A 443,362-nucleotide genomic window follows, 5' to 3' on the forward strand; every position below is an offset into this window, starting at 1 on the left:
GGAGGCATAACTGGGACTTAAATTTAACTAGTGCTGGCTTCAGAATTGTTACAGGAGAGATGCCAGAGGGGGATTTGATTGGTGGCCTGGGAATCTGTGTTTTTTCACTTATTTTTTTGATGGGGATACTGGGGATTGGACCCAGGACCTCCTGCATGCTAGGCATGTGTGCTACCACTGAGCTATACCCGCCCCCTCCCCCCCAACCAGGGAATCTGTGTTTAGATGATGCTGTTGCACACTTTGGGAAAAGGGTCCAAGAATAACTCTCAATAATGTTCAAATAGAAATTGGCTTTTAGTACTTGCTTCAGCAGCACATATACTAAAATTAGAATGATATAGAGAAGATTAGCATGGCCCCTGCGCAAGGATGACAGGCAAATTCGTGAAGTGTTCCATATTTTTTCGATAAAAATATACATGCATATATAAAAAATAAATAAAGACATTTAAAGTACTCAGTGGAAAAAAAGAAATTGGCTTTTAGTTAAGAAGGGCATAAAATGAGTCAAGATATCACTGGAGAGTTGATCAGTTTGGTGTAGTTAAAAAAAAGGTAATAGGTTTTTTTTTGAATTTTTGCTTAATCAACTGGAATTAAATCTAGTTGTGAACCTGGCTTTTCAATTTGTTCCACTGAATAGTCTTCAGAGGATTTATTACCTATGAATTATTTTTGGCCTTTTAAAAAAATTTTTTCTCATAAATTATGTAGAAACCTTGCCTCTGTTTTAAGAGTCTTGATGTCATCAGTGATTTGTGTTGCCAAGTTAATTCTCCCTTGTTAAAGAATGTCCCTAGGTCTAGCAGTTTACGCAGGTGTTCTCAAGCATGACTGGATACAATCACGTGTGAAACTTTTCAAACTTAAGAGTTGTCCAGGCTCCACTCTTCACTCCAAGCAGAATCTCTCGGTATAAGACTCCAAAATCTATTTCCTAAAAGTGTTACTATACCCCCAAGCTTGAGAACTACTGGTTTAAAGATCAGAAAATAAACTTTCTCTGAGACTTTCAAACATATTTTTCTTTTTAAAAAAATTTTTATTTACTTCGTTTATTCACTTTTTTCCTATTTAGTCAGTCAACATATATTTTTTTTGAATACCAGGAAACACATCTCATGCACCTTCTCAGGTGCTGGGTATGCAGTAATGAACAAAACATGATGAGCTGCAAGAAAGCTGTAGTTTAGTGTTGATAAAGATAAAGAAAAAACCTAGGCCTTTACAATACATTTTTTTCATTTGTCAGTTTTACTAGGTAGAATTGTTGTAACTTGACTGCTCATATATGATATGTTGCATGTAAATACATGTATACAATATACTGCTCAAATTTTTTTAGTTGACACATATGTACTGATCATTGTTTCCAAGAACAGCTTAGAGCTTTAGCTTTTTAAACATAGTTATCAAAGAATAAAGCCAACCACAAACTAACAATCAACAGAATGCAGTAATCTAATCCTAAAGGACAGTCAAATATGCTTATACATATTCAAGAAATCAATCATCTAAGTTATAAATAATAAGTAGTTCATTTGTGCCCCCCCCTTTTTTTTAAGATTCCACATATAAGTGATATCACATTGTATGGCTTTTCTCTTTCTCTTTCTGGCCCACTTCATTAGAATGACAATCTCCAGGTCCATTCAAGTTGCTGCAAATGGCATTATTTTATTCTTTTTTATGGCTGAGTAGTATTCCTATATATAATATACATACATACACACACACACACACACACACACACACACACACACACCACATCTTCTTTATCTAGTCATCTGTTGATGGACATTTGGGTTGTTTCCATGTCTTAGCTATTGTAAATAGTGCTGCTATGAACATTGGGGTGCATGTGTCTTTTTGAGTGTTATTTTTCTCTGGATATATACTCGAAGTGGGATTGCTGGATCACAAGTCTATTTTCAGTTTTTTAAGCAACCTCCATAGTGTCTTTCATAGTGGCTGCACCAATCTACACTCCCACCAGCAGTGTAGGAGGGTTCCCTTTTCTCCAAACCCTCTTCAGCATCTATTGTTTGTAGACTTTTTAATGATGGCCATTCTGGCTGGTGTCAGGTGATACTTCATTGTAGTTTTGATCTGCATTTCTCTGACAATTAGCGATGCTGAGCATTTTCTCATGTGCCTATTGGCCATTTGTATGTCTTCATTGGAGAATTGCTTGTTTAGGTCTTCTAACAATACACTTGTAACATCTACAATGATAAGGGAAGTGGAGAGTGCTATGGAACCATGTAATAGGGACAGGTAACCCAGACTTGGTAGGGTTACATCAAACTGTAACTCTCGAATCCAACATATTTTTCTTGGTTAGACATTTCTTTACTGCTGCTGCAGCCAGAACTGTTGTGCTAGATTCAACATGTTCCCTGCAACTCTTAACTTCTGTGCTATGTCATGTCTGATAGAGACACTGGTGAACAATGTCTGAGATTGTTAAGTGGGCTTCGCTTCTGTGCCTGATAAGCCAGAGGCCCAAGACACACCGACAAGGGTGAGGTTTTCTCTAAGTGACGGTTTGATCACCTTGATGAATTGTGAGAGAAAGCTGCTTGAAGCAGGATCCCACCTCCTGGTCTGGAAGCTAGGGGAAGGAGGTTTTGGAGAATTTAGAACTCAGACCTTTGAATCACTTTCGTCCAGTATCGGGTAATAAGAGCTTAACTATGCAGCCAGTCTGAAAATAATTAAGACTTAGGTCAAGTTGGAGAGATGACAGAGGCTTTGGACTTCCTGACTTCCAGACAATGGAATTACTGACAGAAGAATATCTGAACAATTTTAAAGATGCCTAAGATAGGATATTTTACAGCCTCTCTGGCTTGTTTTGGACAATTCTGGCCTGAATTGTCAAAGATGCTGGGACAATTAGCTCGCTGCGTGTTATTCCTATATGCTTCTTCCTGAGTTTGCCTGTGTAGTTTTGTGATAGACTGCAGATTTCCAGAAAGCAGCAAGTTATGTTGCTTCTCTAGCCAAGAATATAGCACAGTGACACACATGCCCAGTACTTTAGGATGGCGTAGTGTTCCCAACGGGGAGCATCCACCAAATTGGCACAGGTTGCTGCCCCATGGACTACGGGTGGGTGATGCTGAAATTAACCATACCTTCCCTCAGCCTGTGCCCAAATTGTTGAGCGTCACCAGCACACCTCCTGTTTGGCCAGTCACTGGAATGCTTTTCATCACTGGAGGAAAGAAAAGGCTGCGAAACTTTCAGATTAACATGGAATGGGGGTTAAAACCATCACTTTCTGACAGGTGCCTTTGAAATCTTGCTACTTAAAGCGTGGCCCTCAGACCAGGAGCATCATCATTACCACCTGGAGCTTTTTAGAAAGGCGGAATCACAGGTACTCATCTCAGACTGTGGATCAGAATCCATTCTTTAACAAGATGCTCAGGTCATGCCTTTTCATATTAAGAATGTGAGCTATCATTTGATCTAGTAATTGATCAATCAGCCCCCCAAACAGAAACTCAGCCCTTTGTGCCTGTCTCGCACCGGCTCTACTCGGTAGCAACCGAACCCCCAGGGACATCGGAGCCGGCGCTGCCGAGGGCAATTTGGTGATTGGCTGGCCCGGCCACGTGACCGGCGCTCGTCCTCCCGTGCTACTGGATTGGCTCTCGCGGACGCTGACGGACAGGCCCGGGGCGGGCCGAAGCCCGGTCGGAGGGGCGCGCGCGGGGGCGCGAAGGCGCGAGAACGCGAGTGCGCGTGCGCGAGCGGCGGGGCTTTCTCCGGAGCCGTCGGAGGGAGCCGGAGCGCTTCTCCCGAGGTAAGCACCGCGGCGGGAAGGCCCCCCTGCCCTTCTGCGGCCGGGTGCGGGGAACGGGGCTGGGGGAGGGCTGGCGTCTGTAAGCCCCGGGAGCCTCTCTTCAGGGAGGATGCAGACCCTGGCTCAGCCATCCTCCTCGGTGCCTCGGTTTCCCTTTTCTACCCTCTAATGCACCTCACCATCCTTCTCACCGCGGTGACGGGTCCACCCGAGGGGAGTTGCCCACCTGGCAGCCTCGCCTCCGCCTTTGTTCCCCGCCCGGAGGGATGCTGGTATTGGGCCCCCTCCCCAGGTAAAGGGTGAAGGGTGGTGGGGCGGGGGCGTCTCGGGCGCCAGACCTGGGCTAGGGCCCGGGAGAAGATGGCTTTAATGCAGTGGGACCTGTCACAGGTGAGAACGAAGGGAGAAAAAATGTAGTGTCACTTTGGCCAAGCCGCGGGACTCGAACTAATCCGGCGGCGGCGAGCGAAGCCGAATTCTTAGCGCAGCTGTGAGGGCGGGGGTGGGGGCAGGACCGGTGGGCCGAGCCCAGGTGCGCCGCTGGAAGGCTTCTCCGGACCTGCACGCCAGCTCTCACCCCAGAGTTGCACCGAAATTGAACGCTTTCAGCCTGCCGAAGAAATCCTGAGATTCGTTCAGAGGAGGAGAATAAAAAAAGAAATGTTTTCCTTAAAGCAGTTGGGTACTGGTATAAGAGGTCTAAATGAGAAGCTACAATGAGAAATTACAGATGCAGCGAAACTGATGACTGCTAATTGTGAGGAGGGAGATGCCTGCAGTGAACTGCAGACCAGACCATCACACTGAGATTCTCCTTCGAGAAAATCTTTTTTTTTGGAGGGGGGATAGGGGATTATCTCTGTAAACTTAGGTTTTTCTGGCTGCCTAAGCAAGTAATGACATATTTTCAGCATGTTAATAGGCTGTAGGGAGGAGGGAAGATAAGGTCTAAATTACACCCATTTAGATCTTAATTCTTTGAAAAGTGCGTGTTTAAAGAAGATCCTTTGGATGCCAAAAGCAGCGTGGGGGCGGGGCGAGGAAACGGGGACGGGGAATGTCTCCTTTAAGTCATACTTTAAAAAGGAAGGCATCGCCTGCCTCTCTTTCCCTCTCCATTTCCCCAGACCTGCAATAGCAAGGGCATACTGTACGTCTTATAATGAAATATAAAAAGTCCCTTCAGTTTTCCACTGGTTAATTTGTTGAATATACCCAGCAGTCTCCTCTGTAAGAAATGGTTCAACTAACTGTCATTAGGAGGATGTTGCTGTATTCTGGAGTTTCACTGTCGTCCATTTAGAACTCATTCTGGTAGGAGATGGACGAGAATCTTTCTTACTGATTCCTCAGAGACATCCTGACACTGCTTCAAAGGCCTTTTATTACGCTTACCTTCCCCACACAAAGTTTTGTTTCTTTAGGACTTTTGCAAACATCCAAGACACACCCCTTGCCTGTGAAAAGCCTGCACTTGCTAAGAAATCAATTTACTTGGTAAATTAAAGCCAATTGAAGACGGAACACTTAGATTTGTTAGGGGGAATCAGAATTAACACTTATCAGCTGCAGCGAATCAACTTCTGGTGGTTTTCTGGGATGAATGAAAGTGACAGAGGAGGTGCTGCAGAGCTTGTTGGGAATATAAAAGACGACCCTCGTAAAGTGAAGTATGTCACCTGATTGGGACATAAAGCAAATTAGTGGGAAGACTTTTACGATTTGTCCGTGGCTTGTTTTTGAGCTGGTATGCAGTGGAGGAAGGAATTCTAAGGCTGGAGTAGGTGGTATAGTTTGAAAAGGTACATGCTTTTGTGTCAAGAGAGAAAAATGTCACTTTTGTTATATAAACTACACAAAGGGCAAGCAGTGTTTATGTTGAGCCTGTGGAAGGGCAGCAGGGGTTTTGAAAAGGTTGAGAAACACTTATTAGTGTACACTAGGGAAAACGGGAAGATTGGCAGCCTTAGTTCATTTTGAGGGAAGCAACATACCTTGGTGACCTATGGGACAAGGTTTTATTCTCTGATTCAATAAAAGCCCACTAGTGTTGGCTTTCAAAGCAACAACAAAATCATTTCCTTTCTGCTTTTTCTGTCCCCTGGGTCAGGGACAGGGAGGACAGAGAGTGAATGAGAGAGATTAGAGTCCGACCTGCATGCCTAAGCAGTAGGGTCCTTTGAGCAGGATCTATGTCACATTGTGTAAATCTAAGAGCCTTCACGTTGCGAGGGCTCTGAGCACCTGCCCTCGGTCGCTTGCTGTAAGATGGAGCGGGATAACATTTGCCACAGGTTGGGGACGGGTGAGATCATCTGATACAGAAGCACTGGGGGAAAGGAGAGCTCGAAGTGTTTAATTCAGCTGCCTGCCTTTGGAGCCTTGAGGAGGCATTTCCAGGCAGAGTGACCTCACCATTGGCTAGCTTGGCTGGGCTTTCTGTGGCTTCTCGAAAACCTGCCCTCCATCAGGGGGTCCCTGTGAAGTTCCGTGTCTTAGGTGGTTAGCATCATTTATGCTTGTAATGTGCTCTAGAAAAGAAAGGCTCACAAAGACACCAATCTAGACTGCCATTCTTTCAGGTCCTTGGCACGTCACCCACAGGCTTCCAGAAAACAAGTTGTGCCCTCCCTGCCAGTAGATGGCACTCCTGTCTCTGGGAATTCCTGGAGGAGATGAAATACAGGGCTGGCAAACCAGTGGTGTGTAGCCTCTAGTCTAGAAGATTTTGAAAGACTGTGTCAATTCCCAAAGATAATCTTTAAAAAATTTCTTTTAAAGCCGAGATGTTTATATAAGGTAGGGGAAATGTGTGTTAGGCATGAGTGCGATTACTTTGCTGGTTGTGTGTGGGAAAAGACAAGGGAAAGCTGACAATTAAGCATCACAGCACAGGTTTTGAAAGCACTTGGCATACATGATGGTTAATTGAATGTGAGGCTGAAATCAACTCAGTCAAAATTACCGACAACTTCATAGTTTCTATCTCTTTGCTAATAAAACTAGTCTACCAACATGAATGGGACTGTGGAAATACATGTGACTTTCAAACCTGACCGGTATTCAGTAATTACATGCTTTGAAGATAGTGGTGAGGGTATTAGGAAAAGTAATGCTCATTAAGTAGTTACTGTATCTCAGGGCTGTCCACACAAGGTCAGTCAAGTTGTTCTGAATCAGTTCCTTCTAAAACTTAAAAATTCCTAACAAGTGTTTTAAGATTGAGGATTGTCTCAGCTAATTCTGTCCTTTTGAGATTGTAACAAGAATCCAAATCTTGAACTTTGGTTTTATTGACCTTACTAGCCAGAGTTCGTTCAGCCATTCCCCTCTTTTGAAATATCTGTTTTTCTGTTTTTTGTAACTGACTGTTCTTTGAGGTGGATTTTGTAGCCATGGTGTTTGAGGGAGGTGGTGTACTTGCCAGTGAGGGTGCAGTGTATACAGTCTTTGACCCTGCCCGAGGCAGAGAGCACTGCTGCTGGGAGTCATTACCCCAGTCACCTGCTTCCTCCTGCCGTTCCCGTCCTGCAACTCAGCTTATTTGAGGTTTATTTTTGTCTTTCTTCAAGTGAACTGACGAGCTAGTTTTCCCTACAAATGTCGAATCCTAAAATCCTGCTGGTGCTAGGTGGCAGAGGTCACGACAGTCCACTAACATTGTCTCATTATGTGTCCTCAGATAAATTTCTTTGCCTTTTTGAACCTCAGTTTTCTCACCCGGTCACTGGGATTGGTGAGATGTGGTGTTTGTCTCTTAAAAAATCCCTTCCAAGCCTACAATTCTGTGGTCAGCTGATTTTCGTAAGAGATTTTTGACAGATCTGAAAAATTCTCATCTAGAAGGTATTTTCATGCTGTGAATCTAGGGCAAGAGGAAATCTCACTAATTTCTTCTCATAGAAATGATTGTGCATTGTCTTAGAACTGTAATCATTCAGAGTTGGAAGAAACCCTCGAGATGGTTTCATTCAACCTTCTCGTTTTGTAGACAGGAAGTTTCAGCTCAGAGCTGAGTGACTTGACGGAGCTAACACAGCTGCTTAGTGGCAGAGAATGAGTTAGAGAACTCGGACCCAGCCTCAGGCTCATCTCAATCTTGCCTTCTCCAATGCTGCGCTTCTTCACCTGCCATCAGTATGCAGAATATGCTGTGTCTACAAGGCTGGAGCCAAGAAAATTCTGAGTAATTCCTTAATATAGGATTTTAAAGCCACAGCATGAATAGTGTTGAATTTGGGCAGAAATTCAAGGTCAGGCTTCCCTTTGCAACTCATTCTTTTCTTCACTGACTGTTCCTGAGCAAGATTTTTTACTGGGCATCCTTGGGTTTTTAAAACTTTTCTACATAACCTTTCCTATGAGAAAAATATTTTAGCACCCTACAAGAGTCATTCCCCAAGCAGATGTTCTTAAATTGGGTCCATGGACTCTTCTGAGGGCTATGTGGATAGAGGAGTATTTCCGTATATTGGCTTCCTTTCTAATCTTATATATTTTCTCTGTGCACCTAACAGATTATTCTAAGGAGCTACTTAGACTTCAACAGACTGCCAAGTAGGGGAGGGGGCAGTCCATGGCACAAAAATAGGTTAAAAATTCTAGCGTCTAGAATAGATTCTGGGAAATTGCCTGGGTGGGATAATTTTTGAGGTGTTAAACACACTGTGGTGGAGAGAGTTGGGGGTGGAGTATAGAAGTAAACCTATAGAAGTTCTTAGAACATTTTACCTTAATTAAAATGCTTGAACATGCTCAATAAATGAAGATGCTAATAATAGCATTTTATCCATCTTAATGATGTATATGCAAGTATTGATTTCCATTTACCATTCTTTGCTCAATAAGTACTCCTTCCTAATTTCACCAGAACACTTTGAAATTTATGTTGCTTTCTTGGAGCCTTGCATACTAAGAGGCTCCCTTCTTCCCTAGTCTGATTTGATTTCCAGGTAAGTCAATGCCTTTCTGACTTAGGACTTGGAGTTTGGACTCTTGGCTTTCACTGCTGAGGCCCTACGTTTCACTTTCTTCTGTTAGCTCCTAGGACTCACCACGATCTCAGAGATGCAATATCATTTAAGTGTCAGGGATAAAAAATCTTGAGGTTCCTTTATTTGTCCCCAGGGGTGATCACAGAGATCACTGCTCCTCCTCAGGTAATTATTTTCTTTCCCTTTTTTATTTGCAACCCCAAGTTCTCTCTTTTTCTAATTGTTCCCAAATAGGAGTGACTTGGTGCATATATATTGAATATAAAAACTGTTGTTTTTGCCATAAGATACACAGAAGTTAATTTGTGCTCAAGTCACATTTTGGACATGTGAGACATAACTTTGGTGGAGATCACTACATTTTGAAGAACATCTGTTTGAAAATCTCTTGATGTCTGTCCTGTGACCCTTTACTTACATCTGGTACCATGGTGACCCATGTTGGTGTATGCCGTCTTCTGGTACCTTTTTAGATTTGGGCCAGAGTAATATTTATTCTTGCTTTAGCAGAAGAATAAAAATTACCCTCTCTTCTTGAGAAAGTTAACAACTGAATTTATGTAATAATAGGAAGAAAAGTCAAATTTCTACTTCCTATCCCAGCACACTGAGTTATTGTGAGATTTTGGGAGCATCATTGACTTCTCTGAGTTTGTTTCCTTGTCTGGAAAATAAGAGGAGAGAGCAGTGACCACTTAAATTCTTTCTAATTCCAAAATCCTGCGGCTATATAAAATTCTGTTACCTACACTAAACATATCCTGACAGTGCTGGCTAGTTGGGAGTTCATTTATGATCAAAGTCAATCCAGGATAATAATTATTTATATCTGCAAATCACTTTGTGGTATGCAAAAATATTCTCAAATTGTTCATCTCTTTTCTGCTTGAAGTGTGCTCAGAGAAAAGCAGCATCAGTATCACCTGGGAGCTCGCTAGTCCTGCAGCCTCAGGTCTCAGCCAGGAGCTGCTGAGTGGGACTCTGCATTGTCTCACGATGACCATGTGCTGTCGTGCACACAGAAGTCTGAGAAGTGCTGCTTTGAGCCTCAAGTTGACCCACACAGGTCGATAAGGGAAGCAGTGTATTTAACAGATGAGGAAACTGGGAAAGTAGATCTCAGAGTTGTTAAGTAACAGTTTTCTGTGCTCGTGTCTCACCGAGAACTCCGTACTCTAACCCTGACGTTGACTTCTTGGTTGGGCTGGTGTTAGGCTTGTGTGACAGAGACTGATTCTTAGCTGCCCAGCAACCCATGGGCTTAGGTGTGGCTGTGTAGCTGAGTTCTAGCCAAAAGAATGTGAGTGGAGGTAGAAAGGTGTTGTGGTCCTCTTCTAGGGGAAAACCCAAAAAGAGAGCTCCCATGGGAGGCCCTCCATGCTGCTTTATACTCTTCGCAGGCTGGAACGGAGAGGGCCCCTAGGGTGAGCTTGGAAGGCATGTTTAAGGCCGGCAGGACCGTTGTCAGCCTGGGTCAGGGATCAGGGAGGGACACTCTATTGACTGTTTACTTGTCTGCTACGTATACAGGAACCAGAAATAATCTTTTGTTGAGCTTGAGCCATTGTATGTGTTTGGGCCTATGTAGTAAGCACTTAGCCTACTCTAAGAAATTCTCTGGAGCTGTGGCTTGGGACTTGAAGTTGTGGATCTTTTGGCCTAATACATTCATTCATTTTTCGTCTTTGGTAGTTGGCGATCGATCAGTTGTGGTCCAACATGCAGGAGTGAGTGAGTGGTGAAAGGCAGCAGAGCTGATGGGTGGTGAGGATGTAAGTGCGTTTGAAAGGCTCTCACACCCTCTACTCCAGGGTAAGTCAAAGGCATTTCTCTGGCATTATTCTGGTTTTACTCTTGTCTCAACAGCCCCTTGGAGTCAGCACAATGCGGTGCCCTGACTGTGAAAGGTTCCAGAAGCCTTTAGTGATTCAGTTCATAGACACCATTCAGATCACCACTTACAAAGTTAAAATCATGATCAGGGCGGTAGGATGGAATCTGTGTGTGGAAATATTGCAACACAAGAATTTTTCATGACTTTGTATGGAGCGCGATTTACGTGGAGGGTGGGGGCCTTCCTGAGATACACTGTTGAGCAGGGAGCTAGGCTCAACTGCCCTTTTCTTGTCACCATATCTGCTCTCTCCTCTCTCGTCCTTCCCCGCCTCCCCCCAGTGGGTCACTTTGCTTAACTTTTCCTGCATTAATCACTTTTTTCGGGGTGGGGGGGACAGCTTACCAGAGAGCTGCTGACTCCCAGCTTGGTGGATAATAGCACTATCAAAGCACCTGGTTCTGCCCGCTTCATCTCATTTTATCCAGTCTCACTGGAAGTCACATGTCCGTCCCCTCCTCATCTATTTGCAGTCCCTAGTGCAGTGGATGGGAGTGTTATAACCAAAGCTGGCTTTGGATTTTCATTTGTACTGAAGAGTTTTGAGACCAGAGGGAGAAATCCACTGTTGGGTGTGCCCTTCTCAGAGGTCAGGCAGAGGTCTGGGAGGAGGGGTGCAAAAGGCGTCCCATCTTGTCTGAGCTCTCCACTTATAGAGCTTAAGCTAAAACCAGCCTCCTTGAAGAGAAAAATTATAATTAATACAGATCTAAGCATAACTCAGGATGGTTAGGAGAGAGGGGACCAGGAGGTTTAAAAAAAAGGACTCAGCTGGAAAACCAGGTGGAGTTCAGTACTGTGGAGCCTTGTCAGACAATGTCCATTACCCAGGCTCAGACAGAGGGCACCCAGAAATGCCGATGTCCTCCGGTGCCTCACATGGCTCAGTAATGAGTACAATTTACTGAACAAAATAGACCATTAGGGGCTGGAGAACTAAGGGGATTCCCATGAGCGTCCATCATCACTGCTCTGGCGTGATCCACGTGCTTAGTGATGAGCAAGGCAGAGAAAGGCAGCTGCAGAGCACGTCAACAGCTAAAGGGCCCAGGTGAGCAGGCAGACACAGAACCCCGCTCAGGGCTTGGGGGTCGCTAAGGAAAAGACCTGGTCCTCACCAGGCTTTCTCGTTAAAGGAAAGGAGCTGGACTTCGCTAGCTTTCTCCCTTCCCTCGGTGGCTCCCATACGTCTTCCAGTTTAAAAGTAACAAGTATAGCCTGCCAGGAATAGCACTCGACTGGCATGTTCCTGGGTAAACACCATACAAGGATCAAATTATAGAGGGAGCCATTCTTTAGCTATTGATTAGGGGTCAAAGGGAGTCTTGCTGGAGGTGCCAGAGGATCAAGGGTCGCATCCTCAGCACTGCCATCGTGTCCTTGTTGTGGGCGCTGCCCGTGCACTGTAGCGTGTTTAGCAGCATCCTTGGCCTCTACCCATTAGATGCTGGTAGCGCCTCCCCCTTCAGTCATGACAGTCAGAAATGTCTCTGGACACTGCCAACCCTCCCTGGGGGGCGGGGGAGGGACGCCAGCCCTGCCTGAGAACCGGCTGCTGGAGGCATTCCGTGATTTTCTCCTGCTCTTTGTTGTTCCGGGAATGTATTTTAATCACTGAGCCTCATTTTGCTACAGTTTCCCTACCTGTAAAATAGACACAGTGTTAATAACAGCCTAAGGAAGGGATGTGTATGCAGTGTGTGACTACTTGGGAGCTCTAGAAATGCTAAGGAATAATACCTGTCTCCTCAGATTTGCAGGACCACCCTTAATCCTTGTGAAGGCGGGGGCTGCGGAGCAGCGGGAGTCTGAAGGGTGGAGAGTCGGTGCTGTGGGGAATGGTGTGCAGGACTGGGTTCTCAGTTTATTTGAAGGCTTCATGTTCTAGTTCCTTGCAACAACATACTCTGGATAAAGGCTTGCTTTTGGAAAGTTAAGAAAGGGGTAGAGTGGAGGAGGCAGAAAGAAGGCTGTTCAGAAGAGCAGTCAAGCCAATTGCTTTTGACGAGGTTGGTGGGAGAGTTTGATCTCTTAAGGTGACTCATGTGTAATCAGACCAAACGACATAAAACAGTAACTCCCCCAAAGAGAAATATCCTTCCGGAAGACTGCTGATCCTAGAACAGAGTTCGCAGGTTGTAAACACAGTAAAGACCAGAGAATGTTTGGAGGAATCTGTTTTTATTTTAGAACTTTTGCATTTCTGTTTTTCCTCTTCGTTGGGAGTACGGAAAGGGGGTTATTGTAACACACGTGCTTTGAATGATACATAAAATGTTTTGGTATGGCATGCGTTCTTCTGATAGCCTTCTAGAACTGTGCTGGAATGGTGAAGGAGGCCATCGCCCTGCCCTAGACCTGAAGCAATCACATCATTTTACTAGAAAGCCTCAGTTTGACTCTAAGGCAGGGCCAGTGCAGGGACTGGATGTAAACTGTCCTGGCAGATTTGAGTCTGGCCTTGCTGTGTTTCTGGTCCCTGTAATTATTATGCATTTAAAAAATTTGCAACAAATGCTACCATATTGATGCACCACCAAAGGAAGCTCTGTTGGACAGCACTGCTTCAGTCTGTAAGGAACCTCTTTGTCAGAAACCCACACTGGTAATGACAGCATGCGCTTGTTACAGCAAGGCATCACCTCATTTAAAACAGGGTTGCATTTTGGACTTCTTCATCCTGGGGTGCTTTTCAGTCTGTGAGTGGGTCTTGCTGAACTTTTTACCTAGCTGTAGCCACCTGTCTGTTACAGATGTGCCCTGGGCCCGTCTCTTTGACATAACCGGGTGCACTGCCTCTAAAATATTTGCGCTTTAATCCGAGGCTGCTGAGCTGTCTCTTTGCATTTGGTCTCTCCACAGCCTGACCCTCGGTGGTGAGGCTTTTTTGTGCAGGTTGTCTCTGCTGATACTGCCTAGAGCTTAAGAAAGAGCCTGGGAGGGGTGGCAAGAGAGTTTTCACCTCCCCGTCTTCCAAGCCCCAGCGTGACTCGAGAAAGTGTTTCATAAGAGGGTATTAATTCACAGGCTTAAGCTCTGAGGAGTTATCCCCTAAAGAATTAGTCCCTGAAGTAAATTTTCTGACAGACGTATTATAGCACAAATTTAGTAATTAAGCCCTCTAGCAGCATGGAAGAATTATCAGTTGATATTATCTATTACTAGTACCAACATTAGTTGCTCAGAAACTATCATAATTGGAACAAATGAAAAGATACGAAAATAAAGACATACATTTTTAAAAGACGTAATTTAAAATCTGAACCCAAGATACTTTTACGTGGTAGGGAATGAGAACTAGGGGCTTGGTGCTGTGAGAAGTGTTGCTGGAGGCGGGGGAAGGAGGTGGACAGGGCTGAGGCAGCCTTTATTCAACTGTGTCACTTCTGATGGAGCACTGCTGGTCCTCTTACTGCCCTCCTCTCTTCACTTTGCCTTCCTTTCCTGCTTTGGTCTGCCCTGAATGTTGGAGGGGGCTCAGTATTTCTCAAGGGAGGTGCTGTTAGCATTCTGATAGAACGATTCCTCATCGTGCGGAACTTTCCTGTTCATTATAGGATGGTTAGCATCCCTGGTCACTAAATGCCCATATGACTTTAACCAAGTCATTAAGCCAACCAACATGTCCTGCCACATTTCCAGATATGCCTGTGATTGAGAATCACCTGCTGCTAGAGAGATGGGTAGGGTCTTTTTTTTTAGGAGAGAGGAGTAGTTAGAGTTAGGGGAGGTGCAGGTGCTCTGAGGGGCTGGCTCATAAATTTCTGATATGACCTGATCCTTCCCCAGTGCTGGAACCGCTTTAAGAGCTAATCTTATTCTATAGGGACCAGAAGAATCAAGTTTTGCCAGTGGAAAACTTGATGCCTGAACCTTGAAATCAACCTAGAAGTCACAGAGAGGGATCTGTCAGTGCCACAGTGGGTGGGGAGACTCCTAAGGCTGCCATAGAATGCTAGGTTTTTATTCTTGACTTATTGTGGCTGAACCTTCTACATCTACTGAAAGTAAAAGGTGATCTACACATGGCAGCGATTGACCAGGAGAAAAAAATGCAGCAAAGGCAATTTAAAGACAATCCAAGGGAGATAGGCTTTGCTAGCCATTTCTTTTCTTTCCCTGTGATTGCAAATATTGGCAAAGTAGCCCCCAAATTTGTGAGGTTATGTGTAGGCCGTCAGATGGGAGATCTGAGATTGTTTTATAGTTAGTAAAGAGAAAAAGGAACACTCTCAGACATCTTGTTGTGGGGCCCTTATAAGCGTCTTTGATCACAAGAACAAAAACTCATTCAAGTTACCTTAAGAAATGGAAGGCTTAAATTAGGATGCATGAGAAAATAAAACAATTTCAGACATATGGCAAGTTGGGGGGAATCCCAGGGGCCTTTCAGGATGAGAAAGAGCTATAGTCTGGCCAGATCTCATGGAGACGGGACCTAACTCAGGACCAGGAAGACTGTCTCTGATCTGTTGCAACTTCAGGATGTATCTGCACTGACAGTGCTTGATCAGTCCATATTCTACTTCTCGACCATCAACGTGGCTCATAATTTCCATTCTGGCTTCTCTCCTCATGTCTTCCTGACCCCACAACCTAACTGATCTGTGTGGGCCAAGAAGGAAGGGACTATGATAATTCTGTAGTAACTAGCATCCCTTTGGCCAAAGGTCTTCACCAGGCAGTCTTCGGGGTACTGATGTCCTCTCTTGGGCCATACAGCTGTGGCCCAGGTCTTCTTGCCTCAGTAAGGATTGTGGTTTCTCTGGAAGGGAGCAATGGTGGGGTAGACTGATAGAATGTGAAACCTCTGTAGTATAAAGACCATGAATTCTTAACTCCTGGAATCAATATAAACAGTTTTTGTGGGTTATGTAAGTAATAAAGAATTGGAAGATTACTTGCAAAAGTACATTCAGTAGCAATTGTGAAAAAGCCTGAAACCAGTCTTTTGAGGAGACTGGCTGCATCCCAGTGTAGAATGGTAGGGAAGTTGCTGGGCTAGATGACTGGGAAATGAGGAGTTCCATTTTCCATATGAATAGCTTATTTTTTGCACCTGTCAAATGTGATTCTCTCAACCACCCATGTATCCCACAGGAATAATGGCTAGGTGGCTGTCTAAATGTTGAAAGACGTTTTGACATCTCTGACAAGTGTTGTTCAACAGCTGGGTTTGTAAGATTCCAGTTCTGACAAAGGAAAATAACTTGGCTTATTATTCCAAAAATAAACTCCATATAAATGTTGTCATTTTGAGAATTACTGCCTTACAAAGTAAACTTTAAAATGTTTGGTGTTACAGTGTGTTTTGTTCATTAACCCCTAATCTTAGGCAGTTAGCTTTTATCTGAACCAGCGACAGAGTATGACTTTACAAGGGAGTGCATTCTCATGTTGCAGAAGGCTCTGTCCTTATTCATGATTCCGTGACAGAGTAAGACCAGGGGTCTCGGCTCCATGGACCTGCACAGCTGTGAGGGGTGTGCTCTGTGGCATCACAAGCAGCCCGTTGGTTCACTGAGTTCATTTAAGGCTCTCACTCTTCTCAAGTAGCTGGAGCCCGGCGGTACCACAGACAGGGAGTCAGTGTTTCCTTAGAGAGATGCAGCTTCTGTTGAAAGAGGCAGAAGAGGAGTTCAGCAGGGCTTCTGCAACAGCTGGTTGAGGAAAGAATGTTGTCTGTTATGAAATAGTGGTCGGGATCAGCGCTCCCCCCCCGCCCCACCAGCTGCTGACTACCAAGATAAAAAGAGCAGAAATGAATCCTCTGCTTCAGTTTCTATTCTTGCTCTGTGAAGATCCCCATCCCCTCTATTGCATTTTCTGATGAAAAGGGAAAAATAGAATTGTATTTAATTAGTTTTAACATATATATTCGTGTTTCTTCCGAACAGGAAGATTTGTATATAGATAACCACATATTGCCAGATTAAAATCTTCAATTTTAATTTTAAAAAGTGCTAATCTTACAGTATAAACTAAAGATAAAGTAACTCAAATTTGTGCATATATAATTTCTCTCTTACAAAAATAAAACAAAATCATGTTCTCATAGAGTCAGGAATTAATTTGCAGCCCCTGCATGAAGATTCTGTAGCAACAGTGAAGACATCTGCTCTCTCCAGGGAGTAAAGAGATCTTGCAAGGTGGCCGAGAGCCCCAGATCCTGAATCCTGGGATTTTGTCCTGCTGCTGTCCCTGTGAGGTTGTTGGGGGATAAGTGTGCACAGGGGGCAAGGATTTGGAGGGCAGATTCTTGTTGGGGATGGACTAAAACCTCTAGCTTTGGTGAACTGCCCCGTCCTTCCTGTGAGCCACAGGAAGGGGTGATAGAGCCTTCTCAGCCCTTTCCCTCCTGAGCCCATCATTGAGTCTTGGCCTTCTCCTTTCTAAGAAGCAAAGTTGTAGCTGAAGTATCCTCAAATGTGACCTGTTCCTTATCAGCACGTCCCCCTTAAAGAGGGCTTCCTGGACCAGGAAGAAGGTAGAAGGTACGTGCTTCCCTTAGCTGTCAAAAGCCGTCCCCTTTCTGTTGGAAAGAACACTTACTAGATCACTTGTGAAATTTTGAATTATTGGCATTAGCAAAATATTTGCCAAACATTAAACAGTAGAACATTATTAGAGACCCCCAACTTAGAAAATGATGGTTTTTATTTTGAGAGACCAAAAATCCCAAGTTAGTATGGTACTTGACTTTAACTTCTTGTTCCTTCTGGTGTTTCTCTAAATACCTTTCCATCTTTTTCCTCCTCCCATTAACCCTGTTACCTGGTTTAGATCCTTTGGTCTCTTTGCCCCTTTTCTTACATCTTTCTTGATTTCCAAAGTTCTGTGGTTCCCAGCAGTCTGCAGGACAAGGTGCTTCTTAACTGGGCTGCCCACAGTCTGATTCACCTTCTGACTTCCTTTCTACTCTTTCTGTGCACAGAGAGCTCCTTACTCAGACTGGTCCTTGGTCCCATAGTCTACTTTCTGCACAGAATGCCCTTTCCTTTCAGTGACCATTTGGTTCAGTAGCAACAATAGGCCTTTGACCTCGTTAGCCAGATCTGCATTTCCATCTGGTCTCTATCAGATTTTAGAAAGGTGGCTTTGGGCAAAGTATTTAATTTCTCTCAGTTTTTTTAATTTGTAGGATAGGATTCATAATACATCCCCCCCATAGGATGCTTGTGAGCTGGGTACCTGGGGTGCTCTCCTGTGCATCTCCTCGCTTCTGCCTGTCTAGCACAGAGCTCCACACGCAGGTTCATCATATGTGCTTGCTCATGAAGTTAATGGAATATCAGGATTGCCCAGCTGGTCTGCATCACATTTCTTGATTAGCCGTCCTCTACCTGCCACTGCCACACCTTCTGTAACCACATCTTTCTTAGATAAGACCCCAGTCCCCTGACCCTATAAGTCAGCATCTGAAGAGACACTCTCCTCCATCCTCCTGTGATTGTGAGAAGTATGTTCCTGGACCTTCATAGTGTCCTGGTGTATCTGCCCACATGAGAAAGTGAAGGCAGTTTCAAGGCCACTTTATACAGCCCCGAGCACTGACTCATTATCTTCGCGTTTGTTTCCTTTCATGTATAGTGAGATTTATCATGAAGATCAAGTGTTATGGTTATAGCTGCCGTTTTAAGGTATGTCTCTTTAAAACAAAGTTTTCCAAGGCCCAGCCAATAGGCTTTTTATTCCAAACATCATTTAATAAAATGCAACATGACATGAACAGGATTGCTTGAACAAAATCTTGGCATTCATTGAAGCAAGCTCTGCCCCATATTGATTCTCAATTATGGCACGTTTAGCATGAATAGACCTGCCGGTGTTCTCAAACAGCGGTGACGCTCTCCTGGCAGCTCTGCCCTCCCTGACTGCGGAGCTGAAAGCGTATCAGTGTTTCTTTTGTTCATTCTATTTAGGTTATGGTTTTGCTCTTGCTCAAATGACTTACGCCATATGTGAGGTTTATAAATTGTAGTTTCTTAAAACCTAACCCCTTCTGGCCCTTCTCACTCTTTCTTCCTCTCTTTTCTCCATTTTCCTTACTGTCTCGTGCACAAAATAAGACTTAAAATTTTTTCTTTCTACTCAAGGTAAGAATAACTTAAATGCTTGTATTGCTTTTCTACATTGATCTATTGTTTTTTTAAAGTTATTAGCATGGGATGCAATTTTGTGTAATAGTGGTCTCAGTGCATTAATTTTGTCTTTTTTTTTTTTGCTTAAGTTGATTGATGACAGGCATAAGTAAAATTGCTTGGGTTTTTCTGCGTTCTTTGGTGATAAATGTTTATTGCTCACTGAACTCTCACCAGTTATCTTAACTTTGTGGTTTTGTCCCTTTTTACCTTATGCTTTTGAGGGAAATATATATAAAAAGCCATGAGAATGTTTGTGGTATGAAAGATTCCATTGCCATATAGAGTCAGCCCTTCATATCTGTGGGTTCTACATCCTTGGATTCAACCAACTGCAGATCAAAAATATTCGAGAAAAAAAATTCCAGATAGTTCCAAAAAGCAGAGCTTGAATTTGCTGCACATTGGCAACTATTTACATAGCATTTACAATGTATTTATAACTATTTGCATAGCATTTATGTTGTATTAGGTATTGTAGGTAACATAGAGATGATTTAAAGTATGTGGGAGGATGTGTGTTGATTATATACAAACACTACACTGTTTTATATAAGGGCCTGGAGCATCTGTGGACTTTGGTGCCTGCTGTGGGGAGGGGGCTGGGGCCAATTCCCTGCAGATACCAATGGATGACTGAATTGTTCTTTCCAGATCCCTCTATTGGAGAAGAGTCTTCTTTTGTTTTTCTTTTCTTTTCTTTTGGCAAAGATTATCTAGTGTAACTTCTTTGAATGAAGAGATTTTTGTACACAGGCAACAGGATCCTCCCAACTGTTTCCACGAGCACTGATGGAGGCAGTGCCTGTGTGTGTGCATTTTAGGGTGGAAGAAAGGGAGGGTGGTTACAATAAACTGTGAGACTGGGTTGACATGAAACTGCTTGTTAATCCTTCTGAAGGGGAGACACCAGGGGCTCACCCATGTGCCCTTCCTCACGGAATTATTCATAGTTTTGGGAAGCAAGAAATATACAGCCTCTGATCAAGTTAGATTTTTTTTTGAAACTATTGATCTTGAGTTTTTTTTTTTTTTAATTATGGGCACCAAGATGAGGACAGCAAATGGAAGGAGAGGTGTAAAGTAGCTCAGACACGTGACCGCCTTGCTGACTTGTGTTAGGTTGAGTGTCCCACTCCATCTTCACTTTTAAGTAAATCTTTTAGCTTCCTGCTCTGTGGACTATTGAGAACTTTCCTCCTGCTCTTGGAAGCTCTCCCCCATTCCCTCAGAATTTAAGAAGAGCAAATGGGATAGGACCCTGCCTAGGAGGGACAGACAGCCCCTTTGAGCATTTGTTCCTGAGGAAGGAAGGAGAAGCTGCATCCTCCTCTTCCCCAGTCTCCCCCGGGGACCTCGGCATCGCCGCTGCGGGCAGATGTATGCTCTCTGCCGCCGCCTGTCTGTCTGCGGTTGCCTTCCTGTCCTCTGTTTCACAGTTGGGCGGGGCACTGAATGCTGTGGCTACTCTCTTGTACCTACCAGCCCTCTTCCCCAGTGTGAAAGAGATGGGAGAAGAAGGCTTCTGAGGGAGAGAGCCTAACAAGACGAGACCAAGGGTTGCGGAAGCCAAAGCCCCGTTCCCTAGCTCGGCTCCAGACCTCCCTGCTGACCGAGTTTTGCTTCTTTGGGTGTTACAGTCAGAGGCCACATTTTGAGACTGGAAAACTTTGTTACTTATTGAAATATTTTTCCCTCAATTACATACTTGTCTCCACGGTTAGACAATTAGATCTCTCCGCGCGTGGACTCTGCCACGAGCTTCTCCTTCATCCTTTGTATTGTCTGCAGTGGAGGGGACACGTGGCAGGGGCTCAGAATATGAGGGTTTCATTGCACTGATAGTTTCTCTTTGTAGCCTTTCTTACTTATTCCCTTACCTTCATCTACTTACCATTCTTATATTTTTGCCCAGTGACCGCTTGCTTGGTTCTCCCTGGAGTAGCATTTATTTTTCCAGGTTGATCCAAATTCTGCATGTCTCTAAAGCTGTCTGTAGTAGGATTGATTTGGCCATATGTGACTTTATCTGTTGAGCTGAATCTTACCTTTTCCTCTCGTGTGATCCTACAAAGAACCTGCAATATCAGGAACGTTGAGTCCCACTTTTGACTTAAGGAGCTTCCTTAACTACCAGGAGTTGGATGGCGCCCGAGTTCTTTTCCATCAGGTCGCGCTTAAATTGGCTGTGTGGTGACAGAGGAGTCTGTTCACCTCTGTGTAGTGTCCTTTCATAATTGAGAGTTGCCCCAGCTCCTCTTACTCATATCACTTATTGTTACTTTTGTTTTCATTAAAATTGTTCTGTTCCTTTGTCCTACTTGTTTAGTGTAATTTTTTCTTGCTAGCCAGACCCATTTCTTTGAAGGGCAGGGACAGGACCTAATTCTCACATATCCTTGGCTACTCTTTTTCTCCCCATAGACCAAGCATAAGACTTTATTCAAATTAGGTGATCCATAAGTGTTTTAACCTAATTAAATCCATGCATTTATAGAATACAACAGGAAGAAATGCCTTTAATACATTAACATCTAAGCACACGTTAGAGGTCATCTGGTCCACCTCATTCTTTGATCATTTTATTGGCTCAGTTGTTTCTTCATTCATCCCTCCCTCCTTCCCTTGATTTTGCGCCAGGCACTGTGTAAGGAGCAGAGGCTCTGAGGTGGGTATAGACGTGGAGTTCCATCCAACGGAGAGGCTAGACAGTGAGCAGGTAGTTAAGTCTGAAAGCCTAAGTGCTGAGAACTGCAGAAGCCCACCATGCGGAACTGCCTTAGGGTCCGAGGAGGCTTTTGTGAGGGTGTGATGTTTAAGCAGAGGATTATCAACCCAGAGAAGGGCAGTGACTTGCCCAGGGCCAGTCAGTAGCTCCTGTGTAGCAGAGCTTGGCTTGTGCCCCAGATTCATTCCTTGGCCTGTGCCCTGGGTTCATTCCTCTGAATTTCGTGAGAATGCTGTGAAAACTCTCATTGTTAAAGTACTTTTATCTTGTGAATTTTATTGTGTCACACTGCTTAGCTATTGTATGAGTAGCTTACTTTTGATAATGAGGAAACCTTATATATTTTCTCCTTCCTTGCCACCTGCGAAGCAATGTGTGTTTTAATACCTTCCCTCCCTCTGGAGTAGTTATTGGTTCCCCTTCTATTACCTTCTCTCAGCCCTGGGATAGTTTATGTTCTTCATAAGTTTTAAGTTTTGTTTTGTTTTGTTTTTCAATTTCCTCTAACCCATTAGAGGATTTTAAACTTTGTCCTACAGAGTGGTAAAAATTAAAGACTCAGGAATTACAGAAATTGAGAGTGGCCAAAAGGTAAGTGGTAATAAATAAGAATTTTAATAAAAATTTAAAAATTTCAGAATAAACTACAGAGGCTTTCTGAGATGAGCCTCAAAGGTAGATTCTAGAGAGATTTTTTTTTGCTTCTTTTTCCTAGTTCTTCAAACCTGATTACATATGTGGGTTTGGCCAGAGATGCCATCTGGCGAAAACTAAAGAGAACTCTTTACAGCTTTACTCACACGTGTTTTTCATGGAGTATGCATGGGAAGAGGAGCAGGGCAGTGGGGGGTAGAGTCCTCAAAAAGGAAGATATTGGAAGCGAGTCTTCTTAACCTGTAGATGTAGTGGGTATGCTGCATTGTGCCTGTACAGATAGTCCGATGGTAAATATTTTATTATTCTATGTTAATTTGTGGAAAAACAAATACAAAAAATATGACTTGCACAAGATTGTACATCTGGTTAATGAAGTGTTGAACTGTGTGAAATTGTCTGCAAAATGTTTGCATTTAAGGGCATTTTTTTGGTTCGTTGTAGTTTCATCAGATTCTGAAACAGAGTCCTTGTCACCAAAATATTAAGAATAATGGTACTAGCAGAAAATACGGATTTTAAAAGTTTGGAGTGACAGAATCTTTCCATGTGTGTCATGAAAATCAGAAATTGCTAAAAAATTGTTCTTTTATAGTATGATAAAAGCTTATATATGATGAAAATCACTGTAAGTAAGATTTGAAGAGGTGACTAACTGAAAAATGTTTAGAGTGTGTTAATTGTTAATATCTCTAACATGCAAATAGAAACATTTTGGCAGTGGTTAGAAAGTTCACCTTAATGGTGTTGGCAAGAGTGAAGACCTCTGGACTACTATGATTGATTAGATTTTTATTGTTATAATAACCTTTCTGGAGGGCAGTTTATTTTTTAAATTTTTTTGTTGAAGTATAGTTGATTTACAATGTTGCATTTATTTCTCATGTACAGCATAGTGACTCAGCTATACATATATATATATATTCCTTTTCATATTTTTTTCATTATAGTATAAGGTATTGAATGTGTTTCCCTGTGCTATACAGTAAGAAGGACCTTGTTGTTTATCTATTTTATACATAGTAGTTAGTATCTGCAAATCCCAAACTCCAATTTATCCCTACCCACCTCCTTTCCCCCCTGGTAACCATAAGTTTGTTTTCTTTGTCTGTTAGTTCTGTCTCTGTTTTGTAAATAAGTTCACTTGTTTCCTTTTTTTTTTAAGATTCCACATATAAGTGATATCATATGGCATTTTTCTTTCTCTTTCTGGTTTACTTCACTTAGTATGACTATCTCCAGACCCATCCATATTTCTGCAAATGGCATTATTACATTCTTTTCTATGGCTGCATAGTATTCCATTGTAGAAATATACCACAGTGTCTATACCCATTCATCTGTCGATGGACATTTAGGTTGTTTCCATGTCTTGGCTATTGAACAGGGAAGATGTTTCCAAATGTATATCCAATAAGGAGTTTATACTATCAAAATATACAAAGAACTCATACAACTCAACATAAACAACCCTATTAAAATACAGGCAGAGACCTGAATAGCCATTTTTCCAAAAAAGACATACAGATGGCCAAAAGACACATGAAAAGATGTTCAACATCACTAATCAGTCCGAGAAGTGCAAGTCAGAACCACAAAACCTCACACCTGTCAGAATGACTATCATTCAAAAGACAAGAGTATGTTGGCAAGGATGTGGAGAAAAGGGAACCCTTATGCACTGTTGGTGGGAATGTAAATTGGTGCAGCCACTATGGAAAACAGTATGCAGGTTTCTCAAAGAACTAGAAATAGATCTACCATATAATCCAGCAATTCCACTCCTGGGTGTGTATCTGAAGATATCACAAACAGTAATTAAAAAAGATACATGCACCCAATGTTCATAGCAGCATTATTTACAGTAGCCAAGACATGGAAACATCTGAAGTACTCATCAGCAGATGAATGGATAAAGATAGATGTTTGTGCATGTGTGTATATATGTATGAATATTACTAAGCCATAAAAAAGAATGGAATTTTTTTAATTTGCCATAAGATGGATTATGCTAAGAGAATATTATGCTAAGTGAAATAAGTAAGAGAAAGATAAATACCAATTGGTTTTACTTACATATGAAGTCTAGAAAACAAAACAATGAACAAAAATAACAAAACAAAAACAGTTATAGATACAGAGAATTAACCTTCTAGTTGCCAGATGGGAGGTAGGTGGGGTGATGAATGAAATAAGTGAGGGAGATTAAGAGGTACAAACTTCCAGTTATAAAATAAATGAGTCGGGGGATGAAATGTACAGCATGGGGAATATAGTCAATAAAATTGTAACTTTGTATAGTGACAGAGGGTAACTTGCCTTATTGTGGAGATCATTTTTAATGTATAGAAGCATCAAATAACTGTATTCTAACATAACTAACATTAGTGTAATATATAAATTATGCTTCAATTTTAAAAATGTTTGTTTTTATGGAGAGATATCCATGACAGATTAGTAAGTTGAAATAATTATGATCACAGAAAAACTTAAATAATGTGAATCCATTTATATAAAATTGTTTGTATATAAGTGTGTGAACACAGGAATATTTGATAAAAATCTTAGCAGTGTTTTTTTCAAGTGATTTTTGTTTTTGTTTTGGTATCTTGCTGTGTAATGTAAATGCTTGTACAATGAGCATACCTCATTAAAATTCCTAACTATTTAAAACCCGCTTGGCCCAACTGATCAAGTGTCTAAATAAGGTAGCACATTAAGTCGATGGAAAGGACTGGGCATTGTTTTTACAGGACATCGGTGTAATTCACCTGTATAAACACCATGACATGAGGTGATGGGGATACAGATGAGTGTCTTTGTTGCTTAGGAGCTTGAAGTCTATAATAATTCCAAAGTGGTATGTTACCAAGTAAGTGTGCAGTTGTCTGGCATGGAGTATGTACATACCTGTCTAGGGGAGATTTTCTGATTGCATGTGTTTGTACTCAAATTTGTCATTTATCCAAATATGAAGGGAAAATCAATGAGTGCTTCACTTTGAAGGAGGAATTTTGGCACAATTTTATGGACTTCCTGAATCATTTAACTGAGTAATGCTAACAATTTGGCATTTATTTTTAAAAAGAACCAGCAATTTCCTTCATTAGCTATTCATTAGGTATCCTAAACACCTGCCGTTTAAATCTGGTAGCATGGACCCTGAGTCTTCTCCATGGCAGTGCTGAGGAATCAGAATGCATTTTCTAGGAGAAAAAGTCATTATTAGCTTTGCAAATAAACCTAGTGCTTAGTCATTCCTTAATCCAGTTTTTCTTTTTCTGACGTGGATGTTTCCCTCTAGCATCATATTATATTTTGACATTGGAAAATCATAACCTCTTGACCCAAGGCACAAATAGTAGCCATGAAACCTTTTTAGAGTTTTTGATGATTTTATTAATTCCCTATTAACATTTCATTATTTAAAATTGTCTTAATTTTCTGTAGCCTTAGAGAATAAAAACCTCTGTCTGCAGCTAATGGACATTCTTTTGGGCCAGAGGCTAGGAGCCCGTGGTGTAAAGAATCATGTTTGACAAGGAAGTTAGTTAGTGAGCCTACATCTTTAGCGTACCCTGCCAATCTCCTCTGTTTCTTTTATGAGAACTTGTGCTAGGGGGAATCTTTGGAAACGTATTCTAACTCAGGACACGTATACCACCTTAGAAACTGGAAGCAAGTCTCATATAAAACTTATTTTCACAGAATTAAATTTGTTTCAGTCTGAAATCTGGCTCCATTGTTTAATGCCAGTTCATTTCTACAGAGATTTATTAAGCCCTGTGGATTCAGGGAGGAATGGCAGAAGACAGGTGAGAGACAACACTTTGGAGGTCTTCAGTCCGTCCCCTGGGGCATGCAAAGGGCTCACTGGAGATCCTGGATTTAGAGTGAGAGTGTTCAACAGAATTCTGTGTCTTTTCTGTCTCAGGGCCTGTGTGTGAACGGGTGGGGTGAGGAAGTCAAACAGGGTGTTGTTTTGCCAAGTGAGTAGGTCCCTCTGAGAGCGGGAGGGATTTCACTCAGGTGGAGAGTGGACGTGACAATTGGATGTAGAGTTTAAACTGGTGAAAGGGTGAGGCCAGATGGGAGTTGAAGGGAAGTGAAAGTGGCAGGATCAGCGGCTCCACTGAAGCTGGGGAACCAGAGGTGAGAAACTGATGAGACAGTGGTGGTGGAGAGAAACATGGAGGGATTTCAGGTAAGACCTATGTGTGTTCTAGGAGTTTGGGTGGAGAACAGGGACTGGAAGGATCGTCTTCATGGATACTGAATTACCTAGAAGCACGGCCACAGTAGTGATGGAGAAGGACAGGGAGCCAGGAAACTGGATCTTCCTGGAATGAGGGAGTAGGTAGTATAGCCTGAATTTGTGTGATGTTAAAGTCAGAATTTTTATGGGAGAGGAAAGGAAAGACGACTGTCTAGATGTGGTACAGAGAAGCAATAAGGACACCCACCCCACCTCTAATGAAAATTGCCACCATTTGCGAGACCTGGGGGTAGGGGAGTAGCATTCTCAGGGATGGCCAGGTAGGAAGATGGAGCATTCAGAGACTAGGGGAATCTTCCTGACGACTGCCTGTGAGTTCCACAGAGCACAGGAGAAGGGCTTCAGATACTGGGAGAAAGGGGGTGAGAAATAGGTTCAGGAAAAGGAATGAAAGAGGCCACATGGGTATAAAAATTGGAGGAATAAGAAGTGTCCGGGCTGCTCACTGTATCTGTTGTCAACAGGGATAAAAGATGTGATGAAATTAGTCCTGATGTTCCCAAGACTATGAGTATGGGAGTAGGATGGGAGGCAGGCAGTGTGGGTATTAGAGCATCCAGGGGTCTGGATCTCCAGACAGTCTTACACCAAGCACACAGGGCCCCCATATAACTCCAGCCAGAGGAGGGACAATCTTAATTCTACACACTCAGCTCATCCTTACCCCCACCCAGAAAAGTGTAAAGAGCAGTGGAGGGTCATGGAAGACTCTTCTGCTTTATTCAACTTTGTGAATCACTTCACATATTTTATCACATACACAGCATCCCTTTGTCATATATTTCTGCTAATTATTTGATGCCTGATAAAGAGCCCTTCTTCATTTCTTTTTTCTTTCCTTCCTGCTTACCTATCTGTACTGCTTGTGTCTGGACAGATGAAAGCTATAATGTATGCTAATGAGAGGGTAGAACCTTGCGGTGTACCCTATATGGCTCTGCTTAGTGAAGATGCTGTCTGTAAGAAGGCATTTGGTTTAAAACCAGGGATCACCTCTGCCAACCTAGGAGGCATCGAGTCTATCTTCTGGGCAATCCAAAAGGGATTCCATAGTACAAAGCAAAAGAAACTAAACGCATGAACTGACCTTTAAGAGTTCTATTTGGGGTAAATTAATTTGTGTTTGACTCTTTGTGAGCACTGGATTTAAAATTCAAAGTGTACTCCTTGGTAAGTCCTGACTGGCTCCTTGTGGACAGATGCTAATATCTTAATTCTCTGTATCAGTGTGTTGGTTCCTAAATACACTCTTGTAAATAGATCCAAGAGATTTGTCAAAAGGACCTAATTTCAATTCTAACTCCTCTTTTTGGAATCCTACCTTTACAAGGATATCACACAGAAATGACATTTCATGAAACATTTGAGTTGTTTTAACATTTCACTTTTAAAGGTCTACTTTATGTGTAAGGGGGCTTCTCAGAAGTGAATCATAATTTTCAAAACAAAGGGAGGGAACAAATATGAATATAAAGGTTGGTTAGAGAAGGAAACCCATTTTTCTTATGGAAAATTACCTCATGTGGTAGAGGTTTCAGAGATGAACTGAAGCAGGGGAAGATGGAACCGATGAAATTATGGTTTTAAAGGTACCCCTTCTCTCTTTACAGAGAAATCTATTCTACAGATCACTTATGTGATTCATAAGTAATAAACACAACCAGAGTTGATGTACTGGCACTTTATTTTTTCCAACTTTGTATTCACACTTTCTCACATCTGCAGTATAGTCATGATCGTAGTTCAGTCCCTGCAATGTTCTGAAAGTCCTGAGATAGCAAAGTTAAATCAGATCCTTGCCAGGCTTGTAAACTTTTAGAAGGCAGGACCAGGCTTTTTATATCTTACAGGGTGACTTTTCAGAAATGATCTCACCCTTTGGGATGCCCTAGATGCCAAAACCACAATGATGTGATCCTTGAATGATTGTAAATGTATTCAGTATATATTGGTTGAATGAATTAAATTATGGCCAGTGTATTATTTAGTACTGTGTATTCTTTATTAATTCTGTGGGTGCTAGCAATCCAGATGCTTGAGTGTGTGTAAAGAAATGTACAAATATACACACATACAGGTATACACACACATGCAGACATGACACAGGAGATACTTGGATATACAGAGAGACATCTTGACTCTTAGCTAACATAATTTTCAATTAGTCAGAATGTTGCATTTCCAAGCTAGGTAGGTCCAATAAGTTTACTGTAAATGTAGTTGTATTTTGCCAGATTTTTAATCTTTTGCCTCATGGAGGAAACGACAAGGTTTAGGAAATGGTGTCTTAGGAAATCAAAATCAAAATAGCCCAGGGAAGGGGAATGTGGCATCTTGTTGTCTCCTGTAGCTTAAGCCTAATCTCTCTACTTCTGACCTAGTTTTGAAATTTTTAAGATCTAGTTTGTACAGAAGAGACCCCCTTTTTTTTCATGCTCCAGAAACGAGTCATTCTTTCTGAAAAAAAATGAAAGGACCTCAACATAGGGTCATATTCCTTAATTAAGAGCTTCTGTGATGTGAGAGGAGATCAAGGTGGTCGGGTAGGAGGATGTGGAACTCACCTCTTCCCCTACAAACACATCAAAAAATACATTTACAAGTGGTGTAATTCTCACTGAAAACTAACAGGAAACTGGCAGAAAGACTCCTGCACAACCAAGGCTGTAAGAAAGATCCACATGGAATTGGGTGGGATGGGAAGAGAAGTGATCAGGTTGGGACCTGTACCCCAGGGAGGAGACTCGAGGAAAAGAGAGATTATAAGGATAGAGAGTCCCCTTGGGGACTGAGCAGGTTGAGCCACATGCTGGACGCCCTAGTCTGGGAGTCTGTCACAGAGAAGACAAACCCCCTTGACTGGTTGGAGGGACAATGGGTCTAACAGGAAGGCTGTGGGAAGCCTGAACTGCACTCCAAGGAGCATGCACCCACTTGCTTGCTCCCAAGGCAGGGCAGAGAGGGCGGATTGCACAGGTGGCTGCCTGGTTCCCTGCGACTGCCCCAGTGCATGCCCCAGGCTGAGCTGAGCGAACGCTTCAACACCACTTACTTCACACCACAGCTCCACATTGGAGTGAGGGCTGCCATGGCCAAGGAAAGAGCTTGACTGTCAGACACATAGGTGACTCAGGTCCGAAGCAGCATCTGAGCAGGGCAGGGACAGCCTGGAACTGGCACTTGCATAAGTAATGCAGTGAAAGGGGGCCTGAACTCTGTGTGCAGCTGCACCCGCACAGCCTGTGCCCCATCACATGCTGAGAGTCTGTGTGGCCCTTCCTGCTCCAGCACTGCACCCCTCTGGGGCACAGGTGCTATTGCTGGGAGATGGGAGAGTTCACAGTTAAAGGGAACAGAGCCAGTTCAGACCCAACCCTCAGGGCTTCCACACCATCAACTTGGGCTTGCTCCTGCCCCTGACAGGACAGTGATGGCCACTGCAGAGAGGAAGCCCAAGCTCACACACCTGGTGCTGGTCCTAGCCCCTCCTTCTCCAATCCCCCCTCCTACCTAGGTGATAGCTGCCAGCACACCCTGAGGAAGGACATGACTTATGTTCATGTCAAATCCAGCCTTTTCACCAGAGCCACTAGACAGACTGTATAGGGATGTTCTCACATAAGGACAGCTCTTCAAGACTCCAGTAGGTAACTGTTTCACCTGATTTCATAGAGACAGAGGGTTAAGCAAAATGAGAAAGAGGAATTGGTCTCAATCAAAAGAGCAAGGGAGAGCTCCTTTAAAAAAATGAAACAACCTAAACATTTCTCCAATGAAGACATACAAATGGCCAACAGGCACATGAAAAAATGCTCAATATCGTTAATTATTAGAGAAATGCAAATCAAAACTACAGTGAAGTATCACCTCACACCAGTCAGAATGGCCATCACTAAAAAGTCGACAAATGATAAATGCTGGAGAGCGTGTGGAGAAAAGGGAACCCTCCTACACTATTGGTGGAAATGTAGTTTGATGTGGCCATTATGGAAGACAGTATGGATATTTCTTCAATAACTGAAAATAGATTTACCTATGATCCAGCAATCCCATTTCTGGGCATATATCTGGAGGAAACTCTAATGTGAAAAGATACATACTCTCCAGTGTTCATAGCAGATTATTATTTAGATTGAAGGAGAGAGAAAGAACTTTTCAGACACGCAAAGACTAAAAAAGTTAACCAATACTAAACCTACCCTAAAATAAATGTTAAAAAGTCTTTTCTAAGTGGAATAGAAAAGGCTGTAACAAGAAGTAAGAATCTATAGGAAAGGAAAAACCCTACTTGTAAAGACAAATATATAGTAAAGATTGGAGACCAGTCACTTAAATAAGCTAGTTTAAAAGTTAAAAGAAAAAAATTGTAAAAGCAACTCTGGTTATAATGAGCAGTAAAAGGATAGACATAAAGATGTAAAATATGACATCGAAACCAAAATGTCAGGAGGGGAGTGAAAAATGTAAATATTTTAGAATGTGTTTGAGCTTAAATGACTACCAGTTTAAAATAAGTAGACAGTTTTAGGTCAATATATATGAACTCCATGGTAACCACAAATCAAAAATCTAGAATAGATAACATGAAAACTAGAGAGAAAGGAAAATAAGCATACCACTAATGAAAACCATCAAACCACAAGGGAAGGAACTAAAAGAAGAGTAAAAAAAATCACAGAACTGTAAAACAACCAGAAAACAAGTAATAAAATTGCAGTAAGTACATATTTATCAATAATTATTTTAAATGTCAGTGGATTCAATGCTCCAGTCAAAAGACATAGAGTGATTGGATTTAAAAACCAGACCCATCTATATGCTGTTTACAAGAGATTCATTTCAGAACAAAGACATACACAGACTAAAAGTGAGTGGATTGAAAAAGATATTTTATGCAAAGGGATGCAACTGGAAAGTGGAGGTAGCCATACTTGTATCAGACAAAATAGAGTTTGAAACAAAGGCCATATCAAATGAGAAAGAAGGACATTGTATAATGATAATGATTAATAATACAAGAAGAGAATTTTACACTCATTAACATATATGCACCCAATAAGGAACACGTGCGTGTGTGTGTGTGCGTGTGTAGCAAATATTAACAGACATAGAGACATTGGCTATAACACAATAATAATAGGGGACTTTAACACTCCATTGAAAATCATCAAGTTGGAAAATCAACAGGGCAACAGAGGTCCTAAGTGACACAATGGACTAGTTGAACTTAATATCTACCAAACCTATCATCCAAAAAAAGCAGGTTACATATTCATGCACATGGAATGTTTTGCAGGATAGGTCATGTGCTAGGCCACAGTACAAGTCTCAACAAATTTAAGACCATAGAAATTATATCAAGAATTTTTTCCAATCACAATGGTGTGAAACTGGAAATCAAAGAAAAATGAGAAAAGCACAAACATGAGGAGAATAAACAACATGTTACTAAAAAGCCAATGGGTCAATGAAGATAGCAAAGAGGAAATAAAAAAAAAGTTCATCAAGACAAATGAAAATGGAAACATAACACTCCAAAATCTATGGGATGAAGCAAAAATCAGGTTTGAGGGAACTTTATAGCAATGAAGGCTAACCTCAAGAAATAAGAATGGTCTCAAACAACCTAACCTACCATCTAAAGAAATTAGAAAATGAAGAATAAACAAAACCCAAAGTTAGCATAATGAGGACATAATAAAGACCTGAGAGAAATAAATAAAATAGAGACTTAAAAAAAAAGGAAGGATCAAATGAAACTAACGTTTGGTTTTATGAAAAAATAAACAAAATTGATAAACCTTTAGCCATCAAAAAAAAATAAGAGAGGATCAAAATAAAATAAGTAATGAAAGAGAGACCACAGAGATACAAAAAATTGTAAGAGAATACTATGAACAGTTATATGCCAACAGATTGGACAAACTAGAAGAAATGAACAAATTTCTAGAAACATACAACCTACCAAGACTGAATCAGGAAGAAATAGAGACAATATTACTAGTTTTGAAATTGAATCAGTAATCAAAAAATTACCAGTAAACAAAAAACCAGGACTGGATGGCATCACAGTAGAATTTTACCAAACATAGGAAGAAGAGCTAATACTATCCTCTCAAAACGATTCCAAAAAATTGAAGAAGATAGAACAATCCCAGATTCTTTTTATGAGGCCACCATTACCTTGCTACCAAAACCAGAAAAAGACACTAGAAAAGAAGAAATTTACAGACCAACATCTCTGATGAATATAGTTGTGAAAATTCTCAATAAAATATTAGCAAACCAAATCCAGCAATGTATAGGATCTTACACCATGATCACATGGGATTTATTCCAGGGATGCAAGGATGATTCAATATCTGTAAATCAACATGATACACCACTTTAACAGGAGAAGGATAAAAATCACATGAATGTCATCTCAATAGATGGAGGCAAAGCATTTGACAAAATTGAACATCCATTCATGATTAAAAACCCTTATCAAAGTTGGTATAGAGGGAACATCTCTCAACATAATAAAGGCCATTTATGACAGACCTGCAACTAGTATACTCAGTGGTGAAAAGCTGAAAGCCTTTCCTCTAAAATCAGGAACAAGACAAAGATGCTCACCCTTGCCACTTCTATTCAACCCTGTGTTGGAAGTCCTTGTCATAGCACTCAGACAAGAAAAAGAAATGAAAATCATAAAATTGGAAGGGAAGAAGTAAAACTGTTACTATTTGCAGATGACATAGAGAGCCCTGAAATCTCCACATAAAAACTACTAGAACAAGTAAATGAATTTAACAAGGTAGCAGATACAAGATTAATACACAGAAATCTGTTGCATTTCTTTTACACTAAAAATCAAATATCAGAAAGAGAAAATAATTTTACAAATCCAGTTTGAAATCATCGAAAAGAATAAAATATATATGAATAAACTTAAGAGGTGAGAGACATATACTCTGAAAACTATAAAACATTGAAGAAATTGTAAAATGATTCAACAAAATGGAAAGATATACTATGTTCTTGGATTGGAAGAACTAACAATGTTAAAATGTCCAGACTATCAAAAGCAATCTGCAAATTTAATGCAATACCTATCAAAACAACAATGACATTTTTCATAGAACTAGAACAATAATCCTAAAATATATATGGAAACACAGAAGACCCAGAATTGCTAAAGCAGTCTTTGAGAAAAAAAGAACAAAGCTGGAGGTATCACATTCCCTGACCTCAGTCTATACTGCAAAGCTACAGTAATCAAAACAGCGTGGTTCTGGCACAAACACAGACACTCAGATCAATGGAACAGAATAGAGAACCTAGAAATAAACTGATGCACTTACGGTCAATTAATCAATGACAAAGGAGGCAAGAATACAGAATGGAGGAAAAACAGTCTCTTCAATGAGTGGTGCTGGGAAAACTGGACTGCTACATGTAAAAAGAAAGAGATTAGAACATTTCCTCACACCATGTACAAAAATAAAGTCACAATGGATTAAAGTCCTGAATGTAAGTTCTGAAACCATAAAACTCCCTGAAGAGAACATAAGTAGAGCACTCAGACATAAATCATAGCAATATTTTTTTGGATCTGTCTCCTAAGGCAAAAGAAATGAAAGCAGAAATAAACAAATGGAACCCAGTTAAATGTAAAAGCTTTTACAGAGCAAAGGAAACCAGCAACAAAACAAAAAGACAACTGCTGAATAGGAGAAAATATTTGCAAATGATATGACCAATAAGGGATTAATACCAAAATATGTAAACAGCTCATAAAACTCAATATAAAAATTTTTTAAATAGGCAGATCTGAATAGACTTCTTTTTCCAAAGAAGACATACAGATAGCTATAAAGCACATGAAGAGATGCTCAACATCTCTACGCATTAGAGAAATGCAAATCAAAACTACAGTGAGGTACCACTTCATCATACTTGTCAGACGGCTATCATCAGGAAGTCTACAAAGAACAAATGTTAGTGAGGATGTCAGGAAAAGGGAACCCTCCTACACTGTTGGTGGGAATGTAATTTTGTGCAGCCACTATGGAAAACAGTATAAAGTTTCCTCAAAAAACTAAAAATAGAATTAACACATAATCTAGCAATTCCACTCCTGGGTATGTATCTGAAGAAAATGAAAACAGTAATTTGAAAAGATACAGACACCCCAGTGTTCACAGCAGTATTATTTACAGTAGCCAAGATATGGACGCAACATAAGTTTTCATCAACAGACAAATGGATACAGATGTGTACGTGTTTATGTGTATGTATGTATATATATATATATATATTTATACAGTGAAATGTTACTCAGCCATAAAGAAAGTGGAATTCACCATTTGCAACAATGCGGATGGACCTAGAGATTATTCAGCTTAATGAAATAAGTCAGACAAAAAAGAAATACTTTGTTATCACTTATATGTGGAATCTAAAGAATGAAGCAAAAGATTGAATATAACAAAACAGAAATCAATTCACAGATATAGAGAATAAAGTAGTGGTTACCAGTGGGCAGAAGGAAGTGAGGAGGCAAGACGGGGTATAGGATTAAGAGACCAAAACTGCTATGTATAAAATAGGTAATCAACAAGGATATGTTTATTGCACAGGGAAATATAGCCATTATTATGTAATAACTTTAGAGTATAATCTATAAAATATTTAGTCACAATATTGCACTCCTGAAACTAATATTATAAATCAACTGTATGTCAAATAAAAAAATTAAATGCATGAATAAATTTTATTTCTATTGAAAAAAGAGAGCTTCTGTGATGTATTTAAGTGGTAGCTCCTTGATCTTATTTCTAACAACTTGTTTTATCCATAACTGGTCCAGTTTTTAAAATGAGAGGAATGGCATTCATGTGATTAGGAGTATTTATATGTAGCATTCTAGGAATAAAAATAATTTTTAAAATGAAAATTGCAATACCAGCATGTGCCTATTTCTACTTAGTTCAGCTGCTTTCAAGGCTTCAAGTGGGTGGAATTACACAACTGAATTTTTCAGTATAGTTGTAGGGTTATTAATGCCTGGCAATTTCAGTTTTGTAAACAAGAAAATACACTCTTCTGGAGGTTTTTCTGTAATGAGTAAATATATTCTCTAAGTTAAGTGTAAGGATTCAAAACAACCATAATAGCTATGAAAAGCTACTCATATTTGCTTCATTAGGGTGGTTTCTGTGAGTTTTTACTGTGATCATAATCTTATACATATGCTTATACACTAATAACTTTGCTATGTTTGGCAGCCCAAGCATGGCTTCCTTACTGGGTTTTCATTGATTTATTTAAGTTCATCTTTTCCGTAAAGATTTTCCTGGAACTTGAAATTTAGTTGGCATCGTGTTGGGATAACCACCAACTTTATTCCTGTTTCCATGTGGAATGAACCCTTTTACTGTTTTGTGTGCCTGGTTACAGGATGACCCCTTCAATCTGTTATGTATTACCATATATTTCATTTATTTCATACCACATCTTGCTCCATTAGGGATTTAGAATATTTTACAAAGGTGCATAAAATATAACAAGTTAAATTTTAAGAGTGAATGTCCCAAAGAAGAAAGGAAAAAAAATAGGTTAATATAAAAATAGAACGTTGAATGAAGCAAGGAAAATTGCAGGTTATAGGGACTGATAGTCTTGCTTCTGAGAGGATGCACTCATGGCCTTGGGCTTTATAGCAGCCATTTTGCAGAGATCTCTACTTTGTTGCACAGCATCCTTAGTATTAGAACGAACTGTTTACCCTTCTCCTTCTGTAGTTTGGTCAGTAATTCTTTAAAAATAATCAGTTTATCACACATAGAAGAATAGTTAAAATATATACGTCAGGTATGAAGAATAAGACATGTACCTTCTCTGTATCTGCTGTATAGCTTAAAAAAATAGAATATTAACACTTCCTTTGAAGCCCTCAATATGCTCTTTTCCAACTGTATTCCCCTCCTTTCCCCTTACTAGATGTATTCAGTGTCCTAAACCTTGTAGTTATTCCTTATGGTTTTAACATTTTTACATTATTTACATGCAAAGTTAAAAAAAGAAACAATCACGTGCATGTTTTTCTGTGATCTTGCCTCTTGTGCTCAGCGTTTGAGGTTCCTCCGAGTTGAAGTTTATACCACATTTCCTTCATTTTTCCTAAAGAGTGAATGTGTACTCTTTATTCCAGTATGAACAGTAGTGCTATCAACATTTCTATTTGTGTCTCTGGGTTCATGTCACCCTTGTGTGGGTCTTCACATAGGTACACACATGTGAGACTTTCTCTAGGCTCTGTCACTGTCAAATTGTCGTGTCATAGGGACCGTGCATGTTCAGCTTTGTTGGATCATGTCAAATTGTTTTCCAAAGTGGTTACACCATTTCACGCTCCAGCTAGTGTGATGGGAGCTCTTGGGCTCCATAGCCTGATAATACTTGATACTGTCTGACTTTTTAATATTTGCCAGTCTGGTGGGTGATTGATGCATACTTTATAAAGGCATTGCCAGTCCAGAAGCCTGGCACCAGAGGTGAATTTCCTGCTCATTGGAGACCCTTCTGACAACCTCTTTTTAGCTCCTGAAGTTTTCCTTTACGATATCCACCAGTACTTCAGTGTCTCACCCACCTCAGCTCTCTGAATTACTAATGCTCGCATGCGACCACCTGCTTAGATTAAGAATTTATAACACGTTTTCAAATGTATTCAGTTGTGACTTTCTCAGTTAACACATCAAATCAGTAATTACTTGGAAATGCACCTAGTCTTTGCCAAGATATGTACCCTGATCTTACAGACCTTATATGTCTTGTTAGGGTGAGGGCTATGGGGCTGTAAAAAATTAAAAAGTACTGTTCAGGAGGTGTAAGATGCTGAGATGGAGAGTAATACGGGAAATGTGCTTCGGGTGGTGTGGTCTGGGACGGCCTCTCACACAAGTGCTGAGATGTGGTGAATGAGAAGAGGTTAGCCAGGAGATGTGAGTTCAGTTGACTCTTGAACAGCACAAGGGTTAGTCTGTGTTTAACTTACAGTCAGCCTTCTGTATCCATGGTTTCTCTGCATCCGTGGATTCAACAAACCAGAACCCTGTAGCACTGTAGTGTTGAAGAATATCTGCATCTAAGTGGACCCCTGCAGTTCAAACCTGTGTTATTCAAGGGTCAACTGCACTATATGTGGGGTGGGCTGGAGGGAGAGGAGGGGATAATACTTCAGACAAAGAGGGAACAGCACGTACGAGGAACTTGAGGCAGGATAAAACCGGCAAGTTTATGAATTGGAAGAAGACGTATATGGTTGGAAGGCAGATGCTGGTTTGGAGTATTGTGGTAAGAGAAGAGGTTGGAGACTAAGAGCAAGCCAGGCCATGTAGAACCCTCTAGGCAGCATAAGGAATGTAGATTTAAGTGCAGTGTAAAGCTGGTGAAGGGTTTAAAATGGAAAAGGTGGAGGGAGGTTGACATGATCTAGTTGAGGTCTTAAGATGACTCTTGCTGATATCTGAAGAATGAATTGAAGGGCAGGAATCATGTCCAGAGAGTCACAAAATTATAAATATATGAGGTACCTGTTATCTGTGAGGATACAGGTGGTGTCCTTACCCTCCAGAAGTCATTCACAATTATTTGGGATGGGGAAGCCCATAAGAAAATTGATAATACTAACTGCCGAGTTTGCTACACCTAGAAGATATGCCTTAGTGATTTAGAAAAGAGAGAGATCACTGTGTAAGGGGGCAGCCAGGAAAGGCTTCTTAGGGCCAGCTGTCAGGTCCAATACGGACCTGGAAGCATGAGTAGGAGTGAAGTTGCAGGGAACAGGGAAGGCATTCCAAGCAGGACAGAACGGTGTATACCTCTGGATAGAACAGAGGAGGGGTGGAAAGTGAGTTTAGAGAGAGGGAAAGTTGTTCTGGATTGTGAGAGGCCTTGAATGACCTCTCTTCCCTAAAGATGGCACGACAAATGGAGCAGTGAACTGATACGCGCTTCATGGCTTCATGAGGACATAGCTCACGGCTCTAGTTTAGAAGTCTTCACAAGGAATACAATCTCCTTATGAATAGCACCATTGCTTTTTTGATTGTAGATTGACTTTGTTGGTCCTGGATTACTTTCTTATGGAACTTTACCAAGTCACATGATTGATTTTAGTTTGTGGCTGAGTCTTTACCTAGAAGAACCTGTTTTTAAAAAAAAAAAAACCCAGGAAGTGATTAGACAAATACAAATCTAGCTACTAAAGTAAGGCACTTAGCTGTCTCCCTCATGACGTTCCTTCATTTCTGCAGTAGTGTGAAGAAATGGTTGAGACAACGTGCATCTGCAGTATTTATTTGTTTAGATGACTAGAATCAAGTCAAGTCTGTTGTACTGAAGAAACATAAGGTCCAGTTCAGTACAAATCCTTTTATTTACCATCCAAGCCCTTCCCCTCCATATCTCACCATTTCTCTAACCCCCAAACTCCTCCCTACACCTGCCTTTAAGGTGGAAATAGGAAGACCACACGGGAGTCCACCTTGGATTCTGCCTGCCTTCATTTATGCCTGTAGCCCGGAGTGGTGCATGGTCTGTCCGGTCTTAGGTCAAAGTCCAGCTGTATAACCAACTCATTTCACTCTTGTGCTCCCAACAGTGTGTACATTCTTCAGTCTCCTTATCTGCTTTTCTTCACTCACAAAACCTGGTAGATTTCCCTCCTCCAGGATAATAAATTTCTCTTTGATTGGTCCTCCCCAGCACCTTCCACCTTTAACATGTCATCTAAATTAATTTTCCTGTAAAAGCCGACTGCTGCATTTCTGCCCATTCTTCTCTTTTGGCTCAGTACCCCTCATCAGACCTCGTTGAGTGCTCCTCTCGGTGGCGGGGTTGGGGGCAGCACTGAGTGGCACCACCTGTATAATAACTGTTGTAGGTCCTTGCCTACCTTCTCACACCTCTTTTCAGGGGAGCCATTTTGGTAGACCATCAGTCACAGATTCAGAGGGGCCCTCTAAGTGCCTGGTGTGTGTGGCATTGTGCCGGGTTCAGGGAGGCCGGCAGTACTGGGAGAAGAGGGCTTAAGCAAGTGAGGAGTGAGTGGATAGCACAAGACTGGCTTCACCTGCGTTGAGCAGCCCAGCCTGGGCGCCTGCAGGTCTGTGGTGCACCTGCTACCAGTGTCCTCTCCCCACAGCCTGTGGACAGTGAGCTATGAAAGCTGAGGAAATTAAAGTGGATTTTCGTCTGGAAAAGGCCTAGGACTCTGATGCAACTTATAGGGAAATGCTATAAATACAGATGTAAAGAAAAAGCATAATAACCCTGAAGAATGTTTATTAAGAAGAGAGCACGATTTAAATCTCATTATAACATTTCATTATACAGACTCATTCTCTGTAACAAAGCAGTGCCCATGTCCTGGCAGACAACCTGCAGAAAAAGCTTTTTGTTGATCTGGCTACAATAAACTCTTTGCGATGAATGCTTTCACTGATTCTTGTTCACTTAACAGCCATTTGCCATGAGAAATGAATTGTGTTGTGAGCTAGAGATGGGTACGTGGGAGCTAGGCTACTGCAGCAACTCTGAATGTTCTGTTGCACCCCCTCCTTTTTTAAATCCAACATCTGCGGACCTCAGGGGACTCACATGGAGGAGATGTGGACACTGAACAGCCAACTAATGCAGGTCTGACTTCCTTGAAAGTGGGAGCTCAGGCGTTTGTCCTCTCCCTGTGTTCCCAGTACCCTGTACTCTGCCCGATGTGCAAAAAGTGCTCAGTGGGAATTCACTTTTTTTGTGTGTTTGGAAATAATTTCAAACTTAGAAAAGTTTTAATACATTAGAGATCACCCACATACTCATTACCCAGATTCAGATTCACTTATTGTTAATATTTTGTCCCATTTGCATGCTCACGTGCACACATTTTCTCTCCACCTCTCTTTATGTAGGAGGCTGTATATATACATATTTTTTCTGTGAAATCATTTGAGAGTAAGTTGCATATCCCATGATTCCTTACCTCTGAACACTTTGGTGTGTATTTCCTATGACTAAGAATATTCTCTTAGATGACCATAGTACTGTTAGCACCCTTGGTAAATTTAACATTGATACAATAGTTTTGTCTAATATACTGTCCACATTCCATTGACCCAGTAATGTCTTCTACAGCACATTTTCCCTTCCAGTCTAGGATCGCTTATTACCTATTTTATTCTACTCTGCGAAGTCCCACAGCCTTTCTGTGTTTTTTATGACATTACATTAAAAAAAACAGCTGTGTTGGTAGAGAATTTACATGTGATAAAAATCACCAGTTTAATAAAGCATACAATTCAGTTTTTTTAGTAAATTTACAGAATTGTGCAAACGTCACTACAATCCAGTTTTAGAACATTTCAGTTACCACGAAAAGATCCCTTGTTTCCATTTATAGTCAGTTCCTGCTCCCAACCCCAGCCCCAGGAAACCACTTATCTGCTTTCTGTCATTATAGATTTGCCTCTCCTGGACATTTCATGTAAGTGGAATCACAGTGTGGAGTCTTTGCATCTGACTTTTTTTCATTCATTGAGGCTCATTCTTGTAGAATGTATCAGTGTTTTGGGATTTTTTTTTTTTTGCTAAATAGGATTCCATTATATGGATATACCACATTTTGTATATCCACTTATCGCTTGATGCACATTTGAGTTGTTTCCACTTTTTGGTTATTATGAACCATGATGCTTGTACATTCATACACAAGCCTTTGAGTGCACATACGTTTTAATTTCTCTTGAATAGATACTTAGGAATGAGATCATAATACATTAGTGTTTCTTTGTAAGAAACTCCCAAACTCTTTTCTAAAGTGGCTATATTATTTCACCTTCCCACAGGCAGTATATGAAGATTCCAGTTTCCTCACATCCTTGCTAATACTTGCTATTGTCTGCCTTTTAATGGTAGCCATCCTAGTGGGCAAAGAAGATGATTACATTTAGAAGTACTTGATGTCCACCTGTCCAACGTTGATGGTGGTACTTCTGGTCACCTGGTCCAGACGTATAGTTTCTCTACTGTATAGCTACTATTGTAGGTATCTTGCTTCTCATAAACTGTTTCCTCCTACGTTTAGCTTTCATTGATGATTCTTGCCCAAATCAGTCTTTATTGGGGTGGTTGCAAAATGCTTTTTCTGGACCTACCCACCCCCACTTTTCACATTGAACAGTCTGCTATTGGTAAGAACCCTCCCTTCACCCTGTATGTATTTCTCCATCTGTTTATGATTGGTGTGGAGTCAAGGTTTATAGTTCATTGCTGTCTTCAATATTTTGGTACTCAGATTTGGCCAAGTGGACATTATTTGAATTGAATGTTTATATAAGCCACATAAAACTGAGTAGCCTCTTGGTCAGTCATAATACAGTTTAATATCCAGAAATGGTCTAACATCCACTAGTCAGAAATAGTCTGATATTTTACTGATAGCAGTGATGCACAGCACCACTTACCAGAGCCTCTTTCCCTGTACGTCTTCATCTGCCTCACATGTCCTGCCTAGCCAGCTGCTCCCCGTCTCTTCCCTTGCAAAACTCATGCTTGTCTGTCTTCTCTCTCTCTCTCCTTGCCTTGACCTCCTCCTTCTTGCATGTCCTCTTTGGAGAAATGTCTCTTCAGGTCTCTGCCCATGTTTTGTTTGGTGCTTTATTTTTTGACATCGAGTTGTATGAGTTCTTCACATATTTTGCATATTAACCCCTTATTAGATATCATTTGCAAATACGTTCTTCCATTTAGTAGGTTGCTTTCTCATTTTGTAGATGGTTTCCTTCACTGTGCAAAAGCTGTTTAATTTGATATAGTCCCATTTGTTTATTTTTGCTTTTGTTTCCCTTGCCTGAGGAGATAGATCCAAAAAAAATATTGCTAAGGCTGATGTCAAAAAGTATACTAAGGCCTCCTTTAAAAAAATAACAGCTTTATTGAGATATAATCTACATACCATACAATTCACTTGTTTAAAATATACAATTCAATGGGTTTTAGTACATGCAGAGTTGTACAGCCATCTCTACCACATAGTTTCAGAACATTTTTGTCATCCCCCAGAGAAACTTCATACTCATTATCAGTCACACCCTGCCCTCTGGCAGCTCCCAGACCCTGCCAACTACTCAGTTGCTTTCTGTCTCTATGAATTTGGCTATTCTGGACTTTTCATAAAAATGAATTCACTACATACATAATCTTTTGTGCCTGGCTTTGTTTACTTGGCATAATGTTTTGAAGAATCGTATCGTAGCATCTATCAGTCCTTTATTACTCTTTATGTCCATGTGATATTAGATTATTTAGATATACCGTATTTTGTTTGTCCGTTGATCAGTGGATGGACATTTGGGTTGTTTTCACTTCTTTGCGTATTATGAATAATGTTATGAATATTTGTGTACAAGTTCTTGTGTGGATATATATTTTCATTTATCTTTGGTATCTGCCTAAGATTGGAGTAAGTCTGCGTTTCATCATTTGAGAAATTGCCAGGCTGTCTTCCACAGTGGCTGTGCAGTTTGACATTCCTACCAGCAGCGTAGGAGGATGCCAATTTCTCCACATCCTTGCCAGTATCGTTATTATCTGCCTTGTTTTATTCTAGCCACTCTAGTGGCTGTGGTTTTGGTTTGCATTTCTTTAGTGACTAATAACGTTGTTTTATGTTGTTGTGCTTGTCACACAAAGACACATCAGTTCAGAATTCTGAGAGCACAGCAGAAGCGGCGATTAGTTTTGACTGGTCTATCAGGAAGGCGGAGTTGGGGTTTCAAGTCCTGTGTACCTGTCTTCCAGAGTCACGGGAGGTTTTTTGTTTTGTTTGTTTTGTTGTTTTTTAAGTCACAAGTACAGAGAGTTGAGTTGAGCCTTTTTCTTGATTCATTTCACATCTACAACATTGGTTGTGGAAGGATTCCTCTTGACACATATATATATCTTGATAAATATATTTTTTTATTTAGTTCATTTTATCCCCATGTGTCATTATGATCCCCTCCCCCATAGGCAATCATTTTAATTTGCTTAATGTATATCTTTTTTATTTGAGTATATTGTAAAATTCATATTGTTTTTCATATATAACAAAACTTATTTCATGTTTCCCCCTACTAAGCATTGCATTTTTAGTGTCTACTCATATTGCTATATGTACATCTAACCTGCTCTTTTTCTGTGCTTCTCCTTGACACATCTACCACACTTTACCCGTCTGTCCAGCCAATGGCGCTCACCCAGATTCCTTCCAGCTCCTCCTCCTCACAAACAATACTGCCATCAACAGACTCTTTTAACTGTGTTTGAGCATTTCCCTGGGATATAAATATACATAGTAGTGGAACTTCTAGGTCATACTTAATTTTACTAAGTAGTATTTGATTGCTCCCCAAAACAGCTGTATCACATAGCCCCTTCACCAGCACTTCTTGGAGGTGCTGATGGCTTCTAGGAGATTTCCCCAAGTCACCACCAATGCATGGCATTATCCAACTTTGTAATTTTTGCCAGGCTAGTGTGTGTAATTTTTGCATTCCTTTGATCCCTGGTGATTTGACCATCTCTTACTATTTTGCTATGATTTCTAGAAAGGTAAAGCACCTTTATTGGATAATAATCTTAATTTTCAAGGAATCTGCCTCATCACAGTCTTCAGGTGTCATCCTTTCCTTCATCACTCCTCATATCTAGCACATCCTGTGGTTTTAACTTCTCCTCTGAGCATAATTCCCTATCCCTTGTACCTTATCCTTTGTGAGATGGCAGGAAACATAGGACTTTATTTAGTCCAGTCTGTGTTTTGTTGCTGTGGGAAACACTGAGCTTTCTCCTGCTTTGCACCAGCAGTGAGTCACAGAGGAAGTAACAGATGGTTTGAAGGGTGAGAACAAAGGCACAAAGCCATATGGGAATAATGTTCCTTTAGACCAGTATTCAAGGGGAAGCAAAAAAAGGAGGCTGATGGAGTGAGGAAGCATGAGACAGATTGCTAGGAAATGGGGTGGTGTCTGGATACCCCAAGGTCCAAAGGAAGGAAGAGATAATCTGGAAAGGAATATAGCTTTGGATGATGGGGGACATTAGAGAAGGAGAGAGATTCGTTGAGACTTGGAGAGTGAGGAAAGCAGAAGAAGGATTTAAGGGTTTAGTTTTCTAATACATGTACTTTTAAATACAATATATGTAATTAAATACATGTGTTTTTTAATACATATACTTAACCTTGAGATGTATAAAATGTACTCTATAAAGTTAAGCCTAAAGTCAGTCAGTGTCAGCCCCCAAAGGACTTACAGTTGAGTAGCAGAGCTTTGAATTTCTTTAGAAAAAGTGAGTCAGGGAAGATACTAATAGACACCTCTACAATACATACTACAATTGTGCAGACACTCTAATTCATTGGTTTGCAACTTGTGTCCCACTCACCCAGCAGGGGGCTTTGACACACTCTAGTCACGGTAACTAATGGTGGTTGACTGAGTTCTCTAAGTGTAGTGGAGGGAGGGTTGGAGGAGAAGGTCGAGATGAGGATCATGTCTCTAAAAGAATGGGCAAAGAGGTCAAAGATGATGGCATGTGAGAAACCAGTCAGAGAGAAACAGCCCAGAGCAACAGCTCTCCACTTTGCCCTTTAAGAGGCCTCGTTGCCATATTGATGTCTCAACTTAGCTTTTTTGCCCTTTTCACTTTAAAATACACAAATTTTTTAAAAATCTACTTTTATGTGCTGCTATGAACATTGGGGTGCATGTATCTTTTTGAATTAAGGTTCCCTCTGGAAATATGCCCAGGAATGGGATTGCTCGATCATATGGTAAGTCTATTTTTAGTCTTTTGAGGAATCTCCATAATATTTTCCACAATGACTACACCAAACTGCATTCCCACCAGCAGGGTAGAAGGGTTCCCTTTTCTCCACACCCTCTCCAGCATTTATTGTTTGTGAACTTTTGAATGATGGCCACCCTGACTGGTATGAGGTGATATAATACCTCATTGTAGTTTTGATTTGCATTTCTCTGATAATTAGTGATATTGAGCTATTTTTTTTTTCATGTGCCTATTGGCCATTTGTATGTCTTCATTGGAGAATTGCTTGTTTAGGCCCTCTGCCTGTTTTTGGACTGGGTTGTTGGATTTTTTCTTATTTAGTTGTATAAGCTATTTATATACTCTGGAAATTAAGGCTTTGTCAGTCACATCATTTGCAAATATTTTCTCCCATTCCATAGGTTGTCATTTTGTTTTGTTTATGGTTTCCTTTGCTGTGCAAAAGCTTATACATTTAATTAGGTCCCATTTGTTAATTTTTGCTCTTATTTCTACTGTCTGGGTAGACTGCCCTAGGAGAACATTGCTAAGATTTATGTCAGAGAACGTTTTGCCTATGTTGCTGAGAAATATGGGCCGGGGCAAAGGGAAAAACCATGAGGATATGCTAGGGGAAATGTCGTGACTCAACAAGGAGTGGCAGAGCCGGTTATGAGGCCCTCAGCATATTGTTTCTCTGTCAGACAAGTATTTAAAACCAGTAGCTCTGGTCTTGGTTAGCATTCCTGAATTTCCCTTATTTTGCACCTTGTCCCGCTAGGATTCCCAGTCTCTGCATCTAGAAAATAGCTGTCATTTAAGAGCTTGACTAAGGGGCCAGAGTAAAAGGTTAAGAAGGAGAAGAGATTAAAGAGCAGTGAAGGGATGAAAGTAATTCCTGTGGATAGGAAGCAAAGGGAAGAATCAATAGAGACATTGATAGAGTTGTAAGGGCTGAAAGGAAATGGACTTGTCCATAAAGACAGGAAATGGCACTAAGAGTAGTGCTAACACTCCCTTACACGTGTCTGTCGTTTCAGTTTAGCGTTCTTCTCACACTTCGGGGGTCAAGGACACGACTGCCATTCTCACTGTGCATGCAAGGAGGCTGATATACAGATGGCGAGGGGGACGTCCTCATGGTCTCCTGGAAGCTGAGACTGGTCCTAGTTTTGAGTAGCTTATTGCTATTTCTGGGACAAAATGCTGGAGGTTGGGGTGGGAGTGCCTGGAACAAACAGTTGACCATAAATAGGAGAACTTAAAGGGAAAGGAGGTCCAAGGAACAGAAAAACTGCAGAAGCAGAGTGTGTAATAAAAATTAAGCTGCGCTGCTCATAAAGTTTATGTCTTATAACCTTCCACTTTGACTTGTTCCTGCAGATTTTTTAAGAATCTAGAATCAGAATGTTAAAGCTGATTACCTTTTTATGTTCTTTCCCATCTTCATTTGGCTGAAGGCCAAAAGACAGCTTTCCAGGTTGAGATGGCTGAGGGCCTTTGCCTAATCCTTGCGAAGGGAAGGGGCTTAGCCTCTTTCTGCTGTGCCACCTTTCCAAGGCTGACTGGAATTTGGTTCAAGTCAGAATCAGAGATCCAGATTTGGGAGAAGCGGATAGCAGGAAGAGAATTCAAGATGAGGGCCAAGAAATCAGATCACGTTGCCACACCAAAGCAGAGAATGACAGTGTTCAGAGCTGAGAGGGCTGGGGGCACTTCCTTGGTTCTGTATATCAGATGGTCATGCCACAGCCAAAGAAGCAGGTAGACCTATGGCATAGAGACCAGAACTTCAGGGCTGGGTTCCTGTAGTTCCTTAGTCTTTGTCTGGGCCAAAGACTTGAGTAAGAAGCAAGAGAGGTAAGCGAATGGGGGTGTGCGAGGTTGGCAGCTTGGGTTTTATAAATTGAAAAATTAATGAAAAAGAAATCTGAGGTCTTAAACTGTATTTTTTGCAGAGAGAAAAAGTGCCAATTTAAGTGTACTTTGTGTTTCTTCTACTCCTTTTTTTCCTTTTCTGTTGCAGTGATTACAGTGGCATTTAGTAAGGAGCCAGCCATGTGAGGGAGGGCTGCTGCCCAGAGCAGATGCTGGGCAGCAGGGGGGGAGGGTCCAGTCCACTGTTGTACCAAGGGCACAGTGCAGGAGGACCTGGCCCCCGTGCAGACTCCAGTGCGTTGTTCAGACCGGGGACAGAGGCATTTCCTCTTCAGGGAAGGCATCCAGAGTTCTCAAAATGATAAGGCAGAAATAAAATCACTTCAACTTTTCTTTTTTTTTCCTCTAAATACCCCCGCATTTCCATTTCCTGTACCCAGGTGGATTCCTGCTTATTCAGGCCGGCTTTCCCTGGCTGCTGCTTAGTCAGAGGTGGCCCACACCGGCTAGTTTCTAGTCCTTGTCTTCTGTAAGGAGGAACAGGCACCTTGCCAGGATCCCCTGAGCTCTGTCTCCCAGACTGACGCAGTGTTGCGTCTGTGCCCATGATGCAGGCAGTGTGTCTCCCGGGCAGCGCTAGGCCATCTGAGGAGTCACTCTGGGTGCTGCCTGCTTTGTTCTGTGGGTCTTCTAGTCTAAGACAAACTAAATCAGCCTTGAGAAAAAAGAGCTCCCTAAACTGAAATGTGAAACAGAAGTGTGTGAGGAGTGGAGCAGAGCGTCTCACCTGCATGTCTTGGCCGACAGGGTGGAGTCTGCAGAGCACACATGTGTACCCATCTCAGGTCTGTGTTTTCCGCCACCCACAGATGGGTCCCCATAGTCACTCCTTGTGGACAGCAGGGCATGTACCCCTCCTTCCTAACCCTTTGTGACCACTCACTCAATGTCACCCAAGGGACAGCTCCAGCCTTCCTCTAGCTCTGAAGTATAAGAAAGCCGGGTTACCCCCAAACAGGCCAGTTCTGAACCCCTCTTGGCAAATGAGTGATGCTCAGCAAAGCTGCTCTGAATTGCTGAGCTATGCATCCAGGGTTAGGTTGAGCAAGGGTGGGAGAAGCCCAAGAAAAAGTAAAGCCGAAGTTACAAAGACCGTCACCCTCTGAAGAACCATGGAACTAATAGTGATATTTTCTATTTTTAATTGTTGATAGGGACTCAATAACTTAAGTGAGTAATCAGCTGAAACATAAATGCAATTTAGCAGAAAGTAATGAGAAACTTGAGATATGTTCAACTAGAAGAGCTTTAAGATTGGAATTTATCTATTTAGTCAGAGTAGTTCCACTAAATAAGACTAAATTATTACACTGTGTAATGTTCCCCCCTCTTCACACACACCCCTCAGTTTTAATCACTTTTGGATCTTGGAGAAAAAATGGAGAAAAAACTGATTGGTTAATTGATTGACTGATAAATATTGTTGATTTACAATATTAGTTTCAGGTGTACAACATAGTGATTCACAATTCTTAAAGATTATACTCCATTGAAGTTATTAAAAATAATGGCTATATTTCCCTGTACTGTACAATACATCCTTGTTGCTTATTTATTTCATACATGATAATTTGTCTCTCACTCCCCTACCCCTATCTTGTCCGTCCCACTTCCCTCACCCCACTGGTAAACCACTAGTTTGTTTTCTATGTCTATAAGTCTATTTCTGTTTTGTTATATACATTCATTTGTTTTGTATTTGAGATTCCACATATAAGTGATGACACAGTGTTTATCTTTGTCTGACTTTTTTCACTAAGCATAATAATCTCTAGGTCCATCCACACTGTTGCAAATGGCAGAATTTCATTCTTTTTTATGGTTAAGTAATATTCCATTGTGTGTGTGTGTATGCATGCGCGTGCACATACTTAGGTGACTTCTATAGCTTGGCTGTTGTAAATAGTGCTGCTATGAGCATTGAGATACACATATCTTTTCGAATTACCGTTTTCATTTTTTTGAATATATACCCAGCAATGGAATTGCCGGGTTATATGGTAGTTCTATTTTTAGTTTCTTGAGGAATCGTCATACTGTTTTCCATAGTGGCTGCACCAATTTACAATCCCACCAACACTGTACTAGGCTTTCTTTTTCTTCATATCCTCACCAAGATTTGTTATTTGTAGACTTAGGTGATATCTCATTGTGGTTTTGATTTGCATTTCTCTGATGATTAGCAATTTTGAGCATATTTCCATGTGCCTGGTAGCCATCTGTGTATCTTCTTTGGAAAAAAGAAATGTCTGTTCAGGTATTCTGCTCATTTTTTGATTGGGTTGGTTTTTTGTTTGATATTGAGTTATATGAGCCACTTACATATTTTTGATATTAACCCCTTATTGATTATATTCACAAGTATTTTTTCCCATTCAGTAGGTTGTCTTTTCATTTTGTTGATGGTTTCCTTTGCTGTGCAAGAGATTGTAAGTTTAATTAGACCCCACTTGTTTATTTTTGCTTTTATTTCTTTTGTCTTAAGAGACAGATCCAAAAAATATTGCTACAATTTATGTCAAAGAATGTTTTGCCTATATTGTCTTCTAGTTTTATGGTTTCAGGTCTTTCATTTAGCTCTCTAGTCCATTTTGAGTTTATTTCCATATATGGTATGAGAAAATATTCTAGTCTCATTCTTTTACATGTAGCTGTCCAGTTTTCCCAGCACCACTTATTGAAGAGACTGTCTTTTCTCCATTGTGTATTCTTCCCTCTTTTGTCATAAATTAATTGACCATAAGTGCATGGGTTTATTTCAAGGCTCTCTAGCCTGTTCCATCAATCCTTATGTCTGTTTCTGTGCCAGGACCATGGTACTTTTTAAAAAAATATTTTAAAGTAAAAAAAATAATTCTTTTTGAAGTATAGTTGGTTTACAATGTTGTGTTTATTTCTGGTATGCAGCATAATGATACAGTTAGGCATATAGTCTTTTCATATTTTTTTGTTATAGGCTATTACAAGATGTTGAATATAATTTTCCATGCTAAATAGTAGGACCTTGTTGTTTATCTATTTTATATATAGTATTTAGTATCTGCAAATCCTAAAACACCCTGTTTATCCCTCCACTCCCCCTTCCCCCTCCACCCTCCTTCCCCCCTGGTAACCATAGGTTTGTTTTATATGTCAGTGAGTCTGTTTCTGTCTTATAAAGAATTTCACTTTTCTTTTTTGTTAGATTCCACATATAATGATATCATATGGTATTTTTCTTTCTCTTTCTGGCTTACTTCACTTAGTATGACAATTTCCAGGTCCATCTATGTTCCTGCAAATGGCATTATTTTATTATTTTTATGGCTGAGTAGTATTCCATTGTGTGTATGTGTATATATATGTATGTGTATATATATATATGTATAGGCATGTGTACGTATGTGTGTGTATGTATATATATGTTTGTGTATGTATGTGTATGTGTATATACATATACATGTACATATATATGTGTATATATATATCACATCTTCTTTATCCAATCATCTGTCGATGGACATTTAGGTTGCTTCCATGTTTTGCCTATTGTAAATAGTGCTGCTATAAACATTGAGGTACATGTATCTTTTCAAATTAGAGTTTCCTCCAGATATATGCCCAGGAATGGGATTTCTGGATCATATGGTAACTCCATTTTTAGTTTTTTAAGGAATCTCCATATGTTTTCCATAGTGGCTGCACTAAACTACATTCACACCAACAGTGTAGGAGGGTTCCCTTTTCTCCACACCCTCTCCAGCATTTATCATTTGTGGAGTTTTTAATGATGGCCATCCTCACTGGTGTGAGGTGGTACCACGCTGTTTTGATTACTGTAGCTTTGTAGTATAGGCTGAGGTCAGGGAGCATGATATCGCCAGCTTTTTTTTTTTTCTTCCTCAGAATTGCTTTGGCAATTCATGGTCTTTTGTTCCATATAAATTTTAGAATTATTTGTTCTAGTTCTGTGAAAAATGTCATGGTTGTTTTGATAGGGGTTGCATTAAATCTGTGGATTGCTTTGGGTAGTATGGTCACTTTAACAATATTAATACTTTGAGTCCAAGAACACAGGATATCTTTCCATTTCTTTGCATTATTTTCAAATTTCTCTATCAGTATTTTATAGTTTTCGGAGTATAGGTCTTTCACCTCCTTGGTTAAGTTTATTCTTCCTTGGTGTTTTATTCTTTTTGATGTGATTGTAAATGAGATTGTTTCCTTAATTTCTCTTTTGTTCATTATTTGTATTTGGAGAGCAATAGATTTCTGTGTGTTAATCTTGTATCCCCAGCATTACTGAATTCATTTATTAGTTCTGATAGTTTTCTGGTGGGGATTTTAGTTTTCTATATATAGTTATCATGTCATCTGCAGATAGTGACAGTTTTACTTTTCCCCTTCCAATTTGGATTTCATTTTCTTGTATTTCTTTTTCTTGTATTATTTCTGTGACTAGGACTTTTATTTCTTTTTCTTGTATTATTTCTGTGACTAGGACTTTCGATACTATGTTAAGTAGAAATGGCAAGAGTGGGCATCCTTGTCTTGTTTCTGATTTTAGAGGCAAAGCTTTCAGCTTTTCACGATGGAGTGTGACGTTAGTTGCGGGTTTGTCATCAATGGCCTTAATTATGTTGAGATATGTTTCCTGTATACCAACTTTGATGAGGATTTTTATCATAAATGGGTGAATTCTATTAGATGCTTTTTCTGTGTCTACTGACATAATCATGTGATTTTTATCTTTCCATTTGTTAACGTGGTGTATCACATTGATTGATTTGTAAATGTTGAACCATCTTTGCATCCCTGGAATAAGTCCCTCTTAATCATGTTGTATGATCCTTTTTATATATTGTTGTATTTGGTTTGCTAATATTTTGTTGAGGATTTTTGCATCTATATTCATCAGAGATATTGGCCTGTAATTTTCTTTTTTTGTAGTGTCTTTGTCTGGCTTTGTATAGACATATACCAAATGTCTCATACAATGTATTTGAGATTCCCTCATACAATGATTTTGGGATTATTCCATTGTCTTTAAATTTTTGGAATAATTTGAGAAGGATAGGTATAATTCCCCTGTGTGAAGCCATCTGGTCCTGGCCTTTTGTTTGCTGGGAGTCTTTTGTTTGTTTGTTTTTTTAATACAAATTCAGTTTCACTACTTGTGATCATTCTGTTCAGATTGTCTATTTTCTCCTGATTCAGAACTGATAGTTTTTGAAGACCCTAAAAGGCATTCATTTATCCAACAAATAGATGGTGAAATCTGATTTTGTGACTAGCTCTCTGCTCAGAACTATGAGAGAGGGGTAAGATGCTTAAGACATGGTTCTCACCTTTCAGAACCCTTCAGTTAAATTAGGAAGAGAAGACAAATGTGAAAAATAGTCAGAAAATATTATAGTTATACAACAGTCAAAGACAATAAGCAGTACCAGTGATATGTAATTAAATCCTAGAAAAATGACAGGGAAAGAGCTGTGACATAAAAAAGGACAGAGATCTTTGGTAGCTGTATTTTACCAGATCACATATTTTCCCTCAGATTTGTTTCCTCTGTGTAAAGAAGGGGCCTTTAAGCCTGGTCAGTTGAGACAAAATATGTACTGCATACTGCATTTATCTGGGACTTGGTCCAAAGAGTGTTCTCTTCAAAAGTGTAGTTGTCCAAATCCTCCCAGTGATTCTTTGGGGATTGCTGGGAGTGCAGGGAAAGAACAGTGGGTCAGAAGGGCTGCTAGTCCCTCTCAGATGAGAAGGGCCCCGGGAAGGCATCCTTCTGAAGTAAGTGGCAGATGGGACAGGCTTGAAAGGGGAGAAGAATACTTGTCCACAGTTAGCATCTTGCACATCTGCTGGGATGGATGTGTACCTCGTGTACCTTTGGTGTACCTCGTCTTCAAGGAAGGGCCTCACCAGAGGCATAGAGTGGCCTCGGAGTGCCGGTTGAGGTGCTTCTCTACGAGACCAGAAGCCTCACCTCAGTGCATGGGATGTGAGACCGAATATTTTCTTGCTGCACGCCGAGGCTGTGAAGGTGAATAACCAGGAGAAGTGGACTCTTTCTACATACTCTACCTGTTGTATTGAGTAAGTAGGAATAAGCATCTGAAGGCAAAAGGATGATGAATTTCAGATTCTTTGATTTGTGATTAATTTCCAGGGGCTTCTAAAGAGCTGATTAATGGGAATTGTGATACTGAAACTAAGCAACTCATTTGCATCTTTGCCTTACCTTCTCTAGGCAAATGCCCCCAAGGGCATTTGAGGGTCACCTTTGGTATTGACAGTGACTTCAAGGAAGAAAGGCTTCATGTAATGCTTCACCTTCCTCAAGGCCCAGTGGACTTTCTGCCCTGTGATCCTTCCCTGAGCATTTTAATCAAAATCAGTGGTCTTTTATATCTTCCCATAGCAATTTGTTCATATCTCTTATGACCACATATCTGGTTATAAACATGTGTCTACTTCTTCCATTGCATTTTAAGATCCTTAAGGACAGATTCCATATATTGATTTTTTACACTCAGAAGCTAGAACTATCAGGCACTCAGTGCTGTATGCTGATTGAAAAGAGGTTCATTTAGAGGACAGCCAGTGTAGTTCAGCATTGTCATCGAGAAGTACTCCTATCCCTGTGCGTCATGTTTAGGTATTTTATCAGCTTTTGTTAAAAAAAAAATACTAGGTTTTAATGATTATGGGAATGTAAGTTTTATTATATCCAAGCAGACTTTAAATGGGATTTCATCGTATACAAAACAGAACTCAACATCTTCCTCTTTAAAAAGCTCCTTAAAGCTTGTCCTCTGTCCAGGAGGCAGAGTGGTCTGATGAAAGGAGCATGGAGTTTAAAGCTGACCAGATGGATGACGTGGGTAAGCTGCTCTCCTCCCCTGTGCCCGTTTCCTCAGCTGTAAAATGGCGGTGATTCTGCTTCCCTGCACAGTTCTAAGACACATGGTTGGCATGTGAGGTTAGCCTTTGTCACTGAACGCCTTCATCCGCACCCCCATCACGTCTCATGTGGATGTTTCACTGGAAGGTGACTATGCTGTCCTTTCGAGCCATTCTCTACCCTGGTGTTGGGGACTGTAGCTCTGTCGCCACTTCCCTGCAGCTCAGTACTTCTCTATCACCTCCAGAATAAAAGTCACATTTCTTAGCATAGTACTGGGGGCTCTGACTCCTGTGTCACGCTCCAGCACTGTATCCTTTTGCTCTCATGTTGGCTGATTCCTCCAGGAAGACACCAACACAGAGTTACAAAGGCAAGGGATTTACAGGGGGTGGGGGTGGGGTGGGGAGGGACACATGTCTGTGAAAGATAATGGGGAGAGGGAGCCGGAACAGGAAGGGAAAGCTTTAGACTGCGATGCTGGTCTGAGACCTGGAAAAGAAAGGGGGAAGGAAGGACAGTTGGGATGAGCCTCAGACTTAGGTACAACTCCAAGAAGGTCTTGCCTGACCCAACAAGAAGCTTTGGGGCAAAAATTTACCTGTAGGGGCTCTCCACTGATGAGGAATGGTGAGCCTCGCTCAGTCATTGGCTGGAACTGCGTGAGGAGAGAGAACCTCAGCTTAAAAGTTGAGGCAGAGCCTAAAGACAGCTGAGAGCCGTCAGCTAACTGTGCTCCTTGGGGCAGATTCGCCCTTGAAAACAAATCTGAGCAGCGCCCCTAGGACCTCTGCAGTCTGCTTTGTATTGTCGCCTCTGACGAGCCACGTGCCTTCAACCACCATTCAGCAGACAGGAGTGCCCACTTTGTGCCCTTAACCAAGCTCGCTGAGCAAAACCAGGCTCCTCTGGAGCCTGCGGTCTGTTGGGGGAAAGAAGTGCGAGGCAGATGTTCACAGTGACAGAGGCACGACTCCCAACCGCACTGAGTGCTCTGGAGGAGAGGAAGACCTTCCCCTGCGAGCAGGTGACAGAGGAACCTGATGAATTCTCTTGCCTCTCCCTGCATACACTGTCATTCTGCCATGACATCCTTCCCCTGCTGCTTTGCTTGGCCAACACCCTTCACAAGTAACATCCATAAACACATCTCTAGGGTGACCAGTTGTCCCGTCTGCTTGGATAATTCTAGTTGATTCCTTCTGCTCCAGTGTACGTATTAGCATCACCCACTCATACTCAGAATATCTCAGTTTGGACAATATATCATATGGTCATTTATTTACCAAGAATTTATATTATTCTAGACATTTATGCAGAATATTCATTTAAAACTCAGTGTGCCTTTAGAATAGTAACTTTTTTAAAAACCAGTTTTACATTGTGAAAGTGAGACACAGGTTAAGTAACTCGAGCAAGGTCACAGAACCAGTGATGCTGGGATTCACACCTAAGCAGCCTGGCCCTGAGGCTGTGCTCTGAACCACCAGGCTGTTTTGCCTCTCGGGAAGCCCTCCTCTGATGCCCTGTTCCACCCCTCAGCCAGCGTAACCGTGTCTGTGTGACCCCTTTGTACCCTGTACGAGCCCTGTCGTAGCACATCGTGAGGGCCCCGGATACTGCCTCTCACTCCTCATCCCCTCACCCCCAGCACCTCACACAGACCGAGCTCGGTGAGTCTGTTGAATGACTCAGCTAAGGCAGATGAGCGGGTCATCAGTGTGTGCCACCTGGACTGTTAACTGGAACAAGCCCTCAGGTGAGTTATTTTGCTCCTTGTTACGTGTTTCCCACCTTATCCAACCTTCACACGTTATTTACCTTCACCCTCTGGCTTAATACTGGCCCCACACCTGCCCAGTTAAGAGCACTGTGGGCTAAAAAGGGACATCTTTGAAAGACGTGTATTCTGTAGTTCTTTTTTGTTTTGTTTTGTTTAATTCTCCTTGTGGTGTCGAGTTCATTGGACAATTTATATTTCTTTTCATGTCCCTGAAGTAGTGTTTTATTTTTAGGTATTTCTAACCTAGAGGGCACTCCAAAGACAATGATATTTCTGGGTTTGTTATAAAGGAATATGTAATTTTTTAAAAAAACCATATTTGGCATCTTGCTAAGAGACTTTCAAAGGGAGGAGACAGTTGAATAATTGAGAGATGATGGTGTTTTTCTCACCTTGCTTTACCTTCTCACGTTCCACAGGGGCTAGTCCTGAAGAAATGTAAAAAGAGGACAAACATATAGTAATTCTAAAAGCTTCACGCGCTTTGCGTTCTTAGTTAAGACCTTAGTAAATAAATAAAATTTCTTAAGCTATTGGAGATGGAGCGCTGAAGCTCTTGACGTGGTTACAGAGAGCAGAGGAAAGGCAGCCAAGAGATTACTCTTCAGCCAGAAGTTCCTGGTCATCTGTGCAGTGCTTACCCCAGTATCAGGGAGGATATGATTTTATTTTTGACCATTATATTTTTAAAAATTTCATAGATTAAAAATTATTAGGGAGTTTCAACTGATAAAAACAAAGAGAACAGTATCATGAACTGCATATACCCAGCTTTAACATTTATCTTATAACCAGACTTGCCTACTTGAGTCAAGAACGCTACTCTCTCTATAGTCAGTTTTTCTCTCAGTGTTCAGTGTTCCCTTTGGTTAGGCTTCTATTACTCTCACTAAAAAAAAAATCAATCTGTTAGGCCTATTCCAGCCACTCCTCCCTTCTCTCCTTACTCTAGAGAAAAAATGGCCTTACATCATGGTTTGGAGCAGGCTGCTGTGAAGTTGCTTATCCTGAAATGCTGTAGACATCCCGAAGCTGTCATAGGAGAAGAAGGGAGGGAGGCAGGGGCAATTCCTGCTGGAATGATGAGGCATCAGAGCTCCCCTTTGAAAGATTATTAACTTTTGAAGAAGATTTTGGATGGATAACAAAAGAACTAATACTTGCAATTTTAATTACTCTAATGACAACAATAGCTAACATGTTCGGCATGCTTACTGTGTGCCAGGCACTGTTCCGAGCAGTTTTTTATTTGTATGTATATTTTTTTGAACTATAGTCAGTTTACAATGTTGTGTCAGTTTCTGGTGTACAGCATAATGCTTCAGTCATACATGAATATACGTGTATTCATTTTCATATTCTCTTTCACCATAAGTTACTACAAGATGTTGAATGTAGTTCCCTGTGCTATACAGTATGAACTTATTTATCTATTTTATATATATTAGTTAGTATCTGCAAATCTCAAACTCCCAATTTATCCCTTCCTACTCCCTTCCTACCTTCTAGCCATAAGTTTATTTTCTACGTCTGTGAGTCTGTTTCTGTTTTGTAAAGAAGTTCGTTTGTCTCTCTCTCTCTTTTTTTTTTAGGTTCCACATATGAGTAATATCATATGATATTTATCTTTCTCCTTCTGGCTTACTTCACTTAGGATGACAATCTCCACGTCCATCCATGTTGCTGCAAATTGCATTAGTGTATTCTTTTTTATGGCCAAGTAGTATTCCATTGTTTAAATGTACCACAAGTTCTTTATCCATTCATCTGTCCATGGACATTTAGTTTGTTTCCATCTCTTGGCTATTGTAAATAGTGCTGCTATGAACCAAGCCCTTTTCATATATTATCTCATTAATTCTCATAGCAGCCGAGGGAGGTGCAGAAACTGTTACCATTTCCATTTTACAGATGAGGAACCTGAGGCACAGGGGAGTTAACTCATCCAAGGGCATACACAGCACAGGGGGAGGGAAGTGCAGACATTCATGGGGTCATAGGGTGGGAGTGGAGGTCATGGAGACTGACTCCTTTGTTGAGGAAGCCATAACTCAAGGGGAAAGGAGCTTCTCCAGGACACGCAGCCAGTGGGTGGCAGGGTTGAGACTCTCGTCCAGGGACGCTGACTCGGGCCTGCTGGGTTTCAGATTTCCACGCAGCTGTCTCCACTGCCAGACCCTCCTCAAGAGGTCTCATAAGACCAGTTCTCTGCCTCTCAGCTTTTGTTAGTATTGACTCTTTTCTTCCTATCTCCTCCTTCCAGGAATATTTCTTGCTTTGTATACTTTTTTATCTTAGCTCTGCAAATCATTGAGCTTTGCAAACAGTTAGAGAATAGGAGCTGTTCAAGACAGTACAAAGCCAATGTAAACGTGCGGGAAGAGTCTCCTGCCTCCTTACGTGAAACCCTAAATATAAAGCAAATTGTTTTCATTCCTTTTATCCATTTCCTCCACCTTATAGCCTCAAAGGTGTCTGAAGGATAATTTCTTTCTGTGCCATGAAAAGCACTGCCCACTGTGGTGCTTATTCACTTTATTTTCCTTTTATAATGGAAAAATAAAAATGCAATGTAAGAGGACCACTGCAGCACAGCACTGATTCTCAAATCAGAGGCGGCAACAAGAAATGGCAATAGATTGAGTTATAAGGATTTCCCTTCTCCTTTTTATTTTTTAATGCATGTTACTATATACTCACAGGTTTTTACTTATTCACTATGTTACAATCATAGTCTTTTTTTTTAAACTAATTTTGGCCACTGGAAGTCTCTTTAATCTGGTTCCTGTGTCTTTTTGACATAACCCTATTAATCTTTAAGTTGTTGCTTGCCTTCTGTGACAGTGGGATGTCACAATAAGATGTCATGGTGTATATTCTTGCTAGTTCTTTTTTGGGGGGGTAATTATTTCAGTTTTTTATTCTGTGGAAGAATAGAAGGAGTAGTCTAGAGTGTATGGATTTTAGAACTCCTTGAAAAAAGTTTGAAAGCCATTAGTTAGATCACTGTGCCATTTGTGATTTCAAAAAAAAAAAACTATTTAAATCTCCAGGAGCAATATTTTTAGAGTCTTATTTTGGAAACGGAATTTATAAGTTTTCTAAATCAAGAGTTTCTATTTTTCACTAATTTCATCTTTTTTCCCTTTCAACTCTTCCACTTACTCTTTTCTCTGCTGAGTCACATTTTTAAAAAGAGAAGAGAAGAGAAAGAATACACTGGTAATTGCTTACTAAGGAAACTTCACAAGAAAAGAAATAGCATTCTCAGAGAGCGGTGACAGAGATGGCATACCCAGACGCCCACTGTCCTCGGTGGCCGTCTCTGCTCGGAGGGCTGTCCCCCCGGCCTGTCCAGCATCGGCTAGTGGCAAAGGCAGCTTTTTTACTTCAGGGCCAGCGTGCCTGGACTCACACTTCAGCTCTCCCCTTGCTTAACTTCTGTAACGTTCGAGCTTCCCTCCCTCCAGCACCGATCGTTGAAGTGAGGCAAAACCAGCCTTGTAATTTGGAGGTGAGGATTAAATGACAAATTCTACACAGTGTAAGCACGGGACCTGAGGCATAGCAAGGGTTCAGCAGTTGTTGAATTCCTTCTGCCTTGTATCACATTTGCACACACAGGCTATGTATCTGCCTCATTTCTCTAAATTTTTTTAAACTAAATATAAGACAACTGCAACAGATACATAAAATACAGTTCGATGAACTGTCATGGATGAGCATTCTTTGAAACATCACCCACATGAAATAGGCCTCGTCTTCCTCCACTGGACGACGTACGTGCTAGAGAGCAGGACACAGCCTTGCTTCCATAGAGTGGATGATTCTGTATCACCTTGCACTGCCAGAGGCCAGACATGCCAATGAGAGAGGACACTGCATTTAGCTAAATTAAGTTGTCCCAAATCCAGCAAAGACTTTGCTAGCAAAACGGAGAGCTCTTTGTCCAGGACGATGTGGCCCGGTCATTGCTGTGAGTTAGCTGCACAATTCTATACCCTGCTCCTGTGGCCATGGAAGGAGTGGCCTGCTTTGTAGTTTTTAAATCACAGTATGACTAGGGAAAATGCAGATGTTTAGAAATCTTTGTGCTCATCCCAGGAGTTCTGAGCTCCCACTTGTAAAAAGGAAGTTCATAATGTTGGGAGTCCCTGAGGAGGAAGACGCCGCTTTAGGATCTTGGCTCTTTCGACCTTCAGTCAGTGGTGGTGACCGGTGGTTGGCTGCAATCCTAATGCTGACACACCGGACTCCCCTGGCCTCCCTCTTCTCTGGGCTCCTCCCCGTTACACTCTTTGGCTGTGGCTCTGCTTTGTGTCTCCGCGACCTGCTGTCCACTTTCCAGGTCTCTGGGCTGGCTAGAAATTCTTGGCAAGTTCTGAACACTGCCTCCAGGAGTTCCCTCACACCTTAACCAAGGGAATGTCTTTTTTCTTCTTTCTGTTCTGGTTTTTTTTTCTGTTTTGTCTTCTTTCTGTTTGCTTTTTGTGTTTTTTTTTTATGCTAGACTTTTAAAAAATGTCACAAAGCTGTGACATTATGACAATCTTGGTGTTGCTTTTTGGAACACCAAGGGAGTTCCAAAGGGAGGCTTACTTCTGTTATTAAGACTGGTTGTGCCAGGCTCACACTGTCCACCTCAGAGCACACCCTGGCACTGCTGATTAGCTTGCTCTGCACCTTGTCTCTCTAACAAGACTGTAGATACCTTGAGAGTAGGGACCATGTCTGTCTTTCTTTCTTGACACCTGAGCACTGAGCGTTGCCATCCATCTACCATGTGTGGCAACAGCCAGAGAAGAGCCTTGAGTTTGCCATTTTGTTTTGCCCAGCCATCATGTAGCAGGTCAGGTCACAGCCGATCGTGTCATTAGAGTCAAGGTCTAACTAGCTGGTGCTTTTGAGAAATAATGCCTTCATTAGAAAGGAACGTCTTCCCTCTCATTAGAGAACTTTCAGAGAGCTGCAGAAAAATAATCATAATCTTCACAGTGTTTGGTGAAGAGGAACAGATTGTTACCAGAGTGTTCAAATTGACTTTAGGGCATTCTTTCTCAATCAAGGCTCAAATATTTTGACCTGTCGTAGACAGCTGGGGCAGGGTGGCCGTGGTCCTTGCTCCAGAAGTGTCTGTAGTCTTGTTGGAGAGACAGGCCCAGAGCAAGACAACCATCAATGCAAGAGCATCTGAGAAGGGTGCTCTGGGACAGACAGCACATGCTACAAGGTTGATAGAGGGAGGGAGAACGTGAAGGTCTTAAATTGGACCTTCATGAATGGGAGGATTCCTAAGAGCAGAGAGGAGGGCTGTGGAGGAGGAGACCAAGGTGTGAACAAACTAATGTGCAGGATGTATCTGAAGAAACTGAGTAGGGAAATTTGTCTGGAGTAGACAGGGTAAGACGAAGAAGTAATGATAGGCAAATTGAGAAGGGTTTGTCATAGATCACAGCGGGCAATAAATACCAACCTAAGGGGTCTGGAGGTGAGAAAGAGTGTTCTAGTGAAGGTGATGTTCTCAGATTAGCCTTGGAAGAGCCCGCGGGGCATTAGGAGTGGAGTGGTGCTGAGAACAGTGTTGCTGACGTGGGCACGGATTGCTGCTGGGGCTGCTTTTTTGAGTAACAAAGCTTAGGCCACTGTGTTCTCCTCCTAAACTAATTCTGCACTATTTTTATAGATCTGTGCTAGCAGTTCATCACACAGAGTTTTTGCATCATTCATGGTGCCAGGCAGTACATTAACACTGTATTTTAATGTTTGACTTGGAATAAATATTGACATCAATAACTCTTTTTAAGGACATTTCTGATTGATAATAGACATCTCAATAGCTGCTTACTAGATTGAGTCCAAGAGTCATGTAGCTGTGGCATATGTGACAACCTTTGACATTGCTGTTTGAGACCAATGAGGGAAGCCTGTAATTAAGATTGGCTGTGCCGTGGCCACAAATGCCATGAGCAGCCACGCTATGTGTGCAACCCTGGTTGCCCAGCACACTGATGCATGGGAAGGGCACCTTCAGAATGATGTCATGATGTCAGTTGTCTGGTCAATTTGCCAACATATGTTCTGCGCCTTTTCTATAATTTTAATGTATCATATTTAAATTTTTTATTAAAAATAGGTTTTAGTTTGTTCTTTTAAAGTAAATGCATTTGAATCATATTTTTAGCTGTAATTAATTCATTTTGATAGCTCTTTTTGGTCCACTTTAATCTGAATGTGCCTCATGACCTTTGGTGGTGCTCTGTGGTCAGAATAGTTTGGAGACACCAGTATAGTTTGTCGCTTCATATGGATAGTGACTGAGTAAGCAGTGAACTTGACAAGGAGAGGAGAAAGAGGTTTAGGAGCCTCAGAGAGTCTAGCCCTATGAATATCTACCTTCCTTAACCCCAGATTTGTACTAGACCACATGGTTCAGAGGTATAAACTAGCTTTATTTTAAAAAGCTAATGGTCTGGTTAGAAATCTTGTTTATTCATAAGCTGACCTGCTGAAGGTAGGTCTAAGTATCTTGAATACATGGAACATGGGCCTGTTGGCTGACTGCATACCAGCATTTGTTAAGTATTCCAAGTTCAATCAAATGTCAGTTTAGAGTGTGTTCAATATGTAGATTAAGTCCTGAACCAAAATACACAAAAATGAAAGGCTCAACTAATAGAATTTAAAGGCAAGTTGATACTCTGCCAGCTTTGTGAGTTGAGCATAAGCAGAAGATTAAAATGAGACCAGTGAAGATGGAGAACGTGGTAGAGATGGAAGAAGATGACCAGTGGGTCTCACTGGCTTGTTACTGAAACCCTGGAGAGCTTGTTGCAAGTTACTAATTACAAGCGAAACATTCACTACCCAAGAAGATTACAGCTTTTAGAACACATAAATCCCTAACTTCCTTCGTATAAAACATGAGCCAGGCAAAAGGTGGCAGTGAGCATTTCGAAAGTTTCAGACATCTCAAGACAGTGATATGATTTTCATTGCTTGATAAATACAATTCTTCAGGAGAATCTTTCCCCCTGACTTAATAAAGAGGGGATTTCACATAGCTGCTGTTGGAGTCCAGTGAATAAGGGTTTTGAGGTCCATGTATCATTGGCTCTTTCTCATATCAGCTCTGGGAAGGATGACTTTGGTACAAAGCTGTCAATATGCGTCAATAAGGCATTTCCCACTTTAAATTATAAAGATATACTCATATATTGCCAAATAAGTCTTGATAAATCAAATGCACTACCATTTTTGTATTGATTCCATAAGACATTCTGAAGTTTCATTGTAAGAGTGAGGTGAAGCAATCTTCCAGAGAAATCCAATGGTTAATAGTTCGGAGTTTTTCCTTCCAGTATAACTTACATGCATATAGGTATGTATTTTTTATTTTATAAAGTTGAGATCATACTGTATATAAGAATATATGCCCTACTTTTTCACACGTCATATAATTTACCATGTTATTAAATGTTCTTCGAGAACATGAACTTTTAAGGACTGAATAGTTTTCTATTATTGGATGTCCTAGAATTTATTTACTTACATTCCCTTTTTGTTAAATGATCATTATCTGCTGTTTTTTCACTTGTATAAAAACGATGATGGTTATCCTTGCACGTCAGACAAGTGTTTGTGAATTTTTTAGGATAAATTAATGTAAGTTAAGTTATTGGTTAAAATACATTTTTAAAATAAACGTCACTAGAATGCTTCCAAAAAGGTGACTCCTGTTTCTATTTTGTCTAAGACTATGAAAAAATTGGCTATTTCAGTATGCTCCACCAACACTAAGTGTTACTGTTAAAAATTATTTTGCAGATTCATAGATAAAACATGGTATCTTATTTTAATTTATGTTTATTTGTCCAAGAAATTGAATTTCTCCATATATTTGTGTCCTTGTATTTACTGCTTTGGCTAATTCTGAGCTCTAGAAAGTGACCCTCTTTGCAGATTGGCTTCAGTACGAGCATGAGTGATGGGGCAGCAGTTATAGTTTGTAACTAACCACAAACCCAGGTAAAGGACAGCCATTCTCATAGACTGACTGATTAGATCAGCAAATATGTATCTACTTAATGCACACTTGTCATAGCTTTGTGTTCCTTATTAATTCTTTCCCTGACATTTATTGATTATGGTTCATAATATAGTTTGGTAATTCATTAAAAAATAACTGTGTGATGGGTGGAATAGTTTTTCTTATTATGGATTTACAGATTCATTAGTATCATACTTTTAAAACTGCATATTCACCACCAGTATTTCAATTTATTCACTACCAACCTATGCAAATTCTTCGGCTTGAGGAAGACTTGGAGAGACCATCAGGATCATTTTTCTGCCCTGAGACACAGCCTAATCAAATTAGGCTGGAAGAGGCCATAGAGGGAAAGCACTATGTTAAATCGGGAAGCTTGGTTTTGAATCCTGGCCCTCTGAGGGACCTTGGCCAAGCCAAACTTCTCCATCTAAGCCAAGCCTTCAAGTCTCCATCTGTAAAGTACGAATAACAGTCCCAGCTTTACTCACCATAAAAAGTGTTCATTGAAAAATAAAAGATAGATATAACATACAAAACACTTTGTAAACTTACAAAGTATGGAAATGTAAAGTATTGTAGAATTTATTTCATTAAAGAACTCAGTCATGAGCTGAGTAAATATTGATTAACATGGATTAGTTATTTTGTACATGGCCTTTTTGTTTTTAGGCCCCAAAGTTTTACACAAAGTTTGGCTCATACCTGAAAGAGCATACTCTCTGATTCTCTCTGTACATACTAATTTTCTCTTTCTAAAAACTGATAGAAACGTGTCTGATTTGAGGACATCTAAGAACCATCATGGTAGCATAAACACATGAATGTTTCATGCTTGTTTTGAGCCTCTCTGAAAATACTCATTATTTGGTACCTCCTCTTGTTAAGTTTCAAGTCTTTTCTTTTCTTGTCTGAGAAAATACTGAGTCTATAAAGTTAGTGATTTCAGCAATACCTACATCTTCAAAATTACAAGGCATGCCTTGGGAGGAGGCTCGCAGCTTCTTCCTCCATGCGAACTAAGGCATTCTTCTTTGATAACTGTCGAAATGGCAGGGAGGGTAGCCAGGAGGAAACAGTCCATCATTTGAGGCTTGAATTAATAAACAATTTAATGATGGAAATAAATCAGCTTCATTTCAGATCTAGGCTGACAAGAAACCAGCTATGAAAATTCAGCAGATTTCTAGAATATTCTTTCACACTGATTAGTTGGCACACTCACAGAGCTGTGAGGCATGGCCATTATTTCCTAAATTCCAGGGTCTGGGAACTGCAGCTGGTAGTCTCCTCTAGTCTCTTTCACACAATTGATAGTTAAAAGTTTTCTATTTCTATCAAATTTTAAATTTATAATTTGCTTTGAGTTGTACAACATTAAATGTATCGAAATATTATAATACTTTACTTTTTTAGAATCTTAGAAGCTTTTAAAATAGCATTTGCTCATAATTCTACAACTGCAACACAATGGCCATTATTATTTTAATTAATTTTTAACCTTTTAAAAGCATGGTTTTACAAAGTGTAATCACAGATTATATTCAGTAGTAACTTTTCATTTAGCATTAAATTCTAAACAGTTTTCCTAATTCACAGTGTAGGTTTTATGTTAATTATCAGGATGTTAGTTGCAAATTCATTTTCCATCAAGTGATCACACTCTTAACCTTTCTCCATCATAGGACATGTCCATAGCTTCTAATTCTATAGTTCTCTCTGAAGGTATATTTATATTATAATATATTAATTCATAGAAACATCAAATACTTAAAAGTGGAAAGGGAAATTATGTAGAAGGAAGTGGTACAAAGCTATGGAAATATCTTTAAAAAGTTCACTTAGACTTACCTGAAAAAGTTACTCTCACACCAGAGGCTTGCAAGGAGAAAGATAGTCTCACTTTTAGTATTTTATGTTTGTAGATGAGGATTTGAGAGGTTGGAATGAAGTCCCACTTGAGGTGGGAAGCTGGAACTGTCCCTGGTTGACGCCTGAACCCTGAGCACACTGTACTCGTGGTAAGGGGAGTAGGATCCTCCTCCCACCTGAGCAACAAGGAGAACAGCAAGGAAAACAGCAGGAAAGCTCCTTCCTTGGGCCCTAGGTGGGCAAAGTCTGGAGGTGGAAGATCTGCTTCTGGGACTGGTTCTGTATTTTTATTATGTGTATGATCTTGGCCAAGTCATTGTTTCCCTGGTTTGGTTCCATCTTTGGAGTCAGATCAGATAACTTCTAAGATGCTTGCCCGCATTCTCTAATTTTGTTATTTGTAAACATTCTGTCTGCTCAGTGCTACTCTGAGCTGTCTGGAATTATGGGAAATTAATGTGATTTGCAAAGCAGAGGAAATTAATTCTGATGGAGGCAGAAATTTCTTAGAACAGATAGAAGGCCCAATGCAACTAACTTTAAAATATTTTCATGTCTTTCTTGGCATTTCAGGTTTCCTGTTAAGACAGCATATCTTTCTGAATTGGAAATCTGGCTATGAATAGAGATGCTTTCAATTTATTGAAAATGCAAAGGCTGTGACTCCTTTTCTGCTTATTCCATTTTATCCTGCTGAGAAGTCAGTCCTTGGCCATCCATGAACCTTCCATTTACATTTCTAACAATGAGAGGGGAGTTGACATGTGAACCAGGTATCTTGCTGGCAAAGGTCTTAGAAGCTTGAGTTGTTACAGTTCATAGGCCAGCTGTTGCATAGATGGAAACTATTGCAGCCCAAATTTCCAGTTAAGTCAGCTTCTCTCATGATGTGAAAATATGCAGGTCTGTGTTTCTTACCCCCTCATTTCCTTTGTCCCTCCTGGTTAACCTCAGAGTCAGTCATTCTATCCTTCTCCCTCTACTTTCATGTGCGCACAAACACGCACGAGAGATGCTGCCAGCTAGCTTGATAACCTTGGCACAAATGGAAAAAAATCTACATTCATTCATTTCAGGGCAATTTGGTCATACTCTCACATCAGCCACTTGCTAGCTCTGTGGCCTTGGCTAATTTATCAGACTAGTTTTTCTCTTCCATAAAATGAAGGCTTTTTGGCTAGAGAATCTCCAAGATCCACAAAATTGTACTTTCAGAAGAATAAGGCCTGAGACATAAGTAAATGCAGGCCTGGCTCCAGGCACATTGGTAAAACAAGACATGCCGTCTGCCTCTGGAATTTCTTCCCTTTTTGCATACCTCATCATCACTTTCCCTCCATCCATTCTTGCCGGCTTCTGGCACCTAGCAGATTTCTGCTGTCTCCTGCTGGCTGGCTCCATTAAGCAGTGGGTTAGCATTTTATGTCATTCCCTCTGCTATCTCTCCCACTTGGCATATTCATTTGCTAGCCATCCTTTAACTTTCAGGTTAAGTGCCTCCTCCATGAAGCCATATTTGATCATCTCATCTGTATTAATCTCTCTGATCTACTAAACTTCCATACTAATAGCATTTTTTAAAAATTCATGGTATTTATTCTTGCTTTGTAAATAAAAATAAAATTTCTTTTACTGGCTTATAGTCCATCTGAAGGCAGAATGTACATCCCAATTCTTGATATAAAATCTGTTGAATGAATAAATGAGTAAATGAGGGAGGCAGTGAGTGAGTGAATGAGTGAATGAATTCATCACTATATTCCCATTTGGTATCATGGTGTTCAGTTAGCAGACCCTCAATAAATGTTGATAAATGAATAATTCCACTTTTCTCATTATTCCCTTAGGCCCTTTCTAGATAACTAGCTTCTTAATTTCTGATTAATGAAGAGCTTATTAATAGCTGATAGCCTGATATGTTGCTGCTCAGAAAGGAATTTGTGTTCCAATGGCAGATTCAAAGGCATGACTCATTAATGGTGTACATTTCAGATAATGGACTAGAAGAGGTTTGTGGGATGTGTGGTTACACGGAGTCAGAGACAGGAGGTGGTTCCATCTATTATACAGGTGCCTGCCTTCTAGCCTCTGCAGAAAATGGATTTACATGTATTAACTTTTAATTTTTATGCAAAACAAAAATTCTCTGTAGCACACTTAATTATTGTGGCAAAGCTGACAGCCAGCTGCTGTTTTGTTCCCTTGCAAATATTCTTGCTATTCAACTGCAGTGTTCTCACGTTGGCCATCTTGGCCGTGAATCTGTGAGCTGCACTAAAGAAGGAGGGCTGTCTGAGATTATCCCAAAGAAAGGTGATCTGGTCTTCAGAACTTCTTCCACACTGTCTTCCTGGAATACATGAGCAGTGCTCCCTTACATTCACTCTTGAGGATGCAGAAGGTGGCATTTTTCAATGTGACTGGGAGATGAGAGAGACTCTTAGGATGTTTCTACTGATGAACAGCACAGTCTTTCTTGTTTCTTTGGAGTGTATGTGAGTGGTCTTACCTCATCCAAGCACACAATGCTAATGGCTCTGCCTCACCCACCGCCATGGACTGTGTCTTTCCTATAATGTACGTCAAAAGAGACGATCACTGGTAAAGAGCAGTGCAAATGCTGAAGGCCTACTTGTTTTGTGACCGCTTAGTCTCTTACTTAATTCAATCCCTGCAGTTTCCCGTAGATTATATTTGTCACATTTTTAGAAGACCAAGTATATCTAAATAATCTGGTATAATGCCCAGCAAAGTACCATGAGTGAACTGACACTGAATAAACGACTAGTGAGGGTAAAATGGAGGTTTGCAAATATAACAATCAAGAAACCAGGGCAAAATTCAACTCTCCTTGGGCAGCTGGCCCCGAGAGGAAACATCTAGGTGCCTCAGTGGAGAAGATGCCATTGTCCGTATTTGTACTGAAAGTATCTTCCCCATTCTTTTCTCCATCAGCCCTGCTGCATGTTAGAAACATTGTGTATACCTGGGGTGGGGGGGAGGCTAAAACTTGATTGAATTGGCTATTCCAAATAATGTTGAAGTTACCTAGAGCCCAAGACTTTGGGGCATTGTAAGAGCAAAATACAGCCTTTGATCTGTCTGTGGAAAGCAGTGTGTTTACAAAAGCAATCACTCAAGGTTAATAGCTCTGCATCAGTGGTGTTTGGTATTCAAAGAATCAGTTTAATGTCTTTTATTCAAAGAAAAGCCATAACAATGTTCTGTGGTAGTTAATGCATTTCAAGTATACTTGAGATTTAAGGAGTAGACAAAAAAGAAAAGAAATAGGTTTCTCATGGTTGAGACTTCTGATGGTGAAAACAAGCATTAAAAAAATCTAATTTCTTTTCTTGAAAATCTTTATACAGTGTATTTAAAAAAAAAGTACACCCATTTCTCCCACGCCTTACCCTCTGCCCCTTGCCAACTACCAATCTGTTCTCTGTATCTATGAGCTTGGTTTTGTTTTTGTTTTTTAAATTCCACATGTAAGAGAGCTCATACGGTATTTGTCTTTCTCTGACTTTTTTCACTTAGCATAATGCCCTTGAGGCCCATCCATTTTGTCCATGCTGTTGCAAATGGCAAACTTTTATTCTTTTTTATAGTTGAATAATATTCCTGCCCCCTTCACACACATTCATACACACTACAATTTCTTAATTCATTCATCCATTGATGGACGCTTAGATTGGTTCCATATCTTGGCTATTGTAAATAATGCTGTGATGAGCATGAGGGTACACATATTTTTTAAATTAGTGTTTACATTTTCTTTAAATAAATGCCCAGAAGTGGAATTTCTAGATCATACAGTAGTTCTATTTTTGATGTTTTTGAGGAAAATCCATGCTGTTTTCCATATTGCATGTACCAATTTATGTTCCCACCCACAGTGTACGAGCGTTTCCTTTTTGCCACATCCTTGCTGGTACTTGTTATTTCTTGACAATTTGATGATAACCATTCTAAGAGGTGTGAGATAATAACTCATTGTGGTTTTAATTGGCATTTCTCTGATGATTAATGATGCTGAGCACCTTTTCATGGACCTGTTGGCCATCTGTATGTCTTCTTTGGAAAAATGTCTGTTCTTATGCCCATGTTTTTAATGGATTTTTTTTTTTGCACTATTGAGTTGTATGAGTTCTTTATATATTTTGGGTATTAGCCCCTCTTATCAGATACATAATTCGCAAACATTTTCTTCCATTCTGTAGGTTCCCTTTTCATTTTGTTGGTGGTTTCTTTTTGCTGTGCAGAAGCTTTTTATTTAATGTACTCCCACTTGTTTATTTTTGCTTTTGGTGTAGATTCAAAAAATCATCTATAAGACCTATGTCTTATAGGAGGTTACCTATAAGGAGCTTACCACTGTGTTTTCTTCTAGGAGTTTTATGATGTCAAGTCTTACATTCAAGTATTTAATCTGTTTAGAGTTAATTTTTGTGTGGTGTAAAATAGTTGTCCAGTTTCATTCTTTTGTGTGTGGTTGTCCAGTTTTCCCAGCATCTTTTATTGAAAAGATTATCGTCTCTCCATTGTATATTTTTGGCTCCTTTGTTGTAATTGACCACATATGTATGGATTTATTTTTGGACTCTCTGTTCCATTCTATTGATCTATATGTCTGTTTTCGTTGCAAATACCATCCCGTTTTAAGTACTATAGCTTTATAAGATAGTTTGAAATCAGGCCGTGTGATTCTTCTAGCTTTGTTTGTCTTAAGACTGCTTTGGCTATTTGGTGTCTTTTGTGTTTCCATACAAATTTTAAGATTATGGAGGTTTTAGGGTTTTCTATATATAGTATCATGTCATCTGCAAATACAGACAAGTTCTACTTCTTCCTTTTCAATTTGGATGCCTTTGACTTTTTTTCTGGCCTAACTGCTCTGGCTAAAACTTCCAATACTATATTGAATAAAGGTGGTGAGAGTGGATATCCTTGTCTTTTTCCTGATATTAGTGGAAAAGCTTTTGCTTTTTGCTGATGAGTATGATGTTAGTTGTGGGCTTGCCATTTATGGCCTTTATTATGTTCAGGTATGTTCCTTCTCTACTCACTTTGTTGAGAGTTTTTATCCTAAGTGGATGCTGATGTTTGTCAGATGCTTTTTCTGCATCTGTTGAGATGATCACATGATTTTTATCATTCATTTGTTAATGTGATGTATCACATTGACTTGCAGATGTTTGCACAATCTATTCATCCCTGGAATAAACCACACTTGATCACTGTGTATGATCCTTTTAATGTGTTGTGGAATTCAGTTTGCTAGTATTTTGTTGAGGAGTCTCATCTATGTTTATCAGGGGTTTGGGCCTATAATTTTCCTTTTTGTTTACCATTCTTGTTTGATTTTGGTATCAGGGTAATGCTGACCTTGTAAATGTGTTTGGAAGAGTTCCTCCATATTTTTCAGAAGAGTTTGAGGAAGGTGGGCATTAATTCTTTGAATGTTTAGTAGAATTCACCACTGAAGCCATCGGTTCTGGACTTAGGTTTGTAGGAGTTTTTTGATTACTGATTCAGTCTCCTTGCTAGTAACTACTCTGTTCATATTTTCTATTTCATCACGATTTAGTCTTGGTAGATTGTATATTCTAGAAGTTTATGTGTCTTGTAGGTTGTTCGGTTTATTGACATGTCCTTCTTCATAGTAGTCTCTTATGATTGTTTGTATTTCTGTTGTAATATCTCTCCTTTCTGATTTGAGTCCTCTTCTCTTGGTGAGTCTAGCGAAATGTCAATTTTCCTTATCTTTTCAATGAAGCAACTCTGTCACTTTAAGATAGTTTCTTTGATCTTTTCTGTAATCTCTTCTGTTGTCTTTTTAGTTGCTACTTCATTTATTTCTGCCCTAAGCATTGTTATTTCTTTGCTTCTACAAACTTTGGGTTTTGTTTGTTCATCTTTTTCTAGTCCTTTGTGGTGTAAAATTAGGTTGTTTATTTGAAACTTTTCTTGTTTCTTGAAGTAGGGATTCATTGCTATGACCTTCCATCTTAGGGTTGCTTTTGCGGCATCACATAGATTTTGGATCATTGTGTTTCCATTTTCATTTGCCTCCAGGTATTTTTAAAAATTTCTTCTTTGATTTCTTCAGTGACCCATTGGTTGTTTAGTAGCATATTGTTTAGCCTCCACGTGCTTGTATTTTTTGCAGTTTTTTTTCCTGTAGTTGATTTATAGTCTTATACCATTGTGGTCAGAAAGGATCCTTGATATGATTAAAATCTTTTTAAATTTTTTGAGACTTCTTTTGTGTCTTAGCATCTTATCTATCTTGGAGAATGTTCCATGTGCACTTGGAAAGAATGTGTGTTCTGCTGCTTTTGGATGGAATGTTCTATTTATATCTATTAAGTCTACTTGGTATTATGTGTGATTTAATATCAGTGTTTCCTATTGATTTTCTGTCTGGGTGATCAGTCCGCTGATGTTAGTGAGGTGTTAAAGCCCCTACTATTATTATGTTGCTGTCAGTTTCTCCCTTTATATTTGTTTATATTTGCTTTATCTATTTAGGTTCCTATGTTGAATGCATATATATTTACAATTATTATTATATCCTCCTGAATTGATCCCTGTATCATTTATGTAATGTCCTTCTTTGTCTCTTATTAGAGTCTTTGTTTTAAAGTCTATTTTGTCTGACATCAGTGTTGCTACGCCAGCTTTTTTATTTGTTTCCATTTGCATGGAATACCTTTTGCTACCCCCTCACTTTAAGTCTGTGTCTTTAGATCTGAATTGTGTCTCTTGTAAGTAGCATTTAAGTGGATCTTGTTTTTTTATCCATTCAGCCATTTTGTCTTTAGATTGGAGAATTCAGTGTGTTTACATTTAAAGTATTGATGGGTATGTAGTTATTGCCATGTTGTTGTTTTGTAAGTGTTTTTGTAGTTCTTCTCTGTTCCTTTCTTTTTTTCTTTCTCTCTTCCTTGGTGATTTGACTTTCTTTAGTGGTATGCTTATATTTATCTCTATTTACCTTTTGTGTGTTTACTATAGGTTTTTGCTTTGTGGTTCATATAACAACTTATACCGTCTGTCTTAAAGTGATAACAACTTAGTGTGTTCCCACGTTAAACTGAACATCTTTACTCTCTTCCCCTACCACATGTTTTAAGTTTTTGATGTCATATTTTACATCTTTTTATTTTGTGTATCCCATAACTAATTATTGTAATCAGTTATTTGTACTACTTTTGGTTTTTAACCTATACAGTGGCTTTATAAGTAACTAATTTACTATCTTTACAATATATTTACTTTTCCAGTGAAGTTTATTCTTTCACATGTGTTCTTGTTACTAATTAACTCCCTTTCTTTTTCAGCTTAAAGAAGTCCTTTTAACATTTCTTGTAAGGCCAGTTTAGTGACGATGAACTCATTTAGTTTTTGCTTATCTGGAAAAATTTTTGTCTTCTTCAATTCTAAATAGTAACTTTGCTGGGTGGAATGTTCTTGGTTGGAATTTTTTTTTTTTGGATCAGCTTTTTGAATATATTGTGCCACTCCCTCTGGCCTGCAGTGTTTGTGCTGAAAGATCTGCTTATAGTCCTATGGGAGTTGCTTAGTCTATGGGGTTCCTTAGTCCCTGGGGATTTTGACTTCTGATGAAAGTCTAACATAACCATTTTTTAATGTCTTACTATTCTTTCTGTGGCAATTCCAGGAGACATTTATTGTGGATTGTGCTGTAAGTATAAAGACAGAGGAGTTGTTGATAATAACCCAAATCTGGATGCTTTTACCAAGCCTATGAGTTGATTTTCAGTTGTAGACCCTCTGCATGTTCATAACCTACCACCCTTCAACTTATCATTTTTGAAGAAATTAGAAAAACAAAACTGGTGGTGTTTTGGAAGGGTAAAATTAGAAAACATTATATACTGTAATACAGTTTTTTTCACCTATAAAATATGATAATGTCTTCATCATAGGAGTTAAACTAACTAATAAATGTATGTGAAGCCAGTTCATAAATTATCAGCAACTTTGTAACTTTATTTCTGTTATAAAGTGGCAATATCCTTTCCTCTCCAGTTTTGGTCACTTCGCATGTCTATCTAGTAATCATATATGTACATAGGGGGTACTGAGAAGTTTGCTTTAAAATTACCATTATATTGCTTTATTAATATCTATGGTACTAATACCTACTTTATTGTTTTTCTGCATCTGAATGTTAGACTTCTGTGTAGAATTTATTTGTAGTTTGGCATCATTTAGTAATTATCCAGAGAGATTGAAAGGTGGTTTACTGTTACTTTTTTATGACTACATCTGTTAGTAAAGGAAGATAAGCCTCATCATATCCATTACTGTATATGGACCCTGCAGCTAACTCATCCAAGACTTTATGAAGAACTAGCAGTGGAATTCCCAGCGTAGGAATACTTGCGTTAGGTTTCCTCCCTCAGCCTTCTGGTTTCAGTTTGATTCAGTCTGAGAAAGGCCAAGTAAATCAAGGACAGAGAAGGGCTGCATTGTGAAGATGGATTGGAAAAATGAGAATTTCAGCCTAGATAAATACTTACCAATGGAGGGATGCGATGTAATCAATTAAATGGTGAAGGGTTAGGATTTGTACAGTACCCCTGAAAGAGTACTCTTTAAAACTTTAAATAAACATTAGACTTAGATACCACTATCCATTTCATCAAATATGAAACCTGGAAGTAAATTTTTTCTAATACTTTTCTGATTATGGAAGTAATATGTTAATTGTAGACAATCTAGGAAATATAGTAAAGAAAATAATCCTATAACCCCATGTCATAAAGGTCTGTTAATCAGAACTATAATCACTGTGACTAGCCTTACAAGCTTTGTTTTGTGTGTGTGTTTATATCTATATTTAGATATCCATTCCTAGTTGTGTAATAACTTGATTTTCAAAGTTGAAATCATAGTGTTCTTATTATCTTAATTAAGAATATTTCCTCATTGTCACATGCATGTATATGAAATTGTCACAATTTAGATGAACCATAATTTATCTGTACCCTGTTTTTGGACATTCCAAGTTGCCTCCCAGTTGTTGCTCTCATTCATAATGGGGCAATGAAAACACTCTTGTGTGTAAAAATTGGTGTGAAACTTTCTAATTATTTTATTATGGACAGTGCCTAAAAATGGACTAGCTGGGCCAAAGGTGCCCATAGTTTTAAGGATTTTTGAAACATACTGCCAGATTGTGGTCCAAAAGAGTACAATGTGGGCTCCCAGTGTCACATCACTTCACCATTGTCTTACCAGCTCACCAAGTGCTGCTGACTTTATGCACTGACTGCAAATTATGTTCCCTTCATTATCCTAGCCTTGGCTAAAGCCTCATCACTTCTTCATAGGTTTACTTCAGCAGCCTCTAGTCTTGATTCTCCAAAGTGTGTTTCTAACATGATCTTTCTTAGTCAGGAATCTTACCACATCAGTGGCTCCTCTGTAGTCTGTATGTGAACCTCCGTGTTCTGGCTTGTATGCACAGTCTCTGTTTGCGTTCCCAACCCTGCTAGCCTCATCTGTAGATACTTGCCCACTTACAGTCCTGGCTTCAGTCCTTTTAAACTGTGGTAAAAGCCTCTGATCTAAGGCATGATTTTTTTAAATAAAAAATATTGGTTAAAATAGGGAGACATAAAACTGACATATTTAATTTTTTTTATTTTAACTTAAAATATATGTTCACGTTTGTTCACAAATCTTCCAATGTAGGGCCAAGGCCTTTCTTTTGAATGTGGTTCTACTTGTCAAAGTCCCTTTCTTGTGTAACCAGACCTGTAATATGTCACTTATGAGTTCCAGTTTGGGTTTCTTTCAAATGGAATGAATACAAAAGCAGAATCTTCTAGGTTGTTATGGTATATTTTCCAGACTTTTATAGCTGTCTCATTCACTTGTAACTTGACAGTAATTTTTTTTTGGCAGCTAGTCTTTTTGAGTCCTAAAAGACTCAGCCTAGTTTTCATAGAAACAATAACTCTTTGGGTTCACACTCATATTTCATTGGCTTATATAATATTGAATTATCTAATATTTAATTAGATTAATTAAATTATAAGACCATGCAAAACTGGCATACTCATGTTGGGAACCAACACAAGTGACTCCTGGTGAGCATATCTCTCAGCTGGGGGAGGCATTAAGGTTTGAGTGTCAATGAGCAGATCTTTCAGAGAAAATGGTGAATATTTGTTAATTCAGTAGAAATCAGTAAAAGAAGTTTTTCACTGACAGTTTTTCACTATGTTTATGGTCCCTGAAATAAGTCATAGTTTCTCCCTTCCATTTCTTCATCCTGCTATTTGCTCTGAGCTTTGCAAGTTCAACTCTGGTATCATGGCTTCTTCCAGAAAGCTTTTTTCATAGCCCCTCCCCTTGCAGCCAGTTGCTCCTCCTATATGCTCACTTAGCACCACATGCTTTCCCCTATTAAAATGTGATATTGCAAGGGGAAGGGTATAGCTCAAGTGGTACCATGCATGCTTAGCATGCATGAGGTCCTGGGTTCAATCCCCAGCACCTCCTCTAAAATAAATAAAAATAAATAAATAAATAAACAAACAAACAAACAAACCTAATTACCCCCCTCAAAAAAACCCAAAACAAAATATGTGCTGCAATTTAGTTTGTTAAAGTGTCCCTATATTCAACTGTGAGCCCAGTCAAACCAGGGGCCATACCATTTATCTCTGATTCCACAGTCTTGACTTTCAGAAAGGATTCCTTACATGAATCCAAATTTGTTTTTTTCAGGAAGGTGGGATGAGCTGAAAATGTAAATACACATCCTTGTTATTAAAATACATTTAATGTTTCTGAAATTAGAATAGGACTTATAATAAATGTTTATAACCTCAATAGCTGTTACGAATTAATGATGTATCTTAAACATCAAAGAAATGAAAGTGGGTTAAGAAAAGTGAGAGCACTTCAGGGATAGCTAAATCTTAATGAGCACAGTCATCAAGAATAACAATATTCTTCCATAAATACCCCTTTGCGCTGCTGTCAGAATCTCTGGGCCTGAGTAACCCATGCAGCGTTTCTCTTTGTCTTCTAAGTCCTAAGGGTGGCTCAGGGTAGGGATGCTGTGCAGCTCATGGGTAAGAACATGAAGACTGGAGTCAGTGCCTTGGTTCAGAACTCAGTCCTGCCTCTTACTCTGTGCCCTTGAATAATCAGGTTCTCAGTTTTATCATCTATAAAATGGAGAAAGTCACAAAATCACAATTTTTAAATGATCCATAAAAACCACTTAGAGCTACCTGGCACGCAGTATGCCTTCAAGATAAGTAATAGTTGTTAGTGCTATTATTATGATAGCAAAGAATTCATAAAAATGGTCTTTAAATAGTCTAATCATAGAAGGATCTATAACAATGCTTTTATAAATAGTAGCATCCCTTCTGCACACTCACTGCAAGGAATTCAAAGAGGGAGTACTAGGTGGGTGGATATTTGAATCTGGAATTGACCAGTTGCCCGTTGTAACATTCTGGACCATTTTGTTAACGTCTCTTAGTCTTGATTTCTCTACCTGTAAAATAGAGATGATAACGCAAAACTCAGAGGGTTATTATGGATGTTAAATTATAGGATGAAAAAAAATTATAGGATGCATATAAAGATAATAACTGCTCAATAAATGGTATCCATCACAGTCACAGACTTGGTATGCAAAGTAGAATTTTTTTGTTTACAACTGAATTTTTCTCACCTCTTGAGCCTCCATTTTCTCCATTGGCAGAAAATGCAATGTTGCCAACTTACGGTAAATTTGGAGACTTCCAGGCATTTCCCCTCAATCTCTAGTTGAGTAAATACTCAGCTGATTTGGGGTTCTTTCCTTATGCCTTCTACTTTACCTCTCCTTTAGAGTGAGGTTTCAGGGATTAGGTGTTATTCTGACACCTGTGACACTTCCATTCACATGGAGGGTTTCCAGTGGTCTTTGGCTCTGATGAGTGCACAGCTGAAAGTTTTCATTCTGCCTCCTGGGTTCCAAATCCTGATGTTACCTCTGGTTCCACGGAGCCTGGTGCACCTGCTTCATCTCTATTACTTTGGAGGAAATTCTTGGTGTTCTCCAACACCTCACTGTGCAGGGGCCCCCATGCATGTCCATGACCCACCCCCATGCTGCCATGGCTCTTCCATCCCTCCAAACCTGCCAGGTGCTGAGCTTCTCTCACTTCTGAATTCCGCTGGGGTCTCTATTCATTCATTCCCCCATCCACAGGAGCTGGGCTCCCAGTGCAGATAGGAAGAGAAAGGCTCTGTTTCCTTCTCAGAAGCCCACATTTAACTCTTACTCTTTCCATTAGTTTTCTATTGCTGCTATAACAAATCCCAGGACATTTAGCAGCTCAAACCACCACACATTGGTTATCTCACAGTCTATAGGTCGCAAGTCCAGGGTGGCTTGGCTGACTTTTCAGACTCAGGTTTTACGAGGCCAAAATCAGGTTCACTTCAGGCTTACCAGGTTGTTGGCGGAATCCAGTTTCTTGCCTGTGTAGGACTGAGATCCCCATTTCCTTGCTGACTGTCACCTGGGTTGATTCTCAGCTTCTAGAAGCCACCCACATTCCTTGGGATGTGGCCCCTTCTTCCATCTTCAAAGGCATCAGTGGTGGATTGAGTCCTCACATTTTGAATCTCTCTGACCTCCCCTTCTGTCTCGTCTTTTCTGCCTTCCTTTTCCCATGGCTCTCTCTGACTCCTCTGCTTTTCAGGGCTCAGGTGATAACACTGGACCCACCCAGAGAGTCTCTTTGTCTTCAGATCAGCTGATGAGTAACCTTAATTCCATCTGCGAAGTCCCTTCAGAGCAGTACCGAGACTAATGCCTAAGAATCTCATTTTTATTTTGTAAGAATGAGGGAGACACTGAAGGATTTTGAACAGTAGAGCACTTGAAAAAAATAGACTATTGGAAAGTCTCTTGCATATGGAATATTTACAAATTAACTGACTTCCATGCCATTTGGGCCTGAAAAGCAGTCACTAAGGGATCACTCACCTTCTGAATACTTCTGTCTCATCTTTTTCTGAGTCTGAAAATCTTCAGATCTATGACTCTGAATCCTAGGAATCATATTTTGTTTTTTATTTTTCTAATTGGTGGAGAGCTTCCTACTTCCAGTGTTCCTGCAAGGCTGGCATGAGCCCCTGAAAGACAAAATGATTTGTCCTAAGAGGGCTAGAGACAAGCCTGTGGGTAACCACTGGGAGGAAGTGTACATGGTGTGTAAGCATATGATGATCAGATTTCAGCCGAGCACAGGCTTAGGGAAAAGTGTGTAGTAGGGAAGCTCTGATCTGGAGCCTCTATTCTCTGGCCTTCTGGTGGAGTCAGATCCCCAGCTGGCTCTACTTGAAGTCTGGAGGCAGAATGAAACAGTGGAAAGGACGGTATATTGGAGAGTCTGGAGAAGAAAGTGCTAGTTCTCACTGTGCCACTGATGGGCAGCGTGATTATGGGCAAATACTGAATCCCCTGGGTCTCAATAACTCTGCCCATAAAATGAGGGAGGGTTGGATTAGGTGATTCCCAGGGTTCATTCTGATTACAGCATTCTGTGACTGGTGTTTCCTTTTATGGGCTATCTCCACCAAAATTGAGATACCTTGTATCTCTGGGGAGAGTTTAGAGTGATAAGCTATTTCTAAAGGGAATAGGACAAATATTATAACTAAAAGTGTTCCTTGGAAACTTTTGCACTGTTTTTAGACACATGCATATCCATTTGCTTTAGTTTTCTGTGTAACATGAGAATTCCTTTGTAATTGTGAGAAATATTTAATTTCTAAAACTCAAAGGTTATAGTGGAAAAAATTAGAAAGCTGCCCACTATTGTATGCATTAATAATGCATCAGTAAGTGAGTCTGTGCCATAGATACTGTTCAGTGAGTTTTATATTCTGTTTAATAATTGCAATTTTAATCGATTATTGTGACTTATACCATCATGTAGGAGGTGCAGACTCCTCCCTACTAATTGGACTGATCTTAGTTTTGGTGCAACATTAACAGGTAATAGGATGCTTGGGAATTGTGATTTGTAGCTATTACAGATTTTCTTCCCAGGATTGGTAAGCGGAGACAGCACTCCTTACAGAACCCTGCAGGATAACAGAGTCCACTAAGTAATCACAAACCCTGTATTTTAGCTTCCATTGTAATTGCAGCTCTTCTTCACCAAGCCTATTTTGCCTACTTTTTTTTCTTTCTCTCCCCCTCCCCTGCACCAATCGATCTTTCAAAAGATTGTTGAAAATGCAATGAGATGAGCAAGAAGGTAAATGAAAAAGCAGAAAATCAAGGAGCCTAGATGTTGTAAGAACTATGTAAACTCGAACTCCGGTGATTCTGGAGTTGATTTGAGTGCGGGCAGGGGACGGGAGGGAGGGGGTCCCCAGGTACAGCAGCTTGCCCTGTTTGAGCATGCGACCCCAGCTCCAGACTCTGAGCAGACAGGATGACAGCCAGAAATAAGTAGTTAGTGCTGGGTACGTGAAAGGAAGTATTTTCGCATCAATCCTTCCACTGTGGACCCTATTTACACAGTTCAGTAGGTTATTTTTTCCTTTTTCTACACTCCTTTCATTCTGAGAGGATTACATCCTTCATTGCTTTCTGTCCACAAATCCTCCAGTGCCATTTGGTTGGCATGTTTGTGACAATTCTGTTTGGATCAAGATTTGACCATACCTCTAATGGTCTGAGGAGGTGGTAAGCAGTGCTGGGTGACCTTAGGATAGTCAGAGGATGGTGTGAATTCGTTGCTAAATTGTAGAACAGGGCTGCTAGGATTCTTTTATTAAGTCAGACCTCTTCAAAACTCTTGACTTAAAAGCGATAAAAACTCCTGAATCTACTGAAGTAAAACTTATCTGCTAAGGCTGTGGTTCTTAAACTTGAGTTACGACCACAGAAACCCAGACTTGCTGTTCAGTAAGTATGAAATAAGGCCTGATCATTTTCATTTCTAGCCAGTCCCCAGGTGATGTGGATGCTGTTAGTCCAGGGACAACATTTTGGAGACAGCTCTCCTAAAAGTTCTCCCAGCCTGGAGTGATTGGAAATCAAGAGACAGTCCCCATTGGGTTTCTCAGCTCTTTCTCTCCTTTGAGCCAGCTTGGCTCTGACCCCTGCCCCGTGGGTCTGCAGGTCCTGGTGTGTGCTCATATCCTGTCCTCCAGATCCAGTGTCCCAGACAGCTGAGAACTCTGGGACTCTCAACCATCTGAATTTCTGAACACAGTATAAAACCAGAGATTTAGGGCAGAATTTGTGATTCCCTGTGACCCTAGGAACATTGTCATTTAATCTTGAAAAGAATACACTAGATGGGGTGTATTCTCACTTTTATCAGTGAAGAACTGAAATTTAAAAAGTTGAAATTACTTGCCCAGCAAGTAAATGGCTGAACTGGTAATTTGAACCCAGAATTCTGGCTTCAGTACCTGATTTTCCTTCACCTAAGGCTCTCTTTCTCTTGGGTTCCACTTTGATCTCGTTCCTCATTTTTATGTAGCTAAGATTATAAAGACTCTCTTTAATTAGGAGTTGAATTATGACTTACATATACCTATATGTTTTTATATATATACGTATACATGCATCTCCTTTGCTTCATTTTTATTATTTTGCATGTATTTTTATTATAGTATATAATATACATGTTTGAAGTTGCCCTTAAAGAAGTTTAGGTACAGGGAAAGGAATGTACGTATACTCTCAAGTCTAGTGAGCACACATGTACATACACATTACTCATTCACACACACACTGGCTTTTCCTCCATATCTCACATTGAGTCTAAGAACATGTGTCTCTTTGGTTGCCATAGACTTATACTAAGTTCCAGCCATGCCCTTGACTGCCATCAGTAAGCAGAGTTGAAACCACCTTTGCTGCACACCCCCGCCAACTCTCCCCAGTACTGTCCACAAAGGAGATTTAGGGCATCGTTTAGTTCTGGTGGGAGACAGTTGGCAGGTCTGTATTGAAAAATCCACTTTGTTGCAAAACAAGAACAAGCCCTGAGGGCTTTGAGAGTGTGTCTGCAGTGAGAGTTTATATGCTTTGCCCACATTAATAGCAATGTCAGAATTTTTTTTTCTTTTATAAGGAAAACAGCTTTTTTTTTTTTCACTGAGGGAAGAAAGCAAACCAAAAAACAAAAATTCTGACGTCTGCTGTTGAAGGCTATAGTGAACAGGGAGCTGGGTTGCAGCAGGAATGGTGATAAGAAGGAAACACTGGTGGTCATGGGTATCCTCAGGAGTGAAATGATTGGGAAAATGCAAAGTCACCTGTTTTCAAGTTTGCTTGTGGAAGCGGGCATTGGGAAGGTTGCAGCTTGTGAGTTACTGTAAGTAGTAGAAGGAAGCTTATTTGAAATCTGAAAGAAAATTGTAAGAGCAAATGTGGATGGGTGACGTATCACCTGGTGAACTAGGTGGCTGGTGGGGTTAGAGGTGTGTGCACATTTGTGGATATACTTTGATTCAGCTGCATATGGTTTTCTGCAGTCTCCTAGTGTTACTCATGGTTGCAATTACAAGCAAACACAAAATTTGTGTTATGCTCAGATTGTTCCCTAATACATCAATTGCATTGAAACAAATGTGTGTTTTCAAAGAAGCATTATAGCAGAACCGGCTTTACATGACAAGTCTGTCTCAGGGGATTCCCTGCTTCCCTTGTTATTAGAATATTTGATGGCCATCTGTGAGATGAGGAACATGTAAAGATGGCTCTTTTATACATATTTACTTCCCCTTATCAAATTTTAGATAATATTAAAAAATATAAAATAATGAGTAAAGTACCCCTCCCAGACTCACAAAACAATGTTAATTTTTTTTTAATCTCCCATGTGGCAAGATGGCTTTGTCAAGATGGCATGTTCTCACCCCATCCCACCCTACCACTGCCTTTGAGCCAAGCCAAGTGGGGCTGAGTCACTGATGACTGGATGTTGTTCATCTTTCCTCCTGATTGCTTTCCTTGATGGATAGCCTGGAGAGGGACCTGTCGAAGTGGCTCTGTATTGTTTGGTGAAATATATATACTCATTTGTTCCAGATCTCAGATCATTTCCCAGGGTCTTATTTATTGATTTCAGGATATCGCTGTGTGTATTAGATACTTCTCAGCAGTCCTGCATGCAGAATATTTGTGATGGTTAATTCTAGGGTCCTCTGGGTGTTTTGTCCTTTTTAGGTCTACCTTGGGAAAAAGAGCAATCCATGAAGAGAAGGAAGTAGCTTCACACCTTTGAGGCTACGTTTGCGGGGGAGCCATGTCTGGGAAAAGCATAGTCAAAATGCTGTTTTTGGAAGGAGCACCTGATTATTTTCAACAGGTTCAATTTCTCTTTTCCAATTAGATGTGATGGCTGGATTCTCATGTGTGCATTCAAATTACAGAGAGGTAAACATTGCACCACTGACATAATTGCTAGGATAGGTAGTATCCATATAAACATGTTTTAAAGGTTTTAAAAATCTAGATGTAGGAATAAGCTATAAGGTCCTAGAATTTAAGACTGGAAGGAAACGTGGGGAGAGGGGAGATTTTGCCCCATATTTCCTCTTATTATAAGGAATGTGAGGCCCACAGAAGCAGCACAACTGGCCCGGAGATCCTGGCTCGTTATAACGTAACAGAACCAGGACTTAAACACTGGGGCCCCCAGCTCTTGTCTTTGTCCCATGGTATTGATTTTTGTAGTTCAGTAAATTCTGACCACTTACTTAAGATCCCAGGCAGCCCTCATTCTGTTGCTGCTGCTCCCCTTAACCCGAGTATTTGTCACACCTGCTTGATTTGATTCCCTTGCTGCCCACTTCCATTTTATTTTATTTCTTAAAGCTGAGAAAAATGAGGGTTGCTTGTATTCAGGCCATAGCTACCACTAACTTCTTTATTTCTTTAGGTGATATCCTTTCTTACCTCAGTGGATAGAAATGTGAGTAATAATAATCCTTGTACCAGGAGAACAGAAGTACTAGCCTGCTTCGTCTGGAGGCCCATTTTCCAACAACTTTATTTCACCTAGTGAGAGAGGTCCTCAGATGTCTTACTATGAGGACTTGGGGGGAAAAAAAAACCACTTCAGAAAGTTTCAGTAAAAAAATGTTTCCCTCCTCAAGATATTTTTTAAGCCAAATTATAAAAAAAAAGTTTGAAAATGTCTAGAATGAAATACAGATTTTCAGATTTTAAAGTGTTCATATACTGTTATGTGGCTTTAATCCTTCAAAATGAATTTCTCAAAACTTTGTAATTGGAGGATGTATATGAAAGACTTTTATGGTGTCAATTTAGTACAATCTCCACATCACAAGGGCAAGCTAAGTAATAATGATAATATTAACAGCAGCAGCTAACACTCACTAAGCACTTACTGGGTACCAGGCACTGTTGTGCATGGCTTACAGGGAATCATTCACTTAATCCTCGATACAACACCATGAAGCAAATGCCGTGATTATTACTCCATTTGATGGGGTGAAACTGAGGCTCAAAGAAGTGGCTTGATTTACCTAACGCCACACGCTAATAGGTTGAGCTGGGATGCAAATCGAGTCTGTCTGCTTTCAAGCTTACACTCCCAGTAGAAATGAAGGGAGGAGCTAGAAGCACCTGTCTTAGTCATGGTTCTCTCACTTATCAGTGAGACATTCGCCCAGGCAGTTTTGTTCTCCATTAAAGGGGAATAAAACTAATGCACAGTGTTCCTTTCTCACAGATTTGTTGTGATAAGCTAAGACGATAAGGGAAGGAAGTAGTGTTCAATGAGCACCTACTCTGAGTGAGGGACCATGGGGATATGTTTCACATAGCGTCGTTCACCCTGCTGTCCCTGCTAATGTTAGAGCAGGCAGATAGCTAGATAAAAGCAGAGAAAGGGGGACACAGACCAAATGGCAGGAATTGGGCAGAAAGGAAGGGCACAGGCCAAATGCTGGAAACCATACATCATGTAAGCACCAGGAGTCCCTGGGCAGAGAAAAAAAAAGCAGGAACCTCTGTGCTGATAAGTGGTCACACCTTTGGAGGTAATAAGTGGCCCGGAGGCCAATAAAGAAAGATGGGGAAAGGCAGGAATTTCCAGTGTCCAAATGTAACCGCTTGCTCATTATGCCCTCATTTCAATAAAATTCGCCTTGCAGATTAGAAGTACCCATCATACACCGACACCATGACACTTCCGATCCACACTAAATAAGGACAAAAATCCCTCCTCCCTTCGGGAAGGTGGAGTTGGGATGAAAATCAGAGAATGTGACCCCAGACCCTTCCCTCCCTAATGAATATTCCACCCATTCATTTTTACACCCTATGTAAACAACTTATCAAAGAAATTCAGGGCAGCTGCTCACCTGAGCCTGCCCGCTCTCCCCTGGAGTGTACTATCCATCCTTTAAATATAATTGTCACTTTACTTTTTTAACCACTACGTCTTGTCTCTGAATTCTTTCTGGGATGGGACAAGAACTTGGAACGCTGCTTACATCCACGGGCAACACTAACACTCTTGTGCAGTTCTCAAATTCTGCCATTTCCAGAGGATGGATTAACTGCCATCTGTTCTCATGTGTGGGTTTTGTTATTGCCTCTCTTGCTTGTCTTGTCCAACTGATTTCACTGGGGGCGGGAGATTATTTTTAAAGTGAAACATGTTATTTGTAGGAAATTTGGGGAAAGGATTTGAAAGGGCAGTTTAAGAGGAGGAAACTCAAAAGGCCATCATGCATTAGAAAAGATACTCCAAGTCACTAGTGATGAGAGAAATGCAAATTAAATCAATAATGATGTGTATTGTATAGCATTTTTAGAGAGCTTAGTTATTCCCAGTGTTTCTGGGGCTGTGGAGACCTCCATGCATTGCTAATAGGAGATAGACTGACGCTACCATTTTGGAGAGCCTACGGCACCACTTGTCCAAATTAGGGCCAGCAATTACACTCCTGGAGATGTATGAAAATATCTCTTTTCTGTATTTACTTATATATATATATATATATATACATGCACATACATACATACATACACACACACATATACATGCATACATATACATATGTATTTACATGTGTATATACATATATTACAAAACACCATGATAGAACATAGAGGATATTCACACAAGGTTATTGTGGTGGTAAGAGAGAGTTGGAGGTAACTGGGTGTCCTTCACTAGGAAAGTGGTCAGTACAAATTTAGTAGAATGAACATAAAGGAGTACTGTGCAGCTGTTAGAAGCAGTTGATTAGATGAACACTTATCAACAAGGATGGATCTTAAGGGCATAGTACCAAGTAAAAAAAGTAAGAAAAACAAGATACAGTACAAAAGCATTTCCCCAAGTTAAAATACATGCCCACAAAAGAGGTACCCGTTAAACCCCTCAGAGTGATTGTCTGAGGGATGAGGGAGAGAAGTGGGGAGATAAAAGGGGAAACAATAGAACAAAAGAGAGTCTTGCAGGAACAATGAAAATAACGTGCCATAAACAAGATAACAACGCAACCCCCCGAAAAGAGAAAAAAGTTAGAAAATACAAGTCAGAACAAAACAAGAAAATAAAGTTATCCATAATTCCACTCAGAGATAAATGTTAAAACTTCAGTGTACATTCTTGTATTTCATATGCATGTATATGTGTGTGTCTATATATATATATTTTTATATATATTGACACATATATTTACATAAGTCAGTGAAATGTACTTTTTTTGTGTTCCAGCTATGAAGATATACTAGTTACCTCTAAAATGCCTCCTAATTCTGAGACAGTATTTAGGGTGAATACTATGTCATCTCATTCAGTCAAATTTTAAACTGACTTGTGTTCAGCATAGTCCAAAACATATTTTGCTAAATACTTTTAGTGTCAGCCATGAGATACTAGTGCATTCAAAGGAAATTTTATCTGTATATGTATTTAATTCAAATAGTACTTATTTGGGCTTGATTGCTAGAGAGTGTTTAAGTGTATTCAGAGCATTTCACAGGCTGACAGTTTAAAGTTAGATCACAGCATCAGATGAGTGTTGGCTCTGAATGGAACAAGTGAGGTTGAAACTTGGTCTAATGTATCAGGGAATCATCCCATGTGAGTGGCTGAATGGCTTTTAATAGGCTACAGCTGAATCGTTTCTGATGACTGTTCAAAAACAAATAAATTAGCAAATAATAGAGTTCTGAACCTTTAATCTTTGTTTTGTATGTGGACAGTGAGCAACCTTTAGTAAAGAGTACATTCCTTTCTGTCAGAGACAAAAGCAAACAAGAGTCTCTCTAGGCCTCTTACAAAAGCCAACAGAAACCTCCCAAGGGAGACTCAGATCTTAAATCATTGCACCAGGAGCTGGAAATGACAGGGTGCCTGTTGGCTGTTGTTGCCATGGTAATCATTGCTGACCTCATAGGTCCTTCCTAATGATATTCTCAACAGGTTCACTTGTAGGTTTGTTTGCTTGTGGCTAAATTGTTGTATTTTACTCTGAATCCAAAGTCAGAAGGCAGCAGACACCAATGCCTTGCACATAATAAATGCTGAATGAAGATTTCTGAGGTTGGCTTCCGTGCACTGGGTTTGGAAAAATCAAAGATATGAGGAGTTTCACAAGTCTCTTGGAGTTCTTAAATGCAGTCCTTGAAGCCCATGTTGCTGGCTACTTTTCTCTCTTAAACAGTTCCATCTGTTCATTAGAGTAATCAGCAAATGTGTAATGTTTCAACTCTCCAACCCTCAAAGCCCCTCACATAGCCAAGAGAGGGTAGCTATTTTAAAACTGCCCTTTTTAGGATTTATCATTAAGTTTTTTCTGGGAGAGATAACAGCATGGACTTAACAGGCTACCGGCTACTCAACAGGCTGCCTGGTCTCTGGGGGTTGGTTCTCACATCCAGCTGAGTATAAACCCTTCCGTGGGACTCTGGTGCCATCCAGGTGTGGGAACCACCCAATGGTATAATCTCGAGACTGTCTTAAGACTTTCCAGTTCTGAGATTTCCCCAAACCTAAACTGATATTATAATTTTATCAGATTTTTGCTATGCTTCTGATGAAAAAAATGATCTCCCCCATGTTAATATATTACTTATGGTTGTAGAGTGTCATGAGCCTTAAATGGAGTCATTCTTTCCAAAAAGGAAGGGAATGAGAACATCCAAAGTTTTGGAGGTAATTTAATTAAACATTTTTTAAGTTTTGTGTTTGCAAAATACTTCTCAGTTGCCTCTCATTTACTCTTCCTGTGTAGCCACTACTGCCCCCAGTGTACATCGGAGCTTTACTAAGAAATTAAAAATTCAGAACCACAGATAATTTTCCTTGGACATTGCCCCAAACTGTGTTTTTCACTAGGAAAGTTGCAAATGCAGATAAAACTGTACTTGACATCTGAAAAGCAGTTGTTCCAGAACCTAATAAGTCCCTTGTGAAATCACAGTGAGGCCGAGGGCCATGAACCACCAGTTCTTTTCCACCCAAAATTGTGCTTCCCACAGATGTAAAAGCTCAATGCCAGGGGTTGTCAGTTTACCATAGTGGGTGTGCAAAAAAAGCCTCGATAAGTACTAGGCAGTGTCCACGGTGTGGGGACACCACCGTGGACCAGGGGTGGGAGGACTGGACTCCCTGCTGGGCTCTATCGTTTTCTAACAGTGTGGCCTTGATCACATCAGTAACTTACCTCTCTTTCTTGTAACATGAAGACATCTGCCTCTCTTGTCTCAGAGGTGGTTATGCCAGATGAGTAACACAGATCATTCTCTGCAGCTTCTGGAGTGCTTTGGACATGTGCTAGCTCCATTCACCAAGGTCTGATGATTCTCCACTGGCTGCAAAAGGCATTTGCACATGTGCTTTTCCCGAGTCCAGGTTATCAGGCTCCTTACGCTCCTCTGAGCAAATCAGAGTGTATACTGGAATACCAGATAGGAGAGGAAAGAAAAAAATAACATAGCAAAGAAGAGAAAAAGGGTAGTACTCCCCTCCACCCACTCTCCTGCTCCATTCAGCACACTCATTTCATTCAGAGTTCTTTTCTGCTTTGTATGAAGACAGAGCCTCTTGTGATATCATGCATGACAGTGGAGTATAAACATTTAAAAATTCAGACATAGTTGGCTTCAGCCAACTGACAGAGCCCTGGGTCTTTCTTCAGCAGTGTCATCCATTTGTACCCCATTAATTCATGGTCTTTACATTTCTTCATGGGAAGTTTAAAGCCTACTTTGTTTTATCAATGAAGAAAGAAAGGACCCACCGAGCAAATGAATAATGAAAATAAATTTGCTAGGAAACCTGCTTAAGAGAAGGGGCTGTTTTCAAATGCCTCACTTGCATCTATTTGCATCCTAACTATGTACTGATTATGAGGGATTCTAGTCATTAAAGCAGCCCTGCGAGGATTTCTACTTGGTAATATTTTATTAGCACTTAATTTGAATTACTCTAATAAAACTCCACTTCTTTAAAACTCGTCCATAATTCAATATTGTCACGCATATCTTCCTTCCATCAGTATGAATTTGTTGTAAGGTATTATTGTAATTAATTACAGGCCCCTAAATCCCTTGGAAGCTGTCTGGTATAATTATATCCTTTGAACAAGACTTTCAATTTTCCCTTGATTTCTTAAGATAAAAAAATCTTGACACTTCAATGGCATTGCTAAAGTCTGGGTGCAGAGAACAGTTGCCTATAGAAGCAAACTAGGGATGTAGGTAATTAGTTATCTCCACTGTGTCTGGATTCCAGTCCAAGACAGAGGCCAACTTCTTCCCCTGAAAACTTGGTTAGATTTCTAAAATTGCATAAACAAACCTTTATTCATAAAACAACATCTGCTCTGTGCCTGACCTATAGTGAACATTGAGTAGATACTTAATAAATGAAGGTAGGAGAATATATACATCTTTGGGCTTTTCCTTTTTCTTTCATGTAGACTGTCACAATATTGTGCAGTTTGTATTGCAGTAGAAACTGCAAGGGGATTGAATTGAAAGCACTCTCTGTGTTCATCACATACATCCATTTACCCATCTTTCCAATTTTGGGGAGGAACCGTCTATGGAACCAGCCAGGAACAAAGAAGATATTACTGAGTTCAAGCTTGTACTATTCACCACACAACAGGCCAGTAAATCAAGAGAAGAGCTATTGGGGCAAGGAACAGTGACTTTATTCAGGAAACCAGCAGACCGAGAAGATGGACTGGTGTCCCAAGGAACCATCTTACCCAGGTTAGAATTCAGGCTTCTTTTATACTAAAAGGGGAGGGAGTAGGGCTGGTAGTTGCAAAACCCTTGGTGCAGAATCCTTCATTCTTATAGCTGTCCACGTAGGTCTGGCGACAATGTTCCTACAAACCTCCAACAAGACAAATGTTATTCTCTGTTCTGCAACTTTTTATCTCTGTATGAATGGAAAAGTGTCTTTAAAGGTCAAAGCCTTGAGAATGGGTCGTCCTGTTTATTTCAGGCTGTAGGCAACATTCTTTTACAAAGGTGCAGAGCCAGCATGACTCAGCACAGGCAACAGAGCACAAAGGTTAGAGCTAGAGGAATAGGTTCAGTATGGAGTCATAGTGAATCATTGTTCTTCTCTATTACAAAGAGACAAAATCTCTGCCCCTGTGCATGTCATATTTAATGTACAAGCCACTTAACCTTTAGTAGAGAGATTGGTAGTCTTTTGCCTCTCAGTATACCTGTAGTTGCTGTGTGCTTAGTCCAAGTCCTAACCCAGCCATTCTTCTGTGGTTATTGCTTTGCGCCTGATTGGGCCACTAATTACAAGGAAGGTGCCGTGGGTAATAGCTGATTCCTTCTTTATGTCTGTGTCTCATATTTTTCACTTTAATACTATGATTATGTAACATCTAGGTTTTCTCCAGTACTAGGGATCCACAGTTCTAAATAAAGTAGCTTTATACTAAAGGTAATAGCTAATATTTTGAGTGTTTGCTCTGTCAATTCATATGTTTTCTATTTTAATCTTCAGAGTATCCATGACATGAGCATCATTATTATTCTCATTTTACAGATAAGGAAACCGAGTCACACAGGAATATATTTGTATAAGACAGTTTTACAAAGGCAAACTCTTGGTCTCTTTAATAGTAAAACCACTTTAGCATCCCACTTTTTAAGATTGTTTCCATATGTTACCTCACTTGGTCTGACACCTCCATCCCCATTCACTGACATGGGAAAAGTGAGGCAAATGAGAATAAGTTCCTGCTTTCCATGGCTCTGCAGGTCAAAGACTGTATAGTACTTAACCTGCGGCTTCAGAATTCTGGTCCAAGACCCTTCCGCTAGAAACATGGTGGCTTCTCTCTGCTCATCTGACCAGATCTTTCCTGAAGACTTGGGCCTCTCAGTTGTCATGGGAAATTTGGAATTTTGGTGACTTTAAGCAGTTATTAGGAGAGCATTACAATGTGATGTGGAGAAAAAGGAATCCACTTACACTGGTGGTGGGAATGTAGTTTGGTGCAGCCACTATGGAGAATAGTGTGGCGGTTCCTTAAAAAACTAGAAGTAGACTTATCATATGATTCTGCCATCTCCCTCCTGGGCATATATCTGGAGAAAACTCTTATTCAGAAAGATACATGCACCCCAGTGTTCATAGCAGCACTATTTACAGTAGCCAAGATATGGAAGCAACCTAAATGTCCATCAACAAATAAATTGATAAAGAATATGTGGTATACATATACAATGAAATATTACTCAGACATAAAAAAGAATGAAATAATACCATTTGCAGTAGCATAGGTGAACCTGAGAGTGTCATACTAAGTGAAGTAAGTCAGACAGAGAAAGACAAATATCATATATCACTTATATGTTTAATCTAAAAAGAAAGATACAAACAGATGTATTTATAAAACAGAAATAGATTCACAGACATAGAAAACAAACTTACAGTTACCAAAGGGGAAAGTGGCAGGGGCCAGGAGGAGGGATAGATTAGGAGTTTGGGATTAACATATACATGCTAATATACATAAAACAGATAAACAACAAGGTCCTATTGTATAGCACAGGAAACTATATTTTATGTCTTATAATAACATATAATGGAATCTGAAATATATATATATAACTGAATCGCTGTGCACCTGAAACTAACACAACATTGTAAATTAATTATACTCCAATTTAAACAGTTTTTTAAAAAATAATGTGTTTTATAAAAACTGCATTCAGTTGAGGCTTTCGCACCAAGTTCCAACCTTTTTTCCCTGCTCCTTTGTTGGATTAATATCTGGAACCAGCCTTTAACAGCTCTAGAGTAAAAAGCCAGTTCTGTGACCAAAAAATCAGTACTAACTGGGAAATAAATCACATGGTTTGATATGGCTAGAAGGGGAAAACTCCCACAAATGCATCTGTCATTTTGATTCATTCTTTCAATCCTTTATAGTACATTTTCAGGGTCTCCAAGATGCTCCTCTGCCTGTAAAGGTGCTTGTTGAAGCATCTTGTTTTACATGTGATGAAAACGGAGAGAACACTTCTTTTGACAGGAAACTTCACTTCTTGTTACTGAAAACCGTCACAACAGTCATTATGTCTGGCTTTCAGAGATTTCCTAGAGTTAGGAGAACAATAGACAGTTAAAATGGCACTGTCAAGAGCATTCTGGGGTTTTGTAGTGAGTACCACGGGAAATTTCTTCTCTTGAGTTTGTAAGAAAAAGTAGGACTATTTGGGAGGGTGGAATAATGTGGAAATGAACTTTAATGCTCTATTTTTTTTTAATGGAGTGTTCTTTCTAACCTTTGGTAGTTGCAAAAAAATTTTTTTGTACCGTGGTTCCTGTTTTCTTGTGTCTAAGTTGAAAATAGCTAAGGGAAATTTCTCTTCAGCTGTTCCCTCTCTGCGTTTTAGGTACTCTTCCAAAAAAAGACACATTTGCAGCTTTCTGTCTTTTTATTTGATTAAACATCATTTAGAATTCTTGGATCCAGTTTATTGGTTCTTAATTTTTATATGTGTTCAGGGCTTCTGAAGAAGGCTGATGATTTCTAATTTAGCGGCAGGAGTTACCCTCTGCTTCCTCCGCCTCTTCCACCTCCCTCCTCTCCCCAAAAAAGACCCAAGCTTTAGGAAGAGGTATTTATTTTGTCTTATTTCTTATTTTTTGTGTACTACAATGCGTTTTTCACAATTTTTACCCTATTTTACATAGCTCTAATAGGTTCTTAATTGCTAAAAATGTTTTGATATAGTCGCCATTCCCGGCACATTAAAAGCACAAGCTTTGTAAACAGTTTCTGTGAGCTGCTGCTTCCACTTCTTCAGTTTCTCACTTACCACAGCAGATCCGGGTGGTTTGAGAGATTCCTATATTAGGTACACGGTATACCTTAATAGTAAAAACAACCTGCTGGCTTTACTTATTTAAAAAAAAAACTAATAATATGAAAGCAATTATGAATTACTAACATTTTTAAGATTATGAGTAAGAGTTTGTTTTAAATTGGGAACTATATTCAATATCCTGTAATAATCTTTAATGAAAAAGAATATGAAAAAGAATATATGTATATATATGCATGACTGGGACATTGTGCTGTACATCAGAAATTGACACGTTGTAACTGATTTTACTTCAATTAAATAAATAAGTAAATAAATCTAAAAAAAAAAAAGAGTTCCAACAGGTTTTTTGGGGGAGGGCCAGTGGGCTCAGAAAAATGATAATGACTTTCATTTGTAAGAATAAATGGATAACTTTATGCTTTAAAGAAACAAAGAATGTATTTTTAAAAATTTAATCAACATTTTTAAAAAGCTATAAAGTGAAAATGTCTTCGTCCCTATTCTCTGATTGCTAAATATTATTATTATTATTTAAAGGTAACTACTGTTAAGTTTCTGCAAATCTTTACAAAAATGATCCAATATTTCATTCATCCTCAAACACGCATATACACATAAAGATACATGTATACATATACATACATATACACCCATGCACACCCATACTTAACATATATGTATATATACTTGTATATGTGTGTGTGTGTGTATATATATATATATATATATATACACAGAAAACATATATATGGAAACATATATGGATTCTGTTGTGCAATATGCTTTCCTTAGCAATATATCTTGGATATCTGCCTATATAAGTACATTTTAATGTTCTAATAATCTACCTCATTGTAATGACTCTGTAGTATTCCATTGTGCTGGCATGCCATAATTTAACTTACCTTCTATTTATCAACATTTGGGTTGTTTCCAGATTTATCCTCTTGCAAACAATACTGCAGTAAACATCCTTGGACATAACCTTTTACATTATTTTTTGGTAAATATACCTGTAGGATACATTCAAAGCAGGAGAATTACTAATAAAAGTGTGTGCATTTTGAGTGTCACTAAGTAGTGCCAAATTGTCCTCCAGAATTACTGCGCCAATTTATACTTCCACCAACAAACAGTATAATATGTTTTATTTCAGGAAGTGCTTACTGAGCACTTACTATGTGTCTTCATTGAAATAGAATCTCAGGATCAAAAATTGTTCTTGTTGAGTCATGGAAGTAAATAAGAAGCCTCTTTTTAGAAGAAATCCAAAGGTCACAGCAATAGAGAAGTGGCTCTTTTGCTCCTCGCTAGCAGAAGGAGGTTGTCTCGTAAAGGATGGACAGTGTCCGCCAATGTCGACTTTCAGTTCTATTCCTGGCCTAAATTGGCAACTCCCCACTTCTGCGTCAGTGGCCTTGCTTTCCCTGTGGAAGGCAGTAGCTTTTGCTTTCCTCCAGGACCTGGCTTGATGATCTTGTCAGTTGTTCTTAGGAGCTAGCATCCACTGATGGCCTCTGTTCTGAAAAGGCACCAGCCAGGCATGGACTCGTAGCAGCAGAACAGCACAAGGGGAGGAGAAGCACAGTTTACTCAGTTTTGAAACTCTATCACCTCTGTGGTTCTCAGGGAAAGTATTTCACTTTAAGGCATTCAAATTATATGATAGACACTGAGTATTTCTTCAGAACTCACTGAGGGGGGAATACAGATAACAGCAGTCATCTGAGTGTCACTCAGGTGGTATCTGATACCCAAATTATCTAATGAGTAAAGTATAATCTGTAAGTTAAAACATCTGGTTCCTAGCTTGTTGAATAAATCAGTAAATCAGTAGGTGCTTCCTAAGTACACAACATAATAATGAATGGATAAACCTCATTTTCTAAATGGAGGCAAATATACAAATAATTCAACATTTATAGCTGAGGATGAGTGAGACCTGAAGTTCTCTTAGAATTGAAATTTCACTGGAGCTAGCCCAGAGTGAGCCCCTCAGAGCCATCCTTGGGCCGTTGCCTTGAGCTCGCAGACATTATTTTACCCTGGGGCAAGATGAGGCTGTGGTTTGCCCATAGCTTTGTGTGCCCCAGGCCAGTGCCCATGGAGGCTGCCTTGGCAGCTGCCCTTTCCGCAGGCAGTCATCCAGCCCCTAAGTGTGTTCTAAAAGATAAAGAAAAAAAAAATAGTAATCCCCTTCAGAGGGGCTGGAACAGGCTACTAGTTGCTAGGCAAGTTAAAGTAATTCAGTGTCCTTGCCAAACGTCTGCCGTGCAAATAGGGAATTTCAGGGAAGGGGAGTGAGATGGTGGTGCATGTTGGTTGCCATAGGAATGTTTCCCTGATTGGAACAAGACCACAGAGTGGAGAGAGCGAGACGGCTGCATCTATGGTTCTTTCTGCTTGGGAGTGGGAGCCCAGAGTGGGCGATGGAGCAGAGGTAAGCCATGGGGAGGAAGGAGCGAAACCCAAGGCTCTCTAAGGGTAAGGGTGTGGGAAAGAATGAAGGACGGTGCATCCTGTGAAGGGAAGAGGGGCCCTAGCAGACGAGACCATAGACTATGCCCTGTGAAACTAACAGTTTCCAAAGCTAAAAACAGGGGGAGGAGAAAGAATAGATTAATTTAGGAAAATTAATGATGAACTCTTATTCTGAAGACCTGAAACTTCCTGGGGAAATTACAATCCATAATTCAGTCGGGGATAATTCCAGTTAGACTCTGGAATGAACCCAGGTTTGAATTAGTTGTAGATTTAAAATAGTAAAATTTAGTGAGAAGAGATACTTAATTTGAAGGTATTTTTTAATTTATGTAAATATTATGCTAGATTATTTTTAATTCAGGAAACAAAAGTAGTGATTAAAGATTTGTTAATTATGCTGCTATATTTATTGAGTTCTGTTTTTATAAGGGAAAAAAGGCACAACTGACCAAATTGTGCTACTGGTATCAAACCTTAAAGAGACCCTCTGAGATGGGCTTACTGCCCCATTAATAAGCACCTTTTGCATCTGGTGGCAGCTTCCAGAATGACAGCTCAGGGTCCAAGCAGAAATAACTAGCTTTTAGCAAATGTCGGACCTTGAATGTGCTATTTAACTTCTCTATGACTAATCGATTACCAGCTCTTAAAATGGAGGTGATAGCTAACTCTTGCTTCTCTGGAATGTTGTGAGCATGGAATAAGATCCCAAGGTGCCTAGGATGATAAGGACAGGCTTAGTTTGTCATGGTGATTTAGATCAAAGATTTCCTGTTTTTTAGATTATAATCTTAAGGGGAACTTGTTAAACTGATAAAAGTTTTACTTGTACACATGAAGTGTATACAGTTATTATCCTTTGCCATGTATTTGAATCATGCTCAGAGGATATTTAAAATATTTTCTTCTTAAGAATATAAGTATGTATATATATTGGGATTATATATAATTTTTTTCTTTACTTTTAATGTGGCTTCTTCCAGCAGTCACGTAAAAGACTAACAGAGTGTGGTGTTTATCCTCAAATACTTAAATTCTAGTGACACATAAAAACAAAGGCTGCCATAGGACCCAGATTGTGGGTTACTGTTTCTGTTTCAGGGCTCACTTCCTTCATCAGTTTCCTTGGTCTGCAATTTCAATGTCATTTTTACTTTAGAATTGATCAAATGCTGATTGATATTAAATAATCTGAGGCAAATTTGTAAGCCAAATGTCAAATTTTAATTTACTGGGGGATAATCTTTGGGCTCTTCAAATGGTATAAACTTTCCCTAATTTAATTTTGACAAAGAAGCCAAAATATGTACTGATTATAATTTTTTAAATGATATTTTTATATAGACCCTCTAGAATCTAGAGCAGCAAAAATATTTTTAATAAAAGTTTAGTAAAATATATAATTTGAACCTCAAATATGAGTTTTGTATGTAATTTTAAATCTACTAGTAGCCACTGAAGAGTAAAAGGAAACAACATTAATTTAAATATGTATTGCCCAAAATATCTCCAAATCATTTTTAACAGTAATTAATGTAACTAGTTGTTGATGAGATATTTTGCTTTTTTTCCATATTAAATCTTGAACTCCAGTGTACATTTTACACTCAGAGTACGTCTTAATAGATGTTCATAAAAAACAGATGATCTGCAGTTAGGTTAAAGTTTACAGTTGGAAAAGTGGATTCATATACCCAAGTCATTCATTCCACACATGCATATCAGTTTTCCAATCACTGAATCAATGTCTATTTCTAAATTTAAATTTGACCAAAGTTAAGTAAAATTTAAAATAAAATCCAATTCCTCCCTCACACTGGCCATGTTTCAAGCACTCAGGGACCATGTGGCTGGTAGTGGCTGCCATACTGGGCAGCAGAGAGAGGGCTGCTGTTCTCTAGCTCCCTTTCTTGGGAGACCTGTTTGAGGACTCTAATGGAGACAGAATCTCACTTTGGAAGCACAGAACCACAGATGAAGATATGCCCTTAAAAGCCCTATGCCCTTAAAAGGAAATTTCCACTCAAGCTGTATTAGAACCTGCCTGGCAAGGAGTTATTTGTCTGGTTGACTGTGCTATCTCCACCCTCGCTCCCAAATACAACCCTCATTGTCTTTCTAGCAGATAAAAATGTGCCAGCATTGACAATGTGCCTCCCTCCGGCTCCTCTGGTCCTGTGCTCCATACGGGCTCATTCCATTACATCAATGCATTTCCTGGTTATAGTCCCTCCTTTATCTTTCTCATTGTTTCATTTGCCACATTTGGCTTTAATTTCTGTTGTACGTTAATGAAGGATTCAGATGTTCAAATTCTAGTTTAGTTCTTAGTTAAGGTCATAGTGTTGACTTGTGTTTGTTTTCTGACGGGGAGGTAATTAGATTTTTTTCATTGATTTCCGCTTGGAGGAGGTACTGGGAATTGAACCCAGGACCTCTTAGGTGCTGAGCATCTGCTCTACCACTTGAGCTATACCCTTCCCCTAAGGTCATAGTGTTTGATTTATATTCATTTGGATTTTATAATGTCCTCCTTTGCCCCTTGCACCCAACTTCTAGAGTGGCTGGGCCAAGAAACCTCACTCTCCCCTCTCCCCATGAAAGTGCCTTTTCTTCGGGCAAATCAGAGTTCTTCAGCATAGTCACCTGTGGTCACACCTGTTCATTTTTAAGAACCTCTCTTTTCCCTGGATAGGAGGAATTAAGAAATATGTAGGCAGATAATGATTCAGAAGATGAAGACACCCCCCGACGCTGGCTTTAGCCTTGTCAGAATTTTTTGCCCTGCACCTTGCTTGGGGCTGAACCTTGTTTGGCACACAGTATAATAGACCCCATCACCAGAAGGTTACAGAGCGCAGACTTCATCGGTTCTCATTGGGTGCTTGCCGCTTTTGAGGGGCATCACCGATGGCAGTGCTGAAATTCACCCTTCATGTTCTGGAACATAGAAAGTGAAAAGTACCTACAGAGGCTCTCCAGGCCTAGAGAATAATGTGTTATCCAAGACAGTAACAAATCTTCCCCTGGCAAGAAAAGCTAGCTCAGAAATTAGGAAATACTCAACCTGTTGAGTCATTTTGAGCTAATTTGCATATGGATGCATATTGTGCCCCTTCCTCATTACCATCAGAATCAAATAATTTTAAGTGGGACTTTGTGGACTAAGTAGCAGTTGCAGCAGGAAAACCTTAGGTGTCAATCTCTAGTCTATGAGTGGTGACATCAGGAAAGCCATTGAATTGTTCTGGGCCTCATTTCTCACCTGTCAAGTGAGAGTGTTAGACCAGGTGGTCCTGAGGCCCCTCTCAGCCATCACATGTTTTGATCACCTAGTCTAATCCCACAGCTTCCCAGATGAAGAATTAGAGGCCTGCGAACTCACTTGCTCACATCACGTAGCAAGTGGTAGACAGGTCTCTGGTTTTCAGTCATGTGCTTTGTCCACCCTGGAGCTTGCTTCATTGTGAACGTAGAGGCTGAGCATGAACCAGATGAAGATTCCCAGAAGAATGGCTGGTTCTGTGTTTCCTCATAACATCATTTACTTTTGTCTGCTCATAGTTTGAGGTTGCTGGCCAGAACCTCTAAGATGCCTGAGTTGCCTGTTTTTTGCCACCTTCATGTGACAGGTCAGTAATTCAGCTCAGACATCTCTATGGGATAAAGTCCCCCAGTGACCTCTAAATGAAAAAAAAAAATGTATGTATGTATAGATATATATAAAATTAGTTCTTGGTTGCTGCAGATGCATGATAGCAAAGGAGGAAGCAGGAGCTGGAATGCAGAGTTAAATTTGCTCAAATGTTTAGCATTTAAACATCAACTACCACAAACAAAGCAAAGCAGAACAGAGGGCCCCAGTGAGGTGCTCCTGTTGAAGCTCCCAGTGTAGGTTGGAGACCCAGTTCCAAGTGCTGGAGCAGCACTCAGAGATAGGAAGCTGACCTGACTTTCTCGGGAGGGCTGCTTTTAACTGTGAAAACCCAGGGACCTTCACACTCCTTTGGCCTGTCATTCAGTTAAAAAACAAACAAAAACCCCCCAAAAACAGAGGTGTCAAGGAAAGGAAACTTACTGATTGCTTATTAGGTGTGAAAAGCATGCTAAGTATTTTTATATATTGGCTCATTTAATTCTGTAACCACCCTACAAGATAGATAGGTATTATTTCCATTTTACAGATCAGTAAATGTACTCAGGAAAGTTACGTAGCTTGCCTTGGGTCACAGAGTAAGTGAGCAGGGATTTTATTTGGCTCTAAAATCTGATTACTTTCCACTAATTCCACTAACATCCAATCGCAGTGATTACATTTTGGTTCCACTGAGTCTGAGGAGGACATCTGATGCCATGCTGTAGACACCAATGTTAAACAGACTAAAATGAAAGGTTGATACAGTAATGGAGTCAATTTCATTTATAAGCAGAGGTTGTTAACCTGCATCTCAGAGATCCCTTGAAGATATTAAAAGCAAAAATATTAAAGATTTTTTTTTTGCAAATAACAGCTTTATAAAGAGACCCACTAATCAGTATCATTGATCAGTGACAAAAAGTATAATCCTAAATCAAATTTAACTTTCAGAGGGGGTGCCTGCTGCTTTGGGGGTGAAATACAGTGCCATCATTTTGGTTTTTAAGACGCTGTTTTGTTTGGGTTGGTGGTTCTGTCTTTTCTCCTTTGGGTAAATGAGAGGATGACATTTGCATTCAGTGTCCTTCCCAGAGCTATGACAACAGTTATCTAAACCTGCAAAACAAAGTTAGTGTCTTAAAGCAACAACTGTATTTATTATGTTCACAGATCTGCAATTTGGGCAGGGCTCAATGGGGACGGTTCATCTCTGCTCCACTTAGCATCAGCAGGGTTGGCATTTGAAGCTCACTCACTCACATGTCTGGAGCCTGGACTGAGAGGACTAGCACAGCTGGGCTCCACGGCATCTTTATTTCTTTGTGGTCTCTCCAGCATGACTGCTTCAGGGTAGCCAGACTTCTATGCTAGCTCAGTGCTCTCAAAGCATATGACCCAAGACAGAAAGTCAGGCGCGGGTCTTCTCTTTTATGTCTCACCCTAGGAAGTCACACAGCATCCCTACAGTGCATTCTGTGCATTGAAGCAATGATAAAGGCCATTCAGGTTCAGTGGGAGTAGAAATAGATTCCATCTCTTGATAGGGAAGTAGAAAGTTTCTGGAAGAATATGTAGAGCTGGAAATATTGCAGTGGCCACTTCTGGAAAATACAATCTGCTACACAGATAAACCAATCTATAGATTATAAGCTCGTGCCCAAGCCAGGTGATCTCTGGGCATTTCTCTCCTACCAAAGGGAGCATATTGTCAGGCAAATGAAATATAATTTATTTCCCTATAATTTAACCCACCGTAATTTACACTCTTCAAAAAAGTAAATCATCTGCAAAATTTTGGCACTTTCTCCACTGTTAGAAATAAATTACTTGTAAAACACAAGTGGATTTGGCTAATGAGGTAGATAGGTTGACTCTCCTTAAATTTTCCATCATTGTTGAGCTGATGGCTGTTTAATGTTCCTGAATTGTCATCATGTTTCTGCTTCTCTACCTTGTTTGCAGAAGAGGGCAGCTGAATATTTATGTAAACCCTTTTGCATAGAAACCTTTCCATTTAAAACTAAAAAGTGAAGACAATTACACTTAAAATTGAATGTTTCCTAAAGGGGTTTGTTCTAGCATTTTATAGCACCTGCTGCCTCCTTTCTTGGAGATTAAATGATTATTCAAGACACATTTCTCAAAGTTTACAAAATTAGTATCTTCTCTCAAGCTCTCCTAGTAAGTGTAGGAATCCTGTGGCGTGGCACACAACAGACTTACATACTTTTTGCATTAATAGAGCTGTTTGTTCTAGACCTTTTTTAAAAAAAATTGAAGTATAGTTAGTTACAATGTGTCAATTTCTGGTGTACATAGAACTTTTTTAAAACTAAGGTATTTCATCCGTGGGAAATAGAATATGAAATTTATAGGTACATTTTAAGGAATTAGAAACATGAATACTTGTGTACACACTATCCAAGTTAAGAAGTAAACACTCTCCTTCCTTACCCCTGGAGGTCAGATCATCTTGATTTTTGTATTAATTACCCCCTTTCTTTCCTTATATGGTATTACCATATCTATAGTAAAATCCTTTATTTGGATCTTCATACCATGTTTTTCACTTCAATTAAAAACATTTTATATAAAAAGACTTCCACATCTTTTGTTAGATTTACAGTTGACCCTTGAACACAATGGGTTTGAACTGCACACATCCACCTATACATGGATTTTTTAAATAAATATGTGCTCCAGGACTACATGACCTGCAGTTGGTTAAACTGAAGATGCAGAACTGTGGATACAGAGCACCAACTGTAAAGTTATCTTTGGATTTTAAACTACTCAGGGGTCAGTGCCCCAACCCGCATGTTGCTCGAGGGTCAACTGTATTCATAGGTACTTTTAATTTTTGTTACTGTGGTTAATGGTGTCATTCTAACTGATTATTGCCAAGTATAAACATGCAGTTGATTTCTACATATTGGTTTTGTGAAAATCGAATTTGCTAAATCATACTACAAGCATACTTCTTTTTATTGTGTTTCACTTTATTGCACTTTATAGGTATTGTGTATTTTTTACAAATTAAAGGTTTGTGGCAAGTCTTTATCAAGGTGGCACCATTTTTCCAATAGCATTCAGTCACTTGGTGGCTCTGTGTCACATTTTGGTAATTCTTGCAATATTTCCAACTTTTTCATTATTATTATGTTTGTTATGGTGATCTGTGATCTTTCATGTTACCACTGTAATTGTTTTGAGGGACCACAAACTGCACTCCTATAAGATGGTGAACTTAACTGATAAATGTGTGTGTTCTGTCTGCTCCATTGATCTGCCATTCCCCAATTCTCTCCCTCTCCTTGGGCCCCCCATTCCCTGAGACACAACAGTACTGAAATTAGGTCAGTTCATAGCCCTACACTGGCCTCTATGTGTTCAAGTGAAAGGAAGAGTTTCTCACCTCTCATTTTAAATCAAAAGCTAGAAATGATTTAGTAAGGAAGGCATGTCAAAAGCCAAGATACGCCTCTTGCGCCAGTTAGCCAAGTTGTGAATGCAAAGGAAACGTTCTTAAAGGAAGTTAAAGTGCTCCTCCAGTGAACACCTGAATAATGAGGAAACAAAACAGCCTTACTGCTGATGTGGACAATGTCTGAGTGGTCTGGATAGAAGATCAAAGCAGCCACAAGATTCCCTTAAGCCAAAGCCTAATCCAGAGCAAGGCTGTAACTCTCTTTACTTCTATGAAGGCTGAAAGAGGTGAGGAAGCTGCATGAGAAAAGTTTGAAGCTAAATGTTTGAAGCAGAAAGGTTTCCCACTTCTTATGCCCAGATCCATCAGAGGAAACACTATCTATGGCAGCTCTAGCCTAGTGAAGTGCATTTCTTGAAGTTACTCCTTGATCCATCCAGACCACAGAACAGGTGCTGTGTTGCAGGCATGACAGCAACATGAATCTCGCCGTCCCTCTCCATCAGAGCTCTTGGGAGACCAGGTGCACTGTCAAGGAGCAGTCATATTTTGAAAGGAATCGTCTTTTCTGAGCAACAGTGTACTTAAAATATTCACTAAACCATGTTTTAAATAGATATGCTGTCATGGGGCCTTTTTGTTCCATTTCCAGAGCATACATGGAATAGATTAAGCATAATTCTTAAGGGTGGTAGGATTTTCAGAATGGTAAATGGGCACTGGCTTCAACTTCAGGTCACCACTGGCATTAAATTAGCCTCTAACAGCCTGTCCTTTGCAGCTTTGAAGCCAGGCACTGACTCCTCCTCTCTAGCTATGAAAGTCCTAGATGGTGTCTTCTTCCATATAAGACTGTTTCACCTACACTGAAAATCTGTCATTTAGTGTAGCCACCTTCACTGACTACCTTAGCAAGGTCTTCCAGAGAACTTGCTGCAGCTTCTGTATCAGCACCCATTACTTCACCTCGCACTTTTATGTTATGGAGACAGCTTCTCTCCTTAAAACTCATGAACCAACCTCTCAACCTCAGTCAATGTGGTAACCTTCATTGTTGTCTTAAGAAATTGCCACAGCCACCGCAGCCTTCAGCAGCCACCACCCTGATCAGTCAGCAGCCATCAGCATCAAAGAAAGACCCTGTACCAGCAAGCAGATTAGGACTTGCTGAAGGCTGACGATGGTAGCATTTTTTTAAGTATTAATAATTTAATAAAGTATTTTTTATTTAATATTTAATTTTAATTTAATAAAGTATTTTTAAATTAAGGCATGTACACTGTCTTTTTTAGACATAATGTTATTACACACTTAGACTACAGTATGGTGTAACCATAACTTTTATATGCACTAGGAAGTCCAAAACTTCATGTGACTCACTTTGCTGTGGTGCTCGCTTAATCGTTTAAATCTCATCTATCCTAACTGATTTTTATCTGCTGAAACTGTCAATTACTAGAAGAATTGTATTGTGGTTTCTCTCTCCAGTGGTTTGTCCATTTCTCTAGTTACCACGTCAGTTTTTGTCTTGCATATTTTCAGATAATATTTCTAAGTGCATACAGATTTATAAACCTTATGTGTGTGTGTTGTTTCCATATTTTAGGTGGGTCTTTTACAAGCAGCATATCACTAGGTTTTTTACTTTTAATTGGAAAGTGGGGTCTTTTGCATTTATTGCAATTGATGATATATTTAAATTTATTTCTATTACTGTTTTTTGTAGTTTTCTTCATGTTTTCTCTTTCTTTTCCCCACTCTCTTCTTTCTATCTTTTGAATTGATATTTTTTTCTCCCAGTTCCAGCTTCACCCCCTACTTCTTTGGACATTATATGCTTTATGTATGTTCCCTTAGTAGCTGTCAACAGACATACTTTAAAAAGTTTCTATGTCTTAAGTATGTTACCACTCATACTCCAAAATTCAAAAACTTACCTCACCTCGGCTTCTCTATTTTTCCTCCACAAATTGCACATTTTTCTTACAGTTTTAAATAACGTTTGCTTGGTTTTATCCGTCTATTTGTCAATACTTTCCCTCACTACTTTCTTCCAGTTCAGGGTTCCCAGATGCAGTCATTTTCCTTCTTTCTGAAGTATGTCCTTTAGAATTTCTTTAAGTGAGTCTTGTTTTAATAGTGAACTCTCTATTACATATCAGTGTTAGAGAGATGAGTAAGAAACACTCCCATAAAGTATATAATTGCAGTGTAACTAAGTACAAAATTTGAGATAAGGATACAGTACTGAGAACACAGAGAGGGGAGGCTAAGTATTAAGAGCATGGGGAGCAGGGGGCATCTCAGGAAAGGCTGAGATGTGAAGTGTGGAGAACTCTGGGTACGTTCATGGAACATTCATCAAGGCAGCGGACTGGAGCTTAGGAGCGGGTCGGTGCCAGATGGAGCCGGGGAGGTTAGCTAGCTAGCTAGTGGGTTGTGAAGAGCCGTAAATGCCAAACTGAAAGCAGCAGAGAGTTGGGGGAGATTTAAAGCAGCGGAGTGACATGATTAGGTGCATTACTGATAAGTAAAATACACGATTGCCTGGTGGGCCATGAGTTGCAGTGATCACCTGGGAGGAGGCTGAGTACCTAAACCAAAGGCAAAGCAAAGGTAATGCAGAGAAGAAATGATATTTTAAAAGACTTTGGCAAGATAAAAATCTTAACAGCAGATTTAAAGCAGAGAGATTAGAGGATGTACTCCATTGTCTCTAATCTAGAAAGCTGGCGAGACTGAGAGCACAGGGGTGATGCGCATGTCTGCGGGGCTGGTGAAAGTCCCGTTGCAGGGAGAGAAGGAGTTTAGTTTGTTATACAAACCATTTGACGTGTTTTCAGGACAAATGGTGAGTTGGTTTTAGGAGAATCAGTGTTTAATATATTAGGGATACCTCTGTGCTGAGAACTCAACATTTTCTGATTATACCTGGTGGTTCTGATCTTCAGTTCTTTTGCTTCCTGAATTAGAATATAGATCCCTATTTCAGGATGCAAAGGGTCTATTTTCAGCAATAAGTAAAATATAATTAACTAACTGTTAGATTTCGGTTAAATTTTAGGTCAGGAATTTGAAATGTAGAACTGCCTTCACTGCTTCTTGCAAAATGATTGTTACTGAGCAGTGCTTGCTCTTGGCTGAGGGAACCTCTTGTTGGGGGTCTGTTTTTGTCGTAACAGGCTGGCAGATGTGACCCAGAGTGTCTAAGAGCATCTGGTAAGACAGGAGGGAATGAAAAGAAGAAAGAGGCAGAACAAGGGAAGAGGGAAGGGGAAAAAAAAAATCTTCCATTTAATTAAAAAAGTATTTGCAAGGCTTATGCTTCCTACCTGCTGTTTTTAGCTAGCAAGGCCAGATTCTCCCCCTGGAGATTCCCGCCTGGCCTCTCAGAGGAGCCCAGATGGGGGCTTTGTTTTCGATGCATGAGTCATCGCAGTGATTCAGTGACTTATTCGTCACTCGCATGGAGTGACTGTGGTGGTCCCTGCTGAGAGTTGAGAGGAGCTTCTCCCTGCCAGGGTGGTAAGCCGCTTTGACAGCAGGTTTGGTGTGTCAGTTGGAAACCTGAGTAATTCCCTGCCTTCTGCCTGGTGCCGTCATGGAGTTCTCTGGACTCGAGCATGCAGAGGGTCCCATTCCATCCAGGCATTTCTTGACAGAGGAGGGAGCTGGCAGGGGAATTTTGGGGGGAAAAAAGTTATTCAAAATATTTTCTTTGGGGAGCTGTATTCTATTTGTCAACATCATGATCTGAAATAATTCCTAGCCTATTCATGTTCGTGGTGGTGGTTGACTCATGGGATCCTGCTGCATGGTTCAGCTGCTGTTAAAATATCTGATCTTTTAGAAGTGACTCAGGAGGAACAATGTCAAGTAAGAGTTACTCATTTTATCCTGCCCACCCCCCAGAAAAGAATTTGAGTTATTAAATTGCAGAATGATTTCTATCATTTTTATTGTTGCTCTCAGAAATTACAATTATGACAATAAAATGAATTCCTATATCTGCAGACAGATGAGTTTGTCACTCTTAGCACCTGCCTCTGGATGGCACTGGTAAGAAGGAAAGTAGGTGATACAGGCAAGCATGTGTGAACAGTGTTTTACCTGAATTTTACCTAAATCATCTAATTTAATCAATTGTGCTGTTCAGGGAACTCAGAGAAGCTCAGAGAGTAAGGAAAGTGCCCAGGGTCACTAAGCAGGTTCATGGTGGCCCAGGTATAATTGGTAGCAAAGTTCATACCACACTGCCTCCGGACACATTTTGGTATTTTTTTTTTCTCATTTGAAAGAACAGATATGGTTTCTGTGAATAATTAGCCTCACCCAGGTGTTTTCCCTTGATAGAGATGCTCCATACCCACCCCAGATTCTAGCCTTCTATCCGCAATGCTGTCTTCAAGTAACAAAAATAGGAAAAAAAAAAAAAACTGAGGAAGGGGCTCGGTCCACTGTGCAACAGCCAGCCTTTGCTTTGCACTCTTTCCTGAATGCTGGTTAGGCTATTTGTCAGTAATGTTTTTAGACTATTAAAATTTCTGCCTCTCCTTATCACAAAGACAGACAAGACAAGGTTCTGATCAGCAGATGTCAGCTGTATAAACACAGGGATTTATTCCTTATTATTCCTAGCAATTTAAAACTGACTGAATTCCAAGGATGAGCCAAATGTCAAGCCATCAGAAACAGCAAGAACATACAGAGGTTGTCTTGGGAGCAGGATTCCTTGTCACCAAACTGAAGTAGCTTCCTGCATTCTTCCAAGCTCTGGGGAATCAGAGGCTTGAATGCACATGGAGTGTTCTCTTGTCTTCAAGGGAACTTATAATTACTTGCTTAAACAAGCAGAATTTACAGTAAGAAAACTTGAGGACATGCATGGATAGCCTTTTATTATGGAAAAAAATCTGTGTTGTAAAGATGAAAATGTTAATAGTTTGGGGTGGCAGTTGGAAGTGGAGCATATATCTCTGTCATCGTCATTTTCCCTGAGACTTGCTGGTAGTCAACCAAAAGACTGCAGTATTTTTAGCATTGATTGTCACCCGCAAAACACACAAAATGAAGAGCTCGAACCAGGAGCCAGGAGTTGTGGCAAACTGGAACAGAAGGGAAGAGGATCAGTTAAGAGCAGCGGCCATAACGTGGATCACTATCCATAGGCTAGGTGTGAGCCATTTTTCAGTGCAGGGTTTATCACCTGTTAGCAAACCCACAAGAGTGATTCCCGAGGAACCCCTTAGAGTCTCTTCCTTCAAAAAAATTCTCAAAAGAAAAGAATAAAACAAAGGGAAGGGAGACCAAACACAGGATAAAGATTGAGGAAGATTTTTATGTATATTTGATACAGGTAGTCTGAACTTACCAGACCACTTTTTTTGTTTAATTTTGTCAACTTTTTGCAGGTAAATGAACTTTTAACAAAGCCCTAAGGAGCTATTTGAAACTAACCTCTGTTGAGTTTCTACTAACTTTTTAGAAACTCATGTTCTTAGACTGCTCAGACGCCTTGGTTTTACCATCTGTGTAGTAAAGGAGGCAGCGCAGATGGTCTGTAACGTCTTATGATATGTGACCACAGTGGGTAGGTATAAATGAGTTTAGCTGTCATTTGATGTGCTAGACACACAATGAATGACTAGGGGAAAATCAGCCAAGGACAAGTGGCACGTAGCTCATTAGAATCCTGTCTGGTCTCTGCTGAGCACGCACAGCTCTCTAGGCCGGAGCTAAGGGGGCTCTCGCCCAGGCTCTCTTTGGTTGTTTCCTTCCCTGGGTCTCCTTGTTAAATTTGTGGCTCGTCTGCCGTTTTGTGCTTGTCCCAGCCAGTATCGAGACCTCAGGCAGCTCATGATTTTAGCCTTTCCTTATTGTTTGCCACCGAGATAACTATTGTTTCCAGCAGTGCCCAGACAGGAATTTTTCCATGCTCTGCTCCAAATAAAGTCAGCCCCCTGCAGCAGGGCAGAGAACTGCCAGTTCCCACAGCCTTCTCCATCTGCTGAGGCTTGAGCAGAATTTTCAGGTAATGAAGCTGAGATGGGAGAGGGCGAGAGATGGGACAATCCCTGGCCAGAATGTCACAGACGCCCACTGTTCTTACTGAGATTTAGTAGGTTTTCTTGAATGAATCTTTAGCTTGTATTAAATTTCCAGAATCTTTTTTTTTTCAGCTTGGACATTCCTCTTTATTGTTCACATTCTAACCCAGTTTTGGTTTTTTACTTTGTTTTGTTTTATTGTTTACTAATTTCCAGAATCTTTAAATGGTCATTTTGTTTTGTTTTGATTTTTTATTGAGATACAATTGACACATAAATTGTATTAGTTTCAGGTATACAAGATAGTGATTTGATTTGTGTATAAGTATATATTTTGAAATGGTTACCACAATGTTTATTTAACACCCATCACCACACATAGTTATATTTTTTCTTGTAATGAGAACTTTTAACATTTATTCTCTTAGCTTACTTTCAAATATACGATGTGATAGTGTTAAGTATAGTTACCATGCTGTACATTACACCCCCAAGACCTATTTATCTTATACCTAGAAGTTTATACCTTTTCACCACCATGACTCATTTGTCCCATCCCTACCCTATACATACACCCTGCCTTTGGTAACCACAAATCTGTTTCCTGAATCCATGAGTTTTTTTCCCTTTAGATTCAACATGTGAATGATTATACAGTATTTGTCTTTCTCTGACTTATTTTACTTAGCATAATGCCCTCAAGGTATATCCATGTTATCACAAGTGGCAAGATTTATTTTTTTTGGCTGAATAATATTTCTGTGTGTGTGTGTGTGTGTGTGTCACAGTTTCTTTACGCATTTCATCAATTGATGGACCCTTAGGTTGTTTCCATGCCTTGGCTATAATAAATAATGCTGCAGTGAACATAAAGGGGTAGAAATCTTTTTGAATTAGTGTTTCCATTTTCAGTTAAATACCCAGAAGAGGAATTGCTGGACCATATGGTGGTTCTGTTTTTAACTTTTTGAGGAATCTTCACATCGTTTTCTATAGTGACTACACCAATTTATATTCCCACCAACAATGCACAAGGGTTCCCTTTTCTTGATATCCTTGCTAACACTTGTTATTTCTTATCTTTTTGATGATAGCCATTCTGACAGGTGTGAGATGATATCACCTCAGTGAAATCTCACTGTGGTTTTGATTTTCCTTTCCATTATGATTAGTGATATAGTGATGTTGAGCATTTTTTTCATGTATTTGTTGACCATGTGTACATCCTCTTTGGAAAAATGTCTATTCGGATCTTCTGCCCATTTTTAATCAGATTATTTGGTTTTTTTTCTATTGATTTTTATGAGTTCTTTATACTTTTTGGATATTAGCCTCTTATAAGGTGTGATTTTCAAATATTTTCTCCCATTCTGTAGGTTGCCTTTTAATTTTGTTGATGGTTCCCTTTGCTGTGCAGAAGCATTTTGGTTTGATGTAGTCCCATTTGGTTATTTTTGCTTTTTATTTTCTTTGCTTTTGGTATCAAATCCAAAAATCATTGCCAAGACCAGTGTCTAAGAGTTTATCCCTTATTTTTTTCCCTAGTTTTATGGTTTCAGATCTTACATTTAAGTCTTTAATTCATTTTGTGTATAGTGTAAGATGGTGGTCCTGTTTTTCATTATTTTGCATGTGGCTGTCCAGTTTTTTCCAACACCATTTAATGGAGGAACTGTTCTTTCCCCATTATGTGTTCTTGGCTCCTTTGTCATCAGTTAATTGACCATGTAGGCATGCTTTCCCCTGAGCTTTCTATTCTTTTCCATTGATCTATGTGTCTGTTTTTATGCCAATACTATACTGTTTTGATTACTAGCTTTGTAGTATAGTTGGAAATCAGGAAGTGTGGTATCTCCAGCTTTGTTCTTCTTTTGCAAGACTGCCTTAACTATTTGGGGTCTTTCGTGGTTCCATTTAAATTTTAGGACTGTTTGTTCTATTTCTGTGAAAAATGCCATTGGAATTTTGATAGGGATTACACTGAATCTCTGTATTTCTTTGGGTAGTGTGACCATTTAATATTCTTTCAATCCACGATTATGGACTATCTTCGAATTTATTTCTGTCTTCTTCAGTGCCTTATAGTTTTCAGTGTACAGGTCTTTCACATCCTTGGTTAAATTTATTCCTAGGTGTTTTATTCTTTTTTGAATCTTATTCAAAATATTATTCTGCTTTTGTATCCTGCAACCTTACTGAATTTATTAGCTCTAACAGTTTTTTGCTGGAGTTTAGATTTTTGTGTATATAGTATGTCGTCTACAAATGGAGAGAAGTTTTACTTCTTCCTTTCTGATTTGAATGCCATTAATTTCTTTTTCTTGCCTAATTGCTGTGGCTATGACTACCAATAGTATGTTGAATAAAAATGCCAACAATGTCTTGTTTCTAATCATACAGGAAAAGCTTTCAGCTTTTTACCATTGAAGATGATGTTAGCTGTGGGTTTGTCATATATAACCTCTTTTATGTTGGAGGTGCATTTCTTTTATAACCACTTTGTTGAAAGTTTTTTTATCATGAATGGATGTTAGATTTCTCAAATACTTCTTCTGCAGCTGTTAAGATGATCATCTGATTTCTAGCCTTCATTTTGTTAATGTGGTGAAATCACATTGATTGTGATTGACTGATTGATCTGTGGATATTGAACTATCCTTACATCCCTGGAATAAATCTCACTTGATCATGGTGTATGAGCCTTTTAATGTATTGTTAAATACAATTTGCTAACATTTTGATCAGGATTTTTACACTTATGTTCATTAGGATATTGGTCTGTAATTTTCTTTTCTGATAGTGTCCTTGTCTGGTTTTAATATCAGTGTAATGTTGGCCTCATAAAATAAGCTTAGATGTGTTCCCTTCTCTTCCATTTTTTGGACAAGTTTAAGAATGATTTGTATTGATTCTTCTTTAAATGTTTGGTAGAATTTTCCAGTGAAGTCATCTGGTCCTGGACTTCTGTTTGTTGAGAGATTTTTGACTATTGATTTAATCCTCTTACTGGTGATCAGTGTGTTTGGATTTTCTATTTCTTCATGATTCAGTCTTGGTAGGTTATATGTTTCTAAGAACTTATCCATTTCTTATAGGTTGTGCAATTTGTTGGTGTTCCTACTAGTTTCTTATGATTTTGTATTTCTGTGGTATCAGTTGTAACATCTAGCTTTCATTTCTCATTTTATTTGAGTCTTCTTTTTTCTTGCTGAGTCTAGCTAAAGGTTTGTCTTTTTTTTTAAATTTTTTTAAAAAAACAGCTCTTCATTGATCTTTTCTATTGTCTTCTTAGTCTCTATTTCATTTATTTCCACTCTGATTTTTGCTATTTTAACAAGTTTCAACAAATTTGGTTGTTTTCAACAATTTGCCCAGGTTTATCATTGCTTTCTGGGGCAAATATTCACTGAGCTCATCACTCAAACATTCCAGAAATCCTACCTTTTCTTCATATATTTATATAATTTTCTTAAAAATATATTTTATAGTTATAAATCTTGGGATTGGTGCACATATACACTCTAGTTGTAAACGTCTGAGTTCCTTCAGTTGTCTCTATGAGCCCTGCAGGTGCAGATCACCATGACTTGGTAATAAACTGTACTGATTTAATGCAAGTAATCAATTATGTATATTACCTCATATCTATTGGTAACTTGAAATATCATGTCCATAGGCATTATCCTGTGAATGGTAGCATATCTGAATTTTTAAATTCAGAGACTAGGTTGCTTTGAAAAAATATTATTAGCTGGGCAATTTTGTACTTTATAACTCTGACAACCTTATAAGTTTTTTTGTTTGTTTTTGAGGATAACATCTGAGCAGGATACAGGTAAGGGGTGGTAAAGAGTCTTAAAAAACACCTCCACAAAATAGAAATTAAGTGCAAAATTGATTGCTCTGATCTCAGTCTATTCCTTTTATTTACTTCATCCATTTTCTGCAGTGCATAAAAAGTCTTAAGCCATAATCACATTTGAGTGATGGAAACGTATCACATTACCAGGAGACAGAAAATTCAAATGAAATAAGGCTCTGAGAATGAGACAGCAACATGTAATGATTCATTTATTTTGTTTTCTGTAATCATTACATATTGTGCTAAGAAACTTTAAAAAATATTTGCGTATGTCCCTTTTCCTCACCAAAAAAATTTTGCATGTGCCATCTTTGGCTCCATGTCAGTAGTGGAATGAGCTGTACTTATCACAGTAGTTTGGGGAGAGGCCCTCACTATAGAGGTTCATTCAAAGTATCCAGCTGAGCCGATCATGGTGGTAGTGCTCAAATCTTTTAGGATGAAAATTATTTAAAATGAAGGTTAAGGAATCTAAGAAAAAAAAAAAAGACAAATGAACTTATTTACAAAACAGAAACAGACTCACAGACCTAGAATACAGACTTGTGGTTGCCAGCAGGGAGATGGATAGGAAGGGATAAACTGGGAGTTCGGGATTTGCAGATACTGACTGGTATATATAAAATAAACAAGTTTATACTGTATAGCACAGGGAAATTCAATATCTTGTAGTAGCTTACAGTGAAAAAGAATATGAAAATGAACGTTATGTATATTCATGTATGACTGAAGACTTGTGCTGTACACCAGAAACTGACACAACATTGTAAACTGACTATACCTCAATAAAAATAAATAAATAAATAAATAAATAAATGTTAAAATCATACCATCTATAGTGGAACAGTTGATATCCAGGAAGACTTGAGGACAGGTGGTCTAAGCTATTGAGGGAAGCAGGCACAGATCTTGCTAGTGGTCAGGCTAGTTCCAAGGCTACGGTGCCAGCAAGGCCATTGTGGTGGAAACAGGCTCACGGCCAGTGACTGAGGTACTGGGAGCAGAGCCCATCCCCTGGGAACTGGACAAGTCTGGTGGTTGGTAAGAAAAAACTGCAATGAGGTGGACATATAGGTGGCCTAGAGACCACTCTAGTCCCCGTAGATACACCTGGGCAAGAGCAACAAAATCAACCTCGGGCCCCACCTGCCCAGGGGAAGGGCTGCTGATAATCCAAGAAGTAATCTGGGCTGAGGCTGCTGGTAAACGGCCTTCAGAGCCTATGGCTGTGCTGAGGCAGGAGGCCAGGACTGACGTATATAGTCATCTTCTCAATGCCAAGGAGATGTCATTGTCTTTATTCATGGTGAGAATTAAACAGTCACTGCTGCTGATGCCACTGAGGGTGACACAAATACTACAAGGCCCAAACAACATAAAGACAAAATATTCCCTCTTGTTTTCATGATTATTATTGCTGGTAATAAGGCACCCCAGGTTAGTGGGTATGACTTTGGAATGGAAGTTGAGAGTTAGTGCTTAGCTCATTGAGATATTACAGAAAAAAAAAATCACAAAATTAGAATGAATCTCATTTTTCCACTGTCCTGGATACTGTTGGGCAGAAGTTTCTCAGCCTTGGCACAAAGAATATTTTGAACCAGAAAATTCTTTGTTACAGGGGAGGACCGACTGTCCTGTGCATTTTGAGTTGTTTTGCAGCATCTCTGGTCTCTACCCACCAGACGCAGGTAACATCTCACTCCCTCAGTTGTATAACCAAAAATGTCTCCAGTTATTACCAAAGGTTACCTGAGGCCAAAATCATCTCCTGTTGAGAACCACTGCTGAAGGCTACACGAGAAGGCTGTGTAAGACATGGCTCTGTTCTCAAGGAAGTCACAGTCCAGTTGGGTGGACACTCCTAATATACATGGATACTTCAGTTAAAAAAAATTGTATTCGGAATGGTGTGCTTCTCAGCATGCAAATGAAGAGAGTTAAAAACAGAGGTTGGGGTTGGCTGACATGAAGAAAGATTCTGAAGAGGGGTTAGAAGTGACAGTAGATTTGAGGATGGACAGCATTTATCCTGTGAGGGGAGATGGGAGGGCAGTTCAGCTGGTGGAGTAAGGGTGGGTTTCAGTGTCAGGAGACCAAGCACACAGCGCTGCTCAGGGTGGAGGCATGTGTTTGAAAGCAGAGGGACGGAGGCTGGGCCAGGGAGCTGCTGCTCTGAAGCAGAATCCCAAACTCCGTATTTCCCTGCTCCTTAAAAGTCACATTCTCAGCATGAAGTTAGTTCTAAGAAGCAAGCTTTACCTGTATTCAGTGTGATTCTGCTCTTCCCCTCTCCTCGTGTGATTAGATAAGATAATAAAATGTCTCTAGTACTTTGAACTAACAACCCGTGCCCCCTCATTAGGAACTCTACCTGATAAGATTATTAGTGAAGTGCAATTACATCTAACACTTACTAGGTTTTCACCATGTTCCCGGCACTGCTCTAAATGCTTTACGTATGTCTATTCACTGACTTTCAAAACAGCCCTAGTTGTATTACGTTGTCATTTTCTTGATTTTACGTATGAGGAAACAGGCATGGAGAAGTTACATAAAGTTGTACAACTAATAAGTGGAATAGACAGGATTGGAATACAGATGATTTGGCTCCATTGTTTGTGCTTTTAATCCGTACTATGCTCCCTCTCTGCCCAAGCTGATAACTTGTCATGTGTGACAGAGACAGCGAAAAACAGTAGTAGTGAAAAGAAGCATGTGTCACTCCTACTTAGAGCCTCTGGCCTCCTGGAAATCCAAAAGTCTTCCTAAGGCATGGACTTGTCTTCTGGGAGTTTATATTCCAGGGCTGAATTTAAAAGGAGCTCAGCATTTGGAATTAATATCACACACTACTTCCATATGTTAAAAGTACTAGAAACATATCTTGCTTTAGTCATTTTTTACAATGGGATCTTTTGAGTTTGTCTCATTTCCAGATTTTATAGACTGATATAATCAATTAATACTTCCCATGATATTAAAGTACATTGTGTTCATCTCAACCTGTTATAAAAGAATGTTTTGTGTTTATAAAGTGCATTTTCAATTACATTATTTATTTAGCCTCATAACAGCTCCAGAAACAAAACCTTTTATGAAGCAGAAGAGTTTACATTCATATTTTCATTCCTTTACCTTTTATTATTGCCTGGTATGCTAAAAAGATGCAACTGTTTTCCAGATAAGGAAACAGAAGTACAGAGAGATGAAGCCAATTACCCAAGGAAGCAGAAGCAGGGCTTAGGTATGGAATTTCCTTTAGTCCCTGGGTAAATCCTCACTGTGCTGCACTGTACTGGGGGAGTAGAGAGCCCGTGCTCTGCCTCAACCAGGAGGATGTCCTGCCAGCCCCAGTGCGTGCTCCTCTGCCTTCACTCATTGTATTTTCCTGGTCTGGAGAGCTCCCTGTCCTCTCCTCTGGTATGCCAAGTTATGAACATCCCACAGATAGGGGAAGTCTTCCCTCTTACCAGTATCGTAGATACTGGCCATGTTCCTTGACCTCCCTGGAGTCCCACTTTTCTCGCCTATAAAATGTACGCAATATGACCTGCTACCACCTGCTGAGAAGATTTTAATCAAAGAAACTCAATTAATGACCATTCTGGTGTTTTCACCTCTCAGCCTGGCCTATTTTGGGAAATCTTTCTTTGATTAAAACTTTTCTCTAAGAAAATACCATATGATATCACTCATATGTGGAATCTTAAAAAAAAAAAAGACAAAGGAACTTCTTTACAAAACAGAAACAGATTCACAGACATAGAAAACAAACCTATGGTTACTGGGGGGAAAGGGGTGGGTGGGAAGGGATAAACAGGGAGTCTGAGATTTGCAGAAACTGACTGTTATATATAAAACAGATAAACAAGTTTATACTGTGTAGTGCAGGGAACCATGTTTGATATCTTCTAGTGGCTAACGGTGAAAAAGAATATGAAAACAAGTATGTGTAATTCGTGTATGACTGCAGCGTTGTGCTGTATACCAGAAATTGACACAACATTGTAAACTGACTATACTTCAATTTAAAAAAAAAAACAAACTTTCTCTGATTAGAAACTCCCCTCCTGTGAATGCTTAAATGAGTCCTTTGGCGTTGGTTTAAAGTTGGAAGTAACAGTATGAGCAGTATGAAGTTAATATACATAGGTTTTCTAGCTCTGTTTCCTGAGAAGGCCTAGGAATGGCAGAATCTGTCTAGTAATGAGTGTACCTAGTGTCCAGATCTTGGTTTCTAAATACCCTTTTCTGGTAAAATGAGCCAGTGCTCCTTGGAGAAATGGCTCATTCTAAATCTGGGAAAGGAAAATACCAAATAAACCTAGAGCATCTTGTAATGCCAGAAAGTAAGAAAATGGTCAAGGAAAAAAAAAGAGATAAAGACCATCTTAAAAAGACACAGAAGCAAATCTAAATGAACCTCCAGTGGCCAAAGCTGGAGTAATTTTAGCAAGAAAATAAACCAATATCATATTGTATAATCCAAAGAAGAGAACAAGTGTCAGTGATATCATACTGATATTAATAAATGAGGAGAGAGGATAAATATTCCTTAAAAAAGAATCTCAATTATTAAATATAGAAAATATAGAGATAAATAGAAAATCATCATTAGAACACCAGAGTAAATTGCTGTAGACAAGATCAATGAATACTAAAATTCAGGCAAGACTTTGAGAGATGGCGTATTTGCGTAGATTCAAAGTATCTCTCCCAAAATATTTATTACTGTGGTGGGTTTAACGTATGTTGAAGTTCTTTGAGACTTCTTCCTCCAGTAGGTGAAGGTCAGTTCCTCTTCCCTGGAGTGTGGGCTGGGCTAGTGACTCACTTCGAATCAACAGAGAATGGAAAGGGAACGTTAGTAATTTTCCAGTGGAGAAACCTGGCAGACACCACCTTACCTGAATAATCAAGGTGAACTCCACCAGTAATAAGTCACGTTAACAGCATGTACACACTGATATCACGCGATGAAGAGAATACTTCACCTCTGTGGTGCTCTTCCCTTAAATTCACAACCCCACATCCAGGAGCATTCTACAAAATACCTGCACCGTGCCCTTGAACAGTAACAAGGACATGAAAGAATGAAGGCAAGGAAAGACTGAGAAACTGTAATGGAGGGAAGGAGACTAGGGAGGTGACAACTAAATGCAATGTGGGACCCTGGGTTGGAGCCAGGAACAGAAAAAGGATATAGGGGAGGAAAAATTCCCCTTTACCCACTTAGGATCTTTGGCTGGACTTAAGATTTACACTGACATAAGACTGTTAACAGAAGAAAAGCATACAAGTTTTATTCAATTTTTGCATGTAGGTGAGGGCCTTCACAGGAGAATGAAGACCTTGAAGAAATGACCAGAGCAGGAAGGTTTTACACCTTTTAAGCAAATGGTAGATTTGTGATGAAAAGACAGCACAAAGGGGTTGGACTGGGGGCAGTAGGTTGTGGGGAAGGCAGTGGGACATAGATGGGGTGGGAGGGAAACCAGTGGACATAAAAGTTATTTCAGTAAGTTTGTACAGACCCATTTCAGCCTTGATTCTCAGTCTCTGCAGGTAAGGATGCTCTTCTCATTCTGATCCAGGGAGGGCACCTTTCCCATGAGAAGCTTTATGGCCTGTTTTTAGGTAGAAAAGGAGAGGTCAGAGAGTCCTTCCTGCATTTACTCTTTCCTAAGTGCCTTTAGTTCTCAATAATCGTTTGCTAAAGTGGCGTATTTTTAAGAGGCATGTCCTGAACTCCTTCAAGGACATTAGTGGAAAAAAAAAAAAGGGAAATTCAAATGGAGCGGTACTTTAGTCAGTAATACTGTACCAATGTTAATTGCTTAGTTTATAATTATACCATGGTTATATAAGATGTTAGTATTAAGAGAATGGTATACAGGAACTCAGTACTATGTTTGCAACTCTTCTGTAAATCTAAAATGATTTCAAAGTTAAAAGTTTAAAGCTTTTCTCCTGTATTTTTCTTGCTTTGCATTTTTTCAGCACTTGCATCTACAGACTCCATGGGGCCGCAGTCCACTTACTTATATCTTAATTAGGGATTATGTTCTTTCAAATAAATACGTATGTTGCCCCTGATTTTATAGTAAGCAGTACAAAAATAAACTTTTTTGTAACCTCCTTGGTTCCAATTATAATTCTCTTAAAATAAACACTTCCTTAATGAATGGATAAGCAAATGAACAGAAACTGATTGAGAAAACTGGACAATTACTGTATATACTCAGTAAATAGCCAGTGCATGCAGGTTTGTTATTTTTTCAAGGTATTTCTCAACCATGCCTTCCTCGGAGGATGAGTTAGCCTCTTTGGTAGGTGATTTTCAAGCTAACAGGGCACAGTTTTCTCAACTATGCTCATATAGTAAACTGTAGAGCAATGTCCTCAAGGGCGGAGTCTTAGAAGCCTGTGGGCTACAGTTTATATGTATTATTTCACTACAGAAAAAAAAATCAGGATCTAACATTTGCTTGTGTTTTCCCAATTTTAAAATTATTCAGGGTCTTTTAAGTTAAGGTTAGCAGAAGCCATGGCATGGCCTGTTTGAATTTCTAGCCAAATGTTTCCCCAGGTTATAAAACTCAGCCTTCTGTGCTGTAATTAAACTATGCTTGTGGGATATACATTACCTGCCAAGTTTATGGCTACTTCTTTAGTTTTCAGGTAATCTTTAGTTAAAGTTTGTATAATAGCTGTTTTTCTTGGGGCAGTTGAGAAATGCGTGGGATAACTTTGGAGCCAGAGAGCCCACTTTTGCTGAGGTTGTGGTATTGTCCTTTTGTTTCAGGGTGTTCATTTAAAAAAAAAAATTATCTTCCATGACGATACTGCTTGTAGCATATGATTATGCTTCTAATTAGATGATTCTATCATTGGACAAAGTCCTGAGGTTTCATTTAAAGGTCTTCTATGCATTCAAAGTATAAATCTACATTATTAGCAGGGCTGCATCATAGTATTTCATAAATTACATTCCTAATGAAGATCATTCAGGAGCACTCCTCAGCTTTCATATGTACTGGTTAAGGTTAAAAAATTCATTTACCTCGAGAAGAGGCAAGATGGTGGAGTAGAAGGACACTTGTAAGTCACCCTCTCCCACAAATACACCAAGACCCACATCTACAGACCCACTCAGCCAACCAGAGCACCTGCGGAACTCCGACAGAACATCGCCCTCTTCAAAAGATAAAGACGCCAAAAATCTGGTAGGAGAAAAGGAAAAAAGAAAGAACAAAAGGCAAAGCAGCGCGGGACGGGTCCCGCGGGGAGGGAGCGGCAAAGGAGGACTGGCGCTCGCTCGCTGGGTCTCCCCTCTCCAACTGAGAGGCCAGCGGGACGGAGGGAGAGCCTCCGAGGCTCAGATCTGTACAGAGCAGCCCTTGTCTGACAGAACTAAGTTAAACGGGCACAGAGCGTCCCCCTGACGCCCAGCCTGAGACGCGGGCCGGCAGCGGCGGGCAGGGCCAGGCTGCACAAGCCGGGCGGAGGACGGGGGCGGCTGCACGGAGGCAGCTCCGGGGACTGCAAGGGGCTGGGCGCCGTGGCTGTGGGTGTACAGGACAGAACAACCTGGGCCCTCCATAAAACAGCAAGGTTGATGTGCTCTCGGGGGAAGGGTGCATACCCCCATCTCTAAAAACCCGTGGAAACTTTTCAGGGGAAGAGAGGCGGGGCCCAGGCACAGCTGCCATATTCTCCAGCGCTTAGCACCCAGGCGGGGGCGGGGGTGAAACCTGCATCCGCACCGAAGGGCTTAGCAGCCTCAAGGGCCAGACTGAGACGGGCCTACAGCCCGGGGCAGATAGGATCCTTCCATCCTGGTCCCTCAGAGAACTTGCTCCACAAGGACAAACAAGCAGCTGGGTCTTGCCTCGGAGCAGGGACAAGGCTGCCCCTCGGTCTTCCCCGAGCCCACCCGGGGAGCGCGACCAGGGCGGAGCGCGCAGCCGCACAGAGCAGCGGAGCTACCAGCGGCGCAGGCAGAGGGAGAGCGGCCCCCCGCCTGTAGGGTAGGAACACAGCCCCTGACCGAGGTGCTGGGAGGGGGCACGACCCGCCCTCCTGCCTGGCCAGTCTGCAACATCTGACTGCGGAATCCGGAGGGGCAGTGACCCGCCCGCCCGCAGCAGAGGAGAGCTGCATCTGACCCCGTGTTAGGAGGAGGCGCGATCCGCTTGCCGACAGGTGCTGGGAGCAGCACAGAAGAGGGCGCCAACGGAGGGCCTATGAAAACAAGCTGAGCTTCCAAAACAGGACGAAGACAGAAGGACTTCACATTAAAAGCACACAGAACACCGACAACCCCTTTTTTTTCTTTTGTTTTTTGTTTTTGTTTTTTGGGGTTTTTTTGTTTGTTTTTTAAATCTGTTTCTACCTGTTCTATTTTCAATTACTCTCTTAATTTTTACTTCTTAATTCATTTCTATTTCCCTTGGGTTTTGATGTCCTGTTATTGATTAGACACAGGCTTCAAATACATCTGTTCATCTCCCCACCTCTTTTTTTTTAAAGGTTTTAAAAGGATGTCTCAACCCAATTAATACTCTGCTTCAACTCGCTCTTCTATTATTCATTATACACTGTTTTCAAACCCTCTTTCTCCCTTCTTTTAAAAATCTTTCTCTCTCTCTCTAATTTTTTTTCTTTTTTTTCCTAAGTTCTATTCCTAAATAGGCATTAGATAGATAAAATCCTTAAGATCCAAAATAGACAACTGATACTCCATAAACCACAGTGCCAGAGAGGTATGAGCAAGATGAAGAAGCAGAGAAACCTTTCCCAATTAAAAGAACAAGAGGAATCCCCTGAAAGATCAATGAAATAGACATCAATAGCCTACTAGATCAAGATTTCAAAAAAGGAGTGATCAAATTGCTGAAGGAATTAAAAGAGATAGTGCTTAGAGACATAAAACATGTCAAAAATGAAATTGAAGCTCTAAAGAAGAGCCAAGCAGAATGGGTAAACTCATTGACAGAGATGAGGAATGATCTAATAGCTGTGCAAAGCCGACTAGTTAATGCAGAGGAACAAATTAGTGATCTACAAGACAGGGCAATAGAAAGCACCCATTCAGAAGAACTACAAGATAAGCAAATAAAAAATAATGATAATAGCATAAGGGACCTATGGAATAATATAAAGCGTCCCAATCTTCGCATAATAGGGGTCCCAGAAGGGGAAGAAGGATCAAAGGGGATTGAAAAGGTTTTTGAAGAAATCATGACTGAAAACTTCCCAAACTTAAAGAAGGAATCAGATATCCAAGTACAGGAAGCTCAGAGGGTCCCAAACAGGAAGAATCCAAATAGACCCACACCAAGACATATCATAATCAAGATGGCCAGAGTCAAGGATAAAGAAATGATTCTAAAGGCAGCAAGAGAAAAGCAAAGAGTGAATTACAAGGGAGCCCCCATAAGGCTCTCAGCTGATTTCTCTACACAAACACTACAGGCCAGAAGGGAGTGGCAAGATATATTCAAAGCCCTGAATGAAAAAAAGATGCAGCCTAGGATACTTTATCCAGCAAGGCTATCCTTTAGGATAGAAGGAGAAATAAAGAGTTTCACAGACAAAAAAAAAAAAGCTGCAGGAGTTTAGCAACACTAAACCCATGCTAAAAGAAATATTGAAAGGGCTAGTCTAAATAGAAAAGCAGCAGGATGCTACAGAAATGAGAAACTCACAACTGGAAAGGTGATAACACATGAATTACAAATAAAGAAAACAAGAAATTATAAAAGAAGACATACAAATCACTGAGAGTGGGAGAGGGAGACAGGGAAATATAGAATTTTTCTTTCTTTTTAAAATTTTTTTAACAGTAGGATGGGTTTGAGATCATGTTATTATCAGTTTAATAAAAACAGGTATAGGTTAATAGATTTACAAAAAAGGGTAACCACAAGTCAAAAATTTACAAGGGAGTCACAAAAATTAAATAAAATCCATGATAATGCAAAGGAAAATTACCAAACCACAAAAGGAAGAAGAAAGGAACAAAGAGGATATACCGATTCAACTGCAAAGATAAGTTCAAAATAGCAATAAACACACATCTATCATTAATTACTGTAAATGTTAATGGACTAAATGCTCCAGTCAAAAGACATAGGGTGGCAGACTGGATAATAAAGCAAGAACCTTCAATATGCTGCATATAAGAGACCCACTTTAGGGAGAAGGACACATATAGATTGAGAGTGAAAGGATGGAAAAGGATATTCCATGCAAATGGAAAAGCCAAAAAAGCAGGGGTTGCAGTACTGATTTCAGACAAAATAGACTTTAAAACAAAGGCCATAAAGAAAGATAAAGAGGGACATTTTATAATGATTAAAGGAGTGATGCAAGATGAAGATATTACACTTGTTAATATATATGCACCCAATATAGGAGCACCTAAGTACATACAAGAATTACTAACAGAGATAGAGGGCGATATTGATGGGAATACAATCGTAGTTGGAGATTTTAGCACTGCATTAACATCACTAGACAGATCTTCCAGACAGAAAATAAACAAGGCAACAGAGAAATTAAATACTACAATAGAAAAACTAGATTTGGTGGATATTTTCAGAGCATTACACCCCCCAAAAATAGAATATACATTCTTTTCAAGTGCACATGGAACATTTTCCAGAATCGATCATGTACTTGGACACAAAAGAAACCTCAACAAATTTAAGAAGATAGAAATTATCTCAAGCATCTTAACTGACCACAATGCCATGAAACTGGAAATCAACAACAGAGAAACAAAGGAGAAAAAAAGAAAAGCATGGAGATTAAACAATATGTTATTGAAAAAACAATGGATCAATGAGGAAATCAAAGCTGAAATTAAAAAATACCTTGAGACAAATGATAATGAAAGCACAAGCACTCAAAACCTATGGGACACAGCAAAGGCAGTGCTAAGAGGGAAGTTTATAGCGATACAGGCCTTCCTCAAAAAAGAAGAACAATCTCAAATAAACAAGTTAACCCACCACCTGAATCAATTAGAAAAAGAACAACAAAAAGCAGCAGAAGGAAGGAAATAATAAAGATCAGAGAGGAATTAAATACAATAGAGATTAACAAGACCATAGAAAACATCAACCAAACCAAAAGCTGGTTTTTTGAAAAAGTAAATAAAATCGACAAACCTCTGGCCAAACTCACAAAGAAGAAAAAAGAGAGAGTACAAATTAGCAAAATAAGAAAGGAAAATGGAGAAATTACAACAAACAAAATAGAAATACAGAATATCATATGAGAATATTATGAAAAACTATATGGAACCAAACTGGATAACCTAGAGGAGATGGACAAGTTTCTGGAAACATACTGTCCACCAAAACTGAATCAAGAAGAAACTGAACACTTGAACAATCCGATCACTAGAAAGGAAATAGAAATAGCAATTAAAAACCTCCCTACAAATAAAAGTCCAGGACCGGATGGCTTCACCGGGGAATTCTACCAAACATACAAAGAAGAACTCATACCAGTCCTTCTCAAACTCTTCCAGACGATTGAAAAGGGGGGAATACTCCCAAACTCATTCTATGAACCCACCATCACCCTGATACCAAAACCAGGCAAAGATACTAAAAAAAAAGAGAATTATAGGCCAATATCACTGATGAACATAGACGCCAAAATCCTCACCAAAATTTTAGCAAATAGAATCCAACAACACATAAAAAAGATTATACATCATGACCAAGTGGGGTTCATCCCAGGGACACAAGGCTGGTTCAACATACGCAAATCAATCAATGTAATACATCACATCAACAAGAGAAAGGACAAAAACCACATGATCATCTCAATCGATGCAGAAAAAGCATTTGATAAAATTCAACACCCATTTATGATAAAAACTCTCGCCAAAGTGGGTATAGAGGGAACATATCTCAACATAATAAAAGCTATATATGACAAATCTACAGCCAGCATAGTTCTCAACGGTGAAAAACTCAAAAGCTTCCCACTAAAATCTGGGACAAGACAAGGATGCCCACTATCACCACTCCTATTCAACATAGTCCTGGAAGTCCTAGCCACAGCAATCAGGCAAGAGAAAGAAATAAAAGGGATCCAAATTGGAAAAGAAGAGGAAAAAGTGTCATTATATGCTGACGACATGTTACTATATATAGAAAACTCTAAAAGGTCCACACAAAAACTACTAGAGCTGACTGAAGAATTCAGCAAGGTAGCAGGTTACAAAATTAATGTTCAAAAATCAGTTGCATTTCTTTACACTAACGATAAATCAACAGAAAAAGAAAGTAAAGAAACAATCCCCTCTAAAATAGCACCCAAAGTAATAAAATATCTGGGAATAAATCTAACCAAGGAGGTGAAAGAATTATACACAGAAAATTATAAACCATTGATGAAGGAAATTAAAGAAGACTTTAAAAAATGGAAAGATATTCTATGCTCTTGGATTGGAAGAATCAATATTGTTAAAATGGTCACACTGCCCAAGGCAATCTACAGATTTAATGCAATCCCTATCCAATTACCCAGGACATATTTCACAGAACTAGAACAAATCATAATAAAATTTATATGGAACCATCAAAGACCTAGAATTGCTAAAGCATTACTGAAGAGAAAGAAAGAGGCTGGAGGAATAACTCTCCCAGACTTCAGACAATACTATAGAGCTACAGTCATCAAGACAGCATGGTATTGGTACCAAAACAGACATATAGACCAATGGAACAGAATAGAGAGCCCAGAAATGAACCCACAAACTTTTGGTCAACTCATCTTCGACAAAGGAGGCAAGAATATACAATGGAATAAAGACAGTCTCTTCAGCAAATGGTGCTGGGGAAACTGGACAGCAGCATGTAAAACAATGAAGCTAGAACACACCCTTACACCATATACAAAAATCAACTCAAAATGGATTAAAGACTTAAACATAAGACAAGATACAATAAACCTCCTAGAGGAAAACATAGGCAAAACATTATCTGACATACATTTCAAAAATTTTCTCCTAGAAGAAATAAAAGCAAGAATAAACAAATGGGACCTAATGAAACTTACAAGCTTCTGCAGAGCAAAGGAAACCAGAAATAAAACAAGAAGAAAACCTACGGAATGGGAGAAAATTTTTGCAAGTGAAACCGACAAAGGCTTGATCTCCAAAATATATAAGCAGCTTATACAACTCAATAAGAAAAAAATAAACAACCCAATCCAAAAATGGGCAGAAGACCTAAACGAGCAATTCTCCAAGGAAGACATACAAATGATCAAAAAGCACATGAAAAAATGTTCAATATCTCTAATTATCAGAGAAATGCTGATGGGAATGCAGTTTGGTGCAGCCACTATGGAAAACAGTGTGGAGATTCCTCAAAAGACTAGGAATAGACTTACCATATGACCCAGGAATCCCACTCCTGGGCTTGTATCCAGAAGGAAATCTACTTCAGGATGACACCTGCACTCCAATGTTCATAGCAGCACTATTTACAATAGCCAAAACATGGAAACAGCCTAAATGTCCATCAACCGGTGACTAGATAAAGAAGAGGTGGTATATTTATACAATGGAATACTACTCAGCCATAAACCCGACAACATAATGCCATTTGCAGCAACATGGATGTTCCTGGAGAATGTCATTCTAAGTGAAGTAAGCCAGAAAGAGAAAGAAAAATACCATATGAGATCGCTTATATGTGGAATCTAAAAAACAAAAACAAACAAACAAACAAGAACAAAGCATAAATACAGGACAGAAATAGACTCATGGACAGAGAATACAGACTTGTGGTTACCAGAGGGGTAGAGGGTGGGAAGGGATAGACTGGGATTTCAAAATTGTAGAATAGATAAACAAGATTACACTGTATAGCACAGGGAAATATACACAAAATGTTATGATAAATCACAGAGAAAAAAATGTGACAATGAGTGTGTATATGTCCAAGAATGACTGAAAAATTGTGCTGAACACTGGAATTTGACACAACATTGTAAAATGATTATAAATCAATAAAAAATGTTAAAAAATGCATTTATCCCAGCTTATATAATAATAAGGATGTCTGAGTCAGTCAGACAGACTTCATTATCTGATACTGCTCCGGAGAGGGATGTCCACCAGGAACTTGGGTTTTGGGCTTTGCTCATCCTTCAGCACCCACAGACCCTCAGATGAGACAGTGCACCTTTCTTAACCTTGGTTTCTTTACCTGAAAAGTGTGAAGGGTTAGGATATATGACCTCTAAATTCCCTTCTAGATCAAGGACATGATACACTGATAGCTTAGCTTTTTAATTTTAACAGAGGTGTTATTTTATACCAAAGAAAAATTTGTTCAGTGGTTTTGAAATGTCTAGCTTCAAAGAGGGGTGGTACTAGGAACGTAATATACAACACGATAAAGAATTAGCATTGCTGCATGTTATACGTGAACGTTGTTAAAAGAATCAATCTGAGTTCTCATCACAAGGAAACTTTTTTTTCCATTTAATTTTTATCTGTAAAAGATGATGGGTGTTCACTAAACTTATTGTAATCATTTCATGATGTATCCAGGTCAAACTGTTAGGCTACACACCTTAAACTTACACAGTGCTGTATGTCAGTTATATCTCAATAAAACCAGAAGAAAAAGAAAAGTAAAATAAGGAATGAAGTCCTGCCAATTTTTTTTAATTGAAAAACAAAGTTTGGTGGGGCAAGTGGCATTATCTGTGAGAAGAGGTAGTCTGACAGCACAGACCATCCATTGTTGCTCCAGCGGATACCAAGATGGCAGGAGGCCATAGTCCAAGAACACTCCCACCTTCCTCTCTAAAATCCTATAGTGCCTCCCTTGTACTTTTAGACTGAAGTCAAACACCTTCACCTGGCTTCCAGCCCCAGTGTGCCTCTCTTGACCTCATTGTCCCGACCCAACTGTGTCAATAGTGGATTTCTCTCTTTTCTTTCAGTTGCCCTGTCCTCTCTCTTCTCAGCCTGTGTTCCTGACACCCCCTCCCCCAAGAACGCTTTTCTACTGTATCTTCACCTCTTCTGTTTTATCACCATTTCTTCTATAAAGTCTTTCCTGCGCTCCCTCTGGGTCTGGGTCAGGGTGCCTTGCCAGGTACCCCTATAGCATCGACCTTTCTCTCTCATTAGCCCTCGACATGCTGCATTCTAAGTGGCTGCTAATTTCCTGTTGCCCTCTTGGGACTGTAAGCCTAAGGGGAGGGAATATGTTTATCTTGACTGCATCCTTAGCACCTAAGTCAGTTCCTGGCATCAAGATGCTCAATACATACGTGTTGAATGAATCGAAGGGATGAATGAGAATTAAGTCTGAACTAGGTTCCTAGGAGACTTTCCAAAGTCCACTCCAGAGATATTCAGTGGGAAAACCACCATGGAAATCAAATTACTGTCTACCTTTGAAGCTTAAGAATTCTTTGTAAGGTCTTTTTGTCATATGTTCCAAGAAGAGTCTGATAGAAACTTGGAGTTGGAGTGAGGGGAGGTCATTGGCATTAAGCCAGGATTTTAAGCAGTGGAAATAAGTAACAGGAACAAAGAGCCTATTGCGCTGCAACAAAACAAGTCTTATAGTTTGAGCTAACTTAATGAGGTATTTGAGTGTCAAATCTTACTTTTGTGTTTCTTTAATAGCAATAGAGCAACTATATAGCAGTTCCCAAATATTTTTAATTGCAGATTGTCATTAAATTTTGTGACAACTTCTCTCTACAAGTAAAAGTTTGTTAACCATTCCATGGTATCTTGGTTGCCTCATAAATCAGTTATCTCTTTTAGCGCTAATGGCAGCATAGAACAAGAGGCTGGGTAAGAGAATGGTGAGTTGAATGACACGGTAGATGCCAACCAGAGTAGACGAGGTACTGTTGTGTGTCTGCAGCTGACCTGCACGAATAGAATGAGTATGTGTTTACTGATTGATGGAGGCTCCCATTGATCAAAATGGCATCTGACTTCTTAACTCCGGGGCAAACTTCGTCATTTGAGTGAGTCCTTCCAAGATGCCAGTAGAGTGTTCTTTTTAATCAGAGAGTCTACTCTCTGCTTCTGAAGTCACACTTCTGATACAAGAGACAGAAGAAGCTAGCTCTCCATTCACAGTGCCTTTGAAGAATGGCATTGGTTGCTTAGCAATAGCAACAGCATGTTCTTGTGCAAACAGTTGGTCTGCTGGGAATTCATATTACTCTTTCAACGAGGCTCTCTCCCCAGGAGGAGGCGCTATCTCTTTTTTGCTTCCCAGTGTGATAGCCACATGCTGACTTCAGCCCACTTCATCTATTTGGGTCAGAAGGTATCTCAGGTGAACCTTCCTAAGGCAAAGGGGAAGCTAGGATAGAACACCTGCTCTCCAGTGAACACTGATTTGATTTTGGAAAGAAAGAATAAAAAGAGTACATCCACCTTTATAGCTGTTTTGGAAATTGCCACCATCTATTTGGGTAATTCCTTTGTCGCATGGCTCCTCTGTGTCTCCCCCTGGGTTTCAAGAGTCATGATTTCTATTTCACAGATAAAAAAAAATTCAGTGGCTTACTTTGGAGGAACTGGAATTTAACTGTCAAGAGTCTGAAGAGTCTGGAAACTTGTAGGAATTTCCAGACCCTCATTACCTGGAGAAACACTTTAAAGTTGTTTGCTGAAATGCCCTTATCTAAGCCTTTTAAAAGAAAACCAGTTCAAATTATTTCACTAGAAAATACATTGCAACACAGCAAGCATCTCTGTTAGCTCTTAAAATTCATGCAGTGTAACAGTTAAGGGTAACTTAATTAAGAAACAACTGACAGTGTCATTAAACTGGTGAGCAAAAGGGAACTAATTTCAGACTAGAGTCCTACCTCTAGGCTGCAGAGAGCTTTGATTTAATATTTGGGTTTGTTTCCCTTTGTACTCAAGACAGAATTTAACAGTGATGGGAATTGGTGTGTCCTCTGTTTTTAACTATAGATGGATTTTCAGAAGAAGTGAAAACTAACCAAAATAAATCAACTTTGATGCATGCAGAATCAAATAGACAGCTTCTTTATTGTGTCAAACTCCATTCTAAATGAGTCATTGCTCCTAAACGTAAAATTACAGTCAGGAGACCCAGATTCCATCTTGGCTCTGCCATAAACTCTGTGATCCCAGGCAAATCTCTTGAATTTCTGTGGAGCAGGTGGATTCCAATGTCCTTCTCAGCCCTAGAATTTCCTTATATGTTAATATCTGAGCTCAGCCATCTCAAGTGGAAGCATTTGACAAAATTCAAAGGAAAGTAATAACCAACCTTTAGTGAGTGCCTGCCATGTATTAAGCTTGCTCTAAGTGTTTTTTTTTTGCATTACCTCATCCAATCCCACAAAAACCCGATGAAGTAAGTACCATGATTATTCCACTTTTACAAACAAGGAAATTGAGGAGAGTTAAGCAGTATGTCCTGGGAGAGTTCAGTCTGTGGTTATATTAAGGCAAAATAGACAAGCTAGTGGAGAACTGCTTTCACCATTATCACCTCTGCTATTTGTTCAGACTTGGGTACTCATCAAGCACTTGGTTTTTGAGTCTTCCCATCCTACCCTGCATACAGGGGAACTACATTCATTCCAGTGTTTTCAGAAGAAATTCTGCCCGTGGGGATCTATGGAAGTAGCATTGTGTTGGCAAAATGACTTTTAGTGAATTCACAAAGAGAGGAAATTTCAGGATCAAAACAGAGGCAAGTGGAAGTCTGTGCAAATCTGTGGAGGCTGTTGTAAGAGTGATGTATTGTCAGCAGTGTGTGGTGTTATATGATGGATGAAAAAGGGAAGCATGTGCAGGTCACATTTCACACCTGCGACATCTGTACCTGTCATGGCAGGTAGCATCTGGAGGGCATCTCCAAATGGAGCAGCCTGAAGTTCTCCGTAACAATAATGTAGTTGATTGAATTTATCTAATTGGCATCTTTCTTCTGTGATGTCCAAAGCACAGCCTTGATGTTCAGAAAATACAGAGATTCTGTAGATGTTCTACAAGTCAACTAAGACACACAAATATATTGCCTTTTACAATTCTTGAGTGGCTGAGATGCTGTGGAGAATACAAAGAAGTATATGACTATATGTCCTCAGGAAATACATTATTTAGAGGTACAGTACATGTATAATATACATGAGGAGAAATGTCAGAATATGTGTTTGGTGATTAAATAGTGCAAATAAATAGCAACTTGGACTGTACTGCAAATTACGGGTGCAAAGATTGTACCTCAGTAGCTTTTTAAATAAAAGATTAACATTTGGAGTTCCAAAAGCGGTTTGAATTAACTATTTATGTGATTTAAGCAAGTCTTAATCTCTGTGAGCTGTGGTTAGTTTATTTGTAGAAAGGATGCTGATAGAATCCTGACTATTAAGGGTGGAGTAGAAATAAATGAGATAATGAGTGTGAAAGACCTTTGCAAGTTCTTAGATAAGGTTGTCACTTGAGATAGTGATTAACGATGTCCACCAGAAGTATCCAGCTTGGTGCCTTTCAGACATATGATAGAATTGTACAGCCTTGCTCCCTATGAAGGTAGGTATGGCCGTGTGACTTACTCTGGTCAATGAAATGTGAGCCCAAGTGGACAATTTGTCAGTTCCAGGTAGAAACTTTAACACCCTGTGTATGTTCACTACTTTCTCCCTTCTTGCTCTGCCACTGTGATTGTGGAAGCATCACTGGGTCTTAAATCAACATGGTCCCTTGAGTGGGGTTGTTACTGTAGCACCATCTTCTTGTACACTCTGACCAGACCGTGTATCATTCATCCTTAATATTACTTGAGTACCTGTATGTTCAGAGTCTAGGTATGTCGTACTGGCACTGTCTGTTTCCTGTTGGAGTTGTTTACATCTTTGATAACTCCACTTTTTCACAAAAGATGCTGGTCTCAAACCAGTCATGTCTTTTTTTTTTTTTTTTGTCATCTTTCCTGTCAGGTATTTAAGGTATCTACATAACAAGAACAAAACTGGGCTTTTCTGTCTATTTTTCAAAACAGAATAGTTTAATTGACAGTAAGTTATTGGTCAGGACAAAATATCTATTTGATTATAACGCTATTTTGAAGAGTAGCTGAAAAATAACAAAAGGCAGTTCACCTTTATTGTATGTATTTATTTCTTTAAAAAAGTTTAGTCTGTAGTTATTACTACAAGAGTGGGTCTTCTTTTAGGCAAAGTGTACTCTTACTTGGGTTTCAAGTTCTTACTTACTCTACCTGACATGCTTTTCTCTCTTTGTGAGAGAAAATTGGGCCCATTTTAGACCACCTGACTGAGCCTGTGCTTGAGAGCCATGCAAGGAATGGCGTTTTGAATAAGAGGACTTTTAAGAACCTCAGTATGACAAACCCTCTTGGATGATGCCTGAGACACTGCAGCTTGACGCTGAGCTTTTTTCTGTGTGAAAGAATTTAGTCAGCATCTGGTACCGTTGTCCCTAGCCCTGGGGGTCCCAGCCATCGATGGGAATGAGGACTCGAGTGCTCCCCATGGAATATTGCTTTCTCTAGGTGCACGTGAGTCGGGGGAATGAGGCTTCTCTTCGGCTTTGGATGAACTTTTAGCCCATCCCTGGGCAGCGTGCATCTGTTGGAAGACTGTGGATGCCAGCACTGGAGGTGGAGCCATGGGCCTTTTGAGAGCTTAGTCTTTTTAGACTGAACAGAGTAACTCATTTTAGGGGAGCAGATTCTACATGTCATGTGCCAGGTACTGGAGTATGTACTGGTACTTTCAAATGGGCTGTCTCTTTTAATCCTTTTAACAATCCTGTGAGTCTTATCAACTCCCTTTATTTGTAGATTCAAACGCAAAGGGGAGGGTGTAGCTCAAATGGTAGAGTCATACTTGGAATGTACGAGGTCCTGGGTTCAATCCCCAGTAGTTCCTCTAAAAATAAGTAATAAACCTAATTACCCCCCCCCAAAAAAACCCCAAACACACAAAAAGTTCTGCCCTCCACATTTCTCTCTATTGTGCTTCATATGTCTTAGTGATTAGTTAGATGTGAAGTAGGTTGGCCTACGGAAGCAAACTTTTCAGTCCTTTTTTTTTTAACATCACAGAAGTGACATTTGACATTTAACATCACAGAACTGACAATTTTTTCATAGACAATTTTTTTTAAATGCCAAAGAGTTAATAGGAGAGAAATTTGCCTATAATTCAACCATGCCTGGGGAGCGGTTGTTGACACTTTGGCAGGCCACCCCCAAGTGTGTGCAGCGTTGTGTGGAAGGAAACGAGAGAGAGCATGTCCCTCTTCCAGCACTACTGGGACACTGAGTGAGAATTAGCTCAGTAAATAGGCAGTCATAAGAGATGCTATCACAGGGCCCGTGTCCCTGGTTACTGTCTTGTCTCCTGTTGACCTTTCCCATGGCTGGCTAATGTCACCCAGCTGCTAATCAAGGCGTGTGAAAAGCTGGCTAAAACAGCAGAGTAGAGCTCAGCCCATAGATATATTTACCAGGCTGTAAACACCACCAGCCTTTCCCCTTCAGGGAGAGTGTGACGGTCATGCTGTATCTGTCGGAGCAGGTGATGAATCACTTGGAAAAGGACAGCAAAAATGCAGGCTTGCCATACACGAAGGAAAAACATTCATTTTCCCCCAGAGTGCATTCGTCTTCTCCCCAGATCTTCACTTGTGACATCCCGCTGTTTCAGATAGATTGTCCTCCACGTTTGTCTCCTGTTTAAGCCAGGTGGTGAAGCACGCCACATGGTTATCATACCAGTTGACAGTGATGAGGAGGAACTCATCACAATGACTATTTTGTGGTTTCCACCTGTAAATTAGTTTTTATTCTAGTTTTCTTAATTAAGTTAGGTAAATCCCCACAGCCCATTTTCCTGGAATTTAGATATTTTAAAGCATTTGTACACCTGTGCAGTTCCCTCAGGACTCCTTGGAGGCATTTATCCATGCCCTAAATGGCTATTTTATTTTCCTCCATCTGCTCAAAGGGTTCCACCCCTCCGACTACTTAATCTTTGAGGGTTCTGGTACCTTACTTGGCATATTTATGGTATAATTCTTTCCAAGAATAGAACAACAAGTTAATGTTCAGTTTTTTTTTGAATTATAGTCAGTTTACAATGTTGTGTCAATTTCTGGTGTACAGCACAATGCTTCAGTCATATAGGAACATACATATATTCATTTTCATACTCTTTTTCACCGTGGGTTACTACAAGATACTGAATATAGTTCCCTGTGCTATACAGCAGGACCTTGTTGTTTATATATTTTATGTATATTAGTATCTACAAATCTACAACTCCCAATTTATCCCTTCCTACCCTCTTCCCCCCTCGGTAACCATAAGTTTGTTTTCTGTGTCTGTGAGTCTGTTTCTATTTTGTGAATAAGTTTGTTTTTTTGTTTTTTAGATTCCACATATAAGTGATATCATATGATATTTTTATTTCTTTCTGGCTTACTCCACTTAGAATGATATTCTCCAGGTCCATCCAAATGGCATTGTTTTGTTATTTTTCATGGCTGAGTAGTATTCTATTGAATAAATAGACCACCGCTTCTTTATCCAGCCATCTGTCAATGGACATTCAGGTTGTTTCCATGTCCTGGCTATTGTTAGGTTCGGTTTTAAGAAACCGCAGTGGTGATGATGAGGAACACATACAAGCTCTAGCTCTGGGCCAGGCATTGTTCCACATGTTCTTGTTAACTTACTTCTTACAACTACCCTATGAGTGAGTACTGTTGCATCCCCATTTTTCAGATGAGGAAACTGAGTCATGGAGAGGTTCAATAAGTTACCCAGTGTCATGTGGCCAATACTGGCAGAGCTGGGACTCAGACCCAGGCTGTGGCTCTGGGGCCTCTTTCCTTTAACTGCTGTCTGTACCCTTTCATTATGCCTCCACTTTTCTCTTTTTCTGAATTCTTTCTCAATCTAGGTGAAGTCTCTTTCTGTTTCATTTGGCAGAAGGCACACTCCAGGGTAGGTAGACTTGCCTGAGGGCCCGCTTCACCTCAGGTGCGTCACTCAGCTTCAGGTTAAAGTCCTTGAGCTCATGAGGGTCTAACGCACAGGGAAATCAGTGTTTGCCGGCTGGAGTCAGGAGTTCTCAGCACTCCATGATGAAGGAGGAGCTGGTTCTGGCAAGTGGAGCTGGTGGGAGAAGAGGAACTGGCAGCATTCAGTGGAATCACGTGAAGAAACAACTGTGTTTGGTTGGTTAGTGGGTCCGGGTGTGAGAGTGCAGGAATACGTTATGTGGTTCCAGTTTTTAAACCATAGCCACGCCTGAAGAGTTGGGCGTGGGTCTAAAACAACACTCCATTTTTATTCTGGGTTGTTTATGCAGTTTTAGCAAGTGAGAACGCATTTTGCTGAGCGGTTTTGCATCTTTTCACTTCCATTATCCAAATCCCGGGCACTTGCAGGGCAAGAGCGGGTAGAGACTGACCATCTTGCAGTAGGTATGGACCTTGGGATGAAAGAAAAGAATGGAGCAGCTTTGAGTGAGGTAGTTGTATCAGCATTCCGTCTCTCCCCTCCACCCCCTCACCCGGATTTGTGATGTTGTGCAAAGGACCTCTGTTAGTGTCCGGTCAGGGCACCCAAGATGGCTGCTCTCTTGCTCCCTATCTCCTGCTTCAGCTACACCTACTCACGTGACTGACCTTCCCTCTTTATCAAGGATCCCAATCAGTAAATGCCTACATACTTGCCCCAGCCCCAGCTAGTGACAGTTCTAATCTTTAGATCAGAACATCTCTGCCATGATAGCTTATCAAAGGGGCAGTGAAGGACCTGCTGCTCAGCTAGTTTCCCTGGTAACCGATGAGCCAACCTGACTGACGTCAATTCCCACTATAACTGGTAACCACCCTCTTCCCCTCCCCCGGGAATGAAGCCTGCTGCCAAGTCCTGCCCGCTGTCTGCTACACACAGTAGGGTGTCGCCCCAGGACCTTGCTTCAGACATGTAAGACCCCACCCCACCCCCTGCCTCCACCCGTTTAATGTCTCTGTCACCGACTCCGGGCTTTTCCGGCTTGAGACTGCCAAGTGCAGAGCTTGCAGTCCTCCGGGGTGCAGCTCAACGGTTAGAAGCCTAAAACTTAAACAGTAGTAACTCCATATATATTAAACCACTTGTCATCTGTAATCTCCATTTCACATGTTCCTTGACTTTTAAAGAATACTCAGATCCTTTTTAAGGCTAGAATTGAATTTAGGGAGCACCTTGGCCTGGCTCCCTTGTTACATAAGCCAGGAAACAAAGGTCTAGAGGGCTGGAGAGATTTGCGCAAGTCCTCACAAGTAATTGTCAGAGCCACAGCTCTGATTTTTGACCTGCCAGCCCCGTGTTCTCTTCTACAACTTCATTGCCAACTTCTGCTTATTGTAGGAGGGAACACATGTTAGCTGGAGTGCTTTGAAGGTTGACATGTCATTTGCTAGAATTTTTTTAACCTAAATTATATTTTAATATAACTTGCTTAACTGTGAACAAAATCAGATTTTGAGATAGGCCTCTGAATTGACCCAACCCTCTCCCTTCATTTCTCTACATCCATTTAAACAGGCATAGGATCTGGAATCCTAGATTGAAAGAAACCTTTTTCTGGCATGATTGACATTACTTACTGTTGGCTTAAGGAGGGTGAGGGGAGAGAAAGGAGAGGGAGGGAAGGCAAGGGGGGAGAGAGAGAGAGATGGAGAGAGGGGATAAGAAGGGAAGGAGGAAGACAGAGGAAGGAAGTAAAGAAACAAGCAAACAAAGTAATAGGTTTTCCCAACTTTGTGGCTTGGGGAGCATGGTGACTTCTCAACATCTAATTAACATACTAGACTTGGACTGCCTCAGTAATTAACTTTTGTTCCCATTTACTTGGTGTCACTCATTGAACATTGAAACACCAGCCTCAGCAGGAAGCTGAGGTTTTTGTGAAAACTGAAGCAATGAAAGAAGAAGGTACCTAAAAGGGGCACCATGGCCTTTAACTATAGATTTTAGGTTTTTGTCATGGGAAGAAAAGTTTCAGGAAGGAACTTGGGAAAAGGGCTTCCAGAGGGTACTCCATTCTGCCACCAGGAACCAAACAAGGCCTGGTTCGCATGCTGAGGTCCTGGAAGTCCCCAAGCCCCAGGACTCATTCAGTGAGGTTGAACACTGCTCCCCCAGACACAGATTAAAAATGTTTTAGCTAGCCCTGGACCCTGGGGTCAGGAGCCCTAGTGAGAGTAAGGCTGGGCTGGCTGCCTTGGGCTGCCATCTTTGAATGTTTTCCACGTGTAGAAAAACAGATGGAGCTTCTCCCGGGCGTATGTCATCAGCTGACCATGCTTTGCTGTCACTGCTCGCCTGGCCATGCCTCCAGACTTCTGTTGCCCTTACAGACCTGCCAGGCTGTGCTTGCCAGCCCCTCCGCCCAGCCCTCCTGCCCTGCTCCTGCATCTGGGTCGGTCCAGCACTGGCCTTGTGCCAAGCTCTAGTCCTTGTGTGATTTCATATACCTTTTTGGGCGACTGAGGAGTTAATGAACTGCAGGCATGGAAAGCATGGCATGTGACATTAAGGCTACCCTGTCACCTGGGTCTCTATAATGGTTGCCTACCTGGCCTTCCTGCTTTCACCCTGCCTCCCGAAAGCTATTTTCTGTATAAAAACCAATATGATCTTCTAAAAATGAAAATTATATCTCATCACTTCCTTGCTTAAAGTCCTCCAGTGACTTCTCAATTTTGCCACACAAAACCCAACCGTGTGGCCTCACCCCTGCCTTTGTAGCCTGATCTGGACCCTGCCTCCATCCCAGATGTCATATTGTACAGTCTTGTCCCCTTTGCTCAGCCACACTGACCCCCTGCCTCCTTTAGCACTCCAAGTACCTGCCGAAATCGGCCCTTGTGTACGAGCTGTTTCTGCTTCCTGAGGCGCTCACTCACTGACCTTCACGTGACTGAGCTCTTCACAGCATTAGATCTCAGCTTAACGTCCTCAAGGAGGCATTCTTTAATTGCCCACAGTCTAAAAGGCCCTCTTTTTGTATCTTGTTTACTCACCTTTTCATTCTCTCTCTTCTCCCATTAGAAAAATCACTCCATGAAGACAGGGACCTTTCGTGGCCTGTTCTTCTTGTTTCCCCAGAGCCTAGAATAGGGTCCAGAACATAGTAGGTGGGCAGTTAATATTTACTGAATGAATGACACGTGGTAAGTGCCCAATAAGTGTTCACTGTTATTATAAATTATATTACTGAAAAACAAACAGGTGGGACCTTAATATAACTGAAGTTCCACTTGGTCCTGATTCTGTGCGGTGACATGCTCAGAGAAGCAGATATCCAGCAGAAAAATATGACTGAAAGCAACTAAAAACTTCACTCCTACCCTCAAGAAAGTGCCCAAGGTTGGAGAGTATATTTTTATAATACTAATATAATTGATAATAATAATACATTAAAATCCTGTCTTGCCGTCTCTGTTGCTCACAGCATCTGACACTCATGACAGCCACGCCACCCATTTTCTCTTCCTCTCCCCTGGCCAACTCCCAACCAAAGAGCGCTCCTTAAATGCCTGTGGCCTGGCTGAGCACCTCCAGGTGTTGGACTCATTTTCTGAATCAGCATCACAAAAAGGCAGGAGTCAGACAGGCAGGCTTGAAACCTGGGATGGGGGTGGCGGAGGTGAGGCTGGGGTTATCACAGATGAACAGTTTTGTACCTGCTACACACAGTGAAAAGGGGAAACCGAATAAAGATCTTAGTCACTTCTGAACGGAATGGTGTTTAAGAAAGACTGTGCTAAATAGCTCTACTTGGGTAGCATTGAATCACAGGAGCTTTTATGAGGAACTTAATACACAGGCGGTAAATACCCTCATTCTTGGTGTCCTGCTGCAAAGCTCTGGACCCAGGACTGGGGGAGGTATCTCCTATCACAGAGCTCATCCTCTCTCAGAACTTCACTGGCCTGATTAAAGGTAGCTCTTCACTCACTTTATTATTTCATTTTTAACTACTGTGGAAGTAGTTAAAAGGGAAGGGGAACAGTTAGAGGCAGAGAAAAGAACGTGATGCCAGGGAGCCTGACAGACCGAGGTGAAGAGCGATCTGACTGCCCAGTCCTAGCAGCGACCCTGGTCCCTCCAGCCGGGCCAGGTCCCACTTTACCACCTAACTTTTTCTCCAGTGGTGGGTTCCAGCTTCGAGGGCCATCAGTGCTCTCTGTTCGGCTCCCTCGGGTCCAGCACATGTTGCAAGACCCTCGAGATGACAGGGCATGGTTGGGGAAGCAGGGCTCTACCCTGCAAATGGCCAAGTCTGCCAGAGCAGCTTCCCGGAGCCCACACTGCTCCAACCGGATGACCTCAACTGACTCATCAGGTTATGAGAGGAGTTGGGACTAGAAATCATTTCCCTGGGGGATCCCGGCTGGATAATAGCTATCATTTGTATGCAGTTGAATGACTTGCAGAAGAGCGCAGCTCAGAGCTCCCAGCTGCATTCTATTTCTGGCAGCATATGAAGCAGTTGGGAATGTGGATTCCAAAAGGTGATGTGGGCATTATCGTAACATCTGGGGCTGGGGTTTTTCTCCACCCCATCTAGATTTTGGCCAGAGGTCTGCATCCAAAGAAGCTGTGGCCTGCCTTCCAATCACATGCCTGACACTCCTCCCCCGTTTCTACCTGCCACAGTCCTGAGCCTTTTGGCAGCCGTCCCCCAGAGAGAGCCGCGGGAGGGAGTTAGACATAAATATTCATGCGGGGAAGAGAGACTAGAAGACAGAGGTCGGGGACCCTTTTTCTGAAATGGGCTACTGGCTTCTTGCCTTGCTTTCCTTTTCTTCTCACCCGTCCTCTTAGAGTAAATGGACATTTAAAGTGGCCATTATCTTCCTCATCCAGTGGGGAAGAGGCCAGACAAGGAAGGTGACAGCCAGGAGAGGTGTGGGAACCACACATGATCCCCTGGATGGCACAGGGCTTCGCAGCCCAGCTTACACCAGCGCTGGGTAACTTGCCCCACAGTTCCTCATACATGCACGTCACGGAGGGTTGGGTAAGGAGGGCAGAGAATTGCAGGGAGCACAGTGGAGGGGTAGGGGCAGAAAGGCTGTTCCTGTTCACCCTGGCCAGGCCATCTGGGACTCCATCCTGGGGACAGTCATTCAGGAGCTCACACTGCTGCCCCTGATCCCCCAAGCCTCTCTGCACTAGGCAAATCAGATCAGGAGGATCAATAGCCACAGCGCTGAAGGCTATAGGCGAGGGAGGGTATTTCAGCCCGTTGCCTCCAGGAGGGGTCGGGGTGATGCTTGGTGGCCTGAATCTATGAGTCTTTGAAGACGTTTGCCCCCAGATGGAGCATTCTCCTCTGCTCTCACCTTTCTCCTCTCTGAGTCAAATCACACTGATCACCGGGTTTCCAAAGCATGGGCAGCTGGCAAAAGCCCCATTTTGACCCTTACCAGGGGTCTCTTCTCTGACAGCTATGTGTTTCAGCTTCAAGCTCCTGCTCTTCAGTTATCTCACTATCCCAAGCTAGGATTTTCCCTATTTCTAGTTACCCTCACCTAGGTTTTATCTTGTAACTTGCAATCAGAGAGGGACAGTTTAACTGTCTCTACATAACGTTCCTTTCCTTTTCCTTGCACTAGAATTGGTCTCTCAAATCAGATTAATTTATAGAGCAGCCGTTACAACTATCTTGATGTGCCTGCTTTTGCGTGAACTATATTTAGTGCCTTTTTCTACTGTGTGGCAAGAATAATTTTACTAATCTCAACAGACAAGACCAAGTGTCAAGTCACAGCAAGGGGTGTAGATTTCTCCCTGACTTGATCTAACACCACAATGAGTTTCTTGTCTCCTCTAAGGGCTAGTTCTTCAGGTAACAGAACACATCAATGGTTTAACACAGCCTTTGACCCAACCAGTCTCATGAGCCATGTATAGGAAGGCTGGCAAGTTGACTCAGGGGAGTCCCTGAACTGAACAGTGAAGCCTCTTACTGGTGAGAATGAATGAAGAGCTTTGTACGTATTAGAGCTTAAGGGGCCAGCAGGAGGCAGTGTGACATAAAAGGAACACTGAACTTGTAGTGAGAGTCCTAGTTTGGGTAGCATCCTAACTCTGCAACTCACTGGCCACATGACATGGACAAAACCTTTAACCTGATACTGTTCAGCTGTTAATGATTACTGTGTACCAGGTACCACACTTGTCATTGCTGATACATTGTGGATGTGACCAGGTTTTGCAGCTAAGTGTGACAACCCTGGTTATTTTAGGGGGGATCTTGTGAGAGTCACTTCTTTTTGTTAATTTTGCTTTCACAATGCAAGCATTTCTACTGAAAATATCATCAGTAACAAACATATTTTAAAGTCCACGTAGGAGATCATTAATGTATCCAGCTAGGATACCAAACTGAAAAAAGTACATAGCAGTGTACACAGGGAATGCACATTATCTTGTGGGAAAATTTTTTTTATGCATTTATACAGAGTAAGATGTAAAAACGCTTCTGCTGTTGATACAAGTTGCTTATTAACAATAAATTGCATGAGGATACATACACCCCACTGTTCATAGCAGCATTATTTACAATAGCCAAGATATGGAAGCAACCTAAGTGCCCATTAACAGATGACTGGATAAAGAAGATGTGGTATACATATACAATGGAATACTACTCAGCCATAATTAAAGAATGGAATTTTGCCATTTGCAGCAACATGGGTGGATTTGGAGGGCATTATGCTAAGTGAAATAAGTCAGACAGAGAAAGACAAATACTGTATGATATCACTTATATGTGGAATATAAAAAATACAACAAACTAGTGGATATGACAAAAGGAAGCAGACTCACAGATGTAGAGAACAAACCAGTGGTTACCAATCAGGAGAGGGAAGCAGGGAGGGGCAGTATCGAGGCAGAGGACTAAGAGGAACAAACTATTAAGTGTAAAATAAGCTACAAGGATATATTGTACAACATGGGGAATATAGCCAATATTTTATAATAACTATAAAAGGCATATATTGTGAGCCTCTATGTTGTACACCTGTAACTTGTATAATATTGTACATCAACTATACTTTAATTAAAAAATAAATTTCATGGAATTCCACTTGATCCTCTTAAAAGCTATTTTTCTATGTTCTTATTGAACACCTGGGAAGACTGGAGGCTCATAAAGAACAACCTCTATTTATATGGCGTATTTCCATATCACTCCTAAAAGGGTCAAAGCCGCAGGGTAGAGTGGCTGGAAAGGATGGATTAAGGACAGTCTTCAGATCACCATTTCATGGAGATGAAGAGGCTTCGTGAGGGCTTCTTTGCTTTTTTGGAACCTGAATGACAGCCCCTGGGATCCCCCTGAAAGAATAAATAATGAAAGGAGGTTGGACCCGGGCAAACTTAGATGCGGTTCGCATTGGAAGGTTTTAAGTAGTTGAGAAGAGCATTTTAAAATCATTAACTGTAACAAGAATTTACAAATCAATAAAAAGACAGTATCCTATTAAAAAACTCCTCATGGCATACTGGTAAGTGAAAAAAAAAGAGTAAAGACTGTCTTCTACATATAATCTTACATTTTAGAAAAGAAGTATTTACAGGTGTATAAAGGATATTAACTGTGTGATTATCATCGAATGGTGTGGTTCTGGGCCTAACTTAAGACTTTTCTGTTTTCCAAGCTTTCTGCAATAGGCATGAAAGAAATATCTTTTATACTCAGGAAAGTGATTATAAACAAAATGCTAGAGTATTATCTATGCAGGAAAGGGACTGTGTGCTCGTCACTATTTTATCCCCAGTGTCAGGGCTGGATGCTGGAATCACCTGAGAGAGCTTGTGAACTATGCAGCTTTCTAAGCCTGGAGATGCTGACTCGGTTTAACTGGTAGGAGACGAGGCTGCCAAGAAAAGTGGAAGCAGATTCTTGGCTAAGTTGTACTAAAGAGTTTTATCAGAACCATCATTTCCCATATAAACTCCAGGCTTATCGTAACATCGGGCAGAATCTGTGCTTCGGTTGAAAAAGATCACTGCACGCTCCCTTCCATCTTGGCTCCATTCCTTGCTCTACCTGGGACAGATCATCTAGTTCAGTTTCCCCTGAGATGCTTCCCAGGCTCCTGGGACTTGGAAAGGCAATTATCTATCAAATACCAGATGGCTGTGTCGATTAGCCCCATGAGGAAAAACAGTGATGTGAACAAAAGACGTGATTAGCTGGTTGACTAACAACAGGCCATCTCAGCACAGATGTACTGGAAACAAAGGTGGGGTTGGATACAAAAGTTTTTATTTTCTTGGGTTTATTAACAATGCATTCGTTATTTCAATAGGACTCTGATGTTAATAGTGGGGAGACATGGAGAGAGGACTAACTTTTACATCACAGCATTCTCATTTTTATTAAAATAACAGTGTCCTTAAAATTGCATGGTAAGAGATAATTTAATGTTATTTTCTATCCACTTGTAAAAAGTGGTAATGTGGCTTCCCGGGAGATTTTTTTTTTTAATTTAAGAATTCCAAACTAAGTGTTTTTAGCTCCATTTATGACTACTATGGAAAACTAATATTCACACTGTTTACCTCTACATACACAGGTCTATACTGCATAAAAAAGAAAAAGACAGTTGAGGCTACCCACCATTCCATTTCTGCTTAGGTGAAAAAACAAACAGCAAATTTTCTGAGATGCTGCCTATTGAGCAACCCCACATAGACTCTGGGATCTCCCAGCTCTCAGTTAACTAAGGTGTAAGTGGGGAGAGGAACGATCACAGATAATTTAAAGCATAATTAAACCAAAACTAGGCAAAATAAGGTACTAAAATTTTAGTTCTGTTAATTCTGTTAAACTATACTGCTCGGGGGGCGGGGTGGCTTTTGCTGTTTTACAGAGAGATGTCCCCAAGATACAAGAAATCATATTTACTTGTTAGTATGTATTTCTAACAAAGACATATTCAAAGACATAGATACTCATGCTGAATTGTGATGATTTTATTTTTTGACAAAGGCATTATCATGCATACCTTCTGGGCACGGTTAATCTTCACACTGATTTGTTTTCCACCCCTACATAATGAACAGTTAAACCTCCTGTCACCCGGACCCATGTTCCTAACATGCAGGTAAGTGAGGAAGAGTAGGAACATGGATATGCTTTTAGAGATTAACAAGTTTACTTGAGGATACTGGGGGCAAAATAATGTAAACAAGTTTTATTAATGATAAATAACTTTAAAATTATTTTTAAATTAAAATACATTGTACAAATTACAGAATATAAAGCAAAATGTATATGATTTTTAAAGACAAAACAGAAGACTTGAAAGAAATTTCCTGCTTAGAGAGACCACTTTCCACTGTACTCTGAGACTCCAGAAGGTGGGACTAGGGTGGAGGTGGATGGTATATATATATTTTTTTTCTTATCTTATATTAGATGTTCTTCTGTGAAAAGATTGAGAAACATTTGATGAGGGCATCAGGAAAAATAGCATAAGATTTAGTTAAGTAGATGTCCATTTAGTTATGAAGGGATTCTATTCAGTAACACTTTTTCTGAAAAAGCCTGCCTCTTATATGAGCCAGGCATAAATACTAATTACCCTGCTTATGAGGACTCAACACTTAGTTTAAAGAAATATGAACGGCTAGATTCTTACAATTTCCTGATAGAGAACCATTCGTTTTCTCATTTTAACGTCTCATTTGCCACTTGTGTTGTTAAAAATTCCCATGACTTATGCATGGAACCTAGACTTTTGCTGCTGAAGATTTTCTGAAACTCTAATGATGATATTAGTCAACACCTACATAGTGCTTACTGAGTGTGCCAGGCACTGCTCTAAGTGCTTTTCATTTAACCCTCACCAACCACCCTATATGAGACAGTTATCGCCATTTTCCCATTTTACAGATGAGGAAACTGAGGCACGGAGAGTTCAGAAATTTCCCCAAAGGCATGTGGCTTAGAAATGTCAGAACCAAGACTGGACCCTGGGTGATCTGGCTCCAGATCTACCCCATCTAGTATTCTACCTGGTAGATATCACCCTGCCTAGGCAACCTCGCTTAGTTTGATCTGCCACCAAGCTGCCAAATGTGTCAAGGAAGGTCTAATAGTTTCCACATGCACTGACTGCAGGATTTTCATTTCAATTTTAATGGAAGCAGAATCCTTTCTTCCCAGTGGTAGATCAATTAACCAGACTGCACTGGGGCCAGGGAAGGTTGACTTTTCTTTTCAGGACTGATAGCAGAATATAAAAGATTAAATTTTGCTCTTATCTAGGAAAATGCACAGATTGGGGTCTCCCCAGAGAGCTTCTCTAAGCTTAAGCAAGAGTAGACTCTAAAAAGATCTCTGGGGCTCACCCTTTGGAGAGAACAGCCTGAGACTCCCAATATAGAATTATCACTGGGCACATGCATGCATTAGCAGGTCATGAGAAGGGAACCCTAGGAGTCCCAGGGTCGTTAGGTAGGGGTATGCTCCTGTCACGATGTGGTTTTTATGTCTGCTGCTTTGAGGGTTCATAAGGCATTTTCTTTCCACATTTTAATGGTCTTGTAGCCTTAAACACACTGCCTTCTGCCTTTATTTGCCTATGTGTGCTAGAGAAACTGCTTCAGCCAAGAAACCTCATTCTCCCATAGGGCCCAAGTGTCCTTTCAGTGAAACCTTCTGGCGTGCAGGGAAGACACCTCTCGTGACAGAGCACCCAGACCAACTATGCCTTGATAAGATGGTGTTTCTGTAAGAGGTGCCCCTGACTCAGTTTTTTTTTAATTTTTTTTATTTGTTTGGGGGGGTAATTAGGTTTTTTATTTATTTATGTATTTTTATTTTAGTGGAAATACTAGGGATTGAACCCAGGACCTCATGCATGCTAAGCGTGCACTCTACCGCTGAGCTATACCCTCTCCTCAGATTCAGTTTTGTCCTCTCTGGTGCCAGCATCCTGACTGTACTGTCCAGTCCAGACATCTGTGTGGAGCAACGGCAGGTGTTAATCCTTAGCTGGAGGTAGAGGAACCTTAATAACAAAAGTATTCGTTGGGAATGCTTGAATCCTCACTCTGGAATGATAAGTAAATACATAAATAAAAACAAGTAAGTACATGTGTGTCTTCACAGACGTTTAACCGGTACATCTCCTCCTCCTCCTCTTAGAGCCCTGTCTCATCGCAGCACATCACTCCCACTCCTGAGGCGCAGTGGGGTCTTTAGTGCGGGAGGCTGGCAAGATGGTGGGCTCGAAAGCAGGCAGTGTGGGGTGGGAAGGGCCACTGAGTTCCTTTACCTGCTCCTTAGGTCAAGAGAGGACCAGTCTGGAGGGCCCAGGTCACAGGGCTCTCCCACCGTGTGGAGGGTGGAGTCAGGAAGAAAATAAGATGATATAAGAGGAAATGGAAAGAGGGAGGGAGACAGAAGCAAGCACAAGAGGGGCATCTCCAGAGTTCTCTCTGAGCTCCGGTGTTGGGAGACTGAAGAATTCAGGGAAGTGCCCCGGCACAGGGTTCTAGCCCTGTGCTCTGGTTGGGACTGGGGAGTGGGTAGGAGCGCTGCCGGAGGTCCTCCAAACCAGTGTGGAGCAGCTTGGTTTCCACACGGCAAGGATGCCAAAAGAAGAAACAGAAGCATCATAGCAGGTGTTGGGGTGGACCGTGGAGCCAGGGATGAGTGGTGCTGGGGCACACTGTGGGGTCTGCGGCCGGCTGAGGAAAAGCTGAACAGCAAAGGGGAGCTGGCCAGGCTTACCTGGGAGCATGGCTGGAGGTGAAAGAAGGGGACCGTCTCGTTCTTCACCATCAGAAGCTATAGGCGACAGGGAAGCAAGGGGCATTACTGCAGAGCAGTAGGTGTCAGGCAGTGCATGTAACAGGACCAGCACGGTGCCCGATGCCCCTCCCCACCCCCACCAGACCCTGGGGGGGCCTGGTGCCATCATAGGAAGAGGGGAAGCTACCAGGCAACCTGAATATTTTCTAAAGGAACTTTTAAAATTACTTTATTGAACTAAAATTTAAGCTAGATTGGACATTTAGTTACAGTAAAATGTGTTACATTAGAAGTAATTAGAACTAATTTTTTTACAAAGTGATTAAAACAGAGAATCATGAGGAGTTATATATGTACATATTTAAACATTTAATTTTAGTTTAACATAAATGTACACTCACACAGCACTCTTTTTTTCTTTTTTTATTGCGGTACAGTCAGTTTATAATGTGTCAACTTCTGGTATACAGCACAATTCTTCAGTCATACATGAACATACATATATTCATTTTCACATACAGCACTCTTAATGTGGATAAAAGACCTTTTCTTTACCTATTGACCTTCCAATTAGAGTTCTGCTGCTTATTTCTGGCGTTAATCAGCCCCGTAATGCTTTGTCGACAGTTTCTACTTGTATTTTCTTTATTGGGTCAATTACTTTCTGAGACACTTGCAAAGAAATTTGAGCGTAGGATCTTAGATTTTTTTACAGTTTAAAAAAACATTTCACAATTGCCTTGATACCTAATTGAAAGCATCGTTAAAGGAAACTTGCCCTAACTAAGCCTATACAAAGCATTTGATTTAGTTTTCATACAGACAGCTCTTTTTAGTCATTTTTTTTGTCGTTACTAAAATAACACATAAAATGGACATAAACATATTTGGAGACACAACTGACTCTTGAAACAGATAAAGTGGAAGACGCCTCAGAGAGAACTTGTTCCCTGTGAGTTCTCAGTGTCCGCGGGCATCAGTCTGTATGATGTGATGAAGGAATGGTGGGTACTGGTTAATTCAGCAAGTCAGTTAAATGGCGATGGGTTAAGAGTGTGAATAGTGGACCGTTTTCTCTCTAACAGCACATGAGGGATCAAAAGGAAGGCAAGTTATTCATAGATGACATTTTAAAAACTGTTCACCCCAGAACTTCTAGGTTGCAGGCACTGTGAGTTAAACTTTGAAAGCCAAGTGCATATGTTCTGTAATAAATTAACCAAACCATATATGTATGTAGCTAATTTGTCAAAGGACATTCAATGGAACACTAATTTTTTATCCTGCTAAGTCTTTTCCATGATATTCTTGATTGCACAATAGTAAACCAATATTATGTTCCTTGTCTATAGAATTTATCCTAGTTTCTGCTTACACAACTTCTGAAAACTCTCTTAAAATATGATCTTCATTGCTGCATTTGTAAAGAAGCTTGTATCTTGCTATAAATTCTCCAGAATTATAGCCGCCTGATCTACCACTTAATTCAGGTTTGGCTTGGCTTTGTTACTCTGGCCCTGTCTGTTTCTCTGATCTGTATCCTCTCTCAAGGCAATGACATCATTACTCTGACTATAGACTAAATAGGAGAGAATGTTTTCAGCTTCTTTTGGTTGGAAAAGTAACTTCCTGATTGGGGGTCCCAGCTCCAAATAGTTTCTCCCCTATTACATGGACACATGGGTGCTTTCAGTTTAACTGTTAGATTTCACTCTGCCCTTTACCCTGTCTGCACTTCCTGTCTCCTAAGGTGCCTGATGAGCAATTTCATGTCTAGTGCCACGCAAGCCTCTCTTGTTCCATGCCCAGGCACTACCTACCTATGCAGTAGTCTAATCCCAGCTCCTCATGGTCCTCTGAGCCGGCGGCGGAGCAGGTTGAAGGGAGAGTTGGTGAGCTCTTCCTTGACACTATGCCCATGTGTGCGTTCCCCTTCTTGTTTGCAGAGCCAGAGAGACCCTACAGGCTAACTCCTGGCAGTGGAGCAGGGGGCCGTGAGTGCTCACTGATTTCTCCAGCTGTAGGAAAACTCTCCCCCAAGAATGAACGGATGCCTCCACTGCCTGTAGCTGATGAGGACCTTCCCAGCCTGTCAGAGGATGCAGGCTCCAAAACAGGGATGACATCCTCAGGTTGGAGGGTCAAGAATAATACCCATTTTTGGTTTCGTTTTGTTACTGTTTTCTCTAAAGCCAGCACTGTCTGCTTTATCAGGAGCTGTTAAGTGTTGCTTCACAGGGTTGGTAACTCTTTGTGATCTGTTTGCGGCACATTTCTGAATCTTCCTTTTAAAACATTGGAGGTGGGAGTTGGTTAACTTCCCTCAAATCATTTGACTTGATATACTGTCCTGTTCCTGCTATAAACACAGCTTGTAATTTATTTCTTACTGTCCTAGCTCTGAACTGTACCTGCAAAGCCATGTCATGTGAAATCATTTTTAAAATGCGTAGCATCAACTGCTGTGCTGGGGTCAATTTTTAATACTCTGGAAAGGCTTAGGGATCAAAATTCAGCTGAAAACTAAGTCTGTCCTTTGTGAGTAGAAACAGAAGTGTCAGTCAAGAACATATTGTGACAAATCTCTGGGAAATGTGTCCTCCATTGATTGTGTGGTTATCCCTGGAAAGAGCATATAATGAAATAAGTCCTCCCAATCCAAACTTCCTTTTGATGAAACCTTGGCAACAAAATTGACAACAGCTTTGCTAATCCTCGGTTTCAAGTCTTTAAGAATAATTTTGCTGGATGATGCATGCTTTGAGGATATGATATTTTAAAGATTCTCATACTGCTTCCAGACATCTGAGGTTTTAACATGCAAATTGGTATATCATTTCTCCTCTTCCTGTGTGTGCACATGCGTGCATGTGTGTGTGTATGAGTGTGTGTATCCTATCATATCAAATCAGTTGGTCATATCACAGAACCAGACCCTGGGCATGTTAGCCTCTCTGAGCTGTCTTCTCCCATTGTAATGGGAAGGACTATGAATGTCCTTGTAATGGGCAGCAGTATATTTTATTTTAAGCATGCCACAGTTATAACATTCTTTCATTCTAATGGTAGAGAATTTTGAAATCACATGCTTATGTGTGTCCTGCACATGCAGATAACATAGAATAAAGTTTTATCTCCAAGTACTTGGACTGATTTGAATCACATATATACAGAGACTGTTTCTTAACTTTTGTTTTGTATTTTAATATAGATAAACTGGGGGGGCCAGTTTAAAAAGATTAAAATTGTTTTGAGTGAATATTAGATCTACCCCTAAACCAGTCTTCACCATCAGCCCACCACAACCAACCCCAGTGCTGGAAGTTATATAATGGATTGGTGGTACATGGGGCCACCGCAGGGTTGAGAGATGGGGGGAGGAATTCTGGGCCTGAGCCTCCTGGGGGACTCACTAACTCATTAACTTCAGTAGTCATTTTGAGTGCCATCTAACAGGATAGCATAGGTTTCCCAGCAATTTCCTATTCAGGAAATTCGGGGGAGTGTCCTGGCTTACTCTAAGCATTGTGTGTATCAGGGCACCAAACTCCGGAAGAGGAAAAAGACAGAAACAAATAATCAATAGCCTTTAAAAAAAAAAAATCTGATGCCTCATGTGCCACGTCTTCCTCACAGCCATTAAAGACTGTCTTTTAGACTTTATTCTCTATTTCTAACCTGCTAAGATGAGAACCATAGCTGGTCCTCGCCTCCTTTCTCAATCCTCACACCCCATTAAGATTGAAGCTAATTTGTCGCATTGACACCGAGGAATGTTATTATTCAAAGCTGAATTAAAAAGAGAATTTATACAGAACAAAACCAATAAGCCAAGCAGCCTTGACATTTAATTTTCTTGGAAACCTTTCCCATCGAACCAGGAAAGTCTGCACACTACACATTTGCAAAATGAAAAGTGGTGTTGGAGGGCGATAATCTCCCCATAGAAACGATGAGTGAATAAAGTGAAAGAGATTGGATGTTATAGATGGTCCTTTCTCCTTCCCTTGTCCTTCCCGTCCTTACCCTGAAATGACATTTGTGAGCTCAAGCTTTTAGAGGCAATCTTATTTATTTTTTGCCTTTTTTTCATAGACATGGAGAGTTTGGGAAAGTGAAGGAGGAGAAATTTTATTTATGTTTTTGGCCATCAAGTCCAGGTTTGCACTATTAACTATTGTTGCTTCTTCATCCTTACGCTCAGAGGATTAATCAACAGTGTCCATCTACCGAGAGTTGCCTCAAAATTCTAATGTGAATTATTTAAGATTAGTTCAAGACACTGTTTGACTCCTTAATGGGGGCTGCACATACAGAAAGAACCATATTTCAGGATCCATTTAGCTGCCTTTTTTAGTCAGGGTAGGTAATGTTGGCTGCTTTAACAAAAAGTCAAAAATCTCACTGGTTTGACACAATAAAAATGAACCCATCACTCACATGCTGACCAAGTGTAGATTGGCAAGAGGTGAGGTGGAGAAGGGTCCTGTTCCCTTCAGGGACCTAGAATTTCTCTACAATCTAAGTCTTCCTTCTTCACAGATTGAGCATCCATCCCCTGGATTCTCTGTATTCACCTGGCAGCAGAGTGAGAGAGAGAGTAGAGGCTCATGCAGCACAGACACAGGTGGGTCTGTATCCAGGACACTGACTAGAACTGCTCAGTCTCGTGGCCCCACCTAACTGCTGGGGAGCTTTGGACATGTAGTTAAGCTCTGTGACCTGCAGAAGGAAGAAGTGAGTTTGGTGAACCCATAGTACTGGCTCTGCCTTAGTTCTCTTTCCTTTTGCTACCCATACAGGTGCATGCCATCCTAGTCCTAGGGTGGTTTACCTGTTATGACACCAGCACACTTAAACTCACTGGTCCACTGGTTAGGCATGTGTTCGTTTGATCCTATTTCATTCCACTTACATGCCTCTGGAAGGAGATCGTTACACATAGAGCAGGATTTTTCTCCTGTCAGCGATATAAACATGTGTACATACAGACCCTGCTTGAATCACCATATTTTTAAAGTGGGTTCTACAGGTCATGGCTGCTGACTGTTTTAATACATACCTGTGGGAAGTTGGAGGGGGTGTCATCCATTCGTCTGTTATATTGGGAAAAGCTTTAAATGATTGTTCCTCTCCACCAACCTGTTCCTCTGTGGGGAAGAAGAAAACAATCTAGGACTTTAAGATGAACAAAAGAAAAGATGATCAAAAGAAAAGAAAAGCCAGAGAGGTTTCATCTCAGATGACAATGGAATGAAGTAGCACCAAGATGTCAAGTAAAAGATCACTTGATTGCAAATTTGAGGCACAGTGTTCTAGAGAGATTCATTTACGCCATTTAACTTAACTCCAAAATTCAGAGACTAAGGAATTCTCACCTCAAGTTGGTTCTTGATTAAGAAGCAATTCAGATCTAAAAGAAAAGAAAAAGACAAATGAACATAAATATAAAACAGAAACAGACTCATAGACATAGAATACAAACTTGTGGTTGCCAAGGGGGAGGGGAATGGGAAGGGACAGACTGGGAGTTTGAAATTTGTAGATACTGACAGACATATGCAGAATAGATAAACAAGATTATACTGTATAGCACAGGGAAATATATACAAGATCTTGTGGTAGCTCATGGTGAAAAGGAATGTGAGACTGAATATATGTATGTTCATATATAACTGAAAAATTGTGCTCTACCCTGGAAATTGACACAGCATTGTAAAGTGACTATAACTCAGACATATGAAGGACTCATCAGATGGGGCCAAAAGAGGTAGAGGAACATACTGACAAGGCACTGGTAAGAGTCTGGGGCTTGCCTGTTTGCTTTGACTTTTGGTGAACCCTTCAGCAGAGCATGATGAAGCCACAGACTGGCATTTTATTGGGCCTTCTAGTATTTCACAGGCAAAATTTCTACCCATGGACATTTAGGCCCTGTCAAATATGGTTCTGTATGCTTTTGCTTAGAATTCTGTCCTCAAGAGGGATGTGGGAAAGTACTGTTTTCTATTGATTATAGTACTAGCTTCATCTGCCAGCAGAAGGCCAGCACGACAAGAAAAATCCCATCTCCATGGCAACAGAGATCTCAACTTTTAGCTTGATATCCCACGAAAAAGAAATTATTTTTTTCTCTAGCCTTAAAGATTGCGGTTTTGTGAATGCAGGAGTGACCTTTGGCAAGAGGGTTTTGTTAGAGCATCTGGGCCAAAGGGCTGATACCCAGGGTGAAAGCCTTTAGAACTTTTAATATGTCAACCCTGATTTTATTTACATCAGGGCAAGAAGGGATCCTTAAGCCATGTTAGATAACGTTTTCCTACTCAGGAACAATGACCTTTTCTTTTTTAATTCCAGAGATATCTCAACAGTAGAGAGTGAAAAATCTAATTTGTTGAATTTCCCTGATTACTGTCATTAAACCTCTTAAGGCACTGGAGCCAGTCCTGTGAGGGACGCCTGATCACCTTGGTCTAGAAAACTGAGCTTCCCTAAAAGCTGTGCTGAAGAGGAGTCACCTGCCATCCCTGTTTTAAAACCTTAAAATGACAGTAAATCTGATCTGCCAGATTTTTTCGGTAAAGAGGCAAGGAGGAGCCGGGGCACGAGTGGGCACACTGCTCACAAGCTCTGTGCCAGGCACCGTGCTGGCTTCTCGGGGTACTCAGATCAGGGTGTGTCCAGTCTTCCTTGCTCTTCTGAATAAAGAAGAACATTCTTTTATGCTGGTGTCATTAGAGGCAGTCATTTCTATCTGAGGATCTAACTAAGGGGTTCAGCACAACATTCTGTCGCTGTTGGTGTCAAATATGTTTTGATTCCATCAGAGTTGTTGACGGAGCTGGTATTTCAATTAAACAGTGGTTCACTGCAGAGAACAGAAACATCCTAAATGCACCAATCTGGCTTATTTTTACTCTTAATGACCAAGGACATTAGATCTTTTTTCATTTTGAATTCATTAGAGGAAGCGACAGGATCTGTTTTTGAGCGGTATCATTGTGAATGGAATTTGAGGATGGGGGTAAGGGGTACCATAAGCAAGACAGCCATGCAGAATTTGTTTTGTTTTGTTTTTTAAGAAAAATGTGGGGTGTGACGAGGCAAAAATCAAGAGAAGGGAATCAGCTACAACAAAACATAGTTCCCAACAGAATCTTAATAACTAGGTTTTAAATTCACCAGTTTTCTCTTCCACTATTCGCTATCGTTGACTAGTGAGCAAACTTTCACCTCTCTTAGTAGGAAATAGGCCTGTTCTCCTTTGAAGGTTTTTAAGTCATCATGTCTGTCCGGGTAGGCTGCTCTACGCTGTGGTAGCAGACAGCCTCACGAGTTAATTTCTCATTCATGGTACATGCCAGCAAGGAAGGGCTGTAGTTCTGCCTACTGTCATGTTTACTCCAAGTCCCAGGCTGATGGTGTAGCCTCTGTCTGGAACACTGCCAGTCTTGTGGTGGAGGGGAAGGGGGAATTAACTTCCTGTTAATTGCGCACAGGCTGTTAAAGCTTCTGTCCAGAATCGACACGCATCACTCCTGCTCATGACTCATTAGCCAAACACATCACATCACCAGGCTTGGGCAGAGAAGGAAATCCTTCTTCTCTCTCTAAACTTAATCTTATGTCCTTAAACTTTGGGGAAGACACCTTTAGTCTCTTTTCCCCCAGACCTTTTAAAGGAGACACCCCTAGTCTTTTTCCTGGGCCATTTTGTCCACCTGGGGACCACTTTAAGTCATTCAGAGGGTTTTTTTTTAAAAGGTTATGAAGTCCACATCATTAATTTGGTCCTTGTCCTGAGACTGAGATGGTTCAAAGGTCTCCTTAGTTTTTTCTGTTACATTTTGGATTGTAAAAACATTGCTTCTTCTAATTCTGTAAGAATAAGACTTGGAATTTCTGGGCTCTCAGTCCCTTTTATTTCTGTTTTATAGTGTTCATTTCTTTTTGTAAAGCATCTCTTTCTCATGGTACCTTGTCAGATGCAGCCAACAGCAATCAGAGGATGCTGTTATCATTCCATTTTTCACCCTCTTCACCTAAAGCAACAAATTCATTAGGTGCATTATGTATACTCTAAGTTGTCACAGGTGACAGTTTTAGCAAATGTTTTCCTGCTACAGAATGGATTGCCATTCTTCCAGACTCTACCAGGTTTTCTTATGGGACCACTGCCTGGCCCCAAGTCATTGCCCTATATTTTAGGGCTTTTTGTTGTTACAGAAGCACCCCATTCCTGATAACAACTACTTTATTAGTCAGGATATGCTAAGTTATGCTACGGTAACCAAAGACCTCCAGATCTGAGTAACTTAAAACAAAAATTTATTGTTCCCTAATACTGCGTGCCTATCACAGATCATCAATGTCTTTACTCCTCCAAGAAAGGGCTATGGATATTTAATAATATAGTCAACTATAATTACTGATTCAAAATATTATTTAGCTCAAAAAATCTGATTTTGCCCCATCTTCATATACTTCTACTAATTCATGACCTCAAGGAGTATTTATTGATTACCAGCTGTGTGCAAGACTTTGTTCTTAAGCCCTGGGGAAATAGCAGAGACCAAGGTAGACAAGAACCCTGCTCTCAGATCAGTCTACCTTTCTATCCCATTGACTCTGCTTTAACAAAGGGGCTTTCCTTTTCCTTCCTGTCCCGTGAAGCTGTCTTGATCAAGGTCCACAGAAGAGATGATGTTTAAACCAGCCCTTGAAAAATGAGTAGACTTTGGACAGGCAAAGGAAGAACAGAGTAGAGCCCAGCACTCTAGGCAGAAGGACCAGGAGGAATGGAGTCGTGAAAGTGTGAGCCCTGCTCGGGGAGCTGCCCCTGGGCTTCTCTCTTTCACATGTCACGGAAGTGCCTCTGATGGGTGGGCGTCTAACGGGAATCCCAATGACAAGGGCCTCTGAGAAATGTCGTTTCCAGGCTTCGTGCCCCTGAGAGACAAGGGAGAGCTCAGAAGGGTGGAGGTTGTCCTGAATATCAACACATGCTATCTGGCCCCGCAACAACTGATGAATTACTTATGAAGAGTTTACTAAAACATGTAGAACATGTTTTAATCACTTTCTATCCACTTCCTTGGTGAGGGAGGGATCCCGCCCTAGGGGTTCGGGGACACACCCAGTGCTGGATTGATGAGGTTGACAGCAGCTGAACAGTCATGTCTCTCAGCTGAACTCAGAGCCGGGAGAGGAGGACAGGGCATGCCACGCAGGGCCACGCAGGGGCTGCATTCTGGAGAAGCGTGAACAACCAAAGGCTGTGGGAGGCAGGCTTTGTGGTATCAAGAGGCTGGGAGCCTCCTGGTTCCTGCGGACGATGGGATTGGCTTGTTTGAATAACTCCACTTGCTTCCAGGGAACTGGAGCCTACTACTGCGGGGTGAGCAGGAGCTATGCCTGGTCCCTTGGATAGGGAAAGTTGCTTGTCTAGGAGGCCTTGAGCAGTGGAGCAGAGAGGGAAGAGGAACTTGCAGTTAGGCCATTGAAGTCCTTCCTGATTGTACCAGATGTCAAGGCAGCATATAATAGCAAGCCTTAATTTGAGATCTTATACCACATAAATGACAAGCAGTCTCCACCAGTTTAGATAGAGAAAAAAGGGCATAACTTTTTAAAATTAAGATTAAATGGCTCTTATGTAATCATCTCCGTTTGCAAGGCAGCCCTTTCTTCCCAGGACTTTTTCTATTTGTGGCAAGCCCTAGAACCTCAAGGCCTGACCCGATTCCAAGGGGCAGTCCTTGGTAGAGCATCCCCAGGGAACGGAAACCAAGAAAGCAGGGCCTGGCTCTTAGTGAAGATGCTGAAGTTACTTGAATGAGTGACAATGATTGAATAAACGAGCATGTGAACCAGCAAGCAAGCCAAGCCAAGAGAGAAGCCCCACGCACATCACTGCCTTTGCTCCTACAGACACTGGTGTCTTTTGCCGTCCAGCAGCCAGTCTTCCACCAGCTGTTGTGTCCATGGATTCAAAACCACTTTGTCCCTGGTGGGAGAGGAGTGAAGACTCTTCTCCTTAGATCTGAAACCCAGTCTTTCCTGCTTCAGCAGCTGCACACAGCCTCTAGTGGGTTGGAGGGAAAGGGGGAAGAATCTGGAGCCCAGGAAGCGTTGCCCACCCAGCCTGCCCTTACCTGAAGCACTTCCCAGGGTCAGCATCATAGACAATAAGTTTTCTGCACTACACACTCATTGTTTTTCTTTTCTTTTACTGTTTTTCTCACACACACATTTTCCCCAGCCTCTGTAACCATGTGTCCAATATCGCAGCCAATTCAATTTAAATTTCATGCCCCAGCTACACCAGCCACATTTTAAGTGTTCAATAGCTACCTGTAGCTAGTGGCTGTTATACTGGGCAACACAACTTACAGAACATTTGTATCATCACAGAAAATTCTGTTTGACAGTACCACAGTTTTGTGCACAGTACATCAATTTTGAAGGATCATTCATGCAGGTATTTAATATGCTGAATGCCAGCTATTCCCTGTCTGTGCCTGTCCCTATTCTAAGCACTGAGGATATGGCAGTGGTCAAGTTAGACAGAATTTCTGCCTCCCCAGAACTTACATTTTAATTTACAAAGCCTGCATCTAAATGTCAATGTGTATCAACAGCTTGAGGAAGGACAGCCTTGGAAAAGAGATGGCCAGTGGTTTTTTAAATCCTGGCTCATCCCCCAGTCTGATTTCCTTGAAATGTAGCTCAATTTTCTTCAACTTTTAGACCCTTGAATTTTAGACTTTTGGTTTGGGCTGATTTGCAAGGCACAGTTGGCTTACACATTTGATTTACCTTTAAGTATTGGCTGCCATTGTTACGTCTTTTATGTTCCAGATGAAAGGTTTATTTGAATGTAGTTGTTCTAGGATTTAATTGTTTAAATCAATTCTGGCTGCCTGTGTCTAGGATTTTAATTCAGTGAAAGGTCTAGTTCTTACTGGTTGTGTATCACCACAGCAGAGACAACTACGTTGCAGTCATTTTGTTGGTTTTCCTACCGCAGAGCCCATGGGTTAATATGCTCCCCTCCCCACGTGGGGGTCACCCACAGAGCATTAATAATACTAGTCTAAAAAGTCAAATAAGGGAAATGCGTGGGATTTCTACATTAGCCAGTAGAATTCAGACACACTGTGCCAATGCTCCCAACAAGAGCTGCAAACACCAACAATCTGTTTGAACTAATGAACTACAAACACTGTCCCCACTGGGGAGCTGATGAATTACGGTCTGTTACAGTTGAAAGAGACGTTGGAAGTGGGTCTTTCTGCTCCAATTCCCCCCTCCCTACTTACTGGTTCTTTGAAGATGTAAATGATTTAAATCCCTGCTATAGCGTAATAAAGGGGTCCAGAACTTCATCTGGGCAAAACGTTAATGTGCATCCTGGAGGGCCTGTTGAGGTGCAGACTGCTGGGCCCCATCCCCAGAGTTTCTGAATCAGTGGGTGTAGGGTGCAAATGCAAATACTTTGCATTTCTCACACCGTCCTGGGTGCTGCTGGTGGTCTGAGAACCCCATTTTGTAAACCATGCAGTTACATTACTGTGTAATGGATGAGATGACCAGAGTGCCTACCTGGGTAGCCTAGAGATCTTAGGATCCAGCTGCGTGGTCCAGTTCTAGCCAGGTGTAAACTTGGGCCTGGCACCAGCTAGCGGTGGTCATCTAGTGTAAACACTGATGGGGACAGTTCTGGGTCCTGTAGCTATCGGGGACTTCCAGGGGGGTAACATTCCAGCTATCTCATGGTTAGTAAGCATTTGTTTTGTTTCATTGTTTGGATCTGGGTAGACTGAGACTTGGGAACCCAGCCTCCATCTCTGCTTCCCAACTACTGCCTGCCGCTTCCCTGTCAGTCCCGTCCTCTCCTCCACACCTCCTACCCTACCCGCCACCCCTAGAAGGTGAGAACTCTGGCCCAACCCTGCCTGAGAAGCTGGAGAGCCAGTCACATGATATCCAAAACTACACTGCTTAGGGATTCGAAAGCAGCCAGTGATAGCTTTCCTGTTGTTTAATGAATTCATCCAGACTCCCGCCTTACTGTCCTCACTCAGCATCTTTACCAATCAAAATCCTTCTTAGCTTTGAAAGTTTACAGCAGATTCCATCTCCTTCAAAAACCTTACTTGTACTCCCCAGAACATGTCGTTTTTCCTTCTTCTAAAGGGAAAGGAATGTTATTTCATTCTCAAAACCACCTTTCCATGTAGGTGTGATGCCTGTTTTACAGATACGGGTGCTGAGACAGGAAGGGTAACACATTTTCTAATTTGTTATCATTTGCTGTAACATAATGTAAGAATTTGTCTAATTCGGCTGGTGGAGCCAAAGCCGGCTGTAGAGTGATCTTTGACACGATGGTCTCTCCCCCTGCTGGACTGCAGGCTGCTGGAGGGCAGGGACTGTGCCTCACTTGCTTTTCTGCCCGGCCCCTGCTACTAGCACGTGCTTGTTACACGGTGGCGCTCAGTGTTTTCCCCAGACTGGATCTCCAGGCTCACTGCTGCTTGTCCTGTATCTTCCTGCCCCGCTTCTCTCTGCGTGGTTGGCTGTGGTCCTTCAGGGTGGCCCTCGCCCTGCTCCCACCTCAGAATTTGCAGCCTCAGCTCCTCACTCTATTTCCTCTGTGAATGCAGTGCTCAGGAGCAGGAACGTCGCTCCACCTTGGGAACAGGCGATTTGGAGATGATGTTGGTTTCGGCTGAGTGCCAGACTCTCAGTCCGCATACAGCTTTCACACCCTCTTCGAGGAACCTCAGTCTCTCTTCCTTCCATTCCTAATCTCTGAATCTCGGGCATCCGTAAGAAACAAGAAGCAGGGACACGTGAGAGGTTTATCAAAGAGAGACTGAGGAAAAGATCAGAAAGAGTTCATGTTGCTTAAAACTTGAATTGCATGAGATGCTGTGGATCTAAATATTTAAGAAACATTGAATCACTCATTTTCTGTTTTGAATATAACTTGCAAATGTGACTTCATGTACCATTCCACTTCCTCCATCTCTCAGAAAACTGCCAGTTTCAGGAATAAGAACAAGGGGACTGGCTTCACTGTGGCTCCAGCGCTGTCTCCAGCGGGGGCAGGGATCCCTCGGTCTCCAGCAGCTGGTGTTCCCCCAGGGTTCCGATGTGTAGTCTGGGTTAGAGCTGCTAGATTTGGTCTTGGTATCCATCCCTGGCTTATCATGAGAGCTGACCTGAGAGCCTTTTAAAATTGTCCCATCTAAGAATCTGGAATTAGAATTCCTTAGGGAAAGACCGAGGAATTTATTTTTAAAATAGATTCTGACCATCAGCTGGTTTAGGGAACACCAGTCTTGGTACTTCGAGATAGTTCTTCTAGCATTTGCAGTCATCAGAGGAAGGTTGAATTGTCAACATAGTTAAATGAGCTATTTGATATTTCAGGTGAGGTCAAATGCATTACTTTATTCATGCTTCCTAGCACAAGGAATAAGGCTGAGAATCATCAGAAATGCTTGGAATACCATGACTTCCCCATGAACTGAACTTGTCTACACTGGTCTTAACCCGTGACCTTAATCCTCGCTCTTCAAGTGGCAGCTCCTCCTGTTCTGCACTGGCCAACCCCACTCTTGACCACATAATTTTTCATTTCATTGTAATTTTTATTCCAACTGCACATTCAACAGACTCTACCTATCCTGTGGAATCGCTTGACATAAATTAGATATTTTGAAAGATTAAACCAGAGCCACAAATTAAAACTGTCTTCCTAGTAGTTCAAGAATTAGAGAAGCTTTTATGTGGACTTAAATGGGATGGAAGGAACTAACGAAGGGGAATGGAAAAAATAGAGTTTGAAGTTAAAGGTCAAAATTAAAATTTAGCGATGACTATGATATTGTGAATAATTGCACACCCTGGAATACGTTGCCTATTCAACACACACATCATAGGTTTAAATGCTCTTTCCACATATAAAATGTTCTGATGAGAGTGTTGCCTGTTTCATGAGGCCCTGCCTCCCTTTCCATTATAAAACTTGGCACATCTTTCAGAACAAATGTCTGCTACCCAAAGGAAATGCACATATTTTTTTAGATCCCCAAATTCAATTGCTAAGGATGTTTTTCAGGCACTGCAAAAGAAAAAAGAAAAAGGCATGAGTTTGCTATGGACAAGAAATAATCTTTTTCATAAGCAGTGCAGTCAAAATGACAGAACATGGCCCTTTAGTATTTGGCAGTGCTACAATATCGTTTAATTCCTTGACCTCAGTGTTCAGTCTTTAATATCAAAGCCATAAAAACGGAAGTGCGATGTGTATTCTTTACCTCGCACAAGCACCTTTCTGTCTCCTCAAATGAGATAAATGGTCTTAATACACTTTAAGGCCAGAAGGAGGAGGTCTGTGTCATTCTCATATGCCTCAAACTTCTGGTTCTATTTTCACCCTGTTGCTGACTTCAGTGGCTGTGGACAGCAGAACCCCCTCCTCCAACAAACGCAAATGAGCTTCAGCTGGTCTTGAGGAGCGTTCAGGCAGTGACCAGCTCAGTCCTCCAGGCAGAATCCACGTCAGTTGATCCCCTTTTGTAGAATTTTCCTTCGCAGGAGACAAATAATTTTTGCCCTTTTGTTTGGAATTCAGCATCTCAGTGGATCTGACAACCTCCAATATTTTCTTTTCTTTTTCAGAGAAGGAAATATGAATAGGAGGAGAGGAAAGGAGCTGTGTTGAAGGTGTTTTTGTTTTGTTTTGTTTTGTTTTCAATTGTATATGTATTTTATTGACATATAGTCAGTTTTCAATGTTGTGTCAATTTCTGGTGTACAGCACAATGCTTCAGTCATACTGTTACCAAGTCCAAACTCGTTTTGCTTGCCGCACGACAGGCCAGTAAATCCAGAGACAAGGTGCTGGGGCAAGGAATAGTGACTTTATTCAGAAAGCCGACAGATGAGTGGATGGCAGACTAATGTCTTGGAGATCCATCCTCCCCCAGTCAGAATACAAGTTCCTTTTATACAAAGGGGAGGGGATGGTTGGTTGTTGCAAATGTCTTGGTGTACGAATTCTTTGTTCGTGCAGCTGACCACGTGGGCCAGCTCATGGTGCTCCTACAAAACTTCCAACAAAATAAATGTTACTCTCTATTCTGCAACTTGTTATCTTTACATGAGTGCAGAGCTAGCAAGACTAAACCTAGAAAACAGGGCACAGCGTTAAAGCCAAAGGAACAGATCTAATGTGGAATTTCTTGTTTCTCCTGTTTCAAGACTAGATTCAGGGGAGATGAACTGGATATCCTCAAAAGTTCCAGAGCCAGATTCTCACTCTCTGGTTGCCCATATAAGTTTGCTTCAGTGGTGTGTATAGTTTCAAGATCTAACCGACTGATTAATTGGTAGTTTTATCACATAGACTGTACTGTGGTATATTCACTCCCAAGAATTTTTCCCTTCGAATCTGGTATTTTAGGCTTTATAGCCAGGATCGTGTTGAGTGGACTTCCTTCTGATTATTAGCTTGAATTATGTTCCCCAGATGTAACGATTTTCTTCTCCCAATTTCCTAGACAGAATCATGAATAAACTGGAGGACACGCAGGACCAGATGATACCATGAAGAGAAGTTTACAGGCCCTCTATTGCCAACTGTTAAGTAAGTTGATGTCACATTTCTTCTTTCCTAGAATAGACCAATGTTTTTATGTGTCCAGTGCTGGAAACTTACACACTTCCTGGAGGAAGACCAGAGTTTGATCAGTAAGGGAGGATGGTAAATTTTCCATCTGCTTCCTCTAGGTACTTGAAGTATCAAGCATTGAGTCATTCTGTTGCCCTGGGCATCAGTTACTGTACATAATTGCTATAGACCTCATTTTGATAATTCTAAATTGGCATGTTAGGGACATTTTGAAAATGAGTGTCAAAAACATGATTACTCTTGGTTTTGTGGCGGAGTAAGGGATACTCCAGCATGATCCTCCCTGGTTTTCTCATGGAGGGGAAATGGTGGGCGGTGGGATTTTGTCACATAGAACTAGAACCTGGTACCATTCAGTGACTGTACAACCTTTGACGTGGAATGTTTTGCGTGTTCTTAGATAATGAATGGTGAAAATGTGGTTCATTTAGGTTTGTGGAAGAATGAAGCGTGTTCAGTTACGATTGTCTCCGTATGGCACTCATGTGTTTTGGGGACTGTGCCACAAAACTCCAGTTGCTGCTTACAGACTGTATAGTCCTTAGGATTGGATTGTTACTGAATGAATGCAAAAACCAGTACCAGTTGGTAGGTTTGATATTTAGATTGACTCATTCAGGATAATAGTCAGTGCCCGCTCAGGGTCAAATCAAGCCATTGAGTTGGAAAAACTTGAAGTTCATTGTGCTTGTCTGGTTCTTGCTGAGGTAGAGGACCGATGTTTCCTAGGCTGAGTGGCTCCTTGTTAACTTTTGCCAAGAAAGTAACAAGAAAAGAGATTGAGAGCAAATCACCAGTCAGCCTTTAGAATTTAGCAATTCAAGTTATGTTGCACCCCCAGTGCAAAGCACTTTATCTACAGACAGCATTCTGGTTGGGTGTTTTAATTGACTCATTTTTGCTATTGAATTCTAATCCCTGAAACACAGATCACGTCAGCCTGGTTTCAGCCTGGTGGAACATAGCCAAGAGTTACAGGGACTCTCTCATGTTCTTTCTCCATGTATTCTGTAGGGATTGTTGCATTTTTTCTTTAATGATAAGCTTACTTTTTAGAGAAAAGGCTTTATGGATTGAAGAAGCAATGTCATCAAGGAATGATTAACTCTGCCTTGATGGGAGAGGAAACATTTGAAGGATAAATAGGATTACACACACATTCCCTATAGAAAGTGAGGCAGGTTTTGCAGGCAAAAGAAACAAGATATGAAAGAAAGCATAGTAGATTTGGAAGGCAGCAGAATGTTTGTTGAATTCATCTATGCTGATTTTGCATAATATCGTAAGGCCAAATATTATCTGAAAGGCACCAGAAAAGTATTTTGTGTCCAGAGTCAAGTCTTACACTGTAACAGGCCCATCCTCCTAGGCTCACGGTGTTGGAAAGCTGAAGGGATTTTGCTCAGACATTATCTGGCTAGCTGCAGAAATCAGCCTTGCCTTAACACTTTCATTGTTTGCAAACCTGCCTAGAAAGAAAGGCCAGCAACCAAGAGTAGATAGTTTCTTGCTGGTTAGGAGGTAGGGAGTGGCCCTGGATAAACCACCCTGATGGCTAGACAGCTGATTATGGGCTGGAGCCCGGCTTTGTACAGAGCTGAGAGGGTGAAGCACTTGGGCACTAGATCAATTAGTCTGACTTCAGGGAACGGTTTTCACAAGTTCATTGAGATGACGGGCTATTATTTGTAGCATTTTTTTTTCTCATGAGAGGAATTACATATTTAGTAAAGTCCTAGGTAATGTAAACCCCTGCATACATATACACACAATATCATATATGTCGTTGGTCAACCAGTTGTTAAGTTATGCCTGGACTAACATTGTCCACAAACAAAATGTTTTTTCAGTGTCTAAAACAGACTTGAGAACTACAGAGTCAACATAAACTTATTATGTTACTTTATGTCACTCAGAAAACTGATGTTTTTAATTTGGGGGGGGGAAACTGATGGAGGGTTCTGGTTATCTTTTGTTGCATAACAAATCACCACAAAGTTTGTAGCTTAAAGCAGCAACAATGACTTATTTTGCTCATGAATCTGCAGTTTGGTCACGTTGGCAGACTGCTCCACAGTGGCGAGGATCTGGGCTGGAATAACTCCAACACCTGGAGGCTGGAACAGCTAGGGCTGGCCCAACATCTTTTTTTTTTCCCCTCAGGCCTTTTCACAGAACAAAGTAAGGTTTCCTCACAGCATGGTGGCCTCAGGGTGGTCAGACTTCTTACACAACAGCTCACGGCTATGAGGCCAAGGCAAAATCTACAAGACTTCTTAAGAATTAGACTTGGAAACCCCAGAGCAATACTTCAGCCACATTGTATTGGCCAAGGAAGTCACTAAGGCCAATCCTGATCCCGGGGGAGGGGGGTTGGACGGCACCTCTGAAAGGGAGTTGAGAAGGAGTTTATGGTCATCTTTAGCCTACCAGAGAGTATCTGCTTAAAAAGAAAGAAAATTCAAGCAATTACTCACTAGTGGGCATGAGCCAGTCCAAGAGTCTCATTATCAGCTAAGCTGCTCCCTCTTGTGTGCCTACTGTGTTCACAGGCATCTGCTGATCAGTTTGCCTGAATCTTCTCATTCATCCCAGAGGTAAATGCTTCAAGATGAAGACGTGTTAGTAATGAGTACGTTAAGGAGTGGCCCAGGGTGACCAGGTGGTGAATGATGGAAAATTCACACTCAGGTTTCTCTCCACCTCTTTAAGCTGTTTTTCTGTCCTGCCTGGTGCCTCCACCACACAGGGGAGAAATCAGCAGCGTGGCTTCTGTGCCTTGCCCTGTGACTAGATGGGGGTGGTTCTGACCCATGAGGGGTAAAGTTTGTGTCTTATTAATGATGTCAGGTAAGGCTAAAATAAATCCAGGCTCTCTCTGGATCACTGCATTGCAGTCACTGGGGCTTCTGTGTGCCTGATGGGGGCTGAGGGATGCAGTCTTTGGCAGGCAGGGCAATTGAGGTTTTAATATTTTACTTTTATTACAACTGAGTGTCTCTGCCTTTATTTTATTTCCTGGGCTGCATTCCACAGTGTAGTCCTGAGTGTTTCATCCTGGCAGCTTTGGCCCTTTGGGAGACTTTAACACATTTTATACGATACCTTGGACTGACTGAGAGCTTGAGGATTTAGGTGGTGATGAGACCTTCATGGTTATGTGAGAAATAAATGTTTGTATTCATTTTTCCTTTTTAGACCTGAATAGTAAAGTAGGTGCAAAGTTACTGCCAGGAATCCTGGATTTTGGGGCTCCGAACCAGGGTTCAAATTATGTCCCCACCACTTAGTAGGTGCCTTATGTTAGGTAAGTCACTTAACCTCCATGTGCCTCATATGCAAAAGGGGATATGACCACCCACTGCATAAGATGTGTTGAGTGAGATAACGTGGCACATAGAAGACCTACCATAAATGCCTGTCCCTCACTGGGCCTTCCTGTCTGTGGGAGAAGGGTACAGCCTCCTTGGGAGCTCTACTCTAATCCATGCGTGGGGTTTTTGATTCATGAAACATTTCCTTCCACGATTTGATCCTTACAAACCTTATAAGGCAAACGGGGCTTTAATTATCACTGATCTCATTCTACAGAGGAGGGAGTTGACATAATCAAGGCTGCCTTTCCCAGGCCATGTCACACTTTTTTAAAAGTAATAATGGAAAATAAGGACATCATCACAAACTTAAGAACACGATGTCACTGGGGAGGCACTGAGTCCTGAGTTAACAGATTTGGTCTTTGCTTGGGTGCTGTGTGCTGAAGATTCATTGTTACTGCATTTTTAAGAAGTCTAAGATAATTATTTTAAGCTTATGAAAATAAGGTTTTTTAAGATGGCGATATCTATTTAAATCAAAGATGTTTTGATACTTAGGAGCTAGGGAGTGATTCTGTCAATAAGTTAAACATTTGCTCTACACGCAGGCATTTGTATTTCTTAAATCATGCTCTGTATCATCGGTATCTCACTTGCTCTTGCATCCTCTGCATATACTGAACGGTGGGACCATACAAAGTAACCCTTTGCTCAACCCAGAGAACCGTCCATGGCTCCCTATCTTACCCAGGAGGTGGAAGAGAAGGAAAACACCTAGTGTAGATGTGGGCCTCTAACCTGCAGAATTTACAAGGTGAAGGAGACAACTTTTCTGCCCTCTTTACCTGGAGCATGGGGATTGTGCCTCTCTCAGACTTGAATTATGTACACACACCCCCAAATCCTTATTACTCACCACTCTAGACTCTCCCAGGCATAGTAAGAAGCTGCTTGCATGTGGGGTTTATTTCTGATGGGATGTTCTGCCTCTCATCTGATCTCTGGAACTGAGCAGAAGCCCCAGAAAATACTTTAAAGTGAGCGAAATGTCTTTGGTGCCCATCTCAGCTCTAACTAGCCATTTTTGCCAGCCAGCCACCCAGTGACTTTATTCTTCCCTCCAGTCACTTCTTAAACTAGTAATGTCCACATAGTAATATCTTCCACAAGGGATTAACACTTTCCCCTCTGTTTTCTCCATGCTTATCCTTATCCCATAGTAGAACCAGAATCCCACCATGGTACCTCCCCAGGCCGGTTGTGGTCCTGAGGTCTGTGATCTGAAGTTCTTGTGTGTTCCATTAAGGTAGAAAGCAATATGACTAAATTAGTTAATGCCAAGGTGGCTTTATTGGCTAAGAAGAGTTAAGGAGCTTCTCCATAACTTTCATGGACATTTGCATGTTAAAAGAAATTAATTTTACCTTCTCAAGGTAAATGCAATGTTGGTGTCATTTGAAACTGTATTGAGTATAGCAGTTTAAACAGGTAAGTTTCCCAGCGCCCATCCATTTGTCTGGAAGTCCTTGAGTCAATGGTCTTAAATCTTCAGATCATTTCTCTTTCTGCCTCATCTTTTGCCTCTTGGCCAGCTAAAACCAGAAATGATCTTCTTATGCCTTATCTGTACCCTGTCATGACTATCCAGCCAGATTTCCAACCCTGAATACCTGAAGTCATCCCAACTTATCCTCTACCCCAGCCTGGGTGCATTTGGATCCCAGCTTCCGTGGACTCTAACTTGCGAATCCATTCATTTCTCTGCATCCCCACTGTCTCTTCTTAGTGAAGGACTTCCCGTGGTCTCGCCTGGACCCTTTTAATAGTCTCCCTGCTTGTTGCCCTAATCTCAGGCCTCCTCCTTCTACTTTGTCCTCACATAGCTGCAGAATCAGCTGCCTGTCCTCTGCTGATGATCTTCTGATGGCTTTGCATTGACAGGAGCAGCAGTCACAGTGTGGTCCCGGAACCTCTGGGGAACCCTGAGACCTTTGCAGAAAGTCTGTGAGGCTCTCCCTTTCCCAACTACATATCTTTACAAAGCCAGGTTTTCTTCATATTCTTCAACCATATTGCCACACATTGAATGCAGAAGCTGAGAGCCAGCTAGCTGTCTTTCCTAAGCCAGATATTAAGGAGATTTACAAAACTATAAAACAATGGCACCTTTCTCACTAATTTTTCTGTTTTAGAAAATACGGTTATTTTTTATTTAAAATGTTATTTGTTAATATGTAATGAGTTTGTTCTTATTTTAATGGGTTAATTTTTATTTCTCAGCTTTAAATTTTAGTACGGTAAATAGTAGTAGGTATAGCCCATATAAAGACTCTGTGGTTGTCAGTAATGTTTAAGATATTAAAAATGTCATGAGACCAAAGTGTCTGAGAACCACTGATCTAGGGTTTAAGCCGAAATTCCTTAGGTTAGCATTCAAGACTGGTTAACAGTCTGGTCCCAGACTACCCCTTCCTCTCGCCTCAAGCCACTTCTCTCCTTCACAAGCATACACACGTATACACACCCCCCCACACACACTACTCCATGCAGTGGACGCCCAGTGTGCTTCAGCCACCACAACTGACATTTCATCCCCCACAAAATACAGTTATCCCTCAGTGTCCATGAGGGGTTGGTTCCAGGAACTCCTGTGGATACCGACTTCCATGAATGCTCAAGTCCCTTACAGTCAGCCCTCTGCATTCGTACAGTGGAGTAAGAGTGTCTATTTATTTACTGAAAAAAATCCACATATAAGTGAACCCGTGCAGTTCAAACCTGTGTTGTTCCAGGATCAGCTGTATTTAGCTCTGGGTGTCTGTGTGCTTGTTTTCAGGTTGTCCGGCTCCTCAGCATGGGGACTCCAATTCTTTCATTCCCCCGGCTCCAGTCTAATCTAGAGCTTGAATCATAGTGGGCCTCAATATATGTTTAATGTAATGACCATATGTCAGCAAATCTAAGGTGTCATTAGTCATAAGATACACTGTTATTTTATGAACCACTGAGAAGGAATAAATGCTTCAACTGTAAAACCATCATACACCATCAATTAGACCTTACAATGTGGAAGCACGTGTGTGGATAAAATACAGAACTATTTGGGTGGATTGTAGCTAACTGGGTAACATGGTCCCTGGGTTTTTGCCACTAAATTGTTTAGGACCAAGTCTCAGCAAACTGATCTGTATCACCAGCTTCTACCTAGGTAGGCCCTATATTACAAAGGAACTTCCCTTTGGAGCTGGAGAGAGATCAGAGTGGCTGAAGCTGGTGAGTGTGTTCTGTCTCCATGGTTTGTTTTTCCTGATAAGTGAGAGGAAGTTTTTCCCTGAGGTTAATGAGGGAGAGTTAATATAAATCATAACAAACATGGAATTTAGGTCCAAACAAGTGTTGACTCCAGAAATACAGGCTCTTTTAGACGTTATAGGCAATCATAAAGATACTACATAATGTTTATGTGCGAAATGAAGAGTTTTCATTTCCTCCCCCACCACTGGAGGTGTCTTCCCCCTCCCGCACTGTCTGACCACAACCTCCTTGGAGAGTGACAGTGTGGCAACCATGTTAAAGACTCAGATTCTGGATTAAGACTGCTTGGTTTCAAATCTTGGTTTGCCATGAATTCTTTTCCAGTAATTTTTATATTTATTGATATATAAAAAAGGGGAAAAAAGGAGAACAGACTGGATTACTCTGATTGGCCTTCATCAGTATTTCTCAAACCTGGATTACATTAGAGTCACCTGGAGAGCGTCTAACAAATCTTCTTGCCCAGACCCCACCCCAGATCAATTAGAATCTTTGGGAGAGAGGGTAGGGAGTGGGGAGGGCTGGGCTTCAGGTGATTCTAATGTTCAACCAGGGTTGAAAAATCACTGGCTTAGAGCAGTGGTTTTAAACTTAATCATGGAACAGAATCACCTGGAAGGCCTGTTTACACACAGACTGCTGGGCAAGACCCTGGAGTTCCTGATTCAGTTGATCTGGGGTGAGGACAATGGTTTGCATTTCTAAGTTTTCGGTGATGCTGAAGCTTTGGCCCAGGGACCACACTTTGAGAATCACTGTCATAGACTAAAGAAGGGCTGTCCTGGAGCTGAAGATGCTTTCAGCTTCCCTCTACCACGTGAGCTGCCTGGTAATAAAATGAATCTTGGAACAAAATCAAGGTCAGTTAGGAAGGAAGAGGAGGAGAGAAGATACCACGAAGGGAACCAGCAGAATCACAGTGCTGTCGGGTTAGGAACTGGCAGAACTTTCATGTTCCTCTTCAGGATACACTGGAAGTCCGTTTTTACTCTTTTAAGAAAGGGCTCAAGGAATGAACCAGCCAAGATTATAAAGCAAAGAGAAAACACAAGAGTGGCCCTTGGTCCTGACTGTTCACTGCAGTGGGCCCATTTTAGAACTTGATTTTCTAAGACTATTTCTTCCTCATTACATGCTGGATAATTCTTTTGCAAATCAAGAATTTGAGGCTGGATTTTTTTTATTATGAAAAAATTGCAAATATTCTCTAGGGAGAACAGGTCTCTTTGGTTCTAAAGTTTAATTCATTCACACAGAAAAAAATTGAGGCGGTAACACTTTGAAGTGTGATGGGAAGTTTATGCGTCCTGAGTCCTTGAAAGTGTCATATTGATTTAATGTCTTTTACATTCTAAGTTATGATTTTTAAATTTATGTAAGTCAACAGCTGTCTTACATAGACCGAACGAACCTTAGTAAGATATTCTCATTATAAGCAGTGCCAGTGAAGACTGAGGAAAAAACTAGCTTAAAGAAACTCCATTTTATGACTTTGGAGTATATTGTTACATAGTTGGCAGGAATGCAGGTGAAGAAAGTCATGTTCACACTTAGGAGAGCTGTTGACTCATGCAAATTTAAATGTTAACTCTTAATGAGTAAATTCAGTTTTATATATGAAAGGACTTTTGCTAAAACATATGGTGGAAGAGAGCATGGAATCTGGATTTGAAGAATGTACTTTGAGCTCGCCCGTCTTCTCTGAGTGCTTAACTTCCCAAAGCTGCCTCATTTGCCTTAACTGCGGTACACAGATGACGAGTATAATGTCTCCCCTGGGGACTGTTGCGAGAGTTAGGTGATCAGGGCATAAAATCATTTCATAAGTTGTAAAATGCCTTCCAAACATGAATTGTCATTTTACTACTGTTTTTAAATAACTTAATTATTTATTTTGTTACTAAATTGTACTATTATTTGGTAAATCCCATTTAAAATTTCTGAAAAAGGAAATGTGAAGGACAGTCTAGCTTGTCCTCACCCAGCCCTTCTGTGTGCATCTCAGCCTGACCTCCACATCAGTCCTGACCTGGCAGTGCTACGTCTCCCCAGTTGCCAAGGAGCTTAATGATGCAGGGGGAAAACCTGTTGTTTCTCACAGTTTTCCCCCATTTGTCTATGAGGCCTGGACATCATGCTGCTGGCTGATTCCACTAGCAGCTCCAAAGGAAACTTTCATGAAATGCACATCTCTTGGGAGAAGAACACGGGTCAGTGTTACATTCTGAAACACCAGATGTCACAGGCTTCTGTCATGGCTCTAAGTTAATTACCAAGTGATAGTTCTTTTCTACTAAGAACATTAGCAGATAACTCTGATTGAGATATCCAGGGCACAGATGCCCAGATAGGCAAGGTGCCTGAGAAGCAGACAAAGTCTAAATTTTGTCGTGGGGAAAACTATCTCACATAAATTCTTAAATCGCAAGCAATTTGCAGGTAGAGCTCTTCCTGAATGAATGAGCTATCGAGAATGGAATTCTTAGGAGACATCCCTGCTTTAAACCCCTGTCCACAACCCCGGGGTAGATCATTTGGTACCCCTCTATTTTCATTATCTTTTGACTCATGTTCACAAAGAATCTATTATGTGCCAAGCAGTGTGCTAGGTACTGGGAATGAAAGGATGTGAGCCTTTCCCTGAACCACGAGCTCCAGGCTAGTGTAGAGAGAGGCTCCACCCAGAAAACTGAGTATGAACATGGTTCATCGTGACCCCTTATCAGACAGAGTGCCTGCTTCATGAATGGCTTTGGGGAAAATTCTGTGGATTAAAAAGAGATATAAGGCCTAACCTTTGCTCTCAGGAAGCTTACTGTATAATCAGGAAGACAGGTACAGAAGATAAAAAGAAGATAGTATGTTTTAGGGTATAATAAGAAACCACGGGTCAAGCCATGTTCTTAAGTACAGCTTAACTAGTAATAAAAGTGATGTTTTGATTCAAATTCTGACTCCTCTATGTGTGTATGTGTTTTAATGGATTCCAAGCTTGGAGCAAGGCAGTGATTTGTCCCTGTAATCAGCACTGCAACCAAAAGAGACTAGTGAAAACAAGCTGTTCATATTTCACAAAGCATTTCCCCATCCTGACAACCCCGTTACTGGGCGCCATTTGTATCACCACGTTACCACTAAGGAAATGGAAACACAAAGGAGCCAAGTGTTGTGGCCAAGATCCTGCAAGGAACCTGGACCCAGATCTTCTTACTCCCAGTCCAATATCTTTTCCCACAGCCTAGCCTCCCATGTTTTATCTAAATCACCAGCCTTGTCCAGGGAATACCGTACGACCCACCGAGGAAAGTTGTGTCATCAGATCGTGTGTTTCTTCTTGGAGTGTTTCAACTTCAGTCGGTGAACTCCTGTAGCCTTTCCCTCACAATATGCCTCATCTTGTTCTAGCAGCTTTGGTGATTGGTCTTTTTGTCATCCCCACCCCCACCTCCAGTCTGTTTAAACAAATAAAACAAACAGTAGCAGGATTGGGGTGTTGGCTCCCAGTTCAGACATTGGCTGGATAATATTTGGGAAAGGAAATATTGCACTCCATTGAGGCAGTGGGCCATTCCTTTCATAAGCCGATGAATCGAGTCCATTTACCCTCATTATTCCTTAGTTAGCAAGCTCTGGTTGTGCCCTCCTTATGGCTATATTTTTAGAAATCTTAGATTATTATAGCAACTGTGAAAAAGAATGGGAAAAGAAATCTGGCTCCCAATATACATCTGCTTAATTGTTTCTTGAATTAAATGTGTCTTCATCTAGCCCTCAAAGAATGCTGCACCCATTCCTGCTGCTGATTGAAAGCCGCTCCCTTGTGTGGCTGCTGAGGGGGCTACCAGATGATGAGAGATGCTTCAGTCTGCTGCTGGTCCTCCCCCTCCTCCAGCTGTTTATTCTGGGTACCAGCTGGGCCCAGGAGGGTAGAGGTGGACAAGGCCAGATAGAATGTGTGGATAACTATGACGTGACATCTCCCTCACAGTGCCAAGTGAAACATTAGCAATTTGTGTTGAGTCTGATATTCTAAGTCATGGTGTTTAAGCCTCATTCCAGCTGATGAGGCTGTAATGGGACAGCCCTGCTGTGCATTGGAGAGTGACAAAGGATTCAGGAATAAACAAATATGACACACTGTTGGGCCATATCCTAGCAGCAGAGGGCAGGGAATGTGAGCCCTCACACGGTTTCTCTCACACTGTGGTTAATTATAGAAAATCTCTGAAGGCATTGTAGGGGGAAAAGCCAGAGTAGGGAATACTCGGAGCAGGAAGGTGTAAACTGATGTTTTACTGCCACCTCCAAGGTCCTGCTGCAGCCATCTCTCCCCCACCTGCCCTGCTGCTGTCCTGAGGGCCTCGCTTTCTGTCTCCTCCCCACCCCTGCCTCAGACTTCTGCCTTGGTTTCTCTACCTGGCACTCCAGTTTTCTGCAGTTTCCCCTGCCGTTTCCAGTTTCCCCTGCCGTAAACCCACCTCTGAGGGTTGCCCACTGAGCTTCTGCCAGCATCTTCCCCTACAGAACTGGGTTCTGGTTCCCACAAGCCCCCAGCACCAGGGGCCTGCCCAGACTGGTCACCCAGAGCTGAGACAGGGAAGCAGACTGGCCTGGAGTCTTGGGTATTCCTAGGGTGCAGGGCCGAGCTCTCATGACTTGTCCAGGCTGAGGCCGACATGACACGTTCCACTGTGCTTGCCAAGTTGTCCACGGCAGCATTGTCTGTAGCTGCTGGGTTTTCTCCTGCCCAGACTTGGCTCTTCTTTCACATCATCACTGATTCCAGGCTGAGGGACCACCATGCCTTCCTGCCAAGCCCACCCAACATAGCTCACTTTCTTTCAGCACTGGCAGTATTTCAAGAGAAAAAAATTGCAGGATTTGATCATGGGACCAGTGAAGAAACCCATTTTGCGTTTTGTTTCCCTGGAAGAAAGATGATACAGCCCAGTGAGGAGAAGAAAGGAGATAAAAATATTTTGAAGATGCTTAGAATCCTGGAGTAATAAAGAATGAAGGAATGCAGATAACGGAGTACAAGGAGTTAGAAAAATGGTCTTAGTTGAGTCCAGAGATATGAAGATATGAGGAAATGAGATCAGGGTGGCGGAAGGCTAGAGAAAGAGGAAGAGAAATGAGGAATGGAAAATTAGAGTTGAAACGATAGAGAAGTTTTTTAATCAACCCCTTATCCTGTGGTTATAGATCATAATGATGTGGGCAGTTTTAAGTCATTATATTTTATCTGCTATTTAATATAGTTTTCATAATAGAGTAACAGTCCACAAAAGCCCAACATATGGTACTCTGAAAACCCCACTGATTTGCAAATATCCTGCAAAATCCTGTTGTTTAGCTACTAAGACTGTCTACCAGCTGCACAAGTAGACTGTTCGGGTGAATTTCAACAGGGGTTTGGGGTATCAAAAAAACATAATCAAGGAAGCAGTCAGACCTTAGTGATGAGTTTTCCAGTTCATCGGAGACTCCTCCAATAGTGACATCAACTGTTGAGTCTTAGTTGTCGCCATGGCTACTTAGATGCCACTGGGATAACCCTGATCATCTTTATCCCATGACTGATGACGTTTTAGAGGTATGTTCATCTGATTCGGAACCCAGCTATAAGAAGCACCATCATGTTAAATTAATTCTGTAGCAATCAATTTTCTTCACATTAAAGAATAAAGAGCTTTTCAATTTTTTGAACAATACTTTAAGTAACTGTAATGTGTACAGTAGAAAACTTTTTAATAAGAAAAGGAAATTTTATTTTATGACAATGCAGTAGTTATATGTATTTTTCTAGCTTTATTGAGATATGATTGACATATAACGTTGTATAAGTTTAAAGTGTACGTGTTGGTTTGATAAACCTATATTGCAAAATGATCACTACTATAGTGTTAGTTATATTTGCATTACGACATATAATTACCATTTCTTTTTTTAGGATGAGGCTAGACTATTTAAGATCTACTTATTCTCTTAGCAAATTTCAAGTATATAATAGAGTATTATTAACTATAATCACCATGCTATGTGTTAGTTTCTCAGAACTGATTTATCTTATAACTGGAAGTTTGTGCTCTTTAACCAACATCACCTCCTTTCTTCCAGACCCCTGGTAACCACTGTTCTAGTCTCTGTTTCTATGACTTCAGCATTTTAGATTCCACATATAAGTGAGATCATGCAAGTATTTGTCTTTCTCTGACTTTTTTCACCTAATTTAGTGTCCTCAAGTTCCATCCGTTTCATCACAAATGGCAGGAGGACTTTCTTTCTGATAGCTGAATAATATTCCATTGTGTGGATATAGATACATATACTATATATATTTATTTATATGTATTTTATATATATATAGTATCTTCTTTATCTGTTCATCCATTGACAGGCATTTAGGTTGTTTCCATATCTAGGTATTGTGAATAATGCTGCAGTGAACATGGGAGTACAGATATCTCTTTGAGATTCTGTTTTTATTTTCTTTGGATGTATACCCAGAAGTGGGATTGCTGGATCATATGGTAGTTCTATTTTTAGTTTTTCCAGAAACCTCCATACTGTTTTCCACGGTGGCTGTAGCAACATTTACAGTCTCACCAACAGTGCCCAAGGGTTCCCTTTTCTCCATATCCTTGCCAATATTTGTTATTTCTTGTCTTTTTTTATGATAGCCATTCTAATAGGGATGAGGTGGTATCTCAATGTGGTTTTGATTTGCATTTCCCTGGTGATTAGTGATGCTGAACATCTTTTCATGTACCTGTTGGCAATTTCTTCTCTGGAAAAAATGTCTATTCAGTTCTTCTGCCTGTGTTTTAATCAGATTGTTTATTGTTTTTATTGTTTGTGTTTTTGTTTTATTTGGCATTTGCTGTTGGGTTGAGTTCTTTATATATTTTGGCTATTAACCTTTTATCAGATATATGATTTGCATTCCCATTCAGTAGGCTGCCTTTTGATTTTGTTGATGGTTTCCTTTACTGTGCAGAAGCTTTTTGCTTTAACATAATCCCACTTGCTTATTTTTGCAAGCAAAAAAAAAAAAAAATCATTGCCAAGACCAAGGAGCTTTTTCCCTATGTTTTCTTCTAGAAGTTTTATGGTTTCATGTCTTACGTTCAAGTCTTTGATTTATTTTGAGTTGATTTTTATATATGGTGTAAGATAGGGGTTATATGTATTTTCAAAATATGTATTTTTAAGTTTCAAAAATTATGCTTTCTTGGGGTATCTGAACATCTAACTGTAGGGGTGGAGTAGCTTTAACAAATTCTCAATTTTCTCAACTCTAATTTAATTTCTCTTCTGTTTTTCTTCTTCTCTTTTCTCTCTTAAAGTAGAATTCTGTGGCATTGAGCCACTTGCGTAAAATCATATAGCGTATCACTGAAACAAGAACCCCTTGGATTTTGTTTGTTTATTTTACTTTATTTGAGGTCTACTCTGATTTGTTTAGTCCTTCTGGCGTGTCTGGTGGGTTGGTGAGCTTCCCCAAGATCTCAGTCAGTCCATAGCCAGCCATTCTGTGACTCAGACAGGCACTGAATGAGATTAATAGACAAAGAGATGTGGGCACTGTGCAAGGTCCTGGATGTATTCCTTAAAACTGAACAAGAAAAATCTTAAAAATCTTATACCACTGAAAAATATCCTTTCTAAAAACAAATCTTCTTGGGCATTCATTAAAGCACTTGCTATGAAGGCACTGCAGAGGATATAATGTATAAAGACAAGATCTCTTCTCCTTAAAAGAATTTCATACAATCAACCAACAGATAGTCGTTTTAATCAGTGTAGATCATTGGCTGTAACAAACACCACCAAGATCACAATGGCTTAAAGTAACAAAGATTTGTTTTCCACTCACCCAAAGTTCCCAAGTAGATGTTTCTGGTTGGGCTGGTTGGATGGCTTTCCTCCAAGATTTGATCAGGTTTCTTCCATCTTATGATCCCACTGTCTTCAGTGCTGGCCTCCAGGACCATCACAGAAGGGAGAAAGATATTGCATACTTACCCTTCTCTGCCTAGAAGTATACACATGAATTTCTACTCCCATCCCATTGGCTCAGTTTAGTCGTATGGCCCCATCTAGATGCAGAGAGACTGGGAAATGCTGTGTGTAGCTGTGCAGCCACTTCCTGGGAACAAGTACACACTGTGGGAGGGAAACATGAATCTTGGATAGTCAGTGAGTCATCTCTGTGTTCTTGGCTCTATGCTTAAAACCCTAGGTGGAAGGATAACTAACTAATGAAACAAGACAGCGTGACAAGCATTTGCTCCTTCCGACAGCCTGCAGTATAGAGTGAAATAAAGGCAGTAGGCATGCTTCTTAGAAATAATTAGTTCTAACCACCGTTGCTATGTAACTCCCACAGCACTGTTTCACTAACAGTTTTCTATTGTGCAGTTCTGTTACCATCACTGCCATCCTCTGCTGATGTGAGTGCCCTTGAAGTAAATGAGTAGGTGACCAGAACCACATTAATTTCAGGTTTGGTAGACTCATAGGAGTAAATATTGCTGTTCACAGATTGAGAAGGATGAAAGGAAAGTAAAACATGTTTCATTTCAACTCCCTGCCATGCTAGTATTAAAAGAGCTGAAAAAGTCTGGGTCTGTGAGATGAATGGAAACAGGGCTATTATCTAAGGTTATTCAGGCTGTGAACTGCACAGCGGTAGGGGCACCATTCACATGTAGACTGTGTTAATGTTGTCCTCCTGGAATTATGTGGCTATTCTGTAAAGGGCTGAAGGAAATTTTTAGCAATGGAATAGTAAGAAAAAAGTGTTTTAAACACAGTTTATGATGCTTTAACTCAAAGTTCACATTGGGACCCAGCAGATCACTTTCTTTTTAGATTTTTCTGATTCAAGTTCTGATCAAGTTTTTCTTGAAATAGTATATAAGGAGGTCTTGTCACATAAGCAAATATTTCATGTTTCTGTGAACAAATGGAAAATAAAATCAAGGAGAGAGCTGAGAACATGATGAAAGGCAGAGAAATGGAGACGGAAGGGTCAAGTAGCTATGACATTTTAAAAAGTAAATGAGTAGAAGGGGGGAGCCTCTCTGAGGCTCTGATCATTCATCTGTGAAACAGGAGGCTTAAACCAGGAGGTCTCTGACATCCTTTCCTGTGTACCGTATTCAGAGAAACAGAATGTAGAGTGTTCTACTGCAAATTTCTATTTTACACAAGAAATATCTCATAAAACAAGAAGAATAGTTTCGTAATAGGGACATTGATCTGTGCGTCGGAAAAGCTGGATTCTGATACTGACTCTGCTACTAATACTGCTGTCAATTATTTCATCTTGCCAAGCCTCAGTGTACCCATTTCTAAGGAATCTCAGTTTATCCACCTATAAAAAGAACATTTAAAAAAGACCATCAAATTTTCTACAAGATTGTTCCTACTCTTTAATATTCTCTGTTTCTAGAATTTAAAATTGAATGGATGTTTTTGCCCTAAAATAAAGAAAGAGATCCTAAGTGTCATTAAATCTCCACACTGAGTCGGATTATGTGGGAAAAGCTCACTAAAGAAGACTAGAAGTAAGGGCCCTGTGTGGTCTTTTCTGTTAGCCCATCCCTGGTGTTACTGCTTATCAAACATGCACTAAACTACTTAACTCTTTAGGTATGATCAGATTTATACAGACAACTGTGATGCATGCCACCCTTCTGATAGGCTTTTTGAGTTCTAATCTGTCTGTAGGAATATTTCTTTTGCGAGAGATCCATTTAATTTCACCTGTTTTCATTGTTGACAAAGCTTTCCTTGACTGGCTGATAGTCATCTTTCAAAATGTGTTTTGTATACTTGAAATTTGCTAAAAGAATAGATCTTAAACATTCTCGCCACCAAAAAAAGAAAAAGGTATTTGAGGTGATGAATAGATTGATTAGCTTGACTGTGGTGCTTATTTCACAAAATATGAAAATATCACGATGTATACTTTAAATCCATACAATTTTTGTTTGTCATGTGTACCTCAGTAAAGCTGGGTTAAAAAACAAAAGCAAAATAAAAAATGTGTCCTCAGCATCTTCTGTGCATACTGGGCTTTTATGGTCACTGTGAGTATTAAAGAAAATAAAAGGAAAAATATAATGGGTGTGATCTCACAGAGATGCTGGTTAATTCCACTAGGTATGAGAAGTAGGCAACTGGAGAGGTGATTTTAAGAACTAAATTGTAAACCTGGCTGCAGCACTGAAGGGGTCCTAAACATGTCATGTAAAGGAACACGAGCCATATGCCCATAAAGGAACATATAAAAGATATTTATTAAGTATTTGTAGTTTGGATCAATGTGCTTAGGAAATATCCACCTGCAGCAAAGGCGGCCAGTAAACAAACTTATCAGTCACTGTTACGGCTATAAGTGGAGCAAATAGTAGTAAAAGCTGCCTCCCTTGAGAAAATTTCTAGCCACAGTCTTGTTTCCTTACAGTTTGGATTTTGAATTCATATTACATGTTCCGTATGGGTTACTCTGACAGGAGATATAAATAAAAATAATTCCAATGATAGCACCTTCTGGGAGCCAGCCAAAGCAAATGAAAATTCTCTTGGTAGGAAAGCATCCTCAACCAAAGGGCCTCAGGACACCTACAGATTGACTTTAGCCAAATACGAGATCTCAATGACAATGTTGTCAAATATATAAGGAAACGAGCTGTGATAGTGGGAGTCAGCAAAAGAGAGACTCCCGGAGGGAAAGGAAAGGGAAGGAGGGTGGAGGGAGAGAGATTGATTTAGATTGCCAAGAACTTTAGCTATTGGAAAGATGAGATACTGAGTATGAACTCACTGGTATTCTCATAATCTGTCAGTGTTTAGTAAATTACCCCAGAATTCAGTGGCATAAAACAGCCATTTGTTATGTTCATGGAGTCTGTGAGTCAGGAACTCAGAATCCAGGGGGAGTGGTCTGTGTCTGCTCTGTGTTGTCTGGGTCCACGGCTGGATGGCTGGAAGCCTGGAAGTGTGGAAGGACTCAGCCACTGGCTGCTGCCATACTCTGAAAGCTCCTTCACTCTGTTTCCCATGGTTCATGGTAGTTGTGATTGGGACCTTAGCTGGAGTTATCAGGCAGGACATCCAAATGTGGCCTCACCTCATGGCCTGGGCTTCCTCACAGCCTGGTGTCTAGTCTCCAGAGCATCTGCAGAGAGAGCCAGGCAGAAGCTGTATCACTGTTTCTAAACTAGCCCCAGAGTCCTGATGCATGACTTCCCCAGCATCCTTTTCGTCAAGGAAATCACAAAGACCTGGCCGGGTTTGAGGGAAGGGAAAATAGACTTCACCTCCTGATGAGGGTTGGCAAGGTTCTGAGAGGGAATTTGGTACTAGAAATATTGTTGCACCCATTTTAGGAGAAGATAATATGTCACAATAGGTAAAAATATTTGAACAAATAAAAGATGAAAAATGGGGTAGGGGGTTCATGAGATAATAGACTATTAAAATTGACCAGTTAAATTTGAAAAAAGAACCAGCTGGAACTTACAAAATTACAGACTATGTAATCATTGGAATTTGAAACTCAGCAGATGGATTAAATAGCAGATTAAATATCTTCAAAAAGAATTAATGTACTGGAACACGGAGCTTAAGAAATCACCTGAAATATGTTATGGAGAAATAGTAAGGTACAAAATTTGAAAGATAGATTGAGACATGGAAGATAGCTTACGAAGGCCTAATTGGTATGATTGAGGCTTTGGGAAGGAGAGAATAGAGTCAGTGAGGGAGAAGAAATATTGGAAGACATAATAGCTCAGAATATTTTCTAGGATGTATGAAAGGTATAAATACCAAGATTCTGGGAGTACTGTAAGTGGGAAGCAAAAAATCAAAGGGACTCCACACCTGAATATGCAAACAATGAGACTGCAGGTAAAATGATGATCTTAAAAGTAGACAGAGAAGAAGTTTACTTATAAAGGCATAACACTTAAACTGACAGTTGACTTCTCTACGGCCATTACAGCATCCACAAAACAGTAAAATAATCTCTCTAAAATGCTGATGAATAACTGTCAATTTAAAATTATGGATACAGTGAAACGATCTTTACAGCATCAAAGCAAAATAAAAACATTTTCAAATTTTTGGCAAATAGAGCATTTCACAGATTGACCCTCATTTACAGAATTTCCAAAATATATGCTTCAGGAAGAAGAAAAATTTTCTCAGAAGGAGGGTCTTAAATGTAGGAAGGAATAGTCACTAAAGAAACTGGCAAACAATTTTCTGCATTAAACAACATAATAATGTCTAATTTGTAAGGTCAAAAAACAAAACAAAACAAAACTGAAGAAACATACTGGAAAATAGTAGCATTTAAGTTGAGAGGGATTGAACAGAATCAAAGTCTTTTTAATTCCTTTATGGTATTTGAGAAGAAGGAAAATTCATCAGTTAACGTAGACATTGTCAAGTAAAGTAGTCATGGCAGAATTTTAAGGCAACCACTAAAAGAAGAGAAATAACTTGACAAACAAACAGAGTTAAAAAAAAATGTGATAAGAAAACAATATAGTCCAAAGGGAAGTAATTAGAAATGAACATAGAGATCAGAATGGCCATCATTCAAAAGTCCACAAATGACAAATGCTGGAGAGGCTGTGGAGAAAAGGGAACCCTCCTACACTGCTGGTGGGAATGCAGTTTGGTGCAGCCACTATGGAAAACAGTGTGGAGATTCCTCAAAAGACTAGGAATAGACTTACCATATGACCCAGGAATCCTGCTCCTGGGCATATATCCAGAAGGAACGCTACTTCAAAATGACACCTGCACCCCAATGTTCATAGCAGCACTATTTACAATAGCCAAAATGTGGAAACAGCCTAAATGTCCATCATCAGAGGACTGGATAAAGAAGTAGTGGTATATTTATACAATGAAATACTATTCAGCCATAAAAACTGACAACATAATGCCATTTGCAGCAACATGGATGTTCCTGGAGAATGTCATTCTAAGTGAAGTAAGCCAGAAAGAGAAAGAAAAATACCATATGAGATCGCTCATATGCAGAATTTAAAAAAAAAACATAAATACAAAGCAAAAATAGACTCATAGACATAGAATACAAACTTGTGGTTGCCAGGGGGTTGGGATCTGGGAAGGGAAATACTGGGATTTGAAAATGTAGAATAGATAAACAAGATTGTACTGTGTAGCACAGGAAAATATATACAGGATCTTGTGGTGGCTCACAGTGAAAGAGAATGTGACAATAAATGTATGTATGTTCATGTATAACTGAAAAATTGTGCTCTACACTAGAATTTGACACAACATTGTAAAATGACTATAACTCAATAAAAAAATGTTAAAAAAAAAGAAATGAACATAGAGAAAGTTGTATAAATAGGACAAGGTAGCAATAAATACAAATATCAGTAGGAACAATAAATGTCAATTGATCAAACTAACCAGTTAAGTGCTTCACAATCCACTTTAAGAGATTACTATATGTTTAATGCAAAAGCCAGAAAAGGATAATATGAGGAAGGAGAATTCCTAGGTTGATCTTACGCCCAACAACATAATTGTACAGTCATGGCTTGGTGAGAGGCATGGCAACCGTGAAAGCTGCAAAGGAGCAGTGCCCGCACCTGTCATTCCTGCTTTCAGAATACCTCCAAGGACAGACAGTGCCTCTTCTGGTTTATTTCTTGGGGGGAGGTTGGCAGGAAGCTCTTTAAGATCAACTCATTTGAGGCTGTCTCTTAATATTCATGACCTGAAGCTGCTACACAGCGCCTGTGTTATATAACAGCACCTCTTTTACGACCCAAGATGTCACAGCCTGACGAGTAATGAAGTGCTCGCAGGAGTTATTGAAGGATTAACTGTAGACTCTTAACCAACCCAAGAGTTGCAGGAGATGAGGTGCCATCATAAAGAATTTATCAAAGTGATTCGTCTCTGTTGCCCAGAGACAGATTACATTCTCATTCTGTCTCTGAAAGTTTATAACCAGCCTCTGAGTAGTTACAAATGTATTATTAATAATCCTTAAAAACGAAATACATTTGAGCATGGTTTAAGCATTGCTCATGTCCAGAAATTTGCAGCAGTCGGATCTGACCTCAGAATATCACTGCATCTTAAAACTTCACCCTCCTGAAACAAAACGTATGTTTCTCCCTGTGAACGCAGAGGCTCTCTCTACCTGTCGTCTATTCAGTGGTTGGTTAAAGCTTGAGTTGGTGAATTAGGTGAAAGGTAAAAGCTTGGATTTGCCTGCCCTCCTTCCTCTCTCTGTGAGAGCTGTTATTGCGTAAAGAGCAAATGAAAAGGGATGAAAATCGCTCGTAGGATTAGATTGTGTGTCTGAACTGGGCAGAGAAGAGGCTGCCTAACTGTAAATTTCGGTCACTTCCACGTGATGAGCGAGACGAGTGCAGGGACTTTTCTTCCCGGTACTGATCTACTTACTGAGCTGATGCACAAGCCCTGAGCTCGGCCTGTTGTGAAGGAGTCAGAGGCCCAGGCAGTTTTCACTAGAGGAAAGAACCCCCACAATACGAGGGGCTCCAGCACGAGCTGTTCCGTGTGTTCCCCTCGGGGACCTCAGTGGAAGGGTGGGACGGGATTCAGATGCCGCCGAATCCCATGGTAAAATACCATCCATACCCCACCCCCCACCGCTGTTTCCCTCAAGCATTTTGCGAAGGCAGCAAAGCACTCTAGGGGCTCCTCCAGAGCCTGGTTTGGAAGGCCGTGGCGGGGTCCAGGGCAGGAGGAGCTGGCTGCCGGGCCCTGCTCCCTCCCAGCAAGAGCGGATGAACTAGCGTGTGAGTGCAGAGGGGCCCTTGGGGACTCCAGCGTCACGTCCTTGTGTCTGAGGCAGCGGTTGCCATCCCGCCTCCCAGTCCCGGGGGCAGAGGTGCAGCACTCACACTCCCCCGTGTGAACGGGGGATGGAGGACTCCCACCTCTCCATCCTCTTCAGACCTGCCCCCTTGGCCGGAGGCATCCTCAACACTCTGAGGAAAGCAAAATGAACTCCTCATCCGGAGCGGACGGGGAGGAGAGCGGTGGTGAGGCAGAGAGAGGGATGAAACACGGAATTGGAAAACATCGTCTCCTGCTATGAACAAAGGTCAAAACATTGCATAGGGACACTTTTTTCTTTTTTTCTTTTTTTTGTTTTTTTGTTTTAGAGTGACAACTCTACTGAAAAAAAAAAAGATGATGTCATTTAAGTCTCTTGGACTAAATCTGGAGTATGAAGAGCATTTTCAGGATTAGCTGATTGTTAGTATAGCTGAGAAGGCACTAAAACAAAGTCCCTTTCTGTGCCAGCAGACCCTGTGGACATGCCTGAAGATAGTCGGAGATTTTACTTTTCCTGTTGGCTTTTGACTTACAAGTCAATGTGAGACGCTAGGCTAATCATTTGCTATGTTTTCAGAATTCTTCTGCCTGATTTTTAGATTGCAGAAGCTGCAGATGCTGGTGGTTCAAAGAAGCAATTGCGTTTTACAGAAGAATTGTGTTGAACATTTTCCAGCAATATCATTATTCTGTACATCTCCCTGTTGTAGCATGACTAGAGAGGTGAGAGGCAAAACCAAACTCTAATATAATGCTAAATCAATCTGACCTTTAATTTTGCTGTTTATGCTGTCAGGTATCCAAGATGTCAGTATTAATTTGGTTTATATGTGCTGATTGTGAGCTGTATGAAATAATGACTAGAAGGACAAGCCTGGATTCAAATCTTGGTCCTGTCATTTACTAGCTGCCTCAGTGTCCTCATTGGTCCATGCAGAGGGTCATGAGGATTAAGGGAGATTACTTACCACCAGTTCCAGGCACAATGCCTGGTACCTAATAGATGCCAAATAAATAATAGAAATTATTTATTATTCACATAGCTCTCTAGTAAACAGATCTGGGCTTGATGACTGTGGTTTAAGGTTGGATGACAAACTTTGAGGGAAAAAAAGAGCATAATTCTCTTTCAGACAGACGTCTAGGTGGTACCTGGTGAGGTTCACGCCCTGCGAGCAGCCTGCAAGGTGTGAAGCTGCCAATGAGAACAACCCGAGAGTTAAATTCCTTTCTATTTTTTTCCCCTCCTTCTGACTCCTAAATCTAATGAATTAGACTGGGAATGTCAATAATCTGAGTTACGTGAGGCCATAGGACAGGAGCTTTATGGTGCCGGCTCTGCTGTTTGCCAGCCGGGGGCTTCAGTTTGTCTCCTCACTTACTGAATGCGAAGAAGTGTAGCTCCTCCTCTGCGGTTCAGTGAGGTTGTTGCCGGGAGATATGGCAGCAAGTGATAGATGCACCGCGCCTAGCATCCACATCCCTGTTCTTACCCACCCAAACTGCCGCACCCACCTCTGGCTTCTCTTTTGTGGTGGAAAATCTGGTGCTTTTTAGCAGATTGTCTGCCGGTTTGGTGTAGCTTCTTGATGACCTCAAGACATTTTGTTGAGCACCCCTGGAGCAGAGAGCTCCACCCACCACAGACATGCCTTACGGGCGACCAGGTGTGCCCATCACATAGGCAGAAGGACCTTTTCTAAGAGAAAGGTTTCTACTCTTTCTTTTTTGAAGCATCCACATTTTAATTTTAAGATTAGAGGGGACGATATAGCTCAAGTGGTAGAGCGCATGCTTAGCATGCACAAGGTCTTGGGTTCAATCCCCAGCACCTCCTCTAAAAAGTAAAACAAATAAGTAAACCTAATTACCTCCCCCCAAAAAAAAACTTTTTAATAAAATAAATAAATAATTTTAAGATTGGCAAGTTTTCAGTGGACCCTCCATCATGGTAGCAAACTGCACATAAAGCTATTACAGAATGAACTGTTTTGAGAAAAGTCTTTCTTCTTACAGTTGTTGCTTAGGAAACAGTAGGTTGATCTCTGCCCCCAAGTGGCTTACAATTCACTGACAAAATGTAGAAAAATTTAAATGTGAGATTGGAAGAAGAAAAGTTTGCACTCATATAAATAATTGTGAGCAGATTCTTGGTCATTATTTGGGGATGATTATTTTGTTATTTTAGTCTTTACAACCTCTGTGAAGTAATCCTTGACTTTTCCCTTGGTCTAGTCTTCAGTCTCAGCCTGTCCTGATGGATAGCATTTTAATATAGGATAGTAGGTCCAGGAGAATTCCTCCCTCTCACCAACAAGACCTTCCTGGCACTTAGCGCATTCCGGACACTTAGTCAGAGTCTTACATAATTCGGTGTCGTCATCTGTCTGTCTTTGTACTTTAATAATAAACCTGGTCTGATTCCTTCCTTTTGCTTTTAATGCTTCTGTAGCCTGTGGTTAGACGTCATCCTTTCCTTTATGATAACTGTGTTTTGATGACCAAAGAAGTGTTTTGGGGGTTCTGAAGCTCCCCTGATGGAGCTCTGAAAGAATCTTTTCTCCTTCCTATGAACGCTTGAGGAAGCACCAGAGGAAGGCACTGAGGAGTGGGCAGGTCCACGAGCTCTGCACTCGCCACCCTTCTGGGCTCGGGTTTGTCTTGCCTACAGAGTGCAAGCCCCGGTGCTTTTATGTATTTATTTAACAGGTAGATAGTAGTATCCCCATTATGTGGATGAGAAAACTGAGGCTCAGTGAGGTGAAATCATATACCCAGGCTACAGGCTACAAGTGAATAATAGAATTAGGATTTAATCCCTGGATTCTGACTTCAAGCCCAGTATTCCTTTACCTATTCCACATGAACAGTTAGGGGAAATAATGGATTACCAGAAAGGAAATGTAAGTTTTGCAACAGGAAGAGAAAGAGTGTCTTTGAGTCCTGATACAGTACCAAGTGGCCACTAGTGAGGACAACTTGCACAGGGAGCAAAGGAAGTTCTTTAATACCTAGAGAGTGGGTGTGGTTCTTATAAATAGGCTAGGTGTCAGGAGAATGAGTTGGCAGATCGGATCAGCCCTTTGAATTGCCCAGACAGTCAAGGAGGCAGTTCCTGATTTGCTGCAGAACAGGAAGATGCCCACAGCAGACTCTCCAGATAAGTGAATGCCCGGCGGAGACAGAGCCTAGAGCCAAGGATGCCAAGAATTGGTTTTGTGGGTACAAGGGGTGAGTGAAATTCTCTTCGGATGTGGAAGCAACTACATCAACTCAGCTATACCTAAGCCAGGTGTTGAGTATCTTTGCTTAGCTTGGTTCAGGAATCTGCATTCAGTAAAGTAGTTTCTTGCTTGCAAACTACTCAACTGTGACTGTTTTAGACGTGCTTTTTGTTTTTACTCAGAGTATTAGGCTTCTACTACGTGCTAGGCATCATTCTTGATAGTGAATAATGTAAATAATATCTCTGCCTTCCTGGAGCTTCCGACCCAGACAATAAGGGAATTTTAAAAATATCATAAAGAGAACTGTACTATGTGGAAATCTAACAAGGTTGCTGTGATAGTGGGTGACTGGGTAGCTAGTTTGACTTAGTTGTCAAGAAAGGCATCTCATAGTGTCCTTTTCTTTCTTTCTTTCTTTCTTTCTTTCTTTCTTTCTTTCTTTCTTTCTTTCTTTTTTTTTTTAGATTCCACAGAAACAGACTGGCAGACATAATAAACAATCTTATGGTTACCAGGGAAAGAGGGTGGGAAGGGATAAATTTGAGAGTCTGAGATTTGCAAATGTTAACCACTATATATAAAAATAGATTTTAAAAAGGGTTTCTTCTGTGTAGCACAGGGAACTATATTCAATATCTTGTAGTAACCTATAATGAAAAAGAATATGAAACGAATATATGTATGTATATTCAAGACTGGGACATTGTGCTGAACACCAGAAGTTGACACATTGTAACTGACTGTACTTCAATTAAAAAAAAAAAAAAAGAAAGACATCTCAGAGTAGGTAACATTAGACTGAAATCTGAGTGAAAAGAAACAACCTGCCTGCCAAGGTAAATAAAAAAGAACATCCCAGCTAGAAGGACAAAAAGGACAAAGGCCCTGAGGTGGGGACACACTCCTCATTGTTAAGGAACAGCAAGATGGCCAGTTGTGGCTGGAGTGTGGTGGGTGGGAGGCCCAGTGGAACGAGGTAAGGTACACAGAAGTGAACAAGAGCAAGAAGTTTGGGTTAAACCCCCGTTAATTGTTTGAGCTACTTGAGTTGATAAAGAAAAGGATGAGTGAGACTTTGTTGAGTTTGGTGCTGATGGCAATAACCACATCAGCTCTAGATCCTGGGATAGGTCTGAATGAATGGACAGCGAGAAACCACAAGGAAGGAATTAGGGCTCTATTTGGAAGTGGTGGCTGTTTCATTCATTTATTCAGCAAATAAATGTGTCAGTATGCACTAGATGTAGCTAGGTGTTGTGAATACAGAAAGATGAGTGAGAGCTACTTAGGAAGCCCATATCCCTTTGTCCTCACGGATAGCTTCACAAACAACCCCCCTGAAAGTTACATCCTTAAATTACCATCTCTATGGATACCAAGTCTGCAGTAGACACAGCAGCCCTTTGATCTCTGAGCTGGTTGTCATCTCTAAGCAGGAACAATTTCCTTTTCCTTCATGCATTTCTGAAAGTGTGCCGGCATCCCCGCTCTTCCTGGCTGAGAGTTGTCTTCGTTCTCTTCATGCTCTCACTTGCCTCTCCTCACCTACTCGTTCCTGATACTTACTAGTATACACTGGTAGAAAGGATTACTCTTCCTGGAGGAATATAAAGGGTGCCTAGAGTGTCCTATTTTTCCCCCTCTCACAAGATTCAAGCTGCATGCATTTATCACTGAATATTTCCATTTTAAGAAGCTGTTAATTCCAATAAACGTTGATGGAGGTTTGAAGCCCAAACATTTTAATGAAGTCATAAATCAAGAAGCCACAGCAGCCTTCTATGTCCTCACACAACATTATCTGCAGGATAGAAGGTTTCCTAAAGCATTATAGCGCCTACTTCTGGTCGGCAGAAGCATTGCCCGCTTGGGTTTTAATAAACTGCCTTCAGCCCAGTGCAGAAGTGGTATGGAGAAACTGGACTTTGTGGCTCAAGCGTCAGTCACCGCATGCCCTTTTCTCGTCCCCATCTCTCATTCTAGCTTTGATCATACACAGCCTTACAGTTGCACACGTCGAGGGCAAGAATCACTAACAGATGCCTTTGTTTCAGTGGTTTTTCCCTGCCCTTTTGACTGCAGTAACCAGAGTACTCATTGTTCAGATCAGGTGCCAGGTTCACGTCCAGCATCCACTGAGCATAGCCTCATGTTCTCATCTTTGGAATTCCACAGCTGTTACCTTTTCATGCTGAAATGAGAAAATGTCTTATCTATGGACTAAATTCCTTCTGGTATTTTTTTCAAATGTCTTAAAATATTCACTTACTTATAATCTCCTACTTAATGCAGTTTTCCTGGGTTCAGTGGATCTCTGTTTCAACATATTGTATCTGCTTTATATAGTGTCATGTATTATTTAAATGCATTTATTATAAAATGGGACATGCATAAGCTTTGCAGATTGCCAAAGGTTGCCCTCTGGGCAGATTTCTCTATGAACTGCATCACTCATGATCTCCTCCTTCCCACTTTCATTTACAGAGCATCCTGATACAGGCGTTACCATAGTAACACAGAAAGATTGTTCAAACAAAAACGGGGAAAGAGAGACAGCACTGAGCTTTCCTCTTCACTGCTTTAGGTTTTTGTGAGCCCACCAACCCAGACAGCGGGCCTGGGGAAAGCAGGGAGCCCTATCCCCAAGGTTACTGACTATAGTTAGAGAGGTAAGAGTGTTCTAATACTTGTGGATTCTGAGAATTCAGTGTATCAGATATTTAGTAAGTACTCACAGTGTGTCATACAAGCAGGCGATGTGGTTGCTGCCTTCAGAGAACTTGCAGTCCAGTCATCATATCCCTTTCACACAAGAGTTATTTTTCAGAAATCAACAAAATTTCCAGATAGAATCCTTTTATTACCAAGCATGTTGTTTCTAAATCTCTTGAGAATGGACTCTTGGTTTATGGTTATTAAACAAATTATTGTCCTGAATACCTTGCTAATGGGATGAAAATGAGATCCTCCATTTGAAATACTTAAGCCTTCTGCATTTTTGTTAAGTTCTTTGCTGACTTACATCATAGCTGATGGTTTATGAAAAGCCAATTGCTTTTTGCCCCCATGCAGTTTCTGACCTGTTGAGAATACCCTAGGTGAGGTAAAGAGCACAGAAGTTACAGGAACTCCAGACAGTGGCAAACTAGAAGTGCTTGTAGTTTCTTGAGAATAATAATCAAAATGCTATGGTGGAAAGTCAGAGGGAATGAATTGGAGTGACAAGTGAGAAATGAGCTGAATTCCATTTTCTGCATAAGCAAGTAAGTAGCAAGGAACATTTATGACATCTGAAGCTAAGTTATTTCTTGAATGTTTGCTACCTTTGACAGCCCTTTCAGTTCTTCTGGTGTGCTATATACAGTGCTGTTTACTACATGACCGTTCTGTTCTAACTGCAGTTAGTGGAAAGTAAGCCTTTACAGAGCTTGGAGAATCTGGCTTACGAGTTTAACGGTGAAATTTCTTCGTGGATCTGAAAGTGTCCTGGTTCATAGATGAATTCACTAAATTGAGTTATTAAAAGATAAACATGAAAGAGTATTTACTGATAATAACAGCTGATTTATTGGTTTAAATGAGTAGTTTATAATCTTGTGTTTACTTCCCTCAAAGAACTTCTGTGTAATAGTATCTTTCACTTAAATTTGAAAATAATTCAATTCCATGTAGATTTTTGTGGTGAAAAAGAAAAAGCCAAACAAAAATGGAATCGTATATATATAGTTTGTGATATAGGTCTGGATTGGTTTAGAGAAAAAGATGAGACCATGAATGTGCAAAGCACTTATCACAAGCAGAACTGGACTTGATTATCTGTAGAACAGGCAATGTGAACTAACCTACCTTAGAGGGTGGCTGGGGGCACTAAATGAGATAATGCAGGTGTGTTGATCAGGAAGACAGTGCAGGGAGCAGACATCACTGTAGTAGTTCAAGCAGAAAGGAATTGCATATAAACAATTAAGTGCTTACTAAACTGTTGGAAAGCTGGGACAGTAGAAGTCAGGAACTGTTAGGTCCAAAGACACACCAGTGTAGCAGCAATCCAGGTGTCAGAGACCACCAAAGCATCCACCATAGTCATTTCTACGGACCAACAAAGCAGCTACCAGGATACTGAAATGTTGAATGCAGCTGCCTCACTGCTTCTCATTCTGAGCAGGAGCTGACCTGCCAGCAGCTGTAGAAACAGCACAGTGGCCTCTCGGTCTCTTCTGCCTCTCAGATCTCCCACAAGCATGTAGCACACATCCAGAGCACTGCCACACACAGGAGCCTGGGAAACATGATTATAAGCTCTTGAACCTCTCCAGGTAGGAGGAAGTTGGAATGCAGGTTGGGAAAACCAAGTCACATTATTAACAACAACAGGAAAGTACCTACCACAGTGCCTGCTGAAATCTAGTTATGTTTCTGCTGCTTTTGCTGTTCAGATGTAAGGTAGTATTTTTAACTCTGATGTCTCTGTCCTCATTTCCTAGCGATCTTTTGACAAATTGATTTTTAATGGCACCCAGAGACCCGGGACAGCTGAAGGGTTGCTCTCCCCCAAGGCTTGAAGTTGATGCACCTGGCTTGGGAGGCTCTGTTGATTTGATCAGGACCACTGCCAAAGCTCTCAGGGCACACATCACGACCAGGGCCCCCATGGAACATGTAGACTTACTTGGGGTAAACCCTCACCCAGCAGATGAAGTCAAGAGCCTTAATTAGCCTTCCCAGAGGAGAGGCAGTTTGGTCTACACCGGATAGAATTATGCTGTCCAGTATGAGAACCACTTAGACACGTGTGGAAATCGAAATTTAAATGAATTGAAATTAAGTACAACTTGGAATTCTCAGTAGCCACATGTCACTAGCGGCATCATATCAGACACTGTGAGCATAGACTAGGTCTATCAATTGCAGCAAGTTCTATCGGATGGCCCTGCCAGAATGTCCCTTCACATGTGAATCAGAACTTGCAAGCATATCTCTGAACTCCCCAACCTTTGCAAGCTTTCTGAAATATTAATGGAACAGAGTATTATTTTAGGACCCCAGTCATTTCCTAGTCTGCATCTATAGTCCTAGGGCTTTTCTGTGATGCCCAAAGCTGCCCTTTGTGTTTGGCAAAGAGAGCCAGGAGTGTGGGGTGGCTGTTTGACACTGCACTGACCACTTGACCAGTATTCAATGTCTGAGTATCCCTGGTTGGACCAAATTGGCATGGATCCCTTAGGAGTCATCACAGCCAGACAGGCAAGGCAGGATCCTTTGCTTATGTGTTCTTTTTCCAACTTACTCCCTCTAGACAGCTGCTCCTTCCTGTCTCTAACATTCTGTATGCCCATGAGGTTTGACGCTTTACCTTGAAGTTTTGAAATAATTCAATTTAAAAAATTGTCCTTGAGCTCCCAACCTGTTGGTAGACAAAATATGTGCTTGGGTTGGATGTGATCACTGTGGCCTGGGCTACAGTGCAGCACTCATAGATGTAGTATATCTATCCTGGCATCATTTGCTGACACTGCAGTGCAGTGATCCTGAGCCCTGGTTGTAGGAGCCTTTGTGAACCAAGGTGGCTAGCGTTCATTCCACACCTACACACTCTGTCTCCGCCATCCATTCTTGGCAAGCAGAGCTGCGTCGGGAGAATATCTCAAGTTTGGACTTAGGGATTAGAGAGATGCTGAGCTCCTGCAAAAAGCCCAAGTAAGACTATTGAAAATGAATGGGTGGAAAGGGATAAATTTGGGAGTTTGAGATTTGCAAATGTTAATCACTATATATAAAAATAGATTAAAAAACAAATTTCTTCTGTATACCGCAGGGAGCTATATTCAGTATCTTATAATAACCTTTAATGAAAATGAATATGAAAATGAATATATGTATGTATATGCATGACTGGGACACTGTGCTGTACACCAGAAGTTGACGCATTGTAACTGACTACTTCAATTTAAAAAAAAAAAAAGAAAGAAAATTAATGGGTTTTGTGATTTACTTACATCAAGGCAGATGACAAGGTAGCTACATATTTTGTTTTTTGGCTCTTCATAGAGATACCTTCACCACCCTAGAATTTAACATTATGCTTTTGGCTTTTGTTGAAAGTAGCTGTGTGCAAAAGTTTCCTTCCCTTTTTGTTTTAAGGAAAAAATATCAAAAACATTACTCATTGAGTTGTTCAATGCCTGTTATGTAAAGACGTGTGAGATAATTCCTCTTGTAATTCAATACCAGGGTAAAAGTTGTCTTTACTGACAAATTCATTTGCTGACAGTTGTGTAATCCATTCAAATCTCTTTTTGTCTTGGCTCCAAGGAAGCTCTAAAAAATGTTTTGGTTAACTTGCAGTAGTTTCCCTAGCCTAGATTTCCGGGTGTTATATTCATTCCCTACCATCACTTGTTCTTATTCCCTATATTTAAGAGTTTGGGGTTTTTTATTGTTGGTTTGTTTTAGTAATCTTATGTTCTTGTAACCTCCATTTTGTATATAAATTCAACATCAATAAATTAGTGGATATCAACTTGGGTATGAAAAGTCACCTCTGGAGACTTTTAAAATGTACATGTCTGGGGCTCACCTCATAACGAGTGGATCAGAATCTCTAGGGGCAGGACTGGAATACATATCATGTATATATAATATAGGTGTGTGAAAAATGTGGAGACTAAACAATATGCTACTAAACAGCCAATGGATCACTGAAGAAATCAAAGAGGAAATCGAAAAACACCTAGAGACAAATGAAAACAAAAACATGGTGATCCAAAACCTCGGGCACACAGCAAAAGTAGTTCTAAGAGGGAAGTTTAGAGTGATTGGATTGGAAGAATCAATATAGTTAAAATGACCACTTTACCCAAGACAATCTACAGATTCAGTGCAATCCCTATCAAATTACCAATGACATTTTTCACAGAACTAGGACAAAAAAAGACCCCAAAAGCCAAACAATCTTGAGAAAGAAGAATGGAGCTCAAGGAATCATGCTCCCTGACTTCAGACTATACTACAAAGCTACAGTAAAGAAAACAGTAATGTACTGGCACAAAAAAACAGACACATAGATCAATAGAACAGGATAGAAAGACCAGAAATAAATCCACGCATTTATGATCAATTAACCTACAGCAAAGAAGGCAAGAATATACAATGGCAAGTAGACAGTCTCTTCAATAAAGTGGTTGTAGGAAAATTGGACAGCTACATGTAAAAGAATGAAATTACAACATTCTCTAGCACCGTATACTAATATCAACTCAAAATGGATTAAAGACTTAACATGTAAGACTGGATACTCTAAAACTCCTAGAGGAAAACATAAGCTGAATACTCTTTGACATAAATTGCAGCAATATTTTTTTGATCCATTTCCTAGAGTAATGGAAATAGAAGCAAAAATAAATAAATGGGGCCCATGTAAACTTATAAGCTTTTGCCCAGCAAAGGAAAAGACAACCTATGGAATGGGAGAAAATATTTGCAAATAATGTGATCAACAAGAGATTAATTTCCAAAATATACAAATTGTTCATACAAGTTAATTATCAGAAAAGCAAATAACTCAATCAAAAAATGGGCAGAAGACTTAAGAAATTCTCCAATGAAGACATACAAATATCCAATAGACATATGACAAGATGCTCAGTCTTGCTAATTATCAAGAGAAATGCAAATGAAAACCACAGTGAGGTATCCCCTCACACCAGTCAGAATGGCCATCATTAAAAGGTCCACAAATGGTAAATGCTGGAGAGGACGTGGAGAAAAGGGAACCCTCTTACACTGTTGGTCGGAATGTAAATTGGTTCAGCCACTATGGAGGACAGTATGGAGGTGGAGGTTTCTTAAAAAACTAAAAATGAACTACCATATGATCCAGCAGTCCTACTCCTGCACATATATCAAGAGGGAACTCTAACTCAAAAAGACATATGCACTCCAATGTGTATAGCAGTACTATTTACAGTAGCCAAGACATGGAAGCAACCTAAATGTCCATCAGCAGATAAATGGATAAAGAAGATATGGGATGGGCGTGTGTGTGTAATGGACCTGGAGATTATCATATTAAGTGAAATAAGTCAGACAGGGAAAGATAAGCATATAAAATCAGTATATGTGGAATCTAAAAAAAAAATAGTACAAATGAACTTATTTCTAAAACAGAAATAGACTCACAGACATAGAAAAAAACCTTGTGGTTACCAAAGGGGAAAGGGAGGGAAGGGATAAATTATGATTTGGGGGTTAACAGATGCAAACTACTATATACAAAATAGATAAATAAGGTCCTATTGCATAGCACAGGGAACAACATTCAATATCTTGTAATAATATATAATAGAAAAGAATATATATACACGAATCACTTTGCTGTACACCTGAAACTAACACAATGTTATAAATCAACTATAATAAAAGTAAAAAAATAATAATTTTTAAACAATAAATAATAAAATATAACAAAAAAAGAGATGTGTGTATTCTTTTAAATCTCCACATGTGATTCTGATGTGATCTTCTGGTTAAGAGCCACTGAAGTGACTCAGTGGATGAGTGATGTGGTAAAAAACTGGAAATTAAGCAGTCACTGGATTGAGTCATAGCTGGTGCGTGTGAGATGGGAGGTCAAGCAAGTAGTTGGCAGGTGCTTAAAGAACTTCCAAGGTGAAAGGATACAAAGTCATGATTCCAGGGCAGTTGACATTTGATCATTTGTTCATTCCAACATATATACATGCCTGCTATGTTCCAGGTGCTATGATTAGCACTCAGGATACCACAATGGCACAGTCCTCTGCCTCTAAGGAGCTCACAGTCTAGTGGGACATATAAATAATGACTAGACATTATGATAAATACAGGGACGGAGACATGCCTACAGCATCATGGCAGCCCTAAGAAGAGGCATCTGGCCAAATCTTGAGGGGAGAGGTCAAGGAAGCCTTCCTGAAGGAAGCCTTCCTGGAGGAAGCATCTGGAGATCTGGGTCTCAAAGGATGAATAGAAGTTATCCAGATGAAAAATTTTCCTAAAAGAGGGGCCAGCATATAGCTGTGCAACAAATTACCCCCAAAACTTAGTGGCTTAAAGCAACAAACACTTACAACCTCACAGTTTCTGTGGGTTAGGAATTTGAGAGTGACTTATCTAAAGGGTTCTAGCTCAGAGTCCCTCCTCTGGTTGCAGTCAAGGCATCAGCTGGGGCTGCAGGTATCTGAAGGCTTTACTGCAGCCGGAAGATCTGCTTCTGAAATGTTTCACTCGCGTGGCTGTTGGCAGGAGGCCTCAGTTCTGTACCATGTGGGTTTCTGGATAGGCCTGCCCATGTGTCCTCGTGACATGACAGACGCTTCTCCAGGAGTAAATGATCCAAGAGAAAGCAAAGCAAAAGCTCAAATATCTTTCATGACCTAATCTTAGAAGTCACACAAAATTCTAGTGATTACATAAGCTAACCCTGTGCAAGATGGGAGGGGACTGCACAAGGTCATGAGACAGGGATCACTGAGGAGACCCGGGAAGCTGGCTACTGCACAACAGGATTAAGATACAGAGCGACAGACACTGGCGAGGTGCAAGGCCTGCAGGAAGGACCCCACTGGCCATCATTAAGGAGCTGAGACCTCATCTGTAGGCACCAGGGAGCCACTGAAGGAAGCAGTAAGAAGAGAAAGATGGGATCAGGTTTATTTTTTAGAAAGGCTTCTTGGACAGTATGAAGAAAGAGTTCACAAAAGGGCCAGGGAGCTGTCACGAAAGCCCAGCGAGATGATGCAGGTCCAGATCAGGGCAGCTGTGATATGAAAGGTAGCCCTCTGCTCCTCAGAACATGTTCCATGGACCACAATGCCAAGTAGCCTTGGCATCACCTGAGAGCTTGTAGAAATGCGGAGTCCCAGGCATCACCCCAGACATGCTGAATAAAATCTGACTCATACAGACCTGACAGTTTGAGAAGTACTATTGTAGAGAATGCAGTGGAATCCATTAAGAATATGAGTGTTGAGGGAAAAAAGAGGACAGAAGAGGGGAGGGTGTAGCTCGGTGGTAAAGCGCATGCTTAGCATGCACGAGGTCCTGGGTTCGATCCCCAGTACCTCTGTTAAATCAAAAATAGTAATAATAAATAAACAACTAACCCTAATTACCTCCCCCCAGAAAACAAAAACAAAGAGGACAGAAGATTGACTGATTCCTAAGTCATATCTGCTTCACTTCAAAACTAGGAAGCGTATTCTAAACATTTTTACCTGAATCTGCCAAATGAGTCCAGAGAGCTGTGAATATTCACAGTCTCACTAATGATGTGATATGATCTAATAGCAAGACTTTTTCTTTTATTATGAAATGTAGTCATATAAACGGTGCCAACAAAAGAAACCTACTGAATGTTTACTTCCCTGTTGTAAAGCTTCACATTTTTTTCCAGTCAGCTTGTTTTGTCTCTGAATCTGAAGAACAGATACCCAAATTTTCGGAGAAGAGGCCATGAGGAATGGAATAATATGATAAACTGGCATTTGGAAAGCTACAAGATAATGTACATTCTGGAAATTGTCCTAATTTCCAGATGACCTTTCCAAGCATTGTCTTTTCTGGGATCAGATTTGGGAGCCAATTAACTACTGGGCCTCACACAATAAATGTCTGCCAGGAAATCCATTACCTGCATTATGGTCAACAGGAGTCCCCACCCAGTGGCTTTTGCACTTGTTAAGTACTAGTGCATACTGTGATGTCTGCCAGCCAGCAAGCACCAACTGTCATCATGTGCCATGTGTCAACCTTTGCTTTTGTCCTTCCTTCCTTCCTTCCTCTACCCAGATCTTTACAATTAGGAAAATTATATAAGTAAATTAGCTCTGGATCTCAGAACTCAAATAAATATGTTAGCCAGTTCTGCAAAAAGAAAAAAAAAAGAGGGATGGAGAAAATGAATATATATGAATGAGTGAATGAATGGATGAATGAAATCTCCAAAAAACATAACCAAGCATTTACACGATAAGAGTATTCATGGCGGAGGGAGAGTTTCCAGTGAGTTACTGATCATTTATTGAGTCATTTTTAGTCGGCTTTTCACAATGATGTGAAATTATCCATTGCCACGTAGAGTGACTAGGCAGGTCCCTGACTAGTAAATCTGAGGCTACCAGTAATTACAGAGGCTGAAGTACTAAATCTCTAAGGATTTCTAAGGATCCTAAATTGTGACTAGGAAGTTTTCAATAGTACTGTGCCCCTCCTGAGCTCTGGGACTTCCACGTCAATGACTGCCAACCCAAACCCTTAGCGAGATCCACTGTCTCCTCATGAATATGAGCTAGATTAGAGGTCAGAGATGCTAATTAAGATCATTCCCAAATCTTGTGATAAACCTCATTTTCCTCTTTTTGATTATGTCAACTCAACAGGCATCTTACCCCTCTATTCCTCAGAAGATTTACTTACAGAGGCATTTCTTTGAGATTCCAGAAAATCATATATCAGAAAATTTGCAACTTCACCTCTCCCCCAGCCCCTGACTTCAGCATTTCTGGTCCTCCTTTACCTACTCTGCTCTGTTTCATCCCATAATACTGATCACCTTCTAAACTACAATATAATGGACTTACTTACCTTTATTATCAAGCTCCCTCCATTATAACATAAGCTGCATGAGGACAGGGATTTTAGTCTTTTGTGTTTACTGCTGTATCCCTCGCACCTGAAAAGTACCTGGCATATAGTAGGTACTCAATAAATATTTTTGAATGAATTTAAGATCCTAAAGGACCTTGAAATCTGGAATGCCTTTGTTTAGAGAAGAGACTCAAACCCTGATAGTCTGTGACTTGCCCAAGGTCACAGAGCTAGTTTGCAGAGACAGATGTAAAAGTCAAACCCAGATCTTCCTCTCAAGCCTGTGTTTTCACTACCTGCTGCTGCTTTCGGCTGGTGGAGCTGGGTTGGAGACAGGAGCTACTGGTCCTAATACATAAGAAAAGACGTTCTGAGGCCTGCCCAAAAATAGGCAGGTGTCATGGACAGCTTCTGCTCTCAAGAAGACTTTGGTAGTTAGATGTGACTGCGGTGTTTTGTTTCTCGGTCCTGTTAGCCAATTTCTGCTGCTAGGAGTTTCTCCTGATTGAAGAATGGCCTCATATGAACATACACAATTCTCTAGCCTCCCCAGTCACACAGCTCTGTCAAGAAGAGTCATAACCTTGGCCCCAACCCTCTTTGGTGCAGCTTGAGCAGAGGGGTTAGTAAATGGAGTCAGAGGAACTGAAGCCAATTCCAAGCTATCATCTTCAAACAAGCACTGTTCTGACCTTTGAACCACTGCCGGACACCACCTTCCGCAACTCTGGTTTTTCCCACTCCTAGTCACTTCAGATGCTCACACAGCCCGGCTCTGGCAGTCTTGCCTGCACTTTTCTCTTACCCCATACCACCCTCACCGTCCCCCAGGGGCCAGAAAGGAGACTTGTAGAAACCAGGCAAGAGCGAGCTCACTGACTGAGGGAGAAGGTCAAGAGTTCTACCGTCGAAGGGTTAAAACCAGGAAACAGGAAGGAGACCAGGAAATAGTCAGGGCTTCCTGCCCTGCAGAGGAAAATTGTCTGAGGAGTAGGATCAACTATATCATATTGTCATTAGAAAATACTAGCTTTTACCCACTGAATACTCTGTTCAAAACCTCTCCCACAAGGCCCACAAATGTCCCTACTGCGGGGCTGCCATTTTTCAATATATTTCGAATTCAGCAATTCAGAAGTGATTGCTTGGAAGTAATTTGTTAAATCTCTAGAGGAAAATGTAGAAGATCTTTCTGCCCATTAGATGCTGTTCATGAAAGAGAGGGGGACAGCAGGAATTAACAGTATGGTTCCTTCGACTTCACAGGACCGCCTAGCTAGTGTGGGAGTTCAGGAAGTGTCTCATTTGCAGGGAGAGAGTGATTAACACACCAGGCGCTGCTCTGACCCCACTGAGAGACAGCGGAGACAGAACTGGAAGGCTGCATTCACAGGCCGTCATGGGCCAGCCCCACCTAGAAGCCAGCCGGGCTTTTTTTGTCATTTCTTGCCTCTAGTGCACAGGCCAGCCTTATTCTTGTGCATTCATTTATCTGAATCCTTGCTGTGTGTCAGGTTCCGGGCTAGGTATGCTCCAAGGTGGCAAAGATGAGTCCTATGCAACCTGTCTTCAAAGACTTCAGATGCTTGGTGGATGTAAGGAGGTGAACAAATAATCAGCAGCTATTGGCAAAATTAATGCATCATAATCAAATGCACTGACATCAGGTTATGGGCTCTTAACTCTACTGCAGGAGCTCTGAGAGGAGTTGCCACCTGAACCTGGTGCCTCACAATTTCCCTTAAGGCCGTCACACTCCCAGAATCTCATCAATAAGGCCAACCAGGGTATCCCCTCCCCTAGGACTTCTTCTGTTTTGTTTTTTTTTTTTCTTTACTAGACATCTGATTTGCGTGGTCTAACACTTTGGGCATTGAAGGAGCATGCTGGGTTCTCTGCATCTAACAACCTTGTAGGAGCACCATACACTTTTTTTCCAAAGAGGGAGTTTGTTATAATATCCGAAAGGAGACTTCTGGGAACTTCCTTGAGCCACAGGAAATCCCATAGACCCTACTTTCATTACCACATAAAATCATGCAACTTTAGAGCTGAAGTGACTCTCCAGATCACCTCATCCCATTTGCAGTTGATGGCCATCAGCCTAGGGAGGCTCCAGGACTGCCCGGAGGCACACAGCTCACCCCAGGAAGGCCAAGTCTAGGACCAGGACATGGGTCTGTACTTTTTTTGGTGCCTTGTACTTCCCTCCAAGGAGCAAACAGCTGTCGGCATAGTGAGGCGAACAGGAGCGAGCATGACGCTCAGAGAAGTGGTGTTGTGTGTGAGGTATCCTTGAATCATAGAGCTGGAAGGGACCCCAGAGGTCCTCCTTCCACCTCCTTCATTTTCCTGATGAAGAAAGAGAAGCAGGGAAGGTGGACTTAATCGTACCAACCAGGGGAGGTACTGCCCTCTAAGGGGGATTTAAAAATGTGTGTGATCAGTTTTGTTTGTCACAATGACTAGGAGTGATATTGGCATTTAATGGGCAGGTACCAGGGATGTTGAACATATTGAAGCAAGTGGAATAGTCTTACCCACTCATGACTCGCCCAGCCCCAGATGTCAGCAGCACCTTGAGAACCACAGGATTAAAGTGACTTTGCTTATGAGCAAAAAGGAGTGCAAAAGGAACTGGCTCACGGTAGTTTGCAGCGTAGTAGTTCATCGTTGTGTGTGTATTTGGGAGTGGGTCACCAGCCCCTCCGAGAACTGATTAAAAACCTCCTCTTCATGGAAACCACTTACACATGTACTTTGGACTTAATTTTAAAGGGCTGCAAGCCCCTTTAAGCCCATCCGTGAGCCCCAGGTTAATAACTCTGGTCTAACTACCAAAAAAGAATATGACAGGCCAGTATCTTTGATGAATATAGATGCAAAAATTCTCAACAAAATATTAGCAAACAAAATCCAACAACACATGAAAAAGATCATACAGCACGATCAAGTTGGATTTATCCCAGGGACACAAGGATGGTTCAACATATGCAAATCAACCAATATAAATCAATGAAGTTACAACACTCCCTCACACTGTTCACAAAAATAAACTCAAAATGGCTTAAAGACTTAAACATAAGACAAGACACTATAAACCTCTTAGAAGAAAACATAGGCGAAACATTTTCTGACATAAATCTTAGCAATGTTGTCCTAGGGCAGTCTACCCAGGCAGTAGAAATAAGAGCAAAAATAAACAAATGGGACCTAATTAAGCTTATAAGCTTTTGCATAGAAAAGGAAACCATAAACAAAATGAAAAAACAAGCTACGGGTTGGGAGAAAATGTTTTCAAATGATGTGACTGACAAGGGTTTAATTTTCAGAATATATAAACAGCTCATACAGCTTAATAACAAAAAACACAAACAACCCAATCCAAAAATGGGCAGAAGACCTAAACAAGAAATTCTCCAATGAAGACATGCAAATAGCCTATAGGCACATGAAAAAATACTCATTATTGCTAATTATCAGAGCAATGCAAATCAAAACTGCAATGAGGTATCACCTCACACCAGTCAGAATGGCCATCATTCAAAAGTCCACAAATGATAAATGCTAGAGAGGGTGTGGAGAAAAGGGAACCCTCCTACACTGTTAGTAGGAATGTAGTTTGGTGCAGCCATTATGGAAAACAGAATGGAGGTTCATTAAAAAACTAAAAATAGACTTACCCTATGATACAGCAATCCCACTCCTGGGTATATATCCGGAGGGAACTCTAATTCAAAAAGATACATGAACCCCAGTGTTCATAGTACCACTATTTACAATTGCCAAGACATGGAAGCAATCCAAATGTCCATTGACAAATGACTGGGTAAAGAAACTCTGGTGTACATATACAGTGAATACTACTCAGCCATAAAAAAGGAACAAAATTTGCAACAACGTGGATGGACCTGGAGATAGTCATACCAAGTAAGTAAGCCAGAAAAAGAAAGAAAAATACTATATGGTATCACTTATATGTGGGATCTTTAAGAAAAAAAGACATAAATGAACTTATTTATAAAACAGAGACAGACTCACAGACATAAAGAACAAATGTATGCTTATCAGGGTGGGAAGGAGAGGGTGGAGTGATAAATTGGGAGCTTGGGATTCATAGATTCTAACTACTATATATAAAATAAATGAACAACAAAGACCTACCGTATAGCACAGGGACCTATATTCAGTATCTTATAATGGCCTATAATGAGAAAGACTATGAAACGGAATATAAATATATACATAAATGAATCACTATGCTGTACACCAGAAATTGACACAACATTGTGAATTGACTATACTTCAATTTAAAGAACAAACTGGTCTAGAAAGAAACATATAGGTAGAAGAAATCAAATATGTATGTATTTTCTTATAGGTTAAAGAGTGTCTCCCTAATAGAATGAACAATAGATGTGTCTTTTTGTTCCTATCGAGTGGGCACAGTGCTACCCAGACTATTAGATTCTCTTTCTTTTTTTCATTCATCAGAAGCCCTGGATTTTATCCATTACTTGAAAATTATGGCTAGTGTTTCCTAGTGAGAGCCAACTGAACACCAAATCTGGTTCCAGCATCTTCCTTCGCTTTCTTGTCCCCACCTTAGAAGTGCTGGGAGCAGGACAGAGGTGGGAGAGGGTACTTACTTCAAAGGGTCCCTCTCTGTGCCCTGTGAAGAGTCTCTTCTGTGATAGTGTATGTCCTGGCTGACTGCAGGTTTTACCTATTAGTCAAGCTGTAAATCATACACTGTGTTTTGTAAATTTGCTAAGTGGGCAATTTGAGACTCATTAAATCAGTTAAATGGCAAAATGTGCCATTTCAGGATGCTCTCTTCCTTCCATCTGCAGCAGGCCATGGGTTGTCAAGCCTCTCTGGTGCTGTTTTGGGGAAGAGAGGAGGGGAGGGATGAGGGCAGGAGAGAGAGAGGAAGGAAGGGCAGGCAGCTCGCTGGCACTCTGTGGGAGGGGACTTAGGGTCAAGTGTAAAATCCGAGCCAGACAGATATTTCAAATAGTTAACTCTTCAAGAACTTTAACTCACTTACACCTGCTGGAACCCTCTGGGGCATGTTTTCTTGTCTGTCTTACTAATGAAGAAACTGTGGCTCAGAGAGGTAAGTAACTTTTTCACAGTTAAGTAAAATCCTACTCCAGCCCTGTGTGATTCCAAGGCCAAGTTCTCCCCACCCCAGTGCTTCCCAGACACCCAGCTAGTTTCTGCAAATGAGCAAACGCAGCTAATGATGCTTTCAAACAGCTAAAATGATATGCACAGTGGGGGCCTCCATGCCTTCAAATCATAGCAGCTCCCAGATGCAGGACCCTTCTCAGCTCGCTCTGGGTGGTTCCAGGATGCTGAGGACGAGGCTGCTGACTTTCATTTAGTTTTGTTTGTTTGTTTGTTTGTTTTTTGAGGGGGTTGCATAGGGGGAGGGAGATACTTAGATTGATTTATTTATTTACTTTTTAGAGGTGGTACTGAGGATTGAACCCAGGACCTCATGCATGATAAGCATGCACACTGCCACTTTCAGCTATATACCCTTCCCCGCTTATTTAGTTTTTCGATGATCCATCAAGGCCACACAGAGTCCTGTCCAGGCAGTATCTCATGGGCTTCCTTCCTTCTTCTTCTTGACTTTGAACGTTTCCTTCTAGACTGATGGGAGAGGCAGGGCCCTACCGATGCACAGTGCCTGGGAACGGCAGCCCCTGAGAGCTTCCCAGTCCTGGCTCCAACATATCACAAGGGGGTCTGCATCTACTTTCACTTAACTGGTGGCTTGCTCGGTCCCCCAGAGTTCTTCGTGCTGCTCCCCTCGGGGATTGGTTTTTCCCTGAGTTTGGTCAAATACACTGAATGCTGATGGGCAAGAGGTCCTTTCCCACTGCCCCCTGCCAGGGGGATTGTAGTTACTGCTGAACAAGTGATTCCCTTCCCACTGTAACAGTGCTTCCATTCCCCCGGTGGCTAGCATCTTCTTCTGAATACGTTGTGTCTAGAAGGCCTGCTTTCTGAAGATAGTGGGCCCTTGTTTGTACCATTTGTCCACCAGAGTAAGCACATCCCCCACCTTCCCTGCTAGGTGTGACTTTCCACCCCTGACCCATCTCCCAACAGAGTTGATGAAGGAGCTTAGGTGTGATCAGAGTCTGCGTGAAACTCCACTGCCTCTCCTGTCCTGAACCTGCTGAGAAATGTTGCATCAAATGGAACTAAGTGACCTAAAAATCTTTCTTATTTTCTCATAAGTCTCATCCTGTTGTGCATGAAACCATTGTTTGCAAGTTGGTGTTTGATTTTCCTATTTCCATCAGCAAGAACCACCGATAGTCAATCAAACCCTAAAATTGGTCTTAGAAATCCACTGTCAAACATAGAGCCCAAAGAATGCTGACAGACTCGCCATTTGAGGGTTTTCCTTCTGGAATTAGGTCTTTTGGAGGGGAAACTGAACGAGCACTAAGCCAGCAGTCAGAAGACCAAAGGTTTAGCCTGGACTCAGCAGCAAATTGCCCACGTGACCCAAGTCACTTTCTCATCCAGTTTCTCCAACTGTAAAAAAGAGTTTTACACTTAGATACTCTCTAAAGCACTGTAATTCTAAATTTTCACATAAGTAATTCTAAATTTCTAAAAATAGAAAAAAATTAATTTCATGATGTATTTTATATGACCTAATATGTTTAAAAAATGTTATCTCAATGTATAGTCTTATATTTCATATTTGTTTTTCCTACGAAGTTTTTGAAATCCAGTCGTGTGTGTTACACTAACAGTGCATCTCAGTTCAGACTAGACACATTTCAGATGTTCAATGTAACCAACATCTGGCTAATGGCTACTATATTGGACAAGCAGTTTTAAAGTCTTTCCTGGCTATTAATTTTTAAATCTGCCACAGTTCTTTATTTGAAACTTTTGAGGTCAGATGTAGAATTCAGAATTTTTCACATTTTAATAGGTAATATAATATTTATCACATATTATGTAATACCCTAGGGGTCTGGAGCAGCCTTCCATGATCAAACAAATAAATATTTCTGTAGCAAAAAATATGACAATTCACACTGAGTTAAATGAAGACAATAAAACATCATGTAGGTTGAATGTTGCTGCCAAGTGAGTTAAATTAAAAGCTTCTGTTTTCAGTCAAAGTTACAGAGAACGGATTTGGATCTGTACCATGAAAACTGCTTGGGTCCAGTATTTACTTTGTTGTTTCATTCATCACAAATCAGCCTGGCATTAATATGGCTACACGGCTGTCTGTTCGCTAGCCGTGGACGTGGTAAAACGGTTGAGTCTTCTCCCTTATCTTGAGTCTCAGTAGTGACATTGTCCCCAGCAAGCTTAAAAAGGTGATCCTGGGACCCTAGACTTAGGATTGCCAGAGAAAATACAGGACGCTCAGTTAAATTTGAATTTCAGATAAACATCCAACAATTTTTTATTATAAGTATGTTCCACACAATACCTGGCCATCCTCTGTTTTTACGTACTAACTCTGGCAGGTTAAAAGCTACGTCAGCAAGTAAGACCACTGCTTCTTGCGGGCCAGCCAAGGCAGCGTAAAGGAAGACTCTTTCTTATCTTTCATCACTTTCAGACAAAATATACAAAGCAGCCTGAATGGTTAAGGAGATTAGAGATCTGGTTTTTAAATTTCAGAATCCAAAATATCCAGAATGATAAAGAATTCAGTTACAGGTGTGGCGTTTGCAGTCCTCATGGCAAAGGTCATCGTGAGGGAACTCTGATGAGCCAAAGGCTAATCTGACATTCTTCACTGACTGTCTTAACTGAAAACCCATCATGCCGCCCCCGATTTAGGGGCTTCTTAATCCACCATGGATTCCAGAAAGAAAACCAAGGAGGGTGAATTAGGAACTGTCTCTGCTTTATTAAGTGGTGGGGGGGGAGGGCAATGGTGGGCGTTTGTTGACAAATGCCTCAGAAGTTAAGAGGTGCCAAGAGGAAGTGCTGCTTTAAGAGCCATCTGGCTCACCCAGGGGCAGGGATGGGGAGGCTCGACACTTGCATCAGAAGTGGGCTTCAGCTCCTGTAAACAGCATCATCCCCAGCTCGCCCTGCCAAGCTGGGGGCTTTATGTCTCTCAGAGCATCAGCAGAGCAGGTGGCAAATGTGACAGACTCAGGAGAGGCCGGCATGGTACCCTCTGGTTCAGTGATGTGCACTCAGCATCTCCCAAACTCAGGTGACTTCCTTCCCAGGGGCTTGGGCTGGGTCCCCCAGCAGCAGCCTGACTGAGGAACAGCTCCATATTAAAGGAGACCAAAGGGACGTGACAAGCAAACACATTGAAGCACCTTGGATTGAACCCTAGATAAGAAAAAAAAAAATTGCTGTGAAGGACATTATTGAGACAATTGGTAAAATTTGAATATGTCATTTATTCGACAGCAGTTTTGTCATTGTTAAAATTCCTCATCGTAGCCGTAGTGTGGATGAGAGAATGCCTTTGTTCCTAGTTTTTAAGAGTAAAGATTTTATGGTTTCAAATGGTTAGGAAAAAAATGCGTAGTATTCTCTCACACATGTACACGGAAATGAAGCGAAAGTTAACTATTGGTAAATCCACGTGAAGGGTTCAGAAGTTCATCTTACTATTCCTGTAACTTTTTATTAAGAATTTTTTTTAATAGAAAAGGAGAAAAGATGGTAGCCTAACACAGTCAGAAAACAGAGGTTCCAAAGGGGTAACCGTGGGAGAGGGTGAGGGCCCTGCCTCCCTGGCCCAGGGGCTGCGGGGTTAGGGCAGGGTTGGTCTCTCTGCCCTTTACCTTCACTGACTTTCGGCTTCAGAGGCCGTGAGGAAGGGTGGCGAGAGCCCACGCCGCAGGCACACTCAGCCCTGTTGGCCTGCAGCCCCCACGCTCAGCTGCCGCGCTGAGCCCCCGCTTCCTGACCTGTAGAGGCGGGCGACTGTAACTTACCTCCCAGCCTTGCTGGTAGGACTGGAGGTGATGACTGCAGAGCACCTGGCTGAGCAGCTGACGTGGAATAGGTGCTCCCCCCAAATTCAATATGTCTTTAAAAAAATTTTTTTTGAAGTTTTTGTTTGTCCTTCTGTGGGGGAAGGTAATTAGGTTTGTTTGTTTGTTTGTTTATTTATTAGTTACATTTTTTTTAACTGAGGTCCTGGAGATTGACTCCATGACCTCGTGCATGCTAAGCACGCGCTTTACCACGGAGCTATACCCTCCCCACTTCAATGTATCTCTGTTTCCACAGAACGACCGTGGCCGGCCGGTTCCACAGTCTTTCACTGTTGTTGGAACAGAAGGCAGCAGTCTGTCACCAAGTCTGCGGACCTGAGACTCAGGCTCTGCCCCCTTGAAACCCCCTGACTGTAAACCCTGATGGAAAGCGTATTCCTTTAACGGCCCCGAGCAGTGTTTCCAAGCATGATTGGTTTCCTAGCAGGAGTAATCGCTCCAGACAAAACCACTGCAAGCCCTCTCTAGACCGCTTCTGAAACTCTTCCCTTCCCCAGCTGCCACATAGCATGAGAAGCAAGATCAGGGTATCAGCTCAAAGGTTTGAAAAGGGTGAAATTAACTCTGGACTTTAACCTTGAGACAGATGACCTCACAGGACATGGGAGATAAAAGTAAAAAGAAAAGTGTCTTGGGCTGTGAGTGAGTGGCAGTGAGGCCAAACCGGAAATCAGAAGCCTGGGTTAGCACGCCGGCTCTGCCACTTACTAGCTGGTAGTTCTAGGCAGGCCACTCAGACCCTATGGCTCTGCTTGTGAGATGGGGATGCTATGCCTCACAGAAATGGTGAATTAATCAAGTGAGACAAAGGATGTCGTGGTGCTCGGTAAACTGTTAGAGGCTATCCCGTATAATCCCTGCCCAAAGTGTAATTCAGCATCGACTTTACAGAGAGACTGTTAGAGATGCAGACTCTTGGGTCCCACCACAGACCTACTGAGTCAGAATCTGCATTTTAACACCATTCCCAGGGCATTCCAGTGCACAGGAAAGTTTGAGAAGCTAAGGTAAAACATCGCCCTTGAGTTGATCCTTAAGGTAGTACCTTTAAAGAGGCCTGAGGGGCTTACTTAAAACCAGACCTTCTAAATGGCCTGATGATTGCTGGAACCTCAGGAGTTACTTGAATGGTCAGTGTTTTTGCCTGTGGAGGCTATGATGTATTTTGCATATTAATATTTTGCAAGGGCCTGGTGAGGTTCTGGTGAACCTTAAACACACACCGAACACTCTGACAGCTTTTTCCTCAACACAGGGCTAAGTGCAAGGACTTTGTCCTCTGAGCCACCCCCACCATCACCCCCATAAGTCAGCATTGAGTTTGGGGACACCAGTTACTCCCAAGTCCTGCCTTTAGCCTGGAGATCACCATGTCCGTCCTGAGACCACCCTGGCTTTGCGAGGGAAGGAGTGTGAGGACTCGGCCCAAGGTCAGCTGCGGTAGGAATTAGGGCTGTCTGCCCAGTCTCCCTTTGCCACCAGAGGCGGAAGGTGGTGATGGCCCCAAATGACCTCTGCTCACCCTTACGGTGGAGTAAAGGAAAGTCCCCAGATGCAGCTCCTAACTCCACGGTGCTTTCCATCTGCTTTGTCCTGGGCCAAGGCTTGGCTCACTCAGAGCCCTCAAGGGCAGGAGCTGAGAGGCCTTTGCCCTGGTTCTGAGCACGTAGCACAGTAGCTGGGCATGGTAGATGGCTGCCCAGTGAGTGGCTTTGAATAAGACCTCAGCACAATGCTATGTAGATACCGGTGCTCAGTAAATAACTATTGGTTGATTGACAAGGTCAGGGCCACTTGCCTGCTAGGTACCTATAGGCACAGAGCCCAGAACTGGTGAATTCTTCAGAAGCCCAGGAAGATGTTTCAGACCTGAAGACCAACAACAAAATTAGTCCCTCCAAATACAGAAAAAAAGACTGTAAACATTAAAATGTGTGATTAGCCGGCTATAATATATAACATCATGCCAACTAGTCTAGTTGTCCCTGAGAGTTCTGTATAAATTGTATTAAATTGTGGGATGCGGGCACATTTTAACCCGTTAAATGTGGTGTGGGTGGAGCCTCCAGAAGTTAGCTAGTGTCTAGGGCCTAAGAAAGGTTTAAAACAGCACTGGTCATAGAGAGCCTGGAGCAGGCGTGGATGAGCTGAGGCCTTTCAGAAGGCCCGAGGCAGGCTCAAGGTTAAGGCCCTAAGACAGTGGCAGAGAAATGGCACAGCGAAAATCAGGGAAGGCAGGAGGTTTGGAAAATTATAGTTTTTTCACCCTGTCCCTAGATAACTTTCTTAGTACATTTTTTTGTAAGGAGAAGATCTCTTGTAAAGAGAGAATTTTCTGCTGTGTGCCATACTATCCTAGAATTGATTAATGACATGCTTTACATCCTGTGGATTTCTATTTATTTCCTTAATCATAGGCTGTAAAGATTGGGGTGGGCTGAGTGTAGAGGGAAAGTGGAAATCAAATTTTCATCCATCTTTCCCGTTTCCCTATTCCCCTCAAGAAAAGCATTTTTGTTCTAAATTTCTATGAAGTTACTCGTCTAGGTACTGTACAGAGCTAAGTGGGAAATGGTCCTTTTGCTCTGAGAGGCCCAATTCAATAAACATTCCTGCAGACAGGAATAAAGGGATCTATATCAGTAGGCTTTGCTGCATGATAACGCCCCTCCCCCCCAGAAAGAAAACTTAATAATTTAAAACCACCATCATTTGTTTAGTTCGCAGTCCTATCGGTCAGCCTCATAGCTGGATTCTGCTGAGCGGTTCTTCTAGTTTTGGCTGGACTCATTCACGCCTTTGTGCCCAGCTACCAAGAGGGTCAGCGGGGCTGGCTAATCTGGGATGGCCTCATTTGGGACTTCTCATCTCTGCTCCCTGTCGTCTTGCGGGCTCCAGCAGGCAAGTGCAGGCTTGTTTGCATGGACACTGAGCAGGTGTCCAAGAGACAAACAGAAATGTACAAGACCTCTGGACGTCCACCCTCAGAGCCGGCACACTGTCACTTCCGCCTCATTCTGTCGGGCAAAGCCAGTCACACAGCATCCCAGATTAAAGAGGTGGGGAAATAAACGTCACCTCATAATGGGAAGAGCTTCAAAGTGACGTGCAAGGGGGGCAGACACTGTGAAGGGAAGAACTGCGGCCATTTTTGCTATCGACCAGAGTCACAGTGAAAAAGACACAGCCCTGAAAGAAATCAGTAAATAAAGTTTAAACTGCTGAGGCAAAAGAAGAGAAGATGGAAGATGGGGGAGGCGGTTGTCAGAGGAGTCACAAATTTAAATGCAGTCAGACCAAGGAGAGCAGGAAATGAGAGCCAGAGCATGATCATTGCATTAGAGTTTGCAGAATTGGTTTTGATGGGGAAATGACTGACCCCTTTAGGAAAGGTGAGTGGGGGTGTGGTTCTGCCAGACAGCTGTACTTCAAAGGTATGCAGAAGATAAAATTTAACATCCGATAAAAATTAACCTTGCAGTAGACACTGTGGACAGCTGAGAACAACCACGGCTGACTAAGCACCTTTCTCTGTGCTCTGTAAGGACAGAGAGATTTAAAAGTGTTAAGTCATGTGGCTGAGAAAGTGGCACCGGGAGGTGGCACTTCCAGGCAGAAGCACCAGAGCAGTTGGCACGTGGGGCGGTGATGGAGGGGATACTGTGGTGAGCAGCAGGGGGCTGGTTCAGGGTAACTCTGCTCCTGGTCCTGGCTCTGCCACTGACCAGCTCCGTGACACTGTCCAAGTCACCTTTCCTCTCTGGGTTGCGGTTACCTTCTCTACCAAATATTAGAATGGGTTTTGTTATCTCTGTGGTTCCTTCCAAGAGCGGGATTAGGATTCTTGGGCTGACTGCTCCAACATGCAATGGTTTATCCCGAAAGCTATACAGGGGGAAAAAGAGTATTCACAGACCACTTTAATCCTGGGCACTAGCGGAGTTTTCCTGGCCATGAGCCTCCCTGCCAAACCCAATTAGCTTCTTTTCTTTGAGATTAAGAGAGTCCTTACGCAAATAAGAATCAGAAGGGATGCTGCAGAGATTTAGAAGGTCCTTTCTTCCCCCAGTTTTCACGGTGGCATTTAGGCTACTCGGGGCTCCCTGCTGGAGTCAGAGATGCAGGACCACGGTCCCACTGATGTTGCCCCCCACCCCCGCGGCACATCCACAATTTCTTAACACAGTCATCTTGTTGCTGAGACCGTTGCATAAACTCTTCATAGCTGGCATGCTTAGAAAACTTTCTTTGACTTGGCATTTTAATTCACTGATGAATCGGGTCACCCACAAGTCTTCAGATGGTAGCAAAGAAGGCTTTTCTGTGCCTGGCACTGATTAGACCATCCATATACCCTTGTCCTGCTGTTGTACGTTTCCAGTTGCCCATGTGATTTCATTTCTTTCTCTACTGTTGTGAAGTTAAGATTGTGTTTACTGTCCTCATCTCCATTCAGCCTTTTTTCAGCCGTTTTATAAAGGGTGAAGTTCATTGCAGCAGTATTTACAATAGTGAAAAGTGCAACAAACCTAAATGCCCATAGAGGAATGGTTTAATAAAACAGCTATCTGAGGGAATGCAATGCAGCAGTGAAAAGGAGCAAGGTTTATTGGTATTAACATGAAACATTTTCCAAAAGATACGGAGAAATGGGGAAACCAGAACAACATGTCTCATATGGTATTATTTATGGAAAGGATAACTTACACGATGTATTTCAGGGTAGGTGTAGACATGTGTACACCAGGTGACATTGCTCAGGAAGGACATGTGAATAGGTGACAGCAGTTTTCCTGGGTCAACAGAGTAGATGGGAGTAGGGAGAGTAATGAAAATGTTTGCTTATCTGCATTACTTAGATTTTTCACATTAAGCATATAATCATATGTATTTGTGAAATTTAAAAAAAGTTTTAAACAGAACTTTTGTAAAGAATTAGATGGTGATGGTTTACATTCACCTCTGGATGTAGGAAAATAAAAGGTAGGGAAAAACTGCTTGCTCTTTCTCAGATTAATAACCCAGCACCCTGTACGTGGAGATGTCATAAGCTTTCTGACCCACCAGTGTGAGGGAAAATAACACAACAAACGTTGCAGGAAATAAAATAAAAACCTGTGTATTCCAACCCGGAGAAGAATTATCTGAAGATGTCTTGCATTTCAGATTTTAATTACTCTATCATTTCAGTTTTGTTCTCAGAGCTAATTCCGAGAAGTGACAGCTCTTCTCAAATAGTGTGCAATTTAATTACAATTAACTCCTTACAGTTTAATTACAGGAGAGTACTGTTTCTTCAGAATCTGGGCAACCGGAAAGCTCACATCAGCAGCAGCTTTTCTTTCTACTCTGCTTCTTGAAAGTGAGACAAATAAGAGCCTGAAATTGGGGAACTCTTCCAAAAACACCTTTCAGGTTCTGTCATGGGGTCAGTCCAGATGACGCTTAATTTCTCACACCTTCAGCAATTATAGTACCACATGCAGATAACTGATGTCGCTAACAGTGGCAGTGAGATACTTACTGCAAGATCCTAATGCAACTTTGGACCGCCATGGGGTCAGCCCTTTCCTCCACCCTCCCACCGGCCATGGCTCTCCTGGCTCCCACCACTTCCCAGAAGTCCCATCAGTGTCCGCACAGAATACATCCTTTGTTCAAGGGGCTGATGTGGTTCAGGACTCCTGCCTCCATGTCATTGACCCACTTCTCTCAGGCGAGCTATTTCTAAACACTGACAACAGATTCTCCCTGTTCCTTCAGTCCCCCTCAAAGGGCTGCCTGCACTAGGTGATAGCTCTCCTGGACCCTCTTGTTACGAGGCAGGTGCTGCCACCTTCAGATCCCATGGCTACTGAGGCCACCAGCTGACTGCCTAGTGACTGGCCAGTGTTTTAAGTTTCCCTCTTTCAAAAAATGGCTTTTGTCTCCTCTCCCATGTTGGTTTTCTGAACTGCTGCCTTTGCTGTTCAGGCCATCCCAGATCAATGCCAAAACCCTGATTTATTCAAGTCAAGAATGATCTAAAACCCTCCTTTTCTACTGGTTTTTGTAAGAACATTTTGCTTTGTCTTTTGTGCTCCACCTGGCTTCATTCCTCAGTTTTGTTTTCTGATTCACTAATTGCTAAATCACTGTATCACTGTCTAGAGTTTATTCTATGCATTTTTTTTAATTTGATAAGCATATACATTTTTAAAATTTCCTCCTTTTTTATTGAAGTATAGTCAGTTTACAATGTTGTGTCAATTTCTGGTGTACAGCATAAAGTTTCAGTCATACATACACATACATATATTCTCATATTCGTTTTCATTATAGGTTATTACAAGATACTGAATGTAGTCCCCTGTGCTATACAGTAAGACCTTGTTGTTTATCTATTTTATATACAGTAGTTAGTATCTGCCAATCTCGAGCTCCCAATTTATCCCTTCCCCCACTGGCAACCACAAGTTTGTTTTCTATGTTGATGAGTATATATTCAATTAGCAACATTTTAATGAGTAAATTTTCTTATTCTTATTTTTGCATTCTCTGTTTTTCACGTGGAAGGTACTACTTCATTATCTTTTGAACATCATAAACATATATATTTTAAAATCTTTGTTAGACTGACTCATAAAATATAGTTCATCTGGAGTAGCACTGTCCAATAGAACTTTCTGTAGTGAAGGAATGATTTATGTCTGCACTGTCCAATATGATAGCCACTAAACACATGTGGCGATTGAGAACTGGAATTTTCCTTGATTTTGTCTAACTTTTTTAAACTATTTTTTTAAACCAGACACTTTTATTCTGCTTTTTTAAAACTGAAGTATAGCTGATTTATTATGTTGAGTTGTTTGTTTGTTTGTTTGTTTGTTTAATGGAAGTACAGGGGATTGAACCCAGGACCTCGTGCGTGCTAAGCATGTACTCTTCCCCTGAGCTATATACCCTCCCCACTCTTCAGCTAACTTGTATTTCAATTTAAATATTCCATGCGGCTAGTAGCTACCATAATGGGTAACACAGCTCCAGAATAAATTTAAAACCTAATTGCTAGGGGGAGGGTTTAGCTCAGTGGTAGCGTACACAAAGTCCTGGGTTCAGTCCCCAGGACGTCCACTAAAAAATAAACAAATAAAATTAAAAATTAATTTAAAAATACTCAAAGAAACCTGATTACCCCACCCCACCCCCCAGAAAAACCCTAATTGCTGATTAGGGTTTTGTGTTAGGTTTCCTCTTGTGTTTTGGAATTTTTGATTTGAAGGTTCATTGTAAGTGAGAGAGAGCTTATTTGTTCTCTTTGTGTGTGTGCTCCTCCTTCCCTCTTAAGTGTTTTCAGTCGTCTCTGAACACAGAGACACATAGAACTCGGTCTTAAAACGTGTGCTGAAGCTCCTGCTCCGAAGATAGATCGTGAATGTGGGGAGACCTGAGGGCGGCGTGGTTTGGCCCTAATCAGACCATAACTTCGGTCTTCCTCCTCCCTGGACTTTCCACCTACTAAAAGCTGCAGCCCCAGCTAGTAGCCTGAAATGACGCATTTATTACTCTACTCTCACCAGTAGGAGAACCCCACTTCAGCCCCTGCCCTAGGCACCCACCCCCTCGGCCCTGTGAGTGCCATTAATCCCTCTCTCCTACCAGAACTGGACTGTTGCCCCTGCCTGCCTGCCTGCCTCCACGTGGACGCCCTGCTGGCCTGCGGCTTCAGCTCTCTTCTCCGCTTTACCTTTCTCTTCCTTTTCTGGCTGGTGGATATGTTTATCTTGTTTTTTAAGTTCAGCTCTGTCTTTTTAGTTTTCTGTTTGTATGTTACAGCTGGCATTGCTCTGTGCCTGAGGCGGGGGCAAAGAGGGGGATATATCAAAACATGAACTCGCAAGGCCACCTTGACCAGTGTGTCCCCTCCAATAACATTTCTCATCATACCACAGAAGGAAAGACTTTTTCACTCCTACCTTCATTATTCCTCACACATTGGGTCACAAGTCAGAAAGAACACAGTATAGTGGGCTGTCACTGAATACTTGCTGAGTGATGATATGAAATATCAAATCTAAAGACAATTATCTCCAGAGTGGAACCAACCCCACGAACTTTCAATAAGGCCCTTCCGTGTTATTTTACTGGGATGATACAAAGCATGTTCAAAACTGTCTTCCACTGAGCCACACAGGCCCTGAGGAACAGGGGAGGCACATAATTTATTGTGCAAAACCAGACACTTTTGAGAGTGAAAGAGGACGATCTTAATAATCACCCCAGAAAAACAGGCTTAAATTGGGACTTTCTCAAGCAAGTCAGAGTGAAGGGTCACCTTATCCTGTGATCAACTCGGGAGTGTTTAGTTTGACAGGACTCCCACGTGAAGCCAGGTGTCATCTTCTGGCCCACTTTTCTGTTGATATTCCAGGTGAGGAGCCATAGCAGTGATTTTATACCCTCTTTTCTAAGGCCCTCATCCTTCCCTTCTTCTCCAAAAGGACGGTCAACATTTTAAAAAATTCAGGGTCCAAAATAGGGAATTCGGATTATTTTTCTGGATCTTTCTCTCCCGGTACCTCCTCTGAATCACTAAAGTAATCTATTTTGTACAGCCCTCAAACAAAACCCCCACACTCAGATTCCTCTTGAATACTCCTTCACACCCCTCATGGGTCTTGGTTTTCTTTCAACAAAGCCATCAAAGCCGTCTCCTCCGGACCAGCCATGACCCTGAGAGCCATTGGCTGACCCAGTTCACTGGTCATTCAACATTCTCCCCCAAGGCCAGCTGGCTCTAATTCTAGAAGTGGCGGTTATGCTGCAAGGCCATACTACTGCTGTGTAACAAACCACCCTAAAACTCTGCAGCTTCAAACAACCACCATTTTATTGCACTTCATGGTTTAATAGGTCAGCAAGTGGAGGGCAGGGTTCGGCTGGGTGATTCTCCTGCTCCACACGGCATTAACCAAGAACGCTTGGTGATGTCTGATGACCTGCTCACATATATTAGCAGAGACCTCTGGAAAGCTGAGCTCAGCCTCCTGCACTGGCACTGACTGTCAGCTGGAGCGCCTGCATCTGGCCACGCCTGCAGAGCCGTCTCCGGGCAGCTGGCTTTCTTACATGGCAGCTCCGGGCAACCAGAGAGACTATGTCAGGACAGCCAGGCAGAAGCTGCAAAGCTCCTTATGACCTAGCCCTGGAGGTCCCAGGAGTCACTTAAATTGCATTTTATGCAAATTAAAGCAAATCACTAAAGCAGATTTAAATGGGAAGGGAATTAGACTCTACCTCTCAATAGGAGGAATAGCAGAGAATTTGTGGTCCTCTCTATCACAACTGACTTTTTTTTTAATTGAAGTATAGTCAGTTACAATGTATCAATTTCTGGTATACAGCGTAATATCCCAGTCATACATATGTGTACATATATTCATTTTCATATTCTTTTTCATTAAAGGTTGTTATAAGATAGTGAATATAGTTTCCTGTATTATACAGAAGAAATTTATTTTTTATCTATTTTTATATATAGTGGTTAACATTTTCAAATCTCAAACTCCCAAACTTATACCTTCCCACCCCCTTTCCCTCGGTAACCATAAAATTGTTTACTGTGTCTGCAAGGCTGTTTCTGTTTTGTAGATGAGTTCATTAGTATCCTCTTTTTTTTTTTTTCAGATTCCACATATTAGTGATATCATATGGTATTTTTCTTTCTCTGCCTGGTTTTCTTCACTTAGAATGGCGATCTCCAGGTCGATCCATGTTGCTGAAAATGGCATTATTTTATTTTTTGACTTAGTAGTTTTCCATTGTATAAATATACCACAACTACTTTATCCAGTCATCTGTCGATGGACACACCTGACTGTTTAATGATCCTGAAAGGGACTCTGAAATGCGCCGCACACGTTCTCCGTGTATCAGTCTGGGGCGATAATATGAGAGCAGCAAGAGGAACAGAGCAGTAGTGAAACCTCTGGCCCTTGGCCGCTGAATCCTGAGCACACTTGGCTAGCCAGTGAGCACACAGGTCGATTTTGTAGCTCTATACCCTCTGCCTTGGTCTCCGAGAAAGCTTCTCTTATCAGGAAAGCAGGGGGCAGACCAAATATGATAGGGATTGGATTTTTCTTCAAGTCAACTGTTATCTGCTCCTCTGACCCTGTGGTTGTCTTAGATTTTTATCTAATTAATACTCACATTTGAGTATTCTCTATTTTTCCAGTTCCAGTATTGAACGCCGTGCTCTTTTTGCTTTATGAGCAGGCTGGTAGGCTGGGCAAGTAAGAGGCTCAGGTCCCTCAAAGTCCTGCCTCCCTGTCACTGGAATTGAGGGTGTAGCTGGGGAAAAGGCTCTTCTTGGTAATTTTAATAATTCACCTGCTCCAGATAGTCTTGTAGAGTGAGGTTCAAGAGATAATGAGTGGATCACTGATGAAGAATATGCATTAAAATTCTCCTAAAACCTTATTTAGAAAGCCTTTTTAGAAATATATCAAGGCTGAGTACATTTCTGGGTATGCGTGACCTCAATGAGTGATTCCATTAACCCAGGAAAAACTGTTTAAACAAAGCACCATGCATTATTCAAGTATATGATACAATAGCGCATGTGTACTTACCTGAACAAGCTGACAAATACGATTTTATTGAATTCCTACCCTCCTAAGTTGTACAGAGGTTAGTAGAATTACTACAAGCCAGCTAGTTCACTCTGTTTTTCAGAATGTTTTTATTTTCTCCTTTGCATAAGATTCCTGGTTGTCTTTGGGAGGAGCCAGATTGAAAATACGATGTAATGTTGATAGATTATAATAAAATGAATGCTGTGAGAGACAGTGTGCGGATGAGATTCCAAAGCAACTTTCCAGTCTAAGGTATGAGCTCAGTGCCCAAAGAAATAGATGCTGGTTATAGATGGCTTAGTTGTAAATTTTGCCCTTGGGCTAAATAAAACCCAAAGAATTTTAGTTAGAGCCTCTCTCGGCTCGGGAAGCCAAACAGACTGTAAATCAGAAAGTACAGATCAATAATTTGTTCAACTTTGTTGAACACAGATAATCACTTAGGTTCCACAGCAGACAAATTCAGGAGAGCTGAATGGAGAATTTCGCCACTATGGGTAAACGTCACAGAAGTGCTTAATGTTCCCAACATCCTCCCGCGCTCACTCAAGCGCCTCAGGCTGGGTTGGGGATGGTGGACCCAGAGACCCCAAGATGGGACCCATTTCAGTTACATTTTAATCAAGCCCCAGGAGGGAAGAGAGAATTATGTGTAATCGTTAACAGAAGATAGCCATTGTTTCTCGCCCTCCTAATCACGTGTATACCTCGTGTCTGAACAGCTGGATAAATTGGCAGCTGTGCCCCTCACAGTCAGCTGTGTGTGTGGGCAGTTATGTGAAGGGTGAACCTCTCACCCCAAACTGATTTCTTTCCTTAGCTCTTTCAAAATGGTGCTATCCTAGATTAGCAGCATTCTGACAGACTTAACGTGGCAAAACCCCACTGCATCCCAAGCACCAGGCGGTAAGAAAGAGCTTAATCTTCTCCCTTATTCAGGGGACATTTCTACTCAGAACCAGCAAATCAGAGTAAACTTGAGGTGGTTTGTTTCTTTATGAAAAGCATCTGATGCCATTTGCATGTCGTGAATTCCCTAAGGTGGACACTCAGTTTCCTTGTGAAGAGAATGTTTGCTGAAACCTGCGAGGGGGGTGGGGGGTGCACTGGCAGCAGCCCTGTTCCCTGCGATGGTGGGTATCCCGCTACTGGGGAGAGTGACATGGAGCACAGCGCTCTGTACCTCTGTGGGGCATCCCTGGAGGGGAGCGGAGTGCTTCCGTGTGGTCAAGCTGCGGGTGCCGAGATGGCAGTGCTAACAGTACCTGACCCTTCGGGAGGCTCAGCCCACTGGACTCACTTATTTAATCCACTCAGTTCTCACGAGAAACCTAACAGGTGTTGAAACATTTACAGATGAAACTGCGGATTTCTGTCTCAGTTTTGGGGAACAGAGTATACCGGGTGTGGCTGGAGCAGGGTTGGCCTTGAGTGAGTGGTTCTTGGGTCTTCGTGATGGGATAGGTTTAATTCTGTGGGCTTTTATGGAGGTTTGAAATTTCTTCGTAATAAAAAGCAAAACAAAAAGTATGGAGTAGATACTATTGTTTTTTCTTTTTAATAGCTGGGAAATCTGGCCCAAGGGTTTGCATTCAGCCACTTTCCCTGTGGTTCTGAATCTGCACCCCGGCTCCCCAGGGCACAGGAGAGGACGCCTGGGGGCCGTAGGATACTTAAGTTGCGGATAAAGGCAGAGCAGCACCCGGCACCTGTCAGAGAGCAGCTGAACTACAAGCCCAGATTCACAGCGTGAATCAGATCCCACTGTGAATGACAGCATATCCTGGTGAAGCTGGCTTTTCAGCACTCACTGTGATAAAACGCAAGGACCATGTGAAAAATCAATGTGGAACGAGAACGGAGGGTACTGCTGTCCAGTCTGATTCTGAGACTTGAGAAGTCGTGCCGTCCCTAACAGGTGCACACATCCCATTAGCACATACTGGCGGTATTAAAGAATAAAATGAAAATATTTTTCTTTCAGTGTATGTTTTCCTTTCAGTGTATGTTTTTAATTCTTTTCAAGTGGCTGTTAAGTTGCTAGGACATAAATGCTTCTTGAGTTTTTTGATCTAACAAAGTGCCCTGTGAACCCAAATTTTGGGAAGCCCTGCAGTGTATTACACTGCCTCAGGTGTGGAAGCTAAAACACGGAGCATCTTAATGTTCCCTCTGCTAGCTCAGCTGCCTTATTAAGAGAAAGACAGGTTCGTTGACTTATTCATTCACCCGCACTTATTAAACACCTACTACTTGCCAAGTGCAGTGCTAGACACAAGGGATACGGCAGTGAACAAGACAGACAAAAATGCCTCTCTGTTGGGGCTTATACGCTAATGAGAAAATGGACGGTAGTCAGAACCAGGCATGCATTATGTTAGATTTGATACGTGCTAGGAAGGGCACAGAAGGAGCCCAGGAGCACAGGAAATGCGGTAGGGCAGGAGGAGGTGACATTTAGACAGGTGGCCAGTTTAGTAAAGACCTAGAAGAGGTAAGAGAACTATCAGCCACTTAGTTGTCTCTTAACACAAATAAATAAATAAACTAAGTCATAAACAGAGCCCTGAAGTTAAGTTGTACAACAAACAGGAAACAAATGAGAACTGGCGTGCATCAGGTAGAATAATTCATAAAAAGCAAAGGAAAAATGGTATATAACCTTTATTCTCTGTGGACTACCTCACATCACTGTTTGCAGTGGAACCTGAACTTGGAGGATGAGGGAACACAGGTAATAAGTAATCCCACCAGCTCAGTACTGTACCTCAATCACAGTGAGAAAGGAAGGAGGGCCCAGAGATTCTATGCAAATAAGAAATCATGTTCTCGTGATTCGAGATGCTAAATGACAACCAGCGAAAATGCTTAGCTGTTTTAAGTGGGATCTACACCACACTGACACCACCTGCTCACATAATAACAACTTAATAATATTTTGCTTTTGTACATTGATGTTTTATGAAGATGGGAGTGGAGGGCCAGGAGGGGATTTTTTTTTAATTCAACTGCGAGTAACTTACAGAAGTTAATACCGAAAATGTTTACAGCAGTTAGAACCCTCAGTCATCCACGCAGTAGGTTGTTTTCCTTCTGGAACCCTTTAAAAAACCTTGTAAATGGAAATATTAGAAGCAGAAAAAGCTTAAATGGTCACCACTGGATGTTTTTTTATGGGACACGTGCAACTTTCATGGAGCTGTGGGATTTCCCTGAGCCTCGCCCAGGAGAAAATTGCAGATTCACTGATTACAAGCCCCCGGCTGTCCTGTGTTCCTCAGCTTGCTTGTTGCCTCCCTTCTGGGTCCTGATTGAAGGCATCAAACTCAGAGGGCAGGATTCCTGGAGGGTCTTGAGCCATTTTCAGCCCCTGGCTTTCCTCTTTGGCCTTCCTCAGCTCCGGACTCTTGGCAAGGTATAGACCCAGATTATTTCTGCCGCTGCCTCCTCCCCTTCCCAGAAAGCTTGGAGTTAATCCCTCTGTAAATCATCTTGTTCAAACCAATTTGCAGAGCAGGATCAGCAGTGGCTTCCAATCCTGACTGCACATCTGAGCTCCCCCAGGAGCTTAGGAAGCGCAGAAATCTGTGTTTAGTGCACATGCGATGTGCCTGGTGAATCTGAATGTTGAAACAAGTGCCTCAGATGATTCTGTCAGAAAGCACATCATAGGAATCTTGAAGGGTGAGTAGAAGTTTCCCAGACTGGCAAAGGGAAGGACTCTTTTCACGTGGATATAAAACGCTCTGTGTACAAGGGTAGGCAAAGGAGTGTGTGTGGCAAGTTCAAGGAAGTTTTTTTTTTTTTGGAAGTTCAAACTCCAAAGAAGTGTTCAGGTGACAAAGAAGCAATTTTATAAACATCAGGGTTCTTAATTTCTTTTAAGAAGGGTCTCACCTCCAAGCTCCCCTCCAGTGCTTCTGTCTGCACCTTACCGGTGGTGGGTTCCCTGCCCAGTCCTCGTAGGCCCGGTCCAGGGTCTGGGTTGTTCTCAGGCTTTCCCTTGATCCCACCACGGCTGCCTCTTGCTTGTCCTTTGCTTTGGCACAGATTGTCATCATAAGGGAGCCAAACAACGTGGCTGAAACGTGGAACTCAGCTGCTTATAAAACGCCTCAGGCGGGAGCAGCAGCCCTCCCCACACAGTTCTCTGCAGCTGGCAGCAAGTTGGCAGTGTGGCTTATAAGCTGCCCGCTGTGGGAACCCCAGAGACAATTTTCATCAGCTTTTTCCCAAGCATCTATCCCATTCCCTCAAGCGCCAAGGTCCTCTTCTCTTTTGTTCTGAAAGACGGACAGATGCCCTAGCCACAGTTCCCCCATTGTAGAACTTTGAATTTATTATCAATTTGATCAAACAAAACTGTGTGGAGAGCCCTGGGCTTGAGAGAGGTGACTCTGGGCTTCCTGTTCAATTTCATATGCTATTTACTTGTCTAACCTGAGCCAAATCACCTGGCCGAACAAAACACTCTCCTGTTTGGGTTCCCCTTGCTATAAAATTAGTATAATAGCATGCTTTGCATACTTTGTGCGGCCAGAAATAATGGAGATCTCATGTGAATGGAGTTTTGAGAAAAGGGATACATGCTACAAATGTGGTCCTGAACAGTAGGGAACAGGACCTCGCACATTTCAGCCGTGTAAGACGGGCTGCTTTTTCTGAGACAGAGAAGAATCAGTTTAACAGTAGGCACCTTTCAGGAAATGTTAACTCTCACTGATGGTGTTTACATTTAGACAGTCTGCCAGTCATCAGAGGACCTGGCCCACAGCTTTCTTCAACACTGAATCTGCAGCTGGAGGCACGCCTGCCTTCCCTGGGGTTCCCACTGAGGTTAGCACTTCCCTCCCTGAAAGCCTTTATCACTCTTCTCAAGGGCAGAAACCGTCTTTGTATCTGTCCCCAAGCCTAACACAGGGCCTTGCACATAGTAAGCCCTTAATAAATGTCAGTTACTAAATGAATAAGCTTGGACACTGTCCAGCATTGGATTAGATGCACTTCAGACCAAAGATTAGCACGATACACATTCCTGAACTAGAAATGATCTTAAGGATTCCTCTTACCAACTTCCTGTCCTTAGCCAGAGCCTAACAAATTAAGGCCCTTTATTGTCAGTTCCTTCCTAAGAAAGATGTTGAGTGGTGTTTTGCTAGCTAACTCATTAAGCATCCTTTGTGCAGCTGAAGTCCATTTCCTCTTTCTCCACTTAAATGGAAGGGGTAGAACATGCCCACAGTTTGTATATAAGGGTTTTTTGAACATAACTGAAGACTTTTCTTATATCATAGAGTCTGATCTCGTTTAGGTTGGAAGCAGGGGACCATCATCTCAATTAGAGTACAACAAAAGAGCTAAGAAACTGTCAACTTGCATTTTAGCATTCCTTCCAACGGCAGCTGGTAACGTGGAAATCAGCTTCAGCGCTCCGAGGGGAGATGCTGTAGCCTGGAGGACTGCCATCCTTTTTCCAAAGATAGACCAGACTGGTAGGCAGAAGATCTTGGATTTGTTATGTCTGAATATTAATTTTCTACTCTCTGACGTGTTTAGTTCTCTGTAATGTGATTTGAGTGAATTTAATTTACTAGAAGTGCTCTTTGGATAATGAGCATTTGTATTTCTCCTCTTTCTAAAAAATATAGGGCATCTTCAGGCACAAGGAAAGTGATAGTATTAAACCTAAAGAAGAAAATTTTATTGTCCAGTAAAAATCTTCCAACCCTAGAGCTGTTTTGAGCTGATAGCAACATAGCTTTAAAATTTTTTGAACTTCTAGAAGAATATGGTAATAAAAAGTGAAACTATCATGTCTGCTATTTGCTTTACTTTTTAAAAAAAAAATTCCAATTTAGAGTTGAGAAGCCAAGGAAAACTATAAAACTATAAAAATATATACAGTGTTGTCACAGAGCCATCACCCCATGATGATTCATCTCAGGATGTTTTCTCTACTTCCTTCAAATATGATTATTTCCAATTATTTCCTTCAAGTATGGTTATTTAATTTAAATACTGGTGTAATTATTTCTGGAGATGGGGGTTTTGCCTCCTGTGATAATTCTCTTATTTTCAGAAGGATAGAATCAATTTGATTCCCAAGTAGCAATATTGAGATGTATTTTTATCGATTTGCTTGATTATTTTTTAAATTTCTATCACTATTGATGGAAACTAGTTAAAACTAAGTGCACATCAGCTTTTATTAAATGACTGCTTCCAAAATAGCGCAGTTCAGGAGATAACAGGCCAGCTCATTCCCTTTAACAATGTTGGCCGATTCACAATTGGGATAATTTCAGATTTATGAGATTTCAAGCATCCATATGTCTTGACTGTTTCCTGAAGAATTCTTTTTAAAGAAATGAATGTATGTGCCATTTGAATCTAATGAGATTAGAACCACAAACTGAATAATGTACATTCCTTGCCTAAAATAAAATTTCACCAGTAACACTAGGAGTGTTACTGTGAGTCAAAGCATCTGGGGTTTATCTACAAGTTAAAGGCTATTTTCAGCTACTTCCCACTATGTACTTTTGAACAACAAATTATGGGAAAATGATGAATTTAGATAAAACTTATGATACTAAGGTCACATGTCAGTAACAGGTCATAAGCTTTTTTCCCAGGTTTGTTTCAGTAAAAGGACAAGTTTAGAGACTGGTATGTGTCAATGAAAAATTAATCAGTTCAATCTAAGAAAGAAATGGAAAATTTTATTCGAGCCGGATTTGAGGATTATAACCCAGGTAGAGCATCTCGGAAGGCTCTGAGAACTGTTCCACCGGTTAGAAATCAAGGCACAGTTTTATAAGTATTTTGAGACAGAGGGCTGTACATCAGATGACGTATTATTGACAGTTTACGCAATCCAGATCTAAGTGTCATCCTGATGGATCATGCAACCCCTTACAAGATCAAGAAAGAATGTTATCTTTTAAGGAGTTGCCGTGTTGATGTTGGAGGATTGTTGTTCTTTACGGTTGAGCATCGGTTCCTGCCGATAGGGGAGGTTTGGTCCATGCCTAACGCAGATACACAATGCACAGTGCGGGGAGAGAGGAGGCCGAAGGGCAGAGAAGAATTTCTCATGTTTAAAATTTTCTTGTCTGGCCACAAAATATGAATTTGATTTCACATAAGTTATCCACAATTTTTGATGCCAAAACTAGACAAGAGTTTGCCTCAGACTCTGAGAATCATAACATTTCAGATCTGAAAGGAGTCGTTGAGAGCAGCTCCCCTGGAGTGAGGGGTGGAGAAGCGGGCAGAGCAGAGCTCTGGTCCATACCTGCTTGCCAGTGTCTAGCCATGGGACCTTGGGCCCATTAGGTAACCCCTTGGTCCACGGTTTCCTTATCTGTAAATGGAAATGGTGATAACACCTGTGCCTACCTGGAAAGTTGTGAGCACGAAATGAAGTCTGAAAGCACGTGAACAGCACAGCCCAGTGTCAGGGGCAGTCCTTGTTCTTATTATCTAGAAAATCCCTCCACTTTTCCGATGCAGAGTAGAAGTATGAATGCCTTGCCCAAGAGCGTTCTGTGCCAGAATCAGGCCTGGGATCCAGGATGTCCTAACACCCAGACCAGGTTCTGCCTACCCCCTAGGGACGCTGAGAGAGCCAGGAAGGAACGAGTGCAACGTCAGGGCCACGACCGGCCGCTGGGCCGCTTGGTGACGCTGCTTCTCCTCCTCGTCCACTGCAGAGGGATAAACGGTTCCAGGCCAGAGGCGATGCTGCTGGATAAGCGACACCAGCACTGCAGCTGGGCCACTAAAGACAGAGCCACATAGTGTGGGACTGCACAGCTCCCCACGGCCCCTGGGGTGGAAACAGCTCATAGCCAACAAAGGGAAATGGGGCTGTCTCTAGGGCAACAACCTCTCCTGCCAAAATGAATGAACGAGACAGGATATTTTAGGGCTGAGAAGCGCTCTTGTCCAAACTGTTTCTCCAAAATTCTCCCATCTTTTCATTCCTGCTGTTTCTAGTACATCTAATGTCCAAGTGTGTGTCCACCTTTAACACCCTGGTTCAGATACTAACAAAAATCCCTTTTTTCCCCTTGGTTTTCTCTTAGTCATGCTTAAGTTTTTAAAAGAATCTTACTAAATACTAAAGGCAGGCAAAAAACTAAGCCAAAGTAATAAAAGAAACATTAAAGCTATCAAGGCAGTGAAGTCGGAATGTAAATCTCAGGGTATCTGTGCCCAAAGGCCTTGCTTTTTTGAGTTCGTTAAACATAAAATACCCATTACATCGTTAGAACAGGAATTACACATAGGAGGCAAGGTGCTCAGAGCTCTCACGGGGATTTATATTTACACACAAAGTGCACAAAATATCAGATGCACAGGAAAATCATGTTATGTGCCTGTGTTTCCAGAACTCAAAATATCATGTAGCCAGGCAACCAAGAAGTACCATGTAAACATAAATTCTTAATACCTGGTTATGAGGCTGCTCAAAAAACACTAGCAAAAAGCAGTACTCTGACATTTTCATTGAACTTTTTTATTTATCCAGATTTCTGCCCCACCCCTCGTGCAGAGAGGGACAGGTTGGAGGAGGGACCTGCCTGAACCAAGACCACCAGCATGGCAAGGGCCAGTGAGGCAGGACAAGGTGGATAGTGGGGCCAGAGGCCAGCACAGAAAGGTCAGGAGAAAACATGGGGGGCGTGTCAGGATGACTGCCAGACACCAGAGCTGGATGAAAATGTGTCTGATTCAAAGGTATAGAGTCTAAGCAAATGGCGTTCTCATTCGGCGGGAGGAAGAACAGAGTACGAACCAGTGAGGATGATGGACCCCTGGTGACATCGGCTGTTCCCACTCTCTTGGGGCAGCTAGTCCTCAGATACCCAGTCAGGACAAAAGACCGAGGCCCTCAGGTCTGTGCCGAGTCTCAGCCCCTCTTTCTGATGAAGGTCAGAACAGTATCAGGCTAACAGTAGCTTCTCCTTGAGTGCATGCAGATACACTAATAATGCTCATTAGGCGTGGAGCTCGCTTGTTTAACTTAGGGGGTCTCATTGTGTCCCTGCGCCGCTGCCAGGACACACGTGCGTGGCTCAGGCAAGCTTCTCTCTGCCTGGGACAGATGTCGGGAAGCAGGGCCGCGCTGGAACGAAGCCAGTGTGTTTCTGGTGACAATAGATCGTCAGCCTCCCCTCCCCCACAGCTGTTGTCGTTAAAGTGCCAGTCCCAGCTCAGGAAAAGAAAGATTTTGAGAGAGGTAGAGGAAGAAGGAAGGTGAAGGTGGGAAAGAAAACAGAAAGTGACCGAGGGGTAGAAGAAAAAGGGGAAGCTTTGGGTCAGTTATTTCCTGTCACTGAATGACCTAGGTGGTTTATGATCCCCACGCATGGCTGGGATTCACTTTAGAGGTAGGGAGAGATTAAAAAAGCAGACTCCTGGGCGGGGGGCTGTACAGCTCAGTGGTAGAGCAGGTCCTTAGCATGCATGATGTCCTGGGTTCAATCCTCAGAACCTCCATTTAAATGAATACATAAATAAACCTAATTACCTCACCTCCCACAAATTTTTTTTAATTTTAAACATAAAATTAAATTTAAAAAATGCGGACTCCTGGCCCCACCCCAGAGCTACTACTTCTTAAAGCCCAGGGACCTGTATATGTTTAAATTCCCCAGGAGTAGCTGTGGGCCAGTCTTGAGAGCCACTGGCTAAGGCATTCGCTAAGATTTCTTTCTAGCCTTGAGAATCATCTCTTAAGAAGGGAGGACAAGGGGGGATGGGGTGAACACAGAAGGCAGGACTGCTGTACCCAAGTTGCTTTATCCTGAGGAAGAGGCTGCCCTCCTGGTAAAGGGCGATAAGATACCGAGGTCAGAGGAGGAGAGGGAGGTTGCTCGGTGTTGGTATTGGTGTTGATTTCTTTTGCTGAAGTTGCTTATTTCACTAACTGTGGACAAGTCCCTGATAAATGAGGGTATTTTAGCCCTACCTTGTGAGTCTCAAATGCTTTGATCTCTTTGATGCCTTTGTCCATCAAACTTGCCAGGATGCTGTGAGCTCCCGTCCTCCCCTGATGGACCACATCACTAGCGAATCAGAGAGCAGGCAGAAAGGAAGTACCCGCCCACTGATGTTAGTCCCTCCTCCCCTCTCCCCTCTCCTAGTTGCTGAAACCTCTCCTCCTCCAATGATCTCCCTCTTTGAGGACATTCTTGTGAGTAGGTTTCTGTTAACTCTTGGTAGAGCAGACAGCCCTCCAGCTCTGCCTGAAGGACCAAGTGATTCATTCCAACCAGGGCCCCAGGAAGAATGTTTGCCTCCCACCGCCCCTCACAAACCTTGCCAAACTCCCTTAAAACTTACAAAAGCTATACAGAATGTCTGGAAAACAGAAGGTTCTCCTCAATCTCAGCACAGCTGTTTTTATTTTATGTAATCCCTCGATGAATTTTCATATTCATATTTTATAGAGTACTTGTGATTTTGTGGGACCTTTTCTATAATAAGCATTTTCCTCATTGATGTATAAACTTGACCATGATCTTTGTAACAGCTCAAAATTCTCCATCTAGAAAAGGTACCACTTTGTTTATCAAATACTTACCTAGTGCTTCCCATGTACCAGGGACATAAATATTATAATACATATTAACCCATTTCATCCTCATAATATTTATCAACATAAACTCATTTCACACTCCTAACAACTCTACTGTGCTCATGTTATAGATGAGGAAATTGAGGCCCAGAGAGGTTAGATAACCTGCTCAGGGTCACAGAGTGAGTGAGCGGCCGAGACAGGCACACGTGCTTGTCTGTGCTCACACCACTCTGTGATGCTGACATTTTAGTTAACTGTCTTTCTACTGTTTCTCACTTAGTCTGCTTATAGTTTGGGGTTTTTGTTTTTTTGTTTGTTTGTTTGTTTGTTTTAGAATTACAGATAACTGCAAAGAGCATTAGGCTTTTTCATTCTTTCAGATGATTTGTTTAGGGTAGGTTTCCAGGAGATCTGCCTGTCCTGCTCCCTGCTTTGAGCTGACAGAGAGGTGGCAGTCCTACACAAACCCCGTGGGGGAAGTCTGAACTCTGGGGGAAAGGACACTTTCCTGTGAGGTTGTCAGTGCTTGGTTCATGGCCAGTGTAATCCGGGAACAACACGGGGAGACTGAAGCTTGCAGCTAGTGAAGGTGGAGCCTCCCAGGTGACCAGGGGGCTACAAAGCCAGCCTTCAACAAGAGAAACAAAGTGTCTTTATTTCAGTGGGAGAAATAACAGGATAGCTCTTCAGTGGCAAATACATTAACCAACCAGTCAGTGAAGCTAATCTTTCTCTTTGAATCTGGAAGTTTTTACAACCTGTAAACACAAGTCAATTTGGCAGTCCAGCCTAAATCTCCAGAATTTCTGTATAGATGGTGATGAGGTTGGCAGTCTTTTTGGAATGGAGTGCTAAGGGCACCTGCCTTAAAGCTCCATTTGAATAACAAGCACAATTTTTCCTTCTGCAACACATTTGTTTAGAGGGTGTCCTAGAGCTCCTGGAAATTATGCCCCCTCCACCCCTTGGTCCACCACTGGGTCTGTCAACTCACACTTAAGAGTTTTGGATGACATTAGACCAAAACCATCAGAGACCTTTATGGATCCATAGGGCATTTCTTTGCTTTTTCTCCATTATGACACAGGCCCATTGTTCATCTTTGCCTAGGATGATACTATAAATATCAAAACTGAAAATGATCTGCATTCCCCCAGGCCAGTGTATATCTTCAACCTGACGTGCACACTCGAATCCTGACCACCCCAACGTTACCAGTCAGACATCTGTTCCCTGTTCTCCCCAATTATAAATGTAATTATCATATCTCATTAGCACATTTTATTAAAATGGTCTTCCCATCACATAGAAGTGATAAATCTGAACACCAGAGATAAGAGCAGTGGAATGTTAGTGTGAGAAGGAAATGGGAATAGCCAATGTTTTGCCCTGAGTTTCTGGGAAATTGCAGTGAGCCAATGAGTCCTGAGTGAAGTGTGTTAATGGCATAGTTAGAATCGGTAGGTTACTTCACAGGTCCGTGACCTCTCTTGCTCCGTAGCTCACTGTATCATTTCTCAAGCCTTTGAAAGTCTCAAAAAAAGTGTTTGTTCAAAAGATGAAGAACGTTTTTTGGTGGGGTGGGGAGGGAGGCAGGGGAGGTTGGTCCTGTTCACAGTTTAAGAACATAGTATAATGGCCTGAGTAAATGCATCCTGAAGGAGAGTGATTAATGTCCAGGGACTCTAGTGGCACACCTGACGGTGTTGCCTGGCAACCCCAGCTGTTCCTGGAGGAGCAGAGTCCCAGGCAAAGAGGGAAGTTGAAGATGCATTCAGAGAGCTAATCTAACGCCCCTGCCCCTGTTTGCTGGCGATGAATACAGTTGGGTAAGGGACTCTGTTTAAAATGTTCCCAGGATTTGTTTCAATCAGGTATGGTGAGACACAGAGACATAGAAATTCTGTCATGAAGGAATGTTTCACAGATCCCTAGACACAGGAGGTATGGCATACCACACAAGGCCACACGGGGCAGCACCAGGGTCAGTCAGGGGGATGGGGGGGACAAGGGAAGCGTGGGCTAGAATCTTTATTGTGGCTTTTATGGGAAAGAGAGAGCGAGGCAGGGTAAGCAGGGTAGACAGATTTAGGATTGGCTAGTTTAGATAAGTTTAGTGGGCTCTGGCTGATACCTGGCCCTGGGGTGATTAGGGCAGAGATACAGTGTCCCATACTTCAGGGACCTGATACTGGAGATGAGAGGCGGATATGGACTCACAATTGGTTGGTCTCCATGTCAAAGGCAGACTCACAGGTAAATGTGCTGTCTCTAAAAATTAGATTACCCTAAGAGGGGCCGTCCTTCCTCAGGTCTGCACGGCTCCAGATGCCAGAGCTTAAGAATACAAAAAATAAGGGGGAGGGTATAGCTCAGTGTTAGAGTGTATGTCTTGCATGAACAAGGTCCTGGATTCAATCCCCAGTGCCTCTGTTTAAGAAAATAAACAAAAACCCTCAAATTTCCTCCCCCTATTAAAAAAATTTTTTAAAACATTAAGAAAATACAGAAAATAAGAAAATATAGTTGATACAGACCTTGATACACACATAGGCAAAAGGTATACTGTCTGTTTTGTGATGTAAGAGGTGCCTGTTTTAGGGGCTGGCTTCCCAGAGCAAGAGAGGAACCTTAAAGAGCAACATTAGAAGGATCTCCTGTCCCCTGTCCCTTTGATGCCCAAGTACACGGTGAGCAAGCCTACTTCAGTTCTAATGCCAAAAAGGTGCCTCAAGAAAAGCCATTCTTCTTTCGAGATGTGCACTTAGAACCTAAAGAACCTTAAAGCATTTTATGCAGTACCTGCGTGTAGGCCATGAACTGCAGGCTTGGAAGCATAACTCCAAGGAGTGTAGGATTGAGATCGGGTCATTCTGATCATCTCAATGCAGAAAAATGGAGAATGCATTTTCCTCTGCTCACCTGACAGGTTTAACCAGGGTTCAGGCGTGAACTGTGTCATTTCCATCATGCAGTGAGCATTGCTAAGAAGTGTTATCTGGGAGTACTATATTATGCCATTGTTGAATTAGTTTCAGTAATGAGAATAAACATTTGCAGAGTGTTTTGTGTTTGTAAAATGGTTTACAAGCACCGGCTGGCTCACTTGTTAATAATTACTTTGGGGAATTCTTAACAATGCTTGTTTAGAAGATAGAAGTGATGATTCGGATGGGATTAAGGGAAAAGACAAGTAATAGAAAAGCATTTAGCAGAGGCATTTTCAGTTTCGCAGTCTCTACATGCCAGTGCTATCATCTTCACTGCATTTGGTTGCGCATTCCTAATATTCAATGCCCAGCACAAGTGCACACACAGTGGGTAAAACCATGTTTTAAGCTTTATCTTATCCACTCTAACTTATTGCCCGTTGGCACCTTGATTTGCACGTAACATGGGCGCAACCAGGAAGCACTCTGAGTGCACCCGAGCCTCCCCCACCCACTGTGGGGCAGGACACCTGGCCCCAGCCCTGTTTCTGCCTCTGTGTGATGGAGGGCCCTGAGAACTTCCCTCCATCTTTAAGCCTCAGTGTTCTCAGCTGTAAAGTGGCTGAGGAAAGGGGGTACACAGGGCACAGGGGGTGTGTAAGGTCCTGGCTCTTACATCCAGTGAATCCATAACCTTGCCACTTTCATTGTTTGATGCTCAAGTGTGTGATTTCAGGCGTCTCTTGCTCATTATCTCACTAAAACCCAAAGTGACACATCAGTGGGACCACAAGAACACATATGCATGTACACACACACTACTTACATACCGGGATTTACACCCTTGGTGGGCTGAAGACGTATTCCAAAGCCACCCATTAAAAAAGTAAACTTTCGGTGGGGGAGAGAGGCCAAGATGGCAGAGTAGAAAGGCCCTGAGCTCACCTCCTCTCACGAGCACACCAAAATCACACCTATCTGCAGAACAGCCATCAATGATAAAGGCTGGAACCTACCAGTAAGGATCTTCTACAACTAAAGACATAAAGAAAGAACTACAACAAGATAGGTGCAGGGGCGGACTCACATTATACTCAAATCCCATACCCCACCGGGTGGGTGACCCACAGACTGGAGAGAATATTATATTGTAGGAGTGAGATTCTGAGCCCCACATCAGGCTCCCCAGCCTGGGGTCTGGCACTGAGAAGATGAGCTGCTAGAGGGAGCATTTGGCTCTGAAAGCCAGCGGGGCTTAATTGCAGAAGCCCCACGAGAATGGCGGAAATAGAGCATTTCACTCCTAAAGGGTGCACACAAAATCTCACACACACTGAGACCCAGGGCAAAGGCAGTAATTTGATAGGAGCCTGGACCAGACCTACCTGCTGCGCACTCTGCAGCTCACTCTGGAGACACAGACACTGGTGGTGGAGATTCAACCATGTGAATGCTCCTGGCGGCTGACATCTTGGCTCATTAACACCAAGACCTGGCCCCTCCCAACAGCCTATAGGCTCCAGTGCTGGAACGCCTCAGGTCAAACAACTAGCTTGATGGGGACACAGCCCCACCCATCAGCAGACAGGCTGCCTAAAGACTTCCTGAGCCCACAGCTGCCTCTTGACGTGCCCCTAGACAAGGCCCTGCCCACCAGAGGGCCAAGACACAACTCTACCCAGCAGTGGGCAGGCACTGGCCCTGCCCACCAGGAAGCCTGCACAAGCCTCTAGACCAGCCTCACCCATTACGGGCAGACACCAGAAGCAAGAACACTACAATTCCACAGCCTGTGGAACAAGTCTGCCAGCACAGGCCAGACTCTACCCCAGGACCAGCTGGGCCCTGGCCTAGCCCACTAGCAGGCCAGTGCACCCTTCAGGACACCCAGGATGCCATATCCAACTGTGCCAGGATCCAGTCCCCCTGCCACCAGCAATCTAAAATGAGCTCCAGGGTCCCTGGGCCCTGCAGCAGACTCAAGGGACCAACTCCACCTGCCAGTAGTCAGGCATTAACCCCAGAATCTGGATTCACCAGCTTCACTAGTCACCTGGTTGCTGGGTGGGCAGCAGACCCAGAGTCTTCAGGACCCTGACTCTGCCCACCAGTGAGCCAGCACTAGCCACAGGGCCCACTAGGATTCCACAACCAGCCACCTTGTGACCAAGCCCCACTAAACAGCAGCCAGCAGCATCCATACAAGGCAGGGCCTAGCAACCAACCAGACTAAGGGCCAGCCAAGCCCACCAGACTGCCCATAGTCAGCCCGCCACAACAGAAGGACCTACACAGCCCTTGGCAGGGGAAACCCTAGAGCATATAAATTGGGTGACAAGAAAGGAGTGCCCTACTGGAACACATAGGACATCCTCTACAGAGGGCCACCTCTCCAAGGGTGAGAAACATAACTAACATACCACATAAAAATACAAATAGAAATTTAGACAAAATGAGGCAGCAGAGGAATATGTTCCAGATGAAGTAACAAGATAAAATCCCAGAAGAACTAAGTGAAGTGGAAATAGGCAATCTATCCAAGAAAGATTTCAGAGTAATGCTCATAAAGATAATCAAAGAACTCAGGAGGAGAATGGATGCAGAGTGAGAAGTTTTAACAAAGAGTTAGAAAATATAAAGAACAACCAAACAGAGTTGAAGAATACAATACCTGAAGAGGGAAATACACTAGAGGGAATCGTTAGTAGAATAAATGAGACAGAAGAATGGATCAGTGAACTGGAAGACAGAGTAGTGGAAATTACTACCACAGAAGAGAAAAAAGAAAAAAAGAATGAAAAGAAATGAAGACAGTTTAAGAGAACTTTGGGACAATATCAAGCATCTAACATTCACATTATAGGGGTCCTAGGAGGAGAAGAGAGAGAGAAAGGGCCTGAGAAAATATTTAAAAAGATAATAGCTGAAAACTAACCTAACCTGGAAAAGGAAACAGTCACCCAAGTTCAGGAAGCACAGAGAGTCCCATATAGGATAAACCCAAAGAGAAACACACCAAGACACATGGTAATCAAATTGACAAAAATATTACAGCTTTAACTCTTAAATTTATATGCCATGTTGAGTTAATTTTTTTGTGTAATGTGAGATAAGGATCTAAGTTCATTGTTTTTGCATGAGGCTATCCAGTTGTCTCGGCATCATTTGTTGAAAATACTCTTTGTCCCAACCCCGTTGAATTGTCCTGACATTTTTACCAAAAATCCATTAACCATAAATAAAAAGACTTATTTCTAAACTCTGACTTATGTTGCATTGATTTATGTGCCTATCCACGTGCCAGTACCACATTGTCTCAATTACTGTGACTTTATAGTAAGTTTTGAAATCAGGTGGTGTTAGTCCTCTAACATTGTTCTTTTTTCCAGATTGTTTTGGCTATTTCAAGTCCTTTGCATTTCCATATAAATATTAGTATCAGTTTGTTAATTTCTACTAAAATCCTACTAAGATTTTGATAGGATTTACATGAAATGTACAGAAGAGTTTTGGGAGAATTGGCATCTTGACATAATTGAGTAGCTTTAAAACAGCTTTTTATTTGTAAGTAAATTCAATCGTCAAGAAAATTTTGTGCAGGGGGATGGTGTAGCTCTAGTGGTAGAGTGCATGCTTAGCATGCATGACGTCCTGGGTTCAATCCCTTGTGCCGCCTCTAAGAATGAATGAATGAATGAACAAATAAATAAATAAATAAATAAACAAACAAACAAACTTAATTACCTCCCCCACTAAAAATAAAAAAAAGTTAAAGAGAAAGAAAATTTTGTAAGGATAGTACAAAGAAAACACATATACCTGTTATTCAAATTCACTAAATGTTGACAGTTTGCCCATTTGCTTTATTATTCTCTCTCTGAATGTGTATATGTAATTATCTCCAAACCATTTGAGGATAAGTTGCATGTATCATGCCCTTTACCCCTAAGGACTTCAGTGTGCATTTCCTAAGTACTACATTCTCTTACATAACCACAGTACAGTTACCAGCTTCCCTAGATACGCTTTCCTCTGACCATCAATTACCTATATTCCAATTTCGCCCATTGGAATGTGCTTCATAGCATGTTTTCCTCCTGAACAGGATCCAGTTTAGAAGCACATGATTCATTTGTAGTTGTCACGTCTCCTTAATCTGGAACACTTACTCAGCCTTTCTTTGCCTTTTATATTATAATATTGGAAGTTTTGAAAATACACTTTCAAAAAACATTAGACAATACATACATATTCATGGTTTTGAATATAATTTTTAACATTATTTTAAAGTACGCCTTAAAGTAGATGTGCTTCGCTTTTTCTTTGTCTGAAGCTTCCTCCTGATTCCCTTCACGCTGTGCTTTTCAAGTAGAAATACCACTTAGGTGATGGTGTGTCCTTCTACGAGGGCCCAGCTGCTCCTCACTGATACTAATTTTCGTCAGCTAATCAAGGTGGTGTCCAGTTTCTCCATTATTTAACTATCATTTTCCCCTTACATTTAGTAAGTCCTCTGATTTCTTTTTGGACCAGCATTTTGGATTTTTCTCTGGTGGGGAAGAAAAGCTGCTTCTCTCCTGGCAGCGCTACAAGTAATTGCTACCCCCTGTGAAGAGAGCATTAATAATGGCATTAAAGCCCGGAGACCTTTTTAATGTGTATTTAAGGCTTTTCCCTAATGCATGGATGATTAGAATTAGAGAAAGCTGCTACCAAATGGATGACAGTTTTCTTATCCACTGTAATCTAATACAAGATTAACTCCTTTCCGCTGGTCTATTAATATCTCCAGGCAAAAACTTCCCTGATTTGATCCCTGCCATGCCTGTTCATGAATAAATGGATGGAGCTGTGTTCCTGTAGGGATTTTTAAGGGTCTTTTTTTTTTTTTTTCCTATTCCATCAACTCAAGCTAAACAAACAGCTCAAAAGAAAAGAAATGGCTCAGAATTTATTGGAAAGCATAATACTTGGAGAAAAAAACATTTTTTAATAGCTTGGGAAAATAAAAAGCCTGTGCCACCTCTTCATCATTATCTCGGCATCCAGTTACTAGTAGAGGATGACAGCTTTGTTATTAAATTATGTCGATGCTAATTGAAGGCACAGCCAAATAGGAGTCTCAGTTGCCTTCAAAAGCACTTTCAGATTATTAGCTGTGATTTCAGTAATGGAACTCATTTTCTAGACTCATTTCCAATGCTCAAACTGAAGCATGTTCTCCTAGGAACATGCTTGCTTTTGTTGTACAGGTAGTCGTCACAGAGAACCTTCACGATCCAAGTCATTTTTGCATCTGAAGATCTAAGCACGGAAGAGCTGTAACCAGCACACTAAAGCCGTTTCTCTACCTGCTCACACAGAGGTCAAGGGCCAGTGTTTTGCAGCATGGAATCCATCTGGTGATTAGTGGGTGGGTTAGACATTGCCTAAAAGTCTGTGGAGCCAGGACAGGTAGCATCAGCTTAGGATTTGAAATGGCTCAGCCCAACCCCAAGGCTTATTACTGCTGATACATCTCTCGGAGAGAAGTAACAGTGGCAATAACCATCTAATTTGCCTAGCCTTTTGCCCTTTCAAAGCACTATTGGAAATATCCCCTTAGAGGATATTTACGCAAATGCCTTGGTGTAAATCTTGGCATCACCACCTCCTGATTATATAATCTTAAACTTACCTAACCTTGTTGTGTCTCAGTTTCCTTACATGCAATATGGAGATAACAGTGATTCCCTGCTCATACGTGGTCATGGGAACAAAGTGAGATAGTATGCATCAAGTGATGTGGGCAGGAGCAATACAAACCAGCCCCCTCCCCCCACCGCGGCCCCTCCTGGAACCCAGCAACCCCAGCAGGAAATCTCCCTGATGTGCTGGCTCTACCAAGACCAACAGTCACCATGGCCATAGCAAATGTAGAGAGTTAAGCCTCCCTCAGAAGTAAAGATCAAGGAAATATCTGAGAGAAGGATTTTGTAACTTAAGATCTTGAGGGAATAAAAATTAAATCTGACTCAACTTTGACAGTGGACACCACAGAAGCACTTGTTTGCAAAATCACTTTCATTTTTGTATTACGCATTAACATGGAAAGAAAAAAGCAGAATGCATAATTAAGTGAGCACGTGTCATCCGGTTATGAAGAGAGATAAAAGGCATACACACATGCTCTGCAGCTTTAGCAAGCACCTGCTCGGAGAGCAGCCCGCCCTACTACGGAGATCCAGGGACAACTTAAAGCCCTGCAGCTCACACAGATGACAGAACTGTCCCAAACTCGCATGGACGACAGAAAGAGAAGAGGGGCTGATAAGAAGACAAACATTGCTTCCAGTAATCAGCTGTCCTGGAGGCCCTGTCCCATTAGTAATTCCATTAATCATGTGAAATGCAAAGAATAAAAGTAAATGCATATTCGGGAGAGAGGAGAAAAGGACTTAAAAAATAGAAAAGAACTATACTTCTCATATTCTTCCAAAAAAAAAAAAAAGAAAAAAAAGAAGAAGAAGAAGACTGGAAGAAATGTACCAAAGGGCTGAATGATTCCTTTTGCAACTTGAGATTGTGGGGATTCAGGTTGGTACTGCTTCTTTCTATAGGTATCCTCCGAATTTATGACTGTATTTTACAGGGGAAACTGAAGAAAGCAATCTCTTTAGATCTCTTTAAAAGAAAATCGGTCTCCACTGGGCCCCTTTGTAAAGGTATAGACTGCAGAGCCTGCGTCTCTGGCATCATCACTAAGGGAGCTGTGTGGTCCTAGGTTTCCATCCTGTTGAAGACTGCTGCTCCCTGAGCCGCATTATGCCTGCTACTTAATTCAAGAGGTCTGAAGCTTAGACGCTGAGGGCTTGCCATTGCGAGGAGAGGTCGGGAGTATTACAATATGAGTGAATATCTTTTCTTTTTGGATAAAGAGATGTAGCCAAATCCTGTCTCTTGCCGGTATCTCTGGAATGATTTGAAAATGAGCCAAAGTGTCAGATTCCTCCTCTTATCCAAACAGGGCCCAGCTGGCACGTCCCCAGGGACCCGAGTCAGAACTAAGGTGGGCATGTTTGGCCCTCCATTTTACAGTATGCAAGACCAGGGGGCAAGCTGAAAAACAGGGTTTGGGGGAAGGGCCGAATCAAAGAGGCAGAAGGCTGTCCAAGTGAGTGGTTATAGACAGAGCGCGAAAAGCTGGACACGGAACCAGAGGACAGCCTAGGGCGTCGAGGCCCCCAGGGATCAAGTTGAGGAGGGGAGAAGGTTCTGTGTGGGAAGGGGACCCACAGCAGCCTCTCTCACTATAGGCTGGGAGAGCAGTGCCACTGAAAATGCCAGTGTGGCCTGGATGGGATGGTTTGTAAACTCTTTTGAGCTTGTCAAAGTGAGGATGGATTCAAAGGTGAACTGCAACTGTGTAACTCTGAGTGACTGAAAAGCATTCCAGGCTACTGAGCTGACAAACATTCTCTGTGTTTCCATAGCTGTATTATTGTCCATCTAAATCTGATGACAGAGAAATTGAAAGGGATTTGTATTTCAACACATGCATTGCCGTTACCGTAGTACTATGATGCCTTAAAAAAAGATGCATGCCACTCCCTTGATACTAGATGCTTGACGGGCTCTTGGTAAAAATGCCAAACTTTTACCGCCTTCACTAAGGAAGCAATAAACATTATCTCAAAGGGAGGAAAAAGAAGATTTTGGCCAAATCTTGAAGATCTTGGCAGGTATCAATAATATGATTTTCATAAGAAACAAGATTCTCCAAGTTGTGGGTAAATGGATTTACAAATTGCCCAGATGGCTTAGTGAGTAAGAGATTGGAAACAGAACATAAATTATAGGCAGGAACATAAACACCAAACCAAATTTGGAGAAAAAGCAGAATAGAAACCTGAAGAACATTAACAAATAGTAATTGCTTGTAACTTTCATGTCATCTTGGCTAGAGATATTTGGTGTGGATGCTCCCGAATAGCAACTGAAAAGGCTTTTTTCAACATAGCTCAATCCAGCAGATGTGAATTGAGTGACACCATTCTAGGAGTTGGGGACACAGAAGCAACCAAACAGCCCAAGTCCCTGCCCTGACGAAGCTAACATTCTAGTAGGGTAAGACTAAGAAACAGGAATAAATAAGCAAAACATACGGTGTGTTAGACGGGGATACATGCAATGAAGAAATCTAAAGCCAAAAAGGATTTGTAGATGTGTTGAAGGATGGTGCTTCTGCTTGGAAAGGGGAGAAATGTGCCAGAGGCCCTGATTCGGGGATAGTTTCCAGGCAGAAGGCAGGAGGCTCCAGCCACACACCTCACCCTCTGGATTGCCATTTCCCCATTGATCAGTTGGAGACTTAGACTGTGATTTTTGTGATCTTTTTCGCAAGCAAGCTCTCACAGCTCTGGTCGATGGTGGTTCTCTGATATATGACACAAGGGAAAGTAAGAAACAGATTGAATTTCAAACTTGCAGAGTGATTCATCAAGTAGTGTTTTTTCGTCCCAAGGAAGCAAAGCCCTAGGTGGCGCAGAGGGAGGCTTCTGCCTCAGGTGAGCGCTCCCGGAAGTCACCTCCCACTCCCGTGCTGACAGGTGGGAGGGAGAAATGGGGATAACTGTTTTACATCTTGAGGATATTACACATTTGTCCAGTTGCTTCTTCAACCTCTTTTTCTTAAACATTCACCACTTGGGGAGGGGTGGGGTTTATAGCTCAGTGGTAGAGTGCATGCCTAGCATGCATGAGGTCCTGGGTTCAATCCCCAGTACCTCCATTAAAAATAAGAAAATAAATCTAATTACTCTGCCCCCCACCAAAAAATTCACCACCTATTAGGGCCTGTCATTCTTCAACCCCATTTTATAAGTTAGAAAAATGGAAAATAAAGATTAAGAACTTGCTTAAATTTATAGTTAGTTGCAGTTCGAGGATTTAAATTCAGATCTCTCTGATCCAGAATCTATAATCTTTCACTACACCTGGCCACGTTCTTATAAGTGCCTCATTCTTTACCCTAAAAATCAGGGTGGGGGAGGGTATAGCTCAGTGGTAGAGTGCATGCCCTAGCATGCACAAGGTGCTGGGTTTGATCTCCAGTATTCCCAATAAAAATAAATAAATGAATAAGCCTAATTACTCCCCACCAACAAAAATAAATAAATAAAAAGATAAATTAAAAAAAAATCTTTCCCAGATGTAGATGCACTCAGCAAAATCCAGAATGTGGAACACTATGCAGGACAAATTACCTGATTTATTCAGCAAATAAATTATAAGAAAAAGAGAGTGAGAAATAACCTATAGATTAAAAGTGACTTAAGAGACAACCAGTTGCATTGTCTGGACCTTATTTAGATCCTGATTCGTACAAACTATTTTAAATTAATGATATATGGGGCAGGGGGAGGCTATAGCTCAATGGTAGAGTGCCTGCTTAACATGCACGAGGTCCTGGGTTCAATCCCCTGTACCTCCGTTAAAAAAAATATTTTAAAAATAGCATAAAATAAAATAAAAATACAAAATAAAGTTAATGACATACCTTCAGGAATTTGAATACTAACAGGGTGTTTGATAATCTTAAAGAATTACTTTTATTTTTTTCAGGTGTGATAATAAGATTGTGGCTATTTTTAAAAGAGTGGTTTTAGAAGTGCATATTTACATATTTCCAGAGGAAATGATCTGATGTCTGGGATCAAGTGTAGGATAATGCATTGGAGGGAGTGTAAATAAGCAAGACTGGCCATGTGTTGGTCACCGTTGTAGCAGTTTATTATACTGTTCTCTTCAGTTTTGTATATGCTTAACATTTTCCACAATAAAAAATTAAGCCAAAGCAAACGCCCCTGCCGTGGTGAATGTAGGACTGGTTGCACTGACCACCTGCCACTTTCTTAGGCTCGCAGGCTCCTCCATTAGACTAGAGGCAAAAGCCACGTCTAATGATCAGAACACATCTGCCTTACCTGGCGCTGCCTGGGTTTATAGAGGTGGCTCAATGTTGGACTTCCTGCCCGTGGTAGACCCTCCTGTCCCAGGCTTGTATACAGTTAGCTGCATGCACCACCTCACCCAAGGAACCAGGAGGTAATGTGATCTAATGAAAAGAAGTCTAGCCTTACCCTTTAGTTGCTGCATAATCTTGAGCAAAGCCCTTCAACTTGCTGAGCCTTGAGGAGTCGTGGTGACCGAACGGAATAGCATTAAGCATAATAGAATCACATAAACCCTGAAAATCCCTCCCAAGAATCTGGGCTCCCCAGTGCACCAGTCAGCTAAGAGCCGGCAGTGGATCAGAGGGAGGAGTGGTCCCTAGAGAGGGAGCGACTGACATTTTCTCTCTCCCCCACCATTGGGCCGCACCCCCTGAGGGAAGGAACCTACCTTGTGCTTCTTTGTGTTCCCAGGGCAGTAAGGTGGGAAGAACATGGCCTTGGGGGTTAGAGAGTCATGGGTTTAAATTCTGTATCTATCGCTTACCTACCACGGAGACTTTGGCAAGTATTTTAACCTCCTTATCTGTGAGACAGCAATAATAATGCCCACTAAGGGGACTTAAAGAAAGAAGACATTCAATGCCCAGCTTATAGTTGGGGCTCAGAACGTGTAAGTTTCCCACTGCCTTCAAGGGCCCTCTTGATGTTCAGTGAATGAACGAGTGTAAGTGGATGTTTCTCTGCAATGTGGGTGTCTCAGCAGCAGGGTCACCAGGTACAGTTGCACAGGTTTTTCACTGCACAGGGGCGACTGGCTAGATTCCTCAAGCTGCGACCTGAGCGTGGGGCTGTTTGCCCAGAAGAATCGTGTCTTTGTCTATTTTGTGCAAAGCCGCTGAAGGGGCTGTCAGTGTCCCTGCTTGGGAGAAAAATGCCAGTCACCCAGAGAAAGGAATTTGTTTTCATGATGCATGATTCAGACTACTGCCAGGAGTCAAGAGGAAGAATGACTCCAACTGATACTGTCAGAGCACCAGGCCTTCTTTGGAGGAAATCACATTTTGAGACCATGTTAAAATTTCTTGTTGGTTGATTCAGGTCCCTAGCCTGGGCATCATGGTAACAAGGCTATTATGAAGACAGCAGCGTGAAAATGCTAGTATCCAAATGGGCCGAGTAAAGGCGGCCACCGTGGGCCTCGCTGCATGTTAGGACTGATGTCCCCCAGGCTACCCTCAGGTCACAGTCAGCTCTGCATGTTTATATTGATGCCGGTGAGTCTTAAATAGTGATAGATGTCCTCCGGGCAAGTGTCTCAGAGGGCTGATTCTACATTTGAAGTGTTTAAAGAGGTGCTGCCTCTCCAAAGCGGTGTCAAGGTCAGTGTGGTCCAGATGAGCATTTACTCTGGCAGAGCATCTTCTCTGCCCCTTAACAGTCTTGCTACTTCATCTCAAGTTCAAGGCCATAGAGGCTCAGGGGCAGGGGTCTGACCTTCTGAAAGGAAAGATTAGAGGCAAGGCCCATTTCTGGAGACGTGTTTGCGGGGGAGGTCAAAATGATTCTAAGAAATGGAACAAATCTTATTTACAAACCAAAAACAGACTCACAGAAAACAAACTATGGTTACCAAAGGGGAAAGGGAGGGGGAGAGATAAATTAGGAGTTTGGGATTAATAGACACTCATTACTATATATAAAATAAATAAACAATAAGGACCTATTCTACAGCAGAGGAAACTATATTCAATATCTTGTCATAACATATAATAGAAAAGAATCTAAAAAAAATCTATTTATTTGTAGCTGTATAACTGAATCGCTTCTCTATATACCTGAAACTAGCATTGTAAATCAACTACACTTCAATAAAAACAAAATTTTAAAAAATGATTCTGAAGTCTGTTAGGACAAGCAAGGGGCAAAGAAGAGCAGTGAGGGGCAGTGAAGGAAGCAGGGAAGGCAGAGGGGAGGCGGGCGTAAGTGTACGGTGTGAAGTATGTGTAGACATCAATTCTCTCCTAAGTGTTTAACTGGTTGTCTCAATACCACTTATCGTAAACTCCTTTTTCTTCTTTCCCAATACCACCTTTGTAGGCTAATTTTTCATCGCTTAGGGGTTTTCTGTTTAGTTTCATTAATCTGTCTGATCTCATGCCAGTGTCTCTAGTTGGCAGCTAAGAATGCTGATATCCAAGAGGGGGTTGTAACCACATTCAGAATTGAAGTTAGATGTGTGCTTCCTTAAACAGGGAACGATATCATTTTGCATTTTGGAACCTCACATCGTGAGGTCAGAAGGAGCCGTTTCTGACAGTGGTGTGTATATAATAGGGGATTAATCATTTGTTCCGGAGTGTAAGATCACGCCATGACCCCCTGACCACAAGGGAAGAACTCAAAGCTTGTCACCTGTAATTAAAAATCTGGCGGTGATCAGTGACAGTCCCTATAATTTGATCCTTTTTTCCTTTTTCTACAATTAACACAACTGTGTGAGGGCTCAGTGACCTGCTTATGTCTGAAGCCCCCAGCCTGGGTCAGCGGGTGTCATCCCGCCATCACCCTGTGAGAAGAAGGGGACGCTGGTTGTTTCTGCCCAGGCAGGTGGGAACAGTGTTACAGGCATTTAGCCAAGAGCAGAGGTGGGTTTTTCCTAACCCCATCCTATCCCCCTCCCCTCCTGCTGCCCAGAGTCAGGCCACTCTCTCAGAGAAGTAGACAGGAAACCAGGATGAGTTTTACTTTATTCTCCAGGTTTGTAGCAGATTAAGTGCAAACTGGCCTGAACCCTGAACAACACTTTCCGAACCTCTGCGCCACAGGTCCCCCAAATAATTGGGGGTAGGAGGAAGGAATAAAGGAGGGAAGTGTTCAGAGGTCTCACATCTCCCTTTTCAGTCTCACTGTGTTAAGCCTATACTTCTGTTTAACCCTTAGCACAGTGCGATGGTGTTTATTTATTTATCTGTATGTATGTCCCCCACCCACTACCCCGCCTTGAGCTGCCTAAGAGTGTCAGGACTCTTTTAACCATGTTCATAATCTAGTATGGTGTCTGGAGTATAGTAGGTGGTAAAGAAGTGTTGGGGAAATTATCAAGTGAGAGCATCTTGGAGTGTTTGTGGCAACACTAGTATTTGGTGAAAACCCCCATTCCTGTGTTCAATCCAGCAATGTTGTGTGTGTAATGGGGGGAATATGAGGGTAAGGAAGGCATCTCCTTTAAAAAAAATTAGCCCCACTGTGGCCTGATGCCTTGGAACATTTTCCAGGTCCATGTCACTAAAATCAGAGAAGGAATCTGGGAAATGAAGTTGGGGCTCTTTGCTGAGAAAGATAAATACTGTCCTCTAAGCAGGTGACACATTGCTACATCAATGCCTGGAGCCTGTGACAGCCTGGCAGTGACTGGCAGAGCTTTTCTGGGTCTTGTCTCTGCAGACAGGATCGTGAGGCCTCACAGAAAAGCCCAAACGGGAAAGAGGAGAGAAATCCTGGAAGTGGAGGACACCCAGCCTCCAATTACTCCTTACCCTGCGTTTCAACTCTGGGCTGCTTTGCTAATCACATGGGAAAGCCATGGCGGGAGGTTTTACTGACCCTTCCCTTTACTTGGTTAGCCTCATTTTTTAAAACTTATTATTTTTTAAAATTTAAACATAGTCAATTACAACATGTCAATTTCTGGTGTACACCACAATGGCCCAGTCATGCATACATATATATACATATATTCATTTTCATTAAAGGTTATTACAAGATATGGAATATATTTCCCTGTGCTGTACAGAAGAAATTTGTTTTTTATCTATTTATATATATATATATATAGTAGCCTCATTTTTATTTATTGTTTTCTTTTAAGGCAAAGAAAAAGTTCACATAATTCTTATCACAGCTCTCAGGCACACCAAGTGAAGGCCCAGGGCCCTGTGCTCAGCTCCTCCCAGAACAGCACACACAGGCGCACCCACCTCAGAACCACCTGGGAGGGGATAGTTACTTGCTAACACATGCGTCCAGGCTGTGACCAGGGTTTCCTGGGAGAAGGTTAGAGGGCAGTGTGTCCTTACATCCTCTCCACAGAAAGAGGATTAAAATTCCCCGAAAGAGGGTGCTGGGAAAGATGCAGGTCCTCCAAGGAGTTTCCCTGTCTTTTCATCCATTGTATATGGCAGTTTTGCTTTTGAAAAGAAACTATCACAATGATGTGAAGGAGGAAGAGGAACATTAAAAATCTCATCGATACCATCGTACAGATATACAGATACATAAACACCATCACACTGTAGGTAGCTATTTACCTACCCTGAAATGTGCTGGGTATACACAGTTCCTTTTGCGAAAACAACTTTTTAAAAATAAGTAAGTTGCCTTTTGATGAGAAGCTTTCTCTTTGCTAGTTTTGCTTCCCGTGCGGAAGCCCGCAGTGCATTGGCCAGCCGTGCTGGATGTGAGCCTTCCATGTTGCTATGGAGAGTAGCTGCAGCCAAGAGGCTCCACAGGGGAGGCAGAGAGGTGGGAGGAAGCTAAATCTAGAGTCTCCACAGGGAAGGATTGAGCAGAGAGAAACAATATTCAAGTTGTGTATGTGTGTGTGAGAATATGAGAGGGGGTGAGGGGCACAGAGAGACAAAGAAAGAATATGTTGTTTGTCACATGTGGGTTATAGTTAGCTCTCTTGGAAACGTCCTTCTCCAGAATGACATAGGCGAGAATCTTGGGCAATAAAACCATCTGGTTTTACAGGAAAGAATCTGATCAGACAGAGTATAACTTGTGTTTCTCCTTTTTTAAAAAGTTTTTGTTGTTGTTGCTGGACATAGGATTGTTGCTTTGTTTTGTTGCTTTTGCTAAAATAAAATACAGAACTGTGCCTTCCCGCTAAAGTGAGCCCTTTCTAGAGAATGGAGCTTGCTTTGTTGATTGGGTTCTAACTCATGCTTTCTATGCTGACCAGGTCACACCTGTGTTTTTAATGTCTTCAATTTATTTAAAAATAATGAACAAATAACTTGATAACATATTGGGCTGGGGGACAAAAAGGATCCCTAAAAAGTATGATATTTGGGATTCACTTCAGAATTAAACATTAGAGGTGAGAAGTAGACAATGTAAATATCAGGCACAGGGGATAAGAGAGATCCCAAAGAAATAGTTGTAATTGTGTAACGTCTAGAAATTTACCTCAGAGCAGTGGGAGAAAGGAGGGAAGTGGATGGGGGTTTTGATGAAACAGGACTGGCCAGGAGTTGATCATTGTTGGCACGTGGAAGGTTCCTAATACTGTTATGCCTACTTTTATATAGGTTTACATTTGTCTGTAATGAAAGGTAAACAGTTGCACACATGTCCCTCAGCTCTTAGATTTGGAAGAAATCACAGTAAAAGAAATCAGGCTGCAGGCTACCAAGACATTTTACTAAAAGAAAGATACTGACATTTAGTGTGGGTGGTTGCTTTATTTGGGGGTGCTCACTATCGTCAAATGTCTCAGTGGTGATGAAGAAAAGGCTGGAATAAAGAACGCCTGGTTATGGGTTTGATCCAGACTTAACAGGGCTCATCCATTGCTGATGACTTTATGGGGCAATTCACCATCCTAATGAAACATTCCTCTGATGGAACATTCTAACAGAGGCACAGAAACCAGACGAATGACTCTGTTTCCTAAAACCAACAACAAAACATCCAGTGCAGGCTGCAGTGTGGATTGAACAGCCAAAATATTGCCTTTCTTCATCTGTCAGAACCCTCTGGGGAGCAGAAGGCACATGGACTCTGCCCTTAGCTACTGTATCAGTGCCGTTTATGGACTGTGAGCTACATGTCTGTGAGGTTCCCCCAAGGATCCATATTGATTTTCTTCTCTTCTAGTTTCCCCAGAAGCATGACCCCCTGTGTTCCATGATACACGTATTTCCCTGGGGACAAACCTAATTAAATCTCAAGAATCATAGGACGCAATCTTATTAATATTTGTCAGGGGAATTCTAGTGATGGTGAATGCGGACGTCTCAAGAACCTAGAGACTAACCCAGAAGTCAATTTGTGTCAAAAATACATACTGAAACCTGGAATTCAATTTATTGACTGAGGGCTTTATCCTTAGAGGGAGCTGAGGTGTCCAGTTTGCCCCTGAAATAGCTACTTTTTGTACTGGGAAGGGCAGCGTTTGAGAGAGAAAAATCATTTCTCTGTTGAATCATCTCATCTCTTGGAGGCTTAAGGAAGCTACAGCTTCAGCTTAGAGGTCCCACAAGGAGAAATTCTGTTGAAGGGGGATGCTGAATATCTGGAAAAGTCTCTGTAGCCATGTCAAAAATTGACAAGAGAAAACTTCTGGGAAAACGGGCACCAAATGTGAATCAACACATTCACTCCCACCAGCTCCAGAGGATGGTTGTCATGCTCAACAAACAGGGAACACTGGAAGAGTTGAGTGCGTGGCAGGAGACAGAGATAGTGAGACACCAAGACCAGAGGGCTCCTTCTCACTGAGGGCGCTCCCTAGAGGCGGGTAGATGCCATGGTGTTAAAACAAGATCTTTCTGATTCTATGATAAACAGCCTGTTTGGGAAATGCTTTTGGCCCAAATTAAATCTCGAGCCAGGTTCTGGTGTATTTCAATACCTTCTGAAGATGGGGGAGGGTGGGGACCTGTACATCTTAAAGCCCTTCAGTTTTAGCCATTATCAATCACCTAGATTCAGTCTTCTTTCTATCCTGTAAGCTGATTAGTTACATTGCATAGCATATCCCTGTAACCAAGGAACTATTAGGAAAATGGGTGACCATTAGTGTCACATTTGTAAACTATTTCCGGCAAAAAAATTGAGAGAAGGGAATCTGTCCTGGTAGTGCTCCAGGTGTCGAATCCCTGAGCATTTGTCAGAGAATCAGATCACATCCTCAGTCCCTGACACTAATTCATCAAGACCGCATCTGAAGCCAGATTCGAATGACTGCACATGCCGTGACAGCAAAGCCCTGGGGAGCTCTCCGCGTGTGCGGCACTCCTTCCTGTGGGGTGAGGTCCTCTTCTCTGGGAGCCTGTGGCTTATTTGCAGTGCCTCTAATTCTGTAAAGAAAGATCTAGAACAGTACCTTCCAGGATGGAAAATCTGTTACATGTATGCTCCTGACATGTGAGCAGGTTAATATTCCAAGAGGCAGGCACCCTTTCACTAAGGAAGAGTCAGTGAAAAGATTTTCCCTCTTCTGTCCCTTGGAAGGATAGTAAGATACATTCTACTTGCTCCCCCAAGGATCCTCAGCAAGACTGCACCCTAGTTGTCCACAGTGGTGATCAGCTCAATTACATATGCTTGAATATGCTTCTTCTCCTTCGCTTTTTCACTCTTTCCAGTCCCCTACACCTGTTCCCTGAAATCACTCTCCACCATAAATTACGCATATTTAAGCTATATCTCAGCCTGCCTTTGGGGGAAGCCAGAGTTGAAACATCCCCTCCCCTTTCGCCATTCTTACTCTGCTCCTGCCTCTTCATTCAGAAAAGAAAATCAAATAACCTTAGAGTCAGAAAGACCTTTAGAGAACATTCATTTCGACACCTTTTGGTTACAGATAAGGAGACAGAAGTCCAAAGAGATTATATGCCTCTGTTGTAACTTGTCTTTCCGTGAAACAGATAAGGGCAAGTGGAAAATCAGAAACATGTAAGGGATAACAGAGCTTGGCAGACAGTTCCAGAGTTAGGAATAAGTCTTGTTTAACAGAGAGGAAATAGGGCTAATCTTTGACATGGCATAAAAGGAACCAGCACCCAGGAGTTGAAATGGAGAAGTAATTGTACAATTTTGTAATAAATAAATAGTAAGTGTTTAAGACTGTTCAAAGTTTGTGGTCAGTTGCATCTTTCTGGAGAGTTAATTTCTTAGGAACTCAATCCATATGTTTTCACTGAGCATCATCTTATTGAGGTCCATGCTGGTGTTTTGAGAGAGCCAAGGGGCATCCTGAAATGGTTCCCAGAAGGCTCGAGATCAGGAAATTGAACTTCTTAATTATATTTTGGTCATCAATTAACTCTGTTAACCTGAGCAAGTCATTTTCTCTCTATGCACTTGGGGTCAGTTCCTTTTTTATAAAATGACTATTGGTCTTATCATCAAGTCATAGAATGTTGACTTTTGAAGTGGCTTGGAGCTCATTCTCACTTTGCAGTTTCAAAGAAATGAAGTGAGTCTTTGGAAGTCATTGATTTAGAATCAGACCTGGCAATGTAACCCTGGTCTTCCTGATCCTCAGTCTGTAAATGAGATTTGAGATTCTTCCCAACCGTGAAATCCTATAATTCCAAGATTGAAATATAAGACAGTATTTCTGCCCTGAAGGACCCCATAATCAAACTGAGGAGACACTTGACACACATAAATAGTTATTATAAGACAACAGATGAGATTCAATAAGCAGAGCAACCCTCCACTTCTTTGGCCATTCAGAGAAGCAAGTTGTCAAGAAAATCACTGAGATTTGAGCTGAGATTTGAAAAGATGTTAGATGGAAAAGGTCATTATGGATGTAGGAAAATAGCCAGAGAAAAGTCATGGACCTGGGATCAACCAGGAGGACAGCAAAACTGGATCTGTCCAGCAGGAGTGGGTGGGTGAAATGGTGGGGGAGAGGTAAGGTCCTGGGAGAGAAAGAGTTCTTGGTGTTGCTCTTCGGTTCCTTAAGGCTGATCTGAAGTTATATGTAGTGAGGGGTTCTGACTTATTTCATCTATAACAGAGGGAACTAAAATGTGGAAACTGACTAAGATCTCTTGTTGTAATTATACAAAGAGTTAAATCTCATACTTTCTGATTTGTCCTCAGGCAGTTTTATTTATATCTTTTAAATTAAAAACCGTTTTAATCTAGGAGACAATATTATGGTCAATATGTATCTAAATCCAGTCACATCAGATCTAACAATATGACAAGAGATGAAATAACCTAATGTAATTTCTGTTTATGGTGAGAGGCTTGATAAAAAGGATCATTTTTTTTTCTATTTGAATAAGAAACACAGTAGAGATGAGAAAGCTTAATTACAACCTTAATTTCGTTGTTGTTGTTGTGAAAATCAAATGTGTGGTTTTTTTAAGCAGTTTTATTTTTTAAACGATATTTTAAACATAAATGATACCCAGTGTCACTGGCACCAGGGGTAGTTAGAAAATTCAATTAGTAGAATAATGGACAAATGACTTCTTTTTTTTTCTGGTGGTAGTTATTTGGAACAGATTGTTTAAATAAGTACAATTGTTTAGAAACAGAAATGGATAAGGCCCATTCAGCTTGATAAATTTCCTGTTTAAGTGGGATTGGTGTAAAGGTGAGGAGGAGATTCAAAGTTTCATGTTTGGCTTGGATAATTAGAGAAATGTAATTATAGCAGGGTAATAACAGTATATATACTTTAAAAACAAATAAACAAGTGAAAAAACATCAAAACGACAAACAATAAAATAGAAATCATAAAGCAATACGGGAGAATTAAGACCCAACATTCATGTGCATAAATGTAAAGTCCTTTATTAGATGACAAAGACACACACAGACTGAAAGGGAAAGGATGGAATAAGATATTTCATGCAAATGCAGCAAAAGCAGTTCTAAGAGAGAAGTTCATAGCAATACAGGCCTTCCTCAAGAAACAAGCAAAAAAAGAATAGAAACAAGAAAGATCACAAATAAACAACTGAACCTACCACCTAAACAAACTAGGAAAAGAAGAACAAAGCCCAAAGTCAGCAGAAGAAAGGAAATAATAAAGATCAGAGAGGAAATAAAATAGAGATAAAAATAGTAAAGATCAATGAAACCAAGAGCTGTTTTTTTTTAAAAAATAAGCAAAACTGATAAGCCTTTAGCCAAGTTCACTGAGAAGAAAATAGAGAGGACCAAAGTAAAATAAGAAATGAATGAGGAGAAATAACAACCAATACCACAGGGATACAAAAAATCATAAGAAAGTACTATGAATAATTATATGCCAACAAGTTGGAGAACAAAGAAGAAATGGACACGTTCCTAGAAATATACAACCTGTCAAGACAGAATCAAGAAGAAATAGAAATTTGAGCACTGATCACTAGTTGTGAAACTGAATTTGAAGTTTTTAAAAACTCCAGAAAACAAGAGTCCAGGACCAGACAGCTTCACAGGGGAATTCTACCAAACATATAAAGAAGAACTAATACCTATCCTTCTCAAACTATTCTAAAAAGTTGAAGAGGATGGAAGGCTCCCAAATTCACTCTGTGAGGCCACCATTACCCTAATACCAAAACCAGACAAAGACACTGTAAAAAACTAATAATAAAATTATAGTCCAATATCTTTAATGAATATAGATGGGAAAGTCCTCAACAAAATACTAGCAAAATGAATTCAACAATATATAAAAAGGATCATACACTATGATCAAGTTTGATGTATTCCAAGATCACAAAGATGGTTCAAAATTTGCAAATAAATCCATGTAATATACTAACAAAAGGAAGAATAAAAATCACATGATCATCTCAATAAACATAGAAAAAGCATTTGACAAAATTCAACATCCCATTTATGATAAAAATTCATCAAAGTGAGTATGGAGGGAACATAACATAATAAAGGCCATTTATGACAAACCCACAGCCAATATTGTACTCAGTGGTTAAAAGCTGAAAGCTTTTCTCCTAAATTTAGGAAGAAGACAGGGATCTCCACTCTTTCCACTTCTATTTAACATAGTGTTGGAAATCTTAGCCACAGCAATCAGACAAGAAAAATAAATAAAAACCATCCAAATTGGAAAGGAAGAGGTAAAACTATCACTATTTGCAGATAACATGATACTTTATATAGAAAACCCTAAAGTTTCTACCCAGAAACTTTTAGAACCAATACATGAATTCAGCAAAGTTGTAGGATACAAAATTAATATACAGATGTCTGCTGTGTTTCTATATACTAATAATGAAATATCAGAAAGAGAAAGTTAAAAAAAATCCTGTATAAAATTACATCAAAAATAATCAAATACTTAGGAATAAACTTAAATCTATCTGATTCCCAGACCTCATTGTTTCTGCCACCTCAGTTCCTCTCAGGCTCCATTCAGTGAGGTGGGTTATGGAGACCACAGCAGAAGGCTTTGTGTGCAGCTGTTACTAGATTTATCCAGGGAGGTTTTTCTTTGTTTGTTTGTTTGTCTGTTTTTTTAATCCTGTTGGTTTTAGTGAGAAACCAATGTGGAGAACTACTTATTAGATGCACACAAATACCCTAGAATACAGAGTTGGCATCATGTTAAAAGCCAATGTTACCCGCTCCTTATACTTTAAGGAGATTGTGTCCATTGGATGATCCTGTGACTCCTTTGAGCATTTTGCTTACAACTTTATTTTCATATTAACCTAACAGAAATGGCAACTAAAGAGACACATGAAACATAGCTTCTTCAGTAGGTTTAAAAATGTTAGGTATTAAAATTCATCAAATTGTACATCTGAAATATATGTAGTTTACTGTACAGAAATTATACCACAATAAAGTTGTTTTTAAAAAATGTCAGGTATTGACATGCATCCTCCTGTGTGGTGGGCAGTCATAGTTCCGATCAGAGTTGGAAAACCCAGCTCTTACCACCTGTGTGATTTGATCTTGGAATTTCTCCTTAAACTGAAGGAAGCCAACTAGATTTTTGAACAGCAAAATGACATGCTGGGATACAGGGCAGGGGTACCTCTTTCCAGACTACCAAAAGGTCTGAGACAAAGATGTTGTTCAAAGGATGCCAGGGTATTGATAATGCTGCCTTCACCACCCACCCCCATGAAGTTGAATGTATGGGGAGCAATGTGATGCTGATTTGGGCTCGAGAGTTAGGGAACACCTGTTTTTGTAAGGATTCCTGTAAATACTTAAGGATTCCTTAAATATATATTGTTAATCTTAGTTCTTCCAAAATGAAGATCTAAGACCCAAACCTACCAGAGCAGTGACATAACCAGAATCTGGTGTGACTTCAGATATCCTAAAGATCCTATCCATCAGGGAACTGGAAGCCAGGTTTCCCACGCCAAGGACTGCTGTATCTGCTTCTGCCCTTGCAGTCTTCTCATCTCTGATACCATAAATTAAGACCTGAATCTAACTCAAAGTGGGCATGTGAGGTCTGCCCCAACTCTATCACCCTTGTGCTTGACAGAGACTTACTAGGTGTGAGACATGAACTGGGAGAAAGGCGGTGCAGTGGGAAGAAATGATCACTTCTTACACACAGGGAGGCAGCCTAGGAGCCAGCCAGGAACCTCGCTGTCTGCTCCGGTGGCTACGTTCACGCCCTCCCTTTCAGAAAAAGAATAGTGCTGTGTCTTGCCTACTACCCCTTTTAATCAGACAGCCTGTTTCCCACTCTTTCCTTCACAAGCACCAGGCAGGCACGTGATTTCTCCCAGATTTTGTGCTTTGACATTCTGGAGAAGCACTGGTTTGCTTGTGTCCTTTAAGGTTGCTTAGCGATGAGACCACAGGAGGCAGGGCGAGCAGCATGGGGTTTCCCAGGTGGCTCCGCTTCTCCCTCTTGCGTTTGTTGCCACCCTCTCCTTCAGCTCATTTTCATCTTCTGATCCCTCGGTAAAGTTTCAATCTCAGTTTTTATGTTACAAGACTTATGCTTGCGCCCATCTTGTAAACCACCTTGAAGCCATTTTGAAAGTATGAACGGCATACATCAGCAACAAATTACATCATTTCAGACCTCCATGTCTGTGGTGGGGGCGTGGCCCTCACCACATCGCGTGTGTGCCGGTGACCCTCTGACTGGGAGGCACATCTGGAGACTGACTGACATGCAGGCATCTGAGAGCCGCCTGCCGTGCTGGAGGGCACAGAAGGGTGAGCTAGCCCCCTGGAACGTCGCTCAGCCCCGTCTCCAGGGGAGCTTGGCCAGGAAGCTTGTTTACTACAATGAGCTGCACAGAATAGAAATATCAGGGTTTTGATGTGGATTCTAGCAGCCCATTTTTTAAATAGCATGTTATGGAAGGAACAGGATTTTGGGGTTAGACAGACCTGGGTCTGAACCTCAGACAGCAGAGAGATACAAGATCCTTGACGTAGAGAAGAGGCCCACAGTATGGCATTGCCTTCCCTGCCACGCCAACAGGCACCCACGCCTCACCAGATCCCCACATCCCCCCACCCTGCCAAACAGAACCTGGCAAGCCCAGCTCAGAGAGGGCTTTAAGGAGCCAAGAGCCTCCTTCACTCTAGCAGTAGTTGTCAGATCTTACTTTAAATGTCATATAACCATTTTTTTTACACGGATATAAATTTCTAATTTGGCTTTTTCCTTTACACATTCCTTTGGCATATGTGCTAAGCACATGTTTGAAAAAAAAACTAACTATAGTTTAATTCTGATTTTCTTCCTTTAAAATGATCAGCACTTCACGCTCATATACATAATTCATTATGTAAACCAGAAGATTTGCTTTTGAGCTCACGGGAGGGGGAGGGCAAGTGTGAAGATACAGTTTTGTGGGTCATACCAAGTTAGCACCTGCAGGAGTTCCATAGTTAGACCTGTTTGCATCCGGGTGGCTGCCAGTGCACAGATATTCAGCTGGAGTGTCTGAATAGCACTACGCAGCACTTGGAAAGGGTTGCAAAGGATGAAAATGCTACAACATCCTGCTTCAAGGGAGTTGGGTTTTTTTCTTTACCTCCTACAGTTTGAAAGTAGGACTTTGTTTAAGCACACATCTTCTTCTAGATTTACATTGTTAGAGAAGCTTCTGTTGATTTTAACATCTCTGAGACCAGCGTTCATCTTACGGTCGCCGTCAGCCAGACAGCACTCACACGTGGTTCTCACTGCCCACGCCGGGGCGGGTGTCGGTTGTAGTTGCTCATCTCATCTCTCCATTTGAGGCACATGCATCATTGGTACTATGCACCTTCAACTGCCATGTTCAAGTCTTCACAAGGATTCACTGTGACTCAGCATTGAAACAAAAGGTGGTTGTGTGTGCAGAGCTGCGGGGCAGAAATTGGATATCTGTGGAACAAAATGTTCATTCATTGCAGGAATGGTCTCCATTCCATATTCCAAAGCAGCAACCAAGCTCTAAGTGGGACTAAAGGAAAGACGACCCTCATAAAGCAGATGAAACTGGGTTGTGTTTTGTTGCTGAGATGCTTGCAAAAGGATTGGCTATTATGCACCGTGTGATACAAGCGATAAAAATTTCTAGGTAAGACTAAAGGAGCTCTTTCAATAGTATAGAACAAGCATTGTAAATGTAAGAAAGCACTGTGTTCTAGATTAATTGGCAGTATTTTTTTTCCTTACAGGTTCATAAAACAATAGTATGTTGCTTCTTAGGTTTGATGAAATAGAGTACTTAAAACAGAAGAGCTAGAATTTCCTGAGATAACTGTTATACCTATTGCCTGGTTGTTAGCATGAGGGAACTTATAAAATTCACTCCCAGAATCACATGTCTGACCACAGGCAGACACATCCTCAGATGGTTGCAATGAGAGCAACGGAAATTGCATGGAATCCTAGAGTGAGGAAGCTGTGAAGGAGTCCTGGGGATTCCATGGTCTTTCAGAGGGAGACGCTGAAGCCAGATTCCAGAAGCCTCCATTCAGTCTCTGGTCATTCATTTATTCCAGTGGACCACGAGCATGTGAAGCATGGATGCCCTTCTCCCAGTGCCCCAGATGGACACTTGGGGCTCAATGGGGAGTAGGGGGGGTAGAGGAGAGGAAGAGGAGAGGAGACATGGAAAGGGATGAGGTTCCAGACTGGGCAGCAGTTTCTTTAGCCCTTAGCAGTGTTTGTTTTCCGTGGACGCCTTCTCCACAATTCCCTCTCACCTCTCTCTTCTCCCCGCCCCCCCAACCTCGTCTTCTCCCTCTGCTTTTGTCCCCTCCTCTCCTCCCTTCCTGTCCTCCTTAAGATGGCAGATTAGTTGGCGTGCTGAGGGGATTGGGGCATGCAAGGAGAAAGCACAAACGGGAGACCTTCAAGAAGCACTTTAAAAACGTCACCGGAACCTTTTCCATCTCACTACCATACACTAGAGCAGGAGTTGTAGCAAACTACAACCTTCTGCCTCTTTTTGTTAATAAAGCTTTATTGAGTCACAGCCGCACCTGTTCATTTGCATCTTGTCTAGGTCTGCTTTCACCCCGCAAGGGCAGTACTGAGTATCCTCAAAGCCTAAAATGTATGTAAGTGCAGTCTAGATTCGTGCTTCCCCAAGAGTACTCTACAGAATTCTAGTTCTGCAAAATGTTAAATAGGTGTTGCTGAAAAGAAAAAGATGATAAGGTCTAAGTTTTTTGGAAACTCAGCTTTTTAATCAGAGAACTTCTTAGCACCTTTAATAAACTAACGTGTTTTGTGAATTACTGGGACATAACTGAAATATGCAGCGTTTTTCCAAGTTTATTGGGGAACCCTTTTCTTACAGAGCACCTGATGGGTATAGAGCTCCTAAGAACACATTTTGGAAAATGGCTCTTTAATAGTATTCAAGATACATTATTAATGGAGGAAAGCCATGTGTGTCCATTACACACTCCTCTGTATAAAGAGTGAGACGGGAAATATACTTAAGCGTTTGCTTGTGAATGTTTCAATTATCTCTTGAAAAGCCCACAATGAAGTGGTAACACCACTCACCTTGAAGTGCACTGAAGCTGGGAGAGACACTTTTCACTGTATTGATTATCTGCATTTTGACTTTTGGGTCATGCCAATATCCTTCATGACCTAAACAATCAGTCTGTCGATCAATGTAATTAAATAAAAATGTAAAATGGTAAACCACGTTGGAAAACAGTTTGGCAGTTTTCAACTAAGTTAAATATACACTTACCATATGTTCCAGCAGTTCTAGTCCTAGGTATTTACCCAAGAGAAATGAAAACATATGTCTGTGCAAAGACTTGTAAACAAATGTTCGTAGCAGCTTTATTTATGATGGTGCTAAACTGGAAACAACCCAAATGTTTATCAGCAGATGAATACAAATCGAGGCAGATTCCTGTGATGGAATACTACTCAGCAGTGAAGAAGGAACACACCACTGAGACAGGCGGCAAGTAGATACATTTCATAGAAGTTACACTGAGTGAAAGACACAAGAGGTTCTCTCTAAATCCACATATGTAAAAATCTGGAACAGAAGAAACAGACCTATAATGATGGAAATCAGATCATTGGTTGCCTGGAGTGGGTATAGAGGAGGAGACTTGACTGCAAAGGGACACAAGGGAACTTTCTAGGGAGATGGGAACGTCAAAGGGAGCAATGGAAGAGGAAGGAGTATTTGGTCATGAGAAGATGGATCAGGTTAGCCCTCCAGTATGGTTGAAAATCTCTGCCCTACAGTCTGGGAACCCCCACGAGACAGACAGAACTGAGCAGACTCTGCCTGCCTTGCTCGCTCCTTGGTTTGCCAGCTAAGGGTTCTGGTTTAAAAGCCAGCTCTGCAGGAGCAAAGCTGCTCTCCCTGGTTGATGGTCCCTGTTCCCATCAGTGAGGCTGGTGACCCTTTCTCCCGCTTGCCGTGCACAGGGTCAGACTATGCTTTATGCTGTCCCTGGTGGTGTTCCCTCTGTTTCTGGGACTTTGCCAATTCCAGGGGTAGCTGCAAAGTCATTTTGGGTGTAATGGCTATTGAAAATGTAAGCAATGCATCTGATTGTGCTACAGTCCTGAAAGATTATCCCAAATGGGCTATCTTCCAGCTTACAAACTAATTAGACTCCAAAGTAAGACAATAAAAAGCCATATGACTTTTAGAACACATCTCTTAATTAAAATACTATTAGGGACAGTAAAAACAATAATAAAGCCAACCAACCTCTAAAAGTTCACTGGAGTGGACTAGACTATCACAGCCTTAATCTAACTTCAAGGCATCCAACATGCTTTGTTTCCATCCTCACTTCAAAGCCAAGTCTTTTTTTCATGCTGGGCAAAGGAAACAGCCTTATCCACAGACCTTTGAAGATCCTTACCTGTGACATAGTAAAAGACCCAGTTGTCTTCTTTGCTCACAGATGTCCACGTGTGATCCAGCAGACACGTCTCGGCAGGGTACAGACCCTCTGGGGACTGTAGCACATGAATGAGGTGTGTAGCCAAGGCTGGGTGAGGGGGTGACTCGGAGCCTGCCTACAGAGCAAGACACACCTGGTTTGCACCTTGACTCTGCCACATACCAGCTGTGAGATCGCAGGCAAATTATATAACCTCTTTGCTTGTTTCTTCATCTGTAAGGGAGCTGCGATAAGTAACATCTAGCTTGAAGGCTTATTGTGTGAGTTTCATGAGACAGTGTAGGAGTTCCACTTGCTATTGCTGTGTAACAAACCACCCCAAAACTTAGAGGCTTAAAACAATGATACCATTTGTTTTGTTTATAAACCTGCATTCTGGACAGGACTTGGTGGGGACAGTTCATCTCTGCTTCACTTGGGATCAACTGGGCTAAAGTCTCTGGAGGCTCACATATCTGGCAGTTGATGCTGAGGGGACTCCTACAGCAGGGGAGCTTAAAGAGCTGGGACCTTTGGGCACCTCCCTCCATCTCCGTGTCATCCACCCAGCATGGCGGCTTCAGGGAAGCCAGACTTACTACAGGTCACCTTTTATGACCTCTAGTGGACCTTGGAACTGATAGAGTCGCTTCTGCCATTGTCACAGGTCTGCCAGATGCAGGGCGAGGGAACACGGACCCCATCTCTGGATGAATGTCAATATCACACTGTAGGAAGAGCCTGTGGGGTGAGATATTTTGGTGTAGTCATGTAGAAAATACAGTCTGGCATAGTAGTCACATGACCAAATAAATGATACTTACCTGACCACTACTACCACCACCACCACGGTTACTGTAATCACTTCTATTATTAATATTATGGGTTATATGTACCTGTCACCATTGATGTTCTGGAGATGTTCTGGCAAGCACCTTTCCCACAGTGGTTGAGATCCACAGACTCAAAGCTATTTCCAAGAAATCATTTAATGGAAACCGTGCTGTTGGCCCAAAACTTCTGCAGCATAATTTGCAGTGAGTGAAGGTGATATCGTCATTGTGAGTGGAGATTGGCTGTGAATACACAAGCTGTAAATAAAATGAAATCGAGGTTGGGGGAGCAGAGAGCTTCCATATTAAAGGCTTCCATATAAAGTTGAGTTTGTCAGGTACCTGCATCCTCCTCCGCAATGATGACACCCCGTGGAAACCCCTGTTCCCAGCACTCCCATCCCACTCCCTTAGGGAAAGAAATGCAGCATTAGCTTAGCAGGTCCTTTAATTCACAGCGGGGCCTACCCACACCGCAAGGCATGGAATTCTCTGGACTGGCGTGCCTCGGTGTGACCCCACTGAAGACCAAGGGCAGAATTTGGACTTCATCCACTGAAAGCCATCAGCTTGGAAAGAGCCCCGGAGAAAATAAAGACCATGAATCCAAAGTGCAAAATCATGGAGTCAGTATGGAGTCTTTTCCTAATGGAAAAGGATCTCTACAGCCACCCCTAATCCTCCGCTGGCTTAGGGTGCTCTGGGGAGGCAGCTGCATTTAGAAGCTTACCCACTTGTCACCGGCTGCCTCTTCTCTCTTGCAGTCTGTTTCTGGACCTGGGCTGCCCAGCCCCAGTCGTCTCCGCATGCAGCTGGTGGCGCACACAACCCAGGAATAACAAACACATCTTTTGAGGCTGTGCTTTACAAATGCAAATTGGTTACACCGCAGGCAATGCAAATTGGTTACACCACGGGCAGACAGTTCAGAATCCATTTGTTCCTGGCTCACCTTAGGTTGAAAAGGTGCAGGGGACAGGGAACCCAGCCAGGCCAGAGGGCATTGTTTCCAGAAAAAGCAGCATCTGAAGGAGCTGAGCAGAGTGGGATGGAGCACTGCTGTAGCTCACCTGTTTTTAATCTCAAACTTCCTAAATGCCTGGACCATTTTCCGCATGGCCTCCCCACCCTACCTGTTCTCCATAATAGTAATCAGGTGGATGACATGGGCTTCGCTAACAAAATGAATCGCTGATCCTCTGCAGGCCCTTAGGGCAGGGCCTTTCAGAAACTTTGATGAGATCAGAATCACCTGAAGGCTTTATTTAAAACAAACAAAAAAAGACACAAATTGCCTAGCCTGTTCCCTGGGTTTCTGATTCAGTAGGTCTGGAATAGGGAGTCAAGAGTCTGTCTCTAACAAGTGCCCAGGGGATGCTGATGCTGGTGGTCACACTCAGAGCAGCTCCTCTGGCAGTACATCTCCCTCTATTGTGGTATCTGTTAGATTCAGTTTTTCATTGTTATTTTTATAGCAAAGACTTAGATCAGTACTGTCCAATGGAAATATGAGGCACAAATATAATTTAAATTTTATAGTAGCCACATTAATAAAAGAATGAAATTAATTTTGATGACATATTTTATTTAATCAAGTATATTCAAAATATTATCATTTCAATGTGGCATCCATACAAAAAATTATTCATAGGATAATCTACACTTTTTGTACTAAGTCTTCAAAATTAGGTATGGATTTTACACCTACAGCGCATCTCAATTTGGACTAACCACGTGTGGAGTGCTTTATAGCCACATGTGGCCAGTGGCTACCAGATTGGGTGGTGCAGACTTAGATAATGCTTACTGTGTACTAGACAGTGTTATAAACCCTGTATATGTTAACTCATTTAATCCTCACAATAATCCTAGTGTTACGCCGCAAGGGGAAGGGAAAAGACCCCAGTTCTTGTCAAAAATAAGAATTCAGACAGGAGACAAAGCGTTGTGTAGCAAAAACTTTTAAAGGTTTTATTAGCAAAAGGAAACTACACCTCCAAGAACAGGAGGCAGGTTGATCCAAGAGCAGATAGCAAGGGTCTTTCTTCGCCTCTTTTCTTATACCCTGGCTTAGAGGCGGTCTCTTGATTGACTGACGGCATTTGCCCCCGGAGTGCTGAGTCACGCTCGTCCCTTTCTGTGCCTGGGCTTGCCCGTGGTGCACACAGAAAAACCCACTGCAAGGGAGGAGAGACTAAACCGCAATGCTGATTATATTACAGTGAGCATTGGGTCCTGTCCGGTTAGGTCCTTGTCGCTGCTGCGCGATTGCAGATGTTGGGTTCTAACCAGTTTCTTGCTGGCGCTCATTTAGAGGAAGTAAAGCCCCTTTATGCTGGAGGCGGGCATACTGCCATCTTCCGGACCATCCCCGCTCTCCTCCACCTATCTGCCCAGTGCCCCCGCCTATCTAACTACCTAGCACTAAGAGGTAGATAGTGTTATTAGTCCCGTCTTACGGGTGAGGAAACTAAGGCACAGAGAGCTTCAGTAACTTGCCCAAGGTCGCTGAGCTAGAAAGTGGAGGCAGAGGTTTGAACCCTGGCCGTCTGGCTTCCGGGTCAGCCCCCTGACCACAAGGCCCTCCTGCTCAACAACTGCCGGAGGGTAGGGAGGAAGCATTAATCTGTGTGTCCCCACAGCTCAGACAGGACCCCCAGTAAGTGTGTGCTGAATGAGTTAAATGAGAGAGAGAGGCAAGTGGGGAGGGATTTGTCGGACGTTCAGCCAACAGGACTGAGTAGCCTCCACTCATCATTCTCCGTGACTGGGTAAGAGGGAATATTTTAAAACTGAACTTGAGCATAGTCCCCTGTGCTGTACAAAAGAAACATTCTTAAAATCTATTTTTATGTATAGTGGCTAATATCTGTAAATCTCAAACTCCCAAATTTATCCCCTCCCATCCCCTTTCCCTGGTAACCATGATTGTTTTACTAAGTCTGTGAATCTTTTTCTGTTTTGTATATAAGTTCATAGTGTCCTTTTTTCTTTTTTAGATTCCACATATGAGTATAATAACCTTTAATGGAAAAAATATGAAAATGTATGTACATGCATGACTGGGATATTGTGCTGTGCATCAGAGACTGACACATTGTAACTGACTGTACTTCAATTTAAAAAACATTAAATTTGAAATGACCTATTCTCAAGGAGCTTTCAGGAAAGATGTGAGAAGATACACAATGTCAAGAAAAAAGTCTTACCTGTGACCATTTAGAGTGACATCCACAATTAGGGTGCCTGGAACCAGGAAGGGGTACCCAGAGAGAGGGTACCCAGAAGCAGTGGATCGTTAAAGGGATGTTAAGTGAAGTGGAAGGAACACTGTGGAGTGAGACACAGGAAAGGATTGACAAGAAGGGACACTCGTCATCATGCCCGCATCAGCAGCACTGACAGGATGCCATAACTTGCAGACATAGCTCCCAGGAAGCAGACCATGAGCTGCAGATTTGCATTCAGCACCGTTAGGGGTGTAAGGCATCAGGAGTGGGCACAGGGAGAAGCTGGGCTGCGATGCAGTCACACTGAAGGCCTCAGCCCACCCTGAGCTGGGGTGGCCCTTTACAGTCCTTCCAAATTGAGGCAAGTCCTTTAACCCCACGTGGACCAGTCACTGGATGCGGGTTTCCCAGGAAGAAGGTGTCACCTTGAGCCGAGAGCAGCTCCTGAAGAGAAACTTGGCTGTGTGTCCTCAGCTGCCAGCCCTCCTAGCAGCGATGGAGCGGAGGCCTCCTTGCCATGGGGCAGAAGGAGGAACCTGGCTGGTGGACAACAGTGTCCACTACACCAACTCAGTGAAAAATGTAAAGAACCAACGAGAGGGCATCCTGGTGAATGGAAGTCATGGGACCGAATCCCAACATAGCCAGCTTGCGTGGGGAATGGATGCAAGGCCACACAATTAGGGAGTGAGTTTACCCCTAGTTCTGTTTGGTTCCAGAGCCCGTGTTCTCTCCACACCTCTCCCGGAAAGAGAAGAGAGAGGTGAAGAATAGAACGTAAACCCCCGTATTACCAAGTGTGCTAGTCCTAGATCTGTGGTATTCAAACGCTGTATGTTCTAGATTCTAAAAGAAATCTGGACCACATTTGGGGGCCACGTTTACCTGTGTACTTTGGTCACCTGACTCGTTGGCTGCTGGGGCTGGAGTGAGGGGGAGAACAGCTAAGGAGGTTTCAGTGACGGGGACCATCCCCGCTTCTCCCCTGCCTGGGAGGTAGGGGCAGCTACCTTCCTACTGCTAAGGAGGGTGTCCACAAAAGACAACATTCCCAAGTTGGGCTATGGTGGTGGCCCCCACACCACCTCCAGTCTTGGCCTGGGGATCAGCGCCTTTCAGGCATGTGCCTCAGTTTTTATCCTAGTCTTATTTTCTGGGTCCAGATCAGAGGCAGGGTATGGACTGTGTGCATGAAGTAGAGCCGGATCAGAGTGGAACAGCCTTTGCAAGCCTGACTCTAATCATCCGCTTGTCCTCTCTCTCCAAGGTCTGCTGGAGCCAAGAGTCCTTTGATCAGGTGGTGACCTCACTGGGAGGAAAAGAAATCAAGCATTCCCACTAAAGGGTTTTTGCAACCAGTGGTGTCCACAGTTGAAAATAGAAAAAGACAGAGAAGGGGCAAGGTACAGCTCAGTGGTAGAGTGCGTGCTTAGCATGCACAAGGTTGTGGGTTCAATCCCCAGTACCTCCATTAAAATAAAAATAAAAATTTAAATAAAGAAAAGAAAAAGACAGAGAAGGAGGATAGAGAAAGGCAGGAATATACTTATATGTGCATCCTTGAATAAATCTCTCTGAACCTCAGTTTTAGGGAACAAGACCCAGCTCACAAAAGCTTTTTTGAATATTGAATCAGTTTGCAGGAGTGAAATATTTGCTAATATAATAATACGTGTTTAATAAGTATGTATTCTTATTTCAAACATTAGCACACAATAAAGTGTTTCCTACCCATGGATAAACTTACCTTTACAGAATTTGCCAGAATTTTCTTGGCCAATATGCATTGTATTACCCATGGTGGGAGATAGGGTGTGAGCTGTCATCTCCATGGCTGAGACCAGGAAGGCAGTTTATCAGAGACAAAGCCGCACTCAGCTTAGCCCTCAGTAAATGTTGACTGTATGACTGAAGAAATGAATAACTGTGAAATGGTAGTGAGAGGAGGCAGGTTTTCCTCCAGGAAGGCTTCTTGGGTGCCTCTGGCTTCCATGGGTTCCCTGGCAAACTGCCGCACATAAAAGCTGCTCCATCCAACCTAGTCCTTAGTTACAGACCACCTTCCATTGTCCTCTCCTTGCTCTGCGTGTGTATTCCTCTCCTCAGCTTGATGTGGACAAGATGGTTTTATTATTTTTTCCTCTAGAAATCTCCCTCCAAGTCCACATTGAGTTATTCAGGTACCTAAATCCACAAATTTATATCCCAAAATAGAATAATAAAGAGGTGGAGGGTGCGTACCCTTATAATTATATAGGACACCAGTTGAGGGTTTTTCTTTATATCCTAAGATTTCGTGAAGATTGACTAAAATGATATACAAAAATTTCTCGTAGAGTGCCTGGCACGTAGTAGGTGCTCAGTAAACAGAAGTTTAGCACGAGTGCCAGTTTCGGTGTCAGTACTGGAGAGAAGGAGGGACAAGGTCGGAGGAAAGCTTTACTCCCCAAGCACGCACAGCCTGGAGGCTGAGTTTCAGAATTCAATTGTGAATCTAGTAACACTTGCCCAAAACCTAAATTATACCTTGGAGTGTGGGCATCCTGCCTTGAAATGGGAAATTAGACAGTTTCAGAAGGCTGCACAGCTGTGTTGCCTGAGCCGTTTTGTTCCAGGCTAACTGGAACAGGCGGTGAACCTTTGGCAACCGAGGAGAGCAGTGCCAGGAGCCTGTAGCCTGCCGTTGGGACCTGGGCAAGAATACCAAGCAGGGCTCCGAGCCGCCTGTGAGCGGGTGCGGGAGAGAGCAGACGCCCTTCCTGAGTCTGCCCCGCCCTGCCCGCCCCTCCCCCCAGACACCCTGCCACCATCCATCCCTGCCACATCCCTGCCAGCCTCCTCTTCTCCTCTGTCCTCTGCAAGCTCTCATGAGGAAGGGCGGCTGCAGACAGATGATGCTTCAGACTGTCAGTAAGCCCAGAAGGATGTTAGGTCAAAAGCCCCAATGCGTTTTTGTTTTTTTTGTTTTTTTTAACTGAAGTATAGTCAGTTACAGTGTGTCAGTTTCTGGTATACAGAATAATGTCCCAGTCATGCATATATATACATATATTTGTTTTCATATTCTTTTTCATTAAAGGTTATTACAAGATATTGAATATAATTTCCTGTGCTATACAAAAGAAATTTGTTTTTTATCTATTTTTATAAATAGTGGTTAACATTTGCAAATCTCAAACTCCCAAATTTACCCCTTCCCACCCCCTTTCCCTGGGTAACCATAAGATTGTTTACTATGTTGATTCTGTTTCTGTTTTGTAGGTGAGTTCATTAGTGTCCTCTTTTTCCTTTTGTTTAGATTCCACCTATGAGTGCTATCTTTCTCTTTCTGGCTTACTTCAGTTAGAATAACAATTTCCAGGTCCATCCATGTTGCTGCAAATGGCATTATTTTATTCTTTTTTATGGCTGAGTAGTATTCCATTGTATACATATACCACAACTTATTTCCCTAACCCTAACCAAATGCCCTTTTTAGGTAAGTGACTTTCAGGCACGATCAGGCCAGGACTCTGTTTCTTCTCCCCCTGGCTTTGGAGAATTTGGAGCTTAGGGTAGACAGGTGCCAGTGTGCTCAGCTTCTTTAGTCAGGTCTCAGGACTCTCCAGGACTTCCTTTGGGGTCTGAAAGATCTCATTACAGTTGCTGAGAAGCCCACTTGGCCAGACCCCAAACTGTGGGGGTGTTGTTTCCTTTGGGTTTGTAGGAGCGAAGCACTGAGAGATACCATGGCTTCTCTAGGGATGCTGAGCCCATCACAGGCTGCCCTGTCACCTGCCACCCACAAAGTCCTCCTGCTTTTCCTACTTCCTTACTGCTCTCATCAGAACCTCCCCAGAGCACACGCCTTGAGTCAGGAAGCCAAAGCTGAGACTTGTCTCTATAAAGCCCAAATCCTGGCGAACGCTCTCATACAACACATGAGAACTTTGGAAAGCAACGGAGGCTGACTTGCTTCTGTAATGAGGACCGGAACTGGCAGTGGTGGGTACAATGGTGGGAGGTACTTTGGGAGGGAGGAGTCTGCAAGAAGCAGGTTCTATCCATCTCAGCCTTCTCCTGCTTCCCCGTGTTATGGATGTGTGTGTATGTGTGCGTTTGAATCTATTCGCGTTAATCGTTGAAACAAGCAAAGACTGAGATGCTCACACACATGCATCGTGTGGCCACGTCACAGGGCTCACAGTCCTTCCTGCTTTCTTGTGTTGACCTTGTCTTCAAAGACGTACACGTCTATAATTCTGTGGTAAGCATCTAGCTGCAAATACCTCAAATGTATGGAATTATTCAAGTATTCTTTGATTCTCCTATTTTTTTCAGAAAACATTACAAAGCTCATGGCCCCCCGGGGACCTAAGTGTAGTAGAAACTAAGAACACCAGTTTCCACCTTCTGATTGGCAGGCACTGTGTGGGGTCTCTAGGCCTCTTAGACTCATATTCCCTCCCCCAAAAGCACTCTGAAGTGAGGCGGTATCTTCCTTATTGTACAGCCAAGGAAAACAAAGCTGAGAAAATTTGCTTGAGGTCCCACAACTAGCAAGTTACAGAACCAGTGTTATTACCGAGGCCAAACTCGTTCTGCTCGCCACACAGCAGGCCAGTAAATTGGGAGACAAGGTGTTGGGTCAAGGAAGAGTGACTTTATTTGGAAAGCCAGTAGACCAAGAGATGGCAGACTAATGTCTTGGAGAACTATCTTCCCCAAGTTAGAGTTCAGGCTCCTTTTATACTAAAAAGGGGGAGGGTAGTATGCTTGGTTGCTGCAAACTTCTTGGTCTAGGAATTCTTTGTTCTTGGAATCCTTTGTTCCTGCAGCTGTCCATGTGGGTCAGGTCATGGTGCCTCTGTAAACCTCCAACAAAACAAACGTTATTTTCTATTCTTTATCTTTATATGAGTGCAAAAGTGGTAATATCCTTAAAGGTCAGAGCCTTAAAAATAAAAATGGGCTGTTCTGTATATTTCAGGCTACAGGCAACATTTTTTACAAAAGGTGCAGAACCAGCAAGACTAAGCCCAGGAAACAGAGCACAGGGTTAGAGCCAAGGAACAGACCTAACATGGAGTTAGTCTTGTTCTTTTCTATTACACCAAGATGAACCTAAAACCCACCGACCCCAGGTCTAGGCCTTCCCACCACGCCCTGGGCTGCAGGGCTCTGTGGGAAGCAGGGCCACGTGTGGGCAGAGTGCCCTGGGAGCACTGAGCAGGGAGCCACCAGCTCTGACTGGATGAACTGAGGAGCCATGATCCCATCAAGACAAGGTGACAGTCGGGCTGGGGTTTTGGAGATACCCCAACATCATCTACTGACTACATCGTCACCTAGCAAGAAAGGGGTAGGGGCAGAAAATTTGCACGGATACATCCACGTCCAACACCTCATACGGCTTTCATGTTGAGCGGGCAGGGCAGTCTAGCCCCGTGGTTATGATAAATAAGCTTTGATGTTCATGCAGCCTGCTTCCTTGGTCAAGAGTGTTTCTATTACGCAAGGTGGCATTTACCCTGGCCCCTCAGTTGGAATTTGAACAGGTTAAAATACAATGTGTTCAGATTGTTAGTCTCCCTGACCCTTTCTCCTCCAAGCTCCACACTTTGACTCTAAATGAGAATATTTTAGTTGGTGAGAATCAGAGGGAATATCAATAGATACACCAAGAGTCAGGGAATTTTCCTCCTCTCTCTCTCTAAGTGGGCTCCCAGGTGTATCCGTGGCTGCATGCTCTCACTCCAGGGTGCTGGGAAGTTAAGGAATCAGTATTGACACATTATTAACTGAAGTCCATACTTTATTCAGATCTCCTTCATTGTCCCCTACTGTCCTTTGTCTATTCCAGGGTCCCAGCCAGGATACCACGTGATGTTTAGTTGTCATGTCTCCTTCGGTACCTTTTGGCTGTGAGTTTCTCAAACTCACAAGACTTTCCTTGTCTTTGATGACCTCAATGAGGAGTCCTGATCAGATATTTCATAGAATATTGGGATTTTCCAGATGTTTTTCTTATTAGACTGGGGATGTAGGTTTGGGGAAGGAAAGCTACAGAGGTCAAGTGCCATCTCCATATCCAGGATACCTACCATCACCATGACTTTATCACTGTTGATGTTGACCTTGGTCGCCTGGCTGAGGCGGTGTTTGTCGGGGTCTCTAATGTAAGGCATGGAACATTTTTACAAGCTTTGTCCTTTTAGTTCGGGAGAGTACAAAGCAGTCTGGCCCGATGCATTTGTGTTCTTCCCCATGATGTCAGCGAGACGTTACCTGAATATTAATGATCCTGTTATTTTATCAGAAGCTGAGCTAACCTTTTCATCCACCTAATTCTGACAATCATTCATTTTACTTATAAATCTACAGTTTGGGTAGGAATCACTTGTCTCTGCTCCCTGCAGACTGTGCTAGGGCAGCTTGAGTGGGGCTGGAAGACCCACTTTCAAGATCGCTCACTCCCCTGGCTAGCAAGTTGGTGCTGGCTGTCATCTGGAAGTTCAGCTGGGACTGAAGGCCAGGGGTCTCAGTTCCTTTCCACATTGCTCCCCGCCATGGACGACTCAGGCTTCCTCACAGCACGGCAGCTGACTTCTGAGAGTAGCACCCAACAGTAAGTACTAGGAGGCAGCTGTACCACCTTTTATGACCTGGTCTCAGAAGTCACATAGCATCACTTCAACTGCAGTCACAAACCCACCCAGGCTCCAGGGGATGGAACATAGACCTCACCTCTCCATAGGAATGCTGAAGTCACATTTAGGAAGAATAAGTTGGTTGGCATGTGTTAAGGTGGTTATTTTTGGAAAATATAAGCTGTCACAGCTGGTTAGTGATTGATTTAGAAGAATTTCTTTTTTTCCCAGTTTTATTTAGATGCAGTTGACATACAACATTGTATTACAAGATAATGATTTGTGTCTATATTGTGAAATGATTGTCGCAATGTCTAGTTAACGTCAAGCACTTCACATAGTTTGACTTTTTGTGTGTGATGTGAACTTTTAAAATTTACTCTCTTAGCAACTTTCAAATATGCAATACATATCGTGAACAATAGGCACCATGTTGTACATTATTCCCCAAACTTACTTATTATAACTGGAAGTTTGTACATTTTGACCACCTTCACCCATTTCCCCCACTCCCTACACCCCACCTCTGGTAACCACCAATGTGTTCTCTGCTTCTAAAGCTTGACTTTTTTTTAATTCCACATGTAAATGAGATCATAAGTATTTGTCTTTCTCTGTCTGACTTATTTCACTTAGCATAATGCCCTCAAGGTCCATCCAAGTTGTTGCAAATGGCAGGACTGCCTTCTTTTTTGTGGCTGAATAATATTCTTGTGTGTGTGTGTGTGTGTGTGTGTGTGTCCCACATTCTCTTTATCCATTCATCTATCAGTAGACATTTAGATTGTTTCCATGTCTTAGCTACTGTAAATAACGCTGCAGTGAACATGGGGGAGCAGGTAGCTCTTCAAGATAGTGATTGTGTTTCTTTCAGATATATATCCAGAAGTGGGATCGCTGGATCACATGGTAGCTCTATTTTTAATTTTTTGAGGCCCCTCCATACTGTTTTCCACAGCAGCTATACCAACTTACATTCCCATCAGCAGTGCACAAGGGTTCCCTTTCCTCCGCATCCTCACCAAAACCTGTTCTCTCTTAGCTGTTTGATAACAGTCATTATAGCAGGTCTGAGGTATTATCTCACTGTGGTTTTGATTTACATTTCTCTGATGATTAGTGATCCTGAGCACATTTTCATGCACCTGTTGGCCATTTGTATGTCTTTGGAAAAATGTCCATTCAGACCCTTTGCCCCATTTTTAAATGGATTATTTGGCTTTTTCTTTTTCTTTTTTCTTATTTCTTTTTTGCTAACTGAGTTGTATAAGTTCTTTATATATTTATCTTTGTTGTAGCCAAGGTGCTGGACTGGGTATGGGGAATAACCTTGAACCAGACAGTCTCTGGCCTCTTAACAGCACAGAGTTGAGACAGGGAAACATAAGACACTGGGGATTTCCATTCAGAGATGAGGCCTGGAATAGGGGTCAGCTTAGAGGTTACCAGCCCACAGGAGGGACTCCTAACAAAGTCTTCAAGGCCCAGCAGGAGTTCTAGGTGGAAAACGCTTGCCCCAGCTGGAACAGAATGACTAAGGCAAAGAAGCAAAAGCTGAAGGTGAAAGTCAGCGTGGTTGCACAAGTGTTTCTTCTTCAGGGGGACGTTTTGCTTTTTGATTGTGGTCATCACAGCCGTTACTGTTGTGATGTCATAGCCTGTCTTCATGAAGTGTCCTCCTCCTCACGTAGGACATTTTCCTGGATCAAAAATTGCTCAGTACCTGAGGTCTCGAGCAGCCAAATCAGAGAAACCTGGGCTTAAATCCTGGTACTACTACACGGTGGCCATTTTGACCTTCAACAAACGGCTTAATGTTAGCATGGAGGTGATGGGAGGACTCAGACTGCAGATTTGTCATTCTTGCCTGTTCCCTGCTCCCAAGAAAGGACCTGGACTGTGGGTGCGTGCAGTCTTTGTTAGGAAGCTGTGGTTTGTCAGCCTCCCAGAGCTGCGGGCATGGGGTGGACTCACGCCAGCTGGAGACCTTGGGTGTGTCTGGGGCACCCAGGCCTCATCTTGCATGCTTTTCTTGCCTGCATGTGTTCTAGAGATTGTACTCTGAGCAGTAATTCCCAGTAGAGTCATGGGCCTCACCAGCCTAGCTGTTGAACCCACGGTCTGCAGCCATTCCTGAACCCACCAGGTGATGGCCTCAGGTGTCTCTAAGAGCTAAGCAGGACCCTCTGTCCTTGAGCCCTGTGGCCTGAGGCATGTCCCAGCAGGGCTTGATGGGAGGGAACATTTGGAATGTGGCTTCCTGGAAAGAGAGTAGCAGCTAAGATGTGCTCCCCAAACTCCTTTTTTTCTTTATTAAAAAAACTCCCTTTCATAAAGAAGCCCAAGATCACGGGCACGAGTACCTCTTAAGAGCGGTCACCCAGCTCACCCTAAAGTCCACGATGCATGTTTGTTTGAGTGAGGGAAACCATGCTCTGAGGAGTGAGGGGGGTTTTGATCTTAAAACAAAAGGGTTCCCTGGAGTTCAGAGGATGGAGCACCTGAATCCCAGGACCACATAAAGGGAGCCCTGTGGATTTGGAACATCCGTGGGACTGGCTGGGGAGTGTGTGGCCCAGGGTAAGGATTCCACTTTGTTCAGCCTCAGCCTTCTCATTTGGAAAGTGGAGGAGTTAGATGCCAGAGGGCCCTAGGATCCCTTCCAGTTAAAAGACAGTAACCTGGAAATGAGAAGAGCTGTTTCCTGGCAAGATGGTATGTTATTGCCCACGCAGAAAACAGACTCCCTGATGGCCAGGCTTGGTATGCCTGGATTCTCTTTCTTCTTGTTGAAACATCGGATGCAGAAGCTAAATTCCCAAGTGTTCCAAACATCTATTGCTGCAAAACACCTCTCCTCCTGACTGTGGATTAAAGCAGTAACAATTGTTTTTTGTGCCCCTGATTTGTTAGGTTGACTGGGCTCAGCTGGGCAGCTCTGACTTGGGGTCTGTGTGGCTGTGGCCAGCAGTGGCCAGGCCAGGTTCGTCTCCCGGGCTCCTCTCTCATGTCGATGCCCGGCTGGACCTGAAACAGCTGGGGCTCCTCCTCCCTCTCTCTCTCTCCACGGGCTGACCTTGACTTCTTACACAGAACGGAAGGCCCCCAAGAAACACCTGCAGAAGCTTCATGACCTTTTCTACCCCTGGCCTTGGAAGCCACGTGGTGTCATTTCTACCCCATCCTGTTCACAAAGGCTCACTTAGACTCAGAGGGAAGAGAGAACAGACCCCTCTGCTTGCTGGGAGGAGTGTCCGAGAACTTGCAGGCAGGATTTTAAATCACCACCCCCGGCAGCCGAGCTGGCCATCGTGCTTAGTGACAGGGGATGGCTGAGAAGGCATCTCAGACCCTGCGGTTCTGTCACAGGGTTTTGAGGCATTGGAGCAAATATCTGGCAGTGGAAACCTGGTTGAATGGGGAGGGAAGCTCTCCTTAGAAGAAGATATTTAAAAGTACAAGGAAAATGAGATAGAATTCTGTATGTGCAGGAGAAAATGTATCCATATAATAAATGTGTCCTGTGTGTGTAAGCGATTTTAAGAGCAAAATTGTACAATTAATTGAATTAGTGAAACGATTGTGTGCACCAGATGCCAGGATTAGGGAAGAGGAGAGAATGAGAGTGGGGATACCCAGCTTGGGTGTTGTACTGCTTCAAGTTTCCCCCGTTACTTACAAAAGAAAGTTAATTAAATAACTTGTTAAAAGCACCCTAAATGTATAATATAGAACCCTGAAATGGAGAAAGACGAAAACAGGTTTAAGAGGGAAGGAAAATGAAAAGACCGATAATAGAAAATCAGTTCTCAAGAGACTGTGGACCATTGCTTCTGAAGGTGCAAAGCAGGGCAGTGAGTGAACGTGGCTGAGTGTAGACTCTGGGGCTGAGCTGCCGGGTTCAAATCACGGCTCCCCATCCCCAGCTGTGTGGTAGGAGGGAGCGTTCTGTGCCTCTCTGTGCTGCTTCTCCTTGGTCACAACAAGGAGCTAATAATAGGACCTGCCTCATCAGGTGGTTGGGAGGATTAAAGGTGTCAGGACAGCCCTCGCCCTCCTAGCACGTGTGTTCGCAGGAAGCGCTTGGGACGGATTGGCCATTTCGCTCGTCACGAATTTCCTCCTTGCCTTTGCCAGATGCAAGTATCCTGCCCAATGCGAGCTGTGGGCAGCCAGCCAAGTAAACAGAAGGAGGAAGGCCTTTCCCTTTCTTGGGTCCTGGGATCACGTATGCATTGGAATTCAAGGGAGGAGGAGGCCTTCCTGCGCCATCTAGGCACCCATCAATCTGCAGGTTTCCACCCTCTACACTTGTCCTTATTCCAACATGCTTTAAAAATCGGTTCCATATTTAAAACATGTCAAGTTAGATTTTAGTTATAGATTCTCTGACATATTTGGAATCAGAGCCTCAGGAGTCTATTATGCAAATCCATGCAAATGATATGCAAAGAGGCGGTAGTCCCAGATTGTGAGGAGGGGAATGAGCAGGCCAGCACAAAGGGCCTGGAGTGAAAATTTGCATCTGTTAGGGGAGCCCTGGGTTGAAGGCCTTGCACAGTTATTGTGACGGTCTGTGCCTTGCATTCAGTCCTTAACCTTTTGTGCCAAGGATAGACATTGTCCAGTGAAGGTGATGGTGCGGGTTGAAGGGGATGTTTGGGCAGCAATGTTGCAGCAGTTTTTATGACACAAATGAAGTTGCTTTGAAATAATGGCTGTGATCCAGGCTGTGTCTCCAACCAGCTGTGTGTTCTTGGACAAATCACTTCACTCCTTCCGTTGCCTGCTCTGTGAAATGAGGGTGTTGGGTTAAGTTGCCTGTAGGGCCCCAGTCACTGTGACAGCGAAATGTCACCCTCCAGGTGAAAACCCTTTGCATCTATGATGGCGGTATCCATTCATCGCACCAAAGGTTTACTCTAACGTCTAAAGAAGAGGCTAAGGGGTAACTTAACAGTCTTCCTAGAGAGAAAAATAACTTCAGGGGTTGCTGGCAACTCAAAAGAGCCCCAGCAAGGGCAACTGTGTTCACTTCCGCTGTCAGTCTTATCGGAGAACTCCAGTCATATGCTTCCAAGCTGGAAGGATTTTAGCCCCTGGGATGCTCATGGGGGAATTTCTTTCCCTGAGTAATTTGAAGACCAGGATGCATTAAGCCCTCTGCCTCTAGGGTCTGCGGAAGTCCTCCTACAGGCCAAGTGGTTTCCCCGCCTGTCCCTGGGGTCCTCTCTGAAAGCTCTGTGCCACCCTTGCTGCTGCCAGGAGAAGGCAGGGCCCTTAGTCTCAGCCTCATTGTACTAAACACACCTGTGGGCCCTTCACTTGAACTCCAGCTGTCTGTCAAGGCACCACCAGCCGGGCACAGGTGTGAGCTGACAGCCTCTCTGCCCAGGGCTTCTGTAATTCAGTCACATGGGTCTCGTGGAGGAGCAGGGAGTCAGGTGGAGCGAGCACCGGCACGGGGAGGGGGGCTGCCAGGGCGCTGTGCTCCGCTCACAGACAGTTCCAGGTGCGTCTGCTCCGCTCCTCAGCTGTCCCCAGTAGATGTGAGTTGCCCAACCTGCCCTGGGGTCGATTTTCCCTGTTTCACTCATCTCAGACCCCCATGGCTGTCCCCTCAGGTCACTCCCCAAAATAAACTCCCTGCACACAAGCCCTGGTCTCCGCGCTCTCCTTTTTCGGGGATCTCTAACTGAAGACACTTACTTCAGTCTGCTTGGGCTGCTGTGCCCAGTGGCATCACGGGCTAGGGGCTTAAACAACAGAAATTCATCTCCGCATAGTTCTGGAAGTCCAAGATCAAGGTGCCAGCAGGGCTGGAATCCCTTGAGGTCTCTCTTCTTGGCTTACAGATGTCTGGACTCTCACTGTGTCCTGTCAAGGCCTTTTCTCTGTGCACGAGCATTCCTGGTGTCTTTCTCCGTGTCCTAAGTTCCTGTTCTGCTAAAGACACCAGTCAGATTGGATTAGGACCCACCCCAGTGGCTTCATTTTTCCCTAATCACCTCTTCAAAGGCCCCATCTAACATACAGTCCCATTCTGTGGCTAGGGATTCAGCACATGGATTTGAGAGGATCACAGTTCCACCCATAACAACGCATATTGAACCAGGATGCTCAAGAACCAAACAGAGGCTTATAAAGGAGTGTCCCTCAACACCCCAGTGGTCATGACCACCAGCCCTAGAAATAGATTGTCCCTGTGGAGTTGAACTGCCAGGGAGGGGCTGGAATGATCCTGAACCGGTCACAGCCCAGAGGCACACGTTCCCTCTGTGGCTGTAATTTGTCCTCTTCCTGCCTCATTGATGGCGGGTCCAGGAACAGCACGTGTTTGGGATACAGCTCGAGTGTCACATACTTCTGCTACTGAGGGAGTTTGAACATGTTACTTAATCTCCCTGAGCCTCAATTTCCTGCCCCATCAAGTGGTTATGAGGGTTAAACTGAGCTTGAAAGACAGGCCAGAGCAGATGCTCAGTTAATGGTTTTTACGATTGACCCAGATAAGCAGAAAACACTGTTGGTGTATGGGCAATACCATGAATGAAAGTTTACAAAAAAATAGGTTTATAGGACAAATTGTTTGTCCTGGAGCAGTGGGTGCTATGGTTTCTGTTCAATCTGCAGTCCCTCAGCCTCCCCCACCCACTAAGGTAGATGTGCAGGGTGAGGGGACACTGGTCCACTCAGATCCCACCCCACAACTAAGCTGGAAGAGGCCTCAGTGGTCCTGGGCCTTGTTTCAAAGGTGTGTCAGGAGAGCTCCTCCTCCTCTCTGCTTCTAGAAACTCACCAGGGCCCCTGCCTTCTCCTGTCAACTTTGCTGACCACCTCGGACCCCTAGAAGTCACCACCAGGGCCCCTGCTTTGACCATTTGTTCTGCTGCAATCTGGTGGGGGAGGGAGACTCCGAGAGAGTTAGCAGACAGAGACAGAGCTTTACCATTGTCTGGGCAGCTAGCAGGGCTGAAGGAAGGGCCTGAGAGCGACCAGGCAGGGGTTCACATGAACAAGGAGGTGCTCACAGGTCAGAATCAGGCCTTAGAGGTCTTTCCAGCGCGCCTCTGCGACAGACAGCTCTTCCCTGCCCACGTGCTGTACGCTGGGGTTGGGGGGACGGGGCAGTCTTCCGGTCTATAACCCAGATAGGTCCTACATCTCACATTTACACGAGGTATTATTTTTAAAGATAGGCACATGCTGTTGTGATTAATAAAAATCCACCCGTAGTAAGAAGAGGTGTTAAATGCACAGGTTTTTGTCCTTGTGCATTTTCTCAGTGAACTAAAAGCATACACACTGACCATCATGCACAGTCCAAGGTCTTCTTTTAATGCCCAGAAGGGTTCCTCCTACTCAGAAAGGCTAGGCTGTGGTTTTCACAGAGAGTTCAGCCTCCCGAGCATCGTCGGAGAAGCAGTTAAAATGACAATGGAACACACCTTCTCTTCCAGGCTCCGTGCTGTGTGCTTTACAGGCGCCAGATCTGGTCTCTGGACCCCTGTCCCCTTCTGCCTGTCACTCTCCAGTGACACTGAGACGTCTGCCTGGTTTTAGGGTCGTTTGTGGATTTGTACGTGCTCACCCGGGGCCACAGACTGCCCTGTTCATTTTGGTGTCCTCCGGGGTCAAGGAGAGGGTAGACCCTCCTTAACTGTTTGGTAGGTGGGCCTGAATGAGCGGACGTCTGTCGTCTGTACCTTTGTCTCGTTCATAAATGGAAGATTCAGAAAAGGTGGGGGAGCTGGTCAGCTCTGCCCACCCGAGTCCTCCTCACTGGCTCAGGGCCACCCACGCAGAGCTGCCGGCTTCCCTGTGGTCAGGCTGGCCTCGACCGCTTCCTGGTGCATTGGGCCAGCAGGCGCCGGGAGGCCACAAGCCCTTCCACACCCCCCACCCCTCCAGCCTGTTCTGAGAAGCTGCCCTTGGACAGGGGGCCATGGCGTTTCAGATGCATTTGGGAAAGGACTGCTTTAGCCGACTCTGGTTCCCCTGCAGCTGGGTTCTCTCCCAAACAGGTGCTGGGTGGCGCCCACCTGATGGACCTGCCCCAACTCCACGTGGCCCTGTGTCTGATGAGCATGAGCCTCGGGGAGGCTCCCGGTGTTTCCCATGAGTTCCCAGGCGTTCCAGGTTCGTGGGTAAGGAAGGCCCTGGGCTGAGCTGCTCCCAGGTGTTTCACCTCTGCTCTCTGTCTCCCTCTCAAGGCTTCCTCCTGATCTTGGCACTGACCGAAGCACCGGTGTTTGCTGCCCAGGAACCATCTCCCAGGGAATCTCTTCAAGTCTTCCCCTCAGGCACCACCCCAGGCACCATGCTGACAGCACCCCTCAGCTTCACCAGACACTCCTCCATGGTGGCTGCCCCCGCCTCCATGGTAACACGGACCCCTCATCCCGACAGACCCTCCTCACAGGCCACGGCTCCCATGGCAACGATGACGCCCCATCCAGACGGACACCCTCCTACAAACACTGTCTCCACCATCATGGCAACAGCAACCACTCCCCAACCTGAAGGCCCCCTGTCCACAGGGCCACCTCCTGCTGCCATGGCAACCACATCCTCCCACTCAGAAGGCCGCCCCCCAGGGGAGGCTACACCCACCATCCTGCCGACAAAGCAGAGGAGAGCCACCAGCCGCCCCCCCACAGCACCCTCCCGGGTGACCACACGTAGGCCCCCCAGGCCTCCAGGCTCTTCCCGAAAGGGAACTGGCAGTTCACGCCCTGTCCCGCCTGCACCCAGCGGTCACTCTGTGAGGAAGGAAGGCCAGCGGGGACGAAATCAGAGTTCCACACACCTGGGGCAGAAGCGGCCCCTGGGGAAAATCTTTCAGATTTACAAAGGCAACTTCACAGGATCTGTGGAGCCTGACCCCTCCATCCTCACCCCCCGGAACCCACTCTGGGGTTACTCCTCCTCACCACAGCCCCAGACAGTGGCCACAACCTTGGCGCCCAGCAGGACCTCGTGGGTACCACCCACCACCCCCCTGGTGCCTGCAGAGGACAAGCCCGGCCTTAGCAGAGCAGACCAAGGGGGTGGTTCCACCTTCACCAGCCAAGGAGGGGAGCCGGACACCACACCAGCCTCAGGCACCCCTGCCGGTCCACAGCCTGCCCCAGTGCCTTCTCAGCACCCCCGCGGTGACCCGCAGGACAGCCCCAGCCACAGTGACTCCTGGCTTACTGTCACCCCTGGCATTAGCAGACCTCCATCTGCCAGCTCTGGGGTCTTCACAGCTGCCACGGGGCCCACCCAGGCTGCCTTTGACGCCAGTGTCTCAGCCCCTTCTAAGGGGCTTCCTCAGGGAACATCCTCAGCCCCTCAGGCTCCAGCCAGCTCCCCCGGGGTTTCAGAAAGCACTGTTTCCCAAGCCGAGGAAGAGGCTTTGGCCACCACCACCATGGCTGGCAGGGTGCCCAGTCCTCTCTCCACGGTGGTGTCCACGGCCACAGGAAACTTTCTCAACCGTCTGGTCCCCGCCGGGACCTGGAAGCCAGGAACAGCAGGGAACATCTCCCATGTGGCCGAAGGGGACAAACCCCAGCACAGAGCCACCATCTGCCTGAGCAAGATGGACATCGCCTGGGTGATTCTGGCCATCAGCGTGCCCATCTCCTCCTGCTGTAAGTGCCTCACCCCTCCCCACGCCCCCCACTTCTACCTCCACGATGGCAACTTGCCCATCCCTACAATTCCTTTGCCCCAGAGTTGGGCAGTCCCTGCCAAGTGGGCTACAACACTCCCCAGAATCCCGAGAACGAGGTAACAGGACAAGAGTCGTGGGTTATCACTCCCCACGTCCTCGGCTCTGCCAGGCCGTGGCTCAGATGCCCACTGAGCATGAAGGCACGACTCTCAGGAGCTGGGGAGAACCTTACAGGTAGTCCGGTCCAATTCTACACTTTGCAGAAAGAAACACCAAGCTGGACAGGGGACATGGCTCCCCCAGGACCCCCGAGTTAGTGAGAGGCAGGGCTGGGAGGAGAGCTCAGAGCCCGTCTTCCAGGCCAGGGCTCTTGTCATGACACCACCCAGCCTGCTCACACATGGAGCGACGTGGCCCCAACACACCGTCAGGGAAAGTTGGTGCTTTCAAACTTCTAGCCTCCAATTAGCAGAGCCCTCACCTTCCTCCCAGCCCCCCTTCTGGCTCCCCTGCAGTCCAGCCTTTCCCCTCTCACTTCTTCCCTTCCTCCTGTCTGTCATCCCTCTAAGAAAGAAGAAGAGATGAAGCTTTGATCTAGCAGGAAGTTCTGTTAGTCTCGACAAAAACAGAGTTCCTGTAGTTCAGTTGAGGCTTCAGAGCTCCGTGTGAATTCAGCTATTCTCCTCCGCTGCCTGTTTTATTTGCTCATGGGTGGTGGGAGCTGATGCTTTGTGGACCCCACGTCGTCTTTTGCTCTCACTGGGATGTGGGAAAGGGCTCTCCCAGGCCACCAGCGCCTCCTGCTGCTGCCCATCACTCCTTTCAAGACGAGTCGAGAGGCTTTCTCCCTGAAGTCTCCACGAAGAGCCTGGTGCAGTCACCTGGGACCTGAGGGCTTCCTTTATGTCTTCCTTGCATACTTGATCCTTGGTCTGTAGAGATTCTCTGTTTGCCTCACAGGAATCCTCACTGTACGCAGCCCCACACCACCCCACACAGCCATCATCCGGGCACCCTCTGAACCCTTCTGGGGGTGAGAAGCCCCTTGTCCTCCCGCTCGCCAGCTTGTTCCCCTGTGACCCTCAGATTGTTTCCTGGTTCTCTTGGGGACCTGAAATCTGCCTCCTTATAATTTCCACCCTTTGGTCCTAACCTGTGCCCTCTGAAGCCATACAGAGCAAGTCTGTCTGCCAACCCCTGGAATATCTGAACTCGCTCTCAAGGACAGCCTTTTCTTTTTCCAAGCTGCTCATCCCTGTCCCTTCGAGTCTTTTCATAGGGCCACCCTGCCCCGGCCCTGCCCCCATCTGCCCCTTCGGATGGCCCCCGGTTCCTGCCTGCACCCACACATGCCTGGCCGTGGCAGAGGACAGCAGGTGGCAGTTCCTCTCTCTGAATCCTTTGGTCACATTCAGGCAGCCTGCACTGGCATCAGCCCCATTGGTTGTAAGGCCTCACGTCATGCCATGGGCTCGGCCTGATCCCAAGAGGAACGAAGCCCAGACGTTTCCACAGAGGAGGCTGTTAGGCCAGGTCTCATGCTTTCCCTCGTGCTGTGGGTCAACTGTCAGTGCGGGGCGTGTGTGCCCTTAACACAAACCTGATTTCTGCTTGGCCTTGTTCTCCAGCAAGATCCTTTGTAACCTGGAGTCCAGACTCTTTCCAGGAGCCACCTCTCCCAGTTCTCTGTCTCCTTCTAGTCGAAAAGCAAAGCAAACCTTCCGTGCCGGGGTGGACAGTCTACTTCTGCTCAAGGACCCACTTCAGGAAAAGTGAAATTGCTGGCAGGTTGTATATTTCATTCTTTCATTAAGCAGCTTTACTGTCGCTCATGGAAACACACAGGTATTCCTAAAGCTGTGATTGCCCACCTCTAACACAGAAGAGTGATAATGAGAAAGTGCAGCACTATTAGGCAATAAATTATTAATAATGGTCATATTTGAGAAGTAACCACATTAGGGACAGCTTTCCAATTTTCCATTCGTTCCATGTGTCTAGAGACTTCAGTTTACAGAGTGTGTTCCCATTTTTTGTTAATCATTCCTCCTTCAAGCAGACTAGCCAAAGGATAAAATAAAAACAAAAAAGTAAACACAGTGCCCAAGGAACACGCCATAGACATGAGGAGCAAGTCCCCAAGTGAAATGACTTGCCCAGGGTTCCAATCACAGGTGAGTCAGCCCAGGTCTGGGGATAGAATCTGTTGGATTCTCCCCAGTATATCCGGAGCACCCACTGTGTGCCAAGCACTGCTGCACGCACTAGGGACTCAGGGAATCGGAGGTGTGTGGTGCGGCCCCCTCCTCAGCTGCCAGCGCCCTCTCCAGCCTCCACCCCCACAGGCCACACCCACCTGGGTTTGCAGTTCTAAAAGGATTTCTCTGGCCCTTTTGCTATGTATGAGTTTGAAATTAGATTTTACTGCAGAGCGGAAAGCCCATGGGCTGCCTGAACCATGCCTACACCGTCAGCCAAGACAGAGGCAAGGACACAGCCAGGAGCTGCACCTCCAGAACGCTTCTGGCACAGGCAGGAGCCTTCAGCTGCTGGGGCGGAGCAAGTTACTTTGTAACAGAAGATTGCCCCTGGGAACCACAACCCCCTCCTTTGGTGTCCCTCTGGCATTTCCAGTCTGAGGGAGGCTCTCCTGAGCCCTCACTCACCCAGGTTCCTGGCTCCCTCCATGTCCACCTCCCTGTCCTTAGTCATGGCCCCGTGGGACCATCCTTAATCCTGTGAAGGTCTTGATGAGGGGGACACTGAGCTGGAAGAACACTGGTCCGGCTTCAAAGCGCTGTGCTCTTTCCAAGCACAGCTGAGTAAATATGCAGGCTGTTTTCCTGACCCAGCCCCACTCCAGCCATCAGGCAAGCAGGCTTCCTCCAGGTGTGAGAGCCCCACATTTCAGACCTTCCTGGCAGCCACATTTATCCTAATAAGCACACTCTACAGCCCTCAAAGAGGGCTCTCCTCCTGGCTAGTTTGCCAGCTATTTCAGGCCGTCTGCGCTGGTAGCAAAGTGCATGCACAGATTTCCTCATCTGGCTCTTCAGACCAGCCCTGGCCCTGGCTCTGCTTTTCTCCATCGAGCAGAAGCCAGACTCCAGATGGGGAGCTGCTGGGCAGGTGCGCAAATCCCTGGCCTCCAGTGGGAGCAGTGGGTGGTCAGAGCGAACCTCAGGCCTGCTCAAGAAGGGGTGTCGGCACTTCCACCTGCCCTTCCAGATCGGGGGCCCCGCTCAGTGGCTGGGAGGATGTCTGTTGTACCAGGTCCGAGAAATGCTTTGTCTCCTGAGCCCCCCAGGGGACAGCCACACACATTTTCAGATGTGCTGAGAGCTGAAATTGATTGGATCCAGGCCACATTTGGCTGGGGCTGGGGAGCCATGAGGCTGAGCTGGTCTCTGCTGCCACCATCCGGATGCACAGCCCACCACCTCCTGCTACGAGCCTGTGGGCCTGAAGCCAAAGCGGTCCATCCTCACTCGTGGCTGTCTGGGCTCTGGGTTCTCATCAGGAGGTCAGTTGTGTGGCTCTGTCAGGCTCCCTGACCTGTCCCACACATGCCACACCCATTCTTGAGAATGTCCTCATCCAGCCTCCCTGAAAAAGATGGGGGTTTATAGGTGAAAGCAGGAAACATCCACAGCTGGCCTTCATCAATCCATGTTGAGCTGTCCAAAGCAGAGTAGGCCTCTCCCTGAGCCCGGATGTGCCCCTCACCCGGAGCAGGCTGGCTTCCTTCCAGACCTACAGTAAATGCCATGGGAGCGTCAGCGCCGCCTTCAGAGATAACACATCCTTGTGCCCGTGCGGCCCTTGGCCATGTTACATGTTGTTCTGTGAGGGTTACTCAGATCTGAATGTCTGTGAGTATCTTTTACTCACAGACCCCAATGACTTTGTAGTTCTCATATAAGAAAACCTGGGTCAGAAGTATTTCTTTTTAATTGCTCTTTCCTTTTAAAAAAAAAAAACAAAAACAAGAACTTTTCATCTTGACTTGTTTTGGGAGGAGGGGTAACTAGGTTTATTTGTTTATTTATTTAAATGGAGGTACTGGGGATTGAACCCAGGACCTTGTGCATGCTAAGGACGTACTCTACCACTGAGCTATACCCTCCCTTAAGAAGTACTCTTTCCAGTAAAAAGAATAGGAGAGATGAGGACAGGAAGGAACTATCACCAGGAGGTTTGTCTGCTTGGGGCTTATGAGCCAACTGAAGGGAGGCGTGGCCTTGGGGCACGGCAGGCTTGGGAGGGGGAACGGGGGGTGTCCCCGTGGCTGGACCACAGTGTCCTGGACACACTCTCAGGGTTCTTCTCTGTGCTTCCCAACAGCGCCCCCTGCAGGAACCTTGTGGCGCTTCCTCAGGCCCATTCACACCAGCCAGATGGGGAGTCAGTGAGCCCCCAAACTTGGTTTCCCCAGGCCTGTGGCCTCGTGTCCAGCCTGGCCTCCTTCTACACCCCGAGGCCTCCCCTGGCCTCCTCCCCCAGCCTCCAGAGGAGGGAAGTGATGGTCCACAGCTGGGCTGGCACCACTGGACAAATTCTTCCCTCCAGAGTCTCCGGTGTCTCACCTACAAAATGAGGGGCCAACCTGACATCTGTCAAAGCTGCCTGCCTCTCTCACTTTCCTAACGTTCACCCTGCGTGACTCACTCAAGATGGACCCTGATGTGTCAGAAAGGCTTGGCTTGGGAATCAAACACACCTGGGCGTGACCCCACCTCTCCCACTCGTCACCTGTGGAACTTGGACAAGTTGGTCCAATGCTTTCTCGCCTGTGGAAATAGGACTCAACGTTCACTGTGTTAGCCTGGGGCCTCCAGGAGGCAGATACCTAAACAGAATTCAGCCTGCAAGGGATGTACTGGGGAAACACCTGCGAAGTGTAACGGAAGGGGATGGAGGAGGCGGGGAGAGCCTCAGCGCAGTGTGCGTGTGGCACGTTGCAGGGGAGGATGGGGAGGGAGAGGCTTGGACCGCAGGGCAGCCCTACAGAAGTTTCTGCCAGGCTGAGGGTAGTCCTCAGGCCGTTAGAGGAGGCCCCTGTCCCACAGGAACAGGCCTGCTCTCGTAACCCTGCCACGGCCGGGAGCAGCCCAGGAAACGTGGCCTCGGCACACACATGGTGCTGAATCAAAGGGTAGTGGCTGGGCCAGGCCCTCCACTGTGCCTGTCCCTCTGCTGTGCCCCCACCACAGGAGGTCTGAGCCGGCACTCTCGTGGCTGCAGCCGCCCCCACCCCACAAAGACTTGTGCACAGCAGAGCTGATGCATCTGAGGTCCTACCACAGAGTCCGCCATGGAGAGGTGCCCGGTGAGGGCAGCGGGCAGATAGTATGTTCACAAGTTAGGACTGGCCATGTGTTCTCCAGCAGGCCACGGAGGGCGCACTTTCCGCAGGTGTTTGAAAAGGCTGCACCTTCGGGCTACCATAGGCTCTCATTTCCATTTCCCCTCGCACAGCGGGTCCCAGCCCTGAAGCCGGGCCCCTCCCAGAAATGTCAGCACAGTCCTCAGGGCTCCGTCTTCCAATCGGCGACCCTCCTCCTTCCTGACATAGCTCTGACAAGCCATGGCTGATCCCCACTGACATGCCTGGGAAGCAGAGAGAGCTTGCTGAACTCACACTCGTTTTAAAACTGGAGGGATTAGGGATGCCCTTGACCTCCTCTAAGAGCCTTGAGGCTGTTGCCTTGGGAGAAGCAGAGCAGTGGGAGCTTTCAAGAGAGCATCGGAGAGGGGGCGGCTCCCACCCTGTGTGTGCACAGAGCCTGTGGTCCACGCAGTGCTTCCTCACGCCCCCACCGGCGATCAGGACAAGTTAGGATGACCGGCAGCCAGAGGTCACTGAGACCCGGGTTCCAGTTCCAGTAATTAGCTGGCTGACCAGGGTCACTTCCGTTAACCTCCACGAGCTTCAGTTGCCTCTTCGGTGAATGGGAAGAGTACCAGCCCCTCCCTCAGGAGGTTATTTTGTGGGTTAAATCAGACCATAAAGCCCCTGGGAACATATTAGAGACTCCATAAGTCTGATCATACTTTTCTTTCTGGGATGAAAAGGTTTAATATGAAATAATGAAAGTGCTAAATCACAGGTGGAGACTTGGCCTTGAACCACCCAACAGCTGTGCAGCCCAGTTTTTCTTTCAGGAAACTCTTACTCATTAAGCACTTGTTGTGCGGCAGGCAGTGCACTTGGAATCTTGTATTCATGATCTCGGACTCCTTACAACCCTGCGAAGTCCATAGGGATCAGCATCAAGAAGTGGCTTCCCTAGGGGGAGGGCAGAGCTCAGAGGTAGTGAGTGCTTAGCATATAGCAGGTCCTGGGTTCCATCCCCAGCACCTCCATTAGTAAATAAATAAATAAACCCAATTACCTCCCCCGCCCCCGCCAAAAAAAGAACCAAAGAAGAAGGAAAAAAAAAGTGACTCACCTAGTGTGATACACAGCAGAGTCACACCTGCACCTGTGGCTTTTGGTCTCCAAGGCCATGCTTTTCCTGCAGCCGGGCTGGCTTCTGGTGTGTCAATGAAACGGTGTTTGAGAGGCCCCAGGAGCTCCCTGTTAGGCATGTGATCAGGCCAGGAGCACCAACGTGTGAAGGAGAGAAGGCAAGGAACAGAGCTCCCCATGCCCTTCCTGCAGGGCAGGACCCCAGTCCTGTGTCCTAATCAGGCCCAGGCTCACCACAGTGGCAGTGTGGGCTCAGCCCAACCCTCTTCTTATGGTTTGGGTTTCTGCAGCTTGAATTCCCCCACGCCCACCTCACCACCCCAGGAGCAGGGTGAAAAGTAGTGACAGTGAGGAACAAAGACTCCAGAAAAGGGGCAGAGGACTTAGGGCCTTGCCCCAGGCCCTGCCACTTACTGTGACCTGCGGCAGTTCAGCCGGAGTCTTTGGACCCTAGTCTTCTGGTCTGTAGGATGCAGAGGGTGCCCTAAATGAGCAGAATTTCAGGCTGACTCTGCAGCCTCCCTCCTCACTCCTATTCCTCCTTCAACCAGTTGAAGAAAGGGTTCTTGAGAAGGAAAGGAGACCCACAAAATTTGAAGAAGTCTCTACCAGCCAGTCTAAAATTCCTTTTAGCTCAAATATTCAGAAATTGCCTTTCTATTTTGAAAATGTTTTTAAGGGAACCTGGAAGAAGGGTAAGCAAATCAGAAGTTTTACTGATAGAAACAGATTGGATGGAATGGAAACTTGCCTGATGGCTTGAATGAAAACTCGTCTGGAAGGCTTGTCACGTCAAGATGCCAGCGAGGCCAGCAGCAGGGAAGAGCATTCCAGGATTCCTCAGCCCACAGGGCTCTAGACTGTGGGCCCCGAGGTCTCAGCCTGTGAGGTGCCAGGTTTGCAGCTACCCTACACCCTGGCACGCTCGGGCCCCCGGATGCGGGCCAGACCTTCATGCTGCTGTGGACAGAACTGGGCCTCCACTGCCCCCTGGTGGCCATTGCCACCACGGTGCTGGCCTCTGTGCACGGCTCAGCCTGGGCGTTCCCCATAGCTCTGCGAACCCCTGGCCCAATTTCAGCCACCCTTTGGGCTCTGGTGATGGCGAGCCTGGGCAGGAGGTACCCAGTCTCCATTTACTGGCTTTTCCCCCAGAGGGCTTCTGTTACCCTGGTCATTGCATCACCCGTTCCACTGTGTGACCCTGGACAGGCCAGCCCACCTCTCCGACCTCAGAAGCCTTCCAAGTCGGCATGTCTGAGCCACTCTGGTCACACCTGGTTTATCAGCAACATACAGACATGCTCCTTCCTTCCAGGGCCTTCGAGTCTCCGGACTGAACAGACAGGGTGTCATGTCGCACAGTGGGGAGCCCCCAGCAATCCCATTTGTGCAGTGTGGGCTCCCTGTCGGCGTTTGGCGTGCCTTTGTGAGGCAGACTTGGGGAGGGCTGAGAGCACAGACTCTGGACTTCAGATATCTGGGTTTGCTCTTGGGCAAGTCACTTCACCTCTCTGAGTCTCCGTTTCCCTGTCTATAAAATGGGGGCCCTACTGGTACCAACCTCATGGAGTTACATGGAGGATTAAGTGAATTAATATTCAAAAGCACTTGGAACTCTGCGTGGCATATAAATGCTATATGCTGTTAGTGGCTTTTTTTTTTTCGTGATGATGTTGGTAATGCTGATGATGCCAGAGCAGCTGTCTTTTCAGGGTCCGGGACCTCTGCCATCAAGGCCCTCTGTGGAAGGCAAGGGCTCATTGTGTAAAGTTCCCTGGGCTCCATCCCTCTCTCTGCCACGCTCCTGCTCCGACTGAGAAGACCCCTCTTCAGCCCAGCAGTGCAGCTCAGCACACATGCCATTCTTTGCAGCCAAGCTGGGGGAAGCCCTCCCACCAAGTGAGCAAAGCCTCTCCTTGGAGCAAACTCAGGGGCGGCCCTGCAGCATCCAAAGCTAGCCGAAGTTACATCCACATCTCTTGCTCCTGAGCCCGTGGGTGCAGCCTCTAAATAGCGCTCTGGCCTCACCTCCTACCTCACTGCCCCACACCTACCTCACTCCAGCCACACTGCTCGCCCAATATTATGTTTGCCCCCCCCCCCACCTCAGGCCCTTTGCACATGCTGTTTTCTCCACCTAGGACACACTGCCCAGCTCCTTCCCCATGTTCTAGTCTCTGCTCTAAGGTCACTGCTCAGGGAAGCCCTTCACAACGGCTCTAAAGCAGCCTCTGCCCCAGCTCCCCTCCGTTGTCTTTCTCACTTGGCCATGTTTTATGTTCTTTGAGCAAGTTAGCTTTCATGTTGTCTGGTCCCTCTGCACCCTCCGTACACACGCTGGAGGGAAGCTCGGGAGAGGAGAGCAGCCGTGTCTTTCTCTTCTCTCCCCGTCTCCCAGCACCTGGCACAAAGCAGGCGCTCAACATACATTAGACATTTTTGATCGAATGAACAAATGAATTAACGGGGCAAGTGGCTGCGAGCGCGCCCATCACGGCCCCAGCCGGAGACCGGCATCTCCGCCCCCATCTCTAACTCGGCTCTCCCCGCAGCCGTCCTGCTGACCGTGTGCTGCCTGAGGAGGAAGAAGAAGCCGGCCAACCCCGAGAACAGCCTGAGCTACTGGAACAACGCCATCACCATGGACTACTTCAGCAAGCATGCCGTGGAGCTTCCGAGGGAGATCCAGTCCCTTGAAACCTCTGAGGTAACGGGCCCCACACCAAAGAGCCGCCCCAGCAAGGGCTGCCGCTGCGGGGAAGGAGAGCGCGGCGCATGCGCTCACGTCTTAGTGCCCGGCTCCTCCCAGCGTGGTCCCTGGACCTGCGGCAGCAGCGCCGCGCCCCAGCCCTCCTGAATTAGGATCTGCATTACCTAGAATCCCAGGTGAAGGATGAGCATTTGCCCAAAACTCCTAACCCAGCTGGCCACTGAGAGAGCTGGGCTTTGAACCCAGGTCTCTGTGGCTGCCAAGTCCGTGCTCCTTTCCACTCTCACGTGGAAGGTGGGGCAGAGGTAGCTGGATTAGACACGGCCTTGCGTGGGGTTGAATGGAGTTTGTACTTTAGTCTTAGTTCGCAGAGGGTCATTGAAAGCTTTGAGCTTTGTGTGACCTAGTTTTAGATCTAAAAGAGTGTCCTGATGGCCTGGTGAGGGCACTCTACACATGATCAAGGAATGGACAGGAGGGAAAGAGGGGGTAGTTTAGTGGATGGATGAGTGGATGAGAGGACAGACAGAAAGACTAGGAATAGGTAGGTCACCTAGGAAGCAGGTGAGATGGCCCAGGAGAGATGGCGGACACCTGGGTAAAGGCAGGGGGTGGGGGCTGAGAGTTCCGGAGGTACAGCCCCCTCTCCCCAGCAGATCCATCCCCCCGGCAGCCAGATGACCTTTTATAAACATAAATGGGATCACATCATTCCTGTGCTCAAACCCTTCAGTAGTTCCCCGTTGCTTGTAAGTTAGAGTTCTAAGTCTTTGCAGGTGGGCCTGTCCCCACCCAACCCTCCAGCCTCCTCCAGGCCCTCCCCCTCTCATTTGCTAACCTCCAGCCACACCCATCACTGCATCAGGTGACATCCAGGCTGTGTGAGCTGTTCCCTGTCCTAGGAGTCTCTTCTGTTCCTCCCTGGCCCTCTTCACTGTCCATCTCGGCAACTCCGCCCCCATCACCCGGGGCCCAGTGTAGCTGTCAGTGCCTTGGAGAGGCCTCCCCTGACTGCCAGCCTGGCTTCACTCTCCTGTGGCGTGGTCTCAGCTCCCTGTGCTTTTCTGACATGGCACTTATCTGGCTTGGAGTTATGCAGCTGTTGGTTTGATAGTGTAGTTGAATAACTGGTGGCCCCCACATTGCTAAATGCAAGGGGGCAGTTCTGGGCACTCATTCCACACGATCTACCAGCAGCGTCCGCACATTTTCTCTAGTGGCATCTGGTGCCCCACCCTGCCCTGTCTGTCCTCCCCCAGCTTCCAGCTCCTCCTGTCTGCAGCGTTGGTTCCCTGTCCTTTCCCCGCCTCCAGTCACTGGAGGGTCCCAGCCCAAGCCTCCCACTGCCTCTCTTCTCCTTCTGCTCGGTTCCACGACTTTAAATCCCATCTTCAAAGTTGACTAGTTTCTGCTCCAGCCTTGTCTCCCCGAGCTCCAGACCCATGGGCCCAGCTTCGACCGTACGTCTAAAAATTCAGGAGCCTGAGACTGAACTCTTGGCTCCCCCTCCCACCCCAGCACCTAGAAGCCCCCCACCACAGTGTTTCTCAGTATTAGATGGCACTGCCGGTGCCTCTTCTGCCCCCACACCCCACATCCAGAATGTTAGCACACCATGGGGTCTTCCTCCCTGCGAGCATCTCTCACCACCGGCCCTGCGGCCCCTCGCCCAGGCTGCCAGCTGCCTTCATCCCCCGAACCCTGGATTGCTGCAGTCCCTTACCCTACGGTCTGCTGGACCTCATGGCAGCCACAGCTCCTCCCAAGCCCCAGAGGGCTCCACTTCACACCTTGGGCAAAACCCAGATTCCTCTCAGCAGGCGCTTCCCCAGGTGGCCCCGCCCTTCTCCCCCCCACCTGCCAGACCATGAGCACCTGCCTCCGCCGCACTGGCCTTTTGGCCCTTCCCCCGAAGCAGTGAGCTTGTCCCCACCTGAGAGCTGGCCCTTGCGCCTGTCTGAAATGCTCTTCTGGTTGCCTCCATCCCTCACTCCCTCCAAGTCTCTGCTGCAATGCCACCTCCTCAGGGAGGTCCTCCCTGACTGCTCTATACAGGTTAGAACCTCACCCTCCACCCCATGGTGTTCTGTCCCCGGCCCTGCTTTGCTTTTCTTCAGAGCACTTCTCACTGCCTGACACTGCACCCTTCTCGCTGCTGACTGCTGTGCTGTCTGTCTCATCTCCTAGACCATAAGCTGCCCGAGGGCAGGAGGCTTTTTGCTCTGTTCACTGCCCTATGCCCAGCCCATGGTAGGTGTTCGGTAAATGGTTATCACATCGGTGAACTATAAGCTTTGCTCACAATTTACCCATCACCCAGCCCAAAGCCTAACACACAGTGGACAGTCAGTAAAAAAATCTTAGCTGAAGGACAGAAGGACAGGCCTCACGAAGGATTGACCTTTAGCATGGCCAGGGCACACTTGGCGTGGCCGAAGTATTCCTGAGAACTGTGACAGTGCGTGAAAAAACAGATTATTTGGCCACCGGGCTCGCCCACTTTGAGTGTGGGCTGTGAACCCCTGGACTCTGAATTCCTCGTAGTCTCTTTACCAACTGGTGAATGAAACCCAAAGCCAGAGGACGGTGCTGGTGAGCGCACCATCAGAAGGGCTCGGCTAGCACAGAACCCACCAGACGTTCCGACCCAGAGCACCAGGCTGTGTGGGACACAGGCCAGAGGCCCTGGCAAAGTGGCCACCACAGCCAGTCACACCCCAGGATCAGGGGGCTGTGGCGGCTCCAGCGTGGGTTTACCATCGGCCCCTCCCAGCCTGCCCACTCCCCTGTTCTGCTCCATTCCCAGCCACAGCAGTTGTCCTCTCCCTGTGCTCAGGGGCCCTGCCACACCCACGCAGCCACCGCAGTCACAGGGCACATTCCAGCATCCGCGTCCCCCTGATCCTGGGCCATGAGCTCACCGCCCGCCCAGCTGCCAGCTTTGGAGGCTGCCAAGTGCTTTGCCTAAGCAAGTTTCTCTGGTGCCCTGCTCCCCTTCTGGGCTGATGAAAGCAGCAGAACGGAATCCGGGCTGTATGGGCAAAATTGTGATGCCCAGAGGCGCCTGGAAACGTTTCCATGCTTTCTTGTCTTTTTCCCTCCCCTCCTCCCTTTTCCTTCTTTCTTGCCTTACTTATTTCCTACAGAACTTTGGATTTTTTACCCAGTGAAATTTCCCTCATGCGGTTTACCCTTGGTGAACCCTTGCTTTGTGAGAATGGTAAAACCCCAAGCCAGATCTCAGCCACCAAAATTCTCATTCGCAGCTCAACCCAAAAACCCAGCGCAGAAAGAGGACTCTGTCCCCTCGCTGGCACACCACCCTGTTCTCCTTGCTCAGACCCACGTCCACCCCTTGGATGTGCACTAGGCTGATTCCGGACAGTGAAGGAAACTCTTGTCTTTTGAAAAGACATTTTACCAACAAATGGCCTTTCTTCCTTTTTCTCCTTATTACCCATAAAGCAATGCAAACTTGTCAAAAATTGCATGTTTCGTTTAAGAGTCAACTTCAGAGTATTAATTGTGGCTTCTTAAAGTGAAGCCATTTCTAAGCTGATCTGGCCTAAGCCGGGTGCACTGAGGCCTGCTGCCCCATCTTTGTCCCAAAATAGCTGCAGACTCTGAGGCTTCCCGTGTGGATCTGGGACAGGCTGTGACGTATTCTCCAGATGTATTCTGGGCCTGAGTCTGAGAACAGCCGTTTCGTGGCCCACGGATGCTTGCAGTCCTTGGTAGTTGAGGCCAAAGCCATTCAAATGCCCTGAGCGGATGGCCCATTTCTGGGCTTTTCTACTCCTGGGGCCGTGTAGACGGACTGAATTTTTCATTCACTACCTATTTATTGTGCAGTCACACAGAGATTCAAATCTGTTCAGCTCAGCACGTCCTGTGCTACAAGAAACAGGGTGAAAATTCTGACCAGGCTCTGGGAGGACCCAGGAACGGGAAGAATGAGCCCTGGAAGGCTCTGACGGGTGGGTGGCAGGAGAGGAGAGAGGTGGGGGAGTGCAGGCAGCGTTCGGGAAGGAAGAGCCGCGAGGCCTCCCAGAGGTCTGTGAGACCCGGGCAGGAAGGAGAGTCTGGGACCCGAGTGGACCCGGTTTTGCCCACTAAGGCAATGAGCCATGCTCTTATGTGAGTCGTGCACGGAGGGCAATTCCATCCTGGCACCCTGAGATGGAGGTGGCTCAGGAAGCAGGACATCTTTTTTGGAAGCTGCTATAAAAATCTGAAAGACAAGCAGACAAAGCTCTGGACCTCAGTATCAGCAGTGAGGATGATGAAAAATGAGGTCAGGGGTGCGGAATAGGTGACGGGGATTAAGAGGTACAGACCTCCAGCTGTAAAATAAATAAGCCACATGGGTGTAATGCATAGCGTAAGGACTGTGGTCCATAGTGCTGTAATAACTTTGTATTGAGGACACATGTCGCTAGACATGTCACGTGATCATTTCATAATGTATGTGGATGTCAAATCTCCACGTAGTACACCTGAAACTCACATGATATTGTGTGTCAACTATATTTCAATACTTTTTAAAAAATGTTTACCAAGCAATCCCAGGTGGAAATAAACATCCCTGTGAGTACACGGTTCTTCTTTGAGAATGGCCACCCATGAGCCCTCTGCTGCTCACAACATCTCTTCCTCTCCCCCCAGGACCAGCTCTCGGAGCCCCGGTCCCCAGCCAACGGCGACTACAGAGACACCGGGATGGTCCTCGTTAACCCCTTCTGCCAAGAAACGCTGTTTGTGGGAAACGATCAAGTGTCGGAGATCTAAGTGCAGCAGCCCTCGCTTTGCCGTTCCTTCCTTTTGTCTCTAAATTATCCACGTACAAATATATATTATAAATGTCATCTTTGTGTAACCCTGACTTGATGATAAAAAGTTTTCAGCTTTTTTTTTCCTAAGAATTGTCAACATCTTTTTTATAAGTGTGGTTAGAAAAAAAAATTTACAGAACGATCCGTGGCTTTATAAAATAAAGGTATTTCTAAGCAAAGCAGTTGCATTGATTGCTTCTCTTAATAACTTGTCCCAGCAGCCCCAGGCAGGGGAGGGAAGAGACTGACTGCACCAGTGGATGTTACAATGGCCTCTGAGCGCTTCTTAAAGCTCGGGTTCCTCTCCACTCAGTGTGAGGGATCCCATTTCTGCCCCTTCGTATGCACACCAGCGGAGGGAGCTGGGCCACCTAGAGGGACGCGACAGACTCGTGTGCAAAGCAGAAAGAGGGAGCATCTCATCACCCCAAGGACGAGCACCCTGAACCTCACTGTTGGCTGTCGAGTGTCATTCCATCCAAGGTTTGGACGCAGGCAGGAGCATGCAGCCCTCAGGAACGCACAGAGGACGTCGGGCATCCTTGAGCCATGTCCCCCTAACATCCCACAACAGGGAGCTTCCACTGTGCTCACAGCAGGACTGCTTTCCCTGGCGACAGAAGGCTCCCCTCCAAGCACATCCCTGTGTCCTCTCCACCACCCACATCTGCAGTGGACACTCGTGCCTTCTCTGGAGAGGGTTTGGATGTGGGTCCCAGCACTGGAGCTTTGGAATGCTCGCCCCACTTCAAGGATCCAAGGTTTATTAGGGTTCACCTTGTTTCCTGGAAAGGCCATCACATCACGCTCTTGAGGAACGTGTTTGTGGAAGAAGCCTTGGCGTGTGGAGCTGTCGTTTCTAAACCTGCCTCCTGCGATCTTAAAAAAACAAGATTGCCAAAGCTGATGGCTCAGGAGAAGACATCACTGTATCCATGCTCAGGGCTGCAGACCTGCTTGGGGGTCACAGCGGGATGTCTCCCTCACTGTCCCCTCCATCGGTGGTCGCCTGCTGCCTCCCTCGCCCAAGCTGCGTTCAACTCAGCTCAGCCAGCAGGGATCAGACCCTCAGAGATGCTAGAGGGGCTTCCGGAGATGGCTGTTCTCCACTTTTTCCCTAATAGATAGTGGCTGGGAGAGACGGTAACTGCTGTGACACTTCCTTTCTCTAAAAGAAAAATAGTTTGATAGTATATTTTGAATATAGATGTTCTTATAGTCAGATTGGGACCTGAACTTGAATGTTGACTCTTACATCCGTGTTGTTGCTGTGGTCTTTTTATCATATCTCTTTTCTTTCTTCCTACGTTTTCCTTTAAAAAAAAAAAAAGATGGCCTTCAAAAATGTGTGTTCTCAATGTTCTATGAACCTACTCAGCGTTCAGTTTGGTAATTGTCTTTCTTCAGAGACTCTTCAGCCCACGAGAAGCAGGTTACGTGTTGCTCTGAGACTCATTTCCCAGTCTGCTCCTGTCTGCTCCTCAACCTTATCATAATATTTCTGTCAGTGATTGCATTTAATATATCAATGTGTGTGTGTGTGTGTGTGTGTGTATATAAAGATATCTGTTTGTAAAGTAAAACGTATATATAATATATGTAATCAGAGGTACATATGTTATATATACATACGTGGGATGTGTGACTTATTTTTCCTTATCCACAGAATTCAGCTCCCATGTATATATAAATAAACCTATTTTATTAGCCAGAGGATTAAGTTGCTAATACCTTTTGCATTCTTTTCATTGTTAAATAACTTTTTCGCCTTCCTTAAGTACCTGCACCACCAGTCCTGTAGTTTTTAATCGATTTTAACAGTAAGTTGGGTTTTATGAGAGTGATGAGCTAGTAAGATTAGCCATTTATCATTTCATAAAACAAATCTTTTGGAACATGTTTGAGATTTTTTTCCCCCCAAAACTCATTTGTCTTCAGGTCCTTGGAGACATTGATGTTAATTAAGATACACCGCTCCTCCCCCTCCCCTTCCCCGCGCTCGGGCTGTATTGTAAATATCTTTGGTCAGAGAAATCTGAGTTAACCTGATCCCCAAGTGTCACATCCCGTCCAGTAACAGTGCCTCAACCTGGCACCTTTGCAAACAACTTAGTCAGTGGCTTGAGCCCTCATTTAGCCTTGGCCAATAGATGCTGGAATACTTGCAGCTCCTGGGACCCCGGCAGTGTCACCTGTGTTCAAAGAATGTTATTATAACACCCTTCAGGGGGCACCAGAGGCAGTGTTCACAGCAGGAAAGCCACTTCTAAACAAGAGACGCTACCAGCCTTTACTTGTTCAGGCTAGTTCCTTAATCTGTTCATCATATAACCAACACTGATATTTATAAAGTACCCTCCATGTCATCTCAAATAGACAAAGTAGAAGGGGAAAGAAAGGAAGAGTATGTAGAGTATTCCAGTAGGTGACCAGGGCTCTTAACTCTGCTGGTGTGAACTTGGGCAGGCACCCTGTTCTCTGGGTGCTGGGAGACAGCGCGGGTCCTAGATACACCATGGCCTAGGAGTCAGAAGAGGCTTTCTCATCCAAGCCTGCTGCTTTCTAGACAGGGGACCTTGGGCAAGTCACTGCAGCTCTCAGGGCCCTCAGCACACAAGGGAGAAGCGCCGATCACAGGGCGTGTGACGATACTCTGGAGTTGTGCAGTGCGCAGCCCACAGGGCAGTGCACGTCCACCCTGAGCCTATCTCCTCGGGTGGAACTGAGAACTCAGTGAAGGATGGAAATCTGCACAGCACCAGATGGAGTCAGCCCTCACTAGCAGCTGACCCCCTGCCCCTTCTCTCCTGGAGGCTGCTCCCACGTTGCATGATCTGGGATAAATATCCACCTGTGGGTTTTGGTCACTTTGCATATCTAAGACAGAACTTAAATGCAGTGGGTTTTAGGTGCATTTTGTTATCCTGGGGGCTACGAGATCCTTTCTGGATACTGAGGGCATGAATTAAAGCCCAGGGAGGGGGTGTCATCAAATCCTAACTTGGAGCACCCTTTAAGCTCTTACTGGAAAGCCTCTTTGTTTTTATTTATTAGTTTTCTGGCAGACAGGGAAACAGAGGCATAGGGAACACCTGATGCATAATAGGTGACCAACGTGTGTGGGACCAGAATTTACCCACAGTCCCTTGTCTAGTGGATGTTGGTTAGAGCCATCAGTCCAGAAAGGTGGAGCAACATGGCCAAGGTCAAGAAGCTGATGAACACAGTGCTGGAGGGAGGAAAGGTGCTAGGGAGGGACCTGAAGCTGCTGCCTGGATGGAGGGAGTGTGAAGGAACCAACAGGCTTAGTTTGTTTCTCTTGAGTCCCTGGGGCTGCTAACCACCAAGGCGGGTTCACAGCCATCTCTGTCCACACTTACACATTCACACATTCACACACACAGCACAGGAAGGATGTAGAAAGCCCTAACATCGGCCCTGGAACACCTGGAGCCAGTCCTGGCTCAGCCACACACCGTACTTGCAATCTAAGCTCTCTGAGCCTCAGTTTACTCATCTGTGAAATGGGGCTGCTAGCTGCCTGCCTAACCCTCTCTTAGCTCGTGAAATACACAAGCCAGATGAGCCACCCCAATGGCCTGCACTGATTCAACCTCCCCACCACCCACAGAAAAATCTGGGAGGTCAGGCACATGACCCTGCGGAGAATGCATGAGCGCCTCTCTGCACACAGCCCTGGGCGGGCCATTTCCCTTTCAGCTTGGTGAATGGTGGAAACTCATAGAAAACAGCAGACAAAGCAGCCTTGGCATAGGGAAGCTTCCAGAGAGGCCCAGTCACGGGGACACTGGGGCTGGAAACCAAAAGCCACTGGGCTCTGTAAACCCACTAGGCACAGCAGAGGCAGAAGGGGTGATGAGCGCGAGGCGAGTGGTGGTGGACGTGCCCGCGGGCACCAGCTCCAGCATGTCCCTCCAGAGGCACAAGGCATCCTTCAGGGGAGCACAGTCACCATCCTCCCTGGACAGCCTCCCGGCCTCCAGGACCATCACCGTGGGTGGTCTCGTCCGAGCACCCAGGGTCTATGTAGGGATGACACCCAGTGGGCCCACAAGTGGCCTGGGTGCCCGTGTGACCCGCCGGGCCCTGGGCATCAGCAGTGTCTTCCTGCAGGGCCTGCGGAGCTCAGGCCTGGCCACGGCGCCCGCTCCTGGCCTGGAGAGGGACCTCAGTGCCGTTGAGGACCTGGGGGGTTGCCTGGTGGAATACATGGCCAAAGTGCACGCCCTGGAGAAAGTCAGCCAGGAGCTGGAGGCACAGCTGCGGATGCACCTGGAGAGCAAGGCTACGCGCTCAGAAAGCTGGGGTGCCCTCCGGGCCTCGTGGGCCAGCAGCTGCCAGCAGGTGAGTGCCTGGGAAAGGATGCTGACAGCTGCCTGCTGCACCATCTCCGGGGGGTCCGTATCAGAGAGCAAGAGTGCTGAGGCAAGGGGAGTGGGTGGTCTGAGGCCAGAGAAACTGACCCTTACACTTTCATGCCAAAAATATCAATGACAGTGATAGCAACGATGACAATGGCTACCATTTTACTGAGCTGTACGGAGGGCCAGGCCCATGCCAGGCCCTCTGTAGGCACCACCTCCTCCAGCGTTCAAAGCAACGCCACGCAGTGGTTCAATCATTGATTGCATCTTTAGAGGAGAAAACTGAGACACAAAGAAGTAATGTGCCCCAAATCTCACAGCCAGAAGGGGGATGGAGCTGAAATTTGAACCTGAATTCTTTTGGCTCCCGAGTTTGCCTTTGTCCCATCAGCCTGGGCTGGCTCTGTAACCTTTGTGTTAAGAAAGAGTTTTTATAGCCATCATCAAACAGAACACCAGTGAACGGGTGTGGTGTTAAAAGCGATGGATAAACGGAGGTGGTTTCTGTACCCATCTCTACAGCACTGTCCGATAGAAATCTGAGCCGTGTAGGTAATTGACAAGTTTGCTACCCACAGTGATAAAAGTAAAGAGAACAGGTGAAGTTAGTGTATCTTATTTAGCTCAATATAGTTTAAAGGTTATTCCAACTTGTAATCAATAGAAAAAGTACCAATGAGATAACTTACATTCAAATAGAACTTCCTGCAAAGATGGAACTGTGCTATGTCAGCACCGTCTGGTCTGGTGGCCACCGATGGCTACTGAGCACTTGACACGTGGCTAACGAGACTGAGGAATTAAGATTTTCTTTTCTTTCAAATTTCATTCATTTAAATTTAAATAGCCGCATGTGGCCAGTGGCTATATTATCGGCCAGAGCAGGACACAGATGTTTCCCCTCTGTCCTTGCTTGGGCAGGACCTGCTCTCCAGGGTGGTTCTGCAGGGCGCCGTGTTCATCCGTCATGTCTGCCCGCAGCCTGTGGTTCTGATGCTGGGGCTTCAGCCAGCTTTGCACATCTCATCTGTCTCTTTGTGGGCGGCTTCTCCTCCCCTCCTCCCACAAGTGCTGGCCTTGGCATCCCTCTGAGCTAAATCAGCCTCTAGCCCAGCTGGGAGCTGCCAGCTCAGACCCTCCGCACCCTGGGGCCCAGCACGCAGCCCCCAGTGGAGGTCATGGAACTTTGTGAGTGGCTGGGTACTGCTGGACAGACATGCTCAGGGGCTCCCCATTTGTCCTTCCTAGCTCCCATTTCACCCCAGGTTGCTTCTGCTTCCCCACCAGCTGGTGCCTGGCTGATAGCACAGGACACATGGCAGCCAATACTGTCCCTTCCACTTTACCCCTAGAGCTGCTGTTCTGCCTACATCCATCTGCGCTGTCAGGAGAGCCACCTTAGAGCAGTCTGGGGCCTGAAAGCAGGTACATCTCAGGCAGCCATTCCTCCAGGGTTCTCTCCAACAGTGCTAGTTCCAAATATTTGTATCCTATAGCCCATCAGAACATCCCCAGATCTTCCAGTATTCAGCATCTGTCAGACAATTTCTTGCATTCAGATGCCACACAGACTTTTCATGAGAAGTCAAGCATCTCAATTTCTAGGTCAATAAGTATGGCCACAAAACATAGTCCATACTCAACAGAGATTGACTTGGTTTGGCTCCAAGGGCTTGGGCAACTTACACAACTTCTCTGAGCCCTCAGTTTCCTTATCTGTGAAATGGGTACCATAATACTGTGGGTAATCTAGCAACTCTGCAGATAAATAAGTTGCATGGGTCCTGCGTGCAGGTAGACGCAGACTGGGAAACTACACAGTGACAGCAGTATAGACACAGAGCTGCGGGCTGGACGCCAAGACATTCAACCCCCACCACCAGTGTCAGAATCCCAAATGCAGGTCATTTTCCTTTTAAGGGACTCTAAGTGAAATCCTAGGTATGAATACAGAGTTCTCTTTTTCTTCATTTTTTTTTAAAAACGTGGACTTGAAGATACAATTAGACCAACCTGTAAAATGGAGTTATTTCTGTATCTCACGGTCCAGTCTTCCAGCCATGTTTAGCTCTCTTCCCTCCAAAAGAACGAAAGAAAATTCTACACATCTGAGAAATACACAGGATTTTTCCCTCTTTGCTGTTGCAAAACTGACCCACACTGCCCACCCGCCTCCAGGTCTGCACATAGGGCTGTAAGAGGGCTTTGCTGGTATCTGCTCTCCACCCTGTCTCTCTGCCCAGTCACCAGAATCATCTTTTGGACACATGGGATCTGACTGCATTATGTCCCTGCCCCAAACCCTCTGGCTCCTCATCACTGATAGGACATAATCCACGACTCTGGGCTCAGTCCACACAGCCCTTCCGACGCCACCCCTATCCCAGCCTCACCACCCACCTAGGAGTCCGTGAACACATCACTCACCTTCAGCCTCACTGCTCCTCTGAGATGCCTTCCTGCTCCATCTATGATCTCGTGACAGCCTGTGCACGCATCCACTGTGGCAGTTACCGTGTTGTCCATTGCATTTGTGTGTCTAGGACCTCACACTCCAGGCTCCCTTAGGCAAGTGAAAAGGGCAGAAGCTGGGAGTCAGGAGAACTAGCATTGGGATGTTGGCTCTGCTGCCGACTAGCTGGGTGGCTTTAGTTCAGTGACTTAACTTCTCTGAGCTTGTTTCCTCATTTGCAGTTTGGAGATCGCTGTATCTACTGTGCAGGACTGTTAAGGGGAGTTTGGTAAAATCAGCGGCTAACAGCCTAGAAAGACAGTTCTTTCCTGGCATTGCAGATACCTAGAGACATGTATACCATCGACACCCAACGATGGTGAGACCTCCCTTCAAATCCAAGCAAATGCCACTTGCTTAGACCAACCACTCATCTGCTTCGTGTCTACCTTTCCCCATCTTCAAAATGGATACACACCTCTCAGGGTCACTCTGAGCATGAAATGAAGTAAGATGTGAAGAGGGAGGGGCTGCAGGCTGTGAAGAGCTGTGCACATGCAACGTGGCGTCCCCCGTCAGAGGGCCCATCCCCTGAGGGCTGGGCCTTGGGCCAAGGGCTGGTCCCCCTTTGGAGCCTTAATGGGACCCCTTCCCCCGCACCCCTAACAGCACCCTCGTCACCCAAGACCTTTGTGGAGACAGCTTCCTCCTTAGCCCTATCCATCCCCAAATGGCAGGTGCAACTGAGAAACAAGGCCCTTCCCACTGGGCAGTGGGGCCCCCGCCTTCCCGGGCACTGGTCATGAAGCCCTAGACCGGCCCACCAGCCGGTCCCCACAGAGCTCAGGGAGGACCCGCCCCACGTGGGCCCCTCCCCCTTCCAGGCCTAGAGAACTGCACCCCCCTCATGGCCCTCCCCACACACCCCGCCCACCATCTATTTCAGAAAGTGCTGCCTCCTGCTCACAGGGCCTCAGGGGCAGCCACTGTGCTGAGTGTTCCTGGGCTCCAGGATCCCAAAGCTCCCCTTCCTCCACCCTCACTTGGACCTCTGGGCCTGGAGCTTCCCACCCATCTTTCTAAACTCCTGGTCCCAGCATTCCTTACCCTTCACAGCACTCCCTTACCCACTACCCTTGGCAGCCCATTTTCCTCCTTCTGCAACCACCTCCTCCCCCTTGTGCACCCGGCAGAACTCTTCCTCATCCCTCAAGTCCAGTTCAAGGGCACCTCCCCTGTGAAGCCCTCCCTGATCTTCTTTGCTTCTTCAGGGTCCACACTGTGCCTGAAGCTTGGGATCGAGTTCTCAGTAACTGAGCCCTGATGGGTCCCAGAGAGAAATGTCACCTCCTCCTTAGGCGGGGCTCAAACAGAGGAGCCAACAAGGACCTTTGTCACTCGAGAGCAGGTTGGGCTGGGAAGTCCACTTCAGCTGGGGAGCAGTGGGGAAATTCAGAGTAAGGGACAAGTGTAACTTCCTTGTATGTCTACTTCTGTAGTTCTTCAAGAAAAGCGAAAAAAGGCTTGGACAGGGATAGGGTCTGCCCTCCTGGCGAACACAGAGACCACCCGGAGCCCTCCTGGGAAGGGGCCCTGCCCTGGAATCTCCCACAGCCCCGCCTGCCCCCACCAAGAGCTTCCACCCACCAACTGTGAGGACACAAAGGCACACTTCCAGAAAAACAACGAAAAGGGTGAGGGGGGAGAAGGGATTGCTGTCACTGTGCAAAAAGCCACAGCATAGAAAGCAACCCAGCTCCGGGCGCAGGGGGTTCACACCAACAGGGTCTGGAGAGCAGCCCTGGGGACACCATCTCCATCCCCATTCACTATAGACACGTACGAGCCTTTAGAGGACCTGGGGTCAGAGTCAGGGCCAGCTGCGCGGCCTGAGCCCACGTGGCCCTGTTGGGCCTCAGCTCCTTGGGGTTTAAGACTCTGCAGCCACCGTCTTGAAGCTCTCACTAGCTGTGTCTTCGCATTTGTGTTTTGTAAGTGAAGTCCAATGGCACAGTGGAGCCTGTGTCGGGGACTTGAAGCCTCGACTCAAATGGGATCCCATTTCCCACTCTCCCTGGGACAGCCCAATCCCACTCCCACAGAAGCCCCAGGCCCTTCTGGACCTCCACTCCTTACCCCACTCCCAGCAAAGCTTTGGTCGCAGGTGCAGGGAGGCATGGGGCCCCAGGTGCTTACAAGGGTCACACCTGCCCTCTGAGTATCCCTGTGCCTGAGGGACTGCGAGATTAAATAGCAAAAATTACCATGACAGGTCAAGAGAAAGACTAAGAAGAAAGGAAGAGGCTGTATATTTTAGCACCTTAAAAGACCCCATTTTTTTCCTGCTTTTTGAATGAGAAGCTTGTATTTTATTTTGCACTGGGGCCCACAAAATTATGGTCCTGGTTAGAGTTAAATGTACACAAAGTTCCTTTTCAAGTCCAAACCACTCTCTCCACTCCTCAGCTATGTTAGAACTTCTCAGCCACTTCTGCTAAGCAGTAAAAACAGACGGAGAAACTCGCAGGTGGTGGCCACAGAGGCCAAGGACAACCCGGGCACCGGCCCCCTGCTGGGCAGAAGGTGGCCCTTTCTCTCTCTGACTATTCTTGCCAAATAAGCGATACCGATGATGTGTTCTGGCCACCATATCAGGCCCTTTCATCCTTGAATAGGCCAAATGCAAGCTTGGAATTAGGCAGCCTCCCTGTCTCAGAACCACAGGTAAAAGGAGAGTGGAGACGGAGGTTAGCCACAGAGTCTCCAAGCACAGGGGGCAGCGGAGTCCAGAGCCCGGAAGATGCTAAGCCTGACTTGAATATTTTCCCTGCCGCTCACAGTCCCTCTTTCTGTCCTTGCCGGGGGCGGGGTGGGGGGAGCATATTCCGGGGATCTGCCTATTTGAGGAAACTGCTGGAAACAGGCAATCTAGATCAGAGCCAGGTTTCTCTCCCCACAACACCTGTGGTCCTCATAGGTTTAAAAAAAAAAAAGGCACAAGAACTAATCTCTCCCTCCTGCATAAAATGAAAGGCAGCAGGGTCATTGTTCATGATTCAGAAACTGGTGTCCCTGCAAGGGAGAGGGAGGAAGAACCATGAACGGTTTCAGTGTCTGCAAAAGCCTGAAGACATTTACCCAAGACAAACCACTCAGTCTATTTCTCCACAAATACAATTTGTCTGGTGAGAGCAGGCCAGTAAAGTAGTTACTCTGTTAGCCAATCTATAAAGGACACTGAAATATCATTAGAAATGTAACTACACAGAGAGAAATGCATTGAGGAGAATTCCTCTGAGGGCAAGTGGTGTATGAGATTGGAAGAAATACTCAGACGGACGGAGCAGGGGAGGGGAAGGAGGCCTGAGGCTCTTGGTCGAGGAATACAGGTGGTTGCTAAGCTGCTTTCAAAGCTAATTTCCTGGGGGCTCTTCTTTTGCTCCATACAGTGTCTGGGAGAGAGCAAAACTGCTCAAGAAAAGAGCAGAGATACTGCATCCTGTCTCTCGAGGCCTCTTTCTTTGCCCTCCCCAGATGCCAAGCTCAGACACTCTTAAATCTCTTAAGAGCTCTTAAAATGTAAGGTCCATGTTGAGGAAGAGGATGCGGAGTCTAGGAGGTGTCTGCAAAGGCGGGAGATTTTGAAGCCAGAGAGCCCAGAGGTCAAACTCAGGCCTCTCATGACCCCAAGGCCAGCTCTTCCTTGATCTCTCTCTGTCTTGATTCCTCATCTGGATGAGGAGGATGTTTGGAGACTTCCTTGAATGATAAATTATCTCTAAGAAGAAAAGTCACTAGTGGCCTTCCTGCAGAAATTAAAAAGAAAGGTGTAGTAACCTATAATGACAAAGAATATGAAAACGAATGTATGTATGCACATGTATGTGGTAGACCAGAAACTGACACAACATTGTAAACTGACTCTACTTCAATTAAAGAAAGAAAGAAAGAAAGAAAGAAAGAAAGAAAGAAAGAAAGAAAGAAAGAAAGAAAGGAAAGAAAAGAAAAGAAAAGAAAAGAAAAGAAAAGAAAAGAAAAGGATGCCTACTCTCTCTACCAGTATGTAACAGTGATCAGAGGTAGTAGTCAATGCAATTAGACAAGAGAAAGCAATTGGAAAACATCAAGAATTGAAACAAAAGAAGGAAAATGTTGGGTCTTTCTGGAGAGCCGAAAAGGATCCACGTGAAAACTGCACAATAAGCAACAGCATGATTTCAGTAAAGTAGCAGGTTATAAAAACACATTAAAGATCAAAGCCCTTCATATCTATAAACATCCCCCAAAAAATATAATGGAAGGGGAAGTCTCATATATGATAGCAAAAGATAAATAAATAAATAAATAAAATGCCTTTAAATACACTTAACAGGAAATGTCCATACCCTGTATGAGGCCACCATAAACCCCTCCTGATGGACACAATTGGAAAGAGGTACCATGTGCTCAAATATAAAGACTCAATAGCATAAAGATGTCAGTTCTCTCTATTAATTTATAAACTTCATGCAATCCTAATTTTAAAAATACCATAGTTGGGACTTTTTTTTTTTTTAGAATTAGATGGGCTTATTATAAATTTCATTTGTAAAAACAAAAAGGCAAGAAGAACCAAAAAGGAAAACTAAAAAAGAAGAGCCTGGGGAGTGGGAGGCCATATAGCTCAGTGGTAGGGCATGAACTTATCGTGTACCAGGTCCTGGGTTCAATCCTCAGTTCCTCCGTTAACCCCCTCACCGAAAAAAAAGGTTAAAAAAATTTTTTTAATTTAAAAAAAAAAAACAGAAGAGCAGGGGGAAGGGGAGTTCTCCCAGATAATAAAACATACTAGGAAGTCTTGATCATTAAGGCAGTTTTGTACTGGCACATGAAGGACAGAAAGGCCAATGGAACAGAAGACAAGATTCAAAAGTAGGCGCCACTGCTGATGGAAATTTAGTATTGATAGAGGCAGCATTTGGAACCAATAGAGGACTCTTCAGTAAGTGGTATTCAGACAACTGGATAGTCATAATGAAAATAATAAAATTGGATCTATCCCTCACTGTACCCTCAGATCAATTCCAAGTGTATCCTAGATTTCAAAGTAAAAGAGGAAGCCATACTAGTAGAAAGTATGGGTGAATTCCTTTATAACCTGGGGTGGGAACATTTTTCCTTGATCTAGTTCAAAGTTCAAAAGTAATTTGTTGATTCTGTTTTGAACATTGTTATCAATATTTAAAATTTGATTACCAAAAATAAAAATGATTACCAAAAACTTTTGAATTTGCATTGCAAAATAACACCATAAGCAAAACTAAAAGATAAATGACAAACTAAAAAAGAAGTATTTGCAACTTAGAATACGAAGGGTTAATATCCCTGGTCTATAAGCAGCATTTAAAATCTGAGGTTTAAAAAAAATGCCAGCAACATTCTTATTTTTAAATAGGCTAGAGATATGAACAGACAGTTGACATAAAAATAAATGAAGATGATTCTTAACCATATAAAAGGATGCTCAACTTCACTCATAACAGAGAAATACAAAAAATAAAACAAAACAAAAACTTACTTGAGATACCATTGTCAAAACTCCACAAGTAGGTCAATCTATTTTTGTGGATGAAGCCGTAGGGAAACAGGCAAGGTCGTACAGTTCTGATGAGAATAAAATGTTACCACCTCTAGTGGAGAGGAGTTTGACAATATCGAGACAAATTTATATTCATTTCTGTATATGTAATTTGATCCAGCAGTCCCACTTCTAAGAATCTCTCCCACTGACATGCTGGCAAAAACCTGAACAAGAAGTATGCATAAGACCGTTTACTTCAGTTCTATGAATGATGGCAAAAGACTGGAAACAACCCAAATACCTATCAATAGAGGGCTAGCTGAATAAAGCAATGATGTATCTGCAAAAGGAATGAGGACTAGCTCTATAACTATTATGGAGTGATAATCTCCAGGATATGCTGTTGAGATAAAAAGCAAGGTGGAGCGGGATGTCATTTTACCACTTATCTAAGAAAGAGGAAGGGATATGACTATATGCATATGTATTTGCTTATAATTGAAAAAGTGGAAAAATCAAACTATGAATGTTTTTAAATGATCACTTACAGGAGAAGAGTAGAGGGAAAAGGAATAGACACTAAAGTTGTTTTAATCTCTCTTGTTATGTGGAGGTGACTTTGGAACCATGCAAACATTTTACAGAATTCTAAAACAAAATTAAATCTGAAAAAGCAAGCCCTAAAAATCAAAAAGAGAAGGCAACAAATGAATCCAACTATGTATCAAATTGATGGTATAATCACACAGAGAAGAACTATTCCAAGTGACTTTTTAAACCATGGTGATTTTTACTGTACATCTCTCGTGGGACACAAAAGAGGACTGCAAAAAGGATCTTACATCATTTCAGTATTTATGTTGTGGGTGGTAGGTTAGTACAATCATTTTGACACTGGAATATGTGTGTGTGCGTGTTTGTGTGCGAGCATGCTGTGGGACAGAGCAAAAGAATCATTATATTTGTGTCCTTGAGAACTGAGACTTTTAATGTGAGTGAAAGGGGACAGTTGTGAGACTGATAAAGTTTAGTGACAATTCTTTAGTCCAGAATTTGAATTGGAATTATCAGTATAAAATCACAATGTATGTCAATATAAAATAAATAAATATATACACACACACACACACACACACACACACACATATATATACACACACCCATTTCCTAGCTCTAGTTAGTTAAAGACCTAGAAACGACAGTCAACCCAGTGGTACTGAGCATTTTTAGCCTAAGATTTTGCTCTAAGCACCATCTTTCACTACAAGAACAGAAACTCCTTAAGGAAATAGCTGGATTTAGGTTTGGGGGCAGGAAATAGACAAGATGAGTCTGAGAAACCAAGGAAACTATAAAAAACTACTAGAGAAACATTTAAGGACTTAAGAGCCACTAGAATAAGCTCACACTAGTCAAAGATGGCTAAGAGTCAATGAGAATATTAACTACGATAGATTGAAACACATCAAATATGTTGAAATCTCTGAGTTCAGTATAACACCCCTCCCCCCAAAATCTCACTAATTAGTTACCTTGGAGTCAGCTGGGGAACCATCTCATTTTGTATGAAAACTGGTAGATAATGAGGAAGAACCAGGCATTTTTCCTGTCTTTCCTGTAAGACTTGTAATTACATCATGGTTAAAAAAATAAAACAGAGTGGAAAAAAGGAAATGTCTTTTTATAAACTATTACAGCCAAAGAACAAGTAGTAATGTAATTATGGGTTTTATTTACATGTATCATTAAAATGAATTCGTAAAACAAGCTTTGAATATCACCATTTTGCAACCATAATAAAACACTAGATCTAGGCAATAACAATCATCAGATGGCTGCTGATATCACAAAAAGAGGGACCAGCAGACACACACCCCCTGGTGGAGCACACAACATCACCTATGAAGTAGTCATGCCAAGAGGAAAAAAAAGAAAAAAGGAAAAAGAAAATTACAAGTGATTAAGCCTCAAGATAGAACTCCTAGTTTACAGGAAACACAGAGATCAGATGAACGCTCAAACTGGCAGCACAGAGATGCAATCAGCACATTCAGATTGTGGGAAACTACAGGACCAAACATCCAATGTTTTCAACAAGCAAAAATCGCAAGAGGGAAAAAAGGGAGATGGGGAAATCTACAAGTTGAAAGAGATTAATTTGACATATCAACCCACTGAAATGGGCTTTATTTGGACCACTACTCAAAGAAATTGTTAAAAAAAAATACATCAACTGAGGGAAGAGAAACTGGGTACCTGATGATACTGAGGAACTGTTGTTAACTTTAAGATGCTATATAATTTTTAGATTTGTAGAAGTTATGCGGTTTTTTAAAAGAATTTTTATAATTTAGCAATTCATACTGAAATATCTGAAGAAGAAATAATATGTCTAGGATTTGTTTAAAATAATCTGGGGCCAAATGGAAATGTGAGGGGATATTGGTGAAACAAAACAGGCCATATGTTTATAATCACTGAAACTGGCGATGGGTATGCGAGGGTCCATTATACCATTTGCTCTCTTCATATATGTTTGAACTTCTCATAATAAAAATCAAGAGAGAATATCTACCTCATAGGATTGGTCCATGGGTATTAAATGAAATAATATATGTAAATTGCTGGGTGCATAATCAAAATCCAATTAAAATCTGTGGAATTGAATAAATGAGAAGACGCAGACATGAAGCGAATAGTAACATAAACGACTGTTTACCTACTGAATTCATGGGTGGCTCAACCCCCAGATGCCGCAGGAGTTTAGAGAAGGAGTGGGGTCCTGACCAGGTCTAGTGAGACTGCCTCAGAAAATGGAGATGAATGTGAGACCCAAGGAATGTGCCAGAGGGTGGCCCTTCACCCCGGGGCCCAGCGGGGACCAAGCTGGGAGTCAGGACCAGGCATGACCATGTCTGCAGGGCAATCTGTGCACGGGGTTGACTTCCCACTTGTTACAATCAGCGCGATGGGTTTTATTCAGACTACGGCAGTAGTGGGGAGGGACTTCAGAGGAGAACTGAGCTCACCTCTGCTGAAACAGAAGGCTTTTGTTAGTGTCTGGCACGCTGGGGTGTGCTAAAGGAAAGCGCTGAAGGAGGGTAAGCCGGGTGGTCTGTGTGATCCAGCTGTTGGTGTTTGCTGATCGGCGCTTAACCAGAGGAGAAACACCCTTCTCCCATCTTTGTAACTGGAGCAAACTGGAGCAAGGAGCCCTCCCCCGCTCCCTGCAAAGCATCGTACCCTCCACCAGGAACCCAGAGATGGGAGCGCTATCTCCCCAGGTGTCTGCATTGCACAGAGATGGCTCCCAGGTCCTAGAGGATACATTCTGGGTTGTAGGAGATTTCTATCTCAAAGGGGTAGAGAAAGGGCTTACAATTCCAAGTTTGCCTAAGAAAATGTAGCTCAGGGGCCTCTTGTCAGGTTTTGGCCAGAACAGTAAATTCTTTTGGCAGCCTGAGCTTTCTTGGGCAGGCATTTTAAAGGAGCTGGGGTCATCCTAGGGACATGGTCTGGATGGACAGAAGCCAGCTAGAGTTCGGTCAGGTCCCCTAGCGCCGGGGCTGGGTGGTGTAGGCTTTTAGTTCTCAGCACAAGCGCCAAGCTCTCCCTGGGCTCTGCCCCGCCTCCCTCACTCTCTCATCCGAGAGTCTGGTGCTGAGCTGAGCGTGCACAGCACACAACAGGCAGCCAACAGCGGCTGCGCTGCGAGGGCTGAATACAGACGCAGACAGGCGCAAGGTTTCAAACCAGAACCCTAAAGTTAAGGGCAGAGAGGGTCCTTCAAACCCCACACCAGAAGTGAAATACTGGAAACAGCCTAAATGCCCACAAAGCTAATGACACAGCAGAATCCTCTGCAGTCGGAAGACACAAGGAAGCTCATTATGTACTGATGGGGAAAGAGCACCCATATATATGTTTTCCAGTTAAAAAGCAGGCTGTAAAATCCATCTATGCTGTGCTGCTCTTTGAGGTTTGAAAGAAAGAAAGGAAAGATGGGAGGGCAGACTGTCTGAAAGCACACCCAACATGGTCACAGGGGGTGATTGTGGTGAGAGAGCTGGGGACTGGGGACAGGGATAGGTGCAAGCTCGCTTTGGCTCTATACTTTTTTGCACGGTTAGAATGTTTTACCTTAAAAGAAAATGAAATTATTATGCTGTATACCAGAAACTGACACATTGTAACTAACTATACTTCAAGGAAAGAAAGAAAGAAAGAAAGAAAGAAAGAAAGAAAGAAAGAAAGAAAGAAAGAAAGAAAGAAAGAAAGAAAGAGAGGAAGGAAGGAAGGAAGGAAGGAAGGAAGGAAGGAAGGAAGGAAGGAAAGGAAGAAAGAAAGAAAATGAAATTGGAAATAAGGCTTCTGCCATGACTTGTGACCGAGGACCCCAGAGGGTGTGGAGGATGTTCCAGCAGGTCCAGGGCCGGCGAAGTTCCCACAGCCTCACAGAAGCACCAAACCTTTCTACTCCCCATGGGGGTTTAGGGGGAGATGGCTCTTCCCAAAACAAAAACCCGACAAAATTTAATCCCCCTGTACAAGAGCAATAGGAAAGAGCTCCTAATGGCCTGCACTCTCCAGAAGAGCTAAATTAGCACTTAATCCAGGCAGGTGCCGAGGACAGATGCGGTGCCTCTTTCAGGGGAGTTCTCGAAAGAATGGCTGAACCCAGCAGAACATAATCCAGGGCCCCCAGGCGTCCCCCAGGGGATGGTTTATGCTGATCCACCAAAGTTGAGGACTCAATTTAGGAAAATAAAACCTAGTTTATAGTCATCATCTGGCTGAGGAAAAGCGCATAAAGACTCATTTATCTGCCTGTAAACACTGGTAGAGCTGACTGTCACAAATGCATTATTCAGCAGAAATGAGAAGTTATTTCAGCCGTTATCAGTAGGTAATGAAAAGCCAGGCACTGGGAGTGGAAACACCATCACAAAACTGACCTGCTATTGGAAAACAACGGGTAATTTTTATTTATTTATTTCCAGGACCAGTGAATAACCATCTAAGTAAGTATTAGGGGAAACACTACAGCGTGGAGAGAGAAATGACATTAGAAAGGCCCCTCAACCCAGGAGACTTCAGGAAAAGTTCCACAGGAGGCAAAGTACCCCCATGCTGGGAGTTCTCACTGCCCACCTGCCCGCCTCCCACCCTCAGCACCCAGCCCACCCTCACTCCCCATTCCCTGCTGCTCAGAGCGCATCCAGGGCTCACCCTCAGCCTCTAACAGTGTCTCTGCATCAGCTCCCACCCCTCCAGGTAAGGGCCCACTCACTGTTCAGGCCCCGACTCAGAGGAAGGTTATCTGACAAATGAACTGATTGTTACCTGGGGCGGGCATGGTTCTTACCAGCACCGGTTTATAGACACAGTGAAGGTGAGCGTGGCTCTCCCCTGGGTGACTGTGAGGTGTGAAGTCCCTGTCCCTGCCCCTTAGGAGAACTGCCTGCAGACCGAATTGCTCTTGGTGGGAGGTGGGCTCCTGCAGGTGCCTGGGAGCGAGCCTGTGGGCCCCCACCTGAGTCCACACCCCAGGGCGAGCCAGGCCCTGCACTGAATGCCGTGGGCAGCCCCTGGGCAGCCCCTAACCCCCGAGTGACTTGCCCAGCTCCCAGCCACCCCCTGGGGCAGGCACAGGCACTGTGGGGTTCTACACGTTCCCCTCCAGTGTCTCCTGACAGAATCCTGCCCTCTGCTAAGACTCATGGAGGTTAACATGCACCTTTACTGTGAATAGGCTGCAGGTACAACCCTCGAGTCCATATGAAACCTGCAAGTATTAACAAGAACTGTCACCCACCGTTTCATTGGATCCTCTCCACAGTGTCTGTGTCCCCAGGAAGATGGGGATGTGCCCACTGTCCAGTCCACTAGGGCTGCCATAACCAAGTACCACGGACTGGGGGCTTAAATAACAGGAACTTATTTTCTCAGCCCTGACGGCTGGACGGCTGAGATCAAGGCGGCTGCAGGTTCCCTCTGTGGCCTCACTCCTTGCCTAGAGATGGCTGTCTTCTCCCTGTATCTTCACATGGTCTTCCCTCTACATCTGTGTCCAAATTTCCTCTTCTTATAAGGACACCATTCATATCAGACTGGGGCCCACACTCATGGCCTTATTTTGACTTAATCATCCCTTTAGAGGCCCTCTCTCCAAATGCAGTCACATTCTGAGGTACTCGGGGTTAGGATTTCAACATACAAATTGGGGTAGAGGATACCCATTTTATAGACAAAAAACCTTGAGGCCCAAAGAAATTAATTAATTTTGAGTTAATGTTTCAGCCAGACCAATTCAGAGTTGTATCTGCCCTCAAAACATTATTAGAAGCCTCCTGTTAAACTAATTATTTTTAATTGAAATATAGTCAGTTATAATGTGTCAATTTCTGGTGTATAGTATAATGTTCCAGTCATGCATATATATATACAAATATATATATATATATATGTATACATATATTTATGCATATATATATACAAATATATATATATATATATGTATACATATATTTGTTTTCATATTCTTTTTCATTGTAGGTTATTACAAGATATTGAATATAGTTCCCTGTGCTATACAGAAGAAATCTGATTTTTATCTATTTTTATATATTGTGGTTAACATTTGCAAATCTCAAACTCTCAGATTTATCCCTTCCCACCCCATTTCCCCCAGTAACCATAAGATTGTTTACTATGTCTGTGAGTCTGTTTCTGCTTTGTAGATGAGTTCATTAGTGTCCTCTTTTTACTTTCTTTTTTTTTAAAGACTCCACATACAAGTGATATCATATAGTATTTTTCTTTCTCTATCTGGCTTACTTCACTTAGAATGATAATCTCCAGGTCCATCCATGTTGCTGCAAATGGCATTATTTTATTCCTTTTTATGGCTGAGTAATATTCCATTGTATAAATATACCACAGCTTCTTTATCCAGTCATCCGTTGATGAACATTTGGGTTGTTTCCATGTCTTGGCTATTGTATATAGTGCTGCTGTGAACATTGAGGTGCAGGTGTCTTTTTGGTTTGAGGCTATTTTTTTCATTTCATGTCTTTTTTTTTTTTTTTAAAGATTCTACCTATAAGTGATATCATACAGCATTTTTCTTTCTCTTTCCAGCCCACTTTACTTAGAATGATGATTTTTCAGGTCCATCCATGTTGCTGCAAATGGCATTATTTTATTCTTTTTTATGGCTTAGTAGTGTTCCATTGTATGTATCTTCTTTATTCAGCCATCTGTTGATGGACATTTGGGTTGTTTCCATGTTTTGGCTCTTGTAAGCAGTGCTGCTATAAGACATTGGGGTGCATGTGTCTTTTTGAATTTTATTATTCTCCAAGTATATGCCCAGGAGTGGGATTGCTGGGTCACATGGTAAGTCTATTTTTAGTTTTTTAAGGAACCTCCATACTGTCCTCCATAGTGGCGTGTATGTATCTTTTTTTTTAATTACAGTTCGACTGCATATACACATTATATATGTATCTTTTTGAATGTATCTTATTGAATTAGGGTTCCCTCTGAATATATGCCCAGGAGTGGGATTGCCGGATCATATAGTAACTCTGCTTTTAGTTTTCTGAGGAATCTCCATACTGTTTTCCATAATGGCTGCACCAAACTGCATTCCCACCAGCAGTGTAGGAGGGTTCCCTTTTCTCCACAGCCTCTCCAGCATTTATCGCTTGTGGACTTTTGAATGATGACCATTCTGACTGGTGTGAGGTGATACCTCATTGTAGTTTTGATCTGCATTTCTCTGACAATTAGCGATGCTGAGCATCTTTTCATGTGCCTATTGGTCGTTTGTATGTCTTCATTGGAGAGTTGCTTGTTTAGGTCTTCTGCCCATTTTTGGACTGGGTTGTTTTGTTTTGTTGCTATTTAATTGTATGAAGTGTTTATATAAAAGACTGCAGACCCTAAAGAGTAAACAGGCCCTGGGGATAACTTGAGTGCCGACTGTTCGATAAGAGAGTCATAATCAGCAAGGGCCGATCTCTGTGAGGAGTTTAAACTCTGGGATGTGCCTTCTTTTTCTCCGCTTCTCTGCCTCGTTCAATTTGGAAGAAACTGCCAAAAAAAAAAAAAAATGATGGATTGTCACCCGAGCTCGCTCTAACTGGAACTAACTGCCTTAGCTAGGACATGAGAGGCTGGGCGCCTTCCAGCTCATCAGACAGCTCAGCACTGCGATTTGAAGGTTTAATAGCCTGGCTGCCAGGAATGGTGCAGCCCCCCAGGGGCTCCTATTTTTCTTTTTCAGTGACTTTTAATGCTCAGAAAAAATGTGCTGAGCAGTCAGCCCTGGAGGCAGAACCTCTATCTGAGCAGAGTTGAGGAGCTCCCCGCTGTGTCTCCCCATCACAGGGGGTGGGGGTCCTCCAGAAATGCACACCTTCATCAGAGGTTCCTCTGGGCTGGGGTGCCGGTCCCCTGCAGAGGTGATCACCTCCCATCACTGACTAGATCCACAGACCCCTTGAAGAGCTGAGGGTTTATCCGTAGGTGAGAGGCCACACCCAGTGGGAGGGGCCCCCAGTGCTGACCCTCAAGGGGTCACCTGTTACAGCCAGGCAGACCACCAGGAGACACTGGTAGGGAGACAAAGTTTATTCACTTGCTGCAGCAAGAGAGAATCCCTCTGGGGGAACCTGGTACATGTCAGACAGAGGGATTGGAGGCGCTTGCTGTGAGGTTTGGGCTCGTGCTGGGAGATTCAGGGGAAGTTAAGGACAAGGACTGGTTCTGCATTTGATGCTGTCAGGAACTGGGGGCACGTTGACGACTGGGTATCACAGTTTCTACCCAGTGAACAGGAGGATGAAACAGGCCTAGAGCCGTCCTTGGTGAACAGTAGTCCCCCTCGCTGCCAGCTGGAAGCGGGTGTTGAGTGTGTTTGCAGAACATCCTTGCCTCTCTGTTCAGATACAATCCCCAACTGGGCTTCCGTAGCCTCCTCGCCCTTGGCTGCAGGAGGGAGAGGGGGCTTGGAGACAGAGCTGGGGTGCCCGGGGTCCCACACGTGGCTCTGCAGGGCCCCTCCAGGCCAGGGCCAAGGCGCAGTTTGTTTTGGAGGCAGGGCCCACCCTGTCCTCAGAGATGCTGGGGCCCCACACTCCTCCCTGTCTCACCTTCTCTCCCCGGGAAGCAGACATGCACCTGCGCTGTAAATGAGATAGAACAGTGATAGAGAAGGACCAGGTGGTGGCCACAGACCCAGCCCAGTCCAGGCCCTGCTTTGTCCTGAACAGACGTGAGGTCCTGGCCCGGTTGCTAACCCCCAAGTGTCAATTTCCTTATTTCTAGTTGAGGGGGGATGAGCCCGGTTTCACAGAACTGTTGTGAGGACCCTGGGGGCTAGTGCAAGGGAGTTAGAAAGTAAGCTTCGGGAAGGCAGGAACTTGACCCCTACTCCCCGATCTTTCTCTGCGCCCTGGACAGCGCCTGGCACAGAGGAGACGCACAGTAAAAACTGATTAAATCCACAAACAGCCTGTGCCCAGCAAGGTCATTAGTTCATAAGAGGTAGCTTATATGTGTGTGCTGGGCTTGCCATAGCGAAGTACCACCAACGGGGTGGCTTCAAACAACAGAAACTTACTCCCTCATGGTTCTGGAGGCTGGACGTTGGAAATCTAGGTGTCAGCAGAGTTGGATCCTTCTGCGGGCTTCTGGTGGCAGCCGGCCATCCTTGGCGTTTCTTGGCTTGTAGATGTTATTACTTCAATCTCTGCCTTCCTTCTCCCTGGTGTCTGGGTTTGAATATTCCTTTTATGCAAACACGGAGTCACACTGGCCTAGGGCCCACCCTCATGACCTCATCTTAACTTGACTACATCTGCAAAAAATCTTATTTCCAAATACAGTTGCCTATATGGGTATTCACTGGAGGTTAGGACATCAGCGTATTTTGGGGGCGGTACACAATTCAACCCACAACAGCAGCTACTATTTTTATCACATTATAGTCATGATTTCCAACAGTTTATCCTATTTCCTCAAATGTCATTTTTAAAGGTTCCAGAAATGCCAAAATTTCTGCACTTTATCCACTTCACCCTCACTCCCTTTTTCACTTGATATCAGATCCCAGATCCTGTGAAACCACACAGAGCTTGGGGTTCAGACAGGAACGCCCTGGTACAGAGACCAGAGAGAGTACTGTTCATAATGTGGAGACAGTATATGCCATTGTTGGACAGTAAATGTCACTAAATGGCTCTGTGATCTTAGACAAGTTACTCCACCTTTCTGAACCTCAATTTCCCCAGCTGTTAAATGAAGAGATTGGGTCAAACTGGCATCTCCCTGAAGACACACAGGGAATCGTCCAGATTCCCTCTCATGACTCCAGAGAGCAGGGTGTTACTTTACCAGGCCCTCCGTGGACATGCAGAGGCCAGTACAGCTTGTTGCTAATTGGCTGTGTGCCCGGCAGCAAATCCCTTTTGCTCTGGGCTCCTCATCTATAAAATGAGAGGGTGGAACGCTCTGACCTCCCAAGCCTTGGGCCCTGGGTCTTTCTGTCACTGTTCCTCATCACCCCGACACAGCAGAGGGAACGAAGGGGCAGCCGTCCCCGGAGGCTGGTTCTCTAATCCTCCGTGGCTCTGCTGGTTGGCCTGCTGAAACAGGAATGTTCAGCACACCACTGGCCGCCTCCCTCATTTCAGAAGGTCGGGTGGTGGCCTGTGCCCCAGCATTGATAAAGCAGTTTTATTGACACCGCCCCCCATATACCTGCCAGAATTTGCCCCAGGTCTTGCTAACTGGCAGTGAAGGGAGAAACTGGCTAGACAGAGGGCCACTGAGAGAAATCAAAGCCCACACCTGATTCCAGATTTCAAAACCCAGATTAAATTAAACCAATGGACACCTGGAAGTTCCAACTTGAACAGCCCCCAGCATCTTGCCTGACCTAAAGGTGGTGCCTGATCCAAGTGAACCCTCTTTCCATTTTCAGGCAGACCGCCATGGCAGCTCCCACCACCTGTGGTGCTCATTAATTCCCAGGAGCGGGAAGTGGTCTGAAGAACGAGTTCTGAATCTAGTACCCAGCACAGTTCCAGACACATGGCAGGGAGGGAGAGAGGGAGGAAGACAGAGATAGTACATCACAGTGATTAATGTAAAAGCTACAGAATCTGAAAGAACCAAATTCAAATTCTGACTTTGCCACTGACCAACTTTATAATGTAAAACAAATTTCTTAGCCTCTCTGAATTTCAACGTTCTCATCTGAAAAAATGGATACTAATATTTACTCTACAAGATTGTCCTGGGAATTAAGTAATTCACTTAGAGCACGTAGCATAGCGCCTGGCCACGGCAAGCACGAGATAAGCTGTGGGAGTAATTAATGTCTTTGTTTGTAGTAGTTAAAATGGTAACAACTGCTTGGATTGCAAGGCCCTCCTGTTACCATCTGCCCGGCCAGCTCCGCAGCACCTGGGGTGAAGGAATTAGCAGTAACACAGGGGCAATCAGAAATGGACCCTTGGTGTCTGGGCAGCATCCCACTTTATGGCAGAAATCCAAGAGTGGTCTCCAGGCCAAATCAGAACGGCCCCGTGGAGGTGGGGGAGTCCCAGGTGCTGCCTCTGACTGGGTTCTCTTGGCAAGTGGCGCCACCTTCTGGCTTCTCCAGAAACTGTCTTGCATACCTGGTCACCCAGCTGCAAAACACGATTTGTGCCAAGTTCTGGATGCGTATAATTATCCCTTCACTGCCGAAGCCACTCTGATGCTGAGAGGCCAGCCACGCGCTGCATGCCGCCCCGCAGTCACTCCATTCATGTCAGAATTTCCACGGCAGCTCCCAATTTCCTAAGGATTATAAACCAACCATAAAATTTCACTTTGCCCTGAGACTGCGTATATTCTCCAGCAAGTCTTATTCTCTTCTGCTTCCAGTTGTGATGGGAGAACCCACCCCCTCCTTTTCCCTCTCAGCTGCATTTTCTATGGCTTCGGGTTTTAGGTGAGCACTTGAGTTTGGAGTCAGGGGTCCTGAGTCCCATCCAGTCTCACCAAATACTTTGCACAAGTCTCTAATCTCTCCCACCTTCAGCCTCCATATCTGCTAAGAAGTGGGAGATAATTACACCTGCCATCATGGCTCTGACCCTTTTGAAATTTAAGGAGAATAACATGAGTGGGAAACGGCTTTGTCAGTGTAGGAGATTAGGCTGCAGCTCCTCAGCCTGTGGGTGTAATTAGTGTCACATGTAAGTACAGAATCTTAGTGATGCTGGCGTGTGCCGGCCCCGCCCCCTTCCTCACCAGCAGGCTCCACAGTGTAACCTTTGTCATAGCAGCTGCCAGGGGGCTGGCCCAGAATTCAGTTTCATTCTGTTCATTCATCAGGCATTGAATGTGGGTCTACTCTGCACCAGGCACTATGGAATTCAGATATTAAAGGGGTCAAGATTCTCGGCCTCCAGGACCTGGAGGTCCAAGAGGGATGAGGAGTAAATAAATAAATCCACACATTGTTGAGTGCCTGCTGTGTTCCAAGCACAGCGATGGGCGTGCGATGGATGCCAGCTGTGATGCGTTGAGCAGGATGGACCCACGAGGTATAGTTACAGAAGCAGCTTTGGTTTGGAAGGAACCTCTTCCAAAGTCCCTTTCAACATGTTTAGTGGGAGGTAAATACTGTTGCCTGCCCCTGGTTGAAAACATGGAATGGTCTCAGGATTTTTCTAACCACTTGTAAGTAATTAAAAATCCCATGCTCGATACTAACTACTATATATAAAATAGACAAACAGTAAGTTTCTTCTGTAGAGCACAGGGAACTATATTCAATATCTCATAGTAACCTATAATGAAAAAGAATACAAAAACAAATAGATGTCTTATGTATTTAAACATTATACTGTATGCCAGAAATTGACACTGATTATACATCAATTAAAAAAAAATCCTATGCTCGTTTTAAGTCATTAAACACAGTCCCAATCGGGTAAATAGCATGTCTAGTCAACATAGTATTCAACCCGTGGACCTTCCATTTCTCCCCTCTCCAAGGCAGGGCCCTTCCCAACCCCCACTCCCCGCTGCCTTTTCTAACCCAGCTGGAGTGTGAGCAGGAAGGAGGGAGAGACAAGGAAAGCGGGAAGTTCCCTTTCTGAGCGATGCTGTTGTGATATGGCTTCACAGGATCTGGGGCTGGCTGAAGTTTAAACCAGAATCCTTCTCCTGGGGATACTTTCCTGGGTTCTCCTGAGACCCCTTGCTCGGGCAGCTGCAGGGCGAAGCCCTCATTCAGCTGATGCCCCACTGCACCCCTACCTTGAAGGCGGCCTCTTAGGCGTGATGCTCTCAGTGGAGCCCAGGCCACCATGCCTGTTGCAGGCTTCACCTCCTTTGCCCAGGACCTTTGCGACACTGACAGCGGGGGAAGTGGCAGAGGGGGGAGTGGCTTCCCAGTCTCAGCTCAGGCAGAATAACATTGTGTCACACATGCACGACTTTTAATCATCTTGCAGCCCTGGGGAGAAAGTTTCCTTATCCCTGCTACAAACAGGGACTCTTAGAGCATCACACATCCCCAGGTAACAGAGACAGGGTTTAAAGCCCTGTCTTTCCAGTCAAGGCCCTCAGTTTTCCCATGAGTCCTTGCTGTGGACACTAAAGGGCCAAGGGTGGGCCTTGGGGCCTGAGAGGGGCCGTCACGCCTCTCTGTACCTTGGTTCTTCCTCTTGCATGATCTTTCATGATCTCCAAGAGCCCTTTGCATTCTAAAACCGTGTCATGAAATTTTTCAGTGGAGGTTTCCTAGAAGCAGAGAAATTTGCAGGGCCTCACCTCCAGCGGGGGAGGCAGCCCGGCAGCTGAACTCTCTCTTTCCTGCTCTAAAACCCTGTGTCTCATTGGGGCTTGTACCTGAAGCCAGTGTTGGGGAGACAGAAACACCACTTAAGTGGTACCAGGGTTCCACTCCCTCAGTGAGGATGTGTCCTGCACCGGGCTTGAGATGAAGGCGTGAATCTTCCTCTTCAGACAGGCTCCTTCCCACGGACCTCTCTGGGTGGAAGGTTGTGCTGTCCTGAGCCTGAGACCGGTGTGTCAAGAGAGGAACTTCCCAGATAATGTGACTCCTAGTTTAAGACTCTCTCATCTGGAAAAGCCCCAGCTGTGCTGCACTCACTGACTGTGGATCCCCAAGATGGGAATTCTAAGGGATTTCCAAGGATAATCTTGGCTGTGCATCGGCAGGGTCTTCCTAACACCCCACTTTGGTGCCATAGGTGGGACCGCAGCGCACAGCACTTCCTCCGCTGTGTTTCCCTAGATCCTCACAGCCTCCCTGTGGAGTAAACGGAACAGGGGTTATTACGTCCTGTTTACAGACAGGGAAACTGAGGCTCAGAGGTGAGAAACAGATGTCTAGTGAAAACGAGAGCCAAGGCTTCAACCTCGGCTTCCCGTTCCAAGCCTAATACTTTGACTTCTGTCCTCTCTTGCTGATGTTCACATGGGCGTTTCCCCGCCCTTCCCTAACTGGCTCCCTATCAAACTCCCATTCCTGGACCTGAGCCCGCACCCACCTGCCTGCTCCCCGACCAGCACCGCGGGTGGGAGGTGTGATGAGGTCACACGCAAAGGAAGAATGAGGATTCTCCCATAATTTCCGATAGACCATTAGCCACATCCACCATGCCAATCTACTGACTGGCTTATTCTGTCGCACTGTAATAAATCGAGGTTACATGTCCACATAACAGAAAAGGGTTTGTCTCGTTTGTTACATTAGCCTGGGTTTGTAGACTCAGACTCAAAGGTTATGCATATTAATTCCTGATTGCCCTTAAATGTCCCTGGAGTTTCAGTGGCAAATAACAAAGCTAACCTTTATTTGGGGGGGGGGATGTACTTAGGTTTATTTATTTATTAATGGAGGTGCTGGGGATTGAACCCAGGACCTCGTGCATGCTAAGCATGCTCTCTACCACTGACCTGTACCCTCCCCACAAAACTAACATTTATTGAGCACCTACTACATGCCAGAATTTCATTCTGTAGTTCTTGCCTATCGTAACCCATTTAACCTCACAACCACCCTATGAGGCCGGTACTTTTATGGACCTACTTTTTAAAGAGGAGGAAACTGAAGCTCTGAGCAGCTCAGTAACTTTTGCTCAGAGGTAATAGAAACAAGACTTTCAACTTGGGTAATTTGATTCCACAGCCCATGTGCCCAGCAACCCTCTAGACAGACTAAGGCGCAAAGCATCCTAACCCCAGGGGGTTTCTGGGGTGAGAAGCACACGTGTCTTGGATGGATTCCCAAGAGGCAGAGCCCAAGGCTTGAGCGGGTGACATTATCATGGAGCTGCTCTCGGGGAAACCTGGGAGGGAGGAACGAGCAAGAAAACCATGTCAGGCCAAGTCCCAGCTTCAGGGGGACCCAGGAGGGTAAGTTCCACCTCAGAGCAGCCCCAGCCCTGAGCAAGGGAGCTGGCCTTTCCCACCCCACACCTGTCAGTCACTCCCAAAGGACCTGCCAGATGGGCAGCACTGAAAAGTGGGCTCTGCTGGCCTGAGGGTCCTGCTCCAAAAAGAGCCCCCGGTGCTGACTGTGGGAAATGGAAGCACAGGGAATGGGGAGAAGGTGGGGCAGGCAAAAATGGTGGCGAAAACAAGAGAACAACTAATCCAAAGGGATGTGGCTGAGCATTGACAGTGTCTGTTCCAGCAGGCGCACCTGAAATCGTCTCCTAGCGCTTGTAATTCGGTTTAAGCCTCCTTAAGTCCCCAGCATATTTCTGAGCAATAGACGTCCTCCCTGCCCTCCACCTATTCACCTCCCACCGTCTCTGACCTGCCTCCTCCATCCCTCCCCCCCCCACCCCGTCCCAGCCAGCCTCACTATGCATGTTAGGGGCCTGTGGTGGCGTGCCATTCGCTGCACTGGTCTCCTTCTCCTAGTTTTGTGATGTTGTCTCATTTTATTCTTCTTGGTTATGAAATAGGTCGAACATATAAAAAGGAGTACCCACCATCCAGAATTGTCAACCTGAATGTTATTTTGCCACAGACCTCTTTTTAAACATACAATCAAAGATTTCAGACACAATTGAAACCCTATTTGTCCTCCATCCTGATTCCATTCCCCTCCCCAGTGCCACCCTGCTATAAATTTGGCATCAATCACTCCCACCAATATTGTTCCAGTTTTACTATATATGTATATATAAATCCTTGGTCAGATGGTTTCATGTGATTTTAAACTTTATATTCAGTTGCATTATACTGTGTATTAGTCAGGGTTCTCCAGAGAAGCAGAACCAATAAGATGTTTCTAGAAAGACAAAGAGACATTTAAAGAATTGGCTCACACTATAATGGAGGCTAGAAGTCCCAGATCAAGATGTCAGGTTGGAAATCCAAGGAAGAGCTGACATTCCAGTCCAAGTCCAAAGGCCATCTGCTGGCCAAGTCTCCTCTTTCTGGAAGACCTCAGTCTTTGTCTCAATAAAGCCTTCAACTGATTGGATAAGGCCCACCCACATTATGGAAGGCAGTCCACTTTACTCAAAGCCACCAATTCAAATGTTAATCTCATCTAAAAACACCCTCACAGATACACCCAGACTAATGTATGACCAGATATCTGAGCATCATGACCCAGCCAAGATGATACATAAAATTAACTATCACACAGTATTTCCCTCTGCAACTTGCTTTCTTCGCTCCTCATTTTGTGTTTAAGATTTGTTTATGTTGTCTCATGTAGGATTTCATCGTATTTATACCATAGGTTATGAATTTTTCTGTTGATGGATGTAGATGGCTTTCAGTCTTTACTATCACCAGCAGGAGAGGCCTAAACGTTCTCATGCACCGGTGCAAGAGTTTCTCTAGGTCAGACAAACTGTAGGCAGCCAAATCCAATGAGGTGCCTGTTTTTGTAAATAATGTTTGCCTGGAACACAGTCACACCCACCCATGTACTAATTGTCTACAGCTGATTTCATACTACCGGGCAGAGCTGTGTAGTTGCAACAAAGATTGTGAAGTCCACAAAGCGTAAGGTATTTCCTACCCGGCCCTCTTTGGAAAGGGTTTCTTACCCGGCTCCAGGTCAGTGCCGAGGAGCAGACTGGGCTGTGTCCAGCGTCAGCTTTTACGTGGCATTGCCAAACGGCTCCCCAAAGTGGCCACACAAATTTATCCCCCCAGAAACAGTGTGAGAGAACCCCACTTTCTTCATATCCTCCCCTCCCAATAGTTTGCCAATCTGATGCTTCTGAATTCATTTCTTGTTTGTTATTTCACACATTTGGCTCTTTAAATGTGTATCACTGATTCATTCAACAAACATCTATTCAGGGATTACTGTGTGCCTGGTGCTGTCAAGATAAAGCCACCCCATTTTACAGCAGAAAACACTGAGCTACTTAATGTCAGAATCGTGATCCAAACATGATGATAAGACAAGATATGGGTTTTGCAGGCGTGCCCTGGAGAAGGCAGTACCATGAAAAATCATCAAATAGCCGACATTCTTCTGCAGGCCTGCGAATGCTGAGTGGGGAAGTAAAACAACAATTTGTCTCTCTGCCCACAGCTTCTGACAGTCAGGGGCACTTCCATCGTAATTCTTAGCAGAAAGGACCTGTATTTCACACGGGCATCAGTAGACGAGTTTAGTAATTAAACTGGTTGTCGGTCTTCTTTTTTGACCTCAGAAAATAAAACATCTGTGATTATTAGAGAGAGAGTGTGAGAAGGAAACTGTCCACAATGGATTCAGCAAGAAATAGAGCTTTAGTATTTAAAGTTACCAAAACAGTCAATAAATAGAGGAAAAGGGAGGAGGGGCGTGAGTGAGCTAAACCTTCATTTGTCCGCTGGGAATCAATAAATAATGTCTCCGGCTGATAACACAGAGAGTCAAGACATTTGTAGAAATACGGGGCAGGCTCTGTACAAACAGACAGCTGAAACTGCGGGGGGACCGGGGCGTGGGGAGAGGAAGGGTGGGGCAGGGATGTGCTTGTCTTTACAAGCCTTTGTAAGCATTTCTTTTTAGTATTCTTTAGATTTTTAAACCAATGTATGTCCTGCTTTGATAACGTTTAAGTTGAAATATAAGAAGTATGAAAGAGAACACCTGAAATAGTTACAGATGAAGTGATATGTATGTAATAATCTCATAGACAGGGCAGAGGTCAGTGGGAATAGAGGGGTTTTAATTGGCCATGAGATTTTAGTTGTCAGAGTGAGGAGATGGCAGGGACCGGGGGCATCACTGTAGTCTCTCTCTACCTTTATACGTAGTTTTATGTAGTTGAAATTTCCCATAATAAAACTTTAAAAATAAAAAAAGGGTGGTGGGGGGAGGCATGGGCTGTGGGTCAGACAGATGTGGATTAAATTCAGCTGGGCCACCTAGTCCTATAGGAAGTTCCTGAACTCTGGGCCTCAGTTTCCTCCTCTGTATAATGGAACTTCTACAGAGGCATCCACTTTATATGACCCTTCACATCGGGTGCAGGAATTAAATGAGATCTTGCCTGTGAGGGGCTTATCATGGCACAAAACATGGTAAGTAAGTGCTTAAACATGTGTTTGGGTTTGACTCTTTTGGTTGCCTCTGTTTTAAGTTTTATAAATTTGACTCTAAATTTTGAGTTCTGTTTCTCAGGCATCTTATACTTAGTTCTACACATTAAACTATGTTCTGCCTTATATGTTTGGGGTAATTTGTTCTCCTCCACTGCCTTAGTTCATCTACTCAGTTAACAAACATTTATTGGGGGGAGGGTACAGCTCAGTGGTAGAGTGCATGCTTAGCATGCATGAGGTTCTGGGTCCAATCCCCAGTGCCTCCATTAAAATAAATAAATAAATAACCAAACCTAATTACCTCCTTCCCCCAAACAAACAAAATAATAATACATAAATAAAGTAAATAAAATTTTTTAAAAACTTATTCAGCACCAGTGTGCCAGGCACTGAGCTGGGTACTGAGGAAGCAGAGATGAGGGACTGTCTCTGTGTCAGAGACACACAGGTCAGTAGTGAGGAAAGACAGAAAAAGATCAGAATAAAGTCTAGCATGACAACTACAGTGAGAGAGATATACGTACCCACAAGGGATATAGGGAGTCCAAAGGATGCCTAGGGCAGCCTGAACTGGGTTTTGAAGGATGAGTAGGAGTTCACCTGGCAGAGAAGGCAAACATGGACGCCAGGTGGCCTAGTTAGGTCATGACATGCAGAGGTAGCAGCATGAGTCAGGGTCTGGAACCTGGAAAGACCTGAATCTGTTCAGAAAAATGGTTCAGTTCAAAGCAGGGGAGAGAAGAAGAGAGAAACTAGAATGAAGAGCAGGGCCCAAGGTGTGAGGGTTTCTTCCAGAGCGCACCCCTGAGTAGATTCAAATTTGCATCTTAGTAAATTCATCCCAGCAGGAAGAGGAACGGGGAATTGGAAAGCAGTTGCTCCAGATAGAGAAAGCAGAGAGAGAGAGACAGATGTCAGAGGAAGACAGGCCCACACACAGCCTCCCAGGTTCACCGGATCTCACTGTGCCTGGTGCTCAAAGCTCAGATGTGACAGGAGAATCTGTAGAAAATCAGGCCGGGAAGGGCCAGCTCGTGATGAAGAAACCCTTCCAACATGTGCACCCAGGATCACATCCTGACATACAGTGGAGGTTCTACTCTTCAGTGCCTAATGCAAGCCCTCCAATTTGCAGGGCAGCTGGAGGCAGGATGCTGGGTGCGGCCAGAGCCAGAACTGGGAAGGGTGGAGAGGCTTTGGGTGAAGGTGAAGCCGAGGGGACTTAGTCCTCATCACAGCAGAGGGCGCCCTCGAGGGCCCGGGTGCTCCTGACCGCCCAGCACTGGTGAACAGCCCCACCCACCGGTTCTGGCCTCTCACTTCAGGCTCATCTGACCTCTCCTACAGAGGCCGTCTTCCCTCAGCAGAGCACGGTGTGACGATGAAGTCAAGGCTTATTTGCAGTACAGACTCAGAAGTGTCGACCGTCCCAGTCTTCCCCAGTAAGACCCAACCTTCGCCCTCGGTTCCCTGGTTCTCCCTGGACCCCAGTGGCTGTGGCTGTGCCTGGGGTGAACTGTCTGGGAGGTGGCACCCTCGCCACTACCTGATGACACGTCCCCTAACTCCACTTGCAGACGCAACCTGAACTCACCACGTGAGCTGCGTGTTTTCCAGCCCCAGGGAACAGCTATCAGGTTAAACCAGAAAAGAGATGATTAGGGCTCGAAGCAAGGCTGGATAACTGACGGAATTGATCTGAGGCACATCAGTGTGGGGACTGACATGCTTAGACTTGGGGGTGATGGAGGAAGGGCTGAAGGTGATTCTCAGGTAGGAACTCAGTAGGAACCTGGGTGTCCCCTGGGGGGAGGAACCGGGTCCCCTGTCCTGGTTCTCAGGAAGAGGCAGCACTATTGCAGGACTCAGTCCAGCTGTACCTCCTGCACCAGACACTGTGCTAGGGACGGGCCAGCGGGACAGAAAGGCAACGCCTGGCCTCAAGGAGTTTATATTCTCGTGGCAAATACAGAGATAACAAGTAATAAACCAATCAACAAAATTGGTAAAATTACAAGCTGCGTAAGTAAGAAAGCTGACAAGGCAGAGAGCAGCAGGGGGCGAGGAGGCCCTGCCTTAGGCGAGGCGATCAGGATGGGGGAGCCACCCGTGCAGAGAGGTGGGGAGAGTGGCTGGAGGACCAGACAGCAGCCCGCGGAGCCTCGTGAGCAGCTGGGAAGATTGACTCGCAAGCGGGGCCTGGAGGCCCCCTGTGTGTGCAGCCTCCTTCCCGCAGGGGTCTACCATTCCCAGGCCTTCCCCATCCATAAAGTGGCCTTTGCCTGTGTTTCTAACTGCAGAGATTTCTGGATTTTGGATTTCTAACCCAAATCAGCACAGAGCCTGGCACAGAGGAAACAATTATCATGCTAAGGACATGAAGGTAGGAGCGAGTGAGTGAAGGACTAAAGACGCATGTTTGAGATGAGCCCTAAGGTGGGGCAGGGTTTCTCAGGAGGCCAGGGCTCGAGGTATGAGTTGGGGAGGGTAGATGTTCTAGATAGAGGCAACAGGTGGGCCAGGGCCAGGAGGAAGTCCAGGAGCAGCTGGGAGGAGGAGGGCAGCCTGAGCAGGACTGGAGGCGGGTCTGCGCAAAGCAGAAGCTAAGTCAAGTGTGCGTCGTAAGCCTCTGGAAAGCATGTTAAAACACAGGTTGTCAGGACCCACTCCAGAGGTTCTGACTCAGACATCTGAGGTCGGGTCTGAGAATTTACACTTCTCACAAGTCTTGGCAGGATGCTGCTGCTGCTGGTCCAGGGACCACACTTTGAGAACCATGGGTATCACGTCTGCTATGGAAGCCTCCACGTGGAGGCGCAGAGGACATCAAATGAGGCGGCTGCAGGCTCAGCTGAGGGCAGTCAGTGCGGACACAGCCAGTGGTCAGCGCCCCCTTCCCCTCCCTGCATCATCCCGCTCAGAACACAGCCCAGGCCACTGCGACCTCTGACTGCCATCCCCCAGGACTCACCCACCGCTGCTCATCCACAGCATTTTACGCTTTGAAGGCTGACTTTTGTTTCTGGCTCTAGCAAAATTAATGCATCCTTATCCCTCGAGACCAGCTAATCTCACATAGCAATTCGCACTAATGCTGCTACGACAATGTCTCTTTTTAACAGGAGGCCTGGTGTTAAGTTATGTGGCCCTGATGGTAGGAGCCCCAGTGCTTTTTGGGCAGAAGGAGAGAGAGAATGAGAGGACGTCGTCTGCTGGTGTCCCACCCGCCACGTGCAAACTGCCAGCCTGCTCACCCTTCAATCTGCCCTTGAGTACGATGGTGTGCTCAATTTATACTTTTCCCCTACTTGAAATTGGGCAGGTGTGGCCCCAGGGCCACGAGTAAGTGTGCATTCACAGCATCAGTCAGTGATGCTCATCTTAGTGTTTCATATTTTATCACCTGCTCCCCTGGAAAGAAGAGGTGATCAGAGAAGTAAGGTTAATTTGCATCCACCTCAGCCATAAATCCAGGAGGACCAGGCAGCTACTGCACACCCCTAGGACCTGACGGCAGGTGCTCAGCAGCACGAGCCCCTGGGCCTCGGAGTCAGACCCCCAGGTCTGCCCAGCTCATCTCGGCTTATGGGGCTCAGAAACGGAAGCCCAGGGACTCAGAGCGGGAGCTGGTTTGGTCTTGATGGGTTAGCGTCCTCACACCCGGTGGGGAAGATATCTGCTCATCTTCATGGTGCAGCCCAGATAGGAACCAGGAGTCAGGACTCCTCTATGCTACAGCAAAAACAAAAAACAAAAAACCAGAAAGCGATCTTCCACAACAGTCTCTCTTGATTCTGATGTTCCTTTCCGTTTCCAAAGCTGATGACAAAGACCTGCACATTTTTGAGTCACGTTGACCTGGTTTGGCCTTCTGGCTCTGCCGCTTTCCAGCTGTGCAAATTGAGCTGAGCTCAAATCACTCTCGGAGCCTCAGCCTCCTCACCCGTAAAGTAGGTGTGTTGCTATCTGCATCAGAAGGGTACCGTGAGCATTTAGGGAAGTCATGAATGCTGAGTATTTAGTGGAGGGTCGGGTCCCATCAGTGAGCGGGTGTCTGCATACCAGGTGGCTCCCTGTGGATGAAAGGCTCTGCTTTTGAGTGGTGACCAGCTGCTCTAGTGTAAATACTCTCACCACAGCTGACCTCAAGCTATCAACGTTGATCGCTGAATGCGGAGTTGGGAAGAGATGAATTGTAGCATGGCCTTTATATACCGCTCCCATCTGTCGACTGAAGGAAAACGCACAACCTAAAAGTTGAGAGTTAAATTTTATTGGGGACTTTACTGAGAACTGTAGCCCAGGAGATAGCCCTTCAGATGGCTCTGAGGAACTGCTCCACAGAGGGAAGGTAAGAGCCAGGATGTATAGGAGTATGAGGCTGGAAAAAAACATGTAGTGGAACATCAAAAGATGACTGCTAATCACACACAAAAAAAACAAAGAACAAACAAACCAAAAAACCCAGACATCGCAAGCTAATGATGTCAGATGCAAGGGTCTGGGCTCATTGAAATTGCTCCTTTGATGTGCACCTTAACTATCTAGGGCCAGCATCCAAAGCACAGAATTCTTCCTGTTTTTCTCCATCCTGAGCTCTCCTCAGGCTGCTCCACGGGGGTGGGGGGTTGATGGCTTTGTCCTCATAGCAGATTCTTTGTTTCCCGGAATGAAAGGCAGTGTTCCCTGTCAGCACGTCACACAGCACAACAGAAGCAAATGACCTCCAAAGCAGGGATGACAGTCAAACACAGAAGAACAGTTAGGGAGTGATGAGTATCCATTACCCTTGCATTTTGAGCATTTATTACCTTTGTTTTAAATAAAATTTTATTTAATTTTAAGTTCACATAATTAACATTTTCCTGATGGCTGTGTTTAGCAACCGGCTCACGAAACTCCTGAAATATTTAACCATCTGCCCTGGCAAGCCAGGACAATCCCACATGAGCCAGCTCCAGCACACGGGCTGGGCACACCTGTAGGTGGGCAGTAAGTCTGACTTCCCCTCTGACCCAGAGGACGTCGCCTCTGCGGGGCTGAGGGGCCACGGGAGGCTAGAGGAAGGCCCTCTGAGGCTCAAGGGTGGACCGGAGGTCTATTTTAGGATGCACGGCCAGCAAACTGCGCTTTGGCAAGTCGGAGCCTATAATTAGCCTCCGCTTGAGGCTCCAATAGAGCCCCGGCTTTTAACTAAACAACAGAAAAACCAGGGAGGCCCCCAGCTTCCCTGAGCCCAGAGCTGCCTGGGCCTCCGGACAGACACTGGGCTGAACTACTCCATCTGCTGGGCAGCACTACTCCATCTGCTGGGCAGCATCCAAAGGGTCCCAGACAGCCTCCTGTCCTCAACCCCGAGGGACAAGGCGGAGCCAGGACAGAGCCCCAGCCTCGCCCCCCTCACCTCGGCGCAGCCTGCGTTTCCCACCCCCTCCCTCGCCGGCAGCCTCTTATTTATGAGGAGTCTGCGGTCCGCTGGGGAGACGTTACAGATTCACAAAGGCCACGCCAAAAGGCAGCACAGCCAAGCGCTAGCGTGTTTACTCTGGACAGCGGGACGTAGGGGGCTGCGTTCCCAGCCATCTTTCTGCTTTTCCAGAATTGTGTGCCTCTGAAAGCAGTTCACCTATTCCGCCCCTCCCCCACTCCAGGTTTGGTTTTGCTTTTTACTTTTTCTGTCCACCCCCTGGGTTCCAAGCTTTTAACAGCAGAAACAAAACGAAGCTGTACCCAGGTGAAGAGTTTAAGCCTCAAGCTCTCTGACGTGCACACCCTCCTCTGCATTAGTAATTTTTGATTCTTTTTCTTAAAGGCCATCTCCCAAATGGCACACGTGCCAGGCCATCCCTGCCCGCATCTGGCCCTGCACAGCCACCTAGTTGGTCTAGAGCACTTTCGAAGCCGTCTGCTCCGCAGCGGTGGGTTTTGAGCCCACGATCTGGACACCTGTTATGACTCGGGGTCCCACACGAGGGCATGATTGTGAGAAATCAAGCAGGGGTAATTGCCTTGGGCTTCAAATTTGTCATCTGTAAAATGGCATCGCTGAGTGTCCGAAGACTAGGAAAGGGGGATTCTGAATGTGAGGGCGGCAATGTATGAGGAGGACGTAGAGGGGGTTCGGCCAGGCAGCCAGAGGTCCTCAGAGAGGCCTCAGGTAGCCAGAGCCCTTGAATGAACTATATTCAGTGATGCTAAGTGTAGTTCCTTGTTTTCTGCATTCTTGATTCCCTGCAGCTGGGCCTCAGTGACAAGGAGGGACTTCCCCATGCAGGACTAGCAAACCCTAGAGGCAGTGACCACTTACTGTGAGAGCATCTTTGAGGCGCAAACCAACCAATCCCAAGTCAGTGCCCCAGCCCTGACTCCCTGCCTCCCCTCTCTGGCTCTCACACTCCAGGAGGCAACATCCCTCTGCCCTAGTCACCCCCAGACCGGGTACCAGACAGCTAGGAACCATCCCTTCAGCCCAGAGACCGCAGAAATTATTCAAACCAGCCAATCCCAGCTGCTTACCCCACCTCGCCCATTCCTTCCCGTGAAAACCACAGCAAAGCCTTTAGCCCCTGTTTTCCCCTCAGCCCTTCTGCTTCCTGACCACCCCTGGTCCTTCCCAACATGGCCCTGTGTGGTGTGGCTGCCCCTCCTCATGGGTAACAAAAGATCTTTTCAACGTCAGTCATAACCTGATCTGCTGGCCTCACCATACCTGAATAAGAGCAGGGTACATTTTAAAACACCCTTTGTGTGGGGCTTCCAGAAAATGACCTCCAGACCTGGGATGGGGGAGGCTGGGAATGGCTCACCATGGTCACACCATTCATTCATGCATGCCTTCATTCGACGGGTGTTGATGGAATGTCCATCACACGCAGAGCTTGGGGACATAGCAACGAACAAGGAGCTGACCCTGGGGAAGGGCCATGTCTGTGTGGTGGATGAGGGGTCTGCTGGGGGAAGCGAGGGAGCACAGGGTGGGCACGTCCCAGCTACGGCTGGGAAAAGTGATGGCACTCCCCCGTTCCAGCAGGGTCATCCTCTGCTGTTTGTCTGTTTCGTTGAATTTCCCGCTAGCAACCTCATCTTCACACACTGGGGAGGCAGCACCTAGGGTCCCTCCCTCTCCCCATCCTTTCCATCTCTCTCTGGTCTATGACCTCTGGTGCTGGAAGTCGTCCACCGAGTCAACGAAGAACTTGCTGCTCACTGACATTCAAGTGCCAAGGACTGATAAGACCTTAAAACAGTGATTTGCATCCTTCTTTTTTCAAATTGTGTATATTTTTATCAAACATGATTTACATATAGTAAAACACAAATCTGAAAGATAGTGCTTAACAGATTTTTGGCACTTATTTATCAGTGTAATCACCAGATCCAGACAGGGAACGTCTTTATCGTTCCAGAAGGTCTCCCCAGATTTGCTGATCCTTCTTGTAAAGTAACAGTTATTTTATCCCTGACCCCAAGCTGAAGACTATAGAAAAGCCAGGATGTAAAAAATATTTTTAAAGGAAGCTTCTCGGGTTAAGAAGAGAACCATCCCCCCCACTGCCCACCTGAAGGGTATTGGGGGCCAAGTTAGAGAAATCATTCTTCTGGGCTCCATGAAACCCCAGAGCTGTATGTACAGGGTTTATATCCACATGCATGTTTTGAGGCTGGACAGAATTCTAGAGCCGTGCTGTTCAGCACAGTGGCCACTGGCCACCTGTGGCTATTTAAATTTAAATTTAAACTTATTAAGTTTCAATAAAATTAAATGTTCAGTTCTTTAGTCTCCTTTACCACCTTTTGAGTGTTCAGTAGCCACATGTGGCCACCATCTTAGAGAGCGCAGATACAGAACAGAAAATTCTGTTGGACAGCACTGGTCCAGAAATTTCATCAGCTTCTCAAAGGCATCCATGGCCAGAAATGGTAAGAGCCACTAAATCAAGCCAGTGAAACTTCATTTAAAGAGCCAGAAATTTTGCTGGAGGGACGAAAGCTCATCATTGTGACAGGCTATGAGCAAGTCTGTCTTGGCTAATCTTTTTGCTCCAAAAATCCAACCCCAAAAGCTCTTAAACAATATCCAGATTTTATGCTTTATTGTCCATCTCCTCCCCCTTTATTAGAAAGGGACACTTGAATTCTAGAAATATTTGCCGTGAGAAAGGTGCTCTCAGTTCCCCAGAGCCTCTGTGCCCAGCGCTGGGGGCAAGGGGGAGCAGGGGAGGCATTGCAGTGAACTTGTCCTTTGGTGTGTGGTCGTTCTAGGTGGGCGAGGCTGTCTTGGAAAACGCGAGGCTCATGCTGCAGACGGAGAATATCCAGGCGGGCGCAGACGACTTTAAGGAGAGGTAACACTCCGCAGCAGAGGGGACCGTCCCTCGGCGCTCCAGACTCCTGGGCCACTCGGGTAATGCGGCTCCCAAGTCCGCAGCACTCACCTCCAGCCTCGTGGAAGGCTGGGGGGAATGACAGAGGTCCCAGGCGAACCCAGAGCTGAGATGGTCTGGCTCAAACCCTCCTTGGAGACATAAACTGGGTCTCAGGGCCTCAGAGATCTTGCCAGCGTCACTGGGTTTAGAGCAGGGGTCTCAAAACCTCATGTGCATCAGAGTCACCCGAGGTGCTGAAAGAAAACGCAGACTGCTGTGCCCACCCTCAGAGCTTCTGATTCAACAGGTCTCAGGAGGGACCCAAAACTTAATGTTTCTAACAAGTCCCCAATGATGCTGATCCTACGGGTCCCAGGAACACACTTTGAAAACTACTGGTTTAAAGCAATACATCTCAGTGTAGGGACTATATATTGCAGTTACATGTGCACTTAAAAATGCCAGCACACAACCCCCACAGACTAGTCAAACCAGAGTCCCGGGGTGGGAAGAGGGCAAGGTGGGGAGGGCAGGCTACAGAATTTTTAAAGCTGACCAGGTTCTCTTAGTATCGACCTAGCCTTGAGAACCACCTCTGTGGAGTCTAATACAATGTTTTGTTTCCCTAAAGTGTGATGTGTAGACCATTGATGAAGATCATTTTAACTGGTATAAAGATAAACATTTTATTTTTAATAGTCATGTATTCATTTTTATAGTTACCTTCTATTATATGGCCCATGGAACTTTACCATGTACAGTAGCAATTTAAATTTTTATTTAATATAAAGAGCTTTTAAGGTTGATTAAGATTTACTCTTTAAGCAGACAAATTTAAGGAACAATATAAAGTAAATGATACAGGAGATACATATTTAGGGCAAAAGCATGAAGGTGAGTGAGGTCTGAGAAACATTAGCCTTATGGAGAAGCAAAATGAAGACCTTTTGATGGATGAGCACAGTGATTTTGAGAATATTTTGTGGGAAGGATGTCCTGGGGGTTGAGCAACTGGGTGGGCGATGGGATTGTTAGTCCCTAAATCGGCAAAAATGAGGAGGAAAGGCATACAGTTGGGAATCTTCGGGGAAGACCATGGTCCCACAGCCATTCTTAGGAATAAGAAGGGTATCATGATGAAAACAGCGATCTCTGCATCTTCCCAGACCCCTCGTCATTTCCTTTCTCTAAGACTAAGCTTCTCCACCTGCTACAAGACTCTCCATTAGTGGCCACTCTGGAGTCAAGGAGACTCAACCAGCCAGGGTTGCCGTCCTGCCCAGCACTGGTAGCCAAGGTCACAGGTACACAAAGAAGTGAAGCCAGTATCCAGCCACTGACAGCTCCCTGTGCAATTAAAGACAGCTGCCAACAGACATGAACCCATTCACACTAAGTTTAAAGTAGAATGTATTTAGGAGTGAAATTAAGGTAGGACCTGCCTGAAATTTCTTTCACTCATTCATTCGTTCATTTGTTTCTGCATTTGTTCATTCATACATTATTTTGCCTACCTGGAAACCAATGTATATGAAGAATGGAGGAAGGAACTGGGAATGCATAACCTGATGAAGAAAAGGCTTGGAGGAGTGGAGGGGGTGGAGCTGGGGGGATGAGAATGTCTCCAAATATTTGTAGGACAGCCAGAGGAAGGACTAGACAGAAGGAACACCAGCTGGCTGTTCCAGCTGGTAAAACTCAGACTCTTACAGGAATGGAGACTAAAGGGCTCAAAGGAAGAAATTTGCAGTAGTTAGAACTGTCTAAAAAGTGGCATGGCGGCCTTGGGAGGTGATGAGTTCCCATCTCTGGAAGTACTGAAGCAGAGACCACATGATCACCCATCAACAATGCCATCAAGGAATTGTCACCGGGCAGGAGTTTGGATAGTTGAATGCTAGTCCCTTAAAATTCTAAGACCTTAAGATGCTTTCTGGAATGGGAGGTGTGCGTGGATGAAGGTAAGGGGTGAGATGTGGCTGAGCGGAAGGCCCTGGGAGGAAAGGAAGGACACTGGGAGAAATTGGCAAAGATGCTGGGTAGTTGTTACGGAAAAGGGCCTGGGCAAACCAGAGATTGAGACAACTCAGAGGGGCTAGTTTCAGACTTGTGTCTGCGTGTGAACGTGTGCCTGTGTTAGCGCATATTTCACACGTGAATCCAGGTTTCCGGTTTCCCCTGAAGAGATGCGCACAGCCCTTCCCACACAGCGGTGGAGGAGGTGGGGTGCTGGGCAGCAGCGCCCCTGTCGGTGAAGCACGCACTGTCCTTCGCACGTCCCCACCTCTCCCTGTTGCCTGGACTTCGTCCCTCCTCTGCATTCCCCACACGGTCCCTGAAGGCATTTGGGTTTGCAGCCTGGGTCCTGAAATTTTACGCGGGCTCTTTGGAGATAAGAATCACGTTCTTCATTTGGGGATCACCAGCACGGAGCCTGGGACTCGGCAGACTCTCAGTAATGTTCATCAAATGATTCTCAGGTGAAAAGGATGGCAAATCAGGATAATGTTAACAGTTCTAGTCCCCTTGCCTGGATCTGAACTCTTGGAGATGCTTTCTCTAGAGCTCTGTGCTTCCCACTAGTGGGAACGAGGCTGGCGCCCGGTTAAGCCAGGTTATCAGAAGCTGGCTACGATCACTTTCATTTTAATAAATCAACATGTAACAATTGTACAAACAGCACCCTCTTGGAACAGGGACTTTTAGCTTTCATTGCCTAACTATCCCCAAATTGGCCTGTTGGTCACATTTAAAATCTGATTATTTTTCTCTGAGGTTGCCCCGCTCTGCTGATTGAGTTCCTTTACCTGCAGGTATGAGAATGAGCAGCCATTCCGGAAGGCAGCGGAAGAGGAAATTAACTCTCTCTATAAAGTCATCGATGAAGCCAGTTCAACCAAAATGGATCTGGAGAGTCAGATAGAAAGCCTGAAAGAAGAACTTTGCTTTCTGTCAAGGAGCTATGAAGAGGTAGGTGGGGGCTGGTGGCCACAAGACAGGAGGGGCTCACCTTTCTGGCCGAGCTTCACTGCACAGGCCACGACAGCCTCCCTGCATCTCTTGCCCAGAGCTGCAGGCAACACGCCAGTAAAATCCTTCCAAATCCTTGTAGTGGGTGAGGGTATCCTGAGTCTCAAACTCAGACAGCTTCAGGGGCCAGGCTGGTACATAAATGGGCTCTTTGGAGATAAGAAGGTAACTGGTCCAAGCAGTAGTGAGTGATGGAACTGGTATTGAATCGGTGGGAACTTCCCCTAGACTTTCTATTTCAGACTTTTTTTTTCCCAGACTTTTTTTTTTAAACACTCTATAGGACAAACAAAATAACTCTGAAAGTAGATCTAGACTGTGGTGTGTACACACTCGTCAGTGAAATTAGGTCGGATCCCTGAGCGACAGGACTGAAGGGGACCTCCAGGGGTGATGTGGTCCAGCATCCCGCACAACTGCACTGGGCCTAAACCACCTCACACCTGTCACTGATCCACCGTCTAAAGTGCTTGCAGCTGAAAAAGTCAAAACTCACTTCACCCTGTTCACATGGGGAAGTTCCTCTTTTTGTCTAACCTTAAGCTAAGCAGGAATCAATAAGCCCACTTCCTCCCATTCTTAGCTCCATGGTTTGTCACCACTCTGACAGTAACCTTTTAAAAACCCCACCGTTATCTTTAAATCTCTTTCCACCTACTCTGACTTGATGACATTCACACAGTTCATCCTGCCACTGTTGCTCACTCAGTGTTGTTATTTTGTTATTTATTTCTTTTTATTTCTACTTTGGGTGGGCCTGGGCTTGTGAAGACCAGCCTAGGAAATGCATCCTGGGAAACAAATATGGCACCCACGCTGGGAGGAGCACCCGGGCGTTTGCGTGTCTCTGTGAAGCCCTATGTTTGGCAGCAGCAGTATTGCCCACGGAGCTGGGCTTCGGCTGGCTAGAATTCTGACTTCTCTTTTCCTCTGGAACTCACTGGAGGTTTATGTTGTCATTTTCAGGATGTGAAAATGCTGTACAAACAGCTGGCAGGATCTGAGCTGGAACAAATGAATGTTCCCATTGGCACTGGGCTGGATGACATCCTTGAGACGATCAGAATTCACTGGGAGAGAGATGTCGAAAAGAACAGAGTGGAGGCGGGAGCCTTGCTGCAAGCCAAGGTGAGAGGCAGGACCGGCATCCTCACTCTGCCCTGTGCAGGAGGAAGCCAAGCGAAGATGAACAGCAGCCAAACTGCAAAAGAAGGAATGCAACCGTTTCAGCCTCATCAGACAGAAAAGAAACGCGATTTAAAACAATAGCTTTTTATCTGTCTCAATGCAGAAAATGTTTAAAATGGTAATAATGCTGGCAAGTATGCGGAGAAGTGGGTGCTCTGCTGTGTTATGGGGGAGCACAAAGTAGTGTGACATCTTTGAGGAAGGGATTTGATCAAGTGTATCAAGAGTCTTAAAATGTTCCTACTTACCAGTTGAATGATCTGGACCCCATCCTAAAGATGTAATTGAAAATACAGGTAAAGTATACATCCAAATATACTCAATGAAGCATTTATTATTAGAAAAGTGAAAAAATTGGGAGGAAAAACAGATAAATGTCTTTTTTTTTAATTGAAGTATAGTCAATTATAATGTGTCAGTTTCTGGTGTATAGCACAATGTCCCAGTCATGCATAGACATACATATATTTGTTTTTATATTCTTTTTCATTAAAGGTTATTATAAAATATTGAATATAGTTCCCTGTGCTATACAGAAGAAACTTGTTTTTTTAATCGATTTTTATATATAGTGGCTAACATTCGCAAATCTTAAACTCTCAAATTTATCCCTTTCCACTCCCTTTCCCCCAGTAGCCATTAGATTGTTTACTATGTCTGCAAGTCTGTTTCTGTTTTGTAGATGAGTTCATTAGTGTCCTCTTTTTTCTTTTTTTAGATTCCACATATGAATGATATGGTGTTTTTCTTTCTCTCTCTGGTTTACTTCACTTAACAATGACAATCTCTAGGTCTATCCATGTTGCTGCAAATGGCATTATTTTATCCTTTTTATGGCTGGATAGTATTCCATTGTATAAATATACCACAGCTTCTTTATCTAGTCATCTGTTGATGGACATTTAGGTTGCTTCCTTGTCTTAGCTTTTGTAAATAGTGCTGCTATGAACATTGGAGTGCATGTATCTTTTCGAATTAGAGTTCCCTCTGGATACACGCCCAGGAGTGGGATTGCAGGATCATATGGTGAGAATGTTTTCAGTTTTTTGAGGAAAAATGTTTAGTAATAGGAGAAAGATTAAACAACACCTAACCATGCAATGAAATATCAGGCAGTTATTAGAAATGATATTTATGAAGCATTTACAGCAATATGGGAAATGCTCTTGCAATAAAGTGAAATGGGGAGTGGGGGAGAATGCAGGTTGGTGTGTGGCAGAGGCCAGCAAACTTGTTCCGTAAAGGACGAGATAGTAAATAGTGAGGTTTTCTGGGTCAGATGCCTCTGCTGCAGTACTCAGCTCTGCCACTGTGGTGTGAAAGCTGCCATGCACAGAAGGTAACCAGTGAGCACGGCTATGTTCCAATAAAACTGTATTTACAGAAATGGGAGGTGAGCTGGCTTTGGCTCTCGGGCTGCAGTTGCCAATCCTTGCTATAAACATTAGGTAAAGCATTCAAGCAAAAAAAGTAGGCATCAAGAAAAGATCAGAAAGCAGTTTATTGTACTTCAGTTATACCTCAATAAAGCTGAAAACAAAAGTTCTCCCTAAAAAATTTTTTTAAATTTAAAAATCAGAAAGAAAACACTAAAATGTAAAGGTGTTACATGAGCAGTGGTTGCCTGTAAATGAGGAACCCATTCCACGTAGAGATGTTTTCTCTTGCTTGCTTTTGAGTATTTCTCCAGTTTTTTTAAGTAGTCTGAATTTCTTAAGTAGTCAGGGAGAGAAAGCATCTTTTTTTAAACCTCATAAATAAGAAAGGAATTAATCAGAAGACCGAATGCATGAGTCTGTTCTTCCCTGTCCATCTCCCACCCATTCATGACTTTGGCATTCTGAGGCAGTGGAAGAAATGAACAGACAAGGAAGGAAGGTGTGAAGAAAGTGGGAAAAATTAGGTAGCATTTGAAAGAAGGCAAGACAGCTGATCCTGAGCTCTGGGTGACTCCTGAGTGTGTCTCAATCCTGGCTGCACAGCAAAATTATTTCAGAACACTTTCAAAAACACTCAGGCCCAAGACCAATTCAATCAGAAGGAGGAAAGGTTTTTAAGCTCTCTGATGAGTCTAACACACAGCCAAGGTTGGGAACATGCGAGTTGAGAAAAGCTACCAAAAGAAAACCAGGGGAACCTTTTCTATTCTTTCTGCTCCCAGCCCCCCTTAACCTCTGCCCCTCAAGGATCAACAGGAAATTTCCCCACCGGTCTTTACAAGTCTGGATCCCCTAGTGTTCTCCAGCCCAGAAAACGTATTCCACTCTCCAATTCTCCATCCCCTACCCCTTTCCAACAGCTTTTCTGTCTAATCTTCATTTCTTGGGCCAGGTCACAACAATTTCCATGGCAAACAAGAAACTTCACGAAATGCAGCCGCCACAACCAGTGAGAGGTGGAACAACACAGAGAGAAAGTGAAACCAACCAGAGATTTGATTTGGGTTGATTGTTTCTCAAGGGATCACAAATATTTATAATTAATGAACCTAGAGACCATCAACCCATTCCCTGATTTTAGAGGTGAGGAAACTGAGTCCCAGAGGGGGCAATTGATGTCCTGAGGTCACACAGCTTGTTGTGGCAGCACCGTTCAGCTATCCTGGCTCTCATTCCAGGGACATTTTCTCTGCATTGGGCTGTCACTTCTCCTTGGCTCTGTTCCCAAAGCTAAATCACAGTGGCCCAGCCGTTTGAAAAGTTACTTCTGTCCCAACACTCCTGGGGGTCTATACTGCACCATAGTGATTATCTCTTTGGGAAATCGGGGAGGGGCATTGTAATCAACAGCAATAAATCCTGCATAGTGTGCAAAAGGAAAAAAACTGGTCATTATTATTCATCCCTCACCCTCCCGAGAATCATCACCAGCCCAACAGTCACTCAAACATTAATTCTGAACAGATTCATTGGTGTTTCATTAATAGAGTAATCTGAAAGCTGCATCTCAGAGAAAACAGACAGTACTTGTTTCATTTTGGCTGATGCTGCCCAGACCTCTTGCAGAGAGGCAGAGCTGAGAAAATATTTGCAGAATGAGTGAATTCCTCTGATCATCAGCAGAGATCAGAACTGACAGCCAGAAATCCTCCAATAAATAGTTTTGTCAGCTGCCATCATGCCCTGGGGGCTGACTCCTGCCCAGCCCAGCCCCAGCATCCCTTGTCGGTTTCTTGGCGGCCAAGCATAAATGCGAAACGGCTCAGCACACGCTGCTTTCGAAACCTTTTACAGAGAGAATATAAACATGTAGTTAATTAGCTCTCAGCCCGCAGAGACTGAACATTAATTGACGTGACTAATTTATATCTTCATTTAGATTCCCCCAGAAACTGATCCTGAGACAAATATTGAAGTGTAGGTGGTTTGTTTGGAAGTTGGGGGAAGTGGAAATGTGAACCAACAAAGAACGCGTTATCCAACCAGCTCTGTCTGTGGGAGCCTGGAGCACCCCCAGGGGCGTCTGGGGAACAGCACAGAATAATGAGAGAGGGGAGAGGCAAGGGAGCTGGGGTAATAATACCAACTTCCCTCAGTCATCTGCTATCTGCTAGCAGAGTGACCTTTCAAGGACTTACTTCTGAGGGAGCCCACAGGCAGAGGTGCGGAATCTGGCCATGGGAAGGAAGCCGGGGAGAACTAACACATTAAGGCCCAGGGGATGAGGGTGGATGCCATCAGCCTCTGCTCCCATTTGTCTGCCAACTTTTCTTATTTCTTAATCAGCAAAAGCCTGTAAAGAAGCTCTGCTAGGTTCTCTCCAGCCAGGATGTTATAGATGTCGGGGACCTCAGTGGTCTGGTTTTTGGAGAATCTCAAGTTTCAGGATTCAGTGGTTAAGGGATCAGGTGGGTCCAGAGAATTTCCAGAGGGTCTTAAAGTCTAGTCCTTCCTTTCCTGTTTTTTGTGATTACCTGACTCAGGGTATTTGGGGATGCTTCAGGAACCTCTGACGGCATGCCACACCACGCTCCGGACCTCCTCGTGAGCCATGGAACACACTCCCCAGTCTCAACTAATAGACTTTAAAAAGGCCGCCTTGGGGAATACTGAAGGGCCACTGTTACTCACCTGTTTCCTAGATTCATACACTGAGATATTTCCATTCTGGGGAGTCACAAACAAAAAAAAAACAGTCCTAGGTGCAAGGATGCTCCACCCTGACCTTGGGCGGATTAAGATCTCTCAGTGCCCTTCTTCCTTAAAACTTTGGTGGAACTTATGAGTGCGTTGAAGTCATCCGTCAGTCATTGATAGAAGACCCAGAATTCAAAAATAAAACAGCTGTCCATTTGTGCCGGCTAGACCTTTGGCATCCTGTCTGCTCATTCAATCTTCACAGCAGCCTCAAAATCAGGAACTATTGTTAGTCCCATTTTACAGATGTGTTTCCTGCTACAGGAAGGAAGGAAGAAAGGAAGAGACGAAAGGAGGGAATGAGGCGAGAGCTTCTAGTTTCTCTGTGGCCAGGCTATTTCCACTAAGTTCTTTCACAGATGCAACCATTTCAAAGGTCCTTTATCATCAACAGGAAAATGATGTTCTGGGTAGCCAAAAAGACACTTTCAAGAGTATTACGTAGTAGGGGGAGGGTATAGCTGAGTGGTGGAGTGCAGGCTTGGCATGCATGAGGTTCTGATTTCAATCCCCAGTACCTCTGTTAACATAAATAAATAAACCTAATTGCTTCCCTGTCCAAAAAACAAACAAAACAGTAAAAAAAAATTTTTAAGAATATTATACAATTACAGTTTCTTATGATCTTTTCCTTACAATATATGACCCTCCTGGAAACAGCCACGTTGCAGGCTAAGGGCTTTCAAAGTTTCTGAATCAAGCTGCTTAGGGTTCAAAAGGTAGACCTTCCCCACATCAGTTGCCAATGATGGGATTGGAGGCTCTCTCCACAAATCCCAGAAGCCGCATCTCTGTCCCCTGTTGACTGCAGCTGGGTGATGTGTAGGATAACCAAAGGCTTATTCAATTACCAGCATGAGCTGGTGTCGGGGGTTGGGAGGCGCCGGTGAGTCCCTCGGGGCCAGTAACTCCACAGCAAATAGATTGCTTCCTGACTACCTGCCCTGCCCCGACAGTAGGTCTGCACTTGCCTCAGATCAGTTTAAGGCATTTGCGGTCAGAAACTTGAACTGAGCCGTAACCATCATGCCTCAGATGGTCAGGATGACAGACTGTGGAGACAGCTAAGAATGAAGAGAGGTGAACAGATAGAGATGAATTGTGAGGTTTCTGGTTATTGATAATCTTAGGGCTGGAAGAGACATCAGAGACTGAACTTCATCAGAGGCAGTGCCTTCTTATAGAAACTTCTGCAGTGATGGCAGCAGTCCAGTGTGCTAGCTTGGCTGCATGTGGTTATTGAGTGTCTGAAATGTGCCTAATACTACTGAGAAACTGAGCTTCCAATTTAATTTAATTTAATTTAATTTAATTTAATTTTGTGTAAAAGCAACACGTGGCTAGTGGGCAGCATAGGTCTAGATCTACCCATGAAGAAGCTAGAGACCTTGGATAGCATGTCACCCTGTCATTCATATTTACAAACAATAACTTGTCCTGTTGGGGCAAATGTAGGCTGCTATGTCTATGCCTTTTCTTTGCTTGCTTTTACCAAAAAATGTCTGTTTTCTAGGAGATATAGAAATTGTATTAGATGGATTTCTGCCACTCTGAGGTGACTGGCTCTAGGCTGCAAGATGGCCTGATGTGGTACTACCATGACGGCCACCCGGGAGAGCTCCTTTCAAGGAGACGGAAACCACATGGCCTGCTAATCCTGAAACATTTACTGTCTGGCCCTTTCTAGAAAAAGATGCCAACCCTTGTTCCAGCTAATGGGTATCCCATGCCCCCCGATGAATATTTAGGTGGCTTCCAATGTTTTGCTATTATAGATAAGACTAGTCACTAGCTTTGTATGTCCCTCATTTCCCAAAAGAGAAATGGATCTGTTGGATAAATGTGTAGATACGGAATTGCTAGGGCAAAAATTATGTGCACGGGTAATATTGATACATATTGCCAAATTTCCCTCTGTAAAGGTTACAGCAATTTACATTCTCATCAGAAATGTTTGCGAACGCCCTTTCCCCACACCCTCACCTGTGCTGTGAATTCTAACCCTTTGTGATCACTTGGTGAGCTTTGCCGACATTAGAGGTAAAAAATGGGTTTTCAGTGTCCTTTTATTTTGCGCTTCTCATGTTATAAGGAAGGTGGAACGTCTTTTTACTGGATTTCATCCATATGTGTTTCCTCACGTACTATCACATCATATCTTTTGCCCATTTGTGTTAGGTCTCGGACTCCTTATTACTGGCTTGTAGTGGCTCTTTGTACATTAGAGAAATTAGTCCTCTCTCTCTGATGTAAGTTGCAAATATACCCCCAGCTTGTCATTTGTCTTTTTGCTTAATTTATGACAGTTCTGGCTAGCTTTCCAAAAGATGTTGTTAGGCAGGAAGGAAGGGTTATTACAGGAGCCAGGAGGCCAGGATTTGATTCCTGTCTCTGTGTGGTGCAGCCCAGCTGGTGCTGTTGGGGGAAGTGGGTGGGGAGTCAGAGTAGGGAAAATAAAGAGACTGTGTCATTGAGAGAGGCATGTCCTTTGCCTGTTCTGACCCCACCACCTGGCTCAACCACATGCATCGTAGAAGGACTCCCAGGTCCTCATCTTCTGTCGTGTGTTTTCAACCCCACGACCGGTCAACAACCAGTTGTGTATCAATGCCAGGGGCCACCCACCACTGCAGCCTCGTCCTCACACCTTCTGCTGGGGACCCTTGACTCACTGCCTCATTCAGACTCCACTTGCCAAGCACAGACCAGGCTCCTGGCCCTGCGCTTGGCGCTGTGGACACGAAGTCCACCTGATTCTGCTGATCTCAAAGCTGTCTTAGATATTTCTTAACAGGAGCTCTTTTCCATGAAAGGCATAGGGCCCTTACTTCTAAACTAAGAGATCTTCAAAGACAAAACAACGCAGATCGCTGAGAAATTCAGGTAGGGTGGCTTGTATTCAACAGAGTAGCCTCCTGGCAGGGATGAAGCAGAGGCGTCCCTTTTCAGGAACAGGATAATCTCCACGAACCAGAACGAAACTGCTGTCAACTAGACTTCTCTGATAATTATTTTCAGAAGCAAATGTATCTTTCCCCTCAGAATAACCCCCACTGCAGAGCCTCCCCCGCCCCTTTCATCGGCAGGGCAAGCTTGCTCATGACCAAGAGGGCAGCCAGTCCACCAAGCCACGTGCTCCTCTGTTTCTTTTGGCAGCTTCGACTGAGGCTGGGAATTGGTCCTGCACCCTAAAGAGAGCAGCTTCAGCAGCCAAGCAGTTCTCGTGTAAATTCAAGGAGAGACTTGGCTCAGCCTCCCCTGGCCAGCTCTTCCGTCAATGTTGATGTTTCACTGAGACATCTGCTTCTTTTTTAATTCCCTGTAAGGAGATCTTAGGTCTCTGGTGAAGACGGGATGGCATCCAGCCTCCTCCCCCATAAATCCTCCATCCGGCTGGGGTTGTTCAGGTGTGCGTGCCGCCTGTCAAAAGCCATCCTCAGCTAAACAACACCAGGTGACTGTCAAGTACCTTACAATCGCTATAATAATGACAGCCAATCCACCTAAACAGGAGACTTAATTCCATTGCTGGTAGCTCTTTCTCCTCCGTGGTTGCTGACATGTGCCTGGGACACATTGTAGACCCTCAATAAATGATGTTGAGCATGTTCTAGGTGTGAAAACCATGTCAGGTCCCCAGGAGGGGTGAGTAGAAAGTTGGTCCTGCCCACCAGGTACTACGTCTCATGCGAGGGTGGCTGGGGGGCAGGCGCAAGGCAATGGGCAGAGAGACCACTGCTCCACAAGGACAAGCAGGGCCAGCAGGGCGTTTCTCAGTGTTTGCCACGTGCCAGACAGTGTCCTGAGCTCTTGACAGGTCTGTTCTCATTTCATCTTCCCAGTATGAGCTAGGAATTGCGACTTTATCCACTTTACAGAGGCGGAAGCTGAGGCTCGGTGAGGTTGGGTATGTTACCCACGATCACACAGGTAGAAAGTGGCAGAGCTGGGATTCAAACAACACGTTCTGACTATAGAATCAACACTCGTACCTGCGAGGCTGACCTGGAAAATCACATGAAGTGGAGGGAGCCTTGATTCATCCTCTTTTCTAAGGATGAGCCAAGGACATCTTGTGTGAGTTTGGGAGGGCTTTGCCTTGAGGGGCCAAAACGTTATGCCAGACTCCCGTCAGGATCTCTCCAGACCACAAATCTGTGCCTTCTGTGTGGATAAGAGCAGGGACCCCTATGTCCCCTCAGGGCCCACTGCTTTCCCTTCCTCTGTGACAGTGACCATAATGAGTCAGTGTGATCCTGTGGGGTCTGAGAAACTTAAGAGCAAGGCAGTTAGCTGTACTCTGCATTGGAGCAAGCCTCCTATAAAGCTGTTCACCAGCTGCAAAACCAGTGAGCCTGTGACTTCATGTGCACCAACACACCCATCTGTACATTTTAACTTGAAAATTTTTACCATATTTCAAAATGTCAGCATGCTCTCCTGCCCCAGAAACATAGATGGAGTGCAAACCTGGGCAGTCTAGCTGCTGCACAGTGGAGCCAAGATTTTGAGCTGGTTTGAAAGTCTGGGAACTAACATCCTAGCAACTGCTCTGAGAACAGTACACAGCCCTACCTTCCCTGCTCAGGGGCTAGAACCACACACCTACTATTTGGTGTGTGAGGGGACACCTGAAGGCATTGCGTCGAAATGGAAACAAAGGTAGAGTTATTATAAAAATGAGGAAACATAAATCTGAAAAGCCACTGGGGAAGAATACGTAATACTTTTAGGTGAGTTAAAGCGAGGAACTGTCCCCAGATGAAAGGCAAATGTCACTTGTGGCAAGCTGATCTGAGGTTTGGGACATGCTCTAAAACAGCACTGACACTCATAGTGATCAAATTCATTTCTTCTTCTCTTTCAAGCTTAATTAAACAGTATAAGAAAATTTCCATTTGGTGCTGGGAGGTTATTAACCCTTCTCTTATACTCATGAATCTCACCTTTCAACAAAGAGAAAGCCAGCTTTGAGACTCAGCAGCTTGGCAGGAAACATCTGCCATCAAATAATAGTGTTTTGTTTTAATTTTATTAATTTTTCAGTTATCTTCTATCTATGGCAAGTGATACAGTTTTATCAGTTTGTACAGCAATCCAGAACTTGGCTTTCAAAGATCAGTCATCACGGGGAAGTTTTAAATGCAGATCCTTGGGCCCCACTCAGGATCCCCTGAATCAGAACCTGCATTTTCATAAGATGCCCCAAATGATGCTGACGCATATTTAAATTTGAGAACTTACCTACAGTTTCTGTTACAAACAAACAAAAAAAGTGAACTGGTTTAAATAAAAATAGTGTGAATTTGTATTCAGATATGTGACAGACCACGCAGGGTGTCCCAGAATGTTTTGGGAAGCACTTGGGTACGATGTCTTGCTAATGGAATTAAGACATGGGGATTCATCCCTCAGGAGACTAGGACACACCACTGAGCCGCGGTGCACAAGACAATGTCTGGGTGAGAGGAAGGGCAGATCATACTGGGCCGGGGCTGGGGCTATGGCCTTGGCCAGCAGCTTCACCCCAGAGCCACCCACCAAGGCTTTGAAACGTGCTTGCACGGGACTGACTCCCCCGCATGCCCAGCTGTATACCCATACTGTGCTGGTGACGTTTCACAGCTGCTCTCTGCAGGAAATCTAAGCATATGTATTTATATGCCAGTCAAATTCATGATACTACCTAAAGGCAACATAAAAGTTTCTGTTGACATTTTCTTTATACAATTTTAGAAATAGCAAATTTTAAGATAAAATACCTTGTTTTTCCACTTGCACCTATAACTTCAGTGTGACTTGCTGTTTCTTTGGAGATCCACCAACCATTTTTACAATCCTGTCATCAGCAGTAATGTCACAAGATCAGACTACAGAAAAATGCTCGATTATTAATGTCTGACTAAGCAAAAAGTCACTCACATCACTGATGAATGAGGAAAGCTCTGCTATGAATTTTCGCTGACCTTAGTGAGCTCACTCATCAGTGATGTGAGTAACTGCTTTGTGAATCAGATAATAATTTTCAGATACTGGAAGAACATTCCCTTTCATTTTGGTGCCATCCGCAATGCTATAGCCACAGAAATCACCCATTTTTAAGTTCCATCTGCATTATTAACATTTTCTGCATCCCTTTCTCAAGTCTAGACAATCAACAAAATAGTCATTCAATCCCTGATTTGTAGTGTTTGCCAATTTCCATGGTGTAAATTTTGGCTGATTTCAAGCTACTAACTTGATGTAAATGAGCAGAATGGGGAAGAAATGTGCAGGGACACAGCATTGTGTGTTATTTCCCCCATACGGGTACCATGGATGTAAAAAACCTCAACAACACAGGTAAGGATAAAATGGAAAATAATTAGCCAGTGATATGTTTATTTATTACCATTTTAATTTTTTTTAATTTTTATTTTTGTGGGGAAAGGGTAATAGTTTTTTTTTTTTTTAGTGGGGGCACTGGGGACTGAACCCAGGACCTTGTGCATGCTAAACAAGCACTCTACCACTGAGCTATATCCTCCCCCCATTAATTACCATTTTTAATATAACTTATTTGATTGTAAGTTGATACAATTTAATTTTGAATGATGGCTGTATAACAACCAGGTCACAAAATTTCTGAGAACGCAGCACTCGGCTCTTGTGAGTGTTAGGAGCCAGCTCTAGCTCATGGCTCCCCCTGGCCACTCTGACTCCATCCGTCTGCCAGGATACCCACTCTGCTTGCCTCCCACCCACCCACACAACCCATCCGGCCAGGCCCCAACCCCAGAGAGAGGGAGAACAAGGCTATTGATCACAGGACTTGAGCACCAGTGAGGGTGTTAGAGTGATCCAGCTTCACTTCGGGGGAGACAGCTCTAATGTGGGGAGTCTGAAGTCGAGGCACAGGTGGGAGTGGCAGCCTTAAGTGCTGGTTAATGCCGAGCTCTGGGGTCTGCTGCTGGCCTCGAGTCCCAGCTCTGCCCCTCGTAGGCCATACGGTCTTGAGTAAATAGCTCCATCTCTCTGTGCCTCAGTTTCCTCAAGTCAAATGGAATTAACAATGACACTTGAGATTTACAAATGTTAGCCACTATATATAAAAATACAATTTTTTAGAAAGTTTCTTTCATACAGCACAGGGAACTATGTTCAATTTCTTGTAATAAACCTAATGGAAAAAAGATGAAAACGAATATATATATGCATTTGCATGACTGGGATATTGTGCTGTACACCAGAGACTGACACATTGTAACTGACTGTACTTCAATCAAAATAAATAAATAAAAAATAAATAAATGGCTTTATTTTCCCAAAAGGGGAAAAAAAAAAAACAGTGACACTTGCTTCACAGGGTTGTAAAGGCTAAATGATATGTGGACTTAAAGCAGTTAACAGAGTGCTTGGCACAAAGTAAGTGCTTAACACATACTAGTTATGGTTGTAGTGTTCCACTCCTCGTGGCTTTTGCAAACTCATTTGTTGGCTGCTATTCCTTGCTACACACAGAAAATATAGACAGCCAGTGTTTGCCTGCTTTTGAGGTTCTAAAGCTTCCACGTGAATGACCTGATATGGAAGCCTCATAGTGACCCCGAGAGACAGCTTCAAATGATTATCACTCCCCAGTCGCTGTCATCTGTGGGCAAGGACAGGGACTCAGGGAGGCCGAGCGCTGGCCCAGAGACACACAGCCACGGGCCAACCAGTCAGAGCGCGGCCCACGGCGTCTCTTCTCCTTCAGCTGCTCCCAGGCCCTTAAGGGACATTTGTGTTGAGTCTTTACAGCCTTCAAACAGCAAGAACTGGCAGAACTGCTCCTGCCATGTGAGCCTTTTGACTCGGGGTGTCTCAGCCAATTAGGTTGGACTGTTTTTGCATAAGTCTGTAAATAAGTATTCGTAGGTGGTAAAAATACCAAATCCAGCAAGCCAGTGACCTAGGAGAGAAAGCAGTTTATTTTCTCCTACATCAGTGGCTTGGAGACATTTATTTCCCCAGACGGGGCTGCAGGTAAATGAGGGCGATCTCTCATGCTTCCCTTTCTCCCCAGCAAAGAGGAACAGCAGTGACCTGCTGCCCTGAGTGTGTGCGGGGGAGTCAGATTATGTCCAGCTTGCCCTGGGGAGAAGGTCCAAATCACAGGCCTTCCGTTGTGTTCACAACTGTGGCCAGACAGGTTTTTACAGAGAGTCAGGGAATGTCAGATCAACTTGGTTCACTCCTTGTTTAAGGAAGGTTATTACTAGTGCTAGAGCGGGTTACAAATCCTCTGGAGGGCAATTTAGAAACATTCATCACAATTACAAATGCCTACATTTTTCAGCAGTTCCATACAGGAATCTACCCCTCAGAGATGGTCCCTTGTATGGAAGATGAGGGATTGCGCCCTTGTTCATAACAGGCCAAGACTGGAAACAATCTAAGTGTCCGTCACTGGGGAACTTCCAAATAATTATGTCCAAACAGGGCAATACTGTGCAGCCTTTGAAAAGAATGTAATCGATCTGTATATACTGTTATAGAATAAAGTCTAAGCTGTATTAAGTACCAAAGCAAGGGGACACGATCATACGTATTTATTTACAAATATACGAAATGCCTCTGGAAGGAGATGTAACACTGGAAAGAGGAGAGCTGAGTGATTAGGGCACGGGAAGATTTATACTGTATATCCTTTAGAAGATGTTTTGAATTGTATTCTATTTGCATGCATTATATGTTCAAACTAGATAAATGTTAGCATGCAAGTTGGTGTGGGCACCTCTAAAAAAAAAGAGCGATTTTTAAATCAAACAGCTGTTTCCTCTGAGATAGAGGCAATGAAGTGGTGACTGGGGAGGGTGAGAGGGAAGGGAAGGGAAGGGAAGTTCCTGGACTCAGCCCTGCTCACCCCGAATCCTGACTGTCCACAGCAACAGGCGGAGGTGGCCCGCATGGCCCAGACCCAGGAGGAGAAGATGGCTGCTGCCCTCAGGGTGGAGCTGCACAACACTTCGTGCCAAGTCCAGAGCCTGCAGGCCGAGACGGAATCCTTAAGGGCCCTGGTGAGTGAGCTGGAAGGAGCCCTGGACTTTCCTGGGTCAAGTTTAACTCTCCGCTGTCGAATTGTAGTCATACCGGTTTCCCATCTCACAGCATGTGAGTTTTGATCCGATACCAAATCACAAGTGTCATGGACATGGTTAGTGCCCCATTGAAATACCCTTCCGCAGGCTGCTGCCCACAGATGCCCCAAGAACTGCCCTCAGCCAGAGGACACCTGGCCTAGGACAGTAGGCCCGCCCCCAGCCCTCAGCCCCCAGCCAATGCCTGACCGACAGGGGGATTTAAAAGCCCAGCCCACTTGCTTCAGAGTGGACCCCAGTCTATGGTTGGATCCACACTCCCCAGCTCAGGCTGTAGCCAGACTCCAGCTGAGGCCACCTTCTGGCTTAACATTTTCCTCTGCCCTGTCCTGCTTTCCTTGCCCCCCCTTTTCCTGAAAGGAACCCCCTAATTATTGACATGTGCCAGGACCCCTGTGTCAAGCTCTGTTTCTGGGGATTACAAGCAAAACTAGTAAGCCAGTTAGCTTTTCAGGCTCACTGTGGTTTGTGGACGGATCTCTTGCATTATTAATTATTGTTATTAGTTAAAATAATTATTAATAATACAGCAATTGGCCCTCTGATCTCTGGGATGGACTGAAGCTCTATTAGCGTGCTGAGCACAGCCCCTCCTGAATGCCCCTCCAAAGGGCCATGTGTACTGGTTCAAACCACAAGTGTGTAGGACACACCCAAGTGCATGAAGGGGTTGGTTCCCATAATCCTTGTGCAGCTGAGGCCCAAGAAGCCCCTCCCTCCCATCAGCCTCAAGTCCTGGGCTGTTCAGGTCCCCTTTCTTCCACCACCCCCCATGCACCCTCATCTAGGTACTGCCACCCACTGATGTGCTCCATCACCAAACCAGCAGCCCCACCTCCCACTGGAGCCACATCCTGACGCGAAGTTAGCTCAAGTATTCGTTCTAGTTGGTTCCCCTCCGAAGCAGCTTCTCCTCTGCCTGCTGCCAAGATCATCTCATCACCCCCAGCTTCCTTCCTTCAAGAGTCTTCAGTTCACTTGGTCCATTGTCCTCAGCCAGTGAGGTCACACAACACGCAGCCAGCTCAGGGAAGATGCTCCGTCTTGCCACAACACGGCACACACTTTGTTGTTCCACTTCCCTCTGAGTCACCCTCTGATGGGCTCTGGGTCGGTGCAGGGGGTGTGAGGAAAGGGTCTGAGGTGAGAAAAATCAGGAAAAATCACCCTAAAGCAATGCTGCTTTGACTTCAAAACTGTCTGGAAGAGATTGCATTATTCAGAGTTAAGTGAATGTTGTACTAGTCGGTTTTATTCACCTGCCATAACCCTTGATAAAATCCCAATGTTAGGAGGGCTGCCTTTTGCCCCAGTTGCTTTAGGCACAGTTAAGAGGCTGCCATTTCTTCCCCAGATGTGCTTATGGCTGCCAAAATTGCCACTCTCCTGGTAATAGAAAGTTCTAGGCAAAAGGTTAGAGATGTATCCTCAAGCCAAGACACATCATCAAAAAAAAAACGCCTGGAGAAATCACAGCCTAGGCGTCAGGTGACCCATCGCTCAGTACCTGAGCCCTCCCTGAGACTCGGGAGAGGCAATCATGAATTGCATGTTTCCTGTCGTCTAAACGCTCATAACTGCATTGGTAAAAGAAAACCTGTGCACCAATGACAGAACAAAGCAGGGGTCCTGGGTTCCCCAGGATGGCTGCTCCCAGCAGTCTCCATCCTCAGCAAGTCCCCTGCAGACAAGATGGATGTCCCCCAACCTGAGGTCTCTGGCTTCCATTTCCCACTTCAAAATATCTCTGAAGCTTTATCCACTCTCTCCTTCCTTCAGCAGACTCCACCTGTTCCCTGTTGCACCATCTGGGACATTCCTCTATCTACTGTCCCTCTCCTCTGCATTTTCAGTGTCCCTTTACCGTAGGATTGCCTGGGGGTAAAACAGAAAGTCTTCCTTTGCCAAACCTTCCATCACCACCCAACTCCAGCTTCATTTTAATGCCCAGAACTCATCCTTTGCTTTCCTACACTTGAGCCCTTGGGTGTGTTCTCCCAATGGCTGGAAGGAGACCCTTCCCCTGCCCCCTTCTCCTGCTCCTGTTGGCCACACCCCGGGCACAGGTGAGGTGGAGCCCACTGAAGTGCCACCCCCACCGCAAGCCCTAGACCCTGGCTCCACAGCTGGGGTGAACCCCCTCCCACCAGCCACCCACTCACATTCAGAGCCCAGTGGTTCGTGTGGTTATATCCGACCATCCTCTGAAGTCACGTGAACTCCTTCAGGACAGGGGCCATGTCTAATCAGCTTCATGTCTCCAAAGCACTTGGTATGGTGCTCACAACACAATTTCTTCAAAGTGCTACTAATATTGACAAGAGCATGTTCACCTACACTCTTATCAGAGCCTCATAGAAATACTGAGAAGTGGGGTGGACTGTGACTGTGCCCCATTTTGCAGGAGAGAAAACTGTGGTTCAGGGAATGGCCCATTGGCACAAGTACTAAGTAGAGGACCGCGCGCTCAGGCTGTGTGACCCTGCTAGACTGCGGCTGTCCCATGGAACTGCGGATGGATCCTGAGACCCTGGAATCTTGAATCTGGGCTCCTCTACTCACTCACTGTGTGAACTCTCTAAGATTCCATTTTCTGACTTATACAGTGAGGATCTGTTTTGATTATCACATCTGTCTGCTGTGTTAGTGGCTTAAGACAACCATACATGGTTTGTTCATTCATTCAGCAATTTACAGAGCGCTCAGCAGAGACAGCCCTTCTTTGGTCCATGTGGCATCTGCTGGGGCTGGAACATCCAAGAACGGCTTCAGCTCATGTGTCCGCTGCCTCCGCTGTGCTCCTCTCTGTCTCCACGTGGCCCCTGCACGTAGCTGGCTGTGACGGCCTCATATCACGGCAGTCTTACGTAGTTGGACTTCTGACGTGGCGTCTGGCTTCCCTCAGAGGGTGAACACAGAAGCTACCAGGCCTCAACACCAGGGTGTGAAAGTCCCTGAACGTCACTTAGACAGCATTCTGCTGGCCAGAGCGGTCGCAGACCAGCCCAGTTTGCGCAGGAAGGGAAATAGAGTCCACCTCTTGATGGGGCAGTGGCAAGGTCACAGAGAGAAAGAGCACGTGGCATGGAGATCATTGTCCAGCTGCCTTTGGAAATGTGATCTACTACTGAACCATAATGGAATTTTCCTCACAAAGTCAGTGGGATGATTAATTAGATAAGGCAGGTCAAGCCCTTAGCACAAGACTTGGCACAGAGTGAGCAGTCGATAAATGATATCTGTTATTAATTATCATGATGCAATTATTATTAAAACCACTAGTATAGTAACCCCAACACTTAAAACCCATGGTCCTCACTATTAGAACAAATGGGACAAGAAATCACACCCCGACGGGAAGACAGGAGCAGTGGCGGGCTGGCTGGGATCGGGGCTCAGGGCTCAGGGCTCAGGACTGGCTGCCTCTGACCCCAGCTGGCTCTAGGAGACCAGAGGTCTGGTCTCTGGGCCTTGCAGCCCAGGTAAGGAGCACAGATGAGCCAAGACGGGCAGCACACCCACCTACAGCTTTCAAACACAGCAGAGTTCCTCCAGCCATCCTCTCACCTTCAGGCACAGCAGACTGCACCCCCACAGCTGTGTAAGCTGCAGGCAGCCGAGCTGGGACGTCTCAGCCCCTCTGCCAACAAGTCACCGTTTGTAGTGGCAGCCAGGCACCAGTAATGGTGCTTGAGGCCCCCTGAGCTCTGTGTTCAGTCAACTCAGATCAGGAATGGAACTCAAGGCCAGAAACCACAGGAGGTCACTATTTTACTTTCTGGAGGGCTTAGCAATTCAAGGAAGTCCCTTCCAAGAATAAGTGTGCTTCTGTGATCTTGGTTTGCTTGTGGTGCTGTGTCGCTCAGTGGGCCGGGGCAGGAGACCAACAGCAGTGGTCAATCATAGTCACCCGGGTTCAAGCATCTCTGGGAGAACCAGACCAGGATGTTAGGAACATAGGTGGGGAAGCTGGACTTGGACTCTGAAGGTGGAATGGAAGAGGCATGGTACTTCTGCTAGGGGTTCCCATGAACCCACCGTGGGCCATGGGTCCTAAGTCTTCAGAAAAACATCCTAGACCTCATGGAGACGTCACCCATGAACATGGAGCAAAAACTCTAGACAGATGGTCCAAACATGATTCCATGAAAGGTTTTTCCAAATCACAGGTGTTACAGGTCTGACATCAACAACCACCACTCACAAACCAAGCAATGTCCTGATAAGGGACAGAAAGGGAGAAAACTCAGAGAGGTTGGAACAAATGATCCTCAAAGTCCAGGTGGCCATTTCCACATCCCCCCTGCCATGGAGGGGTTTTCAGATCTCCCCAACAAGATAATAACTCTACACCAGAGACTGGTCTATATTTATTGTCTACTGATCACATTTTGCCTCCTGTACCTGTACCTAGGAAGAGAACCTGACTCAACATCCTCATATCCTATGGAATGAGGAAGATTTAAATAAGCTAATGTGGTGGGCCCTGATTAACAGCAGCCAGGATTCAGGATGACGTCATGAGCAAGAATCTTCATCTCAGCCTCAGCGCTCAAAAGCGGGGAAATATGTCCTCCCGGGGGGGCAGGGTACAGAAACGTGTTTCATCGAGATTTGACTCAGTCCAGTTTAGAAAGATATTTGTTTGTTTCTTATGTGTTATATAAAAAGCCAGATGCTAAATTATAGGTGCATCATAATTAGAACTACTGAAAAATGTTAAAGAGAGAGGCACACAGTTTTTTAAAGGTATTTCATTGGTTAGCATTTCAGCTGGACAGGGGGTGAGGGTCCACAGTGGAGGGAAAGGGCCCCCAGAAGGTGAGAAATGGAGAGTTAAAAGGCCCAGAGGCAGATCAGGGAGCAAGGTTTCTTTGAAGAAACACCTACAAACTGCTTCTCGTGTGTGTGTGTGTGTGTGTGTGTGTGTGTGAGTGTGTGTGTGTGTGTACGTGCGCGCATGAATGTGTGAATTTCTGTCGCGCTCATTTTCCCTCTCTCATTCTCTCTCTCACTCATCTCTTTCTCATTCTCTCTCATCATTCTGTCTCCTCTCTCTCTTCCTGTTCCTGTCCCTCCCCCACCCCCACCCTCACCATCAGAAGGATCGGGGCATTAGAATAAACAAGACCCCGGCCTTCACAGAAGGATTTGTGATTTGCCCACTGAGCCACGTCAGCCCGTCAAGGTCATGGTGCTTGGAGAAATGGACAGACCAGGCCGATGCCAGCCCCTCCCGCTGCTCTGCCCACCTCCCTCTTCTCCACCCGTGGCCTGGGGTCCAGACCATGTTCTCTCTTTTGCAGAAACGAGGCCTGGAGAACACCTTGCATGACGCCAGGCACTGGCATGACATCGAGCTGCAGAACCTGGGCGCCGTGGTCAACAGGCTGGAGGCGGAGCTCCGGGAGATGCGCGCGGAGGCAGAGCAGCAGCTGCAGACCCGCGAGCACCTGCTGGCACACAAGTGCCAGCTGCAGCGGGACGTGGCGTCCTACCACGCCCTGCTGGACAGGGAGGAGAGCGGGTGAGTCTCTTCTCACCTTCTGTTAGTTACTTACTCATGGGTTTAAAAACAAACATTTTTTCCAACACTATAGAAGTAATTAAGGTAAAAATTAAGGTATTACTTTTTCTGTCTCTAGTACTTTGTCTTATATTTTTTGCAATATGAATCATTTCAATATGAATCATTTCCTTTGGTTTCGGGCATATGGAGGGATAGTGTGTGTGTGTGTGTGTGTGTGTGTGTGTGTGTGTGTGCGCACGCGCGCCTGCACACATGCGTGGGCATGATTTCTTTTCATTTATAATTTTTTCCCTAGAGGTAGCCATTACGTCACCTGTATACTTTATTCATTCCAATCAGCCAAAAAAAGAGAAACAGGAAGGAGAAAGGCCAAAACTCCCTAACAACCCCCACCACTCCCACATCCTAGCTGAGTACTTCCAGGATTTTTCTAGTCCTATATACATATATACACAAATACAGAGACTATAGACACATATATAGTATATATGTATATATGCATCCATATGTGTGTGGATGTGTGTACATTCACATATACAGACATACAGACACACACACAGACATACCTGTACATGTTCACACGTGCCTGGTACATACGTGGTATCTGTTAGGAACGCTTTCAGCTGCATGTAACAGACCCGAATTAATGGAGCCAGAAAGCAACTTTCCTGAAATTTTCATGTGCACCCAAAACACCCCAAACCTGGGCATCTTTTTAAAATGCAGATTCTGCTTCAGTAGGTCTGGGGTGGGGCAGGCCTGAGACTCTGCATTTCTGATCAGACTCTCAGGTGATGCCTAATCTGCTGGTCCACAGGCCACACTCTGAGCAGCAAGGGCATAAACCATGTGTACCTAAGAGTTCCAGAAATGAGGCAGGCTAGGTGCTCAGTGATGTCATTCAGGTCCCAAGCTCTTTTCCTCTCTCAGAGACATCTCCCCTGTCTTCATCTGTGTCACCCACGACTGCCATGTCCTCATGCACAGCATGAAGAAGGGGAGGGAAGAGGGGGCAGTAGAGAGCCTTTTCCCGGCATGGCTCACTCCTTTCAATGAAGGAAACATGTTTTGGGAAGGCCTTCAGTGGGCTTGCCTTTCTATCTCTTTAACCAAAATCTGCTCACATGACCAGATTTACCTGCAAGGGATGCTGGGAAAACAACTATTTAGCTTGTCCAGCCTCCATTCTGGAGAGAGACAAGGGGTTGGGAATGGCAAACATCCGTCTATATATGTTTATGTGAGAATGTGGGTGTACATACATGTATGTATACACATGCACATCTATATGCATATATGCAGTCTTTTTCATGGATAGGCATTCCAGGAAGGTATGCATGAGCCTTGGGGCTTAGCTTCCTTGGTCAGCTCTTTAAGGAAATCCAAGCCTTTTTTTATCACAACTCTATATCTTTGTATTTCCCTCCAAGGTCCCGTCTATGGCATACATTGAATAAGGAATAGAATAGCAGCTCTAAGAGACAGCGTACCGATTATGCAGTACAACCTCCTATGATTCCGGAGAGAATAAAAAGGCCAGAGCAGGAAAGGACTTGCCCGTGATCATGGGGGAGGTGGAGACAGTGCCGGACCAGAGCCCAGCTCTCCTGGCTCTGCGATGTGCTCTGGTCATCCCTTCCTCAGAAGGCAGGAGGGCCACATGGAAGCAACCTAACTTTCGCTCCTTCTGAATGAAAAACACGTCATCCAGCTCCTTTCCAGTTGTCTTTTTACTGGATTGATTTCTGTTGATTATAAAAGCTAGATGTGTGTAACAAAGCTAATTTTTTCAGATGCCTATGAATATCTGAATATACCAAGTCATATTAAACAGATACAAAAGTAACAAGGTAGGCTGAATTTACTTCAAAAATATAAGAACTCCATTTAGTGAGTGCCTGCTCTGTGCCAGCGCAGTCATAAGCTCTTTGTGACCTTTGTTCCTCCTCAAAACCCTGCCAGAACTACATCATTACCCCATTTTACAGACAGGAAAGTACCCTCAGAGAGCTGAAGTCATTTGCCCAAGGTCACACAGCTAATAACCACAGAGCAGGCATTTGAAACCCAAACTGTCTTGTTCCAAAGGCCAAATTCTTTCCATGAGACACCCGCCTTTCTTATAACCCTACTGTGATGTCTTTACTAATTTTCATCATCCATGGTTCTCTCATTCAAATGTCTTTTTTGGATTTTGTTTGTTTCAGCTAACGGAGAAACATCCTCTTTTCATGAAGAAAATGCTGCCTTCTGCACCACACGACTGATGAAGTTCCTTGAGGAGTCCCCGTCCCCACCCTGACACCCTACCCCCATCTCCCCTCACCCTCCCCACCCCCACCCTGAGCTAGATTCCCTGCTGGATTTCCCTGTTGATTCACCTTGAGCTGAAGAGCTTCCTGGAAATGGAGAGGGTCCTGCTGCCTTAACTCGAAGTTTATAGCTTGAGCAACTTCCCTCGTGCCTCTCCAAATAAACGCTTGTGTGCAACTTCCAGCCTGCCCACCTCGTTCAACTTGCTATCAGTTGGAGATGGGTATCACTTTGCCCGCCTGGCCTTTCCTCATGGGGCCATTCTTAAAGGCGTCTGGAAGGGTCCTTAAGCATGACGCCATCTGCCTCGTCGTCACCCAAGGGTCAGCTGCTCTTGGGGAAGAGTTGTGCTCGTGGCAAGCAAGTTTGCCCCTATGGGGGCAAAGACAATGATCTTGCTGAAAGGGGGGTTGGCACTGGTGCTTTATCACCTGTACCGCAACCTCAGGCATCACAGAGCATTGAGACGTCGTTAACACGCTCTGCGGGGTAATTACGTGCAGACACGCACGTCTAGCTGTCGGCACAGCACCTCTCAATCTGTTTAAAGGGAACTTCAGTTGAAATCTGTTGGGAGTGAATTAGATTGTGGTTGCCTACACTTGCAGACTCAGAATTTTCTTCCACGGTCCTTCCCCAGCCCTCTCAGGGCCCTGGCCAGCCAAATATAGTTCATGAATCTGCCACCTACTCAGGCAAGACCTCCCTGCCTTCTGATTAAAACTGAAACCACCACCTGTGTCCTAGCACAGGCTCTCAGTGCCTCCAAAGCCACACGCACACCCAGCCCAGACTTCATTTTTTAATTCTTCCCTGGAGCTTCTGTCAGTCCACCTGTCACGCAGAATTACGGACCAAAATAGCCAAGCTGAGTCTCTGTCTTCACATAAGCTGCTAATGCAGACACGATGCTGTGTCCAATACGGGCACATTCAAAGACACCCTCCTCCCAATACCAGGGCTTCCAGATAGCTAAGGCTGATACAAACAAAAGAAATCTTATTTATCCTTAAGAAAGCTGGAAAGAGAAGCAAGTCAAGATATGAGGTCTCCTGGTTGAAGCTGCTCCAACTGGTTTTCCTATTTGGCTTCCAGGTTCAAAGGAATTGTATCAATAAGCCTCGTGGGCAGGAAAGCTATTTGCAGTTTGCACGGCACCTTTACATCATTCCATTTGGTGTTTGAGGCACAGAAATAGTCAAGACACCACCTAATGCTACTTTTCAGCAAAGCACCAATCCCCTCCATAGCTGCACACCCCAGGGTTGCCCAGGGTTGAATCACTGGGTACCAGGGCCTCCCCAGAAGAGTGTGGGCTGGCCCAGCTATATTGAATGTCCTGTTTACCGAGGTCTGTTTCTTTTTTCTTACTTGTTACAATGAATTTTTTACCCCCGAGTCAAGACCTAAATCCCTAACCTAAACACAGCTGGAGGGCCCCCCAAAGGTCAGCCGTCAGGAGGAGGTACTTGTGTGCATGAATGGCTGTGCATTTTCCAGAATCTGGAAGCTGTCTCAGCCATCAGAGGAAGGGGAGAATGGATTTGTACTCCCTCCTGAGTTTCCACCAGCCAGCACGCTGTGCTGGGCTGCACACACACGGTCTCCTCCGCTCCCTAACCTCAAAGAGCAGCTGCCGTAAATCATTAAAGTTAATCATCCTTTGGCAGGGAGAGCGAAGGCAGACTGGGGGCTTCCAGGTCGCAGCATGGTTTCTTGCTGTTCCTAATGAGGCTCCATTAACAGGTAAGAAAAGGCACTGTTGGCCCCTCTGACTCTGCCAGGGCCTCATTTAGCTCAGGCTTCCTCTCACAACATCCGGTACAATTACACCCTGGCGGTGGTTCACTGACAGGTGGCGGAGAGGCTGCTGCTTGTGTTGGTCTCAAGGACGGAGCAGACGGGAGAAGGGCTTCCAATGGACTCCTCTGAAAGCACAGGCGGGCTCTATTTCCAGGTCACACTCCGCTGGCCTCTGCCCTGGCTCCTGGGGCACAGTGTCAACTCCCATGGGATTTCAGACCACAGTCCTTAAGCCTCACCCTCATGATCATCTACAACATTTCTGAGCACCTGCTAGTACCCAGACGTTTTGTTGGACTTTGGGGATACCAGTAAAATGAAGACACAGTTTCTGTCCTGGTGAGTTTACAATCTCGTTAGGGAGTCAGGTGTGCACATAAAAGGAGAAACCAAGCAAAGCAGACAGAGCAGCGTATCACGGTTTGCACGGCCCTTCATATAATTCAGTTTATCATAGAAAACATGAAAACAGACATTCAGAGCTGATCTCTGTTGGTTTCTGGTAAGATGATTCAGCAGGAACCATCAAGCACCATCTGGTCTCTGATTATCTCCAAATACCCCACAGATATTTTATTTTTCCAGATTTATTTAGACATACAGTGCTGTAGAAAGTTTAAGTGTGCAACATGAGTTGACATTGATTGTGAAATGATTATCACAGTAAGTTAACATCCATCAACTCATGTAGATAGAAAAAAATGTTTTTTCCATGTAGTGAGAACTCTTAGGTTTCACTCTCTCAACAGCTTTCATATGTAATATAGAGCAGCGTTAATTACATGAATCATGTGGTACATTATATCCCTAGTACTTATTTATTGTATAACTGAAAGTTATGCACCTTTTGACCGCCTTAATCCAATTTCCCCTCCCCCACTCCCCCACCTACTGTAACCACAAATCTGATCTCTTTATCTATGAGTTTTTTAATTAATTAATTTATTTTTATTGAAGTATAGTTGATTTACAATGTTATATTAGTTTCAAGTGTACAGCAAAGTGATTCAGTTACTATGTATATATTCTTTTCCAGATTCTTTCCTATTACAGGTTATTACAAGATATTGAATATAGCTACCTATTCTATATAATAGGTCCTTGTTGTTTATCTATCTATTTTAGATATAGTAGTGTGTATACGTTAATCCCAATCTCCTAATTTATCCCTCCTTTCCACCTCTTTCCCCTTTGGTAACTATAGTTTGTTTTCTATGTCTGTGAATCTATTTCTGGTTTATAAATAAGTTCATTTGTGTCTTTTTTTTTTAAGATTCCACATATAAGTGATCATATGATACTTGTTTTTCTCTGTCTGACTTACTTCAATTAATATGATAATCTCTAGGTTCATCCATATTGCTATAAATGGCATTGTTTCTTTCTTTTCATGGCTGAGTAATAGTCCATTGTATATTTATACCACATCTTCTTTATCCAGTCATCTGTTGATGGACACTTAGGTTGCTTCCATGTCCTGGCTATTGTAAATAGTGCTGCTATGAACATTGGGGTGCATGTGTCTTTTTGAGTTAGAGTTTTCACCAGATATGTGCCCAGAAGTGGGATTGCAAGATCACATGGTAAGTCTATTTTTAGTTTTTTAAGGAACCTCCATAGTACCTTCCATAGTGGCTGCACCAATTTACATTCCCACCAACAGAGTAGGAGATTTCCTTTTTTCTTTACACCCTCTCCAGCATTTGTTATTTGTAGACTTTTTAATGATAGCCATTCTGACTGGTGTAGCTTTTATCTGCATTTCTCTAATAATTAGTGATATTGAGCATCTGTGAGTTTTTAAGATTCCGCATACAAATGAGCTCATAGAGAATTTGTCTTTCTCTACCTGATTTATCTCACTTAGCACAATGCATTCAGGGGCCATCCATGTTGTCACAAATGGCAAGATTTCTTTGTTTCAGGGACTGAATGATATTCCACTGTGTTTCTGTGTGTCTGTATGTGTGTGCATCACGACTTCCTTATCCATTTATCCATCGATGGTCACTTAGGTTATTTCCATGTCTTGGCTATTATAAATAGTGCTGCTGTGAACATGGGGGCACAAGTATCTCTTTCCCATAATGTTTTAATTTCCTTCAGATATAGTTCCAGAAGTGGAATTGCTGGATCATATGGTAGTTCTATTTTATTTTTCTCCACACTGTTTTCCATAATGGCTGCACCAGGTTACAGTTCCACCAACAGTGCACCAGGGATCCCTTTTCTCCACAACCTTGCCAGCATTTGTTATCTCTTGTCTTTTTGATGCTAGCCATTTTAACAGGCATGAGGTGATATCTCATTGTGGTTTTGATATACATTTTCCTAATGATTCATGATGTGTAGCATCTTTTCATGTCCTTGTTGGCCATTTGTATATCTTCTTTGGAAAGATGTTTATTTGGGTCCTTTGCCCATTTTTTAATTGGATTATTTGGGTTTTGGCTATTGAGTTGTGTGAGTTCTTTACATAATTTGGACATTAACCTCTTATCAGATGTATAGTTGGCAAATATTTTTCCCATTGCATAGGTTATCTTTTCACTTTGTGGATTGTTTCTTTTGCTGTGCAGAAGCTTTTTAATTGGATGGAATTACACTTGTTTATTTTTTATTTTGTTGTTTGTGCTTTAGGTGTTATATTCATTTAAAAAAAGTCATTACCAAGACCCATGTCAAGGAGCTTTTTTCGCTATGCTTCCTTCTAGGGGTTTTATGGTTTCCAGCCTTACATTTAAGTCTTTAGTCCAGTTAGAGTTAATTTTTGTGAGCAGCGTAAGAAGTGGGTCTAGTTTCATTCTTTTATATGTGAATATCCAATTATCCCAGCACCAGTTATTAAAACAACTGTGTTTGTTACATTGAGCATTCTTGGCTCCCCTGTCAAATATTAGTTGACCATATATGTGGCTTTATTTCTGAGCTCGCAGTTCTGTTGCATTGGTCTGTGTCTGTTTTATGCCAGTACCATACTCTTTTGATTACTATAGCTTTATAACATAGCTGAAAATCAGGAAGGGAGTTGCCTCCCACTTTGTTCTTCTTTCTCAGGATTGCTTTGCCTATTCAGAGTTTTTTGTGGTTCCATGTAAATTTTAGGATTGTTTTTTCTACTTCTGTGAAAAATGCCTTTGGAATCTTGATTTTTGCACTGAATTTCTAGATGGCTTTGGGTAGTATGGACATTTTAACAATACTACTTCTTCCAATCCATGAACACCGGCTACCTTTCCATTTATTTATGTCTTCTTTGATTTCTTTTATCAATGTCTTATAGTTCCCAGTAGAGAGCTCTTTCATCCCCTTGGCTAAATTTATTCCTACATATTCTATTGTTTTGGATGCTATTGCGCCATAGATATTCTTTTATAAACATCATTTTTGTTTCATTTTGGGAAGTGACAAAAGAGGATGGAGACTCCTTGGGGCATTCTGGCATCTTATCTTGGGTGGCTGGAGTTAACAAATAAAAATACAGGCTGCCCAGGTAAATTTGAGTTTCAGATAAACAATGATTTTTAGTAGAAGTAGGTCCCACACATTGCATGAGACACACCTCTACTAAAAAATTATCTGGCATCCCTGATATTATCAAACAGAAACACTCCATACTTCATATCCCCTACATTGCTATCTGACCTCAAGTGGTGCGTGAAAGTTTGTCCAGCATTTCTAACTTGGATAGCCCAACACACAAGAGGGGGAAGGGTGACCCAGGCTACGCCCTTGCCCAGCCTTGGTTGAAATCTCAGTCTCCTGACACAACAGCACAGCAGGTCCAATCATGTTCGAGAAATTAGTCTGCTAGTTGAGGATGACATAAAGCAAACTGTTTTCTCCACAGAAGTGACTGGCCTAATTAGATCATATAGACTGCTTATTTTGAACAATAGGTTGAGCAGGAACCGGAATAGATCCCAGCATCGATGTGCTGTGTTGCAGAGTCAGCAGAAAACCAATTTTCCCTGTCATGCCCAAGAGGAAATACTCCATTTTCTCTCCTGCTCCTCCTGAGAGTGAAAGGTAATTCACACCACAGAGAGTCAAGCATTTGGTGAATTCTGGCCTTGGACACAAAAGCCACGTTGCATTTTATTTTTTTAATTTATTTTATTTTTATTTTGAAGGGGGGAGGTAATTAAATTTGTTTATTTACTTTTTTTTTAGTGGAGGTACTGGGAATTGAACTTAGCATTGCATGCATGCTAGGCACGAGCCCTGCCGCTGAGCTATACCCTCCCCACCATGTTGCATTTCAGGAGAAGGGGCTTTACAAAGTGGGTGAACAGCAAACTGCTGAATTTCCTTGGACAAATCAGAGGTACTTTGTTGTTTTCTTTTTAATTTTTTTCTGCAGCTAAACTTATTGATGTCCTGGGCAGGGAAAAAACATACAAATGAGGTTCACAATTTTAAACTGCAAAGTCTACTTGGCAAACCTGACTAGATAATTAAGACAAAGTTGTCACCAACTCCCCTTATGACAATCATAAAGCTGTAGGTGCTCTGAGAGGGAATCAAAGGGCAAGGGGGCAAGAATCAATAGACGAGGGGTAGGTCCAGTGCCTCATAATTTAGCTACTGGTGACCCAGAGGAAAGAGACAAGAGAAACGTGAAAGGTAGTGAGCTGTCAAAGAAAGGGAAAGAGTGGTTTTACACATTATTTGGGGAATTCAGTCTTTGTGGCTTACCTGAGCAACCATCATGCTCAGTAATGGAAAACTCGCTCCAAGAGTAAATCCTCTTCCTCAATAACCATTCATGCAGCCGTGTTACATGTGACCATGCTAGGTGCCGAGAATATGGAGATGTACAGAATGTGGACTTGCCTTCAAATAATCTAGATCAGCACTGTCAGTCCAATAGAAATAGAAAGCATGCCACATGCACAATGTTATTTAAGTTTTTTTTTCACAGTGGAGAAATTTCTTTTATATGAGTCATTTTTTAAAACACCTTTATTGTGGTATGGTTCCTGTACGGTAAATTACACATACTTCAGTTGTACACTTTGATGAATTTTGATAGATGTCTACACCCATGAAACCACTACCACCATCAAGATAGTTAACATTTCCATCACTGCCACATACATAATTTTAAATTTTCTAATAGCCACATTTTTAAAAGGCAGGGAGGGAAACAAGCAAAACTAATTTTAATACCATTCAATTTATCTCATATATCCCAAATCCTATTGTTTAGTATGTAATTGATATCTTAAAGTTATTAATGAGATGTTTTACATCCTTTTTTCAGTACAAAATCTTTTAATCTGGTTTATATTTATCCCTTCTAGTCTGTCTCAATTTGGATACTAAATTTTCATCAGAAGTACTTGATCTGTATTTAGATCTCATAAAATTTATAGTTGAAAAAGTTGATTCACAAGCCCAGCTTGTTCCAAACATACTTCAAAGTTTTCCAACAACTGAATTGAAAACAAAAAAATCATTTTCCTTTGATGTTTACAGCTATATGGATCCCCTGTATTCACCTTTTTCAGAAGAGTTTGTTTAACTTTGAAGCAAAAGCATGTCAGGTTTAAAAACCACACCTGTCCAAACTCAGTAAATCTTCTCACTCTTGTGTCCACTCAGGATTATTAATATCACCTAACGAGGTATTGTGTAAATTGAAAATGACCTCTAAAGCTATAAATAAACAAAAGTGAAACATGTTTCAAGATTTTCTTCCAAATTTTACAGGAAAAATATTCTACACGGCTTCAAATTTAAAATTAAAATTTTACTTAAAATTAAATAACATTTCAAATTCAGTTTGTCAGCCCCACGAGCCATAGTTCAAGATAGCCGCACCTAGCTGGTGGCTGCCATATTGGACAGTGCAGTGTAGAGGTGGACAAGATGGATGATGGGCTTAACCAGCTTGTGGTAACAGCTGAGGTCATATTTGCAAACTTATTTGTGAGAAGTCCTGCTTTCACTTCCCCCAAATACGTCTGAAATGCCTGGCAGGCGGGTATATCAGAGCATCTTAAATGGAGTGGCTATCTTTCACTTTATGCCACATCCCTCTCCTTTCTTTGGCTGCACAAGCCCTGGAAGGGGTAATGAGTCAAAGGAGGCTACACGACCTCACATCTAGCTCCCACTTGCTCAGCTGATCCGTTCTGCCAGTTTCCTCTCCCTCGTAGTGATTTTCTTGCCAAGGTCCCACAGCCCCTCCCTTGGTCTAGCTACATCAGAACTCACCACCAAACATTTCAGTTCTTCAGACTGTTGTGAATCCCACGTCTGGACTGAAGTCATATTCTTTCCTCGGCCCCATGCAAATCAGGGCATGTAACCAGGCATCTGTTTCAATGTCCCCAAATATTTCATGAGTTTTAAGAAACTCCTGAACTATCAATTGTACTTAGGGGGAAAGTCTCCCCAGAGCACAGGAGGGACCTCTGGGGACAGTGCTGTCCAACTCTACAGGCTAGCCTAGTGCGTCTCAGCAGGACCCAGCCTGAGTACCCTGTTATATACAATGTTCATGGAACTTAAGTCATCATTGATTATTAAATACAAAATGCCCTGTTACTGGATATAAAACTAAGAAGTAAAACCACTCCAAATGGAAGTCTACTAGGCAACCCCACAGGAAGCTGGGACACTAAAGTCCTCAGCATAGAAGTAAATGAGAAATGTATTGAAGAGAGAGATCAAGAAAAAGACAAGCAGAGTGGGACAGGAAGACAAGTTGCATGTTTCAGCTTTGCCAGTGTTTGGAGGGAAGGAAAGTAACCTCCCTGATCATTTCAACCCCGAGCTGGTTTTCATGCAGGCTGTAGTACTACTGTGCAGTCCCCAAATCCTCAGACAGAGAATTCCATTTACAGCGGTCTCATGTTATCACGAGTTCCCTGGCATGGCCTGAGCCTGAAGCTTATACAATTTGGTGCCATCTTTAAGAAAAGGAATACAAAGTATCTTATTCTTGCAAATTTTTACAAGTACAGATGATCACGTGAAGCTGTGACTCAGACCCCTTACAGGGCCTTGGAGGAGCCACACAAGTGAGGGGCCCTGAAGCTTCAGTTTCATTGGCTTTGAGTAGATCTGTCTCTGCCTCCAAGGGACTGGCAACAGAAATCCTCAGTGAACAAACTCAATTTTAACTCACTGGACAGCAGTAACACACCGTCAACTGGCATCATATCTTAATTTCAGACATGTTAAAGTGTGAAATGATAGGTGGGGGGCGGGTATAGCTCAATGGTAGAGCACATGCCTAGCAAGCACAAGGTCCTGGGTTCAATCCCCAGCACCTCCATCAAAAATAAGCAAAGATGTAAATAAAAACCCAATTACCTCCCCCCACAAATAAAACAAATTTTTAAAGTGTGAATGATGGTGCTTCTTAGGGTCAATGAAATAATGGTACTTACAAAGGAAAATGGTATGTAAGTGTTGGCCCTGGTTTGGCTTAAACAATAACCTCCACAACAATGACAATGATAATGATGATGATGATGGCTACCATTTGTCAAGCTCCTTCAGCGTGCCAGCCTTCTTATAAATGCTTTTCTCTGCCTCCCATGAGAGCTTCATGCCACCACCAAAGGCTTGAAGATGCAGCATGGTGGTTCCTACTTTATCTGCAACTAACTCACCTGTTTGGTCAGCACGCATGATCACAGAGTAATCCAATGGTGAGGCGGATCATAGCAAGACTGCAGGGGTGGTATTTTTACTAGAGCAAATCCACACAGCCCTGGAACTTGGTGGCTACTATTGACCCCCTCCCCTCCTGCCCCTCCTGGCAGGGACAATGGTAAACCTTTCCTGTCTTGCTTCAAGCCACGTCAGCACTCCTGCATGCGGTCATAATGTAACCTAGAAGGACCCCAGAACACCAAGCCGATCCATCACATGTTTTCATCATGCAAAGTGGACTCGGTGGACCAGAGGAGCTAGCACCAAGGTGCCTCAGTAAGGCACCTGCATGCCAGAGGTGGACGATAAACCCTGAGAACATCTTTCCCTCTTAGTATTATTTAATCACATCATTTTTACTTTATCGAGGTTTGTAGCATTGGCAGTTTTTCTGCAACCATAATTCCTTTTATTGCTCAGCCTTCGTCTGTCTGTATTTAAATGAACTATGAGTACTTTTTGTGTGTGTGCGTGTGGGAGTGGATAATTAGATACATTTATTTATTTATTTTTAATGGAGGTACTGGAGATTGAACCCAGGACCTCACATATGCTAAGCACACACTCTACCACTGAGCTATAACCTCCCCCCAAACTATGAGTACTTTTAATCATAGTTTTGTCATTCCTGGTTTCTTTATTGTGTTTCATCTCTTGGTTAGCTAGATTTATCTTTAAGAAATTTCCCAACAGGTGCTGATGGCTGATGGGTACTTGACTTCCTGACTTCCTTCATGCTTGAGCATGTCTGACCATTCTGTTACATTTGGATAAGAATTGACTAGGTGCAATGTTCCTGGGTTACACTTCGTTTCCCTCAGAACTTGGCAGACATTACTCCAGAGTCTCGTGGCTTGGACTGTTGTTGTGAAAAAATCTGAGGCCAGCCTAACTCCTACTGCTTCTTCCTGGACACCTGAATAATTTTTCCTCATTTTTTTCAAGTTCTTAAATAAATCAGAATGTAGATGTACTTTGATTGCCATCATTCTTAATCCTTTTTTCCAAGTATATGAATACGCCCTTTCTGCCTACAATTTTTGTTCTTTCATATCAAGGGAACTTTTTTATATTATATCTCTGATTATTTTTCTGTTCTATCTGTGAGAGTCTCTATTTCAAAGCCATCAAAAAATCATCTTTTCCTTCTTCTATGTCTATTATCTCCCTTCTGTCTTTTAAAATCTTTTTCTCCATTTTCTCTGCATTCATTGAGATTATCTCAAGACTCTCCACCAAAATCTGACTTTCAGCTTTGTCTATTCATAACTATAGTGGGTTTATTTATTACATATCTAATAGTATTAACTTTGTTTAGCTCTGAAATAGCCTCTTCAACCCACTCTGTTGTCTTAGTATATCTCATAGATCTTATTATATTACATTAAGAATCTACATGTTTTTATAGTGCAAAGTACTTGTGGAGAATATGCCCCTATTTAAGGATGTTATTGTCTTCTATGATGGTATCTTCCTATATCATTTATATTCAAATCATTTATTCAACATGGATTTGAGTACCTACTACTGCAAGATAGTGTTCTGGTCTCTGGCAATACCACAAAACAGAAGAAGTTCTTGCTTTCATGGTGCTTATATTGTGTGTGTACACAGTGTGTGGTTGTTTATTTGGGTTTGCTATGACGTGTTTGCATAACTGCATCATTTCTTGCCATTTTACTGATAGTTAACCTGGGCTGTGCTACTCAGATCTTTCATTTCTCTAATGAAATGAGATTGAATTTTCCCTGACATATATTGTTTTCCCATTTTCTGGAACCAGTTTGAATTCCCTTGAGAGCTTCAGATTAAATTATCCATGTTGGTTTTTAATCTACTTTTCTGTAGCCTGAGGATAGAATTGTTATGATTAAATTTATGGACTTCAGCCTTACAAATGGGAATTCAGTTTGTTGTCATAACAAACTTTTCTCTATAAATTTAATTGTAATGACAAATTATATAACTACATTTTTGAAAAGATGGAAAAGAGTAAAGTCACCAATGTATGATTCTATTGGACAACAATTTACATGATTATTTTTTAATAACTGAACCATTACCTAAAAATGAAAACGCTGAAAAGCCAATAGAAGGAGCCCATGGTCTCCATGGTAACCTATAAGAACATGTACCACATGATTCTGAAAACTCCTCGTTGACTGTTTAGAAACAAACTACTAAGCTTCTTCTAACAGTTCCACACAAATGAGCAATCCTGAAGGTGTTCCATATCTTGGTTGTGTTTCACAACAAAAATAACCACATGCATATTTATGATTTATATGCAAATGTAACATCATTTGTCCAAACTGGAAATATAACTTCCACCTTCTCCTTTGTCTTCCTCTTGGGCAAGAATCGCATTGGTATCTTGGGTGAAATAGAAAGGAATGGTGTCAAGTATCAGAAATAAAAGAGGTCCTCCTAGGCTGTCTCCAAAACTAAACAAGAAGGCAAGAGGCAGGACCTTTAGAAAATTCAATAAAGAAAAAATTGCCTTAAGCATTCACAAAGAAACTTTTCAAGAGCATTACTAACTCTCAGAGGAACCAAGTACCGAATGATAACATCAGCTCAGACTAAAAAACACTCCTGCCTTCAATTATAAAACACATCTCTGAGTTTCCTGGCAGCCAAGGCAAGAAGGGAAATAAAATCGGTGTTATACTTCTTGTAGCCTTATGAATGAATGTTTTCCAGACTGCTTGAAGACTCCACATTTTTCCCATCTTTGCATTCTGAAAGGACAATTTTTCTGTGAATCTTTATGTATAGTATCTTGAACAATGGAATAGACAACATCTTCAGGAATTGTTCTAACAAAACATGAGGAGAGATCTATTTATGTCTTCTATGATCCCAGATATGAAGACAACAAAGCAATATGTAGTTTCATAAAGTCAGTTCCACAAAGGGAATTCTTACAGATCCCGTCTAGATTAAAGAATCCATTGTGTGACTTTCTTCTTACTCAGTGTTCTATTTTCCACTTGGTGCATTTTCCAATTGTGCATTTTCTCTGATTCTGTTTCTCCCTTGGGCATGAAAGCATCATCTGTTACAAGCCATTGTTCAACAAACCACTTTGACAGCCAGAACAGAATGAGCAAGCTGTTGTCAGAGGCAGGTCACGGGGAAAGCAGGAAGCAGAAACCATTTTTCCTTTGCTGCTCTCTCACCTCTGCATGGTCTTTACATCCTCCACCTGCAGTGGGTCCTCACTGCTCTCTGGGCTTACAACTTCCCACTGCCATGTCCTGTCCAGGATCACCTCTCAAATATTGCTGCAGCTGTAAGATCACGTCCTCTCTTTATTTTCTATCAAAGGGCTGAGTGAAGCATCAAACGGAAATGATGTATATCAATCCAGGCTCAACCGGGGAGGCAGAACTTCAGTGAGCTCCAGGATAAGGGATTTGGAATTAGACCTTATACAGTGATGAGAGGAGCTGGGAAGTGGAAGTCAGAAAGGAAGAGTGAGATGAGTCACCAGCCTGTCAATCAGAGAAGTACATGTGCTGTCAAAGTGGGATGCAAAGAGGAAGCTGGTAGAAAAATATGTAAGAAGCTTTGCTTGTGTTGGCTCCCCAGGCAAGCATCTGGTGATGGGGCTGGGGCTGCTGTTGGTCCACAGGGGCAGCCCTTGGATGGAAGAGCTGGTCTCAGAGTGCAGGAAGGCCAGGGCAAGCCGGAAAGCCGGAGCGTGCTGGCCCCTCTGCACCTGTCACTGCATCTAACCACGATGCCAGAGAGTGATGGTTGCTGCTCCTCTTCTACCTCCCCAGTTTTGTGCAAGTTCCTCTTTTGGTCCATACAGGAAAAGGGATTCTGGAAACATAGTTCCCAGTTGAACCAAGTTGACAATGGGACAATCCAGCAGCGTATGTTTAGATAAATTCACACTGAGTTACAAATGCCTGACACTCTCTATGAACTCTCTCCTCCAAAAGATACTTTCCAGTGAAGAAACATAAATTTAGAGGAGTCTCAGGAACTGGCAGGCCAGTGAGGAAGGTACTGGGAGGAGGGATAAAACAATCACTTCTCCAGGGTTCTGCCCCTTTTACAACAAACCTGATTACAGAGGATGGTAAATGTAAGACTCTAGAGGTCTGGGGTAACAGCTCAACGAAGCCCACTACAAACACAATTTCTTTGAAGTCTTCTGTTTTATCTTCATTATTCCTGCAAATCCTGTGTCTTAGTTTGCTAGTTTCAGTATCAAAATACATGTTAAGTTGCTTACTGGATACATGTCTTAATTTTTTCTCCCCTAACCATTCAGTTACATGCAAGATGCACCCATTTATCCTGTGGCATCAAAACCCCCAACCACACCACCATGTATCCCCTGGAAAGTGCACACCCAAGACTGAGAAACAGCCTTTCCCTTGAAAAGTGGCTCAACTCCTCAGCCACTGCCCTGCTTCAAATGTTCAAAGGCTCCCGACCGCTCTCAGGATCAAGTCCAACCTCGCCAGCCCAGCATTCCAGGCTTTCGTGATCGGGGCTCATTCCAATTCTCCTGCCTCACTTCCTGTCTCACTACCCACTCCTTCTCCTGATGTCTCCCCTCCAGCCCATTCCTGCGGGTCCCTGAACACCCTGTGCTCTTGCTGCTTCCACACCCTCCCTTGTGCTGTTTCCTTTCCTTTGCCCTGCTTCTTTGCCTGAAGAAATCTTCCTCAAGCCTCAAGACACGACTCACATGCCTATTGCATCCATGAAGCAGCCCCACTTCTCTACCCCACCTCCATCATTGTTTGCACCATTAGCGCCATGGCTCCCACCCGGTTACCTGGCTTCCTGGGTAGCCTGTGAGCAACTCCATGGCAGACACTGTCAGAAACCTACCCAGCTGCCATGCCCCTCTTCCTCTTGGTGACAGAAGACCAATCATATTTGGAAGAATCACGATTAGGCTAAACCAGTCATGGCGACCCCATAGTCCTCTGCCAGTGAGTGACATAAGTTTGGGCACATGATTTGTCTCCGGTCATTGGGATACAGAGGGGAGATGCCAGGAGCACTTGCTCTCTCTTTCCACCATGTAGAACACAGTGGGAAGGTGGCCATCGCCAGCCAGGACCCTGCCAAACCTTGACCTTGGATATTCAGCCTCAGAACTATGAGAACATAAATTTGTGTTGGTTAAGCCCCCAAGTCTGTGGCATTCTGTCACAGCAAGCCAAGCTGCCAACTGATACCCACTTAAACAGCTGAGATTTACTGAGTGCTTGTCATCCGCTAGACACCGACTCATTTAATAGTCACAATTTTCCAGTGAAGTAGGTACAATGATGATTTTATCCATCATACAGATCAGGAATCTGAGGCACAGAAAGGCTGAGTACCCAGCCCCACATCACGAAGCTGACAAGTAGGGGAGCTGGGATCTGAGCAGAGGCTGTCTGGCTCCTGAGTTCACACTTTCAACCACTGTTAAGTATTCTACTGCATCTCATGGGCTGGCTTTGCCTTACTCATCTTAAAATTCTCCAGGGCCAGCACAGTGCCTAACACCTGTTAAGGCATTTATTGAGCACTGATGTGCTAGGCAATCTGCCAGGCTTTCCAAGACATATAATTTCAGCCTCACAACTAGCTTGGTGGCTGGTAGTCCTGTTTGCCCAGGGCTGAGGGGGTTCGCGGGATGCAGAACTTTCAGTGCAATACTGGGGTGAGCTGGTCGCCCTACCTCTTAGGCCAGATCATGGCTGCATTATGACTTTCCTTGCTCATAGGAAGTTCTGTTTTCCACTATAGTAGACTTTTGTGGGCCCTTAAAAAAATTATTTTTTATGATATGAAGGAAAAAACATGTAAAATATTTTCTTCAACCCGAAAAGTTCATTTTCTTCCTTCAGGTTTTAAAAGAAATCAAACATTTCAGCAGGCTCCTATACACACCACATGCCCCAGTCATCATGCCCACATCCTCCCAGGCCTGACAGATGTGCTGGCTCTGGGTCATCACCTGTCATAATTCCCACTTCACAGAGAGTTTAAGTACTTGTCCAATAATCATACATCTAGAAAATTGATGGGGCCAGGATTGAAATTCAGATTGTCTAAATCTAGAGCCTGTACCTTTAATTGCTAAGTGTTTTCAAACATTTTTGACGGTGACTCACAATAAGAAATAAACTTTATAGCACAGTGCAGCATTCACACACACAGCTGAATCAAAAGTTTTATGCAGCAATATTTACCCTTACTACACGTAATTCGTGCTGATGTTTCCTATTCTATTTTATTTGGTTCTATTTCATTTTTTAAAATGTCAATTGCAGCCCAACAGAGTTCATGACCCACTAATATATTATGACCCACAGCCTGAAAAACCCCGCACTTCACTCTCTAATGCCATTAATTAATATTCGTTGGGTGAACATCTCGGCTGTAGAGACAAGATAGGGACATCACCCAACACAAATATTTGTAGCCAAATAACTATCAGTTTCATCTGTCTCTGTTAACAACTGAAATAACATGAAAAGGAAATGCGTTATTTTAGAAACAGGATGTCAATGGTGGAATATTTAAAGTATCTGCTTCCTAGAAATAATGTGGTGAGAAGCTTTGATTTTGTGTAGTTTTGTCTTGAATAAGTCTTAACATTCCGTTCTTCCTCAGCAATTCTTAAGACAAGGCCTGAAATCGTGCTTCACAAAATTCATGAACCCAGGGACTAAAATAAGACAGCTCACGCTCACACTCTCCCTCTCTCTCTCTCCCTCTCCCTCTCTCTCTCTCTCCTGTGTTACACGGATTTCCTCCTTGATGAATCAAACGTGAACCCTTCACCGGTTTCCTTAACTGTGTGCTTGGGGAAAATGTGAATTTCAAGCCGGCTAGTTAGATAAACAATGGTTACTGAAGTAGACCCAAATGAAGATCAAGCCATGTAAATACACTGTTAGGGGACTTTAAATCATTCTGAAGCCTGTAGGATTTCTGAACTGTGAAACAAAGATGTTAATACTACATAATCAGATATTCTTAAGTGCCGCTGAGGGCCTGGCTTTCCTGTCCTTCTCCATCTGGGGACTCGACTTGATAATGAGAAACCTGCATTCACTGGGACCCTCTGATAACCAGCTATATATCCGATGTCCAGACTGGCACTGGACACCAAGTAGCAGTGATGGATAAATAAAGGCCTGCATGAAGGAATGAACCTTGAATTAAGGAAATTCAGATCAAGAAGTTGTAAAACCCAAGCTCCGAGAGTCAGGGTGGTGAGGCAAGAGGAGGCAGGTCAAAGAACAGCTGAGGAAGTAAGGCTCCTAGAGGAAGGGCCCAGAACAGGCAGGTAGGGAGCGTAGGTTCCGCCAAATCTTAGCGTCTAGTTTGCGGTATGGTGTTGGCAATGGGCTTCTCTTCTGTGACCCTCAGTTTCCACCACTGTAAATTGAGGTATCTCCACCCAATGACATTCAAGAGTCCTCAGAATCCCTGGATCTGAACACTGAAGATCCTGGCTTGGAAATTTTGACATTAGAAAGGGGTCCTCATGCCCAAAGAGCTGGGACCTACACTCACATCTTCACTGGATGGCACTGCTCTCCTGCGGCTGGGCTGAGGAATCTCAGTTCCTTCACTGATTGGCCAGCTAACCAAGGAGAAGCCCATCATGCCCTGTGCTCCTTCGTGTTCCTGATTATAAGTACAGCCGTGCCGGGCATCGTGCTAAATTCTTTATGTGCATTGACCTCACTTTGATTACACTTGCTGTGACGTAAGGACCATACCTTATTATGCTGCAGATGGACAGAGAAGTTTCAGGGAGGCTGAGGGGTCCACCCTAAATTATTCAGCAGGGATGTGGTAAAGGATGGATTTGAACCCAAGACCCTCTCTCTCCAATTTCCGTGTTCTTCCTACGGCATCAGGCTGAACAAGTCTCAAGGTCTGCGAGAAATGAGTCCCCTCCTACCCCACCTCTTTGCAGGCATATCAAGAAAATTAAAGATATATCCTCTTGGACACATTTTATTTCTTTATAATTGATAGCACACTTACAAAAATGGATCTAAGGCAACTCAAAATATTAAACACATACACAATAAGACTGTTTTTAAAAAATTAAAGGGTGTATAAATATATACACACACATGAATGCAGATTCCAAAAATCATTGAAACTGAATAAGGCCTGTGGTCCACTTAACAGTAGCGTACCAATGTCAGTTTCCAGCTTTGTTGTGTAGCACAGCTATTTATGATGTCTCCTTTGCGGGAAGTTGGGGAAGAGAACACAGGACTCTTTGTACTATTTTTGCAGCTTCTTTGATGCTCTATTATTTCAAATGGAAATTTTTAAAATGATACCAATAAATATTAGATGGATTGATAGATAGTGCTCTTTCAAGTAGTTATGGGTATATGCACAGATTTAGATAAATTTTGACAAACCTAGGATGCTTGCAGCAACCTGACATATGTGTATTTTTTTTGCTAGGGTTGCCATAACAAAAGTCCACAGACCGGGTGGCTTAAACAATAGAAATTGATTTCCCCGCAGTTCTGGAGGCTAGAAGTCTAAGATCAAACTGTGGGCAGCTTTGGTTTCTTCTGAGACCTTCTCCTTGGCTAGCAAACGGCCGCCTTCTCACTGTACCTCACGCAGTCTTTCCTCTCTGTACACGAGCATCCCTGGTGTCTCTGTGTGTCTAAATTTCCCCTTCCTATAAGGACACCAGTCAGGTCGGATTAGGGCCCATTCTTACAGCCTACGTTTAGCATAACCACCTCTCCAAAGGCCCAAATACATACATCTCCAAATACAGTCACATTCTGAGGTACTGGGGGTTAGAGCTTCAACATATGAATTTGAGGGAACACAATTCACCCCATAACAGTATTTTATAGCCAAACACATTAGAGACATCTGATGATAGGATAATGATTAAACTTATTCAACTGATACATACTAAGTGCCCACAGGGCCAGGTACTGCGCTGGGTGCTGAGTTCTGGTCCACAGTCTAGTGGGCCCAGGGGGGTGACAGACAGATCACACAAGAGGCAGCCCAGCATGGTGCTCATGTACACTGACTGTGGCCGTGACTTTCTTGCTGCCCCACTTACTAGCTGGATGACCGTAGGCAAGCTGTTGAACCTCTCTGCACCTCAGTTTGCTCATCTGTAAAACAATAGCTCTGAGAACTAAATATTTGTAAAGGACTTGGAATAGTAGCTGGCTCATAGCACCCTGTGAGCCATAAGTCAGTCAATCTGTGCACATCCACATGAGTCTGGCATTGGAAATGAGGTCTATTGTAGATTGCGTTACTGGCCCCAGTTTTACAGCCTTCTTTCTGTCCAACCCTTTGCCATGTAACCCTGCAGTTCCTCCGCAAATGCTGGAATCCACTTCTTCACCCTTCACCTCAGGCTGGCTCATGTGACTCGCTCCAATGGGATGTTAGCAGCTGTGAAAGTTGTAGAGATTCGAAGTGTGCCAGTGGGGTGTGTCTCCCTTGTGTTTCTCTCATCATCACAAGAACATGCCAGAACTAGCCTGCTGACCCTAGAGGCAGGATGGAGACATATGGACCAGAGTCACCCAAATTGACCCTCAAACACCTAAGTGACAACATCTACTGTGTGTGTGTACTGAGAATTTGAGGTTGCTTGTTACACAGCAATAACTGACTAGTAGAAAGTTGATTGAGACTCATGACATGAGGAAATGTTCCCAATAAATTGTGATGGCAAAAGCAGATAACAAAACAATTTGTACAGTAAGATCCCATTTTTATTTTCAATAAATAATGTGTGCATGTGTGTGTATCCCAGAAAAAATATAGACCAAAATGTTAATCAGTGGTTATCACATATGGGTAGTGATTTTTATTCTGTGTGTTTTTTCCTATGCTTCTAGGAAGCCAAAGGACCATATTTTGATCTTGTATTTAAACTGTGAGGTGTTATTTGAGAAGATATGTCGGTGGATGGAGAGATGAATGGTAGCAGGGTGGATAGAAGCAGTCCCTCTGTGGTGCCCGTTCTCTCAGCCCAGAACTTTGGTCTGACTTCTGTGGTGGCCAAACCCACACTACAGTGGGCTGGAGGCCATACAGAATGTCTGTGATTTTAGAAGTTTGAAAATGTTTTGTAAGATAGCCTTTCAAGGTGAGACAACTTGTTAAGATTCTTCAAGGCCCTCTAAATGGTTCCTGGAGTGCTTGGAACATCATGTCTAAGCGCGTTTGGACACATACCAGGTCAGGGTGAAATTCAAGGTCATCATTTAGTTTAAGAGCAAAACAAGAGAAGGCCTGAGGAACAAGGTTGAAATATCTGCTCTCTGGCAGCAGTTGCTTCATTTTAGGGCACACTGTCCCATACTGGAGCAATGGCCTTCCCAGGCTGATCAGCCCCAGCAGAGGGTACCTGGGTGGACAGAGTGTGGCCTCTCCGGCCAGCACAGTACAAACTGTGCAGCCTTGACCCCACCTCACTCTGGATTCAGAATCTACAGTGGAACCGTGTTGGTGTTTTCTTTCCTGATCTTTTTTGTTTTAATCAACTTTGTTGAAATATAATTTAAAGACAATAAAATCCATCCATTTTAAATGTACAGTTCAATGAGTTTTGGCAGAGGTACACACTCTTGTAACCACCAACACAATCAAGGTACAGAACTTTGCCATCACCCTTTCAGGTTCCTGCAGGTCCCTTTGGAGTCAATCCCAACACCCATCCCCAGCCTCAGGTAGTCAATCACTGATGTGCTTTTTGACTATACATCAGGTTTGCCTTTTTTGGAATGTGACATAAATGAAATCACACAGTATGCACCCCTTTTGTGTCTGGCTTCCTTTGCTCAGGATAATGTTTCTGAAATTCATCCAAGCTGTTGTGTGTTATCAATAGTTCATTCCTTTTTATTGCTTAAGAGTTATCTATTGCATGGATGAACCGCAATTTCTTTCTTCATTTACCTTTTGACGGAAATTTGAGTGGTTTCTAGTTTGCGGCTATTATGAATAAAGCTTTTCTTTTTCTTTCTTCCTTTCTTTCTTTCTTTCTTTCTTTCTTTCTTTCTTTCTTTCTTTCTTTCTTTCTTTCTTTCTTTCTTCCTTTCTTTCTTTCTTTCTTTCTTTCTTTCTTTCTTTCTTTCTTTCTTTCTTTCTTTCTTTCTTTCTTTCTTTCTTTCTTGTTAGTTTGTTTCAACTGTACTTATTCAACAGCTGTTATGAGACTCAGCAGCTACAGAATGAATAATTTTCCCTGAAGCTTGCTTTTGCACTAAGAAAAAGTATTTGTGATCCAAGTTGACAGCTCATTATATCATTTCAACCAATCACTCATTCAATTAGCCATTTATCCAATAAATATTCACCTATCACCTAAATTACTACTAGCAATAACTTAGTAATATTTTTTCCTGACTGCCTAATAAATGTTAAAGTCACCATGCTTAGAAAATTACTGGGATTATCGCATTCATTTCTCACAACAGCCCCATAGGACAGCTATGAACTGCTCTCAGCTGTAAGTTCTTCTTAAATCATAAAGTGCTATGCAAACAGAACTGCATTTTTTAAACAAATGAATTTTCTATACAATGAAAAATTAGGTTTTCTCATTGATTTACTAGGCTGCCCTTCTGTCTCTTACTGACTCACTCCACTTGCTGTGAATCGATGAAGTTTTATTACATCTCTTCTTTAATCAAGACGGAATGGTCTGTGACATTGCTCAGGCTTATATGTTTATTGGGGTTGAAGTGGGGCCTGGCTGACACTGAGAGGAAGACATTACACTCCCAACGTCCATGGTGTCAGAGCCAGATTGGTATTCACTCCAGACGCACACTGAATACTTCATCTTCCAGACACACGATTGAGCCAAGGTGCTATATAAGTCAAATAAATAAGTAAAGCGCTGGAAGGCCAAGGGCAGTTCTGTCCTTATGTGGCACATGGAAATGCAGTTAACTGTCTGAGTTCCTGCTGAATGCTAGCATTCACTGGGAGGTTTGGGAAAAGAAAGAAAAAAGAAGATGAGACAGAGAAAGACTCTCTTAACTCTTGAAGAGTTTAATGAGTGTGAGAGTTGAGAATAAGCTGAAAGAATAGTTATCAAGAAAGTATAAATGGGGGGAAGGTATAGCTCAGTGGTAGAGTGCATGCTTAGCAAGCACAAGGTCCTGGGTTCAATCCCCAGTACCTCAAAAAAAAAAAAAAAAAGAAAGAAAGAAAGAAAGAAAGAAAGAAGGAGGAGGAGGAGGAGGAGAAAGGGAAGAAGAAGAAAGAATAAATAAGGAGAGAAAACTAGCATATCTTGAGCTCTACCATCTGCCAAAGAATGTGCTAATCACACGGTTCTCCAATATGGCAGGTCATTGGGGTCTCCTGGAGGGCTTATTAAATCATAGATGGCTGGGTACCACCCCAGATTTTCTGATTCAGTAGGTCTGGAGTTGAATTCAAGAATTTATATTTCTAACATTTTTCCAGGTGACACTGATTCTGCTAGTCCAGGTGCCACGCTCTGAGATCCACTCAAAGTTGAGAATATGTGCTAGACACATATATTACATCATTTAAACATCCCAAGAGCACTCTGAAGTAGGTCTCATTGTCCCCAGTTTATACATGAGGAAAGTACCATTCAAAGAACTTCCAGAATTTACCCTGGGTACACAGCTAGTGAGTGGCAAAGTCAAACTTTGAATTTAGGTTTGTCTCACTCTAGAACTCACAGTTTTCTGCCTATTTCAAACTACACCCAGGCTCCTCCTGGAAAAGCAAACCTAAAATACTATCTGAGCTGGTCCATGTTGTCAGAATCTCCAGTGTTTGAAAGTAAACAGGCGTGGTGACATCATTTAGGATCACATGCTACCAAAATAATAGGGTAGTTCACTGAATGGTTTGGAAAGGATCCAGAATGTAGGAGTCAGCGACCCTGACCAAAACTACCTGATTGTTTGACGCTAACTCAGAATGCAAAAAACTCAAAGATGACCCACCACCTCTGTTTCCTCCTTTCATAATGACAGAGCCTGGTTACAAATCAGATTTTCATCTGACTCTCTGCTTTCTGCTTCCCAAAAGCCTTCTGCTACATTAATTCAGCATAAGAAATAATTCTATAAAATGAGTTAAAGCAAAAATTTCAAACTTTAGTAGATTTTCTCAGGTGAACAAAGGAATTCTATCTTCCTGGTGAATGTCTGTCTTCTAAAAGACTTTAATTCAGACACAAATTACCAATTTAAGAAATGAGAGTGGAGATATCCCTATAGATTCTATGAAGGTTAAAAGGATGATAAGAGACATTTATGAATAACTTTGTGCCAATAAATTTGACAACTTAAGATGAAAGCAAGGAATTCCTTGAAAGACACAAACTACCAAAGCTCACTGAAAAACAAACAGATAATCTGAGTACCATGTATTAGAGAAATTGAATGCGTAGTCTAAAACTTCTCCACAAAGAAAGCCCCAGGTCCACATGGCTTTACAGGTGAATTTGACCAAACAAGCAAGGAAGAAATAATACCACTTCTATACAAATTATTTGGGAAAATTGAAGAGGAGGGAATTACTTTCCAACTAACTATGAAGTTTAAATTACACTGAAATTCAAAGACCTTAGTTCATGACCAAAGATGGCACACAATAATAAGGGGAGAAAGAAGACCACAATTTTGATAATGCTAGAGAAGATGGACTCCTCAGTCTCATAGCAGCTCCAGGAAGTGAGCAAGATTTATTTGTGTCCCTGCTTTGCAGATAAGGAAATAGGATAGGGAAACAGGTTGGGGAAAGTTTGACCTACACTCCTCCCACCTGGTGGTAGGGAAGGCAGAGATAGGAGAACACCAAAAACAGGCTATTTCACAATTTCCCTATGAATGAGATTAGAAAAAGTTCAAAGTCACTAGAGAATGTAAAAGATGGTCCTTAGAGAACTTGAGAGATGGCAATTCACCTCATGGGAAGATTTTTTAAGCTTTCTATCATAGAGAATTTCAAACTTATCTAAAGGAGATAAAATATAATGAAGTCCCATACTGCTTACCTAGCCCCAAACAACGACTATCAGCAAGTCTCTGTCCAGACCTCCAACAATTTCCTCCATCAGTAGTCCGCCTTTTTCTGCAGGGGATACATGATAAGACCCCCAATGGATGCCTGAAACTGGATAGCACTGAATCCTATATATACTTTGTTGTTCCCGATATATACATAAATACCTATACTAAAGCTTCATTTATAAGTAGCGCACAGTAAGAGATTAAAAACAATGACCAACAATAAAATAGAACAATTATAACAATATACTGGAATAAAAGTTATGTGAATGTGGTCTTTGTAAAATGAGGGTTACTTGAACACAAGCACTGCAAAACCAAGACAGTGGATCTGATAACCTAGAAGGCTACTAATCAAATAACAGGTAGAAATGGTGGACGAAGGGATGAGTTATGTCTCAGACAGGATGGAGTGGGATGGTGTGGGATTTCATCATATTATTCAGAATGGTGTATAATTTAAAATTTTTGAATTGTTCAGCAAAGGAAACCATTAACAAAATGAAAAGACAACCTATGGACTTGGAGAAAATATTTGCAAATGATGCAACCAACAATGGCTTTATTTCCAAAATATACAAACAGTTCATACAACTCAATATCAAAAAAAATCAAAAAATGGGCAGAAGGCATAAACAGACACTTCTCCAAAGAATACATAGAGATGGCCAACAGACACATTGAAATGATGCTCAACATCACAAATTATTAGACAAAGGCAAATCAAAACTACAATAAGGTTTCACTTCAAACCAGTCAGAATGGTCCTCTTCACAAAGTCTACAGGTAACAAATGCTGAATAGGTTGTGAAGAAAAGGGAATCTTCTACACTGTTGGTGGGAACGTAAGTTTGTACAAGCACTATAGACAACAGTATGGAGGTTCCTTTAAAAACTAAGAACAGAGCTTCCATATGATTCAGCAGTTCCACTCCTGAGCGTATATCCTGAAAAGACAAAAAGTCTAGTTTGAAAGAAACATGCACCCCAATATTCATAGCAGCACTATTCACAATAGCCAAGACATGGAAGCAACCTAAGTGCAACAGATGAATGGATAAAGATGTAGTATGTGTGTATGCACACATACAAACATGTATGTGTGCATGCATGCACAATGGAATATTACTCAGCCATTAAATGCCATTTGCAGCAACATGGATGAACCTAGAGATTATCATACTAAGTGAAGTAAATCAAACTTAAAGTTACCAAAGAGGAAAGTGGAGGGAGAGGGATAAATTAGGAATTTGGGATTAATAGATACACATCACTTTATATAAAATAGATAAACAAGGATTTGTTGTATAGCATATGGAACTATGTTCAATATCTTGTAATAACCTATAACAGAAAAGAATCTAAAGCTGTATACCTGAAACTAACACCAATTGTAAATCAACTAGAGTTAAGTTAAAAAGCTTTAAAAAATGAATAAAATAATTAAAATAAATAAAGGTGATAAAAATTTAAAATAAAGTTCATATGCTGTAATTGATTGATATGTCTTTCAGGTATCTTTTAATCTATAAAGATTTCCCCTCCACGCTTTTTTTTTTCCAAGAAAAAAGGTCATTTGACCTATACAGTTTCTCACAGTCTGGATTTCACTGATTACACGTTCATAGTGTAGTTTAACATTTTCTCTGCTCTCTCTGTTTCCCACAAGTTGGTAGTTGAATCTAGAAGCTTGATCATCAAGTTGAGGTTCAAATTTTTGGCAATATTTCCGTATGGTGTTCTCTTCTTCCAAGTGGGGAACCTGAAGCAAACAGCCGCTGGTGATCATTGCCATTCTAATTATCATTAGTTTCTCCGTTTATTAACTACATTCTTCTATAAAGGGAAAGTTCCCCATGGAGCACTTTCTTTACATTAGTAATTGCCGCCCACAAGGCTGGGATGAATAAGATTCTGAAGTCCTGTTGAAACTCCGCAGGAAAAATGGCAGGATGGATTCCTGATGTCTGACAGGACATGTGATTGGACAGTAGTAGTAGTTTCTGTTCCGAATCCAATTTACTCCCCTCTTGTAGGATTGAAGGCTCAGTGGAAAGAAGTAAGACCGTTACGTGTAGAACATTACATGTAGGACTCTGTAAGGACAGAGTGTTGAATGTGATTATGGAGTCAGAGCAGGCTCAGAATCAAAGTGGCTATTTTATCATTCTGTTTTGTTTTTAAAGATAATTCCCAATATTGACAATATGCAAGGAAATGGCGCTTTCTGATGATACTGTTTGTGAAATTGTAAATTGGGACAGTTTTTTCTGGAGGACAATTTGACAATATGTGACAAAAACCTTAAAACTTTGCATATCCTTTGACCTAGAAATTCTAGTGCCAAAAATGTACCCCAGGGCTGTGCCGAAGAACTTAGTAAAGGTTGCTCATGACAAGCCTATAATAATAAAACATTGGATTTGCCCATAGGGGATTAGATAAAGGCAGTATGCCATCCAATCGATGACTGTGCAGTTATTTAAATATCACAGAATAGAGGTACGGAGGATATAGCTCAGTGTTACAGTGTGTGCTTAGCATGCAGGAGGTCCTGGGTTCCATCCCCCATACCCATGTCTTAAAATAAATAAATAAACCTAATTAACCTCCCCTGCACAAAAAAAATCACAGAATACATAAGGGCACAGAAAGATGTTCATGACATATTATTGAGCGAAAAAAAAGCAAGTCTAAAGTAGTAATGTCAGTAAGTCCCTTTTTTATTTTTAAAAAAGAAATTTATGCATACAAAGATATTCATGGGAAAAGAGCCCACAGTAAATATACCAAAATGTTAACAGTTACTATTAAAGCATTATATATTATCTGATGGTAAAATTAGGAGTAATTTCTATTTCTTTCCTTTTGCTTAACCGACTTTTCAAAATTTTCTGTAAGTAATTCATATTAATTTTTTAAAGGAAAAAAGTTTTAATGATAAGTATTTTAAGTTACAGTTGACAAATACCATGGGAATTCCTTATACTGAAAGAGTTTATCTGAAATTTTTGGAAGCGAAAGGAGTGAAATTTAAATTTAAGGAGGTGTTTTACATTTTTATTTGCTCAATCTGGCAAGCCTACTTTGAGTACAAAGCAATCAAAGGAGAGACTAGGGAGCTGGACCGTGATATGCTGGCCCCTTGGAGGACAGGGGAGTCACTGATTGTTTCAAGTCTTTTAAACCAGAAATAGGATTTGGTGGAATCAGAAAGGAAGATCAATTTGGAAGCAACATAGTCCTTATCTGAAATGTGGACTCTGCTACCACCACTGCCAATCCATTCCCCTACCCTACTTACCTCCAACCCCCACTATCTGGACGTCCTGGGGCAAGTTACTTGTCTCCCCTAAACCTCAGTAATAATGCCTGTCTTGCCAGGATCGAATGAAAACGTGTGTGTGAAGGCACTCTGTAAACTGCAAGTGCGAAGCATCACATTATTATCATGTGAGTAAATTACACACCCGAGGACATGATGAACAGGAACAAAACATCACCACGGACAACTGCAGGATTGTTCCTCGCAGCAGATTTCTGATGGCTCTCCGAGGTCAAAACAACTCAAGGTTTAGTCACTCTGGACTGAACCCGTACATTAACATCCATCCAAAGTGTCCTTACAACCTTATTTATAGGTGCACTGATCATTAAATAGGGTTGGAACGCTTTGCCGCCAAGTCAGTTGTTAAATCGCTTGGCAAGTGGCTCAGAGGAAGCCCGCGTGGTTTACGAGTTTGGCAGCTCGTAACTCCAGGCCCTCACCTTATCCTCACAAGCTCATTTCAGTCACCTTGGAAACTGCCCTATTCTAGATGCAGAGCACAGAAAGCCCCGGCTGACATGTAATTAATCAGCAGCCACCTCCTCTTCTGGTCTCTATTACTGAAAAATCCTCAGGGCTTCTCAAGCCACTTTGGGGAGTATCCAATGGTGCAGTTTCAAGGATCTTCTGGGGAAAAATTAATACAGGAGGTTGAGGTTTATGACAAAATGGAAAAACAAAATGAAGGAGAAAGAAATTAAGGGAGACCAGAAATTGACACAACATTGTATACCGACTGTATTTCAGTTTAAAAAGGGGGGAAAAAGAAATTAAGGGAGAAGGAAAGAGGAAAGAAGAGAGGGGAAAAGAAAAAGAAGAAAAAGATCAGAAGGAAGAAAATGAAAGTATTCTCCTATTTTACAGATAAGGAAACTGAGGCTCAGAGGTCCTATGTCACATGAGGCAACAACTCATGGGAACCAGACACTCTGGAAAGAGTGACATGAAAATGCAACTTGTTAGTGAAGTGGCACAGTACAGGGGAGCCACAGCGAGAGGCAGCCACCTGACAGCCTTCGGCAAACACTAAACCTGATCTGGGACTCCCCAGCCTCCACAGCTCTGAGAAGTAGATGCCTGTGGTTGAAGCCACCTGGTCCACAGTATTTTGTTACAGCAGCCCAAGTGCAGACTAAGACATAAGGTAATTCTGTCTGACTTATGGAGGAACTGCTGAGCTGTTTTCCACGGTGGCTGCACCATTTTCTATTCCTGCCATCAGTGTCCGAGGAGGGAATTCCAGCACAGAGTCCCACCATCCTCAGCCTGAATCTTAGCTCTGCCACAGACTTAACTGAGTGACTACCTTATATAACCTCTCGGAGACTCAATTTCATCGTTGGTAAAAAGGGGACAACAGAGTTGAGGGAAGATTACATGGATGACATAGGAAACCCTCCTAGAACCTGGAGTTCAGTAAATGTCAGTATCCATGTATCCTGGTCGGTGAGGACAGAATCACAACATCCTAGTGTGGGAGGGAGCCCGACAGGTACAGCACACTTTCCTGAGTTACCACAGCAGGGTCCAACACAGTGTGTCCTGCCCGAATATCCCCGTCACTGCTCACTGTAGGGCATCAGGGGCCAGAACCAACTCCACAGGACAGAGGGAGGCATTTCCTCACATTTCTCGGAAACCTGGCTTTCACAGGATATAAGTAAGTGTTATAAATGGGGTGAGGGAGAAATTCCGAGGTCAAATAACTGGGAAACACTGGGTTAAAGAACAGCAAAGCAGATTTCTCTTCTGCAGGACTTCTCAGAGCACTGAGCAGAGTTGTGCACTTCGAAATCCCCAGTTAGCAATGAAGTCTACAGTGTTTCTGAGCTTCTCTGTCCTGGGAAAGGAAAGTCTCCATCCAGGCCTCTGTCCGCACAGCAGGGAAATCGCACACAACCACCAAAGTCAGCCCCAGCCTCAGGTTCTAAATACTCACCCCAAACCACTGCATTGGAGCAATTCTCTCCTTTGCTGCTTTATCCCAAATGGCAATTTAGAAACTGCAGCCAGTGCGGCTCTGCTGTCTTCCTTCATGTCTCCGTTCACCCCTGCTGAGGGAAGCCAATCTCCAAGTTCAAGTTCAAGGTGTTAGATAATCTGAGCGAAGACAGTCACCTTGTCAGGACTGAGGGAATGTGCCTGCCCCGTTCCCACGCTGACGCAGGTTCTGAACACAACTGGGCAGACCTAGGTGTCCCTTCTCAGCGGGAGTTCTCGGCTGCTGAGTTCAGTAAATCTCCAGACAGCCAACTTTCTTAGGTCCTGCAAGTGCCCTTTTGCATGGTTTTGCGTGTTTTGCTTTTTATACTTTTTTTAAAATACTTTTTAAAAAATCCATGATCAGTTTGGAGGCTATTACTCAGAGATACAAGGAAAGATTAGGATCTGGGACAGAACAAAAGCCTTAGGAATTTTTTGAGACCCGGAAGGGATTTCCTCAGAAGACCCGATCTCTAAAAGTTCACAGTAATGCGAATGCAAATGAGTTACACCCTTTCTGTTACCTCCCAGAATGATGATTAATTCCACCTCAGATGGGGACCCGATAAATGACTCTCACTTCACGTACAAGCTTACCCTGAGTCTTTTATACTCAAGTATACTCCTATACTGAGGAACCTGAGGCTTTTTCCTAAACTCTTTTAACTAGAATGAAGACGACAGTCCCAAGATGACCCCCAAGACAGGAACCACTGTGCCCTGGAATCTTTATTAAGCACCTACTACTTGATAGGTGCATATGGCCCAACAGCCAGACAGAAGAGCCAACTGCACAAATGCATGTGGCTGGGAGTAATCGTACCCAGCCCACCACTAGCTCCTCCAGACTGTCTGCTCAGCTGGAGTTTGGGAAACTAAGCAATGTTTGTAATGTAAGGAATCTGCTCTGCTCCACCCAGCTCTTACCAATCCCATCGGAAAGCTGCAGCTGCAGCCAGGCTCTTAGGAAGATTTACTCAAGGAAGAAGCTGGAAATGGATTTGTCTCTCCCCCACACTCTTGAAGGGAATGGACGCTGGAGATACCAGAGGAAAGGCTGGCCCAGCTTATGGGTGGGCAAGGTGGACATTTGCTTGGGAAGCAGGGGGCTTGGCTGCAAAAATTAGGGAGTGAAGTGTAGCTCAGGCCTTAGCATGACCCTGGATCTTAGCTTTTTCGGTAGGGCTTGTGGGTAGAGGATCAGGAACACTGAGGAAGAGAGGCAGCCTACTGTGGTGGGCTGGGGGTCACCAGCCTTGGCTTTACCTCTGACAGGCTGGGTGATCTCACACGGCCATTTCCCCTTTTCTGACCTCAGCTTCCTTCTCAGTAAAAAAATGAGATGGTCCTTCTAGATCGATTGATTGGGATTTTTGTTGTTGTTGTTGTTGTAAAATGTGTGTAACATAAAGCCTACCATCAATGACATTTAGTACATTCACAATGTGGTGCGACAATCACCATTAGCTAGTTCCAGGGCATTTTCATCACCCTCCAAAAAAATCCCTGACCCATTAAGCAGTCACCCCTCATTCCCCACTCCCTAGCCCCTGGCAACCACTAATCTGCCTTCTGTCTCTATGGATTTGCCTATTCTGAATATACCATATAAATGGAATCATATAATTATGCAGCCTTTTGTGACTGGCTTCTTTCACTTAGCAATAATGTTTTCAAGGTTCAAGTATCAGTACTTTATCCCTTTTTATGGTTAAGTAGTATTTCATTGTAGAGATATACCACTTTAATCCATTTATCAGTTGATGGACATTTGGGTTGTTTCCACCTTTGAGCTGTTGTAAATAGCCAGAGATTCAATGAAAATGTGTGTACAAGCATCTGTTTGAGTGTCTGTTTCCAACTCTCTGGGGTATATACCCAGGAGTAGAATTGCTGGGTCAAACGGCGTTATGAACTGAATGTCTGTGTCCTCCCAGAATTCATATGTTGAAGCCCTAACCTCCAGTGTGATGTATTTGGAGGTAGGGCGTATGTGAGGTGATTTAAATATAGATGAGGTCATGAGGGTGGGGCCCCTGTGGTGATATTAGTGCCCTTGGAAGAAGAGGAAGAGACCAGAGTTCTCCCATCCAACCCCCAACCCCTGCCCACCCATGTGAGGACAGAGCAAGAGGCAGTCATCTGTAAGCCAGGAAGAGGGTCCTCACCAATAACCTAGCCCTGATCTTATACTTCCAGCCTCTGGAACTGTGAGAAATAAGTATCTGTTGTTTAAGCCACTCAATTTATGGTATTTTGTTACAGCATCCTGAGCAGGCTAACACGTACGGTTATTCTGTTTAACTTATTCAGGAACCACCGAACTATTTTCCAGTGGCTGTACCATTTTTCATTCTCACCACCAAGGTATGAGGGGTCTACTTGTTCCTCATCCTCACCAACCTGATGCTATCTTTAAGCAGGGAGAGAATTTAGTAGTTTTAAAACCTTTTCTTCTAATGAGATCTTTCTTGGAAACCTGCTATAGTAAAAGAGGTTAAAGAGAGGCTGCCAGAGTGGATGGAGGTGATAGCGTGTCTGAGAAACCCCTTCGAGTTCTAAGAAACACAGTTTGAAAACCATTTGCTCCAGATGGGTTTGTTAGATCCTTCCTGGCTTAGAATCCAAAAATTCCATCTTGATCCCCTTCCAAGGCCCATCCTATTCTCTGAAGCTTTGGCTTAGAGAGGGCTCTCCCCATCTCTATCCTATGCTTTTATTTTTTAATCTTGCTTTTATTTGTTACTTTTTTTAAATATTTTTTTTAATGGAGGTACTGGCGATTGAACCCAGGACCTCGTGCATGCTAAGCATGCACTCTACCACTGAGCTATACCCTCCCCACTCTATTCTATGCTATTAGGAAAGACCCGAGATTATAGTGCTCTTCAAGATGTGCTATGGGGCCCATCAAAGGAAGAATCAACTGGTTCTTGCTAGAAACTACTGTATCTCAATCCAGACTTAGAGTGGGCATCTTTGCGGGAAGAACCCTGGAATTTTGCATTTGTTACATACCTCCCAAATGATTTTGATGCCCCTAGATTTGAAAACCACTCAACTGGAAGGGACTGAGCGGTGAGGGATAGAAAGTAAATGCCTACGATTAGTAAGACCACCATCTTACTGACCTGTTGTGAGCGTCCTCTTCTGCTCTTTGAATGGGAGAGAGAAGTTGAATTTTGCTTTGGGATCCACGTGCCAACTGGGGCTGCCCAAAGGTCTTATTGGCACCAATTCCTGCCCACAGGTCTGTGGAATTGCAAAAGATAAGGACATTCTTAAGATCCTCAGGAACCGTGCACAATGTTTAAGCATTTTCAAGCACTGTTGTTTTTTTTTATGATGGTTATTATGGCTACATTTTTGGAATTTGAAAATATAGCAAATCAGTCATAAAGCTATGACTGTTTATGTGAGTTTTTACAGCATTAAGCAATTCCTTCTTTGTAGTGAAAATCAACATGATTTGCTTTGGGAAAATTGCCAGATTCCTGTTAACTCGTTTAAACAGATTCTCCTCCCAGACTGGTGACTCAGTGAAATTTTTCCCGTCTGAGGACGGAAACAAGGAAAACTGTCATATACAGACCCAGCCTAGTGCACTGAACTCACAAGGATCATCAAAGGTCCCCTTCCCCAGTTCCCCCAGAGCAGTTCCCCTCTTCACGCTCTGCTGGGACTCATCCAAGAATGAGTAGCTCCCCACCTATTTGGTTACCCTCTGCTATGCAACAAATCTTATCAAAACTTAGTGACTTAACCCAAAAACTATTTTATTATTAGTTCTCACCAGTCTTTGGATTGACTGAGCTCAACTGAGCAGTTCTGCTCCTTGTGATGGTGGTTGGGGCTGCAGCCATCCAGGGGCTCAACTGGGCTGAAGAGCTGGGCAAGAGTCCAAGCTGGCTCACTAAGGTGGCTGGAAACTGATGCTGGCGGGCAGCTGGGAGCTTAGATGGGGATGTTGACTGAAAGGTCTACACAAAGCCTCTTCTTGTGGCTTGGGCTTCCCACAATATGGCAGCTGGTCTAGGAGAGGGAGTGTCCTAAGAGCAAGTGTTCCAAGGGGGAGGAAATTGTTCAAAGGACTGTTTCAGCTCTAAGGCTTTCAATAAATTACCTAATCTCTTGGTGCCTAAGCTTCTCTATCAAATAAAGATAATGCCTTCCTGATCAGACTGATGTGAAAACTAAGCAAGACAGTATATGCAAAGCCTTCACACAATGCTCCATAAGCAAGAGTGAGTTATCATCCGGACACATGAACACTCAATCCTGGGACATCATCGGTAGTACATGCTGAAGCTCTTCATTCTTTCGCCCAAGTTTAGACAAATTGCTGAGTTGCCACCATGACTTGAAGAAAAGGAGGAGGTTGCCCTCTTTAGTGGGATCCTGTAGGACTAGATACAGAAATTATAAGCTATGACATGACTCCTTGGAGTGTACCTTAAAGGGAAAAAATATCTTACAAGTATTCAAAGATGTTTCAATGTTCCTTTCAACAGCGTAAATAACATCTTATCAATAGAAGCTTATCCATCCAAATGTCTATCAATAGGCGGTGGGATATTATACATCCATATTCTACTGGATATTTGTTGCTTTTAGGGTATCTAGCATCTGATCATCCTTTCTTTCAGGAGGAAATTCTGAGATAGGAAAGAAGCACCCCTGCTTTCCACTAGAGAAGCAGGAGGAAGGCAGATATGCCTACTTCCTGCTCCCTGGAGGGCAAGGTGCAAGTATGTGAGCTGAGTGGCCAGTAAGATGCTCCCACCTAAGGTTTGCCCACAAAGGCCCAGGGACAGTTAGTGCTTTTCAAGATTGCATGTTTGTGGTGGAGCCTAGATTCCAGCGGCATAGAGGTAAGTATCTGGTGGGACACAGCTGCCTCAGTGACCTAGACTACTCACTTGGAACTGTATGTGCGAGAGATGAATACACCTCTGTATTCATTAAATCACTCTAAATTGAACTTGCTTTGATAAAGCAGCTTAGCGAATCTTAATTATGGCGATTTTAGAATGTGACCACAAATTCTTTGATACTCCTCCCATTGGGAAGCAAAGACTATGTCCCTTCCCCTTGAATCGGGGCAAGTTTGTGACCACTTCAATCAATGGACTAAGGTGGCAGTGACTTCCAGGGCCAAGTCACGAAAGGCCCTGTAGCTTCCTTTCTGCCTGCTAGAAAACCAGCTACTGGGCCACTGAGCCACCTTGTGAGTATCTGACTACCCAGAGGCCACCACGCTCTGAGAAAGCCCAAGCCATGTAGAGGGACCATAATACAGGCACTGATCAAGAGTCCCAGCTCAACCCAAGGTTCAAGTCCTGCCAGCCAATCTCCAATCTCCAGACATGTGTGTGAAGAAGCCTCCAGATGTTTTGTATTTTTTGTTTTGTTTTGTTTTCTAGGGAGGAGGTAATTATTTATTTATTTTTATTTAATGGAGTTACTGGGGATCGAACCCATGACCTTGTGCATGCTGGGCACAAGTCATGCACTCTACCACTGAGCTACACCTTCCCCCCTAAGAAGCCTCCAGATGATTCATCACCCTACCCCCACCTCAGCCTTTCATCTCACTCCTAGTTTGAGTTTTCCAAGCTGAGGTCCCAGACTTTGTGGCATCATCCCTGCTGTGTCCTGTTAGAATTCCTGACCCACAGAAGGTATGTGTATTAAAATGGTGATTGATTCCACCAAGTTTTGTGGATTATTATACAGCAGTAGCTCCATACCCTTTCAAATGTCTCTTTTCGCTAATAAGGTTAACCACAGCTGGTTTCTGGTGTTGCAATCAAGAATCTTGGTTGGTAGATATACAATGAAATACTATGCAACTCTTAAACTGAGGTCACACTATATTAAACTGTCACAGAAAGATATTCACAATGCAGCTTTAAGAGAAAATGGCAGGTTCAAAAACAGTAGGTACAGAGTGGTTCCATTTTTGTAAAGTAAGTTTATTTTTTTAATTATTTTTTCATAGAATGAATTCAAGGATGCTATGTACCAAAATTATATAGTATTGTCTTTAGGTGTTGGAATTATAGAGTTTTTTATTGTGCTTATCTGTATATTTCATAATTACTTATAATGAACTTCATTACATAGTTACTCATGTAATTTTTTAAATTCAAAACTATTTTTCAAAAAATAAAGCCAGGATTATAGATTCAGGAATCAAAGAGTGCCTCTCTACCTGTGGGCATTTTGTACATTCACCAATGAGAGACCGACCCTGTAGCACAATGTTTAGGGAGTGGTAGCCCCCATTAAGGAGGGTAGTAACCTCTAGTAAATCCTCCCCTCCCTATAAACATATGCTGTTCCTCACATCTAGAAGCATGATTTATTTCCCCTTTCCTTAAATCTATGCTGTCCCTGTGACTGACTTGGCCAATGGAATGCAGTATAAGATGTTCAAGGACTTCTGATCTCAAGTCTTAGGCAATTAGGTAGCGTCTGTTTCCTTTCTCTTACGTGCTGGTTCTTGGGATGTTTCCTGGCAGAATCTAGCTCAAGCCATGTGGAAAGGTCACATGGAGGAGAATCAAGACTCTCCTATTTGCAGCCTCCACCAAGCTCTTAGCCAACAGCAAGCGCGAACTGCCAGCCATGGGAATGAGTCATCAGGGATTCCAGCCCAATTGAGCCCCAGTGACTGCAGCTTCAACAGACATCATGTGGGGGAAGAAGAACCACCCAGCTGAGCCCTGTTAACCCACAGACTCATGAGAGATACTAACATGGTGGTTGCTTTAAACCACTGAGTTTCAGGGTAATGGTAGCCTGCCTCCAAGATGGCTCCACTGATGGCCCTCTCCTGATATTTACACCTTTATATTTGCTTGGCACATGGTACCAAGACTGGTCTGTGTGACCAACAGAATACAGCAGATTGAGGCATGGCACGTTACTTCCAAGATTAGATCATCAAAGGCCTGTGGCCCCTGTCTTGGCCACTCTCTCAGATCACTCTTCACACTGTGAGCAACCTGCTGGGAGAGAAGTTGACAACTCATCCCCAGGTTGCCCAGGACTTTCCTGGCTTTAGACAGAAAGTCTCACATCCTGAGAACCCCCTCAGTCCTGGGCAAACCAAAATGACTGGTCACCTACACCTAGGTGGTGAGGAACTGAGGCTTCTAGACAACAGGGAACAAGAAACCAGGGACTCCTACCAAAAGCCACATGAGGAAGCCAACTTGGGGGCAAATGCACCAGCCCCAGCGGTGCCTTCGGAAGACTGCAGCCTCAGCCAATAGTTCAAATGCAACCTCGTGAAGGACCCTGATCCAGAACCGCCCAGGTAAGGTGACCTCCAGAAACTGTGAGACAGTGAATGTTATTCTAAGCTGCTAAATTTAGGGTAATTTGTTAACGGCAATAGGTAACTTATACAGGTGGTTTGTTCTGCCCTAAATGGTATCAGGAACAGAGGACACCAACAGATCATGCTCTCACCCTGTTGTAAACAGCTGTGATGACCTTTCTGTTTGGGTCTTTTTTGTTTATTTTTTAATTTTATTTATGTTTGTTTGTTTTGGAGGGAGGTAATTAGGTTTACTCATTGATTTATTTTTATTTTAATGGAGGTACTGGGCATCGAACCCAGGACCGTCTGCACGTTAAGCACGTGCTCTACCACTGAGCTGTATCCTCCCCGCTGATCTTTCTGTTCGGGAATTTCTTTTCCTTTCGTGGAAATCAACCTGAGGGAATCCTGCTTCTCGGGTTCCTGAAGAACAGTGCAGGGCGGGGCCCCTGGCTGCTGCTGGGTGAGCTCATTCCAACTCTAATTGTTCTCTAAACTTTACCAATGAATCTCTTCGGGTCACAAGATCCTCCTGCCTCTCCATTTCCAAATGCTCTCCGAGGCTGTCCTGATTTCCCTGAAGGCTTGAGGTGCTTAGCCAGGCTGCTAAAATCACCTTCTCCACTAGAAAGTGTCCCTTGATCCCAGCAGCATGGATGGATGTGGTGCTTGGTCTGTAGGACTTGCAGATGGTTTTGCGGGGAAGAGATGCTGAGAGGTCTTGACCTAAAATCTTTTCCAACCAGGCACCAAGGTTCTCAGATTTCACCTTTCTGTGTGGCTAATTCATTTGGAAGAGACAAAATATTCACTAGCACCTTCTTCTGAATGAGTTTATTGAAGACATTCTGCCCTGCTCCAGGTAGCACAAGAGCAGTGGGAGCTTAATCCAGGGGAGCACAAAAGGCAGGTGGGACCCCCAAAAGCTGACCTTGGTCCACCTCCTAATGTTGTGTTAGGCTGACTCTGTGTATAGTTAGGCCGCGGGGCTGCACATGCGCAGAGCACCCGGCACGCTCAGAGGCAGACTGCCATGTACACCCAGAGACCCAGAGACGCACTGCAAAGTAAATGAACACACAGGTCCCATGCTCCGAGCTGTTGGTTCCCTGGAGCAGCCGTGACCAAATGCCGCAAACAGGGTGGCTGAAAACAACAGAAATGTATTCTCTTACAGTTCTGGAGGCTAGATGTCCAAAACTAAGGTGTCGGCAGGGCGGGTTCCTTCTGAGGGCTGTGAGGGTGAATCTGTTCCAAGCCTCTCCCCTAGCTTCCGGTGGTTTTGCAGGCAATATTTGGCATTCCTTGGCTTGTTGGTGTATCACCCGGATCTCTGCCTTCGTGTTCAGATGGCATTTGCCCTGTGTGTCTGTCTCTGTGTCCAAATTCCTCATCCTAATGAGCTCATCTTAACTTGATCTAAACCGTACTTCCAAATAAGGTCACCTTCACAGGCACCAAGTGTTAGGACTTCAATAACTTCTGGGGAGACACAATCTTCTCAAAGATTTACCAGTTTTACAGATCAGAAATTGAGTCGCAGGAAGATTACTGGGCTTGTCTTAACTCACATAGCTAGAAAGTAGAGGCTCTGGAATCAGATAGCTTGGCTTCCCCACTTAGCTGGGAGGCCTTGGGTAAGTTACTTAGCCTCTCTGTGCCTCTGTCGCCTCATTTGTAAAGTAAGGATAATAACAATCATCCCTCCATCCATGCTGAGTTGCTGCAAGGATTTTAAAAGGTAATCCTCAGAGCCTGGTAGTTAGTAATTACTGAACACATGGTAGCTGTTATAATAAATAGTCGAGTCGAGTGAAATAAGTCAGAAGGTGAAAGACAAAAAAAATCAAGATTTCACTCATATGTGAAAGCTAAACAAACAAAACAAACAAAAACACTGTACAGCACAGGGAAATATATACAAGATCTTGTAGTAGCTCACAGAGAAAACAAAATGTGACAATGAATATATGTATGTTCATGTATAACTGAAAAATTGTGCTCTGCACTGGAATTTGACACAATATTGTAAAATGTCTATAACTAAATAAAAAAAATGTTAAAAAAAAAACTGACAGTCACAGAGAATAGATTGGTGGTTGGGGAGGGTGGTTGAGGGGGTTGGGGGTACAAAAGTGGTGAAGGGGGTCAAGTGTATGGTCATGGATGGTAGCCAGACTTTGGGTGATGACTGCTTTGTAATGAACACAGATGTCGACTTTTAAAAAAGAAGTAGTGGAAGCTAAAGTTTTCTTTTTTTTTGAAGATCCAACAGTTTGTTCATCCTCCAGATGTGGCTATTGACATAAACTTCACACCAGGGTATCTGAAATTGTGGTGGTCCTGATTGATAGGATTTCTTAATTAAAATGTCTGCTGAGTAAATCTGGATTTTTTTTTTTTTTTGGAAAAAAAAAAGTAGTGGAGTCAAAATTTCAGTCCACATTCCCTTAGCTCTGATACCTTCATTTTTTCTTCTCTGATCCAGCACAGCTGGGTGTGAGGCACATCTGCATCCACGGCCTCACTGAATCCTCACATTTCCCCAGCAGGCGAATACTCCTGGTTAAAATATTATACATGAAGGAACTGAGACACAGAGGAGGGAGGTGAATTGACCAAGGTCACCGGGCAAATAAAACATTTTAACCCAGCTCTGCTGCTTCTAATATTTCTTCACCATGTTATCTGTCATCCCAACACACAGACATCAATGTAGTAGAGCATTTTCCTCTACTGTGGTTTGCTGACAGCCTCTGGATCCAAGGTAATCAGCCAAGAATAGGAGTTCAGTCACTGGCCTACCTCGAGACTACAGCAGGCAGAGGGTTCAGTTTCTGGAAGAGTCAGCTCATGCCAGGTTCAGAAAGTTCAGCCCAGAAGACCTGCTGTTAATTCTGAATTCTTCAGAAAGAAGAACTCTTAAAGACGTACACACACACCTGCACACACAAAGAATGTTTATATGAGGCCTCACCCCAGGAGCAACTAACCATTGAACAAGGATGGGGTGTATAAGATTTTCCAGTTAGAAGACCTGAAAAGTGAGAGCAGCTGCCAGGCCCGATCCAAAATTCCCTGGCAAACCAGTGCTGGGGTAGAAATGAGTCCAAAAGGCAAAAACAAAACAAAAAACACATGCAAAAACACACTGGAGATGAATCCCCTTGGATTTCCTTGTCAGAACAGAAAGAGAAACAAAGCAGCTAAGTCTTCTGATGGGGCCTTTCGCTGATCTTCCCTCCCCTGCCCCAGCTGCTCTTTCAACCACAGGTCAGCGCTACAAATATCCAAGGAGACGGGACACCCACAGGCTTCATCTGGCCCGCAGACAAATTTTGTTCAGCTTGCACACAGTTTTTTAGTAGTTGTAAACATTTTAAAAGTGAGAAATTTTACCTAAGAATCCAGATGTTTTACTCCTTGTGGAATATCAAAGAATCTGGTCAAGTGGGCCCACAACCCTGGAAGCTGTGACAACGCTGAGTCCCAGGTGATTATTTTTATACCCAGATTACTTGACTCACTTATGGTCCCTGCCTGACCCCTGTAGGAATCTTGAGTTTTCCTGCTCAAGCAAGTGAGACTTCCCCTCTGCCTATGGAGTTAAACAGATCTCACCTCATTCTGACATGCAAAATCTTACACAGAACATCTTATTCAGACTTACCCCTGTGACTATCTGTCATTCTGAATTTATCTACTCCTTCATGCCCAAACAGGTCCCTTGTTCTCCCACATTCACGCCTTTGCTGGTTCCTTTTTTATTTCCTCTAAGATGCCTTCCATCCCAACTTGGTCTGGGAACTCTCCCACACCCTCTAAGGTCCATATGAGGGCCTTTTCAGAATCTCTCGAACAGATGTAAACTTCCCTTCATTTGACACGCCAAAGCACCCTGTCATTTTGAAGCACAGTTACACTTCATTTTATTGTGCTTTGCAGGCACTGCAATTTTTACAAATTGATGGTTTGTGGCAACCCTGCACTATCAGATGATGGTTAGCATTTTTTAGCAATAAAGACAAAGCTATTGTATGCTTAATAACTACTGTATAGCATAGACATAACTTTTATATGCACTGGAAAACCAAAAAAATTCATGTGACTCACTTTACCAAGATACTTGCTTTCTTGCAGTGATCTGGACTAAACCCAAAATGTCTTCCAGGTACGCCTGTACTTGCTCTGGACTTCCACAACTTCACACGTTTACATATTCTAAGTTCTCGTCCTGTGATTCACTTCTCTCCTGGCCAGTAGTTCAGCTGAGCCCAGCCACCCAGTCGTCTTCACCAAGGCCATAGACCTGTGAATGAGGAAGCTGTCTTAACCCTCCTGACCAGCCCCATCACCAGATAAATATCACAGAGTGGCCTCAACAAATGCCACGTGGAACAGAAGAATCACCTGGCTGATACTTGTGCAGACTCCTGGCTTTTGTGACAACTGTGGAATATGATAAAAAGGATTGTTTTAAGGCATTAAGTTTTAGGCTGGTCTGTTACATAGAAACAGGTAACTGAAAAGGTTCAGAAAAATTTTAAAAGTCTTCAATTTTATTATTTTCTTCGAGTCTTTTTATGAAATTAAAAAATGTGTACACACAACATAAAAAGGGGAAGGAAACTAATATTTGCTGAGCTCCTAATTTGATTTATGCCTAGCACATTTATATACAGTAGCTTATCCAAGACCCAAGACAATCTAGCTTGTATTACTGTTTACATTTTTTTAATTTTTATTTTTATTCATTTTTTAATTGAAATATAGTCAGTTACAATGTGTCAATTTCTGGTGTACAGCACAATGTCCCAGTCATGTGTGTGTGTGTGTGTGTATATATATATATATTCATTTTCATGTTTTTTCATTAAAGGTTGTTATAAGATATTGAATATAGTTCCCTATGCTATACAGAAGAAATTTGTTTTTATCTATTTTTATATATGCTATCTACATTTTTAAAAAGAAGAAACTCAAGCTCAGAGAAGTTAAGTAACTTGCAGATGATCACACAGCACGTGAGTGAGGAGAATGGGGAATGAATGGCCAGTCTATCTACCCAGCTAGAAAATCCATATTTTTGTCACAATCTCACATCCCCACACCACCTCTCTTGGCTCAAATGGTGGTCTACCTTCCACTTAATGTGACATTATATGTGGTTTTGCATGTTGTTGCAAAGCCTCCAAAATCTTCCTTTTAAATGGTCACATATTACTCCAACCGTAGTTTACATACCATTTCCCTATTGCTGAGTATTTACATGCCTTTCAAGTCATTTTGCCATTAAAAGGAATTTGGACAGTTGCATCAGGTTGATGTAGAGTAGGAATTCTAGAGGGAGGGGTGGGCCATTCTTGGGGGGTCTCTTTGGTATCACCAGTAATTTATCTACAGGACTCCTGCAGCCCCCTCCCTACCCACAGGCCCTCTCCACCCTGACTGCCTTAACTTTTTACAGTCACCTAACGAGAGTGTCACAGGCAGCAGAAAAGAGGGAGAAAAACAATTCCCTTGGAATTCACACCCATTCAGGCCAGATGAGTTAATCACCTTTTAACAATTTAATGCAGACCTCATCAATCTTAAATAGTTTCGACAGCTAGAAAAATTCAGATTGGGTCAGTATTTGTGTTGGTTTAGAAAAGATTATAAATCTTATTTCAAAAGAGCCAGGTGAAAGGTTTCTAAATCCTGTTAAGAATTTTATCCCATATCTTGAGAGCAACTAGTCACCACTGAATGGTTTTAAACAAGGGAGTGATAACCTGATCTGATTCTTTGATCTAGAAAAGAACTCCCTGGTTTGGAGGGTAGGATTTAGTGATTAATGGGATGGAGGGTGGGATGACCGGGTGAAGTCTAGCATGACCCTAGGGTTCTGCCCAGAACAACTGGGTGGGCAAGATAAGAAGCAGGAAAGGAAGGGGATGAACAGAAAGTAGTTCTCTTTCAGACCAGGTGAGCTAGGCTTGCCTGAGGGCAGAGCCTGGGTCACACTGGGATTTGGGGTGGGCTGACTTCCAGAGGTTCACACCCCAGGGCTCTTGCTAGCTGGCTGCTTGGTCACAGGGATTCAGGACCAGGAGGGAGGACCCCATAGGCCAGACCAGCCCATGGAATCGGAGGGTTCTGGAAAGCCACGGCTGTCCCAGTTAGACTGGGCACACTGGGGAAAGCCCTGTGTCCACAAGGCCTTAGCAACCCAGAGACTGCTCATCCGCCTCTTCTGTGAAGGGACCAGGACTACCCCATCTTCAGGAACTGTTTGAGCTGAAGGTCATCAAGTCCTTGGAGCTTTTCAATTTGAAGAGTCTCACTGATACTATACTTAAGGGAAAGCACCATATAGACGCAGCCCCACAAAGAAATTACCCTTGTCCCCTCCCTCCCAAAGATCTACAGCCAGCCAGAGGTAATATGCCGGGGTGATCAGCACAGGCTGGGGTCAGTGCTTTAGGGGAGGTGCAAAGACTCAGGTGACCGGGTGAGACAGTAGGAAAGGGGGACAAGGCACAGCCATTCAAGGAATGACACAGCAATTAACATCAAAATGGTGAAAGATGCAACCCCCAGTAGACCTTGAGCTTCATTATATGCTCACTGTAATATTAACATGGTAAATGACACTCCCACAGGCACCAAGGCTAACCATAAAAGGTCAAAGAGTGGGCAATGGCCAAATTCCTGGGAATCCCAGCCTCTTCCCCATGGTAGTTAGAATGGTCCTCCCACTCGTTAGCATATGAAGCTACCAAGCCCATAAAAACTGGCAATACCACTCCTCGTGGCCGCCTCCCTCACTCCCTTGTCTTGGAAGGTTGCCTGCCCTCTGTCTACGGAGTGTGTATCTACTTTTACTTTAACCTGTGCACCCAGTCCCCACACCTTGTGGCCTTCCTCTCGCCTTTTAAAACAGCCTACACTCTATTCAGTATGTATCTCTCTAAATAAATATACCTTTACCCAACTGTGGCTCGCTCTTGAATTCTTTCCTGTGCAAAGCCAAGGACCCACACTTGGTGAGGCATGTCCCAGGGGCTCAGCGGAGACCTGGGACATGGCCATCCTCACACCCCACATCCCTTTTTCTTGTATCACTGAGAGAGGCAGTTTAATCCCACCTGGGCCCCTGGAAAGATGGAAAAGTGATGGGGGCCCTACAAAATGGGTTGATTTCCACAGGTAGGCAGGAGAGGGCAGAACATTCCCAGAAGAGGAGACAGCTGATGCAAAGATCCAAAGAGGGGAAATACAAGACATGCTGGAGGCAAGAAAGCTTTGCAGTGGCATGATCCTTTCTAGATGCAAGGAGATTCAACTGTATGTACTGCTCAGACTCACAAGATTGTGAAGATCTGGGGCAACCATCTAACTGTGGCCCCTGAAACATCTTCATCATCAGTGGCTAAGACAGAAATTTCCTGTAACATCATCTGCGAAAAATGCTAGGAAGTTCAGTCCCGAACTGGCCCTGTCCCTACCTCCAAAAGCTACTTTCCAGAGCCTTTGAGTGTGCACTTTTTGTATTAGTCCCATGTCTCCCTGCCTCTTACTTTCTTACCTGCATTTTTCCTTTTGCCTTCTATTGAAGCTTTTAGCTGAGGAAATAAGGTATGTAAAAATAAACCTACAACACTAAGCTATATTAAACTTTCAAAATGATTCCAGTGTCCACCAAATCTTCAGAGAGGCCATGAGTCTCATGCATGGAGCTACAGGGCAAGGGTCCAGGATCCTAAATGAAGTGCAGAAAGGAGCGAGCCTGGGCAGCGGACCGCAGCACAGTTCAGGGAGTCCTCGGCAAACCTCAGAAGGTTGTCAAAGTCCAGCTGCGGACGGAGAGTCAGCTTCCACTGAGGCTGCTTGAGCAAGACCAGATGCCGGGTCATTTTCATCCAAATGTCACACTCAAGGGAAAGAGAGGAGATTTTCAGGCTTCACGTTTTCTACGCCCAGTAGACGAGCAAGGTTCCCTTTTGTGCAGGACATTCCGGGAACTGTGAGGACCTAGGGACCTGGGTATTGGGTTGGGATATGGTGTTAAGCAGTCCTGGAGCCATTGTGGATTTGCTGCAGTCTGGCTAGGTTGGAATCTGAGCTTCTCTGTCACAGATGTGGGGAGAGGGAGGGACACAGAGCCACTAAAAACCTTTCATTAACTTTGTCATTTTGCTGAGAAATTACAAGTATTCTCCACTGAACTGTACACGGCAGCAGCTTTAATACGTAACATTTAACTGTATCTTATTGATTTATATAATCCTACAATTGTTTACAAATATATGACGTGCTTTGTGTTCCTCCGGGGCCAAGACCCACAAAGGCCCATAAGGAGATCTGCCAGCAGCAAGAATGAAAGCCTCCGGCAGCCCCACAAAAGTTTTCCAGTTTCTATCCTTCTGGAATTCCTCAGGCTGGGCATCCCACTGCGTGGAGAGGTCTGAGGAAGGATGGGCACAGGGTGATGGTGGGGGCTGGGGGGCACATAGACCCCAGAATCACACCATCTGGGATGAACTCCATGAAGGAGGTTGGGCCCTTGTCATCAAAATGCTTTGACAGCATTTGGGGGGTTGGGGAAGATGCTAATCAGCGATTACATGAAGCTACCCCCAGGCCCCTCCCTCAAGCACCAGACTGGGGAGTAGGCCAGTAAGTCCAGTTCTATTTGGGCTGAGACGGAGGGTGACTCCCAGCTCGAAAAACTAAGGGGATGGCAGGTAGCAGTGAGGTCCTCAGGGGAGCCACAGGGTCACTAGGCAGTCAGGTACTTTGAGGTGGCTATTTTGGTCCAGCCATTTTGAGGTCACAGATAGTTTAGCATGAGGAAAAACTATATAAACAGATTTGAGAGAAGATGCCAAAATACCAAGTGATTTCCTATTTAGTAACCCGAACACACAGCATGAAACTTTAATTTTGTTTTTTAATTGTCAACAAATATTTAGTGATTGTTTACTAGGGAGCAGGCGCTCACTCAGCAGGCACTGAAGACCCAGTAATGAGCAGCAGGGCTGGAAAGGACAGATAAAGGAACAGTCACCTGGGGGGAGGGAAAGATCTCAGTGGTAGAGTGCATGCTTAGCATGCACAAGGTCCTGGGTTCAATCCCCAGCACCTCCATTAAATAAATTAATTAGTTGTTAAAAAAAAAGGAACAGTCACCAAAAACCCTCATGTAACTATAAGTCATGTTACATGCCTTAGTAATAATATTATACTACTACTAATAATAACATGAACTGGGATGATTGTTAGTCAGGCACTCAACACATTCTTTCATTGAGTCCTCACAACTCCAGAAGGCAGGTGTGTTTTCAATCCTGACTTTACAGATGAAAAATCTTGAGATGCAGAGAAGTTCAGTGACTTGCTAGGAAAAGGCAGAGCTGCGATTTGAACACAGGTCTGACTAAAGAGCATGCACTTGCCCATGAAGTAAAGAGCAAGGTACCGGAGAGAAAGAAAAGCATTTGCATGCTCCCTGTACCCTCAGCCTGTCTCTGCTTTTCTAGCCCAAGCAGGATGACAATCCTATTGACCTACTGACCTGGGACTGATTCAGAAGCAGAAAATGCCAGTCCATTTCACATCTACTATTTGGGTCATGAAATAGGATTAGGACTGGAGTTAGGGTCAGACAGGATAATGGTGCCTTGCCAACATAATTATATCTTTTGCACTCTGTGATCAAAATGACTGAGTCAGGAAGTTTTGCTTTGTGTTGGACCTCATTCCAACTGGCTCCCAAAGAGGCCACCCAGGGTAGTTTTACCCTGATGAATTTACCACACAGCTGAACCTATTTCACAGCCAAGTCAGTGTTCTGAGGTTTGTCTGCCTAGAGAAGACTGACTCCCAGCAATCCAACTCACAGGAGACTGAAGTATAAAACCAGATACCCATATACTCATTAACAATTAGTGTTAGTTCTTCAGTAACTGGATGGCTCCTCCCTCAACTGGAGCACCCTTTTCCCAATATCTGGAATCCCAGGGAGCCAAATCAGTCATCCGCAAGCTGGTTGGTGAGTGTATCCCTAGAGTTACAGGAGGCAGATTTCATCCAAGTCAGGGTGGGGCTTGGTGAGTCATCTCTGCCTCACAGCAGGCACTGTATGAGCTCCAGTTTCATGTTGCTCTTTCTTGGACAGCAGTGGGAAATACGTGCCAAATTCTAGCCTCTTGGATTTACCCTGTTTCTTTTTCCTTTTTATTTGCCAGCCTCGTTCTTTATCTTTGTTTCATGAATTCTCCCTACAATACAATTGATTAGGTTGCTGATTATTCAGTTGTCACATTCCAGCCCTGCCCCCTGAGATTACATCACAGAGGTCACCTTGATGGGTGGGTGGCTTGTTCCCAAGCTCTTCATTCATTTGTGGAATTTTTTGTTTATTCTTGGATACATTAGGTTGAACTACATGACACTGCTCTTTTGGTAGGTTCATGTGGTTCAATAAAAGGCAGACCAGACCCACTAGGGGTGAACTCCCTTTTGCAAGCCTTGGCGGTAGGTGTGTATGTGTGTGTTTATGTCCGGGGGTGGGGGTGGGGGGCGGGGGGTCATGCATGCAGCCTGTTACCTCTCTCTGGAAACAAGCTTTTCTGGGCAGCCCCTGGGGTCTGGGACCTCGTCCCTCTTGCTATCCATTCATCCTCTAATTAGAACCCTAATGTCAGGGATGAGCTAATCAAGGACTTGAGGTTGAGGGAGAAGGTCGAATCCTTTGCTATATACGTGACAGAGTATGTGTTCTGAAGCCAGCAGGGCACACGATTAAGGAACACTTAGTCTGTGGTTTGTGTAATCTCGTTAATGTGGTAAACTGGGGACTAAGGGAGACATTTTACAAGTGGCCAAATGCCTATGTGATGTAGGCTGTACACCCAACACTTTTCCCACCTGCAAGTGTTTTCAAGGAGCCATCATTGTTTGTATACTTGTGTGTCTGCTTCCAACTGTCAGCTTACCATACAGCAAGCTCTGTGAGGGCAAGGCCTCTATCTGACTTACTTATCCCTAATTCTTATCATCAGGTCTGGCATACATCAGGTCTGGCATACATTAAATACACGTTTTACATAAGCAAATGAGTTAATGAATGAACTTCATTAATGAATGAATGAAACGTTAAACAACAAACAAATCGCCAAACTGCCAAGAAAGCATCAAACTCCCTTACCAAACAAAAGGTCTCTGGGCCCTTAAAGGTCAGGAGCCAGGCTGCCTGGAGAAGTCAGCAGACATTCCCCGAGGAGGTGACCTGCAAACAGTTGCTCCCTGGTTAGAAAATGCTGGTGGAACATCTCAGGCAGTAGCTCAGTCTCTCACAGATATGAAAGGAAGCCACAAAAGAAAAGTTGTTCCCCATTTCCTGGCAAGCTCTTTGGCCAGCATGAGCTACATTCCTTTGAGCTGAGCATGTGTGGAATTTCCAGCCTAGGTAGCAGAATGGAACTTGGAACAAATAGCTCAGCGAAAAAAGAACCCGGGGACAATGGGGCTGGGCCCAGCTGCCCTGTGCCAGCTCTTGAGCTCACGGAATATTGGAGCTCAGTGAGCCTTGTCGAGGGAGATAGATGATGTTCTTTGGACTGTACCACTTCAGAGGACTCAGAGAGAAATTTCCGTGTTCAGACAGCATTACGAGCTTTAGAAGATGTGCTGAAATATCTGAGAATGGTCCAAGTCCCCACCACTATTCAACTTCCCACCTAGCAAGGACAAATGAAGGCCTGTTTTGCTTTAAAGATGGGGAAGGTACAAACATCGAGTACCAGAGGATGACGATGAGGGCAGGGTGATGATGAGGGTTGTGGTGATGGCTGGATTCAGGGCCCTGGAACCTATCTGGAGGAGGGTAGCTGGGGAGATTTAAAAGGAAGAACTGGTACGAATATATGCTGTCAGTTTCAGGGCAGGAAATTTAAAGAGGAAGGGACCAGCTAATGATCAGATCATGACACAACCACAAAGACCCCAGTGTCTCTACTGGGCTAACCTGAGTTTCTTACATAGCACCAAGTTTGGGAAGCATGCCATCAAGCACACTGAACAGTGTCTGCGTTAACCCTCAACTCTGGTTGTCCCCAAGTCATTAATTCCTTCACGACACTGACACATTGATGCAGATCTAAGAAAGGGAGGACTCTATTTCAGTTATTCATACCTAGATCTTTTCTTCTAGATTACACAGGAGTTAAAGGCAGAAATGACAAATTACTCTTCCTAAAATAATACACATTGCTTTAAATATAGCTAAATAGATGCTTCACAGATGAGGGAAGGAAGGAAAGATGGAAGGAAGGAAGGGAGAGAAGGAGAGAGGAAGGAGGGAAGAAAATGGGGGAGAAGAAGGAAGAAAAAGAAATTTGACCAGAGATATTAAGGAAGGTGGGGATGGGGGGCAGTACTTAACTTGGCCTGCATCACAAGGAAAGTGGTGTCACAGAAGGAAGTTACTTAGCAACCCATCCTGCGTTGTTGGGGGCAGTTTATGTTTTGGGAATAAGTGAACTTCCTGTTGGCTGAGGCCAGGTCCTTGATTTGCTTCTTGGACAAATTCTGGACTTAGTTCTTTAATATTGGGGGTGTGGGGGCAAACTTTAGCGGGAAACTGTAGCGGAAAAGACAAAGAAGTAGCTCCATTTACTGACTGTGCTCTGTCTGTGTTGGTGCCCCACAAGGCTACCAACATATGTCTGAGTCATTTCCTCAGTAGTTGTGACAGTTCTCTCCTCTGTCTTTAGGAGGAGGAAGTGGAAAGTTTAATACCTTACATTAGACTCCTTTTTCATATGCAAAGATTCATTTCATTCTAAAGGCCCAGAAGGTACTTAAATAGTACAACCAGGTATAGCATGGGCATTTTGTCTCCATCTCATGATACACTATTCCCCTCCCTTAATCAGAGATAAAAAAGCTAATGATAAATTATAGTCATCATTTAGACCGAAGCCAGGGCAGGGGGCACCATTTAAAAGTACTATGAAATCATTTATTGCAATGTGTATTAACCACTGTGCTGAGTAGCTAACAGGTACTCTTTCCCTACATATTTTTGCAAGAGCTAACATCTCCATTTTACAGATGAGGAGCTTGAGGGTCAGGTTTATTTAGTTTGACCTTGGTAGTATCTAGTAGAGGGCGGAGTTCAGATAAAATCAATCTCCTTTTATCTACCTACTGGCTTACTAATCTTTTAGTAAATGAAAACTAAACTTCAAACCCACCGTGCCCACCCCTTTTTATGATAATCATCCCGTATGATGAAAATTAATGGTTGCCGGACTGTTTCAGAAGGTAAAAGTACAGAAGCGAGCAGAGGGGTCAGTACCATCTTCAACATAGCTAGCCTTTCCACGGTGCTTTTCCATCCCTCTAAAGTTCAAACGACTGCAAGGCCGCAGCTCGCTCTGGGCGAGCAGACACACGTGTACCCTACGCATGCGCCCAGACGAGACCTACCCGCCCCTTCGACCAGATCCCTTCAGCCAAGTCACCAACCAGCGCTCTAAATGCCCGCCCTCAGGGCTAAATCCTCGGCCAATTGAGATGCAAGATCATCTGACACGTCACTTATTTAGCATATACCCTCTCCCCGCCCCCAAGATACGGCCCCGCCCACTCAGAGGCAGGGATTGTCGCCTAAGAGCTTCGTCCTGCCACCTGATTGGCTCCTCTGCCAGCTCCGCCTCTGTCTCCTCCCACCGCCCTCCCCTCCACGCTCCCACAGCTGCGGGCGGAGCTAAGTACGCCGGCGCAGGGGCTGCCTCTCTCTTTTGGTGGCCCGCCCTCCCTCCTCCCCCTCCCTCCCCTCCCCATCCCCTCTCCCCTCCTCTCCGGGCCTGCGCGCGCGCGTCTTCCTCCTGCACGCGCCGCCACTACCCGAGCACTCTCGCCGGAGCCTCTGGCCCGCGCGTTCCTTTTCCTCTCCGGCTGCGGAGCGGGCGGGATCCTGCACCGCAGTCGCGGAAGCAGCGGCAGCTCGGCCGGACACGGGCAGCGGCGGCGGCGCGCGAGCCCCCAGGCGGACCGTACCACCGCTCACCAGCACGCGGGGGGAGCCGGCCGCCCCGCCGCACACGCCTCGACGACTCCGCGGGGCTGAGGCGTCGCCGCGCCCGGGAGCGTGATCGCCGAGCCGGCCTCGACCCCCAGCTCCGAGCCCCGCGGGCCGCGCCTGCCGGTGGCCCCACCCATCCGGGCCGAGGAGGCCGCGGCCATGGCCGAGACGGAGGAGCGGAGCCTGGACAACTTCTTCGCCAAGAGGGACAAGAAGAAGAAGAAGGAGCGGAGCAACCGGGCGGCGAGCGCCGCGAGTGGCGCCGGCGGGAGCAGCGGAGCCGCGGGCGCTGGCGGGAGCAGCGGAGCCGGGGGCTCGGCTGGCGGTGGGGCCCGGCCGGGCGACGGCGGGACCGCGGGCGCTGGGGCCCGGCCAGGCGACAGCGGGACCGCGGGCGCCGCCACCAAGGCCGTGACGAAGGTGAGGAGCCGGGAAGGGCAGGAGTCGGGGCCCGGGCCGCGCGCTTGCGCCCATGTGCCCGCCCCCGCCCGCCTGCCTGCCTGCCTGCCTGCCTACCTACCTGCCTGCGGGGAGCGTCCGGGAGGGGCCGCCGGGGGCCGGCCAGCGGGCGGACGGGCGCGGAGGCTGGCCACGTGACGCGGGCTTCTCACGGCGGGCTGGCTGGCTCTCCCCGCGGGACCCCCGCTCCCGTCTCATGTCGCCTGGCTCGAGCCAGGACGCAGGCAGGCAGCGGCACCCTCTCGGGGAAGTCGGTCCGGGTCCAAAGTGCCCAGCACAGAGCCGCATCTATCGAGTGACGTCTACTCTGAGTAACTGAGCGTTCTGACTTGCCAGTAGTCTGAGCTGCATTTTCTAACAATCACTTGTATGGCAGCTGTAATTGGCGCGACTTGGTCTCGAAGCCAAAAAGTCTCATGGCAACATTGAGCTAGACGTTTAGTTGTGGGATTGCTTCTTCATTCGGCTTTTCCGGGTTGCCTTTAAAGTAACAGGTCTCGTGAAGGAACCTGTTGGAAGTAACAGTGTTTGACTGCTGGACACGTTTGTCCTCCAGCCTAGTCGGCCTTGGAAATGAGCAAGGACTTTGGCCAGAAAACGAGTCCACACTTCAGGCTCCAGCCACTTGATCCCTTTTTATAGTCTGATAGTTGTTTTAGTTGTGTTTTTGCAGCTTTAATTGATCAAACAGTACATGTTTTACAGGATGAAGATGAGTGGAAAGAATTTGAGCAAAAAGAGGTTGATTACAGCGGCCTCAGAGTTCAAGCAATGCAAATAAGGTATGATCTGGTTACAGATGTGTTTAGATAACCCACAGGGTAGAAATTGTATGTTTGAGGTTTTTCAGCCCTGAAACAGCATCGCAGTAGACTTGTACTTTAGATATGCTTATTAGGACTCTAATGCATTGCCTATTCCTCCTTCTCCTCCTCCTCCTGCTGCTGCTCTCTCCGTGATGACAGTCCTTCTCCATGCTGATCAAATTGGCTGCCAACTCCAAAATCCTGTGAGAGCTTGCCTGCTTCAAATCTTAGTTAGGCCTTTTGGTTTTGGTTTTGGTTTTTTGGGGGGCAGAAGTAATTAAGTTTATTTTAGAGGAACCCAGTACCTTGTGTATGCAAAGCATGCGCCCTACACTTGAGCTATTTCCTTCCCTGCCCTTACCCCCCTTCCTTAGGCCTTTTATTTGAGCAGCTAAAATGGATTTTGTGGTTTCAAAATTTTTACTTTTAATATTAGTGGGTTGAACTTAGTTTTTCTTTTTGTTTCAAAAATAGCATGGGTGGTTTTCAGATCTCTGACAAGTTTTATATATATGTGTGTGTGTGTGTAATTGAAGCACACTTACAGGGAAATACAGATTTTCATATTCACACAGTGAAACCAACTTGTGTGATCTGCATTTAGGTCAAGAAGCTGAACATTTCTGGTAGAGAAGGCTCCCCTCAGAATCCCTTGTAGTCACTGTTTTTACCCTCAAATAACCACTATCCTAACACTAGTTTTCCCTAGACTTTTATAGGAATGGAGTCATAGTCTAAACATGTTATTTTTGAAGTTCAAGAAAACGGTAATTTCTGAAAATTGGTTTGGTTGGTTTGGAGGATTGGAAATTAACATTTTATCAAGTCCAAATATATGGTAGTCACATGAATTTTAGATTCATGTAAATAAATGTCATGTTCTGAGGGTCTTGTAGAAAAACCTGAATATATGGTGATGTGAATATATGGTTCCATTGGTTTAAGATTAAAAACACTTTATTGGCAGTTCCAAGAAATAAGTGATCCTGATGCACCGCCTCTCCGAAGTTTGCGGCTTACGACATTTGTTGGTCACCTACCATAGCTAGGTGTTAATGTCCTCAGTTCTTTCACATCGTTTCTTGAGCTTAACCAAAGTGAAACCTGATTGATAGTGGGGAACTTTTAGGAAATGCAGCTTTCCACACTTGTAATACTTTGTGGTGGTGTCAAGTAGAAGTGATTAGACGGGAGTTTTATTTCCAGCCACTTCTTGGCTTCCTTCGTGTGTTAAATGTTTTTGAAGAGGTGTAGTTTAGAAAATGCCCACTTTCTTTCTCCTGGGGCTTGACCTTTAAAAAATGGAGAAAGAGGGAAGGGAAGTTATTAAACAGCTATTTGTGGCTGTGTAACTGCCTGTGTGTTTGTTCCTCTGTTGTGCTGTAGAGTAAGGCTCTTGCTTGGCCTTTCCTGACTGCAGGCCTTGGGCTGCGTGTTCTCGCCTGGAAGACTTGAATGACTGGAAGGATAGTGCTCAGTCAGGTTGAACTTAACTGAGCAAGAGTAGCCGTTTCTGAGGGGAGAAGGCTTCAAGTTCATTGAACGTTGGAAATTGATTTTGTTATAATATGGATGATATTCAAACTGTCTGTACCTGTTTTTGTCATTGAATTTATATCCCATATCCACTCGGTTATTTTCTCCTTCATTTTTGGCTACTCATGAGTTGGTAAAACATTTCTTTTGGGGACAGGGAAGGTCATTAGGTCTATTTATTTATTTATTATTGTTATTATTTGTTGTTAGGTCTGTTGATTTATTAGGTTTTTTTGGTTGTCGGTTTTTTAATGGAGGTACTGGGGATTGAACCCAGGATCTCAAGCATGCTAAGCATGCTCTCTACCACTGAGCTGTACTCTCCCCCAAGACCAGCTTTTACATTGTGGGATTTTAATTTATTATGCTTAATCTCTAGTCACTGCTCCTAAGTGGCCATTCAGAGGTCTCTCTCTTACTAACACTGAAAAATATACATTCTTCAGGGAGATACTTTGTGGATCCTCAGTCACTTTGGAGTCTGGGGTCTATTTCCATTGCTTCATAAAGAAGGGGAATCTCACAGCTTCCAGGAGGAACCGCAGATGAGCCATATTCACCCCTGTGCTGTTCAGGGTCAACTGTGTGCTGAATATCATTGTAAACTTTGTATTAAATGTTCTTGACAGTGAAACTTGATAGAGTGGGGGTCCCTAAGGAAAAAGACATACTGGTTCAGTAGATTGGGAAACAGGTTATCCTACAAATAGGATGTAGTTGATAATGTGGCAAAAACATGGACTTTAGGGGGAAACAAACCCGGGCATTTTAGCCCTGCTGCTTATGTGTGACCTTAGACAAGTCACTTTACTTGTGAATGTTCTTACCTGCAAAATTGAGACTACTCAGAACTGTTCTGAGGATTTTGAAAGGGATGTTTGTAACACATTCACTTGGTTAATATTAATCATCTTGTCTTGAATTAGAACGACTTACTCGGGAATTTCTCTGCTGTTTAACCATGCGGCACCTGATTTATTAATACCAAGATGTGTGGAGAAGGGATAGTGGAGGCACACAGTAACTACCATGACTGAAGTCATACTGAATCAGTTCACTGTGGACTTAATAGGAGAACTTGACGTGTTCAGGTTGGCGTTAGTGTAGCCATACAGAAGTCCCTCTCACCTAGAGGTCTGGATTGTCTTATGTGGCTTAGTCTTACCTTTTGGGCAGAAGCTCTTAAGGGAAGAGAAATGAGATTTCTCTCTTCTGGGAAAGTGGGGGCAGTTATGCCTTTAATTTGTTGTTGTTTTCTATCCATGAGACAGGCAGCCTTACTATTTCACTGTGGGACAAGGGAAAATGGAACTTTGGAAATGGACTTAAAATATCTTGAAATTCTCTGTCAATAGTCTATTTTTTCTTCTCCAAACTTTCTGCTTTGAAAAATCACAAGCCTCAGGAAAGTCGCAGTAGCAGAATAAATACCCTTATACTTTTGACTTAGATCTGTCTACCAGTTATTTTTGCCACATTTGCTGTCTCGTTAGCTGCAGTTATTACATACAATCTTAAAAGTTCTTGGCACTAGTTCTTAGTGGTTTATTAGCATGCTGGACCTTTATCAAAGATAAGTGTGCGTTTGAAAAGGGGGAGGTTTTCAGTAGCAGCAAATGGTACTGCATTCATGCCCCAGCTCGTGTTTACCAACTAGCTCAGGATTTAAGTACAAAGAGTATTATGAGGTTATGTATCAAAGTTTGTGTCTAAGTTGATAAATCTTACTCATGGTTATGGCATTGTTCACAGACAGGTTCTGGGAGGAAACCATTGAGATGGTGATAAAAGAAGGGGCCCAGCGCTTGAACTTAGATCACTGGTTGATGGTAGTACGTCTGGGCCTCTCCCATCTTTAAAATGGATTTTGGGGAGAAAGATTTCATTTACTTGATGTTACTAACTGTTGAGCATTTGTCATGTTTCGATAAAAAATTGAGTCCTTGGAGCCCAGTGGTTTCTGGGACTCTTAAAAAAATCTAGACCTTTAAACCCATTAGTTAGAGCTAGTTAAGTTGTCCTTTGAAGAAATTACCCCAGCTCCAAGCTGGATTCACCATAGCAAATTCGTGTGACTACTGTGTGCCAGACTGTTGGGCATTGTGGGCATCATTGTGGGTCTTGGAGTTGTAAAAAATAACTCATACTCTGCTGAACGCCAGTAGATCATTTCAGTAATGTGTAGGGGCTGTCGAGTCCAGGAGCGAGGCTACCGGGAAGGGGTCAAGAGTCCTTGGACGAGATGCAGTGACATTTCAAACTGCTAGGCATAGCTCATTGGGCCATTTCTGTCTCCCCACTTTACTGTTGTAACTGTGGTTGGATAAAGGGGTCAAAAGAATGGAGCTGCCCAGCATGCTAGCAGAAGTGCAGTCAAGTCTGCGTTTGTTTTAGCTGCTTCCCCCCTTGTGTTGGGAAAGGGAGAGTTAGGATGCATAGATTCTCCTGTAATGTCCATTGAGATAAGGAGGTAAGAATGTTGTGTTCTTTATAAATACACTGCTGTAGGATGTGTGGTTCTGATAGTCTTACTAAAGAAAGTGAATTTCTTAAAGCTGAAGATTCAGAAAATCTCTGTATCGTGTCTTACAGAGCTATAAAGAGATAAAATCAAATAAGAGGCAGTCTGAAAAAAGATAGGTCCTAGAGTCCCATTGACTTGGCTCTCCTACTTTGGAGCCCTGGGGAAGGTACTTAAATGCCTGAATATCAGTTTCCTTGTATGTACAATGTGTCTTCTCCCTGCCTTGGTGTTACTGCAAGGTTTAACTTTGCAAAGCTGGCCATGGTAGATACTCAGTAAATACTGCCTTTTCTAGCATTGTCATTCCCCCATCCCACCAATAGTGCCTTACAGATTTATGCATATTTAAGACAGTATACTGTGAATTTACAGTAATACTGTAGTTTTCAAAGCATCTAATTTAGCTGATGAGAAGCTGTATGTTATATCTGGGTCAAACACCAAATTTTAGCCTAATTGTTTTCTGTGGAAAATTTCTTGCAACATGTTTATGGTTTTCTTGCTCTGGGATTTGGAGATTGGACATTTTCTGGAATATGCGAATAGGAAAAAGTAATAGGATATTTAAATCACATCTATCCTGCTGTTGGTACTATGACATTTTGGCAAGATCTTAGGATCTGTGGACCTTATTTCCCTCTGTTGGTTGAAGTATTTTGACTAGGCAATTTCCAGTGTTTAGTTTAGCTAATACTTTAGAATCTTAAGAAGCCAAAATACTAAGTTGTCTTCTTGTGCCTACTAAAAATACGCAGTCCCTCTAAGTAAAACAAACCACTCTTATTTTTTAGCAAAAGCTTATAATCTAGAAGTATTTTAGATTTGTGATTATTCATTTCTTTGCTTCTGAGGGTGAAAAAGGGATAAACACGAGACAATAAAAGAATTTTACCTGGGACTCAGCATTCCATCAGAACAAATTGGAGTTTTTCTTCAAATTTTCTTTGCAGATTAGGAAAACATTGTTTTTATTTTTTTTTTTTTAGAACATTTGAAGAATATAACAGCATGAAGAAATTTGTAACAGTGATTCATAATCCCTTCTTAGGGGTAATCAGTAGTAAAATTTTTTGGTTTTCAGTTGTTTATTGCAAACTGATAGCTCTGGAGTTTAAACATATTAACCATCTCAGAAAGTGCCACGAAGGCACTTAATCTTCGTGGGGACCTTTCCTGGCATGTGTTGGGTTGCTGGGTCGTTGCTAACTACATAGGCAGTGAGGTAACACCAGTGCCTTTAGTCATGAACCAAGCCAATTACATTATCGTGCTGATTACATCTGTGTAGCTTTAGAAGTGGACAACGTCAAAAATTCTTTTTGGATAATTCCCACATTTGGATACCACTTTTAGACCCCTAGATAAATTATGACAGACCCTTACCATTCTACTTAAAAGCTTTAGAAAACAGTCATACAGCTTGGTGTACATTTTAAAAGAACATGGTTTCATGTTGGTTTTTTCTAAATAAAACTTTTTTTTTTTTCCTGTTACAGAGGTGGTACCTGTGCTGCTTGTGTGAAAACTCAGATATTAAAAAGGCATGTAATAGCGAACGCTTACAGCGCTTACTGTGTGCCAGGCACTGATCTCAGCACTTTGTAGCCATTAACTCAGACTTCATAACGGGGCTGTAATCCCCATCTTACATATAGGAGACAGAGGCCTACAGAAATCGGGTGCCAGACTCCATCCCCCGGCTAGTAAATGGCAGAGCGGGTGTCCTGAACCAGGCAGTCTGGCTTTAGAATCTGCTTGTAACTGCCTCCTGCATGATGAAGAGAGTCATGCCTTCTAGCACCCACTTATTTTAACATTTAAAAAAATCATTCTGGATGTCTTCCTAGTTATATTAGGTGCATAAATTTTGTTTTAGTACACTGTTGGTTTATATGACGTGAAATATTACTTCCCTGTTAGTATAGGCCTGTCATTTTAAATAGCTGTATAGTCTTAAGTAAAATCTTACTATAAATGCAGATAGAAGATAAGTTCATTCCCCTCTGCCCTTCTTGTTGCCACCGTAGGCTTTTAAATTCTGGACTCGCCTCTGGTGGTTGGGCAGTGTATGATGCTACCATTATCTAAGTGTCTTTAAAGGAGACCATTTGCTATTCAAGAAATTTGTCTTATATCCAGAATTTGTCTTGTTTTAATATAAATGACAGAAAAGCACCCTTAGATGTCATTTTGCACAAGCCAAGAGAGGCCTTGATGTTGCCGAGGTCACAGTCAGGGCAGGAGTCACATGTACATTGTCATTGCCGTGATCATGGATCAGATATCAAAAGGAGAAGACGTCTGAGTGGAAGGCCGGGGACAGAGCTTTAGGCAACAGCATGTTTTTGTTTATTTTTAGTAGAGAAAAGGGTAGTGAGAATGGTGAAGGCGGTTGATAAGCTGAAGACCTAGGAAACACCACCGCTGTCTCGGAAACTAGTCCAGGGAAAAGGTTGGTGGTCTGTGCCAGATGCGTCATCTGCAAGGGCAAAGAGTTGCAAAAAAGGAAGTTTGATCTGGCACTTAACTCTGTGCTGTCAAGCCGGCAGTATGTGCTTGATAATTTAGAACATTCAAGTTACGTAAAACGGTAATAAGTAATCCAGCACAAGGAGAAATAACCAAAGATACTTTTGGAGAGATTACAGACTTCTGACTCAAGTCAATTTAAGAATAAAGAAATAAATTGGCATTAAATAAAACAGTGCAGGCAGTTTTAGAATGGTGTATTGCCACTGAGGAAATATTTTGCATTTATAATGACTAGTAAGACAAAGACTGAATTTTTGTAATCTCTTCTTTAAATGGGTGACACATCTCTGATGTTAGGGACTAGCTCTGTGTATTCCCTGTGTCTAAACAGTGGAGACTAATAAAATCTAAGTGCTGACGTAAATACTCAACACTGAATTGTTTTCCTCTGTTAGAATGGGAATTAATTTTGAGAGTATTTTGTAACATGTAGTAAAGGGATTAGCAAACGAAATTATATAATTTTTAAAAACCATTCATTTGATCACTAAAAATATGCTTACCATAAATGCCTGTTTGTACACTTTGATCCTAGAAAAATCTGTTTTCTAAAAATTGTACTTTTAATCCTTCAAGTTGCCTGTTTCTCTATATTTCACGTTAAATTGACCTCTCTCCCCTCCCTCAGTAGGGGCTGCTATAAATAATCATGCATATTGTTATAAGCCTGGCATGTCAGTATGTTAAATATTTCTAGATGTTCTTGAGTATATGAAGTTTGCAAAAAGGGAAATGGAGACTATTAGACCAAGTAATTTCCTGAACCTTTTTTCAGCAACCAGTCCCACATGCAGTTAAGTTGAAGTCCCAGTGCATAAAATAAATTCCCTCTTTTTCTCTCTTTTTTTTTTTAAACGAGTGAGGCATTTGGACTTAAAGGGGTACCTCCTCCTGGGTCATACAGATAGGCATTGATAGAACTAAGGATTTGGACTGGCAGGTTTCCTGGTGTTTCTGCAATTGAATTCATTTGTTTGCTTTTCCAATAGTGAAAAGGAAGAAGATGAAAATGACAAAAGAGAAGATCCAGGTGATAACTGGGAAGAAGGTGGAGGCGGAGGCGGCGGTGTAGAAAAATCTTCAGGCCCCTGGAACAAAACCGCTGCGGTACAAGCACCTCCTGCTCCAGTAGTTGGTAATGTGAATACTTGATTTTCATAAAGATGTCTGTTTATATATAATTTTACATACAATCAGCTTTCAACCAAATGCATGCTTGCCCTGGGTGAGTGAGGTTTCCATTCCTGGGGGAGAGATTTGTAAGACTTTCACATCCTAAATAAAGGAATTGGAAGTTAAGATACACGCTTTTCTGTAGGCTGCTTAAATCTGTAGGTAAACTAACTTCCCAAATTTACAGTTTTTAAGCATTTTTTTAAATTTTGGACAGCTGACTAAGGAATACTGGGTCCCTGTGTTTCACCTGTGTTAGTCTTTTTTCCCTCCTATTCCCTGTTTTACTCTGTCTTGAAGCATGAATTCTCAGAAGAGTGAATTTCATCACTCCCAGGGGCTGAAAAGTGGTTCTTGGGGGTGAGGGGAAGTGTGGGTGGGTAAAGAAATCTTAGACGTTACAAAGGTTTGTGGTGCATCAGAGGGCCAGAGTGTGTAAACATATGTGCAGTGTATCTGGTATAAACATGCCTTGGTGCGGCAGGTGGGGCAGTGCTCTTGAGGAAAAAGATCTAAAAAGGCTCCTTAGGCAATAATGAGAAAAATTTGAGAAATATTGCTGTAATGCATACCCATTATTTTATGTAGAATAATGAATAACAAATCACCCCAAATATTACTGTCAGAGACCACAGATTACTACTATACGTCAATTTTAGGGAGGAGTAAATATTAAATTTTTCATTTTTCTTTGTAGCCGCATTACATTTGGGCTAATAAATGACATAGCTGTTCATTTGCAATGAAGCTTTTGATTAGTGGAAAACATGTATAAAACACTGAACCCATATTGAGGATGCGGGGGGATGATTTACAGGAAGAAGCTGGGAGGCTCTGTCCCCAAAATGTTGGCTGAGGTACAAGACTTGGGGCTGTTCAGCTGTGTTTTTCCCCTTTTTTAACCAGAAAATGAAAGAGGAAGGACCTCACAGCTCACTGCTGTAGAAGTGGTGCTATTGTGAAAGGCAGGCCCCGAAGAGGCCTGTCTCCCAGGACCAGCAGATTTCTTTCCCACTTCCAATAAGTTGACTTAACATAACTCATTTTACGTGGATAATTAAAATTGTACATGGAGGAGAAATTAGAAGACTACCCTCGAAAAACAGGCTTTCACTTTGACATTTCCTCAGGTGACTTTCCTTCTGTTGTTGAGACCCTAATGCTGGTGTTGGTTTTTTCCATAATTTGTTAGATGGTCAGGAATTCAGGAGTAGCTTATTAAAATGCCAAGCACTTGAATCATTTCCCTATAAACTATTATAAATTGTTAGTTACAGAAACCCCAGAACCGACAATGACTAGTGGCGTGTATAGGCCCCCAGGGGCCAGGTTGACCACAACAAGGAAAACACCACAAGGACCACCAGAAATCTACAGCGACACACAGTTCCCGTCCCTGCAGTCCACTGCCAAGCATGTAGAGAGCCGGAAGTAAGTACTCTGAGTATTGTGTTTGTTTTGGAGCCCTGTTCCTTTTACCAGAGAGTGGGGTGTTGGGGGTCTGAAAACCCCCCTGGGGGGCTACAGGAAAGCCCAGGCTGCAGCTGAGAGGCAGCTGAGGATTAGCGTGGGACTTCTGCGCAGGACTTGGGGGGAAGTGGGTGAGGGCCCTGGAGGGGGCGACGAGAAAGAGCATCAAAGACTTCATCTGCAGAAGTTTCTCGTGTCCCAGGTGTATGTTCTCTAGCTGTGACAAGTCTCCTCTAGTTAGAATTCTTCATATTGAGTATATTATTGCTGCTTCTGTGTTCATTGTAACTAGAAAAGTCAGAGCAGTATTTTATTGTATTCCCAATTAATGTGAGTAGATGAAAGATGTTGGCATTTATAAATCTAATATTAAAAATAATCTTATTTCAGCAGGTACTTAAAATGAATGCTACCTGGAGTTAAATGACCACATATGGCACATCCACATCTTATTTAGGGACATGCATTTTTTAAAAAGTAAATAAAATGGGAAGAAGTGTAAATGACATCAGATGGAAATACTGCTTTTTGGGTGGCTTTTAAATTAAATTCCCAGCCTTTTTGCCTCTTTGAGAGCACAGCTGGCCTGAATTTAAACCTCCACTTTTTCTTGCTCCTCTGCCCTGCAAAATAAGGGGCAGTGATTTCACCACACTCATCTCTATCTGATCCACTCGTATGAAGTGTAAGTGAGGTGAGGTCACTGAATAAGGAGTAAAATTTTACTTGAATGAGAAACTTGTTGGCCTTACTTATGCATAAAGAGAGATAGATGTATTGTCTATTATTTTCTGAGAGTAAAAGTGAGTCTTAGAAGGAACCACCGTGTCATTAGACAGCTTTTTAACTTTCCAGTTGTCTTGAAGTTGGTCCCAAAATAGGTGTTCAGTTAATAGTATCAAGCAGATTTGCTGCCATAGGAAAATAGGACCATAGCGCTTCAGTACAGTATTCTCTATTTTTTGTTCAATTGAAGCCTTAAAACTGATTTTGATAAGGATTTTATACACCAGTTTTCCCCTCCTGTCCCTTCGTCAAGATTTTTCCAAGGGGTGGCTTTTTTTTTTTTAATTCAAGGAAGGATGTTTTCAAAACAACGCAGTGAAAAAGAAACATTTACTGATTACATTTCTTTTCCCTTAGGGATAAAGAAATGGAGAAGAGCTTTGAAGTAGTAAGACACAAAACTAGAGGTAGGGATGAGGTTTCAAAAAACCAGGCCCTTAAACTGCAGCTAGACAACCAGTACGCTGTGCTTGAGAATCAGAAATGCAGCCACACACAGTACAATTAAGGAATGGTCTTTGCTAACCCTTCTAAGGTAACTAGACCACAGCTAACCACCACGGACAGCCATCCATCGTCTGATCTCTGCTGGACCTACGACTGATGCAGACCACTCAGTACACGTGACCGGCCCTATTGCACTTGGAAGTTTAAAGTGTCATAACTGTTCTTTGTGTGTATTGGATTTAGGGGGATTTTTGTTGTTACATAAATGCGTGAACTAGATTCAGCCGTGTTCTTTCATAATTACTCTGCAAGTACAAAAAAATCAAAAACTGCAGCCAGTGGTCATTTCAAAATCTTTTTATGTTCAGATACTGAGCCTTCGTAAGGGTTGACTACCTCAGATTTGCTGCACTCATTGTGGACTTCATGTGGATCACAACTTCTGGATAAGGTTACAGCTATTAAGTGTCGATGTGAAACTTGAAACCAGCTCTCCTGGATTCCTATCAGAAATCCTGCAGAAAGTCAGCCATCTGGGTTCTGATCTGCTGTAAAAGATGAAGATTTAAGTGACCTTAATTAACCTGTCCTGTGCCCCAACCATAAGGAATACTCTGTAGTGGGCTGTGGCTATATTAGAAATCCTGGAACATGCCGCTCTCAAAAGAACTGATGTGTTCAGATTATCTGCGTAGGGCTGTGATTTATAATTTAAACTTTGAGTTGTATTCTGAGGTTACCACAGATTAGATTCAACCAAACGCCGGTCCACCCAAGGTGGGTATAGGGGTGGGGGGAATAATCTTGTTTCTTTTAGTAATTTTTTATTTTGGTAGTGCTTTTTCTGTGTTCTATATTAAGGCTTTTTTTTTTTTTTTTTTTGCTTTGACTTGGAATAATTTCTTTGACAGCGCATATTGCTTGGTTAAGTAACCTGAAATATGCATTAGAGTTGTGAAATGTCTCATGAATTTGCCAATCTCTTGAGTGGAACCAAATAGCCTTTGGTGTAAAGGGCAGTGGATGCAGGAGGCGCTACTTCAGGTGCTGCTAAAGCCTCCTCTAACCAGGTCTAAATTGTGTGGTAAACTGCAGTTTACTAAACTAAATTGTATAGTAAAGAGTGGTTTCTGCTCAGGCCGAGGGATCCACTGACCTGTCCTTACAAATTCAAAGCAACGTGAGCAGAACCTCAACCCCAAACCCACTTAAGTTTCATGGATCTTGCAGGATCTTTGGCAAGAATTCCAGATGTATTTGTGCCCCAGTGTTAAGGTATTGGATAGTCTGTAGACGCAGTGATTGTCCCAGCGTAGCTTTTTGTTACCAGGCTTCCGGTGTGTCTTTAATGTTGTTCACTTGGAGAGTCAGGGGCAGAAGACAGGTGATGTAGCACTTCTGTTTTTAATAATTACAGCTTAAACTATCCAGTAATTTTTAGTCCTGAAAAGGGGCGTCAGGAAGCTACCCAGGATTACTGAGAAGTCTCTCCATCTGATGAGACAGTCTGGTAATTTTCCTAGTTTTGTATCTTTGGTTCAATAGAAATTTTTCAAAGTGGCATGTGACCACTTGATGCAGAGTCTGGGTTTCTCTATAATAAATCCCTTTGCCAAATGTAGGAGTTGCAGACTTGCTACTGGCAAGAGTGAAGCAGATGGGTGAGTAAAACTAGCCTGATGGGGGAGCATTTTCCTCTAGGAGTTCAATCTTGATACAAGTGTCAGTGCACACTCCTAGGAGGGTGACGGTGCCACCTGACAGGGCCTGCCAGCCATATCTGGGCAATAATATTGGCATTATTTGAGGTGGCAGGCAGGATGCCTACCTTCTGGTGGGTTTGGGTGAGTGGCTGAGCCAGCCAGAGAGATTGGATGACTGAGAAACAAGGGATTCTTGGTTATACTGAAGACTTCATTTGGGAACCAAAAATCTGAAATAATCTCTTGGACTTTGAGCCACGTATTTCCCCTTAAGAGTAATGTGGTTTTTTCCAGCAAAATTTTGTTGAGGGTTATGTTATTAAGAAATGAACTGAGATTAATATGTGGAAGTGTTATTTAATGGCATACTGGCCCTAAAAATCTGAAGACCTGCAGGAGATTTAAAAATCCCAACCCTTGTTGTAACTTTTTTTTTTAAAGATTTTGAAATTACCAAAATGCACATGAATCAAGTTTTAATATACTATATGATGGGTGGGTGTGGCTGTCCATTGTACCATTTCTTTCTTTGAATTCTCAGGCATGGTTTGGCAGTGCAAGAACTCTGTAACATTAACAAATTCAATAAAGTAAATATATGGACTTTGGAGTCTGGTGGTTTTTACTCTTAACTGGTAACTTATCCTGGCGAATTGATGTCCTGCCTCCTTGGCTGTAAGAGGATGATAATATTCTCATCCCAGGAGTGAACTTTCCTTGTGAGAAATGTTTGCAGAGAACTCTTAATGTTAAAAAACCGTACCTGGAATGAAAGTGGCTGTGAAGCTGTGATGAATCTTCTTTTCCAAAGATAAACATTGAAATGTACTCTGGTCTTCATTACTGTATTAAATTTTGTTATCTTTAGCCATGGCAGGGCAATCTACGATCTCTACTATGTAATTTAAGATTTGAGGCCTTGTGCTCTGAGAAGCTTATAAACTTCTCAAATGAGAGCTATTTTAAACTTCAGGATTTAGTCTGGATTATAGTTACTAAATTTCTGAACTAGACAAAGTACCCCTCCCCCCCGCCAGGGTAATTAGGTTTACTTATTTGTTTCATTTTTAGAGGCGGTACTGGGGACTGAACCCAGGACCTTGTGCATGCTAAGCGTGCACTCTTACCACTTGAGCTATACCCTGTCCTCTCAACGTCATATTTGATTGAAGTTAAATTTTTTTGGAAATTATCAGAAGTCAGATATAAGTGTTTTTTAACTGAACTATTCATTTTGGAATGTAAGTATACATGTGTGTAAATATTTTTCATGCCCATGACTCTTGTAACTGGAAATGCTTGTTAATTTCCCTCACCTATTTCACTCAGCCCCACTCCCCCACCTCTGGCAACCACATGTTTGTTGTCTGAATCTGTGACTCTGTTACTTTGTGGTAGTATTCTGTTGTACATGTGTAACGCATTCTCTTCATCTGTTGATGGACATGTAAGTTGTGTCCCTGTCTTGGCTATTTATTGTAAATAATGCCACAGTGAACACAGGAATGCGTGTATCTTTTCAAATTAATGATTTTGTTTTCCTTGGATAAATACCAGGAGTGGAATTGCTGGATTGTATGATAGTCGTGCTTTTAATTTGTTTGAGGAACCTCCATACTGTTTTCCATAATGGCTGCAGTAATTTACACTCTTATCAGCAGTGCATGGGGACTCCCTTTTCTCCACATCCCTGACAATACTTGTTACTTGTCTTTTTTGATGATAGCCATTCTCAGATGTGAGGGGATATTGTGGTTTAGGTTTGTGTCTCCCTGATGATGAGTGATGTTGAACATCCTTTCATGTGGGAAACCCTTTCATCTTTGGGAAAATGTCTTTTCGAGTCCTCTGTCCATTTTTTAAATCAGGTTGTTTTGTTTTTCTCTGAGGAACTGTAGGAGTTCTTTGTATATTTTGTTGAATGTTAACTACTTATCGGATTTATTTTCTGAAAATACCTTCTCCCATTCTGTTGGTGGCCTTTTCATTGTGTTGGGTAGTTTCCTTCACTGTGCAGAAGCTTTTTAGGTCAATGTAGTCCCATTTGTTTATTTTTGCTTTTGCTTCCCTTACCTAAGGAGACATCAAATATATATATATATATACATTCATTCCTAAGAGCAGTGGTAAAGAGCCACTGCCTATGTTTTTTCTTCTAGAAGTTCTATGGTTTCAGGCCTTGTATTTAAGTCTAATCCATTTTGAGTTTGTTTTTTTATATGGTGTGAAAAAGTAATCGATTTGATTCTTTTGCGTGTAGCTGCCCAGTTTCCCACATCATTTATTAAAGAGGCTGTCTTTTTTCCTTCACATATCCTTTGTCATAGATGAATTGACAGGATAAGTGTGGGTTTGTTTCTGGGCTCTCTAGTCTGTTCCATTAATCTGTGTGTCTGTTTTTGAGCCAGTCCCATACTGTTTTGATGACTCTACCTTGATAGTGTACTTTGAAATCAGGGAGCATGTTACCTCCAGGTCTGTTCTTTCTCAAGATTTATTTTGGCTATTTGGGATCATTTGTTTCCATACGAATTTTAGAATTATTTGTTCCAGTTCTGTAAAAAAATACTGGTAATTTTTGTTAGGGATTGCACTGACTCTGTAGATTGCCTTGAGGAGTATGTTCATTTTAACAAGTTTCTTCAATCCACAAGCATGTATCTTTCCATCTGTTAGTGTCATCAGTTTCTTCATCACTGTGGTATAGCTTTGTCAGTGCACGTCTTTCGCCTCCTTAGATTTATTCCTAGGTATTTTATTCTTTTTGGTGCAACTGTAAATGGGATTTCTCTTTCTGATAGTTGTTAGTGTAGAGAAATGCAATAGATTTCTGTGTATTAATTAATTTTGTATCTTGAACTTTGCTGAATTGACTGATGAGTCCTAACAGTTTTTTTGGTGGCGTCTTTAGGGTTTTCTTTATAGGATATGTCATCTGCAGACAGTGACAGCATTACTTCATCCTTTGAAAATTGGATTCCCAGAGGTCTCTTAAATTGTCTTCTTTTTTGTTGTTGTTGTTCAGCTTGGGTGATTTCCACTACTCTGACTTCAAGTTTGCTGATCAGTTCCTCTGTTTCATCTAATCTGTCGATTCCTTCTAGTGTATTTTTTTCCCCACGTATTACCGAGTCTTCTTTATATTTTCTAACTCTTTGTTAAACTCACTGTGTTCTGAATTCATGGAGCATTTTTATGATAACTGCCCTGAACTCTTTACTAGGTAGATTGTTTTTCCACTTCATTTAGCTCTTCTGGGTTTTTATCTTGTTCCTTCATTTGAAATACATTCCTCTATTTCCTCATTTTTCCTAATTTGCCGTTTTTATTTCTGTGTATTAAGTAGGTCAGTAATGTTCCCTGATCTCGGAGGAGTAGCCGTATGTCCCATGTGTCCCAGCAGCACACTCCCCTCTGGTCACCAGATCTGTATGCTCTTGGGGTGCCTGCTGTGTGAACGTGGGGGCCCTGCTGTGGTGGCGGGGCAGACTACCGTGGGCACGCTGGTAGGCATGACTGGCCCTGGCCTGGTTGGTTACCAGGTCCTGCCTAGTGCAGAGGCCACCAGCCACTGGTAGGGCTGGTTCATGGGCAGCTGGCTTTGGGGGCCTGGGGTGGCTTCCAGGCTGATTCCAGCCTGCTGGTGGATAGGGCCAGGGCCCAGGGCTAGCGCTGGCACACTGGTGGGTGGGGCCAGGGTTCAGGCTGCTGGCCGAGGGGCCCAAGGTGTGTCAGAGCTGTTGCCCACCCACTGGTGGGCGAGGCTGGGTCAAGGGCTAGAGCTGGCCCACTAGTGGGCAGAGCTGGGTCCCATGGTCCCTGGCTATAGGGTACCAGGGTTCTGGAGTGGGTATCAGACCACTGGAGGGGGGGCCCAGCTCCTGGGTTCTCTGGTGTGTGTGGGGCCAGCTCCCAGGGCACTGGAGCCCTCAGGGACCTATGGCTATTTCCAGCCTGCTGGTGATTAAAGCTGTGTCCCCATGCAGCTAGAGGCTTGGCTTGCGGGGCCCCAGGACTGGTGCCAACAGGTTGGTGGGTGTAGTTAGGTTCCCATACTAATAAGCTAGAGGGAGGATTCCAAAATGGCGCCTGCCAGGACCAGTAACCTTGTGGTAGAATGAGCAACCGAAAGGACTGCCACCAGCCACTAATGTTAACAATTTATTATTTGGTCATTCTTCATACTTGACTGAGATTTTTCTCAACCGCCCTGTTTAATAGAACACGCACAAAAACTCACTTCCTATCACTTTCCTCCTTTAAGTTCCTCCATAGTTTTTTTTTACCAACTTTTTTTTTTCTGAGGTAAAAGTCACCCTTTTAAAGTGTACCACGAAAATGTGTATTTTGAAAGTTACACAACTGTCACTACTTTTAATTCTGGGATGTTTTCCTCATCCCGCATAGAAATCCCATATCCATGAGGAGTCCTTTCCCACTTCCCTTCAAATCCCCAGCCCTAGGCAACAGCTATTCTTTTTCTCTGTAGATTTCTCTGTTCTGGACATTTTATATTAACAGGGCTATAGAATATGTGGTCTTTTTTTGACTGGCATCCATTCATCAGTTGATGAATATTTGGGTCATTTCTACTTTGTCCTTGTTATGAATAATGCTGCTATGAAGTTTGATGTACAAGTTTTTGTGTCAACATGTTTTTCAATTCTCTTGGGTATGTATCTAGGAATGAAATGGCTGGGTCATAGGGTAACTTTTGAGTAGCTGCCAGACCCCTTTCCAAAATGGCTTTGCAATGTCTGAGGGTTTTGATTTCTCCATATTTCCATAACTACTTGTTACCTGACCTTTTTAATTCTAGTCATGCCAGTTGGCGTGAAGTGGTATCTCATGGTTTTGAGTTGCATTTCTGTAATGATCAGTGATGTTGAACATCTGTTCATGTGCTTATTGGCTATTTGTATGTCTTTGGAAAAACTCATCTATTCAAATCCTTGGCTAATTTTTTAATTGAATCTTTTATCTTTTTATTATTGAGTCACTAGAGTTCTTTATATATTCTAGATACTAGTCCCCTCATCAGATACGTAATTTGCAAATGTTTTCTCCCATCTCCACTTTCTTAATAGTATCTTTTGAAGCACAAAAGTTTTTAATTTTGATGAAGGCAACTTTATCCTTTTTTTTGTTGCCTGAGCTTTGGGTGTATCTAAGACATCATTACCTAACCAAGGTCACAAAGATTTATGCTTGTTCTAGGGGTTTTGTAGTTTAACTCTTTCATTGAGATCTTTGATCCATTTTGAGTTAGTTTTTGAATATGGTATGAGGTAGTCTGACTTCATTCTATTACACACGGATATCCATTTGTCCAGCATCATTTTTCGAAAAGATTTCTCCATCAAGACTCCTCCATTTTGCACACTAAACATCTTATTTCTCTCCCTCTACTAGAATGTGAAATTGGTTTGATTAGAAACATGGTAAGTGGAGAGTGTATAGTTCAGTGGTAGAGCACATACTTAGCATGCATGAGGTCCTGGGTTCAATCCCCAGTACCTCCATTAAAATAAATAAATTAGACCTATTTATCTCCCCCTCAAAATTAAAAAAAATGTAATAAAAAAAGAAACGCATGGTAAAGGACGACAGGAGTTTGGGAGTGTGGGACAGGAGTTGGGGAGAGAGGTCAGGCTGTGTGGTAGACTGATCAAAGGATTGAGGTCAGAATATTACACAGAGGAGACAGTTTAAAGGGATAATCAGAGCTAGAAAGGAGAATCAAGGAAGTAGAGACTCATATACACAGATAATCTAATAACTAGTGTCCTGAAAATGCAGGTGTGTAACAGTTTGAATTCATCACCCAGCTGCTGTGACTCATGGAATAGTGGGGTCTGCAGAATACAGGCAAGTTATGAATTGCTTCTCAAGCTTCATATAAGGTAATGAATAGTATAAAAGGAATATTAATCAAAGAAAAATAACGGCTTTAAGTGAGTGTTTTTATTATCTAAGAACAAATGAGAGGGATTATGTTCACATCAAGAATTTAGGATATATATACATGTGTGTATATGTGTACATATACTAATTATATATAATCATTAAGGCAGTTTAAGCCTTTTGAAATTGTAGCCCAGGTGAGAACCAGAATTTTAGATGCAGTAACACAAGCTGGGCAGAGCTCTTATCTCACCTGTGTATACCCTCCCCGCTGAACAGCCTCTCCCACCTGCACTCTGCAGGGATCCAGTCAGTGCAGGCAGCAAGAAGCATGTAAGGATAAGATCTTTGTCTCCAAATATGATGGAAGATACTGTGTAAGTGTGACGGAAACGGCACCCATAGTCTTTCTTAATCAGTGATAGTCTTGAGCAGACAGATTAAGCGTCAGGTGAGAGGTTGGGTCAACAACTGAGGAGGCAGCAACTATCCCTCTAAAAGAGGTAGCAGATTCAACAGAGGGGATGACTTAATACTGCAAATATTTAGTGTGATATTTTACATTTTGCTGTGACAATTTAGGAAACGTCGTCTTCTGTTTTTGTTTTTTCATTAAACCTGAGCAGTTTTTGAACCCAAGCTCTGAGGTTTTAAATCTTAAATCAGGGTATTTTACCTTTTCTTGCTTTGTTATGACAAAAATGTCTGGCAATAATTTTCTACACCATCTCTCTCTTTTTTAATTGAAGTAACAGTCAGTTGCAATGTGTCAGTTTCTGGTGTACAGCATAATGTCTCAGTCATGCATATATACACATATATTCCTTTTCACTTTCTTTTTCATTATAGCTTACTACAAGATATTGAATACAGTTCCCTGTGCTATACAGAAGAAATCTTTTTAAATCCATTTTATATATAGTAGTTAGTATTTGCAAATTTCGAGCTCCCAGTTTATCCCTTCCCACCCCCTTTACCCCTGGTAATCATAAATCTTATGATTTCTGTTTTCTACACCATCTCTTAATTCCTATTCTATAACTTTACCTTCCCCTAACCCCCCAGAACACTCAAACTTCAATTTTTAATCTTTTTGTGTAGGGAGGCAAGTTGTACAAAATAAACTATTAATCATTTTGAGTGTGAGAATATGGAAACTAAATCCTCAGGAGAGACTTTGTGTCCTTGATTTTGAACTCCTAAGTTTAGACACTATATCATCCTTTAGAAAGACTGCAGCTGAAGTTTTTATCTTACAGAAATTTTCTTTGTAAGAACTGAGGCATCTCAACGGGTTATGTCCACGGTTCTCAAACTGCTGCATTTTGGAATAGCCTGGAGATTTTTAAAAATACTTTTGCTGATTCCCACTCCCAGGCATTCTGATAGAATTGGTGTAGGGTGTGACCTGCACACAGGGATTTTTTTTTTTCTAATTCCTCAGTTAATTCTAATGTGCGGCAAAGTATGGGAACCACTGGGTTACTTCAAAATAAGAGACGATCTCTTTCTGAGTTAGAAAACAGTCACAGGGCCAGTTAGAGTATGTAGGAAAACTTTTCAATCGTATTCCCAGCCTAGAAAGGATCACTGTATTTTGAAATGCATTTTTGGAGACTGTGAAAAGGGGGGAAATGGATACTGCAGTTGGGGAAAAGGACCTGCAAGCCTGTATACCAAGTTCTTTTGACTTATGTACACCTCTTTAGAGTTCTGTAATTATCAGTATAAAGACCATGTTAAATATTTCCTGTCTTTTCCCAGACATCAATATAATTCCCTCATCATCAATATAATTACTGTAGCTACTTCTCCTTCTCTTACACAGTAATTATTATTCTGCCTGATTTGTGTCTTGACAGTAAATCTGACCATTCCGGAATGTACTCACTGTAAATGTTAATCCGCCTCACACTACTCCTGGCTACTTTTAATTTGCCCTTCCATTATGTCGCCAGTGACAACACCTCTGGATTTTAAGGGTTTCTTTAGAATTCTGAAGTTCTCCCTGGTGACTACGAAATGAACACGGTCAGCGTTACCAGAGACAGGCTTTAGCAGCTGCAGAATCCTGCAGCTCGGCTCCCTAAGCGCTGGAACCGCAGGCGCCTGTGGTGCCCACACTCTTGGCCGGTGGTTCACTTCACTCACCAGTTTCACCTTGTAAGGGGCACGTGGGCGGCACTTCAGCATCCTTTTGAATAGCGTGTGGGCCCGGAGAGGAGTCCTCTTAGGCTTGTCTTTGGCTTTAAATTGCTGGAACTACTGCAGATTTCTTCCTGGATTTCTCTGATTTTACAGTTCAAATGTAAGCCTTTACTTAGGACCTGAATCAAACTTGGATGTCAGGAACTCCCAACCGCAGCGGCACGACGTTAGTGTGATGGGCGTGAAAGCAGGTGGCAGCTTCCATTATACTCCCGTGTCCGTTTCTGACGCCTCTCCTTCTTTCTCTCTCTTTTTTAACCTTAGCTCCAGTCTGGCAAGAGTGTTAAATAGCAAATCATTTGTTAGAATCTTAAAAATCTTACTTATTTAGTACTTAACCTTGGGCTGGGCATGCTTCTAAACAGGTCACAAATGTTACTCATTTAATTCCTGGCAGTCCCTTAAAGATGGAGAAATCGGTTCTGAAAGGTTAAGAGGCTCGTCTCAATCACACGGAGCAGGTAATGAAGGAGCCAGGATGCCACCCCAGGTGTTTTGGCTCCTGCATGTCATTAACCATGAGGATTTGCTTCCACTCCTCTTGCTAGATTTAAGGGAAGAAAAGTGGGAAACTAGCGTTTCTTCGAATTTGGCTTGAAAATGCCTTTTGCCGTATTCTCATCCCAAAGTCGACATGGATGCCCCACAGGCTGGTTTCCATACTGTCTCCCGCTCAAAGCAGCAGAATAGAGTTTCTGATGTTGAGGTGAGTTGTACTATCCTTTAAAACATTTCTGAGAGGGAGAGGGTATGGCTCAGTGGTAGGGTGCACGCTTAGCATGTCCTGAGTTCAATCCCCAGTACCCCCGCTCAAATAAATAATTAATTAAAAGCCTAATTACCTCCCCCACAAAATTAAAAATAAGTAAAAATAATTTTTTTAAATACAAAATTAAAAAAAAACTTTTGGGTGTGTGATTTAATATTTTTAGGATGTTTTATTATGAAAAATTTCAAATACATTAGAACAGGGAATAGAATAATAAATGTCCTCAAACCCATAAGCCAGCTTCAACAATCATCAGTCTGTGGCCAGTCTTATTCACGGATTAATTTAAGGCTAATTCCAGATCTATATCATCCATAAATATTTCACCTAGGGATAAAGATTCTTAACAGCAATACCATTATCACACCTAAAAAACTAATATTTTCTTATCATATATCCTGTTGGTGTTAAAAATTTCTCTCATTTCTCATGGTGCTGTTTACAGTTTGCTTGTTTGAAACAGAATCTAGGCAAGGATGACCTGTTGCATTTAGTCTTCAAGGCTTCCGTCATTTCCCACTTTATTCGTACCATAATTCCGGCCATTTGGCTTGCGGAACTGTCCAGATTGTGAATTTAGAAGATCACTTTCCTATGCTTCCTGTAAATGAGTAGCGTGCGCGTTAATGTATGGCTTTTACTTCCAAAGGCAGTCTTTGCCCTGCATCAAAGAACGCTGGACCCTGCACACATCTCGCCTTTGCCAGCAGAGGGCGCTGGAGGAACACGGTAGAATCGGCAAGAGGCAAAGCCTTCCTTCGGGTCCTCATTGGCATGTGAGCCTGGGACGTTCACACCAGCAGCCCTAGTGGTCGGACCATGGCTCACACCCTCCCCCTGTTACCGCAACCCTTAGCTTCCAGCAAGTTTCTCCGCCACTGGCAGGCTGGGTGTTGCAGTTGCGGCCATGCCTCCCTTCCCTGGTTTGAACCTCAGCCTTAAGAGGGACCCTGCCTTGAAGTTTCTAAGTTCCTTCCTAGCTCACACTTCCTCAGCGCCAGGGCCAGCGGCTGCTTTCTGAAGTTACTACTGCTCTACCCCTTAGCACTGTCTTTGACCCTTTGACCCTTCTTAGTCGTTAACCACTTTACTAGTAATAATTCTTTCTATTTTTCCTGTCTAAATTACTGCTTTAATTTGTTACCTGACCGAATGCTGGCTGGTGAAATGGTCATAAGCCATGACAGGCAGTGGCATTACAGTTACGCTACCACCTCTGCTTGTGATGAAGTATTGCTGAAGCAAGTGTTGTGGGAGCCCCTGGGGACTTTTTATGGCAGTAATGACGTCTGCAAGGGCCAGTGTGGGGTTGGTTCTCCATGCATGGAGTGGTTTGGGCAGATTTTTTTTTTTAATCGAGGTACTGGGGATTGAACCCAGGACCTCCTGCATGCTAACCATGTGCTCTGCCACTGAACTATTCTTCCCACTCCTCTGCTGCCCTTCCCTCCTAACCCCAGTGCTTATAAGAAGAATTGACAAGCTCAGGTCCTTAAACTCTCAGCTCAACAAAGTTCAAGGACCAGAGAAGCCCCCGGAACAGCCCTAAGGGAATAATTTCATGTATTTTCATTGCTGAAAATCAGACAAAACTTAATTGTCTACATCCATTGAACTTAATAGCCTCATTAAGTTTCTTATGTGAAATTGAGGATATTCACTCTGAAAGATGGGTCCCTGAAACTTGGGATGGCCAATTCTAGTTGGACTCAGACTAAACTGAAAGTGTTAAAATGTCATGTCTCTCTGAGCCTTTCCTGCCAGTGGGCATAGTCTGCCCTTCTGTGTTAGCTGAGGAGGCTAACCTTTTCTGGAAAATCCTGAGTCTCTTCACTTGGGTCAGATCGCCTTGCAAACACACGCTCATTCTCAAGAACTTTGATGCCACTACACTCACAGCCAAAGAGGGGGAAAATGGTAAGATTTTCCTAACATATATTAGCAGAAATCTGGAAAATATGCATGGAAGTGTACTTGAAGAGTGTTAGAGCAAGGAGAATGGAATATATAGCTAGACTGAGCTGCATCCGTTGATATGGGTGCACTTACCAGAGATATTCTGGACTTAAAGTATTAGCTCTTAAGGCTCTAACAGCTTACATCTTGGTTGGTTGACTGAAACTTGGTCTCAGTGGTGGCCTATGTTTTTTTTATTTTTTTTGTGGGGGTTTTTGAGGTATAATTGACATATAACGTATTAGTTTCAGATGTACAATATGATTTGCTATTTTTATATATTGCAGAATATGTCTAGTTAACATTCATCACCATACATAGTTGCAAAATTCTTTTTCTTGTAATGAGAATTTCTAAGATCTACTGTTTAGTAACTTTCAAGTATGCAATACAGTATTATTAACGTTAGTCACCATGGCTTACATTACATCCCCAGGAGTTACTTATTTGTACATTTTGACCACCTTCACTCACCTATTTCACACACACACACACACACACACACACATACACAAACATATATCCTGCCTTCTGGCAACCATCAACTTGTCCTCTTTGAGTTTTGTACTCCACATGTAAGTGAGATCATATAGTATTTGTCTTTTTCTGTCTGACTTATTTCACTTAGCATTATTCTCCCAAAGTCTATCGATGTTGTCATGTCCCAAATGAAAAGATTTCCTTTTTATGGCTGAGTAATACTCCTTTGTGTATATATATGTACCAATTTTCTTTATCCATTCATTCATTGGTTGTTTCCATATCTTGGTTATTGTAAATAATGCTGCAGTGAACATGGGGGTGCAGATATCTTTCTAAGTTACTGTTTTCCTTTTCTTTGGATAAATACCCAGAAGTGAGATTGCTGGATCACATGGTGGTTCTATTTTTAACTTTTTTGAGGAACCTCCATACTGTTTTCCATAGGAGCTGCACCAGTTTACATTCCCACCAACGGCACAGAAGTTCCCTTTTCTCCGCATGCTCACCAACAATTGTTATCTATCTTTTTGATGATAGGCATTCTAACAGATGGGAAGTGATACCTTGTTGTGGTTCTGATTTGCATTTCCCTGATGATAAGTGATATTGAGCACCTTTTCTCTTGGGCATCTGCACGTCTTCTCTGAGAAAATGCCCATTCAGATCCTTTGCCTGCCTTTCTTTCTTTCTTTCTTTCTTTCTTTCTTTCTTTCTTTCTTTCTTCTTTCTTTTTGCTATTTACTTGTATGAGTTTTTTGGCATATTTTAGATATAAACCCCTTATCAGATATATGGTTTGCAAATATTTTCTCCCATTCAGTAGGTTGCCTTTTCATTTTGATGATGGGTTCCTTTGCTGTATGGAATCTCTTTAGTTCGATGTAGTCTGTGGTGACCTATGTTTGATGAAACTGAGATGTTGAAGCTTCCATAGCATGATGTGGAAGAAGGGATTGAATGGCTTGGGAAGAAAGGAATGTTGAAATGAATTTATCATGTGAAAGCTGCACACTTCCCTCCCCCAAATTACATTCTCTGCCAAGGTCAGAAGATGTTTCCTTAATTAAGACATTGAGAAATACTTTAGTGAGGGGAGCACTTGCATCCTTGAATCTCCACAGTTGCCCTCCTCTATAGGCTAGCTGTGACTGTGCCACTGAGATGGGTTCCCTGATCTCCCAGTAACAGGGGTCAAGTGCAGCCCTTAACTGGCCTGATTATCAATGGACTGTGTGGTCAATAGAGGGCGCTGTAGAGACACTGAAAGGCTAGAGCCGCGGAAGGGAAGGGATTTTCCTGCCTGGTGTGCTGTTTTCCACTGTAGCCAATGGATCAGCATAATGTAGAGCCTGGGAGTGCTCACTGGGGCGGCCCCCCTGGTCCAGCAGCAGCCCTCACCCTCCAGCGGGGCTCTCCTCCACTACAGCGGTGGCCCCCACGGTCAGCTGTGGCTCAGGCCTCCTGACAAGTGCTCCTGCCACCCAGCGGCAGGATGCTACTGCCCTCAGGTGAGGCCTCTGCCCTCCTGCATGTCTTCACCACCATACTGTTTGCTCAGAGGTGTGAGTTATGTGTGTATGTCTGAGTCCTTTTCCTCTTCACTCTCCCTCGGTGTTAGGGTAGTAGTTACTTTCAGCAGTTGCTGCTTTTATACTTCTTGCCGTCCTCTTGTATCCCTTTCAGTGGTTAATTGTCTTTTACCAATTCACAGTTCACTATATTAAGTTTTCATCCTCAAGATATTGGTGTGGTTTCTGTCTCCTGACTCATTTTTCTTTTTAAACTAAGATACAACTGATACATAACATTATATTCGTTTCAGGTGTACAACATAATGATTTAATATTTGTACAGACTGCAAAATGATCAGCACAATAATTCTAGTTAACATCCATCACCACACATAGTTGTAATTTTTTTTCTTGTGCTGAGAACTTTTTAAGATATACTCTCTTAGCAACTCTCAAATACACGTACCATATTATTAACTATAGTTACTATGCTGTGTGTTACATCACCAGGACTTTTTTTTTTTTAGAGTATAACTATTTTTATATTTTTTGGAGGGGGTAGAATTATTTTTGTTTGTTTGTTTTTTTAATGGAGGTACTGGGGATTGAACCCAGGACCTTGTGCATGCTAAGCATGTGCTTTACCACTGAGCTATACCCTCCACACTACCAGGACTTTTTTGTAATTAGAAGTTTGTACCTTTTGACCACTTTTACTCACCTGTTTCACACACATACCCCACCCTGACATCACGCAACCACCAATTTTTTTCTCTTTATCTATGAATTTGTTCTGTTTTGTTTTGGAGTCCACATATAAGTGAGATTGTATGGTATTTGCCTTTTTCTGTCTGACTATTTTACTTAACATTATGTTCCCAAGGTTTACCCATGTTGTTACAAATGAAAAGACTTCTTTCTGTTTATGGTTGAATAATACTCAATTGTGTATAGCTATGAATTTTCTTTATCCATTTCTGTTTCCATATCATGGCTATTGTAAATAATGCTTCAGTGAACATTGGGGTACAGATGTCTTTTCAAGTTAGTGTTTTCGGTTTTTTTTTTTTTTTGGATAAATACCCAGAAGTGAGATTGCTGGATCACATGGTAGTTCTGTTTTTAATTTTTTGAGGAAACTTCGTACTGTTTTCCATTGTGGCTGCACCAATTTATATTCCCATCAACAGTGGGACAAGTGTTCCCCTTTCTCCACATGCTCAACTCTTGTCTTTCTGATGATAACCATTCTAACAGGTGTAAGGTGGTATCTCATGGTTTTGATTTGTATTTCCCTGATGATAAATATTGAGCACTTTTTCATGTACCTGTTGGCCATCTGTATGTCTCCTTTGGAAAAATGTCTATTCAGACCCTCTGCCCATTTTTAAATCAGTTTTTTTTTTTTTTGCTACTGACTTGTGTGAGTTCTTACATAATTTGGATATTAGCCTTTTATCAGATATATAATTTGCAAATATTTTCTCTCATTTGTTATGTTGCCTTTTCATTTTGTTGATGGTTTCCTTTGTGGGGCAGAAGCACTTAGCCCCACTTGTTTATTTCTGCTTTTGGTGTCACATCCAAAAAAATCATCACCAAGACCTATGTCAGGGAGTTCACTGCTGTGGTCCCTTCTAGGAGTTTATGGCTTCATGTCTTTAATCCATTTTGAGTTTATTTTTGTGTGACATAGTGGTCCAGTTTTTTTTTTTTGCTTGTGGCTGTTCAGTTTTTCCATCACCATTTATTAAAGAGATTGTCCTTTCCCCATTGTATATTCACGGCATGTTTGTTGTAAATTAACTGACCGTGTATGTGTGGCTTTAATGTTGTGCTCTCTATCAGTTCCATTGATGTATGGGCCTGCTTTTATGTTGGTACTGTATTGTTTTGATTATTATATCTTTGTAATATAGTTTGAAATCAGGAAACGTGATGCTTCTATTCTGTTTTCTTCTTTCTCAGGTTGTTTTGGCTATTCAAGACCTTCTGTGGTTCCATACGAATTTTAGGATTGTTTGTTCTGTTTCTGTGAAAAATGCCATTAACATTTTGATAGGGATTGCATTGAAGCTATACCTTGCTTTCCATTTTAAAATTGTTAATTCCTTCAATCCATGAGAACAGAATATCTTTCCATTTATTTGTGTCTTTTTCAATTTTTCAGTTTCTTTCATCGGTGTCTTACAGTTTTCAGTGTACAGGTTTTTCACTTCCTTGGTTAAATTTATTCCTAGGTATCTTCTGTTTGATGCAATTGTAAATCGGATTGTTTTCTTAATTTCTCTTTCTGAGTTCATCTTTAGTGTATAGAAACACAGCTTATTTTGCATATTGATTTTGTATCCTCCATCTTTACTGAATTCATTTTTTTAAAATTCTAACAGTTTTTGGTGTAGTCTTTAGGGTTTTCTAGCTATGATACCATGTAATCTGTAAACAGTGACGGTGTTACATCTTTCTTTTCAGTTTGGATGCCTTTTCTTTCTTTCTCTTGCCTGACTGCCCTGGCTAAGACTTCCAATACAATGATGGATAAAAGTGGTGAGAGTGGGGATCTGTCTTGTTCTTGGCCTTAGAGGGAAAGCTTTCGGCTGTTCAGTGTGGAGTATGATGTTGGCTGTGGGCTTATCATATATGACTTTTATTATGTTGGGATACCCTCCTGCTATACCCACTTTTCTCAAAGGTTTTTATAAATGGGTGTTGAATTCTGTGAAAAGCTTTGTTTGCGTCTATTGAGATAACCATTTGATTTTCATTCTTCACTTTGTTGCTGTGGTGTATCACATTGATTGATTTGCAGGTATTGAACCGTCCACTCCCTCGCATCCCTGGGACAAACCCCGCTTAGTTATGGTTTATGATCCTGTTAATATATTGCTGAGTTCAGCTTGCTAATATTTTGTTAAGGGTTTCTGCATTAATGTTCATCAGAGATACTGGTCTGTAATTTTCTTGTAGTGTCCTTGTCTGGTTTTGGTATCAGGGTAGTGCTGGCCTCATAAAATTGTTTAGAAGTGTTCTCTCCTCTTATATTTTTTGGAACAGTTTGAGAAGATTAAATGTTTGTTAGAATTTACCAATGAAGCCATCCAGTCCTGGACTTTTCTTTGTTGAGAGGTTTTTTGATCACTGACTCAGTCACCTTACTAGTAATTAGTCTAATCAAATTTTCTGTTTCTTCATGATTTAGTCATGATTTTCTAGGGTCATATGCTTAGATTTCTTTCTCTTTCTCTTTTGTATATTAACTATAAGCTTTTGGTTTGCGGTTACTATGAGCTTAAATAAAATAACTTACATAAGTTGGTAACAACTTAAGTTTTGTTGTTGTTGTTTTTTATAACTATTTCTGTTTAATATTCAGTTTTATAGTAAAATTACGTTTTCTTTTTTTAACATTTTTTATTGATTTATAGTCATTTTACAATGGTGTATCAAATTCCAGTGTAGAGCACAACTTTTTAGTTATACATGAACATATATATATATTCATCATCACATTTTTTTTCTCTGTGAGCTACCGTAAGGTCTTGTATATATTTCCCTGTGCTTTACAGCATAATCTTGTTTATCTATTCTACATTTTGAAATCCCAGTCTATCCCTTCCCACCTCCTGTCTCCTTGGAACCCACAAACTTTTGGTCAACTAATCTTCGACAAAGGAGGCAAGAGTATACAATGGAATAAAGACAGTCTCTTGAGCAAATGGTGTTGGGAAAACTGGACAGCAGCATGTAAATCAATGAAGCTAGAACACTCCCTTACATGATACACAAAAATAAACTCAAAATGGATCAAAGACTTAAACTAAGACAACATACAATAAACCTCCTAGAAGAAAATACAGGCAAAACATTATCTGACATACATCTCAAAAATGTTCTCCTACAGCATTCTACCCAAGCATTAGAAATAAAAGCAAGAATAAACAAATGGGACCTAATGAAACTTACAAGCTTCTGCACAGCAAAGGAAACCATAAGGAAAACAAAATGACAACCTATGGAATGGCAGAAAATTTTTGCAAATGAAACCAGTAACAATTTAAGTTTGACCCCATTCTAAAGCTCTATATTTTTACTCCCCCAGCACATTTTATGTTTTTTATTCACAATTGACGTCTTTTTATCTGGTGTATCCATTAACAAGTTATTGTAGTTATGGTTAGTTTTACTACTTTCATCTTTTAACTTTTATACTAGCTTTATAACTGATTAATCCTCCAAATTTCCATTAGATTATTCTGAATCTTACTATATATTTATCTTTGTCAGTGAGATTTATACTTTTGTATGTTTTTTGTTACTAATTAACGCTCCCTTTCCCCCCCCCCCCCAGCTTAAAGAAGTGCCTTTAACATTTCTTGTAAGTCTGGTCCAGGGGTCATGAACTCCTTTAGCTTTTGTGTTTGTCCTGAAGACTCTCTCTCCTTCAATTCTGAAGGACAACTTTGCTGCTACAGTACTTTTTGCTTTCAGTATTTTAAATGTATTCTGCCACTCCTTTCTGGCCTGTGGTTTTCTCCTGAAAAATCTGCTGATTATCTTGTGTTGGTCCCTTTGTGCATAACGAATCCTTTTTCTCTTACTGCTTTTAAGAGTCTTTAACTTTTGACATGGGTTCATCTTATTTGGAACTCTTGACTTCCTGGTTTTATACCTATTTCTTTCCCCGGGTTAGAGAAGTCTCAGCCATTATCTCTTCATATGTGTTTTCTGCCCCCCCCCCCCCCCCGCGCCCCTGCTTCTTCTGGGACGCCTATATAGTGCACTTGATGTTGTTTCATAAGTCTCTTAAGCTTTCTTTACTCTTTTTAAATTTTTTTCTTTTCACTGCTCTGATTCAGTGAGTTCTGCTGTCCTGTCTTCAGGTTCACCAATCTCTTTCACTTCATCTAGTCTGATGCTTAACCCTTCTGTTTTCAACTGACTTTTTTTCCCTTTGTGGGGGAGGTAATTAGGTTTATTTATTTCTTTACTTCTAGAGGAGGTACTGGGGATTGAACCCAGGACCTTGTGCATGCTAAGCATGTGCTCTACCACTCGAGCTATACCCTCCCCCTCAACCCTTCTATTATCAAAAGTTCACTTACTGTATTCTTCAGATCTGTGACTTCTGTTTGGTACTTACGTTTTCTATCTCTTTGTTGGAATTCTCTCCCTGTTCACTCATTTTTCTCATGAGCTTGGTGAGCATCTTTATGATTGTTATTGTGAACTCTTTATCAGCTAAATCACCTATCTCTGTCGCATTGTGGTCTTTTTTCTGTGGTTTTCACTTGTGCTTTTGTTTGGAACATATTCCCTTGTTCTTCCTCTTTCTTAACTCTCTATGTTGGTTTCTCTGCATTTGGTAAAATGGTGGCCTCTCCTCATCTTGAAGGAGTGACCTTATGTAGATAAAATTCTTTATTCAACTCTGCTCTAGCTCTTTGTTGTCCTCAAATCTTTGTGATCTTCCAAGCAGCCTACTTTATTCTTCATGGCTCCCAGTGTATGAGGATGTGCCAAGACCTGTCAGTGTCCCAGAGGGGAGGTTCTCAGTCAGCACCTAAGACTGAAGCTGTTTGGAAGTCAGACCCTCAGGAAGCAGCCTTTAAAGTACGCAAACACACCTTTTTCAGGGGAAGACTGGGAAAAGGGCATTTCTGTCTGCTCCCTCTGCACTGAGCCCTGGGATAACAGCCAGCTGAGAACTGTTTGCTACCATCCCACTGAACCTGTGAACACAAGTTCCGCTGACCACCAGAGCCAGGCAGTCAAGGGGTGTGTCCCCTCAGCGGTAGCCACAAACACTGGGGAACCAGACACACACACAGGCAGCTTTCTCAAAGACATCAGTAACCGGGGTGGGGCGGAGGGAGAGTGTGAAGATGGTGTCCACTCTCTGAGGTCTCTGGAGAGGCTTGTAGTCAGCCCTTAGGTGTGTGTTTAGTTAGAAGACTCAGGCCACAGCTATGAAGACATGCTAATGACCTCTTTCACAGACAGACTCGGGGTGTGTTTCAGTCTGCTGTCCTTGTGATGTGCCCTGGGCGTGGTAGCTGGTTAAAAACTGTTTCTCTGTTTGTTATCGTACGGGACCTGTGAATGTCAGTCCTGCTGGCCGCCAGAACCAGGTGATCAAAGGGTGCCCCCTGGACAGCAGCCACAAAAACGTGGGTGCCAGATGTGCACACAAGATCCTTTCCAGGAGCCAGACACCAGTGACCTGGAGCAAGGCAGAGGGAGAGGTGGAAGATGGCTCCCACCAGCCTCTGCAGACTTTAGAAAGTATTTCAGGGGGCCCCTAGATGTGTGTTTAATTAGAAGCTTGCCCCTCAGGCTGCAGCAATGAAGATATGTATCAGATCTCTTTCACAGAAACAGTGGATATTTCAGTCTGTTACCTGTCTGCTATGTCCTGGGGCTGACAGCTGGTTAAGAACACTTTCTCCATTTTTTACAGTCCTGTGGGACCCATGGGAAGAAGCCCCACTGGCTACCAGAGCCTGGTGACCAAGGGATGTCCTGTGAATGGCAGCTGCAAAAATCAGGGCACCAGACAGGTGCACAAGCTCCTTTATGGGAGATACCAGTGATCTGGAGCTAGGCAGAAAGAGAGCAAAGGTGTGGTGGCCTCCTTTTCAGTGGTCCCCTCTTTGTGTATTAAGTAAAATGCCTGCCCATGCCTGCACCTCAGACTGAAGCTTTTTTTTTTTTTCACTTGAGGTATAGTTGATATATGATACTATATAAGTTTCAGGTAGGTGTACAACATAGTGGTTCACAGTTTTAAAAGGTTATGTCCATTTATAATTATTATAAAGGCTGAAGCTTTAAGATAAGCAGCTAAGCCTCTTACAGAAAGGCCATTTTCGGTCTACCTCTGCACTGGGATCGGGGATGGATGAGTCCACACGAGCCCTTCAGGAGCTGTTTTTCAGCTCACTGCAGCCTTGTGGGTCTCAGGGACACAAGCACCATTGGCTGTCAAAGCTAGGTGTTTTGGGGGCTCGTCTCTCAGGTACAGGTCTTAAAAGTTGGGGTCTCAGATGTCAAATTCAAGCTCTTTGCTCCTTAGAGTGAAGCCCAGGGCTGCCAGTTCCCTTCTGACTGTGGGATGCCATGTGGGGGCGGGGCTTACAGTGAGAGAGTGCGCCTCACCCTTCCCCTACCTGCTTAGATGTGGTTTTCCCATTTGCCTGATATGTAGCAGTCACTTAGCTAGTTTTGAGCTTTCTTTCAGAGGAAATTTTTCTGTTTGTAGTTGTAGAATCAGTGTGTCCATGGGAGGAGCTGAGTTCAAGATCCATGAACAGTGTCCTTTTGAACTGGAACACCCCTTACTCAACGTTGATTGAGTCTAGGTAGTAAGATCTGGAAGCTTGATCAAATGTGAGTTTAAATAATGGAGCTAGGGGAAGGGTATTATTGGAGAGTAAGTTCTCATCTAGTCACAGAAAGAATTCAGAGAAGAGACACAGAGGTCAAGAAAGCAAAATGAGGGTTTATTAAAGGATAATACACTCTCAAGGATAGAGTGGGCAGACTCAGGTGAGTAGCTGCCCTGAGTTTCTTTGACAAGCTGGGTATATGGAGTGTAAAAATGAATGGGCAGAGTATTTACTGGGGATGGAGGAGTTTGGGGTCATATTTCCTGATTTTCATCCCAGCTCCACCTTCCGGAAGGGAGGAGGGATTTTTTTGTTGTTGTTAAATAAGAATTTAGTCTTGTTTGGAAGTGTCATGGCATTGGTGCCTAATGGGTACTTCTTATCTCCCAGGCTACTTTTATTGTAATAAGGGCATAATGAGCCAAAGGTTACATTCAGTTACTGGAAATTCCCACCTTTTCTCACCTTTGTCTGCCTCTAGGACCCTGTCATCTCAAGATATATGGCTTCCTAGCAGTCTCAAAGTTGCTGCTTCTCTTTGTCTGCCCAAGGGCCTCTGCTGTTCACAAGATACATGGTTTCTTGCCACCTGGCCCATGCCCCCCTTTCTCTGCTCGTGTCTAGCTGCCTGCCTGCTCTAACAAGAGCACTTCATACGTGTCTTCTGCTTCTCATTGCATCACACCAGGAGGCATGTCTGGTGGTCTTGTGTGGTCAGTGAGGTCAGGCATCATCCACTTGATCCATCAGTAGAACATTCCCCATTTGCTTAGACCTGTAATTTCATTCAGTTATAAGATGGCTTGCGTCTGTCCTGTCCTCTGCACTTATTGCCTGGAATTATTCTAAAGCATTTTTCCTCAGCTGAGAGGTCATCCTGAAATGCAGTTCATACTGACAGGAGAATTGCTTAATTCTCTCTTTTCGTTTATTAGTTTCCAATGCTTTAAAAGTTTTCTTCAACATTCTTTAATGGTTTGAAAAAGCCTCAACCATGGCTTTTCTTCCCATGAGTACCTCACACATTTAAAACACGTGATACTTTTAATCACAGAATCCCTGATGCTACACAAGCATGAGATGGCGCTGCCAAAAGGCTGCTCCTCCTCTTAGTAGAAAAACAGAGCTGAGGGTGTTGCTTGTTGACAGACCGAGATGGAAAAGTGGGGGTCAGCTCACTATGGCCCACTGCCTATTTTTGCACAGCTTTGAGCTAAGAATATTTTAACATTTTAAAGAATTGGAGGAAAAATGCCACAGACCAGCCAATGAAGCTCAACACGTTTACTCTCTGCGCTTCTACAGAGTGAGTTTGCCAACCCCTGACGTAAAGCAAGACGTACGAAAGCACCTCCGAGTGAGAGGCTTCTCTGTGAAAAGCTAGGTTTGGATTAGAGCGGTGGCTTGTGTCCTTCTGGGTGAGAAGTCACAGATCTGAGCTCCTTCTCACAGTTCTGGGGGCTGGAAGTCTAAGGTCGAAGTGATGGCCGGGGCTTCTGGAACGGCTCCCGACGTGCTGACAGCTGCTCGTGTCCTCACGCGGTGCCTCCTTCCCTGTGCCAGGAACT

At 43.1% G+C, this 443,362-nt stretch overlaps 3 protein-coding genes, 2 long non-coding RNA genes and 1 other non-coding gene across 27 annotated transcripts; 5 read left to right on the forward strand and 1 right to left on the reverse strand.

The window, feature by feature from the left end:
• Positions 1–300: 300 nt before the first annotated feature.
• Positions 301–407, forward strand: LOC116281531 (U6 spliceosomal RNA). The gene has a single exon (XR_004190999.1). It is a non-coding gene; the product is annotated as a U6 spliceosomal RNA (small nuclear RNA).
• A 3,271-nt stretch (positions 408–3,678) lies between these two features.
• TMEM108 (transmembrane protein 108) lies at positions 3,679–293,387 on the forward strand. Of its 8 annotated transcripts, XM_072953338.1 has the most exons (7): positions 3,681–3,817; positions 10,504–10,623; positions 54,103–54,163; positions 162,176–162,261; positions 277,744–279,168; positions 288,219–288,373; positions 293,042–293,387. In XM_072953338.1, the coding sequence occupies exons 4-7, from the start codon at positions 162,222–162,224 to the stop codon at positions 293,162–293,164; spliced, it is 1,743 nt and encodes a 580-aa protein (XP_072809439.1). In that variant the 5' UTR covers positions 3,681–3,817; positions 10,504–10,623; positions 54,103–54,163; positions 162,176–162,221; the 3' UTR covers positions 293,165–293,387. The 8 variants fall into 8 exon arrangements, with proteins under 8 accessions (XP_072809220.1, XP_072809439.1, XP_072809267.1 ...); XM_072953166.1 differs by lacking the exon at positions 54,103–54,163; XM_072953224.1 differs by lacking the exon at positions 54,103–54,163 and having other exon boundaries at positions 162,180–162,261.
• A 41,494-nt stretch (positions 293,388–334,881) lies between these two features.
• On the forward strand, positions 334,882–358,076 carry BFSP2 (beaded filament structural protein 2). The gene is made up of 6 exons (XM_072954048.1): positions 334,882–335,057; positions 335,391–335,547; positions 336,574–336,735; positions 349,838–349,969; positions 355,357–355,577; positions 357,788–358,076. The coding sequence occupies exons 1-6, from the start codon at positions 335,047–335,049 to the stop codon at positions 357,789–357,791; spliced, it is 687 nt and encodes a 228-aa protein (XP_072810149.1). The 5' UTR covers positions 334,882–335,046; the 3' UTR covers positions 357,792–358,076.
• Positions 358,077–382,928: 24,852 nt separating this feature from the next.
• Positions 382,929–407,631, reverse strand: LOC116280529 (uncharacterized). Of its 7 annotated transcripts, XR_012066746.1 has the most exons (7): positions 406,247–406,790; positions 405,260–405,340; positions 398,179–398,374; positions 390,529–391,141; positions 389,867–389,987; positions 386,692–386,852; positions 382,929–383,520 (listed from the first exon to the last, which is right to left on the reverse strand). It is a non-coding gene; the product is annotated as an uncharacterized lncRNA (long non-coding RNA). The 7 variants fall into 7 exon arrangements; XR_012066767.1 differs by lacking the exons at positions 405,260–405,340; positions 406,247–406,790 and adding an exon at positions 407,545–407,631; XR_012066765.1 differs by lacking the exon at positions 406,247–406,790 and having other exon boundaries at positions 398,196–398,374; positions 405,260–406,171.
• Positions 393,451–398,375, forward strand: LOC140691240 (uncharacterized). The gene is made up of 2 exons (XR_012066817.1): positions 393,451–394,059; positions 398,237–398,375. It is a non-coding gene; the product is annotated as an uncharacterized lncRNA (long non-coding RNA).
• Positions 407,632–407,883: 252 nt separating the features above from the next.
• Positions 407,884–422,181, forward strand: CDV3 (CDV3 homolog). 9 transcript variants are annotated; one of them, XM_072953747.1, is made up of 7 exons: positions 407,891–408,562; positions 409,307–409,383; positions 414,964–415,008; positions 416,989–417,134; positions 418,444–418,603; positions 419,786–419,835; positions 419,964–422,181. In XM_072953747.1, exons 1-7 carry the CDS (start codon positions 408,302–408,304, stop codon positions 419,969–419,971), a joined length of 747 nt encoding a protein of 248 aa, XP_072809848.1. In that variant the 5' UTR covers positions 407,891–408,301; the 3' UTR covers positions 419,972–422,181. The 9 variants fall into 9 exon arrangements, with proteins under 9 accessions (XP_072809766.1, XP_072809848.1, XP_031533703.1 ...); XM_072953665.1 differs by having other exon boundaries at positions 407,884–408,562; positions 418,450–418,603; positions 419,786–422,181; XM_031677843.2 differs by having other exon boundaries at positions 419,786–422,181.
• The last annotated feature ends 21,181 nt before the right edge of the window (positions 422,182–443,362 follow it).

This window comes from Vicugna pacos, chromosome 1, assembly GCF_048564905.1.
Source record: "Vicugna pacos chromosome 1, VicPac4, whole genome shotgun sequence".
NCBI classification, from domain to species: domain Eukaryota; kingdom Metazoa; phylum Chordata; class Mammalia; order Artiodactyla; family Camelidae; genus Vicugna; species Vicugna pacos.

What these genes read in the sequence shown, in the direction of transcription:
- TMEM108 (XM_072953119.1), top strand. Translation starts at nt 162,222, where the DNA reads ATGAAGAGAAGTTTACAGGCCCTCTATTGCCAACTGTTAA. An exon ending in CCTCTATTGCCAACTGTTAA is followed by an intron (nt 162,262 to 277,743) that starts GTAAGTTGATGT and finishes CTCCCTCTCAAG; the next exon opens with GCTTCCTCCTGATCTTGGCA. An exon ending in CGTGCCCATCTCCTCCTGCT is followed by an intron (nt 279,169 to 288,218) that starts GTAAGTGCCTCA and finishes CTCTCCCCGCAG; the next exon opens with CCGTCCTGCTGACCGTGTGC.
- BFSP2 (XM_072954048.1), top strand. An exon ending in TGTCAAGGAGCTATGAAGAG is followed by an intron (nt 335,548 to 336,573) that starts GTAGGTGGGGGC and finishes TGTCATTTTCAG; the next exon opens with GATGTGAAAATGCTGTACAA. An exon ending in CGGAATCCTTAAGGGCCCTG is followed by an intron (nt 349,970 to 355,356) that starts GTGAGTGAGCTG and finishes TCTCTTTTGCAG; the next exon opens with AAACGAGGCCTGGAGAACAC.
- CDV3 (XM_031677843.2), top strand. Translation starts at nt 408,302, where the DNA reads ATGGCCGAGACGGAGGAGCGGAGCCTGGACAACTTCTTCGCCAAGAGG. An exon ending in GTTCAAGCAATGCAAATAAG is followed by an intron (nt 409,384 to 414,963) that starts GTATGATCTGGT and finishes TTCCTGTTACAG; the next exon opens with AGGTGGTACCTGTGCTGCTT. An exon ending in ACCTCCTGCTCCAGTAGTTG is followed by an intron (nt 417,135 to 418,443) that starts GTAATGTGAATA and finishes ATAAATTGTTAG; the next exon opens with TTACAGAAACCCCAGAACCG.